The sequence below is a fragment of the Lonchura striata genome, chromosome 5, assembly GCF_046129695.1.
Source record: "Lonchura striata isolate bLonStr1 chromosome 5, bLonStr1.mat, whole genome shotgun sequence".
Classification (NCBI taxonomy): domain Eukaryota; kingdom Metazoa; phylum Chordata; class Aves; order Passeriformes; family Estrildidae; genus Lonchura; species Lonchura striata.
Genome location: NC_134607.1, coordinates 31,929,771 through 32,373,847, shown reverse-complemented (window position 1 = coordinate 32,373,847; position 444,077 = coordinate 31,929,771). Strand labels below are relative to the sequence as shown.

The 444,077-nt window shown below is 37.7% G+C and overlaps 3 protein-coding genes across 8 annotated transcripts; all 3 read right to left on the bottom strand.

The window, feature by feature from the left end:
- Positions 1-27,209: 27,209 nt before the first annotated feature.
- Positions 27,210-29,627, bottom strand: FEZF1 (FEZ family zinc finger 1). Its single transcript, XM_077783152.1, has 4 exons — positions 28,830-29,627; positions 28,540-28,674; positions 28,107-28,239; positions 27,210-27,514 (listed from the first exon to the last, which is right to left on the bottom strand). Exons 1-4 carry the CDS (start codon positions 29,625-29,627, stop codon positions 27,210-27,212), a joined length of 1,371 nt encoding a protein of 456 aa, XP_077639278.1.
- A 9,540-nt stretch (positions 29,628-39,167) lies between these two features.
- Positions 39,168-321,499, bottom strand: CADPS2 (calcium dependent secretion activator 2). 6 transcript variants are annotated; one of them, XM_021553475.3, is made up of 30 exons: positions 321,046-321,499; positions 263,522-263,635; positions 228,317-228,649; positions 207,883-207,963; positions 206,113-206,349; positions 201,833-201,954; positions 185,977-186,088; positions 175,473-175,612; positions 147,487-147,553; positions 141,819-141,927; positions 140,734-140,937; positions 133,061-133,197; positions 129,337-129,524; positions 118,321-118,422; positions 114,148-114,211; positions 111,957-112,080; positions 109,476-109,496; positions 98,720-98,823; positions 97,147-97,155; positions 94,990-95,146; positions 87,882-88,023; positions 87,633-87,752; positions 79,663-79,818; positions 77,289-77,436; positions 73,699-73,773; positions 70,241-70,324; positions 70,095-70,127; positions 60,525-60,632; positions 43,854-43,958; positions 39,168-40,120 (listed from the first exon to the last, which is right to left on the bottom strand). In XM_021553475.3, the coding sequence occupies exons 1-30, from the start codon at positions 321,367-321,369 to the stop codon at positions 39,950-39,952; spliced, it is 3,891 nt and encodes a 1,296-aa protein (XP_021409150.2). In that variant the 5' UTR covers positions 321,370-321,499; the 3' UTR covers positions 39,168-39,949. The 6 variants fall into 6 exon arrangements, with proteins under 6 accessions (XP_021409150.2, XP_021409154.2, XP_077639558.1 ...); XM_021553479.3 differs by lacking the exon at positions 87,633-87,752; XM_077783432.1 differs by lacking the exon at positions 97,147-97,155.
- A 78,127-nt stretch (positions 321,500-399,626) lies between these two features.
- SLC13A1 (solute carrier family 13 member 1) lies at positions 399,627-421,078 on the bottom strand. The gene is made up of 15 exons (XM_077783431.1): positions 420,952-421,078; positions 419,054-419,182; positions 418,144-418,280; positions 414,102-414,289; positions 413,441-413,498; positions 413,289-413,355; positions 412,634-412,797; positions 409,906-410,025; positions 408,626-408,724; positions 408,435-408,536; positions 402,608-402,711; positions 401,570-401,679; positions 400,770-400,931; positions 399,871-400,008; positions 399,627-399,770 (listed from the first exon to the last, which is right to left on the bottom strand). Exons 1-15 carry the CDS (start codon positions 421,048-421,050, stop codon positions 399,627-399,629), a joined length of 1,821 nt encoding a protein of 606 aa, XP_077639557.1. The 5' UTR covers positions 421,051-421,078.
- Between the last annotated feature and the right edge of the window lie 22,999 nt (positions 421,079-444,077).

The window sequence follows — 444,077 nt, the reverse complement described above, 5'->3', positions numbered from 1 at the left end:
CACGAGCCAACTGCTTAAAGCACTCTGCTTGAAAGTTGAGGGCTGTTTTCGACATTGCAGTGTAATTTGAAACACTGACTTGAAAATGTGTCAAAAGCATATGCATGAGAAAACTGGGGTTTCCTTCAGCTTTTTACATTGGAAGATACTTTCTGTATATGACTCCTAGTAACTGAAGGGTCTCATATCTGAGCCACCCCTGAATGCCCTAACTACTGTAATGGTGTTTAAAAAAAATTTTAAATTTCATGCTGTCTTTTGTGAGGCCTGGGACATGATCTAGACACCAATAGGATTGGCTCCTGTGCATGAGAAGGAGAGGTTGATTCCTAATTATAGAGGATATGTGGATATATGTAGGGCTGTAGCTCTGGTCTGTAGGATATGGAAAGGGAAATGGGAGATTGAGATGCCATGGGAAAAGACCATTGTATGAGGAGCTACACCCCTTTTTCTGTCCATCAAGTTACTGTGCAGTCCCATGTTCTAGAAAATTCATTGTTCTGTGTTTTCCATTGGCCCCTGTAAATTGTTACCTCCCCCTGCCCCCCCATTGGTTGTTTCCTGATCACCCCATCCCTGCTCCTCCCCTTGCCTCTTCCCTGGTTGGCTCCCTTCCCCAGTTACCCCTCCTACCCTGTCCCAGTTATATACCCTAGACCCTCCCTCACTCAGGTCTTCTTCTTTCTTCTTCTTCTTCTTCCTTCTTCTTCCTTCTTCTTCTTCTCCTTCTCCTTCTCCTTCTCCTTCTCCTTCTCCTTCTCCTGCTCCTGCTCCTGCTCCTGCTCCTGCTCCTGCTCCTGCTCCTGTTCCTGCTCCTGCTCCTGCTCCTCCTTCTTCTCCTTCTTCTCCTTCTTGTGCTCTGAGCCCTTCAGCCTGTTTTGTTGCTCCACAATAAACAGAGCTGGGATTTCAAGGAACCAGCCTCTCTTGCTTCACTGGTTAGCCTTCATTACTACACCTGCACCTTGAGCACCTGGAGGATCTCAGGAGCTGGCTGCACCAACCAAGGAGTTCGCTCTTGGGAAGGTGGCCCTCAAGGTGACATCTGCCCGCAAGGCCGTGGCTGGCGCCCAACATGGGGCCCACTCAGACAGCTGACCATTTGTTGTCCAGTTCCCCAAGAGCATCTCCTCGTCACTGAGACTCTGTGAGCCTCTGTGCCTGGATTTAAGCGTCGTTTGGGCACAGCTCCAGGAGGAGTTGCCCCTTAGTTGTACAAAGACCATTCCACCTGGTCTGCCAGCAGCTGCCTGGATTTCATCACTGGACATATGCTTGCTGCTCCAGGGAGGGAGCGTTTGGTGAACGAGGAGGACCAGCAGCAGCTGACCAGCCCCCACAGAGTCCTTTCCTTTCATCTGTGTGTCAACTTTGGGTGAATGCAGGCTGCTGGAGGGGGTACACACACACACACACAGGCTCGTTTTGTTCAGTTCTTCCTTTGCTTTGTGGGGGGAATTTTGTGCGATGGGAATTCATCTATCCCTTCCTCAGTGAGAGATATATCTCCAAGTTAAGGGTATCCTAGTTCAGGGAGATGCTTCGTTTTCAAAATGGGATTTGAAGTCTTTTGTTTGTTTTCTGTTCAAATACTTCCGAGAGGTTACCAGGGAAGAGATATTATCATCTCAGTTTTGGGGAAAAGTGGGAAAATGTATATATAGGGAACAAGAGAATGGGAACTTTAGGGTGAGGAAATTTTATCCATTATTTCATTCAATTTTTAAGTTATTAAGGGGAAAGGAGGGAATTTGGGACCCCAGTTCACCCCAGTTTTCACATCCCTCCCTCTCCTTTTCTACCCCTTCTTCCCCTAAGGGTGGGACAGGACGCAGACCCTGCCTAAAGGCACAAGGCTGCCACCAGAAAAGTGCTGTCTCCTGTCCTCCCCTGTCCCTTGCTCAGGCTGGTACTGGCCACACCAGTCTGAGCCCTGCCCGCTCCCTTAATCCTGCAAACCCCTGTCCTCATTCAGTCCCTGATTCTATCCCCAGTTCTGTCACTGCTGTAGGACAAGATGGCATCGGCCACATGGTCAACTCCTCCATTTCACAAACTAACCCTGATCGGACTCAAAATGGTATCCCTTCACCTCCACCCTCAGGTGTTCTTGCCCTTCCCCAACCATCCCCCAAGTGCCGAGCTCCACCCCTGCACCAGGTCCCTCCCCTCCCACCTCCTCGATTACGTGTGCGTTAGGACCCGCCTCTTCCTCACCCTCGGCCCCTCCCCTGGCTGCCCTTCTGGGGGTGGTCAGACCTCCGGGAGGGCCACGCCCCTGACCACGCCTCATGGGTGGTCAGGCCCTGCCTCTGGCCACACCCCTCTCCCCGCTGCCGGTACCGCAAGTGGGCCTGGCCAGAAGCCAGACATGTTGGCCTGCCAGGCTCCAAACATGGCACCCGTCTGGTCAGTCGGAGGCACCGTGCCGCAGTGTGCCATTACTCATCCCCGGGTGAGGGTGGCGACTCCCCTGACTGTGCCATCAGGCCAGGGGGAAGTTGGGCAAGGATCCGAACGGAGGCTGTTAAGGACAGGAATTTAGAGCTCGCCCAGGACTTAGACCCATTGGTGGCTCCAGTGATTGTTAACCGGGGCGGGGGGAACCCGTGCTGGCAAATGATACCGTATGCTGAAGTTAAAGAGCTTTGCAAATCAGCAAAAGATTATGGATGTGGGTCGGTCACCATATTTCAAAAATCGACTGACCTCACTTTTACTGGACATACTGTTGTACCATACGACATCTGCTACGTCATGACTGCATTACTATCACCCACTGAGTTCCTGTTGTGGGAAATCCAAAGGAAGAAGCTACTTAAGCCCTTGACCGCTAAACATGAGGTGGGAAACAGGGATGAGAATGAGGCCATGGATGCTTTGTCGGGTGAGGGCGAATATGATAAACCAGAGGATCAGGCATTGTTACCTTTGGACGTTCTAAATGACATTAAAAATGCTGCTCGCTTTGCATTATTAAAAATACCAGATGGTAAAACTCCCTCTACAGAACCTTTCTATCATTCAACAAGATATTAACGAATATTTTATAAAGTTTGTGGACAGACTCAAGGAAGCTATAGAAAGTCAGATCAATAACCCTGAGGCTCAAGAGGAATTGCTTCGGAAAATGGCAGCAACAAATGCAAATGAAGAAACCAAGAAAATCATTAGAGCGCTTCCACAAGACCCAGACCATCCAACAAATGGTAGAGACCTGCATGAAGAGATAGTGCCAAAATGCCATTTGGAGAGCTGATTTATGCCACAGATTTACCATCCCTGTGAATGGAGATTTAGAATTTTATCAGCACCATTTGAATCTCTTCCTGTATCCAAAACAGACCAGAAGAACTGTCTTATATTTGAAGCATAATGGGCAGTCCAAGTGTCCCCATTATGCTCCAAAGAGAAAAAGGCAGCCTAAGCAGCCAGCATGGAATCATGCTGTGACAATGTAAAGCCAGGTAAGGTGAATCCCACCTACACTGTACTGTGTTCCATATATGGAAGACTGAATGGCTTAAAAGGAAAAAAACATATCTGGAATCTTGACTTTTACAAAACATGCTAATATGGAATTAGAGCTGTTTTCTGTAATAAATACCTTCTAGTCTGTATGGATTGTGATTCCATCTGTCTGAAAAATCCTAATTATAGGTTCTAATTCTTACTCAGCTGGAATGCTTTTTACTCAGCACTGTGGGGGAAGTGCTGACTTCCATTATGGTAACAATAAACTCCCAGAACACATAGAGAGAAGTGGACTTCATAGATTTTGTTCTTAGACTATCACATATAAATCTTGAATCTGTTGAAGTCAATGAAAAACTCACACCAACTTCTGCTGGAATAGGGCTTCTCCCTAGGTCTCAAGTGAACAAAGGATTTGGTGTCCTGAAGACATTATTGCAGATTGTGTATCTACCTCTAAGACTCTTGTTTCTCCTTTAATTCTGGTTTTATACTGCAGAGATCAAGAAGTTCCCAGAAGCTTTCAGGCTTTCAGTCAGAATGAGGCTATTGAAAAACATGACCTTTTATTCAAAAGCCACTACCTGCAGTGGCTGTTGACTGCCACTGTGAATACTGACCTCACAGCAGAGTACTAGACATCGCTGAACAGCACAGTGCTGTGTTCTCTACAATCACGTAGAGAGTATATTTACATTCCTATTGCCCAGTGGGGAAAATTGCCTTCTCAGCATCCCCAAAGACCTTCTAATTTTAGTAACACCTAAGATGTAGGCTATATGTGTTCTCATTCGTAAACACTGGAATTCATAGTGGCATCATTTATGTTCCTGTTCATTGTAAAACTTTGTCTTTTGCATTCACAGTTCATACTCAGACTGCTGCATCAAACTGAGATGCATTTTAAGCCATTCTCATAATCCCTAAGACACTATGTAAGTATTTTTAAATGGCTCTGTAAATAATCCTAAACACTGAAGAAAATTACAGCCTGTGATGTCAGGTTAGTCAGAAAATTAGTGAATTGGCTGATTAGAAGAAAAGTACCAGGTTCACCACAAGAAACCACAGCAGCTCAGCTAAAAACACCAGACATACTTTTATAAGAATCTTCATTTAATCTATTAATTAGGCTTATTGATGCTCACACCAGTAGGGCATTCAAGTCAACAACAATCTACCGCTAATTATGGATCCATGGAATGAACAAAATCAAAACTGGGGCCTTCTTTTGAGATAATCAGGGGTTACTGCTTGAAGAGTCCATTAAAGGAATTATGCCGTAGTTGCGTTAAAAGTGCAAACCTGCTTCTTAGGCTCCTTCAGCAAATAATGGCTATCACTGCCCTAGCTCCTGCAAATGAGTTTTGTCAGAAAGAGCTGAACTTCTTCTGAAAAAAGATCACAACAAAACTCAACTTTTTTTTTTCCATTTTTGTATCATTAGTGTCTTTATCAATTCAATTGTAGAAGTATGTGTATTTTTCACATTTTAAAGCTGTTAAAAATGACACAAAATTATGGTCCAGCCTACAATTCACATTCAGACCAGTGCCAGACCAGATGTTCAGGACTTCACTGAAGTTTTTTTGCAAGAGTTCTTGCTTCTTTATGAAATTTTAAAATCAGAGATATAAAAATTATTTGAACAAATCTATGAAAATAGTAGGAAATATATAACATGTATAGTGACATGTTCTAGACCAGCAAAATTGTTTCTAAAGCATGAAATAAAACAGAACTAAGCTGCCTAAAAAAAATAGCTATTTCTTTAATAAGAATACTTCTCATTTTTCAGTACAAGTCAACAGACTTAAACAACACAAGGTTTGTACAGGCACAAGAATGAAGTTGTATAGGGACGGGAAGAGTAAAGGAGATGTCTGCTTAAGCCACAACTGATGATTTAAAAAAAAAAAGCGGGTTAGACTACTTGTCTCAGTATGGTCAGTTTTGGCATCCATTGAGAAATACATGTTGGAGCAGGTCCTGAAACACAGGATGTAAGTAAAATTTTACCAAGAGCAACAACCAGATGTCCCCAAATAGATCCTCAATGTACTCCTGCATGTGATCAGAGTGACAGTATATTCTAAGTGTGACAAGACTTGCCTTGCCTTCCCATCAATGTATCTATACAGATTCCTTTTACTTCATCACCTGGAAGAGTGCAGTGGAGATGAAAAACAGCTTTCCACAGAGGGAATATGAGGGCCATAAACATGAAGTAGACTAAAAAACGTAATTCCATGAAGATTTTCCTATCTTGTTAATCCACCCGTTTTACTATGTGAATTTTATGGCCCAGTTCCTTTTCCCTTGCAGTCAATTCCATCTACCCAGGAATCTGCCCAGGACCCTGAGACAAAAACTGCTTTTTTTGTGTTACCCATTAAAAATTACTTTTGTATGACAAAAATACATCATAAAACACACCATTAACTGAGGTACATCATCTTTCTGTGTAATTTTCAATATTTAGATCTTTAATCTGTTGTAGTTAAAAACAACTATAGAAAAAATAGAAAAAATTATAGACCCACCACATTACTATATGTGGACATATTAATATGCACATATAACCATATGCATGTATATATTCTCATACTCAGTGTCATCATCTTCTTTGGGAAAACATTTAAACTACATCCAGTGGACACATTTGGACAATAAAAATTGTACTGAAAGCTACAGTTGTTTAATTAAGTTAATTAAGTTGTTTAATAAGAAGGAAAGGATTAAAAACTTTATATTGTGTTGATGAAGTCAAATCTTCGTGTCTTGGCCTTGTACATCCCATATCATGACATAACAAATAGGTCCATAGCAATAAAGTCTACCATTAAACCATTACCTGGATTTCAATTCCTGAATAGAAATAACAAAACAGAAAACTAAACCACCAACAACAATTTTTTTTAAAGCATGAAAAAAACCCAAACCAAAACAAATACCAGCCCACCAGCCCTTGAGGTCATAGCATGACTTAAATAGGTTGATTCTGAGTAGCTCTTTAATGAGAAAATGTAAATGCTTGCCATTTTATCATTTAAAAGAAAGATGTGAGAGTGAATCAAGGCTGCCTCAGAGTTCACAAATCTTTGTTTATCTTTGTGTGACCTCAGCAAGTTTTAGTGCTTGGGGTACTGTTTTAACATAGGTATAAAATTCAAATTACTAATGTCTCTGACTTTATTTAGTAAAATAGAAGAAAACATTCACTTATTCAGAAGATCAACATGAAGAAGAGCAGCATGAATTAGCTGACTTATAAGGCAATTGTTTTGCCACTAAATTGTTTTGCTACTAAACAATCAAAATCAAGGTGCAGAATGCAACTCCACTTGTTAATGGGCAATAACAAAGTAAAAATATTCTCAGGAACAACTTTCTCTCTCTCTTTCAAATATTAGAAACCAAACCACATTTCCAAAGAATTAAACAACAAACTTCACAATTCTTTTTAACAAGAGTGTATTATTCTTCTGATGTAAGGACTTACAGTTTACATATTTGTTACTGTATGCATAAAGAAAACTCGACATGCTTTCCTTACGGCAATATCCCTGGAGATTTCAATCTGTGAGACACTACAGGTGAGGATATATAACAAATACACAGTTAAACATACTTCATATTAGGTCTTTGAAGAATTATGTCCTATCTGCTCTTTTTCCTGAAATACCTACAGACATAGTTAGTGTCTGCTCCAGATGCAACACTCAAAAATGCTTCAACAAATTAGGGTTTAAAGTACAGTCATACTGTTCCCTTGAGATTCAAGGGACCCAATTCTCAGTTATACCTGCATCCTTTTAACCACTTTGGAATGTAGTGGGCTTCTAAAACCCTTCAAATGTATAGAAACAGCCCCTCTGAAAATAACCTTTGTTAAGGAATTTCTTTTCTGGATACACACTACAATAGAGCTCCAGAGCATCCCTGTCCCCAGAGCCCAGTGCAAGGAGACAGAGCAGCAGGTGGGAAATGGCACAGGAGCATGACAGGATCTTACTTGGCATCTGGTGATCTATAACTCTGCTCTGATTTCTAGGCCTCATGCACAGTGCTTTATACATTTACATAATGATTATGGAGAGTTTGTTCATTTCTCCATAATGATCATGGAAAGCATCAGTGACAAGCATCAGTGGCTGACAAGCATCAGTGGGACCCTATCACTATGTACCAGAAGGGATGAAAACATGGCATGACACACTAGAGTTTTTTTCCAAAACAGAGTATAGTATTATATTTTGGTCTACATCTAAATATTGTAATGCTTTAGGAGAGTAGTTTTATACAAATACATGCATGTGTGTTTATGAGTACAGTGTGTGCATACAGAGTCCATCTTCTGAATTTTATTAAAGTAACACAGTCCATCAATTTTGCTTTCCTGAAGGAAATCATGGTAGTTAATAACAGAATGAAAGAATAATTTAGGTTGGAAAAGGTTCATGACAGTACATTATACTTAATATGTGATAACTGACATGGGTGGTCTTCCTGATTATAACAGAAAAAACATATTTTGATGTAGTAACTGTTCAGAAATAAAAGGGAAAAATAAATTACCCAAGTAAAGGGTTTTCCAATTTTTTTCAATGTTTCTCAACAATATAGTTAACAGATTTTGATAATTCAATTTGAAATAATATCGCTTCAGCAAAAAAATTGACGTGCTTTGTTTATTTTGAATTATTATTGACATTCCAAAAGAAAATTACTTCATTTTATAAACAAATATTTTTAGAATAAGAAATATCTAAATGTTTGGGTTTTAAAAAATTTGGGATAGCCATGGAAAAACTCAGTAAGAATAACACCAAATCTGAGTTTTTCAGGTTAATCCAGATGTCTTAATATTAAATTAATATTAATATTGAAAAAGTAGTCTCCAGAGGGCAAGAAAGGTCTTATTTAAGTGACAGGTCTCAGAAACCTCTGACTATGTCAAACTGAAGTTTATTCCATGCAATTCCTCCCTAACATAAAGCCAAAGAATTTAATTGACTTTTAGTGAACAAGTAGCTGAGGCAGTGTCGAGCATTACCAAGGGATGTTATGCTCTGCCAATTCCACTGGGAAAGCAGGGTACTCCAAGAAAAGTGGTAAAACACAAAGGACCAGTGCAAAAGAACTTGCAAGAGTGAGTTTCAAGTCTATCAGGTTATCCTGCCTTAAAAGAAAAAACAAATTACTCAAGAAATTTAGAAATACAAAGGAATGTGACTTTTAATCCCTACACATTAGAATAAATTCGATACACAGCATTGGCTGCTGGCTGGCTCTGGTGAAGAGTTCCCTCAAAGGGACCACTGTGCTCTGGAATGAGGATTTGGCAATAGGCAAAATTCTTGCCAGCAACACACTGCTACACTGCTATCAAGGTATTTACGAATAGTCTTAGTGGCGGCCATAAATAGGATTTGTCAAAAACCAAGAAATTTTTCCATGTTTAAGACAGAAGGATGCTAGTTATGAAAACATGTTGACAGATGGGATTTCTTGCCAGTTTTCAACCAGGATATAATGCCTATGGTGGAGAAGACATTTCCATTGCAAGAGCTGAAAGTGCTGGTATGTATAGATAATAAAATCCATACGTGCTGCCACTTTGACAGCTCTTCTCAGCAATACAGAATATTTCCACTTGATGGCACCAAATTTTTTTTAACCTTAGTTCAAAATAATTCTCTAATGAGATTTTGAATTCTGAGGAGATGATCTGGAAAAAATATTTTATTTTATGCTTTGTTATGAGCACATTTATTTTTTTAAAAATCTGGACTTGTTTATAAAAATTGCAGTGAATTTCTTAGCATGGCTTTGACTCTTCTATTTGACAATGATAGTCATTCAAATTACCTATTTTTTTCCCCCAATGCTTAGAGAGTGTCTTCTTTCAGTGAAGAAAAGGTTATGTTATCATATTTTTATAAGCCAGCTTCTGAATATGGATGAATAATAAATTTTAAGATAAATTTTGTTTCTGGCCCAATCCTGGAAGCTCCATATGCATTTGCTTGTTTTAAAAAAGAAAGGCACCCATACAGATCATAGCAAAATAACAGGTAATTCTTTAAGGGCTAAGTACCAACTTTGATTCTTATCCTAAATTACCTGTTAATTATTATTAGCCACTGCTGTCTATTCTCCAATAGCCTTAAATACTTTAAAACTACTTTTAAACTCTGCTTTGTTATTCTGTTTAGGCACTAGGAGTGTAAACAAAAAAAAATGTTTCAATAGTTGTCCAGTTCTTGGGGATGTCACAAGCTTCAGGCAGTGGTCAGAATAATGTACAATGTACCAGATAACAATAGACAGTATAGAGGATTAGATTACAGTAAATTTCGATTTCTTGTTTCTCATCTCCTCTTGCAACAGTAAGTTGGGTGAGGCAGGGCTGAGTCCTGTGTCTGTGCAGCACCTACAAGGGGAAGGAGGATGATGTGGTCCATGACTAAACCTCCCAGGTGCTACAGTGGCATGAATGATGTACAGAACCATCCATTCAGGTTCTACAACTGCAAAATGCATTTTAGCCACATATAATGATATCTGTAATATTTCTGTCTATAAAACAAAGTATGTGGTACAGCACTGGGGTTTGGAAGGATGAGGGGCACAGTTCTCTCTAGGGACAGAATTGGGAAGCTTTGTTCATGTCCTCATCTAAAATTAGGGCACTAGGTAAAGGTAATTCCAGAGGCTTCATTTTTAGGTCTCATAGGAGTAGACTCTGCAATGTGTGCTCTGCAGTAGAAGAGCCCTTAGGATGTGCTGTATTTATTGCTTAGGTGCAATTTGATTGCATAGTGTGTAAAGCAAGGCTGACATTTCCCAGATACATCCCATTTACCAAGTGCCTGTGACAAAGTTTCTCTTTGCATACACAAGTGCGTACTGTCACTTAGATGTTCAGATATGCAGCATGATTGAATCTGCTGTCACTGCCACAAACAGACTGCCAGATATCCAAAGGGCTCACTTAATTTATAAGGAAGGGTACTTCTATGTAAAAGCCTAGGTAGAGGCTGCTTTCATCTACAAATCTCCCTTCCCTTCTGCTGCCTGCTCTCTTTTCCTACTCTCTTTTCCAGCTCTCTTTTCAAGGTCCAGACTTCTGAGTTGGCCTCTGAATTGCTCTTCTGATCTATAAGATTTAAAAGATTATCCAATACAACTTGATCATCCACTGCCAGTCTGCAAATCTATAATAAGACTGATTTCCTATCTTCAGAAGTATCTTTCAACTTTAATTTCCACAAGATTTCTTTCTCTACTGTGAGAAAGAAAGCCACTTGCCCAGTCTTGGATGTTAAGATTTCCACACAATCTTAGTTCTAATTGAGACCTGCCTTTGAGGTAAAACCTCTTTCTTTGAGAAAATTAATATTTCATGTAACTGGGGTTCTTGGACCAGGAGCTGAACCCAGTCACTAAAACATCTGTCATGGTCTGCTTTTCCTCCTTTCCATTCTAGAAGAACAGCATGGAAGAAAGCTCTGTCCTGTAAGGACAGCACTATTCATTAACATTCTGGTATTATTTTAAGCAAGTGTTCTTTTATAATTTCTGTCTAATAACAGAAATCTGTCATTTCAACTATAAAAAACCCCAAGCCTTTCACTTTTTCATTTTACTTTATGCTTTTCTGTGTTTTCTTCCCTGTGCATTACTGTTATCCGATTACTACATGACATTTCTGGTGTTTCATTTTCTGTTAGAACCTGAAAAAAAATGGTGAGGAAATCTAAGATCCTGTGAAAAGAGCATGAGCCTCCTTTCTGTCTCTGGGAAATACTAATAGCAATCATTTCTAGCTAGATGTTTATTAGAGATTAAAAATAGCAGCTGTGAACAATTATTTCTCTTTTCCTCACACAGAGGAAGAAAACTCCTGGCACCATAGTATCTTTCCAAGACACTTCAGCTATCTAACATCCAGTCCAAAGCAGCTTCCCTGGCAGCAGAGATCCTGGCAGGGCACATCAGACCCAGCATACACTCCAGTGCTGCCAGTCTGATAAAGTATGTGGGGTTTAACTAGCAGATGTACCACCCCTAGGACAGAGGTCTGACAGCCACATTCATTTTCCATGGGCTAATTTATCTCACTTAAACCCTTCATTTTCCCTGTTTTTTAGGGACCAACCTTTGTTGGTCATGTTAGTCTTAACTCACAATTAAACCAGAAGTTATTAATGTCACACAAAAAGAAACCAAACTCAAAATTACTCTTTTGCCTTCCATATTCAGAGAATTACATTTGCCTAAGTAGTGTCCTGACAACATACTCATTATTTAGTTCTCATGTCTTAGCAATAATTTACTTCTGCATAGCCTCATTTTGTCACACATACTTTGTGTTTAATTGTTGTTATGAAGTTACTAGGAAATTCTGTCTCTGCTTAGATTCTGTATTATTCTGGCTGTAAGACACTGCTTTGTTCACTTTTTGTTAAAGGATATTTTGATATTGTTTCAGTAACCACACTCAAATCTAGGTGCCAAATGTCAGTCTAAGTTTAGAGACATGGCTGGGCCATTTTGCATCCATATTAACTATAGTGGAAAAGCTCAGCAATGACCAGGATACCCCCATATTTTACCTTTCCCAGATGGGAAGCTAGCTGACCCTGTCCAAGGTAAGTGTAGAAGATGCCCAACATGTGGCCAGTAGGGATAAGCTGAGATTTTGGGCTCCAGTAGGAGTTTAAGCTCTGAAGTATGAACCAAGGTCCAAGAAAACATATTTTTAACCGTTGGACTTGATGGTCTTACAGGTCTTTCCAACCTTACATTCAAATTTCTGATTATTCACAGGCCTTTCAGAGTATCTGTCTACAACTCTCCATTGCTCTAAGTGATCTTGTCAAGTTGTCATAGCATCAGCTGAAAAAAAAAATTAATTGACAATGGGTCTTGTGCAGATTAGTGCCAGCAATGTGTTCTTCAGGGACTTAAGAAAACAGAAGCTAAAGAGACATGAAGTGGAAAGAGTTAATGATGTTAATCTGTGCAGGATCTGAAGCAGCTAAGTGGTCTGCAATCCAGAAAGCTGCTCATTTCTGAAGAGTGTTGGGCAAAAAGGCAGGGATATTGGCAGAGCAAGGGGCTCAAGTGGCAAGCTCACTGAAGCAGAGAAGATAAAAAACAGATAAGTTGTTTACCCATGCCATTTGAATTTTATTGTATTGTCAAGAAAAGGACCTTTCATACAAAGTGTGTTGTGTGAGAGAAACAGGATCCCACAGAGGCAGCTAGTGAGTAACCCAGTTATATATACTAAAACAAGATAGGAATTTCACTGATAAATGTGACATGGTGATGATAAGGATCACAAAGAGGATGACACTCAAAAGTAATACAAAATAAATCACTATCATAAGACAACTTCATACTGGAAAAAATAATTGTTAGAAAGCCATAACAAGCTGTTCAGAAGAGCAGAGAGAAATACTAGCACCAGTTGAATACATAGTATAAACAGAAAGGTCATGCCTACAAATAATTATGCAGACACAAAATGCAGCAGTATGGCACCAGACATTTTAATGTGGAAACAGAACCAAGTAGGAAGGGCAAAGATATTGTAGATTTTTTTATCAGGTGTGGGTTACATCATGCAGGAAAGAAACATATCATTAGGGAAGCTATGTACAAAGTGAAACAAAGCAAAATATTTTACATTTGCACCCCTCACAGACAAACAGAAAAACAGGTCAAAAGCACTAGAAAGTGCTTTGGCAAATATATAAACAGATCTAGGGGAAAAAAAGACATTTAAAATAGAAAAATAGATACTGAAATGAAAATAAGATACATCTGTTGAGAAATAAGTTAGATAAAGTTTAGCTCATACCATGAGCTTTTGGAAGGTTTGATTAAGAGGGTATATAACACAGAAGGCACAGAAAGAAAATGCGACTAAAAGAAATATGTGGTTTTCCATATAGGAGAACATGCTCGCAAACAGAGCCCATAAAGGTTGATGTGTTTGCTAAAACACGTACTCATAAAGGACATCTCTCAGCTGGAAGAAAAAAAATTTAAAAGAGAGGGTATTGCTGTTATTAGCAACAATAATTAGTCATAACAATTCTGAGTGTCATCTATTCTCTGAAGAATGCATAATATGTGGGTGGAATTAGGTAACTGGTGCATGTGACCACATGCCTACCACAAAGGCACAGGAAGTGTTACTCAGCCAGTTTAGCACTGGGTTCTTTCAACTATAGGCATGTAACCCAAGTGATTATCACTACCCCTTCTATACACAATTACACAAAAAAATATACCAAAAAAAATCATTAAATCAGTTTTAGAGGAGATGGATCATGCTCTGGAAATGTTTATTTCTCTTCGGTGACTTTAAAAGGAGTCTGGACAATTACACTGTGAACAGTTTCTGTTAGGAAAATTAATGTCAGACAAAGCACTAGAATAAATTCTTTTAAATTACTTTCTGTATCTATTAGACAAAATACCCCCAAAAATTAATGTATTTTAAAGTCTTGCTAATAACACTAGTAACCCTTGTTTAGTTTGAATGTTTCTAAGTTATTCTCCCTTGCTGCAAGCACTTTTACCGAGGACAGGCCCATCACTTTAGAATTTGTTTAGAATTAACTAAATCTGACACCAAATACTGAGAAGTGAAGACACTTCAAAATAAATATAACAATCTTCTAGAAGCTACTTCAGGCCTGGGCTATCACACCAGATAGCATCAAGAGCATGGTCCTGTGTCTAAGTGGGCCATATTGTTGAAGATGTCCAATCTATTGCTACTTCTTTAGATTTCCACCCAGTCTTCCTTTCAGCACTCCTCAGAAAAACAGGGAATGGACTGCAGCCTTGGGCATGCTCTATACAGCCAGCACAGGATTTTTTTTCCTGCAGTTGTGCAATATATCCAACCCTTCCATACAAACACCACCTAAATTACATAAGCACACATGTGCACACTACCTGCCTCTATATTAGTGAATAAAACATGCACCAAACTCCTTTGCAAGCACTTAACCTAAATTTCAAGAAAACCACAAAAAACAGTCTCTATTTAAAATATTAAATTTTCTTACTCTCCAAAAATAGAGTTAGCTGCATCCAACCTGCCCAGTGGGAATGGTCTCTGATAAATACTAATCCTTAACTGTGTTTGGGAATTGTTTGTCTGGCTAATATTAAACCATGCTAGTGACTGGATTAGCAATTGAGTTTCAGAGCCCAAGAGGGTTCCCCCAGATCTATTCAACTGTTTTGGAGCTAGCCAGTATTCATGGTTCTGTACACAGCCTGCACAGAATTTTTGTTTGCTAAAGGAGAGGCTATGGCTGCATGACAGTGTTGTTTATGAACAGTTTCTAATCTGATGCTGGAGGACTTCATGCAAGCTGAGGGCTCATGTGCAGGAGTACCTGACAGAGCCGGGTGCTGGGTAGTGAGGAAGACACAAGTCTCTACAGGAAAGCACAAAGCTCCAGAACAAACATCCAGAAATGACTGTATGGCTACAGACTTGAATGAGTATACACAAAGTATTTTTTTCCTCTACATGTTTGTGTGAGGGAGAAAGAGGCTGGGGAGTAAAAATTACCTACTTATGTAAAGGGAAATTATGAGAAAAACAAGTTTTTAATCTTGGGTTTTCCCAAAAACCTCCTGCTGAATTTCCACTGTTTGCTTTCAATTACTAGCCACAGAAAACAATTGCTTAAATCTCTGCCCTTCACATCTAAATCAACAAGCAGAGGTTTAGTTCAATTGGATTTCACAGAGATGACAGGATCTGTCAGTAACTTTAACAATGAAGATTTTCTCCTGTGTCTAGTCTTACATGCCAAGTTTCTTTCTGCTTAGCTACAGTCTTAGACACGATCCGTGTAATTCCAGTGCAAAAGCCTAACACAGACTGTTCCTTCAAAGCAGGGAGGGGTCTGTTTTGTATTACAGTTTTATAGCTAGAACAGGTGTTCTATTCCCCAGCTCATCATCATGAGGAGCATGCTCCTCTTAATTAAGACAGTCTATCATTCAGGGATATCTTGTTATGACCCACTTTTGTCTTTAATATGGACAAATAGAAAATGATAGCATTAGGGGTCAGAGTGGGATTTAAAAATCAACCCACAGTTTTGGATTCCATCTGTCTTCCTTGACAACAGGTTCCTTCACTGGTGTGATGAAGGTTCAGGTCAGAAAAAAACAATAACAAAATAGCTTCTCAACTCATAGATACTGAATTCTTGCATATTTTTGTATGTCAAAGATCAGGAAATTCTCCTGGTTTGGGAAAGAAAAGAAACAAAACAAAAGGAAATTATACTCACTCCCAAGGATCGCACACACGCCAAAAAATTAGAATACTGGGGAATCTTTCAGCAGAAAGCTCAAAGATGACCTGAGTTAGATTCCTAAGGATCAACTCACATTTCAAACACTCACTTTTAATGGATAATAGCATGTACAATATGCCCCAAGAAAATCAGCAATTCCTTTACGATGTTATTAGTGTTAATAGCTAATGAACTATAAAAGCAACAAACAGTTGTGGAATTGGGATTTTTTTTTTTAATTGATTCATTCAATCTTAATTTGTTTCTGTTTCACTATGAAGCTGCTACCTTATTCTGAGCTACAACTGTGGCAATTAGCAGCAGTATCCCACTGTGAGTATGAGGCTGATTGCATGGTACATCTGCAGTGGAATGACACTGCCACATATCTATTGAAGAGATCAGACTACTAACCCCAAAAATGAAGGATTAGTCATAAATATTTAATCAGCAGCACATTCTGAAATAGACTATATCATGGTAAAATTTTATGGGTGGAAAACACAGTGTCTCTTACTTATTATACCCACAATTGTTGATGCCCATTTTTGCTCAGTTGGTCACAGCATGGTGCTAATAGTGCCAAGGCTGTGGGTTCAACCAAATGGGCCATTCATTTAAGAGCTGCGTTTGGTGATTCTTGTCCAGCTCAAGTTATTTTTACCAATATAAATAGAATATTTAGATTTTTGAGACACACTTTCATCTTTCTCATTTTCTATATTCAGTGTTCATATTTGGATTTTAACATAACATCTTCCCAAAACAATTACATACCAAAGTAGATAATATTTCAGCATATCCATATTATCATCTTTCCAATACCCGTGTCTCACACTGATTCAACTGAAGTTGGTAGCAAAATGTAAGTTCCAAAAAGTTTCTGTCTGAAGTTTTAATAAAAGCAAGTTATTTGATTAAAAAACTGCACAGCAGTTTTCATTATTATATATTATATTATATTATATTATATTATATTATATTATATTATATTATATTATATTATATTATATTATATTATATTAATACAATTGTATATACAAATATATACAATTTAAGAAGTGGATTTAAAAAATCTGTATCTAAATTGTGAAGATTTTCTACTGCTCATTCTGAATAATTCATTTTGAAATAACACAGAATAATACAGTGTGTCACCAGATTTTTAGAAAGAGTAACAGAGTAAAAGCTATAAGATACTTGGGAACATCCAGATAAAATTGGATATGGTGTTTCTGACAACTTGAAAAGCCCTTCAGAAATCGAAAATTATTAGTTACAAACTGCAGTACCATAAACCATTTTTAGTTTTTTAGATTCCTGATAACACAGGATAATTGTCTTGCAAAAATTTTTTAATCCAACTAGTTGGGCTCAAAGGAGAGAAAGGGCTGGTGTTTTGGTTTGTTTTTTTATTGCATTTAATAGGATTTAAATTCCACTCTCAGGAAAAAAAAAAAAAAAAAAAAAAAAAAAGCCAATTTTCAACACAAAAAAAAAACTTCTCCCAAGCCCCAGAAACCCTCAGTGAGATCAGCACAATATAATTTTAATTTTACTTTGCTTTTTCAGTACCACAGCCTGGCAGAAGCCTCAGTGCTTGAGATCAAGGGTCTCCAAATACAGCTCTTCATTGTGAGGGCAGCATGCAGCCTACAAGTGCAGCTGCCACATTGAGGAGGTGTCAGATGACTTAGAGTGAGTTTCCCCTGGCACTTGGGCTGCCAGTTAATTCAGGTTCCTCAGTGCAGGGAAGAGACAAGAAAGCAGGAGAGTGTCTGCAGTCATCAGCACCATCTCATCTCGCTCTCAGCTTCACATCTGATCAGCCCCAGCAGCCTTGAGATCATCATGAGCCTCCTCTTGGCTCCCAGGGGTGGATATAAGGGTGTGGTGCTCTCAGATATTTGAAGAAATTGATAGAAGTCCAAGTGTGAGGAAGGTTCTCTGCATTTGTTGCAAATATTTCATGCATAAAGCAAGAAGCATTCCCTCTTATGCAAATTCATAAAACCCAAAATATCATACATTGAGTGGAAAATATGGGGTAGTTTATAAAGTTATATTTTCTTATGCTAGCCTTCACTGGGCAAATACACTTATACTCTAGTAGTGTTACTTTCAAATATTAATTTTGGATGAAAAGATGCAGGTATCCAAAAGAAATTCCTCTCCAAGGAAGATACTTTTTGACAGCAAATCAAGAACAGGTTTCCTGATTATCCCAAACAATTGTCAAGTTTGAACAATTCAATAAAATTAATTTCAGGATATTTTTAAAGAGGTGAGAGAAGTCTCCTATGCACTTTATTTTTATGCACTGAAGAATCCAGAACATTTCTGTTCCCTCAGGTGTGCTAGCTACTAGAAATAACAACTGTTTTGACATTACCTGCAGCAGGTACGGCCTATCTGACCAGGCATTTTTCCAGGCTGGGACGTCTTCACAGTAGAATACAGACACAACCATGGGCTCCAGAACAAGTAATTTCAGCCTTTATTAATAAGAGTTCAAGGTTTCTTAAAATCTACCAGGTGCAAGCAAAAATGGTGTTCGGCAATGAAATCTAACAATTTTAAGAATTCAGCTCATCCAGCAGGAAGAAGTCCTTATTCTGCACAAGATGGACTATAAACACATCAAAGGGAAAAGCTGAAAACAAGAAAGCCACACAATATTTTATACAACAGTATCTTTCCTCTCTCTAAAATGAGACGCTGTGCAGCCAGGAATGCAAAACACGGAGCTGCCAGTGATTACACCACATACTCACTGGGCAGCAGGACTGGGGTTTCAGCTCTGCCTCCAAAGCTGCTCTGTGTGTGCTCCACAGCACCCAGCAAGAACAGCAGCTCTGCTCCCTGTGATTGCCTGACCCAGGAGGGCAGGGGAAGGAGTCCTTTTTGTTCACTGTTCTGCCAGCCACATCAGTGTTTTCATGTCAGCTGCAAAGCAAACTAGGGGGCTTGGAGAGTGCTTTCACTCAACAGACTCCATGGCCAAAGGACTAGAATAGTGTCCTACAATGCAGGTGTTGGTGCTGTGAGTCAGGCACGCAAAGCAGGGTACAGCTTCTGGCTATGTGGGTAAGTAACCTTACTGTCAGAATCTGTGGAACTGGTGATTCCGAGATTGTAAAAGGTCTCTGTCTTTCTGCATAGCTGCTAAAGAAGAAGTCATAATTTGTCTGTGCTGGTTTTCAAGGTTGTTTATTCTTGCTTATCTCTGACATGTTCTGCTGCCCTGCCGCAGGTCTGTCCTGCAGGGCAGCATGTGGGGCTCTGCCCCTCAGTGGGATGTTACAAACATTATATAACAGAAACTACGTGTGCTGTATTTACAATAATGTGCCAATATCTATCAACTACATTGAACAGTGTGTCCCCAGCCTAAACCAATAGAAAAATGCCAACACTTCAGTGAAACATGGAGGGCATGAAGAAGGAGAGAAAGGACAAGGCACACCCAATTTCCTTCATCTTGTCCCCTTTGGACCCCTAATATAGAATCCTAAAATTTTATTTTTGCACCCATGCCACACTTAATTATTACTTATATCAAACACTCAGAGCTTGTAATTCATCCTGTAAGATTGAAAACTCTTCCATGGACAGAGATCAGAGACAGTGTCTCTGGGGGCTCTGTACAGGGGGGTTCCTGACCCCCTACCAGGATCCCAGGCCTTCCAGGGCAGCCAGAGGGAAGCCCTGGATTCCCACACCTTACCACCAAATTACTGTGCAAAAAGTGGTCACTATCACCATATGCTGGGATTTCATCTTGTGCATCCAGAAGACATCACAGAGAATGATGCTGCAGCAACTGGATTGTTTCAGTAGGCTGCTAGAGCTGAAGACTGTCTGCACTAAAGGTAGTATCTAACAAAGGAACTGAGGGACTTTTTCAGTAGGGACTGAGACTCTTTTTCGTGCTGCTAGAGGCACTATGTCTCTCCATTGATAGTATAGAAAATACAGACATTTATGTTCATTTAATTCCTATTAAGCTGCCCAAAGTCATAAGCGCTGCCCAAAGTCATAAGCATTGCCCAAAGTAGACAGGCTGGTTTGACTCACACCTTGAGCAAGATTTTTCTAAATTGAACTTTGTTAACAAGAATAAAAAATCTGGAAAACAAAATTATTCATAACCTAATTATTTCATGTGGCATGAGGCAACCACTTGATTATAAAAAGTGGTGAGAGGGTAACTGTATCTAAACCTTGGATAAAACAGTGGGACACTTTACAAGTTGGTGCTGAATGCTCCTTAGGAAATGAAAACAAAAAAGCCAGAGATCTGTAAAAGAAGCAAATGGCTTGAACAAAGAACATGACCAAAAAAATAGCTGGGGAAGCATAAATGCTGGTTAGCAAATAATGTCATAATTCCAAAAATTATCTTCATTTGTGCACTAGGGCAAAGCCAAGATCTTTCAAAAGTATTGCAGCCCCACTCTAAGTAATCAACAGTCCTTTCCTGACACTTGAATCCCAGAGTTGGGAATATTAAAAACCTGGGGACTGGAGAAGGCTCCTGAGATGTTTGACACCTACATTAAATTAAATTTAATTATTCATACCTGCCTAGGAGTTGCTCAAGCACAGTAAGATAATTTTTAATTAAGCCACTTCTAAAAAGGCATTTCTCGTGTCACAGAACCAATCACTTGCTGCAGATTTGAAACCCCTATCTAATGTCCAGGTCCCTCCCTGATCTTACAACTTTTTGACATTCATGCAGAGAGAAGAAGTCCAGGGAAAGCAGGGAAAGGTACTCTGATTTAATAATATGGGACAGGTGCTCCTGAAGTGATTGAAAGCACCTGAAAGAAAAGGGGCGTTTGAATGTGAGCACGACCCCCGTAGGCAAGAACCCAGCCCAGCAGTCTCTTCCTTGCCTTTAAGCAGGTTATCTCTGGTTTGAAAAAATTCCTCCAAATACAGCAAGGTTTTGTATTTATGTTTTGTCAACATCTACTTATAAACTTCTACAGCAATATATAAGTGCTGATTTATCAAATAAATGTATCAAAAAATTATTTTAAATAATCTTATAAAGTAGCATCCTCTGTAATTAGTATAAAGAGAGATGCGAGTTAAATTTAGTAAATGCAACTTGGCTATGTTGTACTCCTTTGCACAAATTAAAGTAGCTCTTTGCACACAATATCTTTCACAAGTTGCTGATTGCTTTTTCAAGAAACATGAGTTTTGCACTGATGAGGACTCAGCTGCCTGTCTTGTGGCAGTTTTGTTTTGGGGAACTCAGTTTCTGCTCTAGTTATAATCCTTATATATATTCACAAAGAAAATGTAACAGTATGCTGCATTTCTAAATGTGTGTGAGAAGCAGCACACTCTGCAAGAACAGAAGAAACACTGTTTGTAGGGAAGGGTGTCTCTGCTTCTTAGAACTTGCAGATCAAAACAGTCCATGACTTAATTATATGAAATCATAATAATTACACATTGCCCACAAAAGTAATTATGAATTTGTTTTGGTCTTCACCTAAAAGTTCCAGCCAGTGTTACTGCATCTTTTCAAACTGTATAAATTTGAAATTTATGCCATGAATTTGAAAATGTCATCTAAATTAAATTTGCTGCCTCTTTTGCACTGCTTCATGTAATGCAGTAGCACTACTGGACATAAGAAACCACTGGCCATCAGCTTTTAGTATTCAGCTAAAGCAGCCAAAAGTGGTTTTAAAAAACATACTTTGTTTATGATATGCAGATTAATGTATTTGCTGGCAAAAAAAAAACAACAAATGGTTATGTGATTCCTGTATTCCTCATTTTAAAAGGAAATGTATTTTTCCTTTTAAAATATACTAGGTTTGAAAAGATTTCCGTTTCTTTCTTATTTTCTGGTGAACACAGAAAAAAAATCACAATATATTGAGGTGTTTCTTTATATAAAGTTAATTTTTTTCTAAATATATTGTGGTTCAGATTTTGTTTAACTTCTTCAGCAGACATTGCTTTACAAAATTCTTGCTTGCTTAGAAAAAAAATTCACCTGAACTTATTTATGATCCAAGAGTTTTTAATTAGTTTTGTTTAGAAATAAAGTTGTTGTTCAAGGTTATTTTTATAAAATCTGAGTTAGACAAGGTTTTTTAAGTGTAGGTATATACTCTTCAAATATTTCATAGTAATAGAGGTTAACAGGGAATTAAGAAATATTTTGAAAAGGTTTCTTTCTGTACTATCTGTTGTATTGGATCCCTATAAGCTAAAGTACTGTGAATCAAAGTTTCTCTTTCATGTGTCAGTCTGCAACTAAATCTTATAGTCCCGTCCCTGAAAATAAAAACTTACCTGTGCTGTTGCAGATAAGTTGCTCAGGCTTACATTTGCAACGTATCGCTCTTCCATTTTCCATACAAAATAAAACATACTATGTATTAATTTGTCATATAATTGTTTAAAAAAATCAGAAAAGCAACTTCTCTGTGTATTTTAATTCATTGGCAACTGAAGGTGATTTTTTAGAATTCACATAATAATGCTGGTGAAATATTAACCATCTCAAACAGAAAGAGGGAGGAGTTTTTTGTATCTCCATGGGCATGATTATTGGATTTAATACCATGCCTAATCAAATAGGCAAGGATTTGACTACACTAGAGTGACTGAAGAGTGAAGCCATTAAATAACTTCCATGGAAGTTTCAAAGGAGGACAAAAGATAGACACATCTTGTACTTCAACGAGAAGTTTTAAAAAGAGAATTTTTGTATTGTTTCAAGAGTTGCAGATTACTGAAGCAAAAGGACTTTCTGCAGACCCACAGGACTAAGAGTGAGTAGAGCCATGTGTTGCAGAGGGTCACAGTGCACCGTGCAGCCCCTAAGAGGTCATCCAGAAGTCATCCAGCCTGTACCCTTGGGCCAGAAGAGAAGGGGGACCCAGCATGCAGTGGAGCTGGAGCTGCCACTACTTTCATGGAAGATATGGGAGTTAATGCAGTAGTAACTGTAGTTACTTCTATGGTTCCCAGCAGGTTACAGCACAATTCTCCCTCCATTAGGATGGTACCTGAGCAAACCAGTAGCTAAACAGACAGTGGGTGAAAAGATTTACATAATTTACATAATGTGTTATAACTATTTGGTATTAGCGTGTCAAAACCCCAGGAGCAAATCAGGTCACTTTTTCCTTTACCAAGCTCCAAAGGACAAAATGGTGACTGTCCCATTCTAAGAATGGCAGAGGAGGTACAGAGTTAGGAGCATTTTCTAATTGCCAGTTGTCAAGTACTGTCCAAATAAACTGTTCTGGTATAAGCTATAATCAACTTCATTTGAGATAGCTCTGGATGAATCTGTTGAATTTTGTTTAATCTCTCCATTTTGACCACTGTGTTTGTAAAGACTGGGAATAAAAAGTGATTAAAAAGCATAAAAATTATTTTTAAAATACTTCCTTGACTAAATACTGTCTGGTATTCATTTTGGGTACATTGACATGTGCTGGATTTCTATATAACTTCCCATGAAGCAGAGAATTGTTTCAGAAGCTATTAAAAACCTGTGGATTTAGTTTACATTTTGGTATACATGGGGTTTTTTTAAAAAAAACAAAACCACACAGTAACATCCCTCTAACCCCTTCCCCTAACAAGAAAAACCCATAATCATTATTACTAATATCTTTAACTCTTTTTTCCTTTTTTTTGGGGGGGGGGGTGGGGGGGCAGTGGTGTGGCGGGAGATTTTTTTTTTCTGTTGTTGAAAAGTGTCTGATCATGAATAAAGCACTAGCAAAACAAAGTCAATACTATTTCAGCTTCAGAAGGAACTTTGATGCTATGAGATCCTGCTGTGCTGTATTTTATTTCTACAGCAATATGCAACAGCTTTGGTAATTCTGGTAGCTCTTTCAGATACATAACACTTTCAGTATTGGCACATGTTAACAAAACTGTAGTATCTGACAAACATACTGACAAGTTCATTCCCATTTGAGAAATCCTGGGTGGGGAGGGGGCTAGAGGGCAACAGCTCCTCCTTTACAAGGGCTTGCTGCTTCAGGGTTCCATAAGCACCAGACTTGCCTGCCTTTCATTCAGCACTGAGGTGGGCCACACTGGTGTCAGGATGCTAATACTCAGCTCTGCAGCTCTGGATTTTAGCAGATCCAGACACACCAAGGCTCTTCTCTCAGCACCCAAGGGGGACTGGTAGAATGAGGCTGACCAGTTGTCAGACAGAATTCAGATCATATGGCAATGATGCTGATTGGCAGACAGAAATGAGAACATATAAACTTTCTTTTAGATACAGATGGCTCCATTTCTCCTGTCAAAATTATTGACATTAAAAAAAAAAAAAAATATTGTCTGTAGTAAGGAGAGCTGTTAATAGTTCTACACTTCAGATATACATAAAATTATAGCTTTTGTCTCTTATGATGATTTCACCAGCTTTGAATTGCCTCTGACCATTAACTAGAAATTCACTTGACCTGAGATTAATCTTGAAAGAGAGGAAATGAAAGGTAATTCTGTGCAGGCCTTCCAAGACATGAATTAATACTAGTCTTTCACACAAGCATGGTTTTATATAGTGAAATAACAAATGAGCTATCCTCATCTCCCTGTGAAGTCCCATATCTGTAGTGTTTACTCTGAGATATCTAGGAAGATAAATGCTTAGCTATGCTCATCACTGGCTTTCTCTGCTTTACCTTGGAATAAAGCTGGACTACCTCATTTCCATATCAAAACATGGCCACCCTTGCATGCGTGTTCCTTAGCAAAATATTGGTTCTTCACCAGGAAGACATAGATGAATCCAGATTATACAGCAATTGCAGATCTTTTACAGGAGAAAAGGCAAAAAAACCCCAATTATTGCTTATAAATGTGCAAATGGCCTGTGGTCAAGCAACACTGGAAATTCTCTCTCCTCTACCTATAAAAAAGGGGAAAATTACAGCTTCTGCATGGGGAGGACTGAGCCTTCATTTCTCCTGGCATTTGGAAAATATTCTGAAGAAACAAAATTGAATGCAGACATCTGGGTAACCTGTGCACATAATCTCCAGTAGTGTCTTCAGGTCTCATGTATGTGTTTGATTTGAAGCTGATGTTATGTGCTCATCACAAGGTGGACAGATTATATTCTCCTTTTGTTTCACTATATATTTATATTTATAGCCCTTTGTTGTGATATAAAATACTTATAGGACTGATCCAGTATTTCTACGGTGCTTGAATAGTTTTGAAATGGTTAAAATAGTTGTAAAATTACATATTTTATCTTCAGTACCTTGGACTATAATGCTCAGCAATAAGAAAAGCAAGATGGACTTCTGCCTAAGTAAGAAAGCAAGCTGGGCTTCTGCTTTGAAATATTTCCTTTAAGCACAGTCTCAGGAGTGGCGCACCCGCATCAAATCAGTGGGATTTTTTGGACTCCTTACCTTTCATTATATGTCACAAAAGTTTTCCTTTTAACTAGCAACACACTGCAGCCACCTAACTGGGGGAAATGTATCTGTTCAGAAGCCAGAATGATATTCTTCTAGTCCCAGGATCCAAACAGAGCTGAAGTGTCCATAGGGCCAGATCCTCAAAGCTCTATCACCACAGTTCTACAGGGCCCTCTCCTCTCCGCTCTGCTTCATCCCGACTTCTAATTTACTCGGGGTCACTTGAAGGCTGTCTCAACTCCTCTTCTTCCTACCCCTGCTGCCGCAGTCCCCTGGGAAAACTGGGGAGTGGCTCCTGGTTTCCCAAAGGTCTCCGAAGGGCGGTCGCGCAGAGGGAGGCCCACGCCGCTGCAGTCAGCGCTTGTTAGCGGCTGTACCGAGGACCTCCATCCAAGTCACCGGCCGCTTCTCCCCTGGAGCAGGGAAAAAGCCCCGAGGGGCTGAGCCCTGCCGGGGTGCCGTAGGGTCTGCCCGAACTGTGGATCTGACCTGTTGCTTTGCGTTTTACACGCAGAGCCGCCTGCTCAGGAGATTGCCGCGGTAATCTGACACGTGTGAAAGGAGAGATGCGCTTCCCCTCTCAGCCGCTTTCAAAGGCGCACGGTGCTGACACAGCCGCCGGCCCCACCTTGAGGACCGCACCTGCTGCCTGCGGGCACCCCCGCGGGAGCATCCCGGGAGGGGCGGCGGGAGCGGCGCCGGCAAGGCGATATCCCTCTCTCGGGCGTAACGCGTTAGCTACTATCGTAACCACGATGCCTCGCCCCTCGCCAAAAGCCAAAACCCTGGGAGAGCTCCGGGTGAACAAGAGCTGGGAGAGACCTGGGATGTCACATCGCCCCTTCTTGTCGGGCTCACTCTGGGGCAAACCCGCGGGCGCTCCTGACAGGTTCCCCGAGTGGGGCAAATCCCCAGCGCCCGTGGGACACCCTTCGCTTCTCCCGGGACCGCCCCGCGTGGCCGTCCTCGGGCCCTACCCCGCAGTGAAGCACGGCCCGGGCCCCTGTCCGAAAAGAACCCCCGAGCCTGAAGAGGAGCTGTGGGCACAGCCCTGAGAGAGCAGAGGATGTTGAGCGGGCCTGCCTGCCCCGCTCGGGGGGTAGCACCCATCTTCCGTGCCCGGTTCGGTTACCCCGGGAGCGTATGATCCCAGGAACCCCCTCCCGCCTCTCCTCAGGCGCCCACCGACGGGCGGGCTTCGCTTTCAAGGCTCGGCTTGGCAGAGTCTGCTGAGCAGCTAATAACATAACAACCCTGCTTTGATCAATTCGAACTAATTACCCCTCTTAATTAAAGTCTTTAGCGGTTGCTTTAGTGTTTTGGCAAGGGCGAGGAGAGCTTTGCCATGCGGCAGCGACAACACCGCGCTCCCCGCCCGTCTGCGCCGCAGCCCCCGCCGCCGCAGTCATTCCTTGGCAAAGGTTTATTTCCATCAGATCAACGAATTCTTTTTTTTTTCTCCACGTGCAAGAATCAATGCAAAATTCAAATCCGTACATAGAGAACAGTTGTGTCCATATAGATACGATATTGAGGGGGAAAGGGAGAGGAGGGAACCAGGAAGGGTAGGATAACCAGCAAACAGCGGAGGCAGGGCAGGATCAACACAAGGGGAATATATATACATCGAAATAATTAAAATGGTGCAGCATTCCCGGCTCGAGTAATACAGATTCCCAAATAAATACAGCAGAAATTGGCTTGGCGCTTTCTATTTTTTTTTTAACCATCTCTCCACCTGAGATGCAATGACAAAAAAAAAAAAAAAAAAAAAAAAGAAAGTAGTCTGTAAAGAACAAAGGAAAAATTAAAAAAATATATAGGAAACAACCAGTCCCATTAACGTTAATGGCGATATAGAGCATAATACACAAAACCGCTTAACAGGTGCATGCAAAGAGGCGGTGGGGCTCGCACCGGCGGGGCCGGCGGCCGCCCCTCACGGCTGGAGCGGCGGCGGGCCCTGCAGCAGCACCCCGGGCGGGGGCGGCGGGTCGGGCCCCCCCAGCTCCGCGGGGGGCCGAGGCAGTCCCAGGGCGCTGTCATGCAGCTTACGGACGTGCTTCTTGAGGTCAAAGTTCCTGCAGAAGCCTTTGCCGCAGGTGGGGCAGGTGAAGGGCTTCTTGTCGTTGTGGGTGTGCATGTGGAAGGTCAGATTGTACACCTGGTGAAAAGCCTTGTTGCAGATATTGCACTTGAACTGCTTCTCCCCGCTGTGAGTCAGTTTGTGGTTTTTGTAATTGCCTGTGAATGAGGAAAGAAAGGCAAATGGACCCGGATTTGAAAGACGGAGAATGAAAAGACGAGAAAACTATAAAAAAACACCCAAACTCTGTCCCATCACCAGAGTTCCGCTTTAGGATGAAACGACCGCAAACCTCCCGCCTTCTCTCCATCCTCCCCACGGCGGTTACACTTAACAGACGACAAGGAAAGGATCGAATAAACCAAAATCACGACAATTGCAGAGATATAACCCCTGGGTTTAGACATCACAGCAACGCAGGAAGAAAAAGTAGCTAAATTCTTGTATTTGGAGGGGGAAATAAGAGGAGAATTCGTTTGCCGAGCCGCGCTGGAAGCTGCATGTTTCAGTGAAGGGAGAACAGGCGCTTCCAGCGGAACGACTGCCCCGCCGTTCCCCCGGACAGAGACCTCTGCCTCGCTTCGTGGGGCAAGGCATGTGTCCGGGCTAGCCAAACTTAAAATTAATCTAAATATATAATAATAAAACTTGAACACAAAATTAACTCCCCACTACGCTCCCTGTCGCAAATTGTCCCCTGGCTTGGGGAGGGGGAAGCCGGGTAACAGAGAGGGTGCTGGCGACTGGTACCTTTCTGGTGAAATCCTTTGCCACAAAATTCACAGACAAATGGTTTATAGCCGGCGTGTATTCGCGTGTGCGTGTTCAGGGTCGAGCTCCGGTTAAAAGCTTTGCCGCACTGGTTGCACTTGTGTGGCTTTTCCTGGAGGGAAACAAACACCAAGTCACGGCTTCTTGTTGGCTGTCTTGCGGGGTCTGTGTTCTGTTTTGCGGGATTTTATGAGCTGATTTGTGAGTTCTGTGCGTTCAACTGACGGCTCGCAGATGCCGGTGCGGGGCACCCCGCGTACCTACCGCGCTTGGGGCAAACGAAATCTCCCCGCGACTGCGGATTGGCCGCCCCCCACGCCGCTGTTTCGAGCGGCTGGACAAACGCCGAGCTCCCCGAAAATCGTGAGCGGAGAGTCTTGGGCAGGGAGGAAGGGACAGAGGGTGGGCTCACCTGGGTGTGGATGATCTTGTGCCGGCACAGCGTGCTCGCCTGTCTGAAACCCTTCCCGCAAACTTTGCAAACAAAGGGTCTGGCTCCCGTGTGTACCGGCATATGGCGCGTTAAGTTATAATGTGCATTAAATACCTTGAAAGAGAAAGGAGACAATAAAATAAAATCAAATTTTGATTAGAAGGGGAGAGTGCCAAGGAGAAATCAAGAAAGAAAGCGACAGACAACCGGCGGGAAGACGGACAGGGACAGGAGGCTGGGGAAGGGAGGCGGGCTACGGTGCTACTTGCCTTTCCACAAACTTCACACGTGAAAACTTTGGGCTTGCTGCTCGGGGAGCCGCGGCTAAACTCCGACGTCTTATAGGCGATTTTTTCCGAGAGAATCTGAGCACTTTCTTTCATGTAGTGCTGCAACTGAGCCTGCGATAAGTCCTTGAAGGCCACCCCCGCCGGGTACTTGTCCACGGTCGGTAGTACCAGCTTGTTCCGCTCCGCCAGGTAAGCCTTGGGCTGCGGGTGCAAGGGAGAGCTGAGGAAATAAGAAGCCACCGGGTGGATGTTGACACTGGAGGACGGGTGACAGGGGCTGTCGCCTCGGTTGAAATAGCACAGGGCTCCCATGGCGTGGAAGGAGGAGTGATTGACCACTCGGGGTCTTACCAGTTTGTACTGCTGCAAGGGCAGGGCATCGCGGGGGAAATCTCCTTTCAAGCTCAGGGCACAGTTCAAGAGATCGCCGCAGCTAAAGGAGGGCGAGGAAGAGGAATCTAAGTGAGCCTTCCTGGGTTCCGCTCCAGCCACCGCTGCTTTGGGCAGGGTATCGTACGCCACCGGGACAAAGGGGATCATGCAGGGGATGGAGGAGTTGAGGTGCAGCGGATGCTTAGGGTCGCCTTTGGCCACGGAGCCATGGAGGAGCTGCGGGACGGGGATGGAGCGGGGCTCTGGAGTCCGCGCCATGATGCGCTCAATGGAGAAGGCGAGTGGCTTGGGCGTGCTGATCATGCTGCTCCTGGCAGACAGGCTTTCTCTGGACGGAGGAGTCGCTAGGATTTTGGTCGCCGTGTGGTTGCCACTATTGTCCATGGCTGAACTGCATTTGTTCTCCCGGTTTGAGCCGCTCTGGTAGACGCCTCTTTTTTTTCCCCCCTTTTTTTTTTCTGTCTCCCCTCTCTCTCTCTTTCACTTTCTCTGCCCCTTTTCTTGTTACTGATCTGCGAGGAGGCAAACCAGCATTGCCGCCGCCACCATCACCACAGCCTCCGCCGGCGGAACCAGCCTTCTCAGTCCAGTGGACTCATGCCAGCCCATCACAGTTTACTTTGGCGCGCCAATGACTCGGGACAATCGCTACTTATTTCTATCAATAGAAAGTGTTGTGTCAATAACGCAGCCAAGATCTCGCCAATCGTTAACTTCCAAGAGGAGAAGGTAAACTAGATAATTGCTCAATTCGCTTCCAACAGTCAACAGGAAAAGTTTTTCCCCCCCAGCAAGCGGCTACTTTTCATTGGCGCCCGCGCCTCCCCCGCCCAGGGAAGGAGGTGGCCCTCCCTCCTTCTCGCCTCTCTCCCCTCTGCCTCCCTCCCTCTCTCTTTTTATTATTATTATTTGCAATCTGCTTAACCAGGCTTTAGAGGCCAAGCAAATCCGAGATCAATTTTCTTGTTTGGCTTTAAATGACATCATCTAAAATCATTGTCCAAGTGCTAAATAGGGATGTGAAACCCAATTCAAGGGCAAGCGCCAGGGTGTTTGTCAAACAAGGTGCTGCAGAAGAAGCGGCTGGAGGGGAGGCTGTTTGTTTCCTTGCCACTTTCCAGCCCGAGCTCCTTTGTGCGTGCGTACGTGTGTGTGTCTGAGGGAGGGAGGGAAATGGCTGCTCTGCTCCTGGGACTGCTCCTGGGACTGCTCACTGCTTTAAAGAACAAGGTCAGGTGGCGGTGAGCTTTTGGAAAACACAGTAGACAAATAAGCGGGGGATTTGCAACAAGCAGACGGCGAGACCAGCGTGTGGGGATGCAGGAACCTCACGGGCCAAATGGAATGAGTTGCTTGGGAGCAAAAGGATGATTCAAAACCTGGGGCAGGGGAAGAGAAGAAAAAGGAGGTAGGAAGAAGGAGTGTCTTTTAAATCCGAAGCCTTATTTTAATATTTATATTTTTGTATGTATAAACATATGTAGCCTGGATATACACTAAATATAGCTTCTGTGTTCTTACAGAATACATGCACAACACAAATACCGAAAACTCAGGGTTGGCACAGATAGAGCTCACACACTGTTTATAGATATATATGCACCTAAACAGATGCAGTCCCCATGTATTTAATAGGAGCTTGACGGCCCTGGTCGGGGCGGGCAGCGCCAGCGGTTGTTCGTCCTGTCAGCGAAGCGGGGGTGGTGGGGGAGATGAGAGGGGCAGCAGTGGGCACGGGACTTTCTGTGTTCCCGCCCACCCCGCCATCCGACAGTTCGGGCTCAGGACAAGGTCCCATTCCTCCCGCCGGCCTGAGGTTCGCTCTACTGGTGACCAAAATAATACTCAGGATAAACCAAGGGTCCCTCCGTCCCTGCCACTCCCGGGAGCGAGCGGGAAGGACGCGTTCCTCAACGGAGGGATCCATGCAGCAGCTTCCATGATCAGAGGTCCAGCACTGCCCTTCTCCGAGGCAGGGGGAGAGAGGCAGGAGGTGTCGGGTTTGCTAATGGATGGAAGTCTTCAGGAGGCAGGGAGGCCCGACCCCCACTGCTCGGGTACCAGCCCAGGAACAGGCAAATGGCAGTGTCTCCCCCCGCAGCCGCCGGCCCAGGACAACCGTCTTGCGAGGAACTGAGAGCAGGGAGGAAGGGCTGGGGAGAAAGGGAGAGAGAGATGAGGAGCGGGATGGAGGGAGGCATCCTTGTCCCCGGAGCCGTGATCTGGCGGTTGTGGCCTCAAGCCACCGCGGTTCCTTTTGAGGAGAGCAAGGCAGCGGCTGTTCCACGACGGTACCTCCGCGGCTGGGAGCTCCATGCAGGGCACGGAGGAAAAGAATGTCCTGCGGTCCCCAGGATAGACGTCGAACGACGGGCAGTGGCCCGGGCACCATTCCCTGCACACTCTGCGACCTCCGTGTCCGCCCCGTCCTTCCCGTGCCGCGGAGCTCAGGCGGGCGGCAGGAGCCGGGGCTGGCCTCGGACGTGTCGGGACGGACACAGCCGTGCGGGCACGCGTGAGGCGCGGGATCCGCGCTGGCAGCGATACCTCGCTCCGGCCCTGCTCCCTGTTTCCCCTGGCCTGGGGGCCGCAGACCGGGGCGGCTCACATGCTTCTCCCACGCAATTCCCCACGGCAGATGGGTCGGGGCGTTAAGATCCTAATTGCTATCCCGCATCGTGTTGCTGCGGCCGCCCGCCTTTTACCTGGAGGAAGGAAGGATCGTGGACTCGCAGGGGGACGCAGCCGGCCCCCCCAGAGCCGTGAGGGGCAGCTGTCTCGGGCTGCCCGCTTCTCCGGAGTGTCGGTGTACTCTCTGGTACTTTGTGTCTGCCAGAGGAGAATTTCCTCCTTCAGAGCAATTTACATTTAATTCAATCTAGGCAAATTTCCTCTTGATTAGTGCTGAAGAAGGGAATTATTGTTGAGTGGGTTTTAGAGGCTTCAAATCTCATATACTTAATATGTTAACAGCTTGTTCTTAACTGGTCTTTTTGGGATTGACTTTTTGACAAGTGTTTGAAAGTAAAATATGTAGTGTCATTTGAGCAGGGTAAATATCCCAAAGCAGCAATTACAGCCCTGCCATTGCAATTATACTGGTCTACTCAAAACTGAGATACACTTTTGAAGAAGCGATAGCTTTATTATTCAGTACTTCCTTACGAATATACCTCCCTTACTTTCGGTACCTCTCACGGTAATTTATGTAAATGCCTAATTTCCCGTAGCGATCTAAAAGCAAAATTTTTCGGGGACGGGGGGGGGGCGCGTGGGCGCGTGGGCGCGTCATCCTCTTCTGTCTCAGAGGAAGCCTTGCTAGGTGTTGGTGTTGCCGGCAATATAGTAACAAAAAAAGTTATAATTTTTTATTTACTATCAAGTTACTAAAATCAACATTGACATATCCTTTTAGTCTTGTCCCGAGCTTTGCCTTGCTTTCAGACCGCATCTTTTTTTAAGTTTTACATATCTGCCGAGCCGCAAATATCCTGCAGTAGTGCTGGTGCAGCGTTGTTTTTCCCGAGGCAGAGATTTACAGGCTCTGAAAGTGGCAATAAGGAACCTCTCGGCCGGTTTCTGCTGGGGGAGCACAGCGGGCCCGGGCTCCCTCCAGGCTGGCAGCACGTACCGAGTCCCAGTAGAAGGGGCCGGCGGAGGAAGGAGCCTGTCCGCCGGTCTCCCGCAGTTACAAACCATGGCAGAAATTAAGGGCAAAAGTTTTGTCTCGAGTTGATTTTGTGCTCTGCCCAGGAAAGCTGCTGTTCTCTTTTTCCCCGTAATCGGCTTTGTGTTTCATTCGTTCCTAAGGTATGTTCTTGATATTGCTCACTTGCATTATTATCATAACGTATCTCTACATGCACTCAAAATCCGAGTCACCGGCGAATTCATCTCGTCGTCAGGATTACTTCAATCCGATCCCAGAGGCGATTAGAGGGAGGTAAAATACCGCCTTAGAGCCTAATCTTTAATTTCTTCCTCCTTAATAAAATGAATAATTCCATTGCGTTTTTAAGTAAAAAATGAATTGAAAAGGATAATAACTCCTCTAACCTTCTGTTGCTTGTATTAATATTTTCCTGGGAGTGTTTCACCGTAACCCTCCTCCCCGAGGGGGCTGCTCCCTCCGTGCGCCCGGAGCCGGCTCCCCACGACCGGGTACGGGCGGGGACGGCAACATCCCTCCTGGTTCCGGGACGCCTCTGGGCACCCCGAGCGTGGAGGGAGCCAGGGAGGTTACAAAACATCCTTCTGGCCACGACATCCGCGGACTCGACGGCGGCTGGACAGACCCTGATAACTATTATTACTGTTGTAATAGTCGTCATTAGTAGTGACACTGTCGGGATTCACTGCTAAAGCTTGGGTTTGTTCTCGCTACGCATCAGTCCAAGACGTTCCCTCCCGAGCCGCCGGATTTTTGAAGAGGGGATTTACCCCGACACGAGGGACGCCGTGCCGCCCGCCCGCAGACCCCGCCGCGGCGAAACGCTTGGCCCTGGCTTGTTACAATTCGGAATTAGCCCCTGGCTGCTGCGGTGCTGGAGGGCTCGCTGTTCTTTCTACCCAGAAATTGTTTACTGTATTTTGAAGGGAAGTAAAAATATGAACGGGGGAGTTACAGCGGGGGGAAGTGGACCAGCCGCCGTCACCCGGCGCTGGGGGAGATCCCGACCGCCGTCCTTTTCGGTGGGAACCTGCGGCTACCGCCACCCGCCCGGCTGCTGGGACGGTGAGCGCAGCTCCCTGGCCCACCCGGCCCCGGCCCCCGTTCTGCGCTGCGGAGGTCGGCCGCAGAGCCCGAGTACGACTCGCAGCAGCCTCGGGCTCTGAGGTCTCTGGAGCGTGGGCAAAGGCTCTTGGCCTTTCCCGGTTTTGAAGTTGCAACACTTCGGCGTTTTCTCCACTGATAATTTCTCCAGTGGAAGAAAGTAATATAAATATGTGCGTGCGTGTGTGTATATACCTTCCGAGACTGTGTAATCTTCCCATACAGTGAGGGTGTGTTGACGTCCTTCTATAGCAGTTCCAACGCAAGCAAAATAATAAAGTATTTGTAACTTTTAAGTATTTGTAGTTTGAATCCATCACAAAAGAAAAACATTTAACGCTGACCCGCAAAATACAAGTGCTCCCGGAGGTAAAGCAAAGTTTGGCAGTACAGTACATTTCGTACAGACCCCCCTAAATGGGAAACCAAACTGGTGCAAATTAAGCCTTTTCATGTATAAAGCCTTTAATCACATATAAACGAAATTACAAGTGACCCTCTAAAGCAGCGCTTCCGGCCCTCCCGTAATTCATGCGAGCGATTTGACTAAGTGTGCCAGCTCCGAACGTGGACTGCAGCTATCACGTCTAATCTAATCAGTCCGCCTGCGAGGGGACCCGGCGGTGTCATCAACTCCAAAGGGCCCTTGGTGGAAGTGGCTGGGAGAGGCCAGCGGCAGCTGGAGCCATGAATGACACTTTCTCATTTGTTCCTTTCCCAGTTCAACAAATGTTTAGTCCCGTTACTGCTAAATGAACGCCTTGCGCTCTTTGGCTGGGGGAAGCTATTTATTTTTTAAGATTCCTGAATAGGATCAGGAGCAATTAACTTATTTTTTTTGTTTCCATTTTCTGTCGGTGTATTGGGAGGTAACCTGGAGCAAAGCGAAGAGCCGGTTGCTGTGTGGGCGCCTGTGTGCTGTATTCCCGGCACCGGGATACGCCGGGCTCGTCATGGCGACAGGAAGGTGCCCGCCGGACACGAAGCGGGACAAAACCCCGCTCGTTTTTGGCGGGACCCGTTCCGATGTGCCGCTGCTGAGAGAGGGGGAGAAACCAAGCGAGAAACGTGAAAATAAGAACGAAAGTAGGAGTCGCGCCCTGTCGCAGCCGCTGCTTGGACGGAGCCCAGGGAGGATTCCCCACCTTCTCGGCTGCTCGCTGGGGCCCCTACCCGGGAACAGACACTGGACAACTGAGCCACCTCGGAACTGAGAGGGGAGGAAGAGGTGGACACGACAATACACCTGCTAGGGCCGTAAACAAAATTTTTGTGTGTGTGATTGATTTGTGTGTTTAGCTGCATTTTCCCCCCCAGTCGCTGTTAAAGCAAAGTCCTCCGGAGGGAGGCCGGCCGTGGTGTCTCTGTGGGTCAGAGGCGTGCCGGGGTCCTTCCGTTTCGCACAGAAGCTCCGTTCCCCCTCCACCCCCTCTCCGACTGCCCCGCCGCTGCCGCGCGGCTCCCGCCGTCTGCTCCGCGCTGCTTTGCTGACGGTCAGACATCTGACTCAGCCCCCTTCGGTAGGTGCCTAAGGGGCATTCTCTGTGCAAGAACCCGCCTCACAGCCTTACACTCCCTCCCCGGCTCCCCGCGCTCATGGCCATGTCCCTCGTGGAGCCGCATTTGCTGCCCACTCCGAAGCTGACACTGGTGCCCCGCCCGACCTCTGCGCCGGGAGTCTGGCGGGTCTCAAGAAGAGTTTCCCAAAACTTGGAAACCTCCGGCACCTGACCCAGGAACCCCCGGGAGCCCAGGAAGTTGTTGTGGGTGCCATGTCCACAGGGCCAAGGTGGGAGGGAGGCCGCTCCGCTGGGCGCCTTCGAGTGGCTCCGGGGCATCCCGGGAGCCACTCGCCCTTTCACTCTGGCTGCTCCTCCAAAGCTGCGCCGGCTCCTGCGCCGGGGACTGCCCTCCGCTCCGGGTCGGGTTTAAAGGGAGGGGCCACTCTACCAGCGGCAGTCTCGGCGGCCGGACGGCTCAAAGGGCGCGGCCTGAGCCGGCGGCTTTGCTTATCTGGAGGTGGGAGGCTCAGCGCCCCAGCGTCGCCCTGCCGCCGCGGTGCTCCCCCAGCCGCTGCCTTGCCTTGCCTATCGCCTCCTTGTCTGGGGTAAGCGACAGCCGAGGGCAGCGAGCTCTTGGTTCCAGGCACGCTTTGCCCGGCGGCGGGAGACCTGCGAGCATCGCTTTCCTATCCCGGCCCCGAGCATCGCCCGCAGCGGCGGCGCGCACCTGGTCGTGGCTTCTGGTTCGACTTGTAAATCCCTGTTTATACCACTAAGACTCAGGGGGAATGAATTAAACGAGACCGCTCCTGTCCCTTTCCTAAGGGCTCCCTGCACTCGTAGCCCGCTTAGGAAGCGTGGAGGTCCCCGTGGAGCCTCCGCAGCCCCCGGAGAGCGCGGCGGGCGCGCCGCTGGCTGCCTCCATCGAAAGCTCACAGCGAGCGGTGATGCTGCCCGCTCGGGACGGGCACACAGCTTCGCTTAAATGCCTAAGTTAAGATGGAGAGGCGGCCCCCGCGCCCTCCCTCACCGAGCGCTGCCCTGGCCGCTGGAAGCGACGGTGCCTAACGATGAAGATGTCACGGAGGTACTCACTGGCCTTTTCAAGCATCATCTTGGTTCACGGTTTCACAAATCTAGGTACTAAAAAGTTGTTTGCATTTGGAAGAACTTAAAGGACATTTGAAGTACTGTCTCTTCTGTACCTGTCTTCCATTGACATCTGCTACGCTGTGTCTTCAACAATAACTTATCCTATACTTTGTGTCTGAGTTAATTTGTTTTTCCCCAAACATCTTGGAACTTCTTCACGGTTACATAATCTGTGTATTTTTTTTTTTTTTTTATTCTCATAATCTTTGTTTTGTTTTGTTTGTGTTTGATTGTTTAGCATTTCTTTACTCATCTCTATCTTTCTGACAAATATATCTGTCTTGTCAAATTTCAAATTTGAGTAACTCGAGCCCACTTCAAGCCACAAAAAGCCAGTCTTGTCTTGTTTGGGTGTTTTCTTTTCTTTTTTTTTTTTTTTTTTTAAATTATGTCAGGATGTAGACAGGATTAACTGCTCCCTAAGGCATAGGGAGCTGGGCTGGGGACTCCCCTGGCTGCCTGGAGAAGGCCCCACCAGTCAGGGCCAGTCCCACCACACCCAGCCAGGGAGCAGGGCAGGGGAAAGAGACGGTGGCAACTTAGAGACCAGATCATTAACATGTTTGTAATGGTCAGAAAGCTCTGAAGTCAATCTCTGGAATAGGTTCTAAACAAACAGGACCCATAAACAAGCACATGTGGGGCTGTAGCTGAAGTGAGAATCCAGCACTCCTCTCACTGGGGCAGAGGCTATCAGCCCTGAACAGAGCTGAGATTGAGTCCTTGGACAGAGGCTGTGGGTGGGAGTCCTCCCAGGTGAGGCTCATCAGGACCATGATGGCCTACAGTCTCTTCAGGACCTGACAGGTGACATTAACATAACCTACTCTGTAATCATCCAGATTGATAGGGAGAGTTGTTTGCCTCATCAGGAAATCCTTCTTGGGATGGAGGCAGCTTGGGACAGAGGAAAAGCCCCAAGGGGAGGTGAGTGCAAATCACTATTTCCCACAGGGCTTTTGGATAGCAGGGCTGGGCAGAGAGCCTAATGCCAGGTCACTCTCTGTTGAAGGAGATAAACCCATCACTTACCTCCTGGGCTGTCCTGGATGACAGACACTTTTGTCCTGGTGTTTCTAGGTCCCACTCCAGCTCTATACTCTGTTAGTGGCTTGCTAAGGATAGCGCTCAATTTGGATATTGCTTCCTATTCTTGTGTTACCTTGGAACTTTAAAAATCTGTTTTCTTCTGGTGAAAGCCCTGCACAGACCTGTCACAACTCTGCACTATGAGGCCTTGGCAAGCACTGCAGGGCCGCTGAAGTGATACCTGCTTTTACTTCTTTACACCTAGCTTCTCCACAGGCACCTCTGCAGGGTCTAAGGAATGTCAGGATAAGGAGAGGGAAGCAGGGAGACTTTTGCAGAGATAAAACTCCCTTTGTGCCTGACTGACACTGATCTCTCTGCTTCATTAGGTTTAGGAGATGGGTGTTACATCGGATAGCCTGGCTTCCTCTGCATCCTGCTGCCTGCCACAGCCAGACTGGGGCTGAGGCTGCAGCTCCTGCCCAGGCAGGTTATTCCTTACCAAGTCTGGGTCTCAGCCAGAGTCCCAAATGGCCCTTCAAGCATCGTCAGCTTCCACACACCAGCACAAGTAGGACAAATGACAGGAAAGAAATATGCAATTATTTTACTGCTATCAAAACTTAAGTCAGCCATCTAGCAGCCTGATAATAGGGAAGAATAATGCTTGGGCTTCCTGTGCCTCCTTCAGCCCAGCAGAGATGGTGATGAAAAAAGCTGAGCAGAATGGTCTAGCTTACCAGCTCCCAGTTCTTCCTTGTAGCTCAATTCACCTCAGCTCATGAGATGATTAGGCTGGTTTGCCACAGAAAAAAATTGCCACTTAGGATTTCTCTGTAGACAGCTAGAAGTGTATCTTGCCCTTCCCTGCTTGGCTGAGCTTCCAAGTGTGCTGAAAGCCACTTTTACCTGCAGCTCTCATTCTCAGTTCCTGCAGCCCTGCATGCTTGCAATAGACCCCTGAAATCCTACAGACTGTTCTTGCACAAAAACCTCACATCAACCTTGTAAACCCACAACAGCTCCTCAGTAAAGTCCCTTAGGTATAATCCTGTGGCTCAACAAGGACCTCAGCAACCTATTATTACTTCTTTGGGTGTCGTCTGTGTTCTTTATGATTTTGTGTACATAAACTCAGGAATTAGTCATGCTCCCACAAAACAAACAACAACAAAAAAAGGTTGCTCAGTTTTTTATAAGCTGTGGTGAGTTTTGACTGATGAAAATTTGAATTCTTTCTAGTTCATCCTGAGGGCATCAAAAAGCAGGCAGTGGGCCCTGTCTGTTCATCTGCTACTGAGAGGCTTTTGTTTGCTTTTTTCCTTTATCAAGGCATTGTGTCCTTGGGTACTTGTTTGCTATATATATCTGCTCCATAAAAGAAACATATTTGCTATAAATCACTGTGTAAATGAAATAATTCAAAAACCTCATTCTCATGAGGAATAATGCAATGGTTCAAATTGATTGAAATACTGAAAACATCTTTTAATTGTAGAATTCTATACAAACTTGGGTAGATACATAAATGGCCACAACAAAACGTGTTCTTATTGCCTGAAAATTTTCACAGAAATACAAACATAGATGGCAAGCTTACTGACATCCAATGGCATGAGATATCGTTAAACTTGCAAAATGAATAGACACAACACTCCTAAGCAGTTTTTATGTGTTTGACTGTCCTTGAAGTTCTTCTGCTTACATACCAACCTCAATGTACAAAGAAGCAATATTAACATTTTTAATGCACATCACATAATGATGTAAAATTAAGCACAAAAAAAGGTGAACAGATTGTAATCCTGAAAATACACTGTATTTTTTTTACCTAGGACATTGTCTCATTCCAAGGATGATTTCCTGTATAGCTGTGTTTTAAGTAAGACACACATCTTATTTCAGCACAGGACATCAATATCAGATGGAGATACAAGATAAATGGTAGCAAACATAAGGGAAAGAAATGTAATCACAAGTGGAACTCAAACTCCATGCCAGTGTTCTTGCAGCCCTAAGCAAAGCTATACATAAAAATATGCTACAACCATTAGTCTCAAAAAGTTCTTGGCACTTTTCCTCTGATAGTCTTTCTTTTTTTAATGGAGCAAATTACATTTCTGCACCAATATCATAAGGCAAAACTATAAAAGCAATTACAAGGACAAGTTGCCAAAAAACCCCAAGGCAAAGATAAACCCCACCCTCAGACCATCACCCCCCAGCTCTGAATGCTTTGTGAAATAAAATCATCCCTCTTCCTCATCACTGTCTTTCATTGTAATGCCCTGAAGTCCTCCTGCATCCGTGACTGAGACTGTGGCTTCCTCCACAGTCAGCCGGCTGTGCACGGTGTCGTAGGTTTTACTGTTCAGCGTCCCCTCCATCACGCCTTGCAACCTGAAGTCTCGGTAGGTTTTCTGTGGCAAAAGTAAAACATCCTGAATTGGACTCCAGCAAGTCTGAGTACTCTTTCACTATACACTATATACTGGCCATTTCTAGCGTGCCAGTGGCACAGGTTTATTCCTCCTGCAGGTAAGGACCTATAACCTTGATAAAGATTTTGGGGGTCTTACTTTTTGGGTTGTGTGAGATTTCTACAAACTCCAGAGATTCTAATTTGACGGTAATTTCTTTAAGAGATTGTATTTTGTGTTACAGCATAATCTAACTGCTGATTTCTCAGTAACTTCCTTTAATGTATTCAATAAGACACCAGCTGAGATTTTTTTCTAAATACTTATTGAAATGTGAATCTGGCTACAGGTAGTTCAGTTCTGTCATTTCACAGAAAATGTAAATACCTGACCCTTTCCCCATAGTGTAATTTTATTTGTATTTCTCTATACATTTATATGCCAAATGTGGAAAAAGAATGATTATATATTACATTATAATATATTTTCTAATAATGAATACAGATTATGATCTATACTATAAAATGTCAGAATTTCTGAGGTGACGACCTAGTTAATTTACATTCTAAGTCTCTACACTTTGATTCGCGTATACTTTTTTTTTTCATTTCAGAAGATTTTGTTTCCCGGGTATTCATCCTTTCTTTCTTCTTTGTTTTTCCATCATGTAAGAATTCTGAGTGGAATTGTTTTAGTCATCAATGCTATGTTCAAGTAAGCACACAGAAAAATCATCCACATACTTTATTTTTAAATGGTAACACATTAGAAATAATCTTTACTCATATTACCCATAAAGGCTTAAAAAGGACAAGTTGATCTAGGCAGTTTCTTATTTTGTGTATGCTATCATTACAAATTCTCAATGTTTTGGAAGAGAATATGGGGAAAAGAAAATGAAAGATAATTAAGGGCTATCAGGCCCATTCCTCTGCCTGAGGAGGAGACCTTATGCATCCTTTAGAGAAAGAAAATATTTGATCTTGTCTCATTCAATACTTCAGAGAACTGCAAAAGACCACTCTTAAAATGGGTAACATTCAGATGGGAGGTTTTTTTCCTGCTACTATGATGATTATTTAAACCTTGTTTGAATCACTGCAACTGAGATTTATTTGACTTTCACAGGTCAACGTCAGAGTCAATGGATGCAGCTTATGTTTTGCTCACACACTCCTGCGAGTACCCTGCCTGGTCTTTTTCAAGTGTCACCATTGCATTTCCTTTTTATAACACTGTGCATTCAATTTGCTTTGATGTTGTTAACAGGTCCTACAGCAATTTACTTCACTTTTTCATTGTATTCTTCCCATTCTCAGACCAGCACTCTGGGGTTCAGACATTGCTCTTCTCTTGACATAGTTTTGCAGGATAATAATGTTCACTTCCAAGCTTAATTTTTCATTTCTTCCTAACTTTCTTGGTCCTTGACCCTTCTTTAGTCACATCCCTCTGCACGTGTCTCAGACATCTAATGAAACCCTTATGTCATCATAAGCCTTTAAAGAGAATAAAGGAACAATGTTTCTTCTTCTAGGCTTTCTTTATAAGGGCACCACTCTTGTTGCATCCAAATCTGAAAGAATTCTATTTCTCTTACTCATCCCGTGTCCTTCAAAAATGACCTCCTACTTATTTGGGGTTTTACTGGTGGTTTTAAAATTTTTTAGAATATTTTTAAGAGGTGACAGGAGCAATACTGCTTCCTATGGGGTTTTTTTTTGTGTTTTGTTTTTGCTTTGTTTTGTTTAATTTGTTTGTTTATTGTTTTTTTTCCTAAAGCAAATGCAAAAATGCCTTCATTCACTCTATTTTGGAGGAACTGTGCCTCCCCATGTCTCTCTGCAGCTGGACTGCAGCAGGAAAAGTTTCTTATGATACGCTTCTTGAACCATTGTTTTGTATTTCCCAGCAGCCTCCTGTCTGCCGAGTTCCTGTTTTACCAGTTTTATCTTCACCCACCAAAATCTTCTGTTTTCCAGAACCAATATGATTGACGTCATCTTCTACAGTCTTTAATATCCACAGAAGGTGCCATGGAATAACACAGTTGGAATTTGCAAGCAGAGCAAACCAGGTATATGGGCACAGAAAGGCCACTGCCAAAAGCAGTGTTCCCACCTCCAGCAGGAGCCTCTGGCTTTTGAACAACACTGGCTAAGCAGTGTGCCAGGTGGCAGAGGGAAGGCAGGTTGGCAGTGCTGCTCATTCACCTGAAATTCAGTTCTGTAAGAGTTTCCTTTAATCTCCCTGCTGATATTTCTCTTGTAGAATTTAGCCTGCCCATTCTTAGATCTCATGGGGCACAGGTTTTAAATCCTCTAACATGTATCTTCTTCCTCAGAGGATGATAACTACTTTGGAAAGGGACTTTTTATAAGGGCATGGAGTGGTAGAACAAGAAGGAATGGATTCAAACTGAGAGTAGGTTTAGATTAGATATTTGTAAAAGTCTTTACTGTGAGGGTGGTGATGCACTGGAACAGGTTGCCCAGATACGTGTGGATACCCCATCCCTGTAAGTCTTCAAGGCCAGGCTGGGTGGAGCTTTGAGCAGCCTGGTCTAGTGAGAGGTGTCCCTGTCCATGGCAGAGGGGTTGGAACTAGACAATATTTAAGGACCCTTCCAGCCCAAACCATTTTATGATTCTGTGATTCATTTGAGAATAGTTTTAAACTTTTCACAAGAGCCATTCATTTTAACAAGGAACAACAAACTGCTTTTGCCAATCAAGTGCAAAGCCAAATCTTGATCCCAGAGAAATCAGTTAAGGTCAAGAACAGCAAAGCTAAGCTTGGGTGTTTCAGGGAGCCATAATTATTATGACTGTTTTCTTGCATTTCTCTCTCTTCTGTTCCTTTTTGCTAGTGAATCCTGAAAGCTGTAGTTGCAATTCTGGTGCCCATGAATTAAAATGCTTCTGGCTTTATAGTCATGCATGAACTTAATGAGGAGTTTTTTTTCAGAAATCAAGGTCATCACTGACAACAGGTGTTTCTTATTCCACATTTGCACAGATAACAAGAGTGTCCAAAGTTAAACAAGACAGAATTAGAAGGAAAAAAAATCTGAAATGGTTTTCTGTCTCTTGCCTAAGGGAGTTAGGAAAGGGAAGTAGGAGCAAACTTTCTTTTATGGTAGGTTAACCCATAATTGCCTATTGCAAGGCATGTTACACTCTGCTTGGAAGCATTTGACATTGGCCAATGTAAATCACTGAGGACTGAAGAGAAGAGATTGGTATTTCTATTGATACTTATCTCTGAGTATTAAAGACTAGAAAATTTTATTTAATACACTGAATACTTTAATTAAGCCCAGTAATGACATGTGCACCAAAAAAAAAAAAAAATAGTTTCTATTTTTAGAAGAAGGGGAAAATGGAGAAGGAACATTATTGAAATTATTCAGGTAAAACAGAAGATCGGTAATGAGAAATAATAATTTAATAATAATTATCATACAGCAATGCTGTACAGCTAGCTGCAAAATTCCTCAGAACGACCTTAATTGTCCCCAAGTCTAGAATTTATAAAAATACAAGTGCACATAAAATTAACATTAAGGAGTTTAATAAGATATTTTACTCCTGGAATTTGCTACAACTGCGGGGAAAAAAAAATCCCAACCCAAACCCACACATTTTCTAAATTTTGGGTTGACCATCCATGTTATTACTTTATTACTTTTCTCTATGTATTATGCAGTCTAATGCAAACATATTTTATTTACCTTCACTATCTTGATGAGAGTCTTCAGCTGGTAGATGTGAAGCTGAACATCTAATCTGTCAGCCAACCACATGCATATGACTTTCATGGAGTTGTTATACCATTGCTGAAAAGAAGGATAATAAAAACCAGCAACAAACACCACCAAATAACCCTGCAGTATTCATTTAACAGATTTGGTAATGAGAGGTAATGAAACACTTTGAAATGATCGCAGATCAGCACTTGAAGTCAACAATGATATAATTTCCTGTTATGAGAATTGCATAGGTCAGTAGGAAATCAAGTAACTTGACCTAAACCATTCTTTACATGAATTAGCACCTGCCATTTTATCTTTCAGTTACAACATATTCAAGCAAAATAGCGTTGTGCACTTGGTTATCTGTCAGTGAGAATGGATATTAAAGATACAATTACAGGAGAGAATTGACAGCTAAAACAGCCAGGATAGAAACAAGTATGGTACCTTGAGAAAGAATTTACAGTAACTAGATTTTTCAATCCAGGCAGGAAAACAGTACCAGAAACTTGTCTTTTTATTTTCTTTCTTTCTTTTTTTTTTTTAATCACTTCATCATTAAGTAAAAACCATCAAAAATCCCTGGAAACTGTTTTTAAATATAATCAAAACACCACTCCACCCTTCCCAAAATAACCATATTAAGGTTTTGGTTTACATTAATTACTAATTATAATTACAGCCTACCTTATTTCCTTTTTATGTCTTAGGCATGGGTATGTTTTCACTCAACAGTTCACAAATGGATGAGTTAAGAATAAACCCTCTGCTGTCGGTGTTTATGTTACTGTAAAAAAATGCTCAGTTCCAAATAGCTACTGTAATAGTTCTTTCACATTAACTGGATTAGAAGAGATTTTACTAAATATAGTTGTAGCATTTTTCCCCTTCCTGTAAAATCACAACCAGATGTTATTTAGTCAAACTGTAAGAAAGAAGGGATTTTTTTTTTCATTTTTAACAGTGAGAGATTAAAAGAGTTTGTGTCATAGCTGTGTCTCTAGTCTCTTTTCCCACAGGAAAGAGGCTTAAATTCTTTTCTAATATAATTTCCTGTGTCTTTGCAAAATACAGAGATATGCAAAGAGAGGAAATCGTGCATATTTAAAAATGCAGCATATTAGGCAAGGTGTATTTTGTGAGAGTAATTCAAAGGAAGTATCTAACATGTCTCATTATCCACCTCCACATGAACAAATAAGACAAAATATATACTGAAAATATGAAGACAAATTACTTGCTACTGGATGTAACTAAAGAAAGAAATAGAATACTTCAATCAAAATGTAAACTCTCTGTAAAAAGCTTGAAAGACATATAGTAAGTAACTACAAATACCTTTTCCTTACAGGGAACAGTTTCATTACATTATAACTATCAGTTTTAAGAGAAGTTTGAAATGAAATAGTCATATAATAATTCTTCTGTTTATTTTTTGAATGTGTTAAATTATATTTTAATTATAAATAGCTGAAAAGAAATTTTACTTTTTAGAGTTTCTCCTATTAATTTACTATTTTACAGAAGTGAAAAAATGCACCACAAAAAAGGCAGACAGCTACCTATTTCATAAAAGTAGCTTGATTTAGCCACTAAATTGTGGGACTGATTAGGTATCCATAAAATACTGGTTTTAAATCACTGAATGACATTCTGATCCTATTTACATTATTTCACCCCAACATGCATGCTGGTATTGATTTCCTTTGTAGGTACCTGCAAAATATTTTTAATGTGACAGATTTGTTACTAAGTGGTAAACTACATGACAGGTGTGGTATGTATACAGATGTCTAGAAAATTAAATACAATTGTGCTTATTAACTGGGGAACTCTATTGATCTAAATAAACATAAAAAATCCTACATCAAACATTCTATCCAAATGCAATAAAATAAGCCAAGAAATTATATTATCACTCAGACCCTACTGTTTTTAATTGTAAACACAATCCTGGTAAAGAGAATTATTTCACTAGGGGAGCTTTTTGAAAATTGATATTCTCCAGTAATGCATCCGTTACGTATTTTGTTTGTATCAAGCAGAATGCAGAATGGGCTCAATTTTGCTCAGATAAGCAATCTACAGATAGGATTGAAAATTCTGAGACTGATTTTCTCATGCAACAGTACAGACAGATCACTGACAATAGATTGTTCCAGTTTTCTGGAAAAATATTTTAAAGCCCAACCAGGAAGCTTATTTAAGATGGATACAGTAAAACTTTAACTCTACATACCTGTGATATTCTTAGATGCACTGAAAACAAAGCTAAGACATTGGAGGATATTAATTCTCTACTCAACTTTATGAATGAAAGCAATACAATATGTTTTCCTGACTAGCTTTAATGCATTAAACTTTCAGTACAAATGTTTAATTTGGTGATTGTGAAATTATACTGCAGTACTTGCTCTTCTGTCAACATTGTTCAGAAAAAATGACTACCGTCTTATTAGAAAAAAAAGTATTTTTATTTTTTTCACAGTATTTTTAATAAAAATACCTTCAGAATATTTTTAGAATTCTCAGAGGTACTTGTGGGTAGGATTCTTGTTAATGATTGGTCTTATATCCACTAGTTTTGCGGACTTAGTATAGGCTGAAGCTGCATAAACTTAAATATGATGGACTCCATAACAAGAAAATAAAGATTTCCCTATAACTTCTTACTGAATCTGTTAAAAAACAACAGCACTGCAAATTCCTCTCAGAGGATCCAAGGCCACACATTTTGACAACCATGATCATGTTAGAGACACAGGGATGGATCTCGTGACTGATAGGAATGTACTGCAAGCTCCAAAATTTCAGCAACTGAATAATTGTCCTGAGATTACTCAGTTAAAACAATAGCGACAACAACAACAATCACTTTTAACCAGCTTTAAGAAAAAGTAACTTTGCCATTAGTAACAATAGCAGTGAAAGGACAATGCATCTCTTGCAGATGTTCATTATATGGTACTACTGCCACATTCTTTGCTGTTGTCTATGCAAGAGTAAAGCAGTAAGTGCTTATTATATATTTTTTCCAAATCAGCAGATAACAGCAGCCAACCACTTTAACAAAAATGTTTGCCTCGCTATTTCCTCCACTCTCCTTATTCACAGCCCATCCAGCTCCTGTAAGGGCATGCATTACTCACTTCATTTTCCTGAGATACCTCTTTCAAAGTAAAAAATAAGAGAAAAGGAAAGGCTAGGGTTGACTCTGTGAGACCCTTGTATTTATTCACACTTATTGTGCATGACTGTACACTGGTAAATCATATTAGCAGCCCGTCTCCCCATCAAGCTGCTACTTGCTTTCCAGCCCTGGGAAGGTTCAACAAATCAACAGGAGCACGGAAAACAGAACATCAGTCTAATCTAGTGTTTAAGGTGAAGTTTTCAAACCCAATCTAAGAAGATCTTTAGAGCAAGCAACAAGCTGAAGGGCTCAGAAGGTGGTATTGACAATGAAAGAGTGTTGAAATATTGAGAAGCGCAGCACTTGTGCATTTTTAATAACAAGAGGGTCAACAAGGACACAGCTCCCTCAGTGCCAATAGTTGCCACACCAGGGCTATAAACGCTCTCAGTTCATCAGATTTCTTAAACAGTTCATCAGCTTTCTTAAACACCCTAAACCCCCTCAGCAGACCTTTAGTCTTAAATTAACAAACCAAAGCAATGAAAGAGGGTGCAGCTTGAATGGCCAGCATTGATCCCCAACGGGGCTCGGCGCAGCTACAGGCACTGAAAAACTCGTTCCATTGTCAGGAGGAATTGACAAACCTCCTTGCCTAAATAGTCCAGCTCAGACGGGCTGGAGGCACGCAGCTGTAAAGGGCTCCCCTCGCCCCGCTCCCAGCGCTCACAATGCGCCAGGCATGAGCTCTTTGTCAGGCCCAGACTCTGCAATTTTCTAACAAGGATTAAAGTTGTTTCTCGGCAGGGCTAGTGAAAAGCGATTTAGCAACATACCGTGCTTTCTTCAGGCAAGTTAAAGAGAAGTAGTTAAGGAATTTCATTATTCTGCTGACCGGTGGAAATACAAAACAAATATAATAAATATTCACCACCTTTCTGGGTGCCTCAGCTATAACATTCGCAGAATGGTTCAATTAAATATAACACTTATTGGCTGAAAGCAAGCACTTCAAATTTATTTTTGAAGATTTATAAAAAGGTGCAGCTGTTTGCCACCTGGAAGGAGGCTCAATACATAGCAATACACAATGGTTTAGTCCTTCTAGGGCTGGTATCCCTAACGCCTAAGCCACAAGACCCCGTTGAGTTTCTATATCTTGACTGCTCTTGATAAATGGGCATTGTCATTATGCTTTCTCCACTGAGTAGGGCAGGGGAACAGCTTTTCTAGGAACTGCATTTTATGTTCCTGCGGAAGCCTTTATCATGCTATTGATCAGGAATTTAGTCGCTCAGACCACAACAGGATGTTTCTACTTCTTTCAGCTTTACTTGCCCTACCAGAAACAGTAACAAAAAGTATGCTTCTCACTAAAGACACTGAACGCTAAAGGCAGCATAAGCTAAAAGGAGAAAATAATAAAGAGATTATTATTATGAAAATAATAAGACAAAACATGAGTTAAAATTTAAGTGCTAAAATGCCTAGTTTTTATTAAAGGTCAATGCTGTTATATTGCTTCAAGTTTATGATAGCACTACAAGCAGACCATGGAACTTTCAGGACATTTAAAAAATGTTAAACAGTAAAAAAAATAAATAAGTTATTTCTTATAAACATAAACATCAAAAGCTGAAAAAAGGTCCTGATTCAAGTTGCATAATTTATTTCCCTTTTTACAAAATATGAGTAATCATACTGATTGCCTTTGTTGAATGTTAAAGATAAGGAGGGACACAAATGTCATTCATAGTGTTTTAGAAAAAACTGAGAGGTTTAGAAGTTACAGCTGTATTTTAAAGTTAGGTATAGATGTCATCCATCTAAATGAAGATTTTTTTCCTCAGTAATGATGAGTTCATACACTCTTCTGAAAGATAGGAAGTCATGGTAACTCTGAAAGCATCCCCCAAGTCAAGGAGGAGTCCTCATGATGCCACCACATTTTTTCCTGTTGTTCCTTTTGCATCTTTTTTCCCCCTAGGAACTTCTATTTGAGATAAATTGAAAGAAATTAAAATTAAACTATGTATGAGTGGAAAATCCATGGAGTTGGCTTTGTTGGAACAGCAGGGTTAGCAGGAAGGACAAAAAAATAAAGCTTTTTCCCTGTACAAAAAAAAAAATAAAAAAAAAAATCAGATATTTAAAAGTCCTTGATCTGGAAAATGTCAATGACTAAATCAATATTGTGTCAAATGCAAAAACTCTATCTCTATTCCCCATTTTGCTACAGTCCCTTCCAACATTTTAATTCAAGGACTTGTCCAGAAGTCCTCCCATTGCTGCGTCACTTATTTCTGCTGCAATGCTCCTGTGTTCCCTCATGAGCTCCTCCTTTGCTCTGGGCCTCTGACACATTCCTCTTTCACCTCACTGGTGTCTTGCCCTCCTAATGCGTGGCACCATTTATCCAGGAACCTTCCTGGAAACATCTCAGGCTTTCATTCAGCTTCCGTGTTTTGCTTCCTCCTCTGGGCCTGGAACGCTAAGTCACATTTTGAATTTTATCTTAGGAATGTGCAAAAATGTTGACAGCCTAAATTGCAGGTGTACATATGTATCAGGAAAGGAGAGATGTGAAAGGAATCGGACACCACTGTCTGCTTCAGCACTCATATTTCTGATACAAGATTGTGTAAGTTTAGTGATTTGAAATTACAAACTCTGTTTGGGTACCCCTGACACACTTGAAATTTTTCCTACCCTCCCCACCCTCCAACCCCCGTTTATTTTTGTTGTTGTTGTTTTTAATCGGATTTTAGTAGATTTAAGAACTTGCTTCTTGCACTCTACATGGTGATGCTTCTTTTGCATTTTGTTTTTTTTAAGAACAAATACTTTAGTCTCTAGCCAGTCTCTTTTCTGCCTGTTTGAATGAGGGATTCCCACTGCCACTCCCCAAGCAATCAGGAAAGGAGCTCAACAGAAAAAAGAACCCAAACCTTGATGGAAAGACCTTGTTCAGAAAGACTTTTGACAACAAACAAGTGAACAGTTGTTGGATGGGATATTTTGATGATAAAAGGAAACAAAATTAATTTTCAGAAATCAATAACAAGAAGAAAAGAAAAAACATGGCTCATGTAAAAGCATATTAAGCATCTTTGAAATTCTTGATCAAAAAGAATATCATAGTTCTGAAAAACCAAAGAACATCTAACATATGAAAAGCTTATCTTTTAGAAGGAAAGTATTTTTTTTATATTTTTGGCTTCTAATTAGAAGATGGCTAGTTGCTATAGAACTGCTGCCAATTCACAAATAAATATACACTTTTAATACAAAATATACAATACTCATATTCCCCTGTATTTCATATTGGTTGTTAAACAGCAATTTACAATATTTATGCTACTTTATAATGTTTGTGACCTTCCTTTTTTTTCTGGCTTCTTCACATATGGCAGATAAGCTGGGAAACTGGAAGTTTGCAAAATTAGCCACATGTAACTTCCTTCCATATCTGGCCATATGTAATGTTACTGTTCTGATTTTAAACAGTAGGTACTAGCATGATGCTTGTGACTGTGAGAGACTAACAGTATAAACAGTTTCTCTGCTCTGGAAACACACTGCATCTGTGAACAAAACTTCCATAGGTTATTCTGGTGCTAAACTCTGTGGAGCAAACACTGTCAGTCTTGCTACACTGTGTTGTGTTGCAATTTGGGTATATCCACAAACATCCTTCAAGGCACAGAACAGGGAACATCACTTGAGTGACCCTGAAATGAAAGCCAGCTTGGATCCTTAAAATAAACAAATTAACATAATGAAAAATGACCAAGTTGTTACTCATTATAACACTTGCCTCTTGCTATCAGACTTTAGTTTCAAAAGCCCTACAAATGCTAAGCAGTCTTCCGAAGTGAATGCCTAACATTACAGAATCATAGAATGGTTTGAGTTGGAAGGGACATTGGAGATAATTCAGTTCCAACCCTCCGGCCATGGGCAGGGATGCCACCCACCAGACCAAGCTGCTCAAGGTCCCATCCAACCTGACCTTCAACACTTTCAGGGATGGGGCATCTCCAACCTCTCTGGGCAACTTGTTCCAATGCCTCACTACCCTCTGAATAAGTACTTTTTTTCTAACATCTAATCTAAACCTACACTCTTTCAGTTTAAAACCACTGTCCCTTGTTGTGTTACCACACACCCCTCTAAAAAGTCTATCTCCCTCCTTTTTCTAAGACTCCTTATGGTACTGGAAGGCTGCTCTAATGTCTCCCTGGAGCCTTCTCTTCTCCAGGCTGAACAGCGCCAGCTCTCCCAGCTGGAGAAGTGCTCCAGCCCTTGAATCATCTTTGTGGCCCTCAGTAAGGCTATAGGTCTGGGTTCACTCTGCCTGTAAGGTATACAATCAAGACACCCATCTCTGCTTTACCCCACTCATACAGAATCCCTGGGGACTTCTCACTCCCGGAGTAGGATATTATCAGAGTGACCACAGGAGACCTCCTATTAGCTGCACTCCTCCCTTAAAGTTAGAATATTCTTCATCTCAGTACCAAAAGCAAGAATGGCTGAAACTGGGTCAGAATCTGTGCTGTAGCTTTTACACTCACATTAGACTTTTTGTCCTAGAACCTTCTACTTAGACTCCCTGTGGAGTGAGGTCAAGTACATATTTTTATTACAGTATTTAAACCATCCTGAGTTCTTCTGAGGGAATATTTACAGGCAGCTCACTTCTTTCCACCTCATCAATCCTGACTCATCCATTTACTCTTTAAGTTATTGCAGTGCCGTGTGATGGAGCTGGATGTAGCTGTGAAGCTGACAGGGAGATGCACACTGCTGCAGCTACTCCTCTCTTACACCACAGCAATTGGATACTACACTGGGCTTCCCTGATGTGGAGCAGAGGTCCAGCCTCCTACCTCCCTCTTGCTTCTCTCCTCCCCCTTCTCTTTGGCTGAAATATCCTTGGAATGGGCACGTGCCTAGTTTGCTTCTTTCCATCCTGGACCCTGTTGCCATTAACACTCAGCTATGTAAATTTTACAGCTGGGTGGTTTATTTGAGCTGATTTTTCTCTGAATTATTTTTACTTTTTTTCCTCGCTCTTTAAGTGCAGTAAAATGCAAAAGAAAGTCAGTGAAATGTAAATTAAGAAAATATACCTTGAAACACCTGAAAATTATTTAAGGAAAATCATCTCTATATAGTACAACACTTTTTCACATTTAAATCAGTACTAAAGCTTCCGTTTCCCATGATTGAACCTGTGAAGAAGCTCTTTCCACTGACAAATCTGTGTCAGAGCACCCTGCAGCATCCTTATCTATTCTGGTTTGTAACATAGCAACCTCTTTCTGTTATGCCTGACTCATTATAATAAAACCAGATTATTCTTATGGTTTCTGGCACTATTTTTCTTGTAATGTGATCCACAATGTGGTTGTGTGCCTATTTGTGAAAATTTATGAAGAGTTCTGTTTTACTTTCCTTTTTCAACTAAGCTTGACCCAAATGAAATACAAGTAAAAACATCAAACCTGCAAGTAAGGTTTGAGAAGCCACAAGGTTCTCCTGCTGTTTATATGTGTGTGAATTACAGTACATCAAAAAATCAATATTCCCTAGATGGTGCTTGTGCCTGGCACTTCATGGTGAACAAACAGTAGGTAAGACAATACAAATGGTACAATCCTTATTGATTTCTCTTGACTGTGTAGAATGTGAAAGCTGCAGCCACAGTTAACACTTACTGACAGCCTCATCTGAAGTTTCAGTGCTATTTTGTATTTTTATAGTTGTCCATGCTCAATTGATTCTATTAAGTTGCTAGACACATTTCAAGCCATCTAGGTAAGAAGAAGAAGTGCAGTGCCTGGAATGAGATGCTGCTACTTTATGCCTAGCAGGATAAAAAGGTTAAAGGACTAAATTGAGCCTGGATGTTGGAAGGAGCTCTCTTTGATTAGTTAGAATTGTTATTGTTTTTAGTGAATGGATATTGTGAGTGATGGATAGATCCATATAACTAATAAATGAATAAACAGTATATACCAGAAATGCATATGAGGAAACTGTACTGGAAGCTCCCAGTATTATAGACCCTCCCCAAGCAATTAAGCAAAAATCCCTTTTGGTTCTATTTGATTGAAAAACTTCCCTCAGAAAAAAAAAAAAAATCAGATGGGCATTAAAATAAAGCTTAAAAGTTTAGGATTTTTTTTCTTGTCACTTTTCCTGTTGTGACTTGTAACACCTATTTAAAATTGCCTTTTAAGTGCAATTTATACATTGTTATTTATTTCCTTTCTAAAAAAGTGAGCATATCACACAAGTCAGGGAATTTAGGGGATAGGGCAGTATAAGGAATTCTGAATATCAGACTATGAGTTTTAGTGCCCTAAAAATAACCTTCTATTTCCCTTTTATACCCAGAGAGCACTTTGAGCAAGGTATCAGAGTAACTATTTCATAGTTTCTTACTTCCCAGCTGGAAAAATTTAATATGATTGAATTGGTATGAAAAAGGTGTCAGACATCCATTCCATGAATACTAAATGCAGACTGGACTATAGGATATGTAATGTCTTGAGAAAATAATTTTTATATCTTTTTGGGCTGTGTGGTACATAACAAAATAGAAATTCAGGAATGAAGAATGGCATTAAGAATGAAGACGTGAAAGTTTATCATATCAAAACCATATAAAATACAATCATATTATGTCATTGTGTTTCTCTAGAGAAAATACTATCAGTTGCAGAATAAAACAGCTTACAAAGTGCTGAATATTCTGATCCTGAAGCAGGAAACTCTGAAGCACATGCTTTACTTTAAGTGTGTTGTAGTTGTATTGATTTCAACAGCTTTGCTGCAGCTTTGCTGCAGTCATAGCAGCATAATCAGCACCCTCCAAGAGTGGGCACTAATTTTATCAACATAATCCAGAAAAAAAAAATCAAAGGAAACTTCCACACTATATGAGAACAGACGGAGGTTACATTTTTCAGATTTCAAATGAATTTTTTTCTTTAATAGAGATTGCTACCTTGAAAAATTAGGCAAGTCTATTTGAAAACATCAGGAATAATTTAGTGAACTTTAAAAAGACTCTGGATAGTAAGTTTGCAAGATGTTGCTTCCAGAAGCAACAGAAGAATTTCCTATATTTGAGCATGTCAACATAACTCACTTTTTCAGTGACACTGCCTACAGTTTTCTTTAAAATTCTTTTACCAAAAAAGCAACAACTGTTTCAAAATGACAAAACAATTCTGTTAGCTCATGAGACAACTACAGAGTGGTTTTCATATCATGAGCTTTCTATTTCCTCCATTAAATAAGAGACATAATTAAAGATGAGTTAAGACTTTGGTGAAAATCTAAAGAGCATCGGCAAATCTGAGCACTGCTCAGCTTTTCAATTGCTTTTCTACTTCTTGGTTCTTTTAAATGGTTTTCTATGGCAGGAACATTTTTCTTAATTAGTCACAGCTAATTACTGTTCTGGCATAGACAAGTAATCAGAAATGTCAGAGCTGCAAGGCTACATCTCCCTAATCCTTTGATAATAATTTAGCCTCCTGGGAGGGCCTCAAGCTGCGGTAAGTAGTGGCTGACAATAAGGCAAAATTAGGTGGGCAGCAGACCATTAGGATAGAAAAATAAAAAGCACTACCAAATCCTGCTGAGCACCATCAGGCAACTAACTACACTGCCAGATGAGGTGCCTGTTTAAGCCTGTGTTGTTAATTAGCTGATTCTACCAGACCTGCCACATATGTCCAGGTGCATCATGCAAAGATGTGTATTTCTGGGCTTGAGCCAAAGGACAATTTTGCACTGTGATCAAATTTCAAGAATCTGAGAAAGAAGCCCACATATTTCTTGAAGATTACTCTGAGTTATCAAAGAAATAAGAAGATCAACAAGCTACAATCCATTTTTGTTGAGTATTTTTTTAAGTAATTAGGCACGGTCCTCTCATGTTTCTCAGAGGTTAATACAAACACAGCTTTTGATTCAAATGTGGCCTTTAACCAAGTAGACCTTCTGTCAAATCACACACTTGTGAATAATTACATAACAACAAAAGTGAAGATTACTTATTAAAATTAGCGTGACAGGAAGTAACTTGAGAATAAGGAAAAAAATCACAATTGAAATTTTCTAGAAAAACACTGTTGAATGCTAAATACTACAAAAATAGTGTTTTTGAGGTAGACATAAACAACACAAGGAGTTGGTACTACTGAAAACTCAGTTAAGTGTTCTCAGCTGTGTAACACCACTATTTGCACATTTTTAAACACTTTTTTTTGTAATAGGTCAGAAACCTATAGAAAATAGGCAATTGAGTAAAGCATTTGGCAAACACAATGAATGGCAAACAGAAATTAGTCAGATGAGTACTTCATATTTCCCTTTAGCCATTGAGCAGAGCACATTTCATAAAAACCTTTGAAGAATAATTAAGACCTCAAATAATTTCAAGTACATCATTGAACTTGAATTGTCCATCCCTGCTACTAATGGAAAATTAAAATAATGGTTGGGATATGGGAACACCACTAGCATTTAGTAAATATTCCTGACAAAATACAAGCAGTTTTTCAACAGAACAAGAATATCACATTACATCTGAACCTTTGAAATACAAAAGCCAAAACCAGCTATGTTAATCTGGAGTGCTTAAGCTTTTAAACTGCTTACAAAGACGTTCAGTCTTTCTGTACTCCAAAGACAGTTGTATGAGTTCCCTCCCACAACTCTTACACAGCCTGTTGCATTGCTACCACGCACGAGGCCATAGCCTCCAGGAAGTCCTCCCACATGGGCAGTCCCTGCAAAGTCAGCAGGAATACTGCATCACTTCACACCAGCTTAGCACCCTGAGGAGATGGGCAACATCTGCTCACAGGTGCCATCTTGTACAAGATAACTATTGGCACCACTTTGCCAATGCTCACCTTTCCAGGATGTGCACTCTGGCTATTTTACGTGTTTATGGTACACCTGGGGAGAGGTTTCCCAGAAACGACAGCCTAAAATATTGGAAACCCTTTCAGTTGTATCCATGGTTGAACACTGATACATTAAAGCTGTTCTCTGATACCATTCTTTATTTCTCAGTGCAGCAATCACTTATTGCATAAAGATTTCACTGCACATATAGTCTTCATAAAACTGTAATCATACATCTGTTTACACCATAAGTTTTCCACAACAGACACAAATATAACACTCAATGGCAAATACACCAAGAAGGAATCTGAAGCAAAAATGTCTGGAATGATTTTTTTAAAATATCCATACTTCACATGCAAATCACAGGTAAAAGAAAGCAAGAATCTACCCAGGTGGCACTTAGGAACTAGACATTACTACAGAAAGTAAGTATTGCATTGATATTTTAACAGAGCTGTATGCAAAATTTAAAAAATGCTTTTCCAAGAGGTTTGTCAACAAAATAGAATTTTGTTTAAAGGAAATAGCTTTTAGTTTACAAGTCTGATGTATTTTAAAATGCTCAGGAGTTCATAATTTATTAGTCCCATCTTAAAAATTCTAGTAGAAACATTAATCTAAGACCAGCCAATGGAAATAACCTGTCATGTTTATAGACACAGCACTTATTAAAGTTAATGGTAAAAGGCCCATTGATTTTGTAAGGGTAGAACCAGATCACACGGGAATTTCATAGTTGGGTATTTTTAAAATCTGATAATTTTGTGATCAGTTACACAGCACTGTTTTTTGATAGGTAGCACAGATGCTCTTCCATTTCAATCCATGAAATGGATTGTCTTTATAAATAAGAGAGGCATTAATAATAATTAGTAATATTCTCTATTTATTCTAGGTTTGTGTAATTATATTCTAAATATTTAATTTCTCCATTCACCAACTTGATTTACTGTCTTTTCTGAAAACAAGTATTTTAAAATTTATTTACAAAAAAATAAAACTAAAGTAATGCACATTTTCTAAAACATTAACCCAGAGCTACTGCAGAGCTTAATCATATGCAATAGATTATAAACATTTCAAGTGCTCTTTAAGAAATGTGATGTTAAAAACAAATAAACACTACTCTCCATTCTTCTTGTGCCCTCAACTATAAGCTGTTATTGCATGAGAGTAGGAGATAAATGTCCTGAATCCCTGTGACAGAGGGAATTTGACAAGCAAAATTCTCACCTGATTTTAGGAAGATCATTTCCATACTGCCAAGGAAGGCAAAAATACCCATGTCTTTGATAAACTGACCAAGTGAAAAATCATTGTGACTTCAAACCTGGTGAGCAGTTTTGAGAACAGGAACGCTGCACACTGACCTGGGAGAGACCACTGCTACCAGAAGCACCTGGACATATTACTCTGCCTGCTGTATATAGTCCTTCTGGAGGAGGTAATAATGAAATGTATCCTGAAGCTGAGTTTTTCAGTAGAAAGGAAGGAAAAAAAAAATCCACCTTGGTTCTCCTGCCTGATCAGCAGATGTAGCGAAGCACAAGATTTAAATGATTTTAAAATGGTGCAGAAAAACCTACCAGCCCAGTCTTTTTTCAAAGTTACAGGAGACTTGAACCTCTTTCATATTTAAGGGATCATATCACAAGCTGAAGTTCCATTCTCCTTATTTTCATGTTTTTGTATAGCAGGGCACTGCTTTTATAACCTAACACTGCCATAAAACACCACATATTTATTTGCCTTTGCTCCAGTTTGAAATTTCTCAGGTAGATTAAAAATGTTATAACTCCTAGCTTTAACATATCGTGACTCACTGGCAGGCATTTGTACTTGTATCAATAGTATACTTAAATTTAAATAATCTATGTTATGCACATAACTCATCTGATAGACATGCTGTTCACTTGGTCACCATAATAGCTACTAGCATATAGTAGCTCTGGATCAAGTCAGTAATATCTGGACATAAATAGTTTGCAATTATACATTTTTGTGGGGTCAAAATAGTGTCTCAGGCCTGATCTTATCTATATTTATAATTAAGACCTCTAGCACACAGAAAAGTCAGGTTTTTTGTTATTCTGTAGAAAGCATTTCCCTGGCTGGAGCACAGGAAAGTACTTTTCCTCTTTCACTATGCTGATGATTACTTAGCTGATACTAATTCAATGTGTTTTAAGAGGAAAGCAACTGTGATCTACAGCTCTATCCGGTCCAGTGGCTTTACATAAAAAAGTGAATATATTTTATTCTTTCTACTGAAATATAACTTGATAGATTTGAATTTATAAAAAGAGTACCTAGGTTTTTCTAAAGCAATAATTTAAAATAACTGTTCAAAAGTAAGTTCCAAAATCTTGCTCAGTCATAATGTTCTAAATTTGAATTAATGTCAGGAAAGGCAAATTAACAGAGTGAGATGACTTTGTTTTACATTTCTGCATGCTATGAGCTTCCATATTTGTTAATGCTTTTTTAGTTCTGCATCTGTCCAATCAATAAGATCTCCCAGTGTGATGTGACATAGAAATGTGATACCAGCATGTAGAAAGAAAAATAGACACAAATAGATATCTGATACAAAAAAATACACAATATGTATATAGTTTTTCTTTTCTTACAGATACAAGCATTGGTCACAGCAGCATTCAATGTATACTACTGAGTAAAAGGGGACAGAAATGGGTTTGCAAACTCAAAGGCAAGTGTTGTATCAGAACTTGTGTCCATACAGGAGATGTTTTCTTGTGCTGAAAAGCTTAATTGCTGAAATGAAATTCAGGAGAGGTTCTGAACCCATGTTAAAGCCCCACCGAAGCCCTGCCCCTGTGTTAGTGCTAAGCTAAAATCCTGCCAGGAACTGTGCTGGTGACTTAACGGCTTGGAGGATCCCTTGACAAGTTCTCAGGCCATGCCCCAGGCCTTGGCCAGTGCCCCATGTTGACAGTCTGAAAATCAGTCCCATCCCACTACGTCAAGAAAGTCAATGTGCTCTCTCCAGTGAGAGTTGGACTTGGCCTTAGGCAGATATTTTTATTAACATTCAGGAAATGACAACATAAGCAAAAATAACTCCAAAGAAAAACAAAAAAATAGAAACTTGAAAATGAAACATATGCTTGCAGATTCATTGCAAAAGCAAACTGAAGCAGAAGTTGCTAATATGGTTTTAGTACTTTGTGAAGGTGCCAGCTGGATGGATGATAATTTTTCTACCCCTGCAGGGCATCAAAGCTTTTATAAAATCATTCTTTTCACACATATTAGCACTTAGCTTATTAAAACAGATGATACTTTTTTTTTTTTTTTTTTTTGTTTTGTAAAGATGCTGGGAGTGTCTGGAAATATAAAATCTGAGAGTTAAGTCTTATTTTGACCACCCAGCCTAACAAACAACAAACACTGACATGACATACCATGGCTGAGAGTCTATGTTATGGGACCTTCTGTGACTGCCACAACTGTAGTGTCACAGTAAAGGCTGTGAATTGCTGTTATGAAAACATTTGCTGTAACTTGCATAATTAAATTAAACTGCCAGAAAAAGCTTTCTAAAATACTTAGGAGATGACACAAATAAATACATTTCAAAGTGTATATTACATTCCAGAATTAGTTTTGTAATAAATTCCATTTCTCAGTGCTGGAGATGACTTCTTTTCCTTTTCAAATTCCTATGTAATTGTGACAGGGATAATTGTCATGTAAACTGATCCCACCTTATAGTAAAATAGCTTTTATTTTACATATATTTTACAAGTATAGTGCTTTAAATTTATACAGAAGGTACTATTTCAGCTGCCTACAGCTTCTCCTTCAGCTACTTAAGGACATACTAGACATAAATTAGTAGTCAGAACTTGAATTAACTGAAATGTGATAATTTCTAACAAAATTATGAGGAATCAGGGCAAAAGAATGAATGGAAGAAGGCTGCAGAAGTTATTATCAAAGCTGAGGAAAATTATTGCATACACCTTGAGGATGAGGACTACTCTGAACTTGCAGAAGTCAGATTAGAAATTTGGAAATGAGTTTGAAAATTCAATAAATGTTTATAAAAATCAACTTTAAGAAATTAGAAGTCTAAAACTGGAAATCCATAAAACAAAATTCTAAAAGTCATTCCACAGAAATACCAGCCAAACCCACAGATGTACCTGGCATCTGTATACTCTTTCTGAATACAAGCAGGCAGTGGTATATGTAGAAGTTCTTAATTTAGTGAAATTTGGTCTACAATTGAATCCACAAACTACACCAATCCAATCCTCTCCATTAACAAACTAAAAATCAAAAGATGGAATATAATTGGACTACTCACAGTGGAAAAACTACTTGTTCAAATAATAACATTCTACCAATTTTGTCTTCTAGCACTTAAAAGTTTCACACGGAAAATATCTAAAGAAAGCCCACACTTGACAGCTGAAGCTTGTAAATAATGAACAAAAGAAAAAATTATCAACAGAGAAGAGTATCTAAACAGCTTGCTGAACACCATCAAAGTCCAGCTTATCCCTTCTGATGTAGCAGTAATACCAGCAAACTTTGCAAGGCTAGTTACTTACATCAAATAACTTCTCTATGTACATTTCCTCATTGACCTTTTCTCGAAGGATATCCTGGTTTTGCCGAACAAACATAATGTAGGTGTCTGCTAGATCCATTCCTGGTTTCTGTGAAGAAAACAAGTGAGGAGAGAAAGTAATGCGAATGGAAAGGCAAACTTTTCAACAACTGAGACTTAAAAGAAATTAAGCATAATGAAAAAAAAGTTATAATATTCATACATGTACAAATTATATTAATAAAACCTGCTGTGAATTCTGGGTTAGTTAACATGTTCAGGTTTCACTACCAATGTTGTTCTACATGTTTTAATTTATGGAAGCTCTGAATCATAAATCTACATTGCCATATGCTGTTGAATCAAGTCTTGGCTCTGGCAACATCAATGCCAAAATCGGACATCTTCTGCTGTTTTGATAGTGAGGCTTTCCATGGATAGCCACTTCAGCCCAAGTGTGGAGATCCAAATCCTGCTACCACATTCAGAAAATACTTAAAAAAGCATTCAGTTCCTTTTTCACTACCTAAGATTTCCTCTAATTGACTTCCAGTGTACATCTGAATTTTGTGTTTGATGTTAGCTCCAACTAACTGCAATTCAAACTAAGCTCAAGCACATCCCTGAGAGCAATGGCATAAAAAGACAGTTTTGAGTGTAGTTCTGTACACTTATATTTTGTAAACTGTTGCACTGGTGCAGTCAGCCCAGAGGATGGCTAGGGGAGGAGGAAGGACCAAAATTTTTCCCTTCCCATATGTTCTGTATGAATAGCAGAGCAGGCATAATCTTTATACCACACCCCCTAGGACTTACTGTATGTGGTACTACATCTGTATAGGCACAGTGGTGGCTGAAACTGCTCTCTCCTCTGAATCACTCCAGAATCCAGCTGTGATTTCTGCATCTCTGTAGTCATGAAAAGTTGTTCCACAATAACACTCCTAACAGCCTGCAACTTGCCCTTTACTGGCAGCATATGCAGAGCTGCTAAGGAGTTACTTTTTTCTAACAGGAAACAAGATTGCACACAGGCACTATGGGAAGTCTCCCTCTATGTGAGCAAGCTTGTAAAAGTATTACTTACTCCCAAAAAATAGTTTATCATGTTCCTGGCATGCAAAAGAATGCTAATTTTATAATACTTCATAGTATTAGTTTTATAGTATTATAGTATATAGTATAGTATAATAGTTTTAACATTTATAGAGGATCCATACAGAATAATTAATAGTTCTAAGGAAGGAGGACAAAAACAGTTATACCCAGCCCCTGAATTCCCAAGCATAAGACATGTCTATTTCTCAGAAACTGTTACTGTCTGAAAATAGGATATGAACAATACAGTAAAATATTTAGCATATATTTAAAGCCTGTCTGCATGAAAATGCTCATATAGTTAAAATATTCCATATTAAAGCTTCCTTTCAAGTCTGCAAGTGAATATTTAACTTTAAGTTTTTCTTATTTCTTATTATCTTTTATGTAATATTATGTAATTTTTATGAACAGGTCTAAGTACAAGAGGGAAGGAGAGGTGCAACATGTCCATACTACAACTTGTCCAGAAACTGCTGTCATCCTACTACAGTAACAGGATGACAGCATTCTTTTCCAAAGCTGCAGTGACCGAAACCTCCTGGCTTATGAGGTTCAACCTTTTTCACCCTGAATCTACCACCAACATATAGAGGAATATGTTAAAAAAAATTTTTTTTTGCTTTTTCATTTATACATGTACATATACGACAGTTTCGTTTTTTAAAAGTAACCATTAAATGTGGACTGATGGCCAGCTTTCATGCTTGTAGCATCTCCAAAACTCAGAGTGAAAAACTCTGAAATATCTCCTACATTTGGATTGGTCATTCCAGAGGCAATGAAAGCTCATTGCAAACTCATCCCATCTATATATGCTTAGATGAAACTCTTAAGAGAAACGCAGGCCCATTGATATTTATATCTGCATCACACACCTAAACCCTAAGCATAGATTAAAAAATCTAAGACTTCAATAGACAAAACATTTTCTATTGTAAAACCTGATTGACAGAAATCAATAGATCTCCTTAATAAAAAAGCACCTTCACTAAAATGTGATAGAAATGCTTAAGACAAATCACAAAGTGACGGAGGCAGATTTAAAACAGAAAACTCCATATTTTACCTTAGCATACTCATTTGTGATGGCACAAGAGAATACAACCAGTGTTGAAACCTTATGAACTTTCTAAAACCTGATACAGAATTTATAGAAATTGGACCAGAGTTAACTTGGAGGAATAATGGAAAAGTATTTTGAAATATTTTTTAAATATTAGAGTATTTTGAAATCTCCAAAGATGGGTGAAGGAGATAATCTAGTAAATGAAAGGCTGATTATAGTTCTTGAAGACTACATTCAAGTGTATATTCAAGTGGAAGATTCATTAATCTTCCACTGAATTCTAAAACCTAGCGGTTCTGCAATTAATACAATATTTTCTTTTACTAAGTTCAATAAAAAATGTTCATCTTCCAGACAGCCAAAGCAAGAAAAGTAACATTTCCCATCAGCATTAACTCCCTTATCTTTGAGATGTTTACCTAGTCTTGAATATGTGACATATGGGAATTTCACACCTAGTGAATATATTTTCATGTAGCTTGTGGCACAGGAGTGTAATCATTAAAAGAATATACACAAGTAAGAGTAACTGCAACAGCTGGTGACATTTACCAATTAGAATTACAGTTCTTTTAAACACTTCATCCTTCTTAATGTGTGCAGGATAATTATCTTTGAAATTGCTGTGGAAAAAAAAAATTAATTTTCCTTTTAAACAGTGTCTGACTACAGTAGAAGTAAGTCTGAGTAAGGCAGATTATCAACATTCTAAAGTATGCCTGTTTTAAACCTCACCAAAATCACTGAAGGTTAATCATCTTTGCTCATGGTGGGCAAAGTACACATTAAACACTGAATGAACTAACAGTACATCAAATTTTTTGTTATCTCTTCATATTGCATACATTGAATTTATTTGTTTTCTTCAAATATGGGGAAAAAGAAAACTATTATAAGCATCAAAATAGCTTTAATGCTGTATATTTAATGTTTTAACTTTTTATAGGGATTATGAAATATTTGGAAACATCTGATAACACTATTCACTACTGATCTGTTTTAAATTATTAAGCATTAAGAAAAAAACCAAATTTAAACAAACAACAATTAAGGAGTTTCATGTACCTTAGAAAACAAATAGAAACTGAGATATATTTTAAATAACAGTCACAGGGGGCATTTAATTGAAAAGACTAAAGCATTCCAGTCTCCACAGCCATACTCAATAATAAAAAAAAATCTTCTCAGAATCTCTGGCAGAACATCTGCTGAAGTTAACGAGAGTTATTTGCACATCTTCTGGAGAAAAGTTTAACCTGGTATGTTATCCAGGTAAGTATAAAAAAAAATATTATCTGAAAGTTTCCCCAAGAAAAAAGGTGTTTTTTTAATGATAGATAGAAAGTTATTGTAAGTTTGTTTTATTCAGAACAGCAGACAAGCTGTTTTGCCTATCTGAAAATGAAAGAGAACCAGACAAAGAGATGAATAGAGAAACTGGAAACACAAAGACATCAAATAAAATACCAGGAAATTAAGAGTTGTAAATAGGGTTACTTTGTCGCTGGTTACACAAGTAACTGAATACACTGGCGAGTGAATGAGTTTAAACAAGGGTGTAGGCTTCAGCACATTCTTTTTTAGGGTTAATCACTAGTTAACCTGGCAAGATGAACATGCTGTTTGGGGGAAAAAAAATTAAAAATCCTTGTTAATTATATACTGCAAGTGCTCTTATTTCCTGCTGCTGCACCTAATCCCACAGGTGCAGGTTATCTCCTGCTATTCACTGGTAGGTGGGTCCTGACTGCCAGGCACTTTTTCACAGCAATAAATTCAGATAAAGAAAAAACAGCCTTATTTTCCTCATTTGAACACGAAAACAGTATCATAGTGTTTATTTAACATGGAGGCAAATGTTAAAATACATTATTTGTTTCTAAGATATTGTAGAAGCTGTAGTTATGATTGACGTGCGTGGCTCCCACTGGCAATATTTGCCCGAAGCACCTAGTGAAAAGTAATGCTGCATTGCCTTGATTTCCAGGGTTTCAAATATTTTGCTGCTGAAAGATTGCAGTAGGTTTAATGCTGCACTGATATTAGGCATTTTCCTACAGGAGAGGTACACCTAAATTTCTGAACAGCATTTTGCAATGCAACAGTTTGGCAGAAATCTCAGTGAAAATCATGTACATTTTTAATACTTGAGTGATGTTTATTCTCACTTTGGCATTTGTCAGAGAACATTTCTTAGCATCAGAGAGTATTAAATGAACTTATATTACCAAAAAACAAGAAACAGCCTCAACCCACCACACTGATTTTACTGAGTTGCTTTCCTGCCAAGGCATTAATGTTTCAAAGATGAGAACAGATGCTAGAAACTAACTATACAATAACAAAATCCATCCATTTTTGTGTTTGCCCTCCTCTCCACCTCCTTCCCCTCCCCTGAATCCTAGAGGGAGTCATTTTAAATACAGCATGGTTGTAACAATGCAATGAAAAGGAGAGATGAGCTGGAGGGGGCTATTGTGAGGAACACAGGAGCTCAGTGTTCAGTGTCCACCACAAAATGAAAGAGCATTTTGGAAAATTTCACTGCTTGAAAGTTCTTCTGTAAATACTGCAAGGCTCATCATTGGGCTATGGAATTACAAAATTAAAATATAATTAAAATACTTTTGGAATAAAAACTACTTGTATCCATGGCTAGATCACCATCACCACAATTTCTTAGAAAATTAAATACATAAGCCAGGAAGGAAGGTGCACCATATGCATAATGAGTCAATTATAAAGGTAACATTTTAATTTCACGTGGTTATAGAAGAAATTGTTTTGTTTAAATGAAAAAATGAAATGCATTTTCTCTCTCTTGGAAACATCTTCTTTAAAAGAAACTTTGGCAAAAAGGAAATGTGTCTACTTTGAGAAGTCTCATGGAAAATTTAAACTGATTCTACAAGCATTTACACAAACACCTTTTCATGTACATATAGTTTAATTGCATTCATGGGGAAACATAGCCATGCAAATGTCTGCACCAGGATTTTGATTCTTAGTGCAAAAGCTCTTGAAACCACTAAAGCCCCTATGACAAAATTTGGTATTAAAATATGCTATTTTTCCTCCATAACATTATATTTTACTATGCTACATTAGCATTCCTACTGATTCATAGTCGTTCTTCTGATTGCCAGTATCTCAAAAATACTGCTGACTTAAAACAGATGCTGCAGGGCTTTCCCTACAATTCTACAATAGCTTGTTTTCACAGATTGGAAAACAGAAGGGCCAGTTCTCAGGTCTGGGTATACAGAGGAGGAGGAAGCCAGGAGAAGCCCCAAGTGTAAGGATAATACCCCTTCTGTGGTCTTTTTTTAAAAAGAGAATTCTAAAAGAAAATCCAGCTTAAAAATTACTAGTATTGTATGGCCACACCTGAATAAACACTTATTTCCCCCAAAACGTTTTTTGCTTCTTAAAATCAGTTAAATGAGGCCATGCAGTACAAGTGTGCTATCTGAAAATGAAGGTATCTGCCTGGTAGGAGGCAGAGTTCCTTCTTTGGCCTCTACAAGACCCCATAAGTCAAATGCTGGCACATGTGTGAGGCCCCTTTTCATACCTTTGATCCCCACATAAAGGCAAGAGTGGAGCGAGGGGGCTGGCATTGTGCGAGCTGTGCACTGCTGTCAGCCCTGGCTCCTTCAAACGGCCTCTCTGCACTTGCTATGACAGGTGGCCCACACGAAGAGAGGGAGGATTAGGTTCCTTCTGTGCCCTCTAAGTAACTGGCATAGATTACTGGCTCCTACAAAGGGATTTAAACATACCTTTCTGAACAAAAAGCAGTATATACATGAGCATGTAACTGGATGCTCAATTTGTATGAGTAATTGGTCTGGTTGTATTTGTCAATGCAGCAAATGTGTGTAGAAATGACCAGCCAAAGACACAATTATTTGTATGCAAAACTGACTTACATGATGAGAAATTGAACACAATGAAATAATCTACATGATTAAGGAATAGTAATCATTTGAGATTAACAACATACTTTTTTAACCTCAATTTTACTGCATTCTTTCCCTATTCTCATTAATTAACTGGCTTTGTGAATGGAATATTTAAAAAAAGGAAAAATGTTACTTATACATCTCCTGTGGATTGCTAGGACTTAAAGTGACACTAACAAAGGATTATAGTGGATTTAGATGAGTTCTGTATTCAAATCAGCTTCTGCATTCCCAGTTATCAAAACATAGCATTAAAAAGAGAACCAATGTCATCCTTAATGCACTACTTGTGACATTTATGTTATTTTCCTCCAAACATTTGGTTTCTTCCACCTGCACAGCAGCCACATTTTTTTCCACTGCAGAGCTTTGTACACTGCAACAATTACCAATTAAGATGAGTGTAACAGCAACTAGACTTTTTTCATTATTATTTTTAGGAAACCACAAGACATCATTGTTATTCTTCCTAGTCTGGGTAATTTTACACTACTGCTACTATTTCTGTTGGGGTTTCAATTACCAAAACATACATAGAGTCCATAGAACCCTCTATGCATAGCTGGGGAAAGCAGCGAGAGCTCCTTGGCACTGCATATGTCCCACTTCTTAAAGGGCATTCTGAAAAATTGAGGCTTATGTTGCATGTTTTCTTAAACAGTTAAAAAACCAACAAAACCACTTTTTTTGGCTTCACTGGATGTAATTCATCATAATTCTTTAGCAAGAGTAATGAATAGAGAGGTAGACAGCAAGGGTAGGTAGCATTTTTACTAACCTATCTGCCAAATGAACCACAAATCTGTGTCTATCTTTCCCACCATGGTCCTGAGAAATTGAGGGATGCTGTCCCAGGAGTGTGCATCTTCATGTCCAACTATTTATGGTCTAAACCCTCTTTCAATATTAACAGAATTAACCTTTTCTTCAAAATGACTAAAAATAATCTCGGAATGCCTTCCTTTTGAAAAATATACTATTTTTATTTACTTTTATTTAACTTTTTTATCCCCTTTACCTCTTATCCTCCATCTAAAACACTTTGCTCAGTACTACCTTCATTGTCTTCTAACATATTTTTTGCCTATTTAGATTCTTTTTATTTCACTACAAAACAGCATATTTTTCACTGTTTGCCAAATCCTGGTAGTCAAAGATGAAAAACGGTCACCCCCTCAAACCCCCTGTTCCCCCAGCCCCCCTGCCATCTCCCCTGGATGCCCCAAGTGATCTCAGATGGAGGTGGGGCACAGGGGCAGAATGCCATTGTCTAACACATGCAAGTCTGCACAAATTTGCAACTACATTAAAAAAAAAAAAAAAAAAAAAAGGCTGACTGTAGTAAATTAAAGTAACATTCACACATGCAGCTATAAGGTAAGGAAGGACAAGAAGAAATTTTACAACATATTAGGTCAAAATAATACCATGAGGCATTTAATTAGCTTCAGTGAAGGCTAGGTCACTGTCACACTACCAAGAACTCAATGTGCATTCCTCCCTGTGTGCTGCCCCTCTCTCCACTTCTCACTGCAGCTGTGAGCTCAGGTGATGACCTTGTGATGTGACGACTTTCAGCCTCCTCTTACAGCTGGAATTTTTTGCTTTGACATCTGGTGATTTTAGGCCCTATTCAGACTGGACAGCTGCTGTCTGTTGTGTTGTGGCTCTTGGCCTCAACTGCATCTTCACAACAAAAGAATGTAAAGAAGCAAAACCACCCCCAGCTTACGAAAATCTTTCAATCCAGGTAAAAAGATCTCCAGAGTTTGATAATCTTTGTCTGGTCAGATCCACAGCTTCCCTGAAGCACAGTTTACATTTGTAGTTTACAGCTGTGGAACTACAGTCCAGTTTAAATGCTCTGCTGTGGGAAAGGTGTATGAGAAAGCTGGAAAGGGAAGACATTGTAATAATGCAAGGATCTTGATAGCCTGTCAATAATCTGGTCCTTTCTTCAAGCCAAGCACCACCATTCAGTGGATGTGAGAAGGGCAGTGGGGCTCCAGAAACCATCTCCCTGCTCGCTTCCTCTTTCTCTGGAACATTAAGCACATCCCCATGTGGCCTGATTTACAGTATTCCCCAGAGCTTGTGGCAAAATTATTTTTCAGTCTCATTTTTATTGTGAACTTCAACATTAGTGTATCCAGGCCAATGGTAAAAGACTTTGATGACTCCTCCTCATAGATATGTAATTTGGAGAGTTTTCCATATTACCTGAAAGAAGCCAATAAATTTCTAGTTTGTCAGCTCATTTTTTCTTTAGGCCTATGGGTCTTAGGTGCCTCAACAAGGACCTTTTGTTGCAGCTACACAGCACAATATATTAACAAAAGGTAAACTAAATTAACTGGATTTTATATGAGGTCATTCCTTTGAATGAAAGACAGCCTACTTTTTTCTTTTTTATAAAACAAAAGAGCACTTACAAATGTTAAAAACAACTCAGGCAAAAAAAATAAGAACAAAGCCTGAAAACATCATGTGAAAACAACAGAAATGTTATAATTTATCTTATGAATAAAACAAACATAAAGACAGCAAAATAACAAATTCCAGAAAGAGAGATTTTTCCTTTTATTTAACATGCACTGATTGAAAAAAAATTAATTTAGGCTTGCATTTTTCAGGACATAACTCCTGAAGGTTTTACTGGCCACCACACAGTTTAGCATATCTGGCATTCATCTATATTTTAATCTAACATTTTTCATTTACATAATAATTGTCACTTATGTAATAACTGTAGTCTTTTTTTGCTGTGCTTGGAAAACAAGATTTTTTTAGAACTGCATTAAAAAGGGATGAGAATGCAGACTAATGAGAGAACAAGTGATATTGACAGTGAAAATTACAGTATTACATAACTTTGCTTATTTAAATAAAAGATATTCTACTCTCATGCTCTAATAAAAATATTTTAACTGCTGAATTTTGCCTTTATGTATAAAAAGCTCCAACAGTTTCCCCTTTATTTTTACTTATAGCAAACAAACCAATTGCACAACCAATGGTTAATCAAATAGGGACTACGCAAGCAAGGGGTTAAATAAGCAGACCTGAGTCCTGAAGTAAGAAATCAAGAAATAATGGGTATTCAAGTATGATGCTTTTACTTGTTGCTTATACTACACATTTGAACAATTTGTCCCCTCAAAAGAATATCTAAGTTACAATCCTCACTCTTCCACAACTGAAAAAGTGCATTGAGAATAACCTTTCCACAGTTTGCTTTGAGAGTTACTTATTGCACAAGGGAAATGAAACATCCTCTCAGGGTTGTAGTGGCTGTTTAAATACTCTATGTAGAGCTGTAATGGATCTCTGTAGGAAAGCAAAATGTCAACAATAAAAAATGTGAGCTAAAGCACCCCCCCCACCCCCCCACCCCCCAATTTCTGTGTTATTATAAATAAATCAAATGTGTTATACTTACTGGAACATCAACATATTTGGCAGCTGCTTTTACCTTTAAAAATTAAGCATAAAACACACAGTAAGTACTTATTACTAAAAATTGCACACATTTTCAGAATTATGCACAGAAAGAAGAACAGAACCTTTGAGAATCCAAACACTTACAGTGAATGAAACTAATGATGAGAAGAAAGTACCTTCATCATATCTTGACAATTTAGACAGCACACCATCTAACACTGAAACAACCTGGAGAAAAAAAGCACAGAGAAGAATCTAAATGCACAGGGTGAAAATAAATATTTGGAATGACAGTGTGGATTTCTCTTCCTCATATTTGTCTTAATCAGCAGGGCAACATGAACTGTAAATCTGACCACTTTCTCCACCTCAGCAAGTGCTGAAATCAAAGATAACCTTTTTGCAGCTTCACTTATTGATCAAAACAGATGGAAAGTGCTGAATTACTGCAGAAATAGAAACCCAACCCAAACTGTCTCCTGAGGCAGGCCTGCTTCAAACACAACACTGCTGCCTCTAGAACGCAGCTGAATATCACAGTGTGTGCAGCCAGCATGTGTTTTGGGTAGAAATCACATGTTATTTTCTAGGACCACAGTTTCAAAGATGACGGAGCACAATTGCTAAAAGTGGTGATTGTGATACCACGTTTCTTTTATTTTTGCTATTAAACAGAAAACCAGCTCTGATTTCACCTCAAAGTGTAATAGCACAGGTTTTCTGTCAGCAGCATGAGCTCTTGAGCTGCTACTCCATGGCCAAGAAGGAAGCAAGAAAATATATGCCAAAGTCTCTGGTATTATGTGGTTTCTCTCCCCTGGACTTCCACCTGCTATTGTCTGAGTAGTGTGACTCCTCAGTAAGAGGTATGAATAGGTGTTTTTGACAAAATTTTGTTTTGACAAAAAAATAATCTTATTAGTTGCACTAATTACAGCTTTAATGTTTAAACTCCCCCAAATTTGCCTTAAAGCAAACAAATTCCCTTTTCACATCCCTCTGTAATGTTTTGTTGCTCAAGTAATTCACAGTATATAACATAAAATATCTGTCAGCCATGCCATTGTATTAATGCACATTTATTTTACACATATAAATTGCTTTCCAGTTTATATAAAGACTGTTTTAAAAGTCATCCCTCGCTCCCAAAACAGTCATTCCAACAACCAAGAGTATCATTTTATGAGTGTGAGGACAGAACAAAATTCCATCTGGCATACTGTTAATGGGCGCTGTAACAGTGTCACAACAGTGTCACTTCCAGAGGAATTGAGATCATCACTTTACAATAAGCCCTGCTCTTAACAGTTCAAGGAGCAGGAGGAAGTGCAAACCTACATTTGTCATTTATCAATCTAACCTGTCATATTTACAGTGATTAATTAAGACACCAGTACATAGGTGCCAATCAAAGAATAAATCCACATCACAAGAGAGAGTGGCAGTTGTTTCCGCACCCGCTTTATTAGACCAAATACCAGCTTTCTGCTTTGAAGTTGCATGCCTGTGAGAAGCTGCTGTTCATACTTTAACTCATTTTATCTGATTGACAAGGATTCTCTCTGCAGAAAAGTGTTCAACTTTATTGTGCAAAGACTGGCTAAGGAAAAGGCTGATTTCATAAACAACATGGTGTCCACAGTGCCAACATACAAATCCAACACAAGTGGGACACAAAATAAGAGAGCAAAACACTTCTGCATTAAGGATGTCTGTTTAAGCAAAAGGCTTAGTTATGTAGCTGGAGACTTGTTTTCTTAGATATCAGTGTACAGACTTGTGAAACTCTAAAAGTGTTTCTACACATACCTCACATTCTATGAATTGGTTACCCTGAGACACACTGTGCTTTGTTTCACTGTTTTGTGATATTCCTGTGATTTCTTGGACGCTTTAGACTGATGTGTCTTGTGCAAAAACTGCCCAGTACAGTTCTTAACAAGTAAAACCTCATTGAAGGAAAAGTGTTATTTTCAGTTTCATAAGAGACTTGCAGCTAAAAACAATGATTGAAACACTCATTCCACTGAGACTCAAAGGAGGTAATTAAGAGGTAAAGGCTGGAAAATATTGAAAATGTATTAGATGCAAAAGATGAATGCATATGGGTATAATGCACATTGATGTGCATTTTTTCTGCCAAAACCAAGAGCTAAACCTCAGCCTTCCTTTGTACCCTCAGAAGCTTTCTGCTTTGAAACAGAAGCAATCAGGATGTTCCTGGTATTTCATATCTCACACGAGGAGACACTGGTTTAGCTTCCAGTGATCAGCCAATGACATGGAATATTTGCTTCCTGTTTTTAGATTTCAGCTCCTGGTATTACTGTGATAACTAATAATGTCTATAGTGACAGCACCTGTCTCTACAATTTCTTGTACATACGTTCAGAAGGAAAATGACTATATTTTTCCTTTTTTATAATCTCTTATATTAAGGGAAAAAAAATTAAAAGTTTAACCTTTCATAGCATGATTTTTTTCTGATCAAATTCTCTTTTCTTTGTCTTCCTTTTCAATAACATGAAAGTAATAAACTGGAAGATTACTTGGGAGTGATGATAGGCAACTTGAAACTGTTGAGTTGAACTGCTTATAATTATGTTTACATCAAAACTTAACTTTAGACCAAAAATGTATGGCTTCTACACATTTATCAATAAGGGGACACATTTATTTTAAACTTCTGTAATGATTCTACAAAACCTTATTCTTCAACTAAGTGTCAATCCAAAAGGCAGATTCCCATCCCCCATCCCCCTCATCAAGATGTGACAAGCAAAAATAAAGGCATGATGAAAATATGAACAGAGTCTTACTTTTTGTCACTAACTCACAAATTGTAAATATATGGCTTATTCATCCTACTTTGAAAACCAGATATTTCTGTGTAGTTTGCAATGTACAGATAACAAAACTTCTTATAAAATCTTTTCTTTTCTGTCATTATTTGCTGTGTCTTTTGAATTATTCAGGATGGAAACTTTTTTTTATGTCAGTCACTTAAGACTTTTAAGGGAATAGAGGTGCTACAGAAAGACAAGACATTGTTTAAGTTTTCTTCACTTATTCTCCAAGCCCTTATATCATGTCAAAACAGATTTTATTTTTAAATATGAAGGCCTAAAAATCAATTTCAAGAAACAACATCTTATATTTTAATTAAAAGGTTTGTGGACCAAAATCTCATTAAGAAGTTAAATTCTGGATAATGTCCACTTCTAAATACAAAATTTAAATATTAAATGCTAGGAAGAAATTTCTCATGAAGGAAATTCAACAAAAAAATAACACATGGTATTATGTAAGACAGTATTGATTAAGTCCTACGAGTTCTACTAGCTGTTAGCAATTCCTATATACAACAGAAACACAGAAGACAAACTTTTCTCAATACCAGGCTGCATAGAACTTGTACACTCAATTGTTATAAAATTTAATTTTATAAATTCAGTATTATTTGCACAAATAGTATTTACAAACCATGTTGTCCCCTACAATTTTCCTTATTTCCATATAGAAAAACTGTGTGATATTTGAATACATCTCCAAAGTTCAATCATTTTCTGCTATATTATAAATTAAAATGTAAATAGTTTTACCTTTGAAACAAGAAGTGAAATAATTTCTTTAACAGTTTCTTCAATCAAGTCATCTATTTTTGAATGGTATTGTTGCTGTAATTCAAAAGATAAAAAAGCATTAGCATGTATGTGAACACACACTTTTGTCGTAAGTCATAAATGGTGCAAAGCTGATAACCCTGCCAGATCAGATTTACTTAAAATTATCATTTTGAACATAAGAAGAACAAACCCTTGAAAATGATCCACCCAATCAACAGTTTCTTACATTCTGTGTTGAAAATTTTCCCATGTACACTGTTGAGTTAAGCAGCTAATGGGGTTATTATTTAGATGAATTGAGTTCTTATACTTATTCAGGCGAAGGAATGTGAAGGATAGTTTTTGTCTTCTCCTATATAATTAAGGTGGCCATGTATTTTTTTCTAAAGGGTTGGTTTAGCTGGAGAAGCAAAAAGACTAGAATAAGATTTAATTAATACAGCATTTCATGTCTGACAACTCTCATTCATAAGTTATTTTAAATGTCCTCTAGAAATAAAATGAGCTCCAATTGTTCATCCTGAAAGAGCCTTTCTGCTAGCACAGTGAGCTTCAGTTTATACAAATCTTACAATATGTTCAAGCAAGGGCAAAATTAAAATTTCATCAACAAAGCAGAATAGATGGTAGCAAATTAATAGGCCATAGAAAGCATAATAAAAACAGACTTCATTCTCCATAGACTTTTTCTTTTGATTTTTCATAAAGAAGGTGCCTTTAAGCAAATGCTTTTAAAATAAATCTAAAAGACTTTTTAGATAATCCTACTGAGCTCCCTTCTGAAATTAACGGGAACTAGGGATCCTATTCTGTCAAGGAGGCACATCAATTTAAACAGTAATTCTTCCTTTAGAAACATTTATCTGACAGCAAAGATTGTCCCCAATAGCCACTTCACAGAAAATGTGACTTGTAAAGACTAACCCTATCTTCCTAGTTCAAGGCTACTTGGAACAGCTAACAGCATAATGCTCGGAGCAAAAGTACTGAGGTCAGTGTAAACATCAGCCTAACTTAGCAGCTGCCAGCTGAATAATTTTCAGAGTTCTAAGTTTTTAAAGGCATTTTTCATCCATTTCAGAGCTGCCATAAAGATCAAAACATTAATTCTGATCTGCTGAATATTTTTAGGAATGATTTTCTAAAAAGCAGTGATACTGAACTTGAGTTAAATTGAGAATAAAAATATGAGATGTGTGTGCCCACATAAATGTGTCTACTGCAGGTACTAACACCAAACATCAATTTTTGCTTTTAATTTCTTTTCATGTTTAAGAACACTTGAAAAATGTAAATACACAACTCATACACTGCGGTCACACCGGAACAGTAAAAGAGTATATTAAAAATATATCAAATATTTTTCTACATTTTCATATTTATTACAGTCCAACCATATTAATATCTTGACCAATAAAATATTTTCTTGATCTGCTAAAGGGTCTAATCACCCCAAACAATGTGTGATGTCTGTAGCTTACAAGTCTTCAGGAGGCAATGTTTTCTTACTGTCTGGAAACCACAAACAATTATTCTCCCACTGATGAATGTCAAAACTATATATACTCCTGTGATCCATAAAAAATCAGTAGTCCCTCCCAGAAAGTGTCTACAACTTTATCTCCACAGTACAGTTAGTGATTTATATATATATAAGATCAGTTCCTATATTTTTGTGAGTTTTTTTTCCTTGTATCTTTTTCTTTTCTTTTTTCTTATTCTTTTTTCTCACCACAAAGCAAATACAATTTTGTAGAAATGGTGTATAAACAGTAACTTTACTTCTGACCAAGGCAAAAAAAAAATCAAGCTTTTCAAAAAACACAAGATTCCAAACCCATGAAATTTCTTTAGAAATTACATTAATGTGATTTTTTTCATTACTTATTTTGAAAACCATGAGATCATAAATACTCTAATCCACTCCTCTTCAGTGCTAATTTCCATTAAAACAGTCACCCTCAGCAAAACAAAACTTCAGACCCTTGTGGAGAATGATTTGACTCTGGGCTTTAAAAAAATGGCAGAACTTTGGCTCCTAGTGGACTGGCTGGCAGTGCAGGAGGCATAACCAGAGCAGGCAAGAGGAATGGCAGGTCTGGAGAAGGGGTTTTGCCACCTGCCTGCAGGGCACTGTGGAGGTACCGGTACTGCCTGTCCCAGAGCAGCGTGCGCTTGTGCGTGTTTGCAGTTACTGCTTGTACACACACGAAAGGTGAAGTGGCAGCATCAGCTCAGAGCAAGAGTTGATAGTTGTGGTTTGCTTCTGATGAGCCTCACTGAGAGATGAAAGAATCCAAAACTTTGTGACCTGGTAAGACAGGATGCTGAGTGTGAAAAGCAGAAAAATGAAGACTTCATCTGGAATAGCCCTGGAGGATGAACAAAGGAAGAACTGGGAAGCTGATGATCAGTCTGCTGCACAGTCAGACTGTGAAGGAGTTCTGAGGGCCTGGCTAACAGATTAACATGAAAAGCAACATTACCATTTAAAATAAAAAGTGGCTGTTAATATGCAATGAAAAAATGCAAATTAAAAACCAATGAAAAGGCACTTACCCATTGACTAGCAAACTGGTTCATGTCACGGAAAACCAAAAGCAAAAATAAAGACGACAGGGATGGAACAGGAAAATGATGAATGTCTCATTGAATTAGGAAAAAAAAAGACAATTTACATTGAATATGCTCACTTGAAAAGATCGGTCAATGAAATGAAGAACTGCAAAAATCAACTGAAAAACATGTCCAAATAATGTAATTGTGAAGGTGGCTAAAGCATATATATGTTTTTTGTTGCCAAATTCTGAAAAATGTTTTTACTGTCTCTCCAAAAACAAATCAAATTATGTGCTAATGCATTATCACAGAAAGAACAGTTTAATTTTTTTGCTGGTGGTCTCACCAATCTACATAGCATACTCTTTTTATTTCACAGATTATTCCTGCTGAGAGTGACAACACGGGAGTGACGGAAGTTAGTGAAGTTTACATTTCCTCCAAAAGCACATCAGTGCTCCACTGTGAAGTATCTACAGTCCTGGCAGCAGACTACTGCCAAAACGGACCCTGTCCTTGGAGACCAAATTAAAAAAAAAGAACATTAAATTGCCTGATTATTTCTTTCCTCTGTTTTCAGCATACTCTGAGGCATGACAGCTGTGTCTATAATCCATTTAAAACCAAACCTTAATAAATTAAAACCTGTCTGCAAAGGACAATATTTTGGCTCTATTTTACAATTACAAAGGAGTCCTGAAGTGGGCTCTTTTTCTGTTGGAGCCCAAGAGAAATTCCTGGAGGGGCTGTTAGTCAAGAAATGCCTCTGAATGTTCAACAAACTCACAGGTCAAAGCAAACAAATTACAGAAGCACTCTGTGTGCTCTCTGGTGGAAGATGAGGGGTTGTGCCTTGCATGATGCTACTAGGGATCAGCTGATGCACACTTCTGTACCAACAGAGCTGTGTGATGCATCTCAGTTAGTCTGAAACTAATCTAAGGACAGTCTACAGTACGTTTCAGATCAACCAAACATAAGAATTAAACATACAAAATTCCACTTACCTCTTGCCCCCCATCCAGTATGCAGAGTTTAGTTGTCTGTTTCTTGGCGTCAACTAACACGTTAAACATTGTGCATAGGTAAGAAGGTATACGAAAGTCTGTTGATTTGTTTGTCTTTTGCAGCTTCAGTTCAAATGCAATTCTTGTCCTGTTTATTAAAACACAATTTATAATATGAGTATCTCTGGTAATCCTGAACAACCACTGTAAACATGTATAAATCTTACTGAACATGTTGTCTTAACAATATACATATGCATGAGAACATTTTAGAATTAAAATTCCGTAAATTCAGAATATCAACCTTTCAGTAAATAATTGTTCTGATGGTCATCTCAAGGTTCTGCCCTTCTTTAGTGAATTCAGTTGACCAATAAAAGTATTATCTTCTTGCTTTCTAGGTAACAATGTTTCTTTGTGTTTAATATAAAGCAATGAAAATACCCCTTATTTTCCAACTTTTCTATGCTAAATGCTGTTTATTGTATAAAATGCTTGCTTCTAAGAATATAATGAGAAATTCCTCTTCTAGCTTTAATGGAAAGAGAATTTTAATAAAGAAAATCAGTTTAATATGAATAAAATATTAATATTTATATTGAAAATTAAGAAATTTTAGGAGATTCATAATATAAACTCCCTATTTATTTCTCACAACAGTGTAAATAAGGAGCAATGTCACTGAAATAAACTGTCATTCAACACACATAAAGTATTTTATTTCCACACTTATTAAATGTGGGTACCAGAAATTCACACAATATTTTTAGAAGATGGGAATAGAAGAATCCTATTTCAATTTTAAAAATTCTTAAGATCATGTTAATATCACAAGAAGAGTTATAATATAAGAATTTAATCAATTTTTTCTGCTACTCTAATGTTTATTATCTGACATCCAGTATCTTTGACCACAGAAAAATATAATTAGTGTCTTAAGATTGGTATATTATGTATTAAGTTCAAAATATTAAGATATTTTATAATGATGTTGGCGAGACAGTGAAGTTTTTTTTTTCTTTTTCCAGCTCAAAATCGATATAATCCACATATTAGCACTGAATGTCTTTTCTACTCTATGTTTTTGTAGACTAGAATAATACTAATAGTCTTCCAGTCCTTTGAGATTTCACAATTTTTCTAAGATTTCTTAGATAACTGTAACTGACTGAGCTTCTATGCCAAATTTTTTAGAACAGATGGATTGCTTCGATTTTAGTGTTTCCTACCTTTCTTTGTTACAACTTTAACTTTTATTCCATTCCCTGTATCATTCCACTTTCATAATAAAATAGAAATGTTATTTTAAATTTTTCTGTTTTTTAATAATGATTTCATCACTCTAGCTCTAGGAACAGGCTCATATCCTTAGGTTCTACTCATAGCCTGAACCTCTAGGCTTATAGCCTGAGGTTCTACTTTTTCCTACTGTGTTCAGAGAAAATAATGCAATACTATGCCATCTGTAAAGATTCTCAGCTTGTTTAGCCTTTCTTATCAATATTGTATTGATATTTGTGTAATATTGTAATATTACATAATATAGTAATAGGTCAAATGTAATATTTACATTTTATTATTAACACAAATTATCTACAAAATTTATTTTCCCCCATTCTATTACATTTTTTAAAAATCTGCATTTTTATATGTCCAGATTAATCTTTCCGAAGCAACTCATTGTAGACCTCTGTAAATTTTCTAGACATACAGATATTTCTTCTAAACTCAGTGATATTTACTGAAAGCTATGGCAGAGGTATTTTCAGATCAACTATAATTAATTTAAAATAATATACCAATAGTACTAACACACAGCTCAAGAAAAAACAGCACTACATTTTCTGTAATTTTCAGAAGTTTAGCATTATAGAACTTAATTTCAGTTGGATCACTATCAGCCAGCTTTCTTATGTTTGTTGTATAAATGCAGAAACATTGTCACTCTATGTTTGTAATATATTTCTTAGAGACAGTACTCTAAAACTGCCAAATTAAATAATGCTGTTATTAACTGAACATGAAGACTAATTTAGTAAAGGGAGAGGGAAATGTGCAAAAAGAGGATTTCTTCTAGCAGAATTCTGAGTTCTGTTAATATTTGCCACTAATATGGAATAGAAAAAATCCAAACTTGATTTATTCACTTCCAAGGGTCCATTCACAACAGAGAAATTCTCCTTGATATTTCCTAGATGTTGGAAAACTGCTGATTGCCAGATACTGGAAATAAATAGAAGTCACGATCTCTTTAGACCTGCCCTGGTTCTAGTGACAGTATTCTGGTATAGATATACCCCTGCAAGCCAGCATGAGCCCTCCTGTGCCAATTTTCAAATCTCTCCCAATTTTTAAGTGATCATTTCAACTGTACCTTTTAACGCAGGCTTCTATCATGTCAGTGGCCATGAGTTTAAGTCTCTGCTCTAAATGGTGGGCAAATTCTGGTTCTGGCCAGTGAAGATCAAAAACAAACATCTGCAGAGCATCCAGCTTCCAGAAAAGATCTTCTGATGTAGCTGATCCATTGCTGTAAGAAACAAAACAAAACAAAGCCCCCAAGAAACAGAAGATAAATGTATGGATGTCTATTGCAGTTGCCACATAATTAAGGTAATAAGATTTTCTTATCCACCACCTTCCTCCTTCATTTCCATGTATCTTTTAGCACAGTGGCTTTTATTTAAAAAATGTGAAAATGGTAGTGGGAAACTTAAAATATATCCCCTTAGGGTGAAAAAAGTGATCAATTTCTCATTTGTTGGCTGAGAACTATGACTGGATAGGGAGGCAGATGGGATATTGGGGAGCATGGAAAATAAAATAGCTCAAGTTTCAGATCAAGATAGAAAAAATATAGGGTACAGGAATAGTAGGGATATTTTCAATATAGTGAAGATTTTGTGCATACATTTTCTTGCCTTCATAACTGGTAGGTAAGTCTACCAGAGAAATGAGGATGCTAATATTAATACTGTAAAAGAGATAACCAGAAAAATAGCCCCTTGATAAATACTCATGGATTCTAACTGAGGGAATATCATCAGATCTGGGTGGGAAAAAAAAAGAGAAGAGAACTATTTAAAGAAATTTGTGTACAAACAAAACCAGCAGATTAATATGGCTCTGTGCCATCTCAGATTGCCCATAATGCTTTAAAGTTCTTCCACTCTCATTTGATTGCTGAATTTAAATACAATCACTTGTGATAAATGCAACAACTTAAACTAAGCAGTAAGCTCATTTACACTTCCACTGTCAGTACAGATTAATTACATTTTCATGGTGTGCTATATAGCAATGCCTGAGTTACCATTTATGATTAGTGCATACTATGCAACATTGAATTCCAGGATGTGAGCGACACAAGCAACCAAAACTCAGTCTGACAGTTCAGATCCAAACGGTTTAAATACATCTTGACTGTAATTTTGCTTCTTCTGCCTTATGACTAAAGAAGAGAATTATCAAAGTGTTAAGTGACCCCAGCTCCCATGAAAGGAATCAATGAGCAATGATTGTGCTCAGGACAGAGCAGGGTCAGATTCAGAATGAACCAACCAGAAAGGACCTCTAATACCTGCCCACCTAATGCACGCCTCAGGCAGTGGCAGCACCACTGGGTCCCACCGTGGGCAGTGGGCAGTGAGTGAATTAAAGCACAGCTCACAATCAGTGCCCTGAAGTGCAGCAGGGATGCAGCAGGAGCACTGCTTCAGCATCGCACTCGAATCCATCACCTTCCAGACACACCCACGTGCCCCTTGCTCCTCTGCTACCACAGCCAGAGCTGTCATCTGCAGGGTTGCCTTGGTGCCCAGTGCAGCTCCAGACCAGGCGAGGGGACCCTGGCAAGCTGGCAGCAGGAGCTCCTGCCTAAGGGAAAGGCTGCCTCTGAGCGACCAGCTCTGGCTCTGGTTTTAATGGTGCAGGTTTTGATCTCATCATGGAGCATAGCAGGATATCCCACAGTCCCAACACACTTTTTAGTTTAGGCTTTTATGGTATTATACATATTTTCCCCACTTATGTTACACAGTAACTTAATTTTGTATTGTATTGTGGTCCTGAAAGAAAACAGCAGAAACAGGAAAAGGCCCATGGGACTGCTAAGGTTGCAACTTGCACAGGGTTCTACCTGCTGAGGGACCACTTTCATACATCCCTAAGTTTAATTAAGGAACAGAAGGAAAAAACAACCAAAGTTCCTGGAAAATTTATAATCCTGTTGGACTGTTTTTTAAGTAATATGAGAAGTAAATATTGAAGATATCATTGCATCCGCCGTGTACACTGGCAGTGAGTGAAGCTGCAGACGCTTTGTTTAGAACATATCTGATTCAAAAGTGACTAAATCAAGTTTTGAGATGATTGGGGTAAAAGAGTAAGACAAATCAGATGGGGACAGAAATGGGAGAATCTCAGTATTTATATAACTGTTGATAAAAACACATATTTTCTAGAAAACAAACCAAACTTTCTCAAGAAACAAAACTAATAATTTCCATCATCAGATCATAAAATTTAATCTTTTTATTCTCCCATAGTTGTTTCTTTTTCACCTGATGGAATTCCAAAGGAAATTCTTTAGCAGTCAGGAGGACCAATGAATTCATAATAACATAAATGTATTCTTATGCAAATTTACTACTTTGTTTACTACTACACTGCAGTAGCCACTTAAATTTGTTTAGACTACCAAATAAAGTTTCACAATTATAGTAAATGCAATAACAGTCACAGTTCATGAAAAAATTCATTCTCTGAGAAACACTAATTTATTTGTTCTCTTTTCATATCATTTTTAATTTTCATTCTTCAATTTTTTATTCAGTATTGTCCAATGACATTTGAATTTGACGAACATATCATACTAATAAGATGAAGAAAATAAAATGCTACAACAGAAATTGTTTGTTCCTGGATCACACATCCTAACACAAATGTCTAATTTCTTTGCTAAATGCTTCAAAAGAAGAGCTAAACTCAGATTTTATGTCTTTCTGGCACAGGAGTAATTCCTGCATTCAAATTAAGATTGAATCTGTATCCATAATTTGAGAACCTTTTTTTTTTTTTTTTTTTTTTTTTTTTTTTTTTTTTTGTGAAGGGACAGGACACATTCTTGGCTACTGGAAAGTTTTATTTGAATGTGCATGGTAAAGCTACTTCAGTCTAAAAAAAAAAGGAATAATATTGCTCTACCAGGAAACTGAACTGACATTCTTTCTTTAAAAACAATTATAGTTACCCATAGTTTTAAAAATAAGCACATACTCTACTGCTTTGCTGGCCAAAACTTAATATTTCAGGTACTGCCCAGTTGTTCATTCTTATTAATCATGTCATAGCAGTAACAGAAGATTGCCAGGGATTAAAAGAAGCAAATATTATGCACATCCTGTTATATTCAAATTTATTTTAATGGGAATTTAATTTTGCAATTGGTCACACTTTGATTGGGAGAGTGAACCAGGTATCTCCAGAGGTCCCTTTTAAACTATTTTATGGCTTTATGCCTTGCATTGTACTGAACACAGCACAAAAATAAGATCCAAGACATAATGTTTCTCCAAGAACCTGCAGCATATCAAATCTAGGAATTGCATGCAGCCTTAATTCACTTATCCACTGACAGCTGAAAGAGGCAGTTTCCCACTGGGCTTGCCAGGTACCTAAGCAGTAGCAATTAGTCAAACAGTATACTAATAAAGTACACTGGTTGCAAGATACTCCCACACATGACTTCAGAGTAGATATAGAATGAATAATTTCTTGCCTACATATGAAACTCAAAAGGGTGGCTTGGGATATGAAAATGTAAGTATTTAATATCTAAGAATATTTTCAATCAACCCAAAGATTCAAAAGCAGCTGGTTTCATTTCATCTACAATCTACCATGGACAGGGATGTTCATTTTACAAACTACTGCAATTGTTTTTTTGAGATTACTAATGACATACTACCAACTTGTGTCTTGTGAGAACCACTTACAAAACATGGCAAAAGCACTACATCCACTGTGAAACCCCAGCTAGTGCACTCCAGCTTTTCATTCTTTATGCTGCCTCAAAATACATGTTCAGGGCTCAGAAAGTCAATTGAGAATTTCTTCAACAGAACAAGATTTTCAATAATTTCAGTGTCAGTTGCACTCAGCCCCATCTCTCTACTTTTCACCAGCAGATGAGGCAGAAGGATGGAGCAGAACCTTTGCAAGCATCAGTCAGTGTAAAGTCCCTCAAAGACATTGGGGACAGAGCTACCCCATGACTTCTCTTAGCTCAAGACTGAGGCAACCTATGGATCAAGGAATCAAAACAAGTTTCTTAGGTCTTCTTTCTTTCTGCATATTAGTATTTTTGGAAGGAAATATATCTGCCCCACAATATAAATTTGTCTTCTAGAACGCTCAATAGGACCTAGCTATTCAAAATTCCTTATTCATAGAAAGCATATCAGCCAGTTTTCACCATGCCATCAGTCTTATGGCCATACTTCTAAATATCCATCCTTAGAAATGCAGGCCATGGCCTCCTACCACTTTACTGGAGGTAAGCTCTATGACAGGAATGTTTGTGGCACTGCAGACACAACTCCTCAGAGCAGAGATGAAAGATGGCCTCTGACTCCCTCAGCACTCACAAACACACAGAGAGGTCCAGCACAGTAGCTTAGACATATTCATACCAACTCCCTCTCTGTTACTATTGGAGCACTGTGACTTCCCCAGCTTTGTCTCTCCCATCACTCATTATAGCTGAGCTATAGCAGGAAGAATATAGATGACACATTTCCTTTGATGTTGCTTTTTCTGGGTGGAAGACAAGACAGAACTATTCTCCTATAAACACATTTCTTATTCCAGGTTTCCCCAGCCTTTAATTTTCCAGAAGCTGATGATGTTTTAGACTGGCGTGAGATAGCAACAGACAACCTCAGGTGTGTATCTACAATATTTCTGGTTAGGGAAACTATGTTATATCTGCACTGAAAAGAATAATCTATAAATTAACCCATAAACAATTAAAATTACCCACATATCTAACTTAAAAGCCAGGTCCAGAAGACACAAAACAAAATTAAAATATGACGAGCCATTTAAAATAGTATATTTGAATTAATGAATAAGTAAGGAAAAACTCATTGTGGCTGATTGAAAGCTTTTACAGAATATTCAAACTTTTTTGCTCTTTAAGATTATCCTCAGCCAAATGGAAGAGTAATTCACAGTGCTCTGCATGTCTAGCCAATGTGTCCTCTGAGTTATCTTCTCCAGAGACCAATCAAGAAAAACAGACTACTACTCATAAGTTTCCCCTTTTCATATTGCACTTTCCAATGCCCAAAAAGAAGTGAAAAAGATAATGATCTTCCTAAATGCGGTTATAAGTAGCATATATTTATTGCTGCAAAACAAATGATCAAGGACAAAATATAATCAGTCTTTTCTAGTAATGTTCAAGAGAATTGTAGCAACTTTAAAGTGAAAATGGAGAAAATCTATTTTCATCAATAAAGCACACAAATGGATGCTCAACTGTGAATATCTTTTCACTTCTTTCTCTTCAACAAAATTCTCAGGTAGGCACATAATAGCTCTATTGAATATGAATATACTTAAACATGAGCTTGAGAACATGGACACAAACCTTAGTAAAGTTTTGAGACTAATAATTCTTTTTCTATTACAGATAGAAGAGACACAGGACTTCAGCAAACCTTTGACACAGTTGGCTCATAGACCACTCATTCTCATTCTTTTTGACTCTGGATTCTTCATTGTGTATTTTAAATTGATAATGATTAATTGGCCAAAATCATCACTTCCAAAGAGAAGGAGGAAAGTCCTGCAGACCTCTGTGATATACGAAGTCATCTTCTTGCCAAATCATCAGTTTTGTGGCCAGGAGGAGGGAGCACTGTGAACTGGGAAAGAAAGACTTGGGGGAAGCAGTGGAGAGGAGTCCACTCGTGCTCCTGAATCAGATGACTCTGCTGAGTGTATGTATACCCCTCTAGTCCATCTAAGCTGGGGTCTTCATCACACTGAAAGGGAAAACTGTCAGGAAGCTCTAGAAGTATTGGAGCAAAGGTATTGGGTTACTCCTTGTTGAAGAACTTAACTAGCAAGTGTGTTCTTCCTGAAAAAGATGGGATGGGAGAAGAGGGAGAAAAATAAAACCTTCCTCCTTTCTATGACATAATAGTCATTTCCTCTGCCAGAAACTGAGTCACCGTTACCAGGAGGAAAAAGGATACTCCTTAGCATGGGAGGAGGGACAAGTGACTTGCAGTGTTTTTGCCTTTTTTTTTTTTACCCAAATACGTGACCATTATGACAATTTACTTGGCTCTATCAGAATGCAGAAAGGCTGATTCTTAAAATATTGCCTGAATACCAAAGTATTATAAAGGTAACTTAATGCTGCTTGCAATTGAGACTGTCAATTCATACATATTTTATAAATATAACCTCAAAGCTCCACGTTTTGGGGAAAGAACATTAAGAGGTACCTCCATCAGAGCCAGCATCATGGCAGATCTCCTAGAATGCTGTGTGGAGTGGCTGAAAGGGGGTGATGGCCTTACAAAGGTCACAACCACAGTAAGAGATACTGCTCAATCCTCCTTCTCTTGAAAAGCAGCAGAATGATAGCTATTTCTGGCAAGTGTTTACAGCATGTCAACCTCACTGCTCACCAAGTGCTATGAACACCTCCCTGGTTGTTTTAGGATTTTGTGCATACTGCGTCATATATACCATGAAACTAAATACAAGAACATGTGCAAGGGGGATGAGCCCATGGCTGAATTTTACTATGTTTGCACATGTTTTGACAACAGTCTAGATATATTGCTGCACAAACCCCTTCATTTAGGAAATATCTACTACTATAATGCTCCAACTAGAATCTGTATTAATTATAAATTCAGTATTCAAAATACATGAAATTTCATCTATACAATTTATTTTTACTGGATGAGGGTGCTAGAAAGCAGACTACAAGAGCACATCCAAGATTAGCAATTCTTAACTCTGAAAGCTATTATTTGGAAATAAAGTGACCTTTGAAAACCTGGGGATAACAGAAAGGAATTTGAGTTCCAGAAGGCCAATTAGTTTGTATTCAAAGCTGAAATGACTTGCATAAGCACATCAGGAGAAACCTAGCATTATTATAGTAAATACAAAAGGTACCAAAGCCAAGGATTAAGAGGAATTCTGTCACTTTTTAGGGGAATTAACAGCAGAACAACAATGATAATATATTACTCCCTTTTTACAAGGAGTCACATGAAAAAGAAAAGGGATAATGGGTTTGAGTTACTTCTGGGGAGTTTCTGATTAGAAAGTAGAGGAAATTTTTCACAATGAAGACAGTCAGCCATTGGAATAATCTCCCCCAGAGGAAATGGTGGATTTCCCAAGACTGCACATTTTAAAAATTTTTCTGGACAGGGCACTAGGCCATCCTAGACCATGGTTTTGCCAAGAAAAGTTGGATGAGATGATCCTTGAGGTCCTTTTAACATGGTATTCTATGACTCTTGCAGAAATAGATCTAATGCTATTTAGGAATCTGTCACGAAACTTGAAAAGACAACACTTGTCTTGAAATGGTATTATCAACACATGTGTTTTGAATGTGTGTTTTTTGAAGTCTTTCATATTCATGCTTTCCTAATGAAACTTTTGCTAAAATAAGGTTCTTGAGCCTTTCTCTGACAAAAATTAATGTGTCCTCAGACAGAAATCAGACCTGTAACTATGGGATTATTTCCACAAACCACTGAAATGTTGGGCAAAAATCACAAAGAAAGTTTTTTTTTTCAAGTAGACAAAGAAAGGGATGTACTTCTACCCTTGGTACTTATTAACATTTTACTATTTTCATGTAGCATGGTTATTTAATCTGATGACAATATTTACAATCAACAACTTTCCAAACCAATATAAAATGAGTTAATCAAACCCATGCAAAAAATATAATGGGCTGCCTCATTTTACAAAACCACAATCTAGAATCAATCATCCAGGAGGTTCCCCACTGCTTATTAATTCAAAAGACTCATTAGGTTGTTTAGAGTATTAAATATCATTCCTGTTATGGCAGATCTTTGCAAAGTTGATTTTCTAAGTTATTAGGTTTAAGACTGCTATATTTTAATGCACTAGAAAGCGAACTCACTAACAGTCCATGCTTGGCTCACTCCCAAGAAACAACAATTTCCAACTAAGAGAGGATAAACACCATGCAATCCAAATACAGCTGCACAGAACACTAGCAAGGCCATGCAGAGCTGACATACAGTCAGAAAGTTATTGAAGAATACACACGTGGAGTCATACAAAGAAGTCATCCAGGTTGGTGTAGTAAAGCTAGGTATTTGTGGAAGATTAAGAGGCAAACTTGCAACTTTTGGAAGAGCTACATTAGGAAGACTGTTGGTGATGCTCCTGTGAAGAAATAAACAATGTAGGAATACAATAAAAAATAGAATATTTAGAGGATAACAGGGGAGAACCCCTTATTAGTAAGAAAACTATAAGCAGGTGCTTTGTTCAGATTTTGTAAAAAGCACTTACTTGACAGGTTGCCATGACTCTTGTTCAAGACCTCTGTGAATGGACTGAGCAATTGATGATTCCATGAGATCAATGTAGCGGACGACCATGGGAACAAAAATTTCTTGCAAGTGCTTGTGAAACTTTCCATTGCACAAAAGTGCTTTAAAAAACAAATGAGAGACAAAAATGTCAGACCTTTTGTTACAGGAAGAAGTGTATCTTAAAATTTTTTAGTACACAAAGGCATTATACTAATAAGATACAACTTTGTAAGAAACACAGCTCAGAAAAGATAAATGAAGCGTTCCATAAGGCCAATGTAGTACATTTCAAACTGTCAGTGTAATGGAAAGTAGGTAAACACTGAAATTATTTACTGAACCAGAACCTTTTTGCATCTTCTTAAAATTAATAATATGCTTAACTGAATCTAAACATTAGCATTTTTGTTCATTACTTCTACACCAAGAAAGGACAAAAATACCTGAACAAGTTAAAAAAAAGTATTTGAATGCCATTCATAAGCAGTAGAATATTACCTACTTCACAGATGGGACTTACTACATGAAAGACTGCATATACATGCAAACTGAACATGCTAAAAATCTGAAAATTAGTTTGCCATCACTCCTGCTTGTTCCTGTATTTGCTGAAGTGCTCTTTCAGCAAATGCTAACTCTTAGCACACTAATATCCTATCCCACCAAAAGAATACATGTTTCATGTTTTGAGTGTGTCTGCAGTCACCCTTTAATCTAGCACTGTTACAAGACCCTATGAGGGTATTCCCATGTGCATATGGAAATCATAGAAGCTCAGCCACTGAGAAAAATTTCATGACCTTGGTAACCTTTGTTTTCTCTTGTCCATGTTCTGTAGTTTTAAATTATTTTGTGGGTTTCTCCTCCCACCTATTCCAGCATACAAGCTTCTTGTATAATTGGATGGGCACCAAAACCACATTTTGAGGAGGCTTCCTCCTCTTTGTTGGATCACAAGGCTCACCATGGACACCATCCTTTAAAATTACAATCCCTTTTTTTCTACTATCAATGCCACTCCATGCAATTTCTGTAACTTCCAGAAACTACTTTGCCTTCCATTCCTGAATGATGTGCAGCCCAAACTGAACATGGGAGAGATGGAGACTATGGGGAAATCATGCCATCAAGTTTCTGTCTGCTATTGCTACTTGTACTGCAAGGAAGTGCCCTTGTTGCTGAATGTCTGGACACTGTGTTACTTTTTTCCTTGAATAAAATGATCTGAAAGCAAAAAACTATTTTCTTGAAAACATCCTTGTAGAGTAATAGGAAATATTGTATCAATCACTATTACCTGAGGAAACAATATTATGTGATCAGCTCTCTCTGGTTTTAAGTTTTGTGCCTTTCTTGCTAAGAATTTTGAAACTTTCAGTTAATTTCCAACCATTTTAGACACAGGTGTGGAAATATCAGATACATGAAGTTTTATAAAAACAGGCAGCTAGGTAGCAGGCAGAGATTATTAGGGTTTCCACTGAGAAAAAGGCAGAGGTATAGGATCATCTCTTTATTAAACACTTGAGAATCCACCCTTGAGAGTACCTGTGAGTCCATTACAAACATGATCCATTATTCACGCTGCTCCTCAAAATAATTGTTAACTAGTTAGTTCTGGCTTATTATGCATATATCAGGTATTCAAAACAGTGTTATTTTTTTCTATTTATTATTGTTTTATATATTTTAAAACTACAGCACCTTTTACCAGCAACAAAAATGACTGAGGAGGATTTGAATATTAATACAAAGGTTGCACAGGAAACAGCTGATGAGCACTGCCTTTGAGAAACAAAAGGTTGCTGATATCCATTTGCATATTAGACTGAGTTTTCAAGGCAACTTTGAGCTGAAAAATACAAGAATACAACTGTGCCAATTAAATCAATCTTGCTGCTTTATAGTGAACCACTGTAGAAGTGAAGAACTGCAATTAATCAGGCAATCACAGTTACTTGAAGGGATAAGCTTGTAGTTCAGTGTTTTCTGAGCACACCACAGAAATGCTCTGCTACAAGCAGTGCTCTGGGAATTACAGTAATGAAGCCTCATGGGCAGGAAGGTGACTTGTTATTTCGAAGTCAGCATGAAATTTTAAGAAGTCACAGGCAATAAAGGTGTTCAACTTCAAAAGCTGAATCACTTTCCTGAGATCATGACACCAGTCTTTACAGGGTAGTGAAATTTGCCAAAATTATGCCAAGACTTACACTTCACTTCCATGGAATTCCCTCTGTATGTCAGTACACACTCACAAGAAAACTGTCTTGGATCAACATCTCCATGAGCATTCTGTTTTCCCAGGGTTCAGGACTTGGCAGCTCTGATTTACCCATCTGGACATCTCCATCAAGGATCAGTGCAGAGCAGGGAAAGAACTCAGAGCACAGAGACAAGTGATGTAGCTGAGTATGATCAGACTCATGGCACCCTACCCTATGATTAAAATTGATCTTGCCAAAAGGTACCACATGTGCATCAAAGCAGATGGAAAACAAGAGATCCTTCAGGAAACGCCACACTTCAGATCCCTCAACTACCACTTGTCTTCAAAGCTATGGAGCTTAATCCTCTATTGTCTTTTAAATATAGACACCCCACACCCTTTTCATATGAACCATCATAAGAGCTATGCATATTCACACAAACAACAATAAAATGAAAGCCTATGCCAGAGCAAGGTAATGCATAGGCAATATTAAAGGAAAACACATTAGGGGAACAGAAACAGAACCCTGAACTTGATATTCTTGAAATATTGTAATTGAAGAAAAAAAAATTACTTTTTTTTTCCCATATTAGGAAATATATTAAAATATAAAAAAAAATATCAAAGATGAATCTAAAGTCTAGTGATCCAGCACTGAAATGAGGTTTCATCTCTAACAATAGGAAATGAATCTACTGTGCCTGTGCAGCACAGAAGCGGTGAGGCTTCTATTGCTTTTACTAATACAGGCACATCTTAGGAGTTTTCCTAGAGTCAGCATGTCATTTCCCAGGGGGAAATGGGGGGCACTGTGGTCCCAAAAAAATGAAAAACTGAACTGTTGTTTTCTCCCCTCTTGGCAGGACATCCTTGAAAGGAAAAATCCTAAAAGCAGTCTGTCCATCCATGCATTGGTGGTGAGAGCACTGTGCATGGAAAGGAGAAGGGTCACCATGGCAAACTTTTCTCCGAGTGGTGCCATGTGTGACATGGAAACACAGGATGTGGCAGCTGTGTTTTCTTGGGGGGTCTGTGGCACAGGAGAGACTCTGTTCCCTCGATGGACTGAGTATTGATTGTCTGGAGGGTGGAAACCTGATTGGGGTCCCGATTGTGTCTCACTGTGGTTTGTTGGAGTTGGGTGGTGGGAGGAGGAATGCTTTGCAAGGTTTTCATTTTGATCTTTGTGTGTGGTTTTTTTTTTCCTTTCTTTTTTTTCTTTTATAGTAGTAGCTTAATAAAGTTTTTTTCTGGTATTAAGCTTGGGCCTGCTTTGCTCTGTTCTCGATTGCATTTCACAACATTCAATTGAGAGATTGCATTTTCATGGGGGCACTGGCATTGTGCCAGTGTCAAACCATGACAACAATGAATGAGAAGTGCAAAGTTTGAGGTACTGGGGAGGGTATACAGTTTGCTCTGATTACCTTAAATCCAAGTTGTTTTCTAACTCTACCCTCTAGTTTAAGAGGGGGTACAATGTTATACATAAATTCTAGTCCAAAAGTAGTACACAGTTTGTAACAAAGCAGGAAGATGACGATTTTGTATTTGGTGGTGTTTGTCACTCTGCTACTAACAACAGTAGTGGAAAAAAGTGTATCAGAGAATTCCTGTTTAAGTCAATAACCATAATTATGGCAATGGCTTTCAAAAGGCTAACACTCAACATGCTGGTTTTTCTAAATCAGCTTCATCCACTCTCTGCCCATTAGAGCAGAATGTGGCAGAGTTAGAGCAGATGCACAGACATTCTACTGAGTAATACTTGAAGGAGAATGAAGATTATGAGGCACGTTTCTAATACACCTGGTTTTGACTGGTGCATGCCAAGGTAGAAATGCAATAGTGCTGAGCAATAGCACAGGACAAAGTGTCAGCAAGTGACACTTGCAGAGAAAACTTGGTAAGGAAATGATCAGAATACTGAATATAGAGTTGAAAAACTTCTGTAACAAGCAAAATATGTAGACACTTCATCTAACTAGGCATATGCCACTAAAAGATCTCTCTCACACCACATTAAACGAAGAGGAATTAATATGTCTGTCTTTTGGGCACTAAAAACCAGATTAATCTGAATAATTAAACAACTACAGAATGCAAATAGCCCTCTAAAGAAGGCCCCTTCAAACATAATTTATAGGCTCTGTGGACAAAAAGTAACATGTTCATTACAGAAAATAAGAGACAATCCTGGGACAACTATGTTCTTCTTCCCTTTACGAACATTTAATTCTGTAAAAAATAATTTTGCTGTCCTAGAGAGAGAGATGCAGAGTACTGCTATCACTGTACAATCTGCAAAGCTTTACAGAGTCAGACATAATTGTGTGTGCACAATAGCAACTCTGAAGATCATTAAAATGTATATTATAAAAGCAGCTACAATATTTTTTTCAAATATTTTTTCAATTTGAAAAAAACACAAGAAATTTATCTTTATTATTCATCTCCACAATGAATGTAATTTTTAAATCACTTTTTGTATTTAGCAGAGAGATGTTAGATGTTATCACTTAGATGTTCTCATGAAAGCTGTTCTCTCATGAGAACAGCTGAAATATTTTACAAGATGGGAAGATCATCCTCCTCCCTCCATTTTTGAAAGTTTTTCAGTTAGACTAAATGGGAATGCAATTACTGATGTACTCTTCCTTGTGGAATAAGGTCAGAAAAAATGGAGAGTCTTAAGGTGACACAAAATGGAGTCCTTCATGAAAGAAATGAGAAGCTTCAGCTAGGACTTCCTCATTCTCCCCTGTCTCCATAAAAAATAATACACCATATTGGAAAATGTATTTTTTTCTCATTGTTAATTGAATATTGACTTTGCAGTATTCACCTTGAATCTTGTACAATGTTTTTTTACCCTGTAAAATAGCACATTCACTATTATTTGAATATACATGAATATCAAATTTCATGATCTCAGAGTTATTTTATTATACTTTAGTGACATAGTTATAAAAATAGTTTCACATGCAAGTTTTCTTTAATGCTGTAAATGTAAGATTGTTTCTTTATTGTTAGGAGTTCTCTGATGTCAGGTTTATGTGAAAACTGATTCATGCACCAAAGATTTAGAGCTCATTTAATGCTCTCAAGATAGAATAACATGCAGGTGTCAGTCCTCCAAATTTCAGTGAAGATTAACCTAATATGCAATATGGTGACCTAACTGTTCTTCATTTGAAAGAAGTCTGAAAAGTAATCTCTGATATAGCCAGAGAGTGAGAATAACCCAGTGGGATTTCCACCTCTTCATTTCCTAATGAGTTTTTTGATAATGAGAGGTGACTTTGCCAGTCACTGTGGGCTCTATTATGGCTAATTTACTCCACTTCACTCTCCTTGTTAATTATTAACACTAGCCTTTTTATCCTCATGAGACCACATTCCAGTTTTTCCCTTTTTAGATTTTTTTCTAAATATATCTTTATGAAGGTGATAGTTTTCAGGAAAAGATTTTCACTTAGGGTAAAGTCAGAATTATTTATTTTACCTTGGAAGACTGCAAAATTGATTATATAAGCATGGGAAACTCTTGCTAATGCTTTTAATGCAGTTACAAGGTGAAAAGGCTGGTAATTAAAGAATAAGCACTGAGGTATGTTCCACTTGGGAATCACTTCTTGGTAGAATGGTCACTTGCCACTTGCTAACATGTCCACTGATTAATAGGTGACTAATTTCCATGGTTTCTTTACAGCAGTTCTGGAAAAAGAAAAAGTGTGTAATTTTCCAGATGGCTTTCACCTGCCAAAACTGTTATTCAATATATCTATTACCATTAGGGAATTACTGAAATTGGTATACAGGTGTGATATTTCATAAAACAGTTGTTTCATGTCCTTCAGTTAAAGTTTTATTATACTTGTAATAGTTGCTTTAACATGGAAGTTTTCACAAATTGTCTTTCTTAAGTCTATTCTAGTAATTTAGCATTATTATCCATTTAAGGAAAGAAAAATCAGCAGCCTTTTAGCAATCTCTTGCATGTGAGGACAATCCTTGTTTGTTTCTAACACTTCTCTCAGGTTGGAACCAAGCTCAAAGGAACACAAATGACACAATAAAGTTAAAACTGGTGTCACAAATCCTTGTTGTAAGACTACTTTAAAGTACCTACCCAGTTTTCAGAAACCAAAGAATTGTTTAAAGCACATGTAACATCACAACTAGAGATGTGCTTCCTAAACTGAAAATATATGATGGTAGGGAAATAGGCTGAATATCCCATCTGAATATAGGCTTCAGATTTTTAGCCTGGACTTTAGATGATCAGACACCACTTAAAGTAGTGCACAATCCACCTTTCAGGAGCCCAGCTCTTCTGAGATCTGCAGCAAAACTGAAAAATTCCTGCACCCTTTTCAGCAACCTTCTCAATTGCCATCACGGCAATTTTAATAAGTTTCTGAAATTGCAGTTTGTCCAATAAAGAATCCAAACAGAACATTTGTTGTATTTTATTCCATTCATGCTAACACTACTATACCTTTATAAACATAACTAGCATGAAAGTTGTTTAGAAGGCTTAGAAGGAAATAGAAACTACAACTTTATTTAAGCAATATAGATTAAAAGCAAACTACCAATACTTCTTCTAATACTTGTACATAATTGATACAAAACTAAGCAATTTGTGAATACCAAGTTGTTAATGCACTGCCAGAATAAGGACTAGAATGGTGCAAGGATAGAGAGAAACTGCTCAGCTTGCAGGAAATGGAACACCAGGACATGTAGCATAAAAACAGGCACTGTCACTTTTATTTTGAGCATTATCCTGTTTAGAAACACATTTCTAAGGTGTGGGTACATTGAAAAATCTTATGCAAACAGTATGTAAAAAAAATTAAGATCTTACTGTCATTTCTGAGGGCATTATTCAACAGCTGGAAAAGTGGGAAGCTGTCCCAGGAGTCTTGTGGCTGTGCCTCAAGTGCTGAATCCATATCAACAGAATATAGAGACAAAAACTTCTCTGCATGCTCAGCCAACAATTCTGGCCACCAAGCGAATGCCTGCAAACATGAAAAAATAGAATTACTAAAAACAAGCCAAAGCCAAGAGATGTGTTCTGTCTATGGTAGAACACATCTGAGTATGTCATGTCACGTCATTTGGGGAGGAAGAATGGGCTAACTGAAAAATGTGAAAATATTTTATAAAACTTTGCATCAAAAAAACTAAGAAATCAAACAGATTATTGCGAGAAAGGTGATGTGATCAGAATAAAAATATAACACCAAAAAAATCAAAAAAGAGAGTATAAATGCCTTTTTTTCCAGAGAGCAAAGAAAAGCATGAAAGCCTTACTCTTCAAAAAATGACTGCATACATTTCTTTTGATTTAATTAAATTCTAAATCAGATGAATTTATTTTAAAAATAAATCCTTATGAATACATTTTTCATTCATTTGATAATCAAAAAGAATGGTTTATTGTGAAATTTTATTACTTGAAGTCTGAGGGGGTATTTTAACAGCTAGAGAGTGATTTTAATTCCTATTTTTGCCTTAAGGGTGTCAGATTCTTCTGAGGAAGACATCCATTTTTTCTTGTGCAGATGCTATAAATCTTAAGAATTTCACTACTGTACATACTAATTTTCAGTAACTTAACATGGTGGAACAGTTTTCTATCAAGAATTTATATTCTTAGACATCCTTAATGAAGAAAACAAATCTATGAAAAGTATCATCAGCAAGTAAAGCCAGCTCTTCATTAAAGGCATATAACTATTCTACCTTTTTACCGTCACATAAACCTAAGTTTTTAAATGTCAGCATTGGACCTGAGCATTGGATCAGGGGGAGCTTTGTGATCCTGAAGTTAAAGATAAAGGTGGAGGGAGTTTATGAAAAGGATGAACATCAAATCCTACTGAGAGTGTTTTGCTCAGAGTTTATAAGAACATATGATAGTGAGAAATGCCTACACATGAAACACAGGAAGATGCCATTGCTTTCATACTTATACCACTCATTTTGAGTATATAATTTTGAATATTTTTGAGTTACCAGCATGGAACATATCCAGCTTGATCTACACAAGAGCTGAGTTCCCCCAGCTTCAAATAAATTCAGAGAAATCTTCACTTGCGTTTATGGAATGTAGGCCCTGGGTGGCGCAGATTTATGTAGTCAGGTCTGAAAGGTTTCAAACAAAAGACAACTTCTGTAAAGTGGTCTACAAATATGTTTTTGCATCATGGATTTTCTGATGACTGCCTGTAGTTCTCTCTGGCATGGGGCAAATGCAGAAATGATGAATTGGCAAAAGGTTTTAAAGAAATGCTGAGCATCTCCTCCTATTGCTGAAAAGTATTTTGTGTGTTCCAGTGGTAGGACTGAAGGATTACAACTGGCACCAAAGTAAGGAGGAGAGATGATGCTTCAAAAACTTTGGCAAGAGTTTGAAATTGAGTCTTTCCGTTTCATCAAACTGGAAGAATTTTTTTATTAATGAACCTATTTAAGTAGGAATTCATTAAAGGAACAGAATTCTTGCTCTAGAAAATAGCTACATGAAGATAAAAAATGTATATAGGCACCGGCAGGGGACCCTTCTAAGCAATCAAAACTCTTTTCAGAAAATATTGCCAAAATTTCAAAACAAAGAAAAACCAAAACTAGAAAATGAGCACATTTTCTTTTTATTTTCTTCCGTATTGTAAATGGCACTTTGAACCCAGACAGAAATTCTTCTGACTCTCTCTCAAGAGCTATGCATCATTACTTGGGCAACAAAAAAGAAGAATAAAAAAAAAAAGTTAAAGCTAAATGTAACAGCTATGGATAATAATAGTCTAAAAGCAATTAGCAATTGGTGGCACACATTCTAGGAGAACAGAAACGTTGCCTGGATTAAAGAAAGAATGGAGTTCTTAGATTCTAGAAGGCACATAAATGTGGCTATGCAACACCAGAAACATCAAAACAGTTTATGCTACATGTTCAATGCACAGTTCCATGCTAAGAGCAGAACAAAACAATGCTTAGTTCATCAGGAATCACATACCTCTCTTCCCTTTGGGAATCCCCGAAATTTGTAAATGTTATGAATTAAAAAAAAAAGAAAAAAAAAATCTAGTATTAAAAAATGTGATATATTATTTTACAGATTACTGATCCTTGTCAACTGTAGCATCAAACACTGAACATTTGCATACATTATGATGTGAAGTCTACATACTTAATATTCAGTTTTAAGCAGGAAATGTATAATTTGGCAATCTTTTTCTCAGATATATTTTAATACTGAAATTCTGTATGCCCTATAAATTTCAGTGAAATTGAACATGTATTACATGAATGAAGGAAGAGGAAAATAACGTTAGCATTATCTTTTTTCTTTTCAAGGTACCTTAGATTAGATTGCGAACTTTTGCTGAATAAATTTTTCTGAAGACACATGCATTATACTTATTCTTCTGAAAAACACCACATCTCTGACTGCAAATAAGTAGTATAGAATGCAATCTTTGAACAGAGATGCTTAATCATTTATGATTATTTGATCTGGCTTTGTTTCTGTGTTCTTTTCCACATAAGTCAAATTTTCTTACAGTCATGCAGGTCCTCAAAAGACAAAGACCACAATACATATATTTTATTAAGTAATCATTATACTGTAACACAGTTGCAACAGTAGTGTAGAACAGGACCTCCAGGGAATTAATTTTAAATCATCAAAACAGCTGTTTTTTCAGTATATGATAAAACATCTATAACAAGTTCACACATGGCAGATGTAAGCTAAAACCCAGATTCCATAGTGTGATATAAAACCAGATGTTTTGAATGATCATATTTTATAACTATATATACTAAATAATGTTTATCCCTTTGTATATTTAAAAAAATATTTATTGAGTTTTTTGAGAACATTTTAAAAACAATTTCCTGAACCTTAGAAAACAGTATTTATTAATTAAATTTCAATAATATATAAAGGTGTATCTGGCCAGGTTAAGTTTTGTAATTCATTGACATAAGAGGTGCTAGAATTCTAGCTATTATGGTTTTTGTATCATGAAGCAAAAGATGTGTGAAAGTAAGAAACATAATATTGTTTTATTTCATTTCTTCTACTTTACAATGCCATTTTTAAAAGCACCAGTTTAAGAGCATACTTTTCCAGTCAAAAGAAGAGCAATGGGTATGAGATTATTATACCTATCATTATTTTTATATCTATAATCTAGACCTATACAGCATGATGAAAACAAGCATTCAATTATATTTTCTTTCTAGTTTGAACATCACGTGAAAAGTTGGAAAGAAAAACTGTATAAGGCTATGAATGTTTTCCATACCATTTCAGCACCTCCAGCACAAAGATGCTTTCTCTTTTTTATGCTCTTTAGTTTTCGTTTCTAATTTTACAGTTCATTCAGGTGAATTGAAGTAGAGTTTCATTTCACTTCACTTTACATAAGCTTCAAGTCTCTTATTCCTCTGTAAATGTGAACTGCCTTAAACATATGTCAGAAAGGAAAACTAAAATGTTTCTTGACAGACTTGCTTTGCATCAGAGGAGCAAAAATCCACGAACAAACCATTCTCTACAGCAAATGCAATTACAGCCTCACCTCTGAATGATGCTCTTCATTTTGCTGCAATACTTCGATACAGAGTTCTGCAAGGTGAAGAACCTCTTCCAGTTTTCTTGCAGGTGTTGCTTGATTCATGGTCTCTATATGAATATAAACCATAAAATTGTTTTAATTACAAATATGATTTACAGTAAGATAAAACTATGTCAGAAACTAATGGGAATTCTGCAAACTGACAAATTTCTAAAGTAAAAGAAATTTCAAGAGTTAAGGATGAAGATTTAATACACCTAAACAGAGCTGAATGTCCAGATTACTAAAAACAGAAAATAATTCACAAGACCATCAGTGGTCACTGTAAATATTATTTGATTTAATATTTGAGAAACAACAAGTGCATCCATGTATTAGATGCTCAACTTTTAGAAAGGAAGTTTTTTTCTCTTCAAGGACATATATACAAAGACAGCAGAGAGTGAAGACCTTTTTTGTTATTGTCAGTACAATGTCTTCTCACCAGTTGACTCATTACTGTCATCAGCAAAATTCATACCTTTTGCAGCAGTCAAAAATTCCAATTTTTTTAACAAAATAAGATATTCCATTTTAGGTATATTTAAAAATAAGAAAAATGCAAACCACAATAATTCATATGACTAATTTCTAATAAATAATAATAATTCAAATAACTGATTTTCTACCTGCTGTTCATCACTAAAGGTGAATCTGAATTCTTTTCAGTACCATAGTGAAAAGCAGCATTATGAAATAGGGATCTTATAACAGAATTAACACAAGCCTACTAAAAATCCCACCTAAAAGAAGCACAAATGCTAAAGTTACAAGTGACATGAAGCTCATTTATTCTACTCAGAAGACTTCAAAAAAGAAAGGAACAACAAAGGTAAATCAAATGTAACTGAAGTACTTACAGAGAAATTAAACAACAGTTAGTTTGCAATTTAAAAAATCATTGCACAAGATTGCAGGAAAAATCACAGGAGATAAGGGACGAATCCAACAGAATTTTTTGCAAACATTTTAATCAGTAAAAGCAACTTGTCCGACTACATAATCTGCATTTTTAAGGATAACTTCAGCATTAGCTATTAGAACTTGTTTACTTAAAAAAGCTCTTGTTGCTAATCATAAATGTATGGTCACATTAACCAGGTTTGCAGAGAACTTACAAAGCTGCTAACAAGGTCAGTGAGGGTTTCCGGAATTCTATTTTCTCATTTTTTTGTCCAGGTTTATGGATCACATGGATAGAAAATCATGTGAATACACATCTTGATATGCAGAAAATTCTGCTGACATTTCTTTCCCGCTTTGCATTCATTTACACAGACCATTAGCAGATTAATTAAACGATTCTCATATTCTCCTTGGTGTTACTAATAATATCAATCTGCATGCAATCAATATTTTTAACATTTAACATTTCTAGCAAGTCAAAGCAACATTCCAGACTATTTGAATGCAGGTGACCTTGTCCAGTTCTCCAGCACTTGCACATTGATGCATATTACAGCAATAAAATATGTAGCTTTGATGCAATTTTTGAAAAAACACTGGATTAGAATCTCCAGCAAACATCTACTTCCAAGTGACTAATAACCCACATTGTTTTCATGCAAAAAAAAAAACAAGCACAAAAACTAGTTATTGAAGAACCACAAAGAATTTTTTCAAATCTTATTAGAAGAGACCACATAACCAGATATGTTGAAATACTTCTTCTAAAACTAGAATTTAGCTCAAGAAAGAGTTAGTGTAGGAACATGGGTCAAGCACAAAGCACACACAAGGCCATTCATAATTCATAAGGCCAAGATCACTGTTTTCCATACTGCACTGTATTGCCTTTACAATTCTTATACTGTAGAATGATTGTATGAATATAACCAAACATACTGAATCAAGAGAGATTAGCAAGGATCAGCCAAGTACCCATTATTTACATTTTATATCATAAAGACTACTATTGGATTCAGACTAAACCAGTGGTTTCTACACTCATCCTGAAATTGCTCTTTCTCCTAGTGGTCAGTGTCCTCCCCTCCCTGATCACATAGTAAGTACATACAGATAATATACACCACTAGCAGTGTCACTGATGTTAATGAGTTTTAGGAATAAAGTATTGATATTAATAGAGAACATGACTGGAACATCTGATTTCAGCATAAACAACTCATTTTTAGCTTGATCTTCATTACCTCACCACTAACCCAGTAAACAAAATAATTGCATTCATAATTGCATACATTCCTAATGAAACTAAATAAGCTGTAAAATATTCAGAAATTATATCCTAGAAAGGCTCTCTACATTATTAAGAAAGTAATTCTAATAATTATGTTGAATCTCATGTTGCATTTTTGCTCTGGAATAAATTCACTTTTTCCACACTTGCAATTAGCTCAAAATGGCCTAAAAATGGCTGTTGAACAGATATCATTATCACTAGGGAGAGAAGGAGAAAAAAGATTTACCACCTAACTGTGAGATTATCTTACTCCACCACTGTGATAAGATCACAGTAAAGAGAAATATGGTCTTGGGCAAGTACCAATTACACTGAATAAGGCATTAAGGAAATACAGTTCTGGTCATCTGTGCTGAAGTGATGGATTTTGATCAGAAAATAAAAGGAAAGGAGTTTTTTTTTGTTGTGTTTGTCTGAAAGGCATCATAAGCCTAATAAAATGAAGGATGAAAGTGAGAATCCTGTTCACACACAGGCAATATAGGAATACAGTGTTCTCAAAGTAGAAACACTTGGGAAGGAAAGGAACTACCTTTGATCAGGGATGATGCTGGCAGAATAATAGATCAGTCACGGCAAATTATTTAAACTTGACACTTTAAAGTTTTCAGTCATTGTGGGACTAATATTCAGGAACAGTTTTTTTTCAATAAGATTAGCATGTTTAGGAGGAAAAAGAATATAAAAACTGTAAATACACCTTTAAGTTGAGTATGGCAGGTTTTCAATTGATGTTTCATGGCAGGGATGACTAAAAATGTGGGCTATATTAGACTGAATCAATTTCAATTTCCTGTTTCCCTAAAACTCACTATGTTATTTACTAGTTTACACTGAAACTATTTATTCCTAGCTAAAAAATATGCAAATTACCCTTAATGTTTCTAGCTTTTCATAGTATTTTAAAAATCATTATTTTCTTAGAAGATTTGTTCATAAGAAAAGGTGGCAGAGAATTGAACTCAGTCTGTATCCTTGGACAAATCTCTCTAATATTTTTTTGTTTACTTATTCACAGAATAAATCATTATATGCTATTTCTTTTGCATGATATAGACTTCTCCACATTTCACTTAAGCTTCATATAAAGCCTCCTTATCCATATGTAAGTTATGACACCACCTAGCCAATTTTCTCTGTAACTAAACACCTTTCAAATTCTAGGGAATGTGTCTTATGGATATCAACAATTATATGTGCATATACACAAGGGGCTATGAAGTAATTTGAGAAATAAAGAATGAAATACTAATTTTTTTTAGCCAAGCAAGTAGTGTATATGAAATATGAGTAGCAATAAATTCTTATTTAGAAGTTTTAGAACCTCCAAAACACCTGAGCCAAATACTCTGCTTGTCTTTGTAAGCATAAAAGAATTACAGGAATGGAAATCAGTGCTGTCAGTTTTCATTATATTCGTGATGTCTTTCTTCCCACAATTACTAAAGGTTGTTAGGATGTGTTTACACTGTTCAAACGAACAAGTTGCAGCAGGCGTCGAGTCAGTAAATATGCTGTTTGACATCTTTTAGAAAATAAACAGAAAAAGCCATCAATCATCTGTTTCCAGCTTCACATCCTGCCAAAATGAAAAAGCAAACGAGGCTTTGCAAATAATGGATGCTCTCTCAAGTATGCATTACCAGTGAGTCACACAGGTACCGAGCAATATTGTTAAATGAGCGAAGTTAACTGAGCGAAGCGCTACTGAAATGAAAAAGTGACTGCTTCATGAACCAACGGAGCCTCGGGCCACACAGGACTGTCAGATCATCCAGTCTCACCTCCTGCATCACACAGGTCAGGGAACTTCTCCCCAGTCCTCCTTCCGAGACAATCAGGATGTCTAAAACCTAACAACATTGTGTCTAAAACCTACCTCAAGCTTTCTTTCCACAAGAGAGTTGAAGACATCCCTGAAGACAAATGCACAATCTACCTCTCTCATTTTCTCCCCAGCATGTAAGCTATTAAACATGTGTGATTAATTTCTCATTGACATTTGCTGCGCACAGGAATCTGCTCATTAAAGAGGCATTTTTTCCTTGGTTATGAATACAATATAACCAGGAGACTCCTGACTCTGGCCAGCCAGTCTCCCCCTCAGTGACACAGCATATATCCCTTACTGGGGCTCCCTGCCTCGTATTTAATCCTTCCCCCTTTTCTTCAAACAAGCATGTCCAGAACCAGTGTCTCAGGAAAGCCAGCCTGTCCCCAGGCAGAGGTATTGGAAAAAATGCAAATACGTTCAGAAGCTCCCAAGTTCACAGCCTCAATGGGCTTACAGTAAGGCAGGACACAATGTAATTGATAATACAGATACATCATAATTTGAGCTTTATGGAGCCAGCTCTGCTCCAGCAGGGCCCATTCATTTGGTCTTTTTAACACGTGAAACTTGCAAGATTGCTTGAAGCTAGTATATTACTAAACCTGAATTGACTCTGAAGAGTTAACCCAAAACTGTTATCATCTACCCATGGATAATTTAGATTTCACTGTGCTAAATTTTTGTGCAATTTCTCACAGAATTAATTCTTTGTGAAAAAGTAAGGAGGTAGATCTGGAAAGGCATTCTATATTTTTCATATAAAAAAAAAATCCAGCCTTATACAAAAAGTGGAATTTAGCTTTAATTATGAAGCTGAAACCAGTCTTTCCATAATTGCTTTCAACTATTGCAGTAGTATTTCCAATTCTAGGGGAAAAATTAGAATTAATTACCATTATTAGCTATGTACAGAAAGATTATGAGATTTGTAAAAAGTTAGAGTTCCCATCTCCTACTCCATGATCTACCATTTTATTAAGTGTGTCATGCTACAATATTTTCTGGTTTTTAAAATTCATCGTAGTATTCAATGGAATTATCTTCATGAGGCAATCACATGTTTTTGTTTTGTTTTGTTTTGTTTTGTAAAGGGAATCTTGGCTCATTGAAAAGCATAAAATTAACAAAATCAAAAAGGCAAAAGCAGAAGAAAAATCTCATTTTTGTGCCAGTGATCATCAAAGCATTTAATGTAAGATTATTTTGCATTCCAATTTTGGCAACACAGATACAAGCAGTTGGTATTCTCCTTCTTTTTCTCACTTCTAATTTCACTTCAAAGGGGAAAAGAACTAATATTATCAGAACTTCCTGAAACTGTAGAATAGAACTCAGAGATCACAAACATGCCAAACTGCAAGGCTTCATGAATAAAGACAACTGGATAGATTAATAACTCACCTATCAGATTGAGAGAAAACTGGCACTTGAAAATGCAGACATAGTAAAAAGTGTTTTTAAAAAACCAGTATATTTTAAGATTCTAAATTTTGGAGCCTTACTGAAAAATGACAAGAAGAAATCTAATGCTGTCAGGCAAGGGGAAGGAAAAAGAGATGTTGCAAATTATTAACTAAAACAAAATTTGAAGAAATTACTAATGGAGGACATAAAATGAACAGAAAATTAAAAAAATGTAACACAGATTTGCAAAGGTAGGTTGAATTAGACTTGGGAATTTCTAGATAGGATATTTTTGTATAAAAGAAATTCAGATCTTATCTATTATGACTTTAATGAAGCTTTTGATACTGTGCCTCATTGGAAAACTACCAGTTAAGCTGAAGAAAATGAGGATTAAAAAAGAAACTGTGTGGGGTATAAAGAAGATGCCTCAAGTGAAAGGGAATCAACAATGCTGAGAATGTGCAAATAAAGGATTCTTGAGAGATTTCTTGAAGATTCATCTTCGCTTCCCTAATATTTTCACAGAGACTTCAGAATAAATATTAGAAGCACAATGACAATGTGTAAAACATGGGAAATAGAATGATGCAGTAACAAGAATTCGATAATTCCAAAGAAAGGGAGAGAGAAATATATCAAAATACCTTCAAGAGTTAAAGAAAAACATACTAAAGTCCTTTAAGAGGGGACAGTGCATTTTGACACATGAACAGCAATAAACATTTCCTATAAACTGGAAATATGTCAGCTCAAAATTATCAAAACTCCAAGACTGGGTTGAATTAACTTTTTGCAGAAGGGTTGTGTGACACAAGCATGATACAGATATCAGAACCCCGTGTTCCTTGACTATATTAGATCAAACATTTTTGGTATAACAGTACTGCTAGTACTGTGCATGGGGATGACTTCGCACTGTTCTTGTCACCAGTGTTCAAGAAGGTATTCAAACCTTAATAGAGAAAGACTCCTGAAATGATAAAAATGAAGAACAGGCAGCTAATCTGAGACAAGGTGATGAAAGCCTAGGTTGCATGAGTACTAAACTCTAAAAATGCATCGTAGGGCATGGAGGAACTGGAGATGATGAAATGCTAATGAAGGATGGAACTATCCCTCCCTCATTTGGGATACAGGACAAGGTTGGCATGCTTAAGTTTGGGAACTAATTTAACTGTAAGGTGATGATACACCTGTAGAGCAAATAGCACTCAAAATGACCTTCCTGTGGGTGAAGCAGGGGACTGAAAAGGGAAGCTCAGTGACAAAGACTGACTCAGCCCCACTGTTAAAGGAGGATATAGGTACATTTACAAAGGAGTATCAGGATGCAGACCTAACAATCTGGAGATTCTTTTACAGGTCCAGAACTGAAATCAGGGATGTTTGCTCATATCTTCATTTCCATTTAGTTGCACGACAGAGACCAGGAAGGTGCTATGCTGCTGTGCAACCCACTTCTGTTTGTTCAGTGAAATGAACACGCATGGAGAGCTTTAATCAAGTCCTCTCCACGTACAATGACTCTCTCCACTTGCCTTCTCAGCTTCAATAATGTTTGTAGTGTTCTTCTTTTTAAGCCAGACAGATCCTTCTGAGCCTTGAGGGCATTTACATATGACCCTTCCTTTAGAAACTAGTATGTATGTAATGAGTATGTTAATTATTGATGTCTTAAAACTCACCAAACTTCCGAGTTTCTCCTGACCTTCTCTTGTATGGAGTTAACATTTATTCAGCCTTTAGCAGTCTTTCTGATAGAAACAAATTTTGGCATGACAACTGATTTGTCTTTGAACAATTGTATACTCCAGAGTAACTATTTGCTCCAATTTTAATGGAATTTATTAATTCCTTTTATTCAAATGGTTTGGTAGAAGGAGCCCATTATACTGAGTTACTACAGAATTTTATGGAAGTTAAAAGACTACAATTTGTCTATTGCCTCAGAAATTAACATCCATTGACAATGACAAATATTGCCCTATTTGCTTTACAGACATTTACCACTTTAAACCCTTTTATATTTGCACAGCAAGGCAATGCCCCTATGCTGAAAAATGTATTTATGTGTAAGTTTCTGTCTTTTCTCAGTCAATAACAGCAGCAATAGCAGGATTAATTAGTCCTCAGCCATTAAGTTTTCTAATAAATTTAAGAGGGAAAAACATTAATTTATGAGATGGAATACATAATGCATTTTATTACTCTGTGTGTATGGATGTGTATGAAATATAAGTTAAAAAAAGAAGTCCGTGTAAGGAAGGCTGTCTTTCTTGAGGGAGAGAAAACAGGTGATGGAGCCATGCAAATTTCTATAGGCTCTTCATAGGAAGTATGCAAAATGCATATGAAGAATGTTTGTCTCTGGCCTCAGAATCTGGCAGGACCATTTTTGTTCAACTTTATCTATAGGAAGAGTCAATATAAGTTAAATACTGAATAAGACAGGAATACATGCCATACAAGAAACAATTTAGAAAGTGCTTTCAGGTAGTGAAATCTCAAAGGCAGCATATGCTGAAATGAAAATGGGTCATACATAAAAAGAGATTTTCATGTGTTGATGTAGTGATTCATATCATAAAATTATAAACCCTTGCTGCAAACTACCAGAATATTATATAAGCGTTCTTAGATACAGTTCAAAATTAAAATAGTAGGTTTCCTGCTATTCTCTTCAAAATGGTAATTACACTGACTGAGCAGATTAGCTACTCCATGAGAAATTCAGCTGTACATGTACTAAGGAATGACATGCTGAACCCTGTATAATTGCCATGGTAAATGTAATTTTTGTTAAAAAAATCGATGCTATATTCATAACAGTATAACGATGAGGATGCTCAATAAAATGTCATCCTGACTGTAAACAAATATTGTTGATAGAAGTGCAGCTTATGCCACCATGTTTGTTATTAGAGAAAGTAACCACTGTCTTTGGGAAAACATTCAGAGACTTGCTCTTCTGAGACTGTGAAAATGAGAGCACTTGGGGAATAGACCTGGGAACCTGGCAACCACACTGCCAAAAAAGAATCTGCATATTCACCTCTGTATTACCTAAGAAGGACACTCCTCAAATTCAAGATTCATTATCAGTATATAGTGCACAAGTTAAAGGGTAAATAACAGTTATCTAGAAATAGTTTTTCCCATTTTCCACAAAAGTACAATATATGGTATTAGGGCTAAGCATATTGTACATCAAGTTCATTAGGAAATCTGTAGGAGTCCAGCTAGAGATAACAATAGGAGCAGGATTTGGCCCTAAAATGTAATTTTATTTGGATTCATTTCAGTGGCTTTGTCTTTTGCATCAGAGAAATATGTTCAATGTTTCACAAAATTCCACTGGATACAGTCTATCTACTCCCTTGAATAAAATGATTTTTTTCTGAGTTTCTGATTAATTTTCAGTCACAACTGGTATTTAATTAAACAACTAAATTACAAATGCAGCCTATAAACCTCTAGCTTCAGCTAACAGACAGTGAACTTACTCACTATATGTGATAGGCTTTCCTCTCATCCATTCTCTAATCTAGTTATTTGCCAGGTCACTTAAGGGACAACTTCACTATCCTGTGTTAAAAAGGGCTATGGTTTCTTTCAAAGCATGGAGAAAACTAATGTAAAATGATTTAAATCAGGTACAGTAATTTATTTATTTATTTATGTACATGTAACTATATAATCTATGCTTAATGGTTTTGGGTTTCCCACATAAAGAGCCTGAGAAAAACTAAGATAACCAAGTGTGTGGCGCAAGGAAGATTTATACTTGAGGTGATGCACATTGCATAAAGGTGCACAGGCGAGTTTTGGAGCACAAAGGTAAAAAGAAAAAAAATCTCTAAAATTTCCCAAATTATTTTCAATTAATTTCAATTAACTGTTTATGATTTTCTAATTTCAAGAGATATTTTCTTTAATATCTAGAGGTGTAAAAATATTAAATGGAATATTTGTGTTATCTAGCTTTAGGTATTTAACGTAGAAGGGAAACTGTCTTTAGAGCGTTTTGTATTTGATGCTGTGAGATTGGCCTTGCACAGAGAAATTGTTGAAGGACTTTCAGAGCACTCAGAGTCCTCTGCCTAAGGGACCTCTCCTGTTTTTGGGAGAGGTCAGCAGATCATCTGAGCAATGTGGGCTCCCATCAACTCACCCTAACAGACTGTGGCACGAATATCCATTCCACCAGTGCACTGCCTACCCTCTTCGTTAAAAATTCCAAAAGATCTCCTATTTACAGGGCATTAAAGCTTTTAAACAAAAAACAGTGGGACTCTTGGAAATCAGTGGATTTTTTTTTACTTCAGTTATGGACACAGTAGTTAAAAAAAGTAGTCTTAATAATTTGCTAGTAATTTTCAAGCCCCTCATCAGCAAGGAGCTCCTCTCTGAACTACCTTCACACAACTTAGTTATCATCACACCAGTATGTCTTTCCAGATGGAAAATTAGTTCATCATGAGAGTAATACCAGCTCAATGCCCCTTCCCAAAACTGTGGTTGGTATTTGTGAAACCCCACAAAGCACCACAATCAATTTTACTTTGGGTATGTATGTCAGGTAAGGGAAAGCAGTGCACAGCTCTGTTTTACAGTATAGATATGCCCAATCCCTCATACTGGTATGCAGTCAGTTCTACTCAGTACTACTTCAGCTGTGCTCTTTGTATGATGATTTTTAAATAGTGGGATATAAGAACTCAAACACCTCTTCCTGTACTATTGGAGAATGTACACCATATCATCATGAAATCAGGAATACAAAGAACTACCATCCATGTATACCTCAGTTATACCTACAAAAAGAAATGTATCACTAAACAAAGCCATATCAGAGAAGTGTAAAATCAGTTTTACAAAATTAGTTTTCCTAGCAATATATTCACTAATAAACTGAGCAATCCTTTTATAAAATGGATACAATTTTTGCAGAGGACTATGAAAGAATATTTCTCTAAATACACAAACTGGTTTTGAATTTAACAAAATTAAAATTTCCTGAATCATTTATTTATACCCTTTTCACAGAAAACTGCTGCACCTAAAATGATGTACCTATTTATCAGCTAAACTGCTAATAAATAGGTACATCATAGTTAAGTATCAGTGTAAATACATGGACTAAACTACAACAAAATTAATTTTAATATTCACAAATGTTCTGGTCAGTATCTTGGTATAGTTCAAATCAAGATAAATAATAACAACAGGCACAACACACGACATCTGTAATACATGCAGACATGCACACAAATAATCACCTGAGTCCTTTTCCACTGTTGCTAAATAAGAAAAAATAGGGAAAGAAAAAACATAATTACAGAAATAAAACTCATATAATTAGAGAAGAATAAATACCACATAATGAGACAATAGCTTCTTAACATCTTGAGTACATCACATAAGTAATGGGTTTATTCATGTGAGGGAGAAATGGTGCATATTTCTGAGTAATATATTTGCATTTACTAGCCCTATATAGTCTTTATTTTAAGCTCAGGCACTGAACTTACATCTATATTTTGCATGGGAAGTTCATAATCATATATGAGAATATTGTTTGTATTAGAACCTTCTTTGTATCTCTACTTTTTAGGTATTTGCTATTGTTGTATATAACTGATATGATCTTGTAATATTTACACTTTAACTGACTAATATGATATTCATTAAAGAAATAGTCAAAGGAGAAAAATCTCCAAAAGATAGGCCAGCCACATTTGAGGACATCAGTAGTATTACAAAGCTAAGGACTCTATGTTTTCTGTATGCAATTTGAGGAGTAAGCATTCAGTGAAACACTAACATAAATTACTTTCAAGAGAAGAATGTAACTTCAGTGCACAGATACAATAATGTTCCTATATACCTAAAGAAGCAGAATGAAACCTATTGCTGAAAAATATTGCATTTATATTGGTACAAAAGTAGGATGTTTGTAATGACCAGAGTATCGAAAGATATCAATACAGGTCTCATTGCCATTGAAATCCAGTGCACTGAATTTTCTGATGTTATGATGCAAGAGTCCTTCACTTTCCACAGTACTTTATTCTCAGAACAGTACTTCAACTATTTCTCTTTAAATATGCAATGATGTGTTGTGCTTTGAGTTTACAACTACATGAGTGTAAAACTACTTAAATAAATCTAGTTTCATTCCAACCAAAAGGTAGTAAATCCAAAAAAGAAAACTGCAAGTTGAAATATGGGAGTTAGTTTCATGTGCTGTTCCAGCTTACTCAGTGTTAACAGCGTGAATAGCTCAAAGTGCAAACTTTGCTACTTCAGGGGAAGTCCCACAATTCTCTAGGATACAGTAAAAAAATCTTGGGAAAAAATTTATTTACATCATGGCAAAAAACTTTCCAATCCATTTTATTATCAGTGTGTTCAGGTATCTTTTGCAAGCCTTTTTCATATTATAAGAACGTTTCTATTTTTATACTCATTGTTTCAACAGGTTTGATACACGACTTAAATACTGAACATTAACATTTTCCTTTATGAATTCAGAAATATAAAAATAAGAAAAACATTTTTTTTTCCTTTTCATTTTACAGAATAGATTTAATATCCATCCTTTTCTTCTTAAACACAACATGATATCATAATTAATTATGATAAACTGGTTACTAGGATGGTTTCATGTTGTTACTTCCATGATATAATACTGGTTGCTATAGTGATGAGATGGATCTTTTGTTAATCACTTGTGAGATCGGTTAACTCATGTTTTTCAGAGAATTTGAGCAGATATAAAAATGGGAAAAAAGTTGGCTTTATCATATTGCTAAATATTTGAGGCTTCTTCAATTTGCTCCTAAGCTAGCTCTGTTTCTATGGTGTATTTTTAGAAATATATGCTATTAAAAATTAATAAGCATAAAATTTGTATTTTTTAAAAAAACAGAATTAATCCTACAATATTTTCCTGGAATTAACTCTAGCACCAAAAATCCAGTGCACACAGCTTTCTGTTCTTGAATACATTTGGACAGGAGTATCTCTAGCTTTTTGTACTTTCTGGAGAATAAAAGTCTGTCTTGACAAGGCATTTAACTGTTATGACTTCCTTTTTGTTCTACATAAGGTTTACAAATAATAAATGACATTGTGCATCCCGGACATTTTTTAAGCAAAATTTTAGTTAATTTCATGATGTACTTTACAGAACATACCAAATTTTCAGAAAAACTCCTGATTATCTTCAAACTTAGTGTTTTGTCCTCTTAATTCATTCAATCAGGATGTAATTAAGGTTTTAATAATCAGATTATTATTATACAACTGATAACAGAGCAGCAAAAATAAATAGCATTTATCTATTTGTCTGCCTTATAAATACTTCAGAAAAGAATATATACACAATTTTCAAATTTCAAGGCAGTGACACTGCTGTTAAGGAAAGAATTTCCTGTCAGTAATCACTAGAAATAGCTAGAGAAATAAAAAATAACCCATAAACAACCTCTTAAATTTATGAAGAACTCAAAAGTAAGAACAAAGGGGAACTTAAATTAGGAAGTCCTTGTCTTTCATTCAAACAGGGTCCCAGGAGGCATATTAAAGCAATGAATAGGAAAAAGCTCCACAGTTCACCAGCTGAGATTTTAATGAGACATTTCCCCTTGCTGTGGAAGGGGTTTGTTCTGGAAAGGGAAAAGGCTGCTCATGGAATATGCAGTTAATAGGCATTGTTGGCTTTTACAGCCACTTTGGCAGTTGATTGCTGTACTAACCTTCTATTTTGGCATATTCTGTAAGTCGAGTGTAATTGATCAAGGCAGCCTTCTCCAGACATTTTCTAACCACTTTCTTCACCTCTTCTGCTGGTATAGGAGTGGCAATATCTTTCATTAAAACCTGTGTCAGAGACAATTATACCACTTCATTATAATTATTAACCAAACCCCACAGGAAAAGGATAAAAGAATCCTGAAGTTACTACAGATGCGATAATGATTAAAGGCAGAAGTCAAAAAGGAACTATTCCAGCTGGTGGATCTTCATCTTTGAAGATTTCTCTTCAGCCCTGATTTGACTGCCTGTACAGTATTGATCCCTCCTGTTTGCCAACTTGCAACATGCCAGTCAGTCTTTGGGTGACATCGAGACCAGTAGAACAAGAGCATTCCATGGATGGCCTGGATCATGGTTACCACTAAAGATGTGGTTGTGGAAATTGGCTTGGTTCTCACCCATGGAAAAGCTTCCACCATTGCAGAACCATGGATTCTTCAACAGGGTAAAATTATTCAAATTCAACATGCCCTTGCAAAAAAATGTTGTCTATATAGTGGCCAGGGAAAACATTGAACTTCCAGCAGATCATTTTATTGTGGACAAGTAGAAGAACAGTCTATGTAAATGTTTTCAAAACATATAAGTTGTTACCTCATCTATTGCACCTATTGAGGTAAACCAAGAATCCTTACCCCTTTATATGAATGCCGCATAATAAACTCTGGATTACTATGTTAAAAAAATGTTGATAATTCACTTGCATTTTTATTTTAATTCTGCAATCCATTAACTTTCAACAAAACTCAAACATGTTTTTATGATATTTTCATGTAAGTAATAAAATTTCAGATAACTCAAAACCTTAAAAAAAAAATGCTTCTCAAGTGGATTCCCAGACAAGCTACATCCTTATATATCTAAAAGTTACTGTTAAAAGGAGGGAGCAAGAGATGCAGTCTAGAAAGGATGTGGTAGAAAAGAAACAGGTTTAGCAACAGTGAAGCTATTAGGAAGACATTGCTGTGAAGCAGACTTCTAGAATACCTGCATATATGACTTCTCTAGCTGTGTTTACTTGCTTTTTTAATCAATAATTTCTGGTTATCAACAAGTGAATTCACAGTATTCAAAATCTTTTGTTCTTAGTCTTGTTTTTTCTTCAAATTTTACAAAGACAGGTAAAATAAGATGGTTCTAACCTATTCTGCGTTCACAAAGGTAGGAAAGCACATTTATTCCCAGTCAAGACTGACAGTGGTGCTGCTTGAACACCAGTTAGAGCACCATTACCATTTGCAACAGTAGGAAAGGGGACAGGAAATGGATATTTCAAAAAGCTCAAAGCAGCACTACACTACACAGCACTACAATCACTGAGATGGTAAGTGAAATAAAACATACACCTAGACTCCCTAGGGGTTTTCTGAACATGGCAGAGGTTTTCTAAGACAGAAACGTTATACATGAAGTGTTCTGCACTGCAGAATAACTAATATTTGCCAGGACCAAACCTCTCAGATTTTGGCAAAGCAACACAGCCTGGGAACTAAACTTTTTTTGAATTCATACCCTCATCAGACTCCTACTGATACAATTCCTTTGGACTCTCTGCTGGAATTTAAAATCCTTTTTCCACAGAGATGACTGAGATGCTTTTATCATGATGAGGTATTCTCCTTTCCAGTCAGTACAAGAGGATTTGCTGGGCAGGAGCTTACATTTATAGGTGCCCATGTCAGATTTGCTGTGTATAGCTTTTGCTTCTTAAATTGATTCGGATAAGGCATTTATGGAGTATTATTTGAATTATAGAGAAGGTTTTTAATATTACATATGAGTATAGACAGGAACAGCAGCACAGAAGGCATAAACAGCAGGAAATGGGGGGCTGTAGAGTAGACTTGTACCACTTTAGGGGTAATGCTAGGTAAATGTTAAATATAAAAGGAACAGAGTCACTGACTAGAATTCAGTGGCTTGAAGTGAAATTCCAGTAAATAAGTTCTGCAGAAAACAGCTGTTTGCCTCTGTGGAAGACAATGAGAGAAAAACAAAACCAACCATCATTCCAGTCAGCAGTTCAAACCAGCAGTAAAATACCTGAGAAGACATGAATCTGCTTTCAAGAGCTGAATGCAAAAGAAAAATGCAGGCTCAGCAGAACTTAAAATATGTTCTCAAACTTACCCTTTCAAGTAATGAAAGTGTGGCTTTTAAAGCTCCTTCAGGACGTCCAAAAGGGAAACAGTATCTTAAAAAGTAAAAATAATTTAAAAAAGGAAAAAAAGGAGAAAGAAAAAATAATAAGAGGAACATAAAATTGTCAGAATTAAAAAAGCTGCTTTATTGATTTACTTTAAGATGTATCTGCATACAACTTGCATTATGTTAGCAGAAGACCCCCATAACTGAAGTACTAATAAAAGCAAAAAGCCTCTTCACTAGTCTGCCATGGAGTACATACATACAGCAGCAGTATCAGCCTACCAGCATTTTAGGCCTAAGTGCAGAAAAAACACTAAAAAGCAGAAAGCATCACTTCCAAATTATCAGTTATGAAGGATATGTAAAGGTCTCTGATGACTTTAAATGTCATCTTCCTGGAAAGAGGTACTATTTCTCATGTAGCCATGACAGCTACTGGACCTATGAAGCAGCATTCTATAAATTGTATTTTATTTTAAAATTGGATTAAGACAAGGATAAAATGTCAGATATTTTAATTTCTGAAGATATGAATGCTGGTAGATATTCTGTGTTTTTTCTATTATATTAAAAATACCTTGGAAAAGCACTTATCTTAAATTTTATCAGCTACAACTCAAACCATACCCACTCCTAAAATCATGTAAATTAAAAAGTGATTGCATTCATAGCTTTATTTTTTATTTTTGTCTGTTGAATGATGCAATACAGCAGGTCAATGAGAATACAATGCTCAGGCAACTTTAACCTCTCTTAATCCTGTCTATGAAATCTTACTGGGATATCCCCAATTGGAAAAAGGATTTTTTGCTTTGCTGAGATTACTTTTTCTTATTATTACTCACTAAGAATGGTAGCCTCCTATTCTAATGTTTTCTAGTAGTCAAATATTTTCTAATGATAAAAGGATTCAGACCAGTGAATTTTATATTTACATTTTAGTCAGCCAAAATAAAATGAGGTCAAAACAGGATTTCCTGCAGCAAGAATTCCAGTATTTACTTTTATATCTGTTAAGACTCTAGAGATAAAATTCACACAGCCAGGTAACAGGTTAAAGTCCAAGAATTTCATGATAGCTGTCTCAGAAATGTTGTCTCTTCCACATTTGATGCCTGAGAGGCTGGCAGAGATCAGAAGTCTCAGTGGGCATACAAGGTGACAGAGAGGAAAGGTGTAAGTACCTAAAGAACTACTTTAGATGACAGCCACTAGCATAGGATGGGCTGACTGCATGTTAATCATAATGGAACCAGGCTGAAAGCACTGAAAATGAAAATGAAAAAGGCCATAGGGAAGTATTAAAACTGGAAGGTGCAGGCCAGTTGGCAGGCAAGGGAGAGCATCTTTTTCAGATGGGTGTGACCAAGTCACTTAAGTGGACACAGTAAATGTTCAGAGCTGCTCTGAGAAGGCAGGAAGAGACATGGACTCTTCAATTAAACTGTCCATGACAGCTGACCAGTGCACATGACATTAAGCAATGGAGAGAGGGCAAAGCTTAGAATAAATATCAACATATTGCAGAGAAAAAAAAAATGGTGATGGTCCTTGAAAGTCTGTACCACTGAGCCCCTAGTTAGAAGAATTAGTGTGATTACAAAAAGTTAAGTGAGATTAGAGGAGGTGAAAATTCAAGATTTCAACTCTAGACATATACATTTGACTGATATCTCATTAGGACAAGGTATAATGATAATATTTTGGGACACAGGTTTGAATTTCTTCCTTGAACTGCTAATTTAAGACCCACAAAAAATGTATTCTGGATTCAGTCTCAAATGTGAAGAGAACATAGTTTGAGAGGTCCAGAGCAGAAGAGGTGCTCTGTAGTAATAATCATAAGACAATAAAATTTAATAATGTAGCAAAAGAGAACAGGCCAAAATATTCAGTACACGTACATTTAGTACATGTATATACAATTTTAAGAAAGGAATCTATGAAAGAAATTAAGAACTTGAAAAACAAAAGCAAAAGTTACGTTCAAAAAAAGCAAGAAACCTACAAGCAGCCTGAGGTAAAATTCAAAAAAGTAGGAGCCAAATGCATGCCACAATGAAGAAACCAAAGTGGTAACAAACAATCTGACACCCTCTCTGTGATTCCATGAGGAAGATAAAGAGGATACCATAGAGATTGTGGCATTTAAAAATAACAAAATTTATTTGAGCATGGAGGGCATGAAAGTCTCTGAAATCTCTAGGAAATGTAACAAATAAGCAGCATGGATGCCCAAACTGACAGTAGAAAGGACAGTGGAAACAAGAAATCAGCCTGGGAGATGGTGGGACTACCTGATGATAGGGAATACAGGGCATTCAAGGACAGTAAGGCTAAAGAGAGAAAATCAGTAAATACTCTGCATAAATCCTCTCTGTTTATGTATTTTTTCCAAATATTCTGCATTTCACAGTTATTATAACAATTTTGAAGAACTGAAATATGGAGTTGTTTTAATACCGTGTTTTCATAAGAAAGCAATCTGACAGCCAAAGTTATTCTTTGTGAACCGACAGCGGTGATCCTTATATATGTCTTGAGTCAAGGTTTTATTTAAAATATTATTTCCAATGCTTTGTCAGGATGTCCTACATTGTGACTTTACGTCATTTATAAAATCAGATTCTAAGGCACTATCTTTTTTCCTTCTTCCAGTATTATGCCAGTATCCTCGTTTAAATCCAGACATTTAATCTATTATTTCATTTTATTTCTAATATTTGTTCACAGTAAGAAATAGTAATCACTCCTCACCTGACAGAGCCCAGTTTCTCTGTATTGATTAAATAGGATTTTAAGGCAAACCTTAGAGTCTCCTGAAGGAATGAAGTAATTCATGTTTGAATGACACATTTAATTGCTCTCAAGGAGGCATTTCTAATGCTGTTTAAATTTGCTTGAAATCCACCAAGACTGAGGCAGAAAGGTTCTGTGGTCACTACTGCGGCCCAAGTTCATCAATATAACTCTAATGTGTAAGTGAGCGGACATGATGGGGATTTTTATTTGTTCCAACACAAGAGATCATTTAGACTTCATTAGACATTTCGACTTATTTAAACTTTAGACTAGTTTTGTAATTAGTCTCATGCATGTGAAGGCCTGAAGGTAGGGAGCACTCTGTATCATTTCTCTTGCAAGAGTTCTTTGTTCCCGAGGAAGGGAGAAAGTGGAAAGAAAAGTGTTGTTTTTCCCTGAAAGGAATACTCTCCAAGGAGAACCTCAGCTCTCTTTAGTTTAATATGGATATGAAGTCCCAAGTGAAGGCAACTATGTCCTCTATGCTCAAAAAAATCCCCCATGTCCTATGATGCTACTGAATACCAGAGATTTATCTCATCAAACCGGAGAAGCATTCAACAAACTCATAGTCAACCTTGCCAAACAAAAGTTCTGTTTCACAAAGAATTATTTAAACTGTGGAACTGGCTGTTATGATGTGATACAGAGACAAAAAAATTATATAAATACAGTCTAAGAGGATCAGATTGACAGAATAGCAACAGATAGGTTGGCTCAGTGTGACAAGTAACAGGCTTGGTGGTCTATCTGCAGTTTTTATAGTAAGTTTCATAAACCATCAATTGCTACAAAATAGAAGGAAATCCCACATTTCCTCTGTGTCTCATACTCCTTCTCTAAACACTTTCTCCTGGCTTTGACAGTCCCTAATACGACAAACTCCTTATTGAGCATGATGATCCTTAACTTAAGAAAGATAAGTATATCATGAAACCAAGAAAATTACATTAAACATGAAGAAAAGTTTTAGTTGCCATCTATTAAAGATGTTCTCTACTCATATGATTTTCTTGATCTATAGTAATCCAAAAATAGTTATGGCACAGTCACCTTAATTCAGACGATTTTCTTGGTTAGACTTATACAAAGCTTGGACTTTGAAAAAATCAACAAAATCAAGGCCTGTATTCTTACATAATCTTTTCTATCATATTATCAACTCACATATTACATAAGTAAATTTAGAGTACAACCACTTGTGTAAATAAATTATTCCATATTTAAGCTATTTATTTCTTTGCAAGCAGACTATTTTATTTTCACTCCACTTGTTCAAGACCAAAATACAACACCATTAGAAAATTCTTCCAGAAAAAAATGTAGCATTCATTGAATAAATTATACACTCACCTGAAATGGCTTATTTGGTTTTCCAAAAGGGAGGAAAGTCTGTCCTTAATCTCCTCAAACCTTTCCTTCTCTTCCACAGATACTGTCCCAATTCCATCTGGCCTGTAATATTAAATGTTTAATAATCATTGATATCTCTTCATACTGATTTGTCTTTGGACAATGATCTTTTTATTTCTAAAGTTTTCATTTAACATGAGTGTTAACTCCCCTTTCCTCTTTCTCATTGCCTCAAAGGATAAGCAGTTACTTGTAAATATAGTTAAAGAACAGCCTGCAACTGGACAAAGAATTTAAGTTTTGAGTTGAACTTTTGCATTCAAATCCTAAGTTCCTCCATCATCTCTATATGAACAAAAGTTAACATATAATTCTCTTAACCACTTTGAAAAGATGATATATTTTTTCAATTAGTACTATTGTCACAGTAGAGAGGTCTACTAAAATCTTGTTAAATTTAATCTCCTTGAATCTTCTGTTTTTCTAGAGGCATAATATAGCTAAAAGTGATTTTAAGGTAAAGGTGGGAGAGAAACTACAGCAAGAAAAGCCACAGCAGGCAACACCTAGGAATCCTGCATAGTGAGGTTAGAGTTTGATTCCCTATCCTATACTGACAAATAGTATAATGTAATCAAGACTTCCATATAGGTGCAGCATTAAAGATGCAACTGAAAAGTATTTAAAAACAAAAGCACTGGCATTTTTGAAATATCAAATTTAAGTCACAATATTTAAAAATGAGCTTATATTTAGTATATTAAATATACACTTTGTCTAAAGTCTTAGCCTAAAAGTGTTACTAATGTACTTATATTAAAAATATGACAAAAGTAAAAAATAAAATTAAATACACAGTTCCCAAATATTATTTTTACCATGCAGTCACAACTTCCTCACTCACAGCATACTTTAAAAAGAAATGTCTGAAATGTTCCTGTTACTTTCTTAACTTCTAGCTCCAAGGCCTCACCTGAGTTTCTGAACCTGACACTACATGTGGCTCTGCCCTGTATCTTCTCCAGAGCCTCCAAAATTACCTTAGTGTTTCTATAACTGAGAAAATCGTAGTAAAATGAGATAAAGAAAGACAACATTCTCTTTTGTGGAACATTCTAAATGTTCCAAGAATCATTCTAGGATTCTATGAGCATCTTTTTCCTAAATTGTTTCTTTAACTTTCTGCACTATACTTAAACCTACTTAAACCTGCTACTAGGTCATGACATAAACAATTCTCTGACTGTTTAAATCCCTTATATTTGTGACCTGTCAAGTCAAGGTGGAAAGAATGCCAAATTTCCTTAAATTATTGTGAAGACAACAATAAAAAATCAGATATGGTGGGGATGGGAGTAGTGAGGCACATCAATACACCATTGTATAAATTTGATGTGAAAGAGCAAAAAACTTATCTTCTCTCTTTTGATGGATGCCAGGATACTTTACCTCAGCCTTCTGACAAATAGAATGAGCTCAAATTTAAGTAAATTGCACTGTCTGATTTCATTGTCAGGAGAGATTGCGCTCTGGACTGATAAAGTGAATAGTTCTGTCATATTAAGCCTCACTGAGGCATGTCATATATATGTCAGGAAAGACCTAGGGGTCCAGATAACAGTAAGTGAAAAAGGTGAGCCAGTAGGATGTCATATCTGTCATCCTGCACTAAGGCTGGGATCACTATGTACCAGGGACCTGTCATTTCACTGAGTCGGTTTTCATAAGGAACCTTATTGACAACAACTCAAATTTTCGAAACTGCTAAATATATGTTTGCATAGAAGCAGATGTCCCAGAAGGAGTATACAAAAAGGTTTTGTAAAATGACCACCAATAGCATTGAAAAAACATGCTTTCAGAAAATAGCATGAAGTCTAAACCACAAGTTCTTCTCTTATTCTTCTAAACTTTATTGCAACAATAATATAAAATTGCAACAAAGACCTGAGACCTATCATGCTGATGATACTTTTTCTACTTTGGGGAACAAATATCTATTAGTGATTAGAAAAGAATCCATGGAAAAAAAGGAACTGTTTCTGAGATAAGCTGAAATATTAAAAATAGATAAATACTTCAATACTTCAACTCATTTAATCTTCTGGATATTTTTCCTTTATTTTCTTTGAAGATTGAATAAAATAAATACCACTGTTTTGATCTGATTATTTTGATTTATGATTACTGTGGCTGCAAGGAAAATCAGACTCACACAGACATTTAGTTTTCAAAGGTTTAGGCCATCCATAAACTATGCCAGAAATATTTTGCAATTAAAAGCAACCATAAATGTGTTGTTCCTACTGTCTCAAATGCTATGGAGTTGATATTTTTCAATTCAAAACCAGTACTAAGCTTTGATATTGCAGCCTGGGAACTCACTTACAAGAACTCAGCCAAGAACTGTCTTAAAAAGAGTTTTCAATTTAACATCATTTTCTCAAGAAGGTAATGGAGAGTGAATTTTCATTTCCTCCACACTCTTTTTCCTCCTTATTGTTCACAAAATATTTCGAATTAGAGAACTAGGTGAAACAGTGAACATTCAAAACCTGAGTAACCTTCTCTCTCACTTCTATTAGTTTACCATTTTTTGAGAACTCTGTCAATTGGATTTGGATTGGCTTGTCTTATCTGCTTAGATCACAGTCTAACTGGCACAGATATAATGTTGTCTCTGGTCACAAGTCAATTGTTAAATTCACTCAGACTTAAATATCAAAAGAGATTTGAAATAAATATCCCATTAACTAGTAAATTAAAGTGGAAAGTAGCTGTTTAACAATTAACCACTTAAATAATGAACCAAAAGTAAAAGTTGACCAGAATTTTAAAACTTATTTTTTACTGCAAAAATCTTGCAAGATTGTTGTCCTGACAGCAGTTGCTCTAAAGAAGCTGAGTGATAAGGCAGTGGATTTTGGTTTTCCTGTTGCAATGGACTGTTTTTCCTCACATTATATAATCCTTTAAGGCTTGGAGTATCATCTAGAATGATTTTGATCTCTAGAGGTCTTAAAACCTGCAATAATTTGCAGAGGTCCCTTGATGTATTGTAGGATTAAGATTATTGTGAAGACCCACAGCAGGTAAGATAAGACTGTATTCCAGTTCCAACAGGAGTTAGATATGGACATTGGATCGGCCGTGGATTGTTTCCAGCCCTCAACTTTGGAAACAGCTTCTCCTAGTGGCCTCTCAAGGAGAGAATTGTTACTTTAAGCAAGGCTGATTTATTAAGACAGCCTTGGAAATACTAACTGAACATGCCTGAGCTTCTTCCCCTGGAACATCATTGGTATTGGTGCTTTTTTTTGCATTTTTACATATTTTAAAAATTATAAAAGTATTTTCAATTTGCTTTCCTCATTAAAAACATAGCCCATCACTTTGGTGTGTCATGAAAAAAAAAAAAGTATGAGGACAGTAATGTACAGATTGATATTCTAACATACACACAGATATGAGCAGTAAGGCTGACCAAAAAGAATTTGCCATCTTGCCAGAGCAAGATGAGAAATTATTATGAAAAACAAAATAAAAAACCTAATACTTCAGCTAAAGTCTTTTAAGACATTTCTGTAATAAACTACACTTCAAGGACATTGAAATAGCAAAACTAAGCTTAAAAGGCATCCTTTCTTCTAGAAACAAATTGTTTTAGAAGACTTCAGTGATTTCTGAAAGCACTTGTTTTTATATCCAGCAGGATGTACAATCAAATGAAAGAACAGTGACAAGTTTCAAATTAGCAAGATAAAAGTTTGACTGCTTGTTTCTTAGAAAACCAAAGATTAAATTTTTTAGATTTTGATGTAGAATTTTATTATCTGTTTACAGGACTTTATATTAAAGCACTTAAATATCCAAATTTTCCTTTAAAATCCAACTGTATTAAGGCTTTCGCAGAGTCCATGGTTTATGCTACAGGAATGTGAGAATGATGATTTCCACTATCAGCTTATAGAGAACTACAGAGCAGACCTCTTTTAACCACAGAAAATGAAGACAGTGCATTATTTCATGACATTCAAATACAGCTTTAGCCAGCAGACACTTAAGACTGAGCATTTTCTTGTTTATATTAACTATCCTTCGATTATTCTGGCATAAAACTGGCACAATAGAGCCTTCTGCTGTACACAGTTCTCAGGCTGCTCCGACATCTGCTTACAGGTCATGCACTTTTTTCACAACAGAATGAAAATTACCAGTTCTGAAGATCACTAAAAGAGATTTAAGATCATAAACTGGGTTGATTTTAATAATCTTTTATGCAGTTATATTTTTTACTAAAAAGCAAAGGAAGTATTAATATAATGTCATTTTACCCAATGTATAAGGTTATATAAAGGCAGTAATTAATTGAAATTAATAACAAAATATTGTATAATGTTTAGGGATGGTAAGCCTTCCTCTGTGCTCCATATACCTTTAACATGATCAGTTTCCAAAACAGAAGGATGAACTGGATGATGCAACATGCTTGACACAGGGCCTAGTGAAAAATTTCTATTCTCAATGTTGCCCAACAAGCCTCAGAAAAAAGGGAAGATTATATTCACTTGGAAGAAGAGTGATAACTTTTTATTTTGAGAGAATACTGCTTCTCCTTTAGCAGCACAAACTCACGTAGCATATCAATCCTAAAAGGTCATTTTCTCATTCCATTGTTCTGGGCAAATAGTGAGTGATAATATATGACTTCTGAACAAAAACATCGGTTTAAGAATGAGAAATCCACTCTCACCATTTTCGTTATAAATGATTGATAGAAAAATGAATCGAACTACAAAAACAATAGACTCTTGTTACATCTCTAGATGTATCAAACACGAGAGAGAATAGTAGACTGATGTTACACACTTCCCTAAAGATCCACCCTGTAAGAGAACTCAAGCTCCTTTCTCCAGCTATTGGACAGCCTTGGAACAGATCAAGGATTAAAGCAGAAGGTCCAATTGCCAATACAAACCAGTAGAAGTAGACCTTGCACCTGCTGCAATTACAACACAGACAGAACATGTAGGATTGAGAGTGAATAAGAAACACAGCAGAAAGAGGAAGCATTTTCAAGGCCTTTAAACCAAAATGTTCCACAAAATCTTGTTAGCAACACTTTTTTTTGGGAAAACCATCTAAGAAAAAGTCTACATGATATTTAAATATTTTATATATAAAATTGTGCATGTGAAAATAAAACACTCCTAGAAAGAGATCAACTGGACAAAACCTTTCTCATCAGATAGTGACAATGTGCAGATAAATGATGAGACTATTGACTTAAGTTCTGGAATTTTATTTTAAGTCATATTCCATATTGTTTATTAATGACACAAAATGAAGGAGAACTTATCAAGACACAGACAACCTTATTTTAAAGTTAAGTTAGTCAGAGAAGAAAATACCTATTCAGAAGTTCCAGAAAAAAAAAAAAAAAAGAAAAGAAGAGATGGAGCAATGTAATGATACTATTTTCTTTATTTTCATGAATTTCCTTCTCCCAGATTGAAAAGGGATGATTTCTGTGGACATTATTTTATGACTTGACACAAAGTGTAAAATTGTGATAAATGTTTCTTACCACAAAACACTGAAAAATGGAAAGAAATATATGAATACATAGAACTTTCCAAAGTTTCCATAGTTTCCTTTTCTTTATGCTACTTTATTTAGTCCAAGCATAACCAAAGCAAGAAGCCTATCAGAGAGTCTACATTGCCAAATGAATGCAAGGACCTAAAATTAGCTTTCAGAGAGGCCAAGGCTACAACAGAAATGATTTTTTTGTACTGGTGTATTATTATGAAGTAAATTATTATGAAGAGGATTTCTATGCTGGAACCCTTCTTTGTCCATAGCAAAAGGACTCTTCATTTTCAGCATAATATGTTTTAAAAAATGAAAGCAACTAAAAAAAACCCTGTATGGAACAAATGAGAAAGACAGACAGCAGTAAATTGCTGGGACCATCTGGCAACTTGAATTACCTGTGGGTATGTGGAAGTTTTCATCAAGAACTTCTGGAGAATGGGAGATCAGAAACAAAATGGGAGAATAAAAATCAGAAAAAGTCTCCAAGAAGCCAAGGGAAATACAGGTCGGTAAGTATTACATGCATCCCAGAAAATTATAAGGAACTATAATATAAGGGTATTTAAGGATAAAAGTAAGGAAATTTGGGTAAATATTACCTATTGTCAAGTCTGTATAGCTTTGAAGCCATAAGACAGAGAAATTCCACCTTCTGACCTAGGAGTTCTCTAAAAGGATTGAAAATATGTGGATAAGTGTGACCTGACTCATATGAAACACCTGGATTTCCAAAGCTCTTTTGACAGTCCCTAATCAAAGGCTTTCAAGGCAATTAAATGGTGTCTGAGTAAAAGTTCCTACATTTACATTTAAAATTAGAGAGGTAAGTAGCTGCTGCGAAGGCATATTATCAGTAAAGTTCTACAGAGGTTTGTGCTGAGACTTGATCTATTTTGCAGTATTTATAAATGACCAGGCTAACAGCTGAGGTGACAGAAAATGTAATTTTAATGAAAGTTATGGAGCATAGTGTGGAATTCTAGAAACACCCCATGAAATCAGGTAGCAATACAACAGAAAACAATGACAAACAAAGAAAAATGTAAAAATTATTCAGAATAAAGTTCAGATAAATTTCTGATAAATTAATTCTGATAAAGTTATTCAGAATGGAGATCCTGGTTTTATGATGGATAATTCCATGAAATTGTTCCTGTTCAATACCTGTCAAAGGAGCAAACCAATACTGGGAAACACTAGAAAAGGATAAGCAACTAGCAGAAAACTTCCACCAATGCAATCATTCTATTGTTCACTTCCAGTTCTTGAATCTTAAATAGCAAAGAGACAGAACAGGATTTTTGTTTTTTCTCCTTTAGTTCTCCAATAGCAGCAGAGCATGAAATGAGATGTGTAGGAGTCAATTCAAAGCAATAGTTCTTCAAGCAAGAAGAGGTTGAGTTGTGGAACTTGCTGCCAGAGGTGTTGAGGGCTTACAGTGGTTCAGGGGTGCAATGGACAAGTATCTGAAATAAAGACTCATGCCAGGTTACCAAACAGGACATACTCTGAGCTGCAAAGAGTTGGGAGTCAGAAAGAGGAAATATTGCACATGCTTGCTCTTCTTTTACTCCAGGCAGGTCAATGCTGGAGACAGATGACTGACTGGTTTAGAAGAACCCTGACTCAATATGACTGTTCTTCTATGGAAACACACCTGTGCTGAAGCTTTTACAATAAAGACAAAACCCCCAACCTATTCATCTTCAGTTAAATACTGATTTTTGTAGCCTTACTTTCACATTCACTTCCCGTATCTGAACTTCCATTTCATCAGGTATCTTTCTGAATAAGAAAAGTTATAACAAGGGAATATGCTTGAATTTTGAATTTTTCAATTCAGTCTGTAACTCAGCAGGTGGAAAGAAGTCACTTCACACTTCATGTGATACCCACCAGCATTCATTTCAGACAAGAGGGACTAAATAGAAGTCACAGCATGAAAAGTAGACAAGAGTGAACATGATGGGGAAGAAAACAATAGCTCTTACCTGGACTGTTTAGACTGAAATGTCATCATTCAGGGATGTCCTATAGTTCCCTGTTCTGTCCATTTCACTTTCACCAGCAATAAGTTTATGCATAAGTGCAGAGCGAAAATTTCACCTGTGAACTAACTATATTGATGAGGTATATATAGAGTATTTCATAGGAAAATCATGGTGATGAGAAGCCAAAGGAGATGGTACAGTAAATCCACATAGCACCAGAAGTACAGACATTGAAAGATGATTTTGTTTACAGAAGAAAATAAAATAGTTGACTCAAAACAAAGGATGTTTATTTGTTTAAACACATTACAGCTATTTTTTTTAAGTGATTTTTTTTCCTTGTTGGCTATTTAGGAAGAGATTGGCTTAAGACTATAATCTACAAAAGCAGAAATACCTTTTCTACATAAGCTGTTGTAATGGACTAACAAAAGGGAAAGGAAAAGGACAAATAAGCTTTGAATTTCTCAGTCTAGGACTCAGCACATTGTGTTTGACCCTGAGTAAACATTTCTGTTCCTAAACCAACAACACTGACATAAGACACACAAAGTACAAGAATGCTTGATGAATCTAGAAGTTGTTGTCTATATCTTCATCTCAGTAAAGAAAAAAAAATAAGCTAGGGACTGCTCTGTATTCCTGAGATCAGGAGAAAAGGTCTGCTGCATACAGTCTACACTGGAGCTCAGTTCAGGTCTCCCCCGTGCTCCAAATGCTCCTGAAGATCTATGACAACAAAACTTCTACATGTTTATTCTACTTGTTTTGAAATAAACCCATGGTACTGTGTTAAAATCAGCAAGATTACAGCCTGTAGCATGAAACATGTTTCACATCCTACGGTGCAGCAAAACAACGCACAGGACAGCTGAAGATTCAAAAATATGTTGGAAGAATTTTGAATACACATGAAAGGTGGACAGAGCCAAAGCTAATTCAGACTGAGTTTCTTCTCACCAGAAATTAAGGTGAGAGAAACTTGTATCTGATTGTTTGATTGAATGTCACTAGATTGCCTGTTATTTTAAAATTTATACATAAAAGAAATGGACAATATGAACTACAGATACGGCTGCATTTCTACATGCTCCTCCACCACCTGACTTCAAGATCAATTTTGATGATCTTTCTCAGGCTTGGGGAGGGTCTAAGATCCCTCTGTGAAACAAAGGTGACATATAAATTAAATACATCATGGCCAGAGTATAAAGCCCTTTGTTCTGTGGTCTTTCTGATTCCCAGACTGACTTACAAAACAAAAATGTGTAACGCCAGGGACCAGCCTAGAACTTTGCCCTGTCGTGCATTGTCTGTGAAATTCTCTTTTACCTTTTACTATTTCTTAGTGCTGTGGTAAATGAATGAGTGGGTATATTATGTGCCCGTATATCTGTGTCTGTCATTTTGAGTGAGTGTGTCTGACTCTGTCCTTGACTTACTTTTTTTCTTTCTTCATGTTTCTTTTTTCTTCCTTTTTACAATATCTCAGTTCTAGTCAGACCCTCTCTGTTCAACACTTCTTTTATTTCTAAAACACTCATAATGCTATTCAGAGAATATCTGTACTGTAGGAATAGACAGAATACAGAGTGCTTACCACTGTGTAAATGATGTGCTCTCTGAGATATTTTCATGCACTGCGTGCACGGTTGTCCTTCACTCAAATTATGAAATAAAAAGAAATGTATCTACCTTTCTTTTGAATTCTTGAAGTAAGTTTGAGCAATTATCACATATGTTTGTCTTCTTAGGTTGAATCCAATAATAAAAAGGAGAGAAACAACAATGACTTGGACTCAATAGGAAATACGAATGTGTCAGGTTCTTGAGGAACTGATGAAGAAGCACGCTTTTACAGAGAATAGGTTACCAAATAAAAGCCAGAAATCTCCTAACTTACTGGTATGAATGTTAAGATTCTTGACAGCATTTCAAGCACATTCAAAAACATTTCAATTTTGGATATTATTATCATGTATTACATATTGTTAGTCTACCACTATGAAATTGCTCAGGTCACAAATCCCCAGCTCCAGATGATGCTTTGTTTGAGGCGGTGAAGGAAACAAATCTTTCCTAAGGATTACCTCTTCTCTGGCTTGAGGACAAGTAAAGCAGCCTCTGTGGCTGACTGGTAGCAAAGCAACATAAGCATACATCTTGGACAGAAAATCTCTCTTCCAATCCTAATCAAGATTCAGTTTGGGGACTTCCTGAGAGAAATTTCATTTTGGGACCATGATGTTTTCCCCTAGTGGCAGGATTGGATAAGTTGGGAGGATATATTGGGTTTCTCCTTGCTATTTTTGAACTTCTTAAATATATCCCATAAGCAGTCTACAATACTAGTACACAAAATAGACATAAATGCATGTTCTCCTATAATTTGATAGACTGCCTGCCCCACTTCCCACTTAAATACAAGGAAGACAGGGAGCAAGTTTATTGAATTGCCACTGTGATGGTCAGACCCAGAGCACATGTTCTGATGTGAAGCTGAGGGAGTTGGGCTTGCTCAGCCTAGAGAATAGGAGGTCTTGAGGTGGACTGAATGACAGCCCTCTGGGTGTACCGAGTGGTAGACAGATACAAGCACACTGAAATTACACAGGTTCAAATGGGGTAAAGTCCTGAACGGAAAAAGCCCTGAGCAACCTGGTCTGACCTCATAACTGACCCTGCTTCATGCAGGAGGTTTGCCTAGAGATCTCCTGTGGTCCCTCCTGACCTGAGCTACCCAGTGATCTGATCTGCAATTGGCGCTCTCCAGCAGCAGAACTTGTCCTCTCACCGTCTGGAATAAGACAGAGATGAAGCAGTGCTTCTTTTAAAGAATATGCAAAAATAGCAAAGCAACTTTTTTTTTTCTAAGTCATTCACTTGCAAGTGGAATGAAGATATCATCCCAAGACAATCACTGTGGCCAAAAGCTCCTGAAATAGTCTACCTGTCTAGTGGAAAGGATTCTAGAAGTGTCCTAGCTCTTCCTGGCTGGGGCTTACAGCTAATTCTCAATATATGTTATTTCTTTCTGTGATAGCACAGACAGAAGAAAACAGTATAGTACGATTAGTTGCCAAGATACAGACTACAGAAGGAGTTAAAATTTCCCTTAAACTGCATAATTGTTCAAAAAGTCTACCGGAAACACCATTTAGTACCACAATATAAATGCAGAATGAAGAAGACTAACGTTTTAGCAGTTTTTTATCTTGAAAACATATTGCATTAAGACAGTACATGCTAAAAGGAGATTTCTTTTAACAGTAATCTGTATGGAACCTCCAGTACCCCTGAAGAAACTTTTGTGAACTGATTTCTGTTGAGTGCAGCTCCCTACCTGGTGAATACAAGAGCCTATAAATACTTTTATTCAGACTACGCTTTTAAATACTATGAATTAAAAAAAATATCATTAAATTACCTGTTACCATGAACATGAGAAGCACAAAATGCAAAGCTGTAGTGGAGCAAGGTTGGATCGATGACAGAACCATTTTCTGAATATTCAATCAGCTCATCGAGATAGCAGAGATGGCGGTGACAGCCTCTCACCCCATAGCGAGCGCAGTATTCATCCAACACGAAGACCTGACCTGGGCTAAACCAGCCCTGAAAGGTAAAAAAACAACACAACATTTTGAGGTTTATTTTCCCACTCTCAGCTTTAAATCAGACAAAGAATAGAAACATAGATTTTTATTCCCATTACATACACTTTCTATATTAGAATGATTTCCTTCTGACTAATGCTGACAGAACTGAAAACTAGACCCTACAGTAGCTCTCTTACTGAAAGGATTAAATGTCAGGAAACTATTTGCAGTTGTGAGATACCACTGCTATGAAATACCTTGTTTACAAAAAACATGCTAATACATCCAAAGTCTGGCACAGATTATTTTATATATCAAAACCTAAAATAAACTAACACTTTAAAATAATTAATTTTGTTTTAGCAATCAATTATAAGAATCAAATTAAAATTTTGGAAATGCTGAGGGACATTAACACAGATATTAAAGCAGTTTTTGGATGGTCACTTCTCTGTGGCTGAAATTTTAATATTCTTACCACAGTTCCACCCTTTACCCATGTAACATGCATGCACTTCTAACAACTTTAAAACAACTCTTATTAGTAAAGAGATGCAAAGCTAGGTAGTTTGTTAAAAGCCACCTAAGTAAGATTTGACCTTAAATAATTATTGATACTCTCAAGCTTATTGAGAGATTTTTTGGTCAGAATCTTGATGAGAACAGCTTAACCCTGGCACAGACATGAGCAAAGTACAGACTCCTTCACATGATAAAAACAGTTCTTGAGTGAATCCAGAGTGGAAAAAATATAACTGTGTCTTGATGCAGAATATGATAAGAAGTAGCAGAGTGAGCTTCCAAAAAGCAGTATGGAGAAAACATAAACCCTGGAAAACTACAAATACTGCACAGCTGTTCTATGTAAGCATTTTTCTTTGTTATTGTTTTGATCATCTCATCATCTCTCATCATTCCATCTCATCAAATGGTTAAGAGAGATTGAGGAATATTTGAACTCAAATAGAAAAATAACTTGGATAAGCAAAATGATTTTGCAAAATAAAGAATTCATAACATCAATATAGCAGCTGAAGACCAATATTTCCCTAATGCTTGTGAATACTTCCACAAGATCTGATGCTTAATATTTGTACAAAATATCAGCAGAAATACTATTGAACAATACCTAAAAATATATTCACATCAGTTTTAAAAAATCTGTGTTTTAACTTCACTAATATACTTGTTTGAGACATGAATTCAAGCTTTATATTCTCCCCAAACTCTTCAATTAAACATATTATCTGCAAACAAGAACACCTCAATGTTAAAAATTAATATTTAATAATTATTGCTCCTAATTAATTTCTTTGAACTCAGTGTTTCCACTGCCTTTAAGGAGCTTCATCTATTTCTAGAGAACCCAGAACAGTACTCAGCATGTTAATCTAGTCTCTGATCATGTTGCAATGCCTCATATAGTTTACATAGTGTTTGATACAAAATATGGTATTTTATTGAAAGAACAAAGAAAAGGGATTTTAACCATATTTTTGCAGTAATAAGTATTCTAGCTCTAGATATAATAAACAGTGGTTATTATGATTGCTAGTCTCCCAGTATGTTATCATTGTCACCAATTCTCTCCCTGTTTTTATGGAAAACATAACAAAATGTTGCATATCATTGCCTAGCAGAACAAAAGCAAATGCTTAAAATTTCTGCTCATTCTCATAACATATAATTGTGACAAGAATACAACATTTTAAAGAACTCATTAATTTAACTTCAGTCTCTCTTAAAAGATCTGTTTGTGTGATTGTTTTTCATATAAATGTGTGCTTTCCTTACCCTTGTTCAATCCCACATCATGCACAAGCCTCTCAAACACATAACAACTATGTCCTACAAAGTACTGGTATTAGATAACCACATCTTTTTTAATTTTTTAATTGAAAAAGATCCCCAAACCCCAAAATCCCCCATCTCCTCAATACTCTCCCTATACCAAGAAGAATGTAGAATTGAAGAAATTTAGGTTATATAATAATTTAATACAGAACTTTGCACAATATTAATTCCCATGCTTTTAAAAATTTTATACAAGTCATATGTGTGGTTACACTGTATTTGTTGACATAAAGGATGAATTGTTTCTAAAAGACTAAGGGAAATGCGCTGTTAGATAAAAGAAAAATCACACTTACATGTCCATGTATTCTATTGTTATCTTGACATTCCCAATTTTTTTAAAATACAAAAATGTAGTTAAATATGCAATTATAAAATTATCACCCATTCCACTTATTAAAAGCTGAATTTAAAAAAGAACGGTAAGAAATACATCTGCTTTATGGTTGCTATAGCACTGTGCATTTCACCTAACCTCTTCTAAAAGTTCCTGATTTCAAGGTTATATTAAGTGTCTTACTATATTATTATTATAGAAAAAGAGTTTGACCCCAGTGCACTGGTAGAAAGCTAACCATTTTCTCTTTGAGTGCCAATTACTTTGTACAGATGTACCTTCAGGCCTCTTTGATACAGTGTGCAACCCACAAACAGAAAATGAGTCCTTTAACTTTTCTATACATATGTATCTGGCAGTATTTTAAAAGGGAAGCAACTATCATCAAATAATATTTTTTCCCTTTTTAACAGCTGCAAACAATCAGAAAAATTCCAATTATGATCTTTGTATTACAAGACTAGTCAGAACAATGAAAAATAGGTAAAAATCCCCATTATCATTTTTTGTTGCTGTTGGCATATTAAAATGAGAAAAAAAATTATGTGCTCTGAGGTGTTTTAGATTCTTAGTGAGACATCACTATTTCAGGCATAATATCAGGTGAAAAATAAAGCCTCAGTGAGTTATGAGGTCTGCCCCATACAAACCTGTTTAAAGAGTGTATATAATCTGATGAACTTCCATGAGATTGTTGCTGGTTTTCTTCCCTAATGAAAACAAAACCTGAAGCAGCCCCATCCTCAACTAGTTCACAAAGCACAGACCGAAAATGATTGTACGAAAAGGAAACTGCAGCCAGCATCTTAACTTTTATGATGGTAATGATGGCATTTGAATGTGGAAAACATTTGTTTAGATACTGAGATCACATTCTATTTGCTTTTTTTTAATGATTATACTCCCCTTTGTTACCTGCAGTTCAGGTAATGCATATATGCTCATGTATCTATACTACTTATGGGTCTGCCTCCCTTCTTTGGTGTTTTTCCTTCACACCGGAGTGCAATGAAGAATTATAAGACAGGTGAAAATATCCGGACCTTAAAATACCTGTACAGGTGTCAGTAAATTCTACCACAGGAGTTCTTGCTATTGTCAAAACTTTTTGGTTTTATTCAAACCTCCCCAGAGGACATGATAAATTTCAGCTGATAAAATTGAAGACAGTTCATGTCTCTTTGCTTTCTATTGAATGGCACAGCAGCCGCTTGCAAGTATGTAATTTTCAAATTTAAAACCAATCGATTGGATCCTTTATTCCACCTACAACTGCAGTTGTTGAATGAATGTGGAAGAAAGGACTACTTTGTAACAACTATTTCTCACTTCTTTATATATATCTTCCAGCCAGTACTCACCAAACAAGAATAGGAGTCATTCAATCTGTGATCCAAGGTCTGTCTCTGAAGCAGTCTAAAGAGGGAAGCATGGTCAAATTTGCAGGGATTAGCAGAAATAAACTCATCCATGCCATGTTTCTGGCCACGGTCTGTATCTGTTATACAAAGGAAAAATGTGCAGAACAATACATGTGAGCATGTGTTCAGACTTACAAACACCAGTTTACGCATGGCATATAAGTCTCAATATCTAAGCTTTCTTGAAAGTATCTCAAAGAGATAACTCATATAGAGAGATACTTGCAGGGGAATTATTATAGAATCTAAATCTTTTAATCCGAAAAAATTATTACTGAATTATTTTTCTATCAATCATACCAATTTACTGAGTGTAACAGTGAAAAAAATTGCTACCCAATGACAGACAAACCAAAATTTAGAAAGGTTGCCAGAAAACACAACATAGTACATGAAAAAAGTATTAAAGCATTGTTTTCTAGTGGACTCTGCAAATGTTTCAATTTATAAACAATGTTATGAGTGGAAATTAAACATATTCTGTAATTTCCTGGTTTAGTATGGCTCCTTTTACTTTTAGCAAAATAACCACAAAATATTAAAAAAAAAAAAAGAAAAATATATAAAAGGACCCTAAACAGGTTTATGCATTTATTTCTTCAGAAAAGAAAGAGCATCTTTACTGCAGTTCAAAGTACCACTTAATAGAAATATTCATCATGGCTTGAAGCCTACTTCTCAAATGGCAAACTGGAGCAGAAATGAACACACTGGCTTGAGCTAGGTCATTTCCAGCCTTCTTTTTGTACTCAGCTTTTAATGAGACAAACCTTAATGTAGTAATGGCAAAGAGCTCCTTCAACCTTGCAGCAAAGTGTACTGAAAAAGGGAGCAGCATTTTTGTGTAAATACACTGAGAAAGCATACCATCCCAAATGGCACTTCAATCAAAGGCCCAAATTTATTGTTCTTCACAGATTGCATCTTTCAACGCCTTTAAACCCCGCGGGTTTATCAAAAGAGAAGCTCTAGTGATTGCTTTCATTAATGTTCTGTTTTGTCAAAGTCTTCAATGTGAATTATCTATCTAGTATGGACAGAAAAAGCCTTACAGTGCCCAAAAGGACTAGTTACGTATTAGCACATTAGCTGTCTTGGATTCTATAGACTGTACTGGGGTGAACAGTCCTATCAACTTAAAAATTGACTTCCCCTTTCAATAGGGTCTTAGCTCTTTGTTCCTTTAAATTCAAACCTAGGTCTTTTTATATTCGTTACCAGAAAAGTATAGATCTAAGTGTATCCTAAATGCAATTTTGAAAACCTGAGTAGTAGAAATCTAAAATTTCTAAAGAAAGGAGACAAAAGTTTATTGATTAAACCAAATTATAGAGTCAGGTTCATAATAAAACTCAATATTGATCTGTGGGCATGATGCTAACATAATCAGTCACATTTAGAAATTTAGCCCCAGATCATATTGATCCATGTCAAGTCCAACTTTCAGCTGTATTTGTGGATGGGAGAATTATTTAATTCAAGCTGAAGGATCTGCAACATCAAATCCTAGAAAGATGCAGAAACTAATTCATATCACTTGGCTTTGCATTGTCAAAGCAAGAGTCACATCCATGTGACAGATTTCACCAAGGTGGATGTAGCAAATAAACAGTATGACAATATGTCGATGGTGTAAGGTATGAGACCATCGCCCCAGAGAAACAGCAGCATGTATTTTAAATGCTTGAAAGATCTGTAGCATATGTGATTACACAGATTAGCAATATTTCAATGAGCATTAGACTAGCCTATCATTAATGACAAACCTAGCTCATATTTTTGACATAGGTACAGGAAATGCTCTCTCTTAATTAGTGCATTTTAACTGTATTTAAACATATTAATTGAAACAACTGACATCAACACAACTACATTACCCAAAGTACTGAACAACATATAAAGTTATCTGTAGCTTCCAAAATGTCCAAACACAGATAAAACTCTTTTCAAATATGTTATATATAATGTGCGACTGATGTCAGCATTTCGTATAAATTTCCCTTCTTATATCAGGTTTCTCATATACTATAAATATTATTTATAGTAAGACATATGACAAAAAATAAAAAGTACTAATATTTCTTTTTGCCATCATTTAGAAAATTATACAGAGCTAAATAATTCTTAAAATAACCTTTTGGTTTTTTCTCTGGTTTACCACACCAACATAAAAAACACCTGTTTTTTAAGAAAGAAGGTATAAGTACTGACAAGTAATGTAAGTATTTTGAAATCAGGAGATTGGATGTTGCAAATCAGATCCAGCATACTGATACAGTATCCAGATGATCATAATTAGTAAGGTGACCTACTGAATACAAAACAGCTTGTGAAAGCAGAATTTGCTATCACATAATTTGGGCAAAATAAGCAAAAGTACTGTTTTAAAAGTATAAATATTTGCTAGATTTAATTCTAAAAGAAAGATTCATGACCGATCACCTTTTTGAGTAAATCAAGTAGTACAAATAACACTGTCAAACAGGAACAGAAAATCTGTTACCAAATATATTTAAGCAACAGAAAAATAACTAAAAACTTACCCTTGCCAGCTGTAGGCAAGCAGGAAATAACAGAAAAATAGATCTAGTGTAATATATTACATTTTTATTTCTTGATATGATGTACAAACAAGATAACTGGTAAATATTTTGAAACAAAAGGAATTTAAAAAAATTAAGAACTTGAGCAAGGATCATTAATAAATTTATAAATGGTATATGACTGTGACTAAAAAAATTACTCAAGACTCCACTTTTTAAAATTGTTAGAGTGATTGCTTTTTTCAAATTCTTACATTAATGAGCTTTAGATGTCCTGTTCAAACAACATGCAAATGCAAAAGGCATATAAGGTGCTATATTGTCATATAGTTAAGAAAAAAGAAACAAATTCATTTTACTCTACATTTTCTCAATCTTGGAAAATATTGGGAAGATATTTGGGGAGAGGTTTGAAGCAGTAATATTTTTCTTGCTTTTTCACAATTAGTTTTTCTTCTCTTGTTAATCAAATTTGTTGCTACGCTTTCCATGTTACCTTTAACTCAAAGTCATTGGCTGCTATTTCCATGTTGCACTGCCTGTTTCAGGTTCTGTATTGCATTTTCTGGAAACTGTCCTTTTTAATTTTTTAAATCAAGACAGGGCGAATAAATATATTTTCAAGCAATGTTAAAAACTAACAAAAATCATTAGAGGAGTTTTAGCACATTATTTGGTTGTTTTAGACAAAGATTTTCACCAGGGCAGAACAGCATTCTAAGTATGCCTTTTGCCATCTTTGCAAGAAACCTTAAATTTCAGTCCAGCTGCAAAGGCTATTAAAATCATCAAATCCCCAGTGACTCAGCTCAAACAGAGTTGACTGAATTAAGACTACCAAGAGTTGCATGTTTATGGCACATTCTCAAGTGATTCTAGCATCCCTACACTATGTCTCTGCCCAATTCCAGCCTAGAAGCAAATACACATTTCCTGCATCATCTACTCTGTACTAGGGTGAGCTACAGCTACTGGCCTTGCTGAGTGGTGACCTACTCCTTTTTGTGGCTCTCTGTAACGTCTCTGCTTGATTTTAAGCATCATGAAAGCAATTTGAAGTAGCTCAGGCAAGCAGGAAAGAAGAGAAGGTAGAGGCAAGCAATCTAGTATTGTAGGGATTAAAAAGATTTAAAGACTAAGACTAGTAGGGTAAGATCTATGACTGTTCCAGAAGGGGCTGGAACTGGTCGGAAAAGACAGTGCTAAGACATGCATTACATTCCTTCAAGTGCCACTTCAGACAGATGGTGACAGCTTACACTGGGAACATTTTGACTCCTGATCATTGACCAGGACTCCAAAGAACTACACAGGCCAAAGAGATAATCTATGACCCCAGAACTATATAATTTAGGTATCAGGCCATGAAATAACTTCTGCAGAGAAAGTGGTAGAGAATGACAAAGCAGCTGGCCCATATGCTCTGACTGTCAGGGTGGGGATACCACACTGATTTACTGCCAGTATTTTGCTGAAGGGCAGATTTGATTGTAGATAGTTTTTACGTGTTCCTGACTAGTACAGAAGAGAGCACACAGGTGACTTACTGGCTGTCTGAGGTGGTGGAGGCTGGTGTAAACATTTTCTTTCTAAAAGGGAGACAGGATGGTTGGAGGCAAGAAGGAAATGGACCTAAAGGGGACTGGGGAAACATGAAAGGAGAATGGAGTTACTCCAGTCTTCTTTTCCTACCCAGACAGAAGGGTGTGGTGGACATAAAGCTGCAAAACCTGCTGAGAAAATGATGTCAAATAAAAAAGAACACTTTAGACTTGTTTGTTTCTAAAAATGTAACTAATCGAAAGAGACTGAATCATGAGTGTATCGGTTCAGAATGTTTAGCTTTGTATTTCTTCATTAACACATGACAATCCCCTCACGTGCTGCTTTTAACTCCTGTGTTATGAACAAGTTATTAGCAGTGCTAAGCACCCCAGCAGCCTTTTCAACGGTATGAATATATCTCCTAATGCATTACTCATTAAAAAGGGATCACTTCCTGAACCTTTATGTGATTCAAATTAATCTGTTTTTCATTGGTGCTTTCCCTAAAACATTAGTGTCCTTGGGAAACTTCTGGCTATTCTACAATCATGCATCCTTAAAGACTCTATTCTTTCATTCAGCATGCTTATGCAGAACAGTGGATCTGAAGGTCAGTCTCCTTTCCTTGATCATTCGCTGACATTAGCCTGTCTTCACTTTTGTTTTGGAGTCACCTAATACCACAAGACTGCAATACCAAGTTACTTACAGATGAAAAAATTGACTAATATACATTTTAGAAGGTGGACAAGTACAATAGTAGTTTGATTCTGTTACATACCACTTTCATATGTTTTTCATAACTATCAAGAAAATTTCAGGATGAAAGGAGATATTTTATAAACACAATACAGAAAAATATTGAAACATTTCTCCTCAAGTTGACTTTTTTCTACATCCTGCAGTTTAAAGATATTTAATTTTCTCCAAGTAATAAAAAATTCATTTGGAACATTTTATCAGGATGAGTTGATTTTTCATCTTAGAGGATAAAGAAAATGGGAACAGACTTTTGAGGTTTGAATGCCATTAACTGACATTTGTTTCGCAAAGCCCAAGCTGGTTTTCTGCTTTCTGTATGTGGGCATGTCATTGCATGATATACTGCAGAAACTAAAACAATGTGATCTTCTATTGTCTGAAAATGCTTAAATTGTTCATCAACAGGAAACATAAAAATAGGTATTATCTGTTCAAAACTGTATTTCCTAATACTAAAAATGTACCATAGTAAAGAACAAAAAATTGGAAATGAATTTAATTTAATATATATGCCAGCTCTCTAGTACGTGGTGTTATATCTTGATTAAAAATAAAAGATGCTTAGGTTCATGCAAACATTTTTCTAGGGGAAAAGAAAATTAACTTCTGTGAAACTGAATCTATTTAAATGTCTATTAAAAGGTCAGATAAGAGTCTTCTCTAGGAGTAAAACTACGCCCCAAGAAATACAGCACTGTATATTTTTAAAGGAAGTAGGACTCTTAGAAAATTATTTAAGATTATATGTGAAAACCCCAGCTCCTGAAGTCTCTTAAAAACTGATTAATTTGATTGTGCCCATTTCTAGCTGCAGTATAAGTGACAGAATAAAAGCATTTACGCAGGTAGAGAGAACTGGGGTATTATAGAAATCAGTCAAAGAATGGTTCTAAATATCACATTAAATTAAATTCCACAAGTTACACTATTGCAAATAAATTTATGAACTATTATAAGTTATGAATTATTTTGTGAATTATTACAAAATATCAACATTGAAGGATATTAAACACAAATAAAATAGTAATTTAAACATGGAATTTTGATTTATATACAGTTCAGTCATATGAGTTTGTGTAAGTAGATACATAACCATGACAGAAAAATACATGATATTTTGAGCTTCCCTTAAAACATCTTTAAAATAATCCTTACTTTTTCTGCGGTTTCCACCTAGGAACTGTAGTCCCTCTAAAATAATGTCTAAAATAATATCAAGATGTTATAATCTTGCTGTTTAATTATTTAACATTATCAGTAGTTTTATCTCTGAAAACACAGTTTCAGTATATCCAAACGTGTGATTGTTTTTTGTACCTTTTGCTTTCTATAATTTTCATTGCCCTGTAGTCAGTTTTCTAGTGGCCTTCACTTCTGGGTGAACACCATGTCCAAAACCAGGAGAAGGTCCTTAGCCATTGCTGTCAGTGGCAAATTCTTTTGTGATTTCTAATTGATGCACACGAAGTAGGGACATTAGGCAGGAACACGGTGAGCTCCCACCACTGAGCACAAATCCAGGGAACTGGGAGGAGGTGAGCAGAAGCACTTGGCTGTTGCCTCACCTTTGCTTTTGCAATGTTACTTCCATCCTACCTCACCTTAACAGCCACATAATGAATGATTACTTCACAAGGTGTTTCAGATTAATGCCCTTCCAAATTGTTTTGGATGTAAAATAGATGTCAGTGCTTTTGTGGGATTAAACTTTTTTTCAATGACCTTGACATTGAAAAGCTCAATGACATTGAGAACTCCTCAGGATTTCAGACAAATATTACTAAGTTTAAAAAGCACATTTTACTGATTTCTGACAGCAAACTGATATAAGATTAGAGGATGAATAGAAGGTTGTGAGACTGAGTGATAGCAGGGCTAAGGGAAGAGAATGTTTTGGATCAACCTGTTAAAGACTTCAGACACTAAACCAAGTTTAGTCTAAAACATATGCCTCCCTTCTATCACTATGCATGTATGGTTATATGATAATGAAGAGAGATTATTGTATAATAATCTTATGATGTTCAAGAAATTTGATGGCTACTACAAAAGGTCAGTAGATTGTACTAAGCCTCTGTAACAATATAAAAAACAGAAAAAGCTTCCTTTGTGCAGATATCTACATGACAGAATACTTTCAAAGAGACAACATGAAGATTTAAAATATGCTTATTACATACTATCTATGTATTTCTCTGAAACCATACTTTCCTCTAAGAAAGGTGATGAAAATTTAAACCTGAATAATTTAAAGAATTTTTATATGTAATTTAATATTACAGTATGTGCCAAAAAAAAATCCAGGAGCCCCATCTATTGCCTTTCAACTCACAATGTACTGTTTGCATAGCAATTTTTCTCATAACTGATATACATACAATGTATGATAAAGCTGATCTAAATCTATAAAAATTCTGAGAATAGATTGACGCCTTTCTATTCAACACTACACTGGCTGGCTAATGAAAAATATAATGCAGACCAAACACCGTCTCCATGGTAATATATGGGTCAATTGTAAGGAATATGAAGCTAATTGCTGTATTTTCATGGATTATAATAAAAATAATGACCTGCAAGTCAGGATTTCCCTTGTTGTTAATAATAATCCAAGTTAAAGAGCTTTTGGCTAACAATGAAGGGCTAGACACATTTGCCTAGTGAATAAGTTCTGCTTAATTAAACTTCACTGAGGGAGCTGCTACTTATTTTACCAGCAAAACCCAAAACCAAAGCCACAAAAGAAAAGAAAAGCCAACTTACAAAGTGGGGATATATCTGTGTTGGCATTGCCTCCTTTAAGATTCATCTTCTGAGCTTGACTTGCAGGAACAGGCTTGTAAGATTGACCTGTGGCTCTGTACATAGCTTGAACCCAGAGTATTCTATCCTGCTCATCGTCACTGGCAAATATCACAGTATCACCCTCTTTAACAGCATTGAAAAACATCCGACCACCCTGAAGACCTGAAGCAGTAAATAAGAAGGTAATCTTGATAAATAGAAATTACTTCTAAAGCACCATCAGTGTTTATTACATTATTGGTTTTACTCAGAGTGTGTGTGCATGTGGAGGAGTGTGTTAAAACATTTTATAGGTATTTATGACCTAGAAATAAGATAAATCTAGAGCTATAAGGATCAAATGGTAATATATAGAAGTAACATAAGTAGAACAAATATAGAAATCACAGGAGAAAATATTTACATGACTCCACTTTGAATTCAGCTCCAACTTATCCCTTATTTATCTTCTCCTTGCCATATGCTATTTCGCTTTTCTTTAAAACATCCTCCTGATCAATCTTTAATGTCTCAGAAGTTTCCTAATTTCATAACCCTCCACTGCATAGGTAGAATTGTTTTTCTCTGCACGTGATTGCCCTTTTCCATTTTAATATTAACTTGTGAAGATTTTTCTGATATCTCCAAATTTATTTTTTATTAGTATGAGTAACTTGTCTTTCACAGGCATTGTCATAATTTGTCTTCTTTTCTAAATTATTTATGAATATACTTCACAGTATACTGCCACGTGCCACCACCATCAAAAAGAGAAAAGGGGAAGACTAACTAGAATTGTCAATTTTCTCCTTGTATTATATGTGATCTTACAATGTTTCAGGAAACTTTAGTGCAAAGTTTATTTTCCATTAGTCTTACAACAAACTTATTTCCAGAAGTATGATTTTTCATATCAGAATGTCCTGGTGGAATAATTGCCAAAGAATCTTGGGATTTTTTCTGCCAAAGAACCTTGGGAGTTTTTGCTGCTAGATCAAAACGAGCAAATTGAAACAGCTATTTTACACAAATATATTGTGCTACTTCAAAATAATGAAAAGTACCTGTGTGAGGAGCTGTGTAATCCACAGTGTATCCTTCCAGTTGCATCAGTTCTTGAGGCTCAGACTTCTTTTCTCTGTAACTGCACATTGCAAATGTGTATTGGCTAACCTGAATAAGAAAGGATTTCTTAATTAATGAATTGCATTTCAGAACTGTATAACAAATGTACCATGGTTTAAATTAGCTTTCATTTGCACTGAATAAATAAATCCCCTTTTTTTTTCCCTTTCCCAGAAGTATTTACAGTGTAAAATTTCTCCTCTCCCCTTTCTGCCAAAATGAAGGAAAAAAACTCCAAAAGAAATAACCCACAAACATACCTCTCTGTAGTTTCCTGAAATACATTTTGGGCTGGTGCTTTATGATAAAATGAAGTGAAGCTATTTAGATTCTGGTAGTGAAAATACTTAGTATTGTGGTACTGACCAAATTACTCAGTATACTGTAAGAGGAAAAAAACTATATTCCAAGAAATGGGGAAAACAAGAACTTTTATGTATAAAAGTACTATTTGCAGAATGAGTGGCACAATTACCATGAAACTGGGAAAGGGAACGTATAATCTGGCCAGTTCTAGCTAATGATGGGAAGTATCAGAACCTCCAGTTTGATTTTACAATCTAACTTCTGTGCTTTTTGCATCTGTACTCTCACGCACTCCTGCACTGCTTGGCTCACTAGATAATGCACCATGTAGGCCAAGCTGCGGGCAGCTGGCATGGACAGCGTTAGTTACTTGTCATCAGGTACAATTATCAAAAACTTATGAAGCAATAAGAAGAGACTGTCACCAGGTGGTTTTTTTCCTCTGTAGACAGAACACAAAATTATAAGGATAAGTAAGGAAAAGCTGACTGGAAAGATAAAGAATGATAAAGAAAGAAATGTAATATCTGTGAAGAGAAAAGCAATCACTGAAACAAAACTGATGCACTCCCAGCTCTACATGAAGAGCTGGGAGGATTATAGAAGATGACCAGAAGAAAGAGCACATCAATCTGTGAATACTTGAAAATAAAGGGAAGTGAATTCACCTCTGAAACTCTCATCCCCAAGGACTGTAGGATACATGGCCAACAGACTTGTTTTAAACTATCTGTAAAATTATGGCAGGATTTCCAGACAGGTAAGGAGCTCATCTAATAGATAATGGATTATTTTTATTTTGACTGCTGATTGCTCTGCTAAACTATCTACATTTATTAAAACAATACAACTTCAGGAATGATCCTTTTTGAAGTAAAATTTAGACAGCTGATTTCAGCTTCACTCATATATTTACTGGTGCTCTACCTTTACTCTTTGTAAAAGGTTGATGCTTTTTGAAAATAAGAATGGAATGTGTAACTATTATCTGTGCTTTAAAAATATTTCATTATTTTACATATTAGGCTTTTTTGAAACAGGACTATTTGCATGTAGTGCATGGTGGCTAAACATCCTTGGCACAGCCTGTACAAGCAAAAGGAACAGGTTTAACAGCTCTCTCTGTAAAATAAATGGCCATCGGGCCTCAAATGCCAAACTGGTGTCTCCAGAACCACAGCAGGAGTCTATAGCAGAGAGAAACCAAACATAGCTCTTCTAATTTTAGTTATTTCATTAGTTAAGCAAAGACAGCTTTACAGGGATATGAATTTGAGAGACACTGTCAGGTAACGGAAACTGAGCATCAGCTTTCCATATCAGATTTGGTGCATTCGCTTAAATGGGCACACCAAGACCACATGAAACATACATATACACAAAAGACAATCTAGTCTACCCCAAAAGTCAGATTTTCAGGCCAGAAAGGGACTACTAGAAGCAGCTAGTCCATCCTCTAGCATGACAGGCATAGCAGAGTTCCACCTTGCTATTTGTGCATTGAGCCCACGGATTTACTTTCATTCATTTCATACTTTAGAAAATTACTGTATTTTGGTTTAAATATTTTAAGGTATCCCTGGGCTGAAAAGGCAGGGCCTTGCAGACAGGGTCCAGCTGGGAACAGGGCAACCAGCCCCAGCCCAAGCCCTGGGCACAGGCCAAGGATGGACTGGGATGTGGGGAACGGGAGACCAGCCCTGCTGTGGCATTTCTGGGCTGGGGATGATGGCCCCAGGAGGCTGAAATGGGAGTGTGGGCTGTGGGCAGACAGCCAGGGCTGGGGCTGTCCCTGCCAACCTGACCTCAACCCTGACATGGGGCTCATCCCTACACTGTGCCCTCTGCTCTAGGCCTGGCAGCAGCATCACCTCTGTCACTGCTTGGTACTTCCCTGCTTATTGTCCCACAACCATATTGCCCTCATGGACAAAAATGGAAGGAGCTGTTAGTTAGTCACACAACTCTAAATCCTTTGCAATTAGCATTATATTTAATGAGAGCTTCCTCCTTTTCTTTTCTTTGCAAACTGAATCTACAATTTTAATTTTTGATACTGGACGCTGTAGTAAAAACATTTTTCAATTTATTCCATTTGGTTGAATGAAATAAGCTGCCCATATTTTTCCAATTTCTTCAGCCACTAAATGTTTTTGAAGATAAACTTGTGCCAGATCTGGGCTATGCATTTTTATTCATTTTTAACCTTACCACTATAACAAGACAGATATTATAATGCTGCTGATTTTATTTTATTGAACATATTGCAAATGTGTTCTCTTATTTTAAAGGATCAGTCATGATCGGTGACTTCATATTTTTGTTGAAAATGAGACATTTTGAATTTTCATGACCAAAGAAACTGATAGGAAAAATTCAAGAAAATTTTGGTGGGGAAAAAAGTTTCAACAAAACAAAGAAATACAGAACTTGCCCCATTTATTTACACTTGAAGTCTCTTAAACCCTTTCCCTTATGGTCATCAGTGGCTGCTCTCACTTAGAACAAAAAGAATCACCAGCACAGTCTGAAATAACACTTTTAAATATAGATCCATGACTGGACTTAAGTGTACTGTTAGTAGTAAATGGAGTTATAATCAGCTTTGCCTAAGAATTCAGCAAATTAACATAAATACATCATAGAATAATGAGTACTCAAAAGTCAGGACTGTGTAAAACACTTCTCAGACAAAAACAGAATCAGTTTGTCCTCTTGAACAGTAATCTTGACAGAATATAAGACAATTCTCTTCCTACATCTGCATTTATTTGAATTTTGTTATTTTCCAGATGTCCAAACACCTGACGATCAGTTGTTCTACCTGTTTGTAACAAGGGAGAAACCCAACAACCTATGCATTTATGACAGACCGGTACAGAAGTGTGATTGTGACTTTTGAGGAATGTCACTAAGGGATGCCCCCACTGGGTGCCCAGACTTTAATGTGCTGGGAGGAGGTGTCACTGCACACCTGGCAGCTGATTCTGTGGTGTCTGCTACAAGCCATCACAGGGCTGCCCACTCCAGGAGTTCAGCATCAAGAATTACCCAGAGTGGTTTGCATGTTTAGAAAAAAATTATCCATAAAACAAATGACTGACTTTTCAAACATTTGACCAGGTAAAATTAAAAGGACAGAAGTGGATCTGCATTCCAATTACTGGAGGAAGATATCAGACAGTAAATTAAGTAAAACAGGTATGGCAGAGGCTTTTTACCAAACGTGTTATGTCCCTGTCTTTTTCTAGTTTTAAATTAATAACCTTTTAGAGAAGTGACTGGATACCACAGGAAAAAAAATCAAATAAAATGAAGAGGTTAAAATTTCCAGATACTGTAACCTTTCTATAACATTGATCTGTTCTTTAAGAAACCACTAACAACTTGCAAAAGGTGCAGCAATAATGAAGGTGCACGTTACTCACATCACACTCGGAAAAAATCAACACTATTCATCTACTGTCACAACTGAGTTAAATTTTCAAAGTGTGTGTAAACCATACTGGTAGCCTCTGTTCTAGCACTGAATTTCATGTCCTTGAAGTTTTACTACTGTAAGCTAAAAGTTAATATATAGAAGAAGACTTGTCAATAAGTCAATAATGTATCAATACAACAGACTGGTCCATTACTAAATGCTTATTTCACATGTATTGACTTCAGCTTATTGCCAGGGAATGTATCACAGCAGGACTATATAAATGAGCCAGAGCTGTCTGGACAGTAAATATTGATTTAACATTGTATTTTTTATATAGCTTTATTGAATTGATAGCTGTTTTAAAATGAAATAGATTACTAAATCCCATCACAGTAGGAAAATTCCTGTAATATTCTCCTCCAGTATTTCAATTTCAGCATAGAGAGTAGAAAATAGTTAAAATTAACTTGAGTGGAATAAACCAGTCTCTCAGATGATGGTTCCATATTGTAAGCACATAAAGACTGTGTCTCTTAGATGTACAATTTAAAAATCAGATGACACCTGTGGCTTAGAGGAAAAGAACAAATTCATTCTTTCTGTGAAAGGAGTGACAAGTAGGATGAATGTTGAAGAAAAGCATGAAGGACAAAGGAGCATGTAGTCTTACTGTTTTTCTTTGCAACTAGAAATTATTTTCTGTTCACAGCCATGCCTGGACAGCTATCCTATACAGAGATCTTCCCAACAAATATTAATAGTAACATAATATCCTCATCTCTTCACACAGGACCTTGGTAAAATTAGAACCCAAATAAATTCTGTAGACTTTACAGAATCTCCTTCAAATACTCTTGGCTTTTAACATTAATAAAGAACTCATTCAAAAATTGGTTTTTTTATAACCTTATGGTTTTAGTCACTTAGGAGTATGAGGAGACCAGGTGAATGTGACTGACAGCATTATAAAAAAAACAGGCTTTCTGTAAAGCAGTTTTAGAAGTTTTTGTTCTTAAAAAAGTCTCATTAAGAGGCTTTAACCTTTGCATGATACTTATGGATATTGAGACTTTAGGAGTTTTCTGTCAATAAAATAAAGGAGACAGAACAGCATTCTCTGAACTTACTGTGAAGAACATCAAATGTAATCTGAAGAGAAACACCAACAGAAAACAATGACTTTTTTCCAAAGACTCCCTAAAGTCATTAATTTCTCTATTTTGACCACTCAAAATCTACTATTTTATTTATCTCAAGTCAGTATCACCATTCACTAGCATGTGAAAATACTAACAGTTCTGGGTTTGGACAAAAATTATAAAATGTGAGCATAGCACATTTTTGTGGCCAAGAACAACTACTAGACCATATTTTATGTAACAATTACATAATTTTACCCAATTTAATATTTCAAGGAAGGAAAAAATAGCAGCATTTTAAAAAAATCAGAAAAAGTTCTTAATATAAGTATTGTTACTTTTATTTCAAAGTCAGGAAATATCTGCTGAGATAGAATAAATTTAACAGTAAGTACAGTCCAATTTGTGAAATATTAATTTATTTCAAATTGAGTGCTGGCAAAAAGCTGTCATCAAACTATTACAAGGTCACAAAAATTTTATCCAGAATTTTTTATGTTTCAGTTGAAACAATGCTCCATGTAAAGACATATTTATATATATCTGTAAAACTTGGTAATATTTCTGTTTACTAGGCATATAAATAAAAAAAAAATCTGGATGTCTCTGTGCTGCAAGAAGCTTGGAGTAGTACTGCATGTGTTGCCTGAAGACACTGATTTACAAACTACTCCAGAAATCATACATAATTTATAGTCCAAGGATTATTTTATTGAAATTTCATGGCTGGCTACTAACCTGAACAAGGACAAAGTAGCGTTTTTTCCACCGCTTCCAAACCTTCTGTCCTAAAGCATACAAGTACCTGCAAAGGAAATAATAAAGGGAGTGGTTTTCCATTAATAAGAAGCATGACATTAGAAGGACCAAAAAAAACCCCTGTGAATTAATTTACTCTGTCTACTGAACTGCTTCTTCAGTGTTATTATATGTAAAAAGTGATTTTTCTTCTATTTGCTCATATCATAAAGATGCAGAGACATTCCTTTTCAGTCAAAACAAGGCAAAAATCAGAAAAATGCTCACATTTGCAAAGATTAACCCGCTTTTCACTTTTTATTTCACCAATTTTATCTGAAAAATAGAAAAAGTAACTTAATGTAGAACACTTTTGACTACACAGAAATACTTTATGCTATAAAAGTTGACATTCCCAACAGTTTTTATTCCATTTGTTTTCCACAGATTTGCTAGCGTTTATTTAGTCTGTGAGAAGTCAGTCCCAGAGATAGTGTGATAAAATGCTCACATAACACAATGTCAGCAGACACACAAGATTAAATTTTTTTTCAGAGTAAAGTAGAATCTAATTTCCCAAAAAGAAGCACTTCACTATAAAGGCTCTTAGATTACAAAAACTCCTTGTCAATTTAGCAATTTCCAGGCTTTGAATCAGAGGACATAATCAGGAGTATCAGCCAGTGAGAAGAGAAAACCACAGATGCTGATACTATTTGGTGGTACAGAGAGCACACTCATTACCCAAGATTTTGCAGTGAATTTTCTGGCATTATGGTGACACTTCTTCTGTCACTGTGGTCATGTTGCACTGTTGTAAACAAAGACAGCAAGAAGAAAAGGATGAGCTTTTCTGAGATTGTGAGATTGTAAGCAAGAGCCCATGAGTGGTAAGGACCTGCTGCTTAAAACCTGACAGGAGGGCAAAATATTACATATGAGATGCCCCTTCTGGCTGGCCAGCTTCTGTCAAGGACATCTGGCACAGCTGGGCTGGTCAAAGACAGAACAATGATTGTTCAGAGCAATGAGTGCTGGCTTCACAAGGCACTCTCCAGAGGATGCCAGTACACACATAATGAAGTAGCTATAATAACTGGGATGGGAGATGGTTGGTCAGATGAACATGGGCCTCTCTGGTAAGAGAATATGGTCTGCTGCCCTCTACTCACTTCTGTGGCTTTGCTGCCCAGTAGTTTGCACCTCAGTCAAAAAACAGAGCAATGAACCAACATCTTATGTGAAATGAGTAAGCAAGATAAAGGCAAATACTTCTTTATACCTGTTCTGGGTTTACTCTCAATAATGTTTTCTCCCACATTAGGCACCACAAAGGACAAATTTATGTAGAAAATAAATGTTCAGAGTACTGCTTATTAATTGTTTGTCAGATTATGTAGTGGCTCCCTTATTATTATGAAAACAGTGTTTTTACTTCTTAGACTTCTGCTACACCTGTATTGAAGGTCTACCTTACTTAGTTACTCTGCTTTTTATTGGCATGAAAAGGAAAATAATTGGATTTGTGTACAAAATTACCAGTTGATGTGGCCTTTTTTGAATAGTCCAGATCTAGCCACAGTCTTTTTAACTTCTTAATTCTGTGACTATTATAAATTCAATGAAAATAAAGGAGTAAGGATTACGTCAGAAAGGGTACAAAAAAAGGACCTACAAGGGTTTATTTTAAAATTTATTTTTTGAAACTAAGCAAGTGTTTACCTCACAGACTTATGGTCATACATTCTTCCAAAAAACATGAACTGTTTTCCTTCTCATATATGTTTCAGAGCATTAGCTTTCCCCAAAGCACACAACATCGCTATTGCCATGCTAATCTGTTTACTATTGTCAGAGGGTGGAGGGGAAATAAATTATGAATTTCACATAGCCTTGAAGCTTAATGACCTGAGGGAGAAAAGTAAAGAAGTCCACAGGTGGCCTTTGGTCTCTTTCAGTCCTAAGACTGCCCTGTGCTTCATGGTGATTCTGCTACTGCATCCCCCTGCATCCCCTGGAGTATCATGAAGGGTTTTTTATATAGGTCAGAAGGCAACTGCCCCATTTTGAAGCTGTATTTTGAAAACCCAGTTGAAAATACACAGCCCTTCAAAGCTACAGTACAAAGATATCCTGACCATGTTTCCACCCTCTTGGCATGTCTTAAACGACCGTAAAGAAACCACAGATTAACAAAGACTTCTTGCCTCTTGCACATCAGAAAATAAGTAATCACACCTTAGAAACTCTGTGCTTATTCAGTGTCATTATTAACTGATCCTACTGCAGAAAAGTGCTTTTAAAATAATAGGTATTAAAAGAACATTTTTTATCAGAGAAAAGGTGATGTTTTTCTATTACTTGGCCACCTTTTAAACTACTCTTCATTTAAGATATACCACCTATAGTTCGGCAGTACAGGCAGAAATCCTATAAGATACAGTAAATTCAAACGTATAAAATAATAAAGCACACAAAAAGAAATTAAATAACAATGTGCACTTTTATTCCTCCTATAAATCACTCCCAACTAAGGTGCTAAAGAAGAGCTTCCTTGAAGAACAAAGGAGTGGAATCTAACATTAAAATTCAAAAATCTTACATAAGAGCAGGTAACAAAGAAAGTAATATTCATGACACAAAGTGGGGTTTAGTATAGAAATGCAAAGACTTATGCTGTCTGGTTTTAGAAATCACTATAAACACATAATTATGTTATTAATCCCTCTTCCAGTGCCATCTTTAATGGTACCAGTTTTTTCCTAAAGTTTCAGCCATCTACAAGGAATAGAACCTGTGCTCATCTTAAGTGTGTCTGCTCCTGAAAGATAAAAAGATTAACTCTTACTCAAGAGTCTAACATTTTCAGGTGGAAGGATCCACTGAGGTTTTTAGAGTCTTTGAGCCTTTCTTTCTCATTCATTTTCTATTTGGAGAAAAAAAAAATTAAGAAAAATAAAAGAAAAATGGACGCAAAGTACCTAAGAATCTTCAAGAACCTTCCTGTATTTAGACAGTAACATCTAGGATCTGTAGAAACTGCAGTTGAGGTCTAGAACAGAAAAAATCTACAATAGCCAGTTTTCACAATTAAATGACACTTGGTCTTCACAACTGGGGCAGAAAATTAATAGGTTAACAGATTCAGAAGTGAGCTAAGTCTTAGAGCTAAGTTGAAGAATGTTCTATTCTTAAGATGGACAACAGCGTAACTTTCCATGAATCTCAGGTAAAGGCCAGTACTGCAAACCAGAATAGAATCTCACAGTCATGAACTCACAGAGCTGCAACCTGCTATTTCTCTACCCATAAGTGTATTTTTATTCACCCAGAAGCCACAGTCACTCTCTACATCCAAAATAATATACACAAAATGCACAGCATCAGTTGCTCAGCCTATATTAAACATCCTCAGCATCAACAAGAAACACAGAACAGCCATTCAAACACTGTACCTTTAGGCAAAAGATTTTGTGCAATGCAAACAAGAAACTGATATTCAGAAGTGCCAGTTGCATATTTCTAAACACTAAGTACACTATTTGCTTCAATTTTTCTTGCTCTTATTTGGGTTCCAAAGTTGGAATAATCTAAAATCATTCTTGAATTATTGAAGTTCAGCCATATACAGGGAAAGAAGACACTGAAATACTTCCCCTTTATCTGAATGATATAATAGCAACTGCTTAGATTTGTTTTGACTTCTCTTTAAAATCATGTTTTGAGAATGTTTAAGAAATATTCTGACAAGGAGAAAAAATTGATGTTTTCATGTACATTGAAACATATATAGGTGACAGACTTCTATTCTGTAAAAATATGCAATAAATGAGATATATACACATAACATCTATGTCTGTATATATGCACATTAGAAAGTATATTTATAGTTTCTATGCATGTGTGGTTGCCTTCTTCAGTTTTCTTATATTACTCACATGATTACCAGTAACTTAGGACTAATACACCTGCTTTTACTAATCACATAGAAAATATGTTAAGTCATGAAGTAGCACCCCAATGAAAAGATTTTCTAACATGCTTTGCAGTAACAAGAAAATGTAATCAAATGTACAAACCATGCTATCACTTTTCTGAGACTTTTTCTTTTAAAAACAGTTCGGCAATCTTCTTTTCAATATTATTTAATACTGCTTTCTTTCTCTTTACTCACTCCCAAATGAAAAAACAAAAATTGGATTTGTATGAAGTCCCAGAATTACATGATTACAACATGGCATGAAAAAACTCTCATTTAATATTTAAAGTTATTTTTCCTGGAAAAAAATAAAATTACAAGAAATTACATTTCCACTACAAAACACAGAAACCTCCAGATAAAAATGTTTTATATATCATCTCATCTCATCTCATCTCAGTCAGTATAGTTTTCTTCTCCAGAAACAGAGTAAATAAAATGAACAAACATTTTCTTGTAAAAGTCTGGGCATAACCATGTTTTAAATTACATAAAGTTTGAGTATCTCTCAAAGTGCATTTCCTTGTGCTACCATAATGCAAAACCATGTTGCTAAATATTATGGTTCAGTTTCAGTTATGTGATGACATACACAGGAAGGAAGGTGGCAGCTTATTTGCTTTAAGTCCTCACCGCACTGTGAGAGTGCAGGGTTCCACTTTTTGATGAAAAAAATCAGCACTAATGAATAGCTGCAAAAGCATAATTGTGTGTGGAATACCGGAGCTATTCACTGAGGGAGAAATGAGAATGGACTTACTCCTTCTACAGAGATCATTTTTAGATCAGCCTTTTTATTCTAAGAAATGAAGCAATCTATCTACATTTTGAATGATAAATTCTCTACTTGTAAAAGGCTTCATTTATCACAAACAATGAAAAAAATGTAGAAAGAAAAATCAATACGTGTAGCAGTTTAGTCCAGCAAAGGCCTTTCTTAAAGAGAAACCTCAGTCAAGGTTGAAAGAGCAATTAATGCAGTCTCAAAAATCTGGGCCACTCTGATAGAGTTCGGTTAACATGTGGCAGAAGTAATCATCCACTTGTGAAAATGATTTTCAGTTCATTCTCAAACACCTTTCAGACACTCATGATCCCATTTAACTGACAACAATACAGGCTATCCGTGGGCATCATTGCATTCGCTGAGAGAGCCAATGGGGACCAAATGCCCACAGGCACTTTCAGTCTTCCCCTGCCTTGCATAAAAGGAATCTTCCTTGCACTGCATTCCTCCTTTTATTTAACCCTGCAAGATTAAGAAATTTTTTTGTTTTCAGTTGAGGACGAGGAGAAAACTGATTCAAGACAACAATATGACCTGGGTCATAAGAAACATAGCTGTAAACATTCTCAGATTCATTTCAGTCCTTTCTGGGCTCTTGAGAAAGAGAACTAAATAAGCCTTCAACAGATGGAATGAAAAACAATCAGCCTAAACTACTGTAATTATGCCTGCTAAGAATAAAGAAACATTCAAGAATGTCAAGTAATAAAAACACCACAGCCCAGATAACAGTTCCATTTATTCCAATAAGCAAGATACTTATCTTATGAACAGGAAAATGTGTGGCTTTTTTTCCTGCTAAACATTTTTCACTTACAGTATAAATCGTTTTAAAACTGCTGGACGACCTGATATCTCTAGATTCTTTAACAGTGATATCTTACTGCACTCTAGAGAGCTTCACCATTTGTGAATATGCATGCCAGTACTTATGGAACCAGAGGGGTAACTACAATGGCAACTTGAGAATTATTAATCTAATTTATGTCATAGCATGAAACCTATTTGGCATGTAAATGTGAGTGTTTGTCAAGACAGAAAAACATTCTTTAGCCTTGAGAGAATTCCAAGCAATAAAAGAATGAAATCCTTCAGATGCAACACAAATGTAGAAAGCACTCTGATTCTAATGCAATCTAATTGCAATGTAAACAGGTAATGCAGCACTACTGCAAAACAGCTGGTGCTGAGGAGCTGACATCCACCCTCTGTGCTTTTTGAGGCAGTTTACTTTGGACTAGCTCTAAACTGAACCTATGGACAAAACAGCTACCAGTGTTTTGTGTAATATGTGGGTACACCCCTGAAGGTGATCTCTTGGTTTAATTTCATCTAAAAAGATAATAGCCTGTGACCACAAAAGCAAAGAAAGCAGGAGCTAAGAGACTGGTTTTCAAACTGAAAACCTAAATTTAAATTCTCATGTTGAAGTAGTAAAAAAAAATTAAATGCACTGCTCTCCCTTGAGCATTCACTTTGGCTGTGGAAACTATTCTAAATGCTGACAGATCTTAAAGAACTTGCAAGTATCTTGAGCACCCAGAAGCAGCTGGGTGCCCAGCCTAGACATCTTTCCATGCCACTGGCACTGCAATCAGATGGAAAAGACCAATGATCTTTTTTTCCAGCCAGGCAGTGATATTTTCTGTGAAAGCCTAAATTGCCAAGAACTTGCTTGCATAAAAAATTTATTTTTGTTTCTAGGTCATACACATCCACTGATGGAAACAGTCAGAAGGTGTTGAAAACTTTGATGGTAGAGGATAGTATGAGTAGAGAGCTTCTTCAGGATTGATATTTGGCTTTGATTATCTCTGACTGGTTATGTACTTCTTTTCACTGCCATCTTTTTATTGATATAATTTTAGTTTCATAAAGAACACAGACCTCAGCGGAATTATTTTTTTTAATAAAGCATGTTGGAAGAATGAGATACATACATGTTCATCCTAAAGAGAGTAAATTCTAAGTATTTTCATAACATTTCTTATCATTATCATGAGTAAGTATTTTGAAGTACTTATGAATTAGTATAAAGTGGTGTATCTAAACTAGCAAGGGCATGAGAACGCATGTTAAACTTGGTATCTCTATTTGTGATTTGAAATGAAGGGCAGAAATTATGATAACGAATGAGTTTAGAACTTTAATTTGTGCACACAGAAGATGTTTATTTAGAATGATAAGATGTTGTCAAACTATTTTTAAAAATTCTTGACAGCTGGAATTTAAAAAAAAAACCCTAAAGGAATTCAATTAAAAACACCACTTAAAAACATCACCAAAGCTTTGAAACAAATCAGTTTAGCAAGTTCTCGCTTACATAGCATTATTCTTGTAATAGGAGCATTACTTGACACTTACTCAAGTGCCTTATAAACCAAGCAATTACTCCTCACAACATGTCCAGTGCAGGAGGTTAGTATCTCCACAATAATTTCTGTTGGGAGAGAAACCGAAGTGGAAAAGAGCAAGACTGATCAAAACTTGAGGTCCTAGTGCACCAGAAGAAACACTCAGGAAAGCCTCACAACAGCCCTTATCTTCCAGAAGTTGGAAAATGCATTTCAGAAGCTTGTAAAGCTGTTCAGCCTTTTAACTGTATGTCAAAACATGCAACACACTTATGATTAAAAAAAAAAAAAAAAAAAAAGAGAAAAGAAAATGTTCTAAAGGGAAACAGCAAATTAAATGTATTGTCTTTACAATTCCACTCAGCCATTTTCAGTGATCACGCTTCCTTTGTATTTTGTATGGATCCACTGTAAAGTGCTTGAGGTATATATCCTCTTCAGAACTTTGCAGATTACCCTTTGGAAGCACCTTTCTGTCTCCACAGGCTCTCCCAGAACCCTAGAGTGCAAAGACTCCTAACTTAGCTGTGGTAATTAGATGCGTGAAAAGAGATTACATGAAGGAGGTTTTCTATACCTAGGAATCATGAAAAGTCAACCATGTGACATTCATGGAAAATGTTTATTTGCAGCCTAACAAAATGATTTATTCTAAAGCACAATTCAGAGTAATAACCCTGTTTGCTCTTTTCAGCCAATTCTACAAGGTAAAACTTCCGTGGATGCAATGGCTGAACTTAGCTAATAAAGAACAGAGACTACATTGACTATAGAAATTTCAAAATGTTTGGCACACTTGGCAGAAAACAATTCTTGTTAGTTGTGCAACTACAGAACTATCCAGAATGAAAAGCACTAGAGTACAATCTAAGCAGCAGTGGCAAAAATGCAGTTACCTTTTTGGAATTCATGCACAGTCTTTTAAATAGCAGTCTCTCCCCATGTTGCAGAAATAAAGAGCTTTTTATTGGGAACTACATTATTTTCTTCTGGATTGAAATTTTGACACTTCATGCTCTCATACACTAGAAAACTCCCTTTTAACTTAGCAGACTTCATGTAAATACTGGATCCAATGAATACCACTTTTCTTTCTACCCAGCACACAACAGCCAGAAAACACAACACTGCCTGTTCTCCATCATGTCTTGAGCACCTCTAAGGAATGTAGGAAGAGTCAGAGATTAATTTCCACTCTTACACAGAAGTGCCACCACTGAGGCTTGTTTCCATGAAGTCAAATTAGTTACATTTCATTGTGCATGTTAGGCATTCCTGGACAGGCTGCGAAAGAGAAATTTAATTGCAATTAATGTTTGCATATACCAAGAGTCATATCTGGCTCAGAAAGTCCTCCATCTGCAGATGGGTGGAGTATGAAAGAATAAAGACGGCAGAGAAACAAATAGACTTCAGACTCCACCTCACTTTGGAAGAAACTTCTCCAAAAGAACACAGAAGTGGACACTCAGAAGCACTTTCAGACCTGTGCCTTGTTCTCAACAGGACATGGAAAGAAGCATGCAGATATATTTTCCCACAGATTCCTCATGTACTCATGCTGATACTGTCCCTAGAAGCTTCTTCATCTAGAAATAGTGTCTCTGTGTTTGAAACTTTTGAATGGATTTTTGCTTAAATTAGTTTTCATAATGATTTTCTCAACCATTTTAAACTTTTAAATTCTACACCCAGCAGTACAGTTCCACATCTGAACTAGCTGTGCCTGAAAGCAGCTTGTATAGTTCATATTGAAACTGGCACCCACTACTGCTATTCAGGAATTGTCTTGTGGCACTGGAAGAGAGAGATTCCAGTGTACAGGAATTTGTTTTAGAACCATTAGCATGATTGGATGTTTATCCTTGGAAATGTCACACACAAGCAAACAATCTAAAACTGATTTCCACAGGACTTATACCAGAAAACAAGAGAAATGCATCACTGAAAAAATGTGTCCCCTTTGAGAAAGTTCCTTACTCATTTCTTCGTGGTATTTAGGATTTAAAAATTGATTGATATAATTAGGAAAAAAATTCCCAAGATGGTTTTGGTTTGAGTGGTGGTTAGGGGAAAAAAAAAAAGTGATGCAAGAAAGATATAAGCCTATAAAAACAGCACAAATTTGCTGTTTGTCAAAAGTTCTTTATCATAACATATATGTAGAAAACAACACATTCAAATGCTTTTCCCCTACTTGAGTTACTAAACTGGAACTGATTTGTTACTGGAGCTGTAGGAGTTTAGAGTACAGAATATTGCCTGTGAGGGAGCATCAGAGCCATCTACTGGGGTCATTCCATTGCTGCTGCACAGACTTGTCTGCCAACTGTCTCCCCAAAACTGCAATGCTGCAGTGATAGTCACCTACAAAACTGCCATTAATTTTTTTTTTTGTAATCCATAAAATCTAAGAGAAAATAGAAGCTCTAGTGCTGATGAATTGGATGCAAGAAGAGGTAAGAAGTAAAGCTGCTCCTTACTTCAGGTTTTAGAAATACTTTCTGAAAAATAGATTTTATTTGTAAACAACACAAAATTAATAAAATGTCTTCCATGGGTGTTTGGGTGATCAATTTAAAAACAAACATTACAATGAATATTTTTACTATTACTCATAATTATTGTTCAAATCTGAGATTCCGCTTTTTTAAATCTCTTTCCCAAAGAGAATATTACATATGTGTGTATATATATGTGTATATATATATATATATACACATACACACACATATATAAAAGGACTCATTTCCTGCTACAGCTCAGTCAAGCATTAGAGGGTAGAAAAATTCCTTTGTCCTGTAAACATAGCTGCTTCCACTCTTCAAATATTTTATTTACCACAGTATTATAACAGAATTTATTGGAATTTGCAGTGCTAAATTTTCAACTAGGCTTTAATAACTCCCACAACTAAATATTTTAAAAACTTCTTCCAAAATAGATCATGTATATGCAGAGAAAACCACAACATTTATAGGTACTAAGAAGCTATACTTTGAAACTCTTAAAATTAACATGAAGTTCCTTTTGGCCAGGAAAACATTCACTTTTTTCAATTATAAACTTTCACAAGACAATATAAACAATGAAAAGTGAGATTAATTTAGCTGCATTATAAGCATACTCCCATGTTCTCCCTTGATTTAACCATGCTGCCCTCCTGTGGATGTCAGGACAAGTATAGTGCCATGGCCCAGACTAAAAAAAATCTGTTTCAAATTGATCTCAGTTACCTGTTTGTGACAGACTTGAAGAGGAAAGAAAATGCCACTGCATTATCACAAAAAGTGGTTAAATTAAACTTCAGGGCAAGGAATGTGAAACTTATATTTCAAATAGTTTTGAAATGAGTATTTTAAATTAGTAGAATTTCTTATTTTTCCACAAATCATGAAACTGTGGAAGCACAGTGTCATACATATTAATAATACATTTATTCTCAAATTAGGGGGAGAACATTCATCGCATAGTGATGAGTTACTTCATCTGCTGAAGTGCCAACACAGTTGAACACATACATTATAAAAATTATCCAACAACTCAAAAAGCATATAAAAATTTGTGAAAGTATCAGTGTTTGGTAAACCAAAAAATGCAAATTAATTAAACTGTAATATTTTTTGTATGATATAGAGATACTACACACATTTTTAGAAATTATTGAGTAAAAACTATGTTACATCTTCAAAGAAAAATATAAAAGATGGTTTGGAACAGAAGAATCTAAAATTAGGAGAGGTCTATTATCAATTAATTATTCAAAGAAATTTTCGCTTGCAAAAAATTTTCTTTTTTACCAATTACATTTACATAGAATCTCTGTTGTTATAAGGTGTGTTAATAATCAATAGGAAATTAATATTATGCACTAAAATGTTTATATAACTTGAACTCATCTATACTCAAGAGTTGTCAGATTTGTTAAATCACTGGTTTAAAACAGAACAGCAAAACCCCTAAACCCTAAAGTGCAACTGATGGAGTGACACAGGACGGTTGCTTTTCTTCCAGACTAAATTTACAAATGCTGACAAACTGAGCTTAAAGTCTAAATGATAAAAAATGCTTTAAATTATTTTTCTCTCTGATGAGAGACTAAATTTTTTTAAAGCTACAAAATATAGTGTTATTTTCTGATGCTAAAATATGTCAGGAAGTAAACATTTTTTCTTTAAAATCTGCTTTCACTCAGAAACAAAAATGAAAAGTGAAATGTTACATTTTAAATCAAGCTGCTCTGTCAAAATATTTTTTATATTGTTGAAAAGACTGTGAAATAAATAAGAAGTCTCAGAAATGTGAAAAAAATTAAGAAATTCTTTGGGACCAAACTAGACAAGACAGTTTAGTCACATGCCATTTTTTGCCAATTAGCAAAGTTGCTGACATGCCATATCAATATAAACCAAATGACCTAACCAGTGGGACTAATTAAATGAAATAAGGTAATTAAAAGCTTCTCAATATATAATAAAAAAATATGGCTGAAAGTGTTCTATAATGTTGTCATTTTATTTTCCCATTATCTGCTTCTCTGCTGAGTTTTAATCAGTATATCTATATGCATAAAACATAGTGTCCAGATGTTAATGTGTTGATGGCAAGAATCAGGTGTTCAATTAAAATATATTGAGTGTGCAAGGAAAAAAACCAAGCCTTCCATTAAGGAGACTATATACAGCTCAATTAAAAATGAATGCAACATTTGTGATTAAGCTGAACACTCACATTCTATAATGACAATTACATGATTATTAACTTAATCATCCAATTCTAATCTGAGGATCACAGTCATTTTCTGTTTGAAAATGGATCCATCGTTCTCAATATACAAAACAATGGTAAAGCTGCATTTACAGAAATTGTTGGTTTCCCTCCTCTGAAGCTTTTTTTATTTTCATTAGTAATGAATAAAAACCCCCAATTGTAACATATGTACTATTTGTAGAAATCTTACCCTAGCAAGTGTTCTCAGCTACTAGCAATATCTGTAATATTTAATACCTGCCCCACATGCATTGCTTGAATAAGTCCACTTTAATTTTGGATGCCTTCAGAATGTGTTTCTAAATGGCTTGACTAAAAGATCTGTAAAATTATATCCCATGCCCAGCCTATTGCCCTTAATCTAAAAAGAATCATTCTATACTCTTAAATCGTTAGACCTTTGCTTCGGATCTTACCTTGCCCTTCAAAACTACGACTTTAAACCAGATGAAAAAGGTTAGAGATCTACAAACATTCAGCTTTAGAAAAGAGAATTGCTGTCAGCTATCCAGCTATGAGTGGAGTATATTTTTAGACACACTTCTCTACAACAACACTACTAAAAACTGAGCCAAGTTTCTTACCCTCTTTCACTTGGTCTGTGACGTAGTGCATTCTATTTAAGACTTTCTATATAGTGCATTCTACTTAAGAACCTAAAATGATCTCAAATTTTAAATCAGCAGTTAAAATTGCAAATGTAATCAGCCATGATAAAAATGCTAATTTCTAAGCCACTGATTCACTGAGCAAAGGCAACTAGTTGTGTATTTAGGAGAAGGTACACTTCTCTCATCACAACCATATTGATTTTCATATTTGGAAAAAACTACGAAGAAAAGAAGATGATAGTTTTGGGCTGGCAATCTTCTAACATTATCATAAAAGCCCTCCATGTGGAAGAAAAGTGAAGCTGGTCTGAACCCAATGAAGACCTAGCAGTGGAACACAAAAACCTACCCCTACCAGAACACTACCCCTGCAAACAGCAGCATGAAATGCAGTCTTAGAGATCTTTGCTGTCCATTGCTGCAAACACAAACCATGCAGAGGATTTAACATACATGTGCAGGAATTAACATACATGCATTTATCTTGAGACCCCACCCAGAGCACTGAGTCCAGCCCCTGGGCCAACATAAGAACAAGGGCCTGCTGGAGTGAGTCCAGAGGAGCATCACAAAGATGCTCAGAGGTATGGAGTACCTCTCCTGTGAAGAAAGGCTGAGAGATTTGGGGCTGTTCAGACTGGAGAAGAGAAGGCTTTGAGGAGACCTTAGAGCAGCTTTCCAGAACCTAAAGGGAACCTACAAGAAAAGAGGAGAGGGACATTTTGCAAGGGCATGTAGTAACAGGACAAGAAGGAATGGCTTTAGGCTAAAGGAGGGTAGTTTAAGATTAGATATTAAGAAGAAATTCTTTCCCGTGAGGATGGTGAGGCACTGGAAAAGATTGCCCAGGGAAGTTGTGGATGCTCCATCCCTGGAAGTGTTCAAGGCCAGATTAGATGGGGCTTTGAGCAACAGTGCTGAGTAGGCACAAAGTTAATTGAAGATGGGATTAAACTGAAGCAGGTTTGTAATGGTAAGCACACAAAAAAGAGGATTTGTAGTGCAGGATAAGTTCTTTACGGTTTTTATTGAAATAAAAAGACCAAGTGAGCTAATAGTGCATAACTGTATGAAAGCATTACAAAACTGATGAGATTACAGAAATTGTAATGTCTGTAATGCCTACCAAGGTGATGCCTATCTGGGGATGAGACATACTCAAGCCCCCTGACAAAACAGTACAGTATTGATCTGCCAGCACAATTGTGTAACAGGACATGGACTATTTAAAGGGAGCTAGTTATGACAAACATACTATTTGATAAAAACGAAAGTAGTACAGGACCATGGGGCTTTGCTATTATGTCAGAAATAAGTGCAATAATTATTTCAAATTATACTACTGTGGAGGAAAAAACCAAAAACAAACCACTTAATTGAATTTATAAAAACTTACCTCTGCCTTTACATTCAGTACTGTGTTAGGATTATTTTTGCCCATAAAGAATAGTGTATTATGGATTGAAATTCACCCTCAGACCCATGATAGCACAACTGACCCTAAAGTTTCTGAGGCAGCATTCTGAGACAGAGGGTGGATTAGATTATTCACATACTTATAGATTCTGAAAATAATTTTGCTGCCATTTTGCTCTGATTTTGTAAAGGCTTATATTCCAAAAGACAAAAATTAGGTGAATTTCACCTTCCTAGAAGTAACAGATGGGCAGCACAAGACAGAAGGACATAAGAGGTAGGTGGCATGCCCTCACCCTTGCAGTTAATAGGACTGGCACTTTCAGGATTGAAATAATGCCAGGCCAGGCCAGACCATATGCAGTGTCAATGTATGTCAGGTGAAAAGAATTCACTCTTAAATTTGATGTCATAGATGAATGTATGGTATCAAGAAACAACTCAGATCACCTGATGAGAAAGGCTAATAAATAAAATGCATCTTTCACCTGCATGGTATTTGTGATATACTTATTTATAGTAGAATAAAGCAATACAAACAAAATCTAAAACAACTATTTAAATGATGATTGGTCATGCAGTCTGGGAAAATAAGAATATTGCTTAGACGACTATGTACAGCATAATGTTATGAATATCATAATCAGTTACACCTCCATTACTATCATGCATGTAAGGCAAGTTTCTAGACAAGTTTCAAAATAAACTTAGATGGCAAAAAGTTAAAAATTGTAATCTGAAATAAATAAAAAATATAGTACAAAAATAACACATAGAGTCTACCATATATAATTCTGGAATAAGTTATGAATAAGGAATATTTGCATGTGATTTCATTCTAATGATATTGTCAGCATATTTTGGGTCCATTTACAGAGCAGCAAATTCAAGCAAAACTAAAAGTCAGATTTTGCTCTGAATGATGCTTTTCTAAAGCTATGGGAACTCTGTGACAATAGCATGAAGAAATTTCAGCAGAAGCCAGCCTGAATTTTCCAGTCAGACCAAACTTCTCAATTACACTGTAGAGTTACTGTGAAGTTCCTGATATCTGAACTTATTACTGCAAATTGTAAAACACTTCTGATAAGATAAATTTCTTCATCATTTATTGGATTAAAAATAAGCAGCCTCCTCTATGCTTTCATTTTAGTAAGATCAATGATGCATAGTCAAAAAAAAAAAGTACTGCCCATATTTCAGCTCACATCCATGAAATTACTCGGATCATGATCTTCCCTGTGAGGACCTAGTAAGGCATGCAGTTTTTGCTACAGCATGACAACAATTAATTTTTAAACACTACCTTCAATCCACATAGCACTGACTCGTCAGACCATCTAGTCTACTTTCTACTAGTAGAAAAAACATATGCAAATGAAACTTTAAAGTTATTACTTAGTGTTTAAAACAATCCCAGTTACAAATCAAAGTTTTTTCTCAATTCCTCCCCTATAATTTTATTGGTCTATTTGAAGTAAAATATTAGTGGATCACTTCACCATCCAAGTTACCAACAGCTTTGCTATTTTAATGAAAGTAGAAAAAACCCCAATTTTTGCACATTAATAACTTTACAAAGTTCTGGTTTGAGCATTTCCAACAACAGGCAAAACTTTTTAGATTGAATTCTTTATATATTTTTTTAAATACAGTAAAGCAAATATTTATAAGCACAAATGAAAGATTTTACACAACTTGTATTTAATGTACTTCCAGGACTGAAGGCTTAATGTAACCTTTGACATGGACATCAGTTGAAGATGCTGCCCAGTTTGGGCTAACCCCCTCCAGGTACTTAAATCAAGTACCTAGACAAAAAAAAGATTTATCTACAATGGCTAATTAGTCTGAGTAAGGAGTGTGGTTATGAAGAACATCTCATTGCCCCAAAGCTGCAGAACTGATCCACAGCAGGTGAAGTAGACTCCTCTTGCGTTAAACGAAATCAGCTGTGGTGCTCAGCTGGTGTGCCTCACATATGCCAGCCACTAAGGTGATGTAAGCCTAGGACAAGACAGGACAGAGACTGAACTACATCACCAGAAGTGCATATGAGGTGATTATCAGATCCCCAGCAATCACTGAGTGTGGAGTTGCGTTATTTGTATGTTTTATTATCCCTACATTATGTATCGGTTTATTCCTTTGTACCCCCGTGTGCAACTTGGTTTATCCCCAGTTTTCCCACCTTGTCCTCCCTTCCCGCCTCTCCAGTGGCTGTCCATCGCCCTGGAAGGGGCGCAGTCTTTCCCTTTACCCCCCCCAGTGCCTTGTCTATCACTCGGTGCCCCTTCCCATCCATCCAGAAGCTTCTACTCAGGGCACCGGGTGATTGGGCGAGGACCTGGGGCTCCCCCCATATCTTTCCCCCATTGGACCCCACCATATCCCCCCATCCCGGAGCCACCCCCTATCCCTATCCCCATTGGTCGTTGGATACCCCTCCCTTACAGTTTATAAGCCAGTGCAAGCACCTTGTGCTTGTTCCTGTTGGCTGGCATCGTTCTAGGACATTTGGCCCCGTTGGGCTACAATAAACTCGGACTTAGCCCCCAGCAGGATCCGCTCTTCATTTACCACCGCGAGGCTTGCTAGCGCTGCCTGGAACCCACAAAGGCACTCTCCAAACCCCAGCTGGGAGCGGCGGAGGGTGCCTCAATTGCCCACTCTCGCCCCACAAGAGCTAGCCACTGAGTCTCTGTACAAATCTGTTTGGGCACACTTCAGACTTGGCTCCCTTTGTAGTCAAGAAGATAAATGCCAAACAGAGATCAGGTCTTCCAGATTTCCCATTTCTTTGTATTGGGTAACATAATTTTGGTAGCCATCAGTGGCTAAAAATTCTTCATAGGTGCCTCAGACAAGCCCAATTTACTGCTCTTTGAACAATTAATTCCTCAATTCTTTAATTCCATGGTAGGATTAGCATATGCAATTAGCCTTCTTAGTGCAGGGCTGAATCTCATCCCACTGTTGCAACAAATGGCTGCTGCTAGAAGGTACTCAGTTGATTAAGCTCTCCCAGCAGTGATACTGCATTCAAATTTGCCCATATGAAGAAGACTGAATTTGGAGTCAGTCCCATGAACTATGATGACAAGTCCTAAATGATGCTGCAGCACAGCTCATCATCATCTTTTTGGCCTGGAAATGATCTCTTCTCTTTTGTGATGAGCTGAGAATTGCTGCCAAAGGTTTTCTCACTCAAGTTTTTCCTAACACAGGCACATAAAGACCAGGAAGTTGAGATGGGAAGAGCTTTAAAGTTAAAATTGCAAACTAAAAATTGATAGTATAAACTAGAAAAGTCTACCTAGATGTTCCATGGGTCACTGAGATGTTTGGTCATAGGTCCTGAGATATTACATAACAAGAGGAAAAAGAATTGGCATTTATATATGAATGCAAGGCACTATTAAGGTAAACAGTAAGAGATAATCCATACCAGAAGAAGAGTTTAGGACACAGTGAGAATGTGAATAACTGCATTAAAGAAGGCTGAGAAGAGAACAAGGTACAAAACCCAATATGCAGGAAATGGACAAGTACCAGCATGACCACTCACCCCAGCTGCTTATTTTGTTAGGTTGAATAAGGACTTTAGCAAAGCTAAGCCAAATAAAGACTTGACATACACGCAGTACTGATCATGGGGATTTTCTATACCTGATCAATTATGCATACTCCATCCTAGTGAAGGCAAGGAGATATTGAACAAGAGTTGCTACAGTTATGATCTAAAGAATATACTTATACAACTGAACCTGCATCACTGTCTATCAGAGCTGAAGAAAACCCATCTTAACATGTCAGAAGAATGGAGCTTTAAGGTGAAATATAAAAAAATAAACACCCTGTGTAAAGAGTTATAACAATTTTTTAATGTGAGGGTAGAATCACAACTTAAATATAAATTACATATTAACAAAACCAGATTATTTAATCTATTCTCAATTATTTTTCTTAATTTTTAAAAAAGTTATGAGCAAAAGCAAACCAAAACTTATTATAAGAAAATAAATATTTTAAGTTTTATGATCAACCCTGCCTAACCCATAGATATTTTTTACATGAAGTCTGTTGTGATTAAGCTAAGTGAGTTTGGATCTAAATTTATATCTCAGCTTTTACAAATATTTCAGATTAATTTCTGTGGAATAAATGAAGAATGACACCTTAATTAGTAATGCTTCCCTTGGCAATTAGGATTCTCTTGGCTTCTTTTAGCAATTAAAGTGGCAGTGGCATATCATTAAGATCTTCAAAGATTCCCTGTGCCTCCTCAGAAGCAATTACTGTGTGAAGCAGTAAAAATCAGGCTCATAGCTATAATCTGTTCTCTAAGGATCTAGCAGCAGGATAAACACTTTTGCTTCTTCCTTCCATAGTAATTTTGCCTTAACGCATTATCATTATCCAATCAATCATTAATGTAATTTTACTGTGTCATTTTTCATGAAGTTCAATTTAATTTTTAAAAAGTAACTGATTATAATAAATTGATTTTGCAAAAGTGTGTAATAGTAAAATCATTTAAATTAAGACAGTTATCACATTAGCACTTTTCTCCATGGCAAGATGCTAACATTCATTTAGCACAATGAAATATCAGCATTAAGCACAGAGTAGCTTAACAGAAAATATTCACCTGAGACACCTTGGTATAATAACAGTAACACCTTCATACAGCACTAAAAGTGCAGTGTATAACATACATAGAAAATGTTGACCTTAACATATACAAGTGCATGTTCCTTTATTAGGACAGGTTTATCAGAATTTAGCAAAATAAGATAGTTACACCTACATGAAGGACATTTTTTACCCTCTGACACAATAAACAAAAAATACACACCATTGCTTTTGAACCCAGTTTAATGTTTTTTTAATTATGGGCCAAAACTGCAGAAATATAAATCCACTAACTTAGTTTTTAAATTTTCTGTTACTTTATCAGTAGTCTCATTCCAAATGCTGGAAGTCCTTGAAATACTTGGGTTTACTCTGTGCTGGGATTTATGACTTTTATCTTGCAGAAAGGGACACTTTCGTACTTGTCTTCAGGGTCTCAGGGTCTTGGATCTTCAGAGTCAGCAGCTGTCTGTGATTTCCTCTTAAAAAGAAAGATTATCTCCTTTTCATAAGTTTTGTTGAAAAGCTCTTATGGTTTCAAAGGAATCATATTGACTTCCTGCTGTAGTTAACTTACAGATCAACCATGCCAGCCTTTTCCAGTAGATGAAGTGTTAGGAAGTATTATTCAATGAAGTATTCAGAAGTTTGCAGCCAGGGTATTTTCATAGCAGTTTGTAATATATCCTTCTTCAGTATTTTTCATTGAGTTAAGAAAATATACTCTACACATAGATTTGTGGTGCTGGGTGTTAGATGACACTTTGGCACACCTCGATGTAAAGTTAAGGAGCAGGCATTGCTGGATATGCAGTGGTATTTGCTGTGCTGCATACTTCAGGTGTTGATTGTGTTTTTTTTACAAACCACCCTTTTATTCTTCAACAGTCCACTGTGTTTGAAATTCAAACAAAGCCTATTTCATCAGCCACACAACATATCTTCCATGAGTGGTGAAAACCTTGCATTAATACAGTTTGCTTCAGCACTACAGAGCCACCTACAGCTACAGTACTTGTCTTGACCAAACCTGAGATTGTCATGCTAGGTCTAGACTGAACATGGATTGGGAAATGAAACTCTGTAGTTCACACCTCTTTTGTCTTTGAAGTCAAATAAACTCAGCTGAAACTCTAATACTTCGTTATGCCTTCCTGTCAGAAATTACAATGAAATATTTTGTCCAGTGTCTCAAAAGTATATAGCAAGCAAATACACGGCCACATTGTCCATGCATTGAGCCTGAACAGGAGCCAACTCTAATTCAAAAGTGTTGTGAACCTGTCAATGACCCCAACAGCTCTGTAGTGCAGGAACTGGCATCACTGTGCCAATGCTTGGGTTTTGTGTTGGGTTTTGGCCAACTATTATGTTTCCATAGCTCTGCTACCAAGTCACGTGACCTCTTCAATTAGAGGAATCTCCTACTCACTTTTGCTTCATAAATAAGTTTCGTTATGAGACAATTCCCTTTGGAGATACACACTTCTGTTCATTTTCTGTATTCCAGATATATCCAATAGCTTACAAGGTACTCTTTGGAAAAGAGCTCCTCAGTGCGGGTAGATGAGAATGACAACTTGGGTACTAGAGACAGCTAGACTGAGCAAACGTTGCATCCCATTTGCCAATAACAGGATAGACAAGAAAAACTGCACACAATATAATAATATAGTGAGAGGGAGCAACTAAGTTTTACTTTGACCCAGCTGAGATGAATACACACATTTCCTGTGTGGGATCATCTTGCAGCAGACTGCTGCACCCCACAGTGCTTCAACATGTAGCAAGATTTCACAAGGCAACAACTGTGACAACAGGAATCAGGAATATTTCTGTTATTTGGTGAATCAAGAACACATTTGTGGTAATCATCCTTTTCCTACACATGAGGAAGACTGGCTGAGGATTATCTTTTCACAGAGGAGTTTCAAATGGCACAAAGCTAGTTGAAAAATCTCCCATTTGTATATGGATTGCTGGTCATCTCAAAAAATCCTGGAAGGCCTGATGTTGGCAGTGGGCAATCTCTCAAGCATTTTTAGAAAGATTTACTGTCTAAATTTATTTGAGACTGATTAGGAGTAATTGTAATAGAAGTGACAAAGATACTAACTACTGTTCTGAGTGCAATACATATAGAGAAAAGTTTACCTTACTACCTCCAGTGCACTTTTTCTGTTTTTCTTTTGCCAGTGTCTTAGCACTGAGAAACCAATGTGTCAAGGTAGCCCACCCTACTTAGTAGTTGCTTTGAGAAAACTCAGAGAATGCTTACATAGCCTAAACATCTAAATTTTTTGGCTGCTATAGCGAAGCCAATATGATCAAATGATCAGAAAAGAACTGCCAACTCTCTGATGTTATGTAAAGCTTGCAAAATTCAAACAAACTCAACAGCTTCCATCTGACTTCTCCTATGCTTCCTGGTCTTGACATTCACAAAACAAAAAGCATTCTACCAAAGGACAAGGGAGAACTTTGCTCTTTGAGGCAGTAGCTGGAGTAATTGCTCTGCTACCCTTTTCTAAGAAGAAATGCAACAGCACCAAACAGAAAGCTAGATGGTGCTACTATGCTGACTTTATGATTACAACCAGATATGCAGCACATAAACTTGGAAAAATGAATCAAATACTATAAAGGGATCCAGAAGAGTTTACACATGTAGATGAAAAAATGCTGTAATTAGGTAAGTATTTGAGTATTTTAATATTTGGCTCAGGAAGTTATGCTATGCTGATAAGAAATGAAAAAGTGAAACAAATCTCTCGATAATCTGCTCTTGCTTTTGAAAGCAAAAAACATTAAGGAGAAACATATTTTCAGTAACTGTTCAAAAGTAATATACAAAGCTTTATCTCATAGAACAAAGTACTACTGAAGAAGTCTATGCTTCATATTACCATATAATAGCAAGCATTAGTAAGAATTTTCTAGGATGTTGAAAACATCTTAAGTATTATTAAGTTTCTAACACTTTCCTTCACTTTGAAGCAATTCTACACATATTCATTTGAGAAAAATTAAAATTTAAGTTTTAAATTAGCAAAAAATTATTTATATTTAATCTTTTTATTGTTTGTAAAACAATTTTTTAAATTATTCTGACATATTTGTACGTTTTGGCTCAGAGACTAAGGACTGACACATTTCAAATAATATAGGCTTATCTGTGACAGGGATCTTGCAGCACTCACTAAGAGAAATGTGACTGTATTCCTGACATCTTACTTATCTGTACCAGTAACTCAGAGCAGCATTAGAGTAATTTCAATGTATTCACCTTGCATATTTTTCTGAAATAATGAAAGTAGGAACAGATCTCATCTTCTGATCAAATCCAGATTGCACATCTTTTAAGTTGTAAAGGTAATTCTACTCTTCCTGCTCTTCTTTGCCAGGTGACCACAGACAAGCAGCCCATAAGGCTGGCACCACCCTCATTCTGGCTGACTTCTGTTCCCCCGTGGCTCTTCTCAGCTGAGTTATGAGCTCAGTAGCAGCAGCGACTGCAGTTTATCCAGGTGACAGGCACACAGGACAGCCCTACCACTGAGAAGCCAGCAGACCCCAGTGCTATCCTCAGCTTTGTCACCACATTGCCTGTGACCTTGGTTGATTTCTGTTTATTTCTGTGCTTCATTTCACTCAGCTGCAAACCAGGTTATACTCATCTTCCTCTCTAAGGATGTGTGACCAGTGTCATATAAAAGAGGAAAAAATACTTATCTACGTCTTAGAAGACTGCTAATCAGAGCATTTGTCTCACAGATTTCCTTCAGTTCTGAAACTGCAGCAGCAGGAGCAGAAATGTGATTCTTCAGTCACATTCAGGAACCAGTACCATATTTACTGTTCATAAATGCTCTCCTAAGAACATCTAGGCCAATTCCAATGCGAAAAAACATCTAAAATGTTAGCAGATTGATGGTGATCTTTATATTCTCAAAATACAATTATAAACAAAAAAAGCCCACAAAAAGCAACACTGAAAACATCAACAAACTGTAGGAGAAAAATAATTTCACACAGATTATGGAGACTATGATTTTGAAGTCACCAGAATACTTTATAGATGAGAGACAGAGAGAAAATTCTAAGTGCTTGTAGAATATTCTAAATACAAAGCTTTAAGAAATTAAAGGTATATCATTCCCATATGCAGCGTGTCATAGCAGAAAGCAGAATAGAACATAAAACAATGAATTTTGTCTTTCAAATCTTGGAAAATATTCAGGGCAAGAGCAAGACTGAAATGTTTTACTTTGGAAGTCAAACCCAAATAGTATCACTTAGTAATATTGCCTTGTTCAGGCTTTTTAATTAGTAAGAATTTCATTTTACTTTATTATTATTTTTTTTTTTTTTTTTTGTGGTAAGACCACTGAGCATTACTAATCCTTTTAAAGCAAGCTTTAAAAAAAACCCCTCAATATTCCTTTTTTATTTCTAGATTGGAAGCAATAGAATAATACCCTTTACTAACCACTAGGCTATGCTAAGATACAACTCAATCTACTTTTTAAAATAATGCATGATTTAAACACATGCAGATATGCAAAGGCACATCAAAAAACCCCATGCATTAGAAAATATATTTAAAGTAGCCCACATATCTTGAGTCAATTAACCTGTCCAGCTGGGGTTTTCTACCCTAATATAAATAGGATTTAAGAAGATCCAAATGAGCCTTCCTGAAACAAACAGCACTCCCTAATGCTGCTATTGTAACTCAACAGAAATAAATAGGCTTTTAGCATTTTATGGAGGAAGTTTTTAGCTCAAATTTTACTTCTTTCCTCTGATGATTTATTTTAGATTCAAGATTGCAACAGAAAAAAAAAATACTAGAAATGTTAAACAATCTTTCATATGGATGTTTGCTTTACTAAGTAAAGGAGATTTTAAAATTACCTAGTACGTGCTCATAATTATAGGTAAGGGGAAGGTTACCAAATACTGGGAGAAAGCAAATACAATACAAATTATGAGAAAACAATCTGAAATATTATGAATTGTCAATAACTGGAACTGTTTGACAAATCCCCCATTAATGAGTGATATTTACCTTGTCACTACTCACACTAGCTGTGAATGCTTTGCCTTGTAATGTATTGACAGGATTCAGATACAAAAGGATGATTATATACTAGTCAAGTTAATTCTCACTTTGAAAGCCTTTCATGCAAAAATAAAAATATAAAATAAGTAATAAGATTATGTTTACTGTAAGATGTAAAATAGCATACCATTTTTATACTTGCAACAGAATACACTGAAAAAACATGAATTATTTCCTTGACCATTTTTTTTTTTTTAAAGTCATATTAGTGGAGTAACACTAGAATAACTGTATGAATGTGTCAACATAAAAATAAACCTCTTTTTTGAGAAGTACAAATGAACTACAATTAAGATTCACAGTAGTGTTGAATCATAAAGATTTTTATTTCTTGCTCTTAGAGACTACAATTCATAATTAGAAATTCCAACTTTATAATCTAATTTAAAATATAGTTTTCAGTTATGACTGTGGAAATCAAAGTGAGAACATGATTTGAAGGTGCTGCAGTCCAGAATACTACTTGTGACTTTAGTACAAGACAGTATAATTTGTAAATTGAATATTCTTGAATCATAAATGCAAGACAAGTTTTGAAGTCTTCCAGTATATCCCTTGTGTTCATAAGTAAAGTCAGTCTTAAAAAGGAGAAAATTTTCTCAAGAGATAAAATTGAAAACCACCATTAGATTTGGCCTGTGGGCTTTGCCAGCTCTGCAGTACCTGAAATATTTGGGCACAGTTCCCATATTTAAAAAAACTGTCTCTTACTGTAATTATCTCAGATAGAGTATTAATCTACTAAAACCTTCTTCTGCAATTGCCTGTGGGATAAAATTTGAATTCAACTCTGAATAAATTTTGAGACTCTCATCTGAAAAACATTATGTAATGCCAACAGATTTACTTCTTTTCCTATGAGAAACAATGAATCCTGTATGTTTGTTAACTCTGACATATAGAAAATGTAAGTTGTTTAGTTCAAACATTGGTTAAGGATAAAGCATGAGATACCTCTGAAAAATACAGTGAAGAATTAGAAGCTAGCTGGGTTGAATACTCTAACTACACTAGAAGTCTGTTATAAAGGCTGTAAAATTCAACTTGCTGACATGATGAAATTCCAGGAGAAAGGATGATCACAGTATGTTATCCTTTTATATCTGTCCCATTTGAACTCTATGTTCTCCTGTACTCTATGACCCTATACTTAAATAGATGACAACATTCTAACAATAAAATAAAATAATAAAATAAAATAAAATAAAATAAAATAAACTTAGATGAAAATCTCCCTTTCTTTTCACATATCAGGATAGCAGCAGCTGCCTTTGAGATCTCCAGTGCTTGATTTTATCCTATGGCCTCCTTCATTATGTTTTATGCAAACTCTGCTTTACAGAGAGACTCGAATTTCCACATTGCAGGTTTCCCAGAGAATTACAGAGCTGGCACTGTCATAACCCTGCTCAGCAGAGCACAGTTTTTGGCTGAGCAAAGTGACAATGCCTCCACTCCTGCAGCTCCTCCAGAGTGTGGGAACCTTTTCTATGAGATCCTTCCCTAGATTCACCTTCATACATGTATGATCCTGGGAGGTGGTACTATTTTCCCTTGATAACAGGACAATAGAAATACTAAAAGTTTTAGGCTTCAGATATTAATTTTTAGGATATTTGGACTTGAACAGCACAATGAATATTTAAAGCCTCATTTCCACTGACTTCAGCTAATAGCTGAAGGTGTGTGCACCTCTATGAAATCAGATTCCAGTTTATCAAACTGGACACAGGAAAAAAATAACATACTATAACAGTTACTATGGGCAGAAACATTTTAGTCTCTTACAAGGAAGTCCTTCTGTGCAGCACAAATGGGGATAATAGTCAGTTTCCTTCAAGCAACCCTCAGCTATTTTAACTGTGAATTATTCCTTTGCCTTTCTTATGATACTGCAAATCATCCATCACATGGTTCCAGTCTCTTCACAAATGCAGATCTCCCTGATAACAAGCATCAATTCAAAACCAGAGCAACTTTAATATTGAAGCAGGTGGGAATCCTTCTTGAAGAACAGCAAACGACCACTTAATACTTATACTAACCTAGGAAGTCAAGAGAAGGCTGCAGGGAGTGCCTGGATGATGGCTCCTCATAATATTAATAGTTCTTGACTGTACACACTAACAATTCTGATTGCAGGTGTTCTCTTCCCTCTAAACAAATAACCTTTTCCTTCCTCTCACTGCAACTCCTGTGTTTCCTACAGTACCTCATCAATCTATTCAATGGTTATTGAAGGAATTCTAAAGTTTTTATTTAATTTCACATATATTAATGGTGGAGAACTCCACAGATCCGTTGGTACCCTAACTTTCCTTAACAAGTGTCTAGGTAATAATCATTATAGCTAATAGCTATAAAGAAAAGGAAATGATGACTGACCCAGAGCATTTTTGGTGAGAAGAACTACAGTGTCTGCCTGAAGAATAGTCAGAGCAATGACCCTGAAGTAAAATGTAGAAGTAAATCACAGTGTCAGGAGATGAGTATTCAAAATCAATCTGAGGTAGTAACCATCAGCAGCAGACAAAAGGGAAAATGGTTGAACTTAATTATTGACAATATTTGATTGGGTTATTTAATGGTCAGACAAGACTAGTGATACAAACCAGTATGGAAAAGTGAATTGGGGAGGTTACGAAGACCCTCTGAAGACCCCCAGAACAGCTCCTTGCCAAGACAGCCTCTGCGGAAACACAGAGCATGATGAGAGGAAATATTGGAGCTTTCTCCTTGTTGCTGGATCCAGTTGCACGTTATACTCTAATTGGGGCTGCAGACAGCATGACCCCAACATTATCAGTGACTTGATCAAAAATGGGAACTTCTAGTCACTGTTTGGGATAGGTGCATGGCAGCACAACACCACAATGTGTTTAGGGTGGAAGTTTGAAATTGAACCAGGAAGATGAATCTGTTGGATACCATTCTTTGGTAGTGTGCTGCAGGTCAGCCTGCCTCCATGGCTGCCTTTAAATAAGCCTGCTGAAGAGGAAGCAAGCACTGTGCCTCCCTGCACCCTGAACTACTGCAGCAGCTGAATACCTTCCAGCAGCAGGAAACTGAATCCACACTAGTGGGCTGGATCTAGACAAAGATGTGCCGCCATCACCAAACCATTTCACAGATGTTTGGTGAGTGCAAATGAATGGGGCAGAAGATGGGACTCACAGGAGAGCTTCATGCTTTAGTACAAACACTTATCACTGCTCTTTTCTTCAACTTATTCATGTCACCTGAGTCTTCCTTCTTTCTCCTGCTAAATTGTCCCATTTCCCTTTTGTATTTGATGCTGTGCATTGAAGTTTTGTCATCTCAGTTCCAGTCTCCAAGCACAGTAGCTCCAGTCCCTCGTTGACTCCATGATTGGCTTCCCTCTTTTTCCTCACAGTCCCTGGTCACCAACCACAGGTCTCCATGCAGCAAGTCCTAATTGTTAGGGACTTGTTACAGTCCTAATCATTTGTGTCTAAGTTTCACAAAACCAAAATGAGGGATAAGATTGATACCTGGGAAATTTGAGCCCAACTGAGTAACACTTTGACAAAACTTAAGTCAATTTGCTTGTTTTTTTAAATAATGTATCATACACAGGAAATTTTGGCAATTACTGCCTGTGTGCAATGGGCAGAAAACAAACAGGAAGAAACGAAAAAGAAACCTATATAGCATGAATAGTACATTGATTCTTTTTGATTGCTTTATAAAAAAAGATACAAACTTGCTTACTATCAGCAACACCACCTGCTTTTGCAGGTGGACTGAGGAATAGTGGCAGCAGTTGATTAAAGGTGCTGTCTTTATGAATAATCTATTCCACATAGTTTTGGAGTCAGTCAGAAAAATATCCTTAAACTAGCCTTCATATATACATTTTTTTCAAGATAAAGGAAGGGGAGACTATGTGGCAAATACCACTCTATTCAGGTATATAATTAATCCTATTTTAACAGAAAAATAAGTTTCTCGTAAATATTTTTTACCAAAGTGCCATAAATTACAACATTCAAAGCCAGTGTCTAAATGAGACATTACTCTTAAATCTGCATTTCAGACGTATCTTGTCATCTGTCTTTACACATCACTGAACATCTGAAATGAATGTTTTTCCTGACTAGTTCAGACTTTTTGTATAAAATGAGAATATAACAAATACCATAGTATAGGAAATGTTTTAGATATTTATAATGTTTTACAAACATTATGATTTTAGATACTTTGTAAATACTTTTTAGATACTTTGTTAAAACACAGACACAGTGAGACAAAATAATAAAGAAGAGACGACCAGGAAATGAACACTTACCCACAGTGTTTCATGTGAGGTGGTTTATCCATTCTCACCGCCAGTTTAATTTTCAGGTCACTGTCTTGGCTATTTTTGGGAACTATCATTTTATGCAGATCAGGAGACTTCGGGCTATTGGACGTTGGATATAACACAACCTGCAAGTCATGAAAAGAAAAACTTCAACAAGCTGATTAAAAAAACTGCTCGTAGTCTTTAATGGAAACATCTAAGCAGTGGAGATTCTTGTTGCATCTCCTCCAATACGAAAGAGGACTAAAATAGATTTCCTAAATCTAATAAACCAGCTGACTCAATCTCATTGTAACAGACCAATTTTAAAAATAAACTCCTTCCTTCTCTTACAAATAGGAATTTTCATATTATAAGTTAATAAAATTTCTTCCTGTTAATACATTTTGAATTAACTTTTTTTTTTTTAAGGAACAGTTGGCATTTCAAAAGGGTCATGTACAAATAAATAGGAGCCTAAACTTTTACATTATTCAGTGCTCTGCTGGAAACAACCTTTTGAAGCCATTTGCTGTAGTGTTATGCAACGGATCAACCCTCAGTAGTGGCATTGCTTGAGAGAACATAACCAAAGTGTATGTCCTGTTGCTGTCTCAAATTTTTCATCAATAGCATTAATAAAGGTCAATTTTAGTAAAAAAAACACAGAAATTGTAGATGAATTCCAAAGCACCTTTGACACAAATGGAATATTATAGATGTATGATACTATGTTCAATTACATGTGATATGACACAAACCTTTTGTGTAATCCACAGTAATAGACATAGAAACCCTGAAAACATTGAATTTTAAAAATTTAATTTTTTAAAACATTTATATAATTTTTTTTGAAACTTTTATTAGCAACTAATTTTAGATTTGTGTAAATCATAAGCTGTTAAATACTTATTTGCCACCAAAAAATGTATCCATTTATAGCCAGTACAATTAAAAATTACTGCTTCATCAAATCCTTATCCAAAGTGACATGTTCAGCAGTTAAATGCTGCTGAGAAATAATTTTTTTAATTCTTATTATAAGTACTACTTTTGAATCTGGATTCTGAAGTATTCTAAGGTATTAGAATTTAGACTTTAAACTATTCTAAAAATACTACTTGGGATACTTTCATAACATTCAGTAAGTTCTGAACTACAACTACCATGAATTATCATTATCATTTCAAAAGCATCAACACTGTAAGAAACATAATTTTTCACATCTTTCATTTCTTGAAAAATAAAATGAATCATTATGCTTACCATCAAGTTAATTTCCTACACACAGTACTTGTGTCATATATATAAAACATACTGTCCTATGTGTTACTATGAAGGTTAAGGACTTAAGCAAAACTGTCCAAGCAAGTATAAATCTAACAGATATTATTAAGCTAAAACTATTACAAGTGTCATTCATATCTAATCATCTGAAAGATGGTGTAAGTGGAAGGCCTTCAGTTTCTCATCTCAATATTTTGCAGAAGCACATTCTGTTCATATCAGGAGCTCCAGACAAGCAGAGAAATATGATGCATCACTCCTAATCAAATATGCAACCTTTGTATAAGCAGTGGAAGAATTAACCTGTCAGATCTATTGAGTACATTCAGTACCTTTTAAAGTGATAGCAGAAGAATCAGGACATTCTGATTTTAGAAAACCAGGTTACTTTTTTTTTCTTTTTGCAAATGCACAGAAACCACTACTTATAACAGAGCTTATGCCTTCTTTTTGGTTTTCAATCTGAGTAAAAGGCATTCCTTAAATAACATTTAAAAACATTATGAGCATGGCAACCTTTGTGTCCTAATCTATCAAAAGGGAAATTATTTTTAGTTTATTTATCCCTTTAACTGCAAGATTATATAAGCAGAATTAAACATTCCTTGCATTTAATCACTAGGCAGTCACATAGGACTGTAGGTGATGCTAAGAATTTTTTGTTTTCTACAGTCTGCAGTTCCTGTTGTTCTGTAACAGCTTATTACAGCTCATGCATCTCAAGTGACATCTTTCTCCTGTCAACTTCCTGAGTTTTTAGAATGCTGATGAAAATAAAAGTAGACAAGATAGAATTAATTTATATCTGTGGTAGTGGCAATTCCTTTTCTGAATTTTAAAAGGAGTATTACAGAGCTTCAATTTCAAAACTCTCACAAAGAGTATCTGTCAGACTATCTGAGTGTGCACTGTGCTGGCTTTTTATTACATTTTGTCATGCCTTCCAGCTTTAAACAATGAGAGCTTGAAAGAACTTTGTAATCAACCTTTTTATTACACAAAAACACACACAAAGCATCTGAAAAGCATTAATTCTCTTTGCAATAACCTTCATACCAATATTGTCCTTAAGGGCATTGATAGCTACTGTGTACCACAGCATCAGGTGGCATAAGCTGCAAGCTCCCACGAAATGACTGAAACCAAAACACTTGGCAACTTCTCCTTGATAATGAAAGTAAACAATTGCTGAAATTTCTATTAAAAGCATTCTCTCCACTATGGAACGCTGCAGTGTGAGGTCTTTGCCACTGTCTGTGGAGAAACTTCCTAAGGTTATTCTGTCTCAGATTTCCTTAAGGATTTAAATCTTCTGGTTGTTTCACAATCTACTGTAAAAAGTGAAATGGTATCAACTTAAATGTCTTCTCTGGAGAGGATACCCTCATTGTGGCTAAAACTTTCATAAATTTAATAGAATCCCTACTGAATAATATATTTCTGTACTACATATATTTCTGAAGTTTATTTTATTTTGATTTATTTTATTGTTCATATACCTGTGGATATCACCATGGTAGTTTATTCAGCAAAAGCACAGAGCATTATGAGTTTTTAGTATAGGAAAGTGTTTACTATAATTATACTAACAGGTAATCAACATCAGAAAGTATAATGAACTATTAATGACTAGAAAATTACACAGCAAACATAGCTGCTGTGCATTGCTTCAACTCATTTAAGGTAAATTAATAGTATCAGAACACCATGGGTTGAGATAATTCAGTAAATTTAATAAACTCATAATCATTAAAAAATATTTGACCACGTGTTCCAATTATATCTAGCATTACATTTCCTCAGACCACACTGTAACTGAAAAAGTGTCAGGTTCACTTTATGCCTCTCCTCATCTGGATGAAAAATAAACACAGAAATCTTAAATATTGTAGAGCTTCACTTTTAAGTATTTGTGCAAAGTGGCGTTCTCAAAATATTGTTTCTTAGATGTGAATGACTGAAAATGTTTCTCTCTTGACCTTAAAAGTTGACAGTGTAAGATGTTGAAGCTAATATCACTTGACAGCTAAATGAACCACCATTTTTGTTATTCCATTATTTATTTAGGTCCCTAGCTGGATCACAATAAAAGAACTTAATTTAGGTATGCCTGAGCCAAACAGTCAATCCAGAGAAGCAACTATTAATTCTATTTTTGGCCCATTGATCATATCTTCTTTTAAAGGTATGAAAGAAAGGTTGAGTTGTCCAACGTACTCTAAAAGCTTGAACAAATAAAACTGAGGGCATTCTTGCTTTCTCAGAGAAGATAACTGAGCGAAAGATTCAGAGTCAAAAGCGCTGTGCTGAAGTATCTCCTACTGGTACTCCCATGTTGAGATAAAGCTTTCAAGCTAACCATTTCTGGCTGCAGTTGTCCTGTTGTCAAAAATAAATATGCAGCCTTCAAAAGGGACTCATGAAAGTGAGAAGCAAACAGGCTAGCAAGTTGTAAGCACCTTGAGAAAAATCAAGTCAAAATATTCTCTATATTTTCTCCCACCTGACAATTGCAGCTGAGTGTCAGCCAACTTGTATCCTCACGTTCTGGAGGCTCCCTAGTCCCCTGTGTCCACCAAACCCCATGATATTCAGGAGTTGAACCTAAACGATGGAGTTACCCACACTTCTGACCCAAGTATTTGAGATGAGAAAGACATTTCAAGTTGGGACGATCTAAGACACATTTTGAGATCTCAGACTCTAGGTACCAGACCTTGGTAATCATGGTAATTCTGAGCTGACTATGCTGAATTTTGGCTCACTGTCACAAGCAAAAGAGATGAAAGTGAAGAAGATCTGCATCTTAATGCCCTGGCTGAAGAGGCAGGTGATGTTTAACATGCTGTAACAGAAAATTGTAATCTTGCCTTCAGTACAGACAGAACTGTAAAAAAAAAAAAACCAAAAAAAGAAAGATGAAGCCTATCCACAGTTTCCTCTTCATAATGCAGCCTGGGTCATCTTCAGAAAGCAAATCAAACCTCAGCCTAGCCCCATCCCCAGCAATACTACTGATGCATGGGGCTGCCCTGGTGTCTCCCAGTCCTGCCCTGTGACCTGATGCCCCAGGGAGTTGCTCTGGCTTCTGGTATCCAGCTTTCTATCCTTTCTTCAAACTCCTTAGTCTCCAACAGGAAAGCTAGAAAATTTTCTGAGACAAAAGTTCTCATGCGTGATGTGCTCTTTCAGAATACAAATGATGCTATAAATGCTGGTTTTTTTTTGCTGCTGACCAAAAGAGCACTTCCTTTTTTTATCTTATTCCATACATAGAATTAAAAATTTTAACCTTGTATCTTAGGGTCTGGCTAAGTTAGAAACAGTTGAGAACTGAATATACATCATGTGGTTTTAATCATAAGCAGCTTTGTGAGGTCTGTTTAGAATAAACAACACACTTCTAGTCATGCAAAAATTCCACAATGAACTAGAGAAACCAAGCTCTCTAACACACATAAGATCACACAATCAGTCACCTGCATTTGTTGAATCTTTCATCATGCATAATACAATAAAAGCATTTTCTTTCATGTTTTAAAACGCATTTGAAAAGATGCCAGTGCAAACAGAGAGGATAGGCAAAATTTAAGTTATGAAGCAAGTACCAATTATTATTGGGCACAGGCAAATTTATGCTGCTGGCCATCCTCTGAACAAATATAATAGAAAAATCTCCTAGTTAAATATGCTGTTTCACTGATTTAAAAGTAATTGTAGAACAAAAAGTATTGAAGCTGGTTTGGGATATCAAATAGATTACTATAGAGAAACCCTTTAATGTTATGTTGTTAGTGAACTCTGGCCCCAGCCTCACTTATGGGACATCTGGTTTTGGAAGAAATGTCTACTGACTCTTCTCAAGATACCTTCTGCCCTAACTTGGAAGTTTGGAGCTGTTCTGTGTTGTCAGCTCCTTTCCCAAAGACTGGATAATGTCAGAAAGCCAGAAGCTGCTGTCAGTGTGACAAGAAGTTCTGTTGAATGCCCCAGCAGCAGCCTGTCAACCACAACACTGCACTCTCTTTCCCTGAGCATTAAGTCATGACACCCTGCAGCTAGGAGGATGAAGAAAAAGAAGATAAAGAAGAGACTCAAAATTAGAGGTAGAAAATGGAAAAGGAGATGTCTCTCTTGAGAGTAATTCCCTTAGAAAAGTTACCACCTTGGGAACCCCTAAAAAATGGGTTAATAAGAGCTTGATCACTGAGGGGGTTCATGAGTTTTCTATGCAAGCTCCATCATCTCATCTATTGAGTGATCTCTTGCTTTTTGGCTATGATTGCATTATAGCTGAAACACCAAGACAAGGCTTTGGGTAACAGGTGGCTAAAAAGAAAGAAAAAACTAGAGAGAAATTAAATAGGCACATGGTGAGAAAGCTATCTAGAATACTGCTGATGAAAAAGAACTGGGAAGACTTCACAATTTATACAATCAACCTCTGTTGATGGTGCTGGCTGAACACTAACCCTAACAGGCCTTAGCAATTTATGAAAGTAGCTTTTGAGTCCTTCCCAAAGAGCCTCTCCCCCACATCTAAGAGAGACATCAAGGCTGAATGCAAAGTATCTCAAGCATTTTCAATGAGAGGCACTCTCAAAGAAGCTACTGAGAACCTCCCTGTTAGAATGGAAACAATACCACTCAGACATCACAGAGTGCTGACAGCAGACTGCTTGGGGGGCAACAGACAAGGGGGGAATGGAAGAAATCTCTTATAATTTTCCAAACTTAAAAGAGAAAGACAGAAGAACTCAGGCCTGAGAAACCTCAGTAATTTCAAAGTGCGATGGAGGAACACAATCCCCAGGACGGCATCTTTAAATTAGCAGTCACAGAATGAAACTGTCTCTGCTCAGGGGCTCTTTGAATGTGGCACAGATAAACAACATGCCCAGTGCAGTCAACATTCAGAAACCCATCAATCCTGTGAGTATAGGTACCTAGCCAGTACTGCTATTTTATAATTTTAAATCAAACACAGAGTAACAGCACCAAAGGAAAAAAAAAACCAAATCAAAAAGCATAGCTGCACAGCTAATTATTGCTGGTTGCAGCTGACTGTGACAAGCAGGCTGTGAGACAATAGTTCTCTTTTAATTGAATAGTCAGAGCAACAAGGCTGAAATATTCTTATATTCAAAAAGTATCAGCGATCAAACACCACCTGCTGCTCTCACATTGTATCCACATGTGTGCTAAGCACGCACAAGGGCTGTCACTTTGAATTACTCACTAGGTCTGAACATCTTTATACACAAAGTACCCCTGTGTTTCAGAAACCACCAGGCTGATTTTTTCAGTAGCTACACCAAACTCTGAAGGCTTCTTTACACTTTCTCAGCTGTTGCATGTACAAATGCAAACATCAATTCTGCCTTCTGTATGTACATACAAAAATTATTCAAGTGGCCAGATCAGTATCAGTCACATAAAATCTGTACTTCAAATTTCAAAGCTATTTGACTAAAGTAAGTTCTTAACATTTCCTCATTATAATAAGTTTAGCTTCAAAGATGCAGCCTGCTTCCCTTTCCAGACGTTAAAGTCAGGGGTTCAATCCACTGTATGTAGAAGTCTACACAAAGACCACTCCAAAAGCTCATGTTCTGCAGAACCCAAATCAAAATAACATCCTTTCCCCTTTTACGCAGCACACATCTTTGTTTTTAATATTAGTGAAAAACTGAATTTGTATAACTGTACTTCAATTTGTGTAGAACAGAATAAAAGTTAAGATTTATTTTTCTTTGGAAGTGGTCAGCAGGAAGCCAGAAGAATGGAGGAAGACAGCCATATCAGACAAGGGACATAGGAAGTACTACTTCCTTTCAGTCAGCCACATCTTAAATGCTTTGAAGGGGAAAGGTGTTAAGTGCAGACATCAACCCTTCTATCACTTGGTGCTGACCTAGTGGCTTCCACAGTGAAGTTATAAGACCCCAGCCTGAGTTTTTAAACATGGAGTATAAAAAGCTGTAAGTATGATCTGTCCTCTCTACTGAAAGCACTGGCCTGCATCCCTTCTGCTCCCCAGTGAGCTAATAAGCAGTGTTTTCTCTGCAAAGGAGGGGCGTGCTGATATCAGGGTCTACATCTTAAGCTTATAAGTTAGAGAAATAACCATCCACTGACGTGTTCAATGGAAATACCTCCTCCTCTACAGTACTGGGGACACCTTTGCTGGCTCCATATTTTATACCATAGATTTCTTTTCATAAAAAACTGACCCTTGGTGGCAGAAGAAACCTTTGTGATGGAAGTTCAAAATTCAAATAATGTAACTTGATGCTGCCTTCTATTTCTAATTGCTGATTAAACACAATAAAACCTTCAGGAAAACTGCAAGGTATTGGAAATGCAAGCTTCAGTAATGTAGAAAAGTGGTATCAGGTCAAGACACACACTTTTAACAAAGTACTTGACAGATGAAAATTAATGTCCACAGTAAGCCTACCTCAGAAGGGGTAGGTTTGAATTGAATTACTAAGTACAGGAAAAATACCAGTAGGAAGTATCTTCAGACCTTTTCCAAGGATAAGAAGCCTAGCTGGATCAGATGGACTTCTGCAAGTCATTTCAGTAATGACCATGCATAAAGCTGCCAAACTTTATAAAAATTAAGCTTATCCAGTGGGATCCCACATCTTTTTAAATGCTACTTGAATTTGAATCTCTCAGACCTGAAAACAAAGACATCACCAACAAAAGAAGAGCTTGTAAACTGTGTACCACAACAGTACATAAACATGCAAATTATTTTGGAAAAATTCTGTCAAATTTTCTCCCAATTTCCTCTGAAACTAGCAACCACCACTCACAAATACTCTGGTTAAACCAGAGAAGTTGGAAAATTTCTTTTTCTCCTAAATTAAGGATTAAACCCATGAGCTGGAAGTTGTCTGTCAGCAACCACAGGTTTTACCAGATCTGGGAGGTGCAGAAGAACAGACACCCAAACAGGCTACTGCACAGCCAACATGCCTTTTTTATGTTATTTTTCACTGCTAAAGACATGTGCAGTACATAGGGTCATTGTGGGAGGTTTGTCTTTTACTGACTTATCTTTCTCAGAAGGTATACTTTGGCAAAGATGTGGGTATTTTCAGTAAATCAGGAATATATTATATAAAATAGAAAAGCAGTATCCAGGCATCTCTTGGATACTCCTATTTGCTATTCCAAATCTCAGCACATGCAAGGGGGTAGAAAGGTGATGGCCTTTATCCTTTTTCACAAGAGGGAAAAAAAAACACAGCAAAAAGAAATTATTTTAATAGGCTTATACTGGTACAAACTGCCAATCTCAGAGTATGTGATAAAAGCAAACAGACTCCCTCCCAACCAAAGTTAGGAAAGTAAGAATCAAAACCAAAATATTGTCTTTCCCTATCTCATCTTTTATAGATCTTGCTTTGTCTCTGGGAAAGCTGGGTCAGATTCCAACAACAGGGCACTGAAGTCACTATCCCCTCTCAATTACCTGTTGTTTTCTCTTTCCCCTTACCCCTGCCAAGCAAGACATTTTCTTTAAACTGGTTTGACCAGCTAACAAACACAGATGTATCAGAAGGCAGCCAGGAGTATGCAAGGAAAGGAAAGAGTAAAATACCCACAAACCAATCATCTGTGGCCATAGGATACAAGTAAGGAAAAAGCTGTATTTTACATTTGAAATGTATTTAATTTTTAAAATTAAATTTGAAATATTTTTAACTTCCTGTCCTAGAAACTTACAAGCTGCAGCGTAAGAAAGCCGACCAAGGCTGGTACCTGAACTTTGGCTCTTTGACGTTGCAGACACAGAGGATCTTGTTAAAACTTCTGATACTTAGCCTCTTTATATTGATTATTCTTCTTTTCTTCTCTGACTCCTTGGCAATGAGTATGCTGGCTACTGTTCACAATGGCCACATAGTCCCTCCTCCACTGTCCTTCACCATGGCACTTGACTTCCCTTTTTCTTCTTTGAAAGGACTGAGCAAGGAGGGACAGAGACAAAACTTCTCTGTGTTTAGTAACTCCATGCAGTTCCTGCAATTTCACCCTTTCAGTGTCTCTTTTATTGTTCTGAATCCAGATATTGGTGACTCTGGTTTGCTCAGCTGCAGACCTGTGGCGCCTTTGTGCCCGTCACGCTGCGTGCCTGGCTCTTTCCAAGGTGTTCCCCCATGGGAACCTTCCCCATGCAGATCCCACCTGCACCTTGACCAAGTGACCTTGGAAGCCCTAAAAGGGATATGAGGTGAGGCAAGAAGCAATCCTGAAGATACAGTCCTGACCTTAACAAGTGACACAATGCATGGGACCAAGTGTCTTTGCATAACCACTCGTGCTCAAAGGACACAAAGTGCAGAAGAGCCCTGCCCTTTCCAACAATTTGTGCTTGATTGAACGAGAAACAGCCAGGACTCTGACTGTAGAACTAAACATTAAAATGTGAGCTATCTTCCATATGCTACATGTCAGAGGGGAAAATTTCAACAGGAGAAGAGGGGGAGATTTGCAGAGCCTCTAGGCCACATTCACCCTACCCTTTTCTTTCTATGATACATTACACTTTCCAGCTCTTGATTTTGATCTAAGAAGGATAAATTTACAGAATTTGCGGAATAGTCTGAGTTGGAAGGGACCCAGAAGTATCCAGCTATTAAGTGGATAGCCCATAGTGACCTTGGCATTATTAGCACCATCCTCTGACTAACAGAGCCAGTATCAGATTGTCCTGCCAAGATAGGGAAAACACAAAAACGGAGAAAAAGCTCATGGAGTACAAGAATAAGCTCTTACTTTACTCTCACATATTATCCCTCACTCCTCTTCCATTCTGCTCCATCCTTCTATCACTTAATTCGTTCATTTTCTTTCCCCTGTTGTTTGATATATTTATTACATGCCAAGTCTTACCTCTCTCCCTTTCACTCCTAATTTGAATAGTTAAAAACATTGATATGTCACGTAGAAATCAATTTTTTAAACAAGACAAAGAGAGCCACCATGGATGCCTGATATAAGTTTCTGAAAAGTAATTGAAGTCAACCTACCACATTTTGAACACTGGTAAAAGTCACACTTATATAAAAAAAGCACTGTTTGGTAGAGTCACAGCAGGACAGGCTGGTAATGAAGGCCTTATACCATTTTATGGCACATTTTATCAATATTCACACTTCTACCGATCATTTCTCACATATTTTCCTTCTGTGCACATAATACTCACTCTTCCCAGTTCTTTATCTTCAAGTGCCAGCACCCCGGTGCTTTCTGTAAAGAGTTTTACTTTGACAACAGGCCGAGGGTGAGTAGTGGTGAAATCCCCTTGGGTCCCCCATCTGCAATAAAAAACCAACAAAATTTAACTGGGGCTGAGCACAGGCCTGAGAGTGATAGGATTGTCATCTTTTCTGCAGAATATTTATCAATGCGCTCTTAGAACTTAATTTTCAATCTTCAGGAGGAGGAGGGAGGGAAAGAAAAGGAATGTACATTTTTGAACATCCAAGATCAAATATCTACATAGAAAAAAATGGCTTTTCTCTGCGATAAAAAAAATCAGGGCTTTTCTGTATGACTTTTGTCATAAAATATCAATCCAAATATTTTTAATGACAAAACTGAAAGAACAGAAATTACACCTTCATAGAGAAAAAAAGAAGCAAGCAAGAAGGCAAAGAGAGATCTATTTTCTATGAAACATATTCACTATCTTCTGCATACCAGTGAAATTAATTTAGCAAAGAACCACGTAACAATTCACTTCAGGCAACTGCAGCATGAATAAATTTGAAAACTTAGCAGAGAAAATCTTATTTTTTATATTATATATATTTTACAACCTGGAATGTAGGAAACATGTAAACACAAATGCAAATTAGCAGAGAAAATCTTATTTTTTATATTATATATATTTTACAACCTGGAATGTAGGAAACATGTAAACACAAATGCAAATAATAGGAAAAAAAATATTATCCTAGTCACTACAACTCTGCAAAATAATTACTGCCAAAAGGCTCCATGACTTTTAAGAGAACCTTAATTAGGCAGACAGACTTCCAGTTGTTGTTAATTTCTTATCTCAGTTAATACACTTGGTTTGTCAGCCTTCCCCCCTCCCCCACCCGGTGTGCCAGTGATACAAAAAACTAAAGTTATACAAATTGGGTTGCAACTTCCTTCAATGATCTATTCCATTATCCTGGACAACCACATGGAGCTCATTGCATTAACTGATGAAATTGATTGTGATTACACTAGTAGGTACAAACAAAATGTAAAAAGCAAGCACGGCTCCACTTTCTCCTTCTTTTGTCCACTGTGTGAGATATTGCAATTATAAGAAACTAATAAAATAAAGAAAACAGATGACCTTAAGAGAATGCTCTATAAAAGGATGTATTACACAAGCCAAAATCTTAGGCCCTCATTTAGGAAAAGCAGTAATTTTCATCTACATTCAAGAATACACAATCTCTCCAGTATTGCAATAGAGTAGCAATTTTCCAGCAAAGTGATCCATTAGGCAAAAGGAAATGCTTCAATTAGCATGAGTTACAGAATTCAAGACCAAGTCTAGAAAGTAATATTCAATTAAACCAAAAAGATTTAAGGAAGCAGCAGTTCTGTATAAACCAACCCTACAGGTGGCAGAACATGCCTGACTCTGAAAGTGAGGTTCACCACAAATTAACTGAATCTTGCACTAAATTCTGTCTTCTTCATTTTTACTAGGTTAGATAGAAGCTTACTCTGTCTGTGGTGTGCATAGCTTTAGTCTCAGCAAAGTGGTAACTGAAACAGGAACTCTGACAAATTGGCTTCCTGAGTGAGAGAAAACCTGCTTATGATCTGATAATAATGATGCACCTGCAGAATAAGACAATGCCTAGCATTACTGCTTTTCCCAGTGGTGGTGCCAGGGGTAAGTTTTGTCACAATACAGAACTGAAATCTCCAAGGAGAAAGTGCCTTTATAAAAGATGAGATAGTTGTATCTTCAGTTTAGCCTCCAAATCCCAGTATTCAGGAAGCATGCTGCCTTGAATTTGGAAACACAATATAAGCACTTTGATAGCTGCATCCTCTCTCTCAGCTGTCAGGTTTGCTCCTGAGCTTCCAGAGGCATTAAACTGTGCACGCCATGTTGAACAGGACCACACAAAAAATCCCCAAGAGAGACTCTGATTAAAATAAAAAAACAAACCCAAAACCTCGCTGCAAAGGTCAATGAAGAGAAGGGGAGGGGAGGGGAGGGGAGGGGAGGGGAGGAGAGGAGAGGAGAGGAGAGGGGAGGGGAGGGGAGGGGAGGGGAGGGGAGGAGAGGACAGGGGAGGGGAGGGGAGGGGAGGGGAGGGGAGGGGAGGGGAGGGGAGGAGAGGAGAGGAGAGGAGAGGAGAGGAGAGGAGAGGAGAGGAGAGGAGAGGAGAGGAGAGGAGAGGAGAGGAGAGGAGAGGAGAGGAGAGGAGAGGAGAGGAGAGGAGAGGAGAGGAGAGGAGAGGAGAGGAGAGGAGAGGAGAGGAGAGGAGAGGAGAGGAGAGGAGAGGAGAGGAGAGGAGAGGAGAGGAGAGGAGAGGAGAGGAGAGGAGAGGAGAGGAGAGGAGAGGAGAGGAGAGGAGAGGAGAGGAGAGGAGAGGAGAGGAGAGGAGAGGAGAGGAGAGGAGAGGAGAGGAGAGGAGAGGAGAGATGATCTGCATGCTCCTGGACGATTAGGACTTCAGCTGACTCCCATAGCCTCTCAGGAACATTTCTTTGAAAGTGAATTATCTGTCAGAGCTGATGATCAGAAAATTTACCGACTAGGTCTTAATATAATTCCTCATGAAAGAGCTCATTAGAAATCATGTTCTGTTAGAAAAGGCAAATCCAAGATTGCATCCTTTACTATCACACTTGCTTGTGGGCATCTGATGTTCCTATCAGCTGCCAATATAACAGCAAAGTACACACAGCTCATCTTTTTGTTCCTTGTGTATTACTATAACACAAGTCCTGTTTCTTTGAGCTTCATGTTTTCACAGAGGTATCAGTATCAATTCATACCAGTTCAAAGCAGCAGCCAAAACAGTGAAATCATATTGATTTTAGTTTGCTCCTTCCAAGAAAGAACGTAAGAGACCAAATACTTCAAGCAAACTGACTTTATCTAGATAGAGTTCATCTATATGCTGTACATTTAAAAGCACATTATTATGTTATTAAACACAGTATTAATACATCAGGCAACAACTGAAGCAGAAGTCAGAAATGACAGCCTAATCCAGACTCCATCTTGTAGTCTAACTTGTATGAATGTTCATGCTAATAACAATTTGCAATTTGCAATTTTTTTTTGGGCAGTATGAAATAAGGTGTAGCAATAAGAATGGCTTTCTGGCTGTGGTTCGCACTGTCAACACCTCCTAATAAACTTCAGTTCTGTTAGAAATAAAATTCTGATCTGTAAAGATTTTGCCATGAATACAACAAGATACCAGGAACTCAATATTTATTAAGGATGACCCAAAATAAAGGAAAGACTGAGTAAAGCATTCACGTCTACCTAAGCTATCCTATTTTGAAATACTCTTTTCTGAAATGTTTTTCATGTTCTGAAATTATATAGGTGCTCAAGTTCTGTCAGATTTCAACTTTATTTTCTCCCCTGGCTATTTCTTTTATGACAGCTGGCCAGACTTCAGTCAACAAATCAGCAGTTTGTTTTTTCTTCCTGTTTATGGATAATACTTCTTTTTAAACAAATTCCATTCAAATGGATATCACACTTTCAACTTCTGTATCTGAGAGTATAAAAAAATTATATCAGATTTCCAGCATACAGATCAATTTAAAATTTATTACAACATACATGAAAACAATAACTTTAAATGAGATACTGTCCTATCATCAGCAGTGACTAAGAACTGTGTAATTAAGTTGCATCAATCTTACCTATAATGCCAAGATCGTAAATACAGTATTCCTAGCCAAAAAATAAGATTTTACTAAATAATTTCTTATTTCCACTGTAAAATTCCATCAGTTTTTTTCCCCATACTCTTGGGTATTTATTCTAGATCTATATATCTGTTCAAAGACCTGGTGAGTTTAATGGTGGAAATAGGTTAGGAGAATACTTAATAATTAATGAAATCAATACCTGAATAGTAATTACCATGTTGAAAATCTTGATCACCATTGCTGTGATTTCATGTTTCAACTGTAAGATTTTATGTGCTAGTATAATTACATCCACTTAGTTTCTCAAAAATTTAATTATTTTCTTCCAAAACAAACTTGTTGCCAGTAAAATGCATTTTTTGACCCCTATTAAAGCATTAATATTTCTGGTTCTCACATTTGCTTAATTTCTTTGGAGTGAGTATCTCCTTTAAATTTAAAAGTTAAGCTGCTATGTATAGGTCAGACAAACCAATGCTTTTCTTTTAAGCTTGAGCTTGCACCCTGATATTGTTCCTGAAGAAAATACAGTACTTCCCAGAAAGGACTTTTTTTCTGAACCACAGATATCAAAGTCAACCACCATACAAAAGATTGTTCACTCCCCCTAATTCTGCCTCCTCAGGCTCTCATTTCACCACATAATTTCCCTCTGTTTAAATAATTTTTCTGCTTTTACCTACTCATTCTCTTTACTGTAGAAACTGCAGTGATTTGATGTTTGTTCATCTTCAATCATAAGCCACAGCCTTTTCACCATATTTCTCTGCTGCTGTCAGAGGTACGTGGGCTGATATAGTAATTAGAGACAAAATATATTGCCAAAGTTTATTTCCCTTCACTGCAAAAGTACCTAATGCCAGCAAGAATGTGAATGTTTATTTCAGCTGAAGATTTATCACTGTGTCACAGAAACCCCTCTAAGGGAATTTATTCTTCTACTTCAGTTTGGAACACATTTCATACACTGGAAACAGCTGCAAATCTCTCTCTCAGGTTTTCCATTTAACTCATGGTCTCTGTTAGTCAAAACTTGTTTTATGAGACCATGGGAGTGAATGTACTAAAATTTCTTATTCTAAGCAAAGATCTAGAAATTTTATTTTAGCCCTATTTATTGGAATACTTTATTTCTGATAAAATACCAACTCTACAGAATTTTTACACCATTGTTTGTCCTCAGCAATATGGAAATCTCATTTTTGAAATCAGTATCAGAGTGTATTGGTCTCCTTGGTGCCATCTTTTGCATCTTTCTGGATTTGATTCTGTGTTTAAGTCTTGTACATAACCTCAATGTGTTTCTTAACTCTTAAATAACTTATCTTAAGAGGCCTTCTGGAAGAGTTTTCTTATTTGCTATCCAGACAGGGATGTGGACAGAGCTGGAATGAGCAGGAAGACCCACCCAAGCCAGTTTGTTAGGCATCTTACTGCTCCACAGGAGTAAGAGATGCACCAGCACTTCATCTTTGCTCATCTTGGAGCTGGACTGGAAATAGTATGCTGAGGTCTCTTCACTATCTTTGTGTTTCAACTTTGTCAAGAACTTATACCAACTCTGCTGCTTCTATTTTGTCTAGAAATAAGACTTAACTGCATAAAAACAGGTATCTATAACCCTCAGGTTAGAAATCACACTCACAGCACAAGTTGTAAAATGGAATGCCAGGAAATTAAACGACAGTGGCTCAGCACCTCCTGACACATTCAAGTACAGACACATTGAAACACTTCAAATCCAGGTCTGACAAACCTGCTGCTAGTGAAGGATTGTGTGAGTGTGGAATTTATCAAGTGTTGCATATCACTATGTCCAAATACACAGATTTAGAGAGAGAAGAAGTGAGACCGTGAGCCAGGCTCTGTACCAGCAGTGCAAGTCACTCCACAGCAATTTGACAATAAATCTATAATTTGACAAGGAAGCTCCACTCATGCAAATAAAAATAGAGTTAAATCCATATTTATCTGATTTTGGTGTTTTTACTTAGACTCCTAAAGAGAGTATTAGTTGGTGCTAATTGCTACTAGTTCTTCCCTGCTGATACTTGGAAAAATATCATAAGCATTTAATTTTCTCTTCTGAGCACAAAATTACTCATCCATTTGTTAATGACTGACACCAGGATGCTACACTAGAAATCACAGATTTAACTCTAACAGCTGTCTCATACAGCCCAAAAGCATGTTTATTTTTTCTTATGACCACCATACAAAATAATATGAACATTGCAGCTTCTCTCTTTGAAAAAGGATATTGAAAGGAACTACACATGCAACAGATGTTTGCTGTGCACCACTAAGGATTTAATAGGGTAAAGATAATTCCTTATATGCAACATTACAACCACGATTATTTATTTATTTATTTATTTATGCATTCTCCAGTACATAAGTGACATCTGGAATTAATGCTTGGAACCTCAAGGGAAAGAGCTGGTATGCTTGCATTTTTCTATAATGCTTAGAATTGGATTTACATTGTAAATGTTTTCCCTGGAAAATACTTTTTTTGTTTCTCTATTTTAAAATTACTCATTTATTATAATGGAAGGACAAGGAACATAATTTCCTCATTCAGAGCAAGCACATTCAACTGCAGCTGAAAAGCAAGGCACAAAGGAATCTTTAAACAAATCAGAACATCCTTTCACAGCAGAAGCACAGACAAGACCCATGCTGAAGCAAACTGAGCCAGGAGGTAGCCATGGGTCTTGGCCTTTCATTACTAACCTCACCTAATCTTCTGTGACTCTGTCTTTCCCTGTGTTACTGTGATTCCACTATTTTAAGCACAAATCTTGAGGAGATCTACAGATTCAATGTTTTACAATCCCCATTGAAGAAACACTGATACTTTGCAGAAATACTTTCTCTATTTAGCTACTATCTTATGGGCTGTCGGCCATTTGAAGGAGAATGACCATGGTAATAGTTTTAGCCCTGTGGTCCCAATTAAAGTGTTCCTGAAACTACAAAATGTAGATAGGAGAAAAACAAATTGTTCTACAGAGGTGAATGACAGGAGGAAGGGAAAGTACAGCAAAAAGGGAAGTCCTGGTAAAAGCATGGAAAGTCACACAATTACTTCCAAAGGTCACCTTTGATGCCACCTAAGCAGAGTCTACACTACTGTCTTTTACCCTTTATCATTTATTTCTGTCTGTATGGGAACTTTTGACCTGTCACACAAATAGTTTGAAATGCAGACTAACAAACCATCTATTCACCACTTCCAGAAAATTTGTGTCAGCACCTGCAGCTGCACACACTATGCAGCCCACTGCTTAATTTCTGAACGCATTGTTGAGTCACTATCTAGTGTAGTCACTCAAAAAGAGTAAATGTTTTGGTAATTTTTCTTTTTCTGTGGATTCAGCAGCAAAATTAAGGGGTTTTAGGGTGATTGTTACAAAACACTGAGAATCCTTCCTTGGAACTTTCTTCTCGAGGAACAGAAAGCTCCAAATTGTAATTTCAGCAACAGCAGGGATACAGTGTTTTGATGGATATTTTATATTGTAATGCTCCTTAATACAACTAGACTAATATGAAGGAAAAGAAGAATAATCTATTAATATGCAGATTTTTTTCAGGATCTGTTTTCAGTAAAATACCAACTGTTTTAAATAAAGGAATTAACAGAGCTCAAAAATACTGCTTATCTGAGACCTAAAAATGATATGTGAACAATCATGTATTTATTTTCAAGCATAAAAAATTATTAATGTATGAAAAAATTGCTTGTAAAAAAAAAAATCACAAGAAAACTGTCTAGTTTTTCTTTCAAACAAAAAAGTATCTAATAGAAACCAGAAAACCAAACCAGAAGAGGGGTCCAGTGCATAATAAGCAACTAAGTAAAAACACTCATTTAGGTTTCCTACACTGAAAAGAAGAAAAGTGCATTCTAACGTACAGAATGCTATTATGCCAAGTATTGTCATTACAAACATAAAACAGTATGAATAAATTATTAGTTTTGTTTTCCCATCTCACTTTCAAGCAACCAAGACACAAGCCAGGGTGAAAATTTTCATGGGTATGTATCTAGACTGACACAGTACCAGGCACTGGCAACCACGGGTTCATATTGAGTGAACAACTCATGAGGGGCACTACCTCCTGTATCCCACCAAGGTTCAAACCCACCTAGACATTGATGATGGGCACAAGGGCAAGACATGGTGATCTGTGCTCTTGAAATTTCTATATGCATATCTATTTCACTTTTTCCTTGAAAAAGATAATTATGAATCCATCACAACACTGTTAAAAGTTACAACTCCTACTTACTTTGTGTTACTTCGTATTTTTGTGACACTTTAAACCTTCAAAATGTTGTACAGACATTGATAAACTCACAGTACTTTGATGAAGCAGGTAGAGGCTGTCATGTCAGTCTAAAGATGTGGGAAAACAAATCACAAACGAGGCTGATCTATTGAGCCTGCACAGTCTATCAGGAAAGAGCCAGGAATAAAATCAGAAAATGTCAGTATTACAGTTGGCATAAGACCAATTGGTTTTATTCTGAAACCCCTGTTACTGCTTTTTCTGACTCGTATTGCTCTTATCTGCTGTCCACGTTACTCTGCTTTGTTTTTGCTGCCCTCCTACTCTCAATCCACTGGTATTGCTTTCAAATAGGCACACTAACCTGTAGACTCACACCTTAAATTAAGTATAGTTATTAAGAAATTTCAGGATGTATAAATATATTTTCTTCATCTGTTCAGCAGACTATTCTGTATTCTAAAAGTACTGGACCTCTTGATACCTCTGAGAATCAATGTCCACAGTAACACAGTAACAGCAAAGAAGAGTCTGCCCATGGTGGGGTGAAAAACAGTTTTCTGAATTGTCATGAGCATTTGAGATGTGTAATGTATTCTTAGCCTGAACAGGATCCAAAAGCAGAATCTTCTTTGTTTCAAATCCTTTTCCTCAAGTTTTCTCTTTACCCAAAACAACAACCATAAAGTAAATTAGGCTGTAAAATGTGTTCCAATTGAAACAGTATATCTAGTAAAGTGTTTAGCAATTAAAGGTACATGCAAAATTTGCATATACCTTTGTCATACTGCTTACAAGGCATATAAGCAAATTTTTGAAAGATCTCTTCAAATCAAGATACAAAAATAGCATATTTTTAAAATGTAAAATTGGACATATAGGTCATATCAAAATTTAAGAAGGATCCAAAGGAATTTTTTCACATCAAATATTGCCCACAAACAACAATTGAACTTTTCCAAGATAAGACAGGTGAAGACCGCTCTGAAACACAAATTTCAAATTCACTTTATTGAAATATTCCAGCAGGAGATGGGAGGTAAAATTTGAGGTAATCCTTCTCTCCCACTTTTTTCTTTGACAGACCACATCCCTCTAGATGATACTTTACAGGCTGCCCTGGCTTTCAGCTTGACCCAGCCAGAGATTGGGTAGATATATTAGAATAAGGCTTATCCTGGTCAAAACCATTTTGCTTATAAGCAAGATTTAATTAGTTGTGGTTACACCATGCTATTCATAGCCAAAGGCCTTCCAGCTTTAAGCTGGATCACCCATCTGCAAATGCTTTAATACGATGTTACAGAAAGCTTATACCTGTCTGCAAGATATTAGTTTCATTTGTTGTGGTTCAGGTGGGAATGAGAATGGAAACAGATACTACTTGTGCATTAAGCAGTGCATAAATAGTCTTCCTCCGAGCTCTGATTGTTATAGTGAAAGGCAAGGGTGGGACATGCAACTTCAAACCCAAAGATTTCCAAAATGCATAGTGAAATAAAACTGGTATCACTCTTGCATGAGACATGTAACATAATATTACATTTTAAAAGAAGTCAGATACATAGCTATTCTTTCCAGTGGTGTCTCTGGATGAGGAGGGTTAATACTCTCTCTGTATGCTATATGTATTATACAGGGAATATATAGTATATACCCAAATATATGCCTTGGTGACATAAGGATTATGTTTATTGTTACCTATCCAAATAGAGCAGGGAATACAACCAACCTTAATTATCTCCTTTCATCCCAATTTCTTCCATGCTAGCTTCTTTATCTGAAAACAGAATATTCCCTTCTAACAGTAGTGGCTTTCACAAGTCCCTCAGATAGACAGACTTAGACTATTTTGTGAGTTAATCATAGAATCACCATAAAATTTAGGCTAAAAGGAACCTCTGGAGGCCACCTAGTTCAAACCCTGTGCAGAGCAAGAACAGCTAAAATTAGGTTGCTCAGGTTATTATCCAGCGGAGTTTCAAGTGTATTTTAATATTGTTTCCACATAAGTCATATTTCTCTGCAATAAGAGAGATTAAAATTTTCTTCTACAATATAAAATAGTAATCAATGACAGATCATAAAATCAAGGCACCAAGTGCAACTTGGTGAAACTCTCTTTTGTGAAACTTTTCCATCATTAATCAAGAAGACACAGTGGAATAAATGTGTATTCTTTTTCTTTTCCACCATTTACTTTGTAGAACCAAGGAAACACCAGATAATTTCCTACTGTTAATTTCTTTTTTTCCCTCTTAACACCTGCATAACAAATATATGTGGTATTTAATCAATGCAACCAATTTTTTGAAAGATTTTTTCTTCACTGTATTTTATGAATTGCTCCAAAAAGAAACATATTTTGATATATGACAAGATGAACACAATGATGGAATTTATTCTTTAAATATATAAAGGTGAATTTTAGAGAAAATTAGAACAATAATTACACAACTCAGTCAAGGCTAGTTTATAAAAACAGACACACTTTGCTCCCCATCATGATCCCCACTAGTCCCCTTAAAATTCCAAAATACTATTAAGGGATCATGGTAATCTTCACTAAGTTTTCATCATTATATACATCAGCAGAATCAGTCTCTCAAACTTAAGCCTGTGAAATGATATTACTAAAAATTCACAGACATTCTCTATCTAACACATAACCTCACTTTTGTAAATGTTGTCAAAAATGTATTTACAACTTAAACAAAATAACTCTGTATGACAAAAGTAGTGATCAACACTGGATTTTGCAGCACCTAGCTGCAAGTAGAAATCTTTCCGAGGTAATAAACAGTCAAAAGAAGAGGTGATAGTAAAAAACCCTCCTCAAGAAGCTAAATCCTAAAGAAAATTTATCCTCACAAGGTACAATAGGAAGCATATGAACAGAAACTAAGCACAGTTAGATCAGGTACTATGAAAATGCAGTCTTATTAGTCCCATGTAGAAAATCCCATGCTCAAATATACCCATTTCAATAAAAAAGGCACCCAAACAAAGAACAGAAACCCTGCAAACACTGTAAGGAGAGTTAGTCAGCTTGCTAACAAGAGAAGAGTTTGGTTACTGCCTCTCTGATCAGCCAAAACTTGTGTTCCTGTCCCTCCTTTCTTCCTATGTTCATTTGCTCATTTTCTATTTAAGAGTCAAAGCAAGTACAACTTTTTAATTCTACCTTTTTGCTTGTGCAAAAGCAAGAACCTGAATTCCTACACATTAAAACAATATGAGGAATGACTGCAGAAAACGAACAGCATAATTAAAGTATTACTGAATGAAACAAAATTCATTTATGCAGATGTATCAGACAAAGAGCAGTAGCATGTGGCAAAAGAGGAGTAGGTGTGCTTTCTCTTTCTTTACAAAGTGTATCAGTGTTGTCAACCACAAGTTTGGTGACAGCTTTAAGTGTTATTTCCCCCTTGTTTCCCTTAATAAAAAAAAGTCCATACAGATTCACAGACTACAATGAAGATAAAGAAAGAAAACTTTCTGATGTTTGGAACACGATTATCCAACATTACATGTAATTTATCCTTTTTCCCTTCAGAAATGTTGTCTTAGGCCACATCCTCAAAACATCAGATTATAAAAAGTATTATTTTTTATGAGTGAATATGTAATTTAAGAAAGTCTGAAATTTTATAAATTAGGCCCTTTTCTCCTTTTTTAAACGTCTCTATGGAAGATTTTCTATGAAACTTTTAGTTAATGTATGCACAAGTTCTCATACTTCAAATACTTTATGGAATTAATGATGGTAGAATATGGCATAAAAATAATGTGAGCAGCATATATTTTATTTGTGCAGTACTGACTGAGGTTCCCTGCCTCCTCTAGTCAGATTTAATCATGCATTCTTCACATACTTCTAACATATAACAGTCCTTTTAATAAATTCTATAATCAATGGCAGTAAAATATGATCATCTTATTTGTTTTGTTCACATGAAGAATAAATATCCTGTCTCTATTAAAGTTTTCTCATCATCAAGATATGATCTTTTTGTATTGCATAAGTATGTGACAAAAAAATATTTTACTATTGACTACATGATACTATGTTCCCATTTTTTTATTTTTAGGCATGATTTTTACATGCCTGAAACATGCCACTTTCAAGAAATCACATTATTTAATACTCAGAATGAATAAAAATCAAGGATAAAAAACAAATGTGTATACCAGACTTCACAAGATGTCTTCAATAACGTTTGAAAAATGTAATTGGCACTGGATTTCTGCAGATGACCCCCTGTGGCATCACAGCAACAAAGTTATGCAAAGCTTCACACAACTAAAAGGGCCCTCTGAGGGCTCTGCTTACTGATCTCTGGTAGAAAAGGTCACAGGCTATGTGGGAGGGATTTTCAGCAGGGCTAAAAGGCAGGAAACAGTTGGAAGGAATGAAGAAATATTTCACAAGCAGTTATAAAAATTTTATTGGGTTTGCATGTGAAGCTGTGAAACTGATCTGTTTGTAAAACTGTCCAAGAAAAAAGTTCAATAAACCTACGATATTCTATAGCATTTGCATTTTAGAATGACCATCAGTTATTCAGTAAGATACCTATAAGCAGTACTTCATTTAGGTTGCTAAAGAAGATGAAGTACTTAAACATAAACTTACAAAGTTATTATTCTAAGAAAGAGAAATCAGGGATTAAATACATTAAAAAATCAGAAAATATTTACTACTGATGAAAGCTAAAAACTGAAGGCCCCTTCCAGGGACTTTAATTAGGCATCTTCCCTTTAAGAATGAATATTTTTTCTACTTTTTGTATTACTCTTACGATGACACAGGGATTTAAAGGAATATACATATACATGTATAAAAATACTTGAGGAAATATTAAGTATTTGGAATAGTGGATAAATTGTGAATTAAGTATGCATTTGACTCATGTTTCCATTAATCTCTCCTCTAAAATCACACTGGATTGCAGTGTAATTTTGAAACATTAATGAGTATCTTATTTTCTCCTTTTCACTGTAAAAGCTGTTGAATTTTCTGAGTAGTTGGATTGCACTGCATACAGTGATGTTTCACAGATGAAAGAAATAGTCATAAATAATTCTTTATACTGGTTTGGCTCTTTTTTTCATAAATGTAGCTATCAGTTCAAAACAATAAACTGACTACAGAAAAATGTCTCCTGCCAGCAGTCTCCCACAGCAGGCTGGTGGTGATCATTCACTTTTCATTGTCTCATTCGATGCTTAGTATGAGAGCTTTGGAACCCTTTTCTAGCTGCACATCCTACATAAAATCTGAAGTTACGATCTCCTCCAGCTTCACTGATTCTTTTCCTTCATATCAGGAAGACAGTACCAAAAATTACACCAGTAAAAGCCAGCTCCAGCAGCAGGCAAAGCAGGCAGGCAGTAGCCTCAGGCATCTGACAGCTGTTTTCTCTGTATCAGGAAAGAGAAAGTCTGGCTGTGCTTGCCCACCAGTGCTCTCCTACCAGCGTAATTTCTGATTAAACTCTGCTAAGCCCTCTTGGTTGCCTCCACCATCAATCAATAAAAGCAATATTGCTACTGCCAAGAAAACCTGATTTGGCTTTAACAAAAACACTAAACTATGGAAGAAAGCATGTCCCTTTCCATAAGCAGCTTCCTCCATCTTCTTACTATTTGCTTGTAATTTGCTAATTTCATGCTTGTCTAACTTAATATCCTCTCCCATTGCCTCAAATGAGGTCTCTATCTGTGCTCAAAAGCTAAGTCTCTAAATACTCATAATCATACTGCATGCCAATGTCTCCTAATCACTCTTGCCAGAAATGCAAAAGAGCACAACTCAGAGAAGCATAAGAACTAGATACTTTTCAGAGCTCTATAATCCTTGCCTGTTTAAGTTACACTGTTTTACAGGACAGCAGGTCAACAGCACCAGTAACTCCCATTTCTGTGCTTCCAGACTACAGTTCAGTGTCTTTCTCAAAAATTCATCTTCTAAAGATGCATACTTTTTCCAAACAAATCCATATGACTTTGGTTTGTACAACATCATTGAGATGGAATAGCCCATAATCTGTCTTTTTCCCATATTCAATCAACTCATACCTTTTGAGCCCGAAGTTCATTTAATCAGTCTTGGAACAGGTCATAACATTACACCTTGTCCTAGAATCACTTCAGTTGTTTTTGCATTGACTCCACCTTTTCTGGAACTTCCTTTTCACAAAGCTTCCACTTTTACAAGTAGGAAAGTCAATTAATCTCTTGGTTAATTTTTACTTGGTCCATCTATATACTTCTGATTGATTTTATAATCTTTACCTTAACCTGCAGTATGAAATAAGGAAGCCATGAACTCATTGTGAACCATCCAAAACCTATGTTTTGCTCACCAAATCTGGAAATAGCTAGAAAAAACAAAACCCTTAACATCCTCAGACTGTTTTCTGAAATAAAGATATACTCTAGATGATTTAAAGACTCATACCAATGACATTAGAGGTTAACCAAGCATTTAAAGCAGACCCAAAAAAGTTCAAGGGTGAGGAAAAAGAGCAATACACCATGACAAGAAACAAGAACCTTGGCTGTGTCAGCAGGCAAAGGCTGTAGGCACGTGCTGCAGGGAACCATATGAGAGCAACTGTAAGGCAAAGGACAGTTTGGAGATGTGCACTCCATAAAAAAGCCTAATGGATCTCATGGGACCCTGAGCCACCAGAAAAGCAGGTGATGTTGACCCACTTATGACCTTGCTTCAATGTGTACATCTGTGTGTCTTTTTTATTATCGTTCCTTTTATAAGGCCCTCACATAGTACATGGAAATGATAAGAATAAGCATTCCAATATCCTGGAGAAGGAACACAGCCAGGGACTGTGACAAATGAATTTTACATCTTGTCCCACATACTTAGTGTTCTGCAAAGCTGTTTGAATATGTTGCTGTCTTATTTGCCAAGAAACGTTGCCACAGCTAGAAGAAAGTCCACTAAATTAGATCTCCTTCTACTCCCAACCACAGAAGAGAAAAAAGAGATAAAATTGTGCATCTAATTTTGTCTAAAAAATTCTGTCTTTGTGGTCTGAATGGAATAGAAACTACCATCCCAATTCCATAGAAGATGTTTTATCAGATATTGTAACAAGTGCAATTTTTAAATTGTCTTTCACATGGCACACTATGGTGCCAGTAAAACCCCAACATACTGTCTGGAAAGTTATCTACAAAAGATTCCAAATGACATTTTAACAGAGTGAAAAGTGTCTGAAGACAGTGTGTAGGTCAAACAAATCAACCAATTTAATCTCTTACTCTCTGCTACACTAACTGGTTCAACTACAGATGGCATGATGTTATACCCCTCCAAGTCAGTTTGCTGACTGCCTCCATCAAAAATTAATTGAAAGAACTGGATCCTATAATTTAAAATGAAATAGGCTCAGCAGGTGAGCAAGCTTTGTCAAGATTGATTACTGAGTATTGATTTCCCTCCAACTGAACAAGTTACACTCCACAAGGCCACCTTCACATTAACCTAGAATACATAAAATCACCTCAGACTAACATCTATCAAAAGGTTCGTATTTTTGGAGGATGCAGTCTCTAGCTCTTCTCCTCACCCGTACATTCAGTGGATTTCCCACAGGTTTCATTTGGACAGCATCCACACTTTGTACCTACTTCACCATAAATAAGTCTTATTTGTATTTTAACTTCTCAGAGAGAATTCAACATAACTACTCAGGAAAAAAATTCACATAACCTAGCACTAAGCTAATTGTAAAAATTGTAAGGAAAACCAGACAAGTTCTCCCATGACAGAAAAGAGATACTGATGCAGCAAGAGCAGAGTGGCTTACTGTGGCCTGGATGCTTCTGCTTGGTCTGTCTGAAGCTTTTCACCCCCTTCCACTTCCATGGTGCAGTAGACAATCCGATTGGGAGCAACCGACTTTAAACCTTGTACTTCCATTATAACAATCTGAGGAAAAGAGAGCAAATAGTTTATCCTTCAGAAAAAATTACACAGCACGATTACTGAATTACTAAACTCTGTGAAGATTAAAAAAAAAAAATCCCCAAAATCCCAAAGTCCACTCACTCAAATCTTAAGACAGAGTAGAGTTTTATCTTCTTTTTCCACTTTTAACAACATCTAGAAGGAATTGAAATTTTTGCTCTGTTTCTACTTGGGCAGTGACTAAAAACTCACTCCAATGATAATTTAAATGCCAGTAACACAATTTGAGACTCATGTCTGAATATAATTCTAAATCTTTATACATGAGAAACTGTATTTTCTAATCGGCCATTTAAGTGAATATTTATAGGACAAATAGGTTACTAGTCTGATGGTAAACAAGTAAGTACATTGATCATATCTAGACTGGTAAATTATGGTGCTGTGTCTCTGGATGTTGCAACCCTTGAACCTCAGAAGAGATTTGGTGTTGTGCTGAGCAAGAGGCAGGTCAGAGCACTGGTATAATCTCCTGTAAGCTTTTCCCCAACTGTGCACATCCTTTCCTTCTCCCAGTGCAGTACTTGCAGTCAGGTTCAGTATGAATATGGGGAAGAGGGAGAAGAGAAACAGAAAAAGCCACCACTACCAGCTGTGCCCTACAAGTTTTCCTCACCAGAGAAATTTTCAGCTTGGCAGATCCTGTAGATTTTTACCTCCTCTAGACTAGTCTCTACTAGCTCAGAAAAGCCAAATGCAGCTCTACTTTAAATACTCTCTGCCTTTTATAAATCTTGTCACAGTGTGAAATTATTGGAATTTTTGCATTTCAGATGTTTCTAATTCATAAGACTTGAGAACATAGTCAGGTTCCCCTGCTTTCTTTAGAAAAGCTGCTTTTCTTGCCAGTTCCCTTTGGGCCCATGCAAAGAAACTGGGAAAAATGTGCTCTAATAGAAGCTGCCCTCAACCAAACCATACATGCAAACCAACATTTGTTTAATTTGTTTTAAATGTGCCAGAAGTAATGACTACTTTTTGTCTCATTAAAGGCAATAGGTTTCTTAGCTCAGCAAGCAACTACTAAAATATGCTACTACTAAATTCTTTGCATGTGTGCCACTTTGTTCCAATTCCAGTAAATTAAATGTGACTTCACCCCCAGCTATAAAATTGTTTTTACTTTAAATCTCCCAGAATGTTAGTAATAGATATATGTCTTGCAAAATTGCTAGTTTGTAAATATTACAGTGAGACAACAGTCATTGATCATTTAGACCATTTTTATATTACCCATAAATAATCAATACTGCCTATTATGGTTCATAAATAATAACAGCTATCCAGGGAGAATGATCAAGTCATCCCTCTTTTCCATCTATTATTCAGGAATTCAAGCAGTTAGACAGCACTAAAGATCCTTCTAGGTAATACTCCCTATATGGTCTTTCCACGTAGCAAATATATGTCCTTGGTGAATACTGACTTCATGTTTACTCATTTTTATATTGATACGTCTTTTCCTGAGTTTCCAACTTAACTACACAGTACACTTTTCTTTGGTAACAATTCTGGATTCCAGCACTGGAAAAAAGTTGCATTTCATTCTTTTCAAAGGAAACTGTCACTAATGGATGTATTAGCTCATTAGCTGATAAACAGCTTCCTAAATACTTGTCTACTTTTGAAACCGTCTAACAGCTGGAGAATAAAAATAAGTATTCTCCTATTACTATGGGTTTTTAATTTTTTTTTTTCAAACAGGATATTTAAGGAAATACTCAAATTGTAAAAACAGTGGCTGTTGCTTGCAGTGATGCTCAGGAATGTCTCTGACCTTAGTCAGTAAGGTCTACTCCCACCAGAACAGTGTTAATATTACTAGCAGTTCTACTGTTTATAATAATAATGCACAGTGACAGCAAGAACCCTGGCCACTTCACCCTGCATCTAGAAATTTTGGGGTTCTTCCACTCTGTCCTACATGATGCAGATTTCCTATTAATTCATGTGCTAGTTCAGCAGCCCTCAATGGGGACTCTCCTGGTTACCCTACAACTGAGTCCCCATAGAAGATGTGACATAGATATACTTATGTGTTATTCAGAGCATGGGAAATCATGTACATTTGACCTCACATTTTTAAAAAAGGAAGTATTCTGTCTTCTAGGAAATGCAATCAGCATTTCTTATTTGGCTATTTGTATAGAAAAAGATCACATATTTCATATTTCAATCTTCATTAATATAAATTCAACTGTTTCCTTTTGCCCTTATGCCTTCTGAGATTTTGCTTCCCATGAGCAAAATATGCACACACTTGTTTGGCAAGAGTCAACTTACGTGGTTACTATCATGTCTAAAATGAGCACATCTGCCCTACTAAAAACTATCTCATGTAGGGTAATATTTTAATGCTTTGCCTTGCACAGGATGAACTGTAGATTAGCTATCTTGCAGTAAATCTCTTTATTGCTAATGGGGAAAAAGGAAAAAAAAAACAATTCACCAGACCTAATAGTTTATGTACCTGGTACAAGAGCAGAGGGGCTATAAACAAAGCAAAGCTGCTATAAATTTATCAGAAATTATATTTCCTGTAATTTTTCATTTTGTGATTGTTTCAAACTTTAACTGTGTTTTTCCCCTAAATATCACATCATTTCTAGTACATAACAGTTCTGTCTCTAGAGGGACAAACAAGGCATTTCTTCCTCTTACATCTATCACCAAGCACACTTTCTTGAAAAAATATTATTGCCAAACTTTTTATGGTACTTTTTATGGTACTTTTTAGATTATTCAGAACTACTCTTGTAAATGCTATTTATGGACTATTCCAGGCTTGGTATTCCCCTTGAGGCAGACATGGCACATGTGATGGAGGCACACAGGATTCAGCACAGGAATTATAAATATTTCATCTTCTCATATACTTCAACACTAAGGACTGCACTCCAGTTTTACATGCTTGATGACCTTAACATTTTTGGCATATAGAATGATGGATCTTACTACTCTTTGAAAGCTGATTGTTGGGCTTTTACATTATTAGTTAGCAATATTAAAATTATATATAGTGGGATAAGTAATTTCTTTTTTATATAAAGAATTGATACTCCTTCATTGCCCATATTTGATTTTTCAATTCTGTATCTTTAATGATGATGATGACATGGGAAAAGTTATCTGACTTTTCAGCATGTTAAAAAAACCCAGATGCTTGTTTCACTTGAGAAAAGAAACATATTTAAAAGATAAAAAATATTAATTTCTTTTGAACTCTTGAACAATTGAAATATTTATTGTGTAACATTCCCTGCTGTCTTAAACAAACTAAAGCCACTTCAAGTGCATAAAACAAGTGTGACACCTTCTGCCCAACAAATACACAATGCACACTGTGATAATGTTTTGATTCTACTATTATTGAAAGTGAGGTAAGCATTTCTTGGTATGCACATTTGCAGGATTGAACATGAGTTATGAGGCCAGGCTGGAGGAGGCTTTAATCCATCACATCTAGTGGAAGGTGACCATGGCAGGGGCGTTTGAACTAGATGATCTTTAAGGTCCCTTCCAACCCAAATCATTCTATGATTCTATTCTGTCATCAGAATTGTTTAATAACCAAATGTATTTGTGCCTTCCTCCTGAAGACAGTTGAAATCTATACAGATTAGGACTGCATCCCTACAGGCCAGACTTCCTGCATAATCTCAGAAAAAACAAGACAGATTCTTGAGGAAAATGCATAAATTTATAAAAAGTTGCTATGATCACCAGTAAAGAAAAATCACTGTATTTTATCTAAATGCTTCTCGTGAGACAACTGTATTCATTTATAAAATTCCAGGAAGGCATTCCTGATAATAACAGTGTTTCATTATAACATTTAAAATTATACTTAGCTATTTAATAAGATGGAATTCATTTAAAGTTGTGTGGGAGATTCAACTTCCCACACTACTGTGTGGACCAAAATGCAACTCCTGCTGCAAGAGGAAAATGCATCATCCAGCTGTATTCTAAATCCTAATTACCAAAGATACAGAGCATAATTAACTTCTTTAACATAGCCTTTTAAAATTACCAAGAAAGGACTAATAAAAAGAGTATCAAGATAGATATTCTAGCAATTTAAACCATCAACAAGTTTTCTCTGAAATTTGCAATTACCTCTAATGTGAAGGAGAGAACCACATCAGATTTTGACAGCTGAACTTCATTTTCATCTCCTATGTCCAAGAATGCAGAATTCTGTGATCGCTTTAACTTCTGCAGTTTGAATTCTGGCCCACCTTTAGACACTGGCAGACTTTCCAAATTTGCCATCAGCAAATTCACTGAAGACCGCAACTCTTCTATGTACATGTTCTCCATTTCCCTTGTTACAAATTTCGGGAATTTTCTTTCCTTGGAAAATAAATTTTAAAAGTTAAGGTGAAAAAAAATTTCCCACATTATAGATCGTATTAATTTACCAACTTGCTTTCAGTTAAGAGACAATCAATAAGAATATAAGTCATAATTTCAGTACTGTCTTCAGAATAGTAATGGAAAGGTGAATCCTGTCCCATAAATACAGTACAGTTAATTCTTGAAAGAAGAAATAAAGTAAAAATGGACCCTTGCACATCTCCCTGAATCATTAACCATAAACCCAAGCTGAAGAACCACATTAGGTATTTCTATTTACAGGTGTTTTAAGCATAGTAATTAATAATACACCTTTAAGGTTATCTTCAATATTTTAAAAACTGGCATTTAAAAAAGGACCTGTCCACTAGTAGTTTTGTTACTTCATTTATTTCCCATGCTACTAATAATAGGTCAATCATATTCAAGCTTCTAATATAAAGCTAATAAACTACAACCATGACAAGAAATTCCTATTATTGTTTACCTGTATTTTTAATAACAGATCATTTTGAAAGTAATGTTTACTTACAATGCACTGATTTATTTTAAATAATAATCTCTCTCTTAAATATTAGCTATAATTTAATAATATTTTTTTCCTCTGCAGAAGCTAGACAGTAGTATTTAAATATTGTGTTTATAACAATAAACACATAGAAGAAACATGTACACGTGTAGTGCATATAGAAACTCATACAGAGCCAATTTTATGCATAGTTTCTCTGAATATTGAACACTGGATGCTTAGGAGAGTGTCATTCAAGATTAAACAAAAAGATCAAATTATTCTAAAATAGATGTTTTACATATAAATGAGAAACAAACACCAATCCCAATATATTGTCTGCAAAGACAGGTACCTTGCTCCTAAACTGGACAATATTTATCATTATGTGTCATAAGGCTTAACATAAAATGTTTTATATTAAAACCTTTACAGATGATTTTGTTTCAATAACAAAGACCAAGCAAGTCGACTGTGCCCAAAAAATCCTGTGGCAAGTCATGAGGACTGGCTCATCACAGCGTCACAGAGCCAATAAATGACATATTAAAAAAAAACTAAAAATAAAACCAAGCAATTTACAGTTAGAGACTAAAAACACAGGCCAAGACTCAGGGTTGTCTAGCAAAAAACCCCAAACCCTTAGTAGTGTTTTTCAAACTGTACTATATCCTGTGAGGATCATGCAAATAATAATATGCTCACACAGAAGACAAGTGTTCTTAAAATATCTTTCTTCTTGCTAAGATGCTTTTTCCATCCAATGTAAAAAAAATGAGGAAAATTTGACTTGTTGTTGAAGGAAATGTCTGATCACACAGGATATGCCTTTCCAAAACCAGGTTTTGCTTTCTCCCTACCCCAGTTGTTGGACATTCTTCAGAGCAGAAAGAAATGCATCTCTCAGACTGTTTTCAAACAATCTTCTGCTTAATTTTAGAATAAGAAATAGGAAACACACATTATGGATCATCCAATCTCATATGAAGATATGTTTTTGGTACAAGAAAGCAATCACTTACCCTTGCCATTTGTTCTGCCAGTTGCAGTCGTCCATCCAGCTCACGTCTTATCTGCGCTGCTTGCTCATCTCCATTATCCAACTTGGAAAGAGAACAAAAACAAATCCAACTATGAGAAACACACTACATTTTAACTTTACAGCAAGACTGGTAGCTAAAAAACAAGAAAAATTAATTTTCATCTTAAAATCAGTGAAGCACTAAGCAAATAAACAGCTTTGAGGCTTACTAAAATGAAAAATATAATGGCCAACATATAGCCAGAGCAACCAGGGTTTCTGAAGGGTAACCAATGCTGCCTTGCATTTTTAATACTCAGGCTATACGGAAGAGGTATTATTTCTTCATAAAAATAGCAGCTAAAATAATTTCTCCATGAACTGGAATGACAGATTGGCTTAGAGAATGTTGCAAGAAAGTTTGCTCTTTGGCGCCATGACTTCTTGTATAGGCATATATAGGTATATGGAATAAAACTGTGTGACTATGACTCCTAAGAACGGTATTATTTCACTCACAAAACTCTTTTCTCCCAGTATTGCCCAACTGCTCGCATCAAGGCATATCCAATTTGTGAACTTCCGATATTTTCATACCGACAGAATAGTCAGGACTAAACATCTGACTTCTATGAGGGAGGCAAAGGGGAAGGACACATCTCTTCACTCAACAGAACAGCTGGGTCTCAACAGGGATGAGATTGCTCAACACATTTTTTACCTGTTTACTTTTAAAGGGCAATGGAGGGGAGGGGAGGTGAAGTGGGGCTTCACCTCAATGCATGGGCCTGCACAGCTGGTTAAGAGGAAAAAAGAGTGACACATCTTGCTATCTTACCTGAATAATTGCCAAACCTGATTTTGAAAATCTTAAGCTTTTTTTTTCCTTAACTCTGCATTTCTTTTCATCATCTTTTTGTACTTGTATACTTAAAAATGTGATTTCCCTACTTACTTTACTTTACAGAAAAGAGGAAAGGTAATAATGACTGGTAGGTCCTTCACATCTGTCCCAGTAAGACTTAAAGCTGTTGATATTATTTTTGCAGTATGCAAAATGAAGTGATCATCAAAAGAACAGTAACCTTGATATCTCATTTTATGCAAGGTCATTTTACCTATTTTTATTCTGAACTCAAAAAACTACATGACAAAACAACTTTACAAGCAATGCACTGAAGTGATTATGAATGTGTATTCAATCATAATTTATCTCCTGAATATGAAGTGAAAAGGGCAGAAAGATTGAGAAAAGTCTGGAAATGTAAGAATTTGGAATTTCTGAGTTGTGTCCACTTTTTTACATAGCAAGACACTTGATGGGGAAAAGTGACAATCATTAACATCAAGTGTACCCTTTTCCTTAATTCCATATTTGAGATCAGATCCATACCCAAGACATTGGTGGATATCAAGTTATGACAACCACTGGAGTAATTTTCAAACTGTTAATTAAAAACTAGAAAAGCATGACACTGCATAGAAATTAATATAAATGTAACAGTGCAGAACAGCTACTCAGATTCTTCTCAGTACTGCAACTGAAATTTGGTTAAAAGAAACCACTAATTTGAAAGGATTTATAATACAGGGTTTGTAAAAAAGTTTTTCTTTGTTTTTTTTTTTTTTTTTTTAAGAACAATTCACATTTACATGGGCATCACACATAGTGCTTCCCACTCTTTTAAATATAAAGTCATGTTTTTTTTAAAATTACAGCATTAGAGATTATTGCAAAAGAAGGTATACAGAAATCTCATGTAACAAAAAACTTTTCAGCTTGCTGCAACAGTAATTGTACCATACCATAGCTATTCACTGATTGCAACAACACTAGAGATGCTTCCCATGTCACTTAAACCTCACATAACCAGTTTGTATTTTAGCAGCAGGGGATCTCACTACAGAACACTTTACAGATACCAGAAACCTGTTTTCAGTAAATCAGATACATCAGAAGTCCTCACCAAACAAACAATGTTTCCCTTAAATGCCACACATACGGTGTTGAAAACTTGTAAAACCTAGGCAAAGACATTGACTCCCCTTTTGAGGGCCAGTTAATTCAGTTGGAACATTCTCAACTGACCAAAAGCATGAGTAAGACAGGTTTTCATTCCACAAAGATGATTGTGATTTTTAAAGTATCATCAGAACAATCAGTATTTATGAGTGACTACACTTAGGTGCATAAGGAGTTTGAAAAAAAAGACAGATCATCACTTCTCTTTTTTTTTTCCCCAATGGTGTTACATTACAGCAGCTTTCTAAAATAAACTTACCACCATCAGACATCAAGCTATTCATTTAAAAATATTTTTATTCCTTAATGCTTGAAGTTGCCTTTATTTTTTCCCACTCTGATAAGGGCAATCATCTTAGAGATAGAGTGGGAGCATCCTCAAAATGCAAGTTGCCCAACAATTCTTATTAAGAGGATTTCAGTAGCTTGTATAAGTGTCCACTTCTGAAAGACAGACTGAAGTTTTCTGCTCCAATTTTCTGCTTTAAGGATTTCAGCCAAATAACTCCCTTGCTTCTGAAGAGACCATGCTAGACAATAGACAGTACACTGCTTTATTCATAATAAGAAAAGTGGTGACTATCTTGTCAAAGAGTTCAAGCAGTACCTTGCTTTGAAGTAAGGATCTGACATTTAGCAGGATTCCAACTGCGAGAATCAGCTCAACTCTGATCACATTACGAACCTTTGAAAAATCACTTTTGCAGTAGTCAGGCTACAAACAGCCACTACCAGAGGCTAAATCAAACTGCACTCAGACACATCTTCAGGTTGTGCTGCCCTCTGTCTTGAATCTGCATGAAGTCAATGCTGCTCTGTTTATCTGATCATTTAAGACTGTAAACTTATCCGAGTTAAAAATTACTATTCAGAAACATCATGCTATCTATCTTACTTGACAAACTATTGCTTAATCTGTATGCCTGAACAGCACAGAACAGAAATACATCTGAATAAATGAATGCGTCTATATTTTAACAGGTGGGGAAAAGAGAGCATACTTTGTGATTCCTACTCAAATAGTTTTTTCTCTTTTTAAATTACTTACAAGGCTGTAATGTAGCAGTGTATTTTGGTCCAAAAGAAAAAATGTATGCTAGAAAAAATATGGCTAATGTGAAACTTAAGGTAAAAAAGGTATGAATGCTGCCAGGTGCTGTGCTAAAGCACACATCTACACTAAACAAAGTCAGATACCCTATGCTCAAGAAACAAGATCAACTTGTGAATAGATGAATGCAGAACTGCTGTAAGTTATTGTTCTTTACCTTCACAATGTTCAAACAGGTAGTTCCTCCATGTGACTATTTTATTACTATTTATTATTTTAGCTTCCCTGCAGCTTTCTAATTCACAGTAACATCAAAATGGAACTACATATATAGCCATTAGTATTATAAATTTCTCTACATTTAATGACTAAAATGATGCTACACATATCTAAATACTTGCTCTTCTTTCTGTAACATGAAATCCAAAGTATTTTTTCATTCTGTGTGACAGCAATGCTTATTTTTTTCCTTTACAGCTACCTTTTGTCACACATAACCAAGTCTGAGCCTGCTGAGCTGAAAGGTTGTTTGCAGGTGCCCCTGTGAAGTAACCTGCAGGATCCATCCCTGATTACTTCCAGACAGCCGAGGTAAAACCTTTCAATGTAAACCAAATGAAATAAAGGACTTGGATCTAAATTGTTGAGATAATACAGTAATGAAAAAAATGGTTTTCTGGAAGCAACTAATGGCATCCAGGATCAAGGCTGGAAGAGGACAGGGAAGTCCTAGCACTCAGCTTTGGTCACCGATCAGGAAAGCAGCAGGCAGGTAATGGGTGTAGCAGATGCAAATAGTGGCAGTTTTCAAATCACTGTCCTTGCTACTCTTATCTCTGACTCTAAGAAAGGGAATTTTGCTTCAGACAGACCTGGTGCCTCTCAGGCTTGCAGGATTTGTTCCAGTTCTTATCTTTACACAGGCAGAGTTGCTTGAAAGGAGCAGACTGGGAAAAGAATAAAGGTGTCTGCAGCACTAAGGAGCCACTGTGCACTGAACACAAATGGCCTGCAGAGATTCCCAAAGTTTCCCAAGTTTATGAACCAAGACTAGTAACTAAATGTGGGAAAGTGGAAGAATCAACAAATTTCAAGTTAGGACAAAACAGAAGAGCCATACCCAGTTCATGACTGAAATCACTTTTATACATGAACACTTTTGGACATGAATTCAACAGGACTTAATTTCTGACATAAATTCAACAGGACTTCTGAAGGATAAGACTGTGATGGAAATAAATTGCTTCCACATCATACAGGAGGTAAAAACCAGATTTAATTAAAGGGCAGGATGTGTGGAGCTTTCTTAAGATACTGCTGGACCTTTTGATAAACCTCCTGCCTCCTGTTTCACAGCAAGAAAGACACAGCTGCAAAAGTAAAGAAAATGTCACCACTCCTCTATTTCAGTGGAGGCTGTGCTATTTAGCTTTAGTTTTAAGATATTTTCTCTCCCTTGTCCATAGATTACACAGAGGATTAATTAACATTCATAAAAGAGATCAATAAAATAATATTTTAAAACCCTCTCATATTGTCTGCATGCTGTAAAATCCCTATCATGTATCATGCAAATGACTATGTTGACATGACCCACACTGTGGTAGTGAAATCCTTTGGATTTCTCACAGAACTCTGCAAACCACAAGTTTTAAAAACTCATTTATTATCTTGCTCTTCCCAACTCACTCCTTTTCCCAGTCAACATATGCAAATCCCTCAAAAATCACTAGTTTTTGCAAATATATGGAGAATTTAGTTTCAGAATATGTGCAACAAAACATCAAGTAAAAAATAAGGGTATCAAAAAAGAGAAAATCTGAATAAAAAGAGGAAGAAAAGGCACCTATTTTTGAAATTATTTCTCTTGTAGAATGCAGCAGACATTTTCAAATAATTTTATGACAAAACTCAGCTACCACTGAAATAATTTTTGCATTCAATTTGTCTGCAGTAAGTGGACTTATAAAAGCTGCACAGGTCCAAAAGCCATATTACATGTTCAAACAACTCCCAATGCACCATCAGGCCTCACAGGCTTTTTGTATTGATTTTGCTCTGGTAGAGCACAAGACTGCCTCTTAGACAACTGGCCAAGCTGGTCACTTGTTTTTCTGTCAGCACAGTGCCCACAAAAAAGCTCAAACACCTGCTAAAATTAGTTTTAGTCAAAAGTCTTACTGACTGCTAATTTTTTTTAACAAATTTTTTTTGGGGGGGGCGGTAAGCAGCAGTTTTATAATTATATAAATATTAAAATTAGGATGGAAGGTCATTTGAAGAGCAGAGAAAGTAATTAGCATATCACTCTCTGTAGTGTGTCAATATTCTTAAAAACAAATAATAATGAAGGTAGAGAGCAAGGCCAGTCAACAGACAAATACTCTACACTGGCTTCAGCTGAATAAAAAAAATCCAATCAAATAAATATTTTCAAAAACTGTGTCTGAATAACTTCAATGTGTACATATGTACAATGTGTATAGAATCTCACTAAATTTTTTTTTTAAATCTTTGTACTACAGAAAAAGCTCTCAAAAATCATGTACAAGCTCAGATAGTGAAATATTTTGTTCTCTGAAATATTTTTATGAAGTCCTAAACTTGTTTATTTGATTCCAATATTGATTTGTAAGATATCACTTATACTAATTGCTTGTACTCATTGATTAAACTTACTATATACTCATTTATATAATATGGTTATCATAAAAATATGAAAACTAACCCAAAATCTAGAGTAATGATTATATGAATTAAATTTATTAAGAAATAATTCAAACTTGTCAAAAACAACACTGAAAACTATAAAATTTTAAAATGCAGACTTTTTTTTTTTTCCTAAATCAACCAGTGGATGGACCCTTAAGCAATTTCCAAAACAATCGAAGCTGAGAATTTAATATGGCTTTTCCTTGCATTCAAGTTTGGAAAATAAAGCGTATGTAGTTTTGAGTTTTCAGCACTGGTTAAAATGTCTCTTGTGAGTAATTTTATTCAGGGACTTCCAATACCAAAATCCCAAGTAAAACCTACAATAAGACTTGAAAATAAAGAGGAAAGGAAGTGCATACAATATTCAAGCTAGTCACAGTGTACACAATGGGAAGAGCTAACATAAATCCACTCCATTCAGTACATGTACATAGGCCAAACTTTCAATGTACACTGCCAATACCATAAATAGTAAGACATTTGAAGAAATAAATACACACCATATATTAATGAGGAAATCTCTATCAAGAAAGTTTATTTAATAATGTGATGTGCAGCTGTACAATGCAACTTCAGTCAATGACTGCTTCCCTATTAATCATCTTTCCTACTTGAGTGCTATTAACCTTTCAGAGAAACTGTAAGTACTGGAAAACTTTTTATTAACAGTGAACTTGATTAACCTTGCCAGACAACCTTGGCCTTAATTGTATGTCCCAAATGTCACATGACAAGCATCTTCTACATAGTATTACCATTACTGAAGAAAATTAAAAAATTAATTAACAGTTCAAAATTTATTCTAGAGCAAATTAAAATATAGTCTTAAATATTTTATTGGTTATTTTGATCTACAGAGTTGAACTGATATTTTGTGAACAGGATACTTGGAAAAGTAATGCAAATGTCCTTGCCCAGTTATGAATGAGGTTTTTGTTGGTCTATTTGGATTTGAACAAGACCCCAGCACCATTTTTGTCTATGTAAGATGAAAAGAAACTAGAGCTTCCCAGACAGGATTTTCACTAATTTATAGGCATGGGCCTCTCCACAACACAGTCATATAATTGCTCTGCATCGATTGCCCAAATAAAACATATATTTCATAGGACTGTTAGGTTCTGATAACCTAAATTGCAAGAGTTGAAATTGGTTTCTTGTCTTGAAAAAAACATGGCAAGTAGTATGTAAACAAATAAAGAGAATTCAATAATGCATGCATATCACAATTTTGCCTAGATATTGGGATAACACCATTTGAAGAAAGTCTGCTAAGACCTCCTATTTATCTCCACACTGAGTCTGCTACTAGTTTTAACTCTGACTTCATGCAAAGATAAAAGCTGATGCTTTATTTGGTGCACAGAAGCTGTTAATTATGCAATGTGAGCATTCAGTGATAAAGATACTCTGACCTAGATACAGATACTTTAAATATTTATTTATTCACAGCAGTCTGTTTAGGCAACAAGGAGAGAAAAATGAGACAGCATGTACTTAGATATCTAATGATCTTTAGCTAGTGTTTCTGTAAGTATTACAGACTCTTTACTTAGCCTTGGAATCATTATAGTACTTGGACATTACTACCAGCAGATTCTGAAAGGGGGGAAAAGCCCAAATAAAAACAAATTTGAAAAAGAAAATGACAACATTAAACTCCCCTAGAATTTGGTCCATATAGTCCAGAATGGTGGGTGTGAAAGGGACAGTAGAAGAGATTTTTTGGGTAAAATGTTGAGACCCGGCTGGTCTCCAAAGCAAACATATCCAATGATAGTTGTGGAGCCTGAGGAAATGTGTGACATGTTATAAGATACATCCAGACAAAATCCTATTAATGTCAAATTACGGATCTGCTCTCCAGCAACTTGCCCAAACCTTTTAGAACCTCTGCCCTCATCACTCCCGATGACAAAAGGTTCAGGAAGCTCTCCAAAAGTTATATACGGAAGCATTGCTTCCATTTTCAATCACCTAGAAGTTTCCTTGAGTGTCTCTGTTTCTGGTGGTGTGGCATTTATTGAATGAAGGTACAAACTCATTACAAAATTATGAAGGTAGTGGGTAAGGTACCCACTACCTTCATAATTTGTAAACTTCAGCAATACTCCTCCCTGTCAACCTTCTCAGCTGTAGACAGAAGAGTTTCAGCCCTTTGAGTCTCTCTGCAAAAGGCTGCTGTTTGATTTTCAAAGCCACCCTCTAGTCCCACTGACCGCCCCTATATCCTTCAGAGAGGAAGAAAAAAGCTGCAAAGGTATAAGAAAGTTACATGCAGTAGGAAAATGATGTCACTGTTGTAGAAAGAAATAATGATTTCACCACAGGGAAACCAAAGTGTGTTTCTGAGTTGTAATTGGCCATGCTCAGTTCAGCATCTTCTGGACATGCACTGGTTTATTTGTCCTCGAATGCAGCCCCCTAGGGCTACATTAGAGCTACATGAAATCAGATCTTGCCACACTTCTGCCCATGCAGTTTTGTGAGATCCTCCTGGGGTTCCTTGTAGCTCAAGTAACATTAGAGTAGAAAAAACATTTTCATCTCATGTGTGAAGTCCGAGATTTCCCTTACACTGCCTTTTTCAGGACACAATATACTGAATAAGCATGCAACAATTCTCCTAAACAGAGTTTAGAGAAAAAACACTTTAACACATGTAGAAAAAACACTTAAACGCCCTAGGAACCAATCAAAAGGAATATATAAGAAACCTTTACCCAAGACTTCCTTTGAAAACATCAAGATTGTACCATAAGAATCCTGCTACTTAAATCTGGATATTTGCCACAGAGTTTGTCATTCAGAAAAAAGTATCATGGGGTGATGAAAGTCAGACCACTGGGGGTATAGAGCAGCACTGTTTTTAAGTAAAAAATATAAATATTAAACTGCACAATTAGATGTGATTAGAATCACATTATGATTCAAATTAGTGAATCAGTAGATGATTATAGAGGAGAAAAAAGATGTTAGCACTGGTCAGAAGTGCCACTGAAAACAATTTAATTTTCTGCCTCTCTTTCTCTTGGCATTTGCGATGCAACAGATCAGTTGACAAATCCCAGGTTTGCCCTTCTTACTGGTTGAAACTACAATGTTTGCACCACTACTAGACAGGATGAAAACACAAGGAAAGCACATGATGCTGTGACAGAAGGAAGGATAATAATGACAAACTCTTATTATTTATAGAATTAGTCACAATAAATACTAAGAATACATCCTTCAGATAAATCCAGGACATGGATGCAAAGTGTCATTTTCTTATTAATAGAAATGAAAAAATAAGTCTGTAATAAGCCATACTGTAAACATTTTTAATCTAATTATATCTTGATTTTCACATCTGCTTATTGGAATTCAGGGATACCATTAAGACAGACTTTTCACACTCATCACAGTGCTGTCTTCCACACTGTAAATGTCAAACTCTTCAGTTGCTAACTATGAAAATGCCTTCCACCCCAACTTTGCCACCAAAATTATATCCACACACAAAATAGCATAACTTTTACTTATTTTTGTTCACTCAAGTCTTTGTCTTCTTAACTTTATGAGTGTTCTTCCTACACCTAGGCAGGGCAAAAAGCTTCAGAACTATTTACAGAGCCTACTGAACCATCTAAATAAAGTATCTTTTAAGTCAAAAATGTAAGGTCCCTAGGTAATCAATGGAGAGATGGAAAAGCCCCCAGAGTTATTTAAAGTGCTCAAGCACTAATCTGTACGCCTACAATGAATACTGTGGAAGTCCCAGCTGCACTGTTAATATTTGGTGAATAAGAAGATCAAAGAATTGGGTGATTTTATTCTCTCTCTCAGCTTCCCCCAGACCCTGCTGAAATAGATACTGGTTGTCACCTTAAAAACAGCTTAGTTTCAGATTCTGCCTAGGGAATACCCTCCCACACTCACCCTAGGCAGGAAGTGATGGGCCTTAAATGAGTTATGACTCATGTCCTGATCCTCCTTAGAAAAAGTCTTTCACCCTCCTCCTCTTCCACCACCTGCACAGAGATTACCATATCCAAAACAACCAAAAGATTAGCATGCAAACCTTGTTGGTATATGCATATTTATGTCCTAAAGTAGCTCACCGTGTTTTTCATTTTCCTGAAGTCATCCTTGCTTCAAAAGGAAATCCCCTCTCCTTCTGCTTACTCTACTCACTCTCCAAAAATATCAGGCAAAATGTTTTCTTGTCTTACTAATCACTGGTAAGAATTTCTTTGGGGTGTTGAAACCAAAGGGAATATACACAATTAGGGCAATAAACGTTAATGAGAATCACATTAAGTAAGCAAAAGCACCTTGAATGTCATGTCAATATTTTTTTCAAAATAATTAAATATTGCTGACTTAATTAGACAGACTTCAGGCTGATAAAGTTCTGTAAATATGATGTAGAGAAGCTAGAGGATAGCAGAAATTAAATCAAATTTCCCCCCTTTCCGTTCCATTCTATAGCATAAGCTGGCGAATGTTCTGTATTTCCACCTATTTCCAGGGGTCAGTGGTGGTGTGATGTATAGATACCTATCCACAAAATAAAAAATCCCAAATAGTTGAGTAAGGACTGAAGAATAGATTTAATGTATAAGAAGGCAAATTTCAGATTTGTGTTGTTCCATGAGAATTTGACTTTGCTATTTATGAAGGTTCTGATCTATGGAGTGAGACCCAAAAGACACGAGCTCTTCAGCCCAAAAATCTAGTTTAAAATCCTTCATGCAGTTAGCAGTTCTGTCCACAATGAGGTCTTTGCTTGCTGGCCACATTGGATGTGTCATCCTGGACCATCTTTGTTGTCAGTCTTACAGTCACCTTTGACGTCAAGGTCATGTCACTGGCACTCGCACAGTTTAAGGGGCAGCTGCTGGAAGGCTAAAAGGGCCTCAGGAATCTTTGTATCCTCCCAGATGCAGGTAGAGGTAAGTATATAGGTTAGGCCAGCAGATGGGTGCCTTTGTCCAGGACAGGGTGAAGTCAACAAATAACACTTTGCTTAGTCTTTCTTCTGATCCCACGCCCTGACCCGAAGTGTCCAACACTTCCCACAACAGAACTCACTCATCCACTTCTGCAGCCAGGGTCCTGACCCAGTTGTTTAGAACAGCTGCAGAGCCAGGGAGACTTTCTCCTACTGCTAGAAGTTACAAACTTCCAGCCTCTGCTCTCCTGGAAACACAGAGATTGCTATCATCAAACACGTGTGAAAACACCAGTTTTCACAGAAAGTCTGCTATCCATCTTTAAGGCAAAGTAGTTACTCTAGTATGGTAAACGTGAAATATCATTCAGAAAAGTTTCCCAAAGGAGGCACAGGTGTTTCAGACAAGATTCTGCTGTCTCCAGCCTCTTGAGAAAAGACACAGTACAGTGAGAAGACTGTGCCAGATTGACTGGAACACGAGTTTACAGTGCTTCTAGGAATAAAACAAAACTCCAGAAATTGTGTATACATTGGAGACTCTCTAAGGCATGGTTCAGTACTATTTTCCCTCATTTACAGGAAGTTTAGTGTTCCCACATTAAAAAACCTTGTCACTGCATGAGCAGTTAGGAAGACAGCTTATTAAGAGGTGATACCAGAAGTAATTCTTCCCTTACATCATTTGCAAGGGATATTTCTCCTGTCACAGCCCCAGAGTGCTAACCATACAACACCTCCTTTAACATCAGCTAGAAGCTGACATTTCTACTAAACATATAGCCTCAGTATTATTACAGAATTTTCCTGTTTATAGCTAAAATGTCTGGAAGTCAATTTATATATTCATTATCTCAAGAAACAGATTCCTATAAGAAAAAGTACTGTTGAATCCTATTTTTATTCTCCTCTTACTTTTTCTCAGTAGGCTGTAAACTTTTAGTCTGAGGATTACTTTTTTTTTTTTTCAATATCTACTCATGTTACTGACCAAGGTTATTTTAGTTGGCCTGAGAATTTTTATATAATGCCTATAGCACTAAAATGAAGATGCACATCCATGTAAACATTTCCGAAGTTGGAAATTATGAACATCTAATCACAAATCAGACAGCTGTGGCACAGACACCAGACTGAATCTGAACAACTAGCCTTGAAGCTTGTAATACAAAGTATGGGAATAAATGAAAGGACAAGCAGCAACTCCCAGATGCTTCTGTGATGGTGAGAATCAATCCTTTCAAGGTGAGAAAGTATCTGGGATGGACAGCCTGAAAGCTTGAGAGATTAGATCCTAGAGATCTAATCTCTCAGGACAGCCTCAGCAGAGAAGACAGCTGAAAAGGTGTCCCGAGAGCTCTCTCATTTTAGGACAGGCACAGAAATACCTTCCTAGAGCACAAAAAAAACAAACACACGAATTATTGCTCATTCAAAGAGACCTGAAGATTTCTCTGCCTTTTTACATAAACAATTACTCCTGCATAGGGCAGTCCATCCTGTATTATGGAGATGCTATTACATTTCTATTTAAAATATCACAGACTCACAGAATAGAAGGGGTTAGAGGGGAAAAACCTCTGGAAAACATCTAGTCCAACATCCCTGCCAAGGCAGGGTCAAACTTTATGTGTCGAGATGAGACCTCCCTGAGCAACCTGCCATTCTCAACATAAGGAAGTTCTTCCTGGTAACGAGTTTATGGCCAAAATATGTATCTATCATATATATATATTTTATATATATATATATATATATATATATGGAGAGAGAGAGAGAGAGAGAGAGAGAGAGAGAGAGAGAGAAGAGTGTTCATTTCCATATTGACCTGCATCTCTGCAGCTGGAGTGACTGGGGTGCAGGAACCCCTAAGAACCTTGTCCTGGCAGCTATTAGTAGAGAAACCTCCTCTGACGAACTGCTAAGAGGGTTCTCCCTCAAAAACTCCAAAAATGGGGGAAAAAAGCAGCTAAGCTTCAAAACAAAAAATTCACTACCAGTGAGCCATAAACAGGGTTGTTCTTCTCCTATGGCTTTTCCACGGGAGTAGCCTCACAGTGGCTGCTGAAGACACCTCAGGATGAAAAATGCTGCAGAGAAACAAGTGATTGTCTAAGCAAAACTTTATTTTAAATTGCTAAAGAAGAAATATAAAATACTATCATGCCATAAGAACAGGTAACTAATTCATGCTAAGGGTCGTAAACTTACTCAGCTTGCTCACAGGGATTCATTCAAATGCACATATAAGCTAGCAGTCAGACACATTAATAAACTTAATCATCAGTCTGGAAATGTGGCTGTAAAAATGATTTGTTTTGTATTCACCTACCTGAAGACATAGAATCTCTCCTTAAAAAAAGATTAAAAAATAAATTAATAATACAACAGCCTTTGGTAGAAAAGATTTATTTTTATTCCTTAACACTAAAGTAGACAAATTTTATTCTCATCTGGTAGTATAAAACATGATGAGTCAAATGCATGGGTGATTTCAATACAAGTGCAAGTTAAATGCCGGATATATTTGGCTTTGAGTGTTCAGGCAAGATTAACTCCCTTGGATCTAGAACTCAAGCGAATGTCAAAACACCATTAATTACTTCATTAAAGCTCCAAAAGAGTATTTATGGGAAGAAACACAGGCAAGGTAAAATTAAAAGCTTAGAGGATGTCCTTTTATAAAGCCCAGAACAACTTCCTTATTTCTTTGTGCTAACAGCAGCCATTCTATTGCTGTTCCTTCACTCACTGAATGCCAAAAACTGTCCTAGAAAACAAAGCAGCTTGAAAGAAAGATCTGCAGCCAAAATCACAGAGTCCATGATTTCTATCTTCAGAGAAGGCATAAGACAGAGCAGGGTAGATGGGTGATTGATTCTCAGCTTCTCTGCTGATTCCCAGTCAGGCCTCTCAGTACAAGAGGTGATGCACGGGACAGGTCTACCAGGATGCCAACTCAGAAAACACAAGTAAATCCACGAGTCCATCAGTGTTGACACTCTCTCAGTCTACTAGAAACCCTAAATGTCCAATTCCCTCATGCAGATGCAAAACAGAAACCACATATGCATAAAGAGCTCTATGATAGAAAAATCCACATGTAACTTTCATCTTAACATTGAAAGTGCCTAACTATCCTTCAGAGTTTTTTTCCTAATGCATATACTGGACAAATAAAGCTTTGAATAGTTTCATGGTTTTCAGATGATCCACTTGGCTTTCTTTTAAATGTGTATGTCAAAGCTAATTTTCCTCGTGCAATAGCTGCATAAGAAGGATACTGCAATACCTCAAGTACTGAAAAATGTATTAATGCCGCCAACATACCATTTCTCCCTGGTATTTTTTCAGTATAGCTACAAACAAAAATAATTCAAAGTATTTAATTATATAGCTTTCATGGCTTCTAAACATTGTTCAGAGTCAGATACTTAAGCATGGTAAAAAGGTAACTTGCTTTTCTGAGGATGTTTTAATATTCTTTCCATCACTCTTCTATCATTAGAGTAAATGAGAACAAATCAAAAATCTTTGGGCCAATGAGAGACTTTTTTCCCAAAGTAAACTCTGCCATTATAGAAAAAAACCATTTGTTTACAGGAGCTAAAACACTCTCTTTTCCAACCTATTTAAATACCATCACTGCATGCTACCAGAACTGAAGCACCTGGGGTGATGAAAGGACTTCCTTTTTCATCAGAACCCATGTTATTAAGTTGAAAATCCAAACTGGCCTGACAAACACCATTCATTTTAGCTCTGAATTTCTCACAAGAGGATTACAGAAGTAATCTTGGAAGGAACAGTTGAGGTTGCAGCACTATTTCCCAAAGTACTGAAGTTTTTTGTCTTGAGCAAGACCTTTCCAAACCTTTTGAATGGAGGTCAAATAGCAATGAAGCACATCATTATGAAAATATAACTACTGATATAACTTCATATTAAAATCCTATATGCATATAATCAAGAGTGACATCTCATGAATAAAAGGCAACATCCAAAATCCTGTAGGAAATGACAATTTATTTCTTCATTGAAATATCTGGTTTGAATTATTCTACTCAAGAACAGACGGGGCAGATCTTTCTTCCCCTTTAAGAGGGTAAAATCAATTAGAAAACAAACTTTTTTTTGGGTGGAGGACAGCTGAAGGAAGATATATTCTGGTATTTACAGGTACTAGAAACTAAAAGCACATGTGAATAAGCCTTAAGTGTGGTTATTTGAATTTTTCTGCTATAAAAGGCATGAAACACTTTTCAGGTTGACAGAAACATAGGACAGTTTTAAAGGACTGACCTGTTCTGTAAGGAAGGACATCACTATTATCCCATGACAAGGTGCAGAAACTTTCTAGACTCACATTTAGCATATAAAAATCCAGCCAACACTTGAATACTAACTACAACTCTACAACAGCCTCCCACAGTCCTACAAAATCACTGCTTTTCTTCTCCCCAGACATCTCTCATACCACTGCAGTCCTTTCTGCCCACTGAGAGGCCTGAGAGCTTCTCTCTTCACTCCTGCCCTGTCTGCATCCACTCTGCAGTGTCTGAAAAACTGCCTTTTATCTAGAGAGCAAAAAACCCTGCCCCATGCTGGGCTGTGCATCAGCTACCCAGCAGTAAACTCTTAGCAGGTAAGGCCTGAAAGTAGCAGATCTCCTGTATAAAGCAGGTGATGAGAACAAGACTGTGGTGTGGGATTTTATTTTTTTTTTTAAGGGCAATAGGAGTATCCTGGCTGAGGTGAAAGGAGATTTTGGGATGTTTAAGACATCAGTGGATGCCTTAGCTAACACCTGATGCTAGCTTGAAAATACAGCAATGGACCTTGCCAATATTTTTCACAGGTTTCTTTGTTGTGCAAGGTATAATTGTGCATGAAGTAAGGAATGACTGTCATTGGTGCCTATCAGAAATACACTGGCTTAACAGAAGCCCTGGTCACATCATAGCATCTCACAGATGTCAGTGTCTTCTTGTGACTAAAAAAGCTGCAGATATACATATTTATTTGTTCTAGAAGATAGAGCCCAAACAGTTTTTTTTCCCCTGTGCCAGCCCACAACTTAAAGAATCTGTTTAAATTTTGGTCTAAAAACTAAAGTTAATCTTAGTACTTGTTAAATTACTCTAAGAAGAAGATTATCAACACTACACTGAAACTTTCTGTACAAAGATATCATTTTTGTGCTTCATAAACTCACAGTTGTCCTCATAACTTATATAGGGTATGGACATTTCTACATAAAATATTCAGAAGTATGGGAAATTCTGTGATCTGTGAAATAACTCTGCTCTTTCTCATCACTTTACCAAGGAAAGTGTCAGAACTAAAAACATGCAAAAGTCACAAAGACCTTGCTGCAAATTAAATTGCCCTTAACCTGACTTATTTCTAAAACTGCATAATTATCTGGACTTCAGAAAAGTGCTGGGTGAAAGACTGCAATTGTATTGAGCACCATAAGCAGACTCCAGTCAGAAGAAATTACTCTTGGAATTACAAATAAAAAGATTTATTATGGAAGAATTGTATTTATATATACAATATAATCCATGGTTCTCAATATTAGACACCTATACAAAAAGTTGTACCTTGCAAAAGCTAATCAAGAATCAGACATCATATAAGGATTTTAAGCTGATAATTATATGTTGTAGCAAAGCACCATCTAAAGCTACTTCCAAAATAATTAGTTTGTGTCTGATTACCAAAACACTTAGCAAATAATTCTTCTTAGAAACTGCTATGTTATACTAAAAATTGTTTATTGCTTTTTAGAAAACAGAATGCAATTTGCATTCTTTCATTATGAAAGTATTGTTTGCTCCTCTGGGCACCCAAGAAGAGAATTTAGATCAGCCGAAAAAGGCAACCCTATAACGGCATTTTGAAAATAAAATAAAGTCCTGTGTGAAATTACAATTTACCTGACAAATTCTGGTTCTGATGAAGTGGTGCAATAATAGTGTATGACCACAAATCAGTTCGACTTTCAGTTTGACTTACTCCAAAGTTATCTTCTACATTAGTGAATAAATTAAAAAGAAAAAAAAAAAAAAGGAAAAAAGTATCATGTTTGATCTCTGTAAATCAAATAAATTGAAACCGTTTGGCCAAGCATCTCAAATGCAAGTCAAGGAGCTCATTAAGTCCAAGCTAACTAGCAATCATTTCTTTATCATATAACACAGCTTGAGGCAACACAATGTAAATAAAAATCAGGTGAAAGTCTTAATATTTACAAAATTGAACTTTTTAATCAAAAAGAGATGTGGGTGGTTAACAGCAGTTGCTGGCCATTCGCTAATTGTGAAGTTAAAAGCAAGATCACAATGTGAACATCTTGTTAACGTTCACTACCTAAGTACAAGCTTAGGCATTTAGTGTATGTTAAAAGATTGTGAAAAAAAGTTCTTCTTCAAAGAAAATACATAGAATTCTCATAGCTATGTGGACTCTGTTTGTCAGTGTCAGAGAGCTGATCTGTCATTATTCACTTAATTTCTGATTAGGTTTCTCTGCTGGTTGAATGAACACTGGTCCTCACTGCTGCCACAGGAAGGATGGAGAACAACAGCTAGTATGGACAGGCAGGAACCCTCACCCTGCAGAACTGTCTGCTGGGCTGAGATACCAAGAAACCAATGGTTTACAAGTTAAAGGGAATGCTCCATTTAGAGCAGGCTGGGGAGCAGAGGCTGCTGAAATCCAGTAAAAAGTTCCTAAATGCTGAGGAAGTCACAAGGAGGAGGCTGGCAGACAATACCTCCTACGGTTATAAAGAGCACCCTTGTCTGCTTAGCAGCCCTGTAGGAGCAGGATAATTTACTCTTATCATCAACATTGTAAGACATTTTTCTGTTTCCTATTTCCAAAGGACTGGAAGGTATAAAAAAATGGGGGAAAGAAAAAAAGTGTTTTTTGCACAAATTATAACTGTACAGATTGGCTTTTAAGGGCAGCTGTTTCTCAGAGCTGGAAAATATACAGAATTTCATATATCTGATTCTCTCCTAGAAGCACAGGCTAGAAGCCAAACTAATCAAACCTCTATCAAAAATACAATTTTAACATCTATTTGGACTTGGACTTATCTCGCTGCTCCCAGACACTATTGATTATCATTATCTGCATGTCTCTAGTATTCTAAACAGCAGCAGCAAAGGGAAATGAAAGTGAGCATTTCCATACAAACACAGATAGAGGCTTCTAGGGCAGAATGGAAACTGCTGACTGAAAACAGAGCCTAACTCCATCTCATCTTCTATAAATACACTGTCAGTACAAAGGAATAAGATACAGCCTACACTAAAATATTATTAAAACTAAAATGAGAAATAAGGGATTTCACCAAAGGACAAAAAGGTATTACATTATCAGAAACTGGTTGCTGTCTACAATGCACTTCTTGGCAAAGTTAGGTATGAGTGTTGTCTTTTTCTTTTCAACAGACTTCTCCTCATAACTTTGGTCTATTAGGTGCTTGACTGGACCACAGGAACAGGATATGAAAACTGTTGTTGGCAGCAACTCTGTTGGAGTACATAATGAAAGTTTTTGTTTCAGCAAAGTAACCTCATCCTTGCCTCAGAAAACTAAAATCAGCTAGAACCCCAAAACAAGGGTATACCCTTAAAGCCTTTCCCTCTCCATTCTTTCCAGCTTGAAGTACATAGATGCTCATGTATCTGCTCCAAAGAAGTAGATTTTCATTACTTCACATCCTCCAATACTTACATGAATCCAGGGGAAACACTGTGTACTTCACAGATCTGCACAGAAGATTTTACAGAGTTCAGTGCTTAAAAAAAGCAGGAAGAGCAAGAGAAGTGCCTTCTTTTAATCCCATTGACTCATCTTTGCATATGTCAGGGTGGTCAATCTTTCTTCCTTCTTACCCACAACAAGGTTATTTACTCTTTAATTTGCAAGTAAAGAGTAAGAAAATACAACCATTCCATGCTCACAATTCTACATGTTACAAAAATTAGCCACTAGGATGGTCAGTCTCTATGGGTTATGGACCAAGAATTTAAGATAGAAAATTGTTAATATTTGGAAAACAGCTTTGGTCCATCAAATTTTATAAATATATGAACCAAAACAAAGAGGCCTTCAAGTATACAGATACAATAACCTAGTGGATGTATCATCAAAACCACTTCTAGGCTAAGGGAACAATTTTCTTGTTTAATTGTTCAAAGTTCTGCCCAATGCAGACTAACAGCAGATTTTGACTACCCACAGCAATGTACAAATCAAGACCACATCACCAGACACCAGTGGAGAGAAGAATCCATATTGAGTTTCTACTATAAGTAACAAGTTATCTGTTGGCAAAAAATAGTGTTTTTTCATGTTTTCATATAATGGAAGAGGTTGCCCAAAAGGTTTGCGCAATCTATCTCCATGCTTAGAAGTTTTTAAGACCTGGCTGGTAAAGCCCTCAGTAACCTAGTCTGTCTTCACAGCTCACCCTGCTTTGAGCAGGAAGCTGGAATGAATGACCTCCAGAAGACTTATCCAGACTGCCTTCCATGCCTCTATGTTCTATTGTCTATAAAACCCTCCCAAAATTAAGCAGAATTATTCCCCTGGATTTCAATGCTTCTTCATCTTCTTACCAACCCACATATCCCAGATGCTTAGTGATTTATCTGAGAAGTTAAAGGAAAAAGGAAAAAAGAGGGGACAAATAGGAAGAAAAAGAAGGAATACTCTCTTTTAATTCAAAACACTGCTCATAATTTGATGCAGCAGAAATGCTACATACTGCAGATGTTTTGATCGTATAACAGATACATGATTTCATGGTACACTAAGACATATAATTTGTTCCTATATTAAGATGGTCTATTACTACAAACCAGCCTTCAGCCTAATATATGAAAAACATTTTAACTGTGATCTGGTTGACTATTTTATAGATAGTGTAAGAACATGTGTGATCTCAGTTTAAATGCCTCATCTATGCATTGGTTGTGAGACTAGCAAAAATACCTTCTTTTTCTTCAGGTTTTTCCTCCTTAACTGTTAATTTACTCTTCCATCACTATGAACACTGGTTAATAAAATATTTTTGCATGCCAACTATATTACTGACTAGTGAGAGATTATACACATAAATCTAAATATGACTGCTGAATGGACTCTCTTGGTCTCAGTAATTTACAGGAAAAATAATGTATCCAACAAAACAACAATGCAGAAATGTGAAAATTAGCTTTGTAGAGGATGCTTGAATTGAAGCACATTTAGTTCTAACACACAAACCTTCTAGACACTGGATATCCAACAGGATCCTGAATCACATGTCATCTATACATGGCAGCAAATTTCTTTCAAAGATTAACACACAGGCTCAGAAATGTATGTACATGCATATGTAATTTATCAGAGGGTATGCAGATGTACAGACCATCGCCCATTGCTCAAAATCACCCAAATTGTGTGAGCTGTGACATGGTAATAAGAGACCCCTGTACCATAAGTACCACATTCTCTGCATACCCTTTATCCAATTGCTCAGCAGCAATCAGATCATGCAAAGATTCCTTGCTGAGCAGTTTCATCTCCTTGGACTGCAGAAATGCACCTAAATTTGAAGGAGTCTACACACAGGGAGGAAGCACTGGACCTGCTGGCATAGGGGAGACATTCTGGACACAACAAAACTGAATGATACCAATACTTACTTGGCAGGCATTATAAATCAACTGATGTTCCAATTTTTTGATCCCTAGAATCTGTTGAAACATTTCATAAAGCTGTTCCTTGCTCAGAATCAGCTCTGATACAGCACTTAAGGGCATTCTATTCGGCTGTTTGCAAAAGTCCTCTTCTCCCCTGTATATGGCATCATATTTGGCTAGCCAAGAACTTAACACTGTCTCTTTGCTTAATCCATCAATTTCCGGCAAACTTCGGACTCTCTTTTCTATGTTTTTCTTAAAAACATCTCTAAAGTCACTTGCAGAACATCCTCCACTGTGGACCATTCTTGCAACCCGGTCACTCTTGAGAAATACCTTTTAAAGTAAAAGAAGAGAAAAAAAAAAAGAAACAAAGCCAGTTAGCCATGGACACAAATACAAAACAATCCCTTGTATAAGGGAATATAAGCCAGTATTTTGTTCCTACACAAGACAGCCTTATATGAGAGAGCTAGACATTTTGTTATGTTTGTTATGTTTCTCATTTAAAAAAAACTGACCATGTTGAAACCAAGTTTCTGCACTAAGTACTTAAACTGAGTAGTTGTACAAGCATTTTTTGCATAAATTTTGAATAGCTACTCTAGATTAACTTTTAATTTAAAGCAGCTAATTTAAAATTTACTCACAGTGAGACACAAATTCAGGAGGAGAAAAGGAAAAAAAACACACAAAAAAAAACCCCCACCAAAACCCTAAAAAAATAAAGAAACACACAATCAATATTAACAATTGCAAATACAGACTCAAAGACTCAGAGCTCTTTCTACTCTGTAGATATAATACTAGGGATAGAGTATGGGATTCTCTGTGTAAAATCACCAAACGTCAGCATAAAAAGGTCCCTCCCAGCTACTCATACTCTAAGATATGAGAAGTCAAATTACAACAACAAACCAATTAAATCAGTTCCAGCATTCTGTAAAAACTATCACGTGTTCAAGAATGGTTGTTTTCATCTCTTCTAGAAGGGCCTCAGCAAGGTCGATCTTGCCAGACACTGTATGTGCCCTGCACGTAGCCCATTTATTGTACTAAGTCTCGTGAAACTGTTTGTCTACAAGATGCAACCAAGGAAAAGCTGAAGGTGCAGTACAATCACCTGTGTAAACAATGGATGTGTGCCTTGGGCAGAGATTAAACTACATCATGCCATTGAAAGGATAACTCAGGGAGAACCACCTGCTTTCTGCAGCAGAGGGAGATGAATCAAGGCTCTCCACTCTGCATGGTTCAGCTGCTTGGGTGCCACACCAACATCCCAAGCACAGCTGAAATGCAAGGAACAGATGAGAAACCACAAAGCTGAAACAGACCCATCATCTTTCTGACTGCTCTCTTCAGTCAGATGTATGAACTGGGAATTAAGCATGCATTCTCAGATAGTTACCAAGAGCTATGAAATCATATATGATTTTGTGAATGGAGATGATAACACAGCAGAGTTCTGACTCCAGGTACTAGCTGCTGTTAGAAGATGGTGTACCTAACAACCAACCTAAACCAACCTACTGGGCATCACTCTCAAAATACAGAAAAATGGAGTAGGAGAGGATGCAAGCAGATCAAGAAAAATTAATACTAAAATTTTTAGTGCTTGTCAATGCACATCCTCTTGTAGCATATTTTAAAATGCGATTACTTATAAAATTTTTCAACTTACAATATTTTTCAATAGATATCCTAATTGATACTGTTCTTAAATGCTGCAGATTAAACCTAAAAGTATTTACCCAAGGAGATTATTTTAAAAAACCTCACCACCAATATATGCTAATCACATGTTATGCTCTATCTGTACCATGATACATTTTCTTTTATGCAAACATGAGCATCTAAGGTTAAATACTTACCCATAATGGGACCTGACATAGTTACTGTCAATTAATGCTTATATTAATTTCCTCAAAAGGCTACACAAATATTAAATCTCATTTCAAAACAACTAATAGGCAGAAATTTCATTCAGCAACAAAACTTATTCACACAAACAGGTACAAGGATATTAAGTCTTTACTTGTTTTAACAGTCTGCAATTACAAATGATTCATTCCTTCAACACTCATCAAAAAAAAGATGACTTCAAACTTATTTCAGCTACTTTGTAAAAAATATTTCATCTTCCATCACATTAGCTTGCATACCAACAAGAAAAAGCAGATGAAGAAGACAGTAATAAATTAAGAATATTTATAGACACTTTCTACCCAAAATCTCATATTCATGCAAAATCTTGCACACAAAACGATATATTGCTAATATAATTGGACCAGTCTTGTAACAACAAAACAAAACAAACCAACAAACCAACCAACCAAACAAACAAAAAAAACCAAAAAAAAAACCCCACAAAACCCCCCCAAAAAACCCCCAAACCCACAAAACCCCAAAAAATACCCCATAACCCAAAAAACTCCAAACCTGCACAATATACACTATAAGAACATCAGTATATCATTCACTTTGCATTACCATCTTTCAGTCTTATTATTCAAAACAATTAATCCTGAATGAAAGGGATGTAAAGCTGCTAGCACTTTCCTTGAATTATAAGGCATACTAATTCAAAATTTCTTTGTGATTGTGAAGTTTATTTTTCAAGAGACTTTTTTCCAGGAAAAACCCCACTTAACCATGGAAGGGAAGTACTGTTGTAACACTTGGTGCATGTAATATTCACAAAATAAAGGCATGTTCATGTTAGTCAAAGTAACAGGTATGTGCAAAAAGAAAGTACAATATGCATGTGCCCTTGACTCTAAAATGTTCCCTTCTGATGTGTTTTGAGTCACAAACTGTATTTTTATTAAATTTTCAAAAATTATTCCGAAGTAATTATTTTTCAAGAAGGAAATTACTCAAGATACAAATGCAAGGTGTGAATAACAGGGTACGAAAAACATGGTATTTTCTGCAAAGGAATCCACTGGACCTAATTACACTGGCACTTACTGTACTACTCGTATTTGAGTGAAAATTTGCCATTTTTTCCTGAGGGAAAAAGAACCCATAATATAATCTTTAGAATTAACTACTTGCATTTAAGATAATTAAAAAGCAATAATAACATTTTAGCAAAACTATTTCATATGCAAGGCTTTATTTGCAACAGAAAACCATAAGAGAATAGAAATTCTATATAAGAATGTATCAAATGTATCACAAATTTAAAACACTAAGATGCATTAAAAAGCTATTAAGTGTCTCATCCTGTTCCTGAAAGATATATGGTGCACTCCATGTTCAATGTAAAATCCTTTGCTTCAGTTAGACTTCTTGAGATTCATCTGCTTGGTTTCAGAACTTCCAAAGATTATATGAGCAGCACAGTCATCCTCATGAGGGAAAATATTTTCATTGATTTGTCTTTAAAGCAAAATACTAATTAAGTACATTCACTAATCTCTGATTCTTATGGCCTTCATTCCTGTATTTTAATTGATCATTAGACTCAGTACTAATTAAATAATTATTCAAGAACTTAGAGTGTAAAACCTTATCTCAATTCTCTCAACACTAGGGGTGAAGTGGAGATGAAGAACAGTAAGAGGTTTGATAAATATGAAACTTTAAAATATAAAATATTAAATAAAAAATACCATTAAATATAAAATGCCACAAAAAGTTATTGTGGGCACAAAGAAATCTCATTCTGCATGGAATTAGATTTGGCAGATCAGTCACAATCTTTTGGAAATCCACACAATATTCAGAAATAATTTGCAAGACTCAAGAGTTTTTAATGAAGCATTTCCTGTTACTACCAACATTTTCCAGACTTCCCCAAAGACATCCTGGATTGACACTGTTGTCAGTCAGCATTTGAATGTCTAGAGTCATTACTAGTTTATTGACTCCACAAATCAAAATCAACTATCCATGTTACTCACTGCTAACAAATTATCAAACACTATAAAGGAATGCTCTATTAAATAAAACACATTCTGGAGAAAACAGAACATTCAAATATAGGTTTCGATGGGTCATAAATACCCTCTTTGAGGAAATTTTTCAATTCATGTTATTTAGAGTCCTCCTAAATACTTTTGGACTGAACCACACCTTCAGTTTCTGATGGATAAAATTCAACTCACTCACAGCTGAGATGACACGCTTTTTAAAAAACCCCAATAACAAATGTAATCTACTGAAGCATTGTTTAAATCCACTTTTTTCCAATCATTACACATATGCAATTTCATCTACTGCAAATGCTAGTAAAAACCTAATTCACAATAGTCTTTAGCATTAAATAATTACCTTAGAAGTATATTTTTGTTTCAAGATGAAAAATCATTATTTAGCAGTGTCTACAACTTAAGAAAATGTTAGAAATATTATGAAAAGAACTGATCTTCACTTTTAGAACATACTCCTTAATTAACTTTTCTATTTATTGGACATCATACCAAATTTAGCTAATTATACAATTCAGCATCACAAACATGATTATCTTATTCTCTACTGTAAAGCTCAGGAAAAAGAAGATTCAAGCAAATGCAGTAGGATAGGTGGACCACAAGAATGATTTCTCAACCTCTGAGAACTTCTTGCTCATCTGGCCTCTGTACACCTTCTAGTAGTGCTAAAGCACCAACATTCTCCTCCTCTTCAAGCAATGCAGCACTTGGGAGCTTCATTTGCCATTTTCCACAAGAGGCACTAGAGATTATTCTTCATTTTTGATGGTCACTTCTGTTCCTGTAGCTTTGAGGAGATCACATTTACACTTCAGACATTTGCTATTTCTTAACAGTCAGGGCTCAATGCATCATCTTTCATGGAAAATACTGTGGTAGCTCAAAATGCACACGATATCTCTGGGACAGCAAACTGCTTGACATACTAAGTACCATGTGAATCAACTTATTACCTTTCTTACAATACCTATTTCAAGCTGCGTAACATCTTTTGCACATCTGCTAAATTCTGGCATTCTGGATGCAAACTCTTGGGCTCCATGCACATTTTAGCACAGTAATAGGTGTGTGACAAGTGCACTCAGACACATGGCGAAACCAGCAGCAGTTTGGTACAAGCTCCCAGCTTGGCCTGGGCCACACTTGGTCAAGAATTCCTCTCATTCCCATGTAATCTCTGAAAGCCCACAAAGGAGCAGAGGGACCCAAGTGAGCACTGGTGCATATGACTTGGAACACTGATCAGGTGATTCACACATGAACAGCAGGTGGCTTTTCCAAGACCCATTTATCAAAGAACAAAGAAGGCTGTGGGTACAAGAAATCTCATGTAAACCTCTCCCACTGCTGTAATTTCAATAAAAGCCAACCCCCGTGTTCCATTATAGATTACAGATGAAGTGAGTTTTCTTTGAGCTCTCCCAGCTGAACAGCCTGGCTGCATAGCAGTGATCTTCCCTTGAGCCTCTCAAGGCTGAGACCCTTTAAAATGGCAGATCTTTGGTAAGTGGCCGATATTGTGTGTAACCTTTAGTATGATAGCTTTGACTTGTGCCTTAGTAGCTTTACTTATGCCTTGGTAGTTTTGAATCACTGTTCAAACAACTGTGCTGCAGAGTAACAGAGTGAAAGTTGACATTGAACCTTGTTAAATTGCACTTTCAAAACACCATACGCAAAATGCTTTTGCTAATACCTTTCACAAGGCTTCTTTAAGAAATCTAAATCACGCATTTGTGACAAGGTAGAATTAAAAAAAAAAACAACATTGCACATAGGGCCTCTAAATAATAGGTTACCCAGGAGTTCTCATACCTTCCTTCTTCTATTACTATGATTACTTGTATGCCATTCTGAGTTAAGCATAAAACAATCCTTTCTTCCAGACTACCAAACAAAGGTGTAACAAGAATCTCTGCACTGATGCAGACCATAGGAAATGCTTCATTACCTACATTTGAACATTGGTAAGTGATTGCATCACTTCTCCAACTGATGTTGCACATAATTTTATCTCTGAAAGTACATGATGTCCTTCTAATTAGGACTATGCAGGTCTCTGTCAGCCTCCAGAAGCTTGCTAATTGATTGTAAAATACAGGACCAACATTGCCCTCCTACAGCAGCACAATGACTGATGAACCAGAAAGGGAACTATCTAGATCTCCAGTGTTTTTATTCAGGACAATGTACTGCAACTGATGTTTGGGGCATCCTTAAAACACAATAACATTAAACCAGAATGTTTTCATATAACAAAAAAGACTGTCATGTAAAGCCTAAACATATTTCTCTTTGGAGATTTTTTTCAGCAGTACATTATCACTCAGACACAGGTATACAGCTACAGAGAGCAACATTTTGTTCTTATGGATGTGCTCTTGTTTTAAAGGAATTTTCTTCTCCTTTAAACTTACCAGAAGCAAAGCTGGAACTGTATTAAGATTAATGGCAAATATGTCACATCAGAAATTGTCAATTAAAAAATAAAAATGAACAGAAGTACCTCTTTGATGGAGACTGAACAAGGGCACAAAAGACTTTGATGGAAGTCCAAGGAATAGTCAATTCTATGAAAGCTTTTTAGGTTTCTGATATACTTTTCTGATGTGTTCTGTACTCAAGCTCCTGCTGTGCTTTGTAAAATTACCAGAACTCTTGAGTTTATGACATACAGAGTAATTTTTTTGAAACAGCAATTTTCAGGGCTAAATTGAGCACTAAAATTTCTGTAAACGACAATAATTCTCATCCTGCAAACTAAAAGGAATTGAAATTAAGTCTTGTATTTAAAAATTAGATGTGACATGCATCAGCACGTTGTGTTAGAAGAATTACCTGAGGCAAAGGAAAGCATAAGACATTTACTGTGTAATATTAAATAGCCCCAATGCAGCAGCTCTTCAAAGTCACTGTCAAGAGATTTCACCAACCTAAAGTCCTTCCTGTTCCACAGGAATAAAAAGTATTCCCATGTCAGTCATTAGTGTGAGCAATGGTCTCTGGGACCAGCTCTCACACCCCTCAGTATTTCTACTCTAGACTGAAATCACACAATGCATCACACCAAGATCTGGGGCTAGTTTGATGAAGGTGCAAAAACTTCTGACAGTTTGGAGAACAGCTTCCACAGCTATACATTGTAAGAACAAAGGCTTATTCCTCGTAGCAATTAACATATATCATGACCAGCGCTGTTTGCTGCTAGACCTTGGAGCTGCAGAAAAAAACATTGTTTCAGATATGATGTTCTCACTGCACTTATTTCTTGAAAGAAATAAAAAAAAAAAAAAAAAAAACACACTAGAATTTATTAAGTTGATGTTTAGATTAGTTCAACTAAGCACATTACAAGAACAAGATCATTTTGGGTCAAAAAGAAATAGTTAATGTAGTAACATCATACATCCAAGAGTAATATAATATTTTTATGCTCCTTGAATAAAATTACTGTGCTGGCTACTGAAAGAGCATTTATATTGAAGAAGACTTTAGTAGTTATCAATGCATTTTAATAGCTACTTCTAATAACTCTTAGCTGCTGAACATGAGTGGAAATTAAGGTAGTTAATGAAATTTGCTCAGTATTTTGAAATCAGAAGCACTTCTCACATTTTTAGAAAAAAAAAAAAAATTAGGCATTGCTTGCAGGTCTTATTCCTCCCCTGTTCTCTTTCATACCCCAGAAATATCCTCCAGGCACTATTTTGACATTTTTACAATTTTTACAACTAAACAATCAGAGTTAAAGGATCCTATTTTTAAATCTATGTAGGTAATCAGAACAGAGTCCTCACCTTCAGGTAAAAGCAAAATATTTTATGAAATCACACTTGTAAACTCTTGATTACTCTACTTAAGAATTTGGATGATTATTTTGTTAATGAAAGTTTAATTCTCTTAGGAGTATACTACCTTGTACAGTTTTCCCTAATTTTGAGGGGGTGAGAAATCTGAAAGAAAAGATCTTTGATTTTGGCTAACAGTGAGGTCATGGGGTTTTGTTTTTAAAACCTCTTTAGAGAAGCACATTACATTAAGATGAAAAAAAGAAGCAAAATTTAAAGTAGCAAACCAACCATCATCATCCAAAGAAGCATAATCATTCAATATTTTCCTTTTTTTTTTTTAAATATATCTACTACCCTTCCTGAGTACATTAAGCTATGATTTCTTCTTATTAAGATTAATGGTTCAGAAACCATCACAAGCTGAAATTTTCAGGTAATTTACTTTGCTTTCTTCAGCTCTTTTGGGCACAACAGATGCACACTGGACATTTACCACTGCTTAGCAACCAGCTATCTGTAAAAAAAAAAAAAAAAACACCAAAACTCAAACTCTTGAAAATTAAAATGTCTGTTACTGCTCCAGGGGTACATGCTTGTAAGCATACTACACAACACTGTGCACTGAGATTTGTTATTTTCCAGCTTTTTCAAAATGCACAAGCAATTGCCAATGTCTACCCAAACTGCTGTTCCTGATGGCAACACATTTCACAGAGTCCTGTTTGTGCCTTGGGCATAAGAACAAACAGAGGTATAGTAACAATCACCATAAAAAATCCACAAAACTGGTTCACCCTGAAGCACTGTTTTCTCCTGGATTAATTTATTAAAGTTAACAAGCTACCCTTTTGAAACAAGCATATTTATCCTCCTTTCACAGCTTACAACAGCAGCAATAGTTTTTGCACCCTAGTGAGACACAGTATATAGGCTGCTGCCTAAGTGAGCATGGGTGTGGATTACTTTTGCTGTGCTTCCACTTGGAACAGGCATTGTGATCTTCACTTTAATAGTACAGCTTCCCCTTTGACCAAGCCCCATTGCTCAGGCTGAAGCGTACTATAGCAAGCTAACAGCTTACTCTCCAGTGTGCTGATTCTGCCTGACAAGAACTGCTTCCTTTGGTGACCATTGGAAAGTTCCAGGTTATGAGAATTTCAAAGGCTCTATTTTAGATAGTGTAAGACTGGAAAAGGCTGTTAAATTGAATGTGTAACACAGCATGCCTTGCTGATGTCACTGTAAAAAGGCTTAATCTCACCTCACAATTGTTCCCTATTTTCCAGCAAATTCCATAAGGAAGGTGTCCAACCCTGACTATAAGGGAAGAAGATGAAGAAACCAAAGATTGAAAATAAAAAATGACATCAAACAGGAAACATATTTACACAGAAATAATGAGTAGCAGTTTTGCTAAAAAGGATTAGGAAAAAAACATTTACTCAGCATATTTATCTATTTCACAATCAACAGGTAGTTTATACAAAACTACCTCTAGTACCTGCAAACTTGAGAAAAACACACACCTGCTTGAAATCAGTAACTTATATTTTCATTTGCCTTACTAAGGAACTCCTCAATTCTCTGACTTTTTGGTGTTTTCAAAACAGAAGCAGCCCCAGCACTTTATATCTTACGATAGTATTACCTCTTAGGATACTATGTTTCTAAATGTAAACTCCAATTTCTAGCATTAACTGTGAGAAAAATTGAAGTAAATTGATAAGTACAATAAAGAAGAAAAATAATTCTTTACTTCTCTAAATTTTCCTCTGGAGTCACTTGTGGTTCTAGTTTTAATTTCATTTGACTGAAAGTGGACGTTATGTAAGTTTTCATCATTGGTATTGCACTGGGTTAATTTTGTCAGAGATGAAAAGAATTGGTTTTTTCACTTCCCTATTACCATTAATATGCTTCTGCATTAACCATTTTCACCTGAGTATAGATTAATAGCTTTTAGTTTGAATGAGCATACTCCTATATCTTTATTTTTGAATATAATACCAGGCGCTCTATAGTCAGACCAGATCTGCTGAGATCCTTTCAGTCCCTATCACCCACCACCACCCTAAATACTTTCATGCAAAGTAAGGACACTGTTTCAGAACACATATTTTTACTGATCAATGCCACTTTTTCATTTCCAGTTTATACATTCTGCCACTGCAGCTGAATGCTCAAAAATGACATGAGCAAATAGAAATTGGGCTGAAGCCACCCGTAATGCTGTCTCATAACCTTATTTTTCTGCTTTAGCAACTGAAGAAGTGCCAGCAAACTGACAACTTAAGCAAATAACCAGCCTTTTCTTTCCCTGTACTAATTAGTTTTAGTGTCTTATTATTTGGTGGAGTAGAAAGGGCAATGTTTGTAGGGGAGAAAGGTTAAAGGTCTGACCACTCTGTGGCCTAAGGAAACTGGAAAAGAACTGACCCATCACGAGTACTGCAAAACTTGGGTAGTCACAGGAAAACAAAGGCAAGAGTAGAGCCTTGAAAGCCTTTGAAGGCTTACTGATCATGTCCTATCAATCTGGCACCCATTCTCCTACTGTGATCCCCAGGATTTAGGGGAAATAGATACATGGGAAAATGCAGCCACTTTCCATCTAAGTAAAAACTTCTGCACCCCATGAAGAGTGACATTGTTTTAACAGTATTCTTGAGAATTAGATGTAGTGTACAGCAGTGGCAGAGCAAAAGATCTACGAAAAGGAACCACAGCTGCGTACTTCACATCCCAAAGTCAAATAGAAAAGGCTGATTGCACCTATTGCCTCCTGCATGACTCAACAGCTGCTTGGATAGTCCACTACAACTGTTTAAAAAATAATTCCATCATTACTAAAATATAGGAAGTAAGAACAACTCTGAGGAGAAAAAAAGGTGACAAATGCCACAGGTATCTGGAACTGCTAGACTGGAGTCAAGTAAATGAAGAGATGCAAATTAGAAGATGAAAGGAATACAAACTGTCCTGCTACCCATGTTTAGCTATGTAATTCACCCATTTTAGCCCTCTTTCCGAATGCTGGGCAAGGGTACACTGCTCCAGAATACAACCCAGAGCTCCTAATGCAGGCTGTGCTTTGAAGCACTCCCTATAGGAACCTCTCTTGCTACAATGAGGACAGAGAAGCTTGCAAAGATTAATTGTCCAGAGTGTTCTACAAAACATCCCAGGGCAAGTGGTGTGACTGCCTTCCAGAAGTTCTGAACAGTCACAACAGAAGACTTTGAATGATTTGGGGAGAAACAGGATGAAACAACACAGTTGAGTTTAATTGCAAGCTGATGTGATAGATAATACTAGTTTTGTGATAAGAATGTATTTGGTGTTACAAAAATTGCTTCCTTGCTTCTCCCAAAGGACAATCTGTACTTCAAAGCATTTCTGTTCTAAGAGGAAGACAAGGACAACATAATGTAAGTGCAAATGTAGGCAGGGACAATACATCATGAAAATGTGAGTGCTTGGGGAATTGTTTTTTATGTCTTTGCACTTAGAATACATTATTATTTGTGTGGACATTTCTTAACAGCAACACCATCTCATCACTCATTAGAATGCATTTCTATTTCAGAAAGTTATAAAGGATATTCAGGGCTGGCAGACACTAAGCCATTGGCATGTCAGACTCAGCTGCTAACTGTAGTCTTACAAATATTTTTTGTGGGGCAATTTTTATTCCAATACAACTTTCTTAAAAAAACAGACTTTATCATAAATACATTTTCTCTCTCCATCTTTATTAAGTGTAATCTTTGTGTGTCAAAAAACAACAATACATTTTCCTTGATTAATTTTTCACAAGGGTGATCAATTCATGGTGTCAGCAGGAAAGTTATAGTACACAAAAAGAGCTTCAAAATGCATTCTAAATCTTAAATCCTGCCTTAGATTTAATAATCACCCTGCTGGCTGCACTTCAGACAGCAATACTTCAATGGGAAGATTAATGAACAGTTGGTCTGCTGTTTAATCCCTCTAGATTTTAGCATGCAGAATGCAAACTTTTACAGGTTGGACTATTTTTATGCATTCCAATTATGTGTCAAAGTCCAAATTTAATGGTAACTTTGAGGCTTCTTAGTCATTGTTAGAGTACTTAAGTTTTAAAAAATATTAATTCACTATACTTCAACATTCTCTAGACCATTTTAAAGATTACCTTTCAAGAGATCATCTCATTTCAGAAATGCCTTCAATTTCTTATTTATAAATAATTTTACACAATCATCAGCTACTTTGCCTTGCTAGTAGTTTAAGATTTAACTTTATTTTGTGTCTTAAATTTAACTTAAGACAGAAAAAGTAAGTTCTTCTCTACAGCCACGCCAGCCAGTTATTGCCTCTACCTCTTACAGAAACAGCTGATGCCTGTCAAGTTCCCGCTGCCCCTGACTTCCATGGCGTCCATACTGCTCAGTAATGTCTGAAGTCCAAGAGAATGGTAAGGTGAGGTAAGAAAATTTGCACCCAGCCTGGGACAATGGGGAAGATATTGTCCATATGCCTTTATCCTCCTCCCTCAGCATTTCTACAACCATGCCTTTCTTTCTTGGGCTCCAGAGAGAGATGCTGATAATAGCAGAACCACCTATGAAACTTCATTTGCAATAAGTGGGGCAGTCTGAAATTATTACAGTCAGAGGAACCTCTTGCCTAGAGTAACTATGGTTGTATACAAAGGGACAAACCCTAGTTAACTATCCAGTGTAATTCAAGATCCTACAGTGTTTTGTTGTGCAGTAACACATAGAAGCAGGAAAAAAATTCTTCAGAGAGCTCTTAGAATTGAGGGCCCCTCCCAAAAAAACCCCCAAAGTCTTGATCTTTTTTTGCTTCACAGCTCCCAGCAACAAGTACAGTGTTGTACAGCAACAAGAACTGAGGATGGAAAAAGAAATAAAAAAAACAATACTACCAGGATGTTGAAAAGTTCTCCTTCTGCAGTGTGTGCCCAGTCTGGTTTCAAATTCACCCTAACAAGACTTCACCTCTCTTTTCTTCAATTATGGGCTCCAGTTTCAATAAACCAGAAATGTACAGGAAAGTATGCTTATTTTTAAGCTTTCTCTCTTAAATGACAGTAGCACCTATATTCAAAAATGTTTTCAAACTAAGCCAGTCAAGAGCTTTGGCAAGAAATGCAAATGGTTTGCAAGTCAAATGTAGTAAGCAAACAAGAATTACCCCTCTGCTGGAAAACCAGCTCTACTTACACCAAGATAAAGCTTAAGTTTTTTGGTTATTGTGACTAGCCTATTAGTCAACATCATAATGCACTTTTAATGCCCAGAGCAAAGACCACACATCTCTTGTCCCCCATAGGGCCAAATCCTGTACACTGCAAAGCCAAAGTCTGATTGCAAATTCTTCTAATTTTAGTCTTTGTACTGTCATTCCACTCAATTTCTAGTCATAATTCCAGTAAAGCATAAGATTTTTCATTTTTATTACAGCTTCTTTTAGACTATTCTCAAAACATGTTTCCCACTTATCTAAGAAGCAGACTTACACTGATCTAAGTAGTTTTTATGAAAAAGTAACTCAATTTTGCATGAGGCTATTTGGAAACATTTGCACTATTCATCTGCCAACTTCTGAAACATATTACTCATACCAAGAGCCTTCTGTCATCTTCTAACACAGATTTTCTAATTTGATGGTCCAAAGAGCCCAGAATAATCCCTAAAGGTTTTTTATTTTAATCATAAATTTTATGACAGCCAGAAACAACCTCCTTATCATGGCCACTTCTACAAATGACTACACCTTTCAACATAGTTATTATTACTGACAGATTTATCATAATCACTATTTAAATACTGATAAAAAAAATCTGTTACAATAGAAGCACTAAGTGTGTACTTAGAATTTGTATTGTGGTGTCATTTCAGAATTCATGGCTCCATTCAGTGAAATAATTCAGATTATTTCACTCTCACACTAGAAATTTAACTCATAAAACATGAAACAGGCAAAAGGCTAGAGAATTTGAACTTATAAGGGGTAAAGATAAAGAAAATGAAAAAACTATAGCAAGGAACACACTATTGGAAGGTAAGTCTAATACTTGCTGCAGTCACAAAGTCAGTATACATCTGCCCAGCAAGATCAAAAAAGTGAACTCTATTTTCAAGTCAAGGAGAAAAGAGTTGTTACAAGACTGTCAGATTCAAACTACAAAGCCTGGCACACTGGAGCAAAGCTGTGCAGCAGCTCTGCCATGTCCCAGAGCATGTGCTCTTGGAGCAGCCACAGCCAGGAAGATGCACACAGCTACGAGATGTACAGAAGCTACAGCAAATACAAGAATGCTGCCTTGGCATTACCTGGAGCTGCCCAACACATCCAATTGGTTTTGGCAGGCCCTCCTTCACATGCTGACAGAGCCAAGCTCTACATCTCAAGTTGTTATATGTTTTAGCAGGTGCATTTGTAATCTGTCTGCACTAAAACTTTGGAGCTTCCAGGCACAGAGCAAAATTCAGCTCCAGCCGTGCAATCCGGAAGCAATGAGAGCTGCAATGTCATCAAGCAAGAAACTGGAAGTGGAATCATCATAGGTTCATAAACACATTGTCAAAAGGCAGAAAACTTCACGATCATGCACAAGCTTTGATCTTTTGGAATGCAAAGAACTGACATCAAGAATGAAAAAACACCAAGCTAAGCAGCCATTTCTAGATTTGAGAAAGCCTAAATTAAAACTTCAGAAAAGGCAGTTATGTCTCAATGCCAGCAACAGAAAGAGATTTACATTGAAATTTAACCAGATTTTATCTTTATTTCAAATAAAGGTTCATGCTAGCTAGCAATATTTCTCAGTACTTAATTAAAAGCAAGATGCTACTTTTTTAACCCTTAATTTTCCCCTCTATAGCCTGTAAGACTGGGAATGCTCCCTGCTGAAATATTCCCAGGAGACATCCAAGAAGATACATCTTCCACTCATCCAAGGTCTCCCTTGGCTCCATGTGCAGCAGCCACTGAAACATGGCCCAGGCCCCTTTCTCATGGCTACCCAGACATACTCAGAACTAACACTAAACTGAGCAAAGGTGTTAAACTGGATGCACTGTTTTCTTTATCAAAAGAACTATCCATGCACTGTTTTCTTCATCAAAAACACTGTTTATAAACAGCATCCATTTTCAATATTATGCCCATTGGCAGGAAGTCATAAAAAAGGGAGGGGAAAAAAAGCAGTTTTGTTACATACATATAAATACATATATATGGCATCGTTCTAGCCCAGAAGTAACTTAGGAACTCTAATTTTCTTGCACTTTCTGTATATTATGCTATGCTTCATTTAATGGTTTTTGGTTGGTTGGTTTTAGTTTTAGGGTAAATCTGAGGCTAGGCTTACATTCAGCAGCTTTATTTAGTGAAGAAAAAATTGAAGGATAGGAGATCACATCAAAATAATTCATAATAAATAGAGACTTTACATAAATGCTACGTAAGCAATATGAACTTCTCCAACACAGTCATGGAGATCAATGTTATCAATCTAAACCCCAGTGAAACTATTACTGAGTTCCTCATCTTTTTAGGTAACATATTCTGATATTTCAGTTGGGATCAGAAGACAATAGTTTAATTTTTGTCATTTTATCTAGTTGAGAACTCAGTGAACAGTGTCAAAAAGAAGTTATGTTTTCTAATTTGTGCAATAGGACTAGAAAACAAATGTACCCCATATGTGTACCCTCAGCATACAGAGGTGGATTCTCTCCTGACTCATCCTATTTTACTCCTGCAGGTGTTTAATTGGGTGCACTTCACTTTGTGTTTTTATGTAACAATTATGAGCCACATACTACATGAAGAAAATATTATTAAAGCTTCTTCACATGTCACAACAGAATCGTGATTATCCATATTTAAAAGTGAAAAAATATGGAGAGGGCTTGGAGGGGAGCATCATCTTTTATTTAAAAAGAAAATTGCTATCTGTGGACAATGTTTTAATCTGTTACAGAATGCTGGAAAAATGGTGAACAAGCATTGTCTAATTATTTTCCATATACCATTAAAGTTCGTTCATTGATGAAATCTGAATTGTTGTGTGTGCATTAACACCAGCCCTGTCATCTAAATAGTGACCTCTAACAAGGCCAACAATATTATCATTTATATTTCCCCTGCAAATTATTAAAATGCTAGGAAAAAGAAGTAGTCTTGAGCAAAAACACTTATGAGAATCTGAGAATGGCAGCCACCCAAAGGCAGCCAATACCTTCTGCCCAAATTGCTCATCAAGTGTTCAGTGGCTATCTGGCAGCTCACTCAAATCTGCTGATTATCTCAATTCCATGACTCCGTCATATAAATCAAGGAGCTGATCCAGCTGAAAATTAACAAAAAATTGGATAATTGAAACAACCTGCTCTGTGTTTCTATGACTTGACAAACCTGGCTCACAGCTTGGCTACGCAGTAGGGACAGTGAGATGGGGGGAAAGAAATCCTCCTATGGGCAGTTTTCACTACAGTCTCCTCAAATGAATTCTCAAACCACCATACTTGAAAGCATCTTCATAACACATAATAAAAACTATTTCACTATTTTCATTTATTTAAGCCATCGATTATTTAAGTATTTGTGGCATACAGACATCAGAAGCCCTTTATAATGCAAGGAGCTCAGGGACAGAGCTCAGAAGGACCCTGCATCTCTGACATTAGGAATTTACCATGCAGCACAAATTCCAGGCCTAGGTGCCTCCACATGATAAAAGCATTGTACCAAAAGGTTTGGCGTAACATTACAGGGTTCACAGATGTCTAAACACAGACAAAAGGGATGATATCTAAAGATTCTATTTCTCTTCAGAGCTCCACTGTCAAGCATCAAGCTGGCTGACCTAACTTGCCTCACAGTCCTGGAGAGAAATGGTCAAATAATTTAACTGAGACACAAGTAAGAAGCCACTTCCTTCACAATGTGAGGTGATGGAGGTTGGGAGAATGAAAACTGTATCTCCCATTCTCTAGAGAACAAATTCTCCATTGATGAGGAGACCGACTTTCCTCAGTCAAGGAGCCATCTTCATTTTCTTAATACAGCTGAGAGATGGGAAGTTGGCTCCCTGAATTAATGTTAATTACAACATTCACCTGGGAGGAAGCGGTCTTCATTCTTAATTCCTCCTCTAAGGCATGGTAATCTGTTTTAACCAGCAACAAATTAATTTAAAATAATAAACATAAAAATGAACAAATCACTGGAGAGAAGCCTCAAAGAAGATAAAATGCCAATAGAGTAGACATAAAAATAGATAAAAGCTCTGAAGAAGCTATTGCTATTATAATTCCTAAAGTTAGAAACTGATCCACAAGCTTAACATGACCTTGTTTACAAATATTTAACCTTCTGAGCAAGGAATCTGACTCAGTTACCATATGTGAAGTCTGATAAGGGAAATTTAGCTTATATTTAACTAATATATCAAGGCTGTAGCTATTCTGATCTTAAAGGTTCCAAGCAATCGTCTCATACAAAGGTCTACCCAAAGACGAAATTAATGACTGTCATATTAATTACTGGGATAGTATTTTTTCCTTGTGTTAACAAGACATATAGCTAAAATTGGGTCTCCTTTTGCCAGACTAAAACTAGTTTAATGGAAGTTATAGGTATCAGTTAGAAAAGATGCTGAGTAACACTCTCAGCATTTGAATTTATGTAACTTTTTTTTTTTCTTTAATGAACTATAAGAAGTGCTATATCAGAGGCAGGGAGCATGTATCTTTGTCTTGGTAACTACAGAATTTCCACTTCTCCACTGCCCCCTATGAATATTTCTGTTAGCAATCTCCTACATTTAATATATTCTCTGTTATACTGGCTATTACCAGTTACAGATGTTTTACACACAGTTTAATTGCAGGCTCTCCTTCCTCATGGATATGGTTGCTTTTATCCAACACATTTGCAACTACAGTTTGTAGGCAATCAACTCTTATTAAACAGCTCCTAATTTTCCACATCCATTTTCCCCCTCCCACCCCGTGAATCTTAACAGTTTCTTAAGCTTCAGGAACTTTAGCAATTTTTCTATAGGTCAGAAACTGTGAGAATCATTGCATTTACTCCAGCAGCCTTGCTGAAGAGTCATCATAATCTGCACTCTGGCTTACAAATAAATAAAAATATATACATACATATACAAATATATATATATATATATACACACACACATATGATGTTCTTTTCTATGGCTCTTTTACTTCTGCTATATCACTTTCTGGAGATGGAAGAAATGTAGCAATAGACAGCAATTAAAGTCATTACAAATCATTACAGTTTGATATCCTGGTGTGCATTGGGAAGAGTGTGGCCAGCAGGTTGAAGGAGCTGATCCTGCTCCTCTACTCAGCCCCAGTGAGGCCACACCTGCAGGGCTGTGTCCAGCTCTGGGCTCCTCGGTACAGGAAAGACAAGGAACTGCCAGAGTGGGTCCTGCAGAGGCCACAGAGATTTGGGGACTGGAGAATCTCTCTTGTGAGGAAAGACTTGTGGGAGTAGGGCTTGTTTAGTCTAAGGGAGAAGGCTGAGAGGGGATCTCATCAGTGCATACAAATACCTCAAAAGCAGGTGCCAAAAGAATGGTGCTGGACTCTTCACCAGTGCCCAGGGACATGAGAAGCAAAGGCCATAAACTAAATCACAAGTTCCACCTCAACATAAAACTTCACACTGCGGATAACAGAGCACTGGATCAGGCTGCTCAGGAAGGTCATGGAGTCTCCCTGTCTGGAGACATCCAAAATCCACCTGTACAGCTTCCTCTGTCACCCGCTATAAGGGACTCTACCTTGGCAGGAGGTTTGGAATAGATGATCTCCAGTGGTACCTTCCAACCCTGACTGTTCTGTGATTCATGTAGAATAATTATGGGTTTGTTTTCTTTCTTAAGTAGTCTTCCTTGTGCAGAGTTATCACTTGCTCTCTGCAGATCATTTGTGGTTCCTGCCATCTGTAAATATGCTGCACCTGAAGATATCTGCCCCCTTCATATGAGAACCATTTGTACAACTAGTCACTTGGATTACTGGAAATTATTTTCAGCTTATAATATACACGCTCTGCTTAACTGACAATTCTTTAAATTGTTTTCTCCTATTTATTTGGGGTTTTTACAGACTTTTTTCCTATTTTGTCTAAGATAGAATGTTATGATTTAATTTACAAACAATCTAGAACTTATTGCTTTCTCCTATAGTTTGTTTTTAAAAATCTGGTACAATCTTTTTCCAATTTTCATCAACCTAGTCTGTTTCTGGCTTAGATAATGCCCATCCTTTTCATACAGCCCTCTGGCTGCCTAAACTTTAGCTAGTTCTTAACAAACCTCCTCCTCCTCACAACATTTTCCTCAAGAACATACTGAAATGCTCCCAGCACAAGGCACAGGGCCAGCTACACAGGCAGGATGAGCTTCAGAATGCTGCCATGGAAATTCTACTCTTTAAGTCCTATTTTTACATGACCCAAAAGATATTCCTTAGAAGTCCTATATGAAAAATCATTGCAAGAAGTCCTAAAAAGATCTGATGGTATTTTACAACCAGCTACATGAAATCTCCAATCAAAGCCACCTAAAAATAATTTTTCCTTAACTTTCCCCTCCTTGTAGCAGAAATTAAGAAACAAGCTTCTCCCACTCTCAAACATAAATCAGCAGACAGCATGAAGAACCTTCTACCTCTGAAGCTAATTTTTCTGTATTTAAGACTGTTGCTTTCATCATGGCCACAAGACATAAATGATTAGAACTATTTTAACATAATTAACACTTTTTTTAATTTTAGGGTGTTTGAGGTAGATGTTTTGGCAGGCAAGGCTGTTTGCTTTTTACATGTTTTCTTTGAGGCTGGATACATCCTTTCCTTCTCTACACTTGGTAATTCTGTTTGTCAATCAGCAATACAGTCCACTCTGCCCTCACCAAAGTTTCTCTTCCAGAAGTGTGGCTCAGGATGCTGCTGGCAGACAGAGGAGCCCTGGGAAGCAGCACTGGGTGCCTTGCACGTGGCTGCAGTCTCAGACCAGCTATGGAACTCAGCCCAGCCAGCAGCATCCCATATGGTCAGCTCCCATGCAGGTGAACGGTGCAGCCATCCAGCATGGCATGGAGATGCAGAAACAGGACAACTGGAGCTCTCGGAGAAGAAAACCAGAAGGAGGAACAAGATTTATTGTTGCTCTGGCCATGGCTGTAGCAGTCAGGCAGTGTGCTGCAGAAGCACAGCCATGGAATGAAACAAGTGGCAATACCAACACACTCAGCTGAAACTTATTTCTGAGGCCTCCTGACAGATTGCTCCATCTGCCCTCCTGAAAGATAAATTGTTTAATGTGGCTTAAGTGCCCCTGGTACCCAAATGCTGTAACAATCATTTTCTTCTGCTGTAACCAATTTGTTTTCCTGCCTTTAGCTTTCAGCTTTCCTAATAAGCTGTCAATTAGTTATGCAAATTTGAAAAACAAACATTCAGCTCTCCTTATGGCAACCTCTTGCTCGTTGCCATCCAAGTTCACTGGATCTGTATTGCAGATGATGAATTTGATTATCAAGCTCAGCCCCCATAGAAAGCAAGGCAGCACCAGCAGTTTCTTTTTAAAACACAGATTTATACGCTAGAATTGTAAATAACTGTGTGCAGTTTTGGGTGATATTAGAAAGATATTAGCTATTGGAGAGCATCCAAAGGACAGCAGTGAAGATGGTGAAGGGCTTTGAGGGGAAACCCTATGAAGAAGAGCTGAGGTCACTTGGTCTGTTCAGGCTGGAGAAGAGGAGACTGAGGAGAGACCTCACTGCAGTTACAACTTCCTCATCAGGGGAAGAGGACAGGCAGGCACTGATTTCTTTGTGGTGACCAGTGACAGGACCAGAGGGAATGGCCTGAAGTTCTGTCAGGAAGGTTTAGGCTGGGTATTAGAAAAAGGTTTTTGACCCAGAGGGTGGCTGTGCACTGGAACAGCTCCCCAGGGAAGTGGTCACAGCACCAGCCTGACAGAGCTCAGGAAGTGTTTGGACAGTGCTCTCAGGGCCATGGTGTGATCCTTGGGGATGTTCTGTGCAGGGCCAGGAGTTGGACTGGATGATCTTTGTGAGTCCCTTCCAACTCAGGATATTTTATGCACATAGAATTCCCACCAAGTTTTGGTCCATTACTCACCCTTCACCTGAACAGATAATCACTGGAAAAGTCTGTTTTAAATCCTGCTTTTTAAAACACCATGTCTCCTTATTTTTCAGGAACTCCAAACAAATTTCAACCAACTTCAGTGTACAGCAGAAAGCTGGTTTGGCTTGGACTGGATGCATTGAAACTTGGCACAGATGTAACAAATTGAGGGGGATTTCTAATTTAAACAGATCTGTCAATCAAAATGTGAACCCCAAAACCTTAGCATTTCTACAAAATGTAGCCTGATATGCTGCTCTAGTCCAGATTAAATTTCTGAAGACTGTAATGTGCTGAAGCTCTATTAATTACCTAAATGTGTGATGAATTTTAAATGTAAACAGCCTTCCTTGCAGTTGTTTTTCAGGAATACATTTTATTTCACTAATGGGCCATGCTTAGGCCATCTGTGTGACCCATGATCAGGCTGACAGGTAGCAGCTGGATCTCATCACACAGCAACATGTGAATTACAAGCACCAAGAACATTTTACAGAAATCACCTCTAGAAATGTCATTTTGTGACTTTTTCTGACTTGCACTTTAAGCTTCTGTATATTCTAGACCCGCTTCACCTTCTTACATCACAAAGCTTTCTCAGTTAATGAACAAAGTAAAGAGAAAATCCCCTCCAAAATCCAACACACCCCTGCACACACATACACCCTCACCCCCTACCATAGTAGGTTAAGTATTTTGTACTCATTCTGAATCTCTGAATTGCAGCAGGCTTATGTCTCCAGGTGATTTCAACCAGAACAACAACTGGTTTATGATCATAAATTTGCAAAATTTAGAAATACATTTTAAAGGTAAATAGTCAAATGTTTTAAAGAATCAACAACGACTGAGCTAAATGCTTCCATTAGTTCAAATAGTCTAATAAATATTACTCTGTTTTTACACTGGTGTCCAGCAAAAGAATGCTTGACATTGAAGTCCTGGGCATTTCCTCAAACAAAGCAATGGTCTCAAACATGCAGCAGGTGCAGAAGACCTTTCTGCTACCCTGCTCTATGCAGAGAACAAGGAGATAAAAATGTAGCAAGGCTGCTTCAGTATGAGCATCAAGGGTCTTTTGGTGCTTTTGGTGTTGAAGGTAACAAACTCCTAACTCAGAGACTGTCATTAGGCTAGCTGTAACAATACTTTGACAGGAAAAGTAGACTTCCTTTTCAAATCACTAACTCATGTATCAAAAGTCTGTTGAGTGGAAAGGGAACAGTCTTTAACAAAAGCTGTTAATGTGTCCACATTGCTGTTTAACCATAACCTGACAGTTCAACAGCATGAACTTAACATTCATTAACATCTCTTCTAACTTAGGCTAACAAACAAATTAAGACCATTGCCAAAAACTAAATTCACAGACTATCACAAGTAATATTTTTTACATTGCTAACCTCAGTACATTTTAAGAGCTTTCAAGGTTTTTTCCCATCTCTAAACAAGCAGTAATAAGAAGGACATCTTATTACTGCTTTCACTACACACAGCTATGCCAGCTCATGCTTTGCAGACTCCCCTGCCATCTGTATTCATTATTATTTTTTCAAAGGGTCAGGTCTGGGCTCACAGTTGAACACAGAGCTTATCTACTTCTAAAAGAAATGTCTCATTCCTTGACTAGTTCAGTTATTCTAGTCCCTGTACCACATGGTATTTACCTACAAAATTTTTTCATTCCTTCAGGATAACTTACTCAACTTTATTATGATTAAATATGAACATTCTGGAAGCAGCATTTTTCTCCTGTCTCACTTTAGGAAAAGACAGATATACCTTTCCTTTTAGTAGACGAAATCAGGCTTAAAGAAATAATTACTGCGAGGTCTACAGCCCCTGCAAGTCTTTATACCTAAGTCAGGAGAAATTACTATGCATATTCAGATCAAGAGCTATAAAACAATGCTAAGCCTGAAGACATCCACAGTGATCAATGTGATTCTCTGATTCTGAAGTGATGCACTGCGGCAGGACATTCCTCCCTCCCTTCCCTTCTCTACCAATACATTCAGCTGTTGTATATGGATGAGATAACCTGACAGGGGGTTATCTCTGGCACCAAGAGGGCTGAGACCCTCAGCTGAGAATAAACATCTTGGTCTGGAGAGCAGATGCAGAGAGACAGAAAATTTAAGTATCATTGACTGAAAGTCACTGATTTACACTATAAAAGATACACAAATTATCACAGAGACAGAAGCCTCTTACGCACTCCCTGGAAATGTGCAGGGCTTCTCCCACAAAGTTTGGATGTATTTCCCTGGATACTTTTCTGGAAATTGAGGGAAAGGATCATCTGTATCTCCCATCAGCAATTGGTTGGTAAGATACATTGAATCCTAATCTATACTACTTATTCGCTAGCTGCAATATAGGTACTCAATTGTGCTGTATTGTTTACCTACTAGCAGTGTTTGTTTATCCTGTGTAGTAAGTCATCTGTTAAAGTCTTATGTCTGCTAAATTTGTGTGTATCAAATAAATTATTTACTTTGTAATAGACCTAATTTGCCATTATTAAGAACTTGCAACAGGAGTGGGTTTTGGGGTGCTGGCCACCTCAACGAAGTTACTGTCTACTGCCAGAGACCTGGGCAAAGAAAAAAAAACTGTTTAAAACTCCCCTCTCCATTCATAACACATACAGTTCTTCTCACAGTTAATGGCAGAATAGAAATCTGCATTTTATCTTCCCCTCAAACTGCTTGGAAATTTCTCAGTGACTCCTGTTCAAGGAGGCCTTATCTTTGTTCTACAGGCAGTCTTAAAATAGTTATAGCATCTCTCACATGTAAATTTTTCTTTTCTGCTGCCATTTTTTGTTTATAGAAGCCTGACCTCTGCATCATCAACCTGTTTTATAATGCTGGCAGACAATTCAGTCTCCCCGGGCCTACAGAATGCAGTTAGATGCATTCCAACACCTGTTGGATCATCAGGCTGGCACATTAGAAGGATGCAGCCCACCTGCAGTTCTCAGAGCCATCTCTGTAATATTGCCAAGGAAACAAAAGCTGCATACTCCATCTGGGTTCATCCTCACATGTAGAAGAGCTGTCCTTGCTTAATATCAGAAACAAGGCATATTTCCAGGAGAATACTTTTCAAGTAGCTCATAGGGTGATATCTCAACTTCTGTTTCAGAGGTTTCAAAAAAAAAAGGACTTTGGCATCCATATATATCTGGGCCAGTGGCCACTACCATGAGTCCTGTGTTTAAAGCTCACTCCTCGAACAGTGAGAAACTTGTTATTCACATGAGGATCATGGTCTTTTACTCCTCTTGGTCTTTTATTCATCCTCTCTTCAGGGCCTGTGATTGGTGTGGACTTGGATTTACCCTTCCTTTCAGTCTTAGCTTTGAAGATCAACACTCGTGTTGAACACAATGACCTGTAAGTACATTTTAGAGTAGCATAATGGCAGCATCAGGAAAACTGAAGTAGGGAAGGACATTTTTCCTTTTCCTTTTCCTTTCTATCAGTTCACCATCAGCAGAAATTGACTTTCTGAAGCAGTACTCGCTGCTAGTTGGATTAGAAAAGTGGTAAATCTCTTTCATGTGGAAGGATGAAAGCTTTTGCTTACTTCCCAGTGAGCCTTGATGGTTGTGTTCAGTAGTCCAAGAGGGAAAAAGAGCTAAAAGCATCACAGTGAGCTGCACTGCCATGGTGGGGCTGTGGATTCCCAGCACACTTTGACAACTCCTTCTTCTTCCCCATGAGCCCCTTGCAAGAATTAAGGCACAGACTCATCAGCTCAAAGCATGCAATGAAACAGAGATAAATGGAATGCATCACTTCTTTTTGTTCCCTTGTTTCATTTCCTCAATTGTATTTGCAGCATATCTGAAGCACAGTCAGAAGGCTGAGAGTTGGAATAAGGCAACACAGATAATTTACAATTAATCACTGATTACTGCTGTATGTCTCAGATCAGAATTGGTGTTTCAAAAGAACTTTTTTCCCCAATTACACAACTTATATCAGTTACTGGAGTCCCAAAGACTAGCTTACTTGGTCTTTCCACAATTGGACTGTAAAATTGAAATCTGTAAAATTTTTATTGAAACAACTGAAATCTGTAAAAATTTTAGGACAGTATGTCACTGTCAGAAGAAATGTCTGTATTTTAAGATTACTTCTCTAAGTTTTTTATTCCCTCCTAACACAAGCATAGAAAGAATGGTCAGACAGCAATGAAAACTACTTTTATTACATTGCAGGAATTGATTGTGGAGGAAGATAAGACAACAGGGCTTCTAAAAAGTTACCCATATGCCTGCCCAAAAACAAACTTCTGAGCAATGAGAAAAGGTAACATTTTAACAACTGATGTAAGGCTCATTTTTCATATACAGAAGTGCCTGCAAGGAATACAAATACAGTAACCACAAGCTCCTCCTGCTGTTGAAAGACAAAACTGAAAAACTGGTAAATTGCCTTATGCTGTTACCAGTGATGGAAATGTGGACAGGTAGAAGATTTCCATGGGCCCTGATGACTAGAACAGAAGAATACACTCCTGGAAATTCTTGCATGAGCCTCCCCTGGTATTTTTTCATCAGGAATCTTTGATTTGGCACTATCTGACAAAGGATACTGAATATCTTGGATTTTTATCTGACACAATATCACTGTTTGAATGCTACTAAGTTTGGGAAACTTGCTCATTGCCTTTTTTTTAAATCAAGTACAAAGATAGACACTTAGATTTGTTTTGTTTCCTTTTGCTTCCATGTAATTTAACTACTTATAAAGGAAACATTCCTGAAAGCATTAAAAACTGAATTGCATTCAGAGACAACCAGTAAAACAGTGAAGTGAAGGGGTAGTATTTGGATACTGACTCTTATAATTTGTCCACAGATAGCTACCACAGCATTCCAGATTGTCTGGACATAAACAAATAAACTAAAAGAGAAAGAAATAAACAAGCTGTAATTTAATAGAGAAACTTTATTGTTTTTTATCCTTTTATTGTTCATGTTCAAATAAAGATTATAGAAAACTTGGAAGTGAATAGATTCAAAAAAGGGAGATAAGCATTTGTGAGTAATCTTATGCTGATCAGGAATAAAGATTTGAAAAAAGCTTGGATTTCCTTGAAATTTAAAATTCATCTCTGATTAATATACCTCTTACTCTTAGATTTGGATTTTGCTGCAGGAGTACCCCCATCCAAGGAGTAGAAGAGCATATTCATGAAGCATTATTTACCACAGAAAATTACGGAGACACAAACACATGGAAACAAAAGATGCCTGCCACTCTCAAAGGAAAACCTTCCTAGTTTACGAAAAGTACACCATGAACAGAAAACTTATATAAAACAAAAATATCAAGGTCTCATCCCAGGAGATTATTCATTTTCTCATGCTGGGCTGCCAATCAGCAAGCTGACATTCAAGCTGAGGGGAAATGCTGACAGTAATGTGATGTTCCTAAGTTCCAAGCACCCAGCTGCAGCTTTCTAGCTGGGCAGTGCTGCACTAGTAACATGGTGAGCATCTTAACAGTTGCTTTGGCATCAGTTCTCAAGATATCAGGAAGCACAAAGATGTCCAGAGAAATCAAGTCATACGCACATCTAGGACCATCTGGATCTCTAAGTACAGATGCAGAACTGCATCTTTTGACTATTTCATAAGAAAAAAAAGAAAAAAAAACCACAAACAACCAGCAGCATGGTATTTAATCATCTTGACAGTCACTGGCAATTGTGCAAGCAGGCAGGCTGTGTGGGACTCTGCTCTGAATGCTGAGCACATCTCTGTGACTACATGCTGGCAAGCAGACAGACAGAAGCCAGCTCTGGACAAGCTAACTGAGGTACAGACAGGGTAGCTCAGGGAACAGCTGCCCTAAACACGTGCTCAAAACACCTGCAGACATATTTTTAAAATTCAAATCCCTCTGATCACTCACTTCTGTAAGGACCATCGCTACCTGGGTGAGAGGAATTAGAGTACAATACAACGCAGTACAAAGTGCTGTGTTTGCAACCCTGAGAAATAAGAAAGTGAAAAGTCCAAAGAGGGATCATAACAATTGCCTGATACAAAATTATATACTACAGATTAAGAATATGTAATTTGCTCAGTATTTTTGTTTTGCTGAAGAGGCATAAGACAGACACATCTATATAAAATTATAATTCAATAAAAAAGGGATTGTACACTTCACATTTAAAACAGAGCAAGCTAAGCAACGACCTTAAATTAATGCAATGACTTTAAGTTAATAGGAAAATCTGAATGAGGAAATTAGGAGAAATGGTTTAATGGCAAGGCCAAGTGGAAAGAGAGTTTCATTAATGAGGTAGTTACTGTTCACTAGCAATGCTTGAAGAAGCCATTCAGGAACTTGAACAGATTTGGTAATCTGTTTCTCCTAGTATGCTCTGTTTAAGATAATGTTGTTTCTTGTTGAGAATCTTGGGTGGATGAAAACTTTATGCCTGCATTTAACTTTTAAAAAACCTCTTGCTTGCTCAGTGAGGATAGCTTTTTAAAGGCAACACGAAATAGAAAAAGCATCGCTACAGTACTTAAGGAAATAAAAGCTTGAGAAGAATCTTGTTTTCCAGTATAGCTTTTCAGAAATACCCCATGGTGGGAAATGTAAATCAAGCAATACTGCAGAAAATACTTACATCATCACTGTTTGTTTATGTTCTGTCTTTACATTTCTCAGGATATAAGAATTTGTTGTTGGCTTTTGAAATTAGTGTCAGCACAGATTTGAAATTGAGTTGAGGGAGATCAGTGAGAATTTAAAGCCTCACTTCTCATTTCCTGATTTCTGGATTTCAGCCATGCAATTGCTGACTGTTTTTAGCCTTTACTGCCATGCCTTCTCTAGCTTGGTTTACTTAGAGATTAAGAATTCACCATTAACAGCACTTTTCCAAGATATTACCTTTAAGTTTAAAAGATTTTGAGAAGTCACACATCTCTCAGGATTCGATGGGTAAAGCTTTCTAACAAAAAGTAAAATAGTGACAGAGAGCTTCAATTAAAACATGCAAACAAAAGTTATTTATCCCACCCTCTAGAAATCCAAGAGTAAACGAAACAATATACAGAGTAAATACCAGTCTTAAAAAATTCAGACTGATGGTGTATGAAAACAAGAGATTTTCTCCTCCACTGCTTCTTTGTTAAATGGGCTGGGTTTTGGGTGTTTGGCCAGTTGATTCGTTTGGTTTGGGGGTTTTTGTGTGGGTTTGGGGTTTTTTTTCTGTGTTTAAGATTGAGAAATCAGTTAGATGGTAGTTTTTTGCAATTCAGTGATATTATTGATTTGATGAATATAGCAATTTTGTGCAGTGGGTTGATAATCAAATCTTGAAGCCTAAAGACATTACATGTGAAAATTCTAGAACTGAAAGAGTCATAAGACAGAGAGCCCCTGATTGGACTAAATGTGGCTCAAATGAAGTCCATAAGCATCTTATAAGAATTTTCATTTGTATTGAGATACTTCAAGTGTACTATTAAGGTGAAACTACACACCTCTCTCTGGTCACAGAGAGAAATAAAAATTCAGTCATGCCTGAATATCTGTTTGCCTGGAAGGAGGAAAGAGGAGGAAAGAAGTGTCCTGTTGTTCCACAATGATTTGGAGATTCCCTGACATATCGTTGAATGGAATTGTGACACACAGATGTCATGATATAAAAGCACAAAAGAAAATTCATTGGCATTAACTAACTCTAATGAAATATTTTGTGATATTATTTCCACACCCAGCAGACTTTAAGGGTTCTGTGCTGACACCTGGAAAAGGTAGCAGGAAGGATAACCTAAAAGATCAAGAGTTACCATCCTTTCATCATGAAGTGAAAGAAAAATCCTTCCACATAATGGTTTTCCAATTTTAAAAAACCCCACAGAAAAAAACGTTAGCATCTCCCGAAAGACTTTGGAAGATGGGATGTTAAACTGTCACATTTTTTTCCTAATATCAGGCTAGCTGAAAAAATCCCCACTGTCTTTAGTTGCCCAGAAGACATCACCAACAAAAACATGTATAGTCTATGTCTCAGTACAACATGCTGTTAATTGCAAAACCAAGGTCCAGATAAGTTTTGTTTTCCTCTGAGACTGAGTAAAACAGAACTAAGATTAGGGAAAAAAAACAATTATGCAAAGCAGACTAAATTCACTGTTGTGTAACAGTGTGGGCCATTGCTGGTTTTCTAATTGGTTTGTTCAGATTAATAGACATTCAGAATGTATCTAATAAAAAAGTAGCTAACATCACATAATGTTTACTACAGTAGAGACATACCTCACTACCCAACACTAATTACCTCTGCAGTGTAGTGTCTGAGCTACAAGGCATCCTTCTTTGCCTGGGACAACAACAGTCACCAAATGAACAAAAATGGATACCATTACTGCAAATTTTTTTAATCTACATCCATTCCTTTCTGTCCTCCTATCAGTAAATCCAAATCAAAGGACTGGTATAAGTAATGCACTAAACTCTACCCATCAACCACTACCTAATTTAAAAGTTTAAAACATACAACCATGCTAATATAGAAACCTTATGGCATCCTCAAATGAATAGTGATCATCCACAAATATCAGTGTGCAGAGAGACTGGACAAACACAGTTTCAAACAAACACAGGCAACTGTATGTTCATGCAGATGCGCAGTGGAAAGGGGAGTTGCCGGCAGTTCCACTCTATCAGGTCTCTCCTTAGCGTGGAAGAGGTCGAGATCATGCGAAGCGTGTTTTAATTTATTGTATCTTATCTCCCCCTCACTTATTTCAAGAAAATAATTAGACTGCTAACAGTGAGACAATCTCCATTACATGCCAAACTGTGGTTGGTGATCCAAAACACTGAAGGCATTAGAGCTTCTTCAACAAAGAGGATGACCTAAATAAACCTGTGTTATGCATCTTTTCTGGGGGTGCCTTAGAACTTTTATGAAGCTTTTCAAAGAACTGGCCTACACCAGACATCTAAAATAACAGACCCCATAGACTATTACACTGACCTCAAGTCTGACCATGTTTTCAAGCAACTGGAAGGAAATTGTGGAAGTGCTAATAGGTTGCAAATACTACAAATGTATCTGGTGTTGAAAGGCATCCTCACAAGGCAAGCCACAAAATTATCCTAAAGTTAATATATAATCCCATCCTTTTGAAACAGCTTCTCCAAATGAGACTGTACCAACCATAAATCCCCATGCTGGTGTAGTACTCAGATTTTTGAAAGGAAACTGAACAGAGCAAAAAGCCCATATCCTTAAATACAAGCATATGCCAATTATGATTTTAAAAAATGAAATTAAAGCAGACATGAGTGAATTTACACTCTGAAACTGTTAGCTTCTACACTTATTAGCCTAATGTATTTAAATAAACGGTTAATCTACTGATTTCATGATTTTATCTCCATAATATAAAATCAGAATATGCCAACATTTAATTACTATTTATTTTGTGTGTACTATGTTTTGATTTTAATGAATGCTTTCTGTTTCCTTTAGGTGTCATCTTAATCTCTGAGACATTCATCGGGATCAACTATGCCTTTTGTTGCCTTGAATAAAAATGGTGTGCCTAAAATAGCTGATAGTAAAAATAAAATTGTAAAAGCAACCAAAGCACCATTTAGTCCAGAAAGCTATTTCCTTTTTCTCATTTCATCAGTGAGATCCTTCTGCCCTCACATTCATGCAAAAATTTTCAGACTAAGTTTTCCATATCACCGGTAGAAACAGCATCATTTCACTGCTTTCTTTACAGAAATATATCAACATTTTTTACAGAGGAACAAATAATTTAAGGTCTTCATATAAAAAAGCTCCCATGAACACAATTCATCCTTTTCTAAGGATAAGTGCAAGGGTTTGCATTAGCAGTTTAGGATTTGGTACCGAAGGAGCTCGGTAATTGTAGGACATTTGGCCTACTTACTGCAGAAGATGAAAGGTGCTACCTATGCACACTGGTATGAAGGAAGGGAAATGCTTTCTTTTACCATTTAGAAATCTGTTAAGGGTAGATTTGGGTTGGATGTAAGGAAGAAATTTTTATAATAAGGGTGGTAAAATACAGGAACAGATTGTCCAGAGAATTTGTAGATGCCCCATTGCTGGAAGCTCTCAAAGTCAGGTTGGATAGGACTTTGAGCAACTTATCTAGTGAAAGATGTCTCTGCCTGTGGCAGGCAGATTGGACTACATGATCTTTAGAATCCCTTCCCACCTAAATTATTCTATGATTCTATAATATGAGGTCCTGTTCTCTTATTTTTTATTTAATTTATTTTTTACTTTTAGTTCATTTTTGGCAGCCAGGTAGTGCCAAGCTAACACCTAGGTTTGTGTAAACAAATCCCCTCAATTTAAACAGAAAGTATGTTAAATATGATTTTTGTATCACAGGCAAACTGGCACAGTCAAACAAAGTCTGATTTTAAATTCTCAAACACCCCACAGTACTAAGTGCTACAGATCCTGCATTTAACATTCAGATTAAAGCAGCATGAAGTAATCATGGTTTAGAACCACATATTTAAAATGGAGCAGCAAGAAAAGCAAGAAAAACACCAGTATGGAGTACTTCTTGCAGCTTCACATTGCTTTACACAGAGTTGAAAACCCGAGAATTTGCAATCATTACAATATTGAAAAAGTTTTCACAGTATTTCAAATATTCATTACAGTTCTTTGCACCCATTTTACTGATACCTAAGACTGCATACATTCAAGACTACAGGATTAGCACTGTGAGTTTAGCCCAAGGTATATGCTTACCTATTAGAGGTAAGTATATTAAAGGTGGTGAATAAACCTCTCAGGGCTCTGCCCAACAGCATTTTCCAGCCTCACTGAAAGAGCATGCAAGAATTGATGAATGAAAGATTATCTATTTCACAAACAAGTTTTTAAAATACAGGGTTGAATTAAGCAAAGAAAGGATTTAATTTCATAAATCACTTTCTCACTTAATTTTATACTTAGCAGTGTATACAGTATAATTACTCACTAAAAATTGCCATATGATTGAATTTTTCTCTTTATCTGAAAAGCAGCACCAGCATCTGATGTTCTACTGATTAGAATCTGGCTCAATGTCTGTAATGGAATTTTCCACACACAAAAAAATAAAATCCTATGTTAATTCTGAGAGAGGGATTTCAGAAAGAGTAAACATTTCCATACCTTCTCTAAACTTCTCAATTTAGAGGAAGACAAGACAATCATACTTTCATGAATACAAAAATTAAACATGCTAAATTTCAGTGAGACTTTCAGAAAATGTAGTGGGATTCTAGGGGGAGATTAAACAGAACATAAAAATAATATTTTCTGGAGAATTAAAGAAGAATTTATGTAACTTTTCCTATGAATATGAATTTTTTCTACTATATTTTTAAAATAAATGAAAACTGATGCCAGATTATTCACACACAACCTTAAAAACAACAGCAGCATTGGAAAAGACATAGTGGAGGAAATAAGGCAAAAAACTTGACTGGTTAAACTTCCCAAGTGGTTCTGACACAGGAGCATGACTTAGAGCCTAGTGAAATTAATGCTGAAATTCACATTTATTTATTGAGCAAACAAATTGCTCTTTCTGCAAGTGTTTATAAAAATGTAAATCAAAGACTGAGCAATAATACGTTCCTTAATCCCTGCAGCTTTTTCTTAAGATTCTTAAGAGGACACAGTTTGAACAAACCCATTAATTACAGATTGCAGTGAAAACACCTGCAACTACTGATACAGAATTTATGTCACATGCCCAAAACAGACCTTCTCTTTCACATTCAGAGTTAAAATACAAAATCAACTATGGTTATGAATATACCCTGGATTTGCAAACAATAGTATAATAACTCTCAAACCATGACTACTGCATAGGAATAAAGGCAAGTTAATAATTTTCAGAATAAAATAACTACTGAGCAGACCACATACCTCTTTCCTGCCATGTCAGGTAAATTAAACTGTAGGTGAGCAACTAAATCATAAGGAAATTAACATGGAAGTTTGTAAGATGCTGTATGACAGAAACAAGGAAGATGCCCATAATTCAAAGTACTAACAGATGTCACCACCTGGAAGATGTGATGGACCATATGTAGTAGACATAGAGAGGAGAAAGCATCAAAGCCCAGCATCAACAGAACACACTAAGAAGTAACAGAGACTAATATTTTCAACCAATGGGTAGCAAAGATAAGGAAAAAGGCACACAATACACATACAAGTAAAGATGATAATATGTGATCAGATGCATAAAATTTGATTAAAATGCATTAAAGAGGAACAACAACTTGAACTAAGTCTCCAGCTGGAGTCCACTGGTCATTAAATCTACTGGTAACTATCCACTATAACCCTGAAAAGAAATTAAAAATCACTACCAAATGCTAACTCAAATTGCACAACTGTGCAAGTCTAGAAGGAAGTCTGTGGAAAGAATACAAAATGGATTTGGGAGGCTGGGATAAACAAATACAAAATACTGAAATTGCAGCTGGTATATCAGCTCATGGTATATTAACACAGGATGAAGTCTTTGGTGTCATTATATCCTTGACAGTAATGCTGATAATTTTGGAATTCTCTGTTTGAAACCGGACACCCAAAACACTTAATTCAAAATGGTGAATGTCTGAAAATAGCTGGAAAATTTGAGCCTTTCATTTTATAAGGCTATCTTAGATTATTATGCGCAGCCTTTCACTGCAAGAGTAGATATCCTAAAAAACAGTTCTCAACGTGTCTAAAAAATTTCATTTAAAAAAGGCATGAAGTAAATCTTAAGAGAACATTTACTGTTTAGACATTTATTTAAAAATAATTTTTATTCACTATCACATCCTTTCCAAAGGCAGATACTTCCTCTAGCACATCAAGGTTTTTACACAGTGTGCTAAAGAATGAACCTTTAAATCCTTTTCAGTTCTACCCCAACTCCAGTGTCTTGAGACATGCCCTTACTCTGAAACCTATTGCTGGGCCACTAACTAGCTCAGCCTTGCCCTGCACCATCTTCCAAAGTGTCCTTCCTCACAGCCTTACCTTCATTGGCTATTCAGAAAAATGCATTACTTTCTAACCACTTCTGTCATCTTCTCACAAACCTAAAATGGTACCTTGAGAATGTTCATATTCCAGTTTCACTTGCAGACCTATCCTCAAATTTTCACAAGTGTTTTTGTGAGAATTCCTTAATTTCAAATGCCACAGCACTGATCAGACTGCTTTGGGAAAATTCACATTGAGTTTTATGGTTTATATACAAATTTCTATTTCTACACACTGAGTCCATGATTCCAGCACAAAAGGAAAACATTTGCCCATCCCTCTCTTTTTTCTTGTGCAATATAATTTATTATAGATAAAACCCAGCTAGGACATCTTTTCTGCTTAAGGAAAAAGTAATTCACTAGCAAACAATAGCCGACAGGAAAAATGAACAAATAATATACCAAAAATAAAGTTAATTAAAAAAAAAATTGGTGGTAGGCTGAAATATAAAGGAAGATCTCTCAAAAGGCACAGAAGTTTAACATCCAGCCTTTTTAATTCATTGAGCAGGTCAGAAGTTGGATGAAGCAAGATGAAAACACAGACTAAGAGTAAGAGTAACAAGTTAATTTACCAGCCCTATGCTGCTGATGGACAGGGAACTGTCCTCTAGTTTAGAACTGGACCTGACCTTAGGCAATTAAAACTTCACCTACAGATCTGCACTGGGCTGTAGGCTCTGAACATGCCTGGGAGGTCACAGCAGATTGTGAGAGCTGGACCATCTGCATGGAAAGCTTCTGTTCTTTCCAAAGGCAACAGGCAGGTCTTCACCAAAACCTTCTGCAGGGTAACTAAAAATCTGAAGACATATTTCTCAGAATGGTAACTTAAAAAGTGCTGATTACAAGAGCTACCGTGGACATATGGAGATAAAGATAGCAGTGACTAGTTGTATCAAGCATTGCCAGAAAGATTTTTAGCACCAGGGGTTTTTCATTTTATCTTTTTAAAATTTTTTTCCCTTTTTTAAAAAAGGGTGGATATTTTCCAGTTCAGCATCTCTTTTGTGCTCAAGCAGTAGATTTCAACTTCTAAAACAGCAAAGCTGGTGTAGGAGGAAATAGTTTCTAAAAGGTTTGGAAGTTCACAGCCATTGAAACTTAAAATTACTTTTCTTGTACCTGCATTAAATGGCATACTATGAACATAACAGAGAGAACAAAGCACACAGCTCACCTCATAGTAACTCCGCACAGCATTGCAAAACGCTTCATCCGCTACGATCTGCGTCTCCCCGTTCAGAAAGGCCTGGAAACGCTCCTTCAGCACCTGCAGCTGCTGCTTGTTGAGCTGTGCAAGAGAAAACAAGGGGAGGGAAAGAGCAAAAATAAATGCAGTTAGCCTCCAAGTAAAAATACACAGCACTGCACACACGTGGAACCTGTGAACAGGAAAAAAAAAGACAGGGGCTCCCTGGCAGCTCTTCGGAGTCCCAGCTGGACAAGCCACACTGTGGCAGCCAGACACACATGCAGGCAGCGTGCAAGGAAACTTCTGCTCTTTCTGGTGTCCTTGGCATAACAGAGGTAGGTCTGCATGGATACTTCTGTGCAGTATATTATATGCATATGCTGAATATAATGGTTGATCTTGTCCATGGCAGAAAGAGCTAGTAAAATTTAACTCAGCTCGTCTTCAAATAAATAATTTTCTTTTCGTCAAATAGCTGAACATAAACAACTGAGATGCCTCCATTTTTTGGAGTAAACTAAGCACTATGACTGGAGTGTTTCAACAAGCATGAGCACTGTGAAGAAAATGGAGTTCTAGCCACTGATGCTACAACACTGTGAATGAAATGAAACAATTGGATCTTAGGGAAGAGCAGACAAAGGCTCCAAGATTGACACCCAAAAACACTTGGTGGACTTAATATCAAAGTTGAGTACATTTTGAAAGCAAACTCCTAAAAGAGCACATTACACAATTAAACCTTGCAATCAACCCATTTTTATCAAAGTTTAATTTTAAGGGAAAAGCAAAGTTTGGAAGTTCGCTAGGGATCCAGGCACAGGTCTTTTGCCAAGGTTTCCATCCACTCTTGAATTACTTAGTAGGATATTTCTCCTTATCAAATCTGTGAGAAGTTTGAATATCACATCATATTCTTGAACTTTAACACTAAAAAAATTTCAAACACAACTGACAGAAAGGTTTTTCATCCCTCTTGTATTTTGCTTAAGTAAAACAAACAAACAAACAAATACACATATAGCCAGAAAATGTAAATATTTTTCCAGAGGGAGTAAACTGATATTAGTAATGGCTAACCTGAAGCAAATAAGACTGCCCCCAATGGCACAATAATTTCTTACTGAAGATTTTTTTGGCATCTACAATAAATATGGTGGCCTTAGGCTTTCAGGTCTCTTATGTCAACATTTTAAAGTCATTTAAGCTACAACACTGTTATCAAATTAGCAAAATCTCCGCTATCCTGATAATGGACCTACCGTGTATGACTTCTATTTTCTTAATATCACAGGAAGATTTTCATCCCACACAAAGTTTGCTAAGTTTGCAAACTCATGTGCTTCTTTGAAAAATCTAACAATTTTCTGCACAACTCTCCAAACTGACTGCAAACCTGAAAGCCGTTTTATTTTGACAGGAAACAATTGATTTGGTATCAGAAGTCCTCTAAAAAAAAATGAAATATAGGCAGTAGTGATGCAAAGCCAAAATACTATACCTCTGAAAAAAAATTCAAGCTAGTAAAAAATACATGATAATTCTGTTCCTCATCTTACCAGAACAATTAAAGATACATAACAAGCCCCAGGAGATCTCAATGGAAAAAAAAGGTCTCCTGTGGAGGCAAGCACACTTCAACAGAGGTTGCTGTGACTTGGACAAACTTCCTGGATGAACTCCTGAGAGCAGCAGCCTGACACTGACACTCCATCCCGTACCACTGCTAATAAAAAAATCAATGGGAGAATTATCCATATTGTGTCTGCACATCCACCCAAAATGGCACCTACCCCCTGCCTGCCAAAAATCCACTCCTTGCACAGAATCTTCCCAACACTCGATAGCTGCTTCTAACAGAAACCAAACTTCGTTCCACTGATTTGGTTCCTCTTATTCTTCTCTCATTTTCTAAATATTTTGGACAAGTTGAGATACTAGAAAATGCAAATCATTATGGTTGGTTTGAGGGTTTTTTTCCAGCATACACATGTTCTTTTGGGGGACTTGGAAAAGAGACGAGCACTCACATGGACAGTGCCCCTCTGCTGAGCGAGCAGCTCCTTCATCCCATGGAATATTCACAGCTCTGCTACGAGAGCATGCAGGCTTCCTGCCAAGGCAATTATGAAAATGTGTTTTCATGCTTGCAGACTTCATTCTTTAGGTGATTTGCTTCTCTATTACCCCCACACCAGACAAAAACATTATGAATAAGGCAATGAAATATAAATTTAATTCTGACTTTCTCATTTCTAACCATCATAGTTCAGCAAACTGAAATGCCTTTAAAATATTTAATATATGGCTTCCATAGTCACTACTTTAGGTAGTAAGAAAATCTAAGGGTTGAGTGGCATTTTAGGATTACTGTGTATTTCTTGAAATACTTTCTTTTCTGTGCAAAATCTGGATGTACAGAATAAAGTTCTCCTGCAATGCTAAAAAATAATAGTATTTCCAATGGAAAATATAAAAAGTTACAACTTACACTAAGGATGATCTGAAGTCTATTTAACATGCCTGAAGTACTGTCACGTATAGAAATGCAGTTAACTGTCAAGATACAGAATAATTTACAGCAGTCTACTACAGCACAATGCTCTTCTGGGTTTTTTTACTTGTCAGAATATTGAGTGTACAGTGAATTCTCTCTCATCTCTTTTTTTATGTTGGTCATTTTTAATGAATTCATTAACACTCTTCAATTGGAAGCACTTAAAAATGAACCAAAGCTAACAGTAAAAGTAATAGCTTGGAAATGTGGAGAGAAAAAGAAAGACTAATTGCACTGGAATGCTGTAGTAGCAAAAGCAGAGAAACAGGTGCTTGTACAGGACATTAGCTCTTGGATACTGCCAAGCAGCTCAACCTGTCAAAGTCTGAGCTACCTTTGAAGTTGGCCAACATGGAAAAAAGGAAGACATCATGTATAACAATGAATCCCAAAAATACCAAGAGAAATGCCTAAATTTAAGGGCAGTAATCCTGGGCAGACTCCCTTGCCCATTCCCTCCCATAATGGAGCTCAAACCCTTTCTAGCAGCATTTCCTTTCAATGGCACAAGCCCTTTCCTCTGCTCTGTGCAAGATCCATACACATCAGACCTTTGCTTTCAGTCCACTCTCATCTTCACTGTCACTGCCTCTGTTTCCCCATTTTAATTTTAGTAGGAAGAACCACATACAGGAAATTTAAAATAAAAAATACATTACTATATGTATCTCCAAATGTAAACTAAACCTGGAATACCACCAAAAGTATATAGCAAAGCCTCATTGATTCTGTTGCTTTACATTAACCTGTCTCAGTTTTGTATTGCTTCTTTGGATTTCACATTCTCAGTGGTGTAGAATCTGTTGTCATAACTCTGCATGATACTTCATTAGCAACTACTGCTGCTTCATGGGAGAATGTACACTGTAACCAAATTCCAGTGACTCAGAATATCAGATCTGATTGCATTCTGCAAAATAACTGAAGATAAGTAAAGACAAATTTAAGGGAAAACAAGATTAACTGCCCTCAGATTTTTCTTTATTGCAGTGACACAACAGATACAAACTTCTCTTCCATACCTGTGTCTTTCAAAAAAGGTAACTTTTGTTTTACTTTAAATTTGCTAACCTTAGTAAACTATCAAGGAATGAAAATATTTAAGACGGAGTGAACTTCTCAAAGAGCTATTTAATTAAATTAAGAAAAACTTTTTTAAGTTGCAGTAGCAATTTACCCAGAGTCATATAAAAGCATGAAAAAGCCTCAAGCACTAAGTACTAAAAAACTTTCTCACCTTGCATTTAACATTTCAAAGAAGTCACATATCCAGATATATTCCTCTTTGAACATTAATTTAAAGATTTCATTTTTCCCTTCTAAAGTGAAAGTTGGGTTTGAAAACCTAGAGGCACTTCTGGTTTAGCGCCACTTAGACCTTTAAACAATTTCAATAAATGGTTTTTATGCAGAGTTTAAATTCCTGTTTTTACAAAAAGTCACATTTCAAATAGATGTCAAAGTTTAGGGAGTTATTCCATGACACAAGTTCTGCTTCCTTAAACGAGCAGGTTTAGCAGGAGCAAACATTAGAACGAGCAGGTTTAGCAGGAGAAAACTTTAGAACAAACAGGTTTAGCAGGAGCAAACTTTGGAACGAGCAGGTTTAAGAGGAGAAAACATTAGAGCAAGCAAGTTTAACAGGAGCAAACATTAGAATGAGCAGGTTTAACACAAGCAAACTTTAGCACGAGCAGGTTTAACACGAGCAGATTTTATTAACGAGCAGGTTTAACACGAGCAAACTATAAACGAGCAGGTTTAACAGGAGCAAAAATTATAACGAGCAGGCGTAACACGAGCAGACTTTATAAACGAGCAGGTTTAGCAGAAGCAAACGTTGGAAGGAGCAGGTTTAACAGGAGAAAACTTTAGCACGAGCAGGATTAACACGAGCAAACTTTAGAACAAGCAGGTTTAGCAGGAGAAAACATTAGAATGAGCAGCTTTAACAGGAGCAAACTTTAGAACGAGCAGGTTTAGCAGGAGAAAACTTTATAAACGAGCAGGTTTAACAGGAGCAAACTTTGGAACGAGCAGATTTAACACGAGCAGACTATAAACGAGCAGGTTTAACACGAGCAGACTTTATAAACGAGCAGGTTTAACACGAGCAGACTTTATAAACGAGCAGGTTTAACACGAGCAGACTTTATAAACGAGCAGGTTTAACACGAGCAGACTATAAACGAGCAGGTTTAACACGAACAGACTTTATAAACGAGCAGGTTTAACACGAGCAGACTATAAACGAGCAGGTTTAACACGAGCAGACTTTATAAACGAGCAGGTTTAACACGAACAGACTTTATAAACGAGCAGGTTTAACACGAACAGACTTTATAAACGAGCAGGTTTAACACGAGCAGACTATAAACGAGCAGGTTTAGCAGCGGCAGCGCTGCCGCTCCCGGCGCGGAGCGGAGGCCGCGCCGCTGCCCCCTGGCGGCGGCCCCGCGCACCGCTGCCCCCTGGCGGCGGCCCCGCGCGCCGCTGCCCCCTGGCGGCGCCCCTGCGCACCGCTGCCCCCTGGCGGCGGCCCCGCGCACCGCTGCCCCCTGGCGGCGGCCCCGCGCACCGCTGCCCCGCGCACCGCTGCCCCCTGGCGGCGGCCCCGCGCACCGCTGCCCCGCGCACCGCTGCCCCCTGGCGGCGCCCCTGCGCACCGCTGCCCCGCGCACCGCTGCCCCCTGGCGGCGGCCCCGCGCACCGCTGCCCCCTGGCGGCGGCCCCGCCACATCCGCCAGCGCTGCTGGCGCTCCTCCCTCCCACACCGCCCTGTGCAGAACACAGGGAAATAGCAGGAGGTGATCGCTGCAACTATAGACACAGAGAGATAAAATATTTCTTACACAGACTGCAAAAAACACAGAGGTAGGGAGGAGCCAGCCAAACAGCCACCTCCTGAACCCTCAATGCTGCAATGTGTACTCTCTGTAGCACCGAAGTCCCCTAAGATTCCAAGAAGATTCCAAGAAATAAGAAACATTTTTATTTCGAAACTATGCCATTTTGTATAATGTCTTTGATAGCAGCAGTTGGTTTTGAAAAACTTTAGTCAAAGCTATAATTTTTGAGAGTAGAGTGGAAAAAGAGCCTGATGAGGGTTCCCTCAAACAGCTGTCCCTCTCTTCCAATTCAGTCAGGAAATAAACTTTCATCTGGTGAATTAAGAGAACTGAAGATACAAATAATTTTTTTCCAGTCAACTTCTCACATGTCTTTGAACATAACTTTGTTTCTTGTCCTCACAACCTCTTTGTCAAGGGAAAAAAACAAAAAAAAAACCACCCCAAAAATAAGATGAAATTCTGTTAAGGACTAACTCATCCCATTGCCGCAGTAGCATGCTCAAGGATGCTGAGCTCAGTGACTCCCTCCCTGTGTCTCCTCTGCAGGGTATCCCGATGCAGCTGAAGGCAATACTGATGGTCAGCCCCTCCCAGCAGCTCTCCTCTTCCCAAATCAGCCTTAGCATTCGAATAGCAGGACTGCATCTAACAACACTTGAAAAAACTCTCACTCTGCTGCTGAGTGAGACTCCCCCTTCACTCTGCTGTAATTAGAGCTTCCCACCACCCTCCGTGGTGCTGGGGAGGGCTTTATCCACAGGGTCAGTCTGGAAAGCCACACACAGCTCCTCTGTGAGAGCCAAGAACAAGGCATGGAGCCTTAGGCTGAACCCATCATTATCCCCTCTCTCCAGAAAAACCTAACACTTGTGCCACATCATTGCCTTTTAGTGCGCTTCATCTCATATTGGTGATGAGAATAAGCCTGCAAAGCAAATAGCCAGATATAAACAGTGATTCTTGCTCTGTTTCCTTGCCCTCCCATCTTGCCTCGTCTTCCAGTATCTGTCTACAAAAGGATAATACTTGTATTTCACAGCACAGATAGAGAGTATTCATTTATAATGGATTACTTTCTTCTGAGGAAGAAGACTAAATAAACAGTATTAGAAAATATCAGTACTAAGACAGAGGTGATAGCTGTGGGTATTGTGCTGAATTATGCAGGTCTTAATTATGTGCAATAATGGCCCTATACAGCATGTGGGTGGCACACAATATATGCTGTCCCCTACTACTCATTGCATAAACCAGTTTGATTTTCTAAAAAAAAGCATAAATATTTTGTTGTCACTTAGCAACCTCGGCTGTTCTTTGATTTTCTTAAAGTTGAAGTTATTCCAAGTAAAACAGTGTCTGTAAGGATTCTGTTTGCTGCCACTCCCATGCACACTACACTGAGAACATAATCCTAGTGTAACAATTCATGCCTTGTAGCATCAGATATTAGATTACCAAAATCAGCCAATTCATTTACCAAACACATTTATCATTCTTTATAATCTAACAAGCACAACATCACATTTACTTTCCACTGGCTTGTTTAAAAACTGGAAACATTACCATTACTACAATGGTCAGTCAATTCCACTTACAGAGTGCTTAAGTTATAAATATTTTATGCATCATTTAGTCTGAAATTTTAAATACTTTCATTGTCCAGAGGAGCATATTCAAGATTCTTTGGCAGAACTGTAAAATATCTCACAAGGACCAGAGGGTTTGGGGGTTGGTTTTCTTCAGGTAGTAGAGGTGATGGCACAAAATTCCCAGGCAGTGAGCAAAGCAAAGTCTGATTTACATTAAGGTATTCAAGTGTATCTCACTGACCACCAAAAAATAAAACTGGACACAGATTCCAGCAAGGTCAGATTGCCACCTGAGAGGAAAAGAAAAATAGGTATTTTGAAAATGAAGAGGAACAAGTATTTTGTGGGGGAAAAGAAGAAATAAAAATCGGACTTTCCCAATTTTTTTGGCAGAAGAGTCAAAATATATAGATAAATACAGGATAATTTAACTGCTTAGAACACACTCATAGCAATGATAGGTTTCCTTCTTGTTGAAAAAAAAGTTAAACTTTTACAGACTTTGCCATGCTAGGAAAGAATCTGCTATGTGTTTTTCCTAAAGGCAGTAAACAACACACCCCAATAAAAGCTATCTCCACTGAGATGAGGTTGTCAGTACAGTTGCAATCATTTTCTTTGTACCTACTCCTACTACCTGAGATTTGCTGTAGAACTTAGCTGACAATCATCAGCTAGATTTATAATGCTGTATCTGTTTCCTCTGTGCTGTACTTCACCGATCTCCTCTTAGTCTGGAGTGGCTGCCAAAGCAGCTAGGGCAGCTGTGTCCTGCTGTCCCTGGTGACAGCACTCCTTGGGGCCATGTCCCATGCACAGTGCACAGGGGCACTGCAGCCTCACTTCCCTGAGATTGCCAGAGGTACAAGGGGAACAGTCATGCCTGAAAGGTATGCAAACAAAGCTTCCAGCCAAGAAAACTCAGGATGACTCCTGCAGTGACCATGAAAATCATGCCTAGTAGGAATGCACACTGATATGTGGCCGTAGGGGGAACCTCAGCTACCAGTGCCTTTCATAGAAGTCGGGCCTGGAAGAGACCTTCAGGATCACTCATTCCCAGCACCTGCACTGTGGGAAGCAAACCTTCCACCAGACCACGGGTTGGCTAGATGGGAAGGTCTTCTGATCTATTAACAAAACAAAAGAGAGGTAAAGTCTGGCCTGTAAGTAACAGTAAAGTAATCACATCATATAGACATATATACTTTACACACATCAATACACAACCCAATTTAACTATGGTGTGGTAGAATGAGAATGCTCAAAGACCCTTAGTATTAGAGAACACATGGAAAAAGTAAATACTGTGCTAACCCAAATGACCTTCAGTTTTGTCAGGCAAGGACACCTCTGCTTGTGAAAGAGGACTTCGGCTCTGAAGGAGCTATCCAGGTATCATCTCATCTTGTACACTTCTATTTGTAATATACACTTCTACCTTGGAAACCTGCAGTGGGAAAAACTTCTACTTTGAAATCTTTTCCCAGCCTCACAAGATGAGCCTTCAAACATTCTCATCTCCTATTTTTTTAGGAGCCTCAGGAATACATTTATAGCAAACAAAATCTAGAGAGTATCTGAACAACAAATAAAAACATCTGCACAGCCATCACAATAAACATCCTCCATGAGAGAGACATCCAAGTCCCTGAATACATTTATTTCTCAGCATGCAATATGAATTAGAACCAGCACAGCAGATAATCTCATGAAAACTAGAGGGATAAAACTAAGCAACTGCACGTGGCAACCAATCTGCACTTAGAAGGTCCTTCACTGCAAAGAGCACACTTCCCATGAAAGTGCTCCTCCCTTTCTGACTTCTCAGTCCCATCTCCCAGAATTTTCTCTGGAAAGTACTTTCCATTAACCTAGAGGATTACAGTACTCATGAACCCATGAAAGTTTAGTTTTGTGTTGCATTATAAGTAAAAGTTTTATTATGTCCCCTGCCAATACTATGTACACCTTCCACAAACAACTACCTATGCTCTAATATAAATAACTGAAAGTTTTTTGCTTTTGTCACAGATTTTAATATTTCACATACCAAATCTCCCTTTCATTTCCCCACCTCCCCCAGTCATAAAGACCAATCTAAGAGAAGTCATTTATTTTTACCCACAAATCTTGTTCTTTTGAAATCGAAGAGCCATGATTGATACAGGATTATTCAACACTGGTAGTCAATCTAATATACACAAATGGAAATTCTTAATACACCACTAGGCTTGCTCATCAAGATATGCAGAAGACCCTTCACCATTCGAAGACTTAAGTATAAAGGAACATCTCCCTAAACCAAATATTCTAGCAGAGAGAAGGGGTTTGAAAAAAGGAATTTATTTACATGCACACAATTAGGAAGTCAGACTAGATCATCAAAGACCTTCTGGTCAGTTTGCAGAAAGCTCTCAAGGCTTAATTTACACAGCTGAAACTACTGGGGAAAGCAATACAGATCTTTTAATGACATCTCATTGCAGCTTTAGCAGTACTCCACTTAGTTTTGAATTCTCAAGCTAAGATTAGTTTTGAATTATCAAGCTGAAAAAAACCAAAGCTTTCTAAAAGGGATGCAGAGGTAACATACAATCCTTGAGCATTACAATCAAATGTCTTCTCAGATGTCTAGGTAAACTAGACAGCCTTTCCACACCAAAATACATAGACATACTATCCAAAACACACATTTAGTCATACTGAACCATGTATTTGAAACACAAGATGGAGCATTCCACAGACCATTTCATTTTGGTTGTATGTACATATACCATGCATGACTACACTGTCCCCTTTTGTCAAAGTGTTATTTTAGTCTATGAAAAATTTACAGCAGCACTCAAACATCTGTAAATATCTTTTTTCCACAACAGATTTAATAATGAGCAAGTTCATTAATTCCTGCAAAATCACTCACCTCTCTGGAAAACTGAGCTTGTCTCAGAACTGTGTGCTATAACATTTAAGTGCAGAAGGAAAACACAGTACATAAATCTAAATGTACAGTTTTAACACTCAAATCTGTCAGACTTCACACAAGAGACTGGTACCATAATGCTATCCAAAGCTGTATTCTGCCGGGTAATCTTCATGCAATTAAGAGCCTCAAGAAGACACCGTATTAAAATTCCCTTAAAAGGAGAAATACTCAAACACCCTCCCACCCCGAATATCACAAAAACCTTCTGTTTCAGAGATTTCAAGCAACAGGATCCTCAATGGTTACATAGGAACTTGCAACAGTAGCTAAGAGATTTTATTGTCAGGTTTCTCCTGATAGTGATTCAGAACCTTCTCCTTTAATGATGCCTTTTAACCCTTTTTCTAGTGTGGCCTTTTGTTAAGTGATTTCCTCTGCATGGTATGTATTCATATCACCCAAACATTTTAGAATTTATTTCTGTTTATCAGCACATTTTTCCCATCTCACCCTGTAGGGTTTTCTTGGAGGGACGAAGCAGTTTCATACCTTAAAAAGAAACCATTTGCTGCCTTTTTTCTTTCATAGTCAAGATTCTGGATTCAGTTTCCTTTTCTACTTAATTAAATAGCTCCCGCTTCTTAACCATTTGAAATGAACTCACAGTATTTGCTATCACACCAACTACTAATTATAACCTACAAATTTCATTCCTAGTGTTATTTCTGTCTTCCCTTCTGAAAATGTTCCTTAGTTCTCACCAAGTCTTTCTGCAACCTGATATGCACAATTTTCTGTGTAGGCCCCTACAATTTTCATAACTGATGAGCTTGAATTTGGTCTGCAGCACACGTATGTGCTTGCACAAGACAGAATTTGAATAATGGACAGTAACAGTATTTTAACATTTCTGAATAAAGTAACTGTGTTTATTCCCTCTGCTGTATAATGTGCTAGCTGAGTTAGAGCTCAGCCCCTTCCCTGCAGAGCTGTGGTGAAGGGCAGCAGAGAGGTCCTGAGCCTCTCACCTTGGGAGTTGCTTTTCTCTGGCCTTTCCTAGCAATAGCCCCAGGTCTTGACATCTCTCCCCTCCTTCCTTACTTCTGCCTCCAGCTTAAGTGATCACAGAGCTTCTAACATGCTGTTTCCCATGTTCCCTCCCCTCCTGCTCCTGTCAGGTATGCTCCAGCAGAAAGGCAGAACAACACACTTAAAAACAACCGACCCTCACCCCCATGAATAAAAATGTACTTTTAACATTTGAACATACATTACTCAAATAGAAGCAGAAATAACATAATTCATGACATCTCCATGTAGATCTCCACATCCACACTGCATAAATTGCATAAGCTATTTCCTTATGTTATCAGAATAGCTTTCATCAAGATTTCCAATCATTTACTTTCAAATACAAACCATGTTGTATCTTTGTCTTCCCCACTTCTCTAAGGTTTTCAAAATTTTGTAGTCTTTCTTTCTCTTTATGCATCTCCTTCTTTTCTTCACAGAGAGAATCCTAAAGATTTCGTATTTGTATTCATTGCAGCTCACACACATAAGTGGATCTCATTCAACAGGTTTACCTAGCACACCATCCAGAGGTCTCATTGCTTCTTCCCTCATCTCAGGCTTAACTTGGAAAAAGGGACTGGTGTCATTCTGGTATCTCTCCCATTGTGCCCAGGCATCAACTTGGGTCCAGGACCCCTCCTCAGACATTCACAGTGCTGCCCATGTTCGATTCCTTTCCTTCCTTCTCTCACTGCTGATGGAGAGACACTGCAATTCTCAATCAGGACTAGAAATGGAAATAATCTTCAGCTCAGGCCTCCTTCCAGGCAGAATTTTTGCTTCTCCATACATCCGTGATCCAGATTTTCCTACATTCAACACAAGCTGCTTATACTTGAGCTATTTTCTCAATTTCTACTTAAGCCCAGTATCACTATCTTCAAAAGACATAATTATTCACCACTGCAAATATTTGCTCCTTTCTTTGCCATGAAAAGAAGGTAGACAGTTAAGCTGTAATTCAGTCATATCACCAGTTTTACACATATGCATTTTTCTAAATCAATTAATGGAGAAATTTTGGGGTTTAGGTTCCTAATATTCTTATATTAGATTTTTTAAATTAAGTGTTCAATATAGTATTTAACTACAGACTTTATGTCCTTTAGATCTGTATCCCAGTACCTCATTTCTCATCAGCCCTTCAATTCAAGCATCAGGAACCATCAGACACATTGCAATGCACAATACAGCACTGAGATAAATTTAATTCTGTGAAAATAGAGCATAAAAGTCTGGAGAAGTCTGGCCTTAACCTTATCACATATCCTACTCTAAAAATAAGGAGGAATAGAATCATAGAAAATTCTGCTTCCTACAAGAAATAGTACTGGAAGAAACCACCTTCCAATTGAAATTTTAATTAAAAGAAAAAAAAACTCATCTCCAATTATAAATCAGAGGTTAGATTAACATCAGATTTCAGTATCAGTAATAGTCTTACAGGAAACAAAAAAAAAAAAAAAAAAAAAAGAAGAAAAGGTTAATTAAGGAGTTTTCCACTCTGCAATAATGTTAGTACTAATTAAAAAAGTTATTAAGCTGCACTTATTTCCATAGGAAGTTATTGGCAAAATGTATTTCTTTTATTGTAGTCTTTGATGCCTTGAGGGAGCAGAGCTAAATGGCTGAGTCAGTCAGTAAAACAGCAAACCAATTCCCTTGCATCACATTCTCCTCCATGCTCTGAATACTGATCAGGACAGAATATTGGAAACAAAATCTGAGTGTCTGCCAGCTGAACCATGACTCTGTACCATGCCTGATGTATTGATAACTTGCTCCCTCTTCAATGAATAAACCACATGAATCACAACAAACAATGAGGTTGTACAGTATAATACTACAGATTTGTTTACTCTATATATGCATATTCAACTCAACAGTAAATAAAGGTTGTTACTAAAGCTCATTCTACAGGAAAGTTCTGGTTATTTTTTTATTTGCAACATAACATAGAAAATCCATCAGTGATGTTACCTGTAAGATCTTCACTCTTACTCTGCACAGCATACAGCATATGTATTACTTCTCTTTTTTTACAGCCTCCATAAGCCAAACAATGGAGAACAAAGGCTTCAAGACATTCTCCAAAAAATCAATCCAAATAATCACATTAGGCAAGAAGGTACTTCGAAAACAAAGTCCTTCCATTACAAAAACATGTGAATCTGAAGATTTACCTACTATCAATTTTTTATAGACACTCCTTTTTATACTCATGGCAAGGTTCACAGGTTTTTGCCAAAACAGCCCATGTCTGTGAAACCTCACTATTCCTTTCTTCAGTCAAGAGTCCATGCTTCCCTGCTAGGAAATAAAAGTACAGTACACTTCTGGGGGCCTCCACGGCTCCCCTGATAGGGGAAAACCTCTTTTTAACAGTTCTGGGCCAGGATTGAGAGACACACAGGACTTTTTCGGTCTTCAGGTTGCTGTTTATTTTTCTTATCAAAAGTTTTGACACATTGTCTATACCAGACTTAGCGCGCAGGAAAGTACAGCAAAAATGGTCACAAGATGTACAGTTTCAAGGTCTTTTAAAGTTGCTTTATCCAATTAACTCTTAAAACGTGCTTTATTTCTACCTTTCTAGCAATAACTCATCCCTTGTCTGGCCACGTAACAGCACTGTGGCTTTCCCCAGCCAACCATCCTGTGCCACCAACACTGCAGAAATGGAGTAGGTGAAGATGAAGCAGCAGCTCGGACAACACCCAAGAACCTCCTTCTTGACTCCTATCTAACCCTGTACAAAAAAAACGCCAAAACATAAATTTCTTACCCTGTGACAAACTACACTATTCTCTATTATTTATTTCACACACTTGGAGACTCCAATCCATCCCAAAATCTTGGAAGCTTTCTCCATGGGCAAAGGTTAAAAGCAGTGATTTCCTGGGGGTCAGGACCCCCCCGGGCAGGCCGACAAACATTCCCTGTGCCCTGGGATCCAACACAGACTGGAAAGAGAAGAGTGGCAGAAAACTTGGCAGTTTTATACCATTGATTTAGACTGCAATAATTTCCAGGGCACACTGTGGAATCAGGTTTGATAAAACACAAGAGATCAGAAGGAAAAGGCAGCAGCATCATATGCAGCCTGGGTGAAGCAGGGACAGATGGCCAAAGATCTAAGCAGGGGAGCCAAGTGTGAGCCAAGTTTAGTAGTTTGTCACTAGCATTTCAAGAGAAGAAAAAATGGTCCTTTGACTTGATAAAGTAATCCAAAAGTGGAAATCACGGTATAGTAACAATATTTTGCTGACCCCCAGCTCAACCCAGGAAACCAGGCAAAAAGTGGTCATGTTCCTTTCCTCTCTTCAAATGTTTGCTAGATATTAAATCACTTAAACTAGTGCCAAGGTTCTTTCTGGAGTTACAGGACACAGGAACAGATAAATTCCATTTTTACCATCTCCAAATTTTAACCTAAACAAGGTCACTTCTATGTTCAGAGGACAACACAGCACCTAATAACTTTTTTCAGATTAAGTATATCACTAAATCTGGAATTGTTATAAATATCCCTAATTAATTTGTCACAGACTGTTCATTAAGGTTTGAAAGGGAACTGGTTTGACATAGTATTTTGGGATACATGCATTTGTTAAACTCAGTGCAAAAAAATTGTCAGATCAAGATTAAAAAAATATTGTAGAAGTCTTACAATTCTGATTAGGAGCTAGCTAAAAAAATAGACAAGGAAACATACCATACAGTTACAAGGAATCTACTTGTGTGAAACATTATTAGAATTCAACAAACTTTTATTTAGAAAACAGAATTCAAGGGAACAGAGTCTAGAAAATGAATACCATAAATAAAGTTTGGTACTACTTGGATAATAAACTGTTTGGATTTTATGGGCACAGTAAACAACTTCAAAGGAACAACTGGTTTTAAAACTTGGTCTGAGGATATATGTGAGAGGATGGAGTCTGTCAAACAGTTTTTACATTCCATGAAATCCCTGCATTACTGACACCCTAACACAAGATAATATAACTTCTTCATCAGGTATTGTGCTTAGTTTCTACTTGCACTAAAACAATTAATGTTATAGTGCTAAGAAATAGATAGGAAAAGAGACATACACAAATAAAATTGGTTAGCCATGAGTGAACAGCCCATGTCTCAAGTATCAGATTCACCAGGGTTTCTGAGATTGGAACTGGCCAACTTCAATTAAAGGACAAAACTCAGTGTGACACAAGCACCAACAGGCAATGTCCTGTGCCAGACTTTAATAAAGGTATGCAATAAAGAAGAAAAGAGGAAGCAAAGAGCTGCAACCCTTAGTACAGCAGCAACCAGCAAGTGGACCTGAGAGTAAGATGGGCTGCAGAAAAGTGAGAGGAGATGAGGTTTCCTATTATTTATTACTAAATGCACATTAAAAATCTACTGGGAACACTTTCATTTTTGTCCTCTTGAAATCAATTCCTAAATAATGAAGTAATGAAGTTAAGATTTATCAGTTTACCTTTTCTTTTACACTGACAAGTATTTTGATTAACACTTCACAAGTTAAGGTTCCAAGAGTTCTTTCACTCCCTCAAGTTGCTACTATCCTAACATATAAAAATTAGGTGTCCAAGTAATATAGGAAGATAAGCAAGAAAGTACATAGCATACAGTCATCATCCCTCTTAATTCCTAAAGTTCAAACATTCAATCACAAAGAGTGAAAAAAGGATTCCATACACATTTTATTGTCCTTAACTGTTTTATCTCTAGTTAAAAAAGCAGAGACATTATGAAAACAAGCAAGCATAGACATACCAAAATTGCATAGTTGACTATCAACAGCTAAAATTGCTGGTTAAATTAAACACTGCTTTTGCCTCCAAAACACTAAGCTATTAAACAAAAATTTAAGCCTTCAAGGGCTTATTAAAGATCACAAATAAACCAATTAATGATCTATTTCAGCTCTTCCAGAGGCATAGCTTTTGCTCTTTATTCTTTTAGAATATTTTCTAAAAGAATGCCCAAAACTCATGTAGTTTCTCATATGGTTACAATTACTTCACGTGAAGCAAATACTGTATATTTCAATGAAAATATACAGTAATTAGGTTAAATGGCACCCAGCGCACTTAATGGATTAATACACAAGGAAACAGCCAGGGATTAACTAGGTAGGGTAGTGTGACATTACCAAAAGTCAACTCTGCCACCATGAGATGAGTAGCTCTCACAGTACAGGACTATTTCCAACACCATTTGCAGTACTAGCAGCATGTTTACAACTCCAGCTGTGCCAAGAGCCTGTATGTCCCAGCACACTGGTGTGTGACATTGCCACTCAGAGCTCTAAATCATGTCACAAAGTGAGCTTCCCCAACCCTCTCTAAGTATAGTTCTTTCTACAATTTTCCTAACACCTTCTTATTTTTGGGCAATGCCACCAAAGCTCAGTGTGTCCCATGCTTTTGAGATATGTCTGTTTTCATGTCCATGTGTGAATACACCATACAGCTGGTACACATATGTCCAAATAAATCAATCCAAAATTTCTTGGAAGAAATCAAGCATGCTATGCAAGTACTCATCATTTGTGTAGTTCTCATGCACAAAAAATCAAAGAAAAATGTAAGCTGGCTGGGATATGTAGAGAACATACAGCCCAAACTCCTATCAAAATCATCGTCAGCAATCAAAGTTGCTGTATTGCAACTTTGTGCTCAGGGCCTTGGCCAGTCCAGGCCTGCCCACCTGCAGTAATACAAATTCTGCAAAATGTCTGAGCAACTTCTTCGAGATCTTAACTACATTCACCATCAGTACAGAATTTCCTGATATCCTGCAAATTTAGCTGATAGCTGGAGTTTCCTTCATTGCAATTCACAAATTCGGCATCTTAGCCTTTTGCTGTCCATGTCTCAGAAGAATCTCCATTTCTTCTATTCCACCGACCCCAGCTCTTCAAAAGCTACCAGGAAACTGCTTTTCTGTAGGTATGAATAGCAAAGTTACTCATAAAAAAAAGAATCATACTGGAAGATATCTGTTAGAAAAGAGGAATATACATAAGGCAATAGCTAGATGTGTCTTCTGCATTGGTAAAAACAGGAACACTTACCTAATAAAAAAAAATAGCAGCACCCTTAAGTACTTAGTTGTCTGAGAGAGATATTGAACATTTTTCTGGGCAGCTTTCCTTGCAAACATCTCTCCATTCTGCTAATAGCAGAAAATGTGGAAGTCACATTCAAGGCATCACAGACAGAAGATCCTGTGCTAAGGTCCTTGAAAGTGCATACATTGATTCTGCAATCTCATCTTTCTTGCCTGTACAAGAAAATGAATTCTGATACTGTGCTTCTCTGTGCAGAGTAGTTCAATGAGATTTTTGAAATTAGAAAGTCACAGTACATTGAAATTATATGTGCCAGAACAAAGTTTTTAGTTTATAGACTGCAGTCATCCTCCAGAACTGTGCCTTAGAAATAGCTCAAATTCAGAGTTAATTATGCTGAAATCCAAACTTAAGACTAAAAGCAAAAAGTATATGCAAGGTATTTAAACACAGCTAGTTATTCCTCCAGAATAACCCAGAGAAGAAAAAAAATCCACAAAACATGGTGAATCTCCTATATCTACTAGAGTCAGATCAAATTCACCAGGGAGCAAATGTCAAAGCATATCTGAAAACACCAGTTATTGCCTGATCTGCAGCACAACAAGATAATGGCTCTATAGATGATTTAACTGTATTTCCAAGAGTTACTAATCCAATTCAACTTTATAGCACTGGTTTGGGTTTTTTTTAATGGCTCTATAGATGATTTAACTGTATTTCCAACAGTTACTAATCCAATTCAACTTTATAGCACTGGTTTGGTTTTTTTCCCAAAGGGGGAAAACTAGCAATACTTTGTGAATATTTTAGAATGAATGTTCCAACTGATGAATTATAGTCTTTACCATATGTATGGGAGGTAGTTGTGGAGGACTTATTATTTCTTGCAGGAGCTGTTCTGCTTGGGGGACAAGGTGGGGGGATGATGTTTCAAAAGAGTTGCATGTTTAGCCCAGTGTGTGTGTCTGAAGTGTGAGTTACCTGGACTGATAAATATGGAGTTGCCAGGTTTCAGTGACTCTAGAATATTCCTATTTATTTTAATAATTTTATGAATTTAGTATTTTTATTCATAATTAATTACATGCAGGCTGCAAAGGAACGGAAGGAAAGACTCTCTAATGATTAAGATGGGTCTAAAGACAGAACTCACACAATATGTCTCTATCACTAGACATGATGGCATTAACTGTTAAATTTTAACTTATCTTTGAAGAAATTAAGTTTCATATTCTGCTTCTGTGGGCCAGATAAACAGGTAGATATATTTTCTTCCAGTATTTTTGAGCATCAGTTTCCTTAAAAATCTTCATATGGACACACGGTTTAGTTGATAGAGTGTATACACAACTGAAATTTATCATCCTGACCAGAGAAACTGAGTATGTTCACAACCACGAATTACTTTTAGTCATACATCTACTGCATACAGTTAGCATATGTCAACTATGGTAACAAATGTCTGCCAAGACTCTGTTTACTGTTTTTTTTTTCCTGGTTCATCAATATGTAATACCTTATTGCCTTCTCCACTTTTCTGCAAGGAAGGAGGACTCTCAGTTCTTGAATGGCATCGTCCAAGTGAGTTTTAACTCAGAGGCTGAGTACAACAAGAAAGCAGGCAAGATTCTTATGAAGCAATTGGATTTTTCAGCTGTGCTGAAGAAGACATTAAAAGAGTACTGATGAGAATCTTCTAGTTCCCTTGAAATGACCTTCCACCCTAAAATGATCCTTCCCACTCCTTCCAGTCCCTATCAGAGTTCTTCATTCTGTTCCACTGAACTCCTTTTCAGTTTCTCCCTGACTTCAAAGGTCAAATATCCATCTGTCCATTGTGAACAAGTCTTTCCAGCATCCACAACAACAGAAGAGTATATCCCAAATATTTCAACACTGGCAGAATTTATCCATGAAAGAGGAGAAAGAAGGAAGTTTTTCCTCACACAAGTCCAGCCAGGTCTGTGCCAGCACAATGGATACTAATTTCAACAGAGGAACAAAGATAGTTGAGTAGCAAGAAGACTGCAGTGATATGGAGAGCAGAAATAGCCCTCATACAAAATGGTGCAATTTTGTGTTTTAAAACACTGTCTCAGCTACTTAAGCTTCATCAGTGCAACTGCAGTGTGTCCAGAAGGTGATCCGCTGACAGCACTGGCTTCTGTTGCCTTGCCAGAGAGAAAACAAGTAGCAGAGGAAGAACTCACCTCTGAAAGGTCCTCTGAGTTCAGCAATACACATGAGCACAAAACACCCAATTCATTTGTTTTGCAAAACAAACTTGTAGAAAGGAAGAAAGGCAAAAAGCAAAAGCACCAGCAAGATACTACAGCCACTTACCAGATGAAAGCTGTTTATCAGTAACTACCACTTCCACACCAACATCAACCCCAAAAGCAACAATTTGAATACCATCGAGGAAAATAAATCTCCAAGTTCAGGGGATTGCTTAACTTTAGCTTGGAGAGAGAAGCTAGACAGAGGGGCATGATTATTTGGAAGTGCATACACAGGGTTTTAGTTTGGTGTGTTTGTTTTGTTAAGAGCTTTTGTGCAATTTTCCCCTACTTTTCTGTTTTTCTCCTCAGCATCTGATATTTTTTACTGGAAAGGAAAGAAAGAAAAAAAAAAAAAACCACATTGCCACATTGCACTAGATCAAGTGATTATTTTAATGATTTTTAGCCAAAATGCTCTCCAGTAAAACGAATTACACCTTTGTTAAACACTCTCACTTTGGATGAAAATCCTGATGCCCACTAGCTAGATTCTAAGCTATCAGGATTCCAGGATTTAGCTCTTTTCATAGAATAACATCCAATTTAGCTTTGTCTCATTCCAGTAAATATTTGCTACTCCTACAAATAAGTATAATGATTTGTAATTTTCACTGCCTAAAATTCGGTCCTGTTAGATAAGATGCATGCAGTATCCCACAGAAGCTCTAAATCTTGACATCATTTGCAGTAAATTGGTTAAATAAGCACCCTAATTTTGTGCTGTCCCTGCAGCTTTGTTTAGATTCACAGATCTATCTGAAAGTCTCCTCCTTTCCCATGTTAAAACTAAAGAAGTATCTGTGTCAAGAGGTTTGACTGCACAATGGTTTGACTGTATTGCCAAGTACAATATATTAATACCACTTCTAGCCCATCTCTCCTGTAGTAACAGACATTTGCAGCAAGTTCATAAAATTGTCTCAAGAACATCAATTCTTCTTCTGAGGTTTAAAATGGAATGACAATGGAATGTTAATTTATTAGTTAAAAGATAATGAACTGTATACTCAAGTTGTGTTTAAATTACCCATTCAATTCACAAAACCCAAGAGCTCAAAAGAAACCAGAATTAAAGTTCCCACCTTAACATGCCTCCAATATTTCTATTTAGTGTCAGACTGTCTAATGTCACAAAAATCATCACAAAATATTTTTCTCATATGACATTCTTCTTTATATACAGCATATACACAGCTGCATGCTCATTTGTTCTCCCTACATGTCAGGTAACTCTCTAGAAGATACTCTCCATCCTGAGGTAGGTTCCCACTACCCCAGTGACAAATTCAGTTGCTGACTGTAGACAATTAAACTGTTTAAATAAAAACTGAAAAAATTTGTATGAAAGTAGCAGATAGTTTAATTAGGTCAGGGAAAATCCAATCAATATACACAACTCTAGTTCTACAGACAGAGCACTTGTTGAGACAGAGGGTTGACAGTCCCAAAATCCTATTACCTCAGTGAGGATGAGGTTAAGAATGCTCATTGTATACCACTTGTTGCTGTAAAACCAAGTAGCTAAATAACTGATGGAAACCCAAACTTTACTCTTTGCTGCTATGGGGTGATCTCATTTACACAGATGAAGCTGAATCTCAAGAGAAAGATTAAACAAATTAAGCAGTTGTGGAAAAGAACTGAACCAAGAAGTTGAACCAAGTATGTTCAGATCTGTCTTATTAACCAAAACACTTCAATTAAATCTATTTTGCAAGACTGCCTCACAGATTTCTTGGCAGGAAATTCAGGGGGGAAATAGGATAATTAGTATTCTAATTAATGAAAGGAAAGGATGATGGTTAATAAATTTGGTTGAGCACATTGACTCCAAAGGATACATATTAGTGTTGAAAAAAGCAGAACAAGAAGTTAACAAACTCCCTACATCCTAACAGTCCATAGGGAATAAGAAATCAACCCAGGTGACAAATTCTAAATCTTAGAAGCTTGATTCAGAGTTCAGATTTAAAACAGCAGCAGATGTTATTAACAACTGGAAAAAATTTCCCTTTATTTTAAAGTAGTCAAATTGTCTTTTCTAAACCTATATGCAGCATGAATTCCAAACAGATTTTAACAAACGAATTACCTAATCTGCAATCACACGCACAATCAGTCATGTTTGCAGTCCTGGAACTTGAAATTCGAAATATCAGTTGAATCTAATCGTGTAACCACCCATTGTTCCAACATAATCATAGAGAATTTAAGGTTGGCAGGAATGCCTGGAAGTCATTTAGTGTAAACCCAGAATCAGAACAGAGCTAATTTCATGTAAATCAAGCTGCCTAGAGCGCTAACAGGGATATGGTTATCAAGGATAATTTAGAAATCCTTTAAAGTACCATGTTGATAAATTGGTATAAGGAAAGTTAAAAAAAAAAATCCACAAATTACTTCAAAGTTATCAAAAGCAATGAAACTTTGTCTGTCTTGAGAATAAACTCAGCCTTCATTTCCCAGAGGTTGTGGATTCTCCTTCTCTGGAGGTACTGTCTGGACACAATTGAGTGATGTGCTGTAGAGGATCCTGCTTGAACAGGGAGGCTGTACTGGGTTACCTCCAGTGCTCCCTTCCAACTCTGCCTGTTCTATTTAAAGGTCTCCTGAGATAATCAAACTGACTCCAGCATTTACCATCACAGATAAGTCCCAAGACACTGCCTTTCTGCTGCCCTAGTTTGCCAAATGCACTGGAATAATGGTATTTGGCAGCTTGGTGCTTTCACAGCCTTTACTGTACACTTATTGTAAACCAACACAGAACTGCCTGCTTTGCAAACTAACATAAAGTGGTCTCCTTCACAATCCCCTTATTCCTTAGGCACTGAAAAATTGTGACAAATCAGCTGGTCATATTTTATTAATTAAAATTGGGAAATGCTTAAATAAACAGTTCTTCCTACACCATTTCTTCCATCCCCACCTCCCCAAAAGAAAAAACCAAACAAAAAATGTTGGAGAAAAAAGTCCCCAATCTTACAGTTAAATCAAATTAAACTGTTAGATTTCAAAGTTCAACTATTGAGTCAATATGAACCTTCAAAAAGCCCCCAGAATCTGACATATACCAGCAATTGTAATAAAATTGTAAGTTCTCTAATTTTTCTCCAGGCTTTTTTGGAAAATTTCCGTTTATACCTTCCTTCTGAGATTTCATAGAAGCATTTAGGGCAGAGATATGGTGAAGGAAAAGGCAGGAAGAAAGGTACAGAAACCATACAAGATGTACATGCAGGTGAAAGAGATGAAACAATCAGCCGTGCTTTGAAAGAAGACAAAATTGAGAACTAAAATCAGAAGATGTAGCTACAGAACACACAGTGCATCCTACAAGTAAAAAACATGAATGATATAAATATGGGGCACTTCTCCCTGTTTCACATGAGGACACAGACCAGGATTCAATTAATTATTTTTAATTTATTGACAGAGTTGAGGCATCTGCTGTTTCGATTTGCTTAGACTGGAAAAGCTTTGAAACATAGTGAGGGGGAAACAAAAAAAAAGCTTCATAATTTTTAAGCCTTATTGTTATCATCACCACAAATAATTCTCAATTTTATTCAACTTTGCACAGGAAAGTTTCACTGAACCCAAAATATAAGATTTGCCATCTTCTCCCATCTTATTAACACAGCGCTTAGAAGGACTAGTCTCTATTCCAGCTTCTACCCCTCATTTTGCTTCTACAGCAGGGCAGTATTACTATGAAAGATCCTAAAAAGTGCTTAGTGAAGAGAGACTTCCTCTAGCAATTTAGGATGCTGATCAAAATACCACAACTCCTGGGAAAAATTCAGACCCCTTAGTCACTGAAGAGACATTTCCTGAAATGAAGAAATCAGTTTTAATAGATCTGTTGTACTGGAAAGAGCTTATTTCCAAAACCATCCTTCTTCTAGAAGACAACTTACAGATGAGAAGCTGCATAATTTCTGAGGCAAGAAATATAAGCAACACACAGAGAACACAAAGTGATAGGCTCTTTCTTCACTGCAATAGAGTGAACTGAATAAAGATCATCCAGCTCCAGGATGCAGCAGGAAGAGACTACCGTTAAGAACTGGTGAAAATTCAGTTTCCACCAACCAAGTGTCAAAAATCTTGGGTTTATTTCTTTGTTAACAGTACAAAGGCTGGCAAGTAACAGTGCAAGCAAAGCCAAAATAAAAGGCTTGTGTGATTGCTAATTTGATTTGAGATTAATCACAAATTCCTATCAGTATGACAAAAATAATGAAACTGAAAAAACCAAGACAATGCAGTATGATACACATAGTGTATAATTGCCCTGACACTTCAGAGGGAGTTGGGAAGAACCTTACACAAATTGCATCAGTTCAGAGTGGCCTGCACATAAAAATTATGATTCCTGGATCAGTGTCATACTTTCCCATTTACAGGTTTTTTTTCTCACAGAGATATGCAGAGTGGGCTCTCAGAAATGGGCTTTTTTCCTTTACATTGCTAAAACAGACTAAAGTTAGCATATTACTGAATATTATAATAAAAGCAGGGCCTAGTGCTAAATCTTTTCTCAAGAATCCTTCACACTGATGATTTCTACCTTTTAGAAAAAGGATTTAATTATCTTACTTAAAAATATCCCACACAATCAGGAATATATGTATCAAGGGGAATTGCAAAATATTTTTGAATGATTTTATTTTTTACACTAGATACAAATAGTATTACTCTTTCTTTTCCTTTTTTAGAAATTTGCAGGACCCCATTTTACATGCATGAACATGTGCTAATGGTAATATGAAAGGTTTTAATATAGTGTCTCCTGTTAGCAGATGGCCCTTCGGTGCTGTGTTTTACTAGTTTGTTTTGCCCAAGAAATATTTGGCTGCAGAACTCCAGCATGTCATTGATTTTATTATGCTAGTGAATTATCTCAGTCTTGTAAACAAACTGCTTTGGCAGTTATTAATTTAATTTATGTTTAGTTATTACTGAAGAAACCTCTTTGTTATTCCCCACTGCTCTCACTGTATTTGCATCAACCCCAACTGAGGGTTTTCAACACGCATCTTTCTTTCCATCAGTTCATTTCCTTGTTTCCTATCTTTTTGGTGCTCTGGGTGGATTCAGCATCCAGCTGAGTTCCCATTTCAGCCTGTGCCCTGGCCAGCACTGGTGACAGCCTCCGTGCCAGCCCCGGGCTCTGGGACAGGTGCCAGCCAGGCCATTCCTTTGCTCACACGCTCCAGTGCCTCCCGGCTCGCCGTGCGCGGGGCTCGTGCGCACACGCAGTGCAGGAGGGGAGTGCTGGTGTGAGACCATCCTCTGCTCCTCGCAGAGGCACCTGCCACACCGGCAGCTCTTCCAGCCCTTCTGTCAGCTGCCAAGAGCACAGAGCAAACCTCCCTGCTCTGGGAAAACAAACACCACCAACGCAAAGCTCACCATGCTAATGTTCTGCACAAAGCCGAGTGTGATACATTTACTTCTAAACACAACTTATTATGAACGCTTTCAACAGCTGAACCAAAATAATTATAGTGGCTAAAGAAATAAAGGCTACTTTTCAGCCATATGTAGGTCATCCAGTGCTGGAACTTAAAACTCTCAGATCCACAACACAGTTGATAGGAATGACTGGAGGGGAAGCAGCATGTAGAGCAGCCCATATGGGCAGCATATGCTCCACCAGGAAACCAGTAACTTTGTGACAGCAGCAGATTATTCAGGATAAGAGATGTTTTTATACATGGCTCCAGGAACAAGCGTGCAGTCTAAAGATGACAAGCCATATATCCAACTATAAAATACCCCATTAGAGTCATCTGCGGGAAGAGTATAGGTATGCTCTCCTGCTGCAGTATTGAACAGCAAAATGGGCTACCATGCATAGACACCTAGTACAGCCAAGGGTTTCCAGCATGAATTCAGTCTAGAGGCAATGCACTACAGCAACTTCTGTCTAAAAGACCACATAGATTAAAAAAGATACTACAAAAAGGCATGGCACATTTAAAAAATATTAGCCAATTAGCCAGAATTTGTGTATTACCATACACAATGTTAAGCTTAACACAGATCCTTTCCAAGAAGGCTAAAAAGCAGAAAACTTTTAGCCACTAGCACATAAAGTGCTCAAAACCACCAGCCAAGAAAAGATCCAGTGAGCTTGGGAAAACAGACTGTCTAGGTCAGAGGAGTTATAATAATCTTCTATTCTTCTCTTAAAAGCTCATAAATCCTACTTGTGTCACATTTAAATATGCACAAGCTTAAAATAGAAAAAAAATTAAAATTCAGTTTTCACAAATTCTTCAGGATCTTAAAAAAAAAAAAAGAAAAGGAAAGCAGGGTAACACCATTAGTGTCTGTCTTAGTTCAGAAAAGAACTAATTAAAAAAAAAAAAGGCAAAAGAATGCTAGCAGGCAAAAAAAATATTACTGTGAGCTACTACAACAGCCAAAGCTGTTTGTCATCTCTAGGTAAAGAATAGTGACTATGAAATCCAAATGTGAATCACAAATTTTGAGTCTGCCACCAGTTTTCATCTGATGTACAGAAAGGTATGCAGAAGCTGCCTCACTTCCTAGGTGTGATAATCACTGTAAGTAACAGAGATATTTATTTCTGAATTCTCTTCAGAACTCAGCTTGAAGCCGCATGTAAACCTAAAACTTTCAACTGTAAAATGGGTGACTAACAGCTGCATCCCACAAGATAATAACACAAAAAAATCTTTAAGAGTTCTGAAAGCGTCTAAAACCCAAAAGGTACAGTTATAGTGTTTGAATGAGCTGTGCTGTTTTAAGCAGATAAAATAACATTTTTTTTTCTGTATTCTGCTTTGACTAGACATTCAAAGATTTTCATGGAAGACTATGATTTTTTATGAGCAAAAATTAAAACTGAAATTAGACTCTTTGGGGCAAGGAGAATCAGAAGGTATTCTAAAATAGCAATTTATTATTTCTATCATATTTCTCAACTGCCTGAATTGAAAGACTATCAACAATATGAGAAACAAATGATCTCCCAGTTTGCAGACGATTCCCCAGAGATAGAGGACAGTGTGTGATCATCTTCTCTTCTTACCCTTGTATTTTATCTCCTCTTTTTCCCCTTTACATCTCTTGTAAAACCACATGCTTCACAGCAGAGTTCCTGTAGTGTATATTAGTAACATATTTTATAAAATGTACACTATTTTAACTATTCAGAGCTACACTTTGCCATTTCATTCATACATATAAAGATACCATTTTACTGTATGTGTCAAACCTATTTACATTGCTGAGGTGACTCCACAGGTGCACATAAATGAATACAACAGTCATTTCCGCCCTCCTTTGCTTATTCTTACAAACTGAACTTGAGGGGTGACCATTTAGCTCAGTTCTAATCTAAGTGTTAAAAGAATGGAAAAGCAAAGGAAATAGAGGAAGGGGTAACCCAGCAATCTGCTAAATGCTATCCTGCTTAAAAATACATTCTCTATGCATTCTGTATGTATATATTCACAATCTCACAGACATTTGTTCTCTGTTTTACAGACCAGAGAGGATGAAGGTTAATTATCCCATAAAACTCTTGCATGCCAGTAAAAGAGATTCTTGGTTTGAAGTTCAGGGTATGCAGTGGATGCATTATGGGAGAAAAGTGCATCAGAGAATCAGCACAACACTATCAATTTCTTTTCCTTTCCCCTCACATATCTTAGTAGCAAGCAGTTATAAACCCTTAAAGGAAAGTGCTACCTAATTATGTCTTTATCAGCATTTCTTTATATTCTAGCTGCACAAAAGACCAAAGTCATAATTTAAATGCAAATTAATGAAGATAAGCCAAATACTCACAATTTTTAAGAAAATCCATTTTCGAAAGAAAGAGAATCACAAAAGAAGTTTAAATATTAAAAAGCATAGGATAATTAACTTTGTTTTCAAACAAACAGATCTCAATTCAGAATTATGTAGTATTCCACTTTTTGACAAGAACTTGTGATTTCAAGTCATCAGTTAATTACACAGCAACTTGTCTGGCAATAAAATCCCTGTGACAAAAATCTTAAAGCTCAAAGACAATTTCAAGTGACAATTTCCCTCCACAGATTCAAGAGCATATGTTATGTCAAGACACAGACTTCCGAGTTTATAAAGTTCTGGAAGAGCTTTCAGGGACTCAAACGCATCCTACATTGTGCGAAGTTTCTAGGCTCAGCCTTTTAATTTAAACTAGAAAGGTAGGACAAAAAAAATGTAATATATTGATGTTGAACTGGACAAATAGAGGAACTCAATTAAAATTCACATGTAGAAAGCATCTGACCCACTCAAGTAAAGCAAAATAAGGCAAGCCATTGATGGGAAAAGAAGACAATAACAAGTGTTTAAATTGGTGAGTTTAAATGTGTTATTAGTCTTCTTTAGATTGCAGAAAAGATTTTGTATACTTTTACAAGCATTGTAAAAAAATAAATTGTAACAGGGCAAATGCATTGAAAAAACATTTATGACAAACTAGGAGCACCAGAATCAATATTAACAAGATACTACTTTTTTCAGTAAATGCGGCCAAGTTTCTACAACAAAAAGTCCGAAAGACTCTGGTCCTGTCAGCATTGAATAGTAGCAGGCTACATCTTCTTTGTACCCTCACAGGAGCTGTCTTTGAATACATATTATATATAAAATATATATTTATGCTGGCAGCTGAACCATCAGCTTAGGCCCCTTCCAGACAGTGCAGACCAGCAGGCTTAGGACAATCTGCTCATCCTAATGCAGATTCTAGAGATGAGACCCTGCAGCCCTGGAATGCCTGCCTTACCTCTGCTGACAATGGAAAGTGACCTGCAAGACACAGACAGACATTTCCACTAGCCAGCCTCTTCTCAGGGAGCCAAGCAACAGGACAAGAAGCAATAGCAGAAACTGAGGCACAGGGAGTTCCACCTGAACATGAGGAAGAACTTCTGTTCTGTGCAACGACTGAGCACTGGAACAGGTTGCCCAGAGAGACTGTGGAGTCTTCCTCCCTGGAGATATTCAAGAACTGTCTGGACACAATCCTGTGCCATGTGCTCTGGGATGGCCCTGCTTTACCAGGGAGAGTGGACCTGATGATCCACCGTGGTCCCTTCCAACCTATGCCATTCTGCGATTCTGTAGCTCTGTGATGAATTCCACTTATTCTGACATATAGGGTCCAGTTCCCTCATCCTTGCCATAACTACTAAAACTTAAAAATGAAAATAATGTTTTGCTTTTAGAAGCAAACATAATTTCTAAATTAAAAAAAAATACTCCTACTCACAAACTATCAGAAATGTATTAAAAACTATTCCACTTAAAGAGGCTATTAAAAATGGCCATATTCTAAGTATGACTCAAAGGAAGTATGGCCATACTGTAAAACTCGAATAAAGTCTTACTCAAACTATAAAGAGCACTTTTACCTATACACTTTAAAAAAGTACAACTGAAATTACTGCATTCAAAAAGGAATCTGATACCATTTGCATCAGTAAGCAATAATGGAAATATGATTCAACTCGCAATTTAGAAAGACAAACCTAATTTAAAGGGGTTTTTTTGGTTAAAATTCATCAACAATTTTAACTTGATGCCAAGTTGAACTACTATGTGAAACTGGATGCTACTCAGTTATTAGCTGTAGGCTACTAGTGTGTTTCTAACTGTTTTTTTTGGCTCCCTAATTCTTCCTGAATAAATTTTACCTTGTCTTACAGAGGCTTCTCACAGATAACTCTTTCCAATTTTTTTTTGTATTTCAAGTGATCACCTACACTAGAAAAGTCAATGTGACTTCTCCAGCAAGAAGAACTCTATAAACTCAGTTCATGCACCTGTGCATTCACTAGCACAGTTAAAGCCCAAAAGGCCAAAAGTTTCTGAGTAGTAGTAAGGGGTTACTAGAAGGGGTTACTGCTGGGTAGTACTAAGTCCTGTTCTTCCACATCACATGAATTCTTAAGTCCTCTCTACTAGGCACATACATAGAGTAACTACAGTTTAACTTGCCAAAAGATGTTGGCATTTATAGGATTTTTGGTTCTATTCTACAAAACTAAACCATTAGGACTCAATAATATGAAGTAAGTTACAATAATTCTTAAGATTTGTACTGTCTCAGAATAAGATCTATCAGTGCTAAAAGGTGAGCTATTAAGAGACAGTGAAACTGACTTTAGAGCACAGTTAGGTGTACTTCAGTATAGCTTTTTTTTTCAAGCATATCAACAGTCTTAAAGTCAACTGGACTATTCAAGTTAACAGTGTAAAACACTTATTTCATCCATTCCTTGTCAGCATTTCAGTATGATTTTCATCAAAAGAATTTAATTCCTCTTTTGTGTAGGAAAGGATAAGTGTATTTGTAAATGCGAACAGAATTACGCTCACATGCAAATATTTCTGTACGCTTGAACAACAAACTATTGCATATACCCAGATGTTCTTCTCTATTATTCTGAACAATAAAAGTGTCTTGACACCCAGAAATATGGCCTAGTTGCCAATAAACCGCATGACAGTCATGGGATATAGGACTTCATGCTGCCTGCAACCTTGTAAAAGTAACACTGAGGTTATCTCTCCATCTTTCCCTGATTCCCACACATCTCAAGTGCTGAGCTCTCCCCTACCTGCTGCAGTCCAAACAGCCAACCTTCTTCACACTATCTTATCTATTAGTTCTCAATGCCAGCTCAAAACTAAGCATTTCTTCAAGTGCATCAGGTGGGGGAGAAAAGAACACTAAAAGCAAGTATTTCTGCTGTGCAATAAAATGCAAAACTTTTGCAAAGAGGCCTGGTCCCCTGTTCTTCCCTCCCTGGCACATTAAAAGCTAGGAGGGATGAAAGTCAATCTCTTGATCTTCAGTGGTATAGGGTCACCTTTAGAGACAGGGTGCATCAACACAGCTCTTATTTCCTTCCTGGACCAGATCAAAGCCACAATGGACAGAAACCTCTATATTCATGCTTTCTTTGTCTCCTTCAAGTAATAGATAAAGCCTGAGAGAGACAAAAAGAGAAAATAAATAAGCCTTCCTAGACACTTCCAACTAAAACTGCTCTTTCATTCTCCAGACTTGAAATTACATCCAGTTTGGGCCTGAATACATGTGACAAAAATACTGCAACATTTAAAAAACCCACCAATGCCACTGATGTGCAAAGGGAGTAGAGGCTGCTTAGCACCTCTGAGAGGCTAAGTTTGATTTGCCTTCCCTCTTGCTTTTTAAAGACAAATTGCAGGGAACAGCAATAATCACCATGAACCAGTAACATTTAATATAAGGGGGTTTAAGTGACTCTCATATGCCCTTTTAACACTAGAGAGAACAAAAATGAAATATTTGTAAAGTCAAATGTTTTTCCCTCCTGCATTATTTAAACCAATTGTTTTGTTTTAAACAAAAAGGAGCATTATGACAACAGACTGTGTGGCTCTTGATTCAAGACTATTCCTTCTCTGGCTGCTATGGCAGATAAAAAGAGCATTATATCCAGTGCACCTAGACCTAAAAAAAAAAAGAAAAAGAAGTTAATGATATCTTTTTCAAAAGTAAAGGGGCATGGAAGACAGATTTAGATGTTACCAGAAGAAAGTAATCATGATTATTATTCTACTAGAAAATATCCCAAATGCACAAAGAACAAACCCCACAAACAAAGAAGCAATCACTGTGTTGTACAAACACATAGATCACTTCTAAATAAATCTCGCTCATCCTATGCATGATTTAACATAGATGCTTTGCTTGAGTAAGCAAGACTGACAGCACTCAACTGGAAACCCCTTAATTGGATCACACAGCACAGATTTCAGTTTTAGGCTGTAACTTTGTTTTTATGTGGCTGCAGTGGTCTCCCCTTTCACCACAGCCCACCCCACTGTCCCACTATCCCAGGCAATGACCATGGTGACGAGTACAGAGGTGTAACTTGAAAAGTTCCTGGAAATACTTCTGTAGGGTAAGGATTCAGACATATGATGAAAGAATTTTCCCTGTGTCCAGAAAAGGTATTTTGCCACCTGCACAGAACCGACCTCTTGCTTTAAACAAGTCCCTGCACAGGGTGTCACTGCCATGGACCATGAGAGGCTGCCCAGGACGGACACAGCCAGTGTCACAGACTGCTCCAAGACACCACAGGGCATGGCTGAACCCCTCCGGCACGGTGACAGCACCCCTGGGAAAACACACCTGAGAACGGGAAAAATGCTGCCCAGCAGGAAGGAGGGAGGAAAAAAGTGTGAGAACCAGTCCTGTGACACTCAGGTAAGAGAAGCGCAGGAGGTGCCTCAGGCCCCACGCAGGGACACCACAGTGCAGCAGGTTTGGCCCCAGCAGCCCATGGAGACCACTCTGGAGCATGTGGTATTTTCTGAAGGACTGCAGAGCCTGGGGAAGACCCATACTTGGACCAGGGAAAAGTGTGAGGAGGAAAGAGCAGCAGGATGAAGCTGTCCTCTACTGATCACAGCCCCCACTGTGCCAGTCAGAGTGAGGGGGAAGAGGTAAATGAGCTGGAAATAAAGCAGTGGTAACAAGCCTGAGAAAAAGATGAGGTGCAATGGGAGTGGAAGGCACCTTAGTTTTGATCACTGTTTCTCACCATCCAGCTCTTGAGATTGGCCATAAATTAAATTAATTCTGATCACATCAAGTCTGTTTTGCCTGTATGGCAACTGTTAACTGTCTACCTCGACACACAAACTTTTCCATCTTATTTTCTTCTCCTGTCCTATTAAGAAAGGGAATGAGAGAACAGCTGGTTGTATGTTTGGCAGCTGGCCAAGGTCAACCCAGCAGAGCTATAAAACTAATTTCAGTCTAGTCAATCAAGTCTTCGGCAGCTGTGTACTCTGAAAAACCTTCAGAAACTAAAACCTCCCTCTGCAGCCAAAACTCCACAAGGTGTTGGCTCGCCCTCTGACACAGCTAACAAGCAAACAGAGGTTACAAAAGAAAACTACAGACAGCCACACTGCCTTTGCGAGTGTATTGCCATTGTTTCCCCCCAAATCAATGAGACCACTCTACCCAGCTTAGGGTATCACACAATCATAGAATAGATGGGTTGGAAGTGACCTTAAAGATCATCTACTTCCAACCTTCTTGCCATGGGCAGTGAACTTTCCACTAAACCAGGTTACTCAAAGCCCCTGCTGACCTGCCCTTGAACACCTCCAGGAATGGGAAGTCCAAAACTTCTCTAGGCAATCTGTTCAAGTGCTTAATCAACCTCACAGTGAAGAATTTCTTCCTAATGTCTAATGTAAACCTACTGTCCTTCAGCTTAATGTCACTCCCCCTTGTAGTATCACTACATGCCCTTGCAAAAAGTCTCTCTCCAGCCTTCCTGTAAGCACCCTTTAGGTACTAGACACTAGATACGCAAAGATGGTAAAATAAAAGGTAATTTGATGAATGATGAAAGAGAGTGAGAGGGTGGTGAACAGCTGGAAGATGACAACTGAGAAAAACAGGAAACTAGAGCTGAATCAGGTTGCACAAGGCTGGGACAGGACCTGGGAGGTAGCACAGGAAAACAGAAAAAGGCGAGGAGACAGGACTTGCAGTAGAGCTCCATTACAAGATGACTTTTGGTAGAAAAGAAAAATTAGTTAGGAAAATGAGCAAGACCTGTGTGGAAAAGCCCAAACAAGTCAATTTGGTGAAATAAGTATGGCTGCTGCCTGTGTGAATCGTGCCCTATGGCATATCCTTCAACATGTCCAGGAAAAGCAGCAAGGCTGCCCACAATGGCTACATCAAAGTAAAATCCCAGCCTGTGTTCACAGGCAGCAAATTCCTCCCTCCCAGGCACATGGGCAGTTAGGACGATTTGCACAGTTCTGTTATTATGGTTAAATCCCCTCTGACGGGGAGGTGACCAGGCAAAGGACAGAAAAAGGGCTCAGGAGGTGATGGAGCAGCCCCAGAGCATGGCAGCCTGGCTGATGCTTCCCCAGCGCTGCCATGGCTGTGACACACAGCACACAGAGCTCCTGCATGGCACAGCACTCTGTGCTCCTGCACGGCACAGCACACAGAGCTCCTGCATGGCACAGCACGCTGTGCTCCTGCATGGCACAGCACACTGTGCTCCTGCACGGCAGAGCACACAGAGCTCCTGCATGGCACAGCACACAGAGCTCCTGCATGGCACAGCACACAGAGCTCCTGCATGGCACAGCACACTGTGCTCCTGCACGGCACAGCACACAGAGCTCCTGCATGGCACAGCACACAGAGCTCCTGCATGGCACAGCACAATGTGCTCCTGCATGGCACAGCACAATGTGCTCCTGCATGGCACAGCACACAGAGCTCCTGCATGGCACAGCACACAGAGCTCCTGCATGGCACAGCACAATGTGCTCCTGCATGGCACAGCACACAGAGCTCCTGCATGGCACAGCACACAGGGCTCCTGCACGGCACAGCACGCTGTGCTCCTGCACGGCACAGCACGCTGTGCTCCTGCACGGCACAGCACGCTGTGCTCCTGCAGGGCACAGCACGCTGTGCTCCTGCACGGCACAGCACACAGAGCTCCTGCACGGCACAGCACACAGAGCTCCTGCACGGCACAGCACGCTGTGCTCCTGCATGGCACAGCACACAGAGCTCCTGCATGGCACAGCACACAGGGCTCCTGCACGGCACAGCACACAGGGCTCCTGCACGGCACAGCACACAGGGCTCCTGCATGGCACAGCACGCTGTGCTCCTGCATGGCACAGCACACAGAGCTCCTGCATGGCACAGCACACAGGGCTCCTGCACGGCACAGCACACAGGGCTCCTGCACGGCACAGCACGCTGTGCTCCTGCATGGCACAGCACGCTGTGCTCCTGCACGGCACAGCACACAGAGCTCCTGCATGGCACAGCACACAGAGCTCCTGCATGGCACAGCACACAGAGCTCCTGCATGGCACAGCACACAGAGCTCCTGCATGGCACAGCACAATGTGCTCCTGCATGGCACAGCACACAGAGCTCCTGCATGGCACAGCACACAGAGCTCCTGCATGGCACAGCACACTGTGCTCCTGCATGGCACAGCACACAGAGCTCCTGCACGGCACAGCACACAGAGCTCCTGCATGGCACAGCACACAGAGCTCCTGCATGGCACAGCACACAGAGCTCCTGCATGGCACAGCACACTGTGCTCCTGCATGGCACAGCACAATGTGCTCCTGCATGGCACAGCACACAGAGCTCCTGCACGGCACAGCACACAGAGCTCCTGCATGGCACAGCGCACAGAGCTCCTGCACGGCACAGCGCACAGAGCTCCTGCACGGCACAGCACACAGAGCTCCTGCACGGCACAGCACACAGAGCTCCTGCACGGCACAGCACACAGAGCTCCTGCATGGCACAGCACACTGTGCTCCTGCATGGCACAGCACAATGTGCTCCTGCATGGCACAGCACACAGAGCTCCTGCACGGCACAGCACACAGAGCTCCTGCATGGCACAGCACACAGAGCTCCTGCATGGCACAGCACACTGTGCTCCTGCATGGCACGGCACACAGAGCTCCTGCATGGCACAGCACACAGAGCTCCTGCATGGCACAGCACACTGTGCTCCTGCATGGCACAGCACACAGAGCTCCTGCATGGCACAGCACACAGAGCTCCTGCATGGCACAGCACACAGAGCTCCTGCATGGCACAGATCACAGTGCTGCTGCATGGCACAGCACACAGAGCTCCTGCACGGCACAGCACGGAGGGCACCAGCCACATCTGCCAGAAATGCCCTCTGCTTAGCTGCAACCCTTCCTAAAGCTTCTCATCTGCTTTTTCACTGGTATTCAGGTGTGATACAAGGCTGGACTTTAAGAAATACTTAGTTCTTCCTCCACCAAGCTTTCTACACCATCTGAAGTGCTTCAGACCAATGTATTACAAGCAGTAATTCTCTGAAAGATTACTTTTGTTTATCCCTCTGAAACACTTAATTCTGTTGATCGCAAATCAAAGTGAACTCTGATAGCAAAGAGTTTCCAGAGGAGACTACTAGGCAGCTCGCTGAAAGCATTTCTACCGTGAAGAAACAAGCAGCTATACAGAAGGGAGAAGGAGCTCTTACAGATTCTCAAGTGCCAGGTCTGAAGGATGTTACACTTGAACACAGACTTGCAGTAAACAAAATAGAAATCAATACAAATTCTACATTATGCCCACAGCACTCTTGTTCACACTTGTAAGAATCTTCTCTAAGTTACTGCATCTCAGTGCTGAAGTTCACATTCCAGCTAAACAGAAGCCAACAAAAGGCTCCAAAGAAACCAAGCAGGAAGAGTTTTTAAATCTGAAACCAAAATTGCTTTTCCTCATAGTCAAGACAATTTCAGATAAAATCCTAAACAAAACAACCTTTGGCCAAAAAGATCTGTAGGCAGCATTAGGGTTTGTTATGATTTAAAAAAAAAAAAAGCCAAATGATGACCCATTAATATGGTCTGAGTTTATTTGTCTAAGCACAAATGTAGGCTTAAAGTTTTGACTTTTTTGTTCTATTTTTTAAAGAAAAAAATACTTTGACTCCAAAATAAGCTTATCAAGCTGAAAAACTTGCAACAACAGTCATAAAGAAAGAAACACAGACGTATTAAAAAAAACAAACAAAAACACAAAAAAAACCCACCTGTGTAATAGAAATGCTTCATGATCTCAGGAACACTTAGATTCTACAATGGAAGACAGTCTTCTATCAACACAGGAAGAAGTTAGTCAAGAGCTCAATACTAAAACTTCACAGAGCCTTTCTGACCAGAAATTTCAGCACCAGAATTGTGCATAGCTATTACAGTGTCCCATGGGTGATACAAGTGAGCACAGTTCCCAGGGAAAAGAGAGATTGTGAACTCCATGGTAACACAAAGATAACAGAACATAACTGGCTATTGAAGGAGTTACCAGAAGCATGAAGAATACTGAACGTATATTCCATTATTTTTTGGTCTTGCAGCTTTATTAACTCCTGATCTCTAAATGCATCACATTACTTAACTTTGTATTTTAATTTTCATATTGCTTAGATATTTCTTATGTACCTTAAGCCACATTCATTAAATAATTCACATTTACAGATATGTCGCTCTCAACAGTTTGAAACTTCTTGGTATTCCAATCTGGTTTTACAAGCTAGCCAGCTGAAAACAAAAGGAAGCAAAACCCACCCAAAATGAGTGAGTCTTTAATGAAAATTCTGCTCTAATGTTACTAACATACAGAAGTCCCGTATCAAGATCTTTCATGATATTAGAATTCACTGTAATCTGCATGTCTGTTACTTCGAATGGAACACTGATTCCCCAAGGCAGTCTCTAATCTATAAGAAGTGAAAGCTTGCAAGGAAGCAGTCTCATAAAAGCACTAAGTTTTCCTTCAAAAAAACCTTGAAACTTGAAGGTTTAAATTTTAAAAGCCCATATGCCAAGAAAGTTTGCTTTTAGAAACAGCAAAAGGAGGTAGAACTTCTGTTCTTTTTCTAAAGACAAACCAAAGATAGCATGTTGTGAAGCATAAAGTTCCTATGAAAGGTTTCAGAGGCAGCAAGCTACCTCAACAGGTTTTTCCAGAGAAAGACTGAAAATAAGATTAATACTCTTGAGAAAGGAGAAAGCAAACCAATTGTATAAAGCATAAGACTCTATATTTCAAATTACCATAGGCAGAACAACTGCTATCATCTCCTGAGATCTAACTTCATAAAGTTAAGAACTAGGCAGTCCAATACCTAATGCCAAATCTAAAACTGCACTTGCAAGCAAAATATTGTTGTGTGTGTACTCATTTTGGATTTGATGAATTCTGGTCTGAAGGAAGCGACTCCATGCAAAACAATGTGGTAACAATTCAGCAAACCAGAAAAATAAATGCAACACCCACATTCAACTCTAGATACAGTCTATGTTGTAAACAGTTTGGCAACACTTCAGGATACAGGATATATTTCCTTATAAGAGAGTAACACAGATATTCCTTACCACAACTTGAGTGACACTCCAGGTCAGCACTGTCCACTAGCCAGACCCAGGCAGCTGCGTCCCACATACACTGCCTCCAGCTGGAGAACTCAGCTCATGGGGAATTCTTCTCTAGACCTACAGAAATTTTATTACCCTCATAACAGTGGTCAAAACCCTGAACAGACACTCAAAAAGGTCAGAGTCTTCACTGTTGAAGATATTCAAATCCCTCCATGTGCTCAGTGGAGATCTTACCCATGCAGTCAGTGTACCCAACCAAGCAAGTCGCTTGTCACTCTACAGCACACGTCTTATAAATATCCCAAATGAGTGGATGACCTAGTGAATGAACTGATGCACACATGTCTCTGCTGAAAAAATAACTAAATGGGAGTCCAAACAAGAGTACCTAAATTTACATACTGCCTTCCCAAGTTTGTCTTCTTGCATATGCAAACTCATCTTTCCGATTAAGTACAGAACTGAAAATTAGCTAACTCATTTCTGAGTCACTGATTGCATCCATGACAATACTGCCACTTTGACATTACAGCATTTGAGAATAAAGCCTCTTTGTGTATGAAGTGAGGGAAATAATCCTACCATGTGGAAGATTTTTTAAATTTACAATAATTACTACATTTCCTGCAAATTTTCCATTCTTTTATTTGTAAAATATGTGAAGATTGTTGCAGTGCATGATAGTGTAAAGCACACAGACTCACTTATTGCACGTAGGACACAAAACTTGTGCAATCACTAAAGAGGCTGACACAAAACTTTACATCTCTCAGTTTCCATCCTGATACAGCATCACAGGTTAAAAAATACTCTGAAACATTTTATTACTCAAAAACAACAGATGTTTATGGCATCATGACAAGAATGCAGCATGCTCACAACATCCACAGTAACCCAAAATTTGCGGCAAATCCACACTTAATGGGGGTTAAAACTTAAGGAGCAATGCTTTTCTTTCTTTAGAAAATAAAGTTCTGTGTAAGCAAAAAAAAAACCCAATTTTTTTATAATAATAGATAATGAATTATTTAATCATAAATAGTATCGAACAACAGAAAAATAAGGAAAATATATCAGTATTCTGTGAACCTTTTGTAAACACTATTCATCTTTTGACAAGGAATTTTCCTCCAGGATTTGATCTCCATGTCTGCTAAATTTTAGAGCCATGCAAATAATGCAAATTCAGCCTAAATTTCTAACTTCTAACAACAAGGACTTTCAGGCATATTTACACAAATCATATTGCTCCTACAAACAACTGCTATAGAGTTATCTAAAATAAATAAAAAAAGATTGATTACTATGTTGGTTATATACAGTGAAATCCCAGAGCCACATGTTAAAGAATAAATTCATGAGCCATCTGGTTTAAAGCTAAGCATTCTTCTCCTCTACCCAGAAATCTTGTATAAACATAAGAATAGTACGTTATTTTTCTTTCAAAATAAGCACATCTAGCAAAAATCCACAATTCCTTCTAAGGCAGATTCACAAACACAGCTCTTTCTGAAGAGGAGGCTGAAAGAAATATCAAAAAAAAGAAGATATTTTAAAATCTGTCTGTGGGCTGCTATTACCACACACCTAATTTTCAGTGCAGTAGTACCCATTCATATTGGTATGACTTCACTCAACACTAAAGTCCTTTCATCACCTCCAGGTGCTCCTAAGTTACAGACCAATTAGGAATTGCTAAGCTAAGCTGCTTATTAGTTTAACAGGCATTTTAAAGTCAAATAACACCCAGATTTGCCTCAGACAACTAATGTTTGATATCGCTGCATAAATCAACCAGGTCTTTTAGATGCTTGTCTCTTCTCTAACAATGGATTTTATTTTTACACTCATAAACAGCAGGTTCCCAACCACCAACAGTTTTGTAATTCCTATTCATTTTACTAAATTAGTATCTTGAAAGCAGAAGAGCTAAAAGAGTGAAGAGTTTGAGGGGGTCCTCTTATTCATGTCTGATCTTCAGAGGCACCATTGTCAAAATAGGTAAAACCATATTAATTAATTTTGGAAAAAATACCAATTACTAGGAAACACTATCCTACCAAAACTAAGAGTATGCTAAGTTCTGGAAAGTTTTGCCAAATAAGTTTTCCTTTGTTAATGCTTCTAAAGTTTTCTTCAAAGTCAAAACATTCAAGCAAGGGTGTCCATCACCATTAGTAATGGAAAATTCAGATTGCCTCCTCTAGAACAAATGGTTCCTCCTCTCATCTGCCTATCCTTACGCCATGTATTGACTCCTCTACCAATACTTAGACTCCTGAAAAATAACTATAAAAATGACAGTATTCAGATTACATGATCGCAAGTATTTCAATAAAAAAAAAGCAGTGAGGATGGGAGTTGTTCTTCTGCAAAGAATATAATGAAACTTCTTCAGTTGCAGCTGCATTCCATCATCTCACTTTCAAGAGAACGGTAAAGAGAGTTGTAAAGGTAAGAAAAGACAAGGGACACATAAATTTCTATCAGAAGTGTTTCCCACATTCATCAGTAGGTCTTGAAAAAGTACTACTTCCAGGGAGAAGGAAACCACTCAAACAAAGGGGAATGTAGAAATCTCTCAGCTTAGAAAGAATCCCAGAACTATAGACCCAACAGCTGAATAGAAACAGTTAAAACCTGGCAAGTTTTCATATCACAATAGGTCATGCTCTAATTTACCAATGTTTGGCTCCATGGCCATACTATCTTACGTCCCTCTGGACAACTTGGTGGAGTTAGCATTTAACATTTGCACACTTAAAGACAGAAACCCATAGGGAAAGGGGACACAACACTATTTAGCCATTGTTCAGATCTGTGTATATATATAATTATATCTTTTTAACTTTGCACCAATTATGATTTAATTTCTTAATTTCTGCTTAAAGGAAATGGCCAAGAAAATTTTCTCATTCTTCCTGATGCTGGGAAACCTATTCAAGAATGAGGTATTTAAATTAAAATGTTAAAGTTTACCAGCCCGTTCTTTTTTTCTAATTCCTACTGCCTTATCATTGCAGAGTGGTATAATTTTTCTCAAAGTCTACCACTTGAAAGGAACAATCTCAGAAATGCTTATTTCAAAGTATTGCATAATGTCATTATTAGCATTTTATTTCAAATCATGACTCATGGACATTCATTCTGAAAAGCTACAAAATAAAAGCACTAGGAAGCACACAGTAAGATACCAAGACAATAATGAAAATAAGACTGAAATCAATAAAAAGAAAAGAACTAGAGCAATGGGACCTGGACCGTATCACAGACCATGATTCACTGGTGACTAACTTAGACTGAATGCTAACAACTGAATGCTGGCAGGAAAGCATTTGATCAAAACCTACCTGACAGAGCAGAGCTCAAAAGGCGAATCAAGCAGGTCTCTCTAAAGCTACTCTAATTAGAGCTTAGTGGTGTGACCAATTTTTTTGTTCCCTTCTTAAAAATAAAAATAAAAAAAAAATACAAAATTAAAAAAAAAAAAAGATAAAATAGTCTTAAAGCTATTTCTTACCATAAATGCTTAGTTACAACTTCACAATATATTCACAGAGAATGTACTTGTGCAAAATCCCACTGAACCACAGAAGTTGCCCTGCTCAAGTCCCCTGAAGGCCAGGATCTGAGCAGGGCATAGCAGACAGGCAAAGGGAAAAAGGTTAAGTGGCTCCAGGACAGCACACATTTTTAATAACATGACTGCAGACCAGATAAGATCAGATGTTTGAAGGAAACAATTAAAGGAAGTTGGCTGAAAGCCTCCCAGCCTTCCCAGTTTAAGTCAGGAGTAAATTCTTATCTTTAATCCTGCAAAAGCTGCCTCAGAAAACTTTGGTACACACTGCACTGGTAGTTTATGTATCTAACTAAAAGGCAGGAGAACAGGATTCCTGATGTCCATCCCTTGCACTGTCACAGAAAAAAAAATGGCACAGTGATTATGTACATGTCACACGAACTGTGCTGACACTTACCACATAGCTACTGCACTGTAAGCTAGGGGGTAGTCTGATATTCCAGAGATGTAATTTCCTTTCCAAACTTCAGACAGAGCCCAACTTTCAGTATTTCTATTATTTTCAAAGTTACAATAGAGGGGCAATACTTTGATATTCTTCCTGTTCTGCACAGAAGGCATAATGATGAAGGACTGAAGCATACAAAAAGCAGAGCTTCCAGAGAGAGAGCTTATTCCTTCCTCTAACTCTCAGTTCTCCACTGTTCTACTGAGACTACCAACTTAATTTGACAGGAATTTTTTCTCCTTTCCAAAGCTTTTCTTCCTTCTGGTGCAAAGGACCAGGCAAGGAAAGCCTAAACCAAAAGACATATATGCTATTCCATAAAATCCAGTACAGTTGAGGACTGTGAGAAGTGGAAGAGTTGTGGTGAATGAGGTTTGCTTAACTTTGTGCAATTAAACCACACAGGAACAAGAATAAGACTTTCAAAGTGATTCACTTGGTCCCCAGCACAAGCACCATTCTTAAGAAGCACAGAAAAAATGACTGACCTTCAGAAAAATTCACAGTATATACTTTGTAACGGTTTTTCCTAAATTATTACTTAAAAGTGATGAGTGGGAGTAAGGCCGACAGGCCAAGTCTCCTTGCAGCTTTCCAGTGCTGGGAGATGCCTCAATTACCACACTACAGGCAGAATAAAAGATGACATAGGACCATAAGTAACTCACTCTTGTGCACTATTCAACCACAAAGTTGTGGTATCAAAGTAAGGAAAGTTAGGAAGGAAACACCAGTCCATGTTTTTTATTGCACAGAGAACTCGTGTATATACATGCCAATGGGCTGTAAAACAAAAACACTGGCTCAATATTTTAGAGGGAAGGATTAACTCCAAATGCTGCTGTTATTCATGCTATACATGACTGCTACAAGCATTCAAGTCATATGCAAAAGTACAGTGAAAATTCACAAGTATAGACAGATTCTATAGAGAAATCAGTATGTCCCAACCATTTAATCTCCTGTGGTCAACAAAACGCTTGACCTAACAGATGTTTTGGAAACTCTGCTCTGCAGTGTGCCAAATGTGGCCAGGGCAGAATGCCAGGAACAGCCTTTTTAGAACTTTACTGGACAACCAGGAACTCAAGCCTATTGATGGCAGTTGGCATAAAAACAAATTAGAACACAGCAACACTGCAAGTGAATTCATACAAATTGTGCCACTGAACACGTCTTGTTCTTTATCACCACAGTACTTAATTATTTTGAAAGCTTGCTGATAGGCATGGTTGTTGAACACAAATCTGGTCTCAGCAGTTTGCACTTTGTCAGGAAGATCTCTTTAGCCTGGAAACTGAGAAGTGGTAATTTATTCTCTGTGTCAAGGAATTAAGAGGAGCTAGTCAATTCAGTAATCTGAAGAGTTGAGAGATCTGAATAAACCAGTGTTCAAACTCTTTAGAACAGTCTGAAAGTTATCCAGCATCGACCAAAGTATCCTCCTTCCCAAAAGAGGGCAGCAGGTTTCTATATGCAGAGAAGTATAGACTCCATAGGACAAGGATATAAAAATAAGGTTAGAATCAGGGTAAGGAGTAATAGCTGACCCAGAATAGGAGGGATTAAAAAGCCACTGATTTGCCACAGTTATCTAAAAGATTTAAAAAATCAAGTCTTTTTATTCTTGCATTCTGGCTAGAAGAATGTTGTAGATCTTATCTAGACAACAGTTACGCAGCAGAGATACTGCCACACACGGCAAAATGACACCAAAAAATGTGAAGGTAACCATTAAAGGAGAAATAGAAGGAAAGGTAGCTGAAAACTGACCATAAAATACATTGTTTCTATGTTGTTATGACAGCGAGAACAGGAACATGACTACAAATATTCTGAATCTGAAGACTGATATTGACATTCAGGGCTGGGATGCACTAGCACACAGAGCTGATTAAAAAAAACATACTGGATATAAAGATGTACTGGAAAACAGCCACCCCAGAAGCTGTGGTAACAGAAATGGGGTGAAATTCAGCATCCCAAACTTCAAGCCAGGACTCACAAGAAGTTCTGCAATATTTTTGTTCTCCTTGGCTTCTCTGAGCTGAAGACTAAAATGCACTGCCTTAGCACACTCCAGGCATCATGTTCATGTAACATGAGAACAAGGGGGCATTAATTCCAGCTGCAAAACGTACAGATAAAAGCAGTTTGGACAGTCAGAAAAGAAGAGAAACTATTGCCTGATGGATGGCTCAGACCTTGGATTGTTTCATATAGCAGAACGAGATGCCATCCTCTACTAAATCCTTCAGATAGGAAAAGCTGTTATTACAGCTGACGGGCAGAGCTGACAGAATCTAAACCAAACCTGCAAATGCATTTGTCTGGGAAACAAAAGTCTCACAACTATTAGAGTAAGGAAAAATAGTAGTGATACTTACTAAGTGAAACTTCACCTTCTTATCAAAGAGAAAAGATACCTTATTTTTGGACATGAGACTCAACCCAGGAGGTCCCCTCCCATTTGCAGTTCAAGTACATTACACAGTAACTTGTCTGTGTGTTGAATACATTAATCAGCTTTGCAATAATTTTGCAAAATCATCTTTCCATCCTACAGCCAATCCAAATTCCATTCAGCCATGATATTTTCCAGCATGTTTACTTGGTATACCTGAGGCACAGCAGCTTTGTTAGCCTGGATTATTACATGTTCTGTCAAAGGCACAAATACAGTAGCAGAGCTGTCTGGCAGCAGATGTGTCCCCTGGTAAATATCTGGTGATTCAAAAAGAATTTTGTGAACTGGCAGGGGGATAAAATACTGGTTTTCACACAATACATTGAGGGAAAATCTACAGCTCTCCTATCTGTGCCACCTTTCAAAAAAAGCTCTTATTTTGGTTTCCTAGTTTCCTAAGTTGTAATAACACAATTTGCAAATACACACATTAAACAGTTTAGAAGCTACTGCATCAGAAATGATGTCCCTAACTCAGACAATCAAATCCTCCTCAAAACAGGATTAGTTTAGTTCATCTTGATCTTTCTCACTCTTCTGCATTGATTGCACAAATTTATTTACTTGCAACAGAAAAAAAAAAAAAAAAGCCAACATATTATTTCATTTATTTGACTTAAAATTATTAGGCTCAAAATTAGCAAGCAACTTACTAGTATTTTCAGACAGTTTTCAATTTTGGTTCCTTAAGTACTGTTTTTTTACTGTGATGAGTACATGCTATCTGATACCTGCTTTACACACACAGATGCACGTCCTGTCCAAGGATGGGTTCACCCCACTGACAAAACAACTGATTTTCTCCCTGAATACTTCAGCCTTTCAGAAAACAAAGGTTAGAGGCTACCTATCTTATTCTGATGTTATTATGCAATTCTGTTCATTCTCCAGGCTCTCCAGCACTATAGATTGAAATGGATTTGCATCACTGACCATCTGTATTGCTCAGAGCTGCAGCTCCTCACTCAATCTCTGAGCAGACATATAACTCCAGCTACTACAGTCAATAGGCATTACCCCATTTATCTTATTAGCACTGACTGAGGCAGTGTTAGTCTGACCACCGATATGAAGCAGCTGTTCCAGCCTGACCACATTGCTACTAAAAATAAAATAGATCAATTTTTTTTTTTTTTCCCCGAAAAGTGACTTATGATGGCTGTGTTGGCTGCTCTGTAGCCTCGCTAAAGTCAGACCGAGTACAAGGTAAGCACTATCTCTACAGTTGTGCAGTACAGAAGGAGAATTTTTACTTACTGTTTTTTTAAACGACATAATTGAGATAGCTCTGTTCCTGTTGGACTCATTATTTTTCCACTATAGGAAAAAACTTGCAAATTCAATCAAATTAGGAAAATAAATTATCCTTCACACTGAGAACACATATGCTTCCAAAGCAAATGACTGCAGCCAAGGTACAAAAAACCAAGCAAAAGTCTTACACCTGTAAAACTTAAAAAGCAGAAATAGAATACTAGAAATTCAGTGTATTCATTTCAACAGAATGAACTCTGACTAGGCCCAGGAAATCAGATCAATTCCAAAAGCTCAGGATTAATAAAAAAATAAAATCTTTACTATTGACACAATTCATATGAACATCTTTGCTTCCTTAATACAAGGCTTAGGAGTCTTGTCTTTGAAAAAGCTACAAAAGCCAAAGCAGAAATACAAATCTGCAGGGTTTGGGATGTTGGATTTGTTGGCTTGGTTTAGGGAGTTGGGAGTGTGTGATGTTTGTTTTTAAAGAAATTAAATGGCAATGTACAAGTTCTACTACAATAAACAGAGCAAATAAAAATACATTTCTGAAAAAGTAGTAGTATTAAGTAACTTCTATTTCAGTATTTTATACTTAATGCATAGCTTTAAAACCAATGAGATCATTTCATGCAGTGCAGCACTCATTCTAATCCCCTTCCATAGTACCTATCGATTTCTTCCCTGCTTGCCTCTGCCATGGATCATGGTCTCACTTGGAGCACACAGGAGCACTCACATCCTTCTTCCAGGATGTGAACACATCCAGAGTTACAGCATACAACCTTATGGGACCACACAGATACTAATCAATTCATTGCAACACAAAAACTTATGGGACCAAGGACATCCTGATGAATCTATTGAAGCTCAGAACAACTAAAAGACACTACAAAGGACATGGGTATTTCAGTTCTGGGGTTGCTCCCTCTGTGAACATGAATCCCACATAAAGAGGGACTCACTACAATGACCACAGAACAATCATTGAGATTTAAATATCATGCTTGTCTTAGATGGACATCACACAGCAGTGGGTTGATTGTCCAGCCTACTTCAAGACCTATGTCCTCTTCATGTGCACCCCAGCACTCTGGGGTACCTGAAGCCTCCCATCTCAGCCTCCAGCAGAGACTTAGAATCAGTATAGGAAATTGCTCCTTGAGTTTAATGCTTCCATGTATTCATTTTTATTTATTCCTATTCTCAATTTTTATATATATGTAAATGTAATTGAGGATTAAGGCTATTAAAAACAGTTCTCATTAATAAATTAAGAAGTGCCAATTAGGTGGGAATACCCAAACAGATGCCTGGATAAAACTTTACCCCTGATTAGCCCCTTTAAAGAACTTCTTAGGAGAAAAAAGTCTTATTAATTGAGCTTGAGAAGCAGATAAATCTTTAAACTTTCAATTTTTATTCTGTCAGACCTCATTTCCATATTGCTGTTTTTTCAAGAACATTGAAATATCACAGTCCATTTGGTGGCCCATACACTTGACAGCCAACAGTTGCTACATACACACGTGCTACTAATCAACACAGAGGATGCTACCCAGAGGGCCTCTGCAAGCACCAAAGACCTCTCCCAGCTCTGTGAGCAGCGAACTATTGCAAAGCCAACTATTAAAACAAAATAGACAATGTTGGCATATTTCATAAGCAGGTTCTATTGAAGTTACATTTAAGTCTATTGAAGAGAGCATTTGATATTGAAATGGGAATACTATTCCTATTTTACCTGTCATTCTGCCCCTATTAGTCCCTGCCTCAACACTAGAAAGCATAAGCAGAGCAAACTTGCAATCAGTTCAGGTCTATCTGCAGGATTAGATTCAGTGGATGGCTCAGTGTGTCACAATATTTTCCAAGGGCACATTCATTGCTCTCTGAAGATACTCTTGAAAATTATTTCTTAGTCATTAATTATTCATTCTATTTCTTATAATCAGTTCTTTTAATTAGTATCCCAGGCAGCTTTGCTGAGGATCCCACACTTTCAGTAATTAGGGGCAGTTTGTTGCCCCTAATTAACTTCAGACATAGCAAGACTTTTATTACTTTGTTATTTCAGCTGTTTTTATGTTTGCATTGCATATGCTGTCCTGCTTTAATGGCTCAGAAAGGAGACTGTTGTGTCCCTCTTGTGCTATTTATCTCATTTAGGTTCCATCTCTCTTTCTTGACTGTGTATTAATTGCAGTATATTAAATCTCTCTGACTCTCTGAAGTCACGTCTACACTGGCAAGCAGTGTGACACCAGAAAAGTGTATCTGTACAGTGAAACAAAACCTGCCAGCCTGTACAGTCTCCTACCCTTTTGTGCTGCTTTCTATAGTTAAGTGCACTTGTAACATACACAGCTTGTAATACAGCAAGAGGGTCATGTATGGAGGCTTTACCCAGTTTGCTGCTTTTATTATGCTTCTGTGGCCTCTTGAAGGCCATTCTGGACTGAGTTTTGAGCAAATGTTGTCAGCAATCGATGGGTTAATAAACCATTAGAATTTAAATATCCAGAACACATAAAACAGCTAGATGTTTAGTAATAATCTGAATAATTTTATTATTTTAAATAAATTATACTTCTCTTTCTTACATGGTGTTTTTCTTCTACAGACAGTAAGGTATATTAAAGCAGCAGAAAGACTGGTGTAATTCAGTTGCTTCCTATTAAAGTTTAAGGAAGAGTCAAGCAAAGGCAGCAGCAGCTCTGTTCACAGCATGCCACTGACCTTTTGGGTGATTCAGCAAGGAAGAGGTTTTAAAAATTCCCCACCCCAGGCTATGGGTAGTGGGGCAAATAGGAGACAAATTTTCCTCTGTCCCCTTACAGAAGTTCTGTAAGGTACATCCTACAATCAGGGTGTCTGAGAGAGCTACACACAAAAATACTGGCACAGTCTGCTATCAGTGGGTGACTGATCTGCAGAACAAACAGATTAGCTTTACATTACACAGTTAAGAACAACACTTCCTCTACAGCAACACATGAGCAAAATACATCAATATATATGCACGCACAGCTGGATCTTGTAATTTTCAGCCTTCCACTGTAGGATATTTGGGTTTTTATATTCCAGGTAATAAAACAGAAGGCTTATATTCACAAAGCATCGCTAGTCTTATAATAGCTTTATATAAAGTTATATAGCTTTATATAACATTTATATAATTTTATAACATTTATTACCACAGTAAAAGACCTGGGAACATTAAGTACCTTAAAACTTGGATGGCAGAGAATGACAACTTTAAAAGCTGGCCTTAATCTCAAGTAGTGTTTTAAAAGTAAATTAATTTGGGAGATAAGTATGCTAAAAAGAACCCAAAGTCATACAAAAAATTGTCAGAATATTTAAACTAAAACACATCTAGCTACTTCATAACCTTGTCCCAGTATGCTCAGAATCTCTACTGTGTAAAGCACATGTGTGACTATGAAAACAATACTGCATTTGGACTTAAGTCACCGCAAGGAGAATCTAAGTGTCCATTCAGGCAAATACTCCAACAGCTAGCTGAAGATCACTACAAAAAGAAAAATTCTAATGGAGTTTGTTAACTTCTATCTCCACGTAACACCACTATTTACTCTTAAATCCCCACTGGTAAAAGACTGAAAAACCCTCGGCCTTTTAATGACACCATAGGAAGGAAGAGAAAGGGGAACTGATTTCTAAGATGATTTAATATCAGACCTATACCAAACAACCTCTTACTTTTTTTATTTCTTCTCTTTGCCTATGATCCATCCATAAGGAGGTCAAACCAATAAAAAAATTAAATCGCCAATATTAATATTTTAGCAATAATATGTATTTGATGTATTAAATAGCTGGAGTGGAAAAACATTTGTAGAACACTTCTGAGTAAGAAATAACCTTGCTACAAGGCCTCAGAATACGTAGTTTGCAAATAAATCAAGGAATTTATGAGCACTAGGCAAAAACTGGTGATGTTTCCCAGCAAAAGGCAGCAAGATAAACATTCAGCACAGACTGCCCGAAGGTGAATTTTTCTTAGAAAAAGAAAACTCATGAATTCACCATTAGAAAAACCTAAACATATAAAACAACTCCAACTTTCTGCAAGAAAAAAAAAGTTTTCCCAGTGCACTATATGCTACTGCTTCGATTTTCATGCAGTCCAACTTCTGCATACCATTTTTCTCACGAGCTCTTTGCCCTGTTCTTTGCCCTAGTATTACACTAGCATAGATTTTGAGACTATTCCTTTATTTACCAGTTTAATCATTATGCTTTTTTCTAGACCAATCTCTTTCTTGCAAACTCGCCTCCAAAGATATTCCTCCTTCATTCCTGTTTGATACTGAAAAGCATAACTCTCATGACCAATGGATTTGTCTGCTACAAATTCATTCCTCTTTAACTTTGTCATTATCCTTGCTGAACAGTTACTCTACTCCAAAATTAATTCTTTTCCATACACCTTCTAAACTTAGTCCATGAAACTCTCCATCACTGTTGGCTACCTCTCCTCTAATCGTTGTAGACCTATACTATCTCTTCCAAAGTCTCATTTATGCCCTGTGTATTTGTCCTTTCTTCCACATCCTTGGCTATGGCCCAAACAAGTCTACTAAGGATTCATTTTGTGTCTATCACTTAGAGTATCCCTCCAGCACTTTCATCACACAGAAACTGCCAGCCTCTATTTCTAAAACTGCACAGACAAGACAATTGAACATAAATTAATAATTAATGGTTGAGGAAAGAAATGGAAACAAAGTTGCAGAAAAATTGTTGCATAATCACCTTCTCTTTTTCTACTTTTGATTCACCAGATCACATATTTAAAGAAGTACTCACTGTAGCTCTGTTCATTCTTCACAATGCTGTTAATTAATGCTTTTCCCCTTCCTGACAGGAAAAACACTCAAGAACATTCCTGAACTCATGCATACAAGCAGTCACACTTTAAAAGAAGCATATGCTTTATCTCCTCACTGAAAAATAAATAAGGACCAGAAATAAATTCTATTGAGCAAGTACCATCAACTTCTAGGGAGTTTTAAATACAAAATGAAAAGACTTTAATGCTTATGTCTGAGAAAATAACCTTCAAAATGCAAGCTTAAGCTGATGCAGCCTGGTACTGACATGCAAACACTATCTCTTCTGCTGCTCAGAGTTTCCCACACACAGCAACAAACTGAAAACTGCCTTTTCACAGCTGCTATTCTGAAACCTGGGAATCAGCTGCAGCACACAAGAACTGGGCTGCTTTCAATTCAGTGCCAGCATTTCTAGGCAGAAGTGGGCACTGGAGACAGGCACTAGGCAAATGAGAAGGACTTCAGCAGACTCTGCTCCTCACCCTGCCTCCCATCCTGAATGGCAAGAGCCAGAAGTCAAAGAAGAAGTCCGAGTGCCAGACCTGTGCATGCCACTGCCATCAGCTGGCAGCAAGAGGAGTACCTTGGAAAGAAATATAGGAGGCATGTTTGCAGCTAATATGCCAAAAAAACCCTATATGAAAACTGACTTGAGGATTAAAGGTTTAAAAGCCTTAGAGACTGATACCTGGTTCAAAGAGAGTAACATACTAAATGGGGCTCAGTACAACTAAATACAGAACCAGAATCAAGGCATAAAGACAAGCCCCCCAAAACATATCCCTCAATGAGCAGAGGTGAGGTGGTGAGCCAGGCACTTTCCTAGCAGACAACAAACACACCATCCCATCTTCCTCTAAGGATAACTCTCCAGTCAATAAAGCAAGTCTTGTCCCTGAGCTATTAGCTTTCCACTTGTAGCAAGGGAAGCAGCAGGAGGCAGAGATATTTTAAGCTGGCAAAGTAAGGGACATCTACACACAAGGAAAAAACAAGGATAATGGGAGACTATAACACAAATACAAAGGTACATTAAAAAAGCAAACCAATACATACTGAAAGCAACTTCAGGATAATATTCACCAGTATTAAAAAGAAACGGTACAAAGCCAGAAAGAGAAAAACCAACTCTAATAACCAGCATGAAAATGGAAAAGCAATTGGTTAGTAGTGTTCCCAAACATGAACTGGTAACAACAGGTTTGCATGGGGGAGCAAGGGGGAAAAACTGAAAATTTGCTATTACAGAAATACATTGCTCAATGAATAGTCAACTAGCAACCAAACAGTATTTTCTGTTTCATCAATAGTGTACAGTTAAAGACAGCATGTAGTAATTGATATTTTGATATATTGCGCCTCAGGCATGTAAAGAAGTGCAGTTCAGAGGGGAAAAAAGTATTTTCTCCAGCTTTGTTATTCCACAGCATCAATGAGTATATTTCACAGATGATGTCTGAGAAAGTATTAAAGACAAGATGAGCTGATTTTGTATTTCTGCTTCTCAATCACCAATTTCAGCAGTTTAGATACACAAAATACAATGTGAGAATAACAACTGCAAAGGGTTAGAAATGTGAGGCAGCCCAGCCAGACAATTCCCCCTTACAGTCTCTGAAGACAGGGTGGCAATCAACTGATCCTTCAAACTTTCCTCTCGTCAGCTCCCCTGTAGAAAAAAAACCCTAATAACTAGTCTTCCACAGGCACATTAAATTGGGTACTTGCCAACAGAGTTAACATATTTGTCAAACTGTGTGGGTGACAGAAAAAAAGAAACAACCTGAGGTCATGCATTCAGAAAAAAAAAAAAGTTCCATCCACTAATAATAACTACTCAAATTTCAAAGGTAATTATAGGTAAAATAGGCAGTGAAAACAAAAACAAAGCAGGCAAAAGAAGAGAGTGATAAATTTTTCATCATAGTAGACCAGGTGTGCAGACTGTCCAAACACATTCACTTCATTACACAGCTGTTTACCAATACGTGGTTTTCCCAGCACACCACCAGCTTCTGGACAACCACACAGATCAATGCTGAGCTGGTAGGGCAGAAGAAGAATTTAAGATTAAAACACAACTCTGATGGGTTGTCATTTCTGAAGTGGCGCTAGTTAATAGGAGGCTTTGCTTCTCTCATCACCCTTCAGTACTTCTTCAGCCATGGCTGATTCAATTGCCCAGGGGGAGCAACTTCCCTAATGCAGGCAAAACCAACTTCTTCCCCAAACAGCTGGTTCTCACAAGGGTAGAAAGACTTATTTGTGAATAACCTTGTCTCAACATGTAGACAGGTATGCAGGCTACCATATTATGGGTTTTGACAGGATTTACCAGAACTCTCTATGCTCATTTGATTTAAAATAAAAACTATACACAGCTTAGAGCTCAATGACCAGGTGTCATGGTGTTATGGGGAAAAATAATGAAATAAACTTGATTTAAAATGACTTTCTAAAACACCATAAAAAGAACTGATATTTGTAAGCAATGAAGGTACATTGGAAGACATGTTCCTAGAAAGATCTTTAGCAGAATTTTGACCAGATGAACAAGTTTTATAGCTATGTTTTTTCTCTGAAATGTGTCTAGAGTTTCTGAAAACAATTTGTTTTGGATGTATTCTCCTTGCTACCTTAGCAGTGCAGAAAGCAACATATAATGAAGCATGTTCAGAGGACAAGAGACAATTTTTCTTTCCCAAGACATGCTTAGCCAATAAATAAGCAGATACACATCATCAGCTCAAAAGCAAGGAGATACAGGGCTTGAGACAGAAGAGAGACAAACATTGGGAATAAAACTGCAATCCAGAGAATGAAGTCTATCCCCATAAACAGTATTTCCTGACAGTGTTATGTAGTGAACATGTATCATTATAAACCTCTCCTTTGCAGATGAAGTCCAAGAAAGAAAAAAGAATGAATGCACCAAATTCAGATGAAAATAAATTACTGATTACTGCTCCTACTTTTGAGAATTAGCTAGAAGTCAATGCTTTTGATCTACTCATGATTTAGTAGCTGGAAGGAGAGAAGGAATTGAAGGAAAATACGACATTAAGTATTCAGGAAGTAAACTCAGTTATGAATTCTACATGGCCAGATCAATTATTTGTAATACCTATCACCTACGAAAGCAAGACTTGAATTAACAGCTTTGATGCACTAAGCCTTTCATACATTAAAAAAATCTTGTTTAGTCTAGGAGTGCTACTTCTCCCTTAGTCTTGGATTTTCTTCTCCCTTTCTTGGATTTTGAAAAAGAAAAACAGGAAAAACAGAAAACTTTTTTTTTTTTTTTTTTTTTGGTGAGTTAATTGTAGCATTTTGCTGTTCCTTCCTTCCCCAGGAACTTTAACTCTGATTCACCTCCCAGATACAGAACCCCCTGGTTCTGTACACTCACTGAGTAAAACTGGGTGGGTACATAAGGGTGTACAACTGATTAGTACAAACAGCAGTTACCAGGGTCATCATCTAATCACTGACTCAGCACATATATATTCATATATATATGTTCACATACAGCACTTTCCCTTGATGGAAGACAGTGACAAGTGAATTCCTTCCAATACATCTTATTCTATGGACAAATTCAATCTGGTGGTTTAAGATTTAGTCTGGCTGCAGTAGGAGAACAGAAGAAAGAGGAATGGGCTTAGTTAACAATTGTCTTCTCTTTTGTTGGGACTAGAAACAAGGAGAAGTGAAGAGGCAGAAGAATAAAACTATGTTTGAGGGTAAAATATGTTTGAGGGAACTCATAAGAAAGTGGTTGCTACAAAGAAGTGACTTTCTCTAAACCAGCGACAGACAAAATTTGCTTTATAAAAGAACAATATGTGATGATGCATCAATATTTCTCTGCAAGGTGGAAAATACACGACTAAATGTTCACAAATATCTATTGAATATATGTAACTAAATAAACTAGGCCTTCTCTGTAGAGCTAACTCCATCTTCATCAGGACATGCTACCTCACCTCAAAAAATAACACTATGCTTCAGTTCCACACCTCCAATATTTGACTATTCCACCTTCTCTATCAATAATCTACCTGCAACCAAAGTAAGTTAGGATATAATAGCAGGTAATCAACTAACTCTGAACAGTTAAAAAAGAGTATTTCTATCACATATTCATCCTAGAGACTAATAAAAAAAAACAGAGCCATATTATAAAGTATGTGATTTAGCAAACCCTGGGCTAAATTACGTTGACTTTATCATTAAAAGCGAGAAAAAGGAATTGATGGACTCTGGCAAATTATGCTAGTTCTTGTTTTTTCTTAAAGTTTGAATTTCTTTTTTAGTTAACCTTATCTATCACAATACAGCAGAGCTAATTTTACTTAGCGAGAAAAAAGAAGGAAGGACAACAGAGGAGTGAAACACTGCCTGCATTCAAAATTCTTTAATTAGTATAACAGAGTCCTTAAGTATGGTGGTTTCAAGATAACATATAGTACATGTTAATCTGATACTAAAGCAAGAACATAAAAAGCCAGCCATACTGTAACCCATTTCCTTACTGATATTACAAGGCAGTTAAAGATACTTGATATATGAATTCCATCTTGTTCCCTAACTGGATAATATGTTCCACATTAAAAAGGAAGCAAACTGCATTCCTCAATATTTGCTCAGCAATATGCCAAATGAACTGGCAGAAAGAACAAATTACTTCTGCTCTTAAGCAGGGTGGATACTATTATTAGGCTCTTGAAAGACTGCTGGTGCAAAAGCACTACAAGGAGTTCACAAGCTGAAACGCCACAGTATCATAGGTTCCCATTCTAAACCGTATCCTGGATAGCCCACGGATAACCCATGATGGACAGGGTGCTGAAGCTAACAGCTCCTGTTGCATAACACAGGTAAGGAACCTCGGGCCAGCTCGCAGTGGACAGCCAGCCACATGCTGTCACACAAGTGAGAACTGAAGCAAAAGAGCAAGAGATCAAGTCCATATCCGTATCCTATCTTAGCAGATAGAAAATTAATTCAGGAAATAAGACAGACTTTTATCCCATAGAATATGAGTCACAGAATCACATAATGGGTAAGGTTGGAAGGGCAACAGTGGTTCATCTGGTCCAACCCTGCTGTTTAAGCAGGGTCATCCCAGAGCACATGGCACAGGATTGCATCCAGATGGTTCCTGAATATCTGCAGTCAGGGAGACTCCACAGCCTCTCTGGGCAATCTGCTCCTGTGTGCAATCACAGTAAAGAAGATCTTCCTCTCACTCCAGTAAAGAAGTTCTTTCTCATATGCAGGTGCAACTTCTGTGCATCAGGTTCTACCTGCTGTCTCTTGTCTTACTATTCTGCAGCAGTAAGAGCATCCTCTTGACATCCTCCCTTAGGATACTTATATTCATTGATAAGGTCCCCCCTCAGTCATCTCTTCTCCAGTCCACCTGTCACACCTCCAAAAGTGTCCTCCTTCAGGACACTTTCATTGCACTCTCATTCGCAAAGCTGACATAGGGCCACAGTGCAGCGCAGAGAACAGAAGTTAGACATAAAAGAGGGCTCCTTCAGACAGCTCTCAGCAATCCCAAACTATCAAAGCAGGTTCTCCAAACTCTCAAAACTCATGACCAGTTCTATTACCCTACATGTAATAATTTACTGGGTAATATATCCAAAACTGAGCAAGAGGAAGGGTGGTTATGTGCATTTCGTTACGTCTAGACAGAAGTGAATCTCCTCAAAAGACTTATTTTTTGTGTTACGTCTTATTTAAAAACACTATTTACTGACCAGAATAAGACAAGCCATCCTTGTTGTGCAGCTAAATTCCTATATATGACAAAAGTAATTTTGTACATACAGCAATTAATGCAAATTCCAGAGTTCACTTAAAAATAGTAATTAGCAAGAGCTATCGAGTCAATTTTGTCAGTCTGTTCATTGCTCATAGTTAAATTCACAACAGTTTTATTTCTGCATTTGCTGCACATCAGTAATCTCTTTTAATACATTTTCTTAATAAAAATAATTACTACAGTAGTTATTTTTAAAACAGTTCCTATACTTAGTGACTTAGATCAGTGAGAACTTCTAAATGCTCAGTATCTTCTGCAATTGATGGCCACAAGCTGTAACTTGGAAACTGATTAGGAAAATTTAATCAAGAGGGGAGCAATGGAGAAGTAGAGCAGGTCACACAGACAGGTTGTGAGATCTCATCCCTGGAGGCTTCTCAGCCTCCTGCTTAAACCTAAACTGATATCAACACTACTTCAAGTCTGCTTTGGCTTTGTCCAGTAGGAAGTCACACTCATATGGATCCAGGTATCTCTTAAAAATATAATTTCTGTGATGATTCCATGTTTGGGTAGGGAATTTCCAGTGGGTTGAAAAAATTTATTTCAGATTGTCTTTGGCTTTCTGTTTACAAGATGTCTCTATTCAGACTCTAGAGTTTAAGTACCTAACGCTTAATAAAAATAAAAGTCTTCCAGAAACAATCTTCTTATTACTACCATGTTGCCACATTAACTTGTCTGAGAATTCACTAAACACACTTACCTACAGCAGGCATACTTCAGATACCCCAAAACATTCAGTACTGGATTGTACAAACACTTAGACATATGGAAGTATCAAAATCATATAAGCCAAGTAGAATTAAATAATTTTTCTGTCCTATCACTATCCTTCTAGAAATTGATGTAGAATGGGGGTTTTGTTTGTTTATTTTGTTTTGGATGAGTTTGTTTGTTTACAAAACTGAAAGTAAACCCCCAATTTTTTAGATCAAACATTCCAAGAACTGAGCTTTTAAGTAGTTATCTGGAAATGTAGCGCCTTAACCCAAAACTTTATGTGTTCTATTTATTCAATAGCCCAAAGAGGGAATCAGCATAAATACCTACACACACCTGCCAGTTCTCAAAAGCTCTCTTTCACGTACATGACACAGAGAACAACTTAGGTCAACCTTCGTTAGAAGGTCATTCTCACCACAAAAACGCACGTTAATTGTTTCTACGTACAGAGAGCACACTCGACAATACATTAAATAAAATAGCTTTCTCTTTCACCTGTGTTTTATGGCTTAATTTTCTCGGGTTGAGTACAGACGGTCAGAACGCCACTGGCAGGAGGCACCTCTGGAAGGTTTAATTCCACCCATCAGGCACCGCCAAGAAGCAGGAATACATCCTCCGCCGCAGAACGGCCCCAGCGCGCCCGCTCCCTGCGCTCCCATGCCCTTCGCACGGCGACTTCGAGCGCAACTCTAAAAACTTAAACGACTTCCCCCCGGTGACTGACGGATTCCTAGATAAAGGGTGTGTTTCGGGCACGGCGCGCAGACACCCAGCCCCGCGGCAGCCGCTCCCGCGCCGTGCCCGGCCGGTGCCGCGGCCCCGCTCCACCTGTTGCGGGCCGGAGCGGCGCGGCGGGCGGGCCGGACGGCGCGGGCCGGCCCGCGGGGGACGGCGCACACGGCGGGGCGGGGAGCGGGGCGGCGGGGGCTCACCTTCTGCTGCCGGCGGGCCATGTCCGTGGGCTGCTTGGCGTTGAAGGGGTGCGCGATGCACCTCGCGATGAACACGTAGAGCTGCAGCCGGAGCCGCTTCTCCCGCTCCTCTCGCTGCAGGCGCTCCTGCTCCTCCCGGCCCTCGCTCAGCACCGAAGGGCTGGGGCTGGCTGCCCGTGCCGCCCCGGCCTCCCTGCCCCGCGAGTCCCGGGCCGGCTGCGGCAGCGAGCGCGGCGAGCCGCCGCCCGCCGCCACCAGCACGTCCCGCCGCTCCTCTTCCAGCAGCTCATCGGACTCCTCCTCGCTGGAGGAAGGGTCCAGCATCGCGCTCGGCGGGCGCGCCCCGCGGCCGGGCGCGGAGCGAGGCGGGGAGCGGCGCGCACCTTTCCGGACACGTCGAGTTTACACACGGACTGTTTCCGACCGGCGGCGGCCGCCGGGCGGGAGCGGCGGGGCGGGGAGCAGGGGCGGGGTTTGGGAAGGGGGGTCGAGCCTGGGTTGCCGTGGGAATTGCTCCGAGCGGCTCCCGGCGGAGGCAGAGGCGGGACTGGGGCCGGGCTAACATCTCTGCCCGCCCCGGCGAGCGCAGCCACCCGCGAGTGTCCGGGACGGAGTCGGGCGGGCTGCGCTGGGACTGCCGTAAGACCGCGCCTCCCACCGCAGCCCGGCGCACCGCACGGCTCCACTGGTTCGGCTGCCCTGCTCCCAGCCACAGGGGCGGCGGCTGGCCCGGGAGCCTCGGCAGCGCTGCTCCGCCCGGGCCCTGCCGGCCCTGGCAGCGGCCGGTGCGCTGCTCCTTCCCCGCGGCCCGGCCGGCGTGCGGAGCGCGGCCGCCGCTCGCCAGCCGGCTCGGACACACGGCGGGACTCCCTGCTGCACGGGCAGAGCGGGCGCTGTGCTCGTAGACGACCCCGAGCCTCGCTGGCATCCTCTGCTAAGTGTTGGTGCGGGAATGAGAGGCATCTCAAATGGCCCCAGAAAAGGAAGCCACCGAAGCCGTGCATTTCTGAGGTGGCAAGTGGGCTGATGCTGAAGTGTACATTTCTCTTGCAGGTTACTTCTGTTGACAGCTTGCAGCCACAAATAGGTGGTTCACGTCTGTCTGAAATAGTTTTTCTAGAATATCGAGATAGGTGCATAGTCTCAATGGTTGTTGTCACAGTTAAGGCTGAGAAAAACGTAAAAAAGCCTACCACTCGCTCAAATTAAATAAAAAAGGTTTCACCACGTGAGAGCCAAATTTATGGAGTATGATCAGGGCCTCCTGGGAAGGCAGGCAAGGAGCAGGAAGAGACATCAGATTTCATGTGGATCAAGTCCTTCATGTGGATTTCATGTGGATCAAGTCCTCACTCCCTGCATACCCACAGGTGATGGTGGTAGTACCAGGGAGGACAAGGAAACTACTGAGCAAGGAAATCTCAGGGACTAGGAGGACAAAGGCTGGAGGGATGGACTGGTGCACAGAAAGCTCATTCCTCTTTATGCAGCTCTAAAACGATGGCAGCTGAGGCAGTGTCCACACTGCTCCAGGCCCTGCTCATTAGCAGTGGCAAGTTTTCAAAGCCCTGTATGAAAACTCAACACACTCAGGCAGCCAACCCGATTCTCACTGTATGAACTGAACTGGGTTTAGAGTGATGAAGGACTCTAGTCCGTTATCAATATTTTGAAGCGCTTGGTACTGCAAATTTAGGAAAGGGCCTTTAAAGCTGTCAGTTACCTCCCTAGTGAGCCAGGCCTCAGAAAGTGGAACTCTCCTGCTGTGGGCAGCAACTATTAGCTAGATGGCAGCATTAAGCATTAAGAGTCTGACTTCTGCCTCTGGATCTGTACCAGGGGAATGAGGGAAAAACTGAGGAAGAGTCATGCTAACAAACACACTGGCTTTCTTCACACTTTGGGTGCAAAATGTAGCAGTTGAAAAGAAATAGGCTGTTTTTATGAGTGGCTTCTGTCCTTAACATTAACTAACAATAGTAAGCAAAATATGTGAAATGCAGAAAGGTAGTCAGTGAAAAGCATAAATGTCAACCTATTGAACATCGCTGCTCCCATTTCCTCAGTGCAGTAATTGCTAAAGCCATTTTTTGTGGGACCACATCATCAATCACATGCCAGTGCTTGTGTCTCCATAGTCCTATAGTAAAGGGGTAGTTCCATTAAAAAATATGGTTACTGTAAATTACTTTTGCACTAAGAAGAATACAATTTCCACTCAGATTTATGTATGCCTTTTGCAAAAACTTGTTCTCATTCTAATAGCAAATAAAAATAAAGTAGCACTACAAAAATCTTGCCACTAAAGATATGCAAAGCACAAATTGGGACGTGAATTCTATGAAACTTTAAAGCAGTCAGGTCCCAGACAATTTTAAATGTAATGGCTCAGTCCAGTAGTGTCATCTCTGAACTACTGCTGCATTAAGGCCAGGATGATCATGCTATCATACATAAGATTACATTACTCTTCTTTTTAGAAAAGATTATGGTTTCTCCACTAGCTGCCTGAACCTTTATGGAGGGGAGAAGTCTCTCTTACTTCTCTCTTACTTTGAGAAGTCTCTCACACTTTATGTAAAATCAGAATTGTTAAGATGGACAGGAACTTTCTTAGCTCATCTAGTCCAACTGGTGGAGTAGGGTCACCTTGAGCAGATTGCCCAGGACTAGGTCCAATCAGGTTTTGAACATCTGCAAGGATGGACATCTCACAATTTCCCTGGGCAATTCATGCCCATGTGTGACCACTCTCAGAGTAAAAAAAGCTTTGTCCTTTGTTTAAACAGAATTAATTTCTCATATTTCCTTTTTGTGCCCATTACTTCTTATCCTTCCCAGGGCATCACTCCATCAGGTATTTATAAATTTATAAGATTCCCATAACCCTCCTCTTTTCCAGTTTGAACTATCCCAGCTTTCTCAGTCTCTCCACACAGGTCACATGCTCCGAATCATTAATCACCTCCAGCATGTCCACATTCCTCTTGCATCATGGAGCCCAGCACTCTGGATGTGGCCTCTCCAATGCTGAGGCGAGGAGAAAGATCATACCCTTGATCTGCTGGTGGCACTCATTCTAATGCAGGATGCTGTTTGCCTTCATTGCTGCAAGGGTGCATTGCTGGCTCATTTGGTGTGCACCATATCTTACACCTTTCTGAAAAGCTGCTTTCAGAAGCCAGCTCCCAGCCTGCACTGATACATGGAGGTTTTCATCCTTTAGGTGCAGGTCTTCACAATTCCCTTGTTGAGCTTGAGATTCCTGTTTGCTATTTTCTCCAGCCTGTTGAGCCACACAACCTGAACAGTCACACAATCATGTGGTGTATCAACTACTCCTCCCAAGTTCATGGTGTCTGCTGTCAGAGGGTGTGCTCTGTCCCACTGTCCAGCTCATTAACAGAGATGTTAAATGGCATTGGTCACAGTATCAATCCATGGATACAGCACTACTGATGGGCTATCAGGTGGTCCTTGTGTTAGTGATCACAAACCTTTAGGCCAGGATGCTTAATGTTCCCACCTAGCCAGCCTGCCTTTCATCAGTCTGGCTATGAGACTGCTATGGGAGAGAGGCAGGGTTGAAAGCCTGGTTGAAGTAAAGATAAACAATATCCACTGCTCTCTGCTCATCCACCAAGTTGCTCAATCATGGAAGCCTATCAGGTTGCTCAAGCATAATTTCTCCTCCATAGACCCATGTGGGCTATCCCATCAGTTTTCGGCTTTGAATATGTTTGGAAACAGTTTCCAGAGTTATTTGCTCCATCATTTTCCCAGGAATTAAAGTGAAGCTCACTGGTTTGTAGTTCCTTTATCTTTTTCTTCTAGTCTTTACTGAAGATAGGAGTACTATATGCTTTCTTCCACTACTTAAAACATCCATGTTTTAAGTACATGCCTGAACGCAATGCATGAGACTTTTGCTGACTTGCTAGAGGTACTTAAAGCATTTTAATTTTGTGTTTAAATTAAAATGTTTTAAGTACCTCTAGCAATTCAGCAAAAGTCTCATGCATTTCTTTCAGGCTTCAGCTTTTCCCCCCATATCTCCTTTTCTGGAGAAAAAGGTGAATTTTAGAAACAATTTAGATTTTGTTTTCCACCAGACCAGGCTCAAAATAGAATGTTCTCAGCTTGGAATTGGGTACACTGGTAAAATGAATTGACAATAACTATCAGCATATCTAACAGCTTAGGACGAGCATCCTCTCTTCTGCAGTTACTTGTATCACAACCCTTTATTGATGTTGTTTCTGTTCCATAAAGCTACTTTTGTCTAACATTATTTGCATTTTTGCTTCTGATCTCTTGTCTATCCTGGGTGCTACTTTTCATCTTGTGCATTTAAAGGTAGAGTATATTTTTCAAATATATATATATTAGACATTTCTGCAGAGCACAAAAGCTACTTTTCTGGAGCCCTTTTTGTACTTCCCTGATAATCAAACAGTGGTGGTATCAATTTTATAGGAATCAGACAGAACTTGTCCCTACATTCCCCAGATTGCTTGTGTTCAAATGTTCAGCCAGTTAAGTGCACAAATGTCAATGCATAATATTTATATTCAAATACTTATAAGCTTAAAAAAATCCAACCACAACAATGAAAAGTCAACCATTAGTTTCCACTAAGAAAATCTAATTAAAACCATTTTATTTATATTTATTACTCAATTTGTCTAGCCTCAGCACAGATTTATATACAATTGCACTCATTCAACTGCATTTTTTCCTGCCTAGATATTATATTCTGTCTTACTTAGTTTGTAGAATATATTAGCCTAAACAAAATGGTGTTAAGAACTGGATTGTTCTTTTTTATATGGCAATGAAATGAGGATATTGTTGTTAAGGTTTGCTTTTTAGGGGATTAAAGAAACAATAAAATAGCTAGTGATGAAAACATCAGTTTTGAACTTATTTAAGACTTTTTTTCCAAGATATAAAAATCATAAATATAAAAATCATAACTATGTTTTCAAATCCTTCATTTGAGAAAATATGTGGCTAAAATTAATGCATATAAGAATGTATTTATGCTTAATAAAAGATTTCCTAGTACAGAATCAGTGTCTTGTAATTCACCTGTAACTGTTTTGGTCATAAAGTTCATTATTATTTTGCAGCTCAGTAAGGAGTTTTAGCTTCATGCATAGCACTGCCATTTTTGACACTTCTGGTACTATTTTTCTCTAATGTTTTGGATTACAAAACTGTATGATTAAGCATGAATCTCACCTTATGTTATTTGTAAGCAGTTCATAGCCAAAGCCAGACATGGCAGTGATGTTTCTAGGGTTCTTTGTAATTGGTTTTTCTTGAGACTGTGCCATACCAGGCAGCACTTAGTGGTGGGTGCAGTACTGTTTCCCTTCCTTTCCCTTACCCATCCTGACCTCCTTTGTTTGTATACCATGAACTTGTGGAGAAAAACTGGAAATCATGACTGAATACTTCCTCAAAAATACAAAACCTAAATGTAAAGTAGAAAAACATATTTTTAATGATATTTAGGGGATTTCTTTCTTTTTTTTTTTTAAATAAGATGGGTAAATTGAGTATGTATTGTTTTTGTGATCTTGATTACTGCTTCTGAAGGCACTTGTTGATACTGTTGTCCATTTGTATCTATGAGCTTTTGCCTAGGCAAAAACACATAATAAAAATGCTCTGGGGCCTGTGGTATTGTTAATGTGTATTTACAATCTGCTTGGAAGAATATAAGTTTGAAAGTTCAAAAGAGCTTACATTCTCTTGATGATTTCTTGATGATCTGTGTAGAATAGATCTTCAGAAAAACTAATTTATCAGTATTCATGTACTACTACCACTGTAGTGCTCATCTCTATGGTATGAGAAGTTTGTGCATAGCTGATACATTTTCCAGTTGTCCAGCTTTTCCATAGAAGATTAATTTGATCCTTTGTGAAGAGTTTGCAGGAGGTGGCTAAAATTTCTGCCCGTTTAATTTCTGAAATATAATATAAATTCATTTCATTTCATTTCAGGAATGCATTTCTCCCAGAGGCATGTCAGATGGTACCTCCCTATTAATTTCAGGTGTTCTGTGCATATTCAAGTATTTGGATGGTAATTTGTAGAAAGAAATCACTAGACACTGTGGTGTTGACCACACATAAAATAGGTAGTAGTTATAACTGACTTGCGATGAACAGAACTCTTCAGCTTGTGTTGTCAAAATAGAGCTTTCCTTGAAAACCAGGCTTGCCACCAATTTACTTCATAGTGGCAATACAGGTTGTGGGACTGTGCATAAATATTCAGACAGCTTCTTTCTGTCTTTCTCTCTGCCTGAAAAGACAGGATTTATTTCTTCCGTCCTCTCAACCAGACAGTCAAGTGGCAGAGCATTCACAGGCTTAGAAGATGGAGAGGTTGCACTCTTGCAGCCACCATCACACTGTTACTCTGCTTCAAAGTCTTTTTTGTTCATCGCAGCTTGCATTGGCAGACAATGTGTAATATATTCTTCTTCTCCTATTTAAACACCTGTTTAAATATCCACTGATATATACCAGAATTGCAGAGTTTGGGGCAGCATTCCTCCCAAACTGTTCCATTTGATCTGACTCCCTATGGGCAATCATTGAACAAAATGGCTTTTATGTCTTGATTGTTCTTTTTTGCAAGCCAAAACTTGATGTCAGTGTTCATGAGTTAGATAAGTCTCAGACAAGAGCATCCACATGCTTGATTCCTGACTAGCTTTCCTAGCCCTTAGAAGGGCTTCCCATTTTCAGATCACAGAATCACAGAATATGCTGAGTTGGACAAGACCCACAAGGATCATCCAACTCCTGGACCTGAACAGCACCACCTCTGAGAGTCACATCAAGTGCCTGAGAGCACTGTCCAAAGGTTTCCTGAATTCTGTCAGACTTGGTGCTATGACCACTTCCCTGGGTAACCCATTCCAGTCTCCAGTGACCCTCCATGAAAAGAATCTTTTTGTACTATCTAAACCAAAACTCCACTGTTGAGTCCTCAGGGGCAGCTGACCAACATAAGTGATGGCAGGAGCTGATTCATATAAAAAGAAAAACCTAGATTAGCTCCAATAATTTCCACACTTAGGTCCCAGTTTTGTAGCCCATGTTTAGTTTGTGCATATGTATGTAAATATACAGCAATATATAAGAAAATGCTAATAAATGTGCCCGGCTCTGACATTTTGGCTGCACTGCATTACTCACAAGCTGTGTAGTAGCTATGTAAAGAGTAGGTTATCACTAAGAGGACATATTAAAATTTGTGTCACATCATGTCTTATGCTATTCTATAAAATGGAGATTTTTGAATTAATTTGTTTCAGGGTAGCCTTGTGTCTGAAAGGTAGTGTTCTCTACACCCTAAGCTCAAATATTTAATGCAATTTGATTTTCACAAATGGGGATGAAAAAGTGACACAAATATCTCCTTTAAAATCCTAAAGAAATATCCAAATTAATTTTTTAAAGGAATGCTTCTATTCACAAGAAATCTCTCTACCTCACAACCTGTCTTTATTGGCAAGGATGTTAGGACCATGAGTCTATTGTCCTGTTAGCTTAATAATGCCAGTGAAATTTTTAAAATTAGTCTTGTTATAGGTTAGTGAACTTCTGAATTATCAACATCAAGGAATGTACAGAGCCATTATGGCATACCCATAATATAGTAATACTTTCATGTGGCTGTTATCATTAACGCACAGGTAGCATTACCAGGGACTGTTGCTCCTTTCTAAAATACCTGGTTTCTAAGCAAGCCCAGATGACACAGGACTCACTGTTGTGAGTGGTGTGGAGTCTTTCCAGCCATACAGTGGAATGTGGTACCCTTTATAGGACATGCTATATGCATGTAATGCTGCCAGAGGTAGCTAGTGAGTTCCATGGAATCCTGTTCCATGGAATCCTCTGAAATCTCCAGAAGAATGTGCTTGCTTAAGCCCAGTTCAGTTCTAAGCGCAATAGTAGAAAGTAGACTTGGAAAGGAACTTAAGAAGTTATTTGGATTGTATTTCTGCTCCAAAATAAGATCTGCTATACCTTAGTAATTTTTGACTGATGCGTGTATAACGTTTTCTTAGCACCTTGTATTATTTAATCTTCCTAGGCAAATAGTTCAAACACTGAACTTTTTCAATTCAGAGAGCTTGTCTCAGTGTTTTGCCAAGCCTCCCATTCTCAAAACTTGTGCCATGCAGCTTAGCCTGTGTTACTTATTTTCCAAAGATCCCAGCCTCTGTCCCTTCTCACCCTGCACTGTGTTTACTCAATTCCTGGGCATGCGGGAGGACAAAAACACTTTGGCTCCACTCCCTTTCCTATTGGAACTGCTCTGATCAGTCAAGGCAAGGGTGGACCTTTAGAACTCTCCCTGTGCAGGGGGAAAGACCCTGAATCTGGTGTTCATCTGAGAAAATACAGCACAGTGTCCATCTTTTTATGCTGAAGGGAACAGACACTTTCAAAGGGATTATGACCTGGTTCTCCTTGCAAGGAGAAGGCAGCGTAGGGTGGATTTCAGGGAGGAAAGTCATCCAGGCCCCATCCCCTTTCCAGGAGGCACTGCAGGGCATGATTCTGCTGAGAACTTGTGGCACCTTTTGGGCCTAAGCAGAGGAAACCAAGTACCTCATTTTTCTTCTCCCTTCAGCATTGCCTCTGAGCTTGGTTCCAGTCCTGCAAACAGGACAACAGAAACAAGAGGGGGCAATGACTGGGAGACACTGTGAGCAAGAACAAGAGTAGGAGTTTTCAGCCTATTGCCAGTAATGAACTCAGAGCCACTAAAATCTACACCATTTCCATGAGCAATTTAAACATATTAGTCTCACCTGTCTGCAGTAAACATGGAAAACCATTTATTCCTTCCCTATTTATGAAAGGGTTTTTTAAAATAAAAAGGGATTATCTTCCTCCTGCTCAGCTTTCTTTGTGCTAAACGATCCCTTATTTTTCCTACACAGGCAATGGATACATTCAAAGTACACTTTCCCCGAACTGGCGCTGTCAGAGGTAAGCCAGTTTCACCACATCATGCTGAACAGATAGAATTTATGAACTTACATATGATTGTCCCTTTAATATTTCCAAGGGCAGGGCTGCCTCATTTTCCTAACACTATGAACCGACCAGCCACCAATCCTGTTAGTAATGTGGCCCTGTTCCAGTCAAAGCAGGGGTTTGGTGCAGTGATATTGCCAGTAAGAGCAGCTCTGTGATGGTGAAAGGAGTAGGGGTGAGGAGGGGAGAGGGATAACAGGAATGCAGAAAGGGTTCAGCCTTTCTAATTCTTTCTACTCTCATTATGCAAGTCTGCAGTTTTGCATATCATCTGCTTAAAAATATTTTGAGAGTATTATTATCCTGTTGAATTTTTTTTTCCTGGGTGAGTTCAGGTCCCTGTACATAATTTATCAAAATTATTGAAAAATGCAGTTTGTTTGGACTCTTACCAGGAACTGGGCCTATAACTGAATATCTTGATGGGTGACTGCCTGCATTGTTCAGGAGAATTACTTCTTGTTTGTTCTGAACGCTGGAATTCAGTCTCAGTCTAGTCACTTAGAATGAATTTGTCTTCCTTTAAGGTGGGTGCTGGAATTCAGGTGGACTGACAATGTCCTTTTTGTGTCTTCCATTCCATTTGTTATGGAAATGACCTGTCATTTAACATGGCCCTATTCTGCACTGCCCTGACCAACGTGTTGAGAATCATCCTTTTGGAAAAGAAAAAAGATTAAAAAATCTGCCCTAATGTTTAGAATAACAGTCAGAGTCAATGTTTGTTTTGTCAGATTGTGGATAATGAAATAAATTGTACAGAGGATCATTAACTCAGTGATTCATGTAAAGAAAATACTTCTAGATGGCAAAGCAAGACTAACTGTTTAATCAAACCATTCCAAAAGGATGATGAGACTCTATGGAAATTTCTTCAAGAGCTTGAAATTATATCAAGGGAACCTTGTGATTCTGACCACATCTTTCCACTGCATGTTAGGAAACCATCTTGATTCAAACCCTTAGGGAGTGATAGACATGGTCATTTCTGTTTGGTGATGAAGAGAGTGTTCAAAAGCATTGTCAGACCTTTCACAGCATATGGTCAAAACAAAAAGAATCCCTCTTCTCAGACTTGAAATCTGCATTTTGAGTACTCAGACAGTCATGATGTGCTCAGATAAATGGGTATGAATTTGATATATCTCCCAGAAGAAATCCTTGCAAACAACTTATATGCTTTATTGCACAAAAAAATATTGCAGAGAATGCAGATAGAGGCAGCTGTACCAAGCATACCCAAGGGCTGTGCATTGGAAAGGGCAAAAATCTTGTCACTGTGATTATGCCACTTTGAAAAGTCTTTTGATCATACCAGTTGTACATTATTTGAATGTTAATCTTGACAAGTTAGGACTCGATTCAAAGTCCGCTGCTGACAGAAATAGCCCCTTTTTTCTCTTCAGTGAACTTTAGCCATTTGTTTTCCAAAGGCTCCTAAATTCTGCCCTGCCTTTGAACTTTAAGGAAGTTGCTAGTTGGATATGCCAGAATAGAATTATTTTTAATCCAGGGATAAGAGAAGTCTTGTTAGTGTCTAGCTTTATCCTTTAGAAGAATTTATCATAGCCTTTCTGACAGGGAATATCTTTAGACCTAGCAAGCTGGAAACATTTGTTAATCACTTGCTTTTTAATTACTATTCTGTGGCTAGACTAGGATAAAATATTTCTTTATTTTGAACCAGCACAATAATTTAAACCAGTAAGTGGAAGTGACAGGGCACTCTTCCCTCTCCATCACCATTTGAAAATTTTCTGCTTTCTCATGCTCTCGGCTCCTTTGTCTCCTAACAGAATGCCTTGGGTTACCTGAAGATGTGATTTCAATATAGTTGTTTTAGTACAGTTTTAGTGCAATTTTAATACAGCTCAGTTCATTTGTCTCACAGGTGACCTTATGATCCTTTTTCCAGGAAATGTTTGGCTAAAATATGAAGTTGCATTGTTCATGTAATTTGCTACAATCTTAACAGCATCTTTAAATTAATCAACTGTATTTAGTATATTGAGAATCCAGCTTTCATATTTCCCCACCCCCTCCCAAAACCTCCTGTCCTTCTGCCTGTGGAGGGAAGTTGAAGTTGTTGTGCTCTAAAACCTTGTCATAGTTAAAAAGAGTGATGTGCAATGTGAGTCAGGCTTTGCCCAGTTCTGGTGACTTCAAAGACAGTATTACAAATTGGGATCCTGGACTCCCAAGAACTTGAGCTTGGTACTGTTGCCTTTGGCTGTATGCATCTTTTTACAATGTCACATTGGCTCTTCAGCCTTTTATCATCTTCTGTCATATGGTGACTCTTCCAGGAAGGCTGTCATAAAATCATTAAAAAATCAAGACTTGTAAGACTTTGATTTGAAGCCCTGATATGATTTTTTCTAAAACTACCAAATTTCTGCCTGGTAGTAAGCTGAAAGGAGTGCTGGAAATCTTTGCCAGATAAGTAATTCCTGCAATTGTTTCTAAAGTAGGAACATATTTATAGAATAATAGAATGTGCTGAGTTGGAAGGGACCTGTCAGGATCCTGGTCCAACTCCTGGCACAGGACACCCCATGGGTAATACTAATTTTTTTTTTTCAACATTTCATGTATCTAACAGATATTTTAAGTAAAGTGGATATTTACTAAGTACATTTTTAAAAATTAATTCTGGGTTTTTTTTTTTTTTGTTTAATTCAATTTTTTTCCCAAAAAATTATTTGAAGACAGTAGAGTCCTAGATGAAAACATGTGCCTCAGTGCAAGTTTATTGAAACATATTTGTGCCCACAATAGATATAAAAGTATAGACTGACATTTCCTTCATACAGAATGTGTTTAAATAATTATGCTAAGCTAATTCCAAAGGCAAACAACAGATAAATATAATTTCTATTTGCTGTCCTGCATCTTGCAATCAGTTCTTTGGAATACAACCTTTGGGGAATGGTTGCTGAATAATGGCATGAGATTAGTGTTACAGAGAAAGTTAACAAAATGAATAGGAGAAGTTATGCCAAATTCACCTGCCACTCATTGCTACTGAGTTTTGCAACAGGGTTTTTGATCTCCAGAAGCACCTGCCTGATCTTTTGATTACAAAAATCATACAGATGAAGATGTGATCATACTGCTTCAATGTGAAGCCTCAGCACTGTTCGGATATTGCTCTGGCCGTCCCTTGGTTTTTAGAGAAGTTTAAGACATTTATTGTAAATCAGAAAACTGTAAATGGCCTATAAATGATAGGACAGTGTGGGAGAAGGCAGCAACATACTCTTAATGACCTAAGGCAAAGAAAACCTTTCTCCTTCACCCTCAGTGGTGACATTTCAGGAAGGTTGCAAGCATATAGTTTAATGGGACTTTTGAAACCTATGCTTCCTTGAGAAATGAAATGCCAGACATGAGTTATTCTAGAAATCAATTAATGTTTCAAAGCCCCTAGGATTGCACTGTATGCACTATATTGTTGTAGGGTATCTGGAATTTTAGATTGTATTTTAGATAATGGTCATGTAATTTAAAATATTTGTGTACAATACACACAGATCCATCCATCCATCCATCAATCCTACAGACATTTTTTCCACCATTCAGGAAGGTACTTAATTTTGCCTTCAGACTTAACATAAATCAAGCAAGTACCTACAAAACTTTAAGACTGTTGAATTTGATAAGTCTAAAACCTATATTTATAGTTAAACACATACTTACATGTGTTTTAAGTGATAACATGTTTTTTTATTATAATTATATCTGAATTAGTCAAGAAAATCAGGGTTTGTGTAGAGTGTCACTGTTAATGAGTTGAAACATTCAATGGTTCAATGCTTAATTGAATATTTTAAAAACCAAAGTAATAAACTCAGCTAATGCTTCTCTTGCTAAGTGACAAATGGCAAAAATACATTTAATTAGTTTATTTTTATTCTTTTTTTGCAATGCTGATGAAAAGAAAAAAAAAATTAAGGTCTGGCTTTTACTTTCAGAAAAGATTCTATTTGGCATTTATGACTAAGAATTCATGAAATGACAGTGAACATTTACACCTCCTTTAATTAAATTATCTCTTAAATAATGGGCTGTTAAATTGGAAAACAGATTTGCTGGTTCTTGCTATTTGAATGTGGTTTGGTTTTGTTCTGTTGTGTTTTTTTCTGGAGTTTCTGGAATCATCAAAATAGGAATGAATTTAAAATTTAATGGAAATAAAACTTACACTGATAGTCAGTATTATTTAAAATTGGGGTAAAAAGTGTTGAAAATTTGATCCTACTTCATATGAATGGCACTGAAACAAAAATAAAACAAAATGAGATTTAAAAGAATGCGATATTAACATGCTTAAGAAATTAACAGCAAATATTTTGATATATCTTATATGAAGTTTTAGTACTTGTGATACTACAGTAGTGGGAATACTTGGCACGCTGAGCACAGACCTGGTAGTTAAAAGGAAGTTTTGCAAGAGTGTGTCAGAACAGTATCCTTTCCCATTTCCAGAGCTTCTTGCTTTTCCCATATACAAAATGTGCAGCAATGGACGGTTCTGCCCTGCTACATTTTGTTTGCAAAGAAACATTTCTGCCAGCAGTTAACCAGTTGCACTCATTAATCTATAAAGAAATATCCATAAGATGGTGCTGTATCTTAAATCTGACCAGAGTAATTTGCATTGAAAAATAAAAATAATGCTGTAATTGTAGCTTTGAGCTTTTGTGGTAAGCTGTGTTGGTAACAATTTCTTTGGCAAGCATATTGCAAATGTTAATTTCCAGTCACTCCAATATGTTAATTTACATGTATTAAAATATTAGTCACAGCATTTTTGTTCAAGCCTGAAAAGTGTAAAACCAGCTGAAAGGTGGTGTCAGTCATGCTCAGGGTTATGAGCAGTCAGTACCTTGCTTTCACAGCTGAGTTTCACTCCCTCCTATTTTGCTAAAGGCAAGTGATGGTCCAAGAAGTCCTATAGACATTATTTAACAGGGGAAAAAAAAAAAACAACCAAGAAAAAACCAGTGCACTAGGATGTCTACTTAAAGGGGTAAGTTGGCTATTAAAGATAATGGCCAAATCTGTCCAGCAAAAAAAAGACTGTGGGATAAATGAATCTGAGACATTGCAGCTACCCAAAAGCAGAGATTTGATGTGCAGCCAACACATAGTTTTGTGAGATTTTGGTGATAACAATGGTTTCAAATGGAGGACTGGCTGGAGAGCAGCTGGTTACAGCATTATGGCACTGGAGCCTGGGCAGTGCCTCGTAGCTCAGAAATAGCCTTTCACCACATCTTGTGGCTGCAGCAGTGCAGAGCCAGGGCTGAGGTGCCAGGCCAGCCAAACTGCTGACAGGAGGAGGGAAAAGAGCTTGTCAGAGAGGGAATAGGGTGTCAAATCTCCCAGGTCCATGCAATTCCATGTGTGGTTCAGCTAGGATGCTACTATACTTCTATACTATGCTTCAAACTCGTTGCACTGGGAATGTTACATTCTGGAGTCATCCAGGTGTGCCTGCAAATTTTTCTCCCTGTTTTTTTCTCTGAAGATGTGCAATGACAAGAGCAACTGATCAGTTGATAAATCTGTTTTTCTGCACAATGTCTTTCAGTTACTCATTTACTTCTGGAGTTACTTGTACATAGTCTGAGTCAGTTTTTCTCTATGAAAACAAGAATTGAGGAAGAAACAACATCCAAAATATATAACACAGAAGTAGAGGGAGAAGGAAAGAAGGTTCAGTGCAGCATAATGCTGTGGGCAGTAAGGAAAAAAAAAGGAAACAGTGAATGATTTTTTAGTGGTCAAGAGAGAGAGCACTTTGTTTCAGAAGTGTACCTGAGCTGATACAGTATGGTCTAGGAGATAGAACATGCCAATAAGAGGCTCCTAGCATCTTTCCTTTGTTTTAGAGGGATTTGAATGATAATATCTGCTGACTGCATCCTCCTTTGCCTTTTTGGATAAACCTGCTACTCTGCTGATTCCATACCTGGTGAAACTCCAATTACCTAATTCAGTAATTAAGGTAAATGTTATGGAGGAAAAACCTTATACTCCTGACATAGTCCTTAGATTGAAAAAAATCAGTACTTTTGGTGAAAGGTACAATACAAACTTGAAAGATATTTTTCAGTTTTTTCTCCTTTTTGTTTAGCTGTTGATCAAAACCTGAAATATCATTCTTAATAGTATGTGGTCTTATGATAACACCTCTCTGCAAGTAAATTGTTTCTTGAACCAGTTCAGAGGATCAGGAAAGAAAATAGGGAAGCATAAGTTTCTTTAAGGTAGCTAATATAAACTGGAGGCTAAAAATATACATATATAAATCAAATGTAGTGTATGCCCAATTATTCATGGGATGCTCTAGGATTGGTTGCAAAAAATTACATGACAATGTAAGGCTAGAACTTCTACCTTGTATCATGTAACAGAAGTCAGTATATTCTGGTTTAATTTAATTCTGTGAATTCTTGTTAAAGATGCTTCAGAATTTTTTTCTTCCTTTCTACAGTGCCGTGTTTCCAGCAGCTTTTTGATTGCTTTCTGGTGTAATGATGCAAGACCTGATCACAGAGACAGCTAACTCTGCTGATGTGCTGTGTTATTATAATGCCACCTGATACCTCATTCGTTTGATACATTAGGTAGCATACCACATCAACAAAGCAAAGTGCTCACATCATTTCTAAAAAGATGGAATGTTTCTGTGACAAGCATGAATTCAGGATAAAAGCTATAGATATGAAGCAGTGGCAAAATGCCCCTTGGCTTTCTCTTTTTCAATTTATGAAACTTCTAATATAATTCAAGACCAAGACCTATTAAAAAGATATGAACTCAATTAACTCATCCATTATAATCTTGACATGACAGAATTCTTGGTTTATTTTGTATATATACTATCAGCAAAATAAGAAAATTTAAAAAGTAAGGTGTTTCTGGACTTATTTATTTTATGGTGTTATAAATCAGCTATCTCCAGGAGATCTGATGACTAAATACTGTGTTTTCAGCAGGTATATAAATGACATATAAAAAAAAGTAACTTCTAAAATAAATTCTAATATAAGTCATAAAAGCCATAGATGCTTGCAGTTAACAGTCTTTGTGACAGGTAAAGACACCAGAGTGTCTCATGAGGAATATGTTCTTTATGCAAAGGTACCTCTTGAGAGACTAAGTCCTATGAAACAGCAACAGCACAAACAAATCACTTCTCTGAATTCTGGTTCTGTGACAGAACATAAAAGGGGGGTAAAGAATAGGGAACCAGGTTCCATACCATTAAGAATATTTAGATGCTGTCCTCTATTCCTGATTCTTGAGGGCACCCCAGGCTGGAATACAGCCTGCATGTATTTTACACACTTTTACAGTGCCTCTGTAAATCCCTGGTCATCCACTGTGACCCAGCTGGAAGACATCCCTCAGAGTTTCTGTGAGGCTCCATCACTTGCACCATTCCCCACCTGTTCTGCAGTGCTGTGTCTGTGCCTGGCCCTGCCTTGCAGAGAGGCTGCATCTGCCTGTGGGACAAGGATGGAGCAAGCTCCCTGCCTCCAGGTTTATTGCTGTGGCTCTGCAATCCTTGGGCCAGACTGCAGTTCTGATGGATGCCCTGAGCAGCAGACAGAACAGGTGCCTGGGAGAGGTGAGACTGTCTCATAACTGAGGTGCATACAGTATGTCTGCAGGTACACAACACACCTTTCGCAGACCTTTACTTCTTTTTCCCTGCAGGTTCCTGGTTCACATTTGTTATTCATTTTTATCCTGGCTTACTGATCAAGTTTGTCCAACTATGCCTTCAGTAGGCCCCAGTGATTCGGTGCCTGCTGCTCCATCTGGCCTCCTTAGCAGGCTGCTTGTAGAAAGTAGAGTCTTGGAGCTGCTAAAGATGTATGTTATTGGACTCCCCTTCTCTCTAGAAGTGGAGTAAGGGCTAAAGTTGGGACGTCCTTTACAGTACTCTGTTGCAGTCCTTCTGGGACAGGTCATTTTGGAGGTACATTTGTTTCCTCTGCAGTGGAGAATTGCTGTTCATGGTCTGAGCATGGGCCTTCTCCATTTTTTTTTTTTCTGTCCCTACCATCACATCCAGTTGCAGTACTTTCCCTGCAAGGTCATTGTTGGACCCTTATGTGACATTTGTGATCCAGTTTCCTGAACATGCTTTCTAAGAGGCACTTTCTCCATTTGGATGGAAAGTCTCTGTCACTGTCTTCTCCAAGGAACCCTCTGGGCAAGCAACAGGATGAAGAGCCCTGGGCCTTCTTTCCCTCAGGCTTTCATGCCTGAGAATTCCTGGTACATTTGTCAGGTGGCCAGACAGTTAGGTTGATGATGGAATTTACCTTTCAAATGGTAACTGAGTGACACCTACAAATGTGATGCAGCTTTGAGATAAAGTCCTTCCACTCTGAGTTAAGACCATCCAGCAGAGGTGGCTGCTGATCTGCTTGTCCCTGTAACCTTATCAGTCAGGGCTGCTCAGACTGGAAAAGTTCTTGTTATTCCCAACCAACAGCAAAGGAGATGAATCTCTGTCTCTAAAATACATTGTCTATTGTGTCCATTGTTATGTGAGGTCTTCAGATTTTAAAGGCTTTTTCCAGCCTAAATGATTCTATGCAATCCTCAATTGAGATAAAACCTATGTATTATTTCTAAATCAAAATCTGCCAGAACAAGATTTACAGAATACTTGGTAGGCAGGCTTTGCACTGTGACTGCAGAAGGTTTTATGAGATTCAGTGTGGGCCTGGGATGCTACAGAAGGACTCTTCTGAGGCAAGGGTACAACAGGCCAAGGGAGAGGCATCTCCAAGGAGAAAATTCCTGTCTGGGTAGTGGTCAAAATGTTCTTGTTCCATCTGTTTCAGTGTCACAGCCAATAAGTGTTAAGCATGGCTAGTGCTGAGATGCTCAGAGGGGTTTAGTGTGCAGAAAGGAAGCATTGAGGACAGTGCAGTGCTGGGAACGAATCTGGAAGCTTCTTTTCAAATATTTTCAATATTTTTAATATGACGACCCCAGCTGAGAACTAATTTGCATGGATTTTAGCCTTACAAGGGAAAAATACAGTGAAAAGCAGATTTTGTGAATTGCTGCTTAGAGAGCATACTTGAGCAGAACTTACTGGGATCATTTGTCACCTAGTTCATTAGGGCTCACATCAGACTGTCAGGGTGCTTGGCTGTGTTCTGTAATGGAATTTTTTTGCACTGCTGAACAGCAATTTTGCAATCGCTGCATCAATTATTACAATGTAAAATATTTGATATGCTATTAGATGAAAAGTAAATTTATCTTGTGCCAGGAACTTCATCAGAATGTGATAAATGCACTTGATGCTCATTGGGCTTTACAGAGAGAGGCACTCGAAAGAGCAGATTGTCTGGAATGAAACTACCATCTGGAAATTTTGTCTGAAGCCTGATTACAATTAGGGTTTAAAGGGCCACTTTAAAAAAAATGCTCCTTTGAAGGAAATGTTTGTATGGGTAATTTAAAAACCTAGCTAAATTTCAATAAATTTTGATGAAGTGGAGGTGTAAATAAATCAATATTTAATTTCTACGTCTTGCATATATAATGTTCAACAGTACTAAACAAGTTTAAGAAATGCTCCACAGTGTATCTGATAACTGTATTGGGCATGTAAAGAACAGTGATCTAGGCTATATTCTTTTTATATTTTCAGGGGGTTTAGTTTTTTTCTTCAAAAAACTCATACAAATTAGGTTCTTCAAAAAGATAGTCATAATTTTCCTGGAAAGCTGTGAGCTTGAGGAAATTTGGTTTAGAAATAAACAAGGCACAAAGATTCAAGCAATTACGTTATGTGCTGTTACTTAGGAGTCAAGGTCTGTCACATGTGTGTTTTTTCATTATGGGATTTTAACAGAAAAATGTGAGTCACAGCCAAGCTCTCCCAGTTATTTTGGCAGTAATTCTTTAAATGACCCAAATGACCAAAATTATATATGGTTCATTCTCCTCATCTGTTCTCCAAGGAGGAAAATTGTGTGAAGGGTAGTGCTTGGCTTTGATGGACTTATTGTCTAAGAATATATATTTTTAATTTAATTTTTATTATGTTAGCTGTTTTTATTTTAGATGAAAGTAAATTTGAAGCTGTTTTCTTTGAAGTTGAAGCAAGAGGGTGAACTTTGCATCTGAGATTCTTGCTTATGCAAAGTCATGTCACATTTTCATATGCCTGAAAAATCGGAGGTCTCTATAATAACTTAGAAATAAAATTATTTTGTTCCTGATGTATAAACTGTGATATTCATCCTGAATTTTCCAGCTGGTTTTGGCTGGTACAATGGGACACCTTTAAGAAAAGCTTAGCGCCTGTGGACCTGAATGGTACTCTGTTACATTGCGCTTGGGCTATGTCTTTCCCCAGTTCCAGGGACCCCTGTGACTCTGATCAGATAAGCCTGGTCCTCTCCTTCCTGCCCTGACAGGGCTGGTGGAGAGCCAAAAGAGCCCTCCCTGTCCAGAGCCTAGATAAGGCCATGACCCTTCCTGTTCACTCTCTTTTCCCCCGGATCTCATGGAATAAAGAAGCTGGACAACCAGATCGGGGATAGAACTTCTTTTGAACCTTTGCCCATCTCCTGATGTTCTTCCCCTCAAGGCCTCGTATCTCTGGGCGAGCCTAATAGTGGCTGAGAGAGGGAGAAGGAAAATCTGTGCTGCATGTGTATGCAGTGGTGTTGTTCTCAGCTCCTCAGGTTGTTGGAGGATGGGCAAGGGCACTTTCTGCCCCTCAGCTGAGTGCTTTGTGCCGGGGCAGGTGGCTGTGGCTCAGCAGAAGGTGTGCAAAAGGGAGGCAGCTGCTGCTCACCAGGATGGAGCAGGGTCTCCCAGGCAACTGGAACCATTTGGAGATGCTGGCTGTGAGAGTTTAGTGGCATGGAGAGATGAGAGAGCAGGCCTTAGCAACAGGCTCAGTTGGCTGTAATGAATATGTGGCTCTAACCACAGGTGACTGCACAGAAAATTCTTCAGAGTCATTTCATCTACCTGCTAACATTGTCCTCCCTTACCTGGACTCAGAGCCAACCTCCTGGTCCTTATGTGGGAGAGAATACACCTGAAGATGAGGCAATTTACTGACACTGACATGATTGAACGTTTTGAAGGATAGCCAGAGTTGTGTGTGATGTGCATAGCAGTGCCATGCACACCCATGCCATCGCTCACCTGCTGCTAGCATGGAGGAGCTGAATTGCATCCTCAGTAAGCATCATTTTCAACTGCATCAATAGGCCTCACTGGGGATAGGAAACAGGTCACAGGAAAATGTAGAAGACAGATGTTCACAGGACTGGCTTCAAGAACACCTTTAATATGGAGTTCTTCATACTACTGTTATCACTTAGAAATTAGATAAGACTTTTCTGTAATATGTGTAGTACTGACACCATCAGGGCTGTTTGCAACAAATTACAGATTCTTTAGAAAGAGGGACAACTTTAAAAAAAATTAGGAGATTTTTTCATTCAGTCTTGTGCATATCTGTTCCAATTATTCTCTGAAATTAGTACCATTCTCTCTTTCCTGTATTTAATTATTCTCTTCATCTAAATTATTCTCTTCATCTATCTCTGAGCTCTTATTTTTCTACATTGTATTTTTTGGGGATAGGGAGTCTAAAGCCAGATGCATCATTCTGTCAATTCAGAGAATGGCACTATTATACTTTTGCTATTACTTTCCCACCTGCTCCTTTTAAATTCTAGCAATTTGTTTGCTCCTTAACTACTTTCACAGAGAGATCAGAAATTTTATGATATCTAAGTATTTGATGATACCTAAGTCCATTTTCTGAGTGGCTAAAGTTAATTTAGAACCACGTAGTTTGGCTGGTTCAAATTGCTCCTTCCACTGCTCATTAACCTCACATTTGTCATCTTCTAAAAAAAGCCTAATGCTTTTACCTTTCTTAATTAGATTACATGAGGATAATAATGGAGGAAATAGATATTTTTATATAATTTTAAGAAAGAAGGCATTGAAAACTCAAGTTTAAATGAATCCTCTATCAAATCAAGATGAAACCCTGGTACTTACTCTGTGAAAGCCAATTACTTCTGTTCATCAGCCTTCAGAAGGTCTTTGACACAAAGAAAAAAAAATAATAAAAAAAAGGAATTATCAGGTTAACTTCCAGAGACTATTTGTCTAACCCTAGGGAGGGCTGACAAAGAGTCACACATTCAAAATGTAATGTCTGAGTTAAGTACAAATATTCTTAAGGTAATATATTTAATTGGGTTTATATTTCTTAATGACTTTCTCCACTTCCCAAGATCAATGTGCTTTCAAATTTCTTTTTCCTGATTCACATTCCAAATTCTTCTCTCCTTCATCATTAAAATTCCATCCCAAGGCAACTTAGTTGTTCACCCTTGCTCTGTCTGTCCACATCAACATAACCAAAAGGGTGCTCCAAAATTAATCTTTATCACCAGTTTCTCTAGTCACATAATTCCTAAATTACTATATTTTCTCTTATTATAAGAAGCTGAACCTTTCCTTTGGACCCCTACACAAATTTTGTCCCAAGATAGCCAAAGCTATTGCTTATTCTGTCATCTCTTGTCTTTTCTGCTCCTGACACTCTTCTAAAACACTGCAGCTACATAGGCATAAGTAAAGCAGAGTGTGACCTGCAGAAATATTGCCACCAAGAAAAATGGCTGCAAGAAATAAAAGAGATCATGGTGTGATTCCCAGTTTACTCTTGATTTTCCAGGGGCATTCTGTAAAAGAATATGTAATGTAGAAGATGCTGAGATGCTGTCATATTGTAAAATTATTTTCACCAACATAAAATGATGTATAAAAACACAGTTAGCAATGTAAGCATTCCATACCTTGTCTTTATTCATTTGATCTGACTTTGCCCATTTGATTTGACTGGATTCTTACAGACTGCATTAGAATTCTTTCATTTCCTAGGATAAAAAAGCTATCATGAAAACTATGTCATCATTACTTCAGTAGACTCTACTATTAAGATAATGATATTACAAAGATTAAAGAAAATTCTGTTCTTGCAGGGCTCGCAGAAAGTTTGCCAAATTTTCAGAAGTTTTACACGTGGAAAGAAAAATAAAACCTAGTTTAAATTTTCATAATACAGGAAGGATATGGTGAATATTTTTATTTGTTAAAGTTACTTTATATTTGTAAATGTAAAAACATCTTTGTTTGACACATACGGTATTCCTGATATATCATCTGTCATATTCTCCACTGGTAGATATTAAGATCACTGACTCTAGCAGATTGGAATTTTTTCACCTTAATTGTATAACTTACCCAGAGGAAGAACATGACTATAGAAGAAAGAAAATATTATTATTATTATTATTATTATTATTATTATTATTGTTGTTGTTTTGTTGTTGTTGTTGTTGTTGTTGTTGTTAGCATTATTATTATTATTAACATTATTATTATTACTATTATTATTATTATTATTACTACTACTACTACTACTACTACTACTAGTAATGTTTTGATATATCTGTCAACACAGTAGCTGTAAACCATGGAGGGAAGATTAGAGCCTTCACAGCCTCTGCTCTTTGAAAAAGTGAACCTGGGAACTGTTGTTTTAAGTAAATTCTGGATTCCTATTGTACCAGCTGCAGCACTAGCACTGACCCAGTGAGAGTGTTGCAGGCTTTCCCTGTGAGATACTGAGCTGGTTTCTGTGAATTTACATATTTTCCCTAGAAATTCTCCTGAAGTCTGTGTGACTTCTGAGGTGGTCCCTCAGAAGCATGTCACTGAGCAAGAGGGCTTTGGAGGCCAACAGAAGGCAGTGGAGCTCAGTTCTGAAAAGAAAACACTGCTATGGACACATTTGCTGTCCTGCAGGGAAGGCTCAGATGTCCATATTGTCAAAGGACTGGAGCAGTATTCAACTGAGTGCTTTTTCTTTCAATAAATCACTCAGCTGATTATTTTCCTGGAAGGATTAGGAGAAATTCTTTCTCAGGAAACTTCACAGGTTTTGTTTCCCTAATCCCTTTTGTATTCATCTAGGCTTTCCCCTAAGTAAGGATAGAGACTGTAAACCTCCCTGCAGATCTATCCTTAAAGTAAACAAATAAAATGAGCAATATTGTTAAACAGGCATCTAGGAATTGGACAGTTGATACTGGAATTACCTAACAGCCATCTGGCTCTGAAAGGAGGAATTGGCTGGTAGTTCAACTCTAAAAGAAACGAGCAACACTGAGTATTTCTTCCTGACCTTTTATTTTTCAGTTGGAGACAGACAAAAAAAAATAATTAGTATATGGTGACTATATTAAAAAAATCTGCCTCTCACAGTATTTCAAGGAAATAAATGACCACAAAAAGACTAAATTCAGACTGAGATCCATTCTGTTTTATTTGAATTTTTTTAATGAGCTAAACAAGACTCTTTCTATTATATATCTGTGATGTGCTCTCAGGCCTGTACTGTCCCTTTCTTCCCAGGAAAGTGGATGAAAGTCACTGTAAGATTCTCCTCTTTTGGAGAAAAAGTCTCAGTTTTTCTGTGTGGAGCAAGCAGCCATGCAGAGCAGCATCTCCACTCAGCCCGTGGCCTGTACTGTCCATTGGGGTAGCTGTCCTTGGCCACTGGTGCCCATCAGGCTGGCTCTGAGGTGTGATCTCTGTGGGCTGAGAACTTGTTCTCCTGTTTTCCCATTGATGGCTCTTGACAAATCTGGCATTTGATAAAAAATCCAAACTCAAACCTCTGTATCAATGTTTCATGATCATATGCTGGGCTCACACAGTGGGCTTCAGACATTGGGCCTTATTCAGGGATTAAAGTCTGAATCTTTTTTACTGACTTCACTGGTTTAAGGTGGGGCTCCTTGCTTTTTTTAAAAGGACTTCAGATGAAATGTGGAAGTGATAAGGCCTTCTGTGTCGTGCGTGATAATTTCTCCTTTGTGTGTGGCATTTTTTCAGTGATGCTTTTCTATTTTCTTAACCTACATGTCACTTAGATTGCTTGAAGCCATTACACTTGATGATTTCTTTGCAAAATGAAGTGGAAAAACATATTCAATCAAGTCTGGCCCCTGAAGAAACACATTGTTTGCAGTGATTCAATTTAATTTCAAACATATCACATCAGTTTCTATTGTTAAGTTTAGCATTTCAGCACTATGGAACCTGATGAGTGAAAATTGCATTTTCACTGTAAAATCAGATTTAGCTTTTTGAATGATGAACTGGTGAGTGATTGTATTTCATTATGTATATTGCAAAGATAAGAACATGCTCTGCCACACAATAATAACTTATATGCAGCCATCCCTGGGTTAAGTTTTTTGGTTTTTTGCTTATTCTTTGAATATATGTTTGTGTGTGAGAGGTATTTGCGTCAGACATTGACAGGGCCTCTGAGTTTTAAGACCCCAAACTTTGCCAGTGTGGTTGAATCTACAAATTTGTTAGGATGTTCCTTTAAATTGTAGTGCTGTTTCCATAGCCTTGGACTTTCTGACATTGTGCAGCTGAATATTGTTGTTTGCTTAAGTGCAGTGTGATTAGCTGTCCTTGAAAATATCATCTGTGGCAGTTTGATGGTGTAGGAAAATGCCAGGAGTCAAAGGACACAAGAACATCCTCTACCCCCACCAGGTATGCTTACACATTCTGCAGCAGTTATATTATTTTAGGGTTTGATTTGGGAAAGTAGTCTTAGGAAAGACAACTGAGAAAGGTCTATCTGGTTAAAAGACACTGTCCTGAGGAGATGCATTTGTCTATATCTTGGCATTTGGAGAAAATTAAGTGTGTATATTTTCCAGAGTCATGGCCTTGGATTTATTCCCTCTGGAGTCCATCAACTGAACCCAGGTTAGACACCTAGACTTGGAAGGCCCAGTAATCCTTTTAACAATTTGAGTCTGCCCTTTAATTAGGTTTGCAAACTCCTTGAAATGTGGCATGACTTTAAAACTGCAGAATCCTCAGAGTTTCCAGCATTAACATGCTTTCAATTAAAAAAAAAAAAAAAGGAATTTATTAATTTATTTGTTTACATACAATTTAAATCTTAGGTTTTACAGTTTTGAATGTAGAAGATGCTTTTCTATAGGTAAAACTTCTGAAGAGTTGATAAATCATTTGCACTACACAGGGAATCCATATTTTAAATATTTTTTAAAATGTAATTACATGAGCCAGAAAATCTATTCAGATATTAACAACATGGTTCTTCTATGGTATTACTGCTTTTTTAGTTGCAACAATTGAAAGAAGTTCAATGTAACCTGGAAGAAGTCAGTCTTTTGATCTGATGGGTAAAAATTACCTGTGGAAAGTTTGTGCAGTGTAAGACTGATCAAACTAGCAATTACTTTTTGTGATTCTACTTGAAATTTTTGGGAGGATTTTTTTTTTAATGTTAAAATTTCCAGAAAGTCTTTAAAGACTAGACTGAGGATGAGAAAGCTTTCTTATGTGAATTAAATCTAATGCTACAGTTTTATGGCTGTTTTCCTTAGACTAATCTAGTAGCAAGTTTGTAAAATATAATACTGTTAAGCAGACTGAGAAATTTACAGCTTGAAAGTCTGTTGGAGAACACCATGAAGTCTAACAGCTATGTGCACTGTCAAGCCAGCTAGTTTGGCTTGATTTATTCCTCCTTTCTCTCCTCTAGCTGTGAGTCTCTGGATTCTTGTAACATACAACTTTGCACAGTTATTTAAGTACATAGGGACATACTGTGGGCAAAAGTATAAATTAATATAACACTTTGATTTAAGCACATCATCATCATTTTGCACAGCTTGTAAGATCACAGAAGCAGAAAAGTACTTGGAAAATCCACTGCCAAGTATAACCTGCTTTCTGCATGGTCCAGTCTTTTTCAGCATCTACCCACTCTGTCCCAAAGTCTTGTGATGCCAGCTACAGTTTTTATCATCCCATAATCAGCAGAACAGAGGAGCTGTTTTATTTCATATTTATGCCATAGTATATAGCACATAACTATTTTTATTTACATGTAAAGAGCATAATCTTCTCTCTCTGCAACCAGGAATCAAACTCACTCAGTTTTGATGCAAATGTCTTTTTTCCTCAAGTACCTTTGAGCAACAAACTGACTCAAATGGTGGGTTGTCAGGATATTTGATTTATAAGTTTTGACTAGTTATATAAACCTAGGTCGTGACTTTTAACTAAATTGTTTTGCTTTTACCAAATTTCCTATCCTTGTATTGATTGCTGCTGCTCTGCTTTTTATTCTCCTTGGTTTCTCCTCAGTAGCATTTTCTACACTGTAATGATACTCCTCAGTGCTGAGAAAAGCATATATGGAGAAACTCATAATTCAAATATTGAAAAATATTAAATAAAATATACTGCATTTTATTCATAGAATTCCCATGCTTATTACCTAGGGATGTTACTCAAAATGGTAAAATTTAATCAGAAAAGGCAGACAGGTGTCTTATCTGAGGCTGTATATCCTTCTGTCTAACTTTCTCATCTGGACTGTCATTTTGTTCTATATATTTGTGATACAATTCATGTATTACATGGGCATAAAGTGATGTTGACAGGTACAACTGCTACTTGACAACTTGTCCCAGACATTAATTTCCTTCTGCATTAAAAAAACCCTACCACCTGAATATCCTCAGGACTTGCTCTTGCAAAGATTAATGTTTATAGTGGTTGGTCCAGAGAAATCGTGCTAATCAATCATGGTTCTTAAAAGAGTTTAATATAGAAAGCATTTAACAAAAAGTCTTTCATCCAAGACTGTTTTCTAAACCTCACCCAGATGGCATTCCTTAAGGAATAGGTTTGAGGGAATAAAGTAATCATGTTCAGGAATGAATATTCAGTGGCAGATAAGAAAAACAATTAGGAAAAATTGAAAAGTGACCACAAGCAAACAGGATTTCCTATAGAACTATAAATTGAGATACAGAAATGTGTTTCTTAAGTATGACTGTGTACTATTTTATTTCAGGAAACCAAGGGCTTCTCAAGCCTGATTTTTCCAAGCAGGGATTTTTCTGCTAGCTGCTCTTACTCCTGTATTGCAGCATTTTACATATCTGATGGTTTCTATATTTGTCTCACCATTTGCAAGCAGCTGTACTTTTTGCACCACGACTTTGAGTTAGCTAAGAGTCAGAGACAACTCTAACACAGGATTTCTGTGCAAAAAAAAGACCAGATATGGTTATTATTAAGCAATTACAGACCTGGATGTCTCAGCAAATCACCATGATCACAACCCTGTTCTGTCTATTGATGGCAATCATGCTACCTCATGCTGTGATCTTGTTAGAGCTCATAAGCAAAGCAGAGTGGGGCTAGTAAGGCAGCAAGATGGATTTACTCAGAAATAAAGCAGAAAAAAATAACACAGAATGTATCGGCAATTGAAGAGCTAGAATCTCATACAGTCAGCATTGCCAGTATACAAAATTTTATCCTAAAGCTTCTTCTAGTGGAATTGTTATTGTCACCTGATTTTCTAGGCTACTAAGGAAAAATAGGTTTAAATTTAATTAAGGAGATTCTAGCTAGAAAAACAGATTTGAAAGATATACCATGTGTACACAGTAAGATGGTAAATGCCTTCCTGTGTTGCTCTTTTAAATACTCTCACATTCTTGATGTTTGGCTTGCAATCTTTGGGTACCTGGGCAGCAATGGAGCACTCCACAGCAGTACCCTTATGGTGAGACACAGCTCCACAGAGCTCACCCCACCGTGGCAGTTGTGCCCTTAGAACCCCCACCTCTGCCAGGAGCCAAACACTGACCATCCTGAGCTTCAGAGGACCCTGAGCAACAGACTCTGTGCTGAGTAAGTCAAAGGCTTATTTTTCTACCATATCAATTTTTTCTAAAATATAAGTGAAAATACACAATATTTTCATTGCCATAGGAAAAACTGTCCTTGCACTGTTTCCCATGTCTACTGCTTCTTATCCTCACATCATTAGCTCCCTTGTACTAAGTCAGCCTCCTGTTGGCTGTACAACAAAGGATTTACGATCTGAAGTGGGTTAGAACAAATCACATTTGGAGGAAAAAAAGAGCCAAAAATATCATAATTAAAAAGAAGATAAATAAATTTAAAACAGTTGAATAGTTCCAGAAACCTTATGGATTTTAAAAATCATCCCCACAAACTTATTAAACAATAATGACTTTTCTTAACTGAAGCTATGTATAACAGACTTGCAATGAAAGAAAAAAAATCAATAACTGAATGCTTCTTGGAACACCCAGGAATGACCCATCATCTAACTGGGTCTGACATGTGGGATCAGAGATTGAAAAAGAGGTTGCTCTGCATAAATTGTGTGTGCAGCAGCCGGGAGGCAGTGTGAGTGCGTCGCCTGGCTTACCCGTGCCAGACCTGATGGGCCTGCTGAGAAATGCTTTGCTCTCAGGCAAAGTGCTGGAAGGGTTCTATCAATTATTGAATTTATTTTAAAGGTCTTTGAGACATAATTTCTCTCTCTTTTCTGCAAGGCAATTTGTTCTGTGGTTGATTGCAAGCACAGCTGAATAGTTTACATTAGGCCTATAGCAATATTAGGGCAAAGGTTTGTCAAAGAACAATGTAGCTACTAGAAATTGAAGGTGCCTTATTGTAAATATTGCAGGCAAAAGAAGTCCGAAAGCAAAAGATTTGGTGAACTAGACAAATTCTTTGTCACTTAGCAGTCTGCAGCATTCTTTCATGTAGTAGAAAAAAAGCCTTCAGAAATCTGGGTAAATACAAGACATGAAACCCTCTCCTACAGTTTTGGCCTTTCTATACCAGATTAAAAGATTGAAGTGTTGGAATGATCATATAAAACTTTTCTGTTTGGCATGTGGCAGATTATCCCTTTGCCAAACATAAATACATGAAGATCTCTGCAAAGACTTCATCACAGCTTGGCAGTAAAGTAAAGCTGAGTCTTTGAGGTGAAAGAGATATATGAGATTATTTCATGGAATAACAGAAGCAAATTGGGAAAGGATGTGCTGCTTATCAAGATCTTCAGTACTTCTCCTTTGCAATCTAAATTACATTAGGTCATCTCCAGCCCTTGGACAGATAAACTCTATAAAGGAATAAAGATATCAAGCACAGACCTTAACTTTGCAAAAAGCTGTAATGATTCAAGAAGTTCTTAACCCAGAGGTGTTTCTTGGAACCTTTCTTCTGGGAATACTTGCTTCCCAAGCTATTCTGCTGAACAGATGGGACCACAGAAGCATTCTCTTTGGAGCATTTAAAGAGGTGAGCTGAGTAAATTTGCCTGTGTTTTCCTGAATTAGATGATGAAAAATTCACCTCTTGTTCCACCAGAGCTCAAAACCTCTCAGCTCCAGCTGGTGCATCTGTGCAGCTCCAGCTGGCTCTGCAGGGGCAGGTCAGCTCTGAGTTTTGAAGTACAGTTCACAGTTTCACCCTAGGTCATTAGCAAATCAGAATAAACCCCTGATTTTGTTAATCAGAGATCATTATCTTGATCCAAAAACTGCACTGGAAAAAAAAAAGATCATCATTTATCTGTTAACAGTTTTGTCCTTTGGGTCTGTCCCTTGAGTTCCTCTGTTTCACACATGCAATTACTTTCCATATATATAATTGGTTTTGAATCTTCTCAAATGACATTGCATATTGCTTTCCTCTTAGACCATTAGTTATAGTAAAATTTAGCTCATCTTAAAACCATTGAAACACACATGAAAAATATGTTTTTAATATAACTGTCATTGCTCACTGCAGCTTGATTTTAACTTGGGGTCTATAATGATTAAAGCATTTAGCTAATGAGATCATGTCAGAGATTACCAGAATAATGTAATATGCAATGCCTGATTATGTATTTTTAATGCTTAGGGTTTTTAAAGTACCCTTACATAAGAATAAGAATAAATAAGAAGAATAAAAATATTTTGCTCATACAAAAATATACTAAGATTGCCTCTTTTTTCTTTTCTGTTCATATTGATTACAAAGCTACATCAATCAGCTCTTTGGTGTCTCAGTAGCCAAGCAAACAGGTTTCTGTTTACAGCTGTGCCAAGCAGAACAGTGCCATCTAGTCGTCTGCCAGGTGGTGATTCCCAGCGCAGGGCTGTGACCTGTCCAAGTGTGGGCTGTAGTTCTCCTACAGGTCACTTAATTGCTGTTGTGACTTGTTTTTAAGGAGGACTTTTCCTAAACTGCTCCTATATCAGCAGCAATGAGGTTGTTTCAGACTAACTTTTTCTTTTTTTTTTTACTGTTTGTGGAATACGCTGAACACAAAGAAAACAGTGCTGAAAAATACTTCACAGTTTTTAATAGGTGATTTCAGTTATAATAAAGTATCATAGTGGCCCTGCCACCTGATAACACAAACTAGATTTGCTCCTAATAGCTTATATAAAATCCATTTTTTTTCACATTATTGGGTAAATGATATTCCTTTAGTTAGCAGTCCCCTACAGAACAATTTATTATCCTAGTACAGAAATTAGGAATACATTATTTAGGGAAGTATAGAGCACTAAGGGAACCTAACTGGTAACTATAAAACACTGGCGTAGAAGTTTCTGTGAGAAAGCCCAAAAGCTGGAATCATGCTGACATGAGTACAGATGTTTATTTTTAATTTTGGAAAGTGCAATACATCATAACAAAATTTTATATATAAATTGTAGTAAGGAAGGGACCCTGTGATTCAATAGCAACACTTCATTTTTCTGTCAACTAGAGATGGACATGGCAGAAAATAAATGGCCCTTGCATGCTGCAAAACAATATTCAGATTAGAACTCTCTAAAGAGATTAATATAAAACCTACAATGCACAAAGTGATTTCTACTCTCCTTTCATCTGGTTTGAGTTCAGAGAGTCTACTGGGACCATCAAATTCAGCAACAATGGAGTTAGGACTCAGATCTGGAAGCATTTATATTGCTTCCATCATCATGGTGCCAAGGAGCCTGAAGCCTTGACTTGTTTATCCCAGCCAACATTTCATTAAAAAACAGCATATTTGAGACAAGGTAGGGCAGTGCTGAGTGCCACTGCTGGAGATGTCCAATGAGAGCTCATCTTGTGGGGAGGCAACCAAAAGGCATTCTTGAAAAATTAGAAAGTACAGAGTGGAAGGTTGTATTCTGGGAACGGGAGCTGTGAGCTTACTCTGGACACTGAATAAAAGGTTCAGGTGGGATAGACAGAGGCTGCGAGGAACCCAAAACACACAGTGAGTGGCTGGAGAGCCTAAAAAGGAGAGTTTATGGAGACAGGGAGAACTGCTATAGCCACAGGCCAAGAAGGTGCTCCTTGAGAAAAAATTTTGATAGCACAATTGGGCAAGAAGACACATGTCAGAAACAGCAAAAAAATTGTAATAGTAATCACATGCTGAATCATAAAGATCTGGACAAATATTTAGCTGTAAGATAGTAAGGAATATCATAATGTAGAAATATTATTTAGAAAAACTGTTGGTGATTTGGAGTTGCTGCCAAAGATGCCAGTTGTGCTGCAGACTTGACTGACAAGCTGGATGGAGGCAGGTGCAGGAGACATAAACACAGACAGGAGCAACTGCACACAAGCAAACTAAAGGGCAGGCAGAGTGGGAGGGAATCAAGAGCTGATGGGAAGTCAGGCTCACAGATTTAAAGTCACAGAGAGGTAGAAAAAGTTGGTAAGCCCAGGACTGGCAGTGGCGCTGAGATGATGTGGGGGACGGAGAAGAATCTGGTCATGAGGGGCTCACTCCCTGAGAACAAGGGCAGATGTGTGGCCCTGCAGAGAGACCTCAACAGATGAGAGAACAGGGCAATCACCAAATGTTTGAAGTTCAACATCAGAAAGTGCTGGACTCTGCACCTTTTGGGCAGACTGGGGAGTGAGATGATGGAAGGCAGTGCTGCAGAAAGGGACTTGGGGGTCCTGGTGGATGGCAAGCTGAACATGAGTCAGCAGTGCCCTGGCAGCCAGGAGAACAACGTGTGTCCTGGGGTGCATCAGGCACAGCATCACAGCCCGGCAAGGGAGGGGATTGTCCTGCTCTGCTCTGAGCTGGGGCAGCCTCACCTCAAGTGCTGGGGGCAGATTTGGATGCTACAATATAAGAAAGACATAAAATTATTAGAGAGCATCCCAATGAAGACAACAAAGATGAAGGGAAACCCTATGAGGAACAGCTGAGGCCACTTGATCTGTTCAGCCTGGAGGAGACTGAGGTGAAACCTTGTCACAGTTTAAAAATTCCTCATGAGGGGAAGAGGAGGAGCAAGTAGTGATCTCTTCTCTGTAGTGACCAGTGACAGGGTCCAAGTCAGTGGCCTGAAGTTCTGTCAGGGAGGTTTAGGTTGGATATTAGAAAACGGTTTTTGACCCAGAGGGTGTTTGGGCACTGGAACAGCTCCTCAGGGAAATGGTCACAGCACCAAACCTGCCAGAGTTCAAGAAGCATTTGGACAGTGCTCTCAGGCACAGGGTGGGACTCCTGGGACTCCTGCTGTGCAGGGCCAGGAGTAAGACTTAATGATTCTTGTGGGTCCCTTCCAATTCTTCATATTGGAAGGGACCCACAAGATTGATTCTGTGATATTATATCAATCTGAAATTATGCAGTGCTGTGCTTATAAGGGACCAAATCATCAACTGGTGCAACTCAATTAATATCCATCAAGCAACATATAATTATTTGCAGAGTGTATGTATCTTGTTCTTAGCTTTTTTTTGCTCATTTTGAGGTGAGGAATCCATTATTTTTAGCAGGGACTATCATTCAGGAAAACAAGTAAAGGAAGGTACAGATAAGTCACTGATATTAATGGAATCTTCCTGTGTGGATTCACCATTCATAAAACACTCCCACTCTTTAACTCAGTAGTATTTGTTTTGTAATCCTTTACATTGTGTGCTTGCAAAGTATCGTTTGGAACAAACAATTTTTCACATAATTGTTCTAAGCCATAACAACACAAATATGTTGCATTCATAATTCTGTTTTGCATTCAATCAGAAGTTCATTTATTTCACCTTGAGTGCCTTACACTGGGGGAAAAAATAAAAAATTATATTTTAAGGAAGGAAGTTATTTTCTTCTAGTATGTTCTTTTGCAGATGGTGAAAACATTTCTCACAAAGATTTAGTAACACAAAGAAATTAAATACATTTTTAGTTCTGAGATGGGCCAAGCATAATAAAAATTCAGGAGATATGGTGATCTGAGGCTTTGCAGCCATGTGTTACCGTAAGGCTGTAGTGTGGTAGCCATGCCACTGGCCAGCTGCAGATTTTATCTAAGGGCAAACCTCATCCCCATCACTCTTCAGTGCACTCTGGTTTTCTTGGAAAGGAATTGGAGTGACCAGTCAGAGTTCTCCAGAGGCTTCTTCAATCTTCTTCTCTAGGTAGCTGTGTAGCAAGGACCTGTGTGGGTCTGCAGTTTACATTGGAGAGGTCAACTGTCCAGGAAGAGATTGAATTCACCAGTAGCCCATCAATATCCCTTCCTTTCACAAACCTGTGGCCATTGGTCTAATTAGGTAGTGCTTTTTGTTCTGCTCTGTAAAAGCAAGTGGTCTCTTATCCAGACTATATCTGTGATATATTTTATTGATTTCTTGCTGCTGTATTACTTATGGTCATGATAGTGACTAGATACAGTAAATTCAAATGGAAAAATTTAAGGACCACAGACTTGATAGAGGAAAAAGTACTAAAAATATCATGAGTAGCCATATTCTGTACTGAACCAGTGCCCTGGTTCAGGCTTGCATCCTGGAAATGCTGCCTCTTCAATTATAGATTAAGTTGGAGGTTTACTGCTTACAAGAACAGTGCTGTACAAACCTTCTCTGATTTAGTCTGAAAGCATCTGTATGCCTTTGATCCCAGATATGTAGGCTTAAAGGTGAGGGCTGCTCTTGTGCTAAGAACTGGGGGAAAAGCAGGCAGTCCTGGTTTCATTTCCTGCCTGTGCCTTAGACTTCCTATGTAACTCAAGATAAGCCACTAAGCTCTTTGTTCATTATATCATGCTCTGTAAAACTGAGATATTAATACTTCCTTTCTCTTTAGATGTTCTTATTCTTGCCTAATAAATTAGTTATTATATAATATGCCTTCTTGCTGAATGGAGCTGGCATTGCATTTGTGCTAAGTAAATAAGTACATGAACACAGACTTAATTTTTTCATATCTATGCATATTCAGGACTTGCTCATAAATGCAAATTTGTCTTGAATGTAAGTACTTGCAGAGTCTGCCTTGTATATTCAAGTCTGTGTACTGATTCAGAGTAGTTTCCAACTGGACGTGATAAAGAAGGTATCAGTTTTCAGGACCTAAGAGTTCAATCAAAAGTGAGCTGCTTCTTTTTTTTTTTTTTTTTTTTTTTTTTTTTTTTTTTTGTATAGTGTTTATTATCAAGTAATGAGGAAGGTTCATTTTGCCATATATTCCTGTTACTGTGGTTGGAATCCTTAGAATCTATTTATTCCAGATTTCTAGTGCATTATATGGGAGATTCAATACCTTTGTAAATCAAGAGGTTATTCCTCTCTCCTTTCTTTCCTGGGAATTTTAGTTAATAAATTTTAAATGTAACTGATAATCAATTTGGAATTCTTAACTGGTATTTTTGTACCAACTGTGAATGGCCAGGCTGCCCTTTATGATTTTTCTCAATTTTCTTACAGCCTTAGAATGCTGAATAAAAGATTTATGGCCTGTGTTAGTAGAAAACTCATAAAAATATATATTTATTAGTTAGTGAATAGAAATACATTTGAATCTAAGGCTGATAATGGGGTTAAGCTGAGAAATTAAGTAGTGTTATTTACATCTCTTTACAAAAAACAACCGAAATGAAGATCTTTATCATGTATCCTGACTAATCCAAACTTGAGTAAATATATTTATCCTCTCCCCAAAGTCCTCCTGAAGTCTCAGTGGCTATGACTTTATTCTTTATGCACTTTAATCCTGAGAAACCATTTAGATGTCCATTTGTACTAAACCATGCTGTATCTTAGAACTCAGCTGTAGAGAGATTGATCTCTGATGCAAAGTGTTGCCATTAGGGCAAATCATACCTATCAGCTGTGTCAATGACAAAGTATCAGCTTGCACCAAAGAGCATGAGAGAAACAGGGTTATGCAATCCCACTGTAGTTTTATTTTGGAACAAAAAGGTGCTTCTTGGCTCTGATCATTAAAACAATGGATTTTTTCCTATGGTTAGGAATGAGTTTATTTGTCTATAAAAATGCAGTGTGCTGTACTTTTATTAAGCATATGCTTAATCTGTTGGTGGCATATTCTAAAAATAAAAATGTCTAAATTTCTTGGCTCTTGAAACTAAGAAATTAAATCAGTAGCTGGTGATCTTCTGTATATCTTGCTCTTAAGGTTTCTATATTAAATTTTTATAATTTTATTTGCTTAGATGCTTCAAGGCTTTGTTAATACATATCTGCTTTGTTTGGTAGATATCAAGTGGAAACTAGAGCCATGGAAGCTACTAATAAAGCTTAGTTCAAAATGATTACTCTGTGCTGTAAGTATTGTTAAAAATTCCTAAGTCCAAAGTGCAGTTCTTGTGGTTTTACATGCAATACCACTGCAATTCGATTTGCTTCAGACTGACATAGCTTTATTGTATTGTGTTGTGAAAGCCATAATCTCTGTCCTATTCATCATCATATTTAGAATCTTAGTCCAGGAAAGCTGCCAGTGAAGGTTCAGATGCTGTTGTTTTCAGTTTTCAGTAGTGCAGGTAACCTGCCTTAACTCAGGTGCCTCTAACAGCAGAACTGTGGTGGGGAGGTGGCAAAGGGCACATCTTTAAGGCACTACAAACACAGTCATCCCTCTTCATGCAAAAATGCACAAGACCAAGGGAAAGAGATTATGCCATAGCAGCTTTTGGATTGGGCACTCTGTGAAATTGTGAAATTGTTTATGAGGGCCAACGGTTAAGATATTGGGTAATGAAAACTGGTGATTATCAGATGCTTGATAGGAACCAGGACAGGCAGTCAATACATCAAAATAACAAAAATATCCTTTTCCTTTCAAGTCAAAGCCTTTTCTTGTCTCTTGTAAAACCACATTAAAATTTTTTCTTATTTAATATTACAACTCAATATACACAAAATATAGCAATGAATTAATACAGGAAATCCCCAATAAGTCCTTTTACCAAAATTAAAACAAGCTTTTTGTATGAGAGTATTTTTTTGGGGAAGTTGTTTGGTTGGTTTTTTTGTTTGTTTGTTTTGGTTTTGTTGGGTTTTTTAGTTTTGTTTTGGTTTTTTTTTTCTGAGGGTCTAGTAGTATTCCTTCTTGTGTATAAAACAAAAGCATGTCTTTCTGCAGAAAGTGTGAGACTTCTGGACTACCCCTTAGAACTTGGCATCTCCAGTATTCCATCTAAGTCTACTGTGGTATTTGGAGCCTGCTCATTTTGAAGTTACTCATGTATGATGTATGCTGCATGAGGAATTGGCATTATATTGTCATAAATGCTATTTAGCTTTGCTGTGATGTCCTTTCTGGTAGCCTTACCATCTGCAGGTATATAAAAGTAACACCTGTTCAGGGAATGCAGAATAAAAACAGTTGATGGAGGCAGCCACACAGAACATTACAGAAACTATCTAGTTGCCTGGAATATTAAAAAGAACATCAAGAGATAGAATACTAATCTTATTAAAAACTCCCACAGTACTGAAAAGCAGAAAATAGCACTCAGGGTTTAGGAAAAAGATTGATCTTTCTGTCAAAGGACAGACATCTTTAAAAATGCTAGAAGTTTGGACCAGCTCCATTGAAATTGAGGGCATTTCTTTGAGTTTGCACAGACAAAAGTGAAGAAAGATATTAACCATCAGTTTCTAAATTTTTAAATAGTCTGATAAATGGATGCCTGTTCCCTTCTTCTTTATCAGAGGGCTTTCTATTTAGCTCACATTTAATTTCTTAATGAATCAGGTTCTTGAAGAGACAGAGCTTTATCTTCTGCTATCCTGTGTTCACCTTGATAGAATTAAAAGTTTAGGCTTTACTTGCCCATTAATGTGGTATTATAAGACACTTGTATTTTATGCATTCTAATTGCTTATGCTTGTATGGGTTCATATATTGAAATTTGCTACCGTAGTGTGAGTCTGTAAACAGGCCCCATGTATTCTTCTAAGACTTCTTTCCCCACTTAATTTTTAATACTTTTAATGTATTCATTATGAAAGATTTTCATTGTATGGAGACCTTTGCTGCAGAGATGCATTATTTATGGACAGGCACAGGTCTCCATCTACCATGCTCAAGCAGGTCAAAGGAATCAGGATGTAGATAAATGTTTCCTAACAAACTTTATGTTAAGCAGGACAAACTGTGTTGACAGAGTTTTGTCACACTAAAGCCTTATAAACATTATACATAAATACAGTCTTTGATCACTTAGCTGGCTAATAGCTGCATTATTTTGGTTTTGTGGTATAGTTCAACTAAAGGAAGGCTATGGTTCCTCTGCCACTGCTTTTTACCACTGTTTTCTACAAAATGACAATTTTTCTAGTGCAGGACTGGGCAAGATACAGAAACTAGACAACATGCATCATTCAGGGGACCTCCTCTGCCAGAGTCCTTATGATTCTCACATTCCTTGTTTTGTTCATCTCTGCCTTGAAATGTTCAGTTTCCAGCTTAGGAGAAGGGTATGGAAGAAACTTATCAGTTTGCTTCAGAAGATGTTGTCCCTCTTTGTTTTGGCTGATCTGTATCCCTGGACCTTAGCTGTAGCCATGACAATTTAAAATAGAGAGTGTGATTAATTTCACACTAATGCCACTGTGAAAGGCAGCCACAGTAAATGGAGATAGATTTGTTTCAGGCTTCTGTTGTAGTGCTGGGGCTGGACTTAAAATATTGGCCAAGTCCTTTTATTCTGTCTTGAAAAGTGTGTGTTTAACCATTTGGGAAAAGTGGCAGAGCTGCTTAAAATTAGCCACAGCCTTGGTCTTGGGCAATGATCACAGAGCTGTTGAGTAATTCAGCTTGGCAGGGACTTGGGAGGTCATCTAGTCCTACAGTACAGTTGCAGAAAAAGCACAGTTCAGTTATGCTGCCTTAGTACTGCTGCCTGAGTCAAGACAAGAAAAATAACAACAAAAAGATAAATATTTAGAAGTTTTTATTTAAAATGAATGATTTCTGTAATTTTAGTCTAAAATACTAATAATTTGTGAGTACATTTTATCTGTATGCCCTGTGTTTGTTGTAAAAATATGTACCAACAAATCATAGTGACATGGTTAGTAGAAGAAATTAAAAACAAGAGCAATTTCTGACAATTATTTAATCTTCTACATGGCTGTTGGTTTTTGTGATAATAGCACAGTCTATAAAAGGAAGATATCCCCAAAGATTTCTCAGTTTTTAAAGTCATGCACATTTAATTATTATATTATGAAACACAATTATGGTACCCTCAGGAATTTTCCATCATCTTTACAAACAACCTGACAAGAAGTAAAAAAATGGCAGGAAATAATCCAGTAAAAATACTTGCATCTGTTTTATATCACTTTATAAAATTAAATACGAATCTCTTAAATATAATTGTAATGCTCTTACAACAAATTAGTTTAGACTACATGTAATAAGAAAAACATTATTCCTCCCTAGGGAGGTGATCCTCTAAAGACAGAGATCACAGTACTAGCTAGTATAACACTGAATTTTGTTGCTTGGAAGTAGTGTTTTTGAAGCTCATATTTTTTTAAATATATAAAGTAAGGAGTGCTTATTTTCATCACATTTCTTAATTTACTTACACTGAATTTCTTCTGCCATTTTTCTCATCCTAGACCATAAGGTGTGGCTGCATCTCTTTACAGTGGTAGTTTCTGTGTAATCTTTTGTACCCTCATTATCTCCACACTTGTCATTGTCATATATGGATCCTATTACAAAAAGACATATATGGAAAGATATAGCACATGCATATTGAAGGACCTGTATAGGAGGGAAAAAAAGCTATGTTCAACATCTGCAGAAATGGAGTTCATACTTGGTGGACCTGGGAAATGGAAAGTTCTCTCACTTGTGCCTTTCCCTTGTCCTAATGTGAAGTTACACTGGGTCACCTCGATTGGGCTGGGTTTGGACAAATTGCACTGCAAGATAAAGACTACTCACATGATTCCCATTGAACTTAGCTTTAAATGTTTTGCTGAATCATGGTCAGAAGACACTCGTAGGAACTGAACCCATAATGCCCATTCCTGGTTAGCTGTCCCAGATGTGACAATATCAAATATTGCACAGTTAAACAAGAAGAGCCTCATTATTCAATAGTTCAGACTGAAACATAAGGTGACCTGCAGGTGGATCACACATGTGAGAAGTGTGTCATTTTGGCAGGACCTTCCAAGAATGAGACTTCCCATCTTCAGATTACAGCCAAATTACCAGTTTAGCAAAAATAAGGGCTGAGCCACCATCCTTGTTCAGCTGAAAAGATTACTTCATCCTCTAAGGGTGTCATGCAAGCTGCTTTAACGATGGGCTAATTTAAATTTCTTATGCTCTAGCTAAGATTAGTTCATCTAGTGACATTTAAATTTCATTTGCTTGCAGTAATTTTGTTGTGCAGATTGTTGCAGATAACAGAAATGGCAGATTATGTAAACAGCAATTTATAAACAGCAGCTTTTTTCAAGCCATTGTTCTGAACATCCTACCCAAATTGCCTCATACATGTCCCTCATTTAAAAATGTGTCTGTGACCAGACGCTTTGCTTCAACAAACTTTTGTAAGTTTACCTGTCTCCCAAAGAGTTCATTAGTTAAATTAAAATTGCTCTTGAAAGCTAGTAATTTCATCAGCAACAATAGCAAAAACATTCCTGTGCAAAGGGCAAAAGATTTAACTCAGCCATCTGCTACAGTCAGCAGCAACGACATTGCCAAGTGTAAGTACTTGAAGTGAGATTGCCAAACTATTCACAGAAAACCATACACATACCTTTATTTTTCATTATGATATTTGGAAGTATTTTCTAATTATAGAAATGAGGGCTTTAGACATATATTTTAGCTGAATATTCATACAAATCCTAACACTAAACTCTGCATCTTTCCACGTCTCTGATTCACGCAAGGACAGTGCTGTCCCCAGTAAGCAGTGCTGCTCAGGAGGGACTTTGCTGGGGTGGCATAAGCACTTGCAGCCAAGCACAGGGCTTTGCAAGTCCTCCTTGAAAGAAGAACCCAAGGAGGAATTGCTAAGTATGGTTTCTGTTTAACTACTAAGAGTTGAAGTGAAAAGCTTAAAAAAAAAAGAAAAGAAAAGAAAAAGAAAAAGAGGCAAAGAAGGGGATGGATTTGCTGAAAAGAGATGATACAAGCTGAAGGCCAAACATAAATCATACTGCTAAATATCAGAGGGAAAACATGAAGAAAAGCAGCACTTCCAGTTGTATTACGGAAGGTACATAAGGGATTGCATCAAGCCCCGCTTCTCTAGTGCTGGTGAGGGTGTCTTAAGCTGATGTGGCTGGTGTGAAAGCTTGGTGGTTGCCTCCCAGCAGCAGCAGGTCGCACCAGCCCTGCCAGGCATGCCCTCCAATGTGGCATTTTACCAGCCCTGCTTTCCTCCAGGAGCTACACCCAGAGGCTGTGCCAGTGGGTGGGGCTTTTAGAAAACTCTCCATTCTCTGTATTGCTCCCCTCTGCGTCTTCCCTTTCTGTATTTGTCAGTGATTTTCAGAAGTACCAAAATTCAAACAGGAGCCAGAGGAAATAATTCTTATGTGAATGGGATTCTGCTGGCCTTTTTGGGGTCAATTAATTATATTCAGCTTGGCTTTAATTTTTCTGGATGAGCTCTTTCAATGTCACTTTCAATGTCTTCTAGAGGAAATCCAATGAAAAATATTTGAAAAGTGCAGAGAAGTAGCTGAAAAGTGTTGTGGAAATGTCATAAATGATACAAAGTATACAATGCACAAATAATGGTAAGAAAGGAAGACAAAGTTGCATGAAGGGTGAGCATGCAATTAACAGTCAAGTAATTTAAACCCAGTGGTTGCTGATGAAAATATAAGTATATACACAAACAACAAAAGCTTTTAATTGTGTAATGATTATCAGTAATTATTATTGAAGTATCTCTAAGGTATTTATTATAATCAGGCTGTTTAATTTATTAATAACTACTATCTTAAAAATTACTGTAATTTAAGTACATGTTTATTCCTTTTTCCAAGATAATATCTGCTATGTGCTTTCATTATTGCTCAAATATAAACAAATTATTTCTAGGACATATACTAAATAGTGCATGACTACTCAAATAAATCCTTTTGTATTAATATATTTTAATTTGTGGTATCAGAATTGCATAACACTTTAATGGCAGATGCAGGATGACAAATTCAACTATGAATAAAATTGTAAAGCTGTATAATATACAGCTATATACATAAGACAGACCAAATAAGGGGTCATTGCATTTTTGGGGGGTATGACAGGGGGGAAAAGAAAAAAACATGCTGTAAACTATAAACTGTGACTATCAACTTTACATGGATCTGACAAGCATGACCAAAGAAGAAAGCGTGAACATGGAGAGAGAGGGATGGAAAAAGTTTGTTTGAGAGGCATTTAATTTTCTCTGAGGTCCATTGAGATAAGGACGTAAATGGAGTACACTTCATAGAAGAAAGCAATTCAAGGGCAGCACTAGAAGCTGTGTCCATACTGCATTTAGCACAAAAACTGGCTTCCTACCATTGTGACTGTGAGTCACGGCTGTTTGAAAACTTTGGCAGCCCTGTGGAAAGGTTTGGTCAAGTCCTGGGGCAGCAAAAGCTCTCAGCACAAATCTCAGGAACTATTTGGAGGCTGCAGTCATTGCAGAAAAAGTTCAGGGGAGGCTGCCAGTCCCACAGTCTGCCCTTGCATGTGGGATAAACACACAGGGGGAACCTGCCACAGTTTCTGGTTTCTGTCTCTCCAGCCAGGAAGAAGAGATTGTCTTCTTGCCTCAGAAAGTCAGAGGGCTTACATGGACTGATACAAGGATGAGTACAGGTATTTTTTGTGGGCACATCTGGTCAAAGTGGGCTAGCAAGGACTAGCGAAAGGCACTGCATGATGAAGTCCTCTCTCTCTCTCACCCATCGGAAGGAGATACAAGGATGTTTTAGATACTGTATAGCTCTCAGACAAATGTATCTTGAGGGACTGAAGAGAGGGGTAAGCTCCTAGATGAAGGAGCTTTCAGAGGTGATAGCTGGTGGCAAAGGAGAAAACCCAATTTTTGAGAAAATGAAGGAGGTAATAGCAAGGCTCATATGCTGTGCCTGCAGCTTTTTTGCTGCCCACTGTCTGGACCTCCCCAGATCACTGAGAGGACAATGTCTATCCTGTTTTAGAGGAGAGCATGTAAACAGGTACATGTGTACCTGCTTTGGACTTTTTTTAGGGTGACCAAAGGAGGTAAGCCAGTGACAGGTGTGATTGGATGGCTGGTTCTGTGTTAAAGTCATCAGCTAATATTCATTACAGCCAAAAGATGGCTTTGACTTTGAGCTGCTTTCAGTGTAATAACTAGCTCCTAGTTTTGCACTTATAGGTGCCTACTTTCCTAATATAATTTCCAAGAAGATATTTATCACACAATTTCAGAAAAATGTACAGTTCATTATGAATTCTATTCAGCTAGATAGACCATTTAAATAAATTTCCCCTATCATGGCATTTCTTATTGTAATTTTCAGAAAAATATAAAGCAAAGTTCAAAATGTTTTTTAAAGTAAGCAGAAATACCTAAGCATATTTATTTTAAAAACTTTTCAAAAGCTGAGTAGTCTGGGATGAGCTATTTTATGTAAATTGCATGATATTTTCTCTCTTTTGATAGAATTTGGAAGAAAAGGGATGAAGTTCAAAGCTGTATTCAACACCAGAAGCATATTCTGGCACTGAATAATAATATTCTATATTCAGTGCTAACTTTGGAGAGGCTATCTGCATTCCATACACCTTTCTGAGATTTTGTTAGATTGTTAGATAAATAATTGCATATATATATATATATATATATATATATATATATATATATACATATATATATATTCACCCCTTTTAAAGGTCTTTTGCAATCAAGACCTCTATAGCTCCCTTCAAACATATCTATGGTTTCCAAAATTTGCTTTTTTCCCTCTTTGAGGTTAAGTACAAAACTGGATGCTGCTTGTCCAAAAAACTGCAGAAAATCTATTTCTTAGCTTGCCTCAAAATTTCTTTAATCTTCCTCTCCTCACTTCTTTCTCAAATCTCTTTCATAGGGTATTTTTTTAATCTTCTCAACATGATAGGAATACAAATCTCCATTTGGGGATCTAAGTGAGAAGTCGGCAGCCTAGGTGTCTCACCAAGAGAAAACAGCAGAGAACTCCAGAGAATAATGCACTTCTCTAAATAAGCTAGTTCATTAACCTGATTAGTTAGCCTAAGTCAAGCTGGTTCTGTAAGTGCTCTACCCTGGTGACTCCCTGACTTCTGCATTAATAAAAAATGCTATGAATATTTATGGAACAAATTTTCAACTACATGATCCCTTTTGATGCTTGTGATTTAAAGGCAGGTGATTTACAGGTAGGTTTTTATTCATGTCCTGTGCACAATAGGAGTTATATGAAAAATAATTGGGAGCATTATGCAACTTAAGACTTAAAACCTTTTGATCAGAACTAAAATGAGTAAAATCTTTCAATATTACCATTACTTAATTTTTTGTTGTCTGCATTATTTTATCCACTTTATACACATTCACCAAAATAAATAGTTTTCTATTTTCTAAGTTCTTATATTATTATTTAGTGGAAAGATGAGCTCTGAACTTCAGTATCACAGTACTTTCAAAGTAGAATTGCTTATTAGTGAAATAATTGTCTTGATAATTTGCAACCCTTTTGTCTGTAGTCTCTGTATATCAATAATATCACTAAGCTTGGTTGACAATTTATAGATTTTCAATTGTAGAGAGACATGGTGATCAAGCAGTTTAACCACTTGACTTACTATGCATATAAAAATTTAAAAATTCAGCAAGTAGTTTTGGCACTTAACCAATTGTTTTCTCTTTAAGCTACAGTCTCTCTTTTTGAATGATAATTCTAATGTAAAGATATCAAATAATGGAAAGTCCTCTACAATACCTTCATGGGCTGCATCATTGCTTCTTTCTTACCACAGTGGCTTTCTAAAATGGAATGTGTCTTATGCCCCTGAAAGTATAATGTAATGATTACTGGGAAAACTTGCATTTGCTTTCAGGTAATTGTATATGCTTTATTTCCAAAGTTAAGTTCACTAAAATAACCATGCATATAGTGTATAATTCCAACCAATTCCCAACCATTGCTGTTCTAGTTAATTCTAATACTATTTGAGTGAATCTGTCACTCCTACACTGTATTGTAAGAGACAACCAGCATAAGTCTGGCAATCATATCAGTTCCCAAGGCAGAGTAGTGTCATAAGTTTCAGTAAAAAAAAAAAAAAAAATTAAAGGAGAAATTACTTGATAGTCTGGGGACAACATTAATTAGCTGTGTAAACCTGTAACAAGTCTTTGAAAGTTAAAAACTCGTTCAAAGTAGTAGATGTTGACTGCAGCTGCACGAGCTTGGAGCCTGCTCTCCCATTTTGCACTGACACTGGACAGCATCCCACCACTGCACCTGGGATGAGGAAGGGTGGTGTCCCCTGCACTGGTGAGCTGGGGTTTTCAGCAGAGTATGCAAGGCCAGGGTAAGTGCCAGCTACAGCTGAGACTGTGGCTCCCGGTTACCCCCTAGGCATGTGGCCCAGGATCAGACACTGGGATGCAGACGTCACCTCCACAGTCCCATTATCTGCAGCTGATGCTGGAAGTCACAACGTGCCAGATATGCCAAAGCAGCTGTCATCCTTGAAGATTATTAGGTATAATTGCCAAGTTTTCTCATTCTTTCTATTCTGAGGGTGCTAAACTCCCTATTCTTTCTAATAACCACTGAAGCAAAACCAAACCAGCACTTTCTATGTGCAATGCATCTTAGTTCTGGATCTCAAGGTCTATTGTTTCCACTTGATGTTTCACTAAAAAAACATTTTCTGTTAGTGATGAATTTTACTGATGCACAAGCCATAGTGAACTTACATCTCTACTATCTTATCTGTATCATCTATCAGGCTGTCTGTAAAAGCTATTTGCTTGTATGGTCCCTGTCACACAATGTTGTCAGCAGAAAAAAAACTGAGGGCAGAATTTCTTTTACTATTGGGAGCTATAATATAGTATAATTCAGAAGTCACAATAAAGCCTCATGGATGTTCTGTGAAATGTGCTGCTGGTTTATTGGTGTCTAAAGAACGTCAGTTTTCTCCTGTCCCCTGAGTAAGCAGATGAACTCTGAATACTGAAAGAAATGAATTATTAATATTTAAAGAACACTATAGTGAATAAGAGGGTATTACAGCACAGCTTAATAGAGCTCCATGCTAAAGGGTAGGGAGAATGTTGCTGTCCTATGAGTATTTCTGACCTATACTGCCCCTTAGGCAGTGCTAATAGGGAGGAAAATGGGTACAGCTCTCTTTTCTGAGAATTTCAGAATAAGAAATGAAAAGGCAGTTCAGCACAACCATGACAGAGCCTTGGTGGTGGTTACAGAGTAAAGGACAGAAATCCTGTTTCCAGGACTGGCTTATCTAGTCTAACCTCATGGAATCCACTGGTGTGATTGTTTTACAGCTGGTAAAACTACAAGGACTCCCTTTCCCTTCAGCATCATTATTGTTTGAGAGAATTGGTGGGAAGAAAGGATAACAGAAGAAATCTTGTTTTCATACTTCTGACTTGACAAGAGTGCTGTTCCACAAGGTTTGGCTGGTGGAAAGATTCTCATTGTCTTTAAATGAGAGTTCTTATCTCTAATATCAGAGGGCAGGGTTTTTCTCTCTCTCATTCTCTGTCATCAGTAATTTCTGAATTGAATTGCCACAGAAGTTAATAATCCAGGAAGCCTCCCTACTTTCTGGTATCATCTTCAGGATCATTCCTTAGATATGTCTTTTGTTACAATAATGTACATATTAGATCAGCTATCTGCTTTTGCTGTGTTTTAATGAGAGAAGGAAAAAACAGCATCTGTTTTCTGCTGAGGATGTGCTGTGGTGTCTCTTGACATGCAGATCCTGTCAGCAACCCCACAGAGCTACTCAGCAAATCCTCTCCAACTAAACTGAGGAGCCTGAAAAACATCCAGTAGGGAAGCCTGAGCCTGTTTTTCAGTCAGGAGCACCCCAGGGTTTCACTCTGTCACAGAGCTGGGACATGGCTGGTGTGTGCCAGGAGCTCCTGGGCTCTCTGCTCTGGATGTAGTCAAGAAGCCTGTGATCAGATGAGTGATTGTTGCTTCAAAGACAAGGAAAACGGAGAGGATTTTGAGTGTGTATTTCTTTATCAATTTTTTTCTTTTAAACTTTGATTTTAAATGATTAAATTATATTGCATAGAATGACACATTCTCTTTTTTAGTGCAAGGTTAGACCATCTGATTATCAAGCTTACTGCTATGTGGGACTCTAGATCCCCGAGGGTCTTTGTCTGCCAATAACCTTAATTGCAATTCACTGTAATTGGCTTCTTATCTATTTTCTCTACTTCTTTCCACTTAGAAAATTCAAAATACTGGCAAGTTAGCTCTAGTATTTGGTGCATGTAATAATTAAGAAGAAATTGGCAGCCACTTAATTGATAAACTTTTTTTAAAATTAAAACTGCAGTTAAGCTTTTGATGAGGCACAAAAATAAAATTTAACCATAACCAGACCTAGACTCTTGCAGGTCAAGCCCTAGTAATTCCCTATGAAGTTAGAAAGAGTCCAGAAAAAAATAAGGAAGAAGACTGAGAATGATCAGGGAAACAGTATGCTGTTAAAGGGTTTTTTTACAAGAAGTCATGCACCAAACTAACTATGAAGTTTTATGTGATAATTTTCACCAATGTTACAGCAACAGATAAAATCCCACACATGACTGAAGGAGAGGAATGCAAATGAGGAATACACTGGCCGGGACAGGGGAATTAAGAGGAAGCTGGCTCAGAATCAGCCATATTCTGATGTTATTCTGAGAAGGGGTTGGATTTGCTCCTTTTCTGAGAAGGGAGAGTTGTTTTTCTTCATGGAGGCATAGAGAAGAGAAAAAAAGTTAATATTTTAAGAGGATGTTGAGGGAATTGTAGGGAATTGTAAATTTGTGCTTAAGGGAAGCTTAAGCTCAATCTATAAGCATGTGCTATTACTGTTGAAAGGCTGGGGTGAGAAAAGGGATCTGTACTGCCTCATGGTAGTTTGTGCAGTAGAGGTGTGTGTGTGTGTTTGTATATTTACATATATTGCTTATCTACTGTGACAACATATGCATATATAGAGATATTTATACATGTGTATGCATTGTATTGCACTTGAGGCACAAAATAAGATGCCATGAGAAAATATCTGAGCTGGACTGGATCTGAGGTGAAGCCTGGTGGCTCGTCTCTGACATGAGCCATGCAACAGGCTTGAGAGAGAGGCCAAAGAAAATAGTGTTGGCAGGAAGAGGATCATGTCTCTGCCATTGTGCCAAGGTCTGTCTGATCTGTAGAAAAATAGAGACTGGATAAGCCTTCAGGGATAAAGTTTAACATTCCCTCTTACATTTCCATTTCTTAGTGGTAATATTTCTTGGTATTATTGCAAATAATGCCTACTGTATATTTAAAAGTTTTGTCCTAGAGTCTGATTGGGAGATGCTTTCAGTGCAGGGCTTGACAAGACTGGCAAAATGAGAATAACCTGTCCTTGATAAAGGAGGGTCAGAGAGATAGGGCACAACAGTCTTGTAAAATGGAAAATTCTTTCTAGTTTCTACAGATGAAAAACACTGGCTCTGTAACCATAGAAACATGATGGGCCAAGGATGATGTTGAACTTCTGATGAATTTCTTTTGTTTAGAACAAAATGCTGTTTGGAGGAAGAGATATAGTGTAGATAAGGTGAGGAAATAACAGTATTTTTCTTTCTGTACTTCCCTTTTAGGTTTTGGAATGCTCTATATAGTTCTTATTATTCTACTTTATTGGACAGGAAAGACATAACCAGGGAAGCAAAGATCAATTCGCTGAAGTCACAACACATAAATAGGAATAAATCCCATCTCTTCTCTGGTTAATCAGGGATGAATTAATAGAAATACCTAAAGTGCTTGCAAACAGCTTTTTGAGGTAAAATTTTTTGTGATGTGACATGATTTCCTGTCAGAAAGACAAGATACTCAGCCTTGCATTTTGGCTATGTATGTACAATTAGACATGTGTTATACACCTCTCAACTACCAGCTCTAATGCAGCCAAACTCTGGGCAACTGCTCTGATTTCTTGCCTGAGCTAAAGTCTTCACTTTCTACTTCTATTACTTTTTTGCTTGCTATATCCCATCTATATAGACATATTTGGGCTAGTTTGATGTCTCTAGCCTGCTTCAGTCACACCATTAATAGCATGGAGATATAGCTTGAATCTTTCACACTGTCCATGACAAAAAAATAGACATGCTATAAAATTCAAACATGCAACTTTCCAACAGTATTTTGGGTGGTAACTCCTAAATACTCCCTGAAGACTTAGGATAATATTCTGCTCTCCCATAAAAGTAATAAAGTCTATTTACTTGGGGGATTTTTGGTATAAATGAGGAAAAAAGTTTTCAGTGGAAAAGTGACAAGATAACAGGAACACAATGAGTTAGTCTGAGCAAGAAGAGGGAATTTGTAGCAAGCTGGCCAGTCTTGCTAAATGTCAGTTGTCCTACACATTGATGTGACACAAAAATCTCACCAACATGAAAATATAGATGTCAGCCTTAGCGAACACTGGAGATCATATACTGCAATTGCCGAAAATAAATGGAACATAAATGTGTTTCCTGGAATTTATTTGCCAGGAATTTGATCTATATCCGTTTCTGAAAACACCAGCAGTGCAAAGGCATTTTCTTTCTAAACTCACAGTAAGTGCACTTAAGCTGTGTAAGAAATTACTTCTGTGAAAGAAAATGTTGTTCAGTGTAAGACTGTCAACAGCCCTCCTTCCAAGACAAAAGAATATGTGTATATGCATAAATATTAAGGGTACTCACCAAGCATCCACAACTATGACATAGGATGTGATAGCAATTAATGATATGGCAATTACAGAAGTAAACAACAAGCTTAAGTCCCACAGTAAGCAGCCTTTTAGTTAGTGAAGGAACTAATTTTTCATTCATTCAGATTAAAAGGGAGACCTATTTCTGTTGGACTCAAGCCTACTTCAAAGACTAACAGTGGATAGTAATTTGTGCTCCTGACAAGTTGAGGCACCCTCTTGGACCTCAACTCTGGGAAGGCAGCAGACCTCTCCTGACTGCAGGTGGGTGCCTCAGAGTCCCGTACCAGAGAGGCACCCAATACAAGCACTCCCTGAGAGAAGGGTCAGGTGCCAAAGGCAAGAGAACTTTCAGAGCCAAAAGACAAGATTATAGTGAATTCTAGATTCAGTAGTAGCTCACTTCAGATCATTTGATCTTAAGTACTGGATTGTGCTTTATGGCTATTTTAAACACTGTCCTGCAGAGGTGTGGGGTTTTTATCTTATACTTAACCTCTGTGATTTTGTAACTGCTTTGTCAGATTCTCTTGAGATGATATAGTGTTCTGGTTTGAAAGCAAAACCATTGAGAGACTCCAAGTCAGAAATACAGTTTATTGGGAAAAGGGAAAAAGACAAAAATACATGCAATGATACAAAAGGAAGACCACTGACAAAGTCAGAATACAACCTGACACCACTCTGGCCAGCGTGCTGGTAGCAGTCCAAATTGGAGTAGCTGCAGCCCTCTTGGGATGGCAGATGTGGTTGCTGTGTCTTCTCAGAACCCTGTGGAAAGGCTGCCTCTCTGTCTAGAAATCCCCAGTTTTATCCAGGTGGGAATGCCTGGCTCCTCCCCCCTGGGTGGAGCATCTCACAATGGGTTGATGTTATTCTGAGTCGTGGTGCGTCCTTAATCACCAGTTAAAGAGAACTGGCTCCTGGAGAGTGTTGTCTCTGAGTCATGTGGCAAGATATTGATGGGCCTATTAACAGGAGATAAGGAAAATTGCCCAGAGGCAACTGCTACTCAGATGGTAATAGGAAACATCTTGGTGCTCCAGTCTTGGACATATAGGTATTGAAATTATTAATAGCTAAATAACCAAATAAAATTTCAAACATTTTTTTCATATCCAGTCTTTCAGTAGACATCAGGGGTGTCAGGCCATTTGGATTATGTGCAGTACCCTCTGGGTTCTTTGGTCTTAATTTCAAACAGATGGATTCTTCATCTGGGAAGAAATAGATTTATTATTTTTTAAAATTGCATATGCCTGGCACACTCTTATTGAACTGCTAGTGGCACTAGAACTGAGAATTCATTTTCTATTCTGATAGACAAATTATTAAATCTGTCTACCCCTCTTCTGCCTCTGTTTGAGCTGTCCAGTAGCCATGATGCTTTGGCAATGAAATACGATTTTGGAGGAGACATCTGATCTTGGGGGAGTTTTCCTTTGTACAGACATACATGTGAATCTTCACATAGCAAAAAGAATTGATTCTGAGTACAGCATGTAGCAAGGAGGCTGATAAATTCTTTTGTGATAAAAGAGTTAAGCTTCTGTAAATAAAATGTTTATTTTCTCTCAGACACAAGAGTGTCACTCTGTCTTTTCTTTATCAGGTCTGTGAATATGTATTTCCCAGCATACATCAGATGTCCACTCCAACCCAGCATTTTGGCTCACAGGTGATATTATTCACTCAAGATACTGAACCTTTTCTACTGCTTTCTAAGAGACTTTCCTTGCTTTTCCCAGAGTTTTGGCAGCAGTTCTTGAAAACAATTTTTTTTTTTTTAAATAAGGAACATCGGTAGTTGATGCCGAATTTCAAACAGAATATTGAAAATTAAACTGTTCATAAGAATATAAATGAGTTTCACCTAGGGAATGTCACGTAAGAAAATTTAAGTTCTGAGCTTAAATGCAGAACTGGACTTTGAACAGTGCCAGAGGAGGGAATTCCCCATCCTATGAAGAGACTGCAAGGGTAAAGACAGAAATTGTTTGGAAAACTAAGTGGTTTTTAATAATAAGAGTAACTGCCCCTTGAAAATGTAAATTAATTTAAGATAGTTTCCATGAGTTTAGAAATAATCAACAACAAGATGAGTGTGTGTCAGTGTGTATGTGTAGGAGGCAGGCAGAAAGGGGGAAATGAGGTGTAATTCGCACTCAGAAATGTAGGTCTGGAGGGGCCAATCATACTAATGAGCCTGACTCTCCCTCATCTTTTTTATTTCATCTTACTAAGTGCAAGCACACACACACACACAAAAATCTTAAACTCTATAAAAAATTTAAGGCTTCTAGTATAAAATATATAAAATATCAAAATTTTGACTGTGCCAAGGAAAGAGCACAGGGAAGCTCAAGTAGTCTTCCAGTATCATATCTCCCATCCTCTCTGTTTACTTGGTATGTATCTGTCAGAAATGTGAGGAACTACAATTTAAATACGAGGGGCATTTGAAAAAGATCTGTGTTAAAGTATAGATCAGAAAGCATTTCTATACAGTTCCTGACAGTTAACATCCTGAAGAGCAAAATGTACAAAAAGCCATGCTTTATTTAGAAGTTTATAGGATTTGTCTCAGCCATGTCACTGATAATTTTCTAAAGAAAATTTTTGCAGAAAGTCTTTTGGCCTGCTGACTTAATTTGCATGTATTTTCAGATGCTTGAAATTTATGTTCAGTTGTGTCTCCTTGTACTTTGCAAATATACAAAGTATTATGTCTGGATTATTCAGTATCTGATGCATCATGCTTCCTCCAGTCTATCAGTGATTTCATTTTCCAGGGCATTGGCTAGTTTCACATCATGTTTCCCAGTAAAAGGAAAACCCATTAAAAATGTTTTTATTGTTTGTAGCAGACACTCTTACCTAATTTCACCAGCCTTGTTAATCCTGCCTACTTTATTAACCCCATCAGGATGTGGCCATTTTTCTTCTTTTCTTTCCTGTTTTCTCCTCTTAATTGTAAATATTATTAAGTATTTAGTTGGTTGAGTTTTGCTCTGAAAGTTTTGAACCCCAAAAATATTTATGTAAAGTTAATCTGTTGTAACTCTCCATTTCAGATCTTGGCATTTAGAATCAATTTGATGTTTAATGCTCTTAAAAAGAGCAGGATTGCTTTCAAAAAGAACAATATTGTGAAGCAAGGCAATGGCTTCAAAGCTATTATGACAGCATCCATAATCCAGGGGCAATTTCAGTTTGCTTATATTGGAAGCATTTTAGTACATTGGAAGTTGTAATAAAACTCTTACATTTGTGAATAATCATATCTAGAGCTACATGAAGATCGAATAATTTCTGCAGAGATGAGTAAGTAGTATACACAGCTGTGTTTAACCAGCATCATGGGTTAAGCAAGTGCATGAGAGGGACACCTTAAACCATCATAACAACTGGAGAAAGATACTGTCATCTTGGTCATATCTATTCTCAAAATAAAACAAACACACTTGAGAAATTGTCTGGTTTTACTTAGGTGACCAAACATTAGACTTCTAATTCTAAGCTGGATATCCTATCCTGCCTTAATATTCTGCATGACAAATATGCAACCAGAGCAATTCAGCGTATTCTGAAATACATCTCTAGCATAGACCTGAAAATCATCAACAGGACGTGTGTCTTTTAATCCCTTAATTAGAAACAGAGCACAACATTACATTGATAAAGACCTAGGCATCTAATGTAGACATGTCACAAATAAATGAAATAAACTTTACCCCTATTGAACAGATTTATGGAAACTGTTTTTTTCCTCTAGGTCTCTGATACACAGTACATCCCCCAAATCTAGATCTTCTAAGCATCTTCTGAAGATCAGTGAGGAAATTCCTCTTTACTATCTTAGTATATGGACGCTTTAAATCACCATCTACCAGAGTATATGCTTTTAAATTTAGAACCAATGAAGTCTTAAATTGTAAAGGCGTTAGTGCTTTGTCTGGCAATGCTATTCCTAGTCTGTTTGTCCTTTGTCTTGTTTTTGAGAAAAAGTACTGCCAGGATTGTCTTGCAATTTTTCTGAGAAGTAAGCTTTTTCACCCAATAATGTTTTTATGCAATTAAAATAATTTCTTTTCCAAGCTTAGGGTAAATATTTGCTTTTTGAATGTTTTTGGCACAATAATGATCATATTTGTATTTGTTAGTTTGTCTGCATCAATCAAGATGCACTCTTCCAATTGACTTTGAATGGTTTTACATAATAATTTTTAACATCTTTCTCATTATCTTAAGTTATAATGCTAAATATAATTTCAAACTGGGAAACTGGAATTTCTGATTTTATTTAAGAAATTTGATCAAAAAGGATCAATTCTGTTCCTCTTCTATGTTTCAATTTCAATAAATTGTTATTTTTTGGAAAATAAAGGACATAATTCCTAAAATACCCAACCAGTTTCACTGAATGTCTTGTTTTCCAGTACACAGGTATGTGGCATCCATTTCTGAGCCAGGGATAATAAGAAAGCTCTGTCCTACTGCCCTGTCTTTGACATTCCAAAGAAAGGCTGTTTGACGGGAAGAGACATCATCTATTTTTGTGACATAATGTACCCTGTGAGAATGTTCTGCCTGGTAATGAGGGCAGAAAGGAAAAATAGACAAGAGAACAGCAATAGTAAAAGTTTTCACTGGACGCAGAAATGGAAACACTTAGCAGAAATGTGCAGAGATCAAGGGTCTTACAATCATATAGACAGAAAATTTTGCTTTCATAACTACAGGTTATTGCTCCCCCCATAATCAAACAGGCAGATATGTAAAAGACACTTGGAGGAGTCATACATAAAGGATAAATCTAAACAAATCTAGCTAGGCTTATTTGTGTAAACAAGGAGACATATGTTCTTAAAGTCTTGGTTTTCCCAAGATCTTTATAAGTAAAAGTTACTTAGGCAGTAACTTGCACTCATATAATTTCTGGCTGTGGACTAAATTGTGGTCTCATGGGTATCTAGAATGCATTTTTGTGGCCTGACTCTTGTACCTCACTGTACAACCTTCAGTTACCTAACAGCCCAACCCTTAAAGAGAAATTAATTTGATCCTTTACATACTACTCTGGGGGAAGTTTGTAAGAAATTTACAAAACATAGTGATAAAGGCCTTATAAATGAATTTAGAGATATGTAGATGAGATGGACTGGATTTAACTTTAGCTGATGCAATAAAAGATTTTCAAGGACTGAAATAATATTTGTTAAGCAGTATCTGTGATCGCCCATGCTGGAAGAAAAAGGATCAAGATATAACAGGGAAAATATTCTGTGAAGACTCTTACCATAATTGACTCTGAACAGTCAAAGTGAAGGTCATGTCTTTGCAGCGATGAGAAGGTGATATAAATCTTGGGAAACTGGGCACCTACCCAGCAGTGAGCTTGGTACATTCAGGCTCAGATCTCATTTCAGGGTGAGTATAATTTGGGGAAAATCTTCTGAATGCAAACATCTCTTGCTAGTATTTCACAGGGGAACAAAGTCTTCTTTAGCTCAGTAATTTGGTAATTTCCTCCCTCTTATCGCCTTGCAAATTTTAGAAGAGTAAAAACTGTAAAAAACCTGTAAAACTCCCAAAACGAAACTCCTTTGCTACTTGCTTCCTGGCTTGTGCAAATCTTGTGGTTTCTTAATCATTAGCAAAGGTTAAGTATGCTTTTGTTACTTAGCAACCATGATTGGTTTTTAAAAGTTTTCGTTCAAAATTTATGTTGTATTTATCCATGTTTTTCTCTGCTCCTTTTCTCCTCCCTTTAATACAAACTCAAGAAGGTTTGAATGCAGCAAGACAACTAGACACAAAATCTTTGCTCCTACCTGCATAAACATGAAAAAGGAGACCTAAAATTTAAACCAGAGCAAGAGAACCATTTCTCTCCAATCTACATGAGGACCTTAGCTGGCTTCCAGTTTGCACTTTGAGGGCTGCAGGATGTGTAATTTTCTCTTCTTCCCCCCCATTCCCCCTCCCCCTCCTGCAGTCCTTTGTCCCGTTCCTGCATTCCCTTGTCCTTCCCCCTCACCACGCGGTCTGTCCCTGCCCCCCTGCCTTTCCCATCGCTGTCCCCAGGGTTTCCCTGCCCCTGTCCCCTGCCCCTGTCTGCATTGGCTCCAGCTCAGGTTCCCCCCGCCCCCGGCACGGGGTATAACCGACCCTCGGTCAGTGTCCCGGGGTCTCGGGGACACGCTCCACAATAAACACGTGTTTGCACCCAAGTCCTGTGTCGCCCTCTTGTCTGTTCCCACGCTAGAACTAAGCCTCGCAGAGCTGAAGGTGAAAAAGTGGCGCTGCCTCTCCCCCCCTCCTACCATGTCCTGCCGGCACAGGCCCGGAGCCGGTCTCGCACGGCAACAAATGGTAGCAGAGGATGGCTATTTCCATTAATTTGTGAAAGGGGGGAGAGAGAAAGGAACTTCTCCACCGAAAGAGCTCTGCAGAAGCTAAGAGGAGTTGATGTGCCAGGCGGAAAACAAACCCGAAGCTCCGGGACCCTCTTCCATCCTTGCCGCGTGCTCTCTACCCTGCCTAGGAACGACCGCGCTGCGGGGGCAGCCGGACTGCAGGGGCCGGGAGCCAGGTAGACTTACCCGAGGACAAAGAGGAGAGTTTGGCAGAGGCTCTATGGACTGAGCTCAAAGAGTGGCCCGTCAGGGGACAGCATCTGAATGGAGACCAGAGGCTGACAGTGGCCGAACCCAAAGCTTCAGGGACGAGCTCTGGGTTAACGACACCCAGGTCTCTGGGTGAGCCAAACTGCAAAAGAATACGTCCTCAGTTCAGTGCGATTTTCCACCACCGAGGAGAGAGATAGAGATTTCACTGCCTGAGCCCGGAGGGTAAGTTGGGTCAGAGCAGGGTTTGGGTCCCTGGCAGGCGGCTGAATTACCTTTTTTTCTTTTCTGAGTTTTAACCACCGTCTGCGTCCAGACGGGGGCTGTAGCCTTGCATATCCCTGGCGGCCGGGAGGCTTTTCTTTTCCGAGAAGAACACAACCTCGCTTGGTCTTTTTGGTGTAACTCATACTGGAAAGCTCCTTTTCTTTCTCAGAAAGCTGTCTTTTCTACCCTCTCCTCCCTATTCTGGGCTATGGGGGCAGGGGGGTCGAAAGGACTCCAATGGGACAGAATTGTAAACGGCAACACGTCAGCTATGGGAGAATTGTTAACATCCTAAGAGAGGCCCTTCACATCCACACATTTCATTGGCTTCCAACCACATCGGGCCCCTCTCCTGTAGATTTCCTCCTTGGCTTCTGTGAAGCTCCCCCTTCCATTTACCCCACGGTTTCCCCAAACCTCCTCGCTTGGGGATGGCAGCGGCCAAGCCGCCCCAAGCGCCCTGCTGGACACTGTTATCCTCCCTTAGGGGCAGCATTGGCCGTGCCTCCCAGGCCAAGATGCAGTGCACCCGGCAACCCCTCCCAAGATGGCGCTGGCCATGCTACAGGGATCCCCTTTTCCCGCCTTGATCCTTCTCTTCCGCCCACGTTTTCCTGCCAGCCCCACCCGTCCTCCAATGGCCCTGCACCATCCTGCAGCAAGCCAGCCCCTATTGGGGGGGAGGTGAGGTTGGATTAATCCCTCAGTCCTTCTTCTGGCCCCACTCTGATGGGAGGGATCGCCGGAGGGGCCCCTCCGTTAGAGGACCTCCCTTTGTAAGAGAGCTTTCCCCTTTGCTGTGGGGGGAGCCCACTTCGAAGGGAGTGGAGCTGGAAACCTGGACCAGAGCTCCACTGTTTCTTTCCCCTGAAATGGTGGCACCCAGGTTCACCATCTATCCCATTTCCTAAATGTACCTTGCCCAAAATTCCCAAACTTCTTGGATTGAGTTATATCTTATAGAAGGAAAGTTCATCCTCTCTAATTGCTGCCCACAATGCTATGCCAACTTCGCAATCAAATAATCAAATTGGAGAAACCACATCACTGTTCGCTGCCTGCCTCTGCTCTGCTAGAATTTGAAAACCACAAGCATCACATCATGAATCCTGCTTTCATCCTCGATACAGAATGTGTTTATGATAATTTTGTACCCTTTATCTTAAATTGTAATGTGGAAAAGATTTTTGCCCTATTCATTGTAACTATGATTGATGTGTCACTTTCTGATGTGTCTTTGTAACATTGCTAATTTGTTTTTATCTCAGACCTCCCTTTCCTTTATGTAAATTCAAAAGAGTGAGCTGCGGGATCTGTAATTTTCTCTTCTTCCCCCCCCATTCCCCCTCCCCCTCCCATGGTCCTTTGTCCCATTCCTGCGTTCCCTTGTCCTTTCCCCTCACCACGCGATCCGGTCCCTGCCCCCCCGCCTTTCCCATTGCTGTCCCCAGGGTTTTCCTGCCCCTGTCCCCTGCCTCCCATCCCACTGGCCGTGGGTCAGATTCCCCCCGCCCCCGGCACGGAGTATAACCGACCCGCGGGGTCGCTGCCCCGGTGTCTCGGGAACACGCTCCCACAATAAACACGTGTCTGCACCCGAGCCCCGTGTCGCCCTGTCGTCTGTTCCCGCGCTAGAACTGAGCCTCGCAGAGCCGAAGGGGAAAAGCAGCCGCTGCCTCTCCCCTCCTCCCACTGTGTCCCGCTGCCCCCCCCCCCCCGAGCCGGTCTCACACAGCAACAGAGGGCTTTTAAAATTTATTTTCCTTTCCAGTGTTTTGGTTGTGGTGGAGCTTTGTGCTTTATCAGTTTCAACCCAAAAATGGAAGCCTAAATTTAGTTCTGAAAAGTGAGAATAATTTGGGTACTAGTTAAAGTATAATCCCTGCTGTATTTAGATTATATTCAGGTACATTTTAATTTTAAATGAATATTTAAGCCAGTGTAATATGAATATAAAGCTTGTAAGCCCAAATGCTTACCTTTTTTTTTTTCCCAAATATGCCAGTTACTGCAATAAAAGATGTTACTCTTCTCTAAAATCTTTACCTTGCTTCCCCATTTTGTCATATTAAGTTGACATCCTAGCATAGCTAAAATCAAGTGGAACTTTCCTATTGAGTTTTCTAGGGTCAAAATTTCCCTTTCTAAGTGAAAAAACAAAGACAATTGTAAAAAAAAAAAAATCATCACCTGAAGTTATGAAATACTAAAGCAGCCAGCTATTACAGCTGCTAAGCTCTTGTTTCTCCCTGGGAGCTGTGGAGCAGGGCATGCACTGGAACTGCTGAGGCCTCTGGCTGCTCGGGAGCTCCGTTCCTGGGAGCTGGTGGAGCAGAAGTTACCTGGAGGTCTCTGGCAGCCAGCATAAAGGTGGATTCCAGTTATCAGGGCAAACAAACCAGCTGGTTTCAATGCTGCAGATATCTGGAAAGCTTTGCAACTGTGAGTTTCTATTGACAGGATGAGGAATGTACAAAAGGTACAACTAGAAAGACATGAGGAACTTTTACCAAAGTTTTTAAATTTCCCCTTCTTTAGGAGAAGGCTTCTGTACATAATCTCGGAGGAGCAAAACCAGAAATTGCCTGAGGCTGATGTCATGGGAAGCAACGGTGAAATCAACAAATGGTGGTGTGGGCCCTAATGATTCTGACTTCAACATTTCAACCTGAGAAATTGACTTGAACTCTCTGCTCTGACTTGGATGAGAGCAAAGGTAGTGTGATTGGTCTCCAGAGGGAAAGGTTCTAGACAAAGCTCAGAGCACAAGCACAGAGAATAAGCATCACCAGCAGCCAGAAGAATGCTGGCAACTCTCTTGGCAGTAGGCAGCAACTGCATGGATGGTGTGGGAGCCTCTTTGCTTTGCAGAGGTGCACATGTCCCACCTGTGTGCTCTTGAAGACCAGCTGCTGTCCTGCATCTCTTCTCAAAACCTGGGGAACTTCAGGAAGGTGTCCAGACTTCTCATTTCTCCATGAATAGGAATTTACCTCCAGGAAAACAGAGAAATATCTGAGGAAAGTTCTTGCTTAATTACAGGGGTGTTCTGCAGATATGTCCTTAGGTGTGAACAGGATAAGCCACTCCAATTTATCCATCAATGTTTTTATACCAGTACTAACTGCATGGTCTTTGGGTTATTCAGACTTATCAAACTGACTTCATCCTTCTAATGTGCTTGTGTTTTTCTTCTTTCCAAAAAATAGCAACATTTTCTAGATTTAAACACCAGGTTAAGTGCATTTCAGAGACTTTCCCAAATTTACTTTCAGAAACAGAAACTTACATTTCCTTAAAAAAATAATAAGAAGGGAGGAGAAAGAAAACCATCCCTGAGCTGACAGAATGCAGCAGTAGGAGGCAAGCATTCAGCTGGCAGTTACTTACTTCCTGGCATGCAATTTTAATTAAGGAGTCAGCATGTCTGCTACACAAGCCCACAGGAGGCAGTAACTAAAAATGACTGGGAAAACATCCATGGATAAAAAGGTAGGAGAATTAAATAACGACACTGTATTATAGAGAGCTAATTGAATATGTTCATCCCTACTTTTTTCTAGATAAGACCTATTACCAAAGGAAAAGCAAGCACAAATTTCTGTATCACAGTATGCACAGTAATACCTATTTTGCAGTGTTTAGTTAGAGATTCACTATTGATCTAAGATAAATCAAAAACAAAATCCTTTTTTTTTCTGTTCAGAAGTTGTGTTCTGAGATACAAATTCATATTTTTAAACTAGGCCAGAAATTTTTCTTTCCCTAGACCAAAGCTGCAGTGATTACCTAGCTAAGTAAATCAGCAAGTAGATTGCTTTAAATCACTTTATAAATATCTTTTTTCCCCTGGTATGGTGATGTTTTCTGTTTCTCAGAGAGCCAATCATTAGGACATAGAGTCTGATTCATATCCTGTACTTTTGACAACCATTATTAATCATCTTTCCAAAGGAGTGCTGTGAAATCCTGCATTGAAATTTCATTGTTGGCTCTTACTTTCTCTACTAGTACATATTCAAATGGAATGCTAAGGAATAATAAGGGGGAAGCTCATGCATCTGCCTTGTTTTATATCTGTACAGATCAAGCTGAAAGATCTGGGATTAAAAACAAATAGTGAAGGAAAAAACAAACCACTTATGACTGAAAATTAGAATTATGTGTTCTGCAGAGAAAAGAACTGGTCAGCTAATCTCAGTCCTATCTTTCTGTCACTTGCACTTATTAAGAGCTCTTCAGTGAGCAGGTTCATAGTTTATGCTTATGGCTAAATAAATTGCTGGAAGAGTATTACAGAATAAAATTGTCAGATGACAGAATCATAAAAGATTACAAACATTTATTTTCAATTTTTATTTGATGGGCTCATTATCGTAGAGTCATAGAATGGTTTGAATTGGAAGGCAAATTAAAGGTCATGTAGTTCCAATCCCCATGCCGTGGGTAGGGATGCCACCCACTAGATCAGGTTGGCCTGATCCTCATCCAAACTGGTTTTGAATGCTTCCAGGGATGGGACATGCACAACTTCTCCTGGCAGCCTGGTGCAGTGTCTCATCACCCTCAAAATGAACAATTTCTTCCTTATGTTCAATCCAATCCTCCTTCAGGATAAAACTGTCACTACAGAACTTGGTAAAAAGTTTCCCTCTATCTATTACATAAGTCCTCTTCCTATACTGAAATGCCACAACTTCTCAAGTATAATGGGTGGTATCATAGCCACCGTCTCTGCCTGTTCCCTCAGAACTCATGGATGCATCTCACAAGGTCTCGTGGACTCGCATGCCTTCAGATTCCTTCCTTCCTCCAGATCTGATCTTGCACAGTAGAAAGTTCTTCATTTTCCCAGTCCCTGCTTTTACTTTCTGTGACTTGGGCAGCGTGGCTGGAGCATTTGCCAGTGAAGATTGAAGCAAAAACTTTAAATAATTCAGCCTTTTCTGTATTCCAGGTAAATCAGTTTCCCATTTCCTTCTGGATAGGACCCTTATTTTCCCTAGTCTTCACTTCATCTCCAACATGACTATAGAAGCTTTTCTTGTTGCTCTTGCCATCCATGAAAGTGCAGGGTAGGAAGCTTGCTGTGCAAACTCCCTGCTCTCCTAAGTGTCTTAGGATGGACTTCTGTTTCAGTCTTGGCAGCCCAGGCTGCCCTTGATCTTCACATTCTCCACCAGCCCTTCCCTCCATGTTGGTGAGAAAAAGGTTCAGCATAGCACCTCTCCTTGTAGACTCCTCTAGCACTTGGAAAAGGATTGGTTATATTCCACTGTGTTGTCCCTTCAAGAGCTATTGTTAAAGTCCGACATGGGGACCAGGGCTTGTGAATGTGGGGCCACTCCTATCTGTCCATACTGGTCCTCATCCACTCAGCCTTCTTGGGCAGGCAGATATAGCCTGTAGCAGACTCACCTACAGTATCACTTGTCCCTGCTCTCCCTTTAATCCTCACTCACAATTGTCTCTTCCATTCCTCTGTGGAGCTCAAGGCCCTCCAGCAGCTCACTGATGTAGAAGGCAGCCCCATCCACTCATTACCCACACCTGTCCTTCCTAAAGAGCTATATCCTTCCATTCCAACACTACAGTCATAGTCTTCATGGTGCCAGTAATGTTATAGCCCCGATATGTGTTTAAAACTTATTTCTCAAAGAATGTAACCCGAGATGAAACACTGAACAATCAGTAATGATGTTAGGACTCCTTCTATTGGATTGCCTTTGTGAATCAGGGTTGGTGGGATAGTGTTTGGAGCAAGCTGAGACCTTGGTGTGAGTTGTATAATGTCATACACATCTCTGTCTGTTTCTCCAGAGCCCTGGAGACCATATCTAAAAGATTCTAACATCAATAATTATGATTTTGATGTCTTTCTCATATGAACAAAATTAATGAGAAATTTGGTTTTGTTTTATTGATTTTCTTTTTTTTGTCTTAACCTAACCTACAGGGATAAATTTTCCTTTTCTTTTGCTGATCAGAAGAGAAAATAGCCTTGAGTTATTTTTTTTTCTTCCTCATAACCTGAGCAACCCAGATACAGACAGTATAGCCTAAAGATTTCTGTAATTTAATCCAACTGACAATGATCACTTCAGGAGTCATAGACTCCCTGAAAATTGCCATAGTTTACTGTCAGTTGCTTCTTCTACCTGTCTCAAGGTAGAAAATGCACTAAAGGAATTGCCAAAAGGGATTAATAAAGACCCAGTAATAAGCTCTATATCACTGTGGCATTCCAAGCAGAGTACTTAGAGCAATTTAGAGCAATAAAATGGAGAAGACAATAACCACTAGGTCTACAGCTACTAATTTTGCTCCCAGACCACAGCCATATCTGATAGAAGTGAGGGGTCAGGGTCTGCACCGCAGAGACATCTTCTGCACCTGCCAGCAGTTGTGGAGAATCTGGACATGTGCCACAAGGTTTAATCAGCTGATGTTTTCTGGATGTTTTTGATAAATATCCTAAGGCAATAGTTGGAAGTAGGCTAAACTTTTAGCTATTTTACTGTTAAACATCTTGTCCAAAGCATCCTCTAGTGGGTGTCTCTCCCTTGCCTCTAGAAGTAGTCATTTCAGAGGGCAGAAGCTGTGCTTTGTAGGATAGCTGCTAAGTCAAATGAATCTTCTAGGGACATCTCTCTCTCCCCCTTGCAACTCGAAAGGAGCTCCAGGAAAGAAGATTAATTAAAAGGCCTATAGTGTAGGTGGCGAAAATGTAGGGCAAAGAATTTAGTGCAGAGAAAAGTATCACTCTATTTCAATACTAGGATTTTAAATGTCTCAGCTCCTACTTAAGTCTGTACTTTAACTTGGTGAAACTCAGATTTTAATTTACTTGAGCAGCAACTCTGGATTTAAAAATGAATTATTTACTTTGTATATGTAAAGAACAGGGCAATGTCCAAATGATGTTACAAATCTGCTTTAAATAAACTCAGTTAAACCCAGTAGCATGCCTAGAGTCTCTCTCTATAATTTTATATGAAGATGTGAAAAAGTTATTTAGATGAAATAAAGCTGCCTTCAGGCACTTTTAATTTTCAACAGAACTGATTTGACTGATCACTATATTGCAGACAGCATGGCTCCTGGCTGCACAGCAGGGGTAACATTTTTATATGGATGAGATGTTCTTGATTAATTTATTTGATTTATTTAATTTATAGAAAGCTCAGGTGGACCTCTGTAACATCAGAGCATGGTCACTGCAATGGTCTAAAAATGTACTCACCTGTTCATTTATTATATTTAACTGGTAACAGCTCAAGGAGAATATTTCTTCTTGCCCATGCAAAAGCTGAGTGATCTCTCCAAGGCCATGTTAGGGGTCTGGGGAAGCCTGGGAGCAGGAAGGCTGTCCCACCAAATGCATCACTGCTGATGGACATTCAGCAGGATTCGGAGATGATTCCCCAGTTGCCTGTGTGCATTATTTTTTTGTTTAAGGCATATCACAAGTATTATCCTTGGCAAACATTAAATGCTCTTTTGGACTTTTCCAATGGAAAAGTAATTTTGACTTTTAAATATATAAAATTTAAATGAAGTGTGCAAGAGCTATTGGTTTCTATTGCAATTCTGGTATCATCCTTACCTCCAATTTGGCTCTGACACATCATTTTCAGGGATATTCCATGATATTACACAGACTTCCCTGTTTATTTAAGATTTATCTCTAAAGCTCCCTACCATGAAATATATTGTTTTGGGGGTTAGATAGCAGAAATTCATGTGTACCTCTGGATCCAGGTCATTAAATATTTAAATATCAGTTCAGGCTAATTTCAGTTTCATGAATTGTTTGCATGAAGCGTGTAAGCAGCTCAGAGGTTGGCCAAGCCAAAAAAAAAAAAAAAAATCTTAAGACACATGAGGGATAGGAGTCAAAGAAAAGGGAAAGCAGGAGAATAATTGCTTGTGGCATAATTTTACAGTTTTAAGATAAGTTTTGAAAAAGTATTACCTCATTTTTCCTCTCATTTATGTAACTTCACTCTTCATGATCATGAAGAAAAGCAGAAAACAACCCTAAAACCCTCAAAGTTAGATGGTCTTGGAGCATAAAAATATCATCACTAGCACTGAAAGTGACTATATCTTTTTACAGATATTTAGGCTTGTAATTTTTAAAACACTAATCCTGTCAGGCAGTTAGATCCCCTACAGGACAGGTGGAATTTAAATAAATAAATACCATGGTGTTCAGAGTAAATCTATTTATGACAGAAAGAAAAAACACTTGGGTAGGTTCCCAAATATGATGAACAAATTAAGATACTCTGGGGTATATCCAACAGATGTTATCTGTAAATTTTATCTATCCAAATGCAATATTAAAAGCTCAATGGGCTTTATCTTGCCTGGTATCATTGGCCACTACCCAGCAAAGCACTTACACATTGGTAATTTTAAGAACAGGGTGTCCTGGTTGCAAGCCAGAATACCCAGCAGCATAGTGGAGCGAGAGAGTGATAAGCAGTTTGACAATACTATCATGCTGATAACGCAACTCCACAATGCTGCTTCTCAAAGACACCTGTGTGCAGTTGATTCCAACATATTATTTTATCAATATGTATTGAAGATACACATAGATTATACTTTTCCCCCCATTTTTTTTTCAGTGCTAAACAAGTAGCAAAATTGTTGTGCTCTCTACAGACTAACAGCCAGATAAATAATAATTCACTTCTGAATATGTGAATATGATGAGGAGAGAGGAGGGGAGAGGAGAGGAGGGGAGAGGAGAGGAGAGGAGGGGAGAGGAAGGGAGGGGAGGGGAGGGGAGGGGAGGGGAGGGGAGGGGAGGGGAGGGGAGGGGAGGGGAGAGGAGAGGAGAGGAGAGGAGAGGAGAGGAGAGGAGAGGAGAGGAGAGGAGAGGAGAGGAGAGGAGAGGAGAGGAGAGGAGAGGAGAGGAGAGGAGAGGAGAGGAGAGGAGAGGAGAGGAGAGGAGAGGAGAGGAGAGGAGAGGAGAGGAGAGGAGAGGAGAGGAGAGGAGAGGAGAGGAGAGGAGAGGAGAGGAGAGGAGAGGAGAGGAGAGGAGAGGAGAGGAGAGGAGAGGAGAGGAGAGGAGAGGAGAGGAGAGGAGAGGAGAGGAGAGGAGAGGAGAGGAGAGGAGAGGAGAGGAGAGGATTTCTGTTATGGCAATTTTTCATTGCCATAATTTTACAGAATAGGATTCCTGGAGATGCTGTCTGTGGATATATCTTCTTCCATCTTGTTAGGAATGCATTGTTAGATTTTCACATCTGTCATTTGCTTACCATAAATGCCAGCAGCTACTATTTTTTCCCTTACCTTTTATGAAGTGAAAGGATACTTTTCCCATCCAGCTTCAACCCAAACGACTAGGATAACAATAATACACCCTATCACAAAATATTAATTAATTCCCAGAAAAACTCACATTTTAGTGTATCTTCCCTTGAGGACAATGAAAGAGCCATTTTCTAACCAGCATACCACCCATGGATGGTAAGAGTTATTGGTGTTAAATGTATTAAAGGGAAAATTCATATGCCTAGAATCTTTAAGGGCCGACAAGACAGATTGTTGGATTAGATTGTTGAAGTCACAATTAGGATTTAAATTCTATGAGTCACATTATTAGTTCTTGTATTTAATGACTAACAAATAGCACAGTCTTAAATTCCCAGGGAGCAGTAATTCTTCCTTTGGTAAAAAGACGCTGATTTGTCAAAAAAACAGGACTATTAAATTAAATTAAATTATATTCTGTGAATAAACTATAATTATTTACAGCCATCTGTTTTAGTTTGCTGCATGAGACCCTTTTATACGTTTATTTTTACAATGGCCAGGTTTTCTCGGTGCTATATCTTCAAGGGATGTTTCAAGAAAAGAGTGTCTTAAATAAGTCATAACTCTGTCTTTTGATCTTTGCTTGCTAGCACTCCTGAGGTGGGGGGGTGAGGGATTTATCCTGATGCCAGCTGGAAAAGGAAAAGCAACATTGACCAAGCAGTTATTAGGGTTATTGGAAATTTGGGTTCACTACATGGCAATTTGGGACAATAGAACATTCCTATTATTTTGTGGACATCTGTACAAGATCAGCCAAAACCTAATCTATTCTCCTGAGGTATCTCTAGACAATGTGCATTAAACATTTCCTTCTGGATAAAAGGAGAGTGACAAAACAGGAGAAGATTGTTTTTGTAAAAAGTAGCTGGAAACTGAATGAGCAAGGGAAGAAAGCCACCCATTAGGGAAGCTTACAAGATTCTTTGCTTTAGATGCTAAAAAGGATTTGATGTTTTCTGTAACTGTTTCAGGTTTTCTTTAACTTCTTTAACTTTAAACCATGAGGTCTAGGATCATGTTTATTTTCACTGCACTGTACTGTCTCAGGATGAGGCTCCTTCACCTACAGCCATTTCTCAGTCTGGGAAACAATTAACTTTATTTAACTTTGCTATAGGTACACTTGGAAATAGGTGGTATTATGACATCATCTTCAACTTGAGTATGCATAGTTTTAACAAAGAATATGGTGAAAATTTCAGCACATTTTCTCTGTTTTCTTCACCTTATTCCAATAAAACTATTAGTTCTATCTTTGATTATATTGAGCAAATTCTTTTGAATTTCAGCAATCTCCTAGAAGATTGTGTTTTTATTCCATATCCTCAGTAGTATTTGTTAGAAAAACACATGAAAGTTGGGCTACCAGTTAGAATGAAGCAACAGAAAAACAGTGAAGAAAAGCCCATGGCCCTATGTCATGGTCCTCTCTTGGACACTACACTGAAATTCTGTACACAAACTCTTTCCTTGTGAGACCCGAGTGGTGATTATTATGCTGCTACCTGAATATCAGTTATTGTTTTTTCACAGATCTATTAGCTTTACTTGGCTGTAATTAGCTGAGGCAATGCTAATTAAAACTGAAACTACAGAAAGTCTGTATGATTATTTAGTATTACCTATCTTGTGTTTTTCTAACTGCTGCCTGTAGTCTAATTAGTGGCATAGGCCATTAATAAATTCAAGGCCAAATTATGTTACCTATTTTAAAAATAATAAGGAAATCAGAGGAAATATCAGCAGGCAAAGCTTAAGGACCCTAATAGATTTGTGACCTTTATCCTTGAGATAGGTTAGTATTCATTATGGTGCTGTGATTTTTTCCTTAAATAATTTAGATGCCATTGTTTACTTGGAGGCACATCCACAAGGTTCTATGAAGTCAGCAAAACCTGGATACATCAGATGCTTCTCAGAAATAAAAGAAAAAACTGCTAGTCCATTATATCCTACATAGATGCCTTTAATTTTATGCTGAGATGTTTAAAGAACTTCCAACATGATCCTGCATATTTAGTTCAATAATGTTGTACATCCTGAAGCACAAACACACGAAGTGCCAGAAAGCAAATTTATGTGTCTCTTCACCCTGAGAAGGTTTTTTCTATTTCCATTTTAGCAAGATTTCTTTATCATGGGTGGCCCAAAAAGAAAGAAATCAGGTAAAGAAAAGCTATAGCTTATACCATGTGGCTGCCATATATGAAGTAAAAACAAAAGCTTTGAACTTAAGGTAAAATATTAAACATGAAGTAATCCAGAGAATAATTTATATTTTCTCAGCTGAATTGAATGTAAGTACCTTCTGTCTGCCTTAAAATATTAGTGACGAATCACATCCATTCCACTTCTGTGCGCCTTTGTGGAACAGACTCATAAAGGGTACAACATCTCAGCTCCCATGACTTTTGCAATTACAGCGTGCCAGAGTTTAGTTGTCTGATAATGTGCACACTTCTGCTGCCTGGCACACATAAGGACACCAAGCTGAGCAGAAGCCATGAACTAGGACTGATTACTGGTAGCTGCTTATTGGTTCTTGTCTTTCCAGAACCTTCCATAGACAGTATTCAAAATGCATTTCTAATAGCAAATAACATAAAAGATACAACAGAATATTGTTTAGCAAACAAATATGAAGGACTATAAAGTCTAGGCTATAGTTTATGGGGTAAGAGGTGTAATCATTATGTCACCAAGAAGAGAAAAAATCTTCTGACCTTTTACTTCTGTTTCAATTTTCACACAAAAGTCAGTTGTAAACAAATTCTCAAGAAATGGGAATTATAAAGGGTATGGGAAGCAATCCAGAATAGAAAAAGAACAGGCGAAGGACATTTAAACAGGTATGATGTACTCAGACTAGGGATAATTTATTGAATTTTCCCTCTTGAACATTTCAGGAATTTACATGAAACAATTTCCAAATAATCACTTCTTTGTGAGAAGATAGCACACAGCAAGGTCTGACATGAGTACATAATGAGCAACCAAACGTGTCAGGCTCACTTGGATACACAGAATGCTATTTTAGCAATCAAATAACCAGTTTTATATATTTAGAGGATAATAACTTGGTAAGAAACAGCCAACACTAGTGTGTCAAAAGCCAGTCATGCCAGAAAAAGCAACATCTTCTCTGACTACACAGCAAGACTGGTCTAGTAAATGAAGAGGCAATAAAAGTAATGTATCTTAGGTTTAGTAAGAGTTTTGTTTCACTTCATTCAATCTAAAGTGATGTGACCTACAAGAAAGTTACATAGTGTAAGTATAACATATATGGTGTGTTCAAAATCTGTGCTTATAATACAAGGGTCATTTGCCAAAAAGAATGGAAGCATATATCTAGTAGATTATCTTTGAGAAAATTTTGGTTTTGGGTTCCTGTAACATTCGTTTAATCAGTGATTTAGATAACATGTAAGTGACTGATATAATAACACCTACAGATAATAGAAATGTTTTGTGCTTTGTGGACTCTTTGGAGACAGATTTAGAATTCAAAACTGTATTGCTGAATTGAGTAAACATTCTGAAATACAATCAAAGCCCCAACCAACCTGGCCTTGAACATTTCCAGGGATGAGACATCCACAGCTTCTTGGGGCAACCAGTTGCAGTGCCTCACCACCCTCTTTAGAAAGACTGTCTTCCTAATATCCAGTGTAAGTCTCCCCTCCTTCAGGTGAAATCATTGTCCTTTATCAGAAAGGTTGCTCTAAATCTATTCATCCCCCAGTTTGTATTGATACTGGGATTTGCTCCAATCCAGGTGCAGCACCTTGCTCTTGGCCTTGGTGAACTTGATGAGAATAAAGATTTCATGAAGGCTCCTCATGAAGGATTCCAATGAAATTAACTTAATGAAGTTAAGGACTTCTTACCTGGACAGAAGGAGAATTGAAAAAATCCAGGGTCTGTAGTTGTTCATAAGCAGAGAAAGAAGCTTCGCCAAAAGGGATTAAAAAATGACATAAACTGCATTTTTGGATGTAGAAAAGAAGTGTGGATTACCAAACTTAGAGCTGATGGGTCTTTATCTAGATTTATCAGGAATTCCTGCCTATATATGATTGAAACCTAAGAGATCCCCAGCACTGTGGCACCTGGGTTCAGAAAGGATGTGAATCTACTGCAAACTGTCCAGAAAAGCACAATTTAACAAAAATTTTAAAAATAATAATTATAAAATAATCAGGTGATTTAGAAATTGAAAACTGTCTAATGATGAATAACTCACTAGGCAGATATCCCACTGAAAACTTTCCTCTGTCAGATTAATATTTACACTTTTCTTAAAACACACATGACTTTTCCCACATCTAATTTTGTCAATATTTCTGGATATCGAGAACTCAAGATAATGAACTTCACAAAGGAAATGCTGCTTCTATATACAGATAATGACATGAGCAGTAACACTTGTCAGACTCATCTACTGGGCAAAGTATAATTTGTGTCTGTGCTGATCTACCCATGACTGGCCACGGCATCATGCTCAGGAACTTACAGAAACATCTGAGTTGTTTCATTCTAGAGAGCTGAAGTCTGAGTAAGTGACAGAATGGCAGCTAAAGTGTTAAACAGAGACACAAAACAAACATTACAAGGGTCATTGATCAATTGGTGAACACATCCTCTGGTTCCAGCTGACACATGGCTAATTTATGTGAGAAAAATTTAAATTATATATCACAGATTGGAATCCATATTATACAACTTCCTGTGCTACCAGTCTCTTTCTTGAAACTCAAGTAGATGAACTTGGCATTCGTCTGAATGGAGTTCTCTTTTCTCACTGGCTTTTTTGAGGTTTTTTTCTCCAGCTGGAGCAGTACCTCCTGAAGTTAATATCAACATAGTTACCTGGAAATACTAATATGTTAACCAAATTTAAAATGTTTAAATTTTTTGTCATGCTTTTTGCATTTACAAGTATTGTTAATACAAGTTCCTTACTTGTATTAACAATGCAAGTATCTTGGCTATAATCAAACTTGCAAAGACTACTTATTGTAGTAATAAGTACCTACAAAAACATTTTGCTATTGCTATGCTTTGAGGTATTAGTAGACACAGGAAAATATGGAAAAATGCCCAAACCAGTTCCACATTCCAACTGATATTTAGTTACTTTCACAATTAAGATAGAAGCCAATATAATGCTAGCAATTTATTGCTTGGTGCTGCTGAAAGTCATTATTTTATCCTAGGGGAGCACATATCTTGGGAAACAATTCTATTTAATTTGCAACCATAATCAATTGATGCGATTTTATTTATGTATGAATTTTATTTACAAATGGATTTCAGCAGGATGTGGCTCACAGCCTTTTGTAATCACACTGCAAGGGCTTACAGCTATTCTTAAAAGTAAAATGAGTGGGATTTTCTACAGATCTGATCCACTGCTACATACCTCAAACCTTTCATTAATGTTGTCTGTCACTAGTCTCTGAAAATGTTTTTTATTTTCATTTGCTTTGTTAGCCTAAAAGAACACTCGTAATTTTGCTAGGGCCATATATAATACAGCAGCTAGCAGTAATTAGTACTATTGTTTTCTTTTAGTATTTTTTTGCTTTTCTGCTAACACAACTTACTTTTCAGGAAAACAGCTCAACGGCTTCAAATCAGAGACAAATTCACATTTCCCAGATGTGGACAGGAAGAAGACCCAAGATGTGCTGAGGGGATATGCATTCTACAGGTTGTTGTAGAAACTGAACCAAGTTGAGGATGCCTCCTTGGACTGTAAGCTTCTTGTGTGGGTCTGTACTGTCAGAAGACAACCTTGACACCCATGCCAGGAGCTGTGCTCCCAGGTGACAGTGCAAGGTAAGATCCATGGGAAGAGCTTGGATTAGGGTCCAACTAACATTTATCTGCCTTTGGTTGTGACACAGTTTGAGGGAGTATTATAGAAACAAAACCTGTTTGGCTGGACCAAGTTCAGCTGTCTAGTACTATACTTTTTCACCTTTGAAGGGGAATAAGAGCAGATGGAAGTTTCCATCTTGGATTAGCTGGGAGAAGATTTAGATTTCCTGTGATTTAGTCCAATCACAGCTTCAAAAATAACCAGTTTTGAAGCAGAAAACTCCTAAGCTCCTGGCAGCTTCATATAATAACCTTCATTGACCTTGTCAACATTACGTATAACACGTATCTATCTATTTTCTCTTTGTGGTCTGTAAAATCATACTGTAAGTGCAATACAACTTGAGAGTAAGGAGGTAAGTGGCTGCAAGAGGGCACTGGAAGTTCAGCTTTAGTTATAAGGCTTTAGTCATATTTTACTATCACATAAAGAGGATTCCACATCTAAGAATTTCAAGAGTAGAGTTAAAAAATGTCACCTGTGAGATACTGCCTAAGCCATGTATTCAATAGTTGCTACACTGAAAATATGCAGTGTGACTAGGAAAGGGTTAAAGGCTTATTGAAATTGAAGGATTGCTCTTAATGGGTTTAAAACTCCATCTGCTTTCACAGTGAGAACAGGAAAAATTATAGTACTATCTATGCCATCCATTTTCTTCTCCTCTGATGCATTATAATAGCATCTAAAGAAAGAACTAGCCACCACATGGTTTTCTATATTATGCAAACTGAACTTTTCAAATCCATGAAGAATGTCAGGAGAAGTTGTCAGTCTTGTACATGGATCATTACCAGTTTTGAAAGGTGAGACACAGAACTGCGGATTGTAGATTAGCTTTTCTCTCTCGCCCTCTCTCTTCCTCTTCCCTCCTCTTCCTCTTTGCTCCCTTGCTCTTCTCATTTATTTTATTTTCTTCATTTCTTCGTTTTATTTCTTTGCAATAAGAGACAGAGCTTTTCAAGATAACTTAAGGGGGAAATTGTTCAGAGGAATCATCTAAGGGAGCAGGAAATGTTTTTCCCATTTGTAGTGTATTCAAGAAAGTGCTACAAAATACAAGAGATTTAAACATTGTTTACTTGCTGAGACAAGAAGCAAAAACTATCAAATGCTTATGGCTTAGTTATTCTGGACTCACTTATCCTAGGATGCTAATGTTTTTTAGCTTTAGTACATATGCTTGCTTTGCTATCTGTGCTCATGATAATCACAGTTGAAGATGGACATCATATGGCATAAATTAAAATGTTCAGGATGAAGAAAACCTTACGTCACTGATGCTCTGTGTACCACAAGAGCTAAGAGCTCTTGTCTCTTAGCCTGTTCAATTATATTGTTTTAGATCCCACTTATAATACAAATACCCTCATTTTTAAAGTAAACACCTGGCCTGGAAAACTAGCTTTCTTTATTTTAGGATAGGCTTTGAAACTTTTTTTTGCATGATTACTTACCTAAAGAAAAAAAAATCTGTGAATCTGCCTGCTTGCTTAGTCCTGGAAATATTAAACTACTCTCTTAGATTTTTCAAATTGGTTCCTAATTTAGACATCTGTGAATGTTTCTGTGCCTGTATCTCTCTGTGGGGTATGAGACCAGAATCCAGCTACACAAAAATATTCTTATCCTCAGCTTCCCTGGGTGCAAGTGTCTCCCTGTGCCTTGGAGGGGGTACCAGTGTGAGCACAGGGGTACTGTGGTCCCAGCTGCCAGACCCAGAGCTTCCCCTCATAGCTCATTGCCCAGGCTATTTACTTAAAGCTCTAGTTTTGGGGCTCAGGAATTTTTCTCTGCTGGCTCTAATGTCTGTCAGAAGAAGGCTGATCCTGGTAACACTGGTCTCTCTTGAGATGTAAAAAAATGTGGGTTCAAATTAGTCAGCATTTGAGGAAGGGTCACAAAAAGTCTTCATGCTTCCTCTGTTGTTAGAAGATGTTGGAGGATGAAAATGGAAATCTCTATGGGAGGGAAGCTCACAAAAATGTTCCGCATCATTCTTGGATTGATGCCTGAGGACAAGAGTTTCAGTACCATGCTTTTAACTAGAATTTTATTTTGGATAGTTTTGGGTGTATTAGCTTGCTGGTTCTTTAGACTTCTTCTGGTACAGATATTTTGCAAACTTAGGTCAGCAATTTAAAATTTTCACCTAAGTTTCCACATTTGCCACAACTGAAGATAGCAGAATCTGAGGCAGTCCACTGAAAGATGATCAAACTAAATGCTTGAAGTGACTCTTCCAGCTATCCTTGTGGGTCTCCTCCAGTATTCTGACCTAAAATGGTTATTCCTGAATCAGAAACCAAGTGCTAAAGAGCTATTTTTCATAGGTGTATGCCTTTCTTTATGACCTAATTTCTGATTAATCCCCAAACAGTTTGAGACTGGGATATATTTATTCTGTGTTTGTAAAGAGAGCAGATGTTTTTGCTACAACTGCTTTTCAAATCTGAAAGGTCTTTCTCTTTTTAAAATTATTTTAAAAGTGAACTTTTAAAATATCCAGTAGATTTAAATTATTCTCAGCAAGTATTCTCCTCTGCCATATATATATGAAGAGTTGAGCTATAACAATTAAAAAACGTTTAAGAAATCTCAGGCAATTTATTGACAAATAGCTTTTCTTTCCAGATCAACTTTAGCTCTTGTTAGTGATAAACATGTTGGACTGTACAGTATCCAGAAAATATTTATTTTAAAAATAGTAGATTTGTATTGTAAAGGAAAATTGTGCAGAAATTGAACATTGTGCAGGTAAAACAACATACATAAACTTCCAAACACAAAAGGCAAAAGTATTAGGGAAAAACACTGACAAGAATTCAGTTCAAGTGATTGTAAAAACCATAAACTATCAAATTAAGTTTGCAGAGACAAAGAACTAAGCTGATAAATGAAGTTATAATTTCTGAGTAATAGCTGCAAAGTGATCTGATCTATGTGCAGGCCTGACCACTGGGGGATGTCCTCAAGTGCTCTGGGGCAGCAGGGTGTCAGCATCAGAGAAAGTGGCATCCTGCTGTGGGCTGCCAAGGGCAGGGCAGGAGAGAGGGCAAGACTAGACTTCTGGACATCCAAGGGGTCACTAGAAGCCTTCCAGTCCTGCCAGCAGCTGCACATAACATGCAAGAGTATTTTTGTTGTTGTTACTCACATGCAAGGTGGTTTATTATCCACAAGAAATCAAAGAGTTGTAAGATCGTTTTGCTACTCTCTTTTTTTTCTTTTTTTTTGCTACACTCTTCCTGAGCTGCTGTGCTGCACTGCTCTTCAGTGAGCCGTTGAGCTATAGGCTGGTTGATTTTAAACCAGCTAGACCCTGGCAGTAAACAAACACAGTCAATTCATTTTAAAAGTACATAAAGGGATTTATGCTGCAAGATTGATCTGGTTGCCTGATTGTAAAATAGAAAAGTCAAGAAGGTATTTCCAGGGTACACATCATTTGTGGTTTCTACTAATGTAAATGCACATCTTCCAAAATAAAGTGAAAATACAGTAAATATAGTATAGCCATAGAAAAGGAGAACATAGACCGGGCACATATCCCCAGTGAAGTACATGGCAAAAGTTCTTCTAATTCATCAGGAATGGGGTCACAAATAAATAGTAAGTTACAAATATTACTTATGTACTGTTACAGTAAGCTAATTAGACTCATCTGATACAAAGAAAATAAACACCTTTTATATGGAAATTAGGAACAAAGCAATTTACATATAGTTAATGTCATCATATATTAATCAACTCTTAAAATAATTGTAGGTGCATTCCCACTATTTGTCCTAATACAAATTCTGCTCAAAGCAAGGAATATAATAGCAACATATGAAGAGCGTGTTTCTGCTGGTGATCAGCAAAATGATCTGTGCCTGCAGTCCAAGCTAAATCGACTCCTTGGGTACCCAGATTGCCACACTCTGAAATTTTTTTTCCTCCATTTCAGTGCTCTCAGGTGGGGAATATAATATTAATATTAATCCCTGCACTGCAGGGTTGTTAGTTTTTACTTAAAATATTCCTAAAAGCTTTAAAAATAAGTTAGTAATAATAACAAATAATCTCAAATGTTGAGTCTGACCCGTTCCATAAACCTCTGACAAAACAAGTTAATAATCCTGCTGAGAGCCTACTTTCCCAGTACTACCAACCTGATTGTTCAAAACTCCTTACTTGCAAGATACAGTCTCCAAAAACATCATGATTAATAATTTACTTTTGTCACTAATTTAGTACATTATGACACAATTAAGATGCTGGTTGCTGAAAGTCAGTTTATATATAATTCTGTGTTTCATTGCAACAAATACAAAAACATGAGGTCTAAGAGATTACCAACTTTACAAACTTCTCCCTTGTCTCTTTGTGTATTATCCACTGCATACACCAATTTTAGTGAAAAATAGTTTTTAAAAATGCATCCTTCAATTTTACTATTTTTGCTTGTTTACTAAGATACTTAACAATAATTTCTGCCCTGAAAAAATAACCTAGGGAAATACTGTGGTCTGAATTACATGAGGGCTCAGACATGACAGGTCTTTGTTGTCATACTCATTTTATGAATAACCCAGAAAGTAAAGAAAATAAAATAAACATCTGAAAATCAACTGGCACAAACAGCTTCAGTTTTACTCAAAACTGTATCACTTGTTATGGTCAACAGCTCAAGAGTTCTCTTAACTGGTGCAAAATTGTTCTTCCATGTGGATATGCAACTTGAGAGAATACCAATGTCAAAGCCTGACTTAAAGGAGAAGTGCATTCATGGACATGTAGACCTTCTTTTCATATTCAAGGCTAAGGTTATAACCAATTAGAGCCAATTCTGTTTTGGGAAAATTCATACAAGTCAGGGGCAGCTCAGAAGTAGTTAACAGATTTCCTTTGGCTAAACAACTGTTGCCACCTGATTGAAAGGCTTTGCACATCAGACCTGTGGCGATTAAAAATACCACATCCAGTGGGAGTGGTGAACATAAGGCCACAAAGAGGACTGTCTTACCTTTTTCATGGTTCATGAAAAAGTAAAAAATCTAGTGTTACAAACAGAAAATAATCTATCCCAAATAAAACTGAGAATAATGAGTCCGTTAACCTGAAATTAATGTTTGCTCATTTGTTTAAAGATAAAATATTTCACCGCAAGGTGAGTAAAGCACTGGAGAACATTAGTCAGGGAAATTTTGCATGTTGGGTTTCATGTTGGAGAGTTTCAAGGTGACTAGACAAATCCCTGAGCAACCTGGTCTGATCAGAGTAATAACCTTGCTTTGAGCAAGACTGAATGCTTCTGAGACCCTTCCACTTGAAATACCATGATTCACTGTTTCCACTGCTCTTGAATAATTATGAAATTTCGGACAAAACTGGAAAGTGATACCATGAAGTAAGTAGGAGCACTCTTTGCTGGTCTTCCTCTCTATGCCTTCAGGATCGAAGGCCTGAACAAGCCATGAGCTCCTGCACTGCACATGCTTATGGGAAAATACCCTATGATATAATCCAGGATTTGTATCTTGGATTAGTTACTTGTATCAGCATTTCCCTTGGGTACCTGACTTAATTTAGCCAAGTGTTGTATACCTGTAATGATAATTATTACTACAGGGGATCAATAAGCATTATTTGTGTAGTGGCAGCTCCCTATTGCCCCAGTGATGGTCATAGCCCTATTTTGCCACGGTATAAAAAAATTGTGATAGCAGCCTCCATCAGGCTTAAAAGCCTGGTGTTAATACTTCAATACTTACACAGAATTGTTCATTAAAAAAAAGTGCTTCAATACTTCATTGCAGCTGAACCTGCAACTAATAGCTACAGGTAACAAGATACAAATACAACATTATAAACTGCATTCTGGCATTTCAGAAGTCATGACTGACATCTCTACATATGCATTATCAAAACCAAATGTAAACCATTAATCAAAAACCAACAGCATTTTTTGGTTGTTTCTATTGTTGGGAAAAATGGACACTATCTTTAAAAGACAGATTGATGTTTACGACTATCATATGGATGTCCCAAGGCATGATCCAATCTAAATACACGCAGCTTTCATTCAGACTACATGCTCTTTACAAATGATCACAGATCTTCACAAGTAAAGCTATAGTCTTTATGATGAAAAATGTGTAACAACCAAATAGAACATCGTTATTTGTAGGTATCTTTGAACTCCAACTTACATGCTGACCACATTGCACTGTCTTGTGTTTAGAACATTACAATATTAACATAGTCTAGTAACCTTAAACTGCCACCTGTCCTGCAGATATCGTGACTCTCCTGGTGAAGATTCACTTGGTTCACAGATTGACTGTTAAATCTTCAGAACTGTCTTATGGTTTCACTCCCCAAGGAGATACATCTGCTTTTAGCAGCGAGGTATGATGATAATTTAGTCTCCATTTGCACAGATAAACTCAGATCAATCAACATATGTCTATCCTGAGAAATTTTTTTTTTCTTTTACAAGAGCAACAACATATTTTAGCAAGGTCCTGAGAGGACGTAGGCTAAGCATGCTTATGTATGCACTCTCCTTCCAGGTTACAAGGTGCTTAATATATAAAGTGCTGTGTAAGTGGCCATGCTGCTCTTCTCCATTTTTTGTGCATTTTTAACTGGTCTGTAAACTATGGGTTCAAGACAGTCCCCTCCCTGATCTTATGTTTGTGATCAACACTGTTTCAAACAGAGCTTGAATCTAGAAAACAGAACACCAACATGCTATCTGACAACCCCCAAATAATTAATAACAAGGATTTGTATTTGAAATAATAAAATCAAAATTTCATTATTCTGCTACCCTGAGAATGGGGGCAAATTGCCCGTGATAATGGCTATGCACATTTATTTTTTCCTTCATAACATGAAGATATAAAAATTCAGACTAGCTGAACTAGATTTGAAACCTGATCTAACTATGATCTTTAGAAAGTCTAGCACTCTTCCTGATTAGACTCTCAGACTGGATCATCAGTTTCTAGGACTGTGAAATACAGTAGCATTTATAGTAATGTAGAGCCTTATCATTGTGGTGACTGTAAGCATTTTAAGTGACTCACCACATGTGAGAAAAAAAAAAGGAAACTTTTTTTTTACAGTCCAGTGCCATTTGTAGATGGAACGTTGAGTGCCCAACTTGGGTAAGTGTAGAGATCAAATATAGGCACTATCCATGTCATAATCCCAAGCATAACTACAGCAACTCCAATGATGTTAATGCCCAAGCCAGCTTTCACCTAAAGAAGAGGAAAAAGAAAGAAGAAACATGCATCAAGACAATGAAGAAAACTTTTTAAGTGCCAAAAATTTCCTTTAGAACTTTTGCTTAAAACTCACCATGTCCATGACAGTTAAATGACCATATGAAAACACAATTGCATTGGCTGGGTTTGCTACAGGAAGCAGGAATGCAAAGGAAGTACACAAGGTAGCAGGTATCAAAATGAAAAGTGGGTTCACGTGAATGGCTTCAGCCTACCAAAAAATGAAAGAGAGTACAGCTGTCAAGGGATGCATTTGCCAAATTAAATATAGAAATACAAACTTGCTATATAAACACCAGTGAAATGTGAATAGAACTGCAAGTTTAAACAATGAGAAAATATCTTTTATGGTAAATAATTTTTAAGAATATTGCACAGGCACAAAAAGCAAAAAACAGCAAGAAAGATGATAAAGCTGAATTTGTATATAATACATTATTGATGATCCAGATGAAGGGATCATGTGTACCCTCAGTAAAGTTGTGAATGGCACCACAGTGGAGGGGGTGTTGATCTGCTGGAGAGTAGGGAGGCTCTGCAGAGGGATCTGGACAGGCTGGATGGATAAGCTTTAACAAGACTAAATGCTAGGTCCTGCCCCAGGGTCACAACAATTGGGGCTTTTGCTTTCCCTGTTAGATTTTCTTTATATGAGCCCATGAGTTTTCTAGCTTTTCCCCTTCTAATTCTGTCCAGGACACTCTGGTGCGGGCGTGAGTGAGCGGCTGCCTGTGGCTTGATCATCATCTGGATTTAAATCATCAAATGAACTTTTATCTAATGTTATTGATTTTTCTGCATCTTTTGTTACAAACACCTATAGCAACCAAATAACCAATGCACAATACAGGACAGCAAAAAACCTGCATGAAGTATTTTTTGGAGACTTTTTAAAACTGCTTATTTGAACAGCTGCATTGTTACATAGATGATAGAGTAGATTCTGATTAAAAATAAACTTGTTATACTCACCAAAGGAGATAGTATGGGCAGAAAGATTGTAATGGTAGCTGGATTACTGGCTACCTCTGTTACTGAAGTGACAATAAGGCAGGATATCAGGATAATCAGCCACAAGGGTAATGATCCTAGAGGGGTCAATTTACTTGCTACCCACTCAGAAAGTCTTGAAACCTGCATAAGGAATGTGAGAACATGATTGTGCTTAGCAAGTCAATGAAAGGAAAATTTTAAAAATTGACTTATCTGCTAATAGTGAAGTATTTAGGTAAAAGAGAAAAATCTGAAATGTTTTCCATATTTCTACCATATGTTTTTAAGACCATTTTCTAATTCAATGGTTCCCTATAGGAGCCCATGTAAACTATATTCCATTTATCTATATTTGCATTTCTGAGATGGTTAGAGGAGTCTTAATCAGAAAATGGCAATATAAGTATATTAGGCTTCATAACCAGAGTCTAGGTCCAAAGCTGCTTCATTTACTGAAGTAGCCAACAAGTTCCACATGGGAATTATCTCAGTGACATTAAGGCTTTGGAACCAGTGTGTCTTCACAACTCTTGCCCTCATCAAATCTAAGTTAAATAAGAAAGAGTAGTTGTCACTGTGCACAGTCTTGGAAAACATAGGAAACTTTTTTCTCTAAACCTGCTTTCTGAACATCTTGAATATTCATCACATTTATCCTGTTCAATATTGCTACAGAATAACTTGCTAAAACAAGAGAATAACTGTGAATTCACTGCATGTCTGAATCTCTCTTGATTGGGTCACATCATTTGTTCAGTATCTTCTATAAATTGCATTACCTCGCAGCCGTCTGCCAGTGCAAACCCGCCACCAACAAGAATAGCTATTTCCCAGGGCATGCATGACTGAAATTCCTTCCAAGTAATCAGTGGAATGTAACCAAAAACAGCTAGAGAAAAAGAATAAAATAAAAAAATATATCTAGCCCCCCCCACCAAGACTTAAAAACATATTGACAAGCTCTTGAAATAATCTCCCTGAGGAAGTATTTGGGAAAAATTCAAAGAGAAAAACTCATCATTGTAATATGAACAAGTTTGTAACATGTTCAAGGTTTCAAGGTTTCTCTGGCAGAAACATGCTGCACTTACTGGGAGAGATTTTTAACTGGGGAAAACTGTCATGACTTGGAGACATTAGAGCTGTGATGCTTTCCACCAGTGGGGCATTGGCCCCTTTCCCCTCCTTCCCTACGTGGAAGACAGCTGTGGGATATCAATGAGTTTTGTTTACTCAGTAAAATGGTGCTATTCAGACAGATTACTGAGCAAATGCTGTTTCACTTAGACTCATTTAGATTCTGACCTTCCATTCTCTGTGAACCCCTAGATCCCATTGTTTTCAGCAGCACGATTGAATGCATAAAGAGGATAAGCCAGAGGTGTACTTTAAACAAGAATTCCATTTTGAAGTGGAAAAATTCCATGATAATGAATTAATGTACAATTTTGGATTTTATAGGGTACCCTAATCACGCAGTATCATTTTCAAAACATAAGCCTAGCCCTGCTCTATGCAGCCCATTTCAAAGCCCATTGCAGTCAAAGGAAAGGTGGCATCCACTGGTGTCCATGGGCTGCAGGCAGCAGCTTCCTGCACAGCACTAGCTCCTGCTGCTCACATTGTGTAATTATTGGCACTGACTTCCAGGCCAGGGATGCTTTACACCCCAGTGCTTTATACCCTCTATTAAGACTTCAGCTTGTTAACACTTGTTAGTATTTAACAACATTCCTCTAACCAGTGCAATAAATTATATGTACAGTAGCATCTTAGATACCTTGTTGTAGTAAAATTGACATCAAAATATACTCAACTGTTTTCTCCATTTGATGTCCTAAGCAATGTTTTTGCTGGGATAATAAAGAACAGGAGCCCTATCACCAAGGCAGCTGTTGAATCTGTAACATAGCTTTTATACCTAAGGAGAAGTCAACAAGAAAAAAAACCACATAAATATATATAGTCAGGAGAAGGAGGGGAGGAGAGACGAAGAGGATAGAGTAGCAGGAAAGTCCAAAGTCTGCTGTGGACTGACCATAACCCTCTCTTCCTCATCCCTTGCACCATCAGGTGTGGTGGAAAGAGGTAAGGGAGTAAGGAATCAGGTTGAGCATGGAAAAAAGAGGATGAGGGGAAAGTGTTTTAGTTTTTGTCTTGGTTTCTCACAGTCCAATTCTATTTTTAATTTGCAGTTAAATTAATTTCTCACGTAGCAAATCTGCCCATAATGGTAACTGATAAGCAATCATTATCTCTGTCTTTATCCTGACCCACTGGCTTTTTGACCTTATTTTCTCCCCTGTCCTGTTAAGGAGAGGCAGTGACAAAGTGGCTGGGTGGGTATCTGGCAGACAGTCAAGGTCAGTTACTTACATCTATAGAAATGTTTAGTGCAGGCCCTATAAATTCATAAATAAACATCTTGAGTAAGTATGTATTATTTTGCCACACAGAAATAAGCTGGTGGAGGGGGATATTCAGAAGTAGCTGGTGCTTAAATAACTAGCTTTTACAGTTTAACGATAAAATTAATCATTTCAATATGCTCTGCAATACATTCCGTTTAAGAGGCCTTAAGGAGCACAGTGCATACCCACAAAAGGCTTTTTCTAGCTGAGGAAAGGCAGCAGAACTTCATAATCATCCTCCTATGGCCATTACTACTAGGTTCATAGTTTCAAGGGTCATGTTTGTTTTGGTCATTTCCAGTGCCTAAGAACTGTTTACACTACCTCTTTCTTAAACTGCTTCAATATCCTTCTAACTTATAAAAAGTACCCCCAAGATCAGGCAAGGTTCCAAGCTGAGCTATAAGGCCATTTTAACACATCCAAGTCTGTTACTCAATGTTAGCTGGTGACATATCGCAGTCTGTCTTATTTCAGTCAAGATGGTCATTAAAATGAATTGAAATTTTACTGAAGAAAGCTAAGCAAACATTTTCTTAACCTAGTTATTTTTTTCTATTTTCTGCAAGTTCTTCTGTATGATTTTTTTGAACCAATACACCAATATATTTGTTCTCTCAACCTCAGACCATATGCTTTCTAAATATTCAGCTACAGTAGGTCCAATAATAGCTTCCCATCAGATCTTTCCAGCAGCTTAATGTTCTGTAGTGAACCAGAGCTTTTCACTGAAAGCCAAGAACAATTCTCTCAGTTATATGCTACAAATATCTAATCCTTTGCTCTGTCAGGTGAAATTCAAACAAAACCTCAATACGCATACTTGACTTACACAAAACCCAGCATAATTTTAGCTAACACAGTCACAAAATGAAGATGTCGTAGAAGCTGAAGTGATTCTCTAATATTTTCTGTCTCCTGCTTCCTAGTCTCTGCCTGCATAGAAAATACATTTTGAAAAAAAGTTACTATATTTTTCTGGTTTCTTAAGGCAGGAGGTTCTGCCTGTATATCATCTTTAGCCTAGGACCAGATGCACCAGGTCTAGAGATACAAAATCTCTTTCTCTTGGATCCTATCCTACATTCTTTTAAGGCTTGCTAGAAGTTTTGAAGGAAAGTGAGATCTAGATACAGAAACAATCCATGCTGTCACTTTCCTGTAGGCAGCTCCATTTTCACATAATGGTTGAGTTTGAAAGGGGCCTCAGGAGGTTGTCTGGGCCAGCCCGTTCTGCTCCAGCAGAGTCACTCAGATCCAGCTGCCCAGGACTATGTTCAGATAGTGTTTTAATATCTCCAAGGATGAAAAATCAAAAACCTCTCTGGGGCGCCATCACAGGTAGAAAACATCTCCTGATATTCAGGAGGCAACCTGTAAGTTTCATTTTGTGCCCATTGTCTCTCATCCTGTCACTGAGCCCCATTAAGAAGAGCCTGATTTTCCTCTTTGCTCCCTCCTATGTAGTTTTAAACATTGTCAAGGTGACCCTGCAGCCCCCTTCCTGCAGGGATTGTTCCTCCCCAAGTGCAGGACTTTGCACTTACTCTAGTTCAATTAGAGAGTGCAACTTCTTGCTCATAGACTTAGTGATCTTGATGCAAAACACCATTCTCAAAAAACCTGCTTGGGACACACACAACATGCTACCACCAGTCAAACTATTATGAGGACACACACATGATGCCATTCCAAACAGAAGCTTTTCAATCATGATCAAATTTTGAGATAAACATGTAAGAGTTGCAATACAACATCTACCTTATAAGATTGCAAATCTGATTGTGCTGTAAAGAAGCAAAAAAACCTGTTGATTCAAGAGATCTCACAATGACTCCAGCTGAGATCATTGTAGAGAACATGGCTGTGGACAAAAATACATTGTGATCTTGTATTAAAAGTAAAGAAAGGATTAAATAATGAAGAAAAAGATACAGTACATCCAGGCAATAATCTGAGGAAGAGTGAGGGAAACCTACCTTGCCTACATCAGCTGTAATCAGCTGCAGTTCAGTGTTGAACTTTCTTATGAGGCTCATAAACCCAAAGGCCAAAGGCCAACCTGGAACTCATCTAATTGAAGCTAATATCTGACAGCCTGGAATCAGACCAGGACATAGAAGGAAACTGCTGTAGCAAAAATGATGGGTGATCTTGTGTTGTCAACAAACAGGGAGGAAACAGGCATTTTTACCCTGTGCTGCTCTCTGTAGTGTTATACAATATTTATTAAAACATCCTGCTGTCTGCTCACAGAAGGAGGTAGTAGGTGCAGGGCAGAACAGCAAAGGAAGGATTAGTCTTTAATAAATACACCTTTTTTTTTCTTTTTTTTTTTTTTTTTTTTTTAGAAAAATGAACTGGTAGAGGTAATGTATTTTTGAAAGGCATCTAATAAAGCTGGAAATAATGGGCTCTACTCAATACTGCTACAGCAGAAATGTGGATTAAAAACTGACTGACAGCACAAAATGTAGCTCTAAAGAAGTATGAAGGTAGCATAAATAAATAGTGGTATTTCTGCTGGGATTTCAAAAATATCAGTGTTTGCATATTAAAGGGGTACTCAGGAATGTGACAATGCACACAAGGGTATGAGAACATGAACACAGGTGGTGACAATGATGGGAAATTTTGTTTGAAATACAGATTAAGCATTTAATTTTTTACATCAAGCAAAGGTTTTAAGGTGATAGAATCACAAGATATATATATTTTTAAAGCACAGAAGAGTTTTTTTAATCCAACATAGAAAGACAAAAATAGATATCTGGAAGCATATTCAGACAGAAAGCAATACGTTAGTTTGTCTTTTTCAATTTGACAATAGACATGATTATCAAGGAAATTAGCAAATTCCAAAACCTGAGGAACCTGGGCTTTGCCACCCTAGCATCAAGCCTGGTTTCTTTCTGGAAATTCAGGTTCTGATAAAGTAAATTCCTACTAGGTTTAACACACATAGCAGTGTAACTCTTTTGATCTTCAGCATGTTAGAATAAAGGATTGGACAGCCCTTTCTGGTTTAAGACCACAAGGGTGGTACAATTCCCACCTAATAGGACACACTCACTAGTCTTGGAGCAACATTGTGGCTTTTCATAAGGTAAAAGCTCTTTTCAGGTGGCAGAACTTCCCTTAGGCCTTCTTGATACTGTGGGATAAAACTCTGATAGAGATAAAAATCTGATAGTAAGTGCTATCAGATTTCTGTAAGGGTGGGGAATATCTCCTTATAGTTGTTTCCTGTACCATAAACTTTAAGAAGTTGTGCACATCCCTATCTCTGTACTTAAGTCCAAAACACAGCAATTTTATATGTAGAGGCTTTAGGGAACAGGTGTGTAAGAGATGTAACTGCAATTCAGTGCACTACTACAAGCCTCTTGGACATCACAGTGACCGCAATGCAGTTTCTAAGACCTGAGGGTTTTTTCCTCTCAGATTTCTTTGTTACTGCTCTTGTTTGGTTTGGGTTTTATTTCTAAGAATATGCCTCGCTCACAGCTCTACCAGTGCTGACCCTATGCCCCACTCCTTTATTTTCACTAAGAAGTTTTTTTTTTTCTGAGAAAGTATTAACCTAATTTACTGGTTTTATGCCTGTTAATAGAATCAATTGATAAATTAAAGCTATCTAGAAATAGTCAACGTATGAATAGTAAGAAATGCTTTCTTTCCTCTTAAAGTGAATAAGGAAAGCTTTGTTTCTCTTCAGGTTACCTCATCCAAATTACAAAATAATTCGGCCTAATGTGATATGACACACACTTGCAGTTCCTTCCAAGGGCAACATTAGAGGGCATCCACAAAGTAACATCCCTGTGCAGAACCTGTAACCCTACTCATTTTTGAGAATGTTCTGTTTTCTCTACCAATTTACAAAATCCTCAGACAATGATAACCAGCTTCAAATAGGAATATGTAGCTCTCTGGATGAAAAAGAGTCATTTGAACCCTAAGTCCCATATTTGAAAGGTTGTTTACAGTGCCTGTATTTCAGTTTAATATGTACCTCATTAAACAATGCTGGGGGAGCGCTGAGTGTTCATAGGAAACAGGAAGAGAAGTCAACTCAGCCTGATTGCTTAGCTAGCTGGTTGTTTAATTAGGTCACCACTCCAAAACCCTTTCAAGAGTAAAAGGTTTCATATGAGACAGTGATCATCAGCTCTGCTGTTGTTATAAGGGAAAAACAAGTGTTCTTCAATTTTTTCCTGATGATTAAAACTAAATAATTTTTAAACAATCTTAGTTTTAATACACTTTTTAATGGTATTTTGTGTAAAATAATTTTGTGATACACTTTAAATCTTTGAAGTGCTACAATTATTTCTTGTGACACTCCCTCCCAGACTTGCTGGAAGAGCACTGGGAAGGTGTGTAGGTGGTGGAAATATACTTAAAGAGAGAAGGCATGAGGTATGTGTGTTCACATGTCATTTATCACAAACACACAGGAAAACAAAATGGAAGATTACCCTTCTAGTCTAGAACGGGCCTTTGGATTACCCAGTAATAAAAGTTAGACCCATAACGACCTAAATAGCATTAAGTCCCACTTGTTCCAATCCTGCAACTACTTCCCACCACTCCAGAGCAAAACTTGAAAATTTATCACAGAAAAACAGAACTGAAATTACAGTAATTGCAGCAAGAGAAAAGGCAATATCACGGTAATATAAGGTCCTGTAAGACTGATTGATTACTTAGGGAAAGAAATCCCGGTGATCCTGGAAAAGTTGCAGCAGAAGTCAAAAAAGCCCCTATAACAGTTCTTGACTTTTTGGTGTTCAGTTGAACTATGACTTTAAGGGAGCTATGCATGAACAGACAGTAATTTGTATCATTAAGCCCAGCTCTCAAAGCAGGGGATGCTGGCCTGCATGCATTTAAGTGTGCTGTTACTAAGGGCAGTAGATCAAAAAATTCTAACCAGATTTATTCTTTGAATTTCACATTTGATGAGGAAGTAGGGTACTTTGGCATCAATTGTTATGCATTTTCCATCACCATATTAAGCCAAAAATCTAGTAATAATCCCTCTTAGGAGGCACTTTATTTTAGCCTATAACATGTTTTACACATTTCAGCTATACACTACAAAGGTTTGCAATAAGTTTGGCCTGGGATATTTCTGAAATATTGAAAGTATTTTAATTTTTGAAAAAAAGAAGGTATGTAGTTAAGTGACAGTAAAGTATTTGTTGGTTTATCAAAAGAGATCACTTACTTTGGGAAAAGTGAAGACCATCCTGGGATGAAGCCAGGATCTCTGGTGAACCACAGGAGGGTCATTAGAATGAACAGGACAAGTGTAACAGTTTCTGGGTAGCTATAGCAGAAGTAGAATGAATTATAAGTATTCCTGAATTGACATTTAGATTTACCTGCTCTTGTTTGCAGATTTATAGTTTGAAATACCTAATTGGTCCAAGTTTCTTGTACTCCTCCTGAATCACCTGTGATGAGGCCTCTTCTCTAGCTGTTTTCTTCTTGCCACACTTAAACATGTTTTTTAAACTGGAATGTAAAGCAGCAATGTTGAATGATGAGATAATAGTGTATACAGAAAAAAATGTCCAACCTTTCCAGTTACCAATAGCATTTGACAAATGTAAATTTGTCACTTTACAATGCAGTATCTCCCATTTAGTTATCACACAGCAAACTGTAATTAATTGGAGCATACTGGAATTAATTGACAATGCCTAGTGGGAGACCGACAGAGGCAGCAACAAAGTGTGTTCTGTTGTTGACCAGCTCATTTAGCCAGGAAGGATGAAACTTTAAACATGTGAACAAATTGAAATAATCATATATATAACTCTCTTTAAATCTATGGCTTTGCTTTACTTTGTTTTTTGTATGAAAAGGTTTTTATCACATGAGTTGCTTACATATTGATCAGCAGGGTATTTGCTACAAGCCAGGTTTTCATTCTTGGATAAGTCTCTTACACAATATTGAAAAGAACATTATCAAAACAATCACAAAAAATGAAACAATAAATGTTCACATATAGAGTGGTAAGCATGGGAGGATTCTGTCTCACTTTTCATGTCTTGCACCACAAGTAGCCAGGTAATTTTGGAAGATTGGGTCCCACCTATCTCTCCAGATGTTAGTGAACACATGGAGAAAAAGGCTTTGAAGAATCATCCCAAAAGATGCAAAAGATGTATTATCCTCTCCAAAACCATAAAAGCCCAAGCTGTGTGGAGAAACAGAAACCCTACCATACCACCACATATAAATTTAGGATATGCAGGAGTTTTTTACCTCACATTTATAAATACAGCCATCCAGTTTATAACAGACATTGTTCAAGTATTTAAACCAATGCCTCACTCCAATAAAGGATGTATTCCTATGACACTTCCAGTAAAAAAAAAATGTATATGATTTCAGTATTCTTTTGTCTTGCACACATGCACTGATTAATGAAGATGTGTGTATACTATAATGGAGGGAGTCCATTTGTGGGATGGACTTTTCACACTGGGCTGAATAGTCCAGGATTCTTATTTTAGAAAATTCTTGCTCATCTGGAGATTGAGTCATACTAATCAAGGTCACAAAATCTCTGCTGCTGCATTTTCTTCCTATTGAGCCTATTAAACTAAGATGCAATATTTATTCCTGGTACCAATCATCTTTTATATCAATAACCTTTAGTTTTATTGATTATACCATTCACTTACTCAAACCCAAGGAAAAGCCACTGTAGCCAGAGCCAGGAGAGCAGCAGAATAATAACTGCAATAGGGATGGAAAGGATAAACCAGGATCCAAAATTGATGCACTGGCAACCTGGGTAGCGTCTGGATAAAAGCAAAAAAATTTAATTCACCTTTGCAAAGGAATGAAGACTTGTGAGAATTACCAGAAAGTGCTTCTATGGGAGAATATTTCTGTCTGGCATCAGACTTCAGCATGAGGTGGTTTGTGGAATCCTCTTGCCTCACCCTCCCATCCTCTCTCTGGTCATGACCACCATAGGAACCAGCTGTGCCAGTTGTTTGGGCAATGGATCAGCAACAGGTCTGGGGATATGACACATGCTGAGGTGTGTCTGAATTGAGTTCAGTAAGCAAGGGAGGGCCATGCACAGCCTAAGGGCAGTTATGACTATAAACAGAACTTGAGAGAAAGGAGTTTTTGAGATGAGACTTTGGCACAAGAAAATACACTCAAATGAAAAAGCTCCAATGAATATAGAAGACAACAGTGCAAGCAAGGCTGAAACTTGTATTGTTTAGACTTCCATAAGTGATTCAAAACTGATCAAAATCAAAATTATTATTACTAATTTCCATAAAAGTTCTTTGGCCAGGTGGATGATGTCTCCACTCACCTTGTCTCTTTGAGGCTGTCTCAATCTACTGTTTGTAAATGTGGGTCATTCAAGCAGAGATCTCCTTTCCAAGTGCATTTAAGAAAGGGGAAGGGCTTTGTAAAGAAAGAAAATTGCTTTACTGCTCAACAGTAAAGCAAAGAAATTGCTTTACTGTTGAATTTAATTGATGCCAGATAGGCAAAAAAGGCAGAGTAAAACCAGCCTGTTTTCCAATTTACTTTATGAACAGAAGTTACTCTTTGAGATCTTCCAGCTCTACTGAAAGAGCTTTTAATGCTAGAAGTGAGAAAATTCAAATCTCCTTGAGCAGCTTTCCTTCTTGATGCAAAAATCAGATGGAAGGGAAATAAAAATGTCCAGACAGAGGACATCCTAATGACTATTTCCAATTATCAGCCAATCTTTTGTATTTCAGGTCTTGCTAGAAAGAAAATACTTTTGCTGATTTCATAGCATTTTGAGGCTTTAAGTGCTTATTATAAATGCTCTCTGAAGTACTGTGCAAATTTTAGGTTTGATCTAGATTTACTATGATGCTTATATATATTGCAAATAAAGTGCTAGCAGGCACCAAACCTACACCCCTGTCCTTTTCTAGGGTGATGCTCTAAGTTGCAATTGTACGTAATGATGGGACAATGAAACTCTCAATATAACAATACAGAATATATAAAGCATTGTGCTGTTACAGAATTTATTAATTACATGGCTATGTACCTTTTATTACATGGTTAGCCACATCAAATTTTGAATGCAAAAATTTGAAGATAAGAAAGAACTGAAAGCAGTGTAGCATTGATCTAACATTTCATCACTTGCTAAAGTGTGTATGATCTTTCCTGAATTATGTGTGATATCTTATTGAGCAACAAAACAAGCTCTTAAAAACTTTATACTAAGGAGTCAATTACATCACAAAATGTTAGTTTATTGTGGTCAGGTTCTACAATAATTTTGTATAGAGATAATATTTGTGTATTTCTAGTAATCTGAATATTGAAGTTAGGTACTCTTCATCTCCAGAGCAAATATTCCTCAGGTAGAATGGATGATCAGTTTAAATGTTTTTTAAAAACAATCTATTACATTGTTCTGGTTGGATTATGTGCTATTGTTGGATTATCTACTACAGGTCTTGCCTGAAGCAAGGATGGACAGGACACACTGATTTATTTTCTAGACCTATTTCCTCTGGAAAACGAACAAGTGTGATTGATTTTAACAATCCTCTTTCTACAGTGATTTAGTGTCAATAACAGTAAACTCTTTGCAGGCAAACTACAAATGCTATCAATAACTGGTCTTCGACAATTTTGTCATGTGCAATACAAACCAGTGGATGGAGGACAAAAAAGGATTTTGCTTTATTTTATTTCAGAATTCAAGTAGAACTATTATTACTGGCAATGGTAATTTGCAGAAGAAAAAAAAAATATCAGCAAGAACTATTGGATTCCAAGGGGTTTGGAATGAAATTTGCCAATTTTCTTTTCAAAGTAGTTCTACTTAAGAAAGAAAATGAATATTGAAAAATGCTTTGGAAAGCTTAAAACATTGTTCCATTGAATGCAGAGTTTCAGACTGCTTTGAAATTATTTGCTTTTTTGTTGATTAGTGGACCCAGATTTCTCATTTCCACAGTGCTTAGCCTCTTGAAAGTCTCCTGATGCTCTTTGCTAAGCTGATTAAACTTATTTCCTGCTGTAATTAGAAATTAGTAACAGATCTTTAGATAGTGCTTGTTCTATTCATGCCAAGCATTGCTTTTTTCTAAGAAAAATATTCTTTTGCATGTAGGTACTGAAATAGCAAAGTGCTACTTAACCAAACAATGGTCATCTTGTTGCATGAGTTGGCAGATCACTTCTAGACTTTCCCCATGTAAGGCAAATACAAACGTGCAATTTTGTTTTATCTCAGTAAAAAAAAATTAAGAAAAGAAATAGAATCAAATAAATCAAATCAAAGGGCAAGGTTTCTAAAGTGTTTTAGGGGGGCCATGTGAGAGCTAGAGAAAGCAATTTAAACTTCTGGACTAAGAAGAATAAAAATAATATAATATAGTCTCTTACGAATTGAAGTGCTCAGTAAAAATCAGATTAGTCGATGTTCCTGTGATTGTGGTCAGTCCTCCAATGGTAGCAGAATAAGCCACACATAAACACATCACTTTGAAAATCCCACTGTATTTGTCCTTTCTGCTTTTTCTCTCTGCTTCAGCAGGTGGAAGGTTCTGCTTAGAAAATATACACCAATTAATGTATAAGAAGGGCTCATCATCAGGCACAGAAATAGAATTTGCAGATATCTCAGAAGAGCCAGACAATTTACTGGCAATATAGCTGTCTGCAGTGTGGCTTGGTTCGCAGTTACACTGATAATTCAATTATTCATGTAAAGAAAAAGGAAGCAGAGTAAAATCCTGAAGTCCCTTCCCTGATCTTAGTTTTTACAGAACTGTCTCTGTATAGACTGATACATACACAACACACCTAATATATAGAGTTTGTGCTCTGGTGAGGTTGCTTTAACTCATGTAAAATGGAGGACAAAACTAGTAATGAAATAGCTATATAAGTAAAGTATGTACATGTGTCTGACTATAGGTATATTTCTTATTCACATGTAACCAACTTCTTTGCAACTTGTGCCATTTGAGATGTGACACAGAAGGGAGATTTAGGTTAAAATAAGTTTCACTGCATAATAAAAAGACACTTTAGGTACCTGATCATTTCCTTTTTCATTTTCCTTTTCAATTGTGCATACAGTACTACACACATTGTTGTTATATCTGGAAAAACAAAGGCATGTATTGTAACAAACAGTCTGTTTAGATGGATTCTTAGAATAGAATTAACTAAATTAATAACAATTACCCATTAACTTGTTTTTCTTTCTCTTTCCAATCTGGGTTTTCATATTCTCCTACATTTTCTGTAAGACAGTGATACAAAGATAGAAAAGCATTTAAGGGAGTAGAACTGGAAAGGCTCCATCAAGATGTCTCATTCCATGCACTCACTTCACATTATCCCATCAATACATTTGCAAGTACCAGTCGCAGAAATAGTTGATTTATGCCCTACTCCTTCATGACTCTTCAGAATCTGAATCTTCTCATGAGGAGAAATATTCCTAAATTACAATCTAACTGTGAAGGTAATCAGTTTAGATTCAGTTGTTCTTCCAAAATCTTCCCTACAGTTTAAAGAGCTCCTTTCCTGTGCTAACATTTAAGCCTTAGCATATCTATAACCTGGAGTCGTATTTCATTCCAGCCACCTTACAAGGCTGATAAGAGAGGCTGATAAACCACCCCCTTCCTATCTCCCCTCCTCTCATCCAGCTGCCACCTTCTGCACCTATTAAGTTTTAATTAATCTTTGTGATCATGAGAAAGCTGACACACAGTATTCCAAGAGAAGTCTCACAGGGAAGCAGGAGGTGATGCCAGTACTTCTCTGGCATTTAAGTGTACTTGCAGTGTTCCTTACTGCCCAGTGAGGGTGCAAAGGCAGAGCAGCAGCGTGTGCCTACCGTCCAGCTCCAGGGCTGGGTTGATGGAGCCATTGGAGCAGGACATCTCCAGCTCATCGGCTTCTGCTTCAGCTCTGATGATCTGCTGGGCTACAGCTTCAACGATTGGCATCACCATGGCAGCAGCAGAGGTGTTGCTGAGCCACATTGACAAGAAAGCACAGCTAACCATGAAACCCAACATAAGCCTGGAATAGGAGAGAAGAGTCTGTGACTGCTACAGTAACACCTCCTATCTATTTAACATAAATGAGAACTTTGTCAACAGGAAAGTTGAAACACTGAAAATTTAAAAATTATAATTCTGAGAACATTCTTCAATTAAAATTGTCTTGATCTAAGACACTGAAATGATCATATTTTAGAGTTTCAAATATGTTTTAAAGTGAAGCAGAAACAATAATATTTATTTACAGAATTATACTCTATTTGAGCCATCTTTGAAGAAAGGGCACCATGCATGTAACAAATTCAAATGTGAGTTAAAATGGCTACACTGCTGATCTTATTAATCTCATATTGTACAGTCTAGGTCAAAACCCTGGAGTTACCACTTAGACTGCTAAGTTCTCTAGGTATACTGGTTCAGTTGTTATAGGAAGAAATATTAAAAATTCAGTAAGAGATACAAAACTTAGTTCTTATTCAGAGCACCAAGACAAGTATAGGCATTATTTGGGCTTCAATAAATGTCATCTTCAGTATTAAGTGGGAAAGGGAAGTCATTATAATTCCTTAATCTGGTCTTGGCTCAACTTTTTCTGAGTTTACTACAAATATTAATACACTGAATTGCATCAATATCTGAAAATCCAAACATTACATGTCGTATCTGGTGAAGTTGGATTGTAAATTTAGAATACAGGTCACAATGTTGTTTTTAATGCATTTCTTGGAGTTGGAAATGTGAACAGTCCTCTTAACTCCCTGCTCCAAGGTTCTGTTACTGACATTAAACACCTGCCATACATCATCACAGCAAGAGAACCTAGTGGAGGGATGGTGGTGTTGCACATTTCCATCAGAAGACATCTGTGCAATTTGTAAAATTCTTTGCCTTGGTCAGAAGCTTCACAAAAAAGTCAGTTTTACTTAGTACATGAAGCCAATATAGTTAACATATAAAAATCATGTAAACATAATTTGATGATATAAAAATACCATCAAAATGTCTCTTATAGCCTTTCATTTCAGCTGATGGTGAAAACATTTAAAACTGGATTTTTCCCCAATAAGGGAACCTTGTTTTTCCCTGTGCACTTTTAATTACAGAGATGAAATGATCTGTAGACCAGCATGTCACTGACCTGATTCAAGACAAATTGTCATCAGTAGTGTAAAACTCATTAATTTAGGCAGGTTTTGATTAGGTCCTCAGACATAAGCTAGGGAAGAATTGTGTTTCTTATGCAGAAAATACGGATCACAATAAGCACACTGAATATGAATTTTCACACTGTAGAAAAATGCCCTTTTAGTAGGACTTGCAAGAGGATTTAAAAATAAAACAAATTAAGACATTCACTAATGTATTTTAAAACAATTCATCATAAATTTCCAGCATTAGATGGATTGATCATCAGGTTACCATTTGGTACAATTCGGTGGACTCTACTGAGGGACTCGAAAAGTGATTGCAAAATTATAAAATATATCCTATTCTGTTTGGCCCCCATTTTTCTGCATTATTTTCCCTGTGTTACTGTTAAAAAATATTATGTATGGAATGTTGGATAATTATTTCATTATATCCAACTACAAAGTCACTCTTTGTTTTGTAGTGCACAATCAGTATTTTATTACCCTTTCTAGTCCTTGCAGGTTGCATAGACATTCACTTTTCTCATCTAGTCTGCAGATGTTACTGCACAGCTCAAATGACAGAAAACCTTTACACAGAATGACAGAATAATCTGGGCTGTGAAAACCCTTTATGATCATCCAGTCTAACCATAAACATAATTGCCAAGTCCACCACTAAACTATGTTCTTAAGTGCCACATCTACACATCTTCAAATACCTCCAGGGCTGATGACTCAATCCTTCCCTTGGCATCCGGTTCCAATGCCTGACCAACCATTCACTGAAGAATTTTTTCCTATTGTCCAATCTAATCCTCCTCTGGCCCAACTTGAAGCCATTTCCTCTTGTCTTTCACTTTTCACCTGGGAGAAGAGGCTGACCTTCCCTTGGCTACAGCCTCCTTTCAGGGAGCTGTAGATACTGATATGGTCACCCCTGACCCTTGCTTTTTCTCCAGACTGAACAACCCCAGTTTCCTCAGCTGCTCCTCATAAGGCCCTCATGCTTCAGACCCTTCACCAGCTTCACTGGACTTTCATCATCACCTCAATGTATTTCTTGTAGTGAAGGGCTCAGAACTGAACACAGGATTTGAGATGCAGCCTCACTGGTGTCGAGTACTGGGAGACCATCCCTGACCTGATCCTGCTGGCTGCATATTTCTGATACACATCAGTTTCTCCAGAAGAATATATAATGGAAAATCAGAAGTCTCTTGCTATTTTACTTTCACTGCTGCACCCTTTATGAGCTGTAATGCAGAGGTCTCGTGCAGTGATATCTCTGTCCTGGGCTGGGTGGGGCTGCAGCATGCACAGGGTGCGGGCAGCTGAGGAGGGAATGTGCAGAGAGCAGCACCATGCCAGCCACGGGCACAGCTGGTGAGCAGCAGATGCTGAGAGGTGGGTAGATCACCGAGCTACCTTCACTCCTCATTTCATCCTTCAGAGATCATCTCATCACAATCTTATCATCCCTTTGTCATGACCAGGAAATGTGATAGATCTGAAGGATGCTTCCTCAGGGTTACAACTCTGGAGTTGCCTTAGGTATCCTCAGATGCTGGCTTCAGGTTTGACTGTTCACAGCAAGTTCCCCAGCAATGTTCAGCTTAGCACAGCACACCATCCACTTGTGTTCTCCCTTTCAACATTTCAGTGTTCAAAAAAGAAGCCGAAATAAATAAGCCAGCATAGCACAAGAATACAGCTTAAGGTAACGGGAGGCAGTAGAACAATGCAAGGAGAATGTTTTTCCTAACAGAAAGCTACCAGCTATCAAAAGAGGCAGAACTAAATCAAAATACATGTGATATTTAAAATTAGGTCAGTCAAATTGCTGATGAATAGAAATAATCAAGCATTCTTATGAGAATGTTATTAGTTAAATCACTTAAGAGGCATCTTATTTTTTAGACCTGGGGTTTCTGGTTTTCTGACCATTTGCTTCCTTTCTGCTTCCTGGCAAGGTGTCATGAGCTTGATGTATTCTGGGAAGCTAAACATGCTCTATAGATCTTATGAGCATCCCTACTTGTACGCTAACATATGCCTCTGTCAGCCTAAACCTCTTTTGGAAGTTTGTAAAGCAAGGAAAGCAAGATTTTTCACTTCCAAAAATGTATGTTTATAGTAAGTAAGAAGAGTGTGATTTCGTTTACCTTATCACCTCATCCAACTGAGGAAGTGCCTATCCTTTGATTATTTTTTTCATATGTAGACAAAGGAAGACACCTTAAGTAAATGTTAATGTAGCACCTTAAATTATGTTAATGTGTTTTTCCTTCCCCACCACCTGCTTAGTTGCATTATTTGCTTTTTCCCCCTTACTCTGTATTTGAACACTTTTTGTATTTTTGGGAATGTCCAGAATTTTGAAAACACTATTGAAATAAAAAAAAATCAGCAGAGAACAAATTTTGTGTTGTAGGCATTGGGTGGGAATGTTCCAAAGACCATCAAGAAATGGCACCCCTATATTATTTACAAACAAATCATAATTTTTGTTCAGAAGGATCCTTATTTTGAATAGAAGCACTTCAGGGAACTTTCAGTTATAATTTTAGCAAAATATTAAAGTGTCACCTACAAACCATTCATAGCATTTAAAATATCTCCTTTGTTTGAGTAGAAAAGAAAGGCTGGATTTCTACTGTAGAAAAAGAACTAGGCAATTATTTCTGGAATACATAGCTTTGCACAAGTATTATTGTCCTTCAAGACATTGTTTAGCACATACCATGCAGGGTTGACACCCACCAGCATCACCATTTTTAAAGCCACTCTTTTGTGAAGATTCCATTTTTCTATTGACGTTGCCAAACAAATTACTCCAATCAGCAGCAGATGAAAGTCTTTAAAATAAGCAGCTGCTACCTGAAACAAAAATAAAAAAAATAAAAAATTACAAAAATCAAAAAGAAACAAGAAAAATAAACCCATTTTTAAAATTAAATGGTGAATTTCTTTTAGCATTTGGTAATACTATTTTAATTAAAAAAAAATAAGTAAGATGATATTATTAAATAAATAGACTCTTTTTTTCTTAAAATTAAACTATTAAGGTCATTGGTACTGTTAAATTCATTTAACCAAATGATTCAAGAATAAATGCACTAAAGTCCATATGGTTAAAACAAAATAAAAATAAAACTTAGGATAAAACAACCTAAAATCATCAGTCACATCTCACATACTTACTAAATCAGCAGTTCAATATTGTTTTTTTTTACCTTTTTATCTATCCAACAGGTAAAATAACAACTTTAAACATAGACTTAGATTATGATTATCTGTGATTTCATCTCTTTGGCATGAAGGTGTATGGTCAGCAGTTTGCACATGGTGTCATTATTGTGACATTTTGCCTCTGTAATATTAAGGGTATTTCATAACTACCTAGCATTTTCCCATCAACTAGGATCTAAACACTGAGCCACTATCTAGAAGAATTTATTAAAGAAATTATCAAAAAAGTGTTCACAAGTCCTGAAGACAAAGCACGTGAGCAAGTCTTGAGGCAGAAATATTGTGATCAGCACTCAGCAAATCCATGCATTTGGCTGACAGGTTTCAACATTATGTGCTTCATTCTTTGGAGTTTTGATTCCTGATATGCACAGTATAAAACAGAGAATAATAAGGCTTACCTGCTTGGATCCCATTATACCAAACAACGGGAACATAAAGGCAGGGAGCAAAGCTGAAACAGCCAGTGGCAAAGCTTCTGTGAGCCAAAAGATGGCAACTACAAACAGTGTGTATGCACATTCTGCTTCCTAGAATACAAAAGGCACCAATAAAAACATGTGTTGGTCATCCAGGGGGAAAAAAATCACAATTAGTAGATTCCCCACACCTGAAAAAATTAGTAAAAGGATCTGCATTAGGGTAGTTATTGTGTGCTATTGAGAATCCTGCTGAGTTATGAAACACAGTCAGTAAAATAGTGTAGAGAATTTTTTTCTAAGTCATAGTAAAATTATTTAAATTCTATCACTCAGGAACGGTGGGAAAAAAGTCAGCTGCCTATTCCTTCAAGGACAATTAATCATCATCTAGGTCATTCTGGAGCATTCTGAGGCCATGAATTCCTATAAATCAAAACATTTTGCCTCTGTAAGCAAACCTTTAAGACTCCGGGGTACTCACAGTCAATAATTGGTCAAATGTTTTCTCTCCTTAAGTCTTGTCATCAGTATCAATAAGGCAAAAATATAATCTAACAAAAAAGTTATCATACAATACTGACAAGAAACATAGCTGCTGTTTTTCAGGCTTGTGATTTTAGCAATTGTCTTATTTCAACTCCTTAAAACCAGGAGGGTTTTTTCCCCTTTGTTTATCTTTTTTTTTTTTTTTTTCCTCTCAGGAGAATAATTTTCACTACTGTCTGTAAAATGCAGCCCCAGACAAATATAATGAGGTGAATTAAATCTAGTTTCTTCCAAAGTATTAGAAATCTCTTTTGTGTAGCTTTTTATTTATATTTCTGCTTTCAAGGAAAATGGTTTGGAGTTCTTAGTGCCCCTGGTTAGGGTATGAAACTACTCAACAGCAGCAGAGATGATTTGTACTGGGAAAGGAACAGCTTAATGATGTAGCTCCTGGAACCTTTGACTGGAAAACAACAATATTAAACCTAAGTCAGTCAGTTGTGGCTATCATTTCTTTTGGGGAAGAAATTCTGTTATATGTGAAACAAGTTGAAAATATCCATTCACCTAGCAAATGTTCATCTCACTTAAGTCTTATCACATTAAGAATTTCCCATGAGTTTCCTCTCAGAAAGGAAACGGAAATATTGGAACTGTGATGTGAGAGTGTGAAGTCCATTGCCGTGTAACCACCATCTAACTGTGATGCAAAGACTTCTGAACCAAATGTTCACATATTGTCATACATAGTATGTATGAAAACACATCACAGAATTCCATTTCATTCTATATCATTCTGCTGGCATCAGAGCAGTACCAAATAGAGTCACTAATAACATTGTTAGATAGCTGTTTCATCAATGTGGAGTTGTCCTAAGAGTTAGTGAATGCCAGAATTTATTTCAAGTAAAATAAAACTATAGATTTTGCTCTACTTAGGAAACAGAGGGAATTTGTCAGATCACTGAATTCAGTAATTTCCTATCAGATAACATAAAATGTGATGAACTTAAAATCCTTTAGTAAACAAAAAGTAATTGCAGCTCTTTTCCTGACAATTCTTCTCCATTGTCCATCATAAAGAGCTCTTTAAGAGTCCAAAAAATAATAATGAGAATAATATTTGCAATGTAATCCAGATGTTGTTAGAAAACAAATATGTGATTCAGAGCTTCTTGCATTCAGTACAGAATTTTACATTGAAGTGGTCTTCTCTACATTTCTGTGAAAATACACTGAGTTGACAAAAAAATAATCACAATGCAAATATTATTAATTCAAGGTCCTTTCCAACTCAAACTATCTGTGATTCTGTGAATCTGAAAAGGTCTAGGAATCACAATCTTTACATACAGGTGCAAAATAATTATCTCTCCAAGCAGGTCACTTACTTTGGTTTTGATGATAAGTGGAAGTGGAAGTAAAAGCAGTGGAGTGAGGACAATGAGCAGGAACCTTCGGTAAACCAGGAGGTAGCTGAGAATCTTCATGGTTGACGGCTGTTAGATGAACTTTCCTGAAGAAACTGCCAAAAAACATGTCTGACTTTAAATAGCTGACTCTGATTAATATTTTTCCAAGCTATCACCTTTAGCCATTGCTAAAGCAGGCCAGTAAAGCAAGTTAAAATTAAATCTGGATCTTTACTGTTTTAGTGAGTTGATTAACAGTAGGTTGATAAGATAAGTGTCCACCTTAAACCAAGGCTAGATGTCAGCCCTCTCAGGACTTTCTCTCCCTGCCCTTCCTCATAACAAGTTTATGTAATTAAAACAGGTTCTAGACAGTCAGAAAAACAAAACCTTCCGGTCCTTTCCCAGTCACTGCTGACTTCCATAGGAAGTCAAAACATATAACATACATAGAAGATATGTTCAAAACCAGTTGGGACATTTATATGAAATCATAAGAAAGATCATTTTATTAAACAGAATTAAAAATTTTGCATTGTCTTCTCTATCTATGGAGATACTAAAAACTTCCTAGGACAAGATCCTGACCTGACCTTTGCTCTGCTTTGAGTAAAAGGTTGGACTAGATGACTTGCAGAATTCCCTTCCAGCCTCAGCCTTTCTGTTACTATTATCAGTCTAGAATCTAAAGTATATGAGAAAAACATGGCCTTTTTTTCTGTCTGGCCAGGCAGGGAATAGCTCATTTTCTCTTCTTACACAGAAAAAGGGTAAGTTCTTTTTTATGTACATCATATAAAGTTTTGAGGAAGTCTAAGAGTAGGAGACTTTTTGAGACAAAAGTCAAAAATAAATAAATCCTTTTGCCTGAATTCTCTCTCCCTTTTGTCAATAAAAAGAACACTTGGTACTATCTTTGTAATACAACAAAATAGCATCACATAAAGAACAGGAAAAGATAGGAAAGAAGCTTGTACACTATCTGTGGGTGAAGATTAAAAGGGGGAAGAACACTTTGTTTTGTGCTCAATATCTTACATGAAGCAGAAAATTGGAAGAGGAGATAGATGAAGAATTGAGCTGCCATCAGAACTATCCAAAGGACAGGTAATAAAGGTAGATTTTTGCTATCCATACAACCTTTTGATTATAATTCCATGTGTCAAGGTACAGGCAAAGGAAGTGATCAGATTGTCGGTGTTGAGTACACACTTCTGGTTTGAGGAAGGCAGGACTTTGGCTATGGGAAAGCAATATCTCATATCTAACTGTCAGCAAGCAATTGACCGAAAACCCAAAGGTGAGAAATAAACTGGATAAAGAAAAATTACATAACAGCCTTGCTACTGGGGAATTGGGTAAACAGCTTTGACACAACTTAGGGAGATGAGACCTGAGGCTTCATGGGAAGAAGATGTAAGGGATTAAAGACGTTCAAGTGAACTGGTAACTTTTGAAAGGGGCAGCTCTAAATATATAAAGACAAACTTGTTTAAAGAATTCAGAAACAGAATCAGGAAATCTTCAAATATCCACAAATCAAAAAAAGAATTGGGTGAGATCTGTAAAAATCTGTGCTATAAAGGAATAACAAACATTTAGACTTATAAATTCAGAGGATTGTGACATGAAATATATTTCAGTTGGAGAAGTCAGAAAAAAATTCAATTAAAGTGTCAGAACTAAAAGGAAATGAGAAGAGGGTGATTTAGTAAACAAAAGGGAAGAAACTGCAGACAGTGCTGGAGTATTCAACACTTTCTTTGCTTCAGTCTTCACAAAGGTAAATGGAAGTCAAGTTAATTTTAATATGAAAAATGGAACTATGGGGACAGTGATGGTGGGAGCAGTGAATATTTAGATTTAATATATGTATTCAAGTCATAGTTCCAGAAGAAATTCACCATAATTCATGGGTGATAATTTGTACAGTAATCTGAGAACTGGTTTAGGTTATATTTGAGTATATTTTGTTATGCCAAGTATTTGAAAAACTTTGGAGTATTACAAGTTTCTAGAAAACTGATCAGACATAAATCAAAATTAAATATGTCACATGAACTCAATTTAGTTTTATTTTTTCTTGGAACAATTCACTTAGTGGCTAAAGATGTAAATTATATGCATTTTATTTTACTTCAATAAAGTTTTTAGATAAACTAAGAGCAAGTCAGAGGTAAGCAGAGAAGAAATGTTCTAGGGGAAATTATGCCTGTATGTACAAGTTATTTTTAAAAAGTTCTTGAAGAGCAGTTGAAATTGTTTTGAAGATATTACAAATGGCATCCTTAAGAGGTCAATTTTGCTTAGTTTTCTACTGATATTTTTGTTGATGTTTTTGAATCATAAACTAGTAATCAGCAGGACAAAGATAAGACCTTCTAACTGATACTAGACCATAAAATTTGCTTTTTCAGCATTCTTAGAAATCACTGATATAGAGAAATGCTGCATGGAGATAGAAGTCCAGAACAAAGGAGAAAAGAGACTTCCAATACTAATTCAAATAAAATATTGCTGAAGTGTAGAAATTGTCCTCCATAATTAAAATTTAAATTCTCAAATCTGTCTGCAGGTTCCTGGTCAGCTATCAGAGATGGTCAGGGCAGAACAAGAAGTTACCTCCTACACTGAGGAGGTTTCCTTCCAAACTTATGCTGAGATGTCTCTGGACAGTCAAGCTTCTACAGGTAACTTGAGAATAGATTGACAGGTAGATTCTCAGGGAGAGAGTAAATTTGCAGTGCACTATATTTAATGGTGGAGAACTGAAGACTTTCTGAAAGAATGGAATCTGGGACAAAATTTTCCTTGAAGACAGGAAGAAGGAACGAGAGGATATGCAATCCTGCTTAAAGAACTTTAAACATACAGCTCTGCATGTGAAGAAAAAGTGGTCTTAATGTGATTTGAGGTGTTACTGAATGATTATGAAAAAAATTATAATTCAATTTGAAAAATAAGGACATATTTGCATCACTGTAAAAAAATTTAAAAGAGGCAGAGTTTCTAAGGATAAAGAATATTTCTAGTTGTGCTACCCAGTGTTAGCTGGTCTGGCTCAGTATTGATTTCTTAGTCCCCAGCCTTCTTGGAAAGTTAATTTATTTTTATTATGTCTTGAGGTAACTGTGGACATCCCTTGTGTGTTTTCTCAGCAGTTGAATTTTCTGGTTCTTTTTTCAGACCTTAGAAAAGCCTGTAGGAATGGTCCTTTTATGCTGAAATGTTGTGTAGATAGCTGTATTTGCAGCTTGGTTGAGGACTGCTATTTCTCTTTAATACTTGAAAAAGGCCTTGTGTGCTCCAAAACATAGTTGTGTGGGACAGCAAAGCAGAAGAGAAAGAGGAAAGAAAAATTCATGTTGTTCCAAAGTCTGATTTTTCAATAAAGCAAAGGAAGATGGGAGATCCAGTTATGGGAAATGAGATAGGAAGAGGGGCATCATCACACCCCAACAGATATAATCAGACAGAAGTCACATCCCCATTGGTTAGCAGACAAAAAAAATAAACTTTCCTAGGCATTATGATTTTCTGTAGAATGCATATTCCAGGACTCACAGTCCGCTTGTGAGGTCTTTCTCTTGAGTGATCCAAGAGAACTGTTTTGACTGAAGCCCTGAGCAACAAACTGTTGCACAGATCAAGCAGCATATAGTTCATGCAGTCCCTGTGGGCTATTCCAGGCAGGACCAGATGAGAGAAATGCTCTCTATGCTACTGCCAGGAAGCATGACTCCACTGGAGTCTCTGGCAAAAGGCACCTGCAGACACCCAAGGTCAGCAGTGTCAAGGGTGTAAGGGTGCTGGAGCCAGGGCTATAAGGCAATTTGCTCTAAGACCTGGGCACAACTCATGGGTAATGTGGAAGAATGGAGATATCTGTTCTATGTCCCAAGGACATCAAACCCTAGGGGAAAATAAAATGTGATTTGATTTCTGTATTATAGGAAGTACTATGTCAAGAATCACCTGAAGCAATGGAGAATGAGCCCTGCAAGAAGACAGATAAGCACTGCGATGACCCAGCATGAGCCAAAAATGTAACACAATCTCTCCTGTCCTGAGCAACACGTGAAGGCCAAGTCATGCATCACACAACTCAATGGACATTTCACGAGTATTTTACAGAGGTGATCCATAGACTATGAGAATCATATCTGTATATATATGTATCACATGACAGGAGAGAGAGTGGCACTTAGAAGGTTGTATTGGATAGTGTAAGACTTGAGCGTGGCATACATTGTATGGACTAAGGGCTACAGATTGAGATGGGATGGATGGATTTTGCTGCATTTTCATGGCAGTCTGTCATGGTGCTAGTTTGAACCATGTGATGTTTTGAAAATGTGACTAAAAATGTGGATAACACACCTGTGTTTTGGTTATTGCTGAGAAGTCCTTCCATGGCATCAAGATATTCCCACTCTGCCTCTCAGGGAGTAGGCTGAAGGTGTACAAGAATTTAGGAGGGGACACAACAAAGGTAACTGACACAAACTGATTCAACAGGATATTTTCTGACATATAAAAACAGGTTTAGCAATAAAAACTAAAGCAGGGGTGGGGGGATGGGTATTTTGGGATGAGAGACATTGCTCAGAGCCTGGCTGGGCATTACCTATTTGTGGGAGGTGGTCAGTGTTTACTTTTGTATTAATTTTTTATTCCATTTTATTATTCCTCTTTTTCTTGCTTATTAAATATTTTAACCCACAGGTTTTCTCACCTTTGCTCTTCCTATTGCCTCCTCCTGTCCCACTGGAGTCAAGAGCTGAGTAGCAGCATGGTGCTTAGCTGGTGAACCAAGTCAACCCACCACACCTTGCAAATGGCCTTCTAAATTACAGTACCACTCCCCATCTTAACATGAAGTTAAAAACCCTTGGATTATCAAAGACAGTATGGTAATATTACCAGACCAAGAAGAACATTTCAGTTAAGCAATGCTTCCTGAAAATTTCAAAGCATGAAGACTTTAGTACAATGTGCAGCAAGGCAGGATCCATAGAAAAGTGAAAGGGGAAGAAAAAAAAAAATCAGTATTTCCTTGTCAAAGGTTGATAATTCAGGATTAGCAGGATAAGTTTACAGAATGAGATAAGTACTATATTAGAGCAACACTCTAATAGGAGGAAAGTTTTTTTACACCAATATATGACTAATTATAGTAACAAATACTGCATATACTTACAAGAACTGTAAGATGAATAAGGTATTACTCAACAGGAAGAAATCTGTGGAAAAACAGGGCAAAGGAATGTAATAAAAGAATCTTCTCAAAGACAATTGAAGGATTTATGCTTCTACAAAATTATATTAATTATTTTCAAAATTATAATTATTGATAACAGAAAAGGAGAAGCATTACCAAAATTCTTAAGTTTTTTTATACAGAAAAACTTGAATTCTGAATGTACTAAGTTCTGCACTGTAGGGGAAAGAGAAGAAAGCTCCAGAAATGGCTTGGGTAAGCACTGTTGTGGGATTTACTTCTGATTTTACACTTCCATATCTAAATTGGTCACCATAACCTTTGTTTCACAATCAACAGATAGATGGAATACTCTCCCTCCCTGCTCAACTGAAGTTCTTTAACCAGGCTGAGATGAATTACAGGGTGTTTTTCTTCACTGACTACAAAGACTTATTCAATGCATCTAACTTTTAGATGTCTGTGGTAGGACAGACTTGTTTTATCCTCTGCTTGTTTGGGAAAAAAAATTATGAAGCTCTCTGAAGTTAAGCTACAAAAGACCTGAAGCACTGAGCAAAGAAACAATTTTCTTTCCTTTGGTCTTAGGGTTTAAGCAAATGGATATAGCATGTACCCATCATTAAACAAAATTTTATCATTATTTTCAACTTCATTATTTTGTTGAAGAATTAGCTTTCAATCCTTATCACTGAAAATAAAATTGACACTATCTCTAATTTTATTTGTATATTAACTTGCCAGTGGCTGGGATCAAAGGGTTTCATTATTGCCAGAGAAAAATTAAAAGTCTTTAGTACCCAATACTGATCTCCACCTTTAGAAAGATGCCATTGAGAATAAATTTTCACTAAATAGCATGAAAATTAATTCAAAAGCACTAATTCCCAAAGAACTCACATGTTCTTCAAAGATTTTAACAGGCACAGGAAATTTTGCCTGTTTCCCATTGTTGCTGCTCATTATTTTTCTTCAAAAACATAAAAGCTTTTGGAACTGAAAATTCTATTAGCATCCCCATACAGCATAGAGAGAGAATTAAATGCTTCTTCTATTTCCCTTTTTCTTCTTATTATTACAGATGTTAAAGCAAAGCTGCACTGAGTGCAGTTCCACAGAGGTGGAATTGGATGTGTGGTCACGTGCCCCATCCTGAAGTTTTCCAGTTTCTAAGTACATATCCAAGATGACAACAAACAACTGCTCCAACAACTCTAAATGCTCTAAAAACTAGGTTAATAAATCTTTATGGAACTTTAATTGTATTTTAAACTGTGTTTTTCCTTTTTTTAAAGTATTTCCTAAGGAGCAGACTCTTCTAAGCTTAGCAGAATGCTATCAGGGACAATGAGATTTGTATAGAAAATGAGGTAAAGAATCGAAACAAAAGTACCTTTTGAGAATTTCAATAGCATAAAATTTTGAATAATGCGTGATATTTATTTGCAGATTGAACATGGAGACTTTGGAGGCCTCTTAAATAATATGGGTGTTGTATTCCTATATTCTTGGCCTGACATACTAAACAGCAATAGTAAAAGAACACCTAACCCTATTTATTTTTATAATATTCCTTTTATTTCTCTTTCTACACTACAGAACAGCTGATAAAATTCTCTTTGAAAGAGATCATTGACATCTTTGGAAAAGTAGTTCACAAAAACCAGATTAAATCAATTTTCATCATGTTATGAGAGAAGAAACACATTTTATACCTACATTCAGTCTATATTGCTGAATAGAAAGAATCTGACATATTGAATACACTTCCACACTCCTTACTGCATAAAAGCAAACAAATTGAAAAGAAACAAAATCCAATTACTCGACATTGAAAATTTTAATGAGCAAGAAGTCCATTATTCATTGTAAACATGTTCCTTTTCACTTTGAATAGAAACCCACTGTACCTAAAGTACCTTAGGTCGTGATTTTTCAAGATGGCCTGTACTTAGAGCCATTTTCTTTGCATCAGTTCAAGTGCTTCAGAAATCACTATATATTCTTCCAAGTTTCTGAAATTAATTACTCTCTTCCAGTGATGCTAGGTAGCACAGAGGTTCTCCAAGATTTTCATTTATTCTGGGTACTCCATTCCTGTGATACTTCCTACTGGAATCACTGCCCAGTGACACAAAGGAGAATTTCCAAGACATAAACTACATGTAAGCTTCCTGCTCATGAAAAAGTGTAAAAGACAAAGAAATAATGGGATTTTGAAACAATTATATATGTGCTTCCTATACTTGAAGCACACCTTGAGAGCTTAAAAAGTCTTAGTTATTTGAGACAAACTCTGTCTCTACATCAATCTGCTTCTCCCAAACAGCTCCTTGATAATACTTCACTTCACCTTTGAAGCAGCTGTAAGCAGTTTTACTTCTGAGCTGAAAGTAATTTAGCTTAATCAATGAGATCTTGTGCCTACAGCAAACAAATTCTGCTGAGAGTTTTTCCTGGATGGAGTATGACATTAACCAGGTGAGGTGAATTCCACATACTCAGAACCCATCCTGGACACTTGTCAGGCAGGCCTGCAACTCAGCTTCCACAGCATGTTATTTTCTTGGCCAGGACCTCTCTGTAAGTACAGTCCTCTCAGTGAAGGAGCTGCCATGCTTCCAGTTTGCCCAATGGAGGTTTTCCCCATCCTCATTCCAGAGGCTTCACTGAATGCTTCAGACTCCTGTACATGGTGTCCAATGTGCACCTTTTAAGGACAACAGACACGTCTTCTGGCAACTGACATCTGCCATATTCTGGCAAATTTCCCTTGCCAAAAACAGTGTGGGCTGGGAAAAACCCTGAAGCCTTTATAAGCTCTTCGTCTTCCTGCTCATCGACTGAACAGGCAATAATACCATTCTGTAAGAGACATGTCATCTGGGCTGCTGCCCTTGGTACAAAGTCACAACACAAACCTTGAAGCATTTATAGGCATAATATACCATTTAACTTTTTTTTTCACTCCTTAAAATATGGCTCTATGTTTATTCTTGTTGAATGACATGTAGTTGGTGCTGTGTGAACCCAAAATTTAACCTGCAGTGGATCTGCATGGACAAGCCTTCTTTCCAGAGGCCACACTCTCACAGTCTGGGAGAGTTCATGTGCACATTGGAGTAGCTATAAAGACAGAACTGTTTGTCTTGCGCCATGACCTAATTCTCTAATAGCACAGTTTTCAGACCTCTTCCCACTGAAATGTGCACATTCCTCATGAAAAGATAGAGATTGTGGTAGAGTTAACATAGATCTGTAAGACTTCGTTTCATAACATGCTAATAATATTCCTCAAACTTAAAAAACACTGGCCTGGTAATGAATTTCAAAGTGTATGTCTGAAAATAGTCCACAATTGTCAGCAAATGATCTGAGTTGCAAAAATCTAGGCATGCTCTGCTAAAGTACCATCCTATACTTTTGATTTTTTTTCCATTTTGGAGGAGAAATTTTGTTTTAAAATTAGTTTCATTATATAACTCCAAGGTAAGAATTTTAACTTTCGGAAGTCTATACATTCAGGACCAGCTTGGATGAGCTTTAAAAAACCTGGTCTAGTAAAAGATGTCTCTGCCCACAGCAGGAGATGGACTTGATGTTCTTTAAAGGTCCTTTCCAACCCAGACTATTCTATGCTTGCTTTTATACAGAACGCAAAAGCAGCAGGAAAAATTTCTGCCTACACTGGCACTATAAAAGGTGTCTTTGTTGGCAGGGGATTTCCCTTCATGACAGCAAAATCTTTTATGTGGACTTTTATCAAATAAAATGGGAGTCAGTAGTACCATAATGCCTGTTGTGACACAGCATGAGAAAGAAAAATATTTAAATCCTTTCCCCAATCATTTGCTAGTTTTTTTAACTTTTAATTATTCCAGGTGATGACAGATAATTGGAAGTGTTAGAATTATGCTTCTCATAATTGATGTTTTCTGTGTGATGATGACATGCTAATGTCATCAATCATGCTGGCCTTTATCTAAGATGTTTGATCAGTTGTGCTATTGTTGAGAAAATATATTAATCAGCCAAAACCATTAACATAGAGCAAGGTTAAAATTAACTTCCTTGGATAAATTTATTCTGGTGAAACACAAAATTGAATAAAGGTAGTTTGTCAAAATTTTGTAGGAACTTTTATTTGATAGATATAACTATATGAAATTTCTCAGTGGTATAGTTATTCTAAACCAATCATTCCTAGACTTAATCTTATTTTTTTCTTTTTTTTTTTTTAAATACCTAATGATTTTAACAGTTTGATCCCTTTAGTAAAATACATTTATATTTCCATTTTATCAATGCACTTTTTAAGTTCTCACATTTTTCCCCCAGGTTATATTTTGTTAATCAAGTTTCTGCATAATTTTATTGTGTCATTTGGAGATTATTAGAATTCTTTATTAGATCTTCTCCCACCTTGACCCAAAACTTCACGTTAAAACTTTGTTCTTCTGAATAATATCTGTTTGTCATAAATGTCTGCATGTAAAAAAATGACATGAATAAATGCATCTTATAATGTGTAATGTTTGACTTCAAAATACTTTTGAGTTTAGGGGAAAAATTTTCTGTCAGTCTTCTTATGTATTCTTTTTTTTAGTAAAATTTATCAAACTGCTAGAAGACTTCATCCACAGTTTTCACATTGACAGTAATATATTTAGCCAACCTTCAGTTCTGCTTTCCTTGTTCCTTTCTTAAATTTTCAGTCATTTTTTTTGTCTCTTGGAACTTTCAGTGATCAGTTTATCATCATCAATAAAATTGTTTTAGTAATTTATTTCTGTAAGGTCCTGGGAATACTTCATAGCCAGATCGAAGCTGGGCTAATAATATTTGAGACATTATTTCCTAATCTTGCACTAATTTTGGACAATAAAGGTACACATGTATTTACTCAGGGATTCTTTGTAATCTTAACTTTCTCATAAAATTTTTATATTATATCTACCATCAAAACAAACCACACAAGTACTCCTATTGCTCCTCGTTGTTGCAAACAAACTCAAATGGCCATAAAACTGACTTGTGAAGCCTTGGAGTTAACTGCACATATTCCTCTTTTTCCTCACTCTGTCAAGACCTAGCAAACACTCCCCAGCCTTGGGCTAGCAGAGTTCCTCCTACACTGCCGGGACACCCAGCACTTTACTGGCAGCAAGTGTGGGCTCCTAACATGCCCCAAGCCAAGCAGTACAAGGAAAATGGGCCAGGCTTAAGGAGAAACCTTCTGCTGGAATAAGAACATAAGGTACTAGTACACATTTCACATCTCCAGCCCCATTCAACATGGCTGAGGAAATTTCCTACTAACAAAGTTAAATTTCAAGCTGAAACTGCAGCAATGAGAGGAGTCTGTAGCCAAATATACTCCACCAGGGTGGAGCAGAAGTGGTGAAGACAATCACTGACCTCCTCTTCATGCCTATATCCCTGTGTATGTATTTTACTAGCTACAGAAATTAATCACTGAATATTAGGGTAGCTATGTCATTAATAGCATGTCTTAAGAACAGTCAAAAATTCAGAAACAGTGCTGGGATGTTTCTATCTGCATCTGCTTGTCCCACTGTTTACATTGCCCATGCCCAAGGCCTATACTTGTCATGTTAAAGAAAGCTCTATGTATTTTCATAGATTACTTCTTTTACTATGGCAGGAATTTTCTGAGGGAGTAATGGAGAGTCAGGAAAAAATCACCTGAAAAATTATTTTTGAAAAGGTCATGAGATCCAAACTGACCAAGTGCAAATTCTCTTATATCCACAGAATTACTCTGCACAAATTAGTATGCATCCTTCTTAATTTGAATAGGAGCTTTCATTGAGGTGGGGGAAAATCCTCTTAATGTCTCATGATTTAGGCAACATGAGACGTACACACCATGTTGCAATTTTTTTTTTTCTTGCAAAACATTGATTTTTTGTGGGATGAAAGATCAGCCTCCTAACAAGAAAGTATATTTGTATCTGTAATTTAATCAATAGTAAAGAAAACATGTATTGAAAAAAAAAACCATATTCCAGTGAATAAAGACTAAAATTCAGATGTGAAATCACACTAAAAATCCCGCTTTGATTTCTGTAATGTTTTCATTAAATTAATACAGAAGAGAAAAGTATTAATCAGTAATTGGTTAACCATTCATATTTTCTTTAAAAATAGACCAAGCTCAGAGATCAGGTCCAGAGTTGCAATGAACCATATTTTAGGGCTTTTCTAATTTATTTCATTTGAATTTGATTCAGTATTAAATTCTAACAGCATGAAAGTTCAGGGAATACTAATCATGAGGTTTGACTTGCACCATCCCCTTTGCCTTCATTCTGAAATAATTACCTTTTTCAGGTTCAAAGCAAACTCTAAATTAATATTGTATGGCCATGCTATTTTTGTGGAAAGAATCAGAAATCTTAAATGAACTTAAGGGGATCTATTTAAAAATGCATAAAGATGCTATTGCTTTGTTATTAGATGTAATTCTGAGTCTCCTACAGATCCCTGGAGCTCCCTGGTTCCAAGCCAGCCAGCTCACTCACGTGAGGCTGAGCCCTCAGCCTCCAGGGTTAATGGGCTCACGCAGGTTTACATCAGTGGTGGGCAAGGCACTGTTGGGCAATCACAACAAGTGATTTCGACAGAAATCTAGGAGATGGATTTGCAACACGTCAGCTATTATCTCTGTGTGGCAGATATGAAGCAGGAATAAATTATAGAAATAGATTATTTCATATCACTAAGAGCAATGCATAGAAACATGTTCAGGTGGCCAGCAGCTGATCCCAAAGCCAATACCAGCTGAACAATTTAATTTTGGAAACACCTCATGACTTAGAAATAAGTGTTCTGCCTCTTTTAATTTTCTAACATGCAAGAGGTTTTTTTTTCTCTTAATCTAGTTTCAATCTGATTAAAAACAAAATAAGTTTGTATATTAACAGCTCCTGTGGCCTGGAAACATACAACCTTTGCCAGCCCTACTGACCCACTTGCCTGCAGGATCTGCTTACATCTGGGAAGTCAAATCACCAGATCCAGTGGGTGTGAAACAGGAAGAAAGTGGCAAAAGCATACTTTATGGGTCAAAAAACCTGAAACATCTTTTATGTCTCACAAACTAACAGTATTTTTTTTTTTTTATAACAACAAGTCTTCATTAGCTGTATATTTCCAAGTACCAGAAAAACATGAAAGAGAAGAAGGAGAGAGATACAACACCATAAATATGTGAAGTATGGAAATGTGGAATTCCTCACTGGAATTAGTTATGGAGTGACATCAAACACTGTCCCCTCTAACCTAGCTTCAGGTCACTACCTCTTAATTACCTCTTTGCAAAGATTAACAATCAGCCCATTTACATATATACAGCTCTGTAAAAGATTTACAGGTTTAAAAGGTAGGAATGAGTTTCAGATATCCTGGCAAACTTCCCATCTTCATGGTTCTTCCGAATCAAATCCCAGTATATCCTCTCTTCCTCACCACCCCTCTCCTCCAAAGTAAAATGAAATTCATCCAGTAGTGGAACTATACCTAGAAATACCACAAAAAATTTGTATTTTATTCTGACTTTTTCAGAACAGGGTTGATATTTTCTAAAACATATCCTGTGTAATTGTAACTTTACTTATGAATAAGTTCAGGGTATGTAGCTCAGAGTAAGAGGTGTTTTTGTGTACTGCTGGGTAGAAGGGCACAGTAGCACTGGGCTTCCATGGGCTGGATTCTTAACAGAGCAAACTGAACAGCAGTAGCTCAGATTGGGCTCTCAGCCAACTCTTGGATACACTTTAAATAAATTGCCTGCATTTCAACAAAATGATCCTTTCGTCTACTTTCCTGATGTGTGACACAGTAACTTTCATGTCAAAAAAACATGCGTAACACTCGTGGCCAACTTCCCTTATGCTATGAACACTATTTTCTACCTGATTTAGCAGTTTAAGATCTCTGTAGAACACAATTATTTATCAATACAAAGGAAATATTCTTGAAAACAACTTACATTCCCAGCTATGGCACTCAGGGCCAAATTGATACAGAACCAGCTGTTTGGGCTTTCTCTGTTTTAACCCCTGATGAGGGCAACACAGCTCCCTTTTTCTGTCTCCAGTAATAAGACTGGCACAACTCAATGCTGGCTCACCCCAAACATCAGGTTGTCCTATGGGACACCACCAGGCTCGTTGCTTTTCCCTGAGAAGAGGCAGCTGCTAGTCAACAGCAATCATTGGCAAGCAGCACATTCCTCCTGCCCACCCAGAGGTGCCAGTGTGGAGCAGAGGCCACCTCTGCAGCCCTGGTCCAGGGCAGGGCTTGACCTTCAAAACCAGACCAGTCTCTTCTGGCTGCTGAGATAAGACAGGTTGGAACAGAGATTTCTGCTGCGTTAACAGCACCATCAAGGGGCTCCCATTCCACTTTGGATTCTTGGGCACTGGCTAAGTGCAGATAGTAAGTGCTGCTAACGCACTGCAGCCAAGCATGCAGAGTGGTCATGGTGTCCCTTAAAAGATAAATATGTTGTGTGGCTATGCAGATAAACACCACTTTCCCCAGGTATTCTGAGCAATGACAATGGGAGGTTAATGAGGGTTTCTGTCAGATTCTGAAAACTCTCCTGGCTACTCAAGCAGTCTGCAAATTCCTCTGTCACAAGGTTCAATGCCTCCACATTCCTTTGCAGAGTGTCAGAGTGATCTAACAACAGGAAGCCTGCTGTTGCTGGTTGCAGAGCAACCAAGGAGACAAATAATCTGTGTTATAACAATTTGGTCTTCAACCAGGCTCAAGTTAGTATTGTTTGGGCCAGGGAACAGTTGATCACAGCAGGGTGATGACACTGCAAGCTTCCCACAGTGTTCAAGAGTCCTCTGTTCCATTTTCTTATAGGTCTCCTCAAAGGCAAGGGGCTTGAAAGCTTTAAAAAACAAACAGCTCCCTAAACTAAATAGGTTTTATTATAATATAAAGTGAGTCAGCTAACATTTTAGATATAAAAATATCAACTAATTAGTATGCTAGGAAAAATAAATAGATAAATACTTCCTTTTTACACAGACCGCTCCATCTCCAAAACAGTCAATTCTAATATTGGTTTAGCTAGTTTTGTGAGAGCAAATTCTGCACAGCCCTCTGATGTGAACAGTTTTCCCTCTGCCCCTGTCAGGGCTGGTCAGCTGCTCTGTGCTCCTTCAGCAATTCCCATATCTGAGTTAAAGGTTCCCATCGCTGTGCCCTAATCCTTTGCTACCCCACCCTGACAGCTCTTGAACCTGCCCAGTCCCTCAGCACTCTCCCATAAGAGCAAGTTCCCTCATCCTGCCTGCTTCCCAGATGGCTGAGACAATTAAGTTTCTATTTAAGTGATCAGCATGAGTACATCTGTAGCAACAAATCAAGTGTTAAAACTGCCTGGCTCCAAATTTCTCAGTGTAGACCAACTGGCTTTTTGGTGGCCAGCACTAGGGTAAGATTAGTCAGGCCCTGCTGCTCAGCCTTGGAGGCAAAGGGAGCTGGGCTGCCCACAGCCTCATTAAAAGCCATTAATTCTGTTAATTTCTTCCTCACCTGTTTTGTCTCTTGACAGGCCACGCAGCAAATTCAGCAAACTCAGACACTCGCACAAAAAGACCTGGCAGTGTCACCAGGGCTGTGCTGTGACTGCCACATTTGGGTCTCCCCAGCACCCTGCTTTGCACCCTGGCTGCCTTCTCCACGACACAGGTGAGTCAGGCCAGCCCTGCTCCCTGGAAACAGGAGGCACAAGAGCTCATGGTACCCCCCGAGTCTGAATGGCATCAGCAAACTCAGAGAGAGGCACGTGCAGGCTTGTGCAGGAAGCTGGGGGTATTGTGGAAAGGGCCATTGCAATTAAGGCCCATCTCTTATTAAAAAAAAAAAAAATAAAAAGAACAACAAAACAACAACCCAATTAAAACTCACAATCAGAATAGACTAAGCTGCAAAACAACATTCTTGTTAAGTTCATGCCCACTGTTATCGATACTGCAGGCAATGGGACTATAAATATAATAATTAGTGAGGAAGCTCCTTACCTAGTGCAATTTAGCATTGACTAATCTCTATAGCTGAACATACTTGGTTTACAGCTAGTGACTGATGTGGTGCAAACTGTGGCTATGTCAAATTCTGGCAGTGGGGTGAGTTATAGCTGAGTATAACCCAAAACACACATTGCACTCTTCTGAGTTTTAAAAGTCTACATACAAGATTCCCTAATTTCCTACTAATTCACTTAATTTTAATTAATTATGCATTTACATTATATTTTTGGCAAGGTTTATTTTTGCAGTGGTTCTCCATGGTTTGGTGTGCTATGATTTGACAAAAGTTTCTCACAGAAAACATCAAAAAGCAAGTTATAATACATTGCAGTAGAACTGTATTTTATAGAAAGCACATGCATATTTGCAACATAAGTGTGTGCCAAGTTCAAACTTACAACAAAGCAATAAGAGCAACTACTTTTAATACTCAAAGTTTCTCATAAGCTCTGCTATTGCAAAGGTCAGTAGAATTCTAAAGGCAGTAAACTTTCAAACCTCTATAAGTATATAAGATCACTTAGGGAGGATTTGTTAGGATTATTTAGGGGCTACACAGTGCACTGTTAGTACATAAAAGGAAAGATTTCTTTGTTAAAAATTCTCAGTAATTCTCACTAACATATTTTTGTGTGTCTTATCACACCCCAAAGGAAAGAAAGGAGAAGGATTTTTTTTTTTTTGACAGGGAGGGAATGGTAGGCATAGGAAGTACTTTATGTTTGTTTACATCCCTTTTGCTAAAGCTTCTGAATTATTAGTACTACATTGCTAAAGCTCATATGTATATCCAAAGAGTTTACATTAGTCAACTGTTACCCACTGTTTACTACAAGCTCACTAGAATATCCACCAAAACCAAACAAAAAAGATGATCTAAGTACAATCAAAGCAAATCCATTTCGAATGTGAATGACTATTCATGGTATTCATACAGCCGTAATTATTTCATATAGTCAGCTTTCCTGTCTCTGGACAGTGGAGCTGAGCCTTTTTTGCAGTACCAGGAAGAATGAAGATTTTCAGTGTTTCCTTTTTTCATCTCATTTTCAGTATACCCTGTTATTTCTGTCTCTCTGCTCTCTTTTCTCTGCTCCTCAGAGGACTTGCTGGCAGGCTGAACTACAGAAAAGTTCTGGCAGGCTAAACTACAAAAAATCTTAATTAAAAATGGTTCCTTTCCCTGCTTAACAGGACAGAATCCTCACATTTCATTTAACCACAGAATTTTGTCACAGTCAGGCAAAGAGTATTACTTCAGGAGAAATGGAAAGGTTTTCAATACTGGCTTTTGAAAGGACTCTGCTTCCACTAACTTGTTGAAAATATCCAGCCTTCACAAAAAGTTAATGCTCTGTCATTTGTCTCTAATCTAGCTACAAAAATGCTAATAACTTTCATTCATTCTTCAGATAATGAAATATAACAATTAATATTGTGGCCCTGAGATTCTAAAGTTGACCAGGCTTGAGTGATTACTTGTTTAAAGGGTGAAGGAGAAGCACAAGCTTCTCCTGCAGGAAGAGCAAGGGATTAAATATGTATGACCTTTTCTACTTTGAACATTCAAAAATATTTTGAATACAGGACTGTTTACTGAGATTCTCCTAATATTTTTTAAGTTCATATATGATTAAAAAGGTAGAATTTTTCATCTCATCAATTTGTATAAGGGAAAAATATGTATTAGGTGTTTAAGGATCTGATTTTCTTACAGCCAAGAAAAACCCCAGTGAAAGAATTGAAGAAAATAAAATGTTCTGAATGTGTGGAATTATGAAAATTGTTCCTAACATGAAAACTAATGAGATATTAGAGCAGATATTCAGGGAAGTTCATGAGAGTACTACAGGGAAGCAAGGTCTGAGGACAAACTAAATGGTGATAATAGTCCTTACAAGTGATGATGGCACCTGGAGCTTTTGCTGTGCCTCTGTGTGTGTCTTGGTGCAGCAATGGCAAAGCAGAGGTGGTGTCTGTCTGAGCAACAACAAGGTGTGTGGGTGGAAGCTCTGCCTGAATATGAGGAAGAACTTTACTCTGCAGTGCTGAGCACTGGAACAGGTTGTGCAGAGAGGCTGTGGAGTCTCCCTCACCAAAGATATTCAAGAACAATCTGGATGCAATCCTGTGCCATGAGGTCTGGGATGACCCTGCTTGAGCAGATGATTCACTGTGGTCCCTCCAGACTTAACCATTCTGTGATTCTGTGAGATATATAGATGCATAGATGGATAGGTAGCTAGCTAGCTAGAATATTCCCTGTTGTTTGCTGAGCCAGTGCCTTCTATAGCAGCATTTGGTTTGCCAAAAATTTCTGTTATGTGGTCTACATATTTAACTGAAAGAATATAATTGAAAAAGCATTTTCAAGAAGACCTTGTTTTCAGTCCAAAATCAAGGATTTTATGGAGCTACCTTACAGCTAGTAGTTCTTAGCAGGACTACAACAGTATTGTGGCGTTTCTGCTCTAAAACTGGACTCCTTTTTAGCTCTCAAAATAACCTGTCTTAAAAAATGCTAACAGTAGATTATGAACTTGGTACTTTATGGTCTTACAATCTTTATGCATTCATTAGGCAAAGTAGGATGCAATGATAAAATAAAAGGAAAAAATGTCAGTATTTGCCCATTATTTGAATATCAGGACACTTGTCCTTCCCAGATGCTTTTTAGGAATACTGGACTCAAGCACCCATGAGCAAAAGTAGCAAGGACTATAATTTTGTGTAGGTCTTTCAAGGCTTGATCTGTTTCTCAAAAACCAGTTAAAAATACCCCGGGGGACAGGACAACAAAAAGACCACATCAACCATGTTTCATCACTTCGAAATACTTTCATATTCTTTCACATTCAATCACAAACATGGATGTAACTTGCTACAGATTCCTTTGACTTTTTGATTTCTTCAAAGAAAAATTCCAGTACCATTGAACTAAGCCATAATTTCCAAATGTTGCTCCCCCTTAAATACAGTTATCATTGCAAGGCACCTGGTAGATTGTGTGGGCAGAGGAGAGAAGTGGGCACCACGCTGTGCTGGCAGATCCTCAGTTATTACAAAAACAAGGGATGCCTGACAACTGAAAGAAATCAATGCCAATTTGCTCATAAATGGTTAGCAGAATAGCCATTACTTCACTGATTAAATCATCAGCTAACTATCAGGTTAACTAAAAAATTTAAAAATTAATGGAAACTTCATATTTCTGCTATGTAAAATCATCTCCATTCTGTTTTCAAGCTGCTGTGTGTTCTGATGAAGACCTGCTTTGTCTCTCAGGGCCTGTTGCCATGGAAGTGACTGAAATATTGTTAGTTAAGCAATAGCCCCTATTTTCTAAATAAATAAGCAGGTTCCTTCTGAAGAGGGCTTTAAATGGGCCTTGTGCTACTCTCAGGTGTGCATTGCACTTGTCAAATGCTTTTAAGCACAGAGCTCAGCTCTAAGCAAGCAGGTCACCTAACAGGAAGGACCAGCTAGAAGGTGTTGCCTTGCGTGGGCAGAAGGAACCTCAGGTTTCACACTTGACAGTATTTCCAGATCCGATCACATCAACCTTCATTTCTGCTGCTTACTGGCTAAGAACATTGAGAAGTGGAGAAACATTGCAGACACTAAGAAGTGGAGAAACAATGTACGTTTCAACTCAGGCCAAGCTTAAAGCCAGAAGTCCAGATGGATGGCATAGTCCCATGAACAAAAATAATGAAGCAAAAGCAGGCACAATATTCAAATGCCAAATCAGTTTTGCCTGTATGATGGGAGTGTGATAATACTTTGTCTGTTTGGAGGAGACAGGGCAGGACCACCATACTGCAGAGGAGGAGGAGGTAAATCTGTATAATCTTCAAATTAATCCCTCAGGTTTTGGGGGAGAACTGCTAATTTTATGGTCCTGGACAAACCACATGGCCTGCACAACCAGGCTGTCTCAGATATTAGCTGTAGCTTATTCATGCTTATATATGGCAATATACTGTAGCATGCTAGAAAAAAGAGGCTGTATTCTGACAAAAAGCTTCAGTTTTAATGTATACATGAACTGATTTCCATTAATATGTAAAGATTTGGAGACCCTTTCTGTATCAGAAGCTTGTATTAGTATCTGGTATGAAATGACTACCACCACAGTACTACCAGTAGAGTGAAGATACAAAGTTCCTTAAAAGAAGTACCCAATAGAAAATTGTTTAACATTGGCCTTAGTGTTTAAAGGGGAAAGATCATCCTCTTCCCAAATACAGTAAAACAATAATATATAATGACAATAATGAAATTATTTCATTTCAAACACAAATGACAGTTGCAAGTGCCCTTCAGGGTGCAAAGTGCTGGAGCACAGATTCTATTGCACTTGAACTGTGCTGACACTGAGACAGGAGGCCCAGAGAAGCACACAAGCTATAATTTTGATCACTATGTAACTTCCAGATACAACATAAAGATCTTCTGGAATGAGAGTCCCATTGCAGAGCACCTGAATCTGACCCTGGATTTGCAGAAGATGTTATGCACTCCTGATTAGACAATGGGCAGATTTACTTCATGAGTAACATGCAATCTTAGTCTTTGAATTGAAACCACCAGCTATCCAGATGAAAACAGTGACCCTGATGAAGGAGGCCCTCACCTTTTTGATAAAATAAGTTGGTAAAAGTAACTAGATCAAGTGTTAACCAAGAGTTTAGTAACAAACAGAAGATAGCAATTCATTAGGCAAAAAATCATATCTTTCTTAATTCTTAGACACCAGTTTTATAGAGTTTCAGATATTACAATTCAGAAAAGTCATCATTAATCTTTAGCTCATTTACCCATTGCTAGAAGCATGGTTAACCCAATAAATCCTTTCTGCCCCCTTGAATTTCAGAGTGCTATAAAAGCAATTATAGCAGAAATAGTTTCAAATTATTTCAAAACATGAATGAACTATAAAATCCCTGATCTATCCAGTACATAATTTTTTTGTGCTATTTAAGAAAAAAAAAACCAACAACAACAACAAACAAACAAACAAACAAAAAAAAACGTAGACTAAAACCCCAAGATACTAATTTATCTCCATTTAGGTATCTATTAATCACTGTTAGACCACAGAAATTGGTAACAGTAAGCCATTAAGGTGTAAATTCTGATGTCAAAACAAATCAGTACACTGGCAAAAGCTCCTGTGAAAATCTAAATCAATAAAAACTGATGGAACTGGTTCACTCTTGCAGTATAAGTACATATCCAAGAAAGCTCTACAAGGAAAAGCAGTCTATTTTGTTATTGTAATATCAGTTAGTTATAAAAAGATAGATGAAACCTCAGATTTTTCTACTCAGAAGTCAACTTTCTGTTTCAAGGAGACTGGGGTCTAATTCTGATGTTTCATGCAGGTGGTAAGAGAAATGTGATATAGCTGCACATAGGGGGTCTTCATAGCAGGACACAGCACTCCAGACCTTGCCCTGACACAGGTTATTATCTGAAGTGTGTTGAGGGATGTGGAGACAGAAAACACATTTACTGAACTGGAGCTGGTCCTGCCTCTCAGGCTGTCAGTAATGTTGATCCTGACAAGGCACTTGGCTATTTGCATCTTTTATATTTCCCCTTTTGACAACTATAGTAAAGATCTTTCCTCAATATTGCTACACATCAGTGTTTGCAGCTATCTGCTTTGCTCCTCTGCCAGGATTTTGTTACTGAGCAGTAGGAATAGCAGACCCAGACAGGAACCTGCATCTCTGCTACTCTAGTGCACAATCTGATACCTTACATCACTGGTGCAACAAGAGAGCACGGCAGTGTGGTCCTAACAGGCAGCTGAGGCACAAATATACATGAATGAAAGGCAGGGTAGGTAGGGACAGCAATATCTTAAATCTTAAATCACTTCAGTGAAAGATATCTGTTAAATAATTAAATTCATCACTCTGCTATCCGCATATATTTACCCAAAGTAAATACAATACACAAAATTATAATTCAAATGTTACATCAGAAAGTCCTTAAGTTATCCATCTTCCTAGATTGTTTTTATGAAAGCATTTATTAGGGTTCTCTTTTACATTACAAACATTATTTTTGCAGTTTTCATTAACGAAAGTTAGTTGCATATGATGTCATGCTGACTGTACACCATTACTTTTACACAACTAGCTAAAGAAATACTAACAGTAAAAAAGGGCTTCTCAGTCTTCCACTGGACACTTACATTTCTCTCTGCAAAGCAGAAAACATACAATCACTCAGTAAATGATCTTCTATTATGACAATAATGAATGACAAAAAAGCAGTATAAAATGAAGCTCAGCTATAATAATTCAAGAACATACCAGCTCCAGGGGTTATACAGAAATCCAGATAATCTGGAGCAGGGAACCTGTGTTTCCACAGGAGGTATACAAGAAGTTGTGGTGGAGAGAAGGAAGCCACTTCATTTGTGGGACATCAATAGCAGCTGATTTGCTCTTGGGCTCAGTCACTGTTGTAAGTCCCCTTTCCACCTACACAAGCAGGAAGGTTAAGAAGGACACTGGCCCGCATTTGGGCGAGGAGACACTGCTTGTTTAAGGAACCACCCCTTGGTAAGATGTCTTTTTTTTTTCCTTGCCCCACCCCCCCATACTTCAAATATTTTTAAGCCTTTAGAAATCTGAGTTCTGAAGAAACTGTTCTTTTCTCCTTTATTTATTTTTAATCGGTAATGAACTAACATGAGAACAGGACCTTTTATTAGCAAACTGAAGATCAGGGGTTTTTACTGAAGGTATTAGACACCATGAGATTTTTTGGCGCTTGTGCAGACTGAAGGTATTGTTTTAGTGTTGCTTTGGTTTCTTCTTCCCAACCTATTTTAATTGGCAATAAATTAATGTTCCATAAATCTTTTTAGCCCATAGAAGTACTGCTAAATGGTATCACTGTATCTTGACCCACAAGTTTCTCCATCTTTTCTTCCCTTGTCCTGTTGAGGAGGAGGAGAGAGAGAGTAGCCAAGTGAGCATCTGGCAGCCAAGCAAGGTCATTCCATCACAGAATGCAAGATTAAAACACAGCCTTTTGGAGAAGGAGTCCCCTGCCCCCATTATGTGCATTGTCTCTTCCTCTTGTTCAGTATAACAATAAGATTGTCACTCTACTTGCCCTGAAAAGCATCACCACTGCTATGTTTTGTGCCAGCAGTGACCAGTATCCAACATTCAGACTTTTTTTTTGTGTGTGTGTCTCTGATTATCTTAGGAATTGGTTTTCAAGGTATTTCATTGTTTTCAGCCTCGATAGCTTCTCCTGTTTGACCTCAGTTTACACTGAAATAATTACAGAAGTCTTTAATGCCTGAACATTGCCTAATAATTAAGCTGATTTAGATTTGCATATAATTTATTAATCACGCAGAAAGAAAGGTGGAGCTAATTACTTCATTTAAATTTTCCCTGCAGATGGAATAACCTGTCTTCCTTTATTGCTTCCATAAAAATACTATTCTTGGACTATTTCTATTATAATTCTGTGTCATTATAAGTCATTGATGGGCTTCAGTAGGATTTCTGAAATGAGTAATTTCACAGGCAGACAAACCAATAGACCAGGACACAAATCAAGAAGTTCAGATTCTAGCATCATCTCAGCTATCCCTTTCAATAAATGATTATTGCTGCATTTTGTGATGAAATACCTTATTTCTTCAGGACTTCTGTGTTTTGTTTTGGGATTTCTCTGCTTTAACTCAATTCTTCAGAGTTAAATTGATTTTTTTGAGTTTTGCTGTAGTTTTTTAAAGGTCCTGATTTTTTTCCATAAAATTTAATTTA

Excerpts from the sequence above, each read along its gene's own strand:
- SLC13A1 (XM_077783431.1), bottom strand. The coding sequence starts at position 421,050 with ATGAAGATTCTCAGCTACCTCCTGGTTTACCGAAGGTTCCTGCTCATT. Across the intron at positions 402,712-408,434 it reads TGGTCTTCACTTTTCCCAAA|GTATAAAAGCTATGTTACAG; the intron begins GTAAGTGATCTC and ends ACTTCTCCTTAG. Across the intron at positions 400,932-401,569 it reads CACTGGCAGACGGCTGCGAG|GTTTCAAGACTTTCTGAGTG; the intron begins GTAATGCAATTT and ends TTCCTTATGCAG.
- FEZF1 (XM_077783152.1), bottom strand. The coding sequence starts at position 29,627 with ATGGACAATAGTGGCAACCACACGGCGACCAAAATCCTAGCGACTCCT. Across the intron at positions 28,675-28,829 it reads CGTGTGAAGTTTGTGGAAAG|GTATTTAATGCACATTATAA; the intron begins GCAAGTAGCACC and ends TTCTCTTTCAAG. Across the intron at positions 27,515-28,106 it reads CAAAGGATTTCACCAGAAAG|GCAATTACAAAAACCACAAA; the intron begins GTACCAGTCGCC and ends CCTCATTCACAG.
- CADPS2 (XM_021553475.3), bottom strand. The coding sequence starts at position 321,369 with ATGCTGGACCCTTCCTCCAGCGAGGAGGAGTCCGATGAGCTGCTGGAA. Across the intron at positions 206,350-207,882 it reads TGGCAGAACAAATGGCAAGG|GAAAGAAAATTCCCGAAATT; the intron begins GTAAGTGATTGC and ends TTATTTTCCAAG. Across the intron at positions 118,423-129,336 it reads TCTCATGTTCATGGTAACAG|GCCAGATGGAATTGGGACAG; the intron begins GTAATTTAATGA and ends TTAATATTACAG.